The sequence below is a fragment of the Stegostoma tigrinum genome, chromosome 27 (assembly GCF_030684315.1).
Source record: "Stegostoma tigrinum isolate sSteTig4 chromosome 27, sSteTig4.hap1, whole genome shotgun sequence".
Taxonomy (NCBI): Eukaryota; Metazoa; Chordata; class Chondrichthyes; order Orectolobiformes; family Stegostomatidae; genus Stegostoma; species Stegostoma tigrinum.
Genome location: NC_081380.1, coordinates 18,456,461 through 19,033,176, shown reverse-complemented (window position 1 = coordinate 19,033,176; position 576,716 = coordinate 18,456,461). Strand labels below are relative to the sequence as shown.

The 576,716-nt window shown below is 41.5% G+C and overlaps 2 protein-coding genes across 13 annotated transcripts in view; both read left to right on the top strand.

Moving 5' to 3' along the window:
• The window catches only part of auts2a (activator of transcription and developmental regulator AUTS2 a), a 1,178,234-nt gene extending 1,091,931 nt beyond the window's left edge, over positions 1-86,303 (top strand). For 3 of the 11 annotated variants that reach the window (XM_048556878.2, XM_048556877.2, XM_048556886.2), the window contains 13 exons: positions 21,613-22,300; positions 23,190-23,443; positions 30,861-31,096; positions 36,374-36,418; positions 44,253-44,348; positions 48,691-48,762; positions 53,937-53,966; positions 56,694-56,765; positions 58,781-58,922; positions 60,600-60,677; positions 70,315-70,398; positions 74,748-74,970; positions 83,867-86,303. In XM_048556878.2, coding sequence (XP_048412835.2) covers positions 21,613-22,300; positions 23,190-23,443; positions 30,861-31,096; positions 36,374-36,418; positions 44,253-44,348; positions 48,691-48,762; positions 53,937-53,966; positions 56,694-56,765; positions 58,781-58,922; positions 60,600-60,677; positions 70,315-70,398; positions 74,748-74,970; positions 83,867-85,097 — 3,251 coding nt within the window. In that variant the 3' untranslated portion in view covers positions 85,098-86,303. The remainder of the gene's footprint in view (positions 1-21,612; positions 22,301-23,189; positions 23,444-30,860; positions 31,097-36,373; positions 36,419-44,252; positions 44,349-48,690; positions 48,763-53,936; positions 53,967-56,693; positions 56,766-58,780; positions 58,923-60,599; positions 60,678-70,314; positions 70,399-74,747; positions 74,971-83,866) is intronic. The other 8 variants (XM_059655523.1, XM_048556879.2, XM_048556880.2 and 5 more) reach the window with 8 other exon arrangements.
• Positions 86,304-213,198: 126,895 nt separating this feature from the next.
• Positions 213,199-552,553, top strand: galnt17 (polypeptide N-acetylgalactosaminyltransferase 17). 2 transcript variants are annotated; one of them, XM_048557604.2, is made up of 12 exons: positions 213,199-214,377; positions 255,437-255,620; positions 305,669-305,835; positions 308,868-309,042; positions 362,060-362,257; positions 433,977-434,094; positions 510,244-510,429; positions 514,417-514,554; positions 520,932-521,027; positions 528,903-528,938; positions 549,607-549,774; positions 551,335-552,553. In XM_048557604.2, exons 1-12 carry the CDS (start codon positions 214,143-214,145, stop codon positions 551,476-551,478), a joined length of 1,845 nt encoding a protein of 614 aa, XP_048413561.2. In that variant the 5' UTR covers positions 213,199-214,142; the 3' UTR covers positions 551,479-552,553. The 2 variants fall into 2 exon arrangements, with proteins under 2 accessions (XP_048413561.2, XP_048413564.2); XM_048557607.2 differs by lacking the exon at positions 528,903-528,938 and having other exon boundaries at positions 213,200-214,377.
• Positions 552,554-576,716: the final 24,163 nt, after the last annotated feature.

Below are 576,716 nucleotides of genomic sequence, written 5' to 3'. Positions count from 1 at the left end.
CCTTGCTGAATTGACTTTCCTGGTTCAACATCTCATCCAAAAGATGGTACTTTTGACCCAGGCAACATTCAGTCATTGACGTAACAGTCTAAATTTTAAATTAAGTGTCTGGAGGCAGCTTGAACCCAAAACATTTTGATTCAGGCGAGATTACCACTACTCCAAGTCAGTCAGATACGCACTGAAACTATTTGAATAAGTTGCTATTTTAGCGGAAGGATCACCTAGATGAGATTGCAGAGGGCTGACATTTAAAGTACGGTAACCTAGTCTTTGCACATTTGTGAAGATGGAAGAGACAAACTGGATGTACAATGGAGATTTCTCTGGCAGTAAGATGAAGTTGTTCATGTTTATAACGATGGTGAGCTTTGTAAATTTCACAAGTTTACTTATATTTTTGAAGCAATATTGTGGCTCCAGCATTGACTTAGTTCTTTATCGAGCACTTGTAAAGTTCTAGTTCTGCTAATTTATTAAACTTAATAAATATACTTCACATCTGACCCTTTGACGGACAATATTCTCCACTCCATGAGGCAGAACTGAAATCTGATGGATTTGGGGTGGGATAAATGTCTGTGCAGGAGTATGAATGTGGTATACCGTGCTGATGCTTTAATCATACTGTGACTTCAAATTTTGTCAAACCAGCTGTTACTTTCGATGGCAAAGGAAAAGAAGCAGCATAATCTGTCTGTTGACTGTTCAGAGTGGGGATTAGAATTGTGCAAGTGTGGTGAAATTTCCATTGATTCTTGACTGATTCATAAGAAAAGTCAATGTTTTGGGAGTTAGTCTCACGTCTGTCGTCTGCAAGGTGTTAGAAATGATTCTGAGGGATAGGATTTATGACCATCTGGAAGAGCATGGCTTGATCAAATACAGTCAACACGGCTTTGTGAGAGGTAGGTCATGCCTCACGAACCTTAGTGAGTTTTTTGAGGATGTGACTAGAAAAGTTGATGAGGGTCGAGTTGTGGATGTGGTGTATATGGACTTCAGTAAGGCATTTGATAAGGTTCCCCATGGAAGGCTCATTCAGAAGGTCAGGAGGAATGGGATACAGGGGAACTTAGCTGCTTGGATACAGAATTGGCTGGCCAACAAAAGACAGCGAGTGGTAGTAGAAGGAAAATATTCTGCCTGGAAGTCAGTGGTGAGTGGTGTTCCACAGGGCTCTGTCCTTGGGCCTCTACTGTTTGTAATTTTTATTAATGACTTGGATGAGGGGATTGAAGGATGGGTCAGCAAGTTTGCAGACGACACAAAGGTCGGAGGTGTCGTTGACAGTGTAGAGGGCTATTGTAGGCTGCAGCGGGACATTGACAGGATGCAGAGATGGGCTGAGAGGTGGCAGATGGTGTTCAACCTGGATAAATGCGAGGTGATGCATTTTGGAAGGTCAAATTTGAAAGCTGAGTACAGGATTAAGGATAGGATTCTTGGCAGTGTGGAGGAACAGAGGGATCTTGGTGTGCAGATACATAGATCCCTTAAAATGGCCACCCAAGTGGACAGGGTTGTTAAGAAAACATATGGTGTTTTGGCTTTCATTAACAGGGGGATTGAGTTTAAGAGTCGTGAGATCTTGTTGCAGCTCTATAAAACTTTGGTTAGATCGCACTTGGAATACTGCGTCCAGTTCTGGTCGCCGTATTATAGGACAGATGTGGATGCTTTGGAGAGGGTTCAGAGGAGGTTTACCAGGATACTGCCTGGACTGGAGGGCATATCTTATGAAGAGAGGTTGACTGAGCTCGGTCTCTTTTCATTGGAGAAAAGGAGGAGGAGAGGGGACCTAATTGAGGTATACAAGATAATGAGAGACATAGATAGAGTTGATAGCCAGAGACTATTTCCCAGGGCAGAAATGGCTAGCACGAGGGGTCATGGTTTTAAGCTGGTTGGTGTAAAGTATAGAGGGGATGTCAGAGGCGGGTTCTTTACGCAGAGAGTTGTGAGAGCATGGAATGCGTTGCCAGCAGCAGTTGTGGAAGCAAGGTCATTGGGGTCATTTAAGAGACTGCTGGACGGACATATGGTCACAGAAATTTGAGGGTGCATACATGGATCAATGGTCGGCACAACATTGTGGGCTGAAGGGCCTGTTCTGTGCTGTACTTGTTCTATGTTCTATGTTCTAGTCACTGAAAAAGAGGGGCAAGGTTAAACTAAGACTCAGGCCAGTCTTACTGTGTGGTCTTTTGCATTGTGAGGGAGTTTTTGAAGGTTGAAAGCAGACAGCAGAGTAGATGTTCATGAAGTGGATTGAAAAAGAAATGTGAAAACTCTACAGTGGAAGAAGAGGGTAGGCTACTGGTGGTTCCAGGGAAATAAGAAAATGAAGGACAGAAATCCATCATATTTCACATGAACAAAATAACAGACTTGGAAAAGCCAGATCCAGATGTTTTCCATTGCAGGGTTTTTCAAGGAAGTCGCAAAGAATATTGCAGAAAACCTGACCTATAAATTCACCAAGTTCTGTTGATTCAGGAACTATCCCATTAGGTTGGAGAAGTGCATAAGTCACTCAGCTATTTATTTGTTTCATTCATGGCCTGTTGATGTCACTAGCCAGGCCAGCATTTATTGCCATCCTAATGGGCATTTAAGAGTCAATCACATTTGCTGTGGGTCTAGAGTTATGTATGAGCCAGATTAGGGAGGAACAACAGCTACTTTCCCTAAAGGACAATAGTGAATCAGATTTTCCTGATGATTGATAGTGGGAAAGATGAGAGAGGGAAACCAAGGAGGTTTCTGTACACCTAACATCCCTTTATTAGGAGATTTCTTGAGTCTGTGAATAAAGACTGAATTATTTCAGCTGATGAGAGAGATCAGGTCACATGACTTTGCGAAGGATTGGTCATGTTTGACAAAATGATTGAACGTTTTGAAGAGGTGGCAGAGTAATCGGAATACAGTAATAAGAACATTTACCTGCTTTTGGCCCGTATCTCTCTCAACCTTTCACATCTCTATACCTATCCAAATGTCTTTTAAATGCTGCAACTATATCTCCTTCTAACACTTTGTCTGGCACCTCATTTTATAAACTCTCCACCCTCTGTGTAAAAGTTGCCCCTTGGGTCCCTTTTAAATCTTTCCACTCTCGCCTTAAGCCAATGCCATCTAGTATTGGACTCCCGTACCCTAGGGAAAAGACCTCGGTTATTCACTTTACGTATGTCCCTCGTAACTTTATAAACTTCTATAATAGCGTCGATGAATGTCACTTATGTGGACTTTACAGTGGTGTTTCACATAAAAGACTGTTAGCTAAAGTTGAAGTTTATCCAATTAAAGGAAAATGGTTTACCAGTTTGGAAATTGGTCAAATGGCAGGAGGGAAAGAAAAAAGCAATTATGTGTTAATTAGCTGGGTGTCATTAATGTGTCTGACAGGGATCGAAGTTGTGATCCTCAATTTCTCACTGAATTCAATGGAGTAGAGAGCTATCTATCCAAGTTTGCTAATGGCACAAAGATCAATGATAGCGTAGTGTAGATGGAGATGTGGCATCTCACAGAGGTTTTGCTGGATTAACTGAATGGGAAGAACTGTTGTAAATGGACTTCGTTGTAAGATCATGCACTATAAAGCAATTTTACATGTTTATGAAAATTTAAACTAAGTCTTAACTAAAATCAGAGTCTAATGGATTTGTGTATATAGATTGTTAAAATATCATGGAGTAAATCCTCAAAAGGACTAATGGAATTTTGGGCTCTATGTCCAGGGCATTAAAGGACAAGAGAGTGGAAGTCGTGCGACAGTGGTGTAAAGCCCTAGATAAACCACATGCATGAACAGTATGTTCATTTCTTGGCGGTGCACCTTAGGAAGGGTGTATTGGTATTGAAGGATATAATACCTGGATTCAGAGTTAAATCACAAAGGGATTTTACACAAACTGAGATTTTATTCTTGGAAATTTAAAAGGTTAGGAAATGATTTGTCCCTTTTTTTATTTCTAAATTAAAGGGATCTGATAGGAAGGATAGAATCATCTCCATTGTTTCTAAGACTCTGAGTGCTCAAAACTTAGAACTCTTCCATACGTGGCAGTTAATTCTAAGTCAGTTGTTGATTATTAGATCTGAGATTGTTGATTTTAAAATCTCTCAAAGTTGAGGCAGTTTGGAGCAAAGGTGAGTGTATGGGGCTAGGTCATATTGAATGACAAAACAAGTGAATTGAGGCAAATAGTCTACTACTTTCACAGAATCCCTACAGTATAAAAACAGGCCCATCGACCCCACAAGTCCACACCCACCCTCAGCATCCCACTTCGACCCATCCCCCATAATCTGCACATCCCTGAACACTACAGGCAATTTAGCATGGCCCATCCACCTAGACTGTACATCTTCGGACTGTGGGATGAAATTAGAGCACCCGGAGGAAACCCACGCAGACACTGGGAGAATGTGTAAACTCCACACAGACAGTTGCCCGAGTGCAGAACGGAACCTGAATCCCTGGCGCTGTGAGGCTGCAGTGCTAACCACTGAGCCACCATCCCTTACTAGTATGGAGCAAGTCAACAATGGAGAAGCAGGTTTGGGATTAGTCATAGCTGCTTTGTTTGCTTAGGTTCTTGGGTCCAGTCGACCACTGCTAACCATTTGACATTTACTACATCCCTCCCACAACACATTAAAAAGACATTGTTTGAAGAGATTGATTTCTATTTGTTGAAATAAGCAGCAAAAGGATCTCAGTGGTTTGGAAGGACTTTATTGCAAATTTATAGTTCAACACCAACACCGGTTTCCACCTTTCGCTTCTGGCCCCTTTCCTTTGGAAGGACCTTGGAAACCAAAGGAAACCTTTCTGAATGAAATTTAACATTTAGTTCCCTTCCCACAATGACCAACTGTCAGCTGTAAGCATAAAAAGCAAGAAAATGAACAATGACCAAATTATTCTGGAAGTGCTCGTTTGTAAAAGAGATTAGTTTTACATGATCAGCTATTGGAACTGAAACCAGATAATAAGCAATCCTGGAAAAGATGGGAAGTGAAAGAGTCATAGAGCCCCACAATGTGGAAACAGGCCATTCAGCCCAACAAGTCAACACCAACTGACCAAAGGACATCCCACCCAGACCCATCTCCTTAAATCTGCATTTCCCATTGCTACATACCCTGAACACTACAGGCAATTTAGCATGGCCAATCCACCTAACATGCACATCTTTGGACTATGGGAGGAAACTCGAGCACCTGGAGGAAACCTGCGCAGACACAGGGAGAATGTGCAAACTCCACACAGACAGTCGCCCGATAGTGGAGTTGAACCTGGGTCACTGATGCTGTGAGGCAGCAGTGCCAACCACTGAGCCACCGTGGTTGAATGATCTGCAAATTGTTTAGTAACAAAGTTGGACTGTGGTGGGAAATAGCCAAAAGTTCATGGGTGTAAAAAGGCATTAAGAGAATGAAAAAGAAAAGGAAGGGGTGAAAGGAGACAGCAGGTGGTTCCCATCTAAAATGATGTGGCTAGTTCCAAGCAGGAACCATCTCTGTTTCTAACACATCGCTTATCTCTTGCCACCGCCACCACCAACCTCCCTCCCGACAACTGCACTGCTCAAGACCCTGAACTACCTAAACTTTCAACATCCCCCTCCCGACCACAGCCAACACAGCCACTCATCCAGCAAGTTATAGACGACGGGGCCGACTCTGCAGTGAAAGCACATGGAAAGAGAATGGGTGATATAACTCCGATCTAAAGCACTTGAAACCAATATTAAGGAAAGCCAAAGATGGTCAGGTACAAATTGGGTTGGGAGATGGAGGGTGTGTGGAGTGTGGAATGAAAAAAAATGTGCCACAGGTAAAAGAAAAAGTGTTCAGCAACCTGGGTTTAGTCCCTTCATGAGCAGCAGGAGCTGTATTTTTTAAAAAATCACTTATTGCATTGTATAAGATCAGCAATGGTGAAGAGGTGTTTGGAGATGAAATCATTACAGCCCTGGCTGTTTCTACGCAAGGCAAATTGCCTTGTGGAATACTTTGCCTTCATGACCCTGCTGCATTAACTGGGACTGCTTTGAAGCTCAGGTTCGCTGTGAATATTCAAGAATCCAATTTATCCACCCATTTCGAGGCTGATTTATTCGGTACTTGCCTCTCAAATGACACATTGGCTGTGATGCAATGTTTTTCCTGGAGCCTTGACTGAAGTACTTTTCATCAAACACCAGAGGTGGAGTCAAAATTAATCAATGTTGGAGAAATTGTCACTCATTGATTTATTACAGTTTAGTTGTAACTTAAAATCCCACACTGTTTCTAACATTTATCACATCTCTATTTCATTCTGATTGTAGCTGGCAGCACCCTAAGCATCAGTAGCCAGAGAAAATAAAATCCTAGCAGCAAATGCAGTTTCAGCACTCCAGGGATTATCTTAATGAATGTTCTTATGTATGAGGTTAGTTGTAGAGTGCATTGATTTACTACTCTCCTCCCAGCAGCTCAAGTCTTTGTACCTTGAAAGCAAACACTTGGGCTACCTTTTTATTAAAAAAAAGTTTTACTACACTTCTTTCTTTATGTCGTCTGACGTGAGTCATTCAGCACCACTGTGCTTCATTCACTTGGGAGAGTGGTTAATGTGGGTGCAAATAGTGCCCTATCTGTGCCAATGCCACCGCAGGACAAGCTAACAAGGGATAAGTCAGGGTTATCCTCTGCCTCCCACACCAACAGACGATCTGCTGAAGGAAAGGAAAAGAAACCTCTGTGGAAGTTGTGGCCCAAACTGGCAATTTTTCTTTAATCTAGCTGCCAAGGAGCACTGAAGGAAAAAAGATTACATTTTGCAAACCACTGTCAATGCACTCTACTATCTTTACCAAGCACTTGCTTTCAGCCCTCTTTTTTTTAAGGACTTTCATTTCCATTTGGGAAAGTATTCCACATGTTGTGATGAATATCTCTCATTTCTGCTGGAACCGTTGCTAATAGAGATTGATTTCTCAACAAAGTTTCTCTTTCCCTCTTTTCGTAACTCCCCTATCCTCATTTGAGAGTGAAAAATAAGGCTTAGGGAGCCCAACAAAGTGGACACACGTGGCTTGTGGAATTCATTGTCGAGTAGTGACCGGTTGTTAATGTTGCCATAGTCATGGCAGACCATAATGCTGTTCTCTAATTTAACAGAGACATCTGAGGTGGTTTAATCTGAGGGTCACCACACCTCAAGTGAAGGGAGAGGTTGGGAAGTAGGCATTCATGGTAACCTCAACCAGGGCAGGAATTGAACTCATGCTGTTGGCATTCCCTGTGGTACAAACCAACTGTCCGGCCAACTGAGCTAACCAAACAGCAAAGAAGAATAAACTGTGTACTGACATTATAAATTGGACTAGGACTGGAGTCAAGGCAATAGTAAGTTCCTTAGCAGAAATCTTTGTTTTCAGTATAAGAGCAATTCCAGTTCAAATATGCTTCAAGTTATGAAGTGCTCTGGGACATCCCAGGATTGTAAAAATCACTTTTAATGCTAGTTCTTTCTTTCAACTCCTGGTAAAAAGAAACAGAACCGAGACAAAGCTTTCAATCATGCCTATTCTTTTCCTGTTGACTTGGCTTGCTTTTACCTGGAATTTTCTGGTACTTGGTCTTTCAGCTCACACATGAAAGACTGTGCTGTGTTGGAGGAAAGAAATAGTTTATGTTTTGCCGAACAGAAGCATAGAAGAGTAGAGCACAGAAGGAGACCATTTGGCCCAGAAAATATTCACCAGTTCTTTCACGGCACAGTCCATGCACTTCTACTCCTTGCTCTTTCTCCATATTCCTGGGGTTTTTTTGGATTTCAAATTTTGGTCCAGTTTCTGTTTTAAGATTACAGTTGAATCTATGATTTTCAGAGCTTTCCAAACCTTAAGTTATATTGCTTCAAATTTTCCTATGATAATTTTCTTTTGCCTTGTGCCCAGTTTCTTGAAGTCTATCACTGTCACCCACTCTATTTACTTGAGTTTCAAACTTCATGTTACCATTGCATGTTTAAAAACTGTATTAAAGATAATTAATAGGTTTGCACATTTATTGAACATTTTGCATGTCCTCAGGACATTCCATCCTTCACGAGTTATGTTTGAACGCTTTTCACTGTTCAGCATGTGTTGCAGTGATTGGCACATGACAAAGAAAAGACAAATGATCCACATTTCTTTGCATGTTTGTGGCTGGGATCAGAACACTGGTAGGGACTTCAGGATAAGCATTTTTTAAATAAAAATGTGCCATCAGATTTTTTTTAACGTTCATAGATGGCCTCAGTTGAGCATCTCATCTGGAAATGATGGCACTTCAGTATTGGACAGCAGCAGTTTTAAGTGCTCAGCTATTTTTAGGGGATCTAATAGAATGAGATGATGGGCTGCAAGTACCTACACATCATTTTCTTCACACAAGATTTACATTGGAAATTCTCTAGTCATGTACCAACCTGACCCAGTAGATCTCTACCTTAAGCCTATGTTTTCAGTCACTTCAGCTGCCTTCGGGAGTTTCTGATTATCAACTGGCAGGATAAAATACCACGTGGGTATGCAGCACGGTACTAAAACCATCACACTTTTCAAATATACAGTCATAATATTTCAATATATATCTGTACATATTTTAAAGCAAATATTTAGTTTTCAGTATTTCTTGTACAGTCCTTCCTTCGTTAAGGAAGACTGCTACGACTTGTAAATCCTTTAACAGTTGGAAAGCAATAGTGAGGCAATTCTGCTATAAAACTACTAGTGTAAACTTCCTGAATGCAGATACTGGTATGAATACTTTGCTTTGAGCTGCTGTTTGGAGCAGTGTCCTGTAGTTCCAAACACCGGGTTCGTATACAGTAATTTGAAAGCATCAGCTTTCTGAGTTTCTTTTGAGTTTTAAAATGGGCAACATGTGTCTGTAGCCAATTGGCACCAGTTATTTAGTAATTAGGTTCAGTAATCCATCACAGAAATTGTAATTTGGGCCATTTAGATGTGACCTAATCAGTGGATAGATCCAACATGCAGGGCAGTTCAGAATAAACGTGGGCAATCTGGTTATATGATCCCATCTCCTGATTAGGGAGATAGTGATATCACAACTACCGGGCAAAACAAGCAGCGCTTTATAGTCACTAGAATAAGCCGCCCTTCTCGTTTACCTATTAATAAAATGCCTGCAGTGGAAATGGTGGAGAACAAACCTTAGCTTATATGTTGGCATTCTAAAACAGCAGTACAGGTGACTGTCGTAAAGTTGAGTGTTGGCACTAAATGAGAGGCTGCAGAAGTCTGCCTGCTGTAGATGAGCACAGTGCTAATATTTGCAGAAATCAAAATTGAGATATTGCCAGCAATCCACTGAAGTACTTACTTGATACGGAGTCTGGTTCTCAGCTGCATCCTGCAGGGCAGTATTTAAACACCGGAGGTATTTCACACCACAACGGAACAGACGTTTCATTCCCTACATTCTTGTTATGATATGGACCATCCCATTGGTGTGGTCAATTGAAGATTCAATGTCAGGGCCTTGTAGTTAACCTAAAATGGGCCAGGAATCCAAACATTATCTGCCATTGTTGATCCACTATTGGAAAAGTAGCAGTCTGATGAGTTTATTTTTCTTTCTGCAGTTAAACTCCCTAAAACGTTTCATTCCATCCCAATGAATTGTGCAGATCAAGCTGCTTCCAAATGGAAAAACAAAAGGAGCATTAATGTGCTGTTAATCATCTGCTGATTCAAGAATCACTTTGTGTGCCTTGCAACATTGAGAAATTTTCGCTGGCAAGTTCCATGCCTGTTCTGACCTGAACTGCACAATGCTTTCACTCCTCTTCTGCTGCCTACATAACAGGGACTGAAGTGCTAAGAAGAGCGGAGATTGTTTGTTGCAAAAATAAACATATGAATTCTGGAGGAAGAAACAATCCTAAATTAATAAATGTCAGACTAATAAAAATTACTGTTAGAAGAAACGGAGCGGAAAATACTGGGACCCAAATCCTGATTACCAGGGAGTGAGGTGGGAGCAGGGACTAAGTGAAAGAGCTAGGTTTAACAAGCACAAGCACTATTTGCCTCTGACCTCAGCTGAATTCAAGTGAAAGCAGGGGTAAGAAGTGTGTTACCTTTCAGTATTTCTCCTCGTCTACTTTGCAGACAGGATTTTTGTTTTGAGAGAGGATGGGTGCGTGGCTGGCTTAGTCTTACCTGCCCACCAATTCCCTGCAGTTGTTTATTTACTCAGCTTCCCCACTCCTCAATCACACATCACACACCCAGCCTAATCCCTGCTGACTGCCCACCTAACGTTTATCTTGACCTTCACCATCTCAACGGCCCACCCAGTGCTCACACGCCTTGCTCACATGCCTTGCTGACAAACTACTGATTCACTTCTTCCCTCCCAAACGGCACCCCCACCCGCAAACTTTAAAGAGGCCAGCCAGCACACACTATCTGTCTCCCACCCAGGTAGCCTGACTGTCACTCCAGTATCCCTGCCACATCCTGCCTGGTGCCCATCTCTACTCTCTCTCTACTCACCTACGCAGTAACCCTTCAACCTTGTTGATAGCTAGTTACATATTCAGCTACCACCCTACTTAACCTGTTGACAACCTGCTTGAATGTTTGTACTCCTGACAGTTGACCTGACACCCCCCCGCCGTCTGTGGTGGCCTGACTGTCATGTCATAGAACCCCTACAGTGTGGAAACAGGCTCTTCGGCTCAAAAAGTCCACACTGACCAGTAGGGCACCCACCCAGACCCATCCCCCTATTACCCACCTAATCTACACATCCCTAGACAGTACAGGAAATTTAGCATGGCCGATCCATCTAGCCTGCACATCTTTGGACTGTGGGAGGAAACCGAAGCACCCGGAGGAAACCCATGCAGACACATGGACAATGTGCAAACTCCTCACAGACAGTTGCCCGAGGGTGGAATCAGACCCGAGTCTCTGGCACTGTGAGGCGACACTGACCACTGAGCCACTGTGCCGTGTCATTCCTCTTTGTCTCATGCCAGTACCTCCCTGTGATCCTTTCAATCCCAGGCTTGCCACCACAATTCTAGGCCTCGAGCTAAGTTAAATTGTTTCCATTGCACTGTTCCTCCTGTTTCTGTCCAGCATTTGCTTCTGATAGGCTTAATTGCCAGTCAAAAGCAGTGAACTGGCCACTGATTGCAGGAATAGCTCCATCGACAATCTTCTAGTTGCACATACCTGTATTTTGAACTAATGCCTGCATTGTAACTTGCCTAGACTTCAATGATGGCTGCAGACATTGGACTGATCCAGAAGCAGCAGTAAGCTTCTTGAACTTGGACAAGCCACTCTTCACCAGGTTAAAAAGCCATCTCCCACATCAGTTAGTGAGCTTTCAGTTTTCGTAGCAGTGGCAAAGAAGTGGGTGGGATAAAGTTGTGTAAATTCCAAATGAATGAAGGCAGCTATACAGCTGATATCAACCAGAAGTGATCTAGAAATGGTCAGGGCTCACGTGGATATTGTGATGGGTGTGCAGTATTTATTTTCCAACTTCATCAATAAGATACATTAATCTTGAGACAAAAACCTCAAAAATATCAGCAGGCATTCTTGTTAGAGGGAGTATAGTACTGAGGGAATAACACTAATGATAAGGCAAAAAAGAACTTACAAAATAGTTAGATAATAAAATGTGAGGCTGGATGAACACAGCAGGCCAAGCAGCATCTCAGGAGCACAAAAGCTGACGTTTCGGGCCTAGACCCTTCTTCTTCTTGATGAAGGGTCTAGGCCCGAAACGTCAGCTTTTGTGCTCCTGAGATGCTGCTTGGCCTGCTGTGTTCATCCAGCCTCACATTTTATTATCTTGGAATTCTCCAGCATCTGCAGTTCCCATTATCTCTGATTACAAAATAGTTATTTTTTTTGGAGCACATGACTTTGATTTGGGTTTTGGCTGATGGTGTTAAACGTTTCCTCGTAGCTTTGTCGCACGTCTGAAAAGCAATAGCCCTCAGCTGATTCCAACTGAGTGCAGATGTAAGGCGAGAGAAGTTTTTCACACAGCAAGTGGCCTGGTTTTACAATGCACTGCCTGGAAGTGTGATGGAGGCAAGTTCGACTGAGCCATTCAAGAGGCCATTGGATGCATATTCAAAAAGAAACAAAGTGCAGTGTTGCTTGGAAATGGCAGAGACTTCGAGCTCAGTCAGAATGCCCAGAGAGCCAATGCAGAGATGATGTATCAAGAGGTTTCATTCTGCGCTGCAATAAGGCTGTGTTCCCAACCCCAATCCAGTTTGGTATCCTCAATCATGGCAACTAATGCAAAGCTTTCCATTTCTAGCACACGTCATACTTATGGTGACCATGTGAGTTTCAATTTGCAGTTGCTTGTGGGTAATCTGCGATTTTTGGATCAAGAGCATGAGGAAACTAGGTTGATGTGATGTGAACCAACATTTTACTGGCCTTGTTTGCGGTCATTAATATGAGGGGATCTTCAGCCCAACTATACGAGCTGGATATGAGTATTGTACACCACTCTCTGAATTAATTCTGTTAATTTGACTCGCAAGTGATTCCTCCAAAATAACAATGATGAAAATCTAATAGTGCTGTGCTCCAGCTAGGCATTCTGGAATCATGAAGTTTGGCCCCACAATGAATTCTGCACACTTTTTGGTCATCGAGAATGAGATGTGTGATCTAGTCTCCTCTTATTGTAGATCAGTTTAATTTTGAGTTGACTATCCTAGATTACTGGGTCATAGATGACAGTTTAGTAGAATAAAATCTTTTCCTCACAACCTCCCTTCCCTGCCTTGAAATTGTGCAAATTTATTTTGCCTGACTGAGGAGTTTTGTATGTGGAAAATCTTGCGTACGTACATCTGGCCAAGTTTGTTTCTGCTGTGACCGTGGTGACATTAATTGGCTGACGTGAGACATTCAACCTGTTTAGATGAACTGAGAAAGAGGGGACAACAGGCATGAGAATTTGGAACTAGAAACAAAATTCTACTCTGGCTCATTTTAACATAGTAATTGTTAACAGTGAATTACTAACTCAGTCATCAATGTGGGGCATTCATTAGTTCACAGGAAGGGACAGATTTGCTAGTTTTTGTTGGCCAGAGCTGAGATTGACTTTTGTGGACTGAGGTATATGGGATATTTGTACTTTGATTACTGAAGAGCCTGTGAGGAAAAGTATGTTTATCATTTTTTTATGTTAACAGACTGACTCTGAAATATTTGTGGTTTGTTCATTTAAAAAAAAAACACATTGATTGAGCTAAAACGCTGAATGTGTTAGCATTTTAGTTTGGCTGAGTCTTGAGCTGAGGAGCCCTGTGTAGGACATTTTGTTTTTTTTCTCATTAAAGCTCTCTGCCAGTTTTCTTTCTTCTCCTACTTGCCCAAGGGTATTAACTTCTGGCTGAAGTGTAATTCGCTGGATGCCATCATCCTCTGGCTTTTCAACCAAAGCACTATTGTTTGCATTCAAGTCTGAAAGACTTTTTAAAATTGATCTTCATTGTCAAACCCCTGGCCAGAAGAAATAGACTTTCCCTAGTATCCTGTCAAAACATTTCATAATTTCCAAGCATCTGTTAAATCATGTAATCCTCTCTACACCAGTGCAAGTAGTTTCAGTATTCCAAATATGTCTTCACAACTCCTCTTGCCTATCTCCAGTAACTTCCTGGTGAATATACCCTGTGCGATCTCTGCAGCTTTAAAATCATTTTGTGTTAACATCAAACCATATAGAAAAAAGGGGTAGGAGTAAGCTAATAACCCTTTCAAGCCAGCTTGACCCTTCTATATGATCATTGCTTTAGAATTGAGTCCCCCAAAACAATGCAATACCATAACTTCCGCTAATTCAAAGTTTTCTAGAAATCTATCACTATGCCTTTACTCTCTGTGCCTCTTTAAAAACGCTTTTAGTTTTATTTTAATCAGTTTTGATAACTGAAATCACGTCATTAAAACATTATGTAACTGATTCCCTGCTATCTGTCTACATCTTTTCATTGACTATGTGCTTGTATTCTTGATTTTACTTCCACAATATATTACAGTACATTACATGAATTGACAGTGAGTTACATCTGACATTTATCTGTCCATTCCACCAAACTGTTACGCATTCCTCAAATCTTTGATATTTACATTTGGTGTGTGCTTCCTTTGCAGAAGTGCATATCAATAAAATATTCCAAGATCAAAAACGGCCAATCCAGCTTTTCTCTGACAATTTGAATCATCAGTCGACACATGTTAAGCTAATTGAAATGTAAAATAACACAGGGGAGATTAGTATCAGTGCCAACATTGACAGGACAGGTGACAGAACCAGCTCCTGAAACGGTTACCTTATTTGGGTTAACAAGTCAAATATATTTTAAAATAAAAGTTCTCAAAACTGGCTTCCGCCTTTTTCTAAAATAAAAATGCAGTGATGCCTTTCAAAATCTATTGTTGAGGAGTTAAAATACAATGTCACTGAATCACTAGCGGCTTGAACTTGATGCGGTTTTATATCCTCTCCTCCACTCCCTGCTAAATGATGTGTTAGTAGGAGAGACTACTCCCTTTGATAGAGGTGAGCTGGGAGGAAGGAAGTACTCTTGCTGTTAGACATTGCGTTGTGTTGAAGTGATTACTGCTGGTGTAGAAGCAGCAAATCGCTTACAAAATAAAAATGCTTAAAAACCATGCTGCTGCTGATCTGTTAGATTATCTGTTCCATATTGTTGCTTTTCCTGTAACCCAAACTGTTTAGGCAGCTGCAGATTGTGATTTGCACTGCTGTGTAATGTGCCATTAACCAACCAAAGGGATACTTTATTGAGAGTGAAAGGAAATGCCTTCTTAACATAAGGGTAATTTGCATATTTTGCCTTCAGAGTCAGAAAGCTGACAAATTGATTCTTTGGGGATATTAAATGTACATTATATATATTCAAATGAACTCTTTTGGGATACTAAATACGCATTATGTGTCATTTTGAAACCCTTGAGGCCTAATTAGGGGAGCGTGTAGTGCATTGCTTCCGTTTTAGAACAATCAATTTTTGAAAAAAATTTGTCACTCTTGCTTCGGGGTGACAAAAATGGCAAAAAAGATGGGTTTAATATTATATTTAACAGGTCTGTCACTATCAATTGCCTCCGAACCTGTCCCTCACTCGTCAAGCAAAATTTATTTGAGATAAGCACTCAACAAGTGTAATCAAATTATTCTTAAGACTGTCCCAAGCGCAAGAGTGGCACAATATAATATTGGCACTTCTTATGTATGGAACAGGCCCAGGGAAATCAGCTGTCAACTATTTCATTTATATTGATGTTGAAGGTCTATAATATATTGTTTGAAAACATAGATTCTAAAATCAAAGTAAATGGGTTTTTTGTTCTGCGAAGATGAACTTCTTTGAAGGGTCAGAAGCTTTTCTTTAATATTGGGTCATACAACCTTTCCAAGAAACCATGTGATTTTAAGTCAAATGTCCAAGCAATTCATCTGATGAGACAATTGCTGAAGTGTTTACTGAGTCCAACGTTTGCACCTTATGAAAAGAAAGACTGCCAGTTGAAAGCAAGTTGAATTCCAGAGAAAAGGCCCATGCCGTTAGATTGGTATTTTATTTTGTCCATCTCCAAGGCATCAGTGGTGGAGGTAAGTCTTGAATTCTTTCGGTGCCCCACATAGACAGTGGTGGAGATAAGTCTTAAGCAAGGTTAAAATGATTCACTTCTGATGAATGTGCAGAAAATCACCAAAAAATAAATAGTGGCGACATGGTCAATTGAATAAGATATTAAAGAGTGAAGATAGGAGCGATACTGCACTGGGATTGAGTCCCTGTAAAGGATATTGCTGGGAAAATGGTTAAATGCTTCTTTTTGCTGTCTGTGTTAAGATCTTTTCAGTCCCCTCATACATGGCTTTGTTTTGTTTTAATACTTTTGTAGAATAAACTCATAGTCTTTTGTTAAAAGTAAATTGGCAACCTTGTTCAGTGACAGATCACCAGAGTAACCAAGTTACAACAATAATGTGATGGTGTATCAAGGCAGGTTTCACTCATGGATCTAAGATTTTCCAGGCAAATGTGGTCTACAGTCCTGGAATATTTAAGGACCTCACTGATGTTGCCCAACTTTGTCTTGAAGGCCGATGGGTAGAATATTGTGAAGGCAAAAAGGGTTTTGGCTGTTTGATGAAGAGACAGACTAGGCTCCCTGCATTGCATCTTTTTGAGAAGACCCAACACATCTTTGGCCAATCAGGTACTTGCCACCCTGATTGAGAAGGGACCAAAGCACAGCCGGGTGATGGCAGAAAGTTTGAGTGTGGAAAATGGGGCTCAGTTGCAAGGCAGTGGGTTGGGTCTTAATGGCCAATCCCCTTGTGTTTTGCTGCATCCTTCAACTGTGAAAATGGTACTCTCTGTAGTCCTTAAGTTACCAAACATTTACTTGCTGTGTAACTGCTGGTGAGTTCCAAACCCAATGCTGAATGAATGACAGCAACAGTGGAATGAACGTATCAGGTGCCCATTAGTTGCCCACATTAAAGTTTCAATTAGCAATGGGTCCACAATGAAATCTGTCACAAGGGACGGCACAGAATTCTGCACTACATTTTTGAACAAAGAATCCCTGCTTAAATTTTGAAGGCTAATTTAAAAACAAATCGTGGAAACAAGACCATATTTCTCATTCTGGAGATGAAAGAATGATGAAGATTGTTTAAAATTGGCAGACACAATATTTTAAATTTATGCTATTATTGTTCAGTTGCTCAACTGTGAGGTTTTGCTCCACTCAGCTGCGAAAGAGTTCGAACTGATAAGAAATGGATCATTAACTTTTGAGAAAGGACTCCACAAGATAAATAGATGACTGTCATCTATCGATGAGTTCCTTCAATAGAATACAGAGCTAAGACTCTTGTGATGCAACGATAATGTCCCTGCCTCAAAGCCAGAAGGCCTGGGTTCAAAATAACAAAGTGTGGGGCTGGATGAACACAGCAGGCCATGCAGCATCTTAGGAGCATAAAAGCTGACGTTTCGGGCCTAGACCCTTCTTCAGAAAAGCTTGAAACATCGGCTTTTATGCTCCTAAGATGCTGCATGGCCTGCTGTGTTCATCCAGCCCCACACTTTGTTGTCTTGGATTCTCCAGCATCTGCAGTTCCCATTATCTCAGGCCTGGGTTCAAATTCCAGTCACCCCAGACATGTGTTATAGCATATCTGAACATGTTGACTAAAAGCCTAGAATGCATAGCTCGTTACCGGATCGTGAAATAGGAGGATGGGTTATTGGCAGTAACTGTCATTCACCGGGAGTTTGTACAAGACCATGGTGAACATCATTAAAATGGCATTTGAGGCTTGAGAGGACAGTTGGAGGCAAAGTTCAATGTGATAGGTCTCCATATAGATAGATAGGTGGTTGGAAGTGAGCTTTCAGTGTCGTGTGTGGTGGAAGGGTACAGGCATGTTTTGGGGGAAATACCTGGCAAGCTGATGGAGCCTAGCGTGTGGAAATACTTGCCGTTCTCTAGTTGCGGACTGTAATTAGAAAATGGCTGGAGAGTGCCGGGATGGACAGAGTCTGCTAGTTTGATGGGTGAAAGTACAGTACTCTTGTCTGCTGGATGCAAGGATATTGAAGGGTGCAAATGCATGAAACAGGCATTTCCTGCTCCTCTGCTGCTTGGCCTACTGTGTTCACCTAGCTCTACACCTTGTCATATCAGATTCTCCAGCACCAGCAGCTCCCACTTTCTCTTTACAAACACCAGCTGCATTTCATTTGCAATCATTTCATTGTCATCTTTGTCACTTGCAAATTGAACATTGGTGTCTCAGTAATGCAGAAGTTAGTGGCAGTGACTTGAAAAGAGAGGCTAAAAGCGACCCATCACTTGTGCAACTTCCAACAGTGCGTTGGGAGGTTGACGCCATTACATTATTGTCTGCCATGCAGATTTAATGTCAGATTCAACTGAATGCAGCGAGAAATTGAATATTGATGTGGGTTTGGGATGTGACGGGGTCACAGTTAAAATCTCGTTAAACACATGCTGAGGCTGAAGCTGAGCTCTTAATGAAACCTTGACTTTGTTATTGGGGTGAAACAGGTCTTGCTGTATGGAGACGTTTGTCCAGCCCTCATTTATAAGGTGCGTCACCACTGACTCTTCTGAGACCTGAGAATTACTTTTGCTCCTTCTGTTCCCAAAACGGGCCTTTTCTGCTGAGAGTGCAGCACCGTGTTGGTCATTGTAGCTGCCTTCCTAAGAAGCTGAAGGCAGATGCAGGAAGACCAGGCCTGATGCCGAGCCCAGGAGCAGCAGTTGCTGCTACATTCGACGAGGAGCACCCAGCTCAGGCAGAGGTTGCAAGTGCAGTGTCCCTTCAGTTTCCTGGGTCCAGGAGGAGGACCAGAGTTTTTCACTCCCGAGCGCACTTCCTGGGCATGATCAAGGCACCAAGTCAACACTCGGTCTTTTTGCCTGTTAGGATTTGGTGGCGGATCTGTGCCAGGTGCTGGAGTGGAATGTGAGAACGACAGGAGTAATAGGCCATCCTGTCCCACTGGCTGTGAAGATGACAGCCACTTTCTCTCTCTCTCTCTCTCTCTCTCTCTCTGCTGCTGGCTTCTTCCTGAGAGTGATTGGTGATGTTTTTGGGGTCTTCCAGTTATGCACCTATAAATATATCAGAAGAGTGATGATGCCTTTGAACTGGTCACACCAGTTCATTTCATTTCATTTCCCCAAGCATGAGGTCAGAGCTGCAGCCCGGGCAGTAGGATTTAGAAATATAGCTGGCTTCTCCCAGGTGCAGGGTGCTATCCACTGCACACACGTGGCACTGAGTGGGCAGTATCACAACACTGGAAATCATCAACAGGAAGGGCTTCCATTCCATTAATGTGCAGCTGATCAGTTACCACTTTCTGAGAGATGTGTGTGCCCATTACCCTGGCAGCTGCCACTCTCATGTATCTGGTGTGTTTGAGGTGCCAGAAGCCAGTAAGACTGGTTAGTGGGGAGAAGGGCTACGCACTGCGACCATGGCTCATGACAGCATTGTGCAACCTCCTAGCTGATACATAGTGTAGATACAATGCCATCCATTCTTCACCCAGGGCTATGATGGAGCAGATGGTAGGGCTGCTGAATGGTGCCATTCTACTGCTTGCTCTGGTTTGGGAGCAGCAAGCACCTTGATATTCTGTGGGCACAGTGTGCAGCATCATTCTGGCCTGTTGTGCTCTGCACAATTACAGCCAGGAACAAAGCAATGTGATAGATACTGAGGAGCTAAGAGACCATGATAATTCTTTCGAGGATGAGGACTCTGGGGAGTGAGAAGCTCCCCTTGTGTGTGGTAGAGCTCCACTGCACTGGACGTTACATTGTTAGGCAGGACATCATTGATACCGAGTTTCAATACATGAGAGTTCAGGTGGCTGACCGTCATGGAAAGTAAAATAATTGTTGCTTATGATGCCAGTTGCATTTTGGGAGTCAGCAACAGCGTTATTTGGTTCATAGAATTATAAAATCCCTTCAGTGTTGAGCAGGCCCTTCGGCCCAACAAGTCCACACTGACCCTCAGAACATCCCACCCAGACCCATCCCCCTAACCTAAACATCCCCGACCACTATGGGCAATTTAGCATGGCCAATCCACCTCGCCTGCACACCTTTGGACTGTGGGAGGAAACCGGAGCGCCTGGAGGAAACCCATGCAGACATGGAGAGAGTGTGCAAACTCCACACACACAGTCGCCCAAGGATTGAATCGAAGCCAGGTCTCTGGTGCTGTGAGGCTGCAGTGCTAACCACTGAGCCAGTGCCGTGTTCAGTTTCACTGACTGTAAATAAAAGCTCATCTTTGGAATAGTCCAAATGTTTGCCTACATGTGATGGTCCAGAGCTGGGCACTGGCTGGGAAATGGTGTTTACAGAGTCACAACATTAACAGAACATGGGTGTCAGTCTTTTGACGGATATCCACTGAGTCGGGAATTCTTCCGAGAACAGTACATTCTGAAATGGGAGTAAAATGGAAAGAATGGTGTCCCAAGGGGCATAGGTAGTTGATGGGGTGAGTTCGGTAAGATGTGGTGAGAAATCTCTTTGGGTCTTGTGGCAAAAAGCCTTCAAAAAAAATCTATGCCACTGGCACCTAGCCAATAAAATATAAGGTTCAGCCCAAGAGTATTGATTTGCAAAATGATAATAGAGAAATTAATGGCAGAAATTTCCATGACATTAATACTATTCATTAAATTAGCATTCTTAATTAATTCCTGTGAAATCAGGACTTTTCTGATCAAGGTTACTTGTATTAATATTTAAGTCCTTTTTAAAATGTGTTACATGTATCGTATTTAGTTTTGCAACAAACATTTCTGACTCTCGCAACATTGAGATCTGTGAATCAACAAATGTCGATTAGGAGTATATCTCATTACCTATAAAGGGGGGAAAAAGAAACTTTCCTTGTAAAGCTGCAAGCACTTTTGATGGTTCAAAATTTCATTTACTGAGGGCAGGCACACACATACGCAAGCACTTAGCTGTTTATTAACTGTGGTGATTAACAGCAGGTAGAACATTAAAAAATACAATACAATGAAATTACTTGGATTAAATATTTTGTGTAACATCTGAAAACATTGAGAAGTGAACAATTTTGGTTAAGCTTGGTTCAAACATTAGGAGAGGGGAAAGAGGGGATTGAGAGAGGAGGGAAGTGTAGAAGTCATGTATAAATGTAAAATGAATAGCATTCGCTATTCTTTGCTCTAGTCGTGTTTCTTGGTATTAATTTCAGAAAATTTATTTCTGTTTGTAGCGGTGGCCACTGGAGGCAGACTCTGTGTCCCTTTTATGTCTGTTTGTGGCATTTGTCGATACAATATTAAAGGAAATGCAGTGAAATAAACACTGAAAATATTGGAGAAACAGAACACGCGTTGCAGCTTCTCTGGAGAGAGAAACAGTTGTTTTGTGCCAATGTGACTCCTCTTCAGAAACAAAATGTGGCGAGTTGGTCGAGTTGATTAAAGCATCCTTGTCACTTGCAACAAGTGATGAGAATATGTCCTTGTGAAATCCTCTGGATCCTATGCCCCTACCTCTGCACCAGGAGGCCTGGGTTCAAATCCCACCTGCTCCAGAGGTGCATAATAATATCCTAGAACAAGTTGATTATCGTCTGGAATCTGTATCTACTGTCACTGCTAGAAATAATCTTCAGTAACTCAGTGGCTATACTTCAGTGAGAGAGAATTAAACAAAAATTAATTTTGTTTCTCCAAGTTGCCCTGACAGCACAGGAGCAGTTTTACAGATTCACCTATTTCATCTGAAGTTAGTCTTTTAAATTTGTTATTTTAGTGAATTTTAAGTTTCGATGAATACAAGCTGCTGGGTAATGCAGAGCATGATTCTTTATCAATAACGTTGCACTAAAATCACTTGAATTGCAATTACGAGCTTGCATTTTAATCTATTATTTCTGTTCTCTTGGCAGTTACTGACTTCAGTGTCAGCGCACTAACAACAAATGACAACCGAGAAGCAAGAGGACCAAATGTCCGCAAAATATCAGGGCTAGAACGAAGTCAAGAGAAAAGTCAAGAGGGCTCTAAAGACCAGCTGCTTCTGCTTGCTGTGACTAAAGAGTCTGGTGCCAAGGCTCAGACCCCACTCCAGACCCAGACCCAGACCCAGCCCCTGCCCCTTCCCCTACCCCTACCCCAGTCCCAACCACAAACCCAGTCCCCACCCCAGCCCCAGCCCCAACCCCAACTCCATTCACAATCCCAGTCAAAACTTTCCTCTCCAGTTCCTGTGCAGCCTCAGCTGCCACAGTTTCTGCCCCAGCAACAGTCAAAAGCTCTGTCACAATCCCAGGGGCAAGGTCAACCACAATCCCAGCCCTTAGTTCCATCTCAGCCCCAACCTGTGCCTCTACCCCAATCTGTACCTCTACCCCAGCCTCAAGCTCAGCCCATACCTCAGGCTCAGGCTCAGGCTCAAGCTCAAGCTCAAGCCCAGGCCCAGACTCCTCTGCACCAGCCCCAGCCCCAGCCCCAGCCCCAGCCCCCTTCTCCTGCTCAGCCAGTTGTTCAAAGCCAGCTTCCATCTCGGCCTACGTCTCGGAGCCTCCCACAATCCCTCTCCGTATACAGCAGCAGCCTCAGCCTAAACAGTGTAAGGTGAGGATTTGGGATTATTTATGATCTCCCTGATACATGGGTCAATTGGAATTTAATGCATGAACTTCAGTTGTAGGTGTGGTTTGAATATACAGGAGGAAGTTTCTAACAGCCACTGTCAGTCTCACATTGTGGTGATGAAATGGAACTTGAGCGTGAGAAAAAGTGAATATGAATTCAAACTTTGTGTGATAGTTTGATGAATACCGATTTGTGTATTACATTGTAGCAAAAGTGCTAGTTTGTTAGGTGGCGCGTCAAGCTCGATGTTACTTCCCTTAGTTTTGCCTGCTCTTCTCCTGACTCATGGGCCATAGTTTCAAGAGATCAGTGTGCATTTGTTGCTTATCAGCTGACTGATGGAAGCATCAGTGTAAGACATTATAATCAAACTTGACTGGACATTCGCATGTCTTCCAACAGGTATGAATGGTGAGAAATCGGGAGGAGGAGATGTGGCTGAGATGACTAAATTGGCAGGGCCTGTTGATTTGAACTTGGCTCCCCCTAAATCTCCAATTGGCTGTAGTGTTTTTCAATCTACAAGAACATGGACACCTGCTTCATAAGTCATTTCAATTGTGGCAACTGCTCTCTTTGAAAAGTAACTTGTGATTTCACTCCCAATTCAAGAATTTTACTCAATTATTTTAATGTAATTGATTCACAGGAGATAGGAATGAGAGAGAATTAACCTTCCTCTGTATGTCTAAAAGCCATGGATGTTCATAAAAGTACAGTACCGATAAAGTGTGAATGAGTTTACGCGATTGTTCATGTTCAGTATAAATAGTTTATGAAGCCACGTCATGAATCTCATTGTGTGTTTGTTTTGTTTCTCCCTCTCTCTCTGTCTCTCTCTCTCTCTCTCTCTCTCTCTCTCTCTCAGCAGCAGCAGAAGCAGCACTCCAGTCAAACCTCAACCTCCTGCAGTGCACATTTCTCATCATCCTTCCACTCCAAGTTTTTCTTTGGCACTAGCAGCCCACAACACTTCACATACTTTTACACCTAGTTTGCAGCCTGCAAATCATTCACATCATCCCACTATGTTCGCCCCCCATTCAGCTCTACCACCACCTCCCCCACTGACGTCAAGTGCACTTCAGGTTCCAGGGCACCCTGCTGGGGCTGGATATTCAGGTGAGTGTCGCACTTTCCAATAAATCCATTTCCAGTCGGCTGATATACTAGTAACGGGAATGCTAGTCCATCCAGGAACTTCAAAACAAAGGAACAGAGAAGCAGAAATCATTTGATCATGAGTGCTTTACGCGCTGGACTTAACATGAGATTTACATACTGTGCAGCAATATCTTTACTGTACAAATTTACCATAACTATGAAAGTGTAACAGTCTCTCCCCAATTCATTGATTATATGAAGCTCATTGTTTTTCCATGTCTACTTGAACTAGTTTCTTCTGCATTAACTCCAGGTAAGTTAGATGTTAGGCTGCATTGATCAGTTAGAAAGTGTGAGCTTGAAAAGTTTCAGTAATAGGATGTTTGTGACAGAATTGGCAGATACCAGTGCCCATAACCCTTTTGAATGATCTTAAATAGTTATCTAGAGGAAATCTTCGACTCATTTGGTACATAATCCTACATTTTAAAAACCAAAGGAACTACGGATGCTTTGTTTTATGAAAGCTGATGATATCTGTACATCAACGTTGCTTACAGTTGTGCCAGTTACTATGACACATGTCTGAACAAAAAGTGGTAGAAAAGGCAGCAGGCATTCTGTTACTGCCAAGCTTAAACAGCCTGGAGTCGCTTCATCAATGCTTCCTTGAGTCTTTGTTCCATTTGGCAGAAGGACATTGTAGTGAATTCAACACAACAAAATCTAGGGTGTTCTGTAAACTGCTTTGAATTTCAGTTCTGAAAGGGAGTTGTCAAAAGTAAGTGGCCTCGCTTTTAAGATGGAATTCGGCAGAAATATTTTCTTTGAGAGTATGGTTGAGATGGGGAATTCTCAGCAGTAAAGGAGTGGAGGTTGGATTATTGAATTTATTTGAGGCTAAGTTAGCCAGATTTTTTGATAGATCAAGGACTGAAGGGTCATGAGGGGCAGACAGGGATGTAGAGTTGAAGTATCTGTCAGATTAACCATGATTTCATTGTCTGACAGAGCAGGTTCGAAGGCTGAATCTTCTTCACAGGTCCTCTGCAGACAGGGTGATTAAGAAGGTGTTTGGCAAATTTGTCTTCATTGAGCATAGGAGTTGGGACATCATGTTAGGTTGCACAGAACATTGGTGAGGCCACGTTTGGAGTACTGTGTTCAATTCTGATTGCCTGGCTATAGGAAGGATATTATTAAATTGGAGAGGGTGCAGAAAACATTAATGAGAATGTTATGGGGACTGTAGGGTTTGAGTTATAAGGAGAGGCTGGACACACCGGGTATGTTTTTTCATTGGAGCATTGAGGGGTAACTTCTAGATGTTTGTAAAATTATGAGGGATGTAGATAAGGTGAATCGCAAAGATCGTTTCCCTAGGGTGAGGGGGTTCAAAACTAGGGGGCATATAACTCTCTATATATTCCCAATGCCAAGGAGACAGGCCGACAGCAAATCAGCTGCCCACAAAAGGTGGCTGACTTGCAGCCTGCATATCTAAGACTCACTTGGAGTGCTGGATGGTGTTTTGCCATTAGCAGAGCAGCCTCCCTCTCCTTGTGGCAATCCAGTGACCATTGGAGCTAGTGGCTTCAACACTGTCAGGTGGCCGTCAGTGACAAAGGCTGTAACTGTCGCTCAGACGATTGGATTGGAGAGATCCTTCTCTGTTTCAAGTGTTTAACCTGCTTGGTCCATCAAAAGTATGCAATTGTTATTGTGTCTCCAAGAATGCTTCCATTTTGATGCCTGGATCTTGTTACTTATATATCAGAGGAATAACATCCACAACACCTGTGGTTTATATATTATCTTCAATGTAGAAAAATGTCTTGAGACTCTTCGCAGAGGTGTAATCCGAATTAATGGATGCTGAGCAAACAGATCAGATAATAAGGAAAGTGTTCAAACACTCGGTCAAAGAGGTAATTATTGAAGAGGACTGTAAATGCCAGTGGAGTTTCTGAAAGGGAACCCTTGATCTTTCAGTCTGACACTGAGAAGAATTGTGTTCAATTCAAGACAGGTCATTGGACAAGCAGACTAACAACGCAGACATTGGAAAGGTCAACAAATTCAGTGGGGAGTTTGAGCTCAATGTCCACAGGTTTACAAGTGGAAGCTGACTTCATACCTATGATTGAAAATGCCAAGAACTAGCATATATATACTGAAGAGATGGGGCCTTGGGTAAATCCCTAGGGGACTGGACAGTTACAGATGCAGGAGCAGAAGATCTGGAAATGAATTGGGTAAGTCAGAGTGAAATTGAGTTGAGTCAGTCCTGCTGAATTGAACGATGGCAGAGTAGCATTGGAGGATGATTGTGTGTTGAAGTTTGAAGAAAGTATGAGCTTTGGCTGCATTCACAGAGGATGTCTTCTGCAACTTTCATAGGGCTCCTTCAGTGCTGCGATGGTGTAGGAGAGATTCAGACTCGGAGTTGCATGAATTGTGGACAATAATTTGGGGGATAGTAAGTGATTCAAGAATGGTGGAGAAGAAAGAGAATATGCGATGGAGCAGTGAGACAGAGGTCAAGGTATTTTTTAAAGCTTTGAAAGGGAACAGGTGGTAATTGTAGGGAGACTAGAATATGAAGCATTTGGATGCTGGATGATTGTGTTAAAGGAAAGGAAGGAGAGGTGTTATAAACAAGATGAGTTCAGACGTGGCAGAAAAGACAATGGGTGATCAAGTAAACAAAGATGTGAAATCAGAGCTAATGAATGGGCAACCTAGATGAGAGATTAGGGTTCGTGGTTAAGAGGAAGAGGGTTGCCAATTATGAAGATGGCACTAAAGTTGCTGGTGTGCAAGGGAGTGTGAGTGCTGCACATATGCATGTTCCTGGGGGTGAAGGTGAAAGTCACAGAGGCTAGTGTTTCAGGGAGACAGCGGTGAGAAGAGAAACCCTGAAGCATTTTTCCTTCGCGCATTGATCCTGGAGTGGTAAATGGTGTTGGTAAAGGACAATGTATATTAATACTTGATCTGATCCAGCCAAACCTGGTGATGGTAGAACCTACAAAAGTCGTAAATACCTCTGCTCAACTCTGCATCCAAGTTAATAATTATCAGTCATAGAATGTTTCAGCTGAAACCAGAAAAAGGTTTAGGTTGTGTCTTGGAAAGGTCGGGAGACAAAAGCTGCAGATCTTTTGATGCCTTGAATTGTTAAACTGCAATTGTATAAGTGGATTCTGTCAATATCTCGTCAAGGAATCAGTCACGATATCATGCCTGCTGAAGCTGGGGTGTAAGTTGACCTTGTCTATTACGTCATAGCGTTGCATGTGTAAAATGATTCCTTTTTGTCAAGCAATAGTTCGTGATATCCAGGACTAGCTTTGAAGAAACATATGATCTGCTTACTTCACAATTACATCCACAATATCATTGGTGTTGAATAGCATTTAATAGCACTTTGTATTTTTCGATCAATGTTACATTTTGGGATATTTTACTTTGATAATTACCATAAATATAATCTGAGGTGCAGTATGCACATCTGCATTTTCAATTATTTCATCATCCTACAATCTGTTTAGCTTTATTTTCTTTCATGGATGAAATAGTATCTTGTGCTGACACCAAGCAGTTTGAACTGCATGTCTTTCAACGCATCTAAGCTGACAGACACCAGAGAGAATTCACTGTAAGTGGCAGGCTATGTTGTTCAGACATTGCTGTTGCATACTTTTAAAGATGGACAGATAAAGTTGTATTACACTAATGAAGATAGCTAGACTGTTATTTCTTAGCTCTTTTATTTTTCATTCATAGGATGTAGGATAGGCCAGCATTTTTGCCCAATCTTTATTGCTCATGAACTAAGTGGATTGGCAAGTCATTTCAGAGGGCACTTCACCATCAGTAATATTGCTACCATTGTAGCATTGTAGGCAAGACCATGCATGGTTGGTAGATTTCCTTTCCAAAATAGCATTAGTGAACCAGGTTGATATTTTATGACAATTGAAAATGTCGCCATTAGATTAGCTTCTAATACAAAACAAAGTACAAACCCATGTCCCCAGAACATTATTCTGGGCATCTGGATTACAAACCCACTGTACCACCACCTCCGCAAATACAATATGTCATGAGCTGAGACTGTTTACTTGCTGGATTCATTTGAGTGAGAAACTTGCCAAACTGTAGAAAATGTGTCTTTCTACAAAGTAGAAATAACTGGATTTTATTTTACTCATTTGTAATATGAGTGTGGTGCTGGCAAGGCCAGTATTTATTGCACATCCATGATTTCACTAAGGAAGGTAACTGGTGTCGATGCTGTTGGGGACAGAATTCAAAGTTTTGACTCCGTGATGGTGATGGAGCAGCAAATCAGTTCCAAGTCAAGATGCAGAGTGAGGAGAATTTGCAGGTTATTTTGTTCTTCTGTGCCTGTTTCAGTTGTTTCTCTTGGTAGTAGACACCACAGGTTTAAAAGGTGCAGTTGAAAGAGCCATGAAGTTGCTATGGTACGCCTGGTGGATGGTACATACTGATGTCACTATTTGCTGGTGTTGGAGAGAGTAATTGTTTAAGGCAGTAGATGACAGATTAATTTGACCTGGATGATGTTGAGCTTCTTGACCTATTGCTGATAAAGAAGCATTTTCATGGAAGCTTTTTGTCTTGCATGGAAAGGGACAATTCATAAGAAGGTCAAAGTGCAAGAAAGCTGCATTCCTACTCAGTGAAAGCAGAATACTGATTGGTTAGCCAGCACACCCTGATTGGTCGAATGTTTGCCGCAGAGAATGCACTAGTTAATGGTGAATGACAGTTAATCACCAAGCTTTGTTTAAATTTTAGATCAGGCAGGTTGACTCTGAATGATCAATGAACCAGAGAATGGCAGTTGTCTATATTGTGGAGTTGAAATTGGCACAGGGCATGTACATGTAAATAAGCAAGTTTTTGACCATGCCCAACAAGCCCATACTTGGAAAAACTCAACAGTGTTTCCAGCTTATTTGTGATTCTGCAATTGGACGACATTTGCTAAATTCTTTGCGTGTGTGTGTGTGTGTGTGTGTGTGTGAACAATTACACTGACAAACAATTTAGATTTGTCACTTGGGTTTGAAGTTTAATGCATGGGAAGCCATGTATATTAAGACACAAGTCCCTGATCTTTGCAGACAAATGGAATGTAATGTAGGAAAATATGACATTTCCTATTTTGACAGGCAGAGCAAAAAAGAAACATCTAAATGGTGAGAGAATGCAGGGTTCTGAATTGTAGAGGGATCACAAGGCTATACCAGTGTAACAATTAATAAGCAGTGCAAATAGAGTATTATCATTTATTGTGAGGGAAAGTGAATTCAAAAGTGAGAAGGTTATGCTTCAGTTGAAGAAGGTATTGGTGAAACTATATCTCTGCCTGTTGTGTATAGTTTTGGTCTCCTTATTTAAGAAAAGGTACAAATCTGTTGGATGCTTTTCAGAGAAAGATTACTGGATGAATACATGGAATGAATATGCTGACTAATAAGAATGGGTTGGAAAGATTATGATTGTATCCTGAGGGTCTTGACAGTGTGGCAAGGATGTTTATTCTTGAAAGGTCATCGAGAACTGTTTAAAAATAGGCCCAGTTAACATAGCGATAGAGAAACAACTTCTCCTTATAGAGGGCCATGAGTCTTTGGAACTCTCTGCAAAAAATAATGGAATTAGAGTTCTTGAATGATTTTGAGGCAGATTTTTTGGGAAGCAAGGATGTGAAAGTTTATCAGAAATCGACAAGAAGGTGGAGTAATTAGATCAACCGTAAATTTTTGGAATGGTGCAGCAGCTCGAGAGACTGAGTGGCGTTCTCTTGCTCCAAATTTGCAACTTTTGCTGCTCACTGACGTGTGTGAAAAAAGCATTGACGTTTAACACTCTTGCTTTTTGAATTCATTAAATGTTGCAGATTTCTCTGTAGAATAATGATAAGTAAGGTATTTTTCCGTCATATTAGAGTCTGAATCGTTTCCAGGCAGTATGTCGTAATATCATGCAAAGCTTTTTCATGTTCTATGGATAATAGAGCAGGACTCTAGTTTTGCTAAAGAGGGGAAGTCTAAAATTTGGCAGACCTGCTGGCGCAACGTAGGATTTAGTAGATTCCTGGAATCTGTCCAATGCTCCTTGAGAAGGAGGAGATGAGCCTGACAAAACTCTGGAGCACAGGTTTTGGGAATGGGGCTGTTACCCATAACCATCATCAGTCTTTAATTTTGGCTGGTATTTAAATCTTTGGCTTTTTGTGATTTGATTCTTGGAACTATATGTTTTAATCTATTCTGATTTAATTTAATATGGATAGCGGGAATGGGAGATATATACTGTACAACCAGTCACTTACAGCCCACAATGTTTTACATTTTGACTGTGATGACAAATGTTTACGTAGGATTTTTCCATTCTAAAATGTTGACGTACAACATCCTGGAGTAACTGTCTGCATTGGAGGTTTTTCTTGGATACTTTGTCACCAAAAGTGTTGCAGAAAGAAGTACATGTCGTCTGAATGATCTGTAAATGTATGCTTTAAATATGGCTGGACATTTTCATTTCCTTACATCTGAGATAACAAGGTGTGGAGCTGGATGAACACAGCAGGCCAAGCAGCATCAAAGGAGCAGGAAAGCTGATGCTCTGGGGCTAGACCCTTGTTCAGAAATGGGGGAGGTGGAGGGGATTCTGAAATAAATAGGGAGAAAGGGGGAGAGAAGATAGGTGAAGAGGAGACAGACAGGTCAAAGAGGCGGGGATGGAGCCAGTCAGGGTGAGTGTAGGTGGGGAGTTAGAGGCTAGTCAGTCTAGATAGGGTGAACAGGTCACGGGGGGTGAGACGAGGTGAGTAGGTATGAGATGGGGGTGGGGCTTGAGGTGGGAGGAAGAACAATTTAGGGAGGCAGGGACAAGCTGGGCTGGTCTTGGGATGCAGCCGGAGGAGGGGAGATTTTGAAGCTTATGAAGTCCACATTGATACCTGTCTTCTCCTCTATCCATCTTCTATCCGCCTCCCCTTTTCTATCTATTTATTTCAGAACCCCCTTCCCCTCCCCAATTTCTGAAGAACAATCTGTTCTGAAATGCCAGCTTTCCTGCTCCTCTGATGCTGCTCGGCCTGCTGCGTTCATCCAGCTCTACGCCTTGTTATCTCAGATTCTCCAGCATCTGCAGTTCCTACTATCTCTTTATATCTGATGTTGTACATAACCTGTATTCACAGTTTTGAGTTGCATTTCTGCCTCCTTTGTGACAGTTCTAAGATTTTCTTTACAAATGGATTGCTGAGTCTCATCACTTCAGAATCTTATTGAATTGCAATGACAGGACTGAACTGTGAAACTTCCATTTGTTCTGTGTATGGTGGCAGTGGAGAAGTACTTGGCTCTTCACAATGTTTATCTGTCTCCTGTAGAGCAAGAACTTCTGCGGCAAGAGCTGAACACTCGGTTTTTGGCCTCTCAAAGTGCTGACCGAGGGGCGTCGTTGGGGCCACCCCCCTACATGCGAGCGGAGTTCCACCAGCATCAACACCAGCATACTCATCAGCACACTCATCAGCACACGTTCGCCCCGTTTCCGCACACCATTCCACCAACGGCCATCATGCCAACTCCTGCACCACCCATGGTGCGTACCCAAGGCAGAAATGTGAGGATAAGTAGAGCACAAGTAACCTTTTACCACTTATATCACCAGCAGTAGTTTGATATCTATGACCAGCGTAGTGGCAATATATTGTCGGCTGATTTAAAACTGTTCGTGCCAACTATCTTGTATGCCATTATTGCTCATGTGGACAATCGAACCTGAAATACTTAGTTTCCTTCATTCTAATTAGAGTAATTTATAATGAAAGTTTAATTCTCAGCTTACCTCAGATATGTTGGCCTTTGTGAACTGAAGAGTGTGGAGTAATTTTTTGACTGTGCATCTGGCAGGAAGCCTGAGGTATTCCAAGTGCATATTGGAAATGTGGACATTGCTAACCCTTTTTTTGAGTCTTGGTTTAAAATTGTAGAAGAAATTAAGCACCCAGTTTTCCGTGTGTGTTTAGAGGGGTATGGGACTGTCATCTCACATTTTGAACTGTAAACAAGAAGCCAACTACACAGACAAAGAAAACCTCTGAATGGTTGGTTAGCAGTCCAGATATATCTTGTATAGCTTCAATAACGCATCCTCAGTCTTGTAAAAAATATTTCATGCATTGCAGTAGCATCTTTGCCATAGTAGCAGTTATTTGCTGTGGTGAACTGTTACCACTGTTTGTACCTTAAGTTTCTCTGCAAGATAGCACTGGGGTTTTGCATAAAATCTTAGAAAATCGTAGGAGCTGGACAAAGCCATTGAACCTGCTTTGCTCTTGCCCCATGCCCCTAGATACCCTTTAGCCTCTAGAAATCTATCTATTTCTTTCATAAATATACTAAGTGATTTGGCCTCTACAGCTTCTGTGATTGGTAATTCTACAGGTTCACCAGTCTGTGTATGAAGATGTTTCTCCTCATGTCAATGCAACATGACTTACTATGTATCCTGGAAGCATGACCCCTTGTTTAATTCATTTCAATGAGATCCCTTCTCAATCTTTGAATCTCCAGTCGATTCCCTCTCAGTTGACAAACCTGCTGTTGGAGGAATCAGTCGGATTAATTTTCACACACTCCTTCTACGGCAAGTATATCTTTTCTTAGGTCATGAAACCTGAACTACAGACACTGCTGCAGATGTCATCAAGGCACTATACTGCCGAGGCAACACTTCCTTACTCCCACATTCAAATTCTTTTGCCATGCAGGCCAGCATATCATTTATCTTCCTAACTTCTTTCTCCTGCGGTCTGTAAAATGCCGTCATTTATCTGCAGTGGGGTAGCGCATAGTACAGTATCTTGGGGTCTTGCATCAAAGGGCTGCAATGCCCAAGGGCTAGGAAGGCTGTTACTTGGTTCAGAACGAACCAGTTAAGGGTTTGATTTCATATGGCATTCACATTAGGCTTCTCTAGTGAGTGAGTTCTGTCACTTCACACCTGTCTTGGGTAATAGATAGAGAGGGAATGATACAAAGATGGCATTTTAGCAGTGATCATGAAGAGCTCTGTAATGTTACTGTGCTTACCCATCGAACTGAAATGGTCTACAGAAGGCACCTATGGAAGAGTTTGGTGTAATTGTAAAATGAAGTACCCTGATTGTGCCTGTCTTTTTTACTTGGATTATATTTCACCTGTGCATTGAATGTGTATTTGTTGGTGGAGCACTGTCATTCACAGAAGCTGTGATTTGGAACAATGCTTCAAAGTCAATGTTATATTCTGCCTTTTCTTTGACTGAATAAGGCCAGTTTTCAGCCTGGCGAGACATGAAATGACTTAGCTCACCTTGGACCAGCTGGAGGAATATGTGGCTAGAAATCATAGGCTTCCAGATCTGAAGAAATCATATCAGACTCGAAACATTATCTCTCTTTCTGCCTCCACCAACATTGCCAGAACTGCTGAGTTTCTCCAGCATTCTGTGTTTGTTTCAGATTTTCATCATCTGCACCCTTCTGCATTTATTTTAGGTTTCCAGAATATGTTTTAAGTGGAAAGCCCGAAGAGGGAGATGAAATGGAGCGGAGATAACATATTTCTAAGACCATAAGACATAGGAGTGGAAAGAAGGCCATTCGGCCCATTGAGTCCACTCTGCCATTTAATCATGGCTGATGGGCATTTCAACTCTAGTTACCCGCACTCTCCCCGTAGCCCTTAATTCCTTGCGAGATCAAGAATTTATCAATCTCTGCCTTGAAGACATTTAACATCCCGGCCTCCACTGCGCTCCGTGGCAATGAATTCCACAGACCCACCACTCTCTAGCTGAAGAAATGTCTCCTCATTTCCATTTTAAATTTACCCCCTCTAATTCTAAGGCTGTGCCCACGGGTCCTAGTCTCCCCGCCTAACGGAAACAACTTGCCAGCGTCCACCCTTTCTAAGCCATACGTTATCTTGTAAGTTTCTATTAGATCTCCCCTCAACCTTCTAAGCTCTAATGAATACAATCCCAGCATCCTCAGCCATTCATGGTACGTTAAACCTACCATTTCAGGGATCATCTGCGTGAATCTCCGCTGGACACGCTCCAGGGCTAGTATGTCCTTCCTGAGGTGAGGGTCCCAAAATTGGACACGGTATTCTAAATGGGGCTTAACTAGACCTTTATAAAGTCTCAGAAGTACATTGCTGCTTATATATTCCAACTCTGTTGAGATAAGTGACAACATTACATTTGCTTTCTTAATCACGGACTCAACCTGCAAGTTAACATTTAGAGAATCCTGGACTAGCACTCCCAGATCCCTTTGTACTTCAGCTTTGTGGATTTTCTCACCGTTTAGAAAATAGTCCGTGCCTATATCCTTTTTCTCCAAAGTGCAAAACTTCGCATTTGCTCATGTTGAATTTCATCAGCCATTTCCTGGACCACTCTCCTAAACTGTCTAAATCTTTCTACAGTCTTCCCACCTCTTCAATACTACCCGCCTGTCCACCTATCTTTGTATCATGAGCAAACTTCGCCAGAATGCCCCCAGTCCCTTCATCCAGGCCCCAACACTAAACGCTGCAGGACACCAGTCACCGGTTGCCATGCCGAAAAAGAGCCTTTTATCCCAACTCTCTGCCTTCTGTCAGACAGCCAATCCTCAATCCATGCTTCTGTTTATTATTTGATGCTGTGCACCCTGAATGTAGCTGTACAGGGGATTGAAGTTCAGTCAATAACAACCTCAGCTTGGTTGCTTCCCTGAATGACAGTGCTCTACCAATAAATACACAATAATTTCAGAGTTGAAATATAATCCAAGTATAAGACTTCCAAAATAAAAATCCTTTATTTTAACATGACGCTAATTCTTCCATTCTTCTGTAGGTGCCTTGAACTTTTCAGTTAGACGGGTAAGATGATTAGCACTTGAAAGCATAATTTTCTAACTTGAATTTACAAGACAAAATGCAGGATTGAATGTTGAATCTAGGCTGCTGGACAGAGAGAATATTGCATTTCTGGGATATGCCATCTTTCTAATGGTGAGTTAACTTGAAGCTTTATCTACTTATTCAAGGATGAAGGCGATTTTTCCCACTGCCCTAGTCAGCATTCTCCTGTTAGCCAAAACCATCAAAAGCAGATTAACTGGTCACTTAACTCAATGCCAGACCTTACTTTCTGCAAACTTATTGCCATGATGGCATACAAAACAACATTGAGTGCACTTCAGTGATAGTTAATTGGACACAGAGCACTTGAGAAATTCTGAAGATAAGATGTCATATAAATGCAAATTTGTGCATTTCTGAAACAAAAGTGAGGTCTATGTAACATTTCAGTAATGCATTTGGCTCGGAGTCTTCATAGTAAATAGAGTCACGTCCAGTTGTCTTTAACCTTTTATTTGGCCTGTTCTTAATAATTTCTAACACTTAAGGATGCTCGTTCTTGGTGGATTTCCAAGTAGAAGAAGAGCAAGAAGGGTGCCTCTTGCAGAGACTTGGTCCAAATAGTTTAATTGCTGTTTTACACTGTATACCATGAAGGGAAAGACAAATGGATCATTTGTATTCATTTACTGTTTTGAAGACCATCTGTCCCTTTCCATTAGCCTAAAAGGGTGAATTGTTATAAAGGCAAAAACTGAGAGCCTGAAATTTGACCTGTTTATTGTGAGGCTGCAGAAATCTAAACAGAATGAATCCACTGAAATGTAAAGGTTATATTGGTCACTGGTTATTTGGAGGTCTGTAATTTTTCTTTAAACAACTCACACAGAGCTCATTGAGAAGGTCAGTAACATGTGGCCTGTTAATCTGGGACAGACGGAGAAAGAGGAATGCAGCTTCTTTAAGAAAACAGTTTCAGTTTTGAACTCGAAATCCTATACGTTTATGTGGAAGTTGAATTTTTGTTTGATTTGACATCTGTACAGCATTACCATTGTTAACCCTTTGGATTCCAGGGTATTCCCCTTCCACTTCCTAGCCACGGAAGGAGTCAGCCTGTCTTTCTCATGACATTTTGAAGCTGGTCTTAGTGTTTAACTGAGTTTTTATATTGCCTTATAATCTGCAAATTCCTGAAGTTTTGTTTCCTGAGCTACATCCAGTGCCAATTCTATCACACAAAGAAGCGACATTCTGTTATAAGTAAACTGTGCATAGATTGGAGGAGGATCATACTGCCTGTAAGTGGTGGGACCTGGGTTTGCACTCTATAATATCTTTCACAGTGAACTATTTCTGTAGCTCTGGCCTACTATTGCAGAGGAGAGAGGGAGTTACAGAGCATTGCCCTGAAGTGTGCAAAAATGACAATAGTGTGTAATCTTCAAGCAAAGTCTTTGAGAAGCCAAACCAGGATTGGTGGTGCTGGTGAATGACTTTGGTGAAAGTCTTGCTTGCTTAGTGAGATTTAGATGAGAAGTGGAGAAAAACAAACTCCCATTACCACCAAAAATAAATGCCGTGACCTTAGTTTGTAACTGTTGCAGGCAACAGCCAGTGATTTTATGCTCCTTATGGTGAATAGATAAATAAATAATTAAACATTGGCATGCACAGAACCAAGAAATCCCTGATCTGGATATCAATGATACCCTCCAATGTATTTTTTTGGTATTATTAACAAGATGTCGACCTCAAATTTTGTGAAATAGGAAATTTGTGTAGTATGCACTTCCAATCCGGGTCAAAGTAATTATGTCGATGGCATGTTGAACAGAAGCTTGGTTTATTTTATCACATGCAGATTATAATATTTGACAGTAGCTGCAGTTCAATATGACAGATCAATTTAAACAACACAACGTGAGTAGCCATGGCAACGAGAATGAATGTGTTAATAGACCATAACTTGTTTTACGTGCTTTGATTCCTTTGCAGTTTGACAAATACCCAACAAAAGTTGATCCCTTCTACCGACACAGTGTGAGTGAACTCACCATTACACCAAGCTTACTCCAGTCATAAACAACCCTTGAAGCACTGTTATAATTGAAGCATTAAGTGTGATGATTTGAACTACATAATTAATTCATGAACACCCCAAATGTTAAAGAAAACCAGGCTGTTAGCGGGCTTGTATTAATACCCTTGTGCATGTACTTGTTTTTAATACTTCAGTATAGTGTAAATGTGCCAAAGGTAGATTGAAAGCTGGCATAAATGGACTGTTTTCATCTGAGCTGCAGCATGAATTCATGCCAGGTACAAGCAAAGCCAGGTTAGCAAAACATTACTTCTGCTGGCAAAATATTGTTATACTACTCAACCCCTCATGTATTTTTGACCTTTTAGCATTTCTTGGAATTGGGTTGCTTGAGAAGATGTTAACGGTAAACCTTATGACGGAACGTTCAGTTTCAGTGTGCTTGGTGATTCCTGTGTGGAGATTACGGCATAACCCTATGTTGAGTAGATTATTCTGTATTTTCTCCCCTTTTTAGGCCTAATATCACATGACATAGCCTATATGAGACTTCCGAACCTAGACTTGCTGCTAGGTATCTTAGAGTTCCTCTATACCATAGCTTTAAGGGGGAGTGAGAGACTGCTGTTGTTGTGGCAGGGGCCCAGAGGTGGGATGGTATGATTGGAGGGAGATGGGGAATGTTGTCTGATCGCATTTTGCTTTCTTTTCTCCTCTCTTACAGAAAAGCATCTTACAGAAGCATGACAGAACTGAGTCCCAGAACCCATTTTGTTTGCAGTATGCAGCGTGCCACAGCATCCCCTTCAGTCATATTATGAAACCATTACTATTTAGCATTACTTTCCTAGTTTATTTCATTAATAAAACCATTCAATAGTTGTTAATCAAGGTTTTTAGGGGTGGAACTACCTGCAGAAACCAGTGATTATTTTGCCCTCTGATTCAAGCGTTGGCATTAAATGATGAGCTAGTGCATTGTATAAAGCCAACTCTGCTGTCTGTCTTTTATTTCCTCTGTCATTAAAGCTTACTCAACTGTCTTTCTTGAATTTTGAATGAGTCAGACAAATAAAGCTTGTCAGTGGGCCAATAAGTGTTAGAGGAAGACTCCAGACTAAGATCAGTCTTTTCTTTCTATTCTGTTTAACCCTTTGCTTACCAGCAAAGTCAGGGAATTCTGTTCTCAGATCAACTAGTTGAAGATTTCAGTATTTTCACAGGGAAGTAAATGTTAACTTTGCTGTTCAATTTCACAGACACTCCTCTTCTTTTACCAATATAAGAACCAAGAAGTTTGCAATAAAGTCCTCAGAAATCTGTTTTTATGTGAACTCTCAGTTGTATGGATTAGGAATATCCCAGGTTTGATTCCCACAATCGGTACTGAGTGAGTTAATCTCAGCAGAGTGACTGCACAGAAGTTGACTTCAGTCTTGGTGTATGAGGGGGACCTCCTGTTCTGGAACATTCTGCCAGAAACTGAGTTCTTGATTTACATAATCACAGCAGCAGGCATGGCAGCAGCGTCGAAGGGTAGAGCTGCCTCAGAAAGGGCCATTGTATTTTGAAGCACCTTCTGCATAGCTATAATGCTACAACCTCAATGAGTGCAGTCTGTTGCCTTGTTTTTGCTTTCCCCGTTTGGGTATCCTGTTTCTTTCAGCCAGCCAAAGATGTGCACACTTGCGTTTTGTACTATGCAAAGGAGTTGACCTCCTTTAGATCTTCAGGTGCTTACAAACATCCAAATGGCTATGCTTCAACACTCTTTAAACAACAAGAGCATGTCATCAGCCAGAGACTGTAACTGACCTTAATTAATAATGACAAGAAATAGATTCAAGATGGAACAATTTTGGGTCAAAACGAACACAAAATACCTTTTTAATAAAACACTAGATACAGACTAGAATGGAAAAGATATACCATTTGCCATTATATCAGATTGCTTTCAAATTATTTTAGTTTGAAGGTCAGCAATTGACCAAAATTTGATTGGATGAGAAAACCAAAATTAAATAAAAAAAAAACTATTGGCAGTCACCTGACAGCTGAATAGAAAGTTGTCGTATTTGAATTCTGTACTTTTTCAGGATTTTCACGATTAGCCGGAACACTGGCCACCGTTATCTATGCACATTAATCTCAGTTAATGTACGCTTAATTTGGAGTACAACCAACTTTTATTTGTATTTTTACATTTTAAATGCTCATGTTCCTTTGTGGGTGAAAATACCTGCTGAACAAGTAGATCCCAGATTCCGTCCCCAGTCTCTGTATCTCAGTGATCAGGCAATTGTGTAGAGAACATGAAAGTAGAGTAAGGTTCTTGCTGCTGATTTGTTACTCTTCAGTGATTCTGTTGGAAATGTACGTATGGCTGTTGGATGAGAAAAGATTCGATTGTATCGATGGTTGAATGATCTGAAGGCGCTTACCGTTGTTTCTTTGTGAACAATAGCCCACGAATGAAGAGCTTGAGGATCACTGACACTTGTAGAACTGTGCTTAGGCATGTGACAACAGATTCAGGAGAGGCAGAGAATTCACTGCAGAATGCTAGTTACAGAACGTGTGATCCAACACATAAGGGAATAGTACCATCAAGTTGATTAGCTAAGTCATGTTTATGTGGCTGGCCTGTCATCTTTGAGACTTCAGAGGATGCTAGCGCTCATTTCTGGAAGTCAACAAATTGTGAACTTGGTAAAAAGGATGAGATGGCTTGGAGGTGTAATCCAAAATAAAGATCCGGTACATCCTGTGTGTGCTCAAAAGTCACATGGTGCATTGAAAATTTATTTCCTCCCAAACTCTGCACATCTGCAAAATCCCACTGTGTTTTGTTTAATTTAAATCATTGCAAATATAAGTTCTAAAATAATTTCTCAAGTAAGTTGGTTCGATGCGTCAACCCCCCCCTTTGCTTTACTATAAATCAGTAAGTAGTATAATGAATAGTATAGTGAATATAAATATTTTATTAATAAACCTGTTCAGACATTGCACACCTCTGCAGGAGATGGGATTGGAACCCAGACTTTCTTGTCAGACACAAGGACACTACCACTATCTCATAAGTCCCAGCTTGTGATTATATGTGGACAGAATGATTTCGCTCACGAAAAAATGTTACTTGAGGAAAATCATGACTGCACATCAGGATAATTAATCTATCAAGATACTTACTCTCCTGCCAAGAAGACACAGTGAATTCATATCACAGCTAAACAGTGGAACAATGGTGTAATCAAACCAGATTGATTTTGGATGGTCCATTTGCACCAGAGCCAATTCAAATTGAGAGCAGGCCTCTGGAGGAGATGATTTCCAACACAACTTCAGTGAACCACCTGTTGTTCATCACTAAGTGCATTGTGCGTTTTAATTCACAGCAGAGCCTTTCCCTAAGAAACCACATCCTTTCCAACAATTTCAACAGTCTGGATATCAAAGGCACATGAAAATGCCTTTGAACTAATCACAACAGTAAGAAATGTGAAGGCCACAACCTATTAAGTATGGTTTCGGGGACTGAATCCAATCAAACTTATATTTTTATTCTTAGCCCTCCGCAACCTTTGGCACCCAGTAACTTCTTTTGTCAGAGGAGCAAAATTAACATCTGATCACTGAAGTATTCTAAGTGATTTTTTGAGTAAAACTAATGTTTCATAACTTTGAACAGAGGCCTAAGGATCCCCTGAAAAGCAGCAGGTATCCTATATTAGCAGAATTGGATTTGATGCTTTATTGAGCTTGGGTGCTGATGTGTAGGATTTTGGAAACCCAGCAATAAAGTTTAACAGAGGTAGTGCCCTTCATATCAATTTTCCTGTTGTAGCAAGATTAGGTGTTTTTTTTTGGGTTGAATGTGACATGCATTGATGATATGTGACATACAGGGATGATTATGGTCATAATTTGCTGATGAATGGAAGCAAGTAGCAGAGTCCAGACTATTACTGATGTATAGAAAAGAAAATGGCTTATTGATTTGGCATCTACTGCAGATATGCAGTGGTCTCTTTCATGCAGCATAGACCTGATTAAATCCCCATGTGTGTAAATTGGGTTGTTGCATGCCTGAGATCACATTTAACAGACAGTGCTTCAAGGGTTTTAGATCATCGTTGTGAGCTGCTCTTTAACTGTGCTGCGATCTTTGGTATTCACACAGCAGAGCTGCTTACCCACTTCATTTTCAAATCCCTTGCATCTAAAGCTTTTCTTGGTCGTTGGTGTGCTTCCATGCTATGCACACACTTTGTGTTGCTTTTTCAGCCGTAAATCTTAAAAGTAGTAACAAAATTAAGTACATTATCAGGAGTTGAGGATAAATACCATATGCAGGAAATATACGAGCCAGAGCTTTCAGACGGAGACTCATTCAGGATAAAATGGAAGGGAACATTTTAGAAGTCCCAGAACCCTTTGAACTTTGTGCAGATTCAACCACTTTACCACAATGCAAATGATTCCCCTTGCCTTATGTATCATAATTCCAAAGAAGCATTTGATAATTAAATTCATAGAATGGAGCTTATGAGAGGTGAAATGTCCTTCTCCCAAGAGAAGTGCACAGTTCCCAGTCTCTAGATGACCAGAGATCACCTAACTGGTATTTTCTGTACAGGTCTACTTTCCATTGGAAAGTCACCAGAAATATGATTTGATTTTTCTTTCTGATATAGCAGTTGTCTTCCACAATGTCTCATATTTTTTCAAGCATGAGAAATGAACATCTGCTGGGAGAGTCAAAATATCAAATCAAGCCATTGGAGAAGTTCAGTAATTGACTATAAATAGATTAATCCTTGATTATTTGAAGCATGTTTTATTAAAATGGAAAGATTCATATAAGTGTCGAATGTGACACTGAAATGCAAATACTGGTCTGTACTTCGCGACAAGAGATTAAAATGAATTGAGGCATTTTTTAAAAAAATGTTAAGTAACCTTAACTTATCTTTAATTTTCTGAATGTTACTTTGCCAAAATTAGTTAATCATTGAAAGAAATAAAAACAAACTGTAGCATTCACAAAATGCCATAGATGATATGCGAGATCATAGTATGGTGTTTTAATCAAGTGGAAGCCTGCATCTGCATTCAGAAATAAGATCAAAAGGGAATACTGTATATAGTCAGAACAAAGCTGTTCACAGGGACAGCAGTATTGAGTTGGGATTTGCTGAATTCCATCATCTTGAGATGACATCTGCTAAAAGTTAAGGGAATATCTAGTTTCAATGTTACTGATGGAGAATTATTTTCAGTAAGGCAAATTCAAAAGCATCTTATGCAATGTATATCGTTCAAGTAGTTTTGTGGTGCATAAATTTAGATGCAATTCAAAATAGGCTATATATTCCACACTTGTGGCTATATCTTTCACCAAACTCCATGTAAGGGTGTGCTATAAGTTATCACTGTCTGTAGTTAAAACCTTGTTTAACTGACTATAGTGAAAAATTTGACTTAATTCAGTTACTACTTCTAAGCTTAATCCTCCATGCCAATAATCAGTAACAGCTACACGTCTACTTTGCTGCTATTGCTGCTTTCCATTGCACTGGATCTAACTGCAGAATTAATACCCTCCAGAAACCAGACCTGTTCTTGAAGGTGCTTGGGTTTTGGATTAATGATTTAAAACTACTGGAAATCTTTGAATCATATGTGACATAGCTAGGGATCAGAATTCTTTGTAGTCTTGTGCTACAGTACTATTTGTTGGGCCTCAAGTTTAATAATATTGAGTGCATGGATTATCTGAGGACAAATATTTGCCTGTGGCTTCCAGATAGTCAAAGTGCACCGAACATCATTAATCTGCCATGTCAAACTCACCACTGGACAAAGATCGATCGCTGAATAGGTGGCTAAACTTGTTCTATTTAACTGGCCAAGATTCATTGAACAACTTTCAGACCTGATTGGTAGGTAGCTGCATTGATTGTGAAAGAAAGAAAATAGAATAGCTGTCTTAAAACTCCAGAAGGTTAAGGACATTTTTGAACAGTGCATCTGTGAGTAAGTGATCCCTTGTAATTAGCAAGTGGCATGTTGGTTCTGAATAAATACCTTTTATCTTAGCTGCAGCTGTATTCGTTGTGCACAAAAAATGTTTCACAGTGCTGATCTTTGTCGTCCTCTGTCAAAAAACTTTGTGTGGAGATTCATGCTTTCTCTAAGAGTAAGAAAGTAAATCCATGAAAAAAGCTGTCATTCATCTTGAAAACCAATTTTATCCAAAAGAAAAGTCATGTTAACAGAGGCCTTGGCGTTGGTCCTCCTCTTGTCCCCTCATTATGCAATCCAAGCATAGTTTTTAGACTGAGGTCAATTACCATTATGTGGGACCAACTCTCAATGTCCATGTCATTAAATATTGTGTGTAAATGCTTTGATAGACATGATGCATACTGTAAAATTAAGGCATCAAAAATCACAGGTTCTCATAATCCTCATTTTCAAACATTGGCTATTGATAATGCTTGCATATTGCATCTTTGCTTCTAACAGGAAGTGATTGCACCAGTATTCTGTAAATGATACACAACAGACTACAGATCCCTGAAGGTTATTTTACTGTAACATATCGTGGGAACCCAAAACAAATGCTCATGAGAGATCTTGTTTGGAAGGCTTGACAATCTTTGGGTGTCATTATCTGCCAAGAGCAGGGGAAGGTGTGATAAGGGCAGTGTTATTTAATCCGTCTTTCATTTGGACAAGCAACCTTCCTTTCTCTTGTCACTTTGTACAAAGGACAATCTTCAATGAGGCTTTTCTTTTTATGGCTTATAATTAATAATTAGTAAAGTACTGCTGTATGTTAAGTGGACAGTTTCTCTTCCTGGGAAATGAGTTTAAAAGTCCAAAGATAACCAAGAAATTAATACACGTTAAATTTTGCAGTGCAGCTTCCTTTAAAAGAATTAGAATGCCCTTATACTGGTGTGACTGTACATGATGGCTGCTGAATACTGTATAGACTTAGCACATTAACCTGTGTAGACCCAGGCTTGAGAAAGGTAGTTGGCGTTGTCAACTTTGAACGTGGAGACATTTTTGGCCAATGTGATCATGCTGTTTTACCTGGAAGGTTATACAGAACTGTGAATACAGATGAACTCCATTGCAAAATTAAAGCTTATTTGAACTACAGCAAGGATCTAGTTGGACAGAACTTGTTGAGATTTTGCTATTTGGTTTGGATTTATTGAGTTGCATTTGTATGTTTGGATTACCATTCGGATTGAACTGTACTCCCTAAAAATATATTAAATCCCTTGAAGAACACATGCCAAGGTTTCCATGTGAATAGCTTCATTGGCAGGAGGGAATGTGAGAGTTTGGACAAACATACAGCCTTTTTTTTCGGATTGGAATATTTTCTTGTGTTGGCTTAGGTTAGGGCACACTGCCATTTTATCTGCCATTAGCAACAGGAGGGAAATGTGGTGACAGACCATTAAGTTTTTGCCCATGTTGCAGTAGCAGGAAAATAAATAAACCAGTTTAGAACGGGCTTGCTTGTCATCATGATTTTTAGAGGTACTGAATTAAAGTTTGAGCCCTCAGGGTAAACACAGTCTGTGCCCATTTCTTCTTTCAGTATCCCTCTGAGCTAAGAAATAAATCTGTTACATTGATTGAACTTAAAATGCTGGTGAAACCAAATCCTGTTCCAAAGCTACCTTTCTAACCAAATTTTAAATTGCGCAGTATTTAACAGGGGAGGTGCTAAACGCTTTGCTTGTCTTTCTTCACTTTATCATTACAGTCAGCAAACCTGAAACATTCCTCCTTTTCTTCCTGCAGTTGTTTCATTCATATCCTCCGTCCATGTCTGGAATTCCTCCCATGATTCCACCTACAGGTCCTTTTGGCTCTCTGCAAGGAGCATTTCAGCCTAAGGTAACCCAGCAGTCCCTCTTCCCAATTTTCCGCCTGTGTTTTTGAAATGTCACTCATGGTCAATGGTCTGTGTTGGGAGTTTTTATCCATTAGGATCTGAATTAAGGTCATCTTGACCCCCTGAAGAATATCTAAAGGAGGTGGATTTCCATCAACTGGTTGCCATGACCGCAGATCAAATCCATGAATGAAAATTGTTGTTCAAATCATCAAACAGAAAAAGATTTCTGTGATTAAAATAAATGGAAGGACCGTGGACACTGGAGATCTGAAACAATCAAAAACCAAAATTGCTGGCAAAATTCAACGGGCCTGGCAGTATTTGTGGAGAGAAGACAGTTAAAAGTTTTGTGTCCAGTGACTCTTCCTCAGAACTTCCCAAAGGGCTCGTTGTGTCAGTGAGCAAAGAGAGCTGTGGGTTCAGTCGAGTACTCACTTCAGAGTTGACAAAGAGTCACTCAACTTAAAATTTTAACTCTGTTTTCTCTCCCCAGATACTGCCAGACCTGTTGAGTTTCTGCAGCAATTTCTGTTTTTGTTTGCGAAAAGATTTTTGGTGAATCCCTTTCTTGGTTTGGGAAAGAGGAACACGGTACTATTCCTGTTAAGTTGATGCCGCTCTGATGGACATCGAGCTCTTTATGCCTCAAAAATGGAGTGCGTCATTTTTAATGCCAGCTTTCGTGAAATAAAGCAAGTTTAAAATTAATTCCAATTTCTTGCTCTTGAGACAGAATCCTCGAGTTGGCCCTGGGAGGGAAAGCCAACATGCAGACCTGTTTGGAGATACAGATAATCTTCAGGGGGCAGGCCCTCTGAATGGAATTACTGCTCTTATTCCCATATTAGTTGCATCAAAATTTATTTCGTGTCTTTGAAATAATTATGTGTGTTTGCCTCAAAGACATGAAAATGAAAGCAATTGCTGTCTTATAATTAATGCTTATAGCATTTGTAATTGTAGGATGCTCACGAGGAATCTGTTTGATAATCAGAAGGAATCTGGCTTTGAAATCCTAAAGGAAAAGAAATTAAATTGGATGGACTATTCCCTAATCCTTCATTGAATCACAACACAACACAGGAGGAGTCCATTTGGCCCATCAAGTCTGCATCAACTATTTCATTGTTTTCTCTCCCTGTTTCCACAGTGAAACAGGGAGTGAATGTTACACATATTCCATTGTAGACTAAATTCAGAAGTTTTTTTCAATGGATTTCTAAATTTGATGATTAGAAACAGTTTAAGTAATGAATCAGGTATTGAATTACTGGTTCTTGCTCTGTGTATATGTTATGTTATCAAACTGCTTGTAAATATATATGATTATTGGTTTCATTCAGACTCCAGTAATATCCATTTGTTGAAACAGAAGGAATGTAGTAGATTGCTCTCATTATTTCCACTGCATCATGTCATGGTAAAAGAGTAATTGTTCGCCCTGTGTCATATTCCATTCGCGTCAGGAAACAAATTACAGATCTCAATTCCTAGGACATACAAGTCTGCTTATGAAAATGACCTTTTTACTGAGTAGAGTGCATTGTGGAAAGGCCCAAATTGTAACAGTCACATCCAGTTAAGATGATGATTTGTTTCAATGTGACCTATCTATAGAGAAACAGAATGCATTTTTTGTTTTGGCAGTTCATCTTGTGAGCTTATTTACAAAACGAATGTGTGATGAAACTGATTTATGTTATCACAGAAAGATGCTCCTACCTGCATCTGGCAATTCCACTGGTTTTGCTAAGGCACTTGGGGGTTGCACATACAAGTATGTTTTGATGATAAAGTGCCTTGACTCTGAAGGGAAAAGAATAAGCCCAGCATTGCCCACAGTCAGCTAGGCTAAGCATGGAATAATGCTGCTGGTAATAATGGAGAAGTGGGCACTCTGTCTGGCTAATTGAGGAGTTACTGAATTAATCCTCTCTGTCACTGGCCAATGCTAGGAAAATGTTACCACTCTTAGTAAGTTAGTAAAACATATGGCTAGCAATTTACTTTCGAACTATCCAGTCAAAACAGTGCATGGGATTTTCCTTCATAGTTGATTTTCTTTCCAAAGTTGCTTATGTAAATTTTAAATGGATTTTTAAAATGTGTGCAGGTTAATGTAACGAGTGCAAACCAGCAAGCTAAGCAGGATCTTATCACCTTCTTTCAAGTAAATTCTGGTGAACAGTAATTGAATTCCAGCAATTTATGATACCCAGTCACATTCTACCATCAAACCCAGTCAGATCAGATATATTTTATGAATAATATTGAATACAAAGAAGGATTCCCTTGTCTTCCTTTCTAAAGCTGCAGTATTGAACTTTCCACGGGCAGTGAGACTTGGAATCTCTTTTGACTTCGTTATAAAGGCTATGGGAAGTGACATCTGCAGAACTGAATGGAGGCTGGAATGGACTAAGGTTTGTCAGTATGATATCAAGGAGACTTTCTGATGATGGTGCCTGGGTTTAAATAGCGCAGACTGTTAAAGTCCAATGTGAAATACATCTGGCAAGTTCTAAGCAAGTTCCTATTGACAGTGATCCCTCAGAGCAGTAGTGTGATGAAGCAAAAGGACTTGAAGGGAGAAAAAGTTGAACTGCATGTTGCTAAAGTGTGAATGGCAAAATCAGTATCTCATTTTAGAGAGCTGCTCGGAATTGTCGATTGTCTAATTAATTTAGTATTGTGCAGATAGAATCCCAGCCGGGGAAACTGCAGAGTAGCTTGTGTATTAAATATTTTAGGGATGCAAGCAGTTAGAGGAGATTGGAACTGAGATAATTTGCAAGTCTGCATTATATACAGAGCTTTTTGTTGAGCACGAGATAATCTGACTGCTTGGTCCCTGAATTAGGATATGACACTTTGCCCTGTTAAAATCGCTTGGCTTCATTTGTTATCTGCCAAACCTCATTGAGGCAATAGTTTGCTTGCTAATATAGAAATGGCTTGAGCTACAATAATGTATTTTTATCCAAGAGCTTTAACAAATAAAAATAGCTGAAGATACTCCATTGGAAATGTTATTGAATGTAAGTTGACAGAGTTCCTATAATATCATTGGGTGGATGACCAAAAGCTTGGTCAAAGAGGTGCATTGTGAGGTGTGTCTTGCAGCAGGAAAGCTAATGAGGAGATAGAGAAGTAATTCCTGAACATGAGACGTTGGCAGCTGAAGACACAGTCAGTATTAGTTGAGCAGTTAAAATCTAAGTGGCCAATTTTCGAAACAATGGAGAGTTTGGAAAAGAATGATGAGAATTTAACTGGGAGCCAGTATAGATCAGCAAGCACATTAAATGTGTAGGAAGGGAATTTTGTCACGAATGGAAACATAAGTTGCTGCAGAAACTCTGCAGCTCACACTGTCTGTAGACAGAGAAACAGAGTTAATGTTTTGAGTCCCATATGACATTTCTTCATGGTCACTGGCCTCAAAATGTTAACTCTGTTTTCTCTCTGCAAATGCTGTCAGATCTGCTGCATTTCTCCAGCTATTTCTGGTTTTGTTCATTTCAGGTCTCTAGCTTCTACATGTCTTTGTTTTATTTTAGGGAATTTTGTGAATCATCCATTTATTGTGAATGGGTTTGAGGGTATAGAATGGAGTCCCAGGAACAGAATGGAAAGAGAACGAATGGAGCAAGATAAGATGGAAACTAAAGAAAGATACAACTTCAGGACATGTACAGTGGCAGAGAGGAAGTTTGGAAAGGGAGAGAAGTGGGAGAGGAACCTGATGGAATGCTTAATCTTAACTGGTACAGGAATCCATGAGTAGCTCACAGTTGTTGGAATGGAAGGTGTAGGATGCAGAAGGGGAGTGGTCAGCATCAGGGACAGTTTTTTTTTAATGAGACCTGTGCTTCAAAGGTGTTAGAAAGGGTTTGGTTAATCAAATCAGTAGCTGTAGATATATAGTAATGATTGCAGGGCCAGAAGAAGGGTGGGATTTTGAAAGCTCTATATTAAATGAATTGAAAGAGATTTGTTCTCCCCAGTGGCAAACCCAGGAATAAGCAAAGCTTTTGGAAGCGGATTTGAGTGGAGAGCAATACAAGGAATTGTCCAGAGATTGACATAGAGGTTTGATTGATGTAATATAGTTCATATTGACAAATAAGAGCAGAATGATAGTTTCTCATAGCTACTTACGGCTCTGCACTTGTTTACAAACGGGCAAAAATGTGTAAGGTGAGTCACCAGCTGCTCAGAAAATGGCCCCTATGTTCTGTTACAATTGCTGGCTTAAATTAAAACATTTTACCTACTCAACAGACTGTCAGAAATGGTTTAACTTTCCACATTAACAGGATTTTCTATCTTCCTCTGCAGACCTCCAATCCTATTGATGTAGCAGGACGGCCTGGAGCAGTCCCCCATACCTTGCTGCAGAAAGACCCCAGGGTAAATGTGATCAGATTTCTATAAAAGCTGTCTCTTTGTAATTCATTTTAAACTGGTGCATTGTCCTTAGATAATCTGTAACTACTTCATGTCTGCCATATTTGCATGCTAAGTGTTCAAATTGGTTATAAACGCACAATTAGATCAGGAAACTATCAGCGCCTGGGATGAAAATATTTATGCTGTGTTAATTGTAGCGATTTGTTTTCTCATGCGTGAAAAGACAAATGAGTAGTTACCACGCTTTTGTCACATAAAGATAGGGGGTAAATATTAGGCAATTGGGGATGGCACAGTGGCTCAGTGGTTAGCACTGCTGCCTGATAGCAACAGGGACCCCGGTTCAATTCCAGCCTCGGATAATTGTGCAAACTCCACACAGACATTCTCCCCGTGTCTGCGCAGGTTTCCTCCCACAGTCCAAAGATGTCAAGGTTAGGAGAATTGGCCATGCTAAATTGCCCATAGTGCTCAGGGATGTGCAGGTGAGATTGATTAGCCATTGCGAAATGCAGGGTTACAGGGAATGGGCTGAAGGTTGGGGGTTGTGGATGGGATGCTGTTCAGAGGATTGGTGTTTACTCAATGGGCTAAATTACCTGCTTCCACACTGTAGAAATTCTGTGATTCTGAGATCCCTAGTGAAGTAGTCAACATTTTTCTCAAGCAAACAGGATAATTAAATGACCATGTACTATGAAGTAAAATGCAATTTTCAGAAGAAAATTGGATAAATGCTTGGTAAATGAGAGAATAGCAGATCTACAGGGTAAGGGAGGTTAAACTAATTGGAGAGTTTGTTCAAAAAGTCAGTGGAGGAACAATGTGCTGATTGGGCTCCTTATGAGCTGTAAAATCTTGTATTCTGTAAGTATTTGAACAAGAATGTTTCAAGAATGTAAGTGGTCTGCAGAAAACTAGCTTTCTGTGTCACCCTAATAGTGCTGATCAAGCATGACCGTGCGTACGTCATAACATTGAAATGGTCAGTAGAAAATAACCCACATTACGATCTTGCGCATTGACTTTGCTATTATTCTGCATGCCGATAACTTTTGTAAAAAATTAATTTTTGGAACATGAGAGTCAGTGGCAAGTGCCGTATTCATTGGCCTTGAGAAGAATGTGGTGAGCTGCTGCCTTGAACCACTACAATCCCTGGGGTGTAGGGATACTGACAGTGCTATTAGGAAGATAGCTGTAAGATTTGGCCTCCCAACAGTGAAGGAACAGTGACGTAGTTGCAAGTCAGGTTACTGTGCAGCTTGGAGAGGAACTTGCAATGCTGGTTTTTCCCATGTATTTTCTGCACCGTCCGTCCAGATGGTAGAGATCACGGGTTTGCAAAGTGTTGGAAAGAATCTTCGTGTATCACTGTGTTTCAGTGACGAGGGAGTGAACTTGAAGGTGGTGAATGGAGCGCTTATCATTAGCTGCTTTGTCCTGGAGGGCCTCTTGCTCCCCAGAGGAGCTCGAACAGTTCATCCACTTCACCAACACCTTCCACCCCAACCTTCAGTTCACCTGGGCCATTTCCAGCACATCCCTCACCTTCCTGGATCTCTCAGTCTCCATCTCAGGCAACCAGCTTGTAACTGATGTCCATTTCAAGCCCACCGACTCCCACAGCTACCTAGAATACACCACCTCCCACCCACCCTCCTGCAAAAATTCCATCCCCATTCCCAATTCCTCCGCCTCCGCCGCATCTGCTCCCATGATGAGGCATTCCACTCCCGCACATTCCAGATGTCCAAGTTCTTCAAGGTCCGCAACTTTCCCCGCACAGTGGTCGAGAACGCCCTTGACCGCGTCTCCTGCATTTCCCGCAACACATCCCTCACACCCCACCCCCTCCACAGCCGCCCAAAGAGGATCCCCCTCGTTCTCACACACCACCCCACCAACCTCCGGATACAACGCATCATCCTCCAACACTTCCGCCATCTACAATCCGACCCCATCACCCAAGACATTTGCCCATCCCCACCCTTGTCTGCTTTCCGGAGAGACCACTCTCTCCGTGACTCTCTTGTTCGCTCCACACTGCCCTCCAACCCCACCACACCCGGCACCTTCCCCTGCAACCGCAGGAAATGCTACACTTGCCCCCACACCTCCTCCCTCACCCCTATCCCAGGCCGCAAGATGACTTTCCACATTAAGCAGAGGTTCACCTGCACATCTGCCAATGTGGTATACTGCATCCACTGTACCGGGTGTGGCTACCTCTACATTGGGGAAACCAAGCGGAGGCTTGGGGACCGCTTTGCAGAACACCTCCGCTCGGTTCGCAATAAACAACTGCACCTCCCAGTTGCAAACCATTTCCACTCCCCCTCCCATTCTTTAGATGACATGTCCATCATGGGCCTCCTGCAGTGCCACAATGAAGCCACCCGAAGGTTGCAGGAACAGCAACTCATATTCCGCTTGGGAACCCTGCAGCCCAATGGTATCAGTGTGGACTTCACCAGCTTCAAGATCTCCCCTTCCCCCACCGCATCCCAAAACCAGCCCAACCTGTCTCTGCCTCCCTAACCTGTTCTTCCTTTCACCCATCCCTTCCTCCCACCCCAAGCTGCACCTCCATCTCCTATCTACTAACCTCATCCCACCTCCTTGACCTGTCCGTCTTCCCTGGACTGACCTATCCCCTCCCCACCTCCCCACCTATACTGTCCTCTCCACCTATCTTCTTTTCTCTCCATCTTCGGTCCGCCTCCCCCTCTCTCCCTATTTATTCCAGAACCCTCACCCCATCCCCCTCTCTGATGAAGGGTCTAGGCCCAAAACGTCAGCTTTTGTGCTCCTGAGATGCTGCTGGGCCTGCTGTGTTCATCCAGCCTCACATTTCATTATCTTGTCCTGGAGGGCGTCAGGTTTCTTGAATGTTGTTAAAGCTCCACCCGTGCAAGGCAGTGGAGAGTATTCCATCACACTTCAGACTTGTGCCTCATAATCAATAGCAGGTATTGGAGAGATAGCAACTTGAGTAACTTGCTGCAGAATCCTGAGCCTCTGGCCAGCTCTTGTACCCACTTCTGGCTCACCCAGTTTGATTTGTGGTCAATGGTAACCATCAGGATATTGCTGATAGAAGATGCAGTAATGACAAAACATTGATGGTTGAATGTCAAGAGAGATGCTGAGGTTGTGTCTTGTTGGTGATAACTGTAGCATGAATGTTACCTGCCATTTAACAGCCCAAGTCCAAGCATTGTTGCATAAGGACACTGGCTGCTGCAATATCTAAGGAGTGACAAATGGTGTTGAACATTGAGAAATCATTGGGGATTACTTCCCACTTCTGACTTTATGATGGAGGGAAAGTTATTGATGAAGTAGCGGAAGATGGTTGGACCAAGGACATTACCCTGAGGAATTCCTGCAGAGATGCCCTGGAGTTGCAATGACTGACCTCCAACATCATCCTTTGTGCTAGGTAGGACTCCAACTAGTGGATTTTTTTATCGCCTATTCCCATTGAGTCTAGTTTTGCTGGGGTTTCTTGACGCCACACTTGATCAAATGTGGCCTTCATGTCAAGTGCAGTCATTTTCACCTCCCCTCTGAAATTCAGCTCTTGCATCTGTATTTGGACCAAGTCTGTAATGAGATCAGGAGTGGAGGTGCCCTGATGGACCCTAAACTGGGTGTCTCTGAGCAGGTTATTGCTAAGCAATGCCCGTTGATACACTGTTGATGACCCTTTCCATCACTTTATTGATGCTCAAGAATCGATTTGTTAGGACAGATATTGGCCATTTTGGATATGTCGTGCTTTTTGTGGACAGAATATTCGTGGGCAGTTTTCCACATTATTAGGTAGATGCAGTGTTCTCTCTGTGCTAGAGGCGTGACAAGTTCTTCATTTCTTGTCAGGCCCATATACTTGGTCCCTTCTTGAGATCACTTGGAGCGAACTGAATTGGCTGAAGGTTGGAATTTGTGATGCTGGGGCTGAGATGGATCATCCACTCAATACTCTGGTTGATGATGGATGCAACTTCTTCAGCCTTATTTTCTACACTGATGTTTTGGACTCCCCACTCTTGATGATAGGGATATTTATGGAGGCAGTGGTTTTAACATCCAGCATTGTATATATAAATAGACGTGGCAGGGCTGCAGAGTTCGAGTGTCGAAGAATATGCAAACATCAGTTTTTAATTTGACTTTTGTTTGAATCTTTGCATCCTGATTCTGATAATCACTGCCAAGCAGCACTGCTATGAATTTTTCTATTCATTTTGTTCATTGCTTTAAACATTTCTGTGAGGCCTCATTGGATCAATGAATCATCGTAGAATCCCTACAATGTGGAAGTTGGTCCATCAAGTCCATACCGCTCCTCCAAAGAGCATCCCACTCAGACCCACCATATCAGCACGGTTCTGCATTTCCCATGGTTAAACCACCTAGCTTGCATATCCCTGGACGCTGTGAGCGATTCAGCATGGCCAATTCTCACAATCTGCACATATTTCGACTGTGGGAGGAAACCCATGCAGACTCGGGGAGAATGTGCAAACTCCTTAGAGCAGTGCTAACTACTGAGCCACCATGCAGCCTGCTGTAATGAAGAGTAGACTCGGCTTCTCTGTCATTTTCTCATAATTCTGTCCTTTACAGGAGTCCATCTTGTAGTCAAGAGCTAAATATCACACATGAATAGAAACCTATTGAGATGGAATTTTTAAATATATGTTGATCAACTTGAAAGAAGATAAATCCAGGCTTTTTGCCTGTGTAGCTATCACTTTAAACATTGTGTTTATTTGGTGGTCAATGTGTGTTTTGCAACAAGTTAGAATTTCTAATTGCGCCAAAGCAACGAGAGGTTAGACGAGTAAAGGTTAGAAGAATTCAATGATCCTGTTTAATCAAATCGTAATGCACCGAAGAATTGCAAAGAAAGGGGGTCACACTTTCAAAGAAACCTTAATCTATGATCATGTGCCTGTATCATTCCCTATTCCTAAAATTATTGACAAAGAACAGAAGGTCAGACAAATGTATAAAATTTTGCTGATTATTTTTTCTACTAATATTTCATCTGAAAGTAAAATGTTAACATTTCAAATTACTGACTAATGAGGCAATAAAAATTGCAATTATTCTCATGGTTTGAGTGACAGGTGTGTAACTGAGCTGTCACTCTTTATTTGCAGTTGACAGATCCATTCAGGCCGATGTTAAGGGTAAGAATTATTCCTTTTGAATTATAATCTGTCTGTGTACTCCCTCTGGGATGGAAAGATAAGTGAATGATTAAGAAATTATACCTTATTAAAGTGTCAGTCCTCTCGAGCAAGATCATTTTCAAACATTTAGACGGGCATATCATACAATACCGGCTAGCCAATGAATGCAGAATTCTAATCGGTTGTGATACTTCCCTAAATACGCGAGCTAGAAACCCAACTGAATCTGCAAATAGCCTGTGGCGCTCCCTGTCAGGGCTCACACGTGCACAATGGTTTCTTTGCTGAAAAGTCCACAAGCTATTGGCATGTAACCAGTCTCTGAAGAAAGGGGTGGAAATTGGAGAGAATAGAAGTATTAATTCTGACAATTATAATTGATCAGGGCTCAATATTTTAAGATCATGTAAAATCTCGTGAATATGGTATCTCTTTTAAAAGTTGAACTGTTAACTAACAGAGTAAACAAACGTAACAAATTTGAATGAGTTTGGTCGTATTTTGTATCTTAATACATTTAGTAAATGGTGGTCAAGTCCAAAAGTGTTTAATTAATGGAAGACCACCCTGGTGAAAAGAATGATTGGCATGCTTTGGGAAGGTTATGTCCACACTCAGGACATCAGAACACTGTAATAATATTTTACTGTAACTTGTAATCATTTGCTTTGAGGTTTTAAATTAATGTGAAACAAGATTTGTAAATGGGACACTTTCAGCAGTCATGGCACAGGTTATAAGAGCAGGGAGGTAATGTTGGAGTTGCACAGAGCATTGGTTAGGCCACAGCTGGAGTACTGTGTGCAGTCTAGTCACCTCACTACAGGAAAATCGTGTTTGCACTAGAGTGGGGGTACAGAGGGAGGTTCACCAGGATGTTGCCTCAAATGGAGAAATTGAGCTACAAGGAGAGACTAGATAGGCTTGGATTGCCTTATTCAGAGAGGCGAAAACTGTTGGGGAGGCATGATTGATGTGTATATGATTATGAGGAGTATGGACAGCGTGAATAGAAATTAGCCATTCCCCTTGGTTGAGGCGTCAAACATGAGAGGGATAACAAAGTGTGGAGCTGGATGAACACAGCAGGCTAAGCAGCATCTTAGGAGCATAAGTTGCAGCTTGGCCTGCTGTGTTCATCCAGCTCCACACTTGGTTATCTCAGATTCTCCAGCATCTACAGTTCCCAATATCTCTGAAACATGAGAGGGCATAGTTTTATGGCAAGGGGCAGGAGATTTAGAGGGGATTTGGAAAAACTTTTTAACTCAATTGCTGGTTGGAATCTGGAATGCGCTACCTGGGATGGTCGGGGAGTTTGGAAACCATACAATCTTTAAAAGATACTTGGATGAACAATTTATATGTCATAACACTCAATGATATGGGACAAGTGCAGGAAACTGGGATTGGTGCACTTATAGTAGTTGTTGTGTTGATGCAAACTCGATGGGCCAAAGGACCTTTTTTGTGCTGTGTGCATCTATAACATTTGTCAAATATGTTCAGAAGAGAAAGTGCAGCTTCAAATGCTGTAGGGAAAATACTTCAAAACTGGTGCATTGTAAACCACAAGAAGGAAAAATTTAGAGAGAGCCAGGCTCGGGACCATCAGCAATTTACAAATGGGCTGCTCAGGTTAGAATGTGTGCTGTTTTATTCTCTTTGAAGTCTAGACTTTTTAAATTACATTATTTGATGTTGGAGATGAGAATTATAGTTCAAGGAAGAGCAACAGAAAAAAAGGGATCTGCTTTTCAAATAGGACAGTGAAAATAGACTGGTTTGGAAAAGAGTGCTGCAAATCTCCACTTTTCAACAATGCTAACGTTTACATGATTCCTTACTGGAATAACATGTCACAAATGCTTCACAGGAGATCAATAAAGCAAAATCGACACTAAGCCACTTAAAGGTGATATTAGCACAAATGACAAAAAGCTTGGTCAAAGAGGTAGGTTAAAGGAGTAGCTAAAAGTAAGGGAGAGGTGGGAACATGAGGGAGGGGTTTCCAGAGTTTAGAATCTGCACAGCTGAATGCATGACCACCAATGATAGAACAGTGGGAATAGCTGGAAAAGCTCAGGCCTGGCAGCATCCATGGAAAGAAAGCAGGGTTAATGGTTCGGGTCCAGTGACCCTCCTTCAGAAGAGCAAAGATTTGGATGATCTCAAGTTGGTGGACGGTGGAACGGGAGAGGCTTTTCAGGACTAGTCTAGAAAAGCCGAGAGTTGAAGTAACAAAGGCATGAATCAGTAGATCAGCTAAAACAGGGGCTAACTTGGACAATTTGACAGTGATGGATATCATTGGTTATAACGATGGTGCATATATGTGGCTGGAAGCCTGTCTTTGAGTCAAATGTGATACCCCCAAGTTCGCAAACAATCTGTTTTAGCCTCAGACAGTTGCTAAGGAGAAAGATGGTGGTTAGTTAGTAAACAGAGTCTGATTTGATGGACTGAAGATAATAGCTTCAGTGAGGAGTGATGACTCCAGGTTTAAAAGGGAGAGAGAGGGGCAGCACCTAATAAGGAAAAAAAAGTACACAATATTGACCAACAGAGGGGGGTCAGGAAGTGAAGTTGGGGTAATTTCGAAAAGAAGCTTGGTACAATGCCTCAGTTTGGAGGTCTGAGCTAAAGTTTACATTGGCTCTGAAAAGCATGTGGCTTCCTGTAATGGACACTGAGTATATAATCTTTAACTGTTGTGTTCTGCAGAAGCCTGGCAAGTGGTGTGCCATGCATGTCCACATAGCATGGCAGATATACCATCACCAGCAGAAGGTCAAGGTCAGTTTCTGCTCAACACTCCATTCATGTTCTATTCGTGCTGTCTCACCTTAAATGGTTATATGTTTGCAGTTGTTATTAGGGACAAAGCTACAATGGTGACCTGAGCAAGAAGTAATGGCACAAACCATTCAAGTGATGCACTATAAGTACCCACCTAATCAAAAGGTTTCCATGATATATGCAATCAAGTCAAGCAACATAGGAAAACAGCTGAAGTCTCTTTTTTTATTCACTTATGGGACACGGGTTTTGCTGGCTGGCCAGCATTTATTGCCTACCCCTAGTTTCTTAGGAGCTGAGTGCCTACCTAGATTATTTTTTGAATGGAACCTCACTCATTTAAATTCCTTGTTATAGTGTTCACCAGTTCTTTGCAGGATTTATTGACACTTAGCCTGAGTCTTACGGCGCCTCACTGGGTGATGAATGCCATTCATTGGGAGCAGTATTCCGGGGTATTAGTCATTCTAGGAAGGTCCTAAGCACATTGTATGATACTTGTCAGCAGTTTTGCCCCCACACAGGTCCCTAACCTTTTCTCAATTATCATCAAATTCTTTCTTCTTCATTTTACTCCATGTTCTGCAACACCTCCAGGATCCAATCTAAATAATTTTTCAGACAGAATAAATCCAGATCAAGTAGTATTGGAGTACCCTGTTGCAGTCCACGATGGCCATGAGCTTAGAGCAGGAATTCCCATTTCTTTGCGTTAAACTTGTGTCTCACACTTGGAGGTTCTCAGATTAATCACTTGGAAAAAGCCATACTTCCAGGTCAAGGTGACCTCTTCCAAGGTTCTGACATATCACAGGATTGAGTTAGATGGAGATTTATATTGCATTGTATTCATTCTTTGGGTAGCTTTATTCATGTCTATAATAGGAAAAGCTCCATACACCACAGCAGACACTAATACACAATAAGATCAAAGTGACTCATTAAATACAGACCCAAGCATTTCCATCATTGTAGTCAAAGTAATACAATATTGATGGAATTGTTGACTAAACACAACAATCAATTATATTATGACAGGTCCAGATCTGAGACGAGCAGAAAGTTCAGTGGTGTAAGGCAATGGCTTCCAAAGCTTTACATGAGCCATATCCCAATCACTTGCACTGACCCACACCTATTCACTTTGAGTAGTTTATATCCCTAATATTTCTGTTAGTCCACTTCCCATTCACTTGTTAGTGCAGATCCGGATCACTCCTGTTATTCTGCATCTCAGTCATTCCTGATAGTTGCCTTCTTAATTAGTTTTATTGGTTTGCATTCCGATCTTCCCCGCTCGACCAAAATCCTGGCACCTGAGTCCCATCTTCACATGAAATTTTTAATTTCTATCTTTGCTAATGTGAATTGTCTGAGATCGATGTTTAACTTGGCTGGATAAATAGTGAAAATTCTGAATAAGCGGTGGGACTGTAGTTTACAATGTTTTTCTCGTGTTCCGGAATCACCACAGCAGGTTTTATGGTGGAGAGTAGGGAGAATCTCCCTCCTCCACCTTACTGCCAATATGTGAGACCGCCCTGCCCCCAGTAAGAAACTGCATCTTCCCACTCTGCACAGCAATAGACCCTGCCACCAAATGTAGAGACTAGCTCTCAGGACCGAGCCCCTTTGTTCTGACTCTCCCTGCAGGAATAGACCACACTCTCTCCCATTAACTCCAGAAACCCGCATAACAGTTCTGGAATTCAAAATGTATTATTTCAAAGAGGAAATTTGAAAAGTTTGGATTGAATTGTTTGAATTAAGGTTGAATGCAGAGTCACTGCTGATTGGAACATACATTAGTTTGTCAAATAAGTTGGTGTGATTTTGTAAATAAAACGGGAAAGCATTAGAAATTCTCAACAGGTTTGGCAGTATCTGTAGGGAGAGAAACAGATCACAATTCTGGCTGTTGCCCATTTTCTCGGACTTTTACAAAAGGAGCACTGAATGTGAGGTGGTGAGACATAAATTGACCAGGCTGTTTTTAATTTTGCGCCTTACAGCAGCAGATGCAGTCTGATCCACACAAACTTGACTTTGGCCTGAAACCGGAGTTCCTAAGCCGGCCGCCAGGCCCAAGCATGTTTGGAGCTATACATCATCCCCATGACCTGGCTCGCCCAGCAACTCTCTTCTCTGCAGCTGGTAAGGAATTTCACTTAATAATACGGTCATCCGCTCATCAGTGACTGAATGGCAGCAATCTTCTCCTGGCCTTATTGCAAGGAGGTCAAATTCATGAATAGTTTGCCATGTTGCCAGTTTTCCATATTTTGCCTGTACAAATACCTATATCCACTAGATGGCACTATTCACATTCAGTACACCCACCTCAGATCCCCACGCCAGACCTACCCCTAAACCAACAAAGTTAACCTGGTGCACAATCTGTTTTTTTGCAGTGGAAATGAAAAGCAGTAAATTCCAACAACTACGTTTTCACAAAGTTCCATGTGTTTTCTTAAATAAAGGATGTTTAAAAGCATTTATTTTCAGCAAAGTCTATGTTGGTAGATTCGAACAGTCACACTGTCGATTTGTTATAAATTGGGTTGAGAGTTCAGAATATCAGTAAGTTCCTGAGGGGAAATTTCTGTATTATTTTGTAACAAGGACTGCTTCTAATGCACCTCATGGGCTGGTAAAGTGCTTTAAGACATGCTGAGGTCGTGAAGGATACTAGAGCAATGCAAGTTGATAAAGAGGAAATAGAGCCCAGACGGCATATATAATTGGCTTGCTTCTCCCCTGGGGTTCTCTCATACTATCATAGCCTTTCTGTGCATATTGTCACATTTCTCTCAGTAGGTCTCAGTCCACACTGGAACCTACCTGACTAACCTTGTCACACTATAATTACATTCTCCCTCATTAGCAGCTCGAAGTTACTGGAGGGATTTTTGTACTTCTCCTTTGCCTATTTCTTTGCCTGTTTCCTTCCTCTTTCCTTGCTTCTCACTCATTCTTGCTCAGTCATCTCTCCATATATCTTTATTTATTTCTTATTACATGTCTTCTCTTTTCTATTTATTCATACATGGGATGAGGGCATTGCTGGCTCGTCAGCATTTATTGCCCATCCCTAATTGACCAGAGGCCGGTTAAGAATCAACACATTGCTGTGGGTCTGGAGTCACATGTTGGCCAGACCAGGTACGGACAGCAGTTTCCTTCACCTGAAGGACATCAGAGAGTCAGGTGGGTTTTTCCGACAATTGACAACGGATTCACAGTCATCATTAGAGTCATAATTCTACACTTCTTCTAATTGAATTCAAATTCCATCATTGGCAATGGCAGGTTTGAAACCAGGTCTGCAGAACATGACCTGGGTCTCTAGGTTAACAGTCCAGCAATAATATGACAAGGATGTCACCGCGCCACATCTCTAACCTTTCGAGTTTATCTCTGTTTCTCTACGTTTCTATTTCTGCTTCAGTTGCCCCCACCCCATTCCAATTTATTTGTGCTTCACTTACTCAGTCCAAATCTCAGATTAAATTTGTTACTGAATGTACTTAGAAAAACTTTTAAACATTGTCTTATTTTTAACAGATCACACACATATTTCATTTTTGAAGGTGGCATTCTCCACTAACCTGCACCAGTCATTGGGATTAGAAATCTTCAAAATGAAAGCATAACCAATCCAGACTTCATTAATATTATGATGAATCCCGTTGATACCTTTAAGAAGCAGAAACAAGTGTATTACCTCGTGAAGGAGCATGGCAAACCAAATACTGGATGGACTCGGGTCACGGTGAACGGTTTTTTATGAGTGCTTCTTTGAAGAAAACTGTCTTCTCTGTCTCTTTGCAGGTACCACACATCCCAGTGGAAACCCTTTCGGACCTCCGCCTCATCACAACAGCTTCTTGAGTCCAGCTTCTCACTTAGGTAATCATGGGCTGGCTGGTGTTTGGGGAAGAATTGGGAAAACAGTTTGCAGACTGAAACAACTGTCGACAAGTTAGCACGTACAGTACAGTCTACTCCACTTAAGCGTACACCCATGGAAACAGCTCCAAATTTGGCCCAGTTGGTTACAGCTGCATGATGATAATTCAGCATTTTAATGCACAATTCAGTGGAAAGTATGCTTCCTTTCAGAGCACGATTTTCCTCCTTTTGAAACGTGCGTGGGCGTGCCTGTAAGGTGATGACCAACATGCTGCCCCACCTACCCTACCACCCACCCATCAGCCATCAGGGGTCACAGGCTGCCCACCGGTAAATAGCTGGCAGCCTGTGAGCTGCAATGTCTGCTGATTGAGGACAACTCCTCAGGGGATCCCAAACCAAGGTCTATCTATCTCCTCCTCTTCCTGGAAGTCATTTACAGGATGTGCAGTCGGATTTACGAGACTTCACCCTCCCACCCGCAGCCCCTCACCCATGCACCCCACCCACACTCCCTGTCATTGGAGTATTTTGGGAATTGGCATCCTGTTCCCTAACTGGGCAAACGGGTTGCCACGGTTTCCTAGTCAAAGGAGCCACCTTCCTCTCACATGGTCAAGGAGGTAGCAGGCTAAAGACCCTTAGTTGACCATTAATTGAACTTAATCACTGGCAAATTAAGAAAGTCGCCCAGCAGATAATTGTGGTGAGAATGAGGTGAGTTTCTCTAAAGGGCAAACCCCACCCATTATTTCCGTTTCTCATCAGCTCCAGAGATGGTAAAACCACACCCAGCATCCTTGTCATGCCTATCAATGGACATGTAGCCCTTGAGCTATTAAAGTTGCCTTATACTGTAATGCCATTGCAAATAGAATATGGCATTTCAGAAAACGTCTCTTTTTGCAGTAGTGTACTTTGGACCTGTCGTATTCATGATAGTCATATAGATAGTTGTTTACAACTGGTCACCTAGGTGTAAAATGTGAGCGATTCCAGCAATTTGTGTTTGCGCGTTTCGATGCGGTGTGTCAGAAAAATGGTAGCATTGAAGATTATTGAAATGTTGTTATGAATTGTGTGTTTGTGATCATGGGCCGCAGTGCCACCAAGTGCCAGATGGTGGTGGTGTTGGGAACATTTGATTCCACAAACTCAGCAACATCAACAGCTGTTATGTCACAAAACAGAAAATTGAGAGGGGGAATGGAAAATCTAACAGGATAGTGAACTTTTCTTTTGATTCAAAGCATTCCTCCTTTTTTTAAACCTGAAGACAATAGCTGGCACCGTTAGGAAACAAAATTGTTGTTGGAATGGAAACACTGCTGAGGTTTTGTTTAAAGTCTGTGGTGGGCTGCTCCTCTTACATTAATTATAAGGAGCATTGCCTTGCATCTCAGTGGGAGAGCCATTACAATTGGCATTGGGTGCTATTTCAAGCTAATCTGAGCTCTGTTCTGAAACCGAGGTCAGAAAGTACTTCAGAATACGGTTCCCACCTCAGGTTGGCTGCAATCCTGGAGTTTCAATGCATGGCTCATTCCCTGTTATCAAAGCCCAGCACCTTACTGTGCCAGTTGAAATGCCAACAACTTGCATCACCAGGTTGAATGATCCCTGATGTCAGATGAACACCTATTTCTTTTCCAGCTCCAAAAGGTTGCAGCGACTAAACAAGGAATCTTCATTCTATTTTTGATTCCCTCCTGATTTGCACCCAGCAGTAAGGAGGAGACACTAATTAATTAAACAAATCTGCCGTGACAAGAAAATTGAGGTTTTCAAATGTTTCAGAGAGAATATGCTCTTGACAAACAGTGGGTAATGTCACTGAAATGCCCACTGGGTGGCAGTGCTGAGCTTGGAGAAGTTACTTCTCAGCTGTTTTAGTGGCTAACCTGGTTGTGACTCTGTCTAATGCACCCCACCCAGGTGCAGGATGAGAATATTGCTTTTAAGCTGGCACCCATCCCCAGTGTGCTGTAAGTGAAAGCTAGTGAGGCCGCCAGAGCCAAAGCAATACACTGGGGAGGAGTGCTTGAGAATAGCTTTGCAAGTGCTGACTGTGTTTTGGAATTTTGCATGCATCTGTTTTTGACCTTCCCTTTCAGTCATACTTCAGTACTTGTTTGTAATTTGCCCAAATCTGATCTCCTTTCAAGGGTTGTCCTTCATATAGCCAATACCAACGTTTTCTTTTTAATTCTGTGGGATTTAAAAAAAATTGTGCTGAAAATAAGCTGACCATACTTGACAGTGAAGTGTTAAAACTAAAGCCCATCAGCTTTTCAGAGATAATGTCCTTAAGATAAAGTGTAGTTTCCAGCTGTTCAAAAGTGCATCGATATCGGCACAGCCTTTGCAGTATGGGCTACGTTTCACTAATGGCATAATGTCACTGGTATTACTGCACAGATAGATCATAGTGGCTATTCTTAATAGCAGTCCCCTCCTCCATGGGGATCAAACATGCTGTGATTTCTGAGCAGCAACACTGCCACTTGCTTTGTAGTTCTGCAATTTCTTTTTAGGTTTTCTTTCCAAATCTTGGAGTTTCATTGGCACGGATATAACCAGCTATAATCAAACAAGGGCCTGGTTAATCTGATTTATTGGTCTAGAAATTTGAGATATAACACGAGCACCAACGCATCCAAATGCTGGGCGACTCGTGCACTTTTAGCCTTAAGTCCCTCATCCACAATATCCATGCAAGCATCAGACAAGACATCTAGGATATACACCATGATGTTAGCTCCTTTAATGTGCAAAGAAGTGAGCATAGCCCCTGTTTCCAGCCTGTTCCACAAGCTGGTTGGCAGCTTTAAGCTTTAAGAGCAGCCAGGTCCACATGTGCCCTAGCTAGCAGTTGTATTTTGAAATTAATTTTCAATGTCCTCCTGTTTGATGCAATGCCTCAGGAATAAGCCTTGTCTCAAGTCATTGTGTACTCACTCCAATTGTTTCCTACTGTTGAATCAGAAGCAGGGTGCTGGACAAATTTATACCTGGAGACTTCTGTTTTCAAATGTAAGCAATTAATGTGTCTCAAATAGAATTTGGATAAAGAAGAGTCCAGGAACTTTTGGTGAGGTGGCTCTACTAACCAAATCTCATCTGTAAATCTATTTGGAAATAAATTGAACTATGTTGAAAAGGGCATATCAACACGATGGACAAATGACGATGGACCATGTAACTTTTCTGATCAGTGATTATCTTGTATCCTTGGAGAGGATTGTTGGTTGGAAGTCACAGGTGGAGGCACAGCTCATCTACTTTATACCCACTAGGTGGTGTATTTACATCATAGCTGTGTTAGTAGAAGGAGACGGAAGGAATTGTGTCGCGCTATCAGTAATAATTGAATAAGATTGCTCGAATACCCGGTCTGGTGGAAGTAAACGATTACAAAAAATAGGAAATTCACAAAGGGTGATTGAGTGCAACCCAATACTCAACACTTCCCACACAGGGGAAAGATGACAAGGGAAAGTAACTCCCAGCAGCTTGATTGGGCATCCACAGGAGTGGAATTCTCAGGCCTGAGGCAAATATTGGCTACATCTTATTAGTTTGCTGGGAATGATGTACAATGAATTCTAAACCGAGAGAGAGAGAGAGCGCAAACAAAGAGTTTTTAGTGAGGAGGGGAGGAACGTGAAGAAAGGAATTGAAGCAGCTGAAAAGGAAAATGGAAAGCTTAAAAAAAACTGAGTGAAACACAACAGCACTGTGGGGTCTAATAAATTGACAAAGCATCACTTTCAACATACATGATAAGTTAGCGGCATCTGACTGGGAAATATGCCTTCCACTTTTGTGTGCAATCTGAACTTACCGTTTTCAAGAAGGCATTTCCTGTGTGTTTGAGGTGGAATGGTTTAATTTCCCACTTACAGACTTATCTGATTATTGCAGTAGGAAGGCATTGAGTGTTGTCGGCATATCTGAAAGACTAGTCTGAGTCCCCTCCCTGAGATTTTTAATTGCTTGTTCATAGTTTGTCAAGTGAGGTGCTGAAACTCAGCCCTAAAATCTAATGTAAAATTCAACTCTATTCAGCTGTTATCTTTGGGGTTACATGTTTAATATTAAAATAAAGTCAGTCTGAAATCACAACTGAGCCAGATTTTTTCAAATAGAGCCAAATTTAGAACCTTGGCTATAGAATGCAGTCCAGACCCAGTCAAGGTCATGGGTCACAAATAACTACCAAATTAGGCACTTTTCGTGGATGTGAGATTGGATACATCCAACTGTTCACCAGTGGGAAAGAGGTGAAATGTTCAATATTTTACAGTTTCAGAGCAGTATGTCTGTTTTTAAAATTTTTTTTAAACAGTTGTACATTGTTCTAAGATGTTTTCACATTTTTAGATGACATTTCTTCCCAGTACGCTATATATGTTTAGCCCCTGACCAAAAAATGTTCTTGGAATTACTCTGGAGCTTCTCTGAGAACAATTGATACAACTGTTTGAAGCAAGAAGCTAATTTTTCCTTGTCTTCAACAACGGCTTACCTTCATATAGCACATTTAACAGAGCAAAATGCCTCAAAATGTTCCACAACAGCAATATCACCAAAAAAAATGTAGGCAGAAAAGACATTGTCAAGTCTGATGACCAAACGTTTTATTGAAGAACCAGGTTTTAAGGACTGCATGAAAGGAGGAGAGAGAAGTAAAGAGCTGGAGCTATTTCAATGGTTAATGAGAAAGCAGACAGATTTCAAGGATTGGAGAAACCTCAAAGTCTTGTTGAACCAAAGAATGTTACAAAAATAGGAAAGGATTTCAACAAGGGTATGGATTTTATAATTGACATATTGCTGAACAGGGAGCCTTTGTAGGTCAGCTAGCAGAGGGTTGAGTGTCGAGTGAATGACGGTTGGCGTGAGTTGAGATTTGGGCAGTTGTGTTCAATGAGCACAGGTTTATGCATGGTGTCAGTTTGGACGTCCGGTGGGAGAGCATCGGCACAGTCAAGTTCAGAATTTACAGATGGGGATGAGGATTTCAGCTGCAAAAGAGCTGAGGCCGGGGCAGAACAGATTGATACAGACATAGGAACAGGCACCCCTGGTGATTAAGTAAGCAGTTTATCATGGGGCCAAGCATTTTCGGATATATTTCTTATCGACCTGTTATAAGGGAGCAGGTGGAACTTGAACTTGTGTCAAAAAAAACAAAGAAATGCAGATGCAGGAAATCAGAAACAAAACAGAAATTCTTGGGAAAACTCAGCAGCTCTGGTGGCCTCTGTGGAGAGAAAGCAGAGTTAATGTTTCCAGTCCAGTCACCCTTCTTCAGAAACATATATGGGTTATGAATTGTCCAGCTCAACTTCAACATCCAGCTGCCCAGGATGGAAATAGTGGCTGGGCAATGGAATTTGGGAAAGGGACCAATGACAAATTCAGTGGTACCTGAGAAGAGTTGCAGAGATCACCATAATTAGTTACCCCCACACCTCAGGATGTACTGTTTATGCCTGCTCATTCCAATGTGTTTAGTACCCAGGAAAGATTAAAGGACCCCCTGACTGACTGGACATCAATAAGAGGCCAGCAGGAAGAACACCACTTAGCCTGCTCAAGCTATCCAGCATCTCTTAGATAGGGACAGCAGCATTGAAGTATAAATCTACTGACCCCTTTTATAAAGTCAGCAGTCCTCCTCCCAAAACTGCCACCTGTCACTACTGTTCCTGTCTCTGATCAGCCATGCAGAGCACTGTTAACATGGTCAAACCAAGCATCAGGCCCTTTCCTGAGGATTTATTTTCCAAAACCACCAGCAGTCTCTTTCATTGGAAGTCAGCAGCTAGTTAGGTTGTGTTGGGCAGGAGCACTTCGCTAGGGAAAGGCACAGGGAAGGCAGACCCAATAATGGGAATGCGTTAAGGCAGATGTCTCACATATTGTTCTGCACTGACTTTCAAGTTGCTGTTGGAAAAACCATGATCAGATAAGGCCTCTGGATGAGAAGCCCATGTCTCTCCATGTCTTCCTCCTCCCTCTTTCAATAGCATGGCCCACTCTGCATGTAGATTTTTCACTCTCCAAGTTACGTTGCTTACTACTGAACCCATGGGAGCAGCCGGTTTGCAAAAGCCTTGCAAATCAGTAAAAGCCCATTCTGCAGCTTCGCTCCCTGGAGATATTGGCAACCACACAAAGCACCAAACACCTGTGGTATTGAGTCACAACCCAGAAAGGGATCTACCAGCAACTAAGCCATAAGAATCAGATAGCATTAAGTAACATTGCTGTAGTGAAAGGGTGTCTTTCCTGCTGCTGATCCCAAGTGCAACCGTATTAAACTAAGAAAGATCATTAATTGGAGTGTTGACTTAGGGTTCATGTGGCATGGTGGGAGCATCCTTATCTCTGAATTAGGAGACCTAGGTTCAATTCCCATCTGCTCCAGAGGTGTGCAAGAACATCTGTGGATGTTTTAATTTGAAAATATCCATCTGGGGTTTTGATTTCCAAGGTGCAACATTGTGTATACAGCAGCATTAGCTTGCTCAGCATAATTCAAGCAGCTGTTCTCTGTATGCACTAATGCCCTCATCATCATGACCAGGGTGATTCACCCCATAAATTCCATATTAAAGCTCTAAGGATGCTCATAGCAACCAGCCAACCCTATTTTCTCACTCAGTGGCTTTAATCTTCCCACATTTGATTGGCGGAAATGTCTGCTATTCTAATTTTGGATGTCGGTGATGGTGGAAGGATTTGGAGAGGTGGTACCTCAAAAATTAACCTTCAATATTCTTTCTGTTTCTGTGGGGTGATAATGAGTCTCAGCTCATTACTACCCACTTCCCTGATTCACTAACAATTTGTCTGGCGTTGGATTTCCGTGGCCTAAGTCAATGAACACAAGCTGACACCATTTCTCCTCTTTGATAATTAAATGGATTGATTTTCTGATGATTGGTGCAAGTGCCGAAGATGTTGGAACAGAAATTGTACTTGGTCAGAACACACCCTATAGTAATTTCCAGACGAGTGGTACTTTGGGTGCAAAAGATCCCACATGAATGGCTGGGAACGTCATTGGAACAGAGTTGAATTTAAATTTCCCGTATTTACCAGGATTTTTCAGTAGAATTATGCCTCTGGAGAGTGCGTTTCACAAGAGAAGCAGTGATGATGCCATTCCAGGTGGTGCCAATTGATGGTTGGTCAAACTGCACCATAAGCATGGCACTGCCAACATCTGTTGGGTACATATAACAACTGTTAGTTTTTACATCTTGGATATTTTACAGGCTGCAACTTGGAGTCATCATAAAATTCAGCAAATGATGCACCAGGCAGCATATGAGTCACTTGCAAGAATAAACTACTTCAACTTGTTCTCCATGGTAACCGAACACAACACAATGAGTGAATGAGCGGAAACTCAGTTCTTTGGTAATGAGACTGAGAGGTGACCTGATAGTAATCTGTAAAATTATGAAAGAATTCTGTAGGGTAGATATTGCAAAGCCCCTTCCGCTTGTGGTATAATTGCAAACCAAGGGCCATAAATATAAGTGACATAGTAGGTCCAATAAGATAAGCAGGGAAGTATTTCCTTCGAGATAGGAGTGTGTGCAATTTTGCTCCCACATGGAGCAGTTGAAGCACATAGAATTTGTGCATTTAAATGAAAGTTAGATTGTGCATGTGAGAGAGTGGAATGGAACAGCATGATGAAGTAGGGTGGGAAAAGATTCCTGTGAAACATGTTTCCATTCTGGAAACAGTTATACAATTTTGTGGATGCAATGGCTGTCCTACAGCTATTCCAGATGACAGGATAGTCCAGAGCTCAACAGGATCTTGTCAACAATTTCACTATCTTGTTGAACACACATGGGCAATGAATATGCAGCTTTGTTTGTGACTATCAGATACAGCATAATGCAGCCTTCTGTGTTTCAGTCGGGAAGACGAGTGTAAGATTGACGCTATGCTTTGACCCCATTGTTCACAGCTGCTGTCGGGCAACCAGGAGCATGTGATGGCTAGAAATATGAAGATTCAAGCGTAATTTACTCGATGTCCTGATAAAGGTCTGACTTGTTCCTCAGATCCTATAAAGCAAAGGCCTTCCATTTCATCATTGCTACATACTTTGCCACAGTGTGAAGCAATAAAGAACAAGAACAACCAGCCAGTGGCTGACCGCTATGTACAGGACTGGCTAAACAATAACTGTATAAGCACCTTTTGTGGACTGTTAGCAGAAATACACAAGGACCTGTTGCAGATCAAGTCTTTGTATATCCCAGTCACCCAGTGCATCCCTACGCTGTGTTCACACTAGAGAGTATACCCTCTCCTCCATTGCCAGTTGCAGCAAAGAGACTCTCATGGGTTTTATTGCTTTCTGCTGTTGACCCATTCATCAACGTCATGCTAAGAACATTCCCGTTCCAGCAGTGACCAAAATGTTTAAAAAAATGTTTTCAACGGTCCCTGGATATCTTGGGTACAGCAGTGTCATGTGACTTACTTCTGTGTTGTGGGAAATGAAGTTAAACTATAGCATTATTTTGATCAGTTTATAATGAGGAATGGGGAGTGTGGATATGTAAGTGAATGGCAGAGGAATTCAGCAGATATCTGTTGGAATTGGCAAGTGATAGAGGAAATTTGCATGTAGTGATGCTTCATTGTAAATTTAGCACAAATCAGTTTTATTTCCTCAGAAGAAGTGCATTCATCGAGCAAAAACATACCACAAAATTCAAGATCACACTATCTTCCACCGTCCTATTCAGCAGTCTTGTTCCCATGGCAGTGTCTCGATGCCTACAACGGCTACTAAGTTACCTCTGCCCAGTGGCAACCCAAATCACACTTGTGTCCCGTTCCTTTCAGAGTGGTCCAGTATACCATTTGCTTTTCATTATAAATGCAGATGATTATTGTGTCATATCAAGCTAGCTGGTTAGGGCAGCTTCTGAAGGTCAAAGACCTAACAGAATTTGTCTGCTTCATAAATCAGTTCAATCTCCCTTAGCATCACCATTTATTCCAAATTGATTTCCTCGGACTTAGTGAATCCATTGCGTGTCACTGCAAACAGTGACATCAGTGGGAGGTGCCCTTGAATGTGTCTGGAGGGTGTGGGATGGGAGGGGCTCCTGTTGGATCTGTGGAAATTAGAATCAGGTTGGTGCTTTATACACAGTAGGAGCTCTTTCTAAAGAGGGAATCCCTATACTTTTGGGCTGGTGAATTTCGTCATGTGTCAATCTCCTCTCCAGTGAACATCCTGTGTTGTGGATGTATCCACTATTTAACTTGTTATTTCTAAATATGGAGGAGACAGAAAATAGAGATGCTAATCCAAATTCTGTGAAGTGATTCATGCTTTTGGGATGCGTAAATGGTGAAATTTACCCTTTAAGTTGCAGCTTGAACAAAGTCTCATCTCTATTTCAACTTGACATGACTATTACTGATATACTCCTGACTCTGGGTGGCCATTCCAGCTTCCTGTTAGATAAGTTTAGTTAAGTTGAAGGATTAATTTTAATTGCAGTTAGAAACATTTTTTAAAAATTAAATGATTTTGATCGAAGGAGTAACTGGTGGACACGTATTGGTTTGTATTTTTTAGAGCCCTTTAATAGACCAAGTGGTTTGAGTGGTCTGAGATCCTTAAGTAACAGCGCCTTTGGTGGACTGGGGAACCCTTCAATCAGTGAGTATTTCTGTCCTTTCAGTTCTTTGTATGACTTTCTCATGTTTTACGTTGAGAAGTGATACTTTGGCTGAGACTTGAGCAATATTAAGTCAGTACTGAGAGTTAGAGCCAGGATTGTTTAGCCGTAAAGCAAAGCCAACACCGTGCTGGTATACTAAAAGTGAGCGAGATGAGTGTATGCTCTTGAGCTTGTCGTTAGACTAGATTGCATCTGTGTGGATCACGCCTGTTACAAGCTAGGTGTGCCACATCTATATGTTGTACCATTCTATATATCTGTGTTTCACACCTGCATTCACTATGCAGTCTGTGCATGTGCCACATCTGTGTATATTATCCCATCTATTCCTAACCTGGGTAGATCGTTCCTAGGATCATACCTGTATATAATGCACCGATCTGTGCATATTACAGCTGTATGTTGTTGCTGTGTAGTATATCTTTGTCACACACAATCTGTGAATGTTTGTATTATGCTTATGCATTCGACGTCAATGCTATACTTGTATGCTACTTCTATAGAAAGTATTTGTGTATATTGGTTTCAATACTGTGTATGTCATGTCTGAATGCATTGCAGCTACCTTTAGATGAAGACAGCTGACCTCTCTGAACACAGTATCCCTTTTGCTGTTCTTTTGTATCATCCCTGAATGAGAAATGTTTTAGAAAATCTGCGTTAGAGTATTACACCAAATATTGGATTGTGTCTGTCTCCATGAATGCAGGCTACGTTGCCAGGCCTTGTCCACAGCAGATGTTTGGACCCATTAGACTGTGGGTCACTTCCATAAGAGGGTATGCATTTTCAAAATCAAAAGAGGAGCTCAAATATTTCAAGTTAAAGCAGACTAAGTTTCTGGTAACTCTGAGTTCACTATAGAAACTCTGACATACATGAAGGCCCCTGAGCTCCTAAACTGTCTGAGTTTCCAGTCTCCTTCCACTCTTTATCCTTCTCCTTGTACTTAGCAGTATATTCACAATCACCTTCCCCAAAGCAACACCTCATTCTATTGGTGATAGTGTACGTTGGCAGTTCTTTTACTGGATTCTTGTTCCATTTTTTAAATTCTGATAAATTCAACTTTATTTTGTGTTCCGGATGTGCACGATTGTGGATTTCTTCAGTTATCAACCCTTGTTTTCCTTTACCTTCACTTGTTTCAATCAGTTGCCATTCCATGTTGTAATTTTGGAAATGTCTGGAAGATCCAATGTTGAGTGGACTCCATTCATGTATCCATGAGTTTATAGAGGATTCGAGTTGAGCATTTATGGTTCACAATTATAATAGAGACACTCTGAAAGGATTGTGCTGAGTCACATTGTGTGTTTCTTGGATTGGTGGAGTTTGAGCTCATATTTATATCACTGACTCCACACACACTGTCCTGATATGAATTATCCCATGTTACAACCCCTCCTACACTTGAGTTGTGTAATTTACAAACGTTTCTTGTACTTCTTGAGAGAAATATCAATGTATAGTTAGATATGCTGATTGAATATTCAATGTTAAAAGAAATTCAAAACACATAGCGGTATGAATGAATTGTTCTGTTGATAATGCTGCGTTGTCTTTTATGATAAGAAAGGAAATCACTGTATCAGTGACTTGTCTTGGCAATTGGAATTAGAGCTGCAGTACTGGGAACATGCCCTGATCTCCAGCTTGTCCTCTGCACCAATGATTTCAGGAAGAAAATGATGCATTAAAGAGGAAGAAAAGAAAATTAAACGGGAACTGTGGTTAAAGTCCATAACAAACAACCTGTTTGCTAGTGGCAGAGGTTTGATTCAGTACAGTTGTAACATTAATGTAATGACAGTAGAAACAGTTCAGTGACTCGGAAAGTAATTTAGAAACATTAGGAAAACAGCAAGACGGGTAAATAGGAATGGTCACATGGAGGAAAATGTGCAGAAGCAATAATAAAAAAAAGTCCTGGAAGCAGGGATGGCAGATACTTAAAAAAAACCCCAAAGAGTTGAAGTGGATAAGGAAAAGGAGCCAAATGTTAAATCAAAAGATTCTGAAAGAACAGGATAAAGAGAGAAAGTGAATTAAAATGATAAAGGAAATGCAATGAAGGAAAATGTAAATATTTTAAATGGCAAGAAAATGTTCATGTTAATAGGAGTGAATGGGATTAGAGTCGGGGTCAGTATGACTAGCTCATAATTCAGTTTGTTTAGGCAGAATGTACTTTGATATGGTTGCTGTTCTCCACTGACATTCATTGCTATTACAGAAGTATTGAGGCAGTATTGTGTTGCACAGGATGGTGCTGTCGGTCTGCGGCTCATCTCTTATACCTAAAGGATTAGCCAAAATTTCATATCTTATTCTCCAGTAAATTAGATCTGATCCTTTCAAAAGAGAAGTTGTTGTCAACTCATTGAATAATTGTGTAACCTTTGTCCTGGAGCAACATTCTCCTGGAAGGGTGACCACACAATGTCCCATGGTCATTCATCAGCATTCCTCCTCTGCTGTTTCTCTGCGTCTTGCAATTTTGGCTGCATGGCAGTCGTGTTTATTTCCCCATGTTATTTTTAATTCTCGGATGTTATACAACAGGAACAGGTCGTCTGGTCTATTAAGTGAGCACAAGCTTCTTTAGTTCTGAGTTCCGTGATGTACCATCTTGCTTTGTGTCCTGAGCTTTCCCTTACATTGAGCTTTCAGCAAACTTGAGTGATCCTTCAAAAAAGCATTTTGACAGGCCTCTTGCTGCACTTTGATAACTCATTCTGTATCACAAGCATATCTTGTACATTTAAGAGGAGTAGATTGAAAACATAAGTGAAGCCCATGCAAAACTTGGTCTAATTGTTGAGGTGAAACCATAAAACAGACATCACTCAGTTGATTCAGGTTTCCTTACTGTGAAGAATTTATATGTGTACACGAAAAGCCTCTACTGTCCTGGACTGTGTTATACATTGTGTCTCAACAACTTCACGAGTTTTGCTTGGAGTTTAATGAATTGGCATATTGTTCCTTTGTTTGCTTTGCTGTTTGTTTAAGAGGTAAAACCCAAATATAATGCATTCTTCAGCTTTATGTGACATTTTCTAATGTAAACATTTGTCTTGGCTTATGCAGATGCTTTAGATGCCCATTGCACTATTGAAATGATACAGAGTAGAAGATTTCAGGAGCTCAGTGTCAAATGTTGGAAAATTTGGGGCTTGCTACAACTGAATTCTGTCATGTGCTTTGGGACATTAGGATGACATTTGGGCCCTGAGCAACTTCCTTCGGAAAGGTACTATAGGCAATGCCCTACTAGGCCAATTGCAAGCCTGTAGTTCAGTTAAGAAAGATGACTGGGCTGCTGGCCTAATCAGAGGGCCAGAATCTCTCAGGCCTCAGCAGCTCCATTACAAGAGGTGGCTGTAGCTAAAGCTACACTGACGGAACCTCAAAATGGAGATACCATCATAGAGGTAAGTGTTCATAGTAAAATTGTGGATGGTCAAGGTCAAGGCCAAAGCCACGCTGATCACTGGTTTAAAGCCCTCCAGTGGGTGTGATGGCCCACAGTAACTTCCTTTCCTTCTGCTAACCCTTTCTAGAGTGGGTACAGATCCTGTGATCCGTAGGACAGCCATCTCCATGAATCTCATCGCCTCTCTTAGTCTTAGCTGTTGACAAAGTGCAGTCATCCCATTGAAGTTTTCCTTATCGGAGGATCCTGTAATTATGCAAATTGGCTACATGCCCTGTTGGAGTGGGCGCCTGATCCAGTTCCTGCCTTCTACCACGGCAGGATTGCCATGAGGCACAATTCCAATGCAGCACTTTGCTATTTTGCCAGTATCAGGCCTTCCCACCTCCAACCTCCCCCATTTCTCCCACCGAGTCCTCCATCTCGTATAATTGGAGGCCGGCAAAATTCTGCTGTAACCTCAAGGGTCCAAATGACCTAGGAAAGAGAAAAGCTGCCTGTGTTCATCCTGTCGATCAGCTTCTAGTGATGGAAGCTGAAAAGACCCTGCAAGTGGAATGTTGTGTGAAACTAATATCCATCATGACTCCCTGCATGTAGAGAGTAGATAAGGGTAGAAGGGCAAACTTTACCAAATTAGATATGATCTTTCCAAATGAGTTTAGCTTTCTTGTAATTTGTTGTATTGCTGATGATTTGAGGGCTTGAATGGCAATGTTTGCTGCCTGCCTGTATATTGCTGTAATTTTTCCCTTCTTGTTTCCAGCTGCCAATAGTATGTATACATTTTAAACTCAGAGTGCATTGCTTGGTAAGTACTGACAAGCCAACTGCCAGACTTTTTAAACATTGTTTTTTTTTGTATTTTTGTTTTCTCAACCATTTCAGCATCCAACACAATGTTCAGCCACAAAGATGGCCCCAGTATGCAGAGCTTTAGCAACCCTCACGAACCTTGGAATCGACTCCACAGAACGCCTCCTTCGTTTCCAACCCCACCCCCTTGGCTGAAGCCAGGGGAGCCAGAGCGCAGTTCCTCTGTAGCAGCTCATGACAGAGATAGAGATGTAGAAAAACGAGACTCTTCTGTTAGTAAAGATGAAAAAGAAAGGTACGAGGGGTTAAGCAAAAAATTCATCCAGTCCTATTCTATATTTAAAAAGAAACAATGAACTCGAAGGTGTGGGTCATTCATTGTCATATAATGTCACGGCAAACTTCCTTCAAATCCAGTTGGCTGATTCACGTGCTGTAGTGGGCACCTGTACTTCAGTTAAGGATTCACACATTTAATATTTGCAAATTTAACATTCTTCTGATAGCTACATCAATCTGTAAACTCTGAAAAATGTGAAATTCACAGGCTACAATTCACTCAGTTTACTCCTGTTCCCATTTTTAATATTGATCTGGTCTCCTTTCACATTTCTTCCATATGTCCAGTCTCCATTAGAAAGTGAGGACAGGATAGTCTGTTCCAAGAAGCACAACTCAGTGAAGAGCCTCCAGGACACACACAAAAATAGTCTGGGTTGACTATCCCTGAAACATCTTTCTCCTTCTCCCTTCTTGAATCAGTGGTCCCTTTATAAATAGCACCACTGTGATCTGAGTCTCACTAGAGGAGGAGGGAGGAGAAGATATGCTGCACCCAGACACGGAATGGCACAAGCCATTGAAGTCATGTGTTCTCAAACGTTGCCCATTGACTTGACACCACTGAATTAAAAGATGCTTGATTTCCCTGTGAAAAGCCGTCATAAATAAGTAACCAGAAACAAAAATTAATTGAGGGAATTAAATCTGGGGTGTGTGGTTGGGTTTCTTGCCAGGATACCTTGCATGGTCAGCATAAATGGAGTGATGTAGTACTACCTCATTTTTTCTTGAGGAAGATCTGATAATGTTAACACAAGACAGACAATACTATTCCATTCCATACTGAACATCAATAGTCTTTGCTCTGAAACAATAAGTTGCTGTTTCAGTGAAAACAGTATTAGATTTAAGTAGGAATTCATCCATGCTAATTTTAAAAACATGACAATTTTTCAACGTCCTTTTTGAAGATCTTATTAAAGTGTTTCTTTACAAATAATTATAATTTCTTCAGTAATTTTCTGATTCAAAACTTCTGCTAATTAGAATGTTTCTTTTCATTTTTAATGGTGGAGCCTCTTCTGAAACCCAAGACTTCTAAAACCATTTTAATATTAAATTTATCAATAATCAACTATCCAAACCAGGCAACTAAATACAGCATCAATATTCACATTAAAGTTAGAAACTGATATTCCTTGAACCTGTTTGTAGGAAATTAAGCAAGTCTACAAGCTAAAAATATCATATCATTCCATTTTTATTTTATTTTGTGCAGACCTAACCACAAATATAGCTATAACTGTAACATTACAAATAAGCCATTTTCTGTATAGAGTGATACATTATTGCTCATTCACTAATGGGTTCTTCAAAGAGATGATTAGCAGCTGCCAGTGAAAAGGGAATTAACATGGTATTTTACCTTCCTATTAACTAGAGAAATTTTAGTTTGCCAAGAGTACTCCAAACTCCAGCAATGTGAATCAGAAACAATATGCCTGCCTGGTGTTTAAAATGTTGCTGTTTTAAACTGGTGCTAATTCATTATATCCTTTTGAAACAAATATTGACAAAACTAAATAGAACCCATTATTGATCTTAGGTGTTCATGATCACTGACAGACTATCATTGCAATGCCCATAAGGTTGTGCTGATGCTGTACTGTTGCACACCGGAATTCATTTTTACATGACGTGAATCCTGAAAGGCACACCTTCAAGTTCAATATGCAATTAGAGTACACCTCTGACAACACTGCTCATGGTCTTGGCAAATAAAAAAAGTTTGAGTTTATTTTTTGGAATGGTTTGGAAAAATGTCTCAATATTACTGTGTTAACGATTGACGAATATGAATTCCAATATTTGTATTCCTTAATGTTCTATGTCAATTTCTTAACTTACAATTGTTAGCAAGCCAATTATGTAATGCTGATGCAATGGGAGGAACATTTTATAGGTAAAGATTTTATCCAGAAGTATTTTAAGTCTTGTGTAAGAATCCCTGTTGGAGAGGTACAATTTATCAAGATAAGTGTCCTCCCATTTGTTGGTCTTTGTAGAAATGACATTGGGAATGGTTCACTTTAATTAATTCGCTGTGGAGTGAGTACAGTTGTATAAATCTGGACTGGCCAATGTCATTAACTTTGAATTCTTTAAAGCACTTTGGAATTTTCTCCCATTCCAGCCTCAACCATTTCTCCAGTTAAATATCTCAATATTATCAGGGCAGCTGTAATGCGATCCGTCAATATTTTACTGTTGTGGCGAGAAGATTCATTCAGATCAGTGAGATCAATTTTCAGAGTGCACTCATGCAAAACTGATGAAGCTCAGGGAGGTAGAACTCTGATCAACAGCTTTGTTAAATAAAATGATCTATGTACTTGGTGTTAATCTATAGAGTGCCTTTATAATCATATAGGTAAAATGTTATCACCATAGGTTAATCTCTGCTTAATCAGACATAGATTGCATCCAAATAATCATTACCTGTACTTAGTGCTGCTTGGTCCTCAGAGGGTCACAGTCATTGAAAGCAGCAGCATTCTGTTGTTGACTACAGCTACAACTAAGAAGAAAAAATTACTATTTTCTTGTTCTCTTCTTACTCATGGTAGATGTGAGTATTTTTTTTTCCATCGTCATGCCATATGTTCATCATTTGAGCCCTGGACAGGATTCAACTTCACTTGCCAGCAGGGGACTTTGGTAAATACATCCTAACTGTCATCCACTGTAATTATACCAGTGGCAGGGTGGCACTGAGGAGCCCATCTGCCCATCACTGCCACTTAACTGACAACCAATAGCCATGCAAAGTAGCCAACTGGGCAGATGACAGACCAGGGTTCGCCTCTTGCACCGGGACTCGAGGGAGGATTTCTCAAAGTGTGCCCCAGGACCTCTCTCACCTTGGCCCCCAAACGCTTACTGAAGTCGGATGCATTGCAGCACCCCCTCCAAACACCTCCCAATCACCTGATTTCTGTACTAGGAGTAGCTACTGCTACTGCTGGCACCACTGGTACTTTCAATATTGCCAGGCTCTGATTGGCTGTACCAGAGAGGTGTCTCCAGTTAGTTATTAAGGGTAACTGTCCTTCCCTTGAGAAGAGCCTCCACACCCCTCTGACCTTCTAGCCCAGGGTGGTAAGAGACACAGGAACCATGGATCCCCATCTCTTTAGCTCTGTATTGCATGCAATCAGTCTCCTTAAGAAAAGCATTTTAGCCATTTGATCTCATCCTTCTGGGATCTAAAATTTGATTGGCTTTCCATTCCATAGAAGTTTAAGGTGAAGAGTGGAACCAAAAATTCTCCAGTACATTAGATATTGAGGAACGATTTGGATTTTAAGAAGGCAAGCCTATGATAGATACCTGCGCCTCAGAATACCAGAAGACTTAGAGGCTTAATTACAAAAGAAAATGTTAAGGGGCTGGATAAACACTGATGGGAAAAATAAAATCCAGAATGCATTTTAGAATCATAATAGGACCCAGAAGATACCTCAGGAAAGGATAGGTCCCATGAGGGAACAAAGGGCAAACTGGTGAAGATAGAAGACGTAGGTGAGGTTTTAAATGAGAATTTTACGTCTGTGTTCACAACAGCGAAGACCCATGTAGGTGTAGAAATCTGAAAAGAGAACTGTGATATACCATAGCAAATTACAGTTGAGGGGAAGGAGTTATAGTGGCTTTAACAGCTTGAAATTGAATGAATTCCCAGATCCAGATGAAATGTATGCTGGACCTCTGTGGGAGGCAAGGTAAGAGATTGGAATTTTCCATATGTTAATTTTCAAATCCTCTCTGGACGGAGCAGAGGTGCTAGATGACTGCAGGACAGCTAATATGGCATCATCAATAAAGAAGGTTACAGAGACTTCCAGAAGGTGCTCAACAAGGTACCTCAAAAAAGGTTAAATCATAAGAGAGGAGCCCAAAGAGTTGTAGTTAGTGTATTGGCATGGATAGAGAATTGGCTCACGGTCAGGCAACTGGAAGTGGGGATAAAGAGTTCATTTTCAGGTTGGCAATCCATAACCAATGGGTTTCGACAGGGATCAGTGCTGGGACTGCAATTATTTACACTGTGTATTAATGACGTGGAAGAGGCAAATGAATGTACTATAGCCAGATATGCAGACATTACAAAAGTAGGCAGAAAGGCAGGTCGTGAGAGGGATACAAGCAGCTTAAAGAGATATTGGTAAGTAAGTCTGCTGAGTGTGGAATATAATGTGGGAAGATACAAAGTTGTTCTTTTGGAAGGAGTGGCAAAAGAATAGACTATTATTTAAGGGATAAATATATTATTTATTGATAGGGAGAAAAACTGCAGGAAGCTGCAACACAAAGGACTAGGGGGCTTGTGCATGAAACACAGAAAGCTAGCAGACAGTCAGGTGGGCTAATGGCCTTTATTTCAAGGAGTTTGGTGTATAAGAGTAAGTAAGTCATACTTTAACTGTACAAAGTGCTGGTGGGACCATATCTGGAGTACCATGAGCGGTTTTGGTCTGCTTATTTAAGAAAAAAATGATATCATTACAGGCAGTTCAGAGAAGGTTCACTTGGATGTTTGACTTATAAGAAAAGGCTAAACGGTTTGTGACTCTATTCATTGGAGTAGAGAAGAGTTTAGAAGAATGCGAGGTGATCTCATTGAGATATATAAGAATGTTACAGAGCTTGACAGGGTGAATGCCGAGACAATATTTCCCCACATGGAGAGCCGAGGACCAGATGCCATAGTCTCAGAATAAAGTGGTACTAGTTTAAATTTCCCAAAAACAGAAATTTCTCCTCTCTGAGGGTGGTAGGTCTTTGGAACCCTTTGGCAGGTAGAGTACTTGTGTAGATTCAAGGCTGGCATAGATTATTGATCAGTGGGGGATTCAAGCATTATGGGGAGGGGGCAGGAAAGTGGATGTGAGGAATATTGGATCATCCATGATCCTATTAAATGGCGGAGAGGCTCAAGGGGCCAAATAATTTTATGGTCTTGTGGATAAACCAGGGCCATCAGGTCTAACATCATTGACACGGAAACTATTGGAAAGAATTCTGAGGGTTAGAACTAAGTTTCACTTTGAGATGTAAGGATTAATCCAGGTTACTCAGCATGGCTTTGTCAAGGGACATCATGTTTGACAAGTTGTCTTCCAGAGGTGACGAGTAATGTGGATGAAGGTAGTACAATGGATGTGATCCACATGGACTTCAGTAAGGTATCTGATAAGATCTCTAGAAGTTAAGGGTAGCATCAAACATTTAAGGAGGTGTTTAAATGATCACTAGAAACACCATAGCATAGCACTGAACCTGACTTTGGACCAAGTACTCAAAAATGGGACTAGAGCAGAAAGGTGCTTGACACCAGTGTGGATGTGATGAGCTGCAATGCATCTTTCTATGCTGTGAAATTCTATTACACTAACATTTAAACATCTCTTATTTATGTCCGGTATGATCATGTGTAGCCTAGTATCTGTAAAATATTGGATTGCAGTTCTTGCTCTGTGTTTCAGTAGGCAACTACATAATTAAACAGGACCTATCTCTAACGCACAAACATTATGAGATGATTTTAGTAACCACAAAGATGATCTTAAGTCACTTAATGTTCTAAATGTCCCATGCTTTGTACTGTGAATAACTTAGTCTACTCCATTTGGGCCTATTTCCTTGGTGGTTTTCATTATTAGGTAAAGTGAATGAAGTGAAATAGCTAGATATAAGTGTTTGAAGGCCAAGGCAAGGATGAGCAGAGAGAAGATCATATTTCCTTAAAGGCAGGATGCAGAGAAGCGGAGCAGCTGGTAGGACATTGGACTTTGAACTCACCAGAGTAAGGAAGGTAATTTTAACCCAACCCACTACTACAATTAAAACAATCACCTGTTCTACACACTGTTTGATTTTAGTTTTCATTGACTCCAATAAAAGTTTGAAAGGTTTGAGGAAACCAATCACATCAGCTCCCTGATTGGTGGGTTAGGTTACAATGACTCTGATAGAGAAAATACCAAATGATAGCAGTAAAATAAAGGAACATGAGAAAGAGGGATGGGATTTTTTTAGGAGGAATGGTTTATCTTTTGGCTGGAAAGGGTTAACTAACTTAACTAAAGAAAATTCCAAGTTTGATCAAAGTCAACAACTTGGGGATATTAAAGCTGTGACTTTCTCATCATTTTCAATATGGTCACTGATTAAAACAATATGCAGTTGGTGAGGTGTAATCTATGAGCTGCCTTTCATAGTATTGTGAACCGGCGAACTATAGCATGCTTCAGCAAATTCCTGCTTGTCATGGTCTCTCATTTGCCTGTTGCACCTTGTGGTACTTAAATATGTTGAGTATTTTGTCATGTATGCTTGTTACTCTTACTTTAAATGAATACTGTATTATTTTACCACTATTTCAAAATGGTGGCAGATGTAGCTTTGATTAATTCAAGGCTGTTTTTCCTAACTTAGTGAGCAAGATATTTTAACTTTCTTCCTTTTTATTGTCTCGAGTCTCCTTCCCTGCACCAAATATTATCACTGGCTTGCAGGATAGGCTGCTTGCAGTGCTGTAGTTCTCATCACACTGCTACTTGAGTTGTATAAGAGCCTCAGAATAGCTCTGCATTTCAGCTTTCCTTTTCTCTCTATTTCCTGCTGAGCCTCCTCACTTAATGGGCAAGTGGGTACATGTCCAACAACATTTTAGAGCTATGAATCGGAGGACCAAACTACCCAACAGCAGTGGCATTATTTTAAAACATTAGGGAATTGTTTTATGAAAACGTAACATCAGGGAGATACCTTGGATGGAATGAGCTCTCAGCAAGTGATTTTTAAAAGTTTTGATAGGCTAACTCTCATGCAAGGTTCATCTAAAGCTTATAAAATTCCCATGAAACTTCTGGCCTTTTTAAGCAAAGTATACTTGAAAAATACAATCTTAATGTGTTAGGAAAGAACAAAATTGTCTAAAACACTCACTGGGATTTTGTGGCTACTTGATTTTTTTGTGATGATTTTTACCATGATCGGACATCAACAGCAGGAGATCAAAATTTACCTATAGTGTTTGTGCTCTGTTTTAACCAAATCAAGTACTCAGTGTATTATTGGTTTGTTGGGCTGGAGTGCTTTCAATAATTGTCAAAAATTGCTGGCTATAAAATACTGTGCAGTTTCTAGGGAACATTACTTAAAAAACATGCTTGTTTTTACTTTCACTTGAACTATGCCAGAGTCTCAGATCACATGAATGTATTCACTTCATTCTATGACATTACACACTTAAATTTTTATGGGATACTCCATTGCACTATATTGAGAGGTGCCCTGTATTAGGCTGAAATTAATTGAGTCATTGCAAGGAAAAGTGGGAAACCTTTTTGATTCCAATCAGCTGTTTGGTTAAATCTATCAGGTTCAAAGATTGGAAGCCAATAAAAAAAATACTTTTTTTTAAAAAACAGAAGGTGAGAATTATTGCATACTGCTACCTTTTCAGGAAACTTTCAAACGATCTTTAATTAATTGGGAACACGCAAATTCAAACCTCCTTGTAAAAAGGATTTCTTGACACAATTAGGATTAATGACGTATTCAGCCGAACAAAAAAAGATCATGATAAGCATATCAAGTTGATCCCAGATAACAAAGTGTGGAGCTGGATGAACACAGCAGGCCCAGCAGCATCTTAAGAGCACAAAAGCTGACGTTTCGGCCCTAGACCCTTCATCAGAAAAGGGGGATGGGGAGATGATTCTGAAATAAATAGGGAGAAACCAGCACAACTCGTCCCCACCTCCCTAACCTGTTCTTCCTCTCACCTGTCACCACCTCCCACCTAAAGTCGCGCCTCCATTTCCCACCTACTAACCTCGTCCTGCCCCCTTGACCTGTCCGTCTAACCGGACTGACCTATCTCCTCCCTACCTCCCCACCCATACTCTCCTCTCCACCATCCATCTTCGGTCCACCTCCCCCTCTCTCCCTATTTATTTCAGAATCCTCTCCCCCTCCCCCTTTTCTGATGAAGGGTCTAGGCCCGAAAAGTCAGTTTTTGTGCTCCTAAGATGCTGCTTGGCCTGCTGTGTTTATCCAGCTCCACACTTTGTTACCAAGTTGATCCCGAATAGGTTTTGTATCATAACGAGCACCATTTACCAACTAAGATCACTGACGGGCAATATGTGGGATTGGTAGATTCAAATCTTAGACATTACACAAATATTCCCTATTTAACTAGATTTTAAGATTCTAGACTCCCTTTTCCCTTTGGGTGTCTAAGATAGTGAGATACAGGAAAGAATGTCCTTCCCCATTCACAAATAATTTACAACGTTAAAATACAATGAAAGATAAAGAATATTGTTGTTGTGAAACAAATATTGTTGAAAAGCATCTTCTGTCTTTTCAATTTTATGTGCCTCAAAATCTACTTCCATGGAATGTGCAAGTTCTATGAATTTTAACGTGCATACAAAATACATTATTAAACAAACCTGGTTCTTAACTTTTCATAAATGGATTGCCCTCACTATTGGATACTGTTTCAAAGTAGCTATTTTATAATAGAGCTCCATTTCCTATGAAACCAAATGCAGGAGAGACTTCACTGGTTCTCACATGATCCAGATAGCCCTGTGCAGTCCTCCACAAGGACCACAACTTGCACTCCCCCACCTTTGTAGTTGACATGATTGCTGAGGTGGGATATTAAAATAATTAATTGTATTTTGGATTAGTTAGGGCTTAAGTTTTAAAAAATGGTCTTACATCTTCTGTAGGCTATTGAAAATGAGATTTTAAGGCAAGGACTTAACTTGGAAAAAATAAGATTTTGAAACTAAATCTTGTTTCTATATTTTTGTATGTATCCACAGGGATAGTATTGAGAAGCGACACTCCACTCACGCATCATCACCTTCTGTAAATCAAGTAAATTCTTTGGGACACAATCGCAGTTCTAACGAGCACAACAGAAATCATGTAAATAGTGAACTGCGAGATAAAGAAAAGCCACGGGAACGGGATCTCCCAGATATTTGGAAGGACTCATCTGTTGATGAGCACAAAGTTAAGGAAAATCACGCTCTTGAGAAAGAAAGTCTGGGATTAGAAAGCAGGATTGTGGAAGATTCCAGCAAGCATATGAATCGAGTTAATTCACCCTACATCAGGCTACCGAGCACAGACAACACGAGATCCAGCAGCATTGCCAACCGAGAGGTAGATAGGAAAAGTGAGTCTTCATATGACCACCAGAAAAAGGCCAACGAGGTTAAAGTGAAGGAGGAACGGAAGGAAGACAATGATATTATTTCTGATGTGATTCAGACACAAAGGTCTTCTGAGCATTCTCAACCCACCTCGTTGCCCAATGTCCATCCTAGCCCCTCGATGACCTCCATGCCTATGGCTATGGCCATGAGTGGGGTGCACCCCATGAATAGCATTAATACATTGGACAGGACACGGATGGTAGCTCCTTTTATGGGGATCAGTCCAATACCAGGAAGTGAGCGCTTTCCCTATCCCCCTTTCCACTGGGATCCAATGAGGGATCCTTTGAGAGATCCCTATAGGGGGTTGGACATTCATCGGAGAGATCCACTAGCCAGAGATTTCTTGTTAAGAAGTGATCCCTTGCAACGACTGTCAGCACCGAGGTTTTATGAGACAGAACGTTCGTACAGGGACAGGGAGCCCCATGACTACAGTCGTGATCATCCATTAGCAATGGACCCTAGGCGTGAACACGAGAGAATGAGCCATTTGGAAGAACGCGAAAGATTGAACATGCTTAGAGATGACTATGAGCATGCCCGCCTGCATCCCATTCACGCAGCAACCCTGGATGGTCACATGCCTCATCCAAGCCTCTTGACACCAGGTCTTCCCAGCATGCACTATCCCAGAGTGAGCCCCTCAGCAGCACATCAAAATGGCATCCTGAATAAGACTCCTCCCACAGCAGCGCTGAGTGCCCCTCCCCCCCTCATACCGACAGGCGGGGCACGTGCTGGTTCTCCAAGAAGGACTACTCCCTTGACTAGCACAGAGACACGGGACAGGCCACCTTCTCACACACACAAAGACATTGAAGCACGATAATGCAAACGTGAAAATATCACCCAACCTAACTTATTAAAGACACCCTGTCAGTAAAGGCAACTTTTGTAGCGTGAGAACCCACCAAATGAAGCATTGGACTTCAGTGGACCGTATTCAGTGGGTGTGGCCTTCGTCACCATAAAAATGTAAAAAATACTTTGCAGGAAATACAGTTTTTGTACATTTTAAGTTTAAATTTTGCAAAATGTTTAATGTCAATTTGTTCCTTCTTTCCTGTTAATTTTATTTGTAGTATATATATTAAAAAATGTGTTGTGAAGAAAGAGCGAGCTAAAAAGAGTAATTGCTATATTTATCAAGAATTTGGGTATGTGGTAAATGAGGCAACCTGAGGAGAGCTGAATTGTCTTTGAAGTATTATGGTTAAGTCTTGGAGTGAAGGTATCAGGCTGTATAGACGATTGTGTATAAAAGGTAGTTCCTTGGTTGGATGGGACTTGATACATATATGCAAAAAGGAAGAGACAAGAAAAGCTTTACCATGTACAAATGTAAATAAATTTAAGGGCAGCTGTATAACAGCTGATTTAGAAGTGTTGGACAAAGCGTGCTATTGGGAGATTAATTATCTGTTAACACAGTCTGCTTGTGCTGTGTTAGATAACTTTTTTTTTGTGGCTGTACAGATATTCCCAACTATGCAAGCAGGTGAATGCCCTGGCTTTTCATCCAAAAGTCTGCATTCCTCAACGGAGCCTTTTCAACACACAATTCACTTAACTGCAAGTCTAGCACATTACATTGTGTCTGAGGATTGTAAACTATGTTGATGAAGTAAAATTAGTTCTGTTGGTCTAATAGTGTATTAAAGTGCTATCTGAAGTTGTTTATTCTGTTTTGAAAAAATTCTATCTATGACAGTTGTTTCTTATGAGCAGAGATCTATTTTAGTAGTCACCTGAAGGTTTAGTTGTGCGCTTCAAATTTGTGAACTCCTGATGTTGTGCAGTGTTTTTGAGGAACAAAAAATAATGTACACTGGATCAGTAGTGCTAGAACTCAATATTGCCTATAGATTTTCATTTGCAGATATGCTGTTTACCATGTACGTAATGAAGTCCTTTACAGATCCTATTGTAAAGTGAAGCGACTCTGAATCTTTGGCATGTGCTTCATAAACAAAACTTGTGTTATGTAAATTGTGCCATGTTATTAAAAAATCAAACTGAAGTGTTCTCAGTCTAACTGTGCCGTAAGCTTGTGTTAATATTCTTTGCTCTCTTTATTGGCATTTCACAGACAGTGACTTAAAAAGAACATGAAATGGAAGGTGCTTATTTTATCATCAATTTTAATACATGGACTGAGAACAAGCTATCTGTGCTAACACCAGGACATTTGACCAATTAAAGCTGTTTGGCGAAACTTCTTTTTAATTCTTTTCCCCCCCCTCATAATTTCTACCCGCTCTACCAATTCTCTGATAATAGTATTTTGCAATCTACAAAAGACAACTGAGACACCCAAAGGTGATAATTTTTATTAGTTGGGTGCCAGTGATGAATAGGTTCTTGTGCCATGGAAGACTACACAGTCAAGCCCAGTAATGTTCTCACTCAGCGTCTAAAAGGTGTATGTGTGTGTATATATATCATAGCAAAAGCCATTGGATAGTGACCAGGAGCAGAAACTCTGCTGCCTGTCCAGCCCCACATATCAAATGGAACAGCCTAATTGTTGCTCTAATAAAACATTTGCATGACGCTTTAACCCTCTGTCAAACACCATAACTGTATCTGCATCTATCACTAGGAAGATAGAGAAATCTATATAGATAGTATGGATGGGGTTTAATTCGGAATAGTAGCGGGAGAGGCTTTGAGGGGTTTAAGCAAGATAAATCAGTCTGTGGCAAGGAGTTAAACTCTATACTGAGAAATGCCGAGAGAACAGAAACTCATAAGAGCAGAAGGAAACTATGCAGTCCCATTGTGTGTTGATATTTTTTTAATCTAGCCTGTCTGGATATATTATGACACGATTCTGGAGAAGGTGGAACTTGAACCCAGACCTTCTTGTATAGAGAGATAGGGACATTAACACTATGCCACAAGAGTCCACCCCTGTGTGTGTGTGTGCTGACTTTTTGCTGATGCAATTGGAAACTAATGCCACTGCCCTGCTTCCTCCCCATCAACTCAGAATCCTCATTTCCTACAAACATCTAGCTTCTATTTCCTTAAATAAAGTCTCTGCCTGAACTACTCCTGTGACAAAGTTTTAAGATATATATTCAAATCTGCCTCCTCATACTGTCAAAAACTATTTCAACTTGATAACGCTTTCATCAGTAATTATTCATTCTCCTATAAATTAGCCGTCATTATTCACTTTATCAGATGAAAGGGTGTTCAAAAAAATGAATTGAGCAACCGTATGCATAAATCCAGCTGCATGGTATGACCTGATACAGTTACAAAGATCTCCCTGCAGCCTGGCTAGACTCAGAGCTAAAATAGACCAGGATGTTTGGATAGAGTCATGAACGAAATAACCATTGTGGCTGTAAAGGGAGGGGTTCATCAGCAGGGGGATTAGTTGAAGAATGTGTATGATGTGTTACTGGGAATATTTTAAACCATTTTTTTATGATTTAACCATTGTCTTAGTGAAGTCCTTCTCAGATTTTGGTTGCAGAAAAGCGAATAGCAAACCAAGGAATGAAATAATATTTGATGACTAGGAAAGAATCTATTTAGCAGTTCAATACACCAAAACAAATTCTATTTAACAAGGTAGTCAGGAGTTTGCAGAGCAAGTTTATTCTGGAAAATCTGTGATTCTATATTTGTGACAAACATTTCAGACAACGTTTAGTGTAACTAACAATGTTCTCTGTAAATAGGTCAGGAAAGTGAGTGATTGAGGAGGAGGTGCTTGCTGTAACGGATGGCAATACGAGAAGGTAGCCATAAGCCCAAACTACTCAATAAATATTTTTTGAGAAAACTGCTACATTTTCAAAGAAAACAACATGCTGGGGAGAAAATTTAAGGCTTTTTTCTCCCCCCTCCCTGGAGATGGCAAGGAAGATGGCGGGAAGGGAAATTTAAGCCCCTTTATGATGTATAGCGTGGAATCAGACCTTCACTCCAACTTGTCATGCCAAACAGATATCCTTAATTAATCTGGTTCCAGTTGCCAGCATTTGGCTCTTATCCCTCTAAACCCTCCCTATTCATATAGCCATCCAGAAGCCTTTTAAATGTTGTAATTGTACCAGCCTCCACCACTCGCTTGGACACATCCAGCATTTCTTATATCTACTGTCAAATGCCTTCTGAAAATCCAAGTACATCACATCCACAGACTTATTTTTGTCCGCAATGCTTATTACTCATTCAAAGAATTGTAAGAAAATGGCCAGGCGTAAGTTTCCCTTTCACAAAGTTATTGATGCTGTCTGATTGCGTTGAGGTTTTGCGAATGCCTTGACATAACCCCATTTTATAAACACCCTTCTTTAATAGAAGCTATTGCCAAGCAATGCAATAACTGAATATATTTAATACTTGAAAGAGTTGACCCTAGAGAGGAACGTTGGTCCCCATTCTTCCACCTCAGCTATTAACCTCTGAATAAGATGATCTAGCAATGGCCTTCTCATCTGTTACCAAGTAATACCCTTAGTGGTCAATTAACAGAGACCTAAAGGCCTCAGACTATTACCAGACAAAGTACCAGCCAGGTTGGAAGCAGAAAATCTGCTGAATGTCATCGCCCTCTCCTTGCATCTGAGCATCCTTGTTCCATTGGTCATCTCTCCCAGAAAGAATTAACTGCTTGCTGGTTCCAGTATTCAAGGTTCAAATGAGATCTTCAGCAATGCTATCCAGCTGCCTGAGGATACTGGCCCTTGATTTGATGGCAGATTCAATGGAGGAGGGAGCAGAACTTCAGTGACAAAGACCCTGAATAGACAAAAAGCTCATGAAACAGTACTGAAATACTTCGGTGGTGTTGATCCAGTGAGTTTTCTCACTGTTGGGGGCAGATCTTAACTCATCTCCAAAGCATTGTGTACAGTACAATAAGTTACTAAATTAAGAAGAAAGCAATTATTTTGAGCTTGTGCTGAAGCAGGGATATAAGGTGGAATATGGTGGAAGATCCTCTTCAAGACACTCACCATCCTGACATGGAAATATATCACTGTTCCTTCGGTGTCATTAGGGCAAAATCCTGAAACTCCCTCCCCTGACAACATTGTGGGTGCCAATATAGTTTGGAGGAACACAGCAGATCAGGTAGCACCAGAGTCCTGATGACCAGAGCTGATGAAGGGAGTGAACCCGAAACGTCGATCTATCTGTTCCTTTGATGCTACCTGACCAGCTGTGTTCCCTCTGACTCCAGCATCTGCAGTTCCTGCCTTCTCCAAACATTGTGGGTGCAACTGAAAATGAGTGGACAGCTTCAATTTAAGTAGGTAGCCCATCACCACCTTATCAAAGGCAACCAGCAATCAGATGAAAAGGGGATAGCCTGTAAGTGCACCAGCTATGCAGCGCTGGTGCTCCAGGTTTCTCAACCCCCCCAACCTATTTACTCTGACTTTCGACTTTAGGCGCCATGAGAATTTTTTAGTTGTTTTTAAACTTAAAACATTGCTGCAGGAAAGATCACAAAATCCTCAACAGGGATTAGTTTATGTGCTCATTAGGATGGAAAGATATCATGTTCCCCAACACAGTTTTGAAAATACCATGGGAGACATAAATATTTTAGTTGACCTCTCTGGAAAACATAGTGATCCGTACTTGGAAACAAGAAGTGGTCACTTGTCTTCAGTCATTCCCTGTTTGACTTTGTATGTCTGTTGATTGTTCTCTATGCTGTTGGTCCACCTTGGGTGTGTAATAGAGGAAGGAAAACTGGAAACAAGAATCTGGGAACAATTTAAAACCCTGTAAATAAAGCTGCGTAGGCATAGAACTTTGTCATCTCTACCTACCTCTGAGGCACAAAATGCAACATTTACCAACAAGTTGGAGAATTAACTGTTTGCAGCATCTGTTCTTTCTTCACCAGGAGATCAACCCATGTTGTGGGATCATTTTATTTCAGGATTTGACACTTGGAGTCTCCTCCCAAAAGCGAGAAATGACAATTGTAAAGGACCAGGTTACTAAGGAATGCTCAATGAAGAATACAGGCATCTCAGCTATTCATCAATGTTGGCACACAAGTATCTATTTTGTAAGAAATTTGATAAATTTTTGATACTCCTGTGATTTACAGCCTTCAAGCCTACAGCAAATTAATTATTCCACTTTTAGAAATGATTACTGTTAAATTGTGCAACAAAAATATCACCACACTCAAGTTGTAACCAAAGACAAAAGCCTTGTGAAGTAAAGTTTATCACTAAGCTTGGATTCAAACTTGAAGACCCCACTGGAATGCACATTAACATGATCAATGATGCACAGATAATGCACAATCTTCCTTATTTATAGGACTTGGGTGATTAAAAAGTGACTGTCATGCTTCTCATGTTGACATGTCACTTCTGCCAGTTTCACAAAATTTAAGACATGCCATTTACAATCTCTGCTGAAATGTCACAGGAATTGAAACAGTTTGAAGCAGACTGTATAATTATGCAAATTAAGACAGTCAAATCCATTTTTCCAGCCAAGTATCCACTTCCTACATGATTTTGGTTTGTTTGAGCCTTGTGAGATGGACTAATTTAACGTGTTCCCGTTTACAGTTGTGATTGCTATGCTATGTACAGAAGAGATGTGAGTTTTCTTATCTCAGCATATGTGTGTGTATTCTACTTATTTTTTACAGTAGTAAGTCTGTGTTTGTGGGCTTTAAGATAAAGGAGCCTTTGCAGAATAAAGGCACTTTGTTGAGGCTTTTCATCTTGCACACGTCAGAATAATTTGTAAGAATAGCAGAAAATCTACTGTATGACAAAAGGCTTCAACAAAATGGGTATTCTTTTCAGGAATTCTCAAGTTCTACACTTCCAACAGGCTGTAAAGAAAGTTATTTATTCGTATGCACTGATTCTGAATTCTAAGCACAGCGCCTCATACATTGGTTCCCACATGCACATACACACACTGCTTACCTGGAAAGGTAGTATGCTGTTAAAAATAATGGTTAACTTGGTTTCTCACTTACAATTTCCATCTTCCATGTAGCAGGCCTGATTCCTTGAATGGAGTGGAATGCTTTAATTGTGAAGCAATATCCTTTTAAAGAAAATGGTTCTCATCACAATGTGATGTTTCTTGTTAAATTTGTAGGAAGTTGGGCAACTTGAATTTGGAACAGATTTGGGGAGTCTTCTGTTGGGATCTCCTGCTTTCAAGATATTTCTGTTCATTTCTTGGCTGCTTGATAACTTGTAATTAGTTTGATAGAACTCTGCAAATTAAAAGAGATCAGAAACATGGTTGTCTCATCATATGATCTTCACAGCTTCAAAGTCTGTTTTTGCCAAACAATATAGGTGGTCCTGTTGCTTACGCATTGTGTGGTATAATACCTTCAACATTTGAAACAAGCATAACATCCTTCCAGATTCAAGTAAGGGAATATAGGTACAGCAATCGACCATTCAGCTCTTTGAACCTGTTCCACAATTCAGTAAGATCATGGCTGGTCTGTGGCCGAACTCCATATGCCTGTCTCTGCCCCCATCCCCTAATAGCTTAGCCTAATAAAAAATTATCTATGTCAGTATTTCTGCCATTTGTGGAAGAGAGTTCCAAACCTCTACCACCCTTTGTGTGTAGAAGTACTTCCTAACATCTTTCCTGTAAGGTCTGGCTCCAATTCTCAAACAATAATCGCTCATTTCTAGAATCCCCAACCAGTGGAGATAGTCTATAAATATCTTTTCCTATTAATATCTTGAAGACTTCAACCAGATCACTCCATAACCTTTAAATCCTTGACAAAAAAACAGGTCTAATTTGTATAATCTCTCTTTATAACTCGACCACTGAAGTCCTGGTATCATTCTGGTAATCCATGTTGTACTCCCTCCGAACCCAGTGTATCCTCCCAAAAGTGTGGTGCCCTGATCTGTTCATAGCACTCCAAGTGGGATCTAGCCAGGGTTTTGAACAACTGCAGCACGCCTTCTACATCCTTATAATCCAATCTTCTTGATGTGGAGGTTAGCATTCCCCTTAGCTTTGTCAATTGTTTTTTGTACCTGTTTGTGTCATTTTAAAGATCTATGGCATTGCCCTCTTGAGATAGGCGAGTCGTTTCAATCCACACCAGTCAAGTGACCCCTAAGCAGCCATATTTTACAGCTTTGTGTATCTAGTTTTAAAATACAAAATTAGTTTGAAGTTCAGAATGGGACATTGCAGCATTGGATATGATATTTGACGTGTGAATTTACCCCTAGATACCGTTCACAGAGTAAAGCCAATATCTTGTACCATTTGTTACTTACAAGGGCGGCAGGGTGGCTCAGTGGTTAGCACTGCAGCCTCACAGCACCAGGGACCCAGGTACGATTCTAGCCTCGGGCAACTGTCTGTGTGGAGTTTGTACATTCTCCCCGTGTCTGCATGGGTTTCCTCCAGGTGCTCCGGTTTCCTCCCACCGTCCAAAGATGTGCAGGTTAAGTGGATTGGCCATGCTAAATTGCCCGTAGTATTCAGGGGTGTGTGGGTTATCGGGGAACGGGTCTGAGTGGGATACTTCACAGGGCGGTGTGGACTTGTTGGGCCGAAGGGCCTGTTTCCACACTAGGGAAGCTAATCTAATCTAATCAAAAGGTGTGTTTGAGTGCCTATTCACAGAACTCTATTGACAAAGATCAGGACTTTGAAATAGAGGAAGGGCAGGACCCATACTACGGGGTGTACAATTAATTTGTACTGTTTGATGACAAATGTATGGCATGCAAAAATTGAGTGGCAATCCAAAAGTGCTCCATCAATATGGATTGTGTCTTGCAAAAAGACCATCTGGGTATCAAATTGAAATAATGAATCACATGAGGCAGTCAGATAGCCCAGAAATAGACAGCTAACTGTTAAACAGTGTGTTGCACATTGACAGTAGACACCATGGTCAAGAAAATAACAGCAACAGCTCTAAATGGATATTTTTTGCAAAGGGCAAATTGTTCCTAGCTATAAATATGTTTTGCTATTTATAATTTAAATAGCTAATGGCCTGAAATCATTACAACAAATTCCGTAACTGTACAGCAAAGGGAATTATAACACTAAGTACAGGCAAAAAGAGCTGGTCACTGTGAAATCAGATCACGTGGACTGGAGCTTGTGGGTGTCGGATTCTAGATGAGGTGGCCTCTCTAATTAAACATTACAATTTACAAAGATTGATACAGTCTATTGCAATTCATTTACAACAGTGTACAATTCATTGTTTCAATAACCACTATCTTAATCATTGACATTTTAAATACATTGCTAACAAAATGGGATTTGTAAGAGATTAATGTTGCAGACAATAGATCACAACTTGCTTTTTCACAGTGCAGAGAGTACCTAGCAGCCACAGAATTCACCACTGTCTGACATAATGATATCATCATTCAATTGTGGGTTGTATCAAACAATTCAGCAGAATAGCCAGTGGAAGTCTGAAAGTAGGTATGTTGGATGGAAAATATTTCAGTCATATCATACTTAGTACAAATGAATCCATCTCACAACCTATAACTGAAAAGGCAATCAAATATAGGATAACCTTCACAGGCTACTAACCATTCTTAAGCCATCACTGCTCTCCAATGAGAACGTCCGAGCTGAAGCAGAATAAATTGCAAAGCAACAAGGTGAAGCAAAAGCTTACTTCAAAAAGTGTACATAGATGCAACTTGAGGTTAAAGACCGGGTTCAAGCCAAAGAATCAAATCATGCCCATGTGTTCATATCACCTCTGTCGGTATTCAAGCAGATTAAGCATTGTTTGCCACCAATGCCAAAGAATTGGAAGAGAACACAAAGTGGAATGTGAGATAATTTAGACTAAATAGGATATTTCAAGGACAGCAATTTAGAGGACCTACTTCCTTTTCTAATAACTGCTAAAAATGTTGGTCATCCACCTTACTGAGCTGTTCACACACAACCACACCTTCAAGTTTCTTAAATCTCCGAGCTGTCATTAGCAACTTTTCTGTACTTAGAGGAAACAGACTCTACTCCAGAAATAATGACTCATTAGACATACATTTATTGGTTAACATTGTTTAATTTAAAATATAATGGTTGCTATTACAAGGAGGGAGATATCTAATCTTCAATGTATGATTGTGTGTTGTCTGTTCTCTGAGTGAAAGGTCAAGCTTGGGTGTGGTTACAGAGGTAAACAGGAAACAAACTGATGCAAGGAACTGGAAGTATGCAAGTGCAACTATTTTAAAGAATCATGTAGAAAACCCTTCTGATTGGATATTGTAACAACTGTTTTTTTCAGTATTTTTATTGTGGACTGTAATGACAAAAGGACTGTTTTAAAACCAAGGATTGGTGTATGCTTGCTGCATAATTTGAAAACAAGTAACTCATTGCAAGTATTGTTTACACAGCTGCTTGTATGAGCAGATTAAACTGTGGTTGCAGATAAACTGGAGCTGAGGGATTCTATGTAGCTCAAGCTTGGTTGGCAATAAACAGCTAATTTGTTTGCAAACAAGTTTACAGTTTGCCTTCTGTATGCTCGCAACTATGATTGATTGGTTCTCAGTAGCTGAATGGTTTGGGGCTATGAACAAGATATTGAAAGCTCATCAGATTACCTCTAGATCAGGAGCTCTGCAGTAAAAGCCACTTTAAGCAATGGAGAAAAACCAATTTATCTTTCCATCAGCAGTTGCTGTTAAGCTGTGATTTTAGATTGATTTAAAAAAAAACACAGCTAGAACCAGCCACCCCAGCCCTTTGCAAACCAGTGAAAGTCTCCAGAGAAGGAAAGCTGAGAAGCAGCATTCTGACCTGTACAGGAATCTCAGCAGCGCTACACACAGGAACCATTGAAAGGCCTTCCCAGTATTTCCTTTCGTCCATCTAGCCCATGTTTTTATCTGTGTGAGGGGGAGTTTAAAAGAGGATTGAAGTTTTAACTAGTAGAATTAGGTGCTGACAGTTCATAACTGTTTACCTGTAGCTAAGATCTAATTACTTGAAGCAAATAACATTTTTTCCTTAAGTGCAGAAACCTGGTCCAAGTTTTCCATCAACCTAGATGTAAAAGGCAGATAAATCAGGGAATTCCTAGTACTTTCTAAAATCTCCAACTTTTGTGGTAACTCTGGGAATAGTGGGAGGCCTTATTTCCAGTGTGCTGCCCCAATGAGGCATAACAACATAGAAATCAAGTATGTCATTCTTACCTATTCCTGAGACACCAAAAGTGCAATTTGAAATATTAAGAGAAAAGTAGGTATTCAAAGAAGTCAATCTGAAACAGGTTGTTGCTGGGGAAAATCTTTACAATTGCTTTGGCAGGGTGAACAAAACATGGTTCAGGTTAGGGCCAGAGAGCAGTAAAATATTTTGGAGCAAAGTAATATTCTAATTATAAGAGGATAAGAAGTGTGGATGGGTTTTATTTTTATTAATATTTTGAGATATGGGCTTCGCTGCCTGGCCAATATTTCTTGCCCATCCCTAGGTGCTGTTGAGAGGGTGGTGGTGAGCTGCCTTCTTGAATTGATACGGTCCACTTGCTGTGAGTTGACCCACAATGCCATTAGGGAGGCAATTCTGGGATTTGGACCCAGCGACAGTGAAGGAACAGTAAGATATTTCCAAGTCAGAATGGTGAGCTGCTTGGAGGGGAACTTGAAAGTGATGGTGTTCCCATATATCTGCTACCCTTGCCATTCTAGATGGAAGTGGTCATGGGTTTGGAAGGTGCTATTGAGGATCTTTGGTGAATTTCTAGAGTGCATCTTGTAGATAGAACACACTGCTGCCACTGAGCCTTGGTGGTGGAGGGAGTGGATGCAGTGCCAATCAAGTGGGCTGCTTTGTCCTGGATGGTGTCGAGCTTGAGCGTTGTTGGTGCTACACTCATCCAGACAGTTGGAGATTTTTCCATCACACCCCTGACTTGTGCCTTGTAGATATGGTGTTACCACAACTGAATGTCAAGGGGTGGTGGTTAGATTTTCTCTTATTGGTGATGGTCATAGCCTAGCATTTGTGAGACGCAAATGTTACTTGTCACTTGTCAGCCCAAGCCTGGACATTGTCCACATCATGTTGCATTTGGTCGTGGACTGCTTCAGTGTCTGGGTGGGTGGTGGTGGCGGCGGCGGCGGGTGGGATGGGGGTCGCAAACGTTGCTGAACATTGTTCGACAATGTTCGCACATCTCCACTTCTGACCTTATAATGGAGGGAATGTCAGCTGAAGACAGATGGGTCTAGGACACTACTGTGATGAACTCCTGCTGAGATGTCCTGGAGCTGAAATGACTGACCTCAGATAACCACAACCATCTTCCTTGTGTGAGTATGACTCTAACCACCAGAGAGTTTGGCCCCTGATACCTATTGAATAGAGTTTTGCTAGGGCTCCTCAGTTGAATGCAGCCTTGATGTCATTCTCACCTCACCTCTAAAATTCAGGACTTTTGTCCATGTTTCAACCAAGGCTGTAATGAGATCGGGAGCTGAGTAGGTGCTGCTTGATAGCACTGTTGATGACACTTCCCATCACTTTACTGATAATTGAGAGGAGGCTGATGAGGCGCTAATTGGCCAAGTTGAATTAGTCCCACATTTTTGTGTGCAGGACATACTTGGGCAATTTTCCACATTGTCGGTTAGATACCAGTGTTATAACTGTACTGGGACAGTTTGGCTAGGGGAGTGGCAAGTTCTGGAGCACAAGTTTTCGGTGCTATTGCCGGAATGTTTTCGAGGCCTGAAGCCTTTGCAGTATTAATGCCTCCAACTGTTTCTCGACATCACGTGGAGTGAATTGAATTTGCTGAGGGCTGGTATCTGTAATGATGGGGACCCACTGGAGGAGTCATCCTATCTCCTGTAAACATGAGCTTGGTTCTCTGCAGTAACATCCATATCTGTAGCAAACCCAGGGAAGAGTGCAGTAAGAAATCCACTTAGCTCAGGCGGTAAAGGAAGACGTAGAAGCCCACCAGAGTCTTACTGAGCCAACAGATGGAGAATTAAAACAACAGTTGGGCGGCAGTTAAAGACTGTGGAAACAATTTGAACCTTCCTTTCTGAATCTGCTGACAAATCTAAGAACCCTGAATTCCTTCATTCCAATAAAATACAGATTTCTTTTCAAACTTCCTTGATCTGAGAGCTGAATGAAGCAAACACTTGTGCTGGTCAAGTGGCCTCCCTGAACTCATGTTGGGACAGAAAACCAAAACTTGTTTTTGAACTCCAGTCTGATGTTGTCTGACCCCAACGGTCAAACTAATATAATAGATTAATGTATTCATACTGCCTGTCATCAATTCAAATGTCTAAATATTTTCCAGTGAACACCGCAGGGCACCGCATTCACTTGCTTTTGTGAGAAATCCAGATGTGGATCATTCTTCCAGAAATTATTTGCTTACCTTTGCAGAAAAAAATCTTCACAGTAGTAACCATAATCCACTGACCTCTCTTTTTAAAATGATCCAAATTGCAAAATTAGTAATAATACCTTTCATCGCAATTTGATTTATTTGATTACATCTTTCAGTATTGTGCTTTGAAGTCTTTGCTCACAGTCATAAGAGTTACTGTGGGTATAACTGTGCAGTTCTCATGCAAACAGACCTACCTTTTATCCATTAGCCCTGATGGGCAGAGTCATTATTCCTGCATATCGGGAGTTACACATGGATTGCCAATGGAAAACCCAACAGAGCACATCCCAAAAGAATTACCCAGGAAATTGAAGATTCCATTCACTCTAATCCCTCTGAAGGTCTAAACTTTGAAAATTTGGAGAGTTCTGATGAGGATAAGTCAGTAGTTATTCGGGAAATCTTCGACTATTAAACATACTGCTCCTTTCCAAATCCCCCAACATTCCCCTTATTCAACTGGATCTCATCCCACCAGTGAACACAAACCTCCTTCCTCCACCACTGCACAAATCCCCATCTTACACCTGACACCTCTCTCACCACCATTGGACTGGATCTGACCCCTCTCTCCAATGCCATTGATCATCTGCCCCCCCACCACCGCCACCAACTGCACTGCCTGACACATTTAACTGCTCCATGCTCGACCACCATCTCACTGTTGAACACCACTTGACCACTCCCAATCCCACTACTGTGGACCTGAAACGGCCCACCGTTCCCACACTTCTGCCAGACTTTATTTCTTCCATCCATTCCAACTTATGACAAACACTGATGTCTGCAGAATTACCCCCCCAAAAAAATCCATCAATTGGCAAACATCTGGATTCCTGCTCATTGCTGGGTGCTCAGGATAAAATGAGGAAATATGCTGAAGGCATTAGTTTCACCAAGTAACAAGTCTCACAGAAGATGTAAGTATTGTAAGGTATCATTCTGTATAGCTCTGAGGAAGGGTCACTGGACCTGAAACGTTAACTCTGTTTTCTCCTTCACAGATGCTGCCAAACCTGCTGAGCTTTTCCAGCAACTTTGTTTTTGTTGTTGTGTACGTAAGTATAGTATCCACTCTGCCAAAGCTTCTATGGAATGTCATGTACTACCTTACTAAATGGCTGAAAGTTTGATTTTGTATCTAAAAAGAAAAGTCTAAACATAATTCATTTATGTATGATTGGTGTCTTTGCATACGTTTTGCAGGATGTTGTTTCAGACAGCCTAAAGGAGCAGATTCCATTGGGAGGAATCGTTCAAAAGGACTTCTTTATTTTTCACAGATCAAAAGTGTATGTTCCACACTTACAGGCCCAGTTCTGTCAGACCAAAAGGCTAGCTTGTAATGCAGTCAACTAAAAGATAGTATTAAGATGTCATTATTCCCCGAAAAAGAAGAAAATTTTTAGTTTTAAAGTGTAGATTTAAAGACAAGTTGTTGGTCACAATAAATGTTGTTGCTTTAGTGTAACTCCCTGTGTGCATTTATAACTGTCTCTGGGTTTTTCATTCAGCGCATGTGTCTGCTGATGCTGTCTGTCTTTTATTGAACAACATTCTTGTAGATTACTGCTCCTCCCAACATCATTGCTCTGAGATTACCTTAACAAATCATAGATAAATACTATTATGTCATCACATTGACGTCCATCATGTGCGAGGATTGCAGTATATTTATAAACATGTTGATACAACGTGTTCAGTAAGTGGAGGGATACATGCTTGATCCTAGATCTCAATGAGTTTCCCACATGCAGCACACTATTGCTGAACGGAAGCCCAATACTCTTCTTTCTAGATAAGGCGTATGTGAATAAAAGAAGGAGAATAATAGATGGAGGCTGTTATTAGACTGCTGTCTTGGTACCTTGAACAGTGAAAATAATGGTAGTGGTAAAAGAAAGAATGTAATGTTATAACCTAAATAGAGTAGATGGCTGATCTCTCATCAGAATGAGACAATGGGTATGGTTTAACTCGAGGGCCACCACACTTCAGGCATGGGGACAGTTTGAGGAGGAGGGTTCTTTATTTGCAACCCAGTGTGGGAATTGAACTGACATCAATGGTGTCACTCTGCATTACAAATCAGCCAACCGTCCCTTAATTTAAATTTGCGGAGCAACTTTCTACATTTCAAAGCCAGTTAAGCACTTGACCGCGGAATTTCTGGGCTACACGCGGCTGTCACATTGGCTGAAAGATATAATGGCCTTGTGACATTCAGGATTCCAGGGAAGAATGAAATTTTTGTCTTCATGTCCGGGCATCTGCTTCCTTATGGAATGAATTCAAAGGGTTTGAGGCTACAACTGTCAATACTTTTAAGGTGAAGTCTTTTTTAATGTTTTGTTATCTTGAATAAAAATAATGCATGCAATGGGAAAAGCATTCAATCTGAACAGAGAGATACATTTTGGAGGAAGCTTGAATTTGCCGAATTTCACTAGTGCGAATCTTTGCTCCCAGGATAACACATCCCTGCACTGACCATTCACATTGCCATTGTTTCTCAAACAGGCATTGTGCAAGGATGCATGATATTTAACATATGCTAATTATATGCTCTAATTAGCAACATTTAGAAAACAAATCAAACTCCCAGCACTGTTTTTAAACTCAATTTCACGCTGTGGTGAAAAAACCCTTCGGTTTTAATTAATAGAAATTCTTAAAAAAATGTTTCAGTGAAATAGAAATAAATTGATCAATTTTAAAATGTGCGGCTGCTCGGGCTTGGACAGAAGTCAGTGCTAGTCCGTTTGAACCCCAGAGCATGCGCTGCTAGGGGATTTTAACTCCTTTGGGTCCTTTTGCATGTCCAAACGTGATTCCTAGTCAAATCTGGTCCAGCTAACTTCATAGTTGAAAGGTGGGGCATTGTCAGCTGGGGATGGGTTGGTGGGGTGGGTGTGATGTGGAGGGTCATCAGTGGGTAGGTCCTTCCTGAGAACCATGGAAAATTTCTTGACCATAATCAAATAAGGATTAAGTAGTCGTGACTGGCCAAGAGGAGCTCCCCTGACTTACCAAGTGCACTAAGAACTTTTAAAAACAATGAAGGGATTTACATTCACTTGGATATTGCTTTGCCATGTTTTTCTGCTGACCTGGAGACTTGTACATGGGTCTCAAAGGATCTGGAAGAGGTAATCCTTGACTGCGTGATACAAGCTCTATCCATTGTGATGATGTTTTCAGGATTTGGTGGGGAAGACTTAAGTATAATTGAAGACAGACTGAAAGTTGGATCCTACAGCCTGGGAAGTAATGTGAGGACTCACTCTTATAACCAATAAATGGTTGCAGAGGTGCAATAAACTGGAACTTATTTGCTGTATGAGACTGTCCTTATTGGACTTACCTCAAACACATTGGACCATGTAAGCCCCTAAAAGGGCCTGCACACTTAAAAGATACAGATGGCAACAGTTGCAAAGCAACCACATGAGCCTCAGACTGCTGCAGTTAAAATTGTGTCTCTCCACTGATGGCATCACCAGAATGTGACACTGCCATTGAGATTTTAATCTGTCTCCCTGGGTTTTCCTACACCAGGAATTAAGTAGTAATCAATGGTGGTGGTGGGGTGTGGGGAACATTTCTTTCAGATAAACAGGGTTTGTGCTATCATGTAGTGAATCAGGCTAGGCCTTGATGTTTGTGTTTTAAATATTAATTTCAATATAACAACTATCACTTGCTGGAAGGAAAATGTGTCCAGACATTTGTGTTAGATCAGATTGTTGCAGCAATCAAAAACATAATTTCTAAAAATAAAATCTATACTTTATCAACATGCACATGTTTGGCATGAGCTCCTTTCTGACAACATAGGTCAACAGCTTGCTTATCTCCCTTTTCTTCTTCCTCATTTATCCTTTATTCACCAGTAAAATCTTTCCCAAGCTCCAAGCCTGCCTGTTCCAATACAATTCCCATCTTTGCCCCTTGGAAGGTTTAAGGAGCACCTCTGATTTAGTTATTTTTTCCAGTCCTGTTTGGACTAGTTTATATTTCAGTCTAGGCAATGAAGAAAGTTGGGAAAATGTTCTGCTTCTGACGTGAAGCAGCAGGGTTGGATCAGTTAGTGTCGTGTTTACTACGATTCAGCCATTTGTTTTCATGCCATTTCCCCAAGGTTGACCTTATTAGCTATGCATTGCATATTCTTGGCCCAAGTAGATCTGTGGGAGTAAATGTAGAAAATAAAATATACTCTCTATTGTGTGCAAAATAAAAGGAAATGAATGGATCTCCCCATATTCTGAAGAAAACATAATAAGTATAGCTACTGTATTCTTTAAAAGGAAATAACAAGGATGTTTGTGAAGAATGGCGACCAGTGGTCCAAGACATCTGGGAGACTGGGACCAGACGAGAATAAAGTTGAGCAGCCTCACATATTGGGCCAAGGTAAGGTTACCAACACTACATTATTACCAAATAGACACACAACTTACACAGGTTAATAATAGTTTACTTGCACCCTGCTACATGCTGAATGGGACAGCATGCAAAGCCCTCTATGCTTTCTTACCACGAATAATAACAGGTGAGGGTTGCACGTCACCCCACAAAACATGTTTACCAAACAACAAACCTGCACAATGATTGTTCATTTACTCACACACCAGATGTCTGAGGTTCACAAATACCAACAACTCAACTTTAATTTCATTTGTTGTAGGACAATGTGGCATTTGAGATAAGGAAGCAGAATGAAGAGGGGTAATCTGCTTCAGTCAATACACATGGGTCAAGGTAGATATGAATAGGATGTGAGCTGGGATGAATGAACCATGGCAGCGCTGGAAACACCGTGAAGATTGAAGTTAATAGCTTCTTCATTTGGTGTTGTTTTTCAGAATTGCTGGGTAACATCCCTTTTCTATTCACATCATGTTGTTATGAAACAAAAATCTTGTTTGCTGCAACTTTGCAAGAGAAGAATAGTAAAGCTTATTTTTGTGACTTCCTTCTAAACTTACAATTTTCACCAGTTAGTGTTCACCACAGGAGATCGGCTAACGATTTCCCTTTGTATTTTCTGTACTGATGAAGAAACAAATGAGGAGATGCAACAGAAGGAGGTCAAAAATCCATTTGTAGCCATCTATACCACTTTATTTATAGATCAATTGACTTGTATGCTAAAGCTCAGCAATGAGGGGTGCATGAGAAAGTCTGCATACTTTTTGTGTTGTTGTGGTGCAATACTGCTAGTGTCCAGTCCTGGGCCAGTGCCACTTCTGAGAGAGGCACTGTTTTAACACTAACAGTAAACTTGAAAGTAGCTCGACTTTGTGATTGTCAGTGAAGTGTGTCTCACAACATTGATCTTGGGGAAATAAAACTTGACCAAAAAGATCAAACTAGTGTTACTATATGGATTTAATCTTTCCCTATATTAATTTCGCTCTAGCGTCAGGTTTGGAATCATAGAATTATTCTGTACAGAAGAGGGCCTTTAGGCCACTGAGCCTACAACAACAAAATACACAAAGTTCACATTCATGCCTCTTTCCAGCACCAGGCCCAAAGCCCTGAATGTTAAGGTACTCAAAGTACTCATCCAAATACTTTGTAAAAGGTTCTGAGATTACTCACCTCAACTACCCTTCTGAGGCAATGTGATCCAGACGCCTACCACCCTCTGGGTGAAAAATTGTTTCCTTAAGTCCACTCTAAATCTCCTCCCTTTGATTTTAAAAGTGTGCCACCTTATTATCGACCCTTCAACCTGCAGCCTAATGGTATCAATGTGGACTTCACCAGTTTCAAAATCTCCCCTTCCCCTACCGCATCCCTAAACCAGCCCAGTTCGTCCCCTCCCCCCACTGCACCACACAACCAGCCCAGCTCTTCCCCCCCACCCACTGCATCCCAAAACCAGTCCAACCTGTCTCTGCCTCCCTAACCGGTTCTTCCTCTCACCCATCCCTTCCTCCCACCCCAAGCCACACCCCCATCTACCAACTAACCTCATCCCACCTCCTTGACCTGTCCGTCTTCCCTGGACTGACCTATCCCCTCCCTACCTCCCCACCTATACTCTCTCCACCTATCTTCTTTACTCTCCGTCTTCGGTCCGCCTCCCCCTCTCTCCCTATTTATTCCAGTTCCCTCTCCCCATCCCCCTCTCTGATGAAGGGTCTAGGCCTGAAACGTCAGCTTTTGTGCTCCTGAGATGCTGCTTGGCCTGCTGTGTTCATCCAGCCTCACATTTTATTATCTTGGAATTCTCCAGCATCTGCAGTTCCCATTATCTCTGATACAACTAACTAGAGCAGCTGCTTTCTATCCACCCTGCCCATGCCGCTGAATCTTAAACACCTCTATCAGGCCTCATCCCCAACCTTCTCTACTGTAAAGAAAAACCCTGCACTTAACCAGCCTTTCTTCATAGCTAAGATGCTCCAATCCAGGGAACATCTGGTGAATCTCCTCTGCAACCCTCCAGTACAATCATATTCTTCTCAGAGTGCAGTGATCAGAACTGCACACAGTATTTCAGCTGTGGCCTAACCAAATCCTTTTCTGCTCTAACATAACCTCCCTGCTCTTATAATCTATTCCTAGACTAATAAAGGCAAGCATCCTGAATGCCTTCTTAACTACTCTATTAACCTGCCTTGCCACCTTCAGAGATCTGTAGACAAGCACCTCAAGATCACTCTGTTCCTTTTAGCTTCCTAGTATCTTGCCATTCATTGGAAGAGGTAACAGGTAAGGGAGTACTCAAAGTGTGTCTCCTCACACTTATCAGGGTTAAATTCCATCTGCCATTGATCTTCCCAATCCATTTATATCTTCCTCTAACCTAACACCTTCTTCCTCACTCTCAACTTAGCCAATCTTTGTGTCATCTGCAAACTTATCACCACTCCCTCCAGATGCTTATCTACATTATTTATGAATATCACAAACAATAAGGGACATAGTACTGCTTATTGTAATACACCACTGGACACCAGCTACCAGTCAAACAAACAGCATCTTACCAGCACAACCTGTATCCTATCACTAAGCCAATTTTGGATCCAACTTTCCAAGTTACCCTGGATCCCATGTGCTTTTACCTTCTTTATTTATCTCCTATGTTGGACCTTGTCAAAGGTCCTGAAATCCATATAAATTACATCAACTACCCTCAACTACACATCCAGAAAAGTTTGTGTCATCACATAGTTTGAAACATTTTCAGACAGGAGACCAGAAGGGAACAAATAGATTTCTTCCTATCACTGTTTAGAATTTTCCAGAAAGCAAAACAATAATTGAGACGAGTACCTCAGATTAAGATGCTAGCTAAGATAGTCAACTTTTGAAATTTGAATTAATGTTAGTATTTTAAGAGTCAATGGAGAATATTGACATTTCACAAATAAAGAATGAGCTTTTCAGGCCTTACAGCTCCAATAACTATGAATTTATATGCCTTTAAAATCCACCTTACACCATATTAAAAGTGTACATTTTCGAATGTTCTTAGAATAAGAATGTCATTGTTTAAAGTGGAAGTTCATGTGATTCAGTGATTTCTAAATGATTTTTATCTGTGAGGACTTCAATAGCACCTATTTTAGAGTAAGGAACCAGTGACCTCAAGGTCTTGATTTCTGTACTTAACTGCACATAGGCAGATTCCAGAAGATTCTGGTAATTTAACAGAGTAAGATGGATTACACTGACCATTTCAATGCCATTACAACTATCTGGACCACCAGATCCAAACTCCTGGTCGAGCAGTTCCTTTCAGGCTGAATTGGGGATAACGGTTGTCAAGTGATTAACAGGTACATTCTTTGCATGGGCAGTCCAGTTTCTGACTATCAGCATGAGAGGGCAGTTAACGTTTATTAACTCTTACTAAGAATCACGCCAAATACTGCTAAGCATTACAATATTAGCCTTTCACAGTACCTGTTTTGATAAGCTTCCCTAACTGAAGTTATACGACTTAATAGAACAGTAAACAATGAAATAATTTGAGCTCATAACAAAATGAATGTAATAATTGCAGAAAATTTCACTTTTGCAGAGAATGATTTCAATCAAATTAACAAAAATGGTTTAAAAGATGATTTTATACATAGCCTTTGAGAGTTTCCTGAAGCAATACGGTGTGAAATAAACAGGGAGTAAGGATATTTTAGATCTAGTTTTGTGCAATTAGGCACAGTTAATTAATAATCTCGCTGCAAAAGATTTACATAGAAATAGTGATCATAATACAATTAAAATCAAAATTAAGACTGAAAATAAACTCTTAAACTTGACTGAAGATAATATGACAGATGATTGATTAATCAGACTAAAAAGGTATGACAGTAAATAAACAGTGAGAATTATTTTTAAACAAGGCTCAGCATGTTCAACAAAAATATATTCAATACATTTCAATAAAACTCAGACCATGAGACCACAGGAAATAGGAAGTAGGTTGACCAATGAGCCGACTCCACCATTCAATAGGATCCTGGCTGATCCAACTTCCTTCATGTCTACTTCCCTACAATCCTGATTCCACTACTGATCAAGAATCTATCTCATCCTTAATATATGCAAGGACTCTGTCCCAAAACCTCTCTGTCAAGGAATTCCAAAGACTTATAACCCTCAGGCAGGAAATTCCTCCTCATTCTCAGCCTTAAACTGGTGCGTCTTTATTCTGAGACTGATGCCCTGTACTTTCCCATGACAGGAAACATTCTCTCAATATTTACCCTGTCAAGCCCCTTAAGAATCCTATATCCTTCAATGAGATCACCACTCATTCTTCTCAACTCAAGTCAATACAATCTCAACCGGTTTAGTCTTTCGTCATATGACAATCCTTCCATATTGAGGATCTTCCTAGTGAACCTTCCTCCAATGAAATATCTTCCACTGCATAAGGATAAAACTGCTGACAGTACTCCAGCTGTGGTCTCACCAGCACCTTGTACAGTTGCAGTAAGGCTTCCCTATTCTTGTACTCTAAACGCCTAGAAATGAGGCCCAACATTCTATTAGCCTTCCTGATTACCTGCTGCTGGTTTTGTGTTTCATACACAAATAGCCCCAAGTCCCTTTGTGTTGCAGTTTTCCTTTATTTAAATAAATCCCTGTTCCTTTGTTCTACCTTCCAAAATGAGCAACTCACATTTTCCCACATTATGTCACATATGGCAACTTTTTGCACATTTATTTGACTTATCAACATCTTTCTGTAAACTGTTTGTATCCCTATCTTATTTCTTTTGCAAACTTGGTTATAGTACTTTTGCTTTCTTCTAGCAAAACTAACATATATTGTAAACAGTTGTATTCTTTGTTGTAGTGCCTGTAGAATCCCACTTGTTACTGGCTGCCAACCTGAAAAAGTACCTTCTATCTAGCTTTTGTGCTCCTGAGATGCTGCTTGGCCTGCTGTGTTCATCCAGCCTCACATTTTATTATTTTTATCCCATATGCTGTTTTCTGCCCATTAGCCAAATCTGTATCCTTGCTAATACCTCTAACACTGTTGACTCTTAACATAAGATTTAACCTTGCTTGGGGTATCTTGTGAATATCTTCTAAAGTACAAATACAGCCAAAAAGATACATCGATTCAACCATAAGGCTAGAAGTAGGCCATTCAATCCAGTGAATCTGCTCTGCCATTCAATGAGATCATGGCTGATTTGATAACTCTCACCTCCACTTTCCTCCCTTTACCCCATATCCCTCGATTCCATTCCTGCTTAAAAATCTGTCTATTTTATTGTAGAGAATACTTAATGACCCAGCCTCAGCAGCCCACTGTGGTAAAAAGCCCACAGATTCACAACATTGAGCCAAGAAATTCCTTCCAATCTCTGTTTTACATGCGTGACCTGCTATTCCAAGATTGTGCCCTCTGGACCTAAGCTCTCTCACAAGGAGAAACAAACCTATTCTGTCAACTCCCTTAAGAATCCTTCATGTTTCAATCAGGTCACATGCTATTCTTCTATTCCAGCAAGTACAGGCCCAATCTATCCAATGTCTCCTCATAAGACTCTGTATCTGGTATTAATGCCTGTATAACTTTTCTTTTTATATATTTAAAAAAGCACTTGCTCTCCATCTTAATTGGCAGACAGAAGTTGGTAGTTGCAAGGAATCACTGCATTGTCTCAAGTAGAAGCGGTCTCTCCTCCACCATGTGGGTGTCTGCTGGCATTACACTGTTTCAAGGAGAAGGGGCATTTGGGGTGAGGTAGAGCTGTAGAACCCCTCCTCCTTTTATCCTGCCATTAACATTGAGTGCTCAAGGCTTCTGTGATAGAATGCAAATCCAAACATGTGTACAGCAGTCATTGATACTTTAGTTGGACCTGGGTCATAAAAATGACCAATTTTCCCTGGAAGCAGCTGAGTGCTCATATTCTAGAGTGCCATCTTCTATTCCAGCCTACCAAGGACTTGTATTTCTTGCAAGTTGAGTTCTTCAGTCAGAGCTGAGTACAGACACATCCACTGTAAGACTCTGAGTAGGTGCCACTTTCCAGCAGTCCTGACCATCAGAAACCTCAGATGTTTCTTATTCCACTAGCCGTAGACATGGGTCTGTGATTTGCTCACTGGATTGCATCCTGAGTCTAATGCAGCTAGTGTACCCTCCAAGGTGTCAGTCTTTGCGCTGGTGAACAATGCTGGCAAAGTGAATCTCAATCACATTGGCTCCAACTGATTACGTAGATAATGGGACATATCAACCGTGCTGTCAAGTGATCAAAACTGGCCAGGGGAGAGTCAACACATTGTTACCCAGTAAGAGAAGTCAGCAACATAGTCTGCAAATATTCAGAACTGTGGAATTATCTCCTTTCCAACAATATGAAAGCAGTGCTGCCTCAACAAATAAATCAGCACAGGCACTGAGCACGTTGACTTGCTGATTTGGTGACAACTTCATATAGAAACCTAGAAACTAGCACTTCCAGTTATCATCCAAGAACCGTGTCTTGTCAAGGATACACTCCTTGGCAGAAATAACAACCACTAATTTAGAAAGTAGACTAACAAGGTTTACCAGACAACACAGATTGATACTTAACATCTCAACCAGCCAAGGCATCACATGATACACAAGTTCAATTTCTTGATCTGCCTTTTCCATGGTTTTTCAGGACTTTTCGGGTCTTCTCTAGGTTTTATGGGCCTGATTTTCTCATTTTATGGCATCGTTCATGAGTTTAGCTTAACAAACTCAACTCTAACATATAGAAAAATCCTTTGTAAGCATTAAGATTTCAACTTGAGTGGATCCTTTCTCAACCCCATTTGCTGCTGAAGGTACACATTTCACAGTTGCCTGTGTTCTCTGTCTCACTTTATCTCTCTGGCTTTCTCCTTCTCAATGGAAACAATCTCCTAACACAAACTGCAGCTTTCCCAAAATAAATTGGATGATACTTTGCTAATATTCTCCCAAGCTAAAGTTTCACTGACAGATACACTAAATTTCTCTTAACAGATTTGTCCAGCAAGCATTTGGCTCTGAGACAATTGCTTTAGTCATGAATTTAACCTAATACTGGATTTTTATGGCTGCCCCTCAACATAAGAACATAAAGAACATAAGAACTAGGAGCAGGAGTAGGCCATCCGGCCCCTCGAGACTGCCCCGCTATTTAATCAGATCATGGGTGATCTTTTTGAGACTCAGCTCCACTTACCTGCCCACTCACCATAAACTTTAATTCCTTTACTCTTCAAAAATTTATCTAGCCTTGCCTTAAAAACATTCAGTGAGGTAGCTTCAACCACTTCACTGGGCAGGGAATTCCACAGATTCACAACCCTTTGGGTGAAGTTCCTCCTGACCTCAGTCCAACATCTGCTTCCCTTTATTTTGAGCCAATGCCCTCTAGTCCCAGTATCACCTGCTAGCGGAAACAACCTCCCTCCCTCCAGCTTATCTATTCCCTTCATAATCTGATATGTTTCTATAAGATCTCCCTTCTTGTGATGCCAGCTATCTGTTACATAAATGTATTGAGTGATAATGGTCTACATAAGTACTAATATCTCAGCATGTGCCCACTCTTACTTCTTCCTTCTGACCATTGCCTCCAACAGGTATCTGTGACACAATATTCCTTGACAAGTACAATGACCTCAGTGATGCACTCTACTTCTATATCCAGTTTGCAGGTATCTTTACACCATTTAGCTCAAGCATGTGCACATCTATCAACACAACTAGTGACTTCTAGTCTAATATTTGCAAAGGCAAGAGAACTCCTATCCTTCCAAATCAATCTGGCCAATCAGCTTTGAAACTTGGCATTCTGTTTAACTGCTAACAAAACATATCTTCACACAGGTGGCCTTGGAACAGGATATCTTAAATCACTTCCTTCATCACAATTTCAAACTATTTTCAGAAAACTACCTTTACAATATTTATCACTGAAATAGACATCAACTTTAAGACCACTTTGTAGCATAACTGAAAATTTAAAAATTATCTCAATAAAACATACAAAATAAGACATCACTAGCTACTACACAGTATAATTTGATAATTTAAACCATAATAACAATACAAATGTGTCAATGAAGCTGGAAATTTTTCAAGGGCGCCACGGTGGCTCAGTGGTTGGCACATTCCTGCCTCGGACGACTGCCTGTGGAGTTTGCACATTCTCCCCGTGTCTGTATGGGTTTTCTCCGGGTGCTCCAGTTTCCTCCCACTGTCCAAAGATGTGCAGGTTAGGTGGATCGGCCATGCTAAATTGCCCATAGTATTCAGGGATGTGTAGGTTAGATGGGTTATAGAGATGGGTCTGGGTGGGATGTCTGAGGTCTGGTGTGGACTTTTTGGGCCAAAGGGCCTGTTTCCACACTGTAGAGATTCTATTATTTTCATCATCAAGTTAGGTTAAGGATGCATGATTGCTTTCGTTTCTCTGTTAATAATCTCAGTAATATCTAGAACTATTCTTACATGTAAGTGTTGGTGTATTTGAGGGAGCAATTGTTTCCTTTAATTCACATTTTGGGTGTCATGTAAATAAACACAGCCTTTCCATTGACTTAAATTTTCGAGAAAGCTTACTTGTGTCTATCCTTTGAAGACTCAACACTCAAAAAGTTTAAAACATTTCTTCTTAAAGGAATGTTGTTGCAGGCAATTGAAACGTGGGGAGGAAGGGGAAATATATCCTACAACCTCAGTTGTTTGTAACAACAGAGAAGGAACAACAATATAATTTCAAATCAGTATAAAATACCTATTGCCAATTTAAAAACTTTGGTGATTAGGAAATATTCTTTTTGGTGTGTTGTGGCTTTAAGTTTCATAAATCAATGATGATTATTAGGGATATTGGTGAATTGTTCTGCCTCTGAGGGAGTCCAAATCCTCCAATCAACAACACAAACACAGAAGGTATGATTACAGAGTGACTGTATAATCTAATGAAGGAGTTAATAAGGGTGCATAAGGAGACCCCAAAAGCCAAAGAGCAGCCCCCAATTAAAAGTAACCCTTCAAAAATCCCATGATGATCCTTAAAAGAAAGTGATGCCAGTTACAGTTTACATCCACTTCAGGCTAATCTCTGTATGGAATATGGTATTCCAGATAGGGCACTGCACCTCGAACGAAACATTAACCTTGAACTGGATGTTGCACAGATCCACCAGAATAAAACTGGTGCTAAAAGAAATAAGCTTTCAGATCATGCTACATTGTCTTGGCTTATATCCCCTCGAACATAGCAGATTAAATACTGATCTAATTAAGATATTTCAAATAATTAAAATAATTGATAGGGTAGATAGTTTTTTTCTATTTCTTCTGGTAGGCAATCCAAAACAAGGTCAGGCTGGGGGAAAGTTACCCGTAGATCACAGAATCCCTACACAGTGTGGAAGCAGGCCATTAGGCCCATTAAGTCCACACTGACCCTCTGAAGATTATCCTACCCAGGCCCACACCCTTACCCTATCCCTGTAACCATGCATTTCCCACGGCTAACCCACCTAGCCTACAAATCTTTGGACTGTGGGAGGAAACCGGAGCACCCGGAGTAAACCCACACAGACACAGGGAGAATGTGCACACTCCACACAGACAGATAGTCACTCAAGTGTTTAAATGAACCCGGGTCCCCGTCGCTGTGAGGCAGCAGTGCTAACTACTGAGCCACCGTGCCACCTGTGCCAATGTTGAGAAGCATTCTTTCACAAAGAGGGTGATGGAAATTTGGAACTGTATTCTCCAAAAAGCTGTTGCGGGGAAATCAATTGATAATGTCTGAATTTAGATTGTTAGATCTTTATCAGTGTAGCAGAGTGAGAGATGATGATATGTGATCATATGTTTTCTAGTGATCTCTATGTGTGATAAATATATAACTTACATGAATATATCCAAAACGACAGAGTGACCAAGCCAGAGTGACATAGCGTATAGATATTCTTGATATTAGTTGTATTTAAATCTGCAAGACTTCCAGTTTACAAGGATAATGGCAGGGAAATAATACAGTGGAAGTGCAAAGTTTGAAAGGCAAAGAACTGAGAGTGAAATCTGAAAACTCGTCCCTGCTGTGGCCTGTGTTTAAACTGGGCGACTCAATGTCACTTGCTTAAAGATCTATTGTGATGTCTAATTGATCCCCATCTTCTGAGATTACTTCAGTATGCTACCTGAAGCAAGGATATTACAGATATGGAATTGAGCTGCATCATTGGTAGTTAAGATACAGATCTAATTGAATGGTGAAATAGGCTCAAAGAGTGGATATCCTACATCTGTTCCTATGTTCCAATATTGGTTATATTCATAAAGATCCGCTCCACATTAAAATAAATAGATCAATAGCTTTTGTGCTCCTAAGATGCTGCTTGGCCTGCTGTGTTCATCCAGTTCCACACTTTGTTATCTTGGATTCTCCAGCATCTGCAGTTCCCATTACCTCAGATTAATATCGTCATTGCTCTAGAAAGGGATTTCATACAAATACATAAAGGCACCAACATGATAATTTCTAGCCTGAAAACATCAGGGATCTGTGAATTTCCATTTGTAAAATGCCAAAGAAAACGAACATTGTCAATCAGAACTTGTAGCCTTTTCCCGACTAATTGTTCAATATTTATGTCCTGCCACGGTAAGAGAATCACTGGTCTTTCATGACTGATAAGTTATTTGCTACCAATATATCTTTGGCTCTGAGCCATCTTCATCGTAAAAGATCAAGAAAAGGAATAATTTAGAAAAGTTAAATTTTCCTACAAGATGCCAGAATCCATATAACATTTTCAGTAACTACATTTAAAAAATAATTTACACTTTATGAAAGAACCACAGTTCAGCTTTAATACACCTAACAAAATCACAAAAGTAACATTGGAGGCAATTCATGCGGTACTGAGATTATGGTTTGTGCTGCCTGAGGCTTGCGGCTCAGGGCTGTATTCTGTACGTAAGAGAGATCCGTATCCTTATCTCTTCTTGGCAGCATGCCTCCTATGATGGTTTTTCCCTTATGAATGGCTGCTGTCTGACTCAATAGGTTTCTGCATATCATACATTTTTTTTACATTATTTTGCAGAATACTGCTCTCTGTATACACATCTCTCACTAGTACAGACTGTGTTAACTTTTTTTTCAATTTCATTCCAATGACTGTTGCAGTCCCTGGTACATAATTTATATATTACCGTATCTGTTCTCATACCGAAATGTAAGGGCTTTAGGAACTTCGGGTAACCCTGCGATGAATGATAAAGGAATGTTCCCAACTGGACATCAGTAGTACAGTGTGGAAGGAGTTAGTTAAGGATTTTTTTTGAGCTGGATAGATGATGGAAGAGTTCAATGAATCGTCTCTTAACAATATAGCAGTGAAATTATGGCTTGGTCTATCTCAGATTACAATGTTGAGGATTATTTAATACTAATTTGTAATAAACCGAGTTCCAACTAAGTCTTAGCTTGGTCAGTTTTCTTGACCTTGCCTTGTTTTTGATGACATAACACTGTGTGGAGCTGGAGGAACACAGCAGGCCAGGCAGTATCACGGGAGCAGGAAAGCTGATGTTTCGGTTCGGGGCCCTTTTTCAGAAATGAAGACCCTGACCCAAAATGTCAGCTTTCCTGCTCGTCTGATGCTGCCTGGCCTGCTGTGTTCTTCCAACTCCACACTGAGTTATCTCTGACACTAGCATTGGCAGCTCTTACTGTCTCTTCTCTTTGATGGGTTTGTTTTGAACCTAAACTCATCATTGTGGGTGTAAAAGTGTAGAACAAAAATGGTGGAAATGTTAGAAGGCGCTGCTTAGAAATGTGTGGCAGTAATGAAACTCAAGAAACAGGCCTGAAATTATTTGAAGAAGAAAAGAGTTACAAGCAGTGAGGGACAGTAAAGGACCACTGGCAGCTAAGGGGAATCAATGCAGGTTGAGCACTGGTTGAAAGAGGCTGATTACCAAAACTTATTTGATCCCTCAGGAAGGAAGAACTACAAAACTAGCTGGGAGGCAAAGTTAAGTTAGCTGACAGTCACACTGCATCTTCAGCCAAGATTTACTCAACAGAAAATTTAGCAACAAGCAAGCTAAGAAAGGTTAAAACAACTCAAGTTCCATCAAATCCTAAATCTGAAGGCAGATCTTGATTTTGATATCTTCTCGATCAGTCTGTCTTCAAACCAGTTTCATGACTGTGGACATAAAACCCCATGTCTAAAGATACTACCCTTTAAATTTCACCAACAAACTTTCACTAAACTACCTTCCAAACCTGTGGGCCCTGTCACCCAGCCAACAACAGCAGATGCAGAGGAACACCAGGAAGTGCTAATTCCCCTCTACTTGAGGTACTGCTCTGACTTGGAACAATATGACCATTCCTTCACCACCACTGGGTCAAAGTCATGGAGCCACCTTCATAATAGTCTTCTGCTATTTTTTAATAATTCCATGTAAAAACACTTTTCACCATTAATTGCTAAGCTTTTTTATGTGGAATATCATTAACAGTGGTTTATACCCAGTACTATTTGCAGCATAAAAACCGAAAGAACTGCAGATGCTGTCAGTCATGAACAAAAGCAGAAGCTGCCGGAAAAGCTCAGCAGATTCGGCAGTATCTGTGAAAAAAAATCAGTGTTAACGTTTGGGTCTGGCGATCCTTCCTCAGAACAGGAGTGGTCACCTGAAACACTAACTAATTTCAGGCCCCAGGGCCTGATGGGATATACCTCAGAATATTGAGAAAGGCAAGGGAGGAAATTGCTGGGGCCTAGAGGAAATATTTGTAAATTCACTGGCTATGGGGGGAGGTCCCAGAGGATTGGAGAATAGCTATTGTTGTTCCTTTGTTTAAGAAAGGTGGCACAGATAATCCAGCTAATCACAGGCCGTTGAGCCTTACATCAATGATAGGGAAATTATTGGAGATGATGCTTCGAGGCAGCATTTACCCCCACCTAGAAATCAGTGGGCGTTTTAGTGAGAGACAACATGGTTTTATGAAGAGGAGGTCGTGTCTTACTAACTTGGTTGAGTTTTTTGAGCAAGTGACGAAGATCACTGATGAGGGTAGCGCAGTGGATGTTGTCTACATGGACTTCAGTGAGGCCTTTAGCCAGGTGTCTCATGGCAGCTGATACAAAAGGTAAAGTCGCACAGGGTCAGAGGTGAGCTTGCAAGATGGATAAAAAAAACTGGTTCAGTCATAGAAGACAGAGGGTAGCAGTGGAAGCGTGTATTACTGAATGAAGGGCTATGGCTAGTAACGTTTCTCAGGGATCAGTGTTGGGACCTTTGCTATTTGTAATATACATAAATGATTTGGAGGAGAATGTAACTGCTCTGATTACTAAGTTTGCTGATGACATAAAGGCCAGTGGAATTGCAGATAGCTATGAGGACTGAAAAAGAATACAGCAGGATATAGATCGTTTGGTGACTTGGGCAGAGAGATGGCAGATGGAGTTTAATCCAGAAAAATGTGAGATAATGCATTTTGGAAGGTCTAATCCAAATGGAAAATATACAGTGAATGGCAGAACCCTTAAGAGTACTGATAGGCAGAGGGCTCTGGGTATACAGGTACACAGGTCACTGAAAGTGGCATCGCAGGTGGAAAAGGTAGTCAAATGGCATATGGCATGCTTGACTTCATCGGCCAGTTTAAAAATTGGCAGGTAATGTTGCAGCTGTATAGAACCTTAGTTTGGCTGCATTCGGAATATTGTGCTCACTTCTGGTCACCACACTGCCAGGAGGAAGTGGTGGCTTTAGAGAGATTACAGAAAAGATTTACCAGCATGTTGCCTGGTATGGAGGGCATTAGCTATGAGGAGAGGTTGGAGAAACTTAGGTTGTTCTCACAGGAACGACGCAGGTTGAGGGGGTATCTAAGAAGATTATGAAGGGCATGGACAGGTTGAACAGCCAGAAGCTTTTTCCCCAGAGGGCAAGAATCAATTACTGGGACCATGAATTTAAGGTGCAAGGCGCAAGGTTTAAATGCGATGTACAAGGTAAGTTTTTTCACTCAGAGGGTGGTGGGTGCCTGGAACTCGCTGCCGGGGGAGGTGGTGGAAGCAGATTCGATAGTGACTTTCAAAGGGCGTCTTGGCAAATATATGAAGAGGATGTGAATAGAGGCATACGGTCCCCAAAAGGACAGGGGGTTTTAGTTGTGACTGGCAATGTGTTGGCGCAGGCTTGGAGGGCTGAAAGGCCTGATCCTGTACTGTAATTTCCTTTCTTCTTTGACCTTTGTTCTTTCTCTTCACAGATGCTACCAGACCTGCCAAGCATTTCTAGCAATTTCTGTTTTTGTATCTGTGGGCATACCCAGTGTAGAAGGTGACTGAGTGACATGCTTCTGAGAGATTGAAATTTTACTCCCAAAGCACGTTGCGATTATTTGTGTTCCACCTGAGGGTACAGAACTCAGGAAGGCCAGGACTTCCAGGTCAGAACCATCAAAAATATGGGTGCAGCTCCTTAAATCTGCACTTGCACTTCTTGTTCTATGTAAAAAGGTTAAACTTGTCTGAAATTGCTCAGAACCTGGGAGTATGCAAATTGCATGAGAAAAGGAAATACAGTTTCCTTTTTAGAAAATGTCCTGAAGTTTATTTTCAGCCAGGCAATTACAAGGTAGCATTTTGTAAAAAGTGCCTGGTGCTAAGAAAATGGCAGCTGATTCAACAAATTCTGCAATCGAGACATTCATTCTTTCTGATGAGGAAAGGTAATTTAAATGTGAAGAAGTTTACAAGCAGTTTTCTTTACACAGAGAGTTGAGAGAGCATGGAATGCGTTGCCAGCAGCAGTTGTGGAAGCAAGGTCATTGGGGACATTTAAGAGACTGCTGGACATGCATATGGCCACAGAAATTTGAGGGTGCATACATGAGGACCAATGGTTGGCACAACATCGTGGGCTGAAGGGCCTGTTCTGTGCTGTACTGTTCTATGTTCTATGTTCTATGTTCTATGTTCTATGTTCTATGTTCTATGTTCAAAGCACATTTCCGTACCACACGTTGATTTTACACTTACCCAATAGAGTATCGACATGGAATGTTTCCCAATCATTTAACTGCCCTTCGCAATAATAGGACCAAACCAAACAAATTCAGGCATATCACACTTTTCAACTTCTGAAAGAAAATGACGAAATGTAATATATTTGTCCATTATCAACTTACAAACTGAAAGTCCTAACACATTTTCTTGGAACGTCTTTGCACACACCTTCAAGACCAGGAGGCAGTCCCAAAAGTCAAGGCAGGGGCTTCCTAACAGGAAATGTCTACAATGTTCATTTCACCTCCATGACAATGTCGTCCATCAAATGTTGGAAAGAACTTTTTGAACAGCCTCCTCAATTGTGAATGCACAGTAACAGCTGATGGTCATACAGAACCCTAGTGGTTCACTCACAGATTCCATTGCAATGATTGGAGATGTACAACAAGCAATCAGACAGCTAAGAAACCTCAAAGCCTTCAGTACTTAGCAAGTAGGCTTTAACTCACAAAGACACATCCCATTGATTTGGAAGGAAAGAGAGATTCCTCCCTGCCCTTGGCTCCCAAACATGCCATTAAGAATGTGATAATTGCATCTTTAAGAAGACAGTTAAATCATTATCAAGATTTTTTTTTTCTTGTTGAAAGCAGGGAAAGCCCTGACAGACATTGTCCTGAATCATCTATTTCACCATGGCTGAGGAAATTCTCACACAGGCGCAATATGGGTTTAGACTTCTCAGAAGAACCTGTGACATTGTTGCCAGGCAAACCAAAGACAACCATCAAGAACTCCAGGAATTTTTCATTACATTCAACAATCTGATTGAAGCACTTGTTCAGTAAATCACAAGACTGAGTGGATTGTCTTCCAAAGATCTCGATGACAAAAAAATGTCATCACAATCCAGCAATTTCTTCATGACTGATATGACTATTGTGGCACAGTAGGTAATGTTTCTGACACTGAATCAAAAGTCCTTGGTTCAGGACCCCCTCTCCCCCAGGACCTATCTGCCAAGGAAGGTGTGTTTATAACACAATTAAATAGTTTGTATTACATTTTCTTATGAAGTCTTCATACATATGTCAAGTGTATGTAGTAAAAGCAGGAAAGATTCCTGGTTGGCCATGAATGGAAAGAAATTGTGACCTTGACCCTCACTACCCATAGCCCCTAGCTCCAATATGTATGTTGCCACAGCATTTCCAACTCCTCATAGGGGCAGGGTGTTTTAATGGCTGGATTTTGGAATATATTTTGTTGTTTCCCCAACAATTTGATTTGTTGTGTGTACAGCGTTGAAGGGAAACTCACCAAAAGTTCAAACAGAGTGCTTTACAATAACCCTTTCTCAACTTGCAGCTATCTTGCTCTTCTGAGGACAAAATTTCTGTGTTTGAAAATCTTCCTCAGACAACTGACACAGTACTGGATTATGCCATTAAATGTTTCTTCATTTAATCCCTTTGCATTGTTTAGAGCTCTATGCCATGGCAGGAAGCCTCAGGTCTGGTATTGGCCTAATTTTCTTCAGATAACCTTCTTATGTTGCAACATACTTTGTGTGACCCTTAAGCCAATTTTTCGTCAATGTTGACAGTATACGGAACATGCAGATTTTATGGATGGGGTTCTCTGTGTGCAACATTTAATGAATCAGGTTTTCAGTGTTCAATATGTGAATTATGTGAACCTGATAACCGATCTATGCTTGTTGTCCTTGATTGGTTAAAACTACATACAGAAGCAAAGCAAAGTAAGCAGATGTTGCAGAAGCTCCTAGAGGCTGAGCGGCATGCTTGAGTGCAGGTTTTTTTGTGATTGCAGATGTAGTTTAAAAATAGTAGTGAATAAAACTGCTATACATTTGGAAATCTGCGTCATTTTAGCATTGTGAGATATGTAAAATATATGCACACAAGAAACACACAAACTTCTTAGAGGACTCAACAGGGTAGATGTGAAAAGGTCAACTTCCCCCTTGTGGCTGTCTAAGACGAGAGGATATAATCTCAGAACAAGAGATTATACATTTAAAATAGAACTCAGGAAGATTTTCTTCTCTCAGAGGGTAGTGAATCTGTGGAACTCTATATTACTGATAGCTGGTGAGATTGGGTTGTTAAGTACATTCCAGGCTGAGACAGACAGATTTGTAAACAGTAAGAAAACCGAGGGTTAAAGGGAAAAGGCAGGAATGTGGGGTTGAGGATTATTAGATCAAAGATCTCACAGAGCACTACAAGATGGGCTGAATGGCCTACTTTTGCTCCTGTGTCTAATAGAACTTGAATAAAAGCAAAATACTGAACTTGCTGGAAATTTGAAATGAACTGAGAATGGTGGAGAAACTCAGCAGGTCTGGCAGCCTCTGTAAAGTAAAACGATGTTAAATGTTTTGAGATCAGAAAGATTTCTTCTTTGTTTTCTAAAGGGGGATCTAGGTCAAAACATCAGCTTTCCTGCTCCTCTGATGCTGCTTGGCCTGCTCTGTTCATCCAGCTCTACACCTTGTTATCTCGGATTCTTTCAGAACATACTTTTCACAGACAACTACCTCCAAGGATGTGGCTTTAAGTGAGATAGAAGCTAGGTACTAGGATAATTACACTGAATAAATTACCAAACCCACACAAAATCAACCTTGGTGCCTTCGTCAATGAAGTTGAAGTTGTTCTCAAGGTTGATCTGTTACTCACTTGTGGCTCTGAATAAAGTGCAACTGCTGAAGATGAGCAACTAAAAAATGTTGCAAAAAATCAATATCTTGTGATGGCCTGACAGATTGATGAAGTACCTGAGAATATTTGTTAACTTTGACCATCCAAGTCATTTTCAAAGCCCAATACCAAGAACATTACTCCAAGATACCATGTCCATGATCCATCAGGGACACACAGCTATTCAATACACAAGATTGCTAGCAAGTGAGCCTGTATACTGCTAAGGATGATTCAGGATATTCTATGATATTTGAGGTGTACCAAACCTATTAGCTCCAGGACATTTAAATACATGATGTTCCATCCTTTATTTGGATGAAAGTAGCAACAGAGCCATTCACAGTGCATAGGGAAGATTACATCCTTGGGATGGATTGTTTCTCTAAATTTCCCATTGTTCAATCATTTAACAATACAACTTGTTGATACCATGAACGCTACGTCAAGTTTAGTTGGTGTCCCAGATTGGATAGTGTCTGACAATGGACCACAAAGTACCAAACAATTACAGGATGCGTGTACTGAGTAGATAGTGAACCACATCGCACTAGCACCCCACTATTCACGCACAATTGTTTGAGCAGAGCTTTTGGGTATGCATTGTTAAATCAATAACCATCAAAATGTGAGCAAAGATTTTTATATTGAGATAACACATTGTGGAGCTGGAGGAACACAGCAGGCCAGGCAGCATCAGAGGAGCAAGAAAGTTGACATTTCTGGTCGGGACCCTTCTTCAGAAATGAGGGAAGGTGGAAGGGAGCTTGGAAATAAATAGAGAGGAGAGGGGTGGGGGCTAGGGAAGGTAGGTGGGGTGGTGAGAGGTCAGTGCAAGTAGGCAGTGGTGGGGATTGGTCAGTGAGGTGGAAGTGGCAGACAGGTGGGACAGAAGGTGGACAGGTTGTGTCAGGTCAAGGAGGAGGGGATGAGAGGGAGGCTTGGTCATGGGATGAGGCTGGGGCGGGCGGCGGTGGGAGATTTTGAAACTGGTAAAATCCACATTTAGGCCATTGGGCTGTAGGTTCCTGAGGCAGAATGAGAAGTGTTGCTCCTCCAGTTTGTGGGTGGCATCTTTGTGACACTGGAGGAGGCCCAGGATGGACATGTCACCCAGGGAGTGGGAGGGGAAGTTGAAATGGTTTGTGACCAGAATTTGGATTTCTGTATTTTCATGCAACGCCAATGGAGAAGGGACTATCATCCTGAGCACAACTTATGCTCAGAAGGCAAATGCATAATCTTGCTGAGCAACCAAATGTCAAGTTATTCTGAGACATTGGACAACAGTGAAAAATGCAAGTATATGATAAGCAAGCAGTTGGAGAGCTACTCAAACTGTGAGCTGGGCAATGAATGCAAGTCAGAAATATAAATACAAATGCAAATAAATTAGTTACCAAAGGTTTCTAAAAGATGCAGCCAATCCAGATTATATAAACTTATTACTGATCATGGTGTTGCTTTATGTAGGATCAGAAACTAGGTCAGATCAACGTATGACACACCAACCAAATACAAAGATATTGGGGGAGAACATTCCGAAGGTTATGATTGTGAGGCAAATGTTGAATGACACCAACCAGTAGCAAAACAACCGAGTTGCCAAATAAGTGCAAAACAGAATAATGTGTATTGCGACAGACAGATGGGTAAACACCAGAGCAGGGACAGCTGTCAAATTTAAAAAGTAGCACACTGAAGTTTGAAATGTTCATCTTGTAAACCCTCTTTAATCTGTTAGTTTAATTATCAAATTGATGATGTGCGTTTGTACAACCTTGTTCGCTTTTGGAGGGATGTGTTCTGTCTCATGGATAGAATGAGAATAAACCTTCAGGAGAGACACTAGTGATATCATCATTGCTTCTTAGTCTATGATCAAAGGGTATAAACATCTCCTACTCCATCTTACATTGATCACTTGAATCATGACACACTACTGGAAGCATGCATTTCTGTTGCAATGTTATGGTTTAATGTGAGCCTTACATGCCTTACAAATATAATGTTTATATGTAACAGTTAGCCATTATAAATGTCTGTTGAATTCTTCAATACCACAATATCTACACCCAATTTCTTACGTTGCAGGAGTTAACATAAGTATTGCCACCTCTGTTCAAGGAACAAACACATCAATAACATGTTGTATTCTCCCAGGATGTGACACAAATCTCCGAGTCATTGGTGCAGTCTAATCAGGACCTTTTCCTCAAATTAAATTTCTAAATCCAACAGTAATTCCTTCCCTCCCACCTCCCCTCTGTGACATTGTTGTCTGGAGGGTGGGGGGGTGGTGTGGGTGGTGGTGGGAAGGAGTTGGTTGGTGGGGGGTGGGTAGGTGCAATGGAAAAGACAGGAGGAGAATGAGGAGTCCACACAGTGAGATTAAGGATTGGCAGATAGCATTGGATCATGAGAGAAGGAAAATCTGCCATTAAGAAGAAACTGGGAATGGGGTCGATAAAAAAGAAGGAAAACTGAAATATCAGAAGTAGTGCCTTGGAGTCTGCTTTGTGGAGTTAGGGAACACAGGACAGTGAAGGGTGTCGGGCCAAGGAAATAGGGCAGTTAATAATAGTGAGTTTGTGGTAGGAGAAGGAGACGAGAATATGGAAATCAGGGGCGGGGATAGAAGGGAAGCTAATGTCTCGTGTATCAGAGGATTGAGGTTCCAACCGGCAGGAGCTGAAAAAGGAAACTAGCAAAAGAGATAGATGTTGAGCCCAGCATTTTATGTAAAACCAGGTGCCACCACAAGTAGTCCTGCTCACAGATGCAGAGGAAGGTGCCCTCGAGATAAGTGGCGCATCTATGTCCTCTCAGTTGGGGCTAAGGAAGCAGTGAATTCACAGATAGCTGGGTAATACATTTATAGGGCTGAATTTTATTGGTCCTTATAGAGGGGGGTAATAATCTAACGGACCCACCTTGTATCCGCTTCCTAACCATGTCATACCAATGAGGAAGTTAACTGATGGCAGGAGCGGAATCAGATAGTTTTCCTTGCTGAAGTAGGCAGGCAGTCAAGTTATTGTATTTTAAGGCACAATTAGTTCATTACGTTTTCACTGAAGCGGAACGTGTGCACGCTAAAAGAGAAATAAAATTATTTGTTGTAACCAACTAAGAGAGGATATTCCCTTCTTCACCCAGTTGTGACACTTTGCACGCTCTAGAATATGGTAGTGCTTCCTGTAACCATAGCCCCTCTACCTGGTGACCTCCCTCCAATATGTTGATTGCACCACAGCACCTCATTAGTGGTTATCTTCCTCTTTTGGTGCATGTGTCCCATGCTGATTGGGTCAGCTTGAGATCCTCAAAGTCTAACAAAATTAAAACTAAATCCACAAAAGCACATGCTGCCAATCATTTAGCGAAGGGAACGGAGACTGAAGCTGCAAGAAGTGAGGTTCTCTTAAGAGGGAAGGAGGATAAGTTCAATTACCCCTCCAAACTGCTGCTCAGTTCACTCATATTTCCCTGCTTCATTTCCTGACTCCTGTGAGATCATGTGCTCTTAAAGTAAAATTTGGAACCGAGTCAGAAACAATTTAAAAATGTCTTCACCATTGGTACCAAAAAAGGTATCCAGTTACATCCAACTGGGAAATCCTGACTTTGGATGTTCCTCGCTGCCATTGAAACATCAAACCCAGAAGTGACACAGTGAGCTATGTTTGTGTTTCACTCCATACAGTCACCTGTCATACCCCCAGCTACTCAACTCAGTCTCAGTGCAACAAATCTCCAGGTTAAAATTCCCCTGGGGTGTAATTCTGGGGTAGGCTGGATTTAATTCTTGCAGCATAGATGATGCAAGTAAAGCCAGAAAAGCACACCGGCTCTGAATGGTGTCTGACTACAAATGGAAGCAACCAATTAACACCATGGAAACAAAGGGCCCATCTGATCATGTCCCAGGGCAGACAGCAAGGGTCCAATTGCAGCATCAGCTGACAGAGGTTAGGTGCTGGTGCCACTTTAAAAGGTCTGTAATCCCACCACCCAATTCTGTATTGCCTTGAACATCAGTCTTGCTGGAGCTACAGCAGCGAATATGCCTTTGGCTGAACTGCAAGACACCTCACCCCCTCTAACCGCGCTGGAAAACTGTGAAAACCTCTGGCACAACTGAGAACACAAAGGAGTGGGCTGATGTTATTGAGCAACACGTTCCCAGGATTTGTGTTAGAACACATTCCCTCACCTGTGCACAGGGTATTGTGTGAGATAGAACATAGAACATAGAACATAACAGCATAGTACAGGCCCTTCGGCCCTTGATGTTGTGCCAACCTGTCATACCGATCTCAAGCCCATCTAACCTACACTATTTCATGTACGTCCATATGCTTGTCCAATGACGACTTAAATGTTCCTAAAGTTGGCGAATCGACTACCGTTTCAGGCAAAGCGTTCCATTCCCTTACTACTCTCTGAGTAAAGAAACTACCTCTGACATCTGTCCTATATCTTTCACCCCTCAATTTAAAGCTATGCCCCCTCGTGCTCGCCGTCACCATCCTAGGAAAAAGGCTCTCCCTATCCACCCTATCTAACCCTCTGATTATTTTAAATATTTCAATTAAGTCACCTCTCAACCTTCTTCTCTCTAATGAAAACAGCCTCAAGTCCCTCAGCCTTTCCTCGTAAGACCTTCCCTCCAGACCAGGCAACATCCTAGTAAATCTCCTCTGCACCCATTCCAAAGCTTCCACATCCTTCTTATAATGCGGTGACCAGAACTGTACACAATACTCCAAGTGCGGACGCACCAGAGTTTTGTACAGCTTCACTATAACCTCTTGGTTCCGGAACTCGATCCCTCTATTAATCAAAGCTAAAACACTGTATGCCTTCTTAACAGCCCTGTCAACCTGGGTGGCAACTTTCAAGGATCTGTGTACATGGACACCGAGATCTATCTGCTCATCTACACTGCTAAGAATCTTACCATTAGCCCAGTACTTTGCCTTCTGGTTACTTCTACCAAAGTGCATCACCTCACACTTGTCTGCATTAAACTCCATTTGCCACCTCTCAGCCCAGCTCTACAGCTTATCTATGTCTCTCTGCAACCTACAGCATCCTTTGTCACTATCCACAACTCCACCGACCTTAGTGTCATCTGCAAATTTACTAACCCATCCTTCTACGCCCTCATCCAGGTCATTTATAAAAATGACAAACAGCAGTGGACCCAACACCGACCCTTGCGGTACACCACTAGTAACTGGTCTCCAGGATGAACATTTCCCATCAACTACCACCCTCTGTCTTCTTTCAGCCTACCAATTTCTGATCCAAACTGCTATATCTTTCACAATTCCATTCCTCCGCATTTTGTACAATAGCCTATTGTGGGGAACCTTATCGAACGCCTTGCTGAAATCCATATACACCACATCAACCGGTTTACTCTCACCTACCTGTTTGGTCAACTTCTCAAAGAACTCAATAAGGTTTGTGAGGCACGACCTTCCCTTCACAAAACCGTGCTATCCCTAATCAATTTATTCTTTTCTAGATAATTATAAATCCTATCCCTTATAACCTTTTCCAACACTTTACCAACAACTGAATTAAGGCTCACTGGTCTATAATTACCAGGGTTGTCTCTACTCCCCTTCTTGAACAGGGGAACCACATTTGCTATCCACCAGTCATCTGGCACTATTCCTATAGACAATGACAAGTTAAAGATCAATGCCAAAGGCTGGGTAATCTCATCCCTGGCTTCCCAGAGGATCCTAGGATAAATCCCATCTGGCCCAGGGGACTTATCTATCTTCACCTTCTGAAGGATTTCTAATAACTCTTCCTTGTGAACCTCAATCCCACCTAGTCTAGTAGCCTGTATCTCAGTATTCTCCTCGACAACATTGTCGTTTTCTAGAGTGAATATTGTTGAAAAATATTCATTTAGCGCTTCCCCTATCTCATCTGACTCCACACACAACTTCCCACTACTATCCTTGATTGGGCCGAATCTTACTTTCGTCATTCTTTTATTTCTTTAAGACCTATAGAAAGCCTTAGGGTTTAACCTGATCCTATCCGCCAACAACTTCTCATGTCTCCTGCTGGCTCTTCTGAGCTCTCTCTTTAGGTCTTTCCTGGCTACCTCGTAGCCCTCAAGTGCCCTAACTGAGCCTTCACATCTCATCCTAACATAAGCCGCCTTCTTCCTCTTGACCAGAGATTCCACCTCTTTCGTAAACCACGGCTCCCGCACTCTACAGCTTCCTCCCTGCCTGACAGGTACACACTTATCTAGGACACACAGGAGCTTTTCCTTGAATAAGCTCCACATTTCTACTGTGCCCATCCCCTGGAGTTTCCTTCCCCATCCTATGCTCCCTAAATCTTGTCGTAATTGCCTTTCCCCCAGCGATAACTCTTGCCCAGTGGTATACAGCTACCCCTTTCCATCACTAAAGTAAACATAACAGAATTGTGATCGCTATCACCAAAGTGCTCACCTACTTCCAAATCTAACACCTGGCTGGGCTCATTACCCAGTACCAAATCTAATGTGGTTTCGCCCCCTTGTTGGCCTATCTACATACTGTGTCAGGAAGCCCTCCTGCACACACTGGACAAAAACTGACCCATCTATAGTACTCAAACTATAGAGTTCCCAGTCACTATTTGGAAAGTTGAAGTCCCCAATGACAACTCCCCTGTCTCTCTCACTCCTATTGAGAATCATCTTTGCTATCCTTTCCTCTACATCTCTGGAACTACTCGGAGGCCTATAAACAACTGCCAACAGGGTGACCTGTCCTTTCCTGTTTCCAACCTCAGCCCATACTACCTCAGTTGACGAGTCCCCAAACATCCTTTCTGCAACTGTAATACTATCCTTGACCAACAATGCCACACCTCCGCCCCTTTCACCATCTTCTCTGTTCTTACTGAAACATCTAAATCCTGGAACCTGCAACAACCAACAACCATTCCTGTCCCTGCCCTATCCATGTCTCCGAAATGGCCACAACATTGAAGTCCCAGGTACTGACCCATGCTGCAAGCTCACCCACCTTATTCCGGACACTCCTGGCATTGAAGTAGACACACATCAAACCAACTTCTTGCTTGCCGGTGCCATCTTGCTTCCCTAAAACTTTACTTCAGACCACCCTACAACCTTTTCTATAGTCGAACTACAATTTTGGTGCCCATCCCCCTGCTGAATTAGTTTAAACCCACCCGAATAGCCTTAGCAAATTTCCGCCGCAGGATATCGGTACCCCTCTGGTTCAGGTGAAGACCATCTTGCTTGTAGAGGTCCCACCTACCCCAGAAAGAGCCCCAATTATCCAAGAAACCAAAACCCTCCCTCCTGCACCATCCCTGTAGCCACGTGTTCAACTCCTCTCTCTCCCTATTCCTCGCCTCACTAGCACGTGGCACGGGCAACAAACCAGAGACAACAACTCTGTTCGTCCTAGCTCTCAGCCTCCATCCTACCTCCCTGAATTTCCGCCTTAAATCCCCATCTCTCTTCCTACCTATGTTGTTGGTGCCAATGTGGACCACGACTCGGGGCTGCTCCCTCTCCCCCTTAAGGATCCCAAAAACACGATCAGAGACATCACGCACCCTGGCACCTGGGAGGCAACACACCAACCGTGAGTCTCTCTCGTCCCCACAGAACCTCCTATCTGTCCCCCTAATATGGAGTCCCCAATGACTGATGCTCTGCTCCTCTTCCCCCTTCCCTTCTGAGCAGCAGGGACAGACTCTGTGCCAGAGACCTGTGCCCCACTGCTTTCCCCTGGTAAGTCGTCCCCCCCAACAGTATCCAAAACGGTATACTTATTGTTGAGAGGAATGGCAACAGGGGACCCCTGCCCTGCCTGCCGGTTCCCTTTCCATCCCCTGACCGTAACCCATCTGCCTTTTTCCTGTACTTGAGGAGTGACTACCTCCCTGTAACTCCTCTCAATAACCCCCTCTGCCTCCCGAATGATCCGAAGTTCATCCAGCTCCAGCTCCAGTTCCCTAACGCGGTTTTCGAGGAGCTGGAGTTGGGTGCACTTCCCGCAGATGTAGTCAGCAGGGACACTAGTGGTGACCCTTACCTCCCACATTCTGCAGGAGGAACATTCAATTGGCCTGACCTCCGTTCCCATTATTCTAAATTCCCAAGTCTTAAAAAAAAGAATAAAAAATAAACTTGCTACCTTACCATTCAGGCACACAGAACCTTTTTCTTTAGTTAGAGGAGGAGGATGGGTGGGTGATACTACCCGGGTAGTGTTTCGGGTAACGCAACCACACAAATATATTACCTCACTCACTCACCAGTCCCGTGTCGGCTCCTGCTCAGCGTCCCTCCGCCTATTCACGAAGTAAGCTTTTTAAAGATTCAAAAACCGTGACTCACCGGCTGCCCGACAGGCTCCTGCTCCAAGCTCCCGCTCACACTGCTGCTGCAACCAGAAATGGAAGGCACCGGCACTCGAGGTAAGCTTTTTAAAGATACCTTAATATGCCAGTTCTTTCACCACTTTCCTCTGTGACACTGAAGACTGATACTTCAGCCAGCAGCAAACTTTGTAAAAACCATAGTTCCATCGACACATCCACATCAACTCAAATCTATACCTTGAAAGAGGTGTGTTACAGGAGGTTAACTCAGTTGCTCACTACAAGTCCATGGGGAAGAAATACAATTGAATTTGGTTCCACTTAAACAGGATCCAGTTCCCCACACATAAATCATTCAACACAATATTTTACTGACTCCGGAACTGCCAGCTCAATGCCCACTAATTTATAAATGCGATAAAATGTAACACCAAGTGGAAGATTAATGCTGTACCTGTCTGCAGGTCATCTCAGGAACAAAGTGCCAGTTTTCTGGCATCTAACAGAAGTTAGAAACAGAACTAAATCCCACAGTTTATCACTAAACAGTGCCATCATCGGCCTGAATTTGCACCGATATGAATTGCAATCAGAATGTGACTTCTGTCAAAATGTAGTTTCCCAAATCAATATTTCACCTTTTTCTTCTCCCAAGTCCATTAGTGAAAACATGCTGGAGGGGAGCCAGAGTGACCCACAAAACTGCCCTATTGGTTCCTACAGAATCTCGTAGATATCGGAGACATTAAGGAATCAAGTGTGTGCTAAACATAAGCACACAAGAAACAGGATCCCAAATAGGGCCTCTGGCCCCTTGAACCTGCTCCACCACCATTTAATAAGATCATGGCTGATCTTTTCATGGACTCAGCTCCATTAACATGCCCACTCATCATCACCCTTAATTTCTTCTTGTTCAAAAATCTATCTTTGCCTTAATAAATTCAACAAGGTGGCCTCAACTGCATTACTGGGCAGGGAATTCCACAGATTCACAACACTTTTGGTGAAGAGGTTCCCCTCAACTCAGTCCTAAATCTGATTCTTCTTATTGAGGGTCTATGCCCCTAATTCTAGTTTCACCCGCCAGTGGAAACAGCCTCCCTGCTTCTATCTTATCTATTTCCTTCATAATTTTGTATGTTTCAAAAAATCCTCCCCAATTTTTCTAAATTCCAATGAATATAGCCTCAGTCTACCTCAACCTTTTCTCATAAGCCAACACACTCAAAGCTGGAATCAACCTAGTGAACTTCCTCTACACCCCCTCTAGTTCCAGTACATTTTTTCTCAAGTAAGGAGACCAAAACTGCACACAGTACTCCAGTGTGGCCTCACTAGTACCCTATACAACTGCAGCATAACCTCGCTGTTTACAAAATCCATCCCTCTACCAATGAAGGACAATATTCCATTTGCCTTCCTAATTCCATGCTGCACTTTCAAACCAACTTCTTGTGATTCATGTACAGGGATACCCAGGTACTTCTGTACCGCAGCGTGCTGCAAATTTTACCATTTAAATAATAACCCATTTTTCTGTTACTCCTATCAAAATGGAGGACCTCACATTTAGCACAATTGTATACCATCTGACAGACCCTTGCCCACTCACTTAACCTAACTATATCTGTCTGCAGACTTTCAGTGTCCTCTGCACACTTCGGTCTACTACCTATCTTGGTGTCATCTACAAATTTTGACACACTACATTTGTTTTCCAACTCTAATTTATTTATGGAAGTTGTAAACAATTGTGGTCCCAACATTGATCCTTGAGGCATACTACTTGCCATTGATCACCAACCAGAAAAACATCCATATACCCCCACGCTTTCTGTTGGTTAACCAATTTTCTATCCATGCTAATACATGATCTGTAACACTGTGCACCTTTATCTTATGCAGAAGCCTTTTGTTTGGCACCTTATTGAAAACTTTTGAGCTGACATGGGCCCTAGATGTGGACAATTTTGAACACTTAGGAAAATATGGTGAGTTCAGAAAAAAAAGACTTGCGTTGTGAAGGAAAGCAAATCTGTTTTCAAAACATTATTTTAACAATGAGAAGATCACGAGTGAGTAATACTCTAGCATCTCAGTATTACCCAATTCTGCCTAATTTATACACATTTTGCTATTTTGCCTGGCAGGGGAAAGGAATTAGATTGGAACAGAAGTCTGCCTCGAAGTCTGAGTGGGTAACTTTTGGCTCTAGCTCATGGATATCGTCTCCTGACCTCTAACTTGACTATAATTCCCCATCATTTGAGGGCATGTAGCAACCACCTGCACCCTCTGCCCAAAAAGGCTGGCATTGGCAAAGCCCTGGCCTCACTATATTAGAGATAGTAGGAATTGCCGATGCTGGAGTCTAAGATAACAAGGTGTCGACTGGATGAATACGACAGGCCAGGCAGAATCAGAGGAGCAGGAAAGCTGACGTCTCAGGTCTTGACCCTGAAGAAGGACCTGAAGAAGGGTCCAGACCCGAAAAGTCAGCTTTCCTGCTTCTCTGATGCCGCCCGGTCAGCTGTGTTCATCCAGCTCTACATCTTTGCCTCACCATATCCTCATGGCACAGTACGGACTCAGTTATAATATGGTGCAACAATTCAATACTGTACTTTGGAGCTCACCACCTTGCATTGCAATACAGCTGTCAGGCCACTTTACACACAGGGGTAGATACCCATCTCATAGCTCTTAGCTTGCTTTCTTAGTCCTCACTCACTTTGTGCCTACTTGTATGCTCACAACATCTCTGCTTTGTCTTGCCTTTTAGCACAGACACATAGCCAGGCAGCTTGTCATGTCTGGCAATGATGAACAATCCAGGGGCACTAAGGCAATTCAGGGGGCTGGTCCATCAATCAGGAAAAAGGTGCCCCAAGTGAGTGAGTAGGAAGTGCAGAGGACATGGAAATGTTAGTGTTTTGGGGTATGGGTGGATGATGAGAGCCATTGAAGAAAGGTGCTGTATGCAATATTTAAGGGTGGTAGACAATTACCTTTGATTGGAAGAGAGTGCAACAGCAGAGGTGGCATGAACGCAGGGCATAAAGTGGAAGATGGTGGCGCTTACTCTTGGGGCATCTTCAGACTGTGGACACTGCCCTAATTTGGGCAGTCACTTCAGACCAGGTTGACAGTGTTTGACATGGTGGCAGATTGGGATTCAACATGGTGCTGATGGCACGAACACCATAACTTGCAGGACCAGCTAGTCTTTCTGTGCCATTGAGTGCGAGATAGCACAAGAGCAGTGCTTGGAACCAAACTTAAATGAAGTGAACATAGTTAATCTCCATGAGAGAAATTACTAGGTCTGTGAAACTCATGAAAATTCATTCTGTAGTCTTAGGAAATTCATTGTTGGTCACGTATAGCAATGTAGCATCATTTTTAAAATTGTGGAAAATTGTCACATTTGGCAGCTGATTATTGTCTCAGCACGTAGAAATGTCATTTGAATCATTGGTTACGAATAGAATTGATAGACTATTCCTGAATCCATCTATCAACTTGTTTCAAGATTTGCAAAGTTGTTGTCCAATGCTCTCCTAGCAATACCTTTCACTCAATTGTTTTCAGCTTTGGTAAGATTGCCATTAAATACTAAAAGTCTGTGTATAATCATTGATTCAACATTGTCCAGGCCTGAGAGAGCAATTCCCATATGTACATATGCTTTTACTTTGTGAATCTTTTACTGGGGCCAAATTCTGAATAAAAATATTGAACTCATCTAAAATGGATAATCAAACCTTTTGGCATGTGCAAAGTTAAGACTTAGCAAGTATTGTACTTGCTAAAATGCAGAAACTGTTTTTTGGATACAATTCTTCATATTCCTTCTTTTGATCACATGTAGAAAAACATAACTATTTCAACTTTTAACAAAATTGTAGGAATATGTGACTTTTAAACAAATGATTTAAAAGAGCGTGACTTCAACCATGGTGATGAAAACAAAAACAATCTTTTCCTTGCAAGCAGTACCGTAAGAAAAAAAATGAAACTTCTTTAAAATGTCTGCGATACTTACAATGGATTTTTAAGAATGTTTGAAAAGGATTTTAAGAGTTTGCATCAATTGTGCTTTTCTTGGATGACTCAAAATATGATTCTACACGACCTTTCAACTATTGACCTGCAAGCAGTACCAACAGGAAGGAAGTTAAGATCAGAAATTATGAGGCAGGCAGGTACATAGCAGAGCTGCAGGCACAGAGGATAGCTACAATCAAAGGAATTGAAGGGCAAAGGCTCAAATGTAGACAAAGAGAGAAGCAGACGGAGGAAGAAGGACAAACACACCGAATTCTTTGAGGAGAGGCAAATCACCCTTCAGATCAGTTTTATTGTTTGGCAGTAGAAGAAAGTATATAAACATGTTAATAAGTGGTCTAAAACCATAGAAAGGAATATGAAAATAAATGTTAATGAGTTTCAAAAGAAGTAACCGTATCATCGAACTAGTTGGTTGTAAAGGAATTCTGGAAAGTAACACCTTTTGGGTGGCAAATACCCAAATGGGTAGGACAGGTGGCAGAGTGTGCTTTGCCAGTGACATCTGTAAAACCTGGAGGTGAAAGCTGCTGTCAGACAGGACACCTGAGCTGCCTTGAGTAAATCATAGAAACCCCACAGTGCAGAAGCAGGCCACTTGGCCCATTAAATCCACACCGACCCTCCAAAAAGCAGGATCCACCCCTCCTATCTTATAACCCTGCATTCTCCATGGTTAATCCAGCTAGCCTGCACAACCCTGGACATTGCTGGGAAAATTAGCATGGCCAATCCACCTAAATTGTACGTCTTTGGACTGTGGGAGGAAACTGGAGCATATGAACGAAACCCACACAAATACAGGAAGAACGTGCAAACGCCACGCAGACAATGGCATGAGGCTGGAATCGAACCCCGGTCCACTGTTGAGAGGCAGCAGTGCCAACCATTGAGCGGCCATGCCTCTCCTTGCTCAAGTGTCAGATTCAAATCCACACCTCCCCAGAGACCAAAACTTTAATCCAGCATCTTAGACCGCTCTACCCAGAGCAGAATATCGCAGAACTCTCTACCTATATAATGTCACATTGTTGGGGGGAGTAGCGTGAATGGCTGTGGGTAAGTAAGATGCATCTATGCTGTATTGACAATTTAAAGAGAAATTTTTTTTAAAATGCTGCTTTTGTTGTCACTACAAATGTACTTAAAGAGCATGCAGTCACAGTGTACATAACATCATGGCCAGTGATGTCACGCTACTGACATAATGGCTTCATGCTTCAAATGTTACAGCCTAGTGCCCCTGAAATGAATTCCCAAACTGATGGCCCAAGGAAGATCGAAGAAAGAGCCCTCACTGCCTCGTCCACCACGTCCCTTCCTCTCCATCCCTTGAAGGAAGTGGCGAGGTAGACAGTGAGTGGCATGGTAAGGGGGAGGCAGTGACAAGGGGCTCACAACAGGATGTCAGAGGCACCAACTTCCAGTTGCAGCCCTGCACAAGACCCAGTATTGACGTTGGCAGCACTGAGTTTCCTGCTGCAACGCGTTGGCAGTAGGTGGTGTTTGTTTTCCTGGATGGCCTGCTACTTCAGGCTTTATTTACATTGGTTCAGATTCAGGGTAAAAAGAAGAGAGTGGCACAAAGTACAATCTTGCTGGTAACTTCTTCATTTGGTGGTAATTCAGTAAATTTGGTTAGTTGGCTTTATATTTCCCTTCATTGAAACCATTATAAGACAAAGAACAGCCCATCATAATGCAGTAAAAACTGCTATGCTGTTATATACAAAAATTGAGGGAGATTATCAATTTATTAGCCAGCATAAAACTCCTGTGGTGCAGTGGTAGCGTACCTATCCCTGGACTGGGAGGCCCGAGAGGTCTGGGTTAAAGTCCCACCAGCTCCAGAGGTGTATACTAACATCCCTGAGCAGACCTGATTGGAGAATTTTTTTTTCTACTGATCTTGTTGATTGACTGTCTTTCAGGGAAAATGCCTAATTTTCATTTCCATCGATTTTGATGGAAATCTAATTCTGATTCTAATGAGCTGCTGGTAATACGAAATTTATGACTGCACAGTATTCTAAAAATTTACCCCTGATCTTTGTCACGCTAATGTTTTCAATTTTGTATAAAGCTGGGATAACTCCCTCACTGCCTCATTTCATCAACCTGCAGCCAATGCAAATTCCGTCCTGTCTCTCACCCAGGATGATATTCCTTGTTGTTCTTTCCTCCTTTACTCCCTTCCCTCTGCCTCAGTCCTCTTTCCATTTCTTATTTCTTCCAATTCTGAAGGGTCAAATATAACTCAAATTTGGCAAGTTATGGAACAAGTTTTGAAGTAGTAGCTGATCAGACAGATAAAGAGAAGGCAATGAAGCTTGTTCGCATGGAACTTTAGAAAGTTTCTCATCAGTTTTCCACAAGGAACTATAAATAGGGGCGCATCTTATGAAAAGAAATGCAGCTTCTCGGGAGGGAGCTGTTATATAGAAAGGAAAGAAAGATTTAGAACTAATAATGGCAGTTTTTCATACTAGAATGATCAGATTTAGTAACTGCCAGGAGCCACATTTTAAAACAGCAGACACCGAGGTAGGATCAGAGGTGGACAGGGATGCAATTTCCTGTCACCAGCCTATGTACCTGCATGTTCACATGTTCTGGCCACAGGTCTAGTTTTAAGAATACTAATCTCAATGCTTCATTATGGCTATTCACCTCCAAGCAGTTGGTCATGCCAAATTTTCCAGACTTTCTTCATATCCAAAGTCTCTCATTCATGGACCATTTTTGTAAACCGCTTACACACTCTCTCCAATTTATTCAATTTTCATGTGGTGTAGTGCCTTGGACAGCACACAACATTCCAGGTGAAGACTAACCGGTGTTTGTAATAAGATCATTATATCCTGTTGCTCATAAACTTTAAACCCCCAAATTAATGAAGCCTCGAAGACAGTACACTTTATGAGCAACTCTCTCTCTTTCTCTAACCGACCTGCACTTTTAATTACTTTTGTATGTGAGCACTAAAATCTCTCTGCCTCTTCACATTTGTTGGAATGGTTCTTCTCATCTTATACCATTGCTCCATGTTGTTGCATCAAAATGTACCACCTTATATTTATCTCCTGAGAACTTCTATTGTCAGTTGCTGGCCTACTCCACCAATTTGTCAATATCTAACTTGTTGCCAATGTGGCATTGCTGCAGGGTTTCCTATTGACCTTCCAGTCTTGGTAACTGACCTACAATCCTTAAATGGATACAAGAAAGTACCTTGGTCACTAATTGACTTGATCATCAAAAATTATTTTGGGATTCGGGTGCTGTCCTGGTGTGGGGCAAGAGCTGGAAACACAACTGGACTGGAGAAAAAAAAATTTGTCCTCAGAAATCTGCTCCCACTACTGCCTCCTACATTATATTTGAACTGAATGGATCGGGAAGTGCCAGTGTGGATGAAAAACCAAGAAGTATAACAACAGAATGAGGAGGATGGTAACAGTCTGGTTGCAGCAGCTTGGAGCAGGAGCCTGTCAGGAAGCCGGTGAGTCACTGTTTTTGAATCTTTAAAAAGCTTACCTCATGAATAGGCGGAGGGATGCTGAGCAGGAGCTGACATGGCTTATCATCCTCCGACACTTCCGCCATCTACAATCCGACCCCACCACCCAAGACATTTTTCCATCCCCACCCCTGTCTGCTTTCCGGAGAGACCACTCTCTCCGTGACTCCCTTGTTCACTCCACACTGCCCTCCAACCCCACCACACCTGGCACCTTCCCCTGCAACCGCAGGAAATGCTACACTTGTCCCCACACCTCCTCCCTCACCCCTATCCCAGGCCCCAAGATGACATTCCACATTAAGCAGAGGTTCACCTGCACATCTGCCAATGTGGTATACTGCATCCACTGTACCCGGTGCGGCTTCCTCTACATTGGGGAAACCAAGCGGAGGCTTGGAGACCGCTTTGCAGAACACCTCCGCTCAGTTCGCAACAAACAACTGCACCTCCCAGTCGCAAACCATTTCCACTCCCCCTCCCATTCTTTAGACGACATGTCCATCATGGGCCTCCGGCAGTGCCACAATGATGCCACCCGAAGGTTGCAGGAACAGCAACTCATATTCCGCCTGGGAACCCTGCAGCCTAATGGTATCAATGTGGACTTCACCAGTTTCAAAATCTCCCCTTCCCCAACTGCATCCCTAAACCAGCCCAGTTCGTCCCCTCCCCCCACTGCACCACACAAGCAGCCCAGCTCTTCCCCTCCACCCACTGCATCCCAAAACCAGTCCAACCTGTCTCTGCCTCCCTAACCTGTTCTTCCTCTCACCCATCCCTTCCTCCCACCCCAAGCCGCACCCCCATCTACCTACTAACCTCATCCCACCTCCTTGAACTGTCCGTCTTCCCTGGACTGACCTATCCCCTCCCCACCTCCACAGCCATACTCTCTCCACCTATCATCTTTTCTCTCCATCTTCGGTCCGCCTGCCCCTCTCTCCCTATTTATTCCAGAACCCTCACCCCATCCCCCTCTCTGATGAAGGGTCTAGGCCCGAAACGTCAGCTTTTGTGCTCCTGAGATGCTGCTTGGCCTGCTGTGTTCATCCAGCCTCACATTTCGTTGTCTTGGATTCTCCAGCATCTGCAGTTCCCATTATCTCAGGAGCCGACACGGGACTGGTGAGTGAGTAAGTGAGGTAATTTATTTGTGTGGTTGCGTTACCCGAAACACTACTCGGGTGATGTCTCCCACCCGTTCCTCTTCTAACCAAAAAAAAAGGTTCTGTGTGCCTGAATGGTAAGGTAGCAAGTTTATTTTTTATTCTTTATTTTTTAAGACTTGGGAATTTAGAATAATGGGAACGGAGGTCAGGGCAGTTGAATGTTCTTCCTGCAGAATGTGGGAGGTAAGGGTCACCACTAGTGTCCCTGCTGACTACATCTGCGGGAAGTGCACCCAACTCCAGCTCCTCGAAAACCGCGTTAGGGAACTGGAACTGGAGCTGGATGGACTTGGGATCATTTGGGAGGCAGAGGGGGTTATTGAGAGGAGTTACAGGGAGGTAGTCACTCCTCAGGTACAGGAAAAAGGCAGATGGGTTACGGTCAGGGGATGGAAAGGGAACCGGCAGGCAGGGCAGGGGTCCCCTGTGGCCATTCCCCTCAACAATAAGTATACCGTTTTGGATACTGTTGGGGGGGGACGACTTACCAGGGGAAAGCAGTGGGGCACAGGTCTCTGGCACAGAGTCTGTCCCTGCTGCTCAGAAGGGAAGGGGGAAGAGGAGCAGAGCATCAGTCATTGGGGACTCCATAGTTAGGGGGACAGATAGGAGGTTCTGTGGGGACGAGAGAGACTCACGGTTGGTGTGTTGCCTCCCAGGTGCCAGGGTGCGTGATGTCTCTGATTGTGTTTTTGGGATCCTTAACGGGGAGAGGGAGCAGCCCCAAGTCGTGGTCCACATTGGCACCAGCGACATAGGTAGGAAGAGAAATGAGGATTTAAGGCGGAAATTCAGGGAGGTAGGATGGAAGCTTAGAGCTAGGATGAACAGAGTTGTTGTCTCTGGTTTGTTGCCCGTGCCACGTGCTAGTGAGGCGAGGAATAGGGAGAGAGAGGAGTTGAACACGTGGCTACAGGGATGGTGCAGGAGGGAGGGTTTTGGATTCTTGGATAATTGGGGCTCTTTCTGGGGTAGGTGGGACCTCTACAAGCTGGATGGTCTTCACCTGAACCAGAGGGTACCGATATCCTGCGGCGGAAATTTGCTAAGGCTATTCAGGTGGGTTTAAACTAATTCAGCAGGGGGATTGTCACCAAAATTGTAGTTCGACTATAGAAAAGGTTGTAGGGTGGTCTGAAATAAAGTTTCAGGGAAGCAAGATGGCACCGGCAAGCAAGAAGTTGGTTTGAAGTGTGTCTACTTCAATGCCAGGAATGTCCGGAATAAGGTGGGTGAACTTGCAGCATGGGTTGGTACCTGGGGCTTCGAAGTTGTGGCATTTCGGAGACATGGATAGAGCAGGGACAGGAATGGTTGTTGCAGGTTCCGGGATTTAGATGTTTCAGTAAGAATAGAGAAGATGATGAAAGGGGCAGAGGTGTGGCATTGTTGGTCAAGGATAGTATTACAGTTGCAGAAAGGATGTTTGGGGACTCGTCAACTGAGGTAGTATGGGCTGAGGTTGGAAACAGGAAATGACAGGACACCCTGTTGGCAGTTGTCTATAGGCCTCCGAATAGTTCCAGAGATGTAGAGGAAAGGATAGCAAAGATGATTCTCAATAGGAGTGAGAGAGACAGGGGAGTTGTCATTGGGGACTTCAACTTTCCAAATAGTGACTGGGAACTCTATAGTTTGAGTACTATAGATGGGTCAGTTTTTGTCCAGTGTGTGCAGGAGGGCTTCCTGACACAGTATGTAGATAGGCCAACAAGGGGGCGAAACCACATTAGATTTGGTACTGGGTAATGAGCCCAGCCAGGTGTTAGATTTGGAAGTAGGTGAGCACTTTGGTGATAGCGATCACAATTCTGTTATGTTTACTTTAGTGATGGAAAGGGGTAGCTGTATACCACTGGGCAAGAGTTATCACTGGGGGAAAGGCAATTACAACGAGCTTAGGCAAGATTTAGGGAGCATAGGATGGGGAAGGAAACTGCAGGGAATGGGCACAGTAGAAATGTGGAGCTTATTCAAGGAAAAGCTCCTGTGTGTCCTAGATAAGTGTGTACCTGTCAGGCAGGGAGAAAGCTGTAGAGTGCGGGAGCCGTGGTTTATGAAGGAGGTGGAATCTCTGGTCAAGAGGAAGAAGAAGGCTTAAGTTAGGATGAGATGTGAAGGCTCAATTAGGGCACTTGAGGGCTACGAGCTAGCCAGGAAAGACCTAAAGAGAGAGCTCAGAAGAGCCAGCAGGAGACATGAGAAGTTGTTGGCGGATAGGATCAGGGTAATCCCGAAGGCTTTCTAGAGGTATTTAAGGATTAAAAGAATGACGAAAGTAAGATTAGGCCCAATCAAAGATAGTAGTGGGAAGTTGTGTGTGGAGTCAGATGAGATAGGGGAAGCGCTAAATGAATATTTTTCAACAATATTCACTCTAGAAAACGACAATGTTGTCGAGGAGAATACTGAGATACAGGCTACTAGATTAGGTGGAATTGAGGTTCACAAGGAAGAGGTATTAGAAATCCTACAGAGGGTGAAGATAGATAAGTCCCCTGGGCCGGACGGGATTTATCCTAGGATCCTCTGGGAAGCCAGGGAGGAGATTGCCGAGCCTTTGGCATTGATCTTTAAATCGTCATTGTCTACAGGAATAGTGCCAGATGACTGGAGGATAGCAAATGTGGTTCCCCTGTTCAAGAAGGGGAGTAGAGACAACCCTGGTAATTATAGACCAGTGAGCCTTAATTCAGTTGTTGGTAAAGTGTTGGAAAAGGTTATAAAGGATAGGATTTATAATCATCTAGAAAAGAATAAATTGATTAGGGATAGCACGGTTTTGTGAAGGGAAGGTCGTGCCTCACAAACCTTATTGAGTTCTTTGAGAAGTTGACCAAACAGGTAGATGAGAGTAAACCGGTTGATGTGGTGTATATGGATTTCAGCAAGGCATTCGATAAGGTTCCCTTACAATAGGCTACTTTACAAAATGCGGAAGAATGGGATTGTTACAGATATAGCAGTTTGGATCGGAAATTGGCTTGCTGAAAGAAGACAGAGGGTGGTAGTTGATGGGAAATGTTCATCCTGGAGACCAGTTGCTAGTGGTGTACCGCAAGGGTTGGTTTTGGGTCCACTGCTGTTTGTCATTTTTATAAATGACCTGGATGAGGGCGTAGAAGGATGGGTTAGTAAATTTGCAGACGACACTAAGATCGGTGGAGTTGTGGATAGTGACGAAGGATGCTGTAGGTTGCAGAGAGACATAGATAAGCTGCAGAGCTGGGCTGAGAGGTGGCAAATGGAGTTTAATGCAGACAAGTGTGAGGTGATTCACTTTGGTAGGAGTAACCAGAAGGCAAAGTACAGGGCTAATGGTATGATTGTTAGTACTGTATATGAGCAGAGAGATCTCGGTGTCCATGTACACAGATCCTTGAAAGTTGCCACCCAGGTTGACAGGGCTGTTAAGAAGGCATACAATGTTTTAGCTTTGATTAATAGAGGGATCGAGTTCCGGAACCAAGAGGTTATGGTGAAGCTGTACAAAACTCTGGTGTGGCTGCACTTGGAGTATTGTGTACAGTTCTGATCACCGCATTATAAGAAGGATGTGGAAGCTTTGGAAAGGGTGCAGAGGAGATTTACTAGGATGTTGCCTGGTATGGAGGGAAGGTCTTACGATGAGAGGCTGAGGGACTTGAGGCTGTTTTCATTAGAGAGAAGAAGGTCGAGAGGTGACTTAATTGAAACACATAAAATAATCAGAGGGTTAGATAGGGTGGATAGGGAGAGCCTTTTTCCTAGGATGGTGACAGCGAGCACGAGGGGGCATAGCTTTAAATTGAGGGGTGAAAGATATAGGACAGATGTCAGAGGTAGTTTCTTTACTCAGAGTAGTAAGGGAATGGAACACTTTGCCTGCAACAGTAGTAGATTCGCCAACTTTAGGTACATTTATGTCGTCATTGGATAAGCATATGGACTTAAATGGAATAGTGTAGGTTAGATGGGCTTGAGATCGGTATGACAGGTCAGCACAACATCGAGGGCCGTAGGGCCTGTACTGTGCTGTAATGTTCTATGTTCTATGTTCTAGTCTGCTTAAGGCATCAATATGTTCGATAAATGATGTACATATTTCAATGGATCGATACTAAAGAATACAGATAAACAAAGCACCTGGGCCTGGAGCTTCACCTTGATTGCCATGAGACATGCTCTGTTGTGGTGAAAATGGCAGCTACGCCGTGAAATTGCAAGCCCCATACTCAAACATGGCATCTCAAATTTCTGAGAGTTTGGTGTCTGACCTGAAAGCACACGTACAGAGTTTATGGAAGGCAGTTCACCATTAAAACCTGTCAGTTACCTCCCCCATTCTGCATTTTTGCTAGCCCGGAAGCATGAAAGCTGAAGTGTGTGGTGTGCACCTGGTAAGAAGAGGTCTTAGCCGCGCGCATTTTTTCCCAGAGCTAGAGTATTGCTTTGGAGTGGTATGGTATCCCTTTGGATGTGGTCCTGGTTCACCCTTTGTGGGAGAACATCTAACCTTTGGGGGGAGATGTCTGACGTGTCCTTTTTTCAGAGATATGCTGTTCTTTTGGGGTAAATAAAGCACCCTTTAGAAAGGTTAATCGTAGACATGGATTTACATAAAAATGCATAAACTGGAACTGTCGACAGCTCTGTCAAAATCAACTGTTAAATGTGGCATAAACAACTGTCATGAAGAAATGGCAAATTAATCTAAAGAACACATTAAAGAGTGCAGACAGACTCGCAAAGCATTTAAAAGTCCCGCCTTTAAATCTTTGAAAAAAGTCCTAAAAATTAGTTTATATTTTACTGCATCTGTTGACATAAACCTAGCAACTCAATTGCTGGATTACTGCTACATGGCTGATTGTACAACCTCACATCACCATAGGGTGCCTGCTATTTCAATTTGAATGATAAAGAGCCTAAAACCACTTGGAATTGAAATAGGGCTATATTCCAATGCTTGTTCATATAAGCTATTGTGCACTTAAATGGTGCCTCTTTATTTGACATTATGGTATGAATGAGATCTGGGGAGTATGAGAGAGACTGTATGTCTTTTCGGTTCCTGAAACCTGTATATAGTATCATTGCACTGAGGCAGGTCTTCTGTCTAGCCCACTTCAATATCTATCAACCTTAGACCTCCATCCAGGGTAACCCAACCTGAGTTCTAGTGTAGCCTGCCAATTCTCAACACTCCCAAAGTACTGCACAGCCACATGACAGGCAAAAATCCAGGCCCTGGGATTCAAATATTTATTTCCTTGAAAAAGTGGAATCCATTAAAAAAAATTTGAAGATAATTGTACCATGTGGAGGACAGGAATAAAGAAATTGATACATTAATGTGAAACAGTAAGACAATGGTGTGTTGTTTTGGACATCTTATTTCAGAAAGAACCTTAAAACTATTGAGAATAGGTAGTACAGTTCCACCAGGATGATACAGGGCTGGTAATATGGGTGATGAACAGAAACATGTACTACTGAGATTACTTGCCGTATCAGCACAAAGAAGGTGAAACATAGACTTCAGAGAGATTTTTTTTTAAATTCAGGAACCCGGGAAAGGCATCAATTTAAAATTGCTAACAGGAAAACAGAGAAATATTAGGAGAATCTTCCGCATGTAGAAAATCAGTCAAGCACAAAGAGTTTGCCATGAGGAACAGCTGAGAAGATGAAACTCATTTTATTTTTAAGTGATAAATAGATCTACGTTTGAAGCAAAGGATGATATGAATTGTTTGGAAGAAAGCAGAACAAATATGGATTACAGTAGTAAACAACCTGCGCAGACATGATGGATTGACTGGCCTCTATAAAACTAATGCTATCCCAAATGTGACAAGATATGCTGTTAATTACCAATCAGCAGTAAGATCCCATTCATATTCACGTACTCAGTTATAAATAAAAATGTCTTTTCTCAGCCATTTGTCAGGCAATGTATAATGCTAAAGTGTTGAGGACTATTAATTCTCCTAAGGAATCTTTCATTATAATATTAACTCTTTTCTTGGCACATTTTGTGTGCTGTGCATGATATATCATCTTAACTCAATATTTTGGCTCTCTTGGAACAATTTCTGTCCAGATGCTCAGCAACAGTAAGGTACCAGAGCTTTGCTGCACCTGTACAACGACAGGCCAACTGAAGGCTTTTGATATTACAAACTGCAAATTTGGCTGAGTATCTTCTGGCTGATGGAGAATAGATACCTAGAACAGAGCGCCAAACAACTCAGGACACCTGCCTATGTCTAAAGTTGTGCAGGTTAGGGGGATTGGCCATGCTAAAGTGCCCACAGTGTCCAGAGGTGTGTAGGTTAGGGTGATTAGCCATGGGAAATGCAGGGTTACAGGAATAGGGTAGGGAATTGGATCTGAGTGGGAAGTTCTTTGGAAGGATTGATGTGGACTTGATGGGCTGAATGCCTGCTTCCGCATTCTAGGGATTTTAAGATTCAGTGTTATCTTGAAATCTTCAAGCTGCATCAGTGATCCTTTGGCCCCTCTAGTTAGGAGAAATTAGGGGATACACAAACATACAAAGTGTGAGCAGGAGGCGGCCATTTTTTCCCTTGAGTCACATTTGTCATTCAATAAGACCCTGACTGAAGTGTTGCTTCAAGTTGGCTTTTCTGCCTACCCTCCTACCTTTTTACTTCCTCATTTGTAAAAGTCTCTCTCCATTTCTGCCTTAAGATTATTGAATAACCCTGCCTCCCACAACCGTCTGAGGAAGAGAATTCCATAGATTACATTCTGAGAGAAACAACCTTTCCTCATTTCTTTCTGAATCTGGAGACCACTCCTTTTTTTAAACTGTATTCACCTGTTCTACTCTCTCCTAAACTGTGAAGCATACATCCGGCCTATATTTACCAAGCCCTCCTCAGCACCTGATATATTTCAATAGGAACACTCATGGATACAAAGCCATGTTACCATCTATTCATAGCGCTTTGTTGCTATGGGGAAAACAAAAAGAGAAGCAGGAAGCACTCCATTTTGCTTTTTAAAGGTTCAAGTCAGGTTCTGTGAATTTGGCTGTTTTCCCAGCTCTTGAAAATCCTGAGCTAAGCATCAAAAAGGGCTAAGATCTGGTGATCTTGGACTCTACCTTTTTGGCAAGTGTTTGGACCTAGCAAATATTTTGTTTCCTTACCACAGTGAAATGAAAGTAGTCTTCAATACCTCTTCTTCAATCTTACTTTTTCTTTTCAGTAGCCCATAACAAACTCCCAGTGGATTTACAGCTTCCCTGATTCCTTAACTCTAATGTAAATTCAGCTTTTTCATCATCCCTTTCATCATCGATATATAAGAACAGAATATAATAAAGAAGTGCTTTCTCGTCTTTACATGTCAAAAGATATCAACGGAAATGATTCTTGGCTACATGGGAGCTTCAGTAACAGCAATCTCAAATCCCTGCACTGTTTTGTATAAGAACAACTTGTACAATCAATGACACAGAAATAAGATTGTGCAATGTTTCATCCATTGGTGTGCAGTGGCGACAGAGTAGATAGGCAGGAATCGTCCCAGCCACAGATCTGTTTTCTCCTGAGCTGTCTTACTATCTGGAAATAGTTGCCACAAACATAACATAATGTGTAGAACTTAAAGGACAAATATCAAATGCAAGGGATTGTGGTGATCAAAGTTGAAAATTTTAATTAGGTTTGGTGCATGGTAACATGCTACCTCCAAATACTCATTAGAGACTCTAAACGGATAGCACAAAAACCCATGAATTGAATGTATTCTTTCTGCTCTACAGAATCTGGTTATATGCTTCAGCCTCACAGTATGCAGAGAAAAATGGTATCTGTGTGACAGTAATTTGTGAATGAGGGACCAAAATTGCAGCCCATGCGAAGGTTTTTCTTGCTTACTTACCAGTAATATTGACTATTGAAATAATTACACAATTTCAAAGGACATCCAAGAGAGATTTATTTCGAATGGCATCTATGGAAATACTGTTCTTTCAATGAACAGCCAGAAGAAATAATTCAGGAATGCAGTAAAGCAGATTCAATTATGGATAGCATTGCGAGTGATCTCAAAAGATCTGAGTAGCATTTTGGAAGGAGGGTTTCTATTTAAACTAACGGAAGACTTTTTGAGGAGTACAAATAGTGATCCGTGCATATATTATTTAGCACAAATGAGTGATCTGAGTATTGGACACATCGGATTTTCAAGGCGTTTGCTTTTCTTATCTTTCCTTATGTTTTGGTTCTGGTTAGTACGCACTGGCTAATAGAATTGTTTTACATTTCTGTAACTGAGTTGAATTAAAAATATTCTTCAGTTTGCAGAACGGTAACTGAGATGATTGTTAAATCCAGGTTTCTACACTGTCTTGGCAAAAGCAGGTTCATTTTAAGCAAATAGCTTCAATGTTTGTGGAGACAAGCCTGGTCACAAGGAACACTGTCAGCAACAGGAGAGGGATATAGTTCATTAAGAGAATCATCTGAAGATATTAAACTGGCTGTCAATATATTGGATTTGCCAAGAGTTCTGAGAGTGTTGATTCATTTCAGACATCATAATGAAGTCAATTACTCTGTAGTATGTTCCACCCACCAGGGGAAGCAAACAAGTTTCTGACGGATGTCAGACTTAAATGGTTCACACTTTAGAAATCATGACACAAGTAAATTTGATTTTCTCAGTAACACATTTTACAGAAACCCAAACCTCCCATAGCTAACGATCTGTTAAGTTTGTTTCCACTGCGTCAAAGTGATGACAATTTTCTTCGAAATAATCTTTCATTATATAATGTCAATCTGGATTTCTGTACGTTATTCAAGATGATATCAATAATATATAAATATTATCCAAGAAGATTAAGTGGATATTTTTGCACACTGTCTCATGGTCAGTTTGTCAGTATACCTCGAAGACAAATGTGAATGATATCATAATTGTATCATAGCTTGTGGCCTGAGGATATAAATGTTTCAGACTCAAGCATAACTTGATCTACTTGAAGAATAGTATGATGAAGAAAGCATGCTACTCTTTGTAAATTAGTAATTTAATGTGAGATCAGGCACTGAAGCATCTGTCAATGTAATAGAGTCAGAGTTATGCATCACAAAACAGACCCTTCGGTCCAACCTTTACATGCTGACCTGGTTTTCTAAACTGAATTAGTCCCTTTTACCTTCAATGGTCCAAATCCCTCTAAACCTTTCCTATCCATCTAGCTGTCCAAATGTTTTTTTAAAATACTGTAATTGTATTCACATCTATTGCTTCCTCTGGCAGTTCATTCCACATATGCACCATCCTCTGTTGAAAAAGTTTGCCCCTCAGGTCCCTTTTAAATCTTTCCCTTCTCACTTTAAATGTCTGCCGTCTAGTTTTGGACTCCCCCTGCCTTTGGGAAAAGGCCTTGGCTATTCACCATACTTATGCCCCTCATGATTTTATAAACCTCTATAATATCACCCCCAATTTCCTATGCTCTGGTCAACAAAGTCCGAGCCCATGAAACCTCTCCTTTTAAATTGAACATTCCAGGCCTGTTAACATCATTGTAAAGCTTTTCTGCACTCCTTGCAGTTTAAAATATTCTTTCTTATAGCAGGGTGACCAGAATTGTACACAGTACTTCAAATGTGGGCTCATCAATTTCTTCTACAGCTGCAATCGGACTACTGCCGCCAAATGGTCTGACCAAAAGAAGGCAAACATACCGTACGCCTCTCGCCACCCTGTGACCCAATTTCCATGAACTATGTACATGTACCCCTAGGTCTCTTTGTTCAACAGCACTCCCCAGGGCCCTACCATTAAATGTATAAGCCCTGCCCTGGTTTGTCTGACCAAAGTGCAACACCTCGCATTTATCTAAATATGCCACTCCTCAGCTCATTGGCCCAACTGATCAAAATCTCATTGTACTCTAAGAAAATCTTCTTCACTGTCCACTATTCCATGAATTTTGGTGTCATCTGCAAACTTACTAACCATGCTGACATCCTCATACAAACTGTTTGTATAAATATAGGATAATAAAGTGTGAAGCTGGATGAACACAGCAGGCCAAGCAGCATCTCAGGAGCACAAAAGCTGAAGTTTCGGGCCTAGACCCTTCATCAGAGAGGGGGATGGGGAGAGGGAGCTGGAATAAATAGGGAGAGAGGGGGAGGCGGACCGAAGATGGAGAGAAAAGAAGATAGGTGAAGAGGAGAGTATAGGTGGGGAGGTAGGGAGGGGATAGGTCAGTCCAGGGAAGACGGACAGGTCAAGGAGGTGGGATGAGGTTAGTAGGTAGGAAATGGAGGTGCAGCTTGAGGTGGGATGAAGGGATGGGTGAGAGGAAGAACAGGTTGGGGAGTCAGAGACAGGCTGGGCTGGTTTTGGGATGCAGTGGTGGGAGGGGATGAGCTGGGCTGTTGTGTGATGCAGTGGGGGGAGGGGACGAACTGGGCTGGTTATGGGATGCGGTGGGGGAAGGGGAGATTTTGAAGCTGGTGAAGTCCACATTGATACCATTGGGCTGGAGGATTCCCAAGCGGAATATGAGCTGCTGTTCCTGCAATCTTCGGGTGGCATCATTGTGGCACTGCAGGAGGCCCATGATGGACATGTCGTCTAAAGAATGGGAGGGGGAGTTAAAATGGTTCGCGACTGGGAGGTGCAGTTGTTTATTGCGAACCAAGTGGAGGTGTTCTGCAAAGCCGTCCCCAAGCCTCCGCTTGGTTTCCCCAATGTAGAAGAAGCCACACCGGGTACAATGGATACAGTATACCATATTGGCAGATGTGCAGGTGAACCTCTGCTTAATATGGAAAGTCATCTTGGGGCCTGGAATGAGGGTGAGGAAGGAGGTGTGGGGGCAAGTGTAGCACTTCCTGTGGTTGTAGGGGAAGGTGCTGGCTATGGTGGGGTTGGAGGGCAGTGTGGAGTGAACAAGGGAGTCACAGAGAGAGTGGTCTCTCCGGACGTCAGACAAGGGTCAGATGGAAAAACGTCTTGGGTGGTGGGGTCGGACTGTAGATGGCAGAAGTGTTGGAGGATGATGCGTTGTATCTGGAGGTTGGTGGGGTGGTGTGTGAGACAAGGGGGATCCTCTTGGGGCGGTTGTGGCAGGGGTGGAGTGTGAGGGATGTGTTGTGGGAAATGTGGGAGATGTGGTCAAGGGCGTTCTCGACCACTGTGGGGGGAAAGTTGCAGTCCTTGAAGAACTTGGACATCTGGGATGTGCAGGAGTGGAATGCCTCATCCTGGGAACAGATGCGGCAGAGGCGGAGGAATTGGGAATAGGTGATGGAATTTTTGCAGGAGGGTGTGTGGGAGGAGGTGTATTTCTATTTATTTATTTATATTTATTTATCTAAGTTGTGACAAACATCTGCTGGATCTTTCAATATCATGTTTTCTGTCATCCTAACTTTACTCAGAGAGTAGTAGGGACATGGAATGCATTGCCGGAGAGGGTAGTGGAGTCAGCCACATTAGGAGCATTTAAGCGGCTATTAGATAGGCATATGGATGATAGTGTAAGGTAGGGCTGGAGGTGAGATAGGCCTTAGAATTTGTGTAAAAGTTTGGCACAACATCGTGGGCCAAAGGGCCTGTACTGTGCTGCACTGTTCTTTGTTCTAACTTCTAATGTTAGGAGGGTTAATGTAAGCATTACCAAATCAGGTAATTATGCCTTGATGGTGGCAAAATCCACATCATCTGCAGTGGCTGTCTCTGAAAAAAACAAATTCAAGATCTTGGTGGTAGATATTTGAAAACCTTATTGAAGATCAACTGGACACCAAATCTGTTCAGCAAATAAATTCAGATAGACAAAAGCATCTGTTATTGTGAGCAGAGATCTGTAACTAGGGCATTGACTGGCCAAAAGACTGCACTCTTTTCTTTCTGAATAAAATCTAAGCTTTTCTTAATCAGAGGACTACACTCTCTCATTAAAGAGTGCATACAGTTCTGAATTTTTAAAAAAGTCATTTAAACGATGTTTACAAAGTCACAAAAATTGCCGAAAAGAAAACAGTTTTTAAAACACCAAAAAGCATTTTTCTACATTGAAAAAGCCTTACCTGTGTGCAGATCTCAATTGGTTCTGCAAATTTTTCTTTCAAATTAACATAAAAGTGGGGGGAAGCCAAAGTGATGTCATAATTCTTTACTTTGTTCAAACATCAGATAGAGGCTCAAGCCTCAATGCACAGTTTTACATTTTGACAAATAGTAATCATAAAAAGGACCAAGCTAATAAGAGGGGAAAAAATGAGAAATAAACAAAATGGAAACAAAATCAGGAAGGAAAAATAATAAACGAAATGAGAGAAACAAAACCGTAAATGAGGTAAACAATACTACAGTGCATTCCACTTCTAAAAGTGGAATAGGCAAGGATCTCTAAAAAGAAATGGAAGGTTAGACTTTTCTGGAGTGAAACTATCAGGGAGACTTTTACACCAATTGAAGTCTTTAGGAAGGATCTTTTCAGCAATTAAAAAGGCTGTACCATTGATGTATTACTGAAGGATAGACGGCTATATGAAGCCACAATAACAGGCCAAAAACAAATACATATAGCCAACACTAATGCTACAATTGGCAAAGCACACTAAGCCAACAAAACTTGTAACGTATGTAATTTTTAAATACTTTTACATGGTACTTACAAAGGATGAGAGACCAGGGAACATGGAGTATGCATGGGCAAGTAAATAAGCACAAAAAATATCTACAAGGTTGCATCAAGCAAGTGGAAGTCAAATTTCAGGAGATGACCAATTTTTCCATGTTGTCTATCTCAGACCATATCAATTGTATGAGGCAATAAAACCAATTTACCACCATGATGTCTTGAAAAGACAGGGTGATACACCAAAAAACTCAAATCTACACTGGAGCTAGCCAATGTTCCCCTTAAGCTGCACAACTGCACATACACACTGCTCCATCAATATTTTACACAGGGCAGTCAGCATAAGCAAACGTATTGTGGCTTTGACTTTCAGCTCAGGAAATTGCTGCCACACATGAACATACAAGGCTTGCACAGCCAGGAAAGAATTCAGAGGGAATGCTGGAGCTAGTGCCAACATTTTAACACTACACATCCTAAAAGACATATACTTTAGGAAGTGGTGTTCCTGGCACACCCTTCCAGTAACCAACTCAAAATATATAATGAATTACCAATTCAGTGCATTGTGGGGAAAAAAAGTCACACTGTACTATCAATAAACAAGCTCACTAAAAATCTTTTAACTGGTAGACACTCAATGGTCCAGCAAAGATTCCCAATCATAATAACAGCTGATGTTACTACTCAACAAGTCAGCTCCCAGAATGAAATCTGGCTTAATGGATCATACTTTGTTCTTTTGTTTTTACTTAATGTAGTGATCTTTCACTTAAAATAAAATAAGCAAAGCTGAATTTGTTGGTTTTAGCAATAATATTGAATTTTATTACTCAAAAGAAGAATAATGTAAAGTATAACATACCAAGCTATCTACATATAACTTAAAAATTTCCAGACACCCTGAGAATCACAATCCCATCTCTTGCCCAATGCCAATCACACAACAGTTAAGATCAAAATCTAGGTGAAACTTTCCTGTAAAAAATGTGAACATTGACTTAATTGCTTCTTCTCAGTTCTGGTCCTGCCCTTTCTTTGACTGACACAACTAAGAGTTTAGATTTTCTCAGTTTTGAATAACTATTTGTAGATATCTAGCGAAGCACTTGTGGTCTGGAAATTTTTGCAAGCTGAAACTGAGGTGAAATTTCCTTAAACTATCCTGAGCAAGTTCCTTTTCTAGGAGAAACGATTCTTGCCCCAAATGAGGTCTGCTTTGATCGGAACTGAAAAGTTTTTAAGTAAATATTAAAAAGTCTTGGTTACGGGAACATAGAACAGGAATAGGTCATTCAGCCCATTGAGTCGTTTCTATCAAATCAGCGAGATCATGGCTCATCTATGGTGTAATTCCATATACATGCCTTTCACCCATATTCCTTAAAACCTTTGCTAAACAAAAATTTATCTATCTTAGATTTAAAATTAACACCCGATCCTAATGCCGGTAGCACAATGTGGAAGAGTGTTACAAACATCTACCACCCTTTGTGTGCAGAAATGCTTCCTAATATTGGTCCTGCATAGTCTGGTCCCAATTCTCCCTCGTTCAAGCATTCCCAACTAGTGCAAATAGTTTATCTACCCCATCTTTTCTTGTTAATGAGTTGAAGGCTTCAGTGAGATCACCCTTAACCTTCTGAATTCTAGAGAAAACAGGCCAAATTTGCATAATCTCTCCCCACAGCTTAACCCTGAAATCCCGGTATCATTCTAGTAAACTCCTCCTGACATCTCCTCCAAGTGGCCTTCAGACTTCTGTTCTGAAACATACTGGCTTAAAATTGCGATTCCAAAAAGGCTTATTAACTATTAATATTCTTCACAGAAGACCAATGCCAATATGTTACTAATTTAAATTCCAAACCACAGAAAATGAAAAACATGCACCTTTCATCACATTCTATGCACAGAGTGCAGTGCAGTCACAACTCATCCAATACAAACTGCATCCACTGTGGTATTAGACTACGCATGGTGCAACTGAATCTCAAACACGAGTCCCAGACTGCATCTCAAGGATGATACAACTCCATTTATTGATTCTCAACGCAAGTGCAGAGTGCACACTAAGGAGAGGATTCAAGTTGAACTAGAAAGATGGAGCAAAATATGTATTTGGAAGATGGACCACCATTCATTTTGGTGAATTTCCATCTTCTTTGTCTTAAAAGAAATATAGCACCATAGATCCAAGTTACCTCTACTTTTCATGTAAAAAGGGTGTGCACATAAAATATTGAAGTTGGAAGGATTCAATGCTAAATTTTCTGGAGAAAACTGCTTTTCCAAGCTGATTACAAAACATGGCTATTCTTTGTTTATTTAGCAGGAGCTTATGGCGCGTCAGATTCCATTTAGACATTACTGTTTCTGATGGTTACTATTTGGTCTATCAAGACATATTCCAGAAACACATTAACAGGATTTTTGAGAATGTACCTGGTTGTGTTTGCATAACTGGTAGTATCATGGCTATTTGTAAGACCAAGGCAACACATGACCACAACCCTTTTACCTACTGGTGGCAGCAGAGTAACAAGATGGAATGATGTGTAATAGTGTAAAGTGCCAGGTCAACATCAACCTGATAACCCCAGAGGTACATTTACTCCACCCAGGAGTCCATCTTGATCTAAGCAAATTTGATGGTGCTAAACAAATACCAATCCCACAGGAAAAAGAAATGTTGTAATATACTCAGAGATAATGGGAACTGCAGATGCTGGAGATTCCAAGATAATAAAATGTGAGGCTGGATGAACACAGCAGGCCAAGCAGCATCTCAGGAGCACAAAAGCTGACGTTTCGGGCCTAGACCCTTCATCAGAGAGGGGGATGGGGGGAGGGAACTGGAATAAATAGGGAGAGAGGGGGAGGCGGACCGAAGATGGAGAGTAAAGAAGATAGGTGGAGAGGGTGTAGGTGGGGAGGTAGGGAGGGGATAGGTCAGTCCAGGGAAGACGGACAGGTCGAGGAGGTGGGATGAGGTTAGTAGGTAGCTGGGGGTGCGGCTTGGGGTGGGAGGAAGGGATGGGTGAGAGGAAGAACCGGTTAGGGAGGCAGAGACAGGTTGGACTGGTTTTGGGATGCAGTGGGTAGAGGGGAGACCACTCTCTCCGTGACTCCCTTGTTCGCTCCACACTGCCCTCCAACCCCACCACACCCGGCACCTTCCCCTGCAACCGCAGGAAATGCTACACTTGTCCCCACACCTCCTCCCTCACCCCCATCCCAGGCCCCAAGATGACATTCCACATTAAGCAGAGGTTCACCTGCACATCTGCCAATGTGGTATACTGCATCCACTGTACCCGGTGCGGCTTTCTCTACATTGGGGAAACCAAGCGGAGGCTTGGGGACCGCTTTGCAGAACACCTCCGCTCAGTTCGCAACAAACAACTGCACCTCCCAGTCGCAAACCATTTCCACTCCCCCTCCCATTCTCTTGATGACATGTCCATCATGGGCCTCCTGCACTGCCACAATGATGCCACCCGAAGGTTGCAGGAACAGCAACTCATATTCCGCCTGGGAACCCTGCAGCCATATGGTATCAATGTGGACTTCACCAGTTTCAAAATCTCCCCTTCCCCCACTGCATCCCTCAACCAGCCCAGTTCATCCCCTCCCCCCACTGCACCACACAACCAGCCCAGCTCTTCCCCTCTACCCACTGCATCCCAAAACCAGTCCAACCTGTCTCTGCCTCCCTAACCGGTTCTTCCTCTCACCCATCCCTTCCTCCCACCCCAAGCCGCACCCCCAGCTACCTACTAACCTCATCCCACCTCCTTGACCTGTCCGTCTTCCCTGGACTGACCTATCCCCTCCCTACCTCCCCACCTACACCCTCTCCACCTATCTTCTTTACTCTCCATCTTCGGTCCGCCTCCCCCTCTCTCCCTATTTATTCCAGTTCCCTCCCCCCATCCCCCTCTCTGATGAAGGGTCTAGGCCCGAAACGTCAGCTTTTGTGCTCCTGAGATGCTGCTTGGCCTGCTGTGTTCATCCAGCCTCACATTTTATTATGTTGTAATATACTCCCAAGTTTGTTCACAATGCAATTGAACTGAGAGCAATTATTTATTTTGGCCATATTGATACTAAGTGAGGAGTGACCCATAAGACACCATCTTCTCACTATCTTTTTCAAACAGCCTAACAGAGGTATGCTGTTTACTATCAAATCAATGGCTAAATGTTGAATAACGAAACAAGATTTTTGCATTCCATTGCTACATTTCATGATATGGAAGAGAAGGGGTTGCAATTTCCTGAACAACTTATGCATGTAAGGCAATTGTCTAAACATTCTGAGAGAAAGAACACTGCACAGCAGAGAAGGGAACATACATGATGCATGAGCAACTATAGAACTATCAAAACTGAGCACTGGACTGACAGTAGAAGCTAGAAACACAAATGCAAACCCTCAGTTACCATCAAAACGTTTCTAAAATATGCAACTAGTTCAAATCACACAAAGACTTCACTTGTTATGGTACCGAATAGGAAAAGAGCAGCAAACAGCTCAGTCCAATGAATGACACACCAACCATGCGCAAAAATAGAGGAAGAGCACTCTGCTGCTTATGATGGTATACTGATGTTGAGTGGCAGCAAGCAGCAGTAAAATAGCCAAACAATTTGTTGTCAAATAGAGCAACTGAGAACAACATGTACCTCTCCAGATGGGTATACACTCACCAGATCAGGAAGAGTTCACAATCATCCAAACCATGACTTTGAAGTTTGAAATATTTGACCTGTGGACTCAGTTTTACTTTCTTTTGTATAATAATTAATTGACAACACATGCTTATGTATAGCATGTGAACCGAGCATACAAATGGTCTCAGCCACCAGGGTAGCTTGGGCCAATTGAAACATGACATGGCAATGGAAGCATTCTGCCCTTCGTGAACAAGTAGCTTAATATTAGTCCTTGAATATAATATGTGTTTATATTAGCGAGCTATATCAAATATCTCCTGGGTTCTTCAATGCCACATTACCAATATACTATTTTCTTATATTACAGGCGATAATGTAAGCATTGACGCACGAGATAAAGATAATCAGCAGGATGCTGGTTACAGGGGAAGGCAAATGGCCTAGTAGTATTATTGCTGGACTGTTAATCGAGAGACCCAGATGATGTTCTAAGGACCCAAGTTCAAATCCTGCCCCGACAGATGGAGAATAAAAAAAATCAATGGGTGGCATGTATACATCCAATTGCTCACTGAGCTAGTGTGTTCTTTCTAGACAAGGATCAACTAGGACTCTCCAAACTTGTAAACAATACATAACTCAGCATGATCTACACTAAGACATGCTTGACCACAAATAGATATATATGTGGGCACAGAAAATGTCACAGATATCAGCATGTGAGCCCATCTATTGCACACTATTAATAAGGACTTTGATCAACTTTAGTTAGGCCATATTTCGAATGTTGTGGATAGTTCTGATTGCCACACCACCAGAAGGATGTGAACAGGGTACAGAAAACATTTTCCAGGACGTTGCCTGGTTTGGAGCATATTAGCTATATGAGGATAGATTGGACAAGCTTGGTTTGTTTTCACTTGAATGTCAGAGGCAGAGGGGCTATCTGATAGAAGTTTACAAAATTATGAGAGGAAAGGATAGAATGGATAGTTGGAATCTTTTTCCCAGGGCAGAAATGTCATCTACTGGACGAAATACGTTTAAGGTTTAAAATAAAGGGGGAAAGTGTAAAGGAGATGTGAGAGTTAAGTTTTCTTACACAGACGGTAGTAAGTGCCTGGAATATGCTGCCACAAGAGGTGGAAGAATCAGATGCAACAACAACATTTAAGAGGCATTTTGACAGATACACGAATAGAGAAGGAATAGAAAGGCACTGTGTTTCAGTGCTGACTTGGTGGGCTGAAGTACCTATGCTGCTCTTTAACAAATTAAAGTATGTATTCCATATTATTTCCATGAGCCTTAACAATTGAGAAGAGCTCTCCTTCTATACAAAATTCCTGTCAAGCCATGGTGCATTGATTGCTAATAGTTTCCATGCGCATTGACACACTCACATTCTGGTGAATGACTATTTCAACAAACTTGCTTTTGTATAGCAAATTGAAGAGGTCACTAATGCAATGGTTATTGACTAGCATATTCAGTATGCTTGGCGTACCTCAACAAATTGGCATACATTAATCTGTTGCACACTAGGGCATCCTTCCAAGACATGTGCAGCAGGTAGGGTGTCCAACACATTGCCTCTACTCCTCAGAAATGTCCATTCACCAGTCTTGTAGCAGACGCTGTTAGTATGCTAAAATCCGTGGTCATTAAATGCAATGTGACTTGCAAAGATTTACAGATATCTTTGTTTCATACTAAAACAAACCTATTTGATACTTCTCAACTTACCCTTTGCCAGCCTCTCTAATGTTTGGAAAACAGACCCACATTGTTCTTCCTTCCCACATTCTCATACATGTTTATGTTCATTGTTGAAAAGTAGTAAGCAAATGATATAATGAGCATGCAAACAGTTATCTTATCTTGAATTAGGACAAATCTGAGATTTTCACATGAATACATGGGTTCATGGAAAGATACTGTGTCCAGTCTGAGTCATATGATATTGCAGTGCAATGGTCAAATCCTGCCGAGAAATGGACAACATATCTGAACTGCATATCATCAGCCACACATCATACAGAATGCTAACTTTGATATTTGGGATTTTGTGCCAACCAACACATCCGTGAAAAACATTGCTCATCTATTTGCAATGACAGATTGACAGATCGCACAACACAGACTGAAGCATACCATAAGTCATAATAACTGTATTTGGTTAAGTTGTACGTCCACCAAAGTACAATTTGTATCTTTATATGCATCCCTGTCCATACTTGGAAACAGGTTCCCACCTTTGAAAAGGAAAAGGTGGGGCATGTGGTATAATGGCACAGTTTCTAGACCAGACAGGCCTGTATCTTTCAGATAAAAAAAATGAATAGAACTGCTGATGCTGTAAGTGACTTCTGAGGAAGGGTCACTGGACCTGAAATGTCAACTCTAATTTCTCTTCACAACTGTTCCCAGACCTGCTGGTCTTTTCCAGCAACTCTGTTTTTGTTTCTGTACCTTTAAGATACATGGCATCACAATGTGTTCCCATCTGGTATAAAGGTATCTGCTTTGATGTTTGTCACTCGCTCTATTTTGATGGTTTCAGTGTAGTTGGTCAATTATATGAGCATAATGAACAGTAACGTCAATGAGCACAAAACCCAGACGCTGCCTATGACTGTGGAATTATAGCTATTTCATTAAACTTCAAGATATGTGACTCAACAAAATTCAACTATGTGTGGTATATGTTACCTGGGCTAATGATTATTAAAAAAGCACAAATATATTATCACTTTCAGTCTCTCTGCCTCTTTGTGCCTTGAACTTGTGGAAATGAGACTGTAATGCTGCTTGTAATCTCCAATACACACAGCTGCAAGCCACCCTTGGGTCTGATTCCAAGCTTTTCCGAAAGGGTTCATCACTAGGTCACAAGACAACCAAAAATGTTTGTTTCTACTGATTACATGAGAAAACAAGAACCTTTCAGGAAAGTTCTTTACTAACCAAAGGCAGGAAAGGAAAACATTAACGCCTCCAGTTTCAGCTGAGAACACCAGAGTGTTTACTTGTCCCTAAGGATGCTGAAATGGCAAGTTGGAAACTTTGGGTTATTTATTCACATCATAATATTGACAAAATAGCCAAGTCCAAGTTTTGGGAGGCAGGCATCCAAAATCAAAGTATGAGGCAAAGCACCAAGTTATCAGGGACTGGGCCAAAAGTCTGGTATTTTAACATTGCAAATGCTGAAATGGAGAGAAAATTATTGGTGTAACAAAATGGCTGGGGGGAAATAAACTGGCAAAAGCATCAATAATCTAGTTTGTGGAAAACAACAGATCAATTAATGCTTTTATTAAAATGGTAATTTATTGCTTGTGATAATTGATAATGTATTCTGGCTATCCATTTCTGCATTAAAGTACTATTACTAGCTTCTATCATTTAAATAAAAACATTGATAGCATCCATCGGTCAAAATAAACTATTAATAACAGTCACCTCTCAAAAGAGGCTGTGGCTCTTCTTGTCCAGAAATGGTTAGCAGATTGTTCATTGTTGCCTGCCTAGTGTTTGAGATTAATTTTGCCTTGGTTCACTGGCTAAGTAGTAAATAAAAGCAATATTTTTTCTGCCCTGTTCATTACAGTACTTGTAGTTGCCACAAGTAGAAAGCTTGGCATCAACTGAAATCAAACAAAGCATGTATTAAGCAGCATTATTACTGCATTATCTCATTTAGAGTTATCTAATGAATGCAAAATGTGCTAATCCATCTTTACAGAGCACAATCTGGAGTTTTACAGAAAGCAGTGAGGTGTAAAGTGGCCACCGCACTGATACAAGTTCTGGTTCTTCAGAATTGTGAGGAAATGAAAGAATTACTCTCTATGGATTTGAAATGGCAATGAACCACTAAATGGACAATTCATCCACAATGAGAAGCAATCAAAAGAGTAATCTTCACTACCCGTCCTGCCTAGAGGATACAATCTCTGATTCAAAGAGGAATAAGGCGGTTAGAAATGAGGATTACTGTTACACTTCAGTGAATGGATAAGATTGTTAATGTTATTATGCTGCATGTGGATACGAATACTAATTTTTTTTTGTTTGTTCATGGGATTTAGGTATGGCTTGCTGCACCAGCATTTAGGAAAATGGGGTGGACAGAGGGCAGCTGAGTCAACTATATTGCTGTGGGACTGGAATCATGTATCATCATCAGTCAGGGCAATGGTTCGGGTTTTGAATGTCAGTGTAGGCAGTATAGTGTCAGAAACCACGGTAGGCTACAGGAAACATGAGCGGATTTTATTGGCAGTCTCCACAGTGGAGCATAGAGGGCCAAGGTGGACATCATTTAAAGGGGCAATGTTGGTGATTGGGGAAGGTTTGGAAGTTGGAGGCAAAGTTCAACATGCTAACTTTCCATAGCACTGGAATATCTGGAATGGGCTGTCTGGATAATGCAAAGTAAAGGTGGGGGGTGGTGGTGACCCAGAATTGAGGGTGAGGACCATGAGCTTCTTTCCTTGCCATCTATAGATGTTCACTCAATGCTAACAGCATTTGGAAAATGGCTGGGACAATGCTTAGGGTGGGCAGACAACCGTCAACTTAATGAGCAAAAAAGTGTAGGATCCACATCTCTGGAATCTTGGACAACATTAGGATAAATACACCAAGAAGGCACTCGTAAAATGCAGCTACATTTTATTTGTAATCATTTCATTGTCCAAGTGTAATGCATGAATGAACGACAAATCAATGTGGCTAGGGTTCAAATACTGCTCAAAGGCAGCTTGCACCATGTCATTGGTCATTGCAGGTTGAACATTGACATCTAAATGATGCTGAAATTAGCCACAATGAAATAAACTGAAGTGAATGCCAGCCAAAAGTGAGAAATAACTTGTAAAACTTGCAAGGGTGCTATTGGATATGCACCCAACAGATCCAGCATCTGCCATGATAGAATGATGCTGCACGCTACTGAATACATTGATCAGCTTCATGGTTGATGTGGGTCTGAGATGGGAAGCTGTCTGAGTGCAGCAGGCATACTCAGTTTGATGTTACGTGTGGGACACCCAGCCACTTCACCTTGTCAATGCACACAGCTGAAGCTGAATGAATGACATGGCTGTACTTATAGGGAAGTGCATGCCTTACCACATTGAAGAATATCTGCAACCCTCATCTGCACAGCATACTATCACTAGCTATTCAGAAATCCAAGAACCTGTTTTATTCCTTATGTTCTGATAATAGGTTATTGCCAGCAACAGCGGTTTATCTAGGTGCTGGTATTGTGCTGTTTGCTGCAATTGCCTTGGTAAATGTAGATGTGGAACAACCAGCCAACCCGAAGCAGAAACAAGCAGCATTGGAGATAGAGGAGCATCCAGTCAGACAAGAGGTCACAGATGCAAAACCACTCAGGATGTGTCAGGGCCATAGAAGAACCAAAGGTTTAGGCCCCAACTTCATTATCAAACAGTCAAGAGCTGGGATTCAAGTCCCCACCTGCTCCAGAGGTGTGTAATAACATCTCTCAAGAGGTTGATTAGAAAAATAGATTAAAAAAAAACTAGTAAGATATGGCAAGAAAACTCTTAGGGTTTTGTAGAGAGAAACTATCTAGGAAACCTGATGAAACTAACACTTAGCTAAAAAAAAGTAAGATTCAGTTCATTTATTCTGTTTCTCCCCACCTAGATAGAAACCTGCTGAATGTTTCCAGCATTTTTAGTTCCAAAACAAGTAAAAGCCTTCTGTGGAGCCAAAGCAGCTTGTATCATCTCTAAACTTTTCCCATCACAGCCAAGCTGGTTTCAGATGACTATGGGTTCAGGTTGTATTCCAATACCTGTATATGTCGTACAGGTTTACTATTCAGTAAAGCACAAAGGACCTTGTTCGTGGTGTCATCATTTAAGTTGGACTTTAATCCAAAGCCCTCCTGGCCCACTGAGGTTAACAATGGAGAATCCTCAATGAAAGGAAACATAGCATCATACCACATGAGGCCATTTGGTCCATTATTCATGCGCTGGCTCTTTTAAAACAGTTATCCAGTTATGCATGCGAGTTTGCTCGCTGAGCTGGAAGGTTAGTTTTCAGACATTTCGTCACTTTTTTTTAATTTGAAAAAATATACTTTATTCATAAGATGTACAAAAAATAAAACATATTTATACACCTACCCAGTCATGCAAGCTGCTCCGGGTTACCCAGGGGGTACATACACCAACTAAAGGAAAAAAACAAAGAAGAAAAAAAACAAAGCAAAGAAAATACCCCGGCAGCCGTCACCCCGCACAGTCCCAGTTGGCCCCATGACCAGTTGGGGAAGGCTTTCTTTTTAAAGCTGGGCCCAGTTACCAGATAGGGCCCTTTTATCTATTCTGGATGAGGGGTTTCATACCGTGGTCTTTCCCCAATGCGCCTTGGTGGCGGCTGCCCCAAGCTTTAGCACGTGCCTCCTGGACCTTGGGGTGCGCCAGTCTGCAACATTCAGTCGGGATCAGTTCTTTCAGCTGGCAGACCAGCAAGTTGCGGGCAGACCAAAGAGCGTCTTTCACCGCATTGATGGTCCTCCAGGCGCAGTTGATGTTGGTCTCGGTGTGCGTCCCGGGAAACAGCCCGTAGAGCACGGAGTCCCGCGTCACGAAGCTGCTCGGGACGAACCTCGACAAATACCACTGCATCCCCCTCCAGACCTCCTGCGCATAGGCACACTCCAGAAGGAGGTGATCGACAGTCTCGTCCCCCCCGCAGCCGCCTTGAGAGCAGCGTGCAGTGGCGCAGAGATTCCGCGCATGCATAAAGGATCTCACTGGCAGAGCCCCTCTCACCGCCAGCCAAGCAATGTCCTTGTGCTTGTTTGAAAGTTCAGGCGATGAGGCATTCTGCCAAACGACTTTGGCAGTCTGCTTGGGGAACCACACGACGGGGTCCACCCTCTCCTTTTCCCGAAGGGTCTCAAGGATACTACGTGCTGACCACTGCCTGATGGCCTTTTGGTCAAAGGTGGTTCCTTCCAAAAATTTCTCCACGAAGGACAGGTGGTACGGAATGGTCCAACTACTCTGAGCGTTCCGTGGCAACGAGGCCAGGCCCATCCTTCGCAACACCGGGGACAGGTAGAACCTCAGTAAGTAGTGACACTTGGTGTTTGCGTACTGAGGATCTACGCACAGCTTGATACAGCCGCACACAAAGGTAGCCGTCAGGGCGAGGGTGGTGTTCGATACGCCCTTTCCCCCATTTTCCAGGTCTTTGTACATTGTGTCCCTGCGGACCCGGTCCATCCTCGACCCCCAAATGAAGTGGAAGATGGCCCGGGTGACCGCAGCGGCGCAGGTCCAGGGAATAGGCCAGGCCTGCGCCACATACAACAGTACCGAAAGCCACTCGCACCTGACAACCAGGTTCTTACCCACGATGGAGAGGGACCGGAGCGTTCACCTGCCCAGTTTCTGCTTCAATTTGGTGATATGCTCCTCCCAAGTCTTAGTGCACGCCCCAGCTCCACCGAACCAAACACCCAGCACCTTCAGGTAGTCTGTCCTGACAGTGAAGGGGATGAAGGAGCGGTCGTCCCAGTTCCCGAAGAACATGACCTCGCTCTTACCCCTATTGACTTTTTCACCCGAGGCCAGTTCACACTGGCCGCAGATGTCCAACAGTCTACTCACCGACTGACAATCGGTGCAGAAGACGGCGACATCATCCATGTACAGGGAGGTCTTCACCTGAAGGCCTCCGCTGCCTGGGATAGTCACGCCCTTCAGGCTCACGTCCTTCCTGATGGATGCGGCGAAGGGCTCCACACAGCACACGAACAAGGCAGGAGAGTGCGGGCAGCCCTGCCTGACTCCAGATCTAACAGGAAACTGTCCGATTCCCACCCGTTGATCGAGACTGCACTAACGATATTGGCGTAGAGCAGCCGGATCCAATTGCGGATGCCCTCCCCGAACCCCAATTTGGAGAGGACGTCCCTCATGGAAGCATGAGAGACCCTGTCGAACGCCTTCTCCTGGTCCAGCCTGACGAGGCAGGTGTCCACCCGCCTGTCCTGTACATAGGCGATCGTATCCCTGATGAGCGCGAGGCTCTCAGCGATCTTCCTGCCCGGCACAGCACAGGTTTGGTCAGGGTGAATCACCGACTCCAGGACAGACCTGACCCAGTTGGCTATGACCTTGGCCAGGATTTTGTAGTCCTCGTTCAATAGTGAAATGGGACACCAATTCTTAATTTCTTCCCTCTCCCCCTTCCTCCTGTAAATGAGGGTGATGATGCCCTTCCTCATGGGCTTGCACATTTCCCCTGCCCGAAGCGCACTATCGTACACTTCCAGCAGGTCCTGGCCGACCAGGTCCCACAGAGCGGAATACAGCTTGACTGGTAATCCGTCGCTCCCAGGAGTCCTATTCCTCTCCAAGGACTTGAGGGCTCTGGTCAGCTCGTCCAGGGATATCGGGCCGTCCAGCCCCTCCCTCGTGCCGTCGTCTAAGACCTCCGTGATAGACGACAGGAACGACTCGGAGGCCGTGCTGTCCGTGGGCTTCGTGTCATACAGTCCGGCATAGAAGGATCTGCTGATCCTCAAAATGTCGGGCCAAGACGACGTCACCGAGCCGTCGCCCTCCTTCAGCCGGCTAAGCACAGAGCTCTCTTTGTGCACCTTCTGAAAGAAGAAACACGAGCACGTCTCGTCCTGCTCCACGGAGCAGACCCTGGACCGGAAGATTATCCTGGAGGCCTCTGCGGTGAAGAGCGAGGCTTGCTGGCCCCTCACCTCGCGGAAGTCCTCCGTGACATCGACCCCCATCAACTGCAGAAGGAGCAGGTTCTGCACCCTTTTTTGGAGTCGCGACAGCTTTCCCCGCCTCTCTCTTGCCTTCCGAACACCCTTGAGGACAAAGAACTTCTTGATGTTCTCCTTCACCGTCTCCCACCAGTCGCCCGGAGACTCAAAGAGGGGTTTCATGGTTCTCCAACCGGCGTACTCCCTCTTAAGCTCCTCGACGTTCTCTTGGGGTCAACAGAGTCGTATTGAGCTTCCACGTCCCCTAGCCGGCCGGCTGGTCGTCCTGTAAGTGACAGTCAGCCAGCAGGAGGCAGTGGTCAGAGAAGAACACCGGCTCGACCTGACCGAGAACGCCCGTGACACAAACAGGAAGTCTATCCTTGAGCGGATAGACTGTCTGGCCATGACCAGGTGTACCTCCGCTGCACTCCATCTGCAGGGGTGCTGAAGACGTCGAGCAGCTTGGCGTCCTTCACCGTGCCCATCAGGAATCTGGACGTGACGTCCAGTTGACTCCCCCACCCGCTGTCCCCACGCCGGATCTTCCATCTGCATCGATGATGCAGTTGAAGTCTCCGCCCAGGATGACCGGCCTGGACGTAGCCAGCAAGGGTGGAAGCCGCTGCAGGACGGCCAACCGCTCACTCTGTACCGCTGGGGCGTACACATTGATCAGCCTCAGGGGAGCGTTCCTGTAGGTGACGTCAGCCACTAGGAGGTGCCCCCCCACCACCTCCTGAACTTGAGAGATGGTGAAGTCGCGCCCCCGCAGCAGAATAGCCAGGCCCGAGGATCGACAGTCGTTACCCCCCGACCAGATCGAAGGCCCACAGGTCCAGGCACCGGACCGTTTCCCGTACCTGCTGAGGTGCGGTATCCCGCACTCCTGCAGAAACAGGAGGTCTGTCTCGATGGTGGTCAGGTAGGCCAACGTGGATACACATCTTGCGGTGGACCTGACACTGCGCACATTAAGACTCGCAAATCGTATCCCCATTGTGGGCAGTGACCGCAGTACCCTCCCCAAGTCCAAGGTCCAGCCTCTCTATCTGTCCCTTCATGCCCATTGCCCGGGCTAACTGCTGGACGCTCTCCGGGCTCAGGAAACCATCCGTGCTGCCTTCCGGGTGGCATACCCCCGTCAGGGGTGCGGAGGCAGGAGAGTCCGGCTCCGGGTCAGGCTGGGGATGCGCTGTTTCCTCCTTCCCGCCTGGAAGTTCCGGGGGGCCCTCCAGTGCCCCAGCGGCACTTGACTGGGTGTCGGAGGGAGCCTCAGGACGCCTCCCGTCACCTGGAAGCGGGGTGCTGCTTTCCATCTCCATTGAGATCTTTAACATCTGCTTTGGGTGGGCCCTCTCCGAATCGCCCGCGTCAGAGGAGCTCTTATCGCCCCCCCTGTAGCTGCCTCTTCCCGCCTGATGGTTGCGGTTCCTGGGCCCGCCGACGCACCTTCCTCCTCGCTTTCCGGACTGTTGTCTACTCCCCTGGGTCGCCTGTCGCCGCCTCCATCGACTCCGGGTTGTCGGGGTGGGAGCAGAGCCTGCAGGGGCGCTTTGCTGGCCTCGGGCCCATCCTGCGGGCCTGGGCCCTCCTGCATGACCTGGCCCTCCTGCACATTAGTGGGTTCCTTGCTGGGTCCTGATGCTTTCCTCTCCTCCGGGGGGGCTGGCCCCGCATTGCCCCTCCCGGCGACCTGGGCGTAGGAGGTCCCCCGCTGCGGGCATGACCTATAGAAGTAGCCCGCTTCCCCGCAAAGGTTGCAGCTTTTCTCTTGTGGGCAATCCTTTGCAAGGTGTCCCTCCTCCCTGCAGTTCCTGCAGATGGTGGCTTTGCAGTCGGCCGCCACGTGACCTGACCTACCACAGGCATGGCAGACTTTGGGTTGCTCTGCATAGGTCAGGTAGCCCTTGCTCCCGCCGATCGCGAAGCTGGACGGTGGGTGCACGACATTCCCGTCCGCGCCCATCCTCAGTGTCACCTTGACCTGCCTCTTACTGGTCCAGATGCCAAAGGGGTCCATGATGTCAGTTAGGTCCCCTTCCACCTTCACGTACCTTCCGAGGAAGGTCAGGACATCAACTGCTGGCACATGCGGGTTGTACATGTGTACAGTCACCATACAGCTCCTCTGTGCTGGCATCACAAACAGCAGGACAGCGGTCAATACAGAGAGGGGGCCCTCACCTCCTTTCTCCTTGAAAACCTCTAGGAAGCGCTCGCAAAGCTTGGCACTCCGGAAGGTCACATCATAAAAACCTCCTCCGGGGAAATCCTGCAGGCAGGAAATGTCCGCAGCAGCGAACCCGCAACAATCCACTCTTCACGAAGAAGGTGCGGTCCACAGGTGCACCTTCATCCACCTTCTTTTCAGAAACACGGATGGTGTTCCGGACCCCCTGACCTGGGGCACGAGCACTTGCCGCAGCCATCGTTGCAGGTTGGCTGCTCCCCTGAACGAGCGTTAGGCCTAAGCCAGCATTAAGATCCACTGATTGCAAGGGTGCACAGCCAACCCGACGTCTTCCTTTCACCTCCAACACAGCGCTCTCCTCCTCTCGGTCCACAAGAGAGTGGGTCTTTATTTTGTTCCAGATGTAAGCTGGTTCACTGAGCTTGAAGGTTTGTTCCCAGATGTTTTGTCACCATTCCAGGCAACATCAACAGTGAGCCTCCGGTGAAGCACTGGTGTTATGTCCCGCTTTCTATTTATCTGTTTAGGTTTCCTTGGGTTGGTGATGCCATTTCCTGTGTTGGTGATGCCATTTCCTGTTCTTTTTCTCAGGGGATGGTAGATTGATTTGGAGCCAATGTGTTTGTTGATGCAGTTCCGGTTGGAATGCCATGCTTCTAGGAATTCTCGTGCGTGTCTCTGTTTGGCTTGTCCGAGGATGGATACGTTGTCCCAATCAAAGTGGTGTCCTTCCTCATCTGTATGTAAGGATACGCGTGATAGTGGGTCATGTCGTTTTGTGGCTAGTTGATGTTCATGTATCCTGGTGGCTAGCTTTCTGCCAGTTTGTCCAATGTAGTGTTTGTCACAGTTCTTGCAAGGTATTTTGTAGATGACGTTCGTTTTATTTGTTGTCTGTATAGGGTCTTTTAAGTTCATTAGCTGCTGTTTTAGTGTGTTGGTGGGTTTGTGGGCTACCCTGATGCCAAGAGGTCCGAGTAGTCTGGCAGTCATTTCGGAAATGTCTTTGATGTAGGGGAGAGTGGTTATGGTTTCTGAGCCCGTTTTGTCTGTTTGTTTGGGTTTATTGCTGAGGAATCGGCGGACTGTGTTCATAGGGTACCCGTTCTTTTTGAATACGCTGTATAGGTGATTTTCCTCTGCTCTGCGTAGTTCCTCTGTGCTGCAGTGTGTGGTGGCTCGTTGGAACAATGTTCTAATGCAGCTTCGTTTGTGGGTGTTGGGATGGTTGCTCCTGTAGTTCAGTATTTGGTCCGTGTGTGTTGTTTTCCTGTAGACGCTGGTTTGAAGTTCCCCATTGACTGTTCGCTCTACTGTGACATCTAGGAATGGCAGTTTGTTGTTATTTTCCTCCTCTTTTGTGAATGTTATGCCAGTAAAGGGTATTATTGATGGTCTTGAAGGTTTCCTCTAATTTGTTTTGTTTAGTGATGACAAAGATGTCATCCATGTAGCGGACCCAAAGTTTGGGTTGGATGATTGGCAGAGCTGTTTGTTCGAGTCTCTGCATTACTGCCTCTGCTAAGAACCCTGATATTGGAGATCCCATGGGTGTACCGTTGGTTTGTCTGTAGGTTTTGTTATTGAAAGTGAAGTGGGTGATGAGGCATAGGTCCACTAGCTTGATGATGTTGTCCTTGCTGATGAGGTTGGTGGTGTCTGGTGTATGTGTCTTCTGTTCTTCTAACAGTGTAGGGCTCAGAAACCATAACCACGCTCCCCTACATCAAAGACATTTCCGAAATGACTGCCAGACTACTCGGACCTCTTGGCATCAGGGTAGCCCACAAACCCACCAACACACTAAAACAGCAGCTAATGAACTTAAAAGACCCTATACAGACAACAAATAAAACGAACGTCATCTACAAAATACCTTGCAAGAACTGTGACAAACACTACATTGGACAAACTGGCAGAAAGCTAGCCACCAGGATACATGAACATCAACTAGCCACAAAACGACATGACCCACTATCACGCGTATCCTTACATACAGATGAGGAAGGACACCACTTTGATTGGGACAACGTATCCATCCTCGGACAAGCCAAACAGAGACACGCACGAGAATTCCTAGAAGCATGGCATTCCAACCGGAACTGCATCAACAAACACATTGGCTCCAAATCAATCTACCATCCCCAGAGAAAAAGAACAGGAAATGGCATCACCAACCCAAGGAAACCTAAACAGATAAATAGAAAGCAGGACATAACACCAGCACTTCGTCGGAGGCTCACTGATGATGTTACCTAGAATGGTGACAAAACATCTGGGAACACACCCTCAAGCTCAGTGAACCAGCTTACATCTGGAACAAAATAAAGACCCACTGTCTTGTGGACCGAGAGGAGGAGAGCGCTGTGTTGGAGGTGAAAGGGAAGACGTCGGGTTGGCTGTGCACCCTTGCAATCAGTGGATCTTAATGCTGGCTTCGGCCTAACGCTGGTTCAGGGGAGCAGCCAACCTGCAACGATGGCTGCGGCAAGTGCTCGTGCCCCAGGTCAGGGGGTCCGGAACACCATCCGTGTTTCTGAAAAGAAGGTGGATGAAGGTGCACCTGTGGACCGCACCTTCTTCGTGAAGAGTGGATTGTTGCGGGTTCGCTGCTGCGGACATTTACTGCCTGCAGGATTTCCCCGGAGGAGGTTTTTATGATGTGACCTTCAGGAGTGCCAAGCTACGCGAGTGCTTCCTGGAGGTTTTCAAGGAGAAAGGAGGTGAGGGCCCCCTCTCTGTATTGACCGCTGTCCTGCTGTTTGTGATGCCAGCGCAGAGGAGCTGTATGGTGACTGTACACATGTACAACCCGCATGTGCCAGCAGTTGATGTCCTGACCTTCCTCGGAAGGTACGTGAAGGTGGAAGGGGACCTAACTGACATCATGGACCCCTTTGGCATCTGGACGAGTAAGAGGCAGATCAAGGTGACGCTGAGGATGGGCACGGACGGGAATGTCGTACATCCACCGTCCAGCTTCGCGATCGGCGGGAGCAAGGGCTACCTGACCTATGCAGAGCAACCTAAAGTCTGCCATGCCTGTGGTAGGTCAGGCCACGTGGCGGCCGACTGCAAAGCCACCATCTGCAGGAACTGCAGGGAGGAGGGACACCTTGCAAAGGATTGCCCACAAGAGAAAAGCTGCAACCTTTGCGGGGAAGCGGGCCACCTCTATAGGGCAAGCCTGCAGCGGGGGAGCACCTACACCCAGGTTGCCAGCAGGGGCAATGCGGGGCCAGCACCCCCGGAGGAGAGGAAGGCACCAGGGCCCTGCAAGGACCCCACTAATGTGCAGGAGGGCCCAGCCCCGCAGGATGGGCCCGAGGCCAGCAAAGCGCCCCTGCAGGCTCCGCTCCCCGCCCCGACAACCCGGAGTCGATGGAGGCGGCGACAGGCGACCCAGGGGACAGTCCAGAAAGCGAGGAGGAAGGTGCGTCGGCGGGCCCAGGAACTGCAACCGCGGGAAGAGGCAGCTACAGGGGGACTATAAGAGCTCCTCTGACGAGGGGGATTCGGAGAAGACCCACCCGAAGCAGAAGTTAAAGATCTCAAGGGAGAAGGAAAGCAGCACCACGCTTCCAGGTGATGGGAGGCATCCTGAGGCTCCCTCTGACACCCAGTCACGTGCCGCTGGGGCACTGGAGGGCCCCCCGGAACTTCCAGGCGGGAAGGAGGAAACAGCATGTCCCCCAGCCTAACCCAGAGCCGGACTCTCCTGCCTCCGTACCCCTGACAGGGGGGATGCCACCCGGAAGGCAGCACGGATGGTTTCCTGAGCCCGGAGAGCGTCCAGCAGTTAGCCCGAGCAATGGGCATGAAGGGACAGATAGAGGGGCTGGACCTTGGACTTGGGGATGGTACTGCGGTCACTGCCCACAATGGGGGTACGAGTTGCGAGCATTAATGTGCGCAGCGTCATGTCCACCGCAAGATGTGTGTCCACGTGGCCTACCTGACCACCGTCAGGGCGGATCTCCTGTTTCTGCAGGAGCGCCGGATACCGCACCTCAGCAGGTACGGGAAATGGTCCGGCGCCTGGACCTGTGGGCCTTCGATCTGGTCGGGGGGTAACGACTGTCGCTCCTCGGGCCTGGCTATTCTGCTGCGGGGGCGCGACTTCACCATCTCTCAAGTTCAGGAGGTGGTGGGGGGCGCCTCCTAGTGGCTGACGTCACCTACAGGAACGCTCCCCTGAGGCTGTTCAACGTGTACGCCCCAGCGGTACGGAATGAGCGGTTGGCCGTCCTGCAGCGGCTTCCAACCCTGCTGGCTACGTCCAGGCCGGTCATCCCAGGCAGAGACTTCAACTGCATCATCGATGCAGATGGAAGATCCGGCGTGGGGACAGCGGGTGGGGGGAGTCAACTGGACGTCACGTCCAGATTCCTGATGGGCACGGTGAAGGACGCCAAGCTGCTCGATGTCTTCAGTACCCCGGAGGACGGAGTGCAGCGGAGGTACACCTGGTCACGGCCAGACGGGTGTATTCGCTCAAGGATAGACTACCTGTTTGTGTCACGGGCGTTCTCGGTCAGGTCCACCGGCGTCGAGCTGGTGTTCTTCTCTGACCACTGCCTCCTGCTGGCCGACTGTCACTTACAGGACGACCAGCCGGCTGGCAAGGGGACGTGGAAGCTCAACACGACTCTGTTGACCCCAAGAGAACGTCGAGGAGCTTAAGAGGGAGTACGCCGGTTGGAGAGCCGTGAAACCCCTCTTCGAGTCTCCGGGCGACTGGTGGGAGACGGTGAAGGAGAACATCAAGAAGTTCTTTGTCCTCAAGGGTGTTCGGATGGTGAGAGAGAGGCGGAGAAAGCTGTCGCGACTCCAGAAAAGGGTGCAGAACCTGCTCCTTCTGCAGTTGATGGGGGTCGATGTCACGGAGGACCTCCGTGAGGTGAGGGGCCAGCAAGCCTCGGTCTTCGCCGCGGAGGCCTCCAGGATAATCTTCCGGTCCAGGGTCCGCTCCGTGGAGCAGGACGAGACGTGCTCGCGTTTCTTCTTTCAGAAGGTGCACAAAGAGAACTCTGTGCTTAGCCGGCTGAAGGAGGGCGACGGCTCGGTGATGTCGTCTCGACTCGACATTTTGAGGATCAGCAGATCCTTCTATGCCGGACTGTACGACACGAAGCCCACGGACAGCACAGCCTCCGAGTCGTTCCTGTTGTCTATCACGGAGGTCTTAGATGACGGCACGAGGGAGTGGCTGGACTGGCCGATATCCCTGGACGAGCTGACCAGAGCCCTCAAGTCCTTGGAGAGGAATAGGACTCCCGGGAGCGACAGCTTACCGGTCGAGTTGTATTCCGCTCTGTGGGACCTGGTCGGCCAGGACCTGCTGGAAGTGTATGATCGTGCGCTTCGGGCAGGAGAAATGTGCAAGTCCATGAGGAAGGGCATCATCACCCTCATTTACAACAGGAAGGGGGAAAGGGAAGAAATTAAGAATTGGCGCCCCATTTCACTATTGAACGTGGACGACAAAATCCTGGCCAAGGTCATAGCCAACTGGTTCAGGTCTGTCCTGGAGTCGGTGATTCACCCTGACCAAACCTGTGCTGTGCCGGGCAGGAAGATCGCTGAGAGCCTCGCGCTCATCAGGGATACGATCGCCTATGTACAGGACAGGCGGGTGGACACCTGCCTCGTCAGGCTGGACCAGGAGAAGGCCTTCGACAGGGTCTGTCATGCTTACATGAGGGACCTGGTCTCCAACTTGGGGTTCGGGGAGGGCATCCGCAATTGTATCCGGCTGCTCTACACCAACATCGTTAGTGCAGTCTCAATCAACAGGTGGGAGTCGGACAGTTTTCCTGTCAGATCTAGAGTCAGGCAGGGCTGCCCGCTCTCTCCTGCCTTGTTTGTGTGCTGTGTGGAGCCCTTCGCCGCCTCCATCAGGAAGGACGTGAGCCTGAAGGGCGTGACTATCCCAGGCAGCGGAGGCCTTCAGGTGAAGACCTCCCTGTACATGGATGATGTCGCCGTCTTCTGCACCGATCGTCAGTCGGTGAGTAGACTGTTGGACATCTGCGGCCAGTTTGAACTGGCCTCGGGTGCCAAAGTCAATAGGGGTAAGAGCGAGGCCATGTTCTTCGGGAACTGGGACGACCGCTCCTTCATCCCCTTCACCGTCAGGACAGACTACCTGAAGGTGCTGGGTGTTTGGTTTGGTGGACCTGGGGCGTGCACTAAGACTTGGAAGGAGCATATCACCAAATTGAAGCAGAAGCTGGGCAGGTGGATGCTTCGGCCCCTCTCTATCGCAGGTAAGAACCTGGTTGTCAGGTGCGAGTGGCTTTCGGTACTGTTGTATGTGGCGCAGGCCTGGCCTATTCCCTGGACCTGCACCGCTGCGGTCACCCAGGCCATCTTCCACTTCATCTGGGGGTCGAGGATGGACCGGGTCCGCAGGGACACCATGTACAAAGACCTGAAAAATGGGGGGAAAGGGCGTATCGAACGCCACCCTCGCCCTGACGGCTACCTTTGTGTGCGGCTGCATCAAGCTGTGCGTAGATCCTCAGTACGCAAACACCAAGTGTCATTGCTTACCGAGGTTCTACCTGTGTAGGTTCTACCGGTGTTGCGAAGGATGGGCCTGGCCTCATTGCCGCGGAACGCTCCGAGTAGTTGGACCGTCCCGTACCACCTGTCCTTCGTGGAGAAATTTTTGAAAGGAAACACCTTTGACCACAAGCCCGTCAGGCAGTGGTCAGCACATAGTATCCTCAGGACCCTTCGGGAAAAGGAGAGGGTGGATCCCGTCGTGTGGTTCCCCACGCAGACTGCCAAAGTCGTTTGGCAGAATGCCTCATCGCCAGAACTTTCAAACAAGCACAAGGACATTGCTTGGCTGGCGGTGAGAGGGGCCTTGCCATTGAGATCCTTTATGCATGCCCGGAATCTCTGCGCCACCGCACGCTGCCCTCGAGGTGGCTGCGGGGGGGACGAGACTGTCGATCACCTCCTTCTGGAGTATGCCCATGTGCAGGAGGTCTGGAGGGGGATGCAGTGGTATTTGTCGAGGTTCGTCCCAAGCAGCTCCATGACGCAGGACTCCGTGCTCTACAGGCTGTTTCCCGGGGCGCACACCGAGACCAACATCAACTGCGCCTGGAGGACCATCAATGTGGTGAAAGACGCTCTTTGGTCTGCCCGCAACTTGCTGGTCTGCCAGCTGAAAGAGCTGACCCCGACTGAATGTTGCAGACTGGCGCACTCCAAGGTCCAGGACTACGTGCTGAGGGACGCGCTAAAGCTTGGGGCAGCCGCTGCCAAGGCGCAGTGGGGAAAGACCACGGTGTGAAACCCCTCGTCCAGAATAGAAAAAAGGGCCCTATCTGGTAACTGAGCCCAGCTGGCGCCTTCCCCAACTGGTCAGGGGGCCAACTGGGACTGTGCGGGGTGACGACTGCTGGAGTATCTTCTTTGCTTTGTTTTTTATTCTTCTTTGTTTTTTTTCCTTTAGTTGGTGTACGTACCCCCTGGGTAACCCGGAGTGGCTTGCATGACTAGATAGGTGTATAAATGTTTTATTTTTTGTACATCTTATGAATAAAGTATATTTTTTCAAATAAAAAAAAGGTGACGAAACGTCTGAAAACTAATCTTCCAGCTCAGCGAGCAAACTCACTTCCAGAACCTCAACCTGAGCTACAAATCTTCTCAAAACTCGCTAGTTATTCAGTTAGCCTAGACCCCTTTTCTTGCTGGTGAGTCAAAAAACCTTTCCCATGTAAAGCACTTAAACATTTTTCTTTTTAAAGTCACTATAAATCTGCCTCAATGGTCCATTCAGTGAATTTCAGATCATTGGGAATCACTGTGTCAAATGAATTATTTTGCCAATTATCTTATTGTTGCATCATCTGGTTACTGAAACTGCTGCTGGTGAAATTACTTCTTTGACATTTACCCCTGGTCAATACTGGTTAATTAAATTCTCCGCTCTTAGTAATCTTCTCCACTCCAAAGAGAACTACCTCAGTTCCTTTTGTCCTTTCTCACCCCGACATGCTTCATCCTTAGTTAGTGGGACTCATCCTAATGTATCACATGGCAAGGATCACACCAGAAAGTGTTTTATCACGAGAAAGTGTTTTATGACCAGAAAGTGTTTTATGCAAAGCCTATTCTGAGCTCCAAAAGCGATATGTAAGCATGCAGAAAATTTTGAAAAAAAAAATTACATCTTGTCGCTGATTTCTCAGCTTTAAAAATGTCAGTTTGTAAGATGAGAATTCATGTTTATGAATTATTCGATATGAATTGCAATTGTTTCAGTTGGCTTATTTTGCCTACATGAATGCAACTGAATATTAAGTGTATCAACATTGGTGTTCAAGAGCACTTGCAAGGTCTTGCTATTTCCTGACAACTAATATTACTGAATTGTGAATGATGGTAACAATGGTGACCCATGAAGAAGCCATTCAAAATTGCATACAAAAGAAGTTGTAACTGTAGCATAAACATATATCTCTGTTTCTGGCTTTTAATTATGGAAACATATTATTGGCATTTTTGATTTTTGTGGCAGGAACTTATTTTGACTTTAATGAAATTGATAAAAAAAACAACAGATTTTAATTGAGGAAGCTCCATACAAGTCAGACAGAGAGAAATAAAATCATAATCGGAAGAAAGAAGTGATCTGATTTTGTGGCCAATCCTTTCTTTCCAAGATGCATCGGAAATAATTGAATAGGAATTCAAGGCAATGAAACAAGGAAAGACTGTGATGAAAGTAATGTTACTACATTAATAAATCTACACACCCTATAGTTTCCAATGCCATCGTGACAGCTGGTAGAATTTACATCCAATTTACTAAAGAGAGTCTGGGCTTGAAAACTAGTCTCAGTAATGGTGACCATGACAACTGCCAACAGTTTTCAAGAAAATCCATTCGGTTTATTAATGCCCATTAGGGAAGGGAATCTGCTGTTTTTAACTGCCCAACATACATGTGACTCCAGACCTGCAGAAATGTAGTTGACTCTTAGCCTAATAAGCAACTCAGTTTATGTGTAATTAGGGATGGAGGAACAAATGCTGGCCTTGCCGACAATGCCCAAATCCCATGAAAGAATAAATGAATGCACCAGATGGTGGGGAAAGCAGAATTAACAGTTTCCAATCCAAATCCAGAATCACATCAAATAGCATTGAAAAAAAAAACACAAAACATTTTAAGAAGTAGATGTGAACAGTGCAAAGCATTATTTTAATTTAGATACATTCTGATATCAATAGTCAAAATTTATTCTGAACTGTTGCCATTTTAAAAAAAACTTACACATCTCAATCTTGAGATAGCTGTAAGAGAATTGATAACTGTGAATTAGAATTGCTCTGTCATTTTCCTGCACCAAAAGTGATTGCATCTTCAAAACACAGTTGATGAGATCTTTCCAAGGGAACTAAGAACAAATTAAAATCTAAAGCAAGGTAAAAATGGGTAGAATCATCCCAGTCCCTGAATGATAAAATTGACAACATGAGAAAGGTGGGGAAAGTCACATGTGATGGTTAACATGGAGCTTCCTGATATTGAGAGCCAAATGTCCCATTTCCAACTGAATGTTGAATATAGAGATGAGATTCTTGCTAGGTGAGTGGCAAAAGGTATATTTGCATGCATTTGTATGCATTAACATATTATTACTTTTTCCTCGCCTCATTTATATGCAACTTCCCATTCTATCAGACCCTGCTTAGAAACTGGATGCTGACAATTCCCAGATGAAAGTCATAACAGTTATCTAGTAACTCCAGCTCATTGTTTACTCCTCTCCACCTTGGGTACCAGGCACTAACATCTCAGAGCACACTCCAGGTCAGCAACCTTCCAACAACTTCAGCATCTGACGTACCAGACTCACTGTAGCTTCTTGGCATATGTCCAACTCACATACAATGCAGTTTTGCACATCACTGTTGTACTTTGGAACACATCGTTGGAATGCTGCTGCTGGGACAATTTGTGCACAGGATGGATTTGACCAGGCTACATTTCAGAGTTCCTCACTAGCTCCCTTAGCACTCATTCACTCACTTGGTGCCTATTTGGATGCTCATAGCATTCCTTCCTTACTTTGCTTTTTTGCACTTTAACTCCTCAACCAGATTTTATAGGTTCACAGTCCTTCTGCCTTTCCTAGTTATTTAGCCCAGACATAAAAGCTAGGCACTTGTCACTGTTGCCAGAAGTGGCCTAGCTTCCAGCTGTACAGCACAATGCTATGTTAATCTCCCCATGTGCCAGCCACATATGTGCCAAACACATTGCATTCGCTTTGGATAAATGGCCATGTTTCAAGTCTAAAGTGAGAAAATCCTCCAACAAGTCAAAGGAGACATGTTTCAGCCAGAGGGCAGCAGCACAGTAAATCTAGAGGCTTGGGCTTGGTTAGTTGGCAACATTGGATGGTCAGCAAGGCTGTAGCTTTACACTTTAGGGAGTGGGCCACATTCAGACATTTGGTTCCAAGCGCAAACAGTTCAAGGAGTCGTAGTGGGCCAGTCAGGGAGCTGTACAGACATCAATCAGGGTTCAGTCTCTTTCATGGACTGTCTGCTCAACTCAGTCAAGGGGGTGCATTACCATCAATCTTGGGTGTCCATCCAATAAAAGTCAATGGCAAAGTTGGCTGGGGCCACTCCTGCTGGAGGGAAACTGGGGAACTCAATTATGGTGATTGGAGGCAGCATGGGAGATGCTGAGGGGATAACAATTGAGGGGAGGGGACATTTCAACATACAAGGTGATGATAAAGAATGGAGTAATGAAGGAGTGGAGGTCATCAAGAGTCAGTAATATCCTGTCTTTGATTGGGAGGAGATGTTAAGCACTGGACTAATATGTCAGGCTTAGTGAGTCACTGTGACCAGGAAGTGATATAATAGGGATTTGAAGAGTTTGGCTAGGTGGAGACATTGGGAAGCTCAGAGCTGATGAGGTTGGGGGCTGTGGGGGAAGGCAAACAGCTGTGCACATTTGGGTGCTCACCAAGGCAAAAACCTGAGCTTGAGAATCGCTGAGGAGTAACTGCTAATTCCTTCCAACTTGCTGGAAATAAGTATACAGTGAAGTTGAAAATGACTGTTATCACACTAGAGTAGGAAAAACAAGTGTTTTATTCTGTGAGGAAGGGGGTTTCATTGTCAACTTATTGAGGTCCTTTAAAGGGTGGCAGCATTACAGAGATACCTATACTGTACAGCTGAAAGACACCTGTGAGCATTACATGCAGTATGTGGACTTCAGAATCACTTCCTGTTTGTTTTACAAATCCAAGCCCCAAGCGCACTCAGCCCCATCATGTAGCATTAGTAATCAATCCCTCTAATGGTGGTCATTCACGCGTGATATATTACAGCTCAGAAGAATTGCCAAGGTAGCAATCAACTACCATGTTCCCCAGCCCGCACTCAGTGCAGGAGCTGCACACTTCACTATAAATTGAGATTATAAACCATTGTGCTTCACCGAGAATGGTTTGGCTCTACATCTTCAATCTTATAAATTCTGTTGGACAGCTGATGTATATATATTTACAAATGTGAGATGATGCACACAATGAAGAGTCACCCATGGCAACTATGAGCCCTCAGAAAGTCCTTGTTTTCTCTTTCCCTCCCATTATATTTTGGTGCAGTTCTGTGCTCTGAAGCCGAAGTGGAGCCTTTGGCCTTGGAGATTTGGTCAGGCAACACCCAGGGCATTTGGCTCCACAGGGTCCAGGCATACTGAGCGCCTCCTGCACCCCTTGACTTAAACTTCCATTTGGAGGAGGATGGCAGGCAGAGTGGAGGTTGAAGCACCAACCTATTCTGGAGTGTTTTGTGGGAGACGTCTGGGAGAGCTGTCTGCATTTTATCCTCCATTTGGGTACATCCTCCCTGTGTCCTTTGGAGGAAAAGGCTCATGGAGCCATCAAAGTATCCATAGAGAGAGCCAGATGTTTGCATGCCAGGGGCAGCGTGGTGCACACGACAAAGGTGCAGCCCTGCAATCTTTGTGCCACGTAGAACATAAGACAAGACATTTGGCCCACAATGTTGTGCCAACCTATTATCCTACTAAGAGCAACCTACTGTGCATACCCTACATTTTACTATCCTCCATGTACCTATCCAAGAGCCGCTTAAAAGTCTCTTAAGTATCTGACTCTTCTACTGCTGTCTGCAGCGCGTTCCACACGCCTATCACTCTGTGTGAAGAACCTAGCTCTGATATCTCCCCTTACTTTCCTCCAATCTCCTTAACATTATGTCCCCTCGTAATAGTCATTTCTGCCCTGGGAAAAAAGTCTCTGACTATCCACTCTATCTGTGCCTCTCATCATCTTGTCACGTGCCTCTGACAAATCTGCCTACTGCTCCAGACTTTGCCTGTGTATTTCAATGGTCTACACCCATCTTGGCCCTCTCTGCACTATCATGGATCATTTTCTCTTGGAATGAGACAATGGGAGGGTTTGGGAGAGATGAAAGCAGCTGGCACAATGGAGTGCTGGTGCAGGGTGGTGGGGGGGGTGGGGAGTGCGGGGGGGCGGGAAATGTGGTGAGCTGTCCTGAATGAGTGAATGAGCTGGCAGTGCAGAATGCATGCAGGGTTGATAATGTGGTGGGGTTTGATGGGTGAGAAAACATGAGGAAGATGCTGGAGGCAATACTGAGAATCGAGACCTGGTAGGAACTGAGTACAAGAGCAGAGATAGAGTGAGTGTAAAGTAGCAAAGATAAGATGATGGCACTTTCTCTGGTGGAGTGGAGACCCTCTTGTGGCATTTCTCCAGATTATGGAAATTACACTGACCTAGGGTGACAATCTTGGACCAGGTTGGCAGGGCCTGGTGTGCAGGACTCCTCCGCTGGTCTGGGAAAAGGGGACAGCCGATCTCTGCACCAACCCATCCAGTAGGACATTCAGGTCTCTGTCTGCAAAGTGAGGGCACCAATTTTCCCTCAATTGGTGTGACCATGGCAAATAAACTAAAGCATGCAGGGCAGGTCTGGACTGACAGCCCTTGACCAGGTTCCTAATTCCCTTTTAAATATGTCTCTGAAGCCAAGCACTCTGGGATATCCCAGTTTTGGCAGGTACTTCTGCCTACAGTGACTGGGAGACTAGGATGCACAGGTCATCATAGCAGTGTGGTGCCTAGATAATGAAACATGTTCGGAAAACTAGTGTGAAAAAAATCCACTCGGCCTTGCAGAGAAAATTCCTCTGTGAAACTCATGAAAAATAGCTGATTACTTGTAAAATTCATCCCATTGTTTGATTTCAAATTTATTTCATTGTTTCATGAGATATGGGCATCACTGCAAGGCCAATATCCTATACCCAAACCTCACTGCCAATGTGAAGGTGGTGGTCAGCTGCCTTCTCGAACTACAGTAGCCCATGAGGGAGAGGTCTATCCAAAGTGTTACTGTTGAGGGAATTGCCAGCTTTTGGCTTTAAAGGAATGACAATATATTTAAGATCAGAAAAGATGTGAAGTTTGAAAAGTGATAGTCTAATGCATTTGCTACTTTGTTCTTATAGGCAATAGAGTTCATTGGTTTGGAAGGTGTTGCCAAAAGAGCTAAGGTGAATTGCCATATAATAAGAGAGAAAAAAATTACAAGTGAGTTATTTGGGATGATCTCACGGCTGTTATGGAGAAATTGATACAAGGTGAACAAAACTGGGAATTAAGTATTCAGGGGTAGGTGAATTTTTAAAGGGCATACAGGAAGGAAAGGGTAGTGGGGTAGAATTGCTCTTACAGAATGCAATAAGTGTGATTGCAAGGAATAATTTCAGATTGGAAGATTTTGAGTTCATATAATTGGAGGCAAGAAATAACAGGCAGAAGACACTGATCGGAGTAGTCTATGGGCCTGCTGACAGTAACTGTACTGTGTGACAACAAATCAGGAGAGAATGAGAACGAGAACATGTTAAAAAAGAAAGGCAGTACATTAATCATACGTAACTTTTGTCTTAATTGAGATTGGGCATGTTAGATTGGCTGAGGTAGCCAAGGGAAGAATTCATAGAAACACTCCCGAATGTGATCTAAGAACTATTGTGTTATAGATCCAACAGGTATCAGGCTATCCAGATCTGGTAATGTGTCATGGGGCAGGTTTTATAAATGACCTCAGGATAAAAGATCCCCTAGAAAATCAGTGACCATAGCACAGTAAAATTTACCATTCCAATTGAGAGTGAAAAACTTTTGATCAGAAACAATTGTGGTAAAACAAGGATAATTGCAAGACATTGGGGCAGAATTGGTCGGACTGAATGAGGAAAGGAGTGTAACAGAAAAAAGATGGTTGAGGAATAGTGGCAGACATTTAAGAAAATAGTTGATGCTTCACAACGCAGATATTTTTCATAAAGAAAGAAGGATTCTACAAATGTAATAAGCCAACCATGGTTAACCAGGGAAGTGATGGAAAGCATATAATTGAAAGTACAAAAACAAACAAATGGCAAAAATTAGTAGTACACCAGAAGATTGGGAGAGTTTTACAAACCAACAAAATAAAAACTAAAACAATTGAGAAAATAAACTTGGAGGGTAAACTTGTGAACAATATCAAGGTACAAAATTAAGAGATTCTTTAAATATGTATGAAAGAGAGAGGGGGGCCAAAGTAAAATAGGTCTTTAAGAATGTCGCAAGGGACATAATAACAGACAACCAGGAAATGGCAGATGCGTTGAATAAATATTGAGCATCAGTCTTCACAGCAGAGCATGCATATAGTATTCCAAAATGCTAACTAATCAAAGGGCTAAAAAAGAGAAAAGAAAATGAGTACAATAATTACTGTTACAGGGCCAAACTGGACCCCTTCAAAATATATTAAGAAGGTAGCCTAACACACCCTTGGAAAAAAGGCAAATTCAGAAAAACAGATGGTCTCATGTGCAATCCTATCAGCAAGAAACAGATACATGCTACAGCTCCCCAGAGAGAAACAGTGTAGCAGCTGGGAGAGATTCACTGTTTTCCAACCTTGTTAGAGCCCCGGCAACAACTGCTGAAAGCTAACTAAGAATCCCAGATCTGAGAGAACTCGACCACACCCACTCAAGCTGCTTCTATTGTTGCATTTTTTAAAAAAAAAACATGGTCTCACAAGTTGATCTTCTCAGACTGTTCTGCACCTGTTCATCCAATCTCTCTCTAAAAGAAACCAGGACAAAATACACACCTCAAAGCCACAGCATTGTCATACTATCAATACAGAAAAAAATACTAGGGAAACTATTGAGGCCAAAACCATATTAATCCCTGAGCTGGATAGCATGCATCCAAGTGTATTTAGGAGGAAGTTAGGGATATTCATGAATGCACCGGTAGTAACCTTCCAAGAATTCTTGGTTCTGAAAAACTCACAAATGATTGGAAAATTGCTAATGTAACACTTTTATTTAAAAAAAAGGTAACAAGACAAAATGTAAGTAACTAATAGGACATTTAGTTTAACATCTGTCATTGGGAAAATATAAGAGAAATTCAGTAGGTTGGACCTGAATCCATTGGAGTTTAGAAGAATGAGAGATGACCTTATTGGAACATGCAAGATCCTAGAGGAGCTTGACGGTAGATAATACTGACAGGTTGTTTCCTTTGTGGAAGTGTCCGGGACCAGACTACATAGTCTGAGAGTAAGGGCTCACCCAGTTGGGACAAAGATGAGAAATTTCTCTCAGCAGGTAGGGAATTGGTCGAATTCTTTTACAACAGGAGGCTTTTGAGGCTGGGTCATTACGTATATTCAAGGCTAAGATAGACTGATTTTTAATCAGTCAGGGAGTCATGCATTGTCGGGGAAAGTCAGGAAAGCATGGATGAAGTTTATCAGATCAGACATGATCTCATTGAATGGCAGAACAGAATCAAACAGCTGAATGACCTACCATTGCTTCTTCATTTTAATGTTACTTTGTAAAACTACATACTGTTGCCGCCATTCTGGTGGTCACTGGGTTATCCGTTAAGTGGGTTGCCATCCCCTGGGTGATGTTAACTTAGAATGTTGTTAGAATTACAATCATTTGGGCACATGGAAAATATCCCATTAAACTCCTGACTTGTGCCCTGTCAACCATGGAAAGGCTTTTTAGAAGGCAAGTTGCTCACACATAATAGCTACCCTGTGATCTGCTGTTACAGCCACAGTATTCATAAGGTCAGAAATAACTCGACACCAGGTCGTAGTCGAACAGGTTTATTTGAAAACACACATTTTCAGAGCTTTACTCCTACTTCAGGTGTTAGTGAGAGAGGTTGTATCAGACACAGAATTTATTAGTAAAAGATCAAAGGATCACACCACTGATGAGGATGCACTAAACAAACCTAAGTTACTGTTAAATGTTTAATCAGTTAGAAAGTTTAAATTGATTAATGTGTATATGTAAATCTCTGAATTCCTTTGATGTCACTGACACACACACACACACACACACACACACTTGTATTTGCAGATACAGTCTATTTTGTTCAAAAAGCACACAATTTAAAGACAGTCAATGTAGCGATTTATAAGTTCCTACTTTAGAAATAAAACCAGTCTGACCAAAAGACAAACAGATTCTAAACAAGGCCTCACACCTAACATGCAGTGTCTGACCTAACATGTCATGTCTTATTTCCACTGATAAAACCTTTAGCTCTCGCAGGACAGTCACTTCAAAGGATTCGTGTATACACATTAATCAATTAAAAATTTTTAATCAGTTTGAAGTTTAACAATATCTTGGGTTTGTTTAGAACATTCTCATCAGTAGTGCGACTCTTTGGTCTTTTACTTATAAATTCTGTGTCTGATATTACCTCTCTCACTAACACCTGAAGAAGTAAGACTCTGAAAGCTTGTGTTTTCAAAAAAACCTGTTGGACTATGACCTGGTGTTGTGTGATTTCTGACCTCGTCCACCCCATCCAACACCAGCACCTCCCCATCGTAGTATTTATACGCTGTTCCCATTGCATTTACGACCCCATTATTGACAGTTGGGAATTGGATGATGGCAATTCATTTAAATGGCAATAGAAATAAGTTATATTCCCCAACGTTCAATATGGCCACTGCATGGAACTAATGTATCACTTGACACTTATTAGCCGAAACCTGAATGTTTCCTGTGTCTTTCTGTTTGTGGAGCTTGGGCTGTTTCATTATCGGAGAAGTTGTAAGTGGAACAAAACACTATGCTATCAAAGACTATTCTCACTTCTGACCTTATGAGATAGGGAACCCCATTGATGTTATATCTGACAGGTTGGCTAAAAATCTCTAGGCTGACATTTAAAATATTTGTGGCTATGTTTTAATAGAAAGGCACAATGATATTTGCATTCAACCTAAACTATATTTGGAATAAAATACTTTTGTGTTGTGTGCATGTTAAATAGTCATTAGTCTTAAAAGGCAAAAGAATGACTTACATTTATATCACAGCCACTGGACATGACAAAGTGTTTCACAGCCAATGAAGTACTTTTGAAATGTAAATAAAATCCAAACAAATATTTAAGTGTTTAAAGATTTAGTGTTGAATAATGGTTGTAATTACTTCTGTAATCCTATACACATCCTGAAAATCACATGAAGTATATTGATACTAAAGAGGAAAAAGAGCAGCAGAACTTGCAAATTCTACATACTGGTCTGACTCATATTGTATACTTCAAAACGGAGCTTCATTACAGTTAGTACATCTACTTACAAGCATTTCTGGGTTTTTTTTGCTGGCCTTTTCTGCTTATATCAAAGATACTTATGTAAATATTGTTGGGGAGATGCAAAGAGAAAGAAAGTGAAGCAAACACTAATGGATGACAACATCTATTTTTCCATTAAAATGTATCAGAAGAAGTGACAAAATAAATTTAATGAATCCCTGTGAAACAAGAAATCAAAAATGATTTGAAATGCATTTAATACATCAGCAAATGATAAAATAAGATTTGCTTTGCAAAAGTGATTTGAAATTTTATAAAAACATATTCTGTTGTATTTATAAAAATCAACCACAGAATAAGAACGGATGAATTAAAGAAGACAATACTGCTAATGTGCAAAGATTTCACAAATCTGTTGACCGTGCAGTCTTCTGACAGGCAAATGTGAACAGAGGGGAGGAAGAAAAAAAATCATGTTGCCAATTCAGAGAAACCTCTACAAATGTTATGTCTGCCTGTTTGAAGCACCAAGTTGAAGTTTCATGAGATAGAGGAGTTCATTTATCTATTCACAGTCATTGCTAATTGTTACTTCGTTAATTGGCATGAGAGAACATCCTAATCACACAGCAACCTTTAAAACTACAACAAAATCCATACATACCCAATAACTCTAGAACAAACTTTCATGCCCAGTTGCAAGGTGCAATTGGACTAAAGAAAGAATGCAAAGCTATGATGCTTTACACCTTCCAGATATTTCATTTAATGTTCCAACTGCTTTTTGCCTGACTCAGATGGGTGTTGAAAAGAATTTGCCCATCCTCATTAAAAAAAGGATAAATAGCAACTTTCCTTCAAGTGGGCTTCTGACTTTCAAACTCTCTAAAGGAACATCACGTGCTTAAACAAACTATTACCGTCCTCACATACCACCCCACCAACCTCTGGATCCGACGCATCATCCTCCGACACTTCCACCATCTACAATCTGACCCCACTACCAAAGACAGTTTTCCATTCCCACCCTTGTCTGCTTTCCAGAGGGACCACTCTCTCTATGACTTCCTTGTCTGGTCCACACTCCCCTCTAACCCACCACACCCGGCACTTTCCCCTGCAACCGCAGGAAGTGCTACACTTGCTCCCACACCTCCTCCTTTACCCACATCCCAGGCCCCACGAAGACTTTCCACATAATGCAGATGTTTGCCTGCACATCTGCCAATGTGGTATACTGCATCCTCTGTACCCGTTGTGACCTTTTCTGCATTGGGGAAACCAAGCGGAGGCTTGGGGACCGCTTTGCGGAACACCTACACTCAGTTTGCAATAAACAACTGCACCTCCCAGTCGCTAACAATTTCAACCCCCCCTCGCATTCCTTGGACGACATGTCCATCCTGGGCCTCCTGCAGTGCCACAACAATGCCACCCGAAGGTTGCAGGAAAAGCAACTCATATTCTGCTTGGGAAAGCTGCAGCCCAAATGTATCCATGTGGATTTCACAAGCTTTAAAATCTCCCCTCACCCCCACTGCATCCCAAAACCAGCCCAGCTTGTCCCCGCATCCCTAACCTGTTCTTCCTCTCACCTATCCCCTCGTCCCACCTCAAGTCACACCTCCATTTCCTACCTCCTAACCTCATCCCGCCCCCTTGACCTGTCTCCCCGAACTGACCTATCTCCTCCTACCTCCCCACCTACACTCACCTCTACAGGCTCCATTCCCACCCCTTTAACTTGTCTGTCCCCTCTCCACCTATCTTCTCCTCTATCCATCTTCGATCCACCTCCCCCTCTCTCCCTATTTATTTCAGAACCCTCTCCCCCTCCCCCTTTTCTGATGAAGGGTCTAGGCCCGAAACATCAGCTTTTGTGCTCCTGAGATGCTGCTTGGCCTGCTGTGTTCATCCAGCTCCACACTTTGTTGTCTCGGATTCTCCAGCATCTGCAGTTCCCGTTATCTCTATTACTGATAATGGTCTGTGTTGCTTTAAAGGCTAGAGAATAATATAGAACTCTGCCCTTGGCACCAGAGCAACATAATATTTAGCATTCCATTATATTCAGCCTATTAAGAGAAAACATGAAAAATCGCCAGGGTCTGAAACAGTACACGTGCAGAATACATGGGTAATGATAATGGTTACAAATACAAAGACAGTCACATGCATCATGATGTGACAGTAACATCAGTGGTAAGGTGCAAGAGTGAAAAGAGATGGAATAGTTTGTAGATGAGAGGGTTGGTTACCTAGAAGTGTAGAATGTGGTATAAACCATAACGTAAATAAAGAGGTTTTTAAGAAACCTACCAGAACTCTACTTAGTCACTTATAGGTGGACGGAAATCTTCCAAACACAGGACAAGCCAAAAGTTGCCTGAAGTGAGGTGCAAATAATATTCAAAGTGGAACCAAACCACTAATCAACAAGACCTAGAAAAGTCGTTCTTTTATGTCCCACCTTTCATGATCCCAGGACAGCCCAATATACTTTAGAGCCAGTGGCGTTTCCTGAACTGTAGTCACATTGTAAATTAGAAAGGAAGAATCAGGGTATAATATTCTTCAAGACCTTCTAGATGTAATGACAAGCTCCTCAGGTCTCAAAAATCAAAGGACCCCCACCACCATTGCCACCGTAAATAGATTTCTGTGTGTTTTTTTTTAATTCACCTAACTCTAACAAATGAAAACTTGCCCTGAACTACAAATTTCAAATATTCCATTGTAGAGATTTGAAAATAACAAAAAAAATCCAGTTTTGTAGTGAATAGGTTATTCTTTCTTGTTACAGAATAAAAAAAATTTGAAATTGTTATGCAGAACATGAGATGAGATTGTAGGTTGGAAGAAAAGCTTTTACACAGAGACAATTATTGAAACACAGGATCCTTTGCCTACAGTTGAAGGTAACATGGAAGCCATTAAACCTTTAGGGGAAGATTCTGTAAGCTTTTGAACCGGAGTAAATTACAGAAGTGAACACTAGGACATTGGGATTAGTTTGAATTGCTCTGAATGAGAACTGACACAAAAATTAATAGGTAACGCACCTTAGACAACAAAGTGTGTAGCTGGATGAACACAGCAGGCCAAGCAGCATCTCAGGAGCACAAAAGCTGACGTTTCGGGCCTAGGCCCTTCATCAGAAAAGGCTCCTAAGATGCTGCTTGGCCTGCTGTGTTCATCCAGCTCCACACTTTGTTGTCTCAGATTCTCCAGCATCTGCAGTTCCCACTATCTCAGGTAAAGCACCTTATGTGCTGCCAATGTACACAATTTCAAAGCTACTTACTGAAATATTTTCTAATGCAATCATTTTATCTCAACATCAAGCTTTTATCACCAAATCCATTGAGTCTCCCTCAGATGTGAAAACTTATTCAGGTATCCATTTATCTTATCGACTATACCTTTATCCTTATCTGTAATGAGCATAGATAAATCCCAAACCTGTTGTTATCTATTGACCTCTATCACAATTTGAAAAAATCTTTAATGCAGTACCAGAATACAGTGTTCAAAATCTGAAATAAAAATAGAAAATGTGGGCAATACTGAACAGACTTGGCAGTGTCTACAGAGAAAGAAAGAGAGTAAGCATCTCAAGTCATTAGCAGGGATAACAATGTGTGGAGCTGGATGAACACAACAAGTCAAACAGCATCTTAGGCGTGAGTGTAGGAGCGGGCACAATTCATTCCGCTTGGGAACCCTGCAGCCCAATGGTATCAATGTGGATTTCACGAGTGTCAAAATCTCCCCTCCCCCCACTGCATCCCAAAACCAGCCCAGCTCATCCCAGCCTCCCTAACCTGTTCTTCCTCTCATCTATCCCCTTCTCCCACCTCAAGCCGCACCCCCATTTCCTACCTACTAACCTCATCCTTCCCCCTGGACCTGTCCGTCCTCCCCGGACTGACCTATCCCCTCCCAACCTCCCCACCTACACTCACCTCTACAGGCTCCATCCCTGCTTCTTTAACTTGTCTGTCTTCTCTCCACCTATCTTCTCCTCTATCCACCTTTGATCCACCTCCCCCTCTCTCCCTATTTATTTCAGAACCTTCTTCCCCTGCCCCTTTTCTGAAGAAGGGCCTAGGCCCGAAACGGCAGCTTTTGTGCTCCTAAGACTTGCTGTGTTCATCCGGCTCCACACTTAGTTATCTCGGATTCTCCAGCATCTGCAGTTCTCATTGTCTCAAGTCATTAGCATTTCATTAGTCTCTAATGTGCCTTGAGCCTTAAGATTTCTAATGATTTTATTGCCTCACCCGATATGATTACTCTCCTGGAAACTTACTTTTCTCCCAAAACATGTTTGTTCATTAAATTAGAAAAGTAATTTACATAAGGTAAAAACTAAAATCTGATTATTCCAATATGTATGGTCACCAGTACATTTACAACTCATTGGATGTCAAAACGCACAGCATGATAGGCTTTTTGTCGTTTCTGATTGCTGGATGAAATATAGTTTCTGGTATTAGACAATAATCTATCCCACCGCATCCTGCCCCAAGGTTTAATGAGTCCCTCAGCACAGAGTTCTGAAACGTGGAATGTTTGACAATGCCTGCTGCAGAATCCTAAGGATTAGTCTAATTTCTGGAGACTTCAAGAAAATCCAGGGTGGTAGCCAGATACTTCTTGGCCCTTGAGATCTTGCTGTACACCCAAGAAATTAACTGCTCTAGATTATAACCTGCGACTAGGAAACCTGTCTTGTACTAGCAACATGAAAATATAGACCAAACATGAAAATAACTAATCATAACTGACAAGGCCACTAGACAGACTACTGCCCAGTTTATTAATGTCAGATACAATCACAATTCAATACCGTGATAATCAGGGTGATGATTGTTATACATTTCTTCTACAATTTACAGTATCCAGGCCATACTTTATTACAAGATAATAAAATGTGAGGCTGGATGAACACAGCAGGCCAAGCAGCATCTCAGGAGCACAAAAGCTGACGTTTCGGGCCTAGACCCTTCATCAGAGAGGGGGATGGGGAGAGGGAACTGGAATAAATAGGGAGAGAGGGGGAGGCGGACCAAAGATGGAGTGCACCTCCATCTCCTACCTACTAACCTCATCCCACCTCCTTGACCTGTCCGTCTTCCCTGGACTGACCTATCCCCTCCCTACCTCCCCACCTACACTCTCTCCACCTATCTTCTTTACTCTCCATCTTCGGTCCGCCTCCCCCTCTCTCCCTATTTATTCCAGTTCCCTCTCCCCATCCCCCTCTCTGATGAAGGGTCTAAGCCCGAAACGTCAGCTTTTGTGCTCCTGAGATGCTGCTTGGCCTGCTGTGTTCGTCCAGCCTCACATTTTATTATCTTGGATTCTCCAGCATCTGCAGTTCCCATTATCTCTCATACTTTATTACAATTTATTTTGGTGTTTACTATATGTGCACATTTTAAAACATTTTAAAACTATTTTAGTTTTACTCAATCTTGTAATGTGATGGAAATTAAGGAGAGTTTGCAATTTACGTTATGAAATTATACAGCCTAATTTCCCCAAAACAAGTAATTCAAAGTGATCCTTTCAGTATCAAGCCACAATACACATTTCATTTCTGGAGCTGTTAATCTGGCATCACTACAATCTGGAATTATTTAATTCATTTCTATCCTTTCAAAATGTTCTCAAAAAAATTAATTAAACAAGCAAACAAACAGTCAAATGATGTGAGCAGGATGCTCTTTAATTACTGAGAAATTGACTGGAAGTATGGAAATGGTATCCAGTTGACATTCTCATAACTAACACAACCCGAGAGGTGGTGTTGAAGGACTTTGAGATCAAGTTTAAATGCAATTTGAGCATTTGCCTTTCTATGCAATTTGCACTTGCAATTTTAAAGACTTGAATTCAATTTTGAATCTAACAATTTCATATCTATATAGTTTAGAATGTCTACTGCCGAATGGGTTATGGAGACAACAAGTGAACGATTCATCACCACAGCCTCTGCAGCAAGTTTCTCATTCTCTCCATGATGTAACTTTTTTGTGTCCCCACATGGTTTTGCTAGTACACACAACAGCTGAAGAAAATCAAGTTCGTGCATGTGTGTGTTGTATTGTTTCTCTACAGTACTGCAATAGGGTCTAGAATTCACAATGTTGTGATCACAAAGGAGGGAGTTATCAATTGAGACACACACACACACACACTGAAATGGTTGAGGTATTTCAATGATAATAAGGGCACAGAAATATATTTGCATCAACAGAATGACACTAATGAAGTTTCTGGGCCTATATCAGTTTGGAAATGTGTTTATCTTGAACCTGTTTGGCTCAGTATTCATTATCTGTCTGAAGGAACTTTCTGTTTGAAGGATCATGGTGTTCAAGTCTTTTGTTACGGATGCTTGGAGAATGTACAATTTATCATTTACTACTGTGTGCCTACTATAATTTTGAAAAACATCTGCATCTTCTTTTCATTTTCACTTCTCTTCTGACTCAGCTCTTACTAGTTAAGCACTCAAAGAGTCTCTACTGAGATAAATTATGTCGCAGCTTTGCCACTGAATATTTTTCTTTGCCTCAGATCATTCTTTAAAGTATTGCGTGTTCTTATATTCATCCGAGTATTTCTGTATTTTGTTTCACTTGAGCTGTTTGATAATCCATTTAGTGTCATTTTAATTATGTCTGAACTTGCCGATTCAAGATGTATACAGTCAGTCATCAGACTTAACAGGATAGTGAAATTTCACTTATTTTCTCCTAAAGAACTATTGAACAACTCCCCTCAAGTAAATCACTTCATTTGCTCCCTTGTTCTTTTAAAACGGCCTTTGATGTTCCCATATTTTAGATTACAAACTTGATCATTCATGCTTACTACAATTCAAGGTTGGTAAAGATTTCAAAATGCCTGTCTGGGCCATTTATGAAACTTAGATCAAGAGTTGGTTGATTGAAAGAATTCATTAACTACACACTCCTTACAGGCCCCTCCTGTTGTCTCTAAAGCAGTTTGCTTACTTCTCATATTGACCATTCCTCTAGATGCTTTAGATTAATACTGCTATCGGCATAGTTTGATTGCTTCCCATAGTATCCTCAGGCTGTGGGTATTCACACATATATTCCTCAAGCCTGCTGGCTTCCTATCCTAACTGAAGTCTTTTTCCACTTCTTTAGTAATATAAACACTCTTTATTTACAATCAATACATTACAGGCTACTGGATACAGCTCTGTAAGTGTAAAGAGCAAGCTATCTCTCTCTTTACATACTTCTTTCTAGTCTGATCTCTACCTCTCCATTCTGCTGTCAAACTAACATCATCAGTTACTTCATTTGCAAATTCTCATTTACTATATTTCCCATCCAATAGTTCATTCTTACTTGTTTGACAAAAAGCAATTTACTGGAATTTATATTGTCACTGTCATCATTGTCAACATCTCTCCTGCGTCACCACATTCCCAAAACTAGCATCTGACATGCTGAGATTATCTGGAATTCAGTCTGGTTAATCAGTCCGGTTAATCAGTCTGGTTCCCTGATTTCCAAATGTGAAAGATAATTCTCCACCACTCTGTATAGTATCCACTGTAGCACAAGTATCTCTATCCCATATATTGTGTTGATTATACTCTGTCTCACTAGTTGGCTTGACCTTCCTGTTTCTTCTGAATGTTCCTTGAAGTGTTCAGTCCAGACATGATCTTGGTCAATCTGTTCCTCCAAAGACTGTTGCTTCTGGTGTTCTATCTCTCAACCATACTTTTTGACCTGGTTTGAATGTGTACTATAATTTTGCCCTATGTTGAAAAATTATGGCATATCTGCTGCAGTATTCCTCTTTATCTTTAACCTCTCACAATGATGTGTAGGGATTGTTTGGCTTGGGATTCCATTTTAAATACTGGCCTAACTAAATCTATTTTCAATTTCCATACTATTAGTAAATTGCTGGTAAATACCCATTATTTGATGGTGTTGCTCAGTAGCTGAGTACTGCTAACTCCTAATGGGCATTATTTTGCAACAGTGAATTTACAGTTTCTCCCTTTTTTTGAGAATAAAATGGAGAATCTTGTCGGCTGGTTGATACCTGCCTTTCAAGTAAACTTTCTGAATTCCTTATTCACAAGGTAAAGGTGTTTTTTTGTACCTATTTGTTCTGGGTGTTTTATGTTGCAAAGATTCATTTTAGTCTATAGTTTATGAGAACTAAATACACCTTACTTTCATAAGTTGAATAAATTCACTGCTAGACTTCCCCAAGTTCTCATCAGAAATTAATAAATATGTTAACATGTAACTGTCAATGGCAGATAAAATGTTCTATTTCTTTTGAATTGCCTGGCCAACACACTTATGATTGGGCTCTGTGGATAAAGACTCCATGGGAGACTGTCCGCCATCAATCTCTTGACTCATTCACTTCAGTGTTTCCAGTCTATGGTTATACACCAAAGGTTGTCCGCAGCCTTTAAATGGTGCTTGTTCACAGTCCCTTTTCAATATTTGGTCTGCTGGATGGTATTTCAACTATCCCCGTTTTTCGTACAATGTTGTCTAACTTTTGTGCACATTCCATCTGATTTTTGCATAAATTTCTAATTCTTTTGTCAATTGTTGGTAGTACTCTGATAATTGCAGTAGAGCAAGATATTATTTCTTCAATGATTCTTTTGTAGGACAAAATTTGGCTGAAAGTACAAGAACATCACTTGCAATAAAACCTACTGAATTGCTGAAGTGACATCTTTGCATACAAGTTTGGATATGTTTTGTACCACTGAAACAGTACTTCCATTTTTCATCTTGTTGTAAGCATTAGAAGTTTTTGAATGGCTCTGGCAATGGCAACATTTCTATCTGTTATCCCAACTGATTCATTTGATCCACTTGAGTTCTGAGGAAGGGTCACCAGACTGGAAACGTTAACTGTTTTCCCCTTCACGGATGCTGCCAGGCCTGCTGAGCTTTTCCAAAAACTTTGTTTTTTGTCACTTGATCCACCACTGCCCTTGACAGTACACCAGCTGTCATTTGTGCCTTACTTGAAACATAGACTATTACACAGTTGTACCTCAATCTAACCTGTAATTAGCACTGTCTTTGCAATGACATTTTTTGTGTAATCTCCTTTGATCCTAACAATGCTACTACTGACTTATGACCCATCTTGACCTGAAATCTCAGGCCAATGAGATAGTCAGAAATCTTTCACATCTTCATGTGATTACCATTTCTATTGTTGCCTACCTGTGCTTATTTTCCGCTGGGGCACTCAATATAAAATATACACTTTTTGTTACATTAATTTGTACCTGAAATTTGTTACCTAATCCTGTAAATGATGCATCTGCAAACATTTATGATTTTAGTAAGCTAGAACATCTGGTGACAGTAACTTTGTTAAAATTTCTAAAAAGAAAAACTGCAACCTGTTTGGCTCCAGCCTAGCCAGCCGATGAAAGTAATTTGTAATGTAATGAATGTGAACAAAACAAAACTTTCCCAATGGTTCATTATGCTTAATATGCGCAGTATCATTTACACGCATTAGTGAGGGGAATTTACTTAATGTTCCTTATCTTTCTTGGATCCACAATGATATATCAGGGTCTTGCATTGTCAGTCTCGTAAATGGAATTAATTGTTGAGAATTGCATTTCATGTTGAGTACAAGACCGGAGTAGTGCCGTGAACAATTCCTGACCTGGTAGTTCAGTTTCATTGTTTGACCATGCAGTAGAGTATCATCCATGTGACAAATGGTTCCTTGCTTTCTTTCCAGAATTATTTATAGTTCTCAAAGGTTTCTGATCTGGTAGATTCCATGTGGATCGTCAAAGCAATACCACCCGAATGATGAAAATGAGTGCAGTCGGCAATTTTGGTTCATAGCTTGGGGGTATCAATCAAACATGTTCTTTTCTGACACTGGAAGTCACATGTCTTTTGGTAATTTAGACACAGACTGTCATTGATTTATAAAATTGAATGGGCTTCTTTTCAAATTCAGTGAGGTCCTCACACGACCTTAGTTCTGCATCTGTCTTGGGATTGGTAATTATTCCTGAGCACTACTTTTCCTGGTTTCTGTTACTGCTGATATGACCTCACATTCTGTCACGCTGTCTGAGCTTTCCCTTTTTCCCCCCAACAGATGATGAGGATCTTTCCTTGGAGTGTACAGATAAGTGTACTTTTCATATTTATTTTTGCTGACTAGAGTGATAATCCAATTTTAGCTTGCTTACATTGCTGAATAAATTTAGAAATTCTCATCAAAAATTCTCCTTCATTCTCCCCCTGAAGCACTATATCTACTTTATCTAAGAGACCTCACCAAATACAAGCATTTCTCCTTTAATAGTAAAGTGTTCTGATTCTTCAGTATGTCATCTCAAACTTTGATTGTTTTATGGTAAACTGACCATGTTCCTGAAGATTGGGGCCCTCTCCACCAGAAGAATTATGGCTGCAGAACAAAGATTCACAGATTTAAACCATGGCAGCCATGGTTTCAACCAGTCACCCATGTTGAGTTGAAGTAGAATTAAAGTTTTGTACCTCTAAAGTTGATCAGACTAAAATATCTTTTGGCTGTATTTGACTTCACCTCGGAATGCTATCTTAGCTGTTTTTTGTTCTTTATCCATAAATTTTTTGGGCTTTTTCCTTCACTTGTAATTTCCATTTTTCGGGAAAATTTACCTCAGGACTTATCCTCAGTTTTTGATGTGAGGAAGATGCCGTTGCTGCTGCTTTGTAGTATTTATTGAAGTGTCCCAATCACCACATTGATAGCACTGAGCTCCCCATGATGGGTATATGCTGCACTTCTGGTCATTTATTGATCCATATCTTGAGCAACCTACCATGGCCAAAGACATTGATTCTGATCTTCTGGCATTTTCCATGCTTTCAGGATAGTAATTATTCCATCCTGAAGCCTATCTATCTGATAGGGTCAGAAGGATCCCCACTGTTTCAGAGCATAGGCTTTGGGGCCTTGATCTCTGCCCAAGCAACATATTGAATTGATCGTTCCAACATTAGATCCTCCTGAAAGTTAGTGGACTGACTTTTATTTAAAATCCCTTACAACAATGACAATGCAATCTCTAATTAACTTATCCTTAAACTGTTACAAGCATCATCCTGCCAATCAGTAAAAATCTATTCAAATTTTCGATTGATTTTCTCCATTGCTGAGATTATTAATTGAATCTCACCTCTTTTACTCAACATATTTTGGGGCTATGGCACATATCAAATTTTTTAATGAATGCCTTATTGTATTGCACTTACATCTTTGCTTTGTCCTACAAGAGTCATTATGTTCCTGTTGGGGTGAAAGGCAAGTCTGGTAGGATTAGGGAACAAAGGTTGAGAAAAAGATGATGGAGGCTCTGGTCATGAATAAAAAACCCTTACAACTGGGAATTTGTTGAACAAAGTAAAAGGTTTGTAGGGGCATTTGAAGAGGGAGATTGGGAAGACAAAGAGGGTATGTGAAATAACCATATTCAGCAAGGCTAAGGATAACCCAAAGAGACTCTACAAAGTACAGTAAGAGCGAGAGTGAGCAAGGCCCCTCAAAAGATCAAAGAGACCATCTTTGTGTTGAACCTCAGAGATGGGAGAGATATTAAAAATATTTTGCATCAGTTTTCACTGTGGAGAAAGAAAGGCTAGGGAACTCAGAGAAAAAGTACTGATATTTTGAAAACAGTTTACATTTCAGAAAAGGACATATTAGAGGTCTTAGAAAATCTAAAGGCAAGTAAATCTCTGATCTAGCATATCCCAGGACATTGTGGGAGAAAATTGCAAGTCCCCTTGTAGAAATATTTGCATGAAAAATAACATAGGGTGAGGTACAGATGTCAGGAGAATGGCTAATGTAAGGAGATGCCTGGGAAATCCAGACCCATGAATCTGACCTTGGTGGCTGAGTTGTTGGAGGGGATTCTAAAAGTTAAGACTTATGGATCTGGGGAGGCGAAGAACAATTAGGGATAGGCAGCATGGTTTTGTGTGAGGGAAATTATGTCTCACAAAGCTATACAAAACCCTTGTTAGGCCGCATTTGGAGTATTGCGTGCAGTTTTGGTCGGCACATTACCAGAAGGACATGAAAGCTTCAGAGAGAGAGAGAGAGAGAGTGTGGAGAAGGTTCACCAAGATGTTGCCTGGTCTCGGGGGACTGACCATGAGGAAAGGTTAAAAAGACTAGGACTGTTATCACTGGAAAGACAGCAGCTGAGAGGACACCTGGTCGAGGTCTACAAAATTATGAGAGGCGTGGATAATGTGGATAGTCAGACGCTTTTGCCACGGCTGAAGTTTCACTTACAAGGGGTACAGGTTCAAGGTGAGAGGGCAAAAGTTTAGAGGGAGATGTGTGAGTTAAGGTTTTCATGCAGAGAGTCGTGGGAGCCTGAAATGCACTGCCAGAGGTGATGGTGAAAGCAGGCATGTTGGCAGCATTTGAGAGATGTCTGGATGGGTACATGAATAGGGAGGGATTAGAGCGACATAGACCAAATAAAGGGAGAAGGTTTGCTTTTCAGTTTTGTCAGTGCAGGATGATCAGCACAGGCTTAGAGGGCCAAAGGGCCTGTTCCTGTGTTGTACTTTTCTTTTGTTCTTTTAAACATGGAGTTCTTTTGAGGAAGTAAGCACAAAGATTGAGGAGGGCAGAGTGGTAAATGTTGTTTACTTGGATTTTAGTGAAGCCTTTGACAAGGTTCTGCATGGTAGACTGATCAGTAAAGTTAGATGACGTGGGATTCAGGGTTGGCTTATCAATAGGATGCAAAATTAGCTTAATGGCAGGAGACAAGTGATGGTGGAGGATCCCCCCCCCTCCCCCGACTGGAGGCCTGTTATCAGTGGTGTTCCACAGGGATCACTTATTTGTCATTATAAAAGTGATTTAGCTGAGAATATAGAAGGTATGGTTAGTAAGTTTGCAGATAACACCAAAATTGGTGGTGGAATGAAGTGGAGAAGGTTATCTAAGATTACAGAGAGATCTTGATCAGTTGGGTCAATAGGCCGAGGAGTGGCAGATGGAGTTTAATTTTGATAAATGTGAGAGTTATTGCATTTTGGTTAAATAAACAAGGGCAGGACTTTTAAAATTAAAAGTGGGACCTTGGGGAGCATTGTAGAACAGACAAACCTAGCGGTTCGAGTACATAATTCTTTAAGTGGTTAAGAAGGCATTTATCATGCTTACCTTAATTGCTCATATGTTTGAAGGCAAAAATTGAGGTGTCATTTTGGAGGTTTTACAGGATGTTGATGAAGCCTCTTCTGGACTACCGCATCCAGTTCTTGTCACCCAGTTAGAGAAAGGATATCAGTAACCTGGAGAGGGTTCAGAAGAGATTTACCAGAATGTTGCTAGGAATAGAGAGAGAGAGAGAGAGAGAGAGAGGGAGAGGGAGGTCTTTGCTCTCGGGTGGGGATCCCCAAGACTGAGGACATATTTTTAAGGTGAGGGGGGGAAAAAAATTAAGTAAAAAGGATGAAGGATAACTTTATTTAAAAAGATAGTTGTTTGTGTGTAGAATTTCCAAAGTGGTAGATGGGGTACAGTTATAAACATTTAAAGACATTTGGAGAAGCACATGAATAGGAAAAGTTTGGAGGGATATGGGCCAAAAGGGAGGCATGTGGAATTAGGTTGGATCAAAATAAAAGGCTTGTTTCCATGCTGTATGACTCCTTGAACATCATTTGCTGTTGGACCTAGACTTGCTGCTCCTGCATCTTTGCATGCAAGCTGGAATACCATTGTGTAACACTAAGCTATAACTTACCAGAGGTTCTATTTTTGATCTCTTATTAAGCACCAGGTTAATGCATGGCTCTGGTAATAGCAAGGTCTCTATCTGCTATTCCAATTGACTACTGTACTGCACTGATCCAGGTGAGTTCTTTAGAACTTTTGGCTTTCTTTACTTGAAGTCTTCATTTGTGCTTTTGCTTTCCAGAGTCTTCCCAATGTGCAGCTTTAGTTTCAAAGTCTTCTGTGATTTATTCCCACTCTTTGGAGCCTTTCTACATTTTGTGCCTTGTACTCAACATCATCAAGGCTCTGTCCTGACATTGGGGTCTTTCAGCTTTTCTGTTGTATCTCATGGAACGTGCCAAGTACTGATCCCGTTGCTGGAGATTTTCCTGCTGCTTGCAGCAGTTTCACCCTAAAGCATAGTTAGATCATTTTCTTCAATATCTTTGGACAATGGGTGTTTACAAACTAGAATGAGAGCCAGCAGCCTCTTAAGAGTAAAGTAAAGCTTTTCACTCCTCCAGTTGTCGAACAGTCCTTATCTACATTGCATGTTATGGAATACAGCTTCCTGGTGAAGAATCTTTAGACCTCACTTGTCACGTGACTTGTTCTCATCTTCTCTGCAGTTTTACTACTTTTGGAGCAACAGCAGTTACATCATTGTATGTTTCAATACACTGTACTCAGTGCTGCATTAAGTATTTTCACACTAGGACATGGCTTTTAGAGGGTAGTGAGGGAAGGTGTTGGGCTTTAAGCTTTATGCTGGCTCCTCAGCTCCAAAATGCCCCAGAACACACTTCCAGAGACAGTAGGCCGGTGGCAGTAGATAGATAATCGCTAATGGAGACCTATTATCAGAAGGTGACCAAGCTTTTGGGGGGGGGGGGGGGGCAGTGGCTAGGCTGCTAAGTTCTTTAATTAGGATTTAAACAAGCTGAAAAAAAGAGAGGATGACTTCATCTTGATCTCTATCTCACCTCACCTGCCACTCACATTCTGTTGGTGATTACAAGCCAAAAGGTGTCCTATTGGCTCTTCAGCTCCAAGGACCCACCTGTTGACCTTAATAAGGCAGCAGGCCCACATACCTATTAATTGTCCCATTTGGAGGAATTGAGCAGTCACTCACTCATTTGAACCAACAGCAAATCTACCTGAGATATCTATCCTAAACATGTGGGGTACAAAAATGCTAACTTCGTTTGAAAGCAACTTCTTTTGCACCCAATATGGCCTTGCTATGTTGGACAAGGTTACCATAACTTTTTTCCCCCTCAGAACACCTGATACTAAAGCATGTTATATTTATTAACATCTTGTTTCCAAAGCAGTATTCTTGCTATGTTAAATTTTGAATTTAGCTCATTAGGGTCCAAACTGATTTTTTAAAAGCCAAACTATGCCCTTAGAAGTCAAATAAATAATTTCCAAATCTTTGAACATAGTAACTTATATGTGTAAAAATTTAGGTCAATTATTGCACATTTAGCACCATAATAACCTTAATATACTTGTGTACTGGATGCTTCAAAAAGGAGAAAAAAAAAATCCCTCAAATTGAAACAGTAGTAAAAAAAAAGACTCAGTTCCATGACAATGCAATTGCAATAGTCTACAAAAAAAAATGACAGGCAAAGAAAACATTGCATTTATATTGCACCTATTGCTTTCACGAGGCTCACAATTTAAAATGCATTTCCTTTGAAATGCTCTCTTTATTATTAAGCAAAAGCCACTTATTTTTTGTATGAATCCCCTGCCAACACAGTCTACACAAGAAATTACAATATCTGCTTAAATATACATAACTCAAATGAAGCTCTTAAATACCATTTCTATTTGTGCAGGGCTGGCTAAAAGTCATGCCTGGAAAACATTCATTTCAGCAAAAACCATTTATTTCAATGACATTTCAGAGTTAATCACCAACCACTAATTACCAGAACTGGGAATAAATTGATTGCTCAAGACATAAATTTGAGTATCATCATGAAACAAAAAAAAACTTAGTAGAAAATAAAGTATTGGGATTCCATACACATTTCAGGATAACCAAATTCTTAACTGAACTATATAATCTTAAGGCATAAACCCACTGATCAGGCAATATGCATTATTAGTAATTCTTAAGAGATTGACACCAACAGTTGCCTTATGCTCTAAGATGGAAGAACGTTTGATTACTAAGCTTTAACACCTTGAAACATCCAACATGTCAGTGTAGAGGATGTTGTTCCTTGTTTGTTACAACTGTAGGCAGCCAAATTACTGACAGTACAAATGATGTCTCCATAAGGCTGGAGATGACCTTGTTCCATGCAAATCCTGACACTCCCAGACCTTGCCATTGAAGGTGTTGATTCAGTCACATGATAGCTGTGTGCTTTGCTCTGCCACTTAAGGAGCTGCTCTTAGCAGTGTGGTGAAACACAGCTCAGGTGTTTTCCATGCTTTCAGTAAAGAGCCACATTAAAAAGCAGTTCAGATCAAAGAAGTGGAGTTACATTGTTACGGGGCTGTCTCCAATTTGAACCTCTTGTAAGGGCAGGTCCCTTCTGAAAGGTCAAGATTATGAATTGCTCCTGTAATACAACTGACAAAAGTAATGCCAGCATTAGGGATAGGGCAAATAGCTTCCAGAAAACAGCAAGTCCCTTTTCAATTTACACATTTTCTTACCTTGTTTCTCACCAACTTCTTATCCAATTTTCTATTTGTTACCAAGCCATCTTATAACATTCCTGCAATACATCTGCCTGTGCTTCTATTTGACCTAACTGTTAATCACCTGCTGGATGTGATATGATGCGTATTAATGTGGATCACTGTTTGAATGTTGAAGGGGAGGTAGTCTGTGATGTGAACTCCCATGACACAAGAAACACGATGTGGATATTGCGGTACTGAAGAATCAAACAGATGTGTATTGCAGCTAATGATTATACACAGACATTATATTCCTCAGATACAGAGTGTCTGGGCATATATTGAACTAATAAGATATGTAGGGCTTTAAGTGATCTGTGAGGTAAAATGGAGTCTGAGTTCTCTATAATCTAAGGTTATCTGCTTTGGTACCAGGAGGATGTCTATTAAAGTTGCACTAACATACATATTGTGAGCCATAGCAAAACAGTGTCGGTTAGTTGATGTTGGCAACAGTTATGTTTAGAGTTCATTGAAGTAAAAGAAGAGATATGCTTCCAGCTCTACTCATGCTGGTTATTGGCAGTTCTTCAATTTGGAGATATCAAATCTAGTGGGGCTCAGACACATAATGTGATGCCATCAATATCTTCACAGCAAGGTCTAGGAACATCAGCATTTAACAGTCAAGGCTACCTCCAGCATCTTCATTATCTATATGTGCAGCTAACTGCCTGTCCACGAATGAGTGATATCCTAGAGGGTTTATATGCTGGGCATTTCGATAAGTTAATAATCAAACCTCCTTGCAACTTAGACCAAATGGTAGCTGAGACAGAAGTAGGATGCCATAAAGAAAATAAACCTACTCTCTCCGTTTTAATGCATGAATATAATCTTTGAAAAATGATTCAGTAAGGCAATAAGTGATGTAAGCCATGCCTAACTACTAACTTTAGTGGTCAGGATAATAAGCATGGGTACAAAATTAACTGTAGTATAGAAATTACTGTAAATAAAACCACTTCTCAAAAGGATTTAAGAAGAAGTAAATAGGGAAATCTTCCTTGTCTGAAGTATCATTGAAGTAAACTACTGCAACTGTTTTTGTAAACAGACAATTTTCAAAAGATTCACGAATTATGGGGTCTTATCTATGATGTACACTCGACACTGGCAAATTAAAGGAATAAAGAAACATGTGTTTTAGCAGCAATTGAGAACTTGAAAGGAAAGAAAAAAATGGAAAAGCTTATCTCCACAAACAGTTGGACTAATCACCTATGCTGAATACGAATAAAGTCCATTTTATATACTCCATCGTCACAGGCCTTCAGCTTACTCCAAGCATGTCATTGTGAACTATAGAAGCAAGGAGACAGTTATTGATCCACAGTATTGCTAAGCAGGGCCAGTACATTCATTTCTGTACCTATTGAATACTGACAGGAGTATGACACAGCATTTCCCAAATTAGGGAGGGAAGGTTCCTCTTCTGTCACTACTCTCGATTCTCCTCACCAGTGTGCTGTGCCTCATCACATGCCACCTCCTCAAACTCATCAATCATCCTGCAGGATGTGTTGTAGCTGCATTTCTGATTGAAACATTGATGATAGGGTTGAATAGCACTGTGAAATGCTTTCTTTATTTCAATCCCAAACCAGCGAGCAGCTCCATGAAGCCTATGACAACAGGAGATGGGTCTGTGTTAGAATATTGGTTTCAAGATACAGCCTCTAGGCTCACAAGATAAAGTATTATACTATATGCCATTATGGCAATATTATGGACTAGTAATCTCATAACCCTAGTTTATGCTCAGGGGATATGAGTTCAAATCTCACCATAACAGCTAATGGAATTGAAATTCAATTCACAAAACTCTGGGATATAAAGCTAGTCTTTGTAGTAGTAAACATGGTAACCATTGTCAACTGTTGTAAAGCCCATCTGATTAACTAATGACCTATAGGGAAGATAATATGCCATCCTACATGTGACTTCAAACTCACAGCAATCTGTTTGACTCTTAATTGCTCTCAGGGCAGCCTGGGATGGGTAACAAATGCCAGCCCAACCAGTGACATCCTGTCCCATGAAAGATTCAAACAAAAAATCTAGAAGCTAAACCTAGTAGCTAGAAAGCAGAAATGGAAACAGTAGAGGGGTGCAATTCACAGGAGACGTTACACAAAAAGCAATGTCTTGAGGCAAAAGGATTTATTTCCATTCTCTCTCCTGTTGTGACTGAAATACCTAGCACCTTGTCTACTGCTGCTGAGAGATTCAATGGTGACTCTGTGGAACAGCATCTGTTTCCAAGTGAGTGGAGTTTGGAGACAGCTTTGAGTTGGTGCATACCCTGCATGAGTCCTGCAAGGGTGAAACATCAGGAGGAGTCAGCTCCTCCTAGGACACATAGCTAAAGATGTCAACTGATTACTGCTGTAAGCTTGATAGACCTATAACAGATATAAATTTCTTGTTGCAAGTTACCATGATAAAGATGTTTTTATTCACTTATAGCTGAGATCAATCTAACATGACTGAATGTTGTACAATGTGTGTCATTGATATTTAATTGTGTAACCAGATAGTTGGGAATCTCCTGTCTACCCACATCTAATAGCCAAGCATGTAGAAATGTCAATGACTTGTGAGTAGTGAAATGTATGGAGAACCACCTCAGGACAAGCCAAGAAGAAGAAATTACCTGGCTTAAAAACAAAGGATACTGAATAAAGTGACAGTACCTGTTCCAATCAGAAGGATTTTGCCAAGCCTAGAAATCTAACATCTCAAGGAAGAAAATAGTCATTTGAATGGAACAGCTCTCTTCCATGATGGACATTCATGGGGTTAAAGGTCTCTCGGATGATATTATAGCATAATTACTTCAATTAGGAGAAACTATTTCCTCTGTAAAGAAAAATTCAGGAGTAATATAAACAAAGCAGGAAGGAACCCAAACAGGGAATTAGGAGAGCAAGAAGGGGCCATGAAATGACAAAGAATGTAGAACACAGAAGTGTACAGTACAGGTCCAATGGCCTATGATGTTGTGCCAACCTATTATCCGACTCTAAGATCAAACTACCCTGCATACCTTACATTTTACTATCGTCCATGTGACAATCCAAGAGTCGCTTAAAAATCCCTAATGTATCTTACTCCACTACCACCGCTGGCAGTGCATTCCACGCACCCACCACTCTTTGTGTAAAGAACCTACCTCTGACATCTCCCCTACATCTTCCTCCAATCACTTTAAAATTATGTCCCCTTGTAATGGTCATTCCTGCCCTGGGAAAAAAGTATCTGGCTATCCACTCTATGCCTCTCATCATTTTGTACACCTTGATAAAGTCACCTCTCATCCTTCTTCTCTCCAATTAGAAAAGCCCTAATTCCCTCACCTTTCCTCATAAGACCTGCGTTCCAGTCCAGGCAGTATCCTTTTCTGCACCCTCTCTAAAGATTCCACAGTCTTCGTTTAATGAGGTGACCAGAACTGAACACAATATTCCAAGTGTGGTCTAACCAGGGTTTATAAAGCTGCAGCAAAACTCACGGTTCTTAAACTCAATTTCCCTGCTGATGAAAGCCAACACACCACACACCTTCTTAAAAATCCTATCAACTTGGGCGGTAACTTTGAGGGATCTATGGACATGGACTCCAAGGTCACTCTATTCCTTCACATTGCCGAGAATTCTGCCATTAACCCGATATTCTGCATTCAAATTAGACCTTCCAAAATGAATCACTTCACACTTTTCCAGGTTGAATTCCATCCGTCACTTCTTTGCCCAGCTCTGCATCCTGTCAATGTCCCGTTGGAACCTGTAACAGCCCTCCACACTATCTACAACTCCATCAACCTTCGTGCCATCGGCAAACTTACTAATCCACCCTTCCACTTCCTCATCCTAGTCATTTATGAAGATCACAAAGAACAGAGGCTCCAGAACAGATCCCTGCGGCACACCACTGGTCACCGAGCTCCGGGCTAAATACTTTCCATCTACTATCACCCTGTGTCTTCTATTGGAAAGCCAATTCTGTATCCAGACATCCAAATTTCCCTGAATCCCATGCTTCCTTAATTTCAGAACGAGTCTAACATGGGGAACTTTATCAAATGTCTTGTTAAAACCCATATACACCACATCCACGGCTCTACCTTCATCAATGTGTTCTGTCATATCCTCAAAGAATTCAATAAGGTTTGTGAGGCATGACCTGTCCCTCACAAAGCCATGCTGACTATTTCTAATCAAACTGTGCTTTTCCAAGTAATCATAAATTCCAAGTAATCATAGAATCCTCTCCAATAATTTGCCCACCACAGAAGAAAAACTGACTGGTCTGTAATTCCCAGGATTATCCCTATTCCCTTTCTTGAACAAGGGAATGACATTTGCCACCCTCCAATCTTCTGGCACTACTCCAGTGGGCAGTGAGGAAGCAAAGATCATCACCAAAGGGGCAGCAACCTCTCCTTAGCTTCCCATAGTAACCTAGGGTAGACCCCATCTGGCCCAGGGGACCGACGCAACCCCGCCCACTGCTGACACCGATGGAACTCCCCCCATAGCCAATGCTGGCACAACTCTGCCCACCACTGCCGACACCAACGTCACTCCACCCACAGCCTCCACAGCCAGCAGCTGCAGAGGAGACAACAACACTGAGCTCTGCTGAGTCTTCACCATCATCCCCAAACCTCCCCCTGACTTAAGATGAACGGTCAGTCCTCAGTAAAGGGCACACCTTTGTCCCCCTCCACCCACACATCAACAAATACCAGTCACGTTTGGACAATGAGCAGTGTTTCCACTGCCTCTGCCTCCACGCTTAGTTCTTTAACCATGAGCCTAACCCTCCCTCTACTGGCCCCTGCTCCTGCCTCCAACACAAGCCTTCCTCCTGGACATAACCCCCAGGCCTACTGCCCTCCCTCAACCTCTTCATCTCCAACTGCCATCGAGACATCAATCGCCTCAACCTCTCCACCCCCTCACCCAATCCAACCTTTTCCCTGCAGAACGGGCAGCCCTCCGCTCCCTCTGCTGCAATCCCAACCTCACCATCAAACCCGCGGACAAGGGAGGCGCAGTTGTAGTATGGCGCACTGACCTCTACATCACTGAGGCCAGACGCCAACTCTCCGACACCACCTCCTACTGTCTCCAAGATCATGACCCCACCCCCGAACACCAAACTATCATCTCACAAACTGTCCACAACCTCATCTCTTCCTCCAACCTCATCGTTCCTCAGCCCCACACCGCCCACTTCTATCTCCTTCCCAAAATCCACAAACCTGCCTGCCATTGTCTCCACCTGCTCCTGCTCCACTGAACTCATCTCCACCTATCTGGACTCCATTTTCTCCCCCTTGGTCCAGAAACTTCCTACCTATGTCCATGACACCACCCACACCCTCCACCTCCTCCAGAACTTCCAATTCCCCAGTCCCCAGCACATCATTTTTACTATGGACGTCCAGTCCCTATACACCTGTGTTCCCCATGCAGATAGCCTAAAGGCCCTTCACTTCTTCCTGTCCTGCAGGCCCGAGCAGTACCCCTCCACCGACACCCTCATCTGCCTAAGCGAACTCATCCTTACCCTCAACAAATTCTCTTGCAATTCCTCCGACTTCCTACAGTCAAAGGGGGTGGCCATGGGCACCCGCATGGGCCCAAGCTATGCTTGCCTCTTTGCAGGGTATGTGGAACAGTCCCTCTTCCACACCGACACTGGCCTTAAACCCCGCCTCTTCCTCCGTTACATTGATGACTATATCGGCGCCACCTTATGCTCCCACGAGGTGCTCGAACAGTTCATCCACTTCACCAACACCTTCCATCCAAATGTCAAGTTCACCTGGACCATCTCTAACACCTCTCTCACCTTCTTGGACCTCTCTGTCTCTAACTCGGGCAACCACCTAGAAACCAATATCCATTTCAAGCCCACCGACTCCCACAGCTACCTAGAATACCCCTCCTCCCACCCACCCTCCTGTAAAAAGGCCAACCCCTATTCCCAGTTCCTTTGCCTCCGCTGCATCTGCTGCCAGGATGAGGCATTCCACTCCTGTACATCTCAGATGTCCTTGTTTTTCAAGGACCGCAACCTCCTCCTTGCAGTGGTCGAGAATGCCCTCGACTGTGACTCCTGCATTTCCCGCAACTCATCCCTCACACCCCATCCCTGCAATAACAACCAAAAGAGAATCCTCCTCGTCCTCACATACCACCCCACTGACTTTCGGATCCAACGCATCATCCTCCAACCCTTCTGCCATCTGCATACCGACCCCACAGCCAAAGAACATTTTCCCTTCCGACCCTTTCTGGAAGGTCCACTCTCTCCGTGACTCCCTTGTCTGCTCCACACTCCCCTCCAGCCCCATCACACTGGGCACTTTTCCCTGAAGCCGCAGGAAGTGCTCCACCAACCCCCACACCTCCTCCCTCACCCCCATACCAGTCCCCAAGAAGACTTTCCACATCAAGCAGAGGTTCATTTGCACATCTGTTCACTTGCACATCTGCTAATGTGGTATACTGCATCCGCTGTACCCATTGTGGCCTCCTCTACATCAGGGAAACCAAGCAGAGGCTTGCCGACTGCTTTGCACAACATCTATACTCAGTTCACAATAAACAGCTGCATCTCCGTGTCATGAACCATTTCCACTCCCCCTCCCATTCCTCAGATGACATGTCCATCCTGGACCTCCTGCAGTGCCACAACAATGCTGCCCGAAGGTTGCATGCACAGCAAGTCATATTCTCTGCAGCCCAATGGTATCAACATGGATTTCGCAAGCTTCAAAATCTCCCCTCCCCCTACTGCATCCCAAAACCAGCCCAGCTCATCCCTACTTCCCTAACCTGTTCTTCCTCTAACCTATCCCTTCCTCCCACCGCAAGCCCCACTCCCATTTCCTACCTACTAACCTCATCCCGCCCCCTTGACCTGTCCATCCTCCCCGGACTGACCTATCTCCTCCCTAGCTCCCCACCTATATTCACCTTTACTGGCTCCATTACTGCCTCTTTAGCTTGTCTGTCTCCTCTCTTATGACCAGTTGCAGATATGGGTGGAGAATGGCAGTTGGAGTTTGATCTGGGTAAGTGTGATTTGCTGCACTTTGGAAGGTCAAATGTTAAGGAAAAGTATACAGTTATTGGCAAGACCCTGAACAATATTGATGTACAGAAGGATCTTGAGGTTCAAGTCAATAACTCCCTGAAAGTCGATAGGGTGGTTAAGAAGGTGTATGGCATGCTTGCCTTTATTGGTCAGAAAATCAAGTACAAGAGTCAGGAAGTCACAATGCAGCTTTATATGCCTTTGGTTAGGCCATACATAGAGTATACATTCAGTTCTGGTCATCACATTACAGGTAGGATGTGAAGGCTTCAGAGAGGGTGCAGAAGAAGTTTACCAGGATGCTGCCTGGATTAAAGGGTACGAGCCAAAGGAGAGGCTAGAAAATCTCAGGTTATTTTCACTGGAGTGGAGGAGGCTTAGAGGAGACTTTAAAGAAGTCTATAAAATTATGGGATGCATAGATAGGCTTGACAGTCAAGATCATTTCCCCCGAGTTTAAATGTCTAATACTTAAGGGTATGCATTTAAGGTGAGAGAAGGAAAGTTCAAAGGAGATGTGAGGGGCAAGTTTTTATTTTACACAAAGTATGGTTGGAGTCTGGAATGTGCTGCTGGGTGGTGTGAAGGCAGATATGACAAGATAGGGGTATTTAAAGGACCTTTAGATAAGCACATAAATGTACAAGGAATGGAGGGATATGAACCAAGGGCTGGAAGAGGGGATTAGGTTAATTTGGCATCATATTCTATACAACATCATAGGCTGAAGGGCCCATTCCTGTGCTGCAATGTTTTATAATCTAAGGATATATATATTTGACAAGGGAATGGACCAAAGACAGGGTCTACCAAGAAACAAAATGTTCTACGAACGATATCCAAGAGATGAAAGATCTTACAATGGAGAAATGATGCATGGGTCACAACCAAGGTCAACTGTCCTCAAGCAAAAAACCTGTCATCCTTCCAAGTCTGAATAAAGTGTGATGTGATAAAATTGAGAGATTTTCAGGTCATCTGTGTTTGTGAAGACAGAGACTTAGTGGGGAGATAGGGCATTGGTAACTGTAATATATATAAGAATATATAATTGAGTAACTATGGAAAAAATGCTTGGGAGAGTTATGTTGTATAAGGTAGTAGCTTTGAAAGAATTGGTGCTCATATTACATTGAGCATCACCTATTCTGTTAATGTCACACAGTCTGCTGTGGATAGTGACTGTTATAGCAGTCCTAATAGGGAACAGCTGTTTTCTGTGTGACTCCTGAGAATCCCAGCAATTGTGCTTGACTAGCAATGCAATTGTATTTATTTGTAATTTTGAAATAAACAATCTTGTTAACAAAGAAGAATGTATCTTCTGTAAATACGCAATAGTGGTGTCTCATCTGCAACTGATCATTAGGTAGTTCTTGGACAAGGGAAAGGAAAAAGGAGGAATGGTGTCTGCAAACCATCTCAAACAAGTCTTGTTCTCAACCACATACTGGCAGAGGTGGCAGATAGCGTGAAATACCAGAAATGGCGTCAGGATAACACTATTGTAATGTGCAACTATTTTCTCCTTTTATAAATGTGCCTAAAGCACTTCCAATACTGAATCAGAATGGAGTCATACTCCTGTTGCTGTAATTCTGTGCTAATGTACCTTAGCATCTGCCCTCAGCAGATTTTGTTCTCCTGTTGCTAGGGAATAGGTCCCCTCTCTGACCACCCTCAACAGAGCCTGTAAGATGACAGGAAGCTTTAACATTTTGAACATCAAATCTACTGTTGAAGCTACTTCTCTCGTGTACCCAGTTCTGATTTATATACATTCCACCTTTGAAGTAAGCTTTTAAATACTAGAGTTGAGATCACATCACATGGTTCCACATCTTGAAAGCAGATTGAAAAGCAGATACCAAGAAGGAACAGGATAATGTGATGGTTGCACTTTAATGTGCTGAACCAACTTCTGGGTTTCGCTTCAATACTCTCCCAATCACTAAGACTCAAGATCACTGTATTTGAAAGAGATGAGCATGTGAAGGAAGCTACTCGGACTTCACCATTCAAATTGCCCTTTATGTTATTTCAGAAATTGAAATGGAGTGTGGGCTCCTCAAAGTTTCTTAAGAGCTTCACCATCATTCCCTCCATGCCTGTGCATGCTCTCATCTTAAATGCAGACTTCCAACTACTGAAGGGTCAAGCTGCCAGTAAAGTGATTCACCCATGAACAATGAACATCTCTGTACAAGATGCCCACAGTTTTCCAACAGTGACATGTTCTGTATGTTAAGACAGCTCAATTTTTATATGAGTAGTAAAATATTAGTTTGGTTAACTGGAGTTATTAGTAAATCTCTTCCTGACATGATAGTAGTGTTATGTTATATATTGCCATGCAAAACCATTTTCTCTCGCTTTATCTTTTGCTTCTACTTCCTCCTATTAGTAAGGATTAGTAAGGTCCCAGGGTAACTACGAACAGGCAGATGTGAGCTTGAGGTTTCTGAACTCACTTGGTTTGGTTGGGTTTCCTTTTATCATGTGCTATGAGATGCGTAAATATATAGGCAGCACATAGACTGACTGATAGGTCAGTAAATGTGCTAATATTACAGATTGGTGACAAGAGGGGAGAAATTGCAGAATGCCAGAAGTTCCCCATGTGGATCCTTTTAAAAGATTTGGATGAATCAATGGTTTTAGATTTAAACTGGAACCTACAGTTATGTGTTATTGCGTGGCTGTCAATATAAAATATTGTAAGAGCAATAATGATGCCAGCATATTTTGTAGGGTGAACAGAACAAGAGTCAAATTTTGCTCAGGAGATATCATATGACATACATGGGACAGCTACTGATGGCTAGTATTATGTCAGCATTATTTTCTCGTCTCTTCAGTTCTCCACCATGTTCACAACCAACTTCCCTTGTTGTTGCACCATATGAATCACACTCCCAGTCATGTCTTTGCAGATGGTACCATACATGTCAACCAGGATATTCGTCCTTGTCTCATGAAGAGCCAAAATCCACAGCTGTGCCCATGAAATTTCATGAGCCCTTCTCTGGTGAGAAATCATTTGAAATTACAACCACTTTTCTTCAGCATGTTTATTGTCTTGAATTTCAACATGCTTCATTCTATAATAAAAAAACACAGAAACTAGCAGAGCAGGCTGCCATCTGGAAACTACATCCAGAGCTTATGAGCTGTACAATTCTTGATTCTAAGATAATAGGAGAGACTTTTAAGTATCTATGATTGAATGTTTAAATTCCATGTAATATGTGTTCCAAATCCACCAACTTACTGACTGAACAGGGGTTTGCTGTCGCTTCTTTTGATGTGGTTGCAAGGTGGCACCTGGGGGTAAAAGTGATGAGGTGATTGCGACAAAAGGTAACCTTTTCCTCCCGCCGACAGACAGCCTTTGTAATGGTTGGCCACAATGTTCTCTTAGAGTGTGGATTTTGTTGTGCAGTGGTAATATCCCTACCTTTAACCCAGGAGTACTGGGGTCAAGACACACTTGTGCCAGAGATATATAATAACATCCTTGAACAAGTTAATTAGAGATAGGTTTTTTTTTCTAGAATGCTTTCCCACTATTGTCCAAGTGGATGGGACTACTATGCTTTGTCCCATTCTTATCTATTCAATCATTTCTTGGGCTCTAATGGCGCCTCTCAGCTATGAAAGGCCTTGGTTCAGGCCCCACAATAGAGGTGTACCACAATATACCTGAACAAGCTGGCTGAAAATATCTGTCCAATCAAATCACTTGCAGTGGCTTCTCCTCCTGCTACCGCACCATTACCTTTAGTGTCCCCAAGATTTGGCCTTTTGCCCTCTACTTCTCATCTACATGCTGTACTTCAGCGTACTTAGTTAGGGTACAACATTCCCAGCTCCACTTTCATCAAATATCTCTTTACTACTTTTGTTAAATTATCTGGCTGTCTGAATGCCATTGGAGGATGCAGAGAAACATCCTCGAATTCAACATTGTGAAAACTGAGGCCATTATTTTCGGTCAGTTCCAAACTGCATTCTTTAGCCATTGACTCAGACACCCTTCCGAGCAACAATAGTAGATTAAGTCAGTTTGTTTGCAATCATGGGTTGCGAGTGAGTTCCCTACTTCATATTTCTACCATCACTAACATCACTTACATTCACTTCTCCAATATCATTCAACTCAGTCCTACTTAAGCTCATCTGCTGTTGAAGCCCCCATCTATGGTCTTCTTTTTGTTGGACTCAAATATTCCAGCCATTTCTTGGCTGGTGTCCCATATTCCACTGTAAGCTTAAATCATCCGAAGTCCTGTTGCCTGTGTCTGAACACACAGCAAGGCTCCTCCCGCTTAGCACCCCTATGCTTGCTGTGTTGCAATTGGTCCTGATCAGACAATAACTTGATGTCAAATTCTCATTCTGGTTTTATGTTCCTTTCATCACTATGCCCCTCCCTATCGTTTATAATTCATCAAGTGTAACAACTCCACACCCCACACCCACCAAGAAATCCAAACTCCTCTAAATTATAGTTCCAGGTTGAATTGCTCCACTGTTAGTGGCTGTGCTTTCAGTTGCCCAGGCACCAGTTCATAGAATTCACTCCACACACATTTCTGCCTCTTTACCTCACCTTCCTATGTAAAAACATATTTTTCACAGAATCACAGCATTGTTCCAGTGCAGAAAGAAGCCATTACGTCCATCATATTTGCAATGGCCCTGCAATGAGCATCAGTATGCATGTCAATCTCCTGCCCACACCCTTGTACATTATTGCTGTCCAAATAATCATCCAATCCCCTCTTGAATGACCCATTTGAACTTGCCTCCATCACATCTCTATGCAATTCAAGCTATACTATCACTACTCAGTGGGTGTTCCGACCACCCCACAACACCATTGCTTCTCTTTACATCATTTTAAATCCGTATCCTTAAAACATACCTGTTTGATTAATCTATTGATCCACAGACCTCACATTTCATTATATTTGTGTGTGAAGCTCTTGTGAAAAGGCTTTGTGTATCTAATTACACTGAAAGGTACTGCACTAAAATAGGTGGTGTTGTTGGAAAGATTCTTCTCTATAAATTGCCAGGTCACTCACTTGCTCACTATCTCTGTACCTCCCTCTTTCTAATGCACAAAAGTCTTTTTGCTTGCTGTACCTTCCTGCCAGATCCTACTGTCGCCCATTGACAACTTGGATTTTCTTACTGAGCTGGAGGAGAATGTGGGTCATCAATAAATCAATTACTGCAATGCGGTTAGGTTTAAACAGATATGAGGAGTGTGTGTGTGTGTGTGTGTGTGTGTGTGTATGTATAATTTAAGGAAAACACAATGTAGTTAAACCAAAGCACAAAAACCTAAGTTGCTGGAAAAGCACATCAGTTCTGGCAGCATCCGTGAAGAGAAAGTAGAATTAATGTTTCAGGTCTGCTGACCCTTCCTCAGAACTGATGGTAGCTAGGAAAATGTTGGTTTATATGCATAAGATAGTGGGGTGGAGGGGGTCAGAAGCAAACTAAGTGTAATAGAGTTTTAAGCAAAAGAAGCACATATGATCGCACTGCTGCCTCACAGGGCCAGGGACCCAGGTTCAATTCCAAATTCCAATTTGGGCGACTGTGCGGAGTGTGCACATTCTCCCTGTGTCTGCGTGGGTTTCCTCCCACTATTAAAAGATGTGCTGGTTGGGCGGATTGGCCATGCTAAATTGTCCCATAGTATCCAGGGATGTGTAAAATTAGGTGGATTGGCCATGGAAAATCCAGGATTATAGGGTTGGAGGGTGAGTCTGGGTGGGATGTTCTTTAGACAGTCAGTGTGGGCATGTTGGGCTGAATGGCCTATTTCTAACAGTTGGACAAATGAAGGAGTTGCTAATGATCTGGCTAGAAGGGTGATTAGCTTTCAATGGGGACTATTAGTGACTAACAATAGGTAGAATGTAATGGCAGGCTACATTTGGGGTACTTCCAGGTGAAGCAGCACTTTACCTGCACTTCCTACAATCTAATCAGCTGTGTTTGCTATTCTCAAAATGGCCTTCTCTATAATGAGGAAATGAAGCATAGACTGGAGGTCTGTTTTCCTGAACATCTACATTCTGCCCGCAAAAAAGTCCCTAAGCTTCCAATTGCCTGCCACTTCAACACACCACCCTGTTCCCTGGTCAAAATCTCTGTCTCAGATTTTTTGCAGTGTTCCTGCTTAGCGCAAGCTGGAAGAACAACACCTCATTTTCCAGTAGGGGACCCTGCGGCCCTCCAGACTCAATATTGAGTTCAATAATTTTAGGGCTTGAACTCTCCCATGCCCTAGCCTCCCTACCTCATACACCAGGCCCTGTTATCACAAAGCCTGCCTTAATACATTACCTAATAAAAACCAAAAGAAAAGGTAAATGGCTGCACACAGATGCCAGTCTTTCCACATCCATTCCTGATTTTATTCCGCAGCCCGTTCGTAATCCGCTCCGGTTATTACTCCAGACCTTTCCATCTCGTAACAGACTCCGCTCCGGCTGAGCACGGAGATCCAAGCCAGCAGCCATCCTTCCGTGTAGAGAAGGGTCCTTCACATTGTAGGTGTGTGTGCGTGAGAGAGAGAGAGAGAGATGGCTCAGCGACAAGAGGAGAGGGACCACGACACGCTCCTTCTGCTTTCCTCCTCTCACTCTGAGGTCTGAGGGCGCCGGCAGAGATAGAGGGTGGGTGAGAGGGAGGGGGGTTAAAAAAAACGCATTGACACGCATCTTGGATGCCAACCCTGGGCCAGCCGAGCCCGATGTAGCCCGGGGGACAGGCGTGCAGCGGGCTGTGTGCGGGCGGACTGAATGGCAGGTTATGTGAAAGTCGAGAGTACCCAGTAAGCGGGCGCCCGCTCTACGACCGCCGGCTGCTCGTCAGTTTCGCCCGCCGTACGCAGGTCAGTTTCACTCCCTCGGACTTGTCACTTTCCACCTGGAGGGTTAAACTTGAGGAATGTCTAAGAGAGATTCCAGCTCCGGATTCCTGGACCGTTAACTCAAAACAGCAAAACCTGCAAACCTTCCTGGATTCACCCCCCTACCCCCTCCCCAGTTTGCTGCCCCTGGACTCCAGGCTTTGTTATTTTGCTGCTTCTGGACGGAAACAATCTCAGCTTTTGCCGGTGGGAGAAAATCGTGCTGGACACAAATCTTTTCGCTCTGATATTTGTTTTTATCACCTGTGACCAGCAGAGACAGGTCCGCCGGTTAAAGATTGTTTGCCCGGACACCCAGACACCAATATCAGGAAGATGGGAAGGGTCCCGATTTGAAAACGGGGCGCTGTGCCACACAGACCCTGAGACTGCACGGTTTGTTTCCGCTGATCGCTTGCCAGCGGGCTCGGACAGGTTTATCATCAGCTGTCTCCCCGCACCTCCACACTCTCCAGCCCCCCTGATGGCTTCTCTCCGCAGAGTGAAAGGGCTACTGATCCTCAACCTGGTGGTTGTGGTCGGTTTCCTACTGTTCCTGGCCCGCTGCAGGGTCCCTCTCAAGGGCCGGGAGTTGGTACACGCGGCGCAGGGCAGAACCGAGCCTTACAACCTGACATCCCGGGGCTCGCCTCTCGTCCAACAGGCAGTGCTGAAAAGGCTCTCTCTCCTGGAGGACATCGTCTACCGCCAGCTCAATGGTAAGCCAGAGCTTACAGCCACACACACACACAACACACACATAATAAAAGGTCAAGTTCAGAGCAAGTTGCCAACCCCATCTTTTAACAGCGGTATAGGCAGTCCGATGTTCACCGGGGAAGGAGTGCTCCCGTCTCCTTTTGAGAAAGTAGTGAGTACAATTCCTACATTACAGAGAGAGAGAGCGCAGAATTTAGGCTGGCAGTTCAGTACGGTCCCCTGTTAGAGAAGATAACAGACTCTAACACTGATCCTTCACCCCACACCCTCAGAGGATCGGCTGATTAACCAATCGCTGCTTGTGGGATCTTGCTGTGCAGGAATTGAGGCGAGCAGAAGTAGGCCATTCAACCCATCGAAGGTGCTGCGCGTCGTGGCGCATTCCCCCATCCCTGACATAGCCCACCATTTAAGAGCTCTTTAAAAGGCTGTAAAGTGCTTTCGGATGTGCCGGAAAGGCGTTAAATAAATATCCGATCCTAATGTCCCTGCAGCACGTGCACGTGCTACTTTTAAAAAGGTCTGCACTGAATTTCTAAGAGCCCCAACTTCCCTCCACTGGAAGAGATTGTAACACTCAGGAACAGAGCGACCTGAAATTCAGGATATCTCTCTCTCCCTCCAAAAAATTCTTGTTCTTCTTCTCTTTCCATTTGCACCTTGAATCTTGACTCCGATTATCTCCCCGTTTGGTCCTCTCCTAACAGCGGATTCTTTGGGTCACACGACACAGCAGCTTCTTTGCAGTGAAAGCAGGAGCCCTCAATAATTTATATTCTGAAGTCAAGTTTTAACATGAATTTCTTTTCCGGGAGATATTAAATCTGCGGTACGTTAATGAGCTAAGGAGAAATGAGGAGCGGAACAAAGGGAATGCTGAAGGCTGACTTAGTGTCACTATCGATGTGACAGAACAAAATGAATTTGTTACAACTAAAAACGTCGCAGTTTTAAGTAAATTAATGAAAATAGCCAAAGATTAAAAAATGCATTGAGCTTGTCTGAATTGAGTGATTTTGAATGCAGCGACGTAACTGTATCAGTTAAACCAGTACAAATGAATCATTTAGAACAGAACTTTTACACTTACCAATTGGAAAAGAAACTGCAAAATGGACAGGAGAGATTTGGTATTGTTTTAAGCAGCAAACATGTTGATAATTGATCAAAGCATAAAGCATTGCAGCTGGGTCTTACTGCAATTGGAGAGAGACAGTCTGGAGGGGGTTTGTAATTCTCTGCTTCAGACTGCACACATTCTTTCACATGCTGTCACTTTTGCATCACCGTTCGCAAGTGGCGGCTTTGGGCTGAATGGTGTGATTTTCATTTCTGAGTCAGAAGGGTTTGGGTTCCATTTCACTCAAGAAACTCAAGCACATGGCCTAGACTAGCATAGACTCATTACTGAGGGAGTGCTGTCCTTCAGGAGTGACCCTGAACCAAGGGGCCCATCTTCATCCTGGGTGGATGCAAGGGATACCACAGTATTATTCAAACTGCAAGCTGGAATCCCTGCAGGATATCCCCATGGCCTTTTTATACATCATTCAATCAGAACTAAAAAACAGATTTACTTCTTAGCTATCTCGTTACCATTTGTGGTATTTTGCAGTATGGAAACTGAACCCCCATTCCTGTCAGAAAAAGCTTCCACTATAAAAGAAATGTTTAATTAGCTCCAAAATTCTTGGCAGGTCATGGCATTTGAAAGACACTGTATAAATGCATTGTATTTTGGTGTCCCCAAAATCACTTGTCATTGATTAAGAAACAAATTAAAAAGAAGATACATGCTGCATCAAAATAGGTTGCCACCGTTGTCTGATTTTCATGTACAGCTGGGCAGAAATTAGTTGTCCGAGTGAGGAACCACAATCTGTAGTAAAACTGAAATCACTTGAAGTGATGGAGAACTTTGTCACTGGCTGGAGTTATGCCTCCCATAAAGTAGGAATGTTGGAGCCCAATTATCGCAAACCCAGGACATCACTGCCATACAATTAGGACTAACCCTGGCCCTAACCCTATTGCTGCAGGACTTCCTCAAATTGGTGTCCCAAGTCCAATTATTTTTTATTTTCCTAATTAATAAACTTGGCTTCAAGTTAAAGGTCAGAAGTCAGACAATTTGCTGCTAATTCGAAAGTTCAGCTCCACTTGCAATCTCTCAGATACTGAGGCAGTCAATGTCCACCTATAACAAGATCAAGCTAACATTTGAGTTTAGACTGATGTGCGCATGAATGTTTCTTGTCACCTAAATGCCAAGCAACGATGAAAAGATATTCAAACTATCTCCCAGAAACAATCAATAGCATTATGAGTGCTGAGTCACCCTTTATCAAGTTGCTAGGAATAACCATTAAATTGGCAGTTCAGCTTTGTAAGTCATTCATTCACAGGATGTGAATGTGGGTGTGACTGACTCGGCCAACATTTATTATCCTTCTCTAATTGCCAGAGAGCAGTTAAGAATTTTTTAAAAATCACATTGGTGTGGGTCTAGAGTCACATGTAGACCAGACCAGGTAACAAACTTCACTAAAAGTACATTAGTAAACCCAGATTTTGTTTTATTGTCAACTAGAAAAGATGACTCCACGGCCATCATTAGACTCCTAATTCCAGATCTGAATTGAATTCAAACTCTCTTGCGATTGGATTTGAACCTGAAGCCTCTGAAAATTAGCTGAGTTATTGGATTATTAATCTATTGATAATTTCACTAGGCCATCTGCTTTCATGGATACTCTGCAGCCCGGACTCACTTGTTGACTCCCTAAAGTATCTCCGTTACCTAAAAAGGTACAATTGAGGGAACATATATCGTTTGCCTCAACAAGTGCAACAATGTGCAAGAAGCCTGACATTAACCAGACCAAATCAATCTGTTTAATCCGACAACCTGTATCAAAAAAAAACCAACTCCTCCACTACAGTATCACTACAGTAAACAGGATGCACTGCAACAATATGCTGAAGTGCCTTCAGCAGTATCTCCTAAACTCATGACTTCCACCTTCAGGAGCAGCAAAGGCATCAGCCACAAAGAAACACCATCACCTTCAAGCCACATTGTAAAACCTGAACATGTTTTGTAAGCTAAACTGTAATGTGTAACTAGGGAAATTCTACTACAACAGTACAACTGAGATCACATCTGAAGTACGGCATGCTGTTTTGGTTTTCTTATTTGAAAAAAAGTTACAAACGCACTACATTCAGTTCAGAGAATGTTATTTTGACACAATGTAAGGATGAAGGCATATCTTATGGAGAAAGATTGAACAGTTTGAGCATATAGCCATTGAACTTTAAAATAATGAAAGGTGATCTTAATGAACATACAAACTCCTGAGGGAAACTTGGCATGTTGGATGGCAGGAGGATATTTCTTGTCTTTCAGGAGACATGAACTAGGGGGGCAGAGTTTAAGGTTAAGAGGTTCCTGTTCACAACAATGATTACTCCCCCCCCACCCCCAAATGTCATTACCCTTTGGAATTTTGTTCTGTACAGATAGATATGGAGTCTAGGTCATTGATTATATTCAAGGCTGTTTTGGATAGGGTTTTGATGGACAACTGACCCCAAGCTTATGAAACATGGATAGAAAAGGTGGAACTGATGCCATGAGCAAATCAACCATGATGTATGAATGGTACAGCCAGCCAAAAGAGCTGCAAGGTCTAATCCTGTTCCGAGCTTGATGTTGCTATATTTCTTCTTCATTATGGAGCCAAAGTCTTCCATAGATAATAAAGCACTTTTACGAAATGGGTTGGTTCAAAAAGCCCACTTCCACCTTGTGATGAACAAATGGTTGGTGAATTAATGCTGCCTTTGCTAGCTATATTTTGAGATTGAGTAAATTAAATGGTTGAGCTGGAGTAATTTTCAGGTGTTATAACATTATGTGGATGTCTGTTAGAGATTCACAAAAACAGGTTCTCTTTGGGAGGTGGTCAGAGATAATGGGAACTGCAGATGCTGGAGAATCCAAGATACTAAAATGTGGGGCTGGATGAACACAGCAGGCCAAGCAGCATCTCAGGAGCTCAAAAGCTGACATTTCGGGCCTAGGCCCTTCATCATCATCTTTGGGAGGTTCCCGTTTACACTATGTAGTTAATATAATTTAATTATTATTGTATTTAAATCCAAAACCCAGATAGAAATAAAATGTTCTATGCTTATACAAATGGATTCATTCATTTTGTTTAGATTAGCTTTAGATATATGGAGCATTGGGATGTCTTCTGGGGAAGATGGGACCTGTACAGGGAGGACGGGTTGCACCTGGACTGGAGAAGTGTTAATATCCTGGTTGGGAGGTTTGCTAGAGCTCATCAGGAGGGTTTAAACTAATGTGGCAGGGGGATGGGAACCAGAATATGGGGCCAGTCAGTTCAGGGACCGGGAACAAAATTGTGACAGGGATATGCATAGCACAGAGTAAGAATAGGCACAGGGAAGTCGGGCTCAGAGGTACTGGAGGACTGGAATGCATTTACTTCAATGCAAGAAGTATAGCAGGTAAGTCAGATGAACTAAGAGCATGGATAACTGCATGGAATTATTATGTTATTGCCATTACAGAGACAGGGTTAAAGGAGGGACAGGACTGGCAGCTTAACATACCTGGACATTGCTGTTTTAGACAGGACAGAGAGGGAAACAAAAGGGTGGGGGAGTTGCACTGCTGATTAGGGATTGCATCACAGCTGTTGAGGGAGGACACATTGGAGGGATCTTGCATTGAGGCATTATGGGTGGATCTCAGGTATAAGAAGGGTGAAATCACAATGTTGGGTGTTTTCTATAGACCTCCCAACAGCCCACGGGAGATAGAGGAGCAGTTATGTTGTCAGATACTGGAAAAGTGTAAGAAGAGCAGGGTAGTTGTGGTGGGTGACTTCAACTTTCCTCTTGTTGACTGGGAATCCCTTAGAGCCAGGGGCTTGGATGGAGAGCAATTTGTTAGTTGTGTCCGAGAGGGCTTTTTGAGGCAGTATGTTGACAATCCAACCAGAGAGGAGACCATATTAGACTTGGTCCTAAGGAATGAGCCAGGACAGTGATTGATGTTTCAATCGAAGAGCATTTTAGGCTTAGTGACCATAACTCCATAATGATTTTGAGTAGTCATGGAAAAGGACACAAGTGGCCCTTGGGTGAGCGTACTTAATTGGGCAAGAGCCAATTGTACCCAAATTAGACAGGAACTGGAGAATGTGGATTGGAAGCAGTTATTTGAGGGCAAATCTACCTCTGGCATGAGGCTTTTAAAGACCAACTGATTGAAATACTGGTCAAGTAGGTCCCTGCAAAACTAAAGGATAGGAATGTCAGGATTTAGGAACCGTGGATAACAATCAAAATTGTAAGGTTATTCAAAAGAATAAGGGAATCATGCGACGAGTCTAGGCAGCTACAAACTGATGAAGGTCTGGAGGAGTAGAGAGAAATTAAGAAGCAACTTAAATGCACAATTAGGAAAACTAAAAGGGGCCATAAAGTTTCTTTAGCAAACAGGGTCAAGGAGAATCCTGAGGCTTTTTATACATATGTTAGGAGAAAGAGGGTAACAAGGGAAAGAGTAGGCCCACTCAAGGACAAAGGAAGGAAGTTATACATAGAGCCACAGGAAGTGGGGGAGATCCTGAATGTATACTTTGTATCGGTTTTCACCAAAGGAGAAGGACATGACTATTGTTGAGGTCGGGATGAGTATCTGAACACTCTAGAGAATGTCAACATTTTGAAAGAGGAAGTTTTGGGAATCCTAACTTGCGTTAAGATAGACAAATTCCCAGGACTTGGTGGGATCCACCCCGGGTTACTCAGACAGGCAAGGGAGGAAATAGCTAGGGCATTGGCAGATATCTTCATATCCTCGTTGAGGTGAAGTTCCAGTGGACTGGAGATTAACGAATGTTGTTCCCTTGTTTAAGAAAGGATTCAGGGATAATCCAGGAAACTAGAGGCTGGTGACCTTGATGTCTGTTAGGGGGAAGCTCTTGGAGAAGATACCAAAGGACAAGATATATGCGATTTGGCGGAAAATGGACCAGTTAGTGACAGGCAGCATAGTTTTTTTTCCCAGGGAAGGTCCTGTCTGACCAAGCTAAGTGAATTTTTTGAAGAGGTAATGAGGAAAATTGATGAGGGAAGGGCTGTGGATGTAGTTTATGTGGACTTTAATTAGGCATTTGATAAAGCCCCACATGGCAAGTTAGTATGAAAACTAAAATCACAAGGGATTCAGGGTGGCCTGGCTAAATGGATAGAAAACTGGCTTGGTCATAGAAGACAGAGGGTAGTGGTGGAAGGATGTTTTTCAGAATGGAGATCGGTAACTAGTAGTGTTCCATGGGGTCAGTCTTAGGTTCTTTGTTGTTTGTAGTATATGTAGATGATCTGGAGGAAAATGTGGGTGGTCTGATAAGAAAATTTACAGATGACACAAAGATTGGTGGAGTTGCTGATGGTGCCAATGACTGTGAAAGTATACAACTGGATATAGATGGATTGGCGATTTGGGCACAGAAATGACAGATGGAGTTTAAATGTGAGGTGATACATTTTGGAGGATCAAATTTAGGTGTGAATTATATTGTAAATGGCAGAACCCTTAGGAGCACTAACATTCAGATGGTTCTGGGTGTGCAGGTTCCCAGTTCCCTGAAAGTGGCAACACAGGCAGCCAAGGTGATTAAGAAGGCACACATCATGCTCACACGTCATGCTCATCTTCACCAACCAGGGCATGGAGTCCAAGAGTTGGCAAATTGTGTTGCAGCTGTATAAAACCCTTGTTAGGCTGTATTTGGAGTATTGTGTGCAGTTTTGGTCACTACACTAACAGAAGGATGTGGAAGCTTTGGAGAGAATACAGACAAGGTTCACCAGGATGTTTCCTGGTCTCCAGGGCATTGACTATGAGGAAAGGTTAAAAAGACTAGGATTGTTCTCACTGGGAAGACAGATGAGAGGAGACCTGATAGAGGTCTACAAAATTATGAGAGGCATAGATAGGGTGGATAGTTAGAGGCTTTTTCCCAGGGTTGAAGTTTCAATTACAAGGGGGCACAGGTTCAAGGTCAAAGTGGGAGAGTTTAATGGAGATATGTGAGGGAAGTTTTTTTTCTCGCAGAGAGTGGTAGCAGCCTGGAATGCACTGCCAGAAGAGGTGAAGGAAGCGGGCACATTAAAACATATGAGAGACACCTAGATGGGTACATGAATAGGGAAGGAATAGAGGGATATGGATTGAAAATGGCAGGTTTGTTTTTAGTTTAATTAGGGCATGACGGTTGGCACAGGCTCGGAGGGCTGAAGGGCCGGTTCCTGTGCTGCACTTTCATTTGTTCATTTCTTCATTTTGGATTCAATTAGCACATGAACCAGAAAATAGACAGTGACACACAAATTTGCAAAATTATTATTCTTATGTTAAGATTCTATACAGAATATATCAGATTAGAGCAAAATGATTGCTAGCAAGATGCTCTCTCCAAATATAAAGGTGTAACTACATGATATTGAAATGGCAAATTTTTACTCCTGTAATACATGGTGCTCAAGTCTTCAGACATGGGCTAGAATTTGGTGGAAAAATATCTCACATGTTCCAATCAGGATCAGAAGCCTATTTCCAAACCCGATTAAATTAAAAATGACCCACTTACCTCTCAATGTCTTCTGTGCGGCGGCTCTGGGACAAGGACCTGCTGTTACCAATCTGCCCAGAAACAAACAAATCCAGCCACGAAGATAATCTTCACAGAAACCACATACTCCTTTGCAGTAAACAGTGAGCCATGTTATGAGATTTGAACATGCAGAAGCACAAACAGGCATTTTCACAGCTGCTCCAACAAGGGGTAGTATATAAATGAGAGTATGGATTTAGGATGGAGGTACATTGAAGTTTAATGTTCTGGGTAAGTGAATGAGAACTTATTATAGGTTAGGGGTTGGGAAAAGGGTTGGTGTCGGATTGGTTTGGGCTGGGCTGTAGTCAATGGCGAGGGTTGTTGAATCTGGTAGAATGCGTGAGGTGGGAGATTTGGGTTGTGATGGGCACAGTTAGTTGAAGGGGTGTGGTTTGTGGGATTATTGAGTCTGGTTGGGTGGAGTTTGGCAGTGTTGGGTCAGATCAGGAAGATCACGGCAGGCGTGAGGAGTAATGGGCCTGGTGGGGAGGTTTGGTCGACATGCAGTTTTGGGATGCTGTCAGTTCAGTTGGATTGGGTCAGCTCTGGTGCATGAGTGGCAACCAAGGAAGGAGCGTGTCAGTTCAGAACTCAGTGAGGCATATTGGTGGGTAGGGGAAACAAATCATGCCAAGGGAGGATGTCAGACCTGGCAGGTTGATGGGTAGTGTTGAATCTGGGCTGGGGGCTGTTCCAGGCTGAGGCAAATGATGGTGGTGGGCAGGGTAGAGGCGTGGTGTCATGCTGAGGGTGGATGGCAGGTCCAGCAAGGTAAGGTTGTGGTGGAAGGTGAAGTCTGGTCCTAGGTAAAATGTATTATGGGAGTTCCTTGATGAGTCGGGGGCTCAGCTTAATAGTTACCCCGGAGTTAATTATGGTAGCCTATTAAACCTCTTAACCTTTTCTAAGTAACTATTAAGCCCGTGCCAGAATACCCCCATTTGCAGCTTGAGAAAGCTTTCTTAAACCGTTTCAGACACAGAGGAGTTGCTTGTTGTAAGTTTCAATTTCCACAGAGTTTGCTGAATCATTGATTCTGCACGGCTTCTGTGTAAAACTCCAGTACTCGCTGCTCCAGCAAACTCTAATCATTGGCATTTCTGGACAAATTGATGATAAGACTAACTGCATTGAACATTATTCAGCAGCTTTATCAAGAGCATGAGAGAGCTCAGAGACAGTGTGAACATACCTTCATGAACAAAGGCAAAGACATGCAGAGCCTCCAGAACCTGATTAAGCTGCAGAATAACATTCCAAATGTGTCATCATAAAATCATGCATTGGTTGGTATTTGAGCAGTTGATGTTAGGCACTCGGAGATAGCAAGAACTGCAGATGCTGGAGTCAGAGACAATGCAGTGTGGAGCAGTAGGCCAGGCAGCATCAGAGGAGCAGGAAAGTTGATGTTTCAGGTTGGGACACTTCTTCAGGTACTGTTGCCTCTCCAGAAATAATGGAAATTAGTACAGGGGAAGTGAGAATTAGTAGGCACAGTAGACCGAGGGAAAACATCTCATCTTCAGACTAGCACTTTACAACTTTCTGGGCTTAATATTGAGTTCAACACCTTCAAATTGTGAACCAACTCCCATTTCTTTTCTTTCTTTGAACTTTACATATTAAGTTATCTGGTACCATGTCTTCTCTTCCCTCCCCCACCAGAGGGGAGCTGTCTGTTCTTTCAAGTCTGGCAGTGAGATATACTATTGTTCTGCCATTCTCACATTCTGATCACTTCATTTGAACTATCAATACTTTTTCTCTGATATTTTTCTCTCCCAGCTTTCTACACCCCACCTCCCCCACCACCACCCCAGCAACTATAGCATAAATTCTGCCCTCTCCACACTCCACTTCAGTTCTGATGAAGAGTCATCCATAACTCGAAATGTTAAATTGCTGTCTGTCCATGGACGCTGACTGACCTGCTGTGATCTCGAACATTTGTTGTTTTCAGTACAGATTGCAGCATCTGCAGTAACTTGCTCCTCAGCTGAATTGAGACTATGTAAGGTCAAAGAATTTGTACTTTTCTCTAACCTGGAGTTTTTATTAATAGTGTAAGAGTATGATTTTAGGGATGGGAGATTAATGCTGGGCCAGCCTGTGATAGAAACATCCCTTAAGTGAATTAAAATTCAGGTAACAGTAACTAAAGCTAAAGTAAATGAAGTATCAGCTTAAAGTATGGCAGGTCAATTTGTCATGCAGAATATCCATATTGTGGCATACGGGGAGTCATGGACACTTTTCATGATCTACAAGAAGTCAAACACAGGAAACGTTACCAGCTACACAATCTTTAGATCCTAGTTTCAAACCTCGAATGGTAGTGATATCTATGAGACAGAGAACCAAATGGATAACACACTGAGAGGTATTCACACCACAAGGTAGGGGCCAGCAGGCAGATAGGGATAAATATTGCCAGACAATGAAACAAACTAATGGCTGATATAGCTCTAAGTCTGGATGGACTTCATCGTAGGTATCTTAAGATGAGTAATGAGCTAACAGATGCGTTGGTGTTAATTTTCCAAATTTCACAAGATTCAGAAAAGTTAGTGTTGGACTGGAAAGCAACATATATAATCTCTCTTTTCAAAAAGGCATGAAACAGGAAACCAGAGGCCAGCAAGTCTGATGTCGGTCATGAGGCAGGTCTTAGAATTGATTATAAAGAAAACATTGTAGTTGAATGCACAGAAAATATCCTTGAGCTTTTCTAATGGCAGAGACCTGATAAAATCCCACAGCATCATTAATGCCACTCTAGTTGATCTCAAGTAGATAAGCAAAACCAATTCAATGAAATCTCTTCCTTTCACTTTTTTTTGCAGACAGACACTTAGCTTTGATCAGTGTCTCCCTATAACTGGAACCAGGAATTCAGCATCATACCATAGTTTGGCTGAATGTGGGTCTGTCTGCTTTTTACAGTTGTATTGCTGGGGCTTAACATTCTCCTGTTAACAAACAATATCAAGTTTTGCAATACAATTGAGTTTGCAACCATTAATCATGCAAGAGATATTAACTGCAACAAATGGAATAATTTAATTAGGTGATAAAATAAACAAATGTAGAAGGAGATAAAATAAACAAATGTAGAAAGACCTGAAAGGGTCATCCAGTATTTTGAAAAATGAGGTTTAATTGAGGGATCCAATTCCCCTAATTTTTGAGCATCATTTTTGGAAAGGGCTTTTGGAGCCATTTAAAACTGCCGCATCTTTTTCACAGATTGAATGCAAGGCTGTTGAAATTATGCAGCAATCGTATCTGATAGAATTTTTTGAATAACGCATGCATTTGTTTTCTGTAATGAATTGTATTGCAGTAATAAGACAATGGAAATGCAGGAAACACACAAACTGTCTGAGACAAATCCCAAGACTGATTAATCCTGTTTGGCTTAGAGTGTTGGATAAATGGGAGTACATTGAATGGAATAGACTGTGTGGCAGTAGTACCCAGCAGTTGATTATGAGTAGTTTCCTTTTTTTAAAAACGATACTGGTTCTAATGAAAACTCTTTGCCCTTTTTCAATAAATCATTTGTTAATGTACTTTGATTAAATATTTAAAGATTAATGTTATGCTGTTAAGAGCTGAATTCCAGAGGTGAGGTGAGAGTGACAGCCCTTGACATCAAGGCTGCATTCGACCGAGTGTGGCATCAAGGAACCCTAGCAAAACTGGAATGAATATCGGGGGCAAACTCTCCGGTAGTTAGTGTCGTACCTGACACATAGGCAGGTAGTTGTGAATGTTGGAGATCAATCATCTCAACTCCAGGACATCTCTGCTGGAGTTCTTCAAGATAATGTCCACAGCCCTACCATCTTCAGCTACTTCATCAATGACTTCCCTCCCTCATAAGGTCAGAAGTGGAGATGTTCACCGCTGATTGCACAATGTTCAGCACCATTTGCAAATCCCCAGATACTGAAGCAATCCATGTTCAAATGCCACATGATGTGGACAATATCCAGGCTTGGGCTGACAAATGGCAAGTAACATTAGCACCACACAAATGCCAGGTTATGACCATTACCAACAAGAGACAATTTAACTAACGCCCCCCACCACCCCAACTTGACATTCAATGGTGTGACCATCACTGAATCCCCTACTATCCCTATCCTGGGGGTTATCATTGACCATTAATGCAACTGGGCTTCCCACATAAACACAGTGGCTACAACTGCAGTTCAGAAGCTAGGAATACAATGGCACGTAACTCACCTTCTGACTCCTCAAAGCCTCTGCGCCATCTACAAGGCATAAGTCAGGAATGTGATGGAATACTCCCCACTTATCTGGATGAGTGCAGCCCCAACAATACTCAAGAAGCTTGACACCATCCAGGACAAAGCAGCCTGCTTGATTGGCACTGCATCCACAAGCATCCACTCCCTCCATCACCGACGCTCAGTAGCAATAGTGTCTACAAGATGCACTGCAGAAATTCACCAAAGATTCTCAGACAGCACCTTCCAAACCCACGACCACTTCCATTTAGAGGGCAAGGGCAGCAGACATATGGGAACACCACCACCTCCAAGTTCCCCTCCAAGCCACTGACCATCCTGACTTGGAAATATATTGCTATTCCTTCTCTGTTGCTGGGTCCAAAACCTAGAATTCCCTCCCTAATGGCATTGTGGCCCAACCCACAGTAGGTGGACTGCAGCAGTTCAAGAAGCCAGCTCACTACCACCTCCTCAGGGGCAACTAGGGATGGGCAAGAAATGCTGGACAGCCAGCGACACCCACATCCCATAAATAGAAAAGAAACCTTGCACTGTGCAGTGTAAACCGAGTCATAACGTTATGTGGTTAATATTGAATGGCAAAGTTGTTCAAGTTATGCAGTTTAATTCAATTGACATGGAAAGTTACAATTGTTTTAACTTGTCCATTAACCCCCTGACCTCCACAGGGTCTTAATCTAACAGTCTAATGTTATCTTTGCCGAAATGTTTCTTCCTTATTCAACAACATAGTGTGTTGATAAGTTGATTATCTTTAATATTTGGTAGATTATGGGCTTTTACTTCTGGTTCACACACCATAAGGTTTGACTCTCAACAATGGATGATCAAGGGAATACATCGGTTTTATTCCCATAGTGGGGCAGGGGGCCAAGTTAAACCAAAGATATTACTGTTTCACCACGCGTGGCTCAGGAGCAGGATTAAATCTGAGAGGAGGATGCCTGCTTATCCTCTTGCTGCACCTGATGTGCCTCCGAAATGAAGCAATAAATAGATTTGACAGATTTTGAAAAGAAATCAAATATTCAATCACATCGTAGTTATTTATACATTTATAATAAGGAAGTATGAAATTCCAAGTTAACTAGCCCCGGAAAATGGTTTAGATCATGTTTTAAATCCAATGATCAATGTGTTAATGAGCAGCCAAATTGTAAAATTCTGGACAGGTCATATATTTTTAGTATCGTGTTTGAATTTTTGTATGGTTAGGTACTTCGTAGAAATAATTAGAAACTGTTTGAAATGTTAATTGGAATTTTTCATGATACTTAGACGGATTTATTTCTTAATACTCAACATAACAAGATTTTACTTAGTGTTTCATAATTGCTAAAGGGCTAAAAAGACAAGCCAAAACACACACAAAGTGGTGTCATTGAATTGAGCTGCCCCCTTTCACGATAAAACACTGCATGAAACTGAAAACTGGGATTAGATGCTCAATAGAAGAGGCTTTGAACACAAAACCAACTGATTCAAATAAAAAGAACTGAAAGAACTTTATGAAATAACTGAAAATGTATTGGACATTTTTTGTTAGAAAAAGGAGCATATTGAGCATACAGGCTGTAGAGCTGGATGAACGCAGCAGGCCAAGCAGCATCAAAAGTCTTCTGAAGAAGGGTCTAGGACCGAAACATCAGCTTTCCTGCTCCTCTGATGCTGCTGGGCTGCTGCGTTCAACCAGCTCCTCCACACCTTGTTATCTCAGATTCTCCAGCATCTGCAGTTCCTACTATCTCTGAAACATATTGAATATGATGATTTCAGTGTTGGGACAAATGGTGTGAAAATTGTCTAACATCTATTTAAGATAGACAATTCACTGTGCCAGAAGGATGAAAATCTATTAAACAGAACATTTAAAAATCTTTGTTAAGAGAAGCATTAATGGAGAGATTGAGATGGAAGTGCAATGTACATTGACATTTTAAAAATTACATTATCACCCACTCCCGTAAAACAATTCAATTTATGAAGCTTTAAGCGAAAGTAGCATTTCAGAAGTAACTTAAAAGACTTCCATAATTAACTAATTTTCATCACAGGAAATCAACACCCATTCCTTTTGTAATATCATAACAAATGGTGAAGGGAATGTATCTTTTCAGGAAATGGGCTGTAAAGTTCAGAGCTGTGAATCACTGTGAGTGACATTGCCTGTTTCTAAGGTCAATCAGACATCATCCAGCACAGTACCAAAAGGAAACAAAAATGAAAATAAACCTTCCATACTTGTCTTAACCTTTCTTTGGTGAATGAAACATCCAAGATATTTGGAGACTTAAGGAATAAGCCATTGTTTTTTAATTTGAGTTACTGGAAGCAATTAAACTTTAATAACTTTGAATGGCTTTATTCAATATATTAGCTGAAAGTTCAATTTCTTTTAAAATCCATTAAATGTTCTAAAGTGCAGTGTAATTTTTCTGCACTTCTTCAACTTATAACACTATGATTAAAGATAAATCTGTATCTAGGTACAGACATACAAGCATGTTTCTTGAAAATACCAGATGCTTTTGCAATCAAAGATTTTGGCTGGGTGCTTAATGCCTTGGGGGCAATGTGACAGCTGAAGATGCTGAGACACTGAAGCAATTCTTGTTGATGTGAAGTTCAATATTGGAAATGTCAAACACCACTCAGGGTACTGTTCAAGGAAAGCATACTATATGCTTTATTTTGTATTGAAAGAGGACTGTATTTGTATTCCATAATCCATTGATTCAAAATATCTAATCAAATTTAGATAACCCACTCCTATTAGGCAATAGTTACATATTTTGGACTTAGATGGCCTCAGCCCATTTCACTCTATAATTTAAATTAAACCGTCATAGCATTTCATGTGGATTGGTCAATAATGACTGAAAATGATACAAAGCTGTCTGGTACCGAATAAGAGTGAAATTTGCTAATTATAAGAAAAATACGAATGATGGAAGTTGCATAGAAATGTGATGACACATTGAGTATCAAAGACAACATTTCTCCAGAATATATCCCCTCACAGCTCTTTCTGGCATTTTAAAATCTGTTCACAGGACTATAACTGTCACTTGTGAAACAAATGAGCTAATCTGAGCTCCTGATCTTCACCAATATTCCTCATACATGCAAATATACTTTCTTAAATTGACTTTGCCTGTTAGTGAAAGTTCACACGTGAAATATTAACCTCTCTTCTTGTTTAGAAGTTAATTGGATTTGCTCATGATGTTGGTGGCACCCTCAAAGGAGCCCTTGCTGTGCTGTCTCCTGCCAGGTGTAATTGAGACAACAATGATACCACTACATTGTGTATTAAAATAGGCCCTGGATACTTTTCCAACTACCTTCACTTGGTGGGAAAGCTAGTACATGTTCTCTCCTCAGATCACTGTTTAAAATATGCATTTGAGACCCGTTGATGTATTCTGGCCCCAGTTTTAAGGAAGCGTCTTGCCCATCCTTAAGCTTGTCATCTGCCCTGAAATACAAAATAGTGGAAATAGCTTGAGACTTGCTGGAGAGATAACCCCGAGTTCTCCTCACCTTGTTTCTGTCTGAGTGGGCTTCAAATTGTCCAAGTACAAAATTAAAGTACCAATGATGCTGGGCATTTGAAATAGAAATGGAAAATTTAGGAACAACTCAACAGACCAGGCAGCAACAGTAATGGGAGAAACAGAGTTAATGCTTCAAGTTGATGACAGTTTCTCAGTACACCATAACAAAATGGACCATTGAGCACTTCCTGGCATCTTCCATTTCAATATTTGAAATGATCCCTTGTAATACACACCTACTACTATTACAGTAGTTTTAGAAACAAGCAAAATGGAAGACTTTCATAAAAAGTATACTGTCACATACATCTTGTGATGGTTCGACTATTCCAGCTATAGTTGGTTGCAGAGAACATTGCTCAGTCAAAGAACAGCACCATTTTCTCAGTGAATCTCTTAATGTTGGGGATATACATACATTACATTACATTTTATGAGTTTTATTTCAAGAATTAAATACATAGATTTGACTTTTTTAAACGCAAAATAACCATTTTATAAGTAACTCCTACTAAATCCATAATGAAGAACGTGCAGTATAGAGCCTTTTAAATCTAATTTAGAGCAACCAATTATTTACTCAAGGATTAACACTTAAATGAAGCATCACAAGAATGCAGCAAAATGTTTAGTCCCTCAGATTAGGGGTTGTGAAGAAAGCAAATTAATCAGATTTCAGAGTGAAACTCCTTTATTTTATGCTTCGATATATTGAGCTTATTTGAAGTGCAAAAATGGGTTTTTGGAATTATTATGCATTGTTTGAGTATTCATGGTTACACACAGCAAATTAAGTTCCATCCATTTATAAATTTGCAGATTGAAGGGAGTGCCAACTGGTTGAATGTCTTCACTTTCAGTTTATTGTAAAGATCAAATGAGAAATTGCTCTGGATTATCTCAACCCTACCTCTGAATTGGTAAAATTAGTACAAAGCTACTGTAAAATAACCCTAATTTGTCAATAGTTTCACTGGATGGCTAAGGAATAGAATGTTTTATGCCATTGGTGCAGCAGAGAGTTTCTTCTCTGAGATTACAGTATTGTTGGGACAGGATGAAGGTATGTTTAATCCAGTGTGTTTGCTGCTGAAAGAGCCATAGAGCTTTAACAGCATGGAGAAAGGTCCTTCAGTTTATCATATCTGTGCTGGTCTATAATTTCTCATCCCATCTTCTTGAGCTTGGCACATAGCCTTATATGCCATGGTATTTCAAGTGCTCATCTAAATATTTCTTAAATCTCGATGGTTCCTGTCTCTACCATCCTTTCAGACAGCGAGTTCCAGGTATGCACCCCCTTCTGGTTGAGAAGGACTTTCTCAAATCTTCTCCAAACCTCTTGTTCCTTCCCTGAAAACTGTGCTCCCTGGTTATTGATCCCTCTACTTGGGGGGATGTTTCTTCCTATCTACCCTGTCTATGCCCTTTAGAATTTGTACACCTCAATCACGTACTCCTTAAGCCTCCTGTGGCTCCTTAGGTGGAAGATGACTCCAGCCTATCTTCATAGCTGAATTATTCTAGCCCAGGCAAAGACCTGTACCGATACCGCTCGTGATTAAAATGCCACAGGTTTACCCTAAAATTCTCCCAGATAGGACAAACATTAAAGCAGGCTGTTAGAGAAGCCATTTTTAAACAACTTCTTTGGACGTGTCATGATAGACCTGCAAGACAGGTGGGACTTAGGGTTGACTCTCTAGCCCAGAGGTAGTGCACCACTGGATCCATTATGCTGTTAGAAAATAATGGGACTATGCAGAAAGAGAGACAATTCATTAGGATTAATTATAGAGCTCATTGAAATATAAATTAGATTCAGTGGTACCACTGCTGCAGAACTGATAGTGAAGGCAGGTATAACCCTGTTCAGTGAAGCCATAGTTATTGGTGAACTGCATTGTATTAACTGAGGAGAGTATCTGGATTTGGAATCTTTGGGCTCCACCTTGGCAGTCATCAGTTAGTGGAATAATGGAACTTTTAAATTTAAGTTCAGATACCCCGAATGGCACATTTATATCGGCATCACTTGATTATGATATCCTGGTTTGCTGTGTTTCCACTATCTCTCATTATTCTGATTACAATTGGCTGTTATCTCTGCCTTATAATTTGGTACCATTTATCTGCAACTGCCTCCTTCAGCCACATGGAGTCTGACTTTAATCGCTCCGAAACCTACCCACTTGCATAGAATTGAAATTTGGCCCTGCTTCCGTACCTGAAACAGCCTAAGTGATACAGCAAGATCAGTGTTTGTACTTGGAGTATCACTTTTGATGCATTGCAGCCGATTTGATTATTCCAATCTATGAATATTTTGTTACAGCCTTGATTTGTCTGTGATATGCTGACAGAATTAAGAAGCTATTTAAGCCTTTGACCTTGACCAAAGAAGCTGAAATGGTCCCAAAATACTAATATATCAAATAGTAATTAACTGTTCAATGTCATCTCCAATTTTAGTCCTAGACAAATGTAGCTGCTTAGCATTGATTGAGTACATTAATGAATTCTGTTTTGCTGTTTGGGTTCTGGTGCTTCAGTATCCTAATTTATAGTCATTCTCTGTCTTCTGTGAATATTAAAGCCAAAAAACCTTGCTTTTTTAAAATTCTTTAATGGGATCAGAGAGTCACTGGCTAGGCAGCATTTATTGCCCATCCCTAATTAGCCAGAGGGCAGTTCAAAGTCAGCCACGTTGCTGTGGGTCTGGAGTCACATGCAGACCAGACCAGATAAGAATGGCAGTTTCATTCCCTAAAGGGCATTAGTGAACCAGATAAGATTTTACGACAATTGGCAATGGATTCTTGGTTACCATTAGATTCTTGATGTCAGTTATTTTTATTTAATTTAAATTCCACCATCTGCCATGGTGGGATTTCAACCCAAGTTCCCAGAACATTATCTGGGTCTCTAATACCACGAGGCCATCACCTCCCCAGTGATAATACCACTAGGCCATCACCTCCCTGTAGTGAGATGGCACAATACTTAGTTATGCTGTGATCGTGGTAATTTTTTCAGTACACCTTACAGAGATATGCAAATGACATCATCACCTATATATGACTTAGACTCCATTTTACCTTGGGACACTTGAAGCGTTGCATGTCATTGGCACGTACTCCTCAATTACAATTTAATGTTTGAGTATGATAGTTAGTTGTAACAAACATCTTATGGATTGTTGCATACCATAATATCTACATCTGGTTTCTTATGTTACATGGGATAACATAAGCATTGCTGCATCAGGGAAAATACACTGCTAGAGACAAACTCACATCATAGTTAATAATGGTGTTCCACTGTTAAGAAAACTCTATTACCTTCACGGAAGGTATCAAAAAATATAATTGAAAACCAACTGGACAACATAGTGAGTTTTGAGAAGATTTGTAGCTCAGGTTGAGGTTCTGGATGTAAGTTTGCTCGCTGAGCTGGAAGGTTCGTTTTCAGATGTTTCGTCACCATTCTAAGTAACATCATCAGTGAGCCTCCGGTGAAGTGCTGGTCGCTATGTCCCGCTTTCTATTTATGTGTTTAGGTTTCCTTGGGTTAGTGATGTCATTTCCTGTGTTGATGTCATTTCCCACATTGGTGATGTCATTTCCGGTTCTTTTTCTCAGAGGGTGGTAGATGGGCTCCAAATCAATGTGTTTGTTGATGGAGTTCCGGTTGGAATGCCATGCTTCTAGGATTTCTTGTGCGTGTCTCTGTTTGGCTTGTCCTAGGATGGATGTGTTGCCCCAATCAAAGTTGAGACACACACAAGAATTCCTAGAAGCATGGCATTCCAACCAGAACTCCATCAACAAACACATTGATTTGGAGCCCATCTACCACCCTCTGAGAAAAAGAACCAGAAATGACATCACCGACGTGGGAAATGACATCAACACAGGAAATGATATCACCAACCCAAGGAAACCTAAACACATAAATAGAAAGCGGGACATAACGACCAGCGCTTCACTGGAGGCTCACTGATGATGTTCCCTCAAATGGTGACGAAACCTCTGAAAATGAACCTTCCAGCTCAGCGAGCAAACTTGCATCCAGAACTGGGCAATATATTTTAACATCAGAGGAATTTACCAATCAGTAGCTTCGATTTCTGTGACTGTAGACAGCCATACATATCTGTAAAATGGACCACAAAGATAGAGCAAATCTCTTTTTGTAAAAGGTCTGAAATTACAAAAGCAAGCAAAATGAAAGACCACTGATCTGTACTGAAGTACAGGGAACATTCACTTTAAAAACAAAAGATATGTACTAATTCATTTTTAAAGAAAAATTGCAGCTCCTAAAAAACACATTTCCAAAGGACTCCTAGAAGGCGGTTTAAGAATACAAAAGAAGCATTTTGTACATTAAAAAGGCTGACCCGTGTCTAGACGTCAGTTAGTTGGTGCCATTTTATTTCTCCAGAGCAGTTGGCACAAAAATAAAAGCCTATATGACATCATCACTCCTTATTTGAAGTAAAACACCTGCGGGCCTAAAGGTTTCCACATGCCAGTAAAAGCCTGCAATTCTTAAACTATGGATTTGCAATATTTAAAGGTATTACAACAGGAAATAATAAAATGAAACAGAAGGAAATAAGGAAAAATAAAAGGAGAGAAAATCAGTACCAAAATAGAAAGGGTTTGGGTGGAATGCTGCAAGGGGCAGTGTGGACTTGTTGGGCCAAAGGGCCTGTTTCCACACTGTAGTGAATCGAATCTAAAAAATAAAAGCAGCATTATGCTCAAATACATTGATAAGTAAATGTAGCAAAATGAAATGTAAGGCAAGCACTTATATTATGAATTGGCTATCCATTGATGACTTCACTGAATTGCAACAATTGAAACAGTAAATGGAGGATCATTCCAAAAGAAAATTATGAAAATCTTGCTTGGCAAGGAGGGACTTTGAAAAATTTTCACATCCAAAAAAATCTCAAAACTTGTTGGAGACCGACTCAAGATAAGAATCAACTTCAGGGTTCATGTAATATGGACAACAGCCAAAAAGCCTACCCACCAGTTTGCAGCAAAACATGAGTGTGGCATTTTCAAAGAAGAACCGGGAGCTTCATTAAGTTAGCCATTGCTTTCCCACCAATTAAAGACTCAAAGAAGAATACGTTTGGCAAGAGAAAGAGCCAAAATATTGATGCATTACTTAAGGAAGATCCAAAATATGAAGCTGAGGTGGTGGGCTAACAGCAGTTGCATGATTTGCACACTTCCAATGCTATTGTTACAGTCAGAAAAGTGCACCAACCCCATAAAATCTGTAACGGATGTGGTTCTTCATACCTACTCAAAAGCTGTCCACCTGACAGTATTAAAAATGTACCCGAGTAGATTCATTCATTTTGGCCATACACAGATAAATTTAGAACATCATGACAAGTTATTTTTAAACGCAAATACACCCTAATATCAGAAGTATTGTACTAAGATATCATGTCCGTGTTACACCATTGAACATGCAAGATGGCTGGCATGTGAATCTGTGCATTGGCCAGGAATGAATCCAGATAATCAATCACATTTGAATGCAAGTGAGGCATGTCAACTGAAGGAGTGGATAGCATATGTCCAAATGATACTCCATCCATTCCTTAGATGAAGGCTTATTCGCATTGCATGGAGAAGATTGCATTCCCATGATAGAACACGTCTCTAAATTTCCCATAGCTTGATGACTTAGCTCTACGACAAATATGATCCTTACTGACAGGAGGGAAAACATTTTTTCAGATTATTCAGTATCCCAGAACAGCTTGCCAGTATATGGTAGTCTAAGCTGTGTACTAAGCGGGGAATGAACCTCGTCACATCTTCATCCCACTTCCAGACAGGCTCATGGATGTATGACGCACACTGTCATGAAGTGTTGAGCCACAAAGAAGGATTTTTGTGTTGCACCATTGCATTTTTGTGCAACACCACTGGAGAAAGGATTATCATCCTGAGCATAATTTATGCTGGGAAGACAATTGTGAGTAATTTTGCCAGCAACCTATTATCTAACTATTCCAAGACAAAGGATTTTCTTATAAGTCAACAGATTCTTTGGCCCAGCACATCCACACTGACCAGACATCCCAATCTGACCTAGTCCAATTTGCCAGCATTTGGCCCATATCTCTCTAAACATTTCCTAATCATGTAACCATCCATGGTGACTCAGTGGTTAGCCATGCTGCCTCACAGGATCTGGGCTTGATTCCACCATCAGGAGACTGTGCAAACTCTACACTGACAGTCTCCCTGTCTCTATGTGGGTTTCCTCCCACAGTCCAAAGATGTGCACATTGGATGAATTGGCCATGCTGAATTGCCCATGGTGTTCAGGAATTTGTATGTTAGATGAATTAACCATGGGAAATGTGGGGTTAGGGTAGGATGTGGTTCTGGGTGGGATGCTTTTTGGAGAGTTGGTATGGGCTGAATGGCCTGTTTCCACACTTTGGGAATCATTCTATGTAAATGTTGTGAGTGTACTTGCATCTACCACTTCCTCTGGCAGCTCATTCCAGACACGCACCAGCCTCTGTGTGAAAAAATTACCCCTCAGGTCTTTTTTAAATCTTTCCCCTCTCATCTTAAACCTATGTCCTGTAATTTTGGACTCCCCCATCCTAGGGAAAAGACCTTGGCTATTCACCTTATCCATATCTCTCATGATGTTATAAACCTCCATAAGGTCACCCCTCAGCTTCTGACAGTCCAGGGATTAGTGGAAAATGAAAGAGATGTACAATTAATGAGCAAGTGGAGAACTATCAAGACTGTGTACTGGCCAGAGGATGCAAGCTTGAACTACAAATTCTTGGATACTAAAAAATATATCTAACATATACAACCAGATCAGATCGTACAAATTCATTACTGATCATGGTGGTACGTTATGAAGGAACAGAACCCAGATCAAAACAATGTGCTACACACCAATTACATACAAGTAGACTGAGGAAGAACACTCTGTCAGTGATAGTTCTTTGATCATGTTGAATGACAGCAACCAGTTCAAAACAACCAAGTTATAACAGAAAACAGTGCATACTTTTTCAGATGGGTGCATGATTTCCAGATCAGAGAAAGTTGTCAAACTTACAATGCAGTATATTGAAATTTGTAATATTTGTCTTGTTTTACTTGTTTGTATGATTTCCTTGACATCACATGCCAAAGCACAACCACATATATCAGCCTGGGATAAGATTTTATCTCTCTCAAAAGGGAGATGTTGTTTTATATCTCTTGCTCAACATGTGTTGACATCATTACTGTATCATAGCCTGTGACCCGATGGTGTATAGATCTTAGACCCCAGTTATCTTGGATCACTTGTTACATGAGATGCTCTTGGAAGAATGCTCAATTGTATTGAAATATTTCTAGGTGATAGTTAACGGTAATAAATGGCTCTTGGATTCTTCAATACTACAATTTGCATTTCCAAATTTTTATGACATGATGGATAATCTAAGCAATGCCACATCTGGTAAAATACTCTGCTACAGGAAAGGTAAAATCAGTGAGTGGAGAACGTCAAGCATTTGTTAATTTAGTAACGTCAATATATCCATCGTTGTTCCTTATTTAAAAATCAGGATGAGGGACTTGTTGAGGTCACTTTCCAAACCTTATACCTTGGCAAACAAGCTTTTGAAACATGCAATAGGTAAGACAGATCACGAAACCCTTTAGGTCTGCTGTTGAATGCCAGACAAAGGTAGCTCAGTAACTGCAGCGACATTTGTACAGGTGATGGGATTTCCTAGCCAAACTTAGTGCCTGTGTGAAGCTCCACATGTGCATGCCAGAGGTTGTCAAACAATCTGGGATGATTTGAAGCAACAATCCTTCAAATGAAAGAAATACTGACGGACAAGGCCTGTTGTCAATAGCATTTTAAAAGTACTTGCTGCCAATGTGAATCACCAATGGTTGATATTTAAAAAGGCAAGAAAAATAACAAGCTGATTGTTCTGTTAGTTTCTAAAGTTAAGCACACACAAAAACAGTTTTCAAAGGTAGTTATCTCCCTCTGTGTTTATGCTTCTGGAATACCTATTCACAATCTATCCAGGAGTAGCAGGTTGCTAGGTGGATTGTGTGAATCTGAGGTGTGATCTTGAGGTTAAACTTCAGCACTTTTGATTTGCTTGTTGTTATGCCTGGTTTTCCAAACAAATTCAATAACTTGGAACCTCAGGAGAGTGACTAAAGGCCGGATTTTGCCTTTGATTCAGATGTCAACATAAGGGTCAGTGAGAGATGACAATGGGAAGCTGTCACCTGTCAGTAATTTTTACTGCGTTGACCAATGAGTGATCAGAGGGAGGTTCACCATCCAATTAAAGAGAGGAACCAAGCTTTTAGAGTTGAATGGCCAATAACAGGTCATCCAGCTTAGAAGGAGGTACAGTCTGCAATCAAGATATGAGAAAGGAAGGGTTCCTTCATTTTGAAGCATCGTCTCTCCAACTTTTTAAACTTAGGAATTTAAAAAATACCATCGGCAGGGCTTCCATTGTGGCGTGTGAAACCCTTTTGGAGTCTCAATCCCTCCTGTCAGCTACTGGAATCACCTCCAGGCAACTGGCCTGAACCTAACGTCTTCGGGATCCAGAGACTGGCTGGAACAATACAATGCATCTTTCACAGTATGCTTTAAAAAGCCTTGAAGATTGTCAAAGGGGCATCGGTCAAATCTCATGCCAGCTGTGGGCAAATGACCTTGGGATGTTATGGTGCCAGCAGTCATGCCAGGTGTTAGATGAATTTCCATGCACAGCTGCCTCCAAGATTACTGCCTTATGGCACTAAAAATACAAATCTTCATGCCAACTAATACTTACAGTCAATACTATATTGCTGTCTGCAGTGAGAAAGTGCTTTATAGTTACCAATCTGTGGATATATTGCTCTCATGTTTGTTTTTGAGTTCATTTTTTCTTGTTAATTCTTAATTTAAAAAATACAAGGTGTTGAATCATTGAGATGCTAGCCAAGCCTAAGTGAGGTGCAGGCATTGTTAACACTAATGTTTTTGCTTCTTTTTGTCCAATAAGTAGAAATAGATCTTGTCTGGGAGCAGCGTAAGAAAAGCAAACTGACAGGGGTAATGGATTCAATTTTGGCCAGACATATTATACAAGGTCTATTGCAATACATAAATAAATGTAAACATCTTCATCTAAATGTAATCAACAATCTAACCAAGAACAATGTTTTCAAGTTTTCTGGAAGCTGGATAAGAATATAAGTTGCGTGGAAGATGCAAAGATGTTAAATGAGAAGGCAGCAAGGTGACAGATGAAGTACTTTTAAGGGAAATATAAGGGTATTCTTCTTTTGTAACTAAGAGTAGAAAAGTACAAGACATGATAAAAGGGTACAACTTTTAATTGATGCCATTCAGAAGGACGTTTTCAAGGAAATGGGAAGCCAAATGGCATGTTGACCTTTTATTGCCAAGGCACTGGAGTACAAGGACAAATAAGTATCACCACAATTGTAGAGAACTTTGGCGAGATCATTTCTGGAATACTGTGTACAGTTACGGTCTTCATATCTAAGGAAGTGTAGATATTTTAATTAACCTGTTCAATGTGTTATGATACACCTCTAGAACAGATGAGGCTTGAAGCCTAGTCTTCTTGCCATGAGACAGGGACACTACTACTGTGCCCCTTTGAGGAAGTATATATTTGCCTTGAGGGTGATATAGTGAACTTTCACTAAATTAGTATTTGGGATGAGAGGGTTGTTGCATGATGACATACTGAATAAATTGAGCATATCATTCTCCGGACTTCTGAGAAGTAATCTCTTTGAAGCATACAAATTCTGAGGAAGGGTCACCGGACCCGTGACATTAGCTCTGATTTCTCTCCACAGATGCTGCCAGGCCCGCTGATTTTTTCCAGCAATTTTTGTTTTTGTTCTTGTTTCTGAACTCCAGCATCAGCGTTTCTTTCATTTTCTTTTCAATAGCAGGATAGATATTTAGAAGTTGTTCCTTTTGGCTGCAGACTTTAGATCAAGGGGTTGTACACTGAAGAGGGGGAATCACCTGTTTAGGATTAAGATAAGGAGAACTTCCTACATTTCAGAGTTTGTGATTCATTCAAATTGTCTACCCTGAGTGAATAGGGCTTTCTGAACATCAACAAAGAAAAATTTTTCCTTTCAAAACATGTTCTACTTCTCTATTCTTGGCTAAAAAGCAAGAATACTCTTGTTAAGATTACTTAAGGGTGCAAAAAGAAAGATTTTCCATCTTTCAGGAAATTAACGAATAAAGGAACAGTAGGAAAGTGGAATTACAAGTGAACGATCAGCCATGATTATATTCCATCATGGAACTTCACAGTTCCATGAAAGTGGAGTTGCAGATAGACACGACAGTGAAGAAGGCATTTGGTGTGCTTGCCCTTATTGGTCAGTGCATTGAGTATAGAAGTTGTGAGGTCATAATGCAGCTGTACAGTACATTGGTTAGGCCACTTTTGGAATACTGCATGCAGTTCTGGTCTCCCTGCTGTAAGAAGGATGTTGTGAAACTTGAAAGGGTGCAGAAAAGATTTATAAGGATTTCGCCAAGGTTGCAGGGTTTGAACTATAGGGAAAGGCTGACTAGGCTGGGGCTATTTTCCTTGGAGCATCGGAGGCTGAAGGGTGACCTGACAATATAAAATTATGAGGGGTATGGATAGGGTAATAGACAAGGTCTCTACCCTAGGGTGGGGGAGTCTAAAACTAGAGGGGATAGGTTTAAGGTGAGATGAGTAGGATTTAAAAGGGCCCTAATGGGCAACTTTTTCATGCAGAGGTTTGTGCAGGTATGGAAAGAGCTATGGGTTTATTTAGAATATCTGGTTGGCATGGACAAGCTGGACTGAAGGGTCTGTTTCCATTGCTCTACAACTCTAACTGGGGGGCCATATGGTCTACTGCTGCTTTTATTTCTCAGGTTCCTTTACTATTATGTTTAATTATCTGCAAACAGTAGAAGAAACTGTTGTATCTAGTTCAAGGAATGTTTAGTTACTTATCGTTATGTGATTATTTAATGTCTTTCCAGGAGTAATCATCTTGACTGGGACTCTGCATTTATGGCACAGTGGCTCAGTAGTTAGCACTGCTGCCTCACAATGTCAGGAATCAAGGTTCAATTCCACCCTTAGATGGCTGTCTGGGTGGAGTTTGCACATTCTCTGTGTATGTTTCCTCCATATACTCCCATTTACTCCCACAATTCAAAGTTGTGCAGGTTAGGCGGATTGGCCATGCTAAATTGCCTGTAGTGCCCAGGGACATGAAAGCTATGTGGGTTAGCCATGAGACAGGGATAGGGCAGGGAGTGGGTCGGGGTGGGTCTGAGTGGGATGTTCTTTGGAGGAGCAGTGTGGACCTGGTGGGCTGAATGGCCTACTTCTAGACTGTAGGGATTCTATAATTCTACATGAATTCAATCATATTTGTGGTATTCACGTTTTGTGTTATATGAAAAACATATTCACCATTCATAATAACTAAGAAGTATTATTATTAGGAAGCATAATTTTCATCTTTAAGATACAGTTTACTTGATTTCTAAGTCTTTACTTCGATATTTAAAAATTTCTTCCAGTTAATGAACATTGAGAGGAGAAATTTCAGTGTGAATTGGAAATTGGCAGTGCCCACTTGAGGCTCAAAGACAATTTTATCTTCAGGCCTCAGATTTTACCATCAAACTAGTTTGGTATTGCAGAAGGTGAGCGGCTCCTGCTCTGAGGTGACCAGTGGGTGGCCAAGGTAAAGTATGAGAGAAGTGGAGACAAAGAATTGCTCTACTGCAGGCTGGCAATATCTACTTTGAAATCCAACGGATTGTGTCATTATTATTCATTTGATTTATTGCATTTCCTACATGTATTTAATCCTAATACTATCTGAATTTTAGTTAATCCTGTCATAGATTTCCTGAGTAGGATGAAATGAATGCATTTTACAGTTTCCATCTAAGACTCCCACTCAAGCTCTTACTTTAAAAAATCTCCTCTCCTTTGTAGAATACACAGTTGTGACAGTTCCAATGAGTTATTTATTATTCCAAATTCTTTTAATATATCACATTTCATAAGTTTATGTTGCTCTCCAGTTTAGGTCTAAATTAACATAATCTATTCCAACTTAATGCATGTTGAACTTGACGACAAATTTGAAGGTTATATTCTGTCTGTGGGTTTAAAATTGAAATCCTCTGAATGCATTCTTCAGTAATTAAGTTGGTATAAAGGATAAATAATCATTCATTCCGTAAAATATATGCAAGTAGTTTAGAGCAGGGACATCCTTTTGCCTTTCCTCAACCAGTAGGAATGAGAGTTAATTTCCATCCAGTCCCCCCAATAGACCTACAACTGTAGGCAATAAAACAGCATACCACATGAAAAGCATAAACAGCCCTGGCCATTTGGTTAATCAATTCTATGCTGGTATCCACGGTCCACAAAACCTTCTTCCCACTCTGTTTCATCTATTGCTATCAGGTCTTCCTAATGTCAGATTTTTTTCTTTTGCCACTGTTCTTCTGGTCTCCCCAAGACCAGACCCTCATCACCACTATTACATTTGATATTTGTTAGAGACTTGGCCAAAATTGGAGGAGGTGGTAAAGATCTCAAGTGTTATAGGCCAACTGAGTCCAGCTGTGAACATTACATTGACTGGATTAAATTGTTGAATTCTTTGTTACTATTAGCAGCATTTAGAGGTAAAATAACTTTGGAAGAACAAAAGTATGCTGTTGCGAATCGGCTGAGGAGCACAATGGTATTGCATGTTCTATTTATCACTTACAGAAGGATACATACGATGCAATTTTACACTTCGTGCAAATGAAGATATCTTACCAATTATGCCCACCTCCAGTGAATAAATAATTTAAAAATGAGCTTCTTTCATTCCAGTACTGAGCTGAAATTGCATCTAAACATGATTAACTGAAGCTTCATACGACTAAATCCACAGGAATTTTTTGTTAACTATGACTAGAATCACAATCGTTATTAAGAAGAAACAACTTGTCAACAGAAATTACAACTAATTAAAATGAGGAATTGAATTTGAACTGAAACTGCACCTTTGTGAGGAATAGTTTTTAATTAATACCCTGATGTTTGCAGTAGAGTAGTCACACCTGAGCCATAGTAAGAGGCTGAAACTCTACTGCTGGGAGCTGGTAAGTCAGATATGCTGGCTATAAAAGGAGCAGGAATGCAGCATTGTTGTCATCTTGCTTTAATTTCACTTTTCTAAGGTTTTTCAATAGCACCAATGTGAGAATGGAGGAGGCTCAAGCCACTACCCAGTGCTAATATTCTTTGAAATACTTTAGGGGCATGTCCTTATTTCTGCAGAACCTGCTTCCATTGTTTTACCATGCTTTCAATTTAAGTCCGATAGAAGCACAGAAAATATGAACAGGAGCAGGCCACTTGGCCCTTTGAGCCTGCGCAGCCATTCAATATGATCGTAGCTGAACATTCAACTCAGTACCATGTCCCCACTTTCTCTCCATACCCATTAACTCTTTCACCTTAAGAACTATATCTAACTCCTTGGAAACATCAGTGTTTTAGCCTCAACTGTTTTCTGTAGAAGGGAATTTCACAGGCCACCATTGTCTGGGTGAAGAAGCTTTTCTCCATCTTAGTACTAAAATGCCTACCCCATATCCTTACACTGTGATCCCTGATTCCAGACTCCCAACTCATTAAAAATATTCTGCTTGTGTTATCCTGGTAAGTTTCACTGAGATTTTCCCTCTCATCATTCTAAACTCTAGTGAATATAGCCCTAACCAAGCCCATAACTCTTCACACATCAGTCTTGCCATCCCAGAAATTAGTTTGGTAAACCCAAGTTGCATTCCGTCAATCGCCAGAACATTGTTGCTCAGATAAGGAGACTAAAACTACACATAATAGTTCAGGTGTGGTCTCATCAAGGCCCTGTGCAATTGCATCAAAACATCCCTGCTCATTTACTGAAATCTTCTCGCAATGAACAACAACATACCTTCTTCACTGCCCACTGCTCCTGCATGCTTACTGAAGACTGATGTACAAGACTACCCAGGTCTCACTGCACCTCTCCCTTTCCCAGTCCATCACTATCCAGATAATAATTTACCTTGCTGTTTTTGCCACCAAAGTGGATTCCCCCATCCAAATCATCAATATAGGACGTGACTACCTGGGGTCCTTGCACTGATCCCTGGTACCCTACTGGTCACTGGCTACCACTCAGAAAATGACCCGCTTATTCCTTACTCTTTGTTTCCTGTCTGCCAGCCAGTTCTCTATCCATGTCAGTACACTACCTCTAATTACATGTGCTTTAATTTTACATGTTAATCTCATACATGAGATCTTTTCAAACACTTTCTACAAGCCCAAGTAACCACATCCACTCTCTCCCCATTATCGACCCCGCCAATTATATTCTTCAAAATGCTAATTGATTAATCCAGCATGATTTGAAAAGCATCCTTCCCACAACTGATTAGAATTCCTAGGGAAATAAAATGGTGTTAGGTGACAAAGATAACTGTTTAATGGTACCTAATGCATTTAATTCTCCAATGTAGTAAAATTATAAATTGTTGGAGGGCTGTCCACAGATTTATGTTAAGCAAAGCATCAGGAGGCCTGTGGAGGGTCCCATGAAACCTAATTTTGTATAGAAAACATACTCTATGTTTAAAAAAAACTGAATATACAATGCTGCGGTAAATATGTGATCAGTGTATTTATTTTTCAATTTGTTTCCACCTTACATTGGCCTGACATTTTACAGCAAAAGGCTTTGAACTATGTAGTAGGTTAGCTCTGGAAAAACTCAGTAATCCTTAAAACCTTGGTGTGCTGTCTTCAGATGAGTGTGATGCAGTCTGCTATGACATCAACACAATCAAACACTTTTTCCTTGTTTTCATGGTGCAAAAACAAGTCTCAGAGAATCTCTTTAGCCTTTATGGCTTGAACCATGGGAACAGGCAATGAACAGGCGAGCATTTATCGGACTGTTCAGGGTCATCTGCCTTCTCGGTTGATGAACTTATTGCATCCACAATTGCCTCAGCTGTCAGCTCCATTGTCTGACATACAGTGTCATTTCTATAGTTAACTTTGCTGGAATTTCCATGCTGGCCACCTCCAGGTGATTGGAAAGTGTTTCCTCACCAGGCAGTTTGACTTTAGCCTGCATCTCCTCATGTTCAGCGTCGTATATCTTCATAGCCTGTTTAAACTCAGTAAAGCAGAAGATATTGGTGACTTGATTTCTGTCATCTTCCAGTCTTTTTTCATCATGAGTTTTGTGTCTAGAACGTTGCGTTCTCCTCCTTTTTGATTGCCTTGATAATGTGAGAGAACAGCTGCGATCGGTGATGGTCTTCTAGGCTCCATATCACCTCTGATCCATTGACTGGAGCTTGGCCATGTTATTGGGAGGCAGGAGTGTCAACTTGATTCTCTTGAGGTCAAAAATGTTCAGCTGGGAGGGGCTATTGTCTGTAATTATGATAATCTTTCTCTTCTTACACTGATATTTTGTCTACTAACCTGAACAACACTTCAGAAATGCTAGAGAAATCATCTAGACAGTCTTTTAGCTTCATTATGTGAAGGTAATTTCTTATCAGTTGACAAACCACACGGCATGGACTTCCCTATCATAAGAAACAACAGCTTTCAGTACCATCCATATTGGCGGTGGCATATTTCTTTCTTTGCCTTCCGTTATTTCATCTTTAAACATAAAGACCGATCTGATGAAAGATGGTGAAGCAGTTTACTTTCATCTGCATCAAAAATGTCCCCTGGCCATTTATGTGTTCAGGATGTGATAGTGACCGTTTTAGACCCAGTTATCTGTCATTACTGATTTAACTGGTGCACCTTCACTGCTTACTGTGTGCACACAATACTATCATTTATCTTGAATCAGTCTGGCCATCCATCACTGCATGTGAACTCCTTGTGGCCCAGCCTCTTTTTGGTGGGGTGTTAGGTGACTACCATTTGCCTACAGATTTGGACCCAGGTTGGGATTGTTCTCTGCTCCAGCTACCTTGAGCAGAGCTTATTTGACATTGAGGGGCAGCTGTTCTCATCCTCTTCCTTGATGGAGAAAATATTCACGTGTCAAACTATTCCAAGATGTCCACTTATGCTCCAGAATGGTTGACAAACATGAGGATAGAATCATCTTCTGTTTAGCAATGTCCATGTTTCATGTTGTGTCAGGGTTTTTCATTAACTGGATCAACTTCACTTTGTCTCCAATCAACACTTCTGACCTCTGCATAAGATTAGCAATACTTTGTAAGGTTTCCCAGTGAGAGATCTTGATGTTGAGTGATGGCCTGTTTGTGATTTTGCACTTTAACTCCACTCCAACTGATTAGTTTGGCCTGATGACAAGATGATGAAAGTTCAGATAATTTGGAGCTACTGGTCCAGAGTGTAGTCATGTCAATGGCATTCTTCCATTCAATTTCCTATTCTGACAACTTTGATACAACAAGAATTTCAGGTTTTCTGATTTTTATTTCCCCCAAGTTAAAAATGGTGAATGTCCAGCGCTATAGTATGTCTTTCCTTTGGGTCAGTGGTAGCAGAATTGCCTGAGTCAGAAGTTGTAAGTTAAAGTCTCATTTCAAAAACACACTTACTTTGACATTCCAGTGCAATACTGGGGTCTGAACCTTGCTATCTGCAGTCCACAATTCATAAAGATACTGAAAGATCTCAGAGGTTCCAAAGGAGCACTGATTTGAACCCCTCTCACCTTGAACTGTAAATATTATGCAACATGCTTTTATGTAAATTGGTGCCTTTCTTGGGTGATATTTGGTTGGAAGCACAAGTCCTCATTGCCCATACATCACTTACAGTCTCCTACTGTCCCTTTTTGACATGACTGGTATAGCATTTGTTAGGATATGGTCTAATGTCATAGTTCAATGTAGAGGGATGACCTCCCTTGCCTTCATGTCACACTAAATGGAGGAATATGCTAACCCATCAGTTGAGAGTCATGCAAATGCTGACTGTTCATATTACTAAGGATCTGTTATGCATCTCATGTTCCCCACACAGATTCATTGGGCGTATCACAGATGGATCTAGCTAAAGCAGAGGTAAAATTTGCTGCTGTGATGCAAGGAGGGCACAGAGAAATGGAGGAGAAGCAGATGCACCAGCAATCTCATGAGCATCAGCAACCTCCAGTGGACAGCAAACAGTCTCCACATGAAGAGGTCACAGCTGACATCCCCTCAGGCTGTGAAAGAGCTACACAAGGACCAGAATCTTTTGCCCTTGAGTCCATTGCATCCACATGAATGAGGCACAGTGTTACTGTAGATTAAAAATGGAGCAAAACACTGGCACGGAACTATGCCAGGTGTTGGAGGAGGGCCTCCTCAGATAGCACGTGGAGGTTAGATAGACCTTAGGTTTAGGGCAAAAGTTCGGCACAACATCATGGGCTGAAGGGCCTGTACTGTGCTGTACTGTTCTATGTTCTATGTTCTATAACAAGGTGTAAACCTGGATGAACACAGCAGGCCAAGAAGTTTTGGGTCTGGATCCTTTTTCGTCAGATTTCCTGCCCCTCTGATGTTGCATGGCCTGCTGTGTTCGTCCATCTCTACACCATGTTCCCACTATCTCTGACTCCTCAGAACAGTCAGAAAGGATGCTGGAACCCATCTGTTCTCCCTCCTCCTTTTAGCGTCAAAGAAGCCTTGGAGTCTGAGATGGACATTGCAGATGTCACAGACTCAATGCCTTTAGACCACCTGAAAAGGGCAAATTTCTTCTAAAATGCTCCAGCGCAACAGGCAGGCTATGGTCCAGTACGCACTGCCCATATCTGAGGCTGAGTTGAAAGAATCAGATCCAGGGCGAGAATTCCCAGGACAGGCTGCAAGAAACAGAACAGGCCCTGATCCCTGGACTGAGAGGGGGATGGATGTAGTGAATGTAGTGAGGTCAGCAGATTGATCTCATAGAATAAGAGTTCCCTAATTGGGCCTGCTAACCTAATCCAGTCAGAGAGCTCTGGCCGTCAGAAATAAACAGGTGTGTGAGGGGTTCTGTTCACTCTAAGAGCTGGCTCTGAGGGAGCCGGACCAGTGTCAAGCACTGTGCACCAGTAAATAGTGGGTGACTTGGCAATGAGATACCAGCCTCTGGGGAGTTAGCTCATCAACCTGTACCCATTTAGTCATTGAAGTAGTACCTCTGCCAAGTTAGTGCCAGTGTGTCCTTCCAACTAACACCATTTTCCCATATATCTAGCATGCCACCTCACACCCAGTATTCACCATCGGTAGACCTCAAGACCCATACTGAGAATCAGTCAAATTCTCAAGTATTGATTAATGAATTCACTGTTTCGGTAAATAATATGTTCTTTGACAAAACCCTATCCATTACATTTAACTTCCTTTAATCTGTAATACAATATGCTTTGCAATTCATAGACCATCTTCAAAGAGATTTTAATGTTTTACATACAGCGCTTGGAGTTGTCAAACACACTGTGAAATGACTGGCACCTCACTGTGATAATGGAAAGTTGTGAGATCAGTCATGTAGCACTAATCTTATCGTAACCGTCAAGATTATATCATAAGCCAGAAAGAAAACCTATCACCTTTTAGAAGATTTTTTTTTCCAAATATGTAAAGGGGAGGAAGGATTTTTAAATATTTTGACAGCTTCACAGATTGATTAGCACCTCCTTCTGACTGCTCTTTTGAAGGCTCCCCTGAATTTAACAGCTCTGTTCAGTATATGGATTGTTTATGCACATTCCGGTCTGATTTAACTCTACCTCTCTCTTTCCAAAGGTTCAGACCTTTGCATTTTTAGCAGTCCTAAACATTTTTTCCAGAATAATGAAAATGACGTCTGAAGGTGGAGTTGTTTTGTTTGCTCCTGATCAAATTGAGGTGAATATAAAATCAGCTCTTGTTTAATTAGTTTGTAAAACTACTTATGAAAGATTCTTATTCTTCTTCAGTTCCCTAAAGTTAGTATGATAATATTGTGCCTTTAAGAGATGTGTTTGTGTCCTATTTCTCTTGCAGAGGGGTGTTGTCACCATGGTGACGAAATGTCTGTTTCGGACAGGCAGTTGATAAACAGCTTTTGAGTTCTCCCAGGGTGTACATTTTTATATAAATATGAGACAAAAATCATTAGCGGGCAAGGTGAGAGCTCACACACACCCAGGAAGATGTTTAGTTTCATTTTCAGTTAGTTGTTGAGAAGTTTTCTGCTGGCTGTTGGAACTAAAAGTTTGTGTTCTCTGCTGCCAGAGTGAAGTCTTAGAGACCAAGGCTTCCTCTTAAAAATCAAAAGGAGCAGATTGCTTTTTTCTTCTGGATGGAGAGAGACCACAGATAAGAATCATAACTGTTTTGCTGAATTACATTTTTTGGCACAGGATGCATTTATGGAATGCTGCTCATATTGGAACAGTTGGTGATTGGTGGTTAATTAGTACATTGTCTTGTTAAGTATTTCCATCGAGTAGAGTTATGTCAGTTCTTCCATTTGTTGTATTTTAACAGTGTTAGAAGAATAAAGTGTGTTTTGATTGAAGCTTAGTTGTAGACCAATTGGATTACATCTGGAACACAGCACTTTACACTTTAAAAAAAATAAGAGTTAGGGTTCAAGGTTATCTCTATAATATAGTTTGGAGGGTCTGATCTGGTCCATTACAGTGGATCGTTGGTAATTAGTTGCAAAACCACAGTTATGTGTTATGTATTGTTTAACAGAGCTGCAGTGTGGAGAAAGGGCTCGAGCTTTCTCGGCCAGACAGTGAGATATTCATCTTATTCACCTCTATGTTAAACTCATAGCCAATTAGCTAACTGCCTGCTCCACTCACAAATGATTACCCCAGTGAAACAAATTATAAATCCACCTTTGCCCTTTTGGGAAAGATTTGTTCCCATGAGACTCTAACTACTAAGTAAAATGATAAATATGCATTCCTTACATGTGAAACAAGTATGGGGGACCTGTACCTGAAACAAAGAGAAAGTAATCATTTAAAACCTTCCCATGAGTTCGTATGTGCTGTTCTTTGAAATAACACTCAACATAAGTGTGTTTTGATTTAGTTTAGAAATGAAGGAATGCATTTTTAAAGTTTGCCAAGTAATCCTATTCCCAACTTGTATATCAATTGTAGACAGACTCAGTACCATTTTCCGCTCTGGCAAAGTCACTTATTTAGCTGTTCCTTGCATACTGTTAAGACAATCTCTTCATTCACTTTTCAGGAGGTAGGAGGTATGAGAATAGGCACAATCAAGTCTTCCTCCATTGTGATTTATCTTCTTCACAGGCAATCTCAGGCATCTCTTGGGAACAGAGTAGAGGAGTTTAACAGAATTAAATATCCAAGAGCATATGGAAGAATACTCAATCATCCGCCTGCTGCTCATAATATGACTACACGAATAGCAGGTACAGTAGGTATTGGTAGGAAAGGCAACTGAGTTGGAATTGATGTAAATATGTGTTACAAAATCTTTAAACCACTTAGATTACCACCCAATAGCCAATGGCAGGATGTGATCCTGCTGCAATACGGCCTTGAAAGTGCTCAGTTTGGTGATCCTAATGGTTATGCCAGCAATACTCAGTGAGATCTTGTGCCAGCTTCAGCTGGGGTTCCCTGAGGAATGCAAGCAAAAAAGAGAAGTTAAAAGGGTTATCAGAGCTGACCAATGGTCAGTGCGCTTCCACAATAAGCAGTTTATTTTAGCGTTGATCATGTATTCTGATTAGGGATTACTTTTGAGCAGCAGTAACTTAAGTTGTACAAAATGAGTTTGCTGACAATTTCCCCCTTAGTACCCATTTCTCAGTGCTATGCGCTGATCTTAAATGGAGAGGAAGTGGTTCTCTCCCCATAGGCACTGAAACTGGTTTATCCTTTTAAAAGGAAAGGAGAGAGTGTGAAGAGGCTTTGTTTCCCAACCAACAGAAGGCTCCTGCGGATATGAATAAGCAGAACAGATGCAGGAAATTAGCAAAGACATTAGTGAAGTTTCCACATCTTTGTTACTTCAGGCTGCTAGTGAAAGAGCATATCAGGAGCAAAGTGGATGTGAAGAGCTACAGGTCTCCCTATGAACATTTCAGTGAATTAGTTAATGATCTGAAACATAGGGCTGCACAATAGGGATGAATGTGGAAAATGTGCAAGCCTCTTTACTGAGGCTAACCTGAGGAGGCCATCAACATCTATTGGTATAGAATGACTAATTGATTAATAGCATCAGAGGGCATCCATTACTGTGGCCAACTCCCTCCATAGAATTGCATTATCCTTCACAGAAACATTATGTTTCCTTTTCCTTATTGCTAACAATAACAAATCAAATGAGGAATCCAAACATTTTGGGCCACTGTCTTCCAAAGAACCAGACAATGTAGCAGTCTTCTAAATGCTGCTGAAATGCTACAAGCTGCAGTAACTGCCTACATGCCTTTAACACATCAGATTCCTTTCCTTTGCATTGTGGTTAATAAGAAGAAAATCTTACTGGTGTGTGACTGCCTCTGCAGATTCTCCTCCTTGCACCTCTCCCAAATGATCATAATACTGAGGTGGGAGTCAAGAATTGTTCTGTTGTTTTGTGGATTTATTTCGGCATCTCCACTGCATGATGAGGAAATTGTGGCTGCCATAAGCTGCTGAACAGTCAGAGACCTTGGGAGTACCAAAGTAAGCTACTAATAAAGATCAACTCTCACCCCCACCGCCACACTCTCAAAATGCAGGATCAGACTCCAGGACCAGCATGTTCCTGCGACGATGAGAGATCAGGATGGCAAGAGATATTGAAAGTTGAGTCAAGAGGTAAAAGAAAGCATATGTAAGCTAAGGAAACTGAAATCAAATATAAATGAATATAATGGAAGCCGAAAAGAACTTGAACAAGAAATTAAGACAGCTAGAAGGTGCCATGAAATTAGGAAAGTAGGATTAAGGAGACTCCCAAGGCATTTTATATGTATATTAGAAATAAGAGAGTAACTAGGGAAAGCGGAGGCCCACTCAAGGATAAAGGATGGAATTTATTCGTGGAACCAGAGAAATAGGAGGAATCTGTTGCCTGGGAGGGCAGCTTGCATCCTCTCTTGAATGATGACCTTAGGGATCTGGTGTTCACCGGCTAAAAGTCTGCTGATTACATAAACATTTAAAGCGTACTGCAATCAAACCTGACTAAACCTCTTCACATGGCACTGTTGAACAACAGAATCACATCCATGACCTGGAAGTAATGGAACGACAGAGGAACAACATTTAAAAAAAAATTATGATTTTGCTAGCAGAAATAAATTTTTTTTCAGGATTTGAATTTCCATTTATTCCAGAATTTGTTAGAAATTAACTTTTTAGTTAAGTATTCCGACATTTAATCACAAAGAAGATTTTTGAAGATTGAGCCTGGCTGGATGAACTAAGTTTCAGTCAGAGAACATTTTGGGCACAGTGGTTATAGGTCATAAGTTTTCAGATAGTAGTGGATAAGGATAAGAATATAGGAAGGGTGTGGAAGTTTTGGAGAGGGTGCAATAGAGATTCACCAGGATGTTGCCTGGATTGGTATGTATTAGCTATATGGAGAGTTGGGACAAGCTCGGATTGTTTTTGCAAGAGTGCCGGAGGCTGAGGAACAGCCTGACAGAAGTACATAAAAAGGTGAGAGGCATGAATTGGTTGTACAGTTAGAGCCTTCTTCCCAGGGTGGAACCATCAAATACATGGGGGCATGGGTTTAAGGTGAGAGGGGAAAGATTTAAAGGAGATATATGAAGAATGATTTTTACACAGAGGGTGGTAGGTGCCTGGAATGCATAGCCAGGGGAGGTGATCGAAGCAGAAACGATGGCAATGTTTAAGAGGCATTTAGACAGACTCATGAACATGCAGAGAGTATGCTCTATGTTTCTATGCTTCACATTGAGAAGATGTAATCTAATGCCTTTCTACTAAATGCAAAGCCTATGCCCACATTATAAATTGGCTTTGATATCTTCGGCTTACACTCCATAAATTCAGCATCTGTTACACTGATGCTAAATTTGGAGCGAGAATATGTAATTGAGCCATTTACACATTAATTGAATAGATTCACATCTATTCCAGAACACAATAACAGTTCCTTTGTGGTTTGAAAGCTTGACACATGCACAAAATCTTTCACATATTAAAATTATAAGTTCAAACTTCTCCAGAAATGGCAATATGTCTATGTTGCTTCATGTGTTGGGCTTCTAGTTAACCACCCTTGCATCAATTTGCAGTCTGCAAACACATTGCTTCACAGGTTTCTCGTGTGACACTGGTGTCCCTACCTCTGGTCCAGGAGGCCTTGGTTCCAATTCAAGTTCAAGTCCCACCTACTCCAAAGATGGGTAGTAATATCAAACAACAGATCGATTACAGATGATCTAGAAATGTTCAGAGTATCAGGATGTGCAGGCGATAGAAAACTGTCAAATGGAGACCTTGCCAATCAGTGTTGGGCAATCAAACAAGAGAAGATGTAAACCATTTATGTTGGCTGAAGACTTTTTGTATCTTGCACATACATTGGTACAAAACTGATTGAAGAGGTGTCAAAGGTAAAAGAAGGGACAAAATTTAAAAGAGAGCCTCAAGAATAATTGCAAATGTGTGGCAGATCTCATTTTGAGCAATATCAATTATTATAGATATCCATCAATAGGAAACAATCCCACTCGAAATAAATTTCTGACTTTAAGAATCATCCTGTATACTGAAGTTGTGATTACAGAACAAAATATGGTTGAAACACCTAACCAAAGGAAAATTCTGGGTCCAGTAACAATTAAGGTGATCAAACACAGGATATTTTCAGCTTTTATACATAGACTAATGACGAATTTTGTAGAAATTTAGGTCATGTTGAGTAACTGGTGATGAGAGTCTCCAGGTTGGATTAAATCACTGTGGGAACTGAGTTCCTGTTTCAGAGAAATTTTCAGTCATAATAGAAGTGGAAGAGTGAATAAATTTTTACATGGAATAGGTGTGCTCTTGTCAGATTAGCTGTTGTGTGAATGAAAGGTTTAATCACTGGGTAATGATTTATATGTCAAATGACTAACCAGAGTTTTCTTCTAAGAAATTGCTTAGATATATTAAAACTAAAATCCTGAGCTAGAAATTTGTTTCAGCCTGTTTTGTTTTCTCAGAGTGAGGGAGGAGGAATGAGATAGTCAATTTAAAAGACAAAGGCTTGCAACTTGGCTAAACTTACCCTCAAACTTCAGACCTCAAGAGCATATAGGGGGAGGTGATGGCCTCGTGATATTATGACTGGACTGTTAATCCAGAGACACAGGTAATGTTCGAGGGACCCAGGTTTGAATCCAACCACAATGGATGGTGGAATTTGAATTCTATATATTTAAAAAATCTGCAATTAGGAATCTAGTGATACCATGAACCCATTGTTAACTGTCAAGAAAAACTCATCTGGTTCACTAATATCCTTTTGGGAAGAAAATTGTCACCTTACCTAGTCTGGCCTACATGTGACTCCAGACCCACAGCAATGTGGTCGACTCTCAACCGCCCTCTGGGCACTTAGGGATGGGCAATAAATGCTGGCCGAGCCAGAGATGCCCTCATTGTGAATGAATAAAAAATAAATTCCATTGAGCTGCAGATGCTGATCAGCTGATGTCCAGAATAATTCGATAGTTTGAAGATGTCCAGTTAGGCCCAGCTGTCTCACTGGCATAGGGCCTCGAGTAAACAGCTCTTGGGGGAGAGACTGGTGCAGGCCATTTGTAACTCATTGGAGTGATGTCGAGCCTGAGCAGAGACCTGGCTCCACATGATGTTAAAAAATAAATTACTTATGTTTTTGATGGAAAACTTCAAGGAACTAATATATCTCTGGAAAAATCTTGAAACAGATGGTAGGACCCTTGTATTGACAGAAAAGGGCTTAGCAAAACTTTAGGTGACTGCAAGGAATGCCTGAATAATCTCTGGCCCAACATGGGTGGCAGAAGATTCGGGTTATTTTACATTTGGCCCTATTCTGCTCCTGGAAAATGAGCACTGCAAGTACTAATTCCTCTCCCATGAAGCCTGTAATACATTTAGCATGTCTTTTTCATTCCTGTCAAACTAGCTTGATGGTTGAGGCACTGAAAATTTGGAAGGTTTTTTTTCCTTTTTGTCTTCGATCTGTATTAAATTCTTGAAAAAAACAAATAGGTACTATTATGTTTGACTTTCTTTTCTAACAAAAAGCCAGACATTGTGAAAAAAATGTAAAATTTGTAAGATGATGTACTTACTGTGGCCTATTTTCATGATGTTGACTCTCACTTAGGCTTATCAAAATCTCTTGGGCTCATTGAAGGCTTTGGAGGCCGGGGACAGGGAGGATTGCCTGCTACACTCACTAACGAAGAAGAAAGAGAAGCTGCAGGAGCCTATGAAAAGTATGGATACAATACCTATCTGAGTAACAAGATTTCACTGGATCGAACCATCCCAGACTATCGACCAAGTAGGTGAGTGACAACATGTGCAGCATGCTTCTTTTGTTTAGGTTAGTAGATACGATTACTTTAATTCGTTAACTACTGACATTTCAAGTTGAATTTAAACAATGTCAGTCAAAAATGAAGACTGGATTGCTCAGAAACACTCAGTGAAGGCATTGTGTATTCTATGACTCTGATGCTTTGACAGGCTTCTAGTTCCCTTTTCCGACCTGAAGCTGATTGCAGGCCTAGGAAGGTATTCTATTCTACTTGGATTCTGATATTTTCTTGATGCCTTTGTAAATGATTGTCAAACTAAATTCCATTAAATTAGTTATGGGAGACAGCAGCATAGTGGCAATAAAACTGGACCAATAATCTCAAAGTCCATGATAATCCTATAGAGATATTGCAGCTAGTGAAATCTATATTCAATTAAATAAAGTCTAGAACTGAATGCTCATCACAGCAACGGTCCTGTGGGGCATCTCCTGTCCTGGCCTAACGTCCAAATCAAGAGCAACATGGTTGACTTAACTACCACTGAAATGATCTTGCAGGACTCTCTGGGAGCAATTAGGGATGGGAAACACGTGCTAAATTTATCTGACAATGCTTAGAAAGTATTCCAATGGAAATAAATTTCACATTGTCAACTCTTAGTCAGTTCGAAATGGATTTCAATGATTTGAACCCATCTATGATTGTTAAACTACAGGGTTAACTGAACATTTTCTCTTCCCATAAGCTTTAAGAAAGCTAATTAAAAATTTAATGCATAACATTTTTTATTTTTCTTTATAAATGCGCTTTGACAGGAATTGCATTCCAAGTGTCACTGGTCATGTAATAAAGAGCTCTTCTGGAATAGGACAAAGTTAATGGGGGTTGGTTGGGCAGTTATTTTGTAATTTACCTGAAACTATTGCTCTGCCTAGGGGTACTGAACACTGATGGCACTATTTAATGGTGGCAGACAAGGTCTCAATTGCCAGCAGCAGAGCTGGTGAGAGTTCTGTATCAGCTTTTTTTGCATAGTACCACATACTAAATGCTAATACGGAAGAAAATGGGGTGGTAGCTGGCCATTTTTGGGTTTAGTGACTCCAATGGTAGAAGCCAAATCATTGGTTGCCAATGGGACTGTAGTCCTCAGAAGGAGGGCTGCTCATTTGGGTAAAATAAAATAGCAAAATTGATTTTAAAACATGAAGGTTGGCAACAAAAGTTTGCTTTTGCTTCCTCTCAGTTGTGCCTTGTTATAAGTCTGCGGATAAAGGCAAAGTTGATCTCAGCTATGATGCCCCAGTTAAATATCATGCTATCACTCACTGTCAACACTCACACCACTAAACAGCTGGGTCCAGTGGTGCAGCGGGCTATTGAGTGTTGAATCATTATTCCAGTGGTAGCCCTTACTTGGTGACTTCTAGTTAAGGAACACTGTTTACCTTTCAAGATAATTAAATGTGAGGCTGGATGAACACAGCAGGCCCAGCAGCATCTCAGGAGCACAAAAGCTGACGTTTCGGGCCTAGGCCCTTCATCAGAGAGGGGGATGGGGTGAGGGTTCTGGAATAAATAGGGAGAGAGGGGGAGGCAGACCGAAGATGGAGAGAAAAGAAGATAGGTGGAGAGGAGAGTATAGGTGGGGAGGTAAGGGGGGGATAGGTCAGTCCAGGGAAGACGGACAGATCAAGGAGGTGGGTTGAGGTTAGTAGGTAGGAGATGGAGGTGCAGCTTGGCGTGGGTCCACCCACTGCATCCCAAAACCAGTCCAACCTGTCTCTGCCTCCCTAACCTGTTCTTCCTCTCACCCATCCCTTCCTCCCACCCCAAGCCGCACCTCCATCTCCTACCTACTAACCTCATCCCATCTCCTTGACCTGTCCGTCTTCCCTCGACTGACCTATCCCCTCCCTACCTCCCCACCTATACTCTCCTCTCCACCTATCTTCTTTTCTCTCCATCTTCGGTCCGCCTCCCCCTCTCTCTATTTATTCCAGAACCCTCACCCCATCCCCCTCTCTGATGAAGGGTCTAGGCCCGAAACGTCAGCTTTTGTGCTCTTGAGATGCTGCTGGGCCTGCTGTGTTCATCCAGCCTCACATTTTATTACCTTGGATTCTCTAGCATCTGCAGTTCCCATTATCACTGTTTACTTTTCACCTTGCTAACAACAGCTCACAAAAGGTTGCGTTTAATGTTTGAACAGAAACCTGCCGTAATTCAAGTGGGACACCGTCTGGTGGGTATTTGTGGTATTCTAAGTGGGGAAAAAATGGAAGATGTTCTATCAAAGCCTCAGACTAAAGAATCCTCATTGTGACATGCAGCCTAGGATTTCACAATGGAGCAACATCCCAACTTTGGGACCATACACAGACCATGAGACTGCATGGGTAAGCAATGGGATTGGATTGGAAAGCTTGATAGAGACAGCATCTTAATTGGCCTTTGGTGGACACATCTCAGCGGCCAAATCAGAGGACTGGCAGTTCTGATGCTTCAACAGAGACACTGGGGAAGGGCAGTATCATCTCCTATAGCAGGACTGCCCCAGACAACCATCCCAATGTAACTGGAAATTAGAGCTTTACTGTCATATCACTGGCCTACCCACCTACTAGCCTTTCATCCCGGTGTTGTTAAAATCCTACTGCTGAATCTCAGCCAGGAATTATAGACCAAGAAATATAATTATGGATTAGATTTAAACAATATAGTGGCAACAAAATATGACAAGACAAACAGGACTAAATGAGACTGGCAAGAGATATACAGTTAAAGTAAAATTAACTTTTAATTTTTCTTGGCTTTGGAGGAATGAGACAGTATTTGCAAAATTAAATTTTCACGGCAGAGAGGTTGTTTGATAGTAATAGCCACCACCATGCTGTTATAGATCAATTAACAACCGGATTGCATCTTCCAGAACTTTCTCAGTTGTGTTTAGTGGGGGCCTAATGAGCAAGAAAATAGAACATAGAACATAGAAAAGTACAGAACAGCACAGGCCCTTTGGCCCACGATGTTGTGCCATGGAATAATAAGCATCCGGAATCTCAGTGTTGCATTGGTTTCTTGCTATTTTATCAATCAATGAGAATTGTTGCAGTTTATCCTCCATAGGAAATCAATATTTCTGATGGCACTTCGAGATTTTAATGTTTAGTGACAAGTGAGGATGTAAGAAGATGTCTTTTTTGACTCTGTATGACCCTCACTTTATTTTTCATCTAAAATATGAGCTAATACCTGCAGAATTAAAATGAAGGGCAAGGAATTGATAGAAGAAGGATTATATGCAAGCGAATAAGCTACTTTATAATTCATTGTGCCTTCATTTATATACATATATATCACAGCCTGAAGCAATATTTTCTTAATATTTTTCATTTTATACCCATTTTAAATGTGCTTCATATGCTATTGCTGTTCTTTAAAACAATATGGGTAAGATAAATATTCCCAAAGGGTCCAGAATTTTCCAGATTTCTTTCCTCTAAATAGCCTGGGCTTTTACCTAGATTTTCAGCTTCCCCAAGAGGTTCTATGGCATTTGATTGAATGCAAAATGTACATTTTGTAATGCACAAGGAACATTGGGCCAGCAGGTCTTTTTGTACCCTTTATTTGTTTATATTCCAGTGTGAACATGTCCAAATGCAAAGATGACCATCAAAATGGCCACCTGCTTAGGAACAAATGGATCTGGTATCTCTTACTGGGAACTGATGTCCCTCAGCTGAAATGCATTTGCGCATCATCATCAATGTCACTACATTTCATGTGTGACAGTGTCACCATTCATGGAAGCACAGTATGGGAGACATAGACCCTTGTCTGCAGTTGCATGTGTACAGGCAGCATGACAGGCAATCATGGAGCTGAAGCCAGGGACTGCAATCTGCTGGTTGTATGGTGTGATCCTTCGCTCGTGCTTTTGTACAGATTAGGAGCAGCATTTCTCTTCTAAATTAGACCATAGACTCACAGCCAATAACATAAAAAAGCATGTAAATCCTATGGTTTTTATCATGATGTGAATTTATGACATTTACCAGTGTGCTTTCTGTCACTCACATCCAATTAGACCAAGATATATATAAATTTACTTGGAATAGAAATACCCTCAAATTCAATCAGGAATATTGGACATCAAATTCTTCAATGAGCATACAGACGCTACAGCCTGCCTGGTGTGATGTATGTTTTCAATGCTCCTTTAATTTTTCATTTTCTTACAGCTGGTGCATTTCCAATGCAGTTGGATAGTACTCATTTAATACCTCAAATCATGTCCTGTCCTCTAAAGAATATTTTTTTTCTTGCAAATCAGCTCCAGCGTTCCTTTGCACACTGTTTTGTTATTTGCATTTATAAGTTAGCTAATACACTGTGGAGCTGGAGGAACACAGCAGGCCAGGCAGCATCAGAGGAGCAGGAGAATTGACAAGTCAACAGTCCCGATGAAGGGTGTAAACCCGAAACATCGATTCTCCTGCTCCTTTGATGCAGCCTGACCTGCTGTGTTCCTCCAACTCCACACTGTATTGACGCTGACTCCAGCATCTGCAGTCCTTGCTATCTATGAATGCATTTATAAATTATCTGTATGGTTCTTTTAATGATAGCTGCTAATCTATTGTCATGTCCTCTCTTTATCTCATTTACTTCACTTTTTAGATCTCTGCTCTTTCTATGTTTAAGCCTGATTCTCTGCTGTATTATGACACAAGCAATTGTCAGAAACCTTATTTTTCTGTCTTATTTCAATCTATATTTCTATAGTTATCCAGTAAGCTGTAGACATGGATGACCTACTTTTCACCTTCATGGGAATGTGGCTATTTTTCACCTAGAATTTTTTTTTACTTTGATTGCATCCCATTGTTCAATTATGTTTTCCAGATCAATTCTGTACCACCTGGGACAAATTTCTTTTCAACTTACTGTCATTGGTTTTCCTTTATTAAAGCATTTTCATGCTTCATTGTTCCTTATCTTTACCATAACAACACCAAACCAGATGGTTTTATGAACAATCTTCTCTAAGTGCTTCCTCAGTGTAGCATGATCTACTGACATAGCTTCCTTCCTTGATGGATTCCAGTGCAAAGTTCAAACCACATTTCTTGCACATATTTCTTCCATCTCTTTGTTCTTCAGAAATTTACAATTCCAGTCTTTAATTAGGATAATCTAAATTCACCTTCCCACTAATTGGTGGCCTTTAGTATGTACCTTTAAATTATAACACCCTTAAAATTTCAAAATAACCTAGGCACTTCACAGGAACATCATCAAACAAAACTTAATACCTAACCACATAAGAAGATATGAGGATTGATGAGTAAAACCCTGGTCAAACAGACACATTTTAAAAAGTACCTGATGGGAAGAGAGGCAAGCTGGCAAGGTGGACGGATGGGAAGAGAATTGCAGAGTCCTAGACTCATTGTCACTAGTTGAGAAAATTGGACAAGCACAAAAGTCTAGAATTGGAGAAGAGACAAAGTCATGAAGGGTTGTATGGCTAGATAAGGGTAGGCATAAAATGTATTCTGAAATGACAAAAAAAATGGAGATATGAAGAAGTTCTGGGCAGACTCTAATTTTTAAAAAATTTCATTGTGTTCAAATTGGGTAATACTTTGAATGGGAAAAAATGATATATTTAAAAAGTAGCCCATCCCAATAATTACCCTTTTGAAATGATTGATCAAATTTGAGTGATGCCAACTTTTCAAAGTCAGATTGCAATTTGTTGGAGGCCAGCCATATTTGGTTTCCAAACATCTAAAAGTGTGCTTGATATATTTTCATTTGTGTTTGGAGTATGGGCCACACTGGCAATTGCACAACTGTAGTCAATTAAAATTGATTGCTGTGGTCAGCCAACAACTTTGTTATTTTTATATCAAGGTGGCAGAAAGTGAATGACATTAACTATGGTCATTTTTCATCCAGCAAGTCCTGTGCTACTGCATTGTTTGGAATCATTTAAAGTTCTGATCAAGTTGGGATGGAGGTTTCCCTCCCCTGATGGGCGTTGACGACAGCTGGCAGTTTTTATGGGCTATTCCCATAGGATGTAAATTCACAGTCCTTGGTGCCATAACCATTGAATTTATGAATATTGCCGCTCACAAACAGCGTACTTCTGGATCCTGAATCCTGATCATTGTATCATTTAACTAAGGAATTCAGTACTGTCTCGGGCTTGAGTTGAGCATATCAGCATTTGCATCAATGGAAGTTTTAAATTATTTTGCTCGCTTTGCTCCCCTTTGTAGAATCACAGAAATTACAGCATGGGGATAAGGTCATGCATTCAATTCTGCCTGTGTCAGTAGCAACTCCCCAACTGCAGGAACCTAATTATCTTTTCTTATTCATCATTTCCAATCACCTCTCTGATTCCCTATTCAATGATATTGTAACTTTTGTTTCTAAAGTTCCTTGTATAGAATTTAGTGAATTCATTCACTCCCTATGTAGGAAAGAAGTGTCCTATCTGCTCTTTTTATTTCTCTTGTGATAATTCTCATTGTATGGTTCTTTTATCCTGAATTATGAACCAGTGAAATGATCTTTTACTGCTTACCTTAAAATCTTTAATACCTTGAACTGCATAACTTACCGTGCAATTTTTCACATTCGAATGCCCTGGTAAATTTCGACAAGTGAAGTGTATACCTTGAATCTTTTCTGACTTGCAGCAATAATAGCAAGGTTGGTTTGACTGCAGTCGCTTTTTGCTGCAGTTTGCGGAAAATTTCCATTCTGTCTTCAGTCTATCAGATGCAGTAAAATGTCACAAACTTGTCCGAACTCCCACAATCTAAAACATCTGTACTAACACTTCAATGATTTACAGTAGCAATAATATGAAGCATATACAATCTAATCCAAACTGCAGTATGCATCACATGCATAGAAGTCAATATAGTATTACAAGGCTTTAAGAAATTACTAATTCATGGGAACTGAGTATTGCTGATAAAGGCTGCATTTATTACCCACTCCTAATTGCTAGAATGGAGAAGGTGCTGCTGAGTTTCTTTCTTGAAATCCTGCAGTCCATGCAGCATTAGAACACCCATGGTCCTGTGAGGGAGTAACAGGACTTTGACCAAGATACTGTGAAGGATTAATGATATAGTGAAATCAGGTTTAGGAAGAATCTTGCAAATAGTGGTGTAATCTTGCTTCCATTTGTTCTTCAAGATGACAGGGGTTATGTGTTTAGAAGATCCTATCAAAGGAATCATGATGAGCTACAACAGTGCATCTTGTAAATATTACACTGTGCTGCCATTCCGCCTCGGTTGTGGAAGGAGGAGATGTTTAAAGTAGTGAATGGCTGCTAATCAAGTGGGGTTGTGTAAAGCATCTTGAGCCTCATTGGAGCAGCATTCATTCAGACAAGTGGAGAATATTCCGTTCCAGTCTTTACTTGTGCCTTGCAGATCATAGACAGGCTTTGAGGAGTTTGTTGCTTGCTGCAAAATTTCCAGCTTCTGACCTGCTTCTTATAGCCGCAGTATTTGTATTGGCTGAGTGGCTGGCTTGTGATGCCAATAGGGTGGGTTCAATTCCTGCATCTGCTGAGGTTATCATGAAGGACTCTCCGTCTCAGCCGCTCCCTTTGCCTGACCCCTCAAGTTTAACCATCACCAGTCATCACTCTCTAATGATAGCCCAATGGTGTGATAAGACTTTGGTGACTTTCTCTTTTATTTCTATGGTTAGTCCAGTTCAGCTTCTGGTCAGTGGTAACCCCTAGGACGTTGATAGGATGTTCAAATAAAAAGAAATGAACTGGATGTGAAGTTTTTGGGACATTCAAGGCTATTTCCATCTTGGTAGGTATTTTGGTGGAAAGAGGAAGTTAATTCCTGTGAGCTGTGCGATTAAACAGCTTCAAATACAGGCAGAGAGGGTATTCAACAGTGAGAAAGTCATTTTGGCATTTATGGAGGGAGGACTTAATTGTAAATGTTTAAAATTAATAAATTGCATTTATAAAATAGAGTTCATTATTTCATAGAGCTATCATTCGTTTAAACTCTGCCTTTTTAAATGATGCAGCATCTTGTACTCCTAGTACGTAGGATATTTAAAGTAAGCTGAAAGCTTGTTGATTTCTTTGTTGATTCTTACCTTTCAGACATACAATAAAAGTTAAAGAACACAGGAAGATGCATTTGCTCTAAACATTTAATTCTTGTTAGCAGTGCTATTCAATCAATCATGATCAATAAAACATTTTGACATTTGATGAGAGCACAAATTATCTTTATATTTTGTTAAGGTCAAAGCACAATATCATGAATACTGTATAGAATACTAATGGGAAGGTAAACTCACATTGTCTGGTATCCTGGCTCTGTCTGAGCTATGGTGTTTGCAGGCATGGGAACTGAACACCTGCCAATATTTCCAGCTATCTCATTCACATGCGAAAGTGCAGAATCCAATTCCTACCTAGATCAAAATGATTACATGCCAGAAGAACAGAGACAGAAATGCCCATATTTGTACAAACATATAAGCATTTCCAACTCTAATAAGATAGAATCCCTGGATTTATACATCAAAATTATTGCACAGAAATAGGCCATTCATCCTGACCAGTCTAAATCGATGTTTGCCCCCAATGTAAGCATACCATTCTAATCACATTAACTAACCCAGTGTCCATATCTCGTCAACCTCCTTTTCTTTGTCCTACAAACCAATCTAATTCCACTGGAGTATCAGAGGCTAAGGGATGACCTTAGAAGTTTGTAAAATCCTGAGGGGCATGGGTAAAATGATTAGTCAAGATCTTTTTTCCAGGGTAGAGCAGTCCAAAACTAGAGAGCATAGGCTGAAAGTGAGAGGGGATAGATTTAAAAGGGACCCAAGGGACAATTTTTTTATGCAGAGGTTGGTGTGTGTATGGAATGAGCTGCCAGAGAGGTGAGTGCAAACGCGACATTTAAAAGGCACCTGGACGGGTGTATGAATAGGAAGAGTTTCAAGGGACATGGGCCAAATGCTGGTAAATGGGACTAGATTAATTTAGGATAGCTGGCTGGCATGGATGAATTGGACCGAAAAGTTTGTCGGTTTGTTGTATGACCCTATGTTGATATAGCCTGCCTAAACCACTAGTTTAGGGAGTGGGCATCCCACAATCATAATGTGCAGTGAAGATATTTTTCTCATCTCTGTTCTCAGTCGCATACATTTAATCTAATTTTGTGTCTCATTCTTTGCTCCTTGTACTTAACATCTGAAATAAATGAAACAGCCAATTTCTATCTGCCCTGATGGCACCCTTTCAAAATGCAAGCATTATCGTATTGCACTGTAAACTGTAATAAAAACAGAAAATGCTGAAAATTCTCAGCTGGTGAGATCTATGAAGAGAACAAAAAACAGAATTAATGGGTTGAATCTGAGGCTATTTTTTTGACAAGTACCAGCTGAGTCTAGTTTGTTGGAGTACTTTTCATCAGAAAGCCTAATGTGTATTTTTTAGATGTGTCTTACAATATTTGCCTCACTAAGTCCCTACCCCAGACCACGGGCCCCTCTTGTCTGATTCAATCCCCATTTACATGTGTCATTCACAGAACAACTTGCCATTTAGCAGAAAGCAATCAAAAGACCAGTATCTCTCGTACTTGCTCCATTTTCAAAAGGTTGTCGTGCTGTGGAGCAAGAGTTGCTAATCCAGCATCTCCCCTCAACTACAACGTAATTGGACAGTATCCACAAAGCCACTTTCATCATAGCACGTAGCTGATATTCCCTCATACGTACAACTCCAATCTCTCACAGTAGTTGGTTTCTTAACCACCAGGCTGTGCAGTTTACATGTCCTTACCTTGTTCCCATTTAAATACCCTCTCCAAGTCACTGCTACTGTTGGCAGTGCTCACTGGAGACCTGCGTTTTGTCATTGTCCAGTTGAGGATGATCTCCTAAAAGGAAACAAATGGATTTATTTATGATTTATTTACAGCCAATAAGAGCGAAGCCAAACAAAATCAGTGGACGCTGCAGTTTGAGTCCACAATTCAAATGCTGACCACATGGCAGATGACATTTTTAATATCATTAGACAGTGTGCCACTCCCAATTGTTAACTCTTGGAGCCAGGTGTCAGTCAGGTCCTGACTGCCTTGTCATGTCCAATACAGTCATATTCAAGGAGATCTTTGTCTCCTGTTCACCCATCTATCACATCACTTTGTTGTCTGTGCCAGTTCTGTAGCACACAGCAGACTGAATCTGGGCGATAATAGAGGCCCCTTCTCCTGAGACTAGTCCAAGCAGCAGAACTGCATCTTCAGCAGCCCTACCATGTGCTCCACCAAAGCCCTGGGCGAAGAATGGATGGCATTGTATCTACACTATGTATCAGCTAGGAGGTTGCACAATGGTGTCATGAGCCATGGTCGCAGTACGTAGCCCTTCTCCCCACTAACCAGTCTTACTGGCTTCTGGCACCTCAAACACACCAGATACATGAGAGTGCTCCAGGATGCAGGAGTCAGGGCAGTTGCCAGGGTAATGGGCACACACATTTCTAAGGAAGTAGTAACTGATCACAGAATAGCTGCACATTAATGGAATGGAAGCCCTTCCTGTTGATGATTTCCACAGTGTTATGATACCTCCCGCTCAGTGCCACGTGTATGCAATTGTTGGAACCCTGCTGTTGGGGTCAGCCAGCTGTTTCTGAATCCTACTGCCAGGGCTGCAGCTCTAATATAATCAGGAAACAAAATGAGGTGGTATGATCTCACACTGAGACAGCGAGCACTGTTTAGATTCGTTTCTGGGTTTACAACTGAGAGATCCCACACAGATCATCGATTGCTCCCAGCAGCAGAGCGGCTGTCACCATCACAGCGACTGAGGGCAGAGGATGAATTCCCACTCCTACAGCCCTCAGGTCCTGCTCCACCATCCAGCACAGTTCCAACATGATGTCGCAGGGATAAAGAGACTCCGCGTGGACACCTCCTTGCTCATTCCCAGGGGTGACAATCCCTGGCCCACCTGCAAACCCCATATCTTTTGTTGGGCTCTGTGACGGTAACCTCTCCCTGAGCTGGGTGGGCCAGATTCTCTGCGAGTTCTGCTGCTACTTCTGGGCTTGGCATCAGCCTTGTACTCCTGTACCTGCCTTCAACAGTGACCAACATCCCACCAGTGGCAAGGCGCAAGACTCTTTCTGGAAATGGTCTTCCTTTTGAGGACTCATTTAGTAGCAGAGTACCCTGTGGGCCACACACAGTGAGACATGCAACATCTCAATAATGAGGACCGTATTTCCATCGTTCATTCAGCCTCAGCATGTGCACCAACTTGGTGGAAGGTCATGCTGGCTGTGTGACCGACACGTTACATTAAAGGGAAATGCTCATAGCTCTCAGCGCCACCCCCGCGCCCCCCCCCCCCCCACCATCCCAAACTCATATCCCCATTTTCACCTCGCCAATATATCGAGAATGGGAATGCTGCAGATCCTGGTTCCCAGGTGGTAGCTCAGTGCACAGGGTTGGGTCACAGCTTTTGTCTCCTAGGTGCCACTTTCATGCTGAGGGGAAGCAGGCAGCTTATGGCAGAGGATCATACTGTAGGACAGAAAGCAAGGCAGGAGCACATAGCCATAGCAAACAGTGAAATGTCAAGGTAAAGGGGTAGCCAGTGGGTGACACCTAGCACAGTGCTGCCGCAGCATTTGAATTGGTACCTGTCCCTGAAAAGCACAAAGCACGTGTTTGAAAATCATGGTGACCTAGACATAAGAGTTATCTGTCACTATCAGCCCAGGGGCTGGGTCATTTCTATGTTAGGGTGTTGGCTATGGTCAGTCAGGTAATTTCTCCAAATCATATCTGGGATCAGTATTCTTTTGAGCTGGGTATTGGGCCACTGTTTATGTTGAAAGTAAAGCAGAATCAATTTGGGGGTATGAATGATTTGTCTGCGGATTTGTATGGAGGGGTTGGGCCATGCCAGCCAGTGGTTGGGGGTAACGGGAAGGGACGTGTGCATAACTCAAAGGGTTTCTAGGGTATATCTGTCGTTGAGGCAACTCAATTCTATGGATTGGTCTGGTTGATGGAATGGTTTACAGTCATAAGGGCAATCGAATAGAGAGGGTGGGATACCATAGGATAGGAGAAGGGGTATGATTGGTCTTAAAGAATGGGGAGTCAAGGCATGCCTTGTCACTCTGACCTTAATATAGTGAGGTGACAGCGTCTGGAAGGATGTCAGGAACTGAATATTTTTAACCATAGCACAGAGGGGCTCAACTGAAACAAGGGCAGAGTGAAGTCCCATTGAGGTATTACATCCAAGGTTGGTGGGGTACGCAGTCTCCTTTTATAGCTCCACTCCGTTATTGGTAACAACAAATGTTAGATTTAACTAGATTAGTGGTATGGTCAGTTATATAGGTCTTAAAAGTTGAGGTAATGTTGGTGTCCTTAACCTGGATCAGAAGATCAAGGTTCAAGTCCCATCTGCTCAGGAGTTGTCTCAAATCATGCCTGAATAGTTTGATTGGAAATATTGGTATATTTATAGGTCGCAGACCATATCAGATACTGTACTAAGAACAAGTCAGTCAGATTTCTATAGTCAACAATAAATAAGTTGATTATTATCAAAAATGAACTTACTCAAACAAAGATCCAAGGATTAACAAAGAGTTTAGACTATGAAAATGTATATAATTGCCCTTCCTACTTCACACATGTACCTGGCTTACTTCATTTTAACCTTTTGAACTGTTTGCGTGACCCATCTTCTTGAAGTATGACTGCACTTACCCCCAGGTCACAATTCTCAATATTTCCTGTTGGAACTTGATGCCACAATCATCTGATTGACCGCCATCCACTCTTCATAGGCACGTTTGTGTTGGACGTCTTCCCTCTTCATCAGAACCTTGTTTTTAACATGGCAGCATGAGCGCAATCCCGCTGGTTCAGGGTGCAATTAATAGCTCACCACATAGTGCCCGATCACAAAACCCCATCTTCTTGAACAGAAAAACATTCCACTCCCTTAATGTTCAAATCATTTGTAACCACAATTGTCGGATAATACAGAACTGCGCTAGATATTCAATGAGCTATTGTGTCTCATGAGACCTGGACCACTCAGATTTGCTAAGCTCTTTCAAAGATCCTCAGTCTCTGGGCAAGAAGAGAAGTCCCCTCCTTGCCTGGTTGATGACACCTTCTAAGAAGTCTGCAGACTCTTGCCCAGGAGGAATTTAATGCTGTCTAATGCTTCTACTAGGACTGTTGTAGAATGGACTATGGGCTTCCTGATAATAGGTTCCAATACCTGGAGTGGTACCATGCAGTATACTCCAGATAGAGTGTCTTGCATCATTGCTCTATGCTATGCTCTACAATCTCAGTTTCCAAAGTAGTTGAGGAGATGCAGGACTGAGAGGAAACCTCTGAGGGGAAGATGAAAGTGAAGTTCCTGAGCTAGGCTGGGAGGACCATCAAAGAGAGTGCAACAGTCCATTGAGACAGAAAGCTGAGAGAGAACCTTATAGCATACTGCTCCCACGATGATTGATCTGGGTTGAGACTTATTCTGTGCAGGCTGCTCTGAAGAGTTATGAGTAGAAGCTGCTAGGGTATGATTGTGTTGTTCCTTCTCCTTGAGAAGAAGGGGCACCAGGATGGGTTTTAGTTCTCTTCTCCACCTCAGCCCTTGCTGGAGGGATGGAGTACAGTTCCGAGTGCATAAACTACAGGCAATGACCAATCTGCTGTATTAGTGTGTGAAAGGCAGCCATAGCTATTTTCATGGAAGGGGAAAGCACACATATGTCAGAGCCATCACTGCAGTGAGAGCGTGGACATTCACCTCCATCTTAAGTTCCCATCTGATCTGTGCCTCTGGCATGCCTGCCTAATATTCTCCTGCGTTTCTCTGCAGGTTGACCATTTCTGTTCTAATTGGGTTTAAAGGCACAACATCTGCATGGATCTCAGCATGATCCCTGACCTCCAGCAGTCCTCTGAGTGTCAGTGACCTCCGGCGCCTCCTGTGCTGGCTGTGGTCACTTGTCAGTGGTGTGCTGACCCTATTGTGTCCTCAAGTCTGCTGTAGCTGAATCCGCCCTCAGGTAACTGTATCTGTGCTAGTGGAGGCTACAGATGAGCACATTGTTGGTGGATCCTCTGAGGACTCAAAGACCTACTCCTCAGAGATGTTGCTGGCACAGAGGGGCCCAAGCTGCAGCCTCTTTCATTGTGTCTGGTGATGGATGTGACTAGTGCTTGCAGAGAGAAGATAAAAGGTTGGTGAGTGAAGATGCAAAATAGCTTAAGCAAAGTAATGTGTTTGCCTGCTTGCACATCCAAGAACAGAGGTGTATGTTGTTTACCAGGTTCCTGAACCAATCTTGCCTTTCCATCACCACAAGAATCATCCCAGTCTTCCCCAGTTAGCTCGATTTCCCTCTCCTCAGTGGGGGGTGAGGATTTTAATGTACAGAACCTCTCCCTCGATCTTAGCCCTCTCCCCAATCTTTCTACTGGCTTGCTCCAGCTTGTCCTGCAACAAGATAAAAGAGGAGGGTTAACTGTGGGTGATGTGAATGAGTGTAAGAGCGCTTTATGAGCATGCTGAACCACATAGGGCAGTGAGCTGTCCTCAGTAAGTAGGTAGGAACCACAGTGGTCAAGAACAATTACCACTCAGAGCATGAGGTGGATGCAAGCCCTTGAGTACGCAATATATATTTGAAGTCGAGGTTTGTATTCTGAGGCTTTGTGAGCTACCTGTGCAGTGCTAGAATTAGAGTGTTGGATGCCCCTGTGACTGAAAGAAGACGATGTCACTTATCATCATGGAGCACAGCAGAATATCAATTTTCACAGAATCTCTACAGTGTGGAAACAGGCCATTTGTCCCAACAATTTCACACTGCCCCTTTGAAGAACATCCCACCCAGACCCAGTCACTTACATTTCCCATGTCTAACCCAAACACCCCTGGGCACTATGGGCTACTTAGCATGGCCAATCCACCTACCATGCACATCTTTGGACTGTGAGAGCAAACCAGAGCACCCGGAGGAAACCCACAAAGACTCGAGGAGAATGTGCAAACTCCACGCAGACAGTCGCTCTGAAGCTGGAATCGAACCTGGGTCCCTGACACTGTGAGGCAGAATTGCTAACCACTGGGCTACTGTGCCACCCTTTTGTTCTGGCATTGCTTGTGATCCATTTTATGGGGTCCATTGGCACTGACCTGCACTCCTTTCTCATTCCAGGTTAAAGAGATTTGCTGAAACGGCCTCCTGGTGCCATTCTCAGGGAGACAATGTCCCTTTCCTCAGTGAGTCCTTCCAGGAGCAAAGCAGCTTCACTAAAACTGGTTGCCAGTTTCTGCTCATTTGCGTCACTTCTTGCCTGTTGGAAGTGACCATCATAGGCTCCTGACTGCTCCAAAGAAGTTCCTGAAGTTCCAGGCTTTCAGTGAATCAAGTGGTGTCCAGCTGCCCGTTAAATATTATGCTAAACCTTCAACCTTGGAAGTTCCCATCAGATGCTGAAACTTCCTTTATGCTTTGCCACGTGATTCACCGAGCCGTTTGTGCAGCATCTCCTTTGCATTGATAATGATTTGAAAAACGTTACTAGCATGAGACATGCAAACCCCAGAAACTGACAGATCTCATACCATCTACAACACTCACTGCCATACTTTCACTCCAAATTGAAAATCTTGGATATTAACATGTTTTGTCTCTCTACAGTTGCTGAGTATTTCCAACATTTTCTGTTTTTTTTTGTATTTCTAATTTCCATGCTGTTTGGCTTTAGTGCCTTATTACTTGTTTTTACAGAAGAAGTCTTAACATTGGAAATTTGTTTTCCATTTCTCCATTTTCTTAGCAGTCACCATTCTCGTAAATCTCTGCTGTAATATCCTTTCTGTAAAATGGAGGCCAACACCCCACACAGCATTTGGGGTTAGAAAGGATTGAAGTTTTAAATAGCTCGTAGTTGCCTCTAGGCTTTATTACTGTTATCTTCTTGTGACTAAACAAAGAATCTTGTGAAGTTTTTGTGCATCTTAGCCAACTTGAGGTGACATCCTTTGTGTTAAGCGAGCCTGTACATTTCAAACATTGTGTTGCTCCTGCTCCAAACCTTTTTCCATTCAGAATATATTTACTTTTGTTTATTTTGCTGCCAAATTGCATCAACTCAGATTCAATGACATTAAATCCATCTGCAGTGTTTTAGCCCATTCTCATTCTTACAGGTAACTATTTGTAGATTGCTGTTATCTTCTAAGAAATTAACCACATCTCCTATTTGGCAATCATCCTCACATTTTGGTGCCAACCCTTCCAGCCCTATATGCAAATAATCAAACAGAAGTGGAGTCAGACCAGAGCCCTGTGGGACATCAACATTGAACCAATGAAAAGCTGCCCTTAAATTCTACTTTGTTTCTTCTCTCCTAAACAATTTATAGTATAATTTGCAGTACTATTTTTAATTTCTTACCAATTAATCATTCCTTGTAATCTTCTATTCCATTATCAAGATTATTTCAAACCTGTGCGTATTGCATCCATTACATTTGTGTTCCACGTGAACCATCTCCTCAAAGAATGCTAATTATGACAATTAACACAATTGTCCATTTTGAAATTTATGCTGGTTACATCTAACAAATTTTGCTTATCTGGGTATGTAATAAGGAGAGATTCTTACATTCTTCTTCTATTCTTACAATATTCTAATATTGCTGCCTGGTATTGCAATATTAACAAAAATGTCTAATATATAAAACTCCAGAAACAGGTTTGTTACCTGCTACATGATACAATTTAAGTCTGCTGTGAAAATGAATGATATTTACTGGAATGGGCTTGGAGGCATTTTTAACCTAATGCAATTCCAGGGTTAACACTGCCTAATTTTTCTCTTTCTTGCGATAAATTGTGAATATCTTTGGCAGGATATAAAAGTGTGATTCCCATGCTCACCAGATGAGTTAGCTTAAAATTACCCATGAAACTGTTGAGCATTGTTTTGTAGCATGCACTGCAGGTTACGTGCTTTACTACCGTCAAGACATACATCATTCTTGTCGGTTTCCAAAGTCTGAATTCTATAGCAGCAGCTTTTGCTAGAAGATGCATCTTCCAGGACCTTCACTGGTAAAGAGTTGAGAAAGCCAATTTTCCATCATATCTTGTTGAGTCTGGTAGTTTTGACAAAATGCATGAGACATGTGCATCAGAGATGGAAAGCTTGGTGATGCAGTGCAATGAAAAAAATCTGTCACTCAACGTTGGCAAAACTAAAGAACTGATCATCGACTTCACAAAAAAAGGAAGAGAACATACCTCCACTTATATCAATGGAACTGAGATTGAGAGAGTGAAGAACATCAAGTTCCTCAGAGTGACAATATTTGCAACCTGTCCTGGACATTGCCCGTGAATGCAACAGTCAAAAAGCACGACAATCCCTCTTCTTCCTTAGGTGGCTCAGGAAATTTGATATGTCCATTAGGTCCCTCACCAACTTCTACAGATGCATGATTGAAAACCTACTGTCCGCTTGCGTAACGGCTTGGTATGGCAACTGGTCTGCCCAGAACTGCAAAAGACTACAGAAGGTGGTGTGCGCAGGCCAGAACAACACGCAAGCCAACCTTCCCTCTATGGATTGCATTTACATGGCTCTTTACCACAGAAAGGCAGTAAATATCATCGAAGACCCATCACACGCTGGTAATGACCTCCTACAACCTCTCCATCAGGCAGAAGATACAGAAGCCTGAACACACGCACAAGCAGGTTCAGGAACAGCTACTTTCTGGCCCTTATCAGACTGTTGAATGGAATCTAGCCTCAAATAATGTAACCTGCAATGTAACCTGTACGCCTCTAATCTTTTCGATCTGTACATCCTTTGCTTACTGCGATCTATTTGTATCGCTTGTAAACAAAGCTTTTCACTGTATATCGGTACACATGTCAATAAAATCAACCAATTGATCAATCAAGGAGAACTTTCACCTCACACTTGTGAAGTATAAAAGCAATTTGGACATAACACCAAATGAAAGAACTTCCTATTAGATAATCATGGAACTTAATGGTTAAAATTGACATTAAATAAATAACCCAGCACAGCTTTACTAATATCTGGCTATCATAGGAGCACAAGAACGGATGTTAGACCATTCAGCCCTTCAAGTCATTTCTGCCACACAATTGATCAATGACTGACCTGAGTCTTGACTCCTCTGCAGTGTCTGTTAAATCCATTAAGAGGGGCTTTTTAACTCCATTCCTGAATGAGCTGCCTGACTCCTAAAGGACAAAGCTTTGAGTCTGCTGCAGTTGGCGAAGGGCCTAACAAAATGGAAAGACCTGGACTTCCATCTTCACATTGAGGATACTCTCTATTGTGTGTGAGACACAAGCAACATGATAGATAAGAAAGAGTTTGAACAAATCTAGCAGCTCAAAGCTTGTGCATCTATTAGCCGCTGTGAACCATCAGCATTCAACCACAATCTGCAAACTTATGGCTCGGCCCTTCCCCTTTCTACCATTTCTGTCAAGCCAGGGATCAACCCTGGTTCAATGAAAAGTGGAGGAGGGCACATCTGGAACAGTACCAGTCGCACCTAACAATGAGATGTCAACCAGATGAAGCTAGCATGCAGAAGGCTACTTGTGTGCCAAATTGCAGAACTGCATAAACAGATTTAAGCAATTGCACAACCAATGGATTAGGGATCTAAGTCCTGCAACCCTGTCACATACATTTGTGAATGGTGAGGGGGCAAGAATTAGCAGGAGGAAGAAGCTTCACTATAGCTCCATTTCTAATGATGAGGAAACCCAGCACTATCAGTGCAATAGACAAGACTGAAGCATTTGCAACCATCTTCAGTGGATGGTTCACCTCGGCATTCTTGAAAAACCCCTGGCATCGTGATTCTCTGTGTGTGAGGTAAGACCTGTACAACATCCAGGGTTGGGTTGATAAATGGTATGTTGCATCTGTGTTGCATAAGTGTCAGGCCATGACCGTCTCCAACATTCAAGGCAGCCATTTTATAGCATGAACACCATAATATCGTTAACAAGCACATTTGATGACAATTATTTATTTAAAAAGGTTGGTGAGCTGACATCAGCACCCATCCCTCATGTTATGCGGGAGAGCTCAGGCATGGCTAAGGAGCAGATGGGATTGGCACCTGTCCTATTTTACGTGCTTTTCCCCTGCTATAAACATTCCCAGCAGGAGGCGATAAAGTCCATCATAATGTTGTTGGTGCGTGAAATAGTACATCTGGAAAGATGATGGCTGCTAATTTTAAAACAGAATTGTACAAGTATTTGAGGATAGGGAACTTATAAGGTTATGGACATAAAGTGGGGGTGGGGGTGAGCTTAAACACAATTTACTTTCAAATGAAAATAATACAAAGCAGTGCCGATGCTGGAAATCAGAAACAGAACCAGAAGTTGCCAGAAAAACTCAGCAGGCCTGACAGCATCTTTGGACAGAAAGTACGGTTAATGTTTCCATTCCAGTGACTCTTCTTCAGAACTGATTGTAGCTTGGAACAGGTTGGTATACAGCCTGGTGATAGGCTGAGGGGCGTTGGAGTAGACAGTTGGTGGCGATAGAGCCCAGAGAGCACGAAGAAAGGTTGAACAAACAAAGGAATGAGTAAAGGTCAGCCCGGGAGAATCAATAGCTGTTAAAGGGGACAATTAATGGTTAACACTGGGTTGTTTGTGATTGTAGCTCACGTGATGACAAAGCCTGGTGTGTAAGGGTTGGGGTAAAGACACGGCAGAAAGTGCTCAGTTCCTAAAATGATTGAAGTCGATATTGAGTCCTGAAGGCTGCAGGGTACTGAGCAGAAACTGAGATGCTTTTTCTTCAGCTTGTACTGAGCTTTGCTGGAGCACTACAATGAGCCTGAGGCAGAGATGTTGGCTTGGGATCTCAATAGTGTGTTGAAATAGCAGGCAACAGGAGGCTCGGGGTCATTTTAGCAAACAAAATGTAGGTGTTCTGCGAAGTGGTCACCCTGTCTACAATTTGACTCCCCAGCATAGAGGAGCCCACATTGTGAGCAGTGAATACAGTAACCTAGATTGGGAGAAGTGGAGGTAAATCACTGTTTCACCTGGGAGGTGTGACTGGAGCCTTGGTTACTGAGGAGGGAGGAAGTAAACTGGCTGATACTACACCTTCTGCAATTGCAAGGGAACTGGGGGTGCAGGGATTTGTTGTGGGAATGGAGGAGGTGTAGACAAAAGTGTCCCGGAGAGAGCAGTCTCTGTGGAGGACTGACAAGGGAGGAGAGGGGAGTATGTGTCTGCTGGTGGTGGTGGAAGTAGTGAGTTATCATCTTTTGGATGAGGTTGCTGGTGGGATGGTGAGGACCGTGGGACCCGGTCGCTGTTTTGGGAGAGAAGAGAAGGCGTGAGGGTCAAACTGTGTCAGATGTGTCTAACCGAGGGCTCTGTCAACCGCCTTGACACCATGTAGAGTGAGTGTTAAGGGGGGAAATTTCCTATTGAGAGAAATGATGGAAATGAAACTCAGGAGAATATGTAATAATGAACTACTGTCTAACTATTGCCCATTTTACGTTATTGCCCAAAATCAAGATCCAATCCAATCTATGGTGGTTGTAGTACTTAGCTTTCTATGTTTACTGCTGCTGTCATGCTTTACTTCTATGATGCTTCAAACAGTTTATTTTTAACGTGATGTAATTATTCTGGAAAATTTTCATTTACTGGAGACATTATGGCAGCAAGCTCCCAAACTCAAGAAGTTCAATGGTTAAAGTAAACAATTTGATGCAAATTTATACTCAATGTCTTTGACAGTGTCAAAAGGCCAGCAAACCAGTCGATTCCCAAGAACAATAGATATCGAAAGATGCAAAGCAGAAGGTTTTTAGGTGAAAACCTATGAAAAGGTTGCATTCATCATAAGGAGTTAGAAAGTACACTCCCACTGGATTGAAAACCAACAAATTGAACATCTGCCTTTTTGAAAATATAAAATAAATCTAATTATCTACACAACTATTATGCTAAATAGAATAGATTTCAAACTGGTGTAGCAAGTTGTGGCTTGTCATCTGTGAAGTGCTGTGAACCATCAGCAGCAGCCAACCTGTACTTGAACACCATCTACAACCTCATGGTTCAGCATATCCCACACTCCACCATTATCATCGAAACAAGGAATCAACTCTGGCTCAATGAAGAGTGCAGGTAGATGTGCCAGGATCAATACCAGGTGTACCTAAAAAAAAATGGAAAGTGCTGGAGAATCTGAGCAGGTCTGGCAGCATCTGTAGAGAGGGAGAAAAGGTTAACATTTTGAGTCTGATGTGACTTTTCAAAACCCTAAAGGATTTGCTACATCACATGACTTTTTGCATGCCAAACAGCGTAAGCAGAATGTGATAGATAGGGCTATCATTTCCACAACCAGTGGATCAGATCTAGCTCTGCAGCCCTGCAACATCTAATCAGAAAGTTGGTGAACAATTAAACAACTCAGTGCAGGACAAGGCTGTATAAATATCTCGATCCTCAGTGATGGGAACGTCAGCACGCTGTGCAAGAGAAAAGGCTGAAGTGTTTGCAACAAACTTCAGCCAAAAGTATTGAGTGTGTCATCCATCTTGGCCTCCTCCAGCCGTCCTTAGCATTACAGATGCGAGTCTTCAGCCAATTTGAATCACTCCATGATATTGAGAAATGGCTGAAGGTACTGGAGAATGCAAAGACTCTGACGAGATTCCGGTAGAAGTAATGAAGATGTGCTGCAGAACTTGCTGCACTCCTGGCCATGATTTTCCAATACAACTACATTGAAGCCTACCTGACAATGTGGAAAATTGCCCAGGTATGCCCTGTACACAAGAGCAGGACAAATCCAATCTGACCAGTTATCATCCCCTCAGTCTATGGGACTAGTTAAGTTTGGGGTACCTGGATGGATTGGACCAAAGGGTCTGTTTCCATGCTGTATGAGTCTAAGACACTTTGACTATGATGGAAGCGCTCATCAACAATTTGGGTTCCATGAGGGCCAGTCAACTCCTAATTCATTGCAGCCTTGTTTCAGAGACGGCAAGAAAAGCTAAACTTTAGAGGGGAGATGAGAGTTCCTCCCTTGACATCAAGGCTGCATTTGACCAACTGTGAGTCTCAGCAAAATTCTAGTCATTGGAATGAGGAAGAATTCATCTCCAAAAAAAGGGAATCTAACACTTGCCCTTTGACATTCAACACATTACCATTTTCCAATGATATCAAAATCCTAGAGGTCACCATTGACTAGAAACTGAACTGGACAAGTCATATCAATATTATGGCTGCAAGAATAGGTTAGAGGCTGGGAACTCTGTGCTAAGTAATTCACCTTCCGACTTTTCAACACTTGTTGACCATCTACAAGGCACAAATCAGAATGACAAGTCAGTATGTGATGGATTACTCTCCTTATACCTGCATGAATGTAGCTCTAACAACACTTAGGGTACCCAACACTATCTAGGACAAAGTATTCTTTCTGATAGGCTCCGTTTTCAATGTTCACCCATTCACCACACTCACATTTATTTCTCGTGCTTGCTAAATTGATCAATCTTACAAGATCAATTTGTGCCTGCATTATTTCCTAAACCTGCATGCATTCCATTTCCAGTGCAGTATTGATTGCTGTATCATTGTCAGCGATGGGGAGAGATGAGGCTAACTGTCCCTTACCAAGAGATTTTGATGCACATCACAATTTTCTTAACACACTCTTGGATTTCCTAGTCAGGCTCTTTCTAGTTTATCTATAATCTTCAGGTTTGTTTAATCCAAGATTTTGATAAGCAATCAGTATTTTTTCCATCATTGATGCTGGCTGTAACCTGTGACTTGCAGTGTTATTTCCTTCCAGCCCTGTTCCTTTTGTAATTTTAAACCATGCCATCAGTTGCCTTCTTTGCAGCTGGCTGCCCTTTAATGATTTTAATGCTTGGCCCCCAAGAGTCTGCTGGCTTGTTTGCTTTGAAATTGGCCTTGGATCTGGATGAGCCCTTGATTCCTCTTAAGCTACCTCCATTCACCTCTGAGCAATTGAGGAGCTGAGGCTCAGGCATTTAGTATTCCAGTGTGATTGGTATTATTAAAAGGGGGTTTTGATTCAATACAGTCGTGTACTTTACAATTTACATTTGGCAATAAAGAATTCATCTTGGTCAATCATTCACTTCTAGTGGATGGATTTTATGATATTAATTGTGTCATTTTCCTCACATTAATATGATTAGCTGGGAACAGCTGCTAGTAATTAGCAAGCTATTTAACACAAACGTTAAGTTTATTTGATAATTTTTGTAATTGAAAGGCAAAATTGTGTATGTTTCTTGGAATGATCTTCTCTTGTCTGGTTTTCATTTATATAGTTCCCTCTATGATCTCATACATCTGAAGTATAGCAGTTATTTAAATGTAGCGAAACAGTTATTCACTCCCCAAAACAGCTAGTTCCCACTAACAGCAATCTGTTTAAGTCATGTTAATAGATATTTCTCTTTCCATTAATTTTCTTTTTTTTTGTGTGGTTATTCACTTGTAAAAAACTGTTGCCTACATCAGAAAACAAAACTTTTAAGCTTTTCATGTGGAATGTAAACTTTGAAATGAAAGAAGTTAAAAGACAATTCCAGCTGAATTGAAACTGAACAGGCTGAGAAATTACCACTGCCACACATGTTTTTCCTTGTGTCTTAATTAGAATTGGTATTACCAGAGAATGATGGTAATTGACTGCAGAAAATAAAGTGGGAAAATCGCTGTTAGAGTGTACTCTCTATTAAGATAGAAAATTGTTATTTCACCTCAATGAAAACGCAACGTACAGACCAGTTAGCATGTGCATAAAAGACAAACAAGATTTTTTTCTGTAAAAATAAAGCAGTTGAACCTTAAGAAATTACTGAAAAATGCATTTTTAAAAATTGATTTCCATTTATATTTGACATCATGACCTGAAGCTAATATACTGAAGAAGTGATTGCTTCTAATTTTAAGCAAATTTTCACAAGTTCAGCCAGTGTGTTTTTTAACTACTACCTGGCATGTTATTTACAGGGTTCTGATGAAGCAAACATTATCTGTGCTTCTTTACAGACTTTATGCTGCGAGGTGAGATATATTGACATCTCTGCCTCCTCACCATCCTCCTGCATTAATTATTTTGCAAGGCACGCTGAGTGAAATATGCAAAGATGTCTTGCAGGTTTTTAACTTTATTTTTCTTACATGCTCCATTGTAGTTTTTGCTGTCAAAACACCATAATACAGAGATGATGTTTCATTTACAGCAAGTTAACATCGTTCGGCAAACTCTACATCAAAATTGACACTTTTGTCGTTCTTCATGATGAAACGGTTTAGTTCAGAATCAACAGATTAAACTTATTACCACCTTCAGTTTGGAAGAAATCATAGTGGAGTCAAAAGGAACTTCGCGGATGTTACCAGACTTACTGAGTTTCTCCAGCACTTTTAATTTTTATTTCAGATTAAACTTATTGATTTAATTAAAATGCTGATTTGCGTGCAAAATGCAATGTCAGTCATGATTAAATATACAACTAATGTACATGGCCTTTTCACATAAATATATCAACATTTAATATTGTTATACACATTTGAGAAAATTCATTTAATTTTCCCACAAATCAGCATGTCAAGGTTACAACAATCCCAATGTCAATGTTTAATTCTTCTCTATTACCTTTTGATATCATAACAAAAAAATACAAAAGGTAGAAATAGTAAGAACTGCAGATGCTGGAGTCAGAGACAACGCAGTGTGAAGCTGGAGGAACACAGCAGGCCGGGCAGCATCAGAGGAGGAGGAAAGTTGACATTTTGGGTCAGTACTCTTCTTCAGAAATGGGGAGGGGGAAGGGAGCTGGAAAATAAGTAGAGAGAGGAGGGGTGGGGATGGGAAAGGTAGGTGGGATGGTGGTAGGTGAGTACAGGTGGGCAGTGGTGGGGATGGGGCATTGGGATGGGTGGAGTGGATAGGTGGGAGAGAAGATGGACAGGTTCTGTCAGGTCAAGGAGGCAGGGATGAGAGGGAGGGTTGGACATGGGATGAGGCTGGGGTGGGGAGATTTTAAAATTGGTGAATTCTATGTTTTGGCCATCGGGCTGTGGGCTCCTAAGACAGAATATGAGGTGCTGCTCCTCCAGTTTGTTTGTGGTTTCGTTGTGGCACTGGAGGAGGCCCAGGATGGACATATCATCCAGGGACTGGGAGGGGCTGTTAAAATGGTTGGCAACCGAAAGGTGTTCTCATTTGTCACAAATAGAGCACAGTTGCTGTACGAAACAGTCTCTGAGTCTACGCTTGGTCTCACTGATGTAGAGAACACCATATTGGGAGAAACAGATACAGTAGGCCAAATTGACAGATGTACAGGTGAACCCCTCTCTGATATAAAAGCTTTGTTTTGAGCCTTGAAGGGAGGTGAGGGGGTAGGTGGAGGAGCAAGTGTAGCATTTTCTGCTGTTGCAGGGAAAGGTGGTGGGGCTAGTGGGGAGTGTGGAGCAGACAAGGGAGTTGCGGGGAGAACAGTCCCTGCAGAAGGCAGATAGGGGTGTGGAGCAGAATATCTCTTTGGTTGTGGAGTTGGATTGTAGGTGGTGGAAGCGGCGGGGAATGGTACGGTGGATGCAGAAGTCGGTGGAGTGATATGTGTGGACAAGGGGAGTCTGTCTTTATTTTTATTGTGGGAACAGGTGTGAGGGCAGAAGTGTGGGAAATGCAAGAGATGCAGTTGAAGGTATTTTCAATCACTGGAGGGGGCAAAGTCACAGTTCTTGAAATAGGAGGACATCTGGGGTGTGCAGGAATGAAATGCCCCATCTTGGGAAAAAATGTAGCGGAAGCAGGGGAGTTGGGAGCAAGGGATTGCATTTTTGCAGGAGAGTGGGTGAGTGGAGGTGTAGTCTAGGTAGCTGCGGGAGTCGGTGCGTTTGAAACAGATACCAGTTTTGGGGTGGTCTCCGGAGATAGAGATGGAGAGGTCTAGGAAGGAGAGAGAGGTATCAGAGACGGTCCAGGTGAACTTGAGGTTGGGTGCAAGGTTTTAGTAAAGTTGATGAACAGTTCAAGCTCCTCGTGGGGACACAAGGCAGCACCAATACTGTCATCGATGTAACAGAGGAAGGGTTGGAGGATAGTCCCATCGTAACAGCAGAAAAGGGACTGTTCCACGTATTCTTAAAAAGAGGCAGGCATAGCTTGGGCCCATGCGGGAGCCTATGGCCACCCTTTAGTTAGTAGGAAGTGGGAGGAGTTAAAGGAGAAGTTGTTCAGGTTAAGGACGAGTTCTGTTAAGCAGACGAGGGTGTTGGTTGGGGGGTGCTGGTTGGGCCTGCTGGACAGGACGAAACAGAGGGCTTTTAGGCCAGCTGAGTGGGGAATACAACTGTACAGGGACAGGATGTCCATAGTGAAAGTGAGGTGGTGGGGACCAGGGAATTGAAAGCCTTAGAGGAGATGGAGGGTGTCCTTGATGTACCTGGGGAGCTCCTGGACCACAGGGGAGAAAAATATCATCAAGGTAAGCAGAGTTGAGCCCAGTGGTGCAGGAGCGTGCAGAAACAATGGATCGGCCGGCACAGTCTGGTTTGTGGATTTTAGAAAGGAGATAGATACGAGTGGTGTAGGGCTGGGGAACGATGAGGTTGGAGCCTGTGGGTAGGAGGTCACTGAGGTGATGGTGTTATGAATACTTTGAGAGATGGTGGTTTGGAGGTCAGAGGTGGGGTCAAAATTGAGGGGGTGGTAGAAGGAGGTGTCAGAGAGTTGGCGCCGAGCTTCAGCAATGTAACGGGCAGTGCATCATACCACTACTGCGTCACCTTTATCCGTGGGTTTGATAGTGAGGTTAGGACCTGAGCGGAGGAAGCAGAGGGCTACATGTTCTGTGATAGAGCAGGAATGGATCATATGGCCAGTCAGTTTATCTCCAGAGCAGCTGTTCACTGCATGAGGTGATAACACTTTGCCAGAAATAGAAGCAATCCCCTTGCTGAAATATTCTAACCTCCAATTCTTAAAAAGCTAGAAATCAAGTAGTTTCCGCAAGTAATAATTTCTTATTGAGTTTGATTTTAACTACGTGAAACTCCAGTAATTTTGGGTAGCCATCCATTACTCATCACCCACTACGTTTGTTATCAAAGATTTTGTGCAATTGTCCAAAGTCAAAATCACCACTAACAGTAATGCAACATTTCCCGATTTGTCTGAAAATTGACTTAATATCATGTGACTCCAAAGCCGCAGCAACATGAATGACTCCCAACTGCACTCTGGGCAGTTAAGGATGCATAATGAATGCTGGCCTAGCCAGCGATGTCCATAATCCCATGAATTAATAACATGGTGGCTCTGGAATTGATTACATTGCTCTCAGAATCTCTCCAAAGCTATCACAAAAACATGATTCAATAAAGTGAAGAAATACAACAAACCAAAATATCCCAGCAGAGGTGGTAGACGCAGACACGTTAGCGTCTTTTAAGATATATTTGGACAGGTACATGGATGGGCAGGGAGCAAATGGACACAGACTGTTAGAAAATAGATGACAGGTTAGACTGAAGATCTTGATCGGCGCAGGCTTGGAGGGCCAAAGGGCCTGTTTCTGCGCTGTAATTTTCTTTGTTCTTTGTTCTTTATCCCAGAGATCTTTTTAGGGGAATGGCTACCAAGAAGCAGGAGAAAGAGATGGTGAAATATGATTGGACATTTTTAAATCAGGAATAGAGGCTGGGTAATGGGAATGGATGAATTTAACAAAAGAACATGTCAGTGGTAGGATGGAAGGCAGGTGGGGTTTGAGATGACAGTGCATGGCAATAGGGCACACTAATGTAGCAAACAAAGAAACAAATGACATTTTTGGAGTTGGAAGTCATGTTAAATGGACCTTTGGAGGTCAATGAGGAATAAAAATCCAATGGAGAAGCTAACACTGGAGCTGGGCAGGCTTTGTGAGCACAGAACAATTTATTGCAGTTAGGAAGGGAGTACCAGATTTGAGAAGGGTGGGGAGGTGGTGTGAAGGAGGGGAATTGAGCAAATGGCTGCATTTTCGGCACGTTTTATTTATTCCTGAATTGGCCTACCTGAGCCCTTGAGCCGTTAACTAAACTGTGATGAACTCTGTCTTAATTAATACTTTTTTAAAAAAATTGTTATATTGATGCAGGTGCCATGGTAGGACGACTTATGAAACTTTTCACTCTATTTTCCATATAAAAGTACACATGACAATAAATTTCTATTCTATTCTGTTTCTATTCTAAATGTGAGGGGAGTGTGATTTCTTGTTAACTACATCTGTTATTGCTGAGCATATCCAAAACCTTCAGAACAGGGCCATTTGTAAAATTAGAAATATGTTCTTATAAAATTACAGATGCAACCAGACTGGCTGCTTAATTCAGAGGGAAAAGCAAACTTTGCAGAAGAATATCATGAGTTCCGGGAAGAAGAGGGAAATGTAGCACATGTCTTTTTGTTAATTTCAGCAATTCAAGAGATGACAAAGTAGAGATCTATTTCCTAGTTTTAAAATTCCTCTCGTATAGCCCTAGTAGCACTGGACAACATAGGGAGAAATCATTGTGTTGTCACCAAGGTGGATTTGGAGGTAGAAGCAGGGGCATTGGCCATCTACCTGATACGTTCTACCTCTACCTGATGATGTTGCTGGAAGTCGGGTTGTACCAGCAATGATTGTTAGCTAATTAGTGACCATTAATTTGCCACTTGTGGTCAATTTGGATATGGTGTCCAAATCTGGCCGGTGGTGATAAACCCACACAAGCAGTTCCTCATTCCCAGAATATAGCTAATGACACCAGTGATCCAACATGACCTCACCCCAATCCCAGAACTGCTTGTCACACGAAATCAGCTGCACTTGGCAGGATGTGTCATTCTCACATCTGGCACGAGACTCTTGAAGCAACTGCTCTATTCAGAATTTAGTGGTTGCTGGAGATTCCCAGAAAGACAGTAGACAGAAAGACAGTGTCCTCTAAACTTCACTGAAGAGATTAGATATCACCTTCGCTCATAGCAGTCTTTGACTAGTGATCAACCATAATTAGGAAGGTAATGGAGCACTCCAACAAACTTCAATGGGAGCATGCAGGTGTGAAAGCAAGGGACTAGAGATAGCACAGAAAACCTCCAAATAATTTATCCCAGCAATTTCAAAGCACCACCTGTCCCTTATGTGGTAAGCCTGATGATCATGCAATGGACCCACCAGAACACATTAAACTCAAGGGGAAACAAGTCATCCTTGGTTGTGAAGAGCTGCCCAGGGGATGAAAAGATTTCTGAACAACAGCTTGATCATTTTTTTCTCTCTATGGGATGGGAACCAGCAGCTGAACAGGTTTTCAAAGGTCAACAAATTTCTCTGAGAGCAGCTTGTCATCCTTATGACTTGAAAAGCACCATGCTTTACACCCATTCAATGTTCAAGTGGTACCTTATCACAGAACTCTTACTGACAATTATCAAGGAAGTAACCAAGAACGTCACTAAGTAGTATTCCACACAGACTATATTTTGAATGGCAGTAATGAAGTAAAACATCTTACTAAAAACCTGTATAAAGAACATTTCTTTGCATCTCAGCTTGCATTTAAATTCAGATCATTATCTCCTTTTGTCAAAAATTAAACTGCAACTGAAAATACCTAAGGATAGAAAAAGGATGCACAACCGTTTAGTTCTTGACATGTCGAAGGAGGAAAACAGAGTGACATTCAGAATTAAGGTTAAAAAAAAAATGTGCATGCATGTATCATAGCTGTGGAATCAGAATACAGTTCTCAAAACAAGAAATAGAAGGCAGATAGAAAAAAAAGTGAAAAAATAGGAAAGAATGTATCAATGCCACAGAAGAAATATTAACAAAACAGAAAAGAATACAAGTGGAAGGTAGATGAGATGCCATCAATACTGGTAGGAAGAGGAAACAAAAGAAACCAGCTTGAATATGGCATAATTGAAAAGAACATAAAGAACGGATGTGGGTGATTGAAAGAAAAATAGTTAAATGAGATGTGAGATGAAATACTGGAGCTCGAAGAAAAAAATCACAAAATGAGAGTTCTGCACCAAAAGATAAAATCTTTGACAGAAGGAGAGAAAGGAGTAATGGATAATTGGAGCATAAAAGGCAAAAAAGCAAAGATATTGTTTGAAAGCAACACAGTAGTAAAAAGAATGAACAAAATTTATGAGGGAATTGTATGATGGTCCAAATTAATGGACTCCTCAAGATACAGAGGCAGATTAAGGACCAAACAATATGAAGACAACATAAAAGCTCCTCTAGCATACAAATCTGTTTCTCTTTCTAAATTCTGAGGGCTTAGTCTGCAGTGTCACTCATAGTTTAACCACATGAGAGACCTTTTTGTGTTGTGTAGTGGTATGAGTCGTCTTCCTCCAGAGTGTTTTGTTTGATACGGCAGCGCTTACATTATTTCCCATGACAAGAAGCTTTCAGGGAGTGTTGTGGTATTCAAGCAGCCAACAGACATTTATTACAGCTAATAATTACTTATGAATATCACATACCTAAGGTATGTAAATGCTAACATTTGAGAACAGAGAAGCATGCTTCCAGTAGACTGCCATGCTTCAAGTGATCTGATATTTACGATCTTTATGCCCTCAGGTTACATGCTGTGATACAGTGGTGATGTCGTGACCATGCCTTTTAAAGGGATACTGATATAATGACCATGAGACAGAATACATCACAACATATTCTGTGCCCACCTACCTGGTATAGTGGAACAGTTGGGAGACTTACTAATGACATGAGCAATTTTGCTAATCGATGCTCAAATCTCTGATTATTTGTCAAACTAACTTCAGCCATCCATTATCAATACCAGTCAAACAGAATGCCTAATTGTCCAGTGGACAAGTCACCTTGCAAATCTTGCTTAAACTTTCAAAAGTAGGATTTGTAAATTGATGTCCCTGCATTATTAAACAATCATTTCCCGTCCTTCACCTAGCCGCAAGCATGCTGTCCTTTTCAAAAGCAACTCCGCATCTTAGAGTTAGATTTGTGTGATATTTCGCACTGCTTCTTGACATTAACTTCCAGCAACTGCATTGGACACTTTTGGAGAAATCAGTTCTTCAGATACAGAACAGCTTCCAAGTTAGATTACAATTTAGAAGCTGAATAGGTAGTACACTTCTATATGCAGTTGGGCTTATAGCATGTCGAAGAAGCACCAGATACTTTTAGAAGTTTTGACTCAAGCAGGAGGAGTGCAAGCCTCGGCACTATGAGCCTTAACAATGAGCATAAATGTCTTATTCAATCACCAAGAATAGTTACTTTGTTTCTCTCCATTACTGTTAACCAGAATAAAAGAGACTTTCACCTGGCTTTTCAATAAACTCAAAATAATACATTTATTGTAAGCAAGCTTATTCTTCCATCAAGTGGATGACTGATTATCAATTAAGCCACTTTGTAAATTATTACAACACACATGCACACACAAACATACACACACACACGCATGCGCACACGCACACAATCATGTGTAAACAAAACAAAGTCATACACATGACAGTCCTGCAGAACAAATACTTGCAGAAAAATGGGACATCTTGTGGATCAAGAGTCCAAGCTAAAAGGGTGAAATTACGTAACTTTTCCACGGTTCCTTCAGTTTCTTGTTGATGAGCTCACATTTGATTGCAGAATGTTGAGAAATCTTCAGACTAGAATTCAGGTTTAGATAAGAAACAATTAGGTGTTCTGATATTTCAAACTTTATCAGTCTTTTTTCTCCAAACTACTTCACTAAGACAGATGTTGAGAGATCTGCTTTCAGTTTGAATCTCTGTCTATAAGACAGTCAGAGATAGAAATACAATCCTGCAAACCTTTCCAGCCATTGCAAACAGCTCCTAGGAACGGACTGGAAATAAACACCCATTTCCTTAGTACAGAGGCTATTGGTGGATAAGGCAGCATAGATCCATTAGAGATTTTCAGGTATGTTTGCTCAACAATTAAAACATTAAACTCCACCCTTCTCTCTCTCTAGCACTTTGCTAGACACTGCTTATCAAAGTAATTTGTACCTTTATAAACAAAAAATAAACATAGTGCCTTCTAAGCTTTTGACTTTGCAGTTCCAGGCAATCACTTGATAAGTCTTTTTTAACTCAGTAACGGTTAATTATCCATTTTCCAGTTGTCATATCGATAAATATCTCAACAATATTAGAAAGAAATCTTGATGTTGTGGAAGGGTGTAAGCATCTTAAAGAGTTAATGTTGTGGCATGCCTTGAGAACCACTCACTATGACATTATATGGACTTGGAGAGAGAAAAAATTAGGATTTCAAAAGAGCTTTGTAATCTCAGGAACAGTGTTAATCATATTAATGTAACTTGTACATATTGCTATCATGCATGAAATACATTTGGTTAAGACAGGAGCCTATTTTCATTAGACTACCAAGTTGTATTGTTTGCCACATTAAACTAAATAGATCCTGTAGATCTTGATCAGGAATGAAAATGGTAGCAGAAATCTACCAAATACTTCATTCAGCATGAAGAAGTAAAGAGGTTTGATGAGGGCACAGCGGTGGACATGAACTATACAGACTTCAGTATAGCATTCAACATGGTTCGTCATGGTAGATTAGTTAGGCAGGTTAGATCACATGGAATACAAGAAGGACTAGCCACTTAGATATAGAACTGGCTCAAAGATAGAAGACAGAGGGTAGTTGTGGAGGGTTGCTTTTCAAACTGGAGACCTGTGACAGCAATGTGCCATAAAAATGGGTGCTGGGCCCACTGCTTTTCATAATTTATCTAAATGATTTGGATGTGAACATTGGAGGTATGGTTAGCAAGTTAGTAGATGACACCAAAATTGGACAGCAAAGAAGGTTACCTCAGATTACAACAGAGTTTTGATCAGATGGACCAATGGGCCAAAGAATGGCAGATGGAGTTTACTTAAGTAAATGAGTGGTGCTGCATTTTGGAAAGACAAATCAGGGCAGGACTTATAACAAGTCCTTAATAGTGAGGTCCTGGGATGTGTTGCCGAACAAAGAGACCTTGGAGTGCAAGTTCACAGTTCCTTGAAAGTGGAGTTGTAGGTAGCTAGGATAGTGAAGAAGGTATTTGGTAGGCTTTCCCTTATTGGTCAGTGCACAGTGTTATCAGAGTTGGGAGGCTATGTTGAGGTGCATGGAGAGGGTGAACAGAGAAGGTCTATTCCCGGTAGTGGGGGGCAGTCCAAAACTAGAGGGCATAGGTTTAAGGTGAGAGGAAAAAGGTTTAAACGGGACTTAAGGGCAATTTTTTCATGCAGAGGTTATTGCATATTTGGAATGAGTTTCCAGAGGAAGTGGTGGAGGCTGGCACAATTGCAACATTTAATAGGCATCTTGATGAATATACAAATAGAAAGGGTTTAGAGGTATATGGGCCAAATATTGGCAAGTGGGACTTGATTAATTTAGGACATCTGCTTGGCATGAATGAGTTAGACTGAAGGGCCTGTTTCTATGCTGTACGACTCTATGATTTTATGACCCTATAACATGATGACAGTGGCTGAAGATTCATTTTACAACACAGAAAATTAGTTCTTTCATTTATGCATAGGCAAAATAGATAATATTTACAAACTACTTGAATACTTACAAACTACTTACAAACATTGAAGGCATTAATTTGAAAAAAAACGATTTGGGCTTTCAAGATACATGGATTACATTTCCCTATTTAAATATACACATGAATATAAATGTTTATATAATTATTGATGATCTGTTTAAGTACTCTAAATAAATAACTCCTTATTTAACCTACGCCCATAAATTAAACTTCAGTGTTGCTAAGTACAAAGATCGTGCCTTCTTTACTACAACTAGATAAATTGCATACAAAATCAATTCAGTTCCTTCAATTGTTCTCGAGGTTAAAGAACAGATTTATCTAAAACAAAGCATCCTAGAATTCAGGATGCTGTAGCATCCAGCATGATGTTTTTTTTCTGTATCCTTGTGCTTCTTTCAGAAATCTACTTGATAAGTGAATGAATCCAACTCTGCAACTACACGGTCAGGTTGAACAGTTGAATCCACTGAGCTGCTACAGATTACTTAGAAGATAAATTCTGTCTTGAGAGCACAGTGTTGCTGCCTGAATAGTGCCAGTATTAGCCACAGTTTTGAGCTGGGTGGAAATGCTCCTTTATTAGATTTCACAAGTGTATAAACCATTCAACCTGCAGAAATGCACAGGCTGATAGCGGTAATTCAAATTATCTGACATTAGTCCACTGTCTGAGAAAATCCACTGATTAGGAAATCTGCACACACTAGTATCATAGCCTCATATTTCTGGAAATTGAAAAAAATAGCTATTTTTCTATTTTTCCAAGAAAAATTAAACAAATACAATGTAAATGGTTTAGACCTACAATATGCTGTGATCTCTATGCAATAATTGGGAAATTAGTTTTTGTTTGGACCAGGCTTATGCATTTAAACTGCGCAGCAAAGGGTGGGAATTGATTCTTAAAGCTTGTAGCAAATTCAAAATTTACATTTAGATCTAACATTCATTTTTCTGCATTTCACTGTTCCTTCAAAAACTTTATTATAGGAGAATTGTTAGTACAATATGAGACATTATAGATTTAGGTAAATGGATTGTAAAATGTTATTAGAGAGCTATTTTGGAAACCAGGTTTGAAATGAGATGCACACAGAATATTTATGGTTTTACATAGATGAGGTGATCTGTTATTATTGAAAGGTAGTAATTTTCTCTCTCAGATTCTGCAGTAAGCTTGCAGTAATAAGAAATAAATGGGAGTAAGGAGAAAATTTCAAATCACAAAAGAATTAAACAGACCAGTTAGGAAGAAAGAAAATGCAAAAAAGGAACATGTATAAAGTTGAATTAATTTAGCACAAGACTTTTTAGTTGCAGGAAAAGACGTGGGTGTAGAGTCTCATTCTTTTATGAGGATAAGCCTAGCCTCATCTTATTATCGTATACCTCAATCCTCAGCATGCCCAAGCCTTTTACTATTTAAATATGTGCCATGGAGCCTTGCGGATCACTTATAACATTTACATTTATTCATCTGTCAGTACCTTAAGTTGCTGCTATTAATAGATTTGGTATATATTCACAAATGAGGTGAAGTGCCCTTTATAAGTTGTAAGAAAACAATTTAAAAGTTAGAAGCACAAATGTAGCTAACTTTCCTTCGCTTTTAGGTTACATTGCCAAAGTAATATCTTCTGCTAATGAGCTGACAGGAGGCCTTCAGTGCAGTGGTACCATCCTTGCACCTGTGTCAGAACCTCAGGTTCATGTCCCTCCCCAGGATGACTGTGGAACGTCCATTCAAAATGTAGCCATTCATGTAGAGTGTCAAATTGCAAATTCTTCAACATGTGCCAAGGTATGGAATGTGGGACACCTGGCCAACTATGTGCTAGAAGGAAATCAGAGGCTCTACCTCCAAAAACCGTGACTCCAGGCAACAATACTTGTCTAAAAGGGACTCGTTGTGTGGGTGTTTGGGGGGTTGAGCTGGGGTATTTTGGTTGGAGCTGGATGGACAGAGTAGGTCAGATTGATGGCAACAGGATGAGATTCAATTCCTTTCTAACTGGGATGTATTCAGGAGCTGCCTTCTTGGCCTACCTGTGGTGGAATTTGAGGACAATGGAGACTTTCTTTGGGTAGAGTTATGAAGAAGAAGAATGATCTCAACAAATAGCCTCCTGTTGTTGACGCTGCTTTCATTCCTTAAAAATGTACCTAATTTTCTCTTTGAAACATTTCTGCTTCAATAATATCTCCTATTAATTTTACCCAAAACATCCAGAACACAGTGGATAGAAAAAGCTTTTCAACATACCTCCTTATTCACCTATTAATTGAACTTGTGTTTACTGATGTGTGAACTGTTCCCCAGAGTTAGTGGTTTGCTTAGTTATATGTTGACATTTCTTTTTCATAATCTTTACATCAATGCAATTATGTCAAAATCTTTTGTTTGCTGTGATCTAAACCCTTAATTTACTGCAGAAATTGTTCTGGGATGTATTTGCTGTAAACACCAGAAGGCTGTAGACATTTTTAGCTATGTGTTAAGCTGTCTATATTGCTTTGCTGTTCTATCCCGAATGTGAACTGGGACATGGTAAACACAGCAGGCAAATTCAAAATAACAACCTGAGCTCACTGGTCCAGTGTAATGCCATTTGCTTCTTGCAAATAGTCTGGACTGAGAGCTAACTGGTCAACTGACCAACTGTCTCTCTGTTATTAAGTATGAGATACATTGTTTTTTTTTGGCCGACAGTGTTAAAATTCAAACAATCCTTTTTTGCTGCTCCTGGTAAGAATACTCTGCTGGCTTCAAATCTCGTCTACTTCCCAAGGTATGTTCCCAAGCAGACTGAAATGAGTAGATCAGCATTTAGATCGACGCTAAACTGAGTTTTGAAACTCTGAAGCATTACGCCCTTACTCTACGTGCAGAGCGAATTGATTTAAAAATCTCATCACTCTCTTAAAATCTATTCATGGCTTCCATCCGTCATAATGAACCTTTCCAGCCAATTTTTGGCTGCATGCATCCTCCTTTTCTTTGATATTGGATTATTACTTGTTCCATGGTCACATTTTCAGTTATCACCCGTTACCCTCAAAATGACACCTGAAAGCTGTCTGCCTTGCTTTCTCTGCAAATGCCTTCTAAATTTCTCTTCAGTTTTCCTTCTCTTTTCTTCTGTTTTGAGTCTTACCATCTTGCTAGGTAGGTGGAAATAATAGGGTGGCAATCTTGGATAGCAACCTGGAGTTTGTCACAGATTGATGTGATTGTGTGTGATAGTGTACGGTGGAGGTATAGCTATTTTCCCAACACTATTTGCTGATGTTAAGAGTGGGAAATCTCAAGCACTGACTTCATACCAGAAACTAATTGAGACCCCTAAGGAACTTGCTAGTGGAAAAGCAAGGGAACCACATTAAGAGCCCATTCACACACCCTCACCCCCCACCTTTTAACTCATTACCCTTTGCCAGAGAGGCTGTCTGGCTTCAGTGAACCCACCTTAATATCCTGTTTCCTGGAGTTCAATTATCAATCCCTGGTGTAGGCTGAACTGCAACATCAAGGGCAGCCTCTGCTCCCTGTGTGGCACTGCTGAGAACTGGAAAACTGCTGTTCTCCGGCTGGGAGCTCTCAGAGGCAGAGCTTCTGCCCCACATCAACATTTCTTGGTGGAAATTCCCCTTATAGGAGCCAGGAAGTCTGATGATAGTCAGATGGGTGCATCATTGGGATTTAAATCCATCTAATGACCTGACAATAACTGCAGGGGAATTGCTACTAAGATTCCAGCTGGCTTCATGATCAAATTCCACCCATTATGATCTCAGTGAGAAACCTCTAAATATAGCTATTGATGCATGACCACAAACTCTGCTGCCTGCCCTTCCATTCAAAATGGTATTGGCAATGTTTACTGAAGACGCTTTACATTTCAACAGCTAGTTAGGTGTTTATTTTGAACTGTCCGGTTGAATGAAATTCAGTTGCTAAATGAGGCTCCAGGGATAGAGTGATAGAAAGGCAGAAGCTGAAAGAATTGTGAGGATCACTCATGTATTGAAGCAATCCCCCGTTTTGGTCAATCATATGTCAGACTCAATTAGAACAACAGAGGAATAATTCTCCCCAGCAGAACTGTATCGTCTAGTAGCTGGGAGGCATTGGCTGACAATATAGCGAGCTCAAAATACTGATTAGATTTAAACTCACAATATCAAAGAGCTTGAATACTTAACAATAATAAAGGAGTTGTATCTTACTCAATGATATTAGCATATTTTTCAAAAACGTGAGGTTGCCCCTAAAATCGCTGAGAATCAGCATTGACAGCATCCATGAAAGACCAAACTGCTTTGTTTTAATGATGGAGGAGTTAATGAAAAACAAAATTCAATGCTTACTGAAATTTAAAAGTACATTCTGTGAAACATTATGATGTACAGTAAAATTTGCCCATTAACTTCAAATAATCAATGTCAATTTACTGTGACTTTCAGGGTGGGCTAACACTAGCTGTGATCTGGTGCAATTAAAGTGCGCACATGTATTGGAAAAAAGACCCAGAAATATCCAAGCAGTATCTTCCCTGAAAATGTATCAAGCATTTTGTAAGAATTAGCAGGAAAGGAAGTGTTTAAATCAAGGTCATTTTGACTTTGAGCCAGCAATTATCGCCTGTGTTTGGGAATGTTCTATGCTTTCAGCAGTTTATAGTTGAAGACTGCTGCTGCTGCCAGTTTCCTTTGAAGGTGACTTCAAGAGCATGAAATGTAGTGCATTATTTTCTTGTGCGCACTAATGGAGAGCTAAGTTGCACATGCTGAGTACACTGAACTATTCAAAGCCCTTTGAATAACTATTTGTAATTCCTGTGTATTTTAGTTAATTAGCAAAAGTTGTATCCTTCATATAATCTTCATTTATTTAAAGCGTAAGAAGGGATAAGCTCCCCCATTTAATATCCCTTTATTAAAAATGCTCTTCCTTAGCAATTAATAGAATCATATTTTAAACACTGCTAATTGGAGCCAAACTGTCAAAGCTTTTCATGCACAGGATAAGGATGTAGAATTTGGTGACCTGCTTTTCAAGCCTGTTTCTTGCATCTTTACCCTGATGAGTGTAAGACAAAAAGCTTTGCCTTCTTGTCACCTTTTAGCAAAGTTTAAGTTTGTTACTACTAAGCAGGTGCTGTTTTAACATTACAGTGGTGAGTACTGAAGGTTGTGACTCCTATCTGTTTTGATTTACATTTGAAGAATTACTGCAAATATCTAAAGAGCATGATTGTGGCTGCTATGCCTGATATGTTCTTAGCGCTGATTCCATGAGATTTTGCGAGGTAATCAGGATGTCATCTTATTTACATGGGGCCAGTGGGTTTCTAAACCCTGATGTCTGCATTACCATTTGCCACCTTCACATGCAGCTGTAAGGAAAGGTTGTGGGAGGTAGGGGGCAGAGCACAGGGTAGATGGGGTTGGAAACAGATCAGGTTGAAATCTGGGGTGTGGATCTCTCATTAGAATGCCACTGATTTTCTCCATGTTATCCTCTTTTACTTTTGACTATTTGGACACTGGAACCTATGCCTTCCTTGATTTTTTTTGTGCTTCCACCTTGACCTGGCTTAGCCTTTACTCCCATTAGTAGACTCATAGACTATATGAGTGCATGCTTTTTTGTAACTCTCTCCCTGTTCCTCAGTTTCTTGTTCAGCTTTCCTTTTTGTAAGCTCACTTTAAAGTGTACAACTAAACATTTCATGACACTTGGCTAACATCTGAAAGATAAATGTTGAAAAATAATTACTGTTACAGCCTAAGCAAAGTCCAGTTTTGAGTTAACAAGGTATAGAGCTGGATGAACACAGCAAGCCAAGCAGCATCAGAGGAGCAGGAAGGGCCTAGACCCTCCATCAGAAGTGGTGGAGGGCAAGGGGGTTCTGAAATAAATGGGGAGTGAGGGGGAGGTGAATAGAAGATGGATAGAGGAGAAGATAGGTGGAGAGGACACAGACAGGTCAAAGAGGCGGAGATGGAGCCGGTAAAGGTGAGTGTAGGTGGGGAGTTAGGGAGGTGATAGGTCGGTCCAGGGAGGACAGACAGGTCAAGGGAGCAGGATGAGTCTAGTAGATATAAGAAGGGAGTGTGGCTTGAGGTGGGAGGAAGGGATAGGTGGGAGGAAGGACAGGTTAGGGAGGCGGAAGCAAGCTGGGCTGGTTTTGGGATGCAGTAGGGAGAGGGGAGATTTTGATGCTTGTGAAGTCCACATTTATACCATTGGGCTGCAGGGTTCCCAAGCATGAGTTGCTGTTCCTGCAACCTTCAGGTGGCATCATTGTGGCACTGCAGGAGGCCCAGGATGGACATGTCGTCTGAGGAATGGGAGGGGGAGTTGAAATGGTTCGCGACTGGGAGGTGCAGCTGTTTAGTGCAAACCAAGTGTGGGTGTTCTGCAAAGCGGCCAAGCCCCTGCTTGTTTTCCCCAAACAACTAAACAACTGCACCTCTACCCTCATTTCTACCCTCACTTCAGTTTGTCTTAGCATCGTGAATGATTATAAATGAGCTCATGCATGTAAAAATGGCAACACAAAGCCAAATACTCAGTGACAGATTTTTAACCAAGCAACATGCATATGAGATGTCCATATCTCTTCTCAATATTTTGCTTTGTCTTTCCACATATATTGTGTAATGATGCACATAAACAGAACTATTGTAACTTTCTTTGTAGTTTCCTGTTCAGTCACCAGAAATATCTGAGAACCATTGCAGGGTGGGAGGGACAATAAGTCCGAGAACTGAAAAAATATTGATGGCTCTTGTCTGGATCTCCCTTCACATTAAACATTGAATAGTATGAAATACACTGAATCATCGTCAAACAGAAAAAGATTGGAGCTACAACAAAGAACAAAATTACTTGTCATAATTGCTACAAAAAATTGAAACATTATTTGGCTGAACATTTGGAAGCTGCACTACTGTCAGGTCCATTTCTGCAGCATGTACCATCAGGTTCAAGCAGTAATTGGTCAATTTTGTACAGATCTACACTGAGTGGTTGGATATTTATATTCCAGGATGCCCCAGTAGCTCATTTTTGGTTATGAAATAAGCAATTCTATTTTAACTGAAGCAGTTCAAGAATGGGGTGAGACCAAATTGAAACATTTTGATATTCCTGAGGGAGACAAAAATGGCTTTGACATTTGCAAGGAATCATTGATACTAATTTGGTAAGAAGTTCAAGAAAAGCATTTCAGAGCTTTGTCTTTGACAAATGGTTAGCTAAAAATGCTATTCATTTGTTACTACAGGAGTTTGGCAGCAGAATTACTGATGTGAATGCCTAAACCTACTTTCTTTTTCATGTCGTTCTTTTGATTCATATATTCAATGGCTTACACTTAATAAGTAGGCTGAAGTGCTACTCGAAAGCTGAGATGGACAGTAATTAAGTTGTAGGAAAGTGAGATCCGAATAATCTGGAGGAAAAATGGATAGAAAATAACAAAGAAGTGTCTATGCCTGAAACATCAGCCTTCCTGCACCTCTAATGCTGCTTGGCCAGCTGTGTTCATCCAGCTCTACACCTTGTTATCTCAAAAACCGTTGTCAGTTGTCAGAAAAACCCAAACCAGAAAATTCCTTCGAGAGAGGAAATCTCCCACCCTCACTCAATCTGCCCTACATGAGACTCCAGACCTTCAGCATTGTAGTTGCTTTGCAACTGCCCTCTGAAATGGCCTAGCAAGTCACTCAGTTGTATCATTAAATGGTTGTAGAAGGAGCTCTCCAACACTTTCCCAAGGTCAAGTGGAATGGGCAATAATGCTGGTTAGCCTATGACACTCGTGTCTCATAAGTAAATAAAACTACGTTAAATGCTCATTACATATGATTTCCTGCTAGCCTAAACTAGCTCCCAACAACAAATGCAAAACAAACTGATGTGATGAAAACAGACTAGATCAGCACAGTAACTGGATATAAATGACTAATATCCCATATAAGAGGCTTGATTTTAAAGTTTAGCATATAATTTAGAAGTAATAGGCTACATTTTATCGGAGATTGGCTTTGTGTCAATTTCAGGAATTTCATGAAGGTCTTTTAACTGTGAGCCATAGTGACTTTCCAGTGATTCTCCACAGCTTGCTACACTTTCGTGGTAACATTCGAAAGATCTCTGGATGCTGGAGATCAGAAACAAAAGTGGAAGTTGCTAGAAAAGCTCAGCGGGTCTGGCAGCAACTGTGAAGAGAAATCACAATTAAAGTTTCAGGGCCAGTGACCCTTTCTCTGAGGACGTATTCGCCATGGCTGGGACATCCCAGAATTCCCAGCATCAGCGCCAATTCTAAAGCCCAGTCATGAGTTGCCCTTCATAGTGCATGTAAAGGGAGGGGATAATAACAAACAGCCCTGCGGCCATATCATCTATAATTCATTGCAACTTCATCTCTGAGTCAAAATCATGGAACGCCCTCCCTAATGGCCTGTGGATCAACCTACAGCACATGGACTGCAGCAGCACAAGAAGGTAGCTCTCCACCACTTCTCAAGGGCAACTAAGAATGGGCAATACGTGCCAGCTCAGCCATTAACACCCCCATCTTCTGAATGAATTTAAAAGAAATACAAATGCACACCTGTAAATGTACTATTATTTTACATCGCCTGTCTGATTAACAGTCACTGTAACTGTAGCAATAAGAGCTAAGCTACATGGGTTACTTGTCCTTAACATCATCCCAAATTAGAACCCTGTCTTAGGGAATGCTAATTGTTCCCCATAGCCCACTGTAGCTTAACATCTTCTCACATCAGCATCATATACTGCCAAGCCTTCAAACAGTTCTGTGGGATGGGCCAAAGGATGAAAGTTAATCATGATATTCGACAGCTGCATGAGAAGGTTGATTGTAAAGGATGGACTTAAGGGCCAAAATTGTTGATAATGCTCAACAGGCTGCATGACCTTGGAATGAGTCCTGTGAACAGCATAATTAAAAACTTGTTTTCTGAACGAGACAGCAGTTTCAGCTATTGTATCTGTGGTTTTCTGTACCGGTTGTTTGTGATACTGTGTCAGAGAAAAAGAGTTTTGTTCCAAGCTTCTGCTTCTGCTGCTGCTGTTGCTGGACTACACCTCAGCTCAGAATTGTGAATAAAGCCAGGGACAAAGCTAAGCCTCCAGATCAGCCATCGATTGAGGGATCCCCAACAGGCGGAAGAACTTGAGACTTGTTGCGTTTTCTAGAAAGACATGAGACATGTTGCTTTTTTTCCCTCTTTTCTTTACCATTTATTATTATCATTATAATCATTTATTATTACTTAATAAACATTCATTTTAAGAAAATTGCTGTCGTTGAGCCTTCTCTTAATTATATTTACCCGAATCTGAAAAGAACTGTTTGGATACATGCTGTGATCTCCGACAATGTTTGAAAATGTTATTCAGCAACAGCAAAAACGAAGAAACAAAAATGAAGAAAAAGGTATGTTTGCTGCTGGCAGCAGAAAGGGCTGCTTGCCTTTCAATCAGCAATACATTTACTGTCACTGAGTGACCACTGCACTGAGCTCACACCTTTTAGAAACACGTATTACTGATTTCCTTCCTGGCTTCTTTTACACAATGTTATTGACTGATCCAAAAGCAACGGAACCACATCTTGATGAGGACTATCATCCACTCTATGTTGATGATCATTGAAAAATAGAAGGTATTGAATTTACATTCTGTCTCTTCAGGGGATTGCTTAACAGAGTCATCAGGCATATCTGCCGAAGGTGGTACTCATCTCTCAGTAACCATTCTTGTACTTCAAACAAAACAGGTCTATAGGATTTCTTGAGAATATTGTCATCATCTCAGCTCAACCTGGCACAAACTTCTAAGATGAGATACTGATGATCACAAACAAGTTGCCCATTGATAAAATGAAAACTTTTTCTGTTGATGCAGTCAGCAACGTTATGATATGGTACTCTCAACATGACATATACACATTTACCTGACACCTGGAGGGATGTTTGCAAAACTTACTACCCAGGCTGCATCACTACCCTCACCAGTGGGAGAAGAGACTATGTGGTGTGATCAAACACTCATTTTGTCTGTAACAGCCTTGATACATGAATGGGTGAAGGATTGAGAGATTGCTCATAGGTCCCTGGTGGACCCTTGAAAGGAGCCAGTTGCATATAAGTTTAGTGCAGTACACTTGATGGCCACCAGGATAGGATTTCCAACTTCAGGCCTGGTGCCCTGCTCCAGTGGTGGGTATATCTGTGATGTGTCAGAGGACATCCTCACACTGTAGGCTCACTGTGCCTCACTTGGCCGAAGGAAATGGCATCAAGAATAATAGATTATGGACTCCCTGTAACTCCTGTACATTCTAAGGGGACCTTCTCTGCATCTTCTTCAGTGGAAGACTGGTTGCCAAATGTGAGCAGTCAACATTCATATTGCACACAAACAATGGCTTAGTATTTTTCTCCATACAGGGGTTACAGAGGACTCGACAATTTGAGTCAAGAATGCCTTTAAAGGTCCCTTTGAAATAGGGACCTGTTTTCCAAAGAATGCAGTGCAAGACATGTCACATAAATAGAATAGCAGATTTTAAGTGCAGTACAATTATTCACAGTTTGTCATGCCAACCCTATCATCCCTGAAAGCTCAAGAAAGGCAGCGTTGCAGATGTTAGAAAATATTTACAGCTCAAGGTGTGAGGAGATCAGCTTTTTGAGATTTTGGATTGTCTTTTTGACTTGCGGCCTGCAGGTCCCACTTTGAAGGTTTCCTGTGATTATTTCTGCTTCACAGAGATGACTGTGATCTATTTGTAATGACCAATGACATGGTCAAGATTGTTTGTCATCAGGATTTTGTATCCTACGCCGTTGGATGCTACATGTATTTCACACGCCAGGGTATTTTCCTTGCAGATGTCTTCAGCCTGCACTGTCGAAGTGCCTGGTTAATGCAATCACCCCTTGTACGACCTTGTGTCTCTCACAAGTGCAGCCCACACCCTCAGACAGAAAAAAAAGCTCTACTCACTCCAGATGCAGCCATAGCCATTTTCCTTTCTCATTGCGCATGAGTCTGGAAGGCAACACAGGTCATGCTTGGCACAGTGATTGGCAGGTTCAACCTAATAATAAAGGCCACCCCAACTCCTCCATGCTCATTTCTTCTTTCCTTGAATTCCCTGTCAAGCCTACCAATGCTGTGCTTCTACACATTCCCACATAACACTTTCACTTACATCTTCATTTCCCAATTAAAACTACTGAACCCCAGCTCTCCAGCTCAGACATGCCAATCACCATGTTGCATTGTTGCCTTCATCAAGGTCAAAGTGGTTGTGACCATGACAACCACACAATCCTTGAATGTACTGTTATCACCTCCACTAAAATGTTGAGTTGCCGCTCTTCACAATTATTGTCCCCTCTGCACCCCAGTGTTCTGTCTGCAATCCTCAGAGCTGGTGCCCGCATTTCCCTGCCGCAGTAATGATCCCTGACAACCTCTCATGACTTTCATTGAGCTGACCCCCTAGGCCTGAACACAGTCTAAATCCTTGCCCGAGTCATAGCGTGATTGTGCCCTTGACTGATGTCTATGCAGCTCCTGCTTGACTCACTGCAAATCCATGGACTAGTTGGACCTGCAGGACTGACCTTGGCCCACTTCCTAGACTGCAGTGATACAGACTTCCCGACCACAATCACCACAAGCAGCTGCCTCACTGTGTCCAAGCTGCTGAATGGATTGTGGATGCTACCCTTGGCCTATTGTACTGGAAACCCTCGACTGAAGCCTCTCTCCCTTGACAGCGAAGGGCTACATTCCTCAGTCTTTGAATCATGGCTGTTTTGTTGAAGCATGTGCAGTATTTTTGCTGCATAAGCTGTTGACACAGCTGCATGTGTAACACTGACAAAGCATGATACCACATGACAAAGTGTCCACTCTCTTGATGGATCATTGCTGACAACCATGATAAGCTTTCTGATTTTGTGCCTGTGCTAAACATCAAAACAAGAGAGAAGTGTTGTGAGTTTTTAAGTTCTGAATCTGAGAGCAAATTGCAAAGAGGCAAGGCAAGGCAAAGGGTCTATGAGTGTCCAACTAGGAACACAGTGAGTAAACGCTATGAGTGCAAGTGAAGAGCCTTGAGATGCATCCTGATTCAGTCATGAATGCATGGGTCATGTGCTAGAACTTGCATGGAAAGTGCCCTAGCAGCAGTGTTACAATAAGAGATGCTGGTGTGCTCCAAAGTGCGGTACTAAAGTGGAGAACTATACTCTATATGAGTAGGACACATGGCATGAGGACATGATGAGGCTGGTAAATATCTGATGCCAGTGTGTGTGGAACAGGACTGTAAGAGATCACTGTCCGTGGAGACAATGGGGACTGCTTTAATGTCTGAGGACCAGAGGACCAAGCGGTGAGCAGGATTTTCTAAAAATGTTTGATTAGGTACCCTGCAGGGTGATGAAATGTTTGCAACCCAATGCCTAGTTAGCACGTCTACAACCTCAGGTATCAGATATTAGGTGGCATAGTAAGTTAAGACCGGATGGTGATGGATGCAGTATGTTTGAATGGATAATGGATAATGGCTTGGCTAACTAATAGAAGACAGAGAGTTGGGATAAGGAGGGCATAAAATTGACATAGCTAATCTACATTATGCTGAACTGGGTGTAATTACAGCTCAGCTTCAAAACTACTAAATAATCAAGGGTAAAAGTGAATGACAAAACAAATATAATAGTTATCACTGGAGAAAATATACTCAGGAACCTAATGGGGAGAAAGGCCAAAACATCTCTTCCATCTGATAGAATGCATTCTAAGATACTAAAGGAAGCAGCTATAGAGTTAATGGACACATTGGTAGTAACCTTCCAAGATCCTTCAATGCTGGAAAACTCTCAGAGAATTGGAAAGCTGTCAATACAACACCTTTATTCAAAAAGAGAGGGAGATGATAGACAGGTAATTATAACACTATTAGTTTAACATCTATAATGAGGAAAAAGAGAGTCAATTACAAAGGTTGTATCAGTGATAACGCATTTACAAGCACATTATATTAACAAGCAGAATCAATATTACTTCATGAAGGAGAAATCATTCCTGACAAATTTATAACAGTTCTATGAGGAGGTAATAGGAAGGAAAAATAAAAGAGAAACCAATAATATAATAAATCAAGATTTTCAAAAGGCATTTGATAAGGTACCACACATTAGATGGCTTAAGAAGATAATAGCCCACTGTATAGGGATAGTATACTAACATAGATGGAGAATTGGCTGAGTAATAGAAGATAGAGAATTGGAACAAGGAGGGTATTTCAAGATGGCAACCTAAAACTAATGGAATGCCACAGGAGTTGGTGCTGGCATCACTATTATTTCCAAGATATTAATGACTAAGAAGAAGAAAGTGAATGTACCATTGTCAAGGTTACACGTAACATAAAAATAGGTGGAGGTCAAATAGTGAGAATGACGCAAAGAGTTTATCGAGGAAAGAGACAGGTCAAAAGAATGGGAAAAGTCTTGCCAGATGAATGTAATGTGGGGAAATGTGAGGTTATGCACTTTGGCAGGAAGAATAGAGGGGCTGAACATCATTTAAGTACAGTAAGACAGCAGAAAGGGGATTTGGGGTCAGAAGAAAAGTCATATCAGACTCAAAAAGTTAACTTAGTACCTTTCACCAAAGATGCCACCAGACCTGCTGAGTTTCTCCAGTGCATTCTTTTTATTTCAGATTTCCAGTATCTGAAGTATTGTGCTTTTCTAGGATCTGGGAGTCCTCATCATAGAATCCCGAAAATTCAGGATACATGTTGACCAAGTAATATGAAAGACAAACAGAATGTTGGCCTTCTTTCAAAAGGAATGGAGTGTAAACACAGGAAAATCTAGCAAGGTTCACTGGATTGATTCTGGGTGATGAGAAGACTTCTTATGAACAATAGTTGAGAAGGTTGAGCCTGTACTCAGTGGAGTTTAAAAGAATGAGAGGAAACCTTATTGAAACATATAAAACTCTTAGGCGGCTTGACTGAGTAAATGCTAAGAGACTGAGAATGTGGGACTAGATGACATAACCTCAGAGTAAATGGTTACTCATTTAAATTAGAGATGAGGATGAATTTCTCCTGTCAGTGGATGGTCAATTTATAAATTTCCTTACTGCAGAGGTTTGTGGAGGCTGGGTCATTAAATATATTCAAGACTAAGGCGGATAGATTTTTAATCAGTAAGAAGATCAATGGTTTTGGAGAAAAAGTAAGAAATTGGAGTTATGAATTATTGGATCATGTTTTTCCATGGCAGCAGGTTTCATGTTTTTTTTCTCAATGAAATCTGTGTTCAATAGATGGAATAAACTTATGAAAAACGTGAAGTTATTGCAACTGTTGGCATATTATTATGTGAATTTAACTTTAATGTTTATGTCTTTTCTTTCATGTAATTTGAAGGTGCAAAATTAAACTGTATTAGAGAATGCATTGTCAATGAAAGGTATACAAATATGTTTTTGTGCTTTTGAGATGGAATGGAGAGCGCAGAGCATCAGGGGATCAAACACATGATGCAGAGTTTTTTCCGGATGGTCACAATCCCAAAATTGACCATGATTCTGAGTTGTGGAACCTGGAAGTGGCCTAGAGGGCTATCAGTCATGATCTGACTAGAGACGGCAAATTGAGCAGCTAGCTCCAGCATTTCCATCCAGTTAAGGAGATTGCATTGAAAGGGAAGCAAGAGTCTGAATTGGAGGAGTTGTACTGATGCTTGGTGGCAGGTCCAAGGAAAGATTAATACTAGCGGTGAGGACGGACACTGGGAGGTCGTCTTCTTCAGATGAATTCAAATTTTGTGTATTACTGTGAGAGGTCTCAGGGTGGACATAACCCCTCCCCACTGAAAGGATCTCTGGGTGCTTGATAATACTTGTGGTCCCTGATGTAGGCATCTAATGCGGCCTTAGATGGCACGTAAATCTCAGAGCAAAAGGTTGCCTCCAAGAGACTAATTCCATGAAGTGGACTTTATTCCCATCCCAAACCTCCTGGGATGAGAAAGCTTTGGGAAATCACCCTGACAGACTTGCCCTTTTCTTCTTGCCCCGTCACTGCCTCCAAACCCTTTTTCATGGAGCTGTGATCTGATTTAATGCAGGGTAGCTACAATCACCTTTGATGTACTGTAATATAGATATTGAATATTATTTAGAATTAAAAATAATGACACATCACAAATAGCTCATCCACTCTGGTCGACTGCAGATTTAAATTACAGCCTACCTTTGATGAATATTTTATCAGTGTATGTCTCATGTGGCCTTTTCTCAGCAAAAGGCTCTTTTCATTGAGTTCCTTGCTTCCTGTGACTTTAGTTCAGTGGAAAATACAATTTGATGTTGCACTATTTTCAGAAAATATTGATGTTATTATTGAAATATGCAATGCCTATATTTATGTCTGCAGCACTTGATTCATTCACCCATGAACCCAGCATTTCTGATACTCAGGTAGTAATAGTTCTTCATCAGTGACAAAACCTGTGAAACTGGTAATGGAGCTGTCAGTCACTTGGATTCATGATCAGAATTAAATTCAATGCCTGGCCTTATTAAAAACTTAAAATTCTCATGGAATATTTAGCCACACAGTACCATGAAAGATCTCAAACCTTTGGGACAGGTCATGAGCTGACATTTTGCTTAGCCTGAAAAGTCTCCTTTTTTATTCCCTCGGTTTGTCCTCCACTGCTAATGCTATAAAACTTTGGGAATCATGTAAGTGGGCAAATTGCTGTCTTTAGTCAGTGTTATTTCACATCAATAATCTATTGTATGTAACTGGTCCACGAGAGAATAATTTTCCAAAATCTTTTAATGTGACATTTCTGCTTACCTGCAGTACAACACAACTGCTTTCTGCACAGAAACATAAATGTCAGAGTTACAGTACTCTTCATAGCTTAAAAAATTGAAATATTATTGTGTGAGCAATGCTGCAAATTAAAAATAATGAAGATGGTTGTAGCACATGAAATACAAGTTTCTTTGCTTGTTGTAGAACATCGTATTTATAGACAACTCTATGTGACTGTGCAGCTGACGCAAATGAAGGGTCAAACATTCTAATTTCCACATTCTCTTCCTTAGATGCAAAGAATTGAGCTACCCCAAGAACCTGCCACAGATTTCCCTCATTTTTATCTTTGTGAATGAAGCTTTATCTGTTATCCTTCGCTCTGTGCACAGTGCAGTGAATCACACACCAGCCCATCTACTCAAAGAGATTATCCTTGTGGATGACAACAGTGATGATGGTACAGTAAGCTTCAAAATGTGTGGTACTAAAACTGCGTTCACTATAGTCCTGCCTGATTTTATACCTGAAACTATGTTTTGAGGGTGTGTTTGCGCATTTGTACAATTTACCATATGTTGCAAAGTACTGTCTTCCTAAGGGATTGAGGCATCACTGTCGTGGAATGCTCTCTACGATCATCTGTCTCTGCCATATGTTGTGATCAATTTAGGTTGCACATTCACAAAATGTCACTTCCTCCACCAGCAATGCTCAGTAGCAGCAGTGTGTGCCATCTACAAGATGCACTGCATAAATTCACCAAGACTCCTTAGAGAATATCTTCCAAAACCATGACCACAACCATCTTCAAGAACAAGGGCTACATGCAAAACCAACATCTACAAGTTCCCCTCCAAGACAGTCACCATCCTGACTTTGGAATATATTGCTGTTCTTTCAGTGTTGCTGGTCAAGATCTTTGGACTCCCTTCCTAAAGGCATTCACAAAATCACATCACATTCTCAAGGGAAATTAGGGAGGTCAATAAATTCTGGTCCAATCTATGAAGCTTTCATGTGTTGAATGAACTAATAAGTCCTAAACCCAGCCAGTAGCAATCCCCACCCAGTCTTGGCTGGTGCCAACCCCCAGTCTCAATCAGTGTAATCTCTAGACCTGGCTTGTGGCAATCCCCAATGCCAAATTGTGCCAACCCTCAGTCCTGGTTTGCACCAATCCGCAGTCTCAACTGGTATCAATCTCCGAACCTGGCTAGTACCAATCCCTAGTCTCGTTTGGTACTAATCCACAGTCTCAACCAGTGCCAATCCCCAGTCTCGCTTGGTGCCAATCCCCAGTCCTGGCCATTGCCAATTCCCATTCTTAGTTGGTGCCAATCCTCAGTCTCAGCCAGGGCAAATCCCCAGTTTTGTTTGATGCTAATCCTCAGGCCTGGCCAGTACCAATCCCCAGTCTTGGTTTGTGCCAATTCCCAGCCCTGGCTGGTGCCAATTTCCAGTCTCAGCCAGTGCCAAACTCCAGTCTTGTTTGGTGCCAATCCCCAGTCTCATTATTTGCCAATTCCCAGTCTCAGTTGGTGCCAATCCCCAGTCCTGGCTGGTGCTAATCCCGAGCCTCTGTTGATGCCAATCCCCAGTCTTGTCTGGTGTTAATCCTCAATCTTGTCCAGTGGCAATACCGGCAATATACTCACTGCAGTCACTTAATTCCCCAGTTTCTCCTCCAATCATAGCCCGGAGGTTGGTTTTCTCCCAGGTTTGTGAATTGTGAGCCGAGCAGCAGCAAACACAAATGAGGAACAGGCTGTGATTGGAGGACCATGGGAGAAACAAGATTGCTGATTGGATGAATCATTCTTCACATAATCTATCTCTAACGCTTACAGGGGTGATCTCGCTCTCATTGATCAACCCCTTGGTTGATTATTCTCGGGCATTTTTGAGGCTTTCAGTGTGATTCTGGATTTTGAACACTGGCAAGGCAGAGCTGAAATGAGAGCTGTGGGATTGTAAAGATGGGTTTGGAAGGTTTGAGTTCTAAAGAAGGGCTGGATAAGCTAGGACTTCTTCCACAGGAGCATAGCAGGTTGACAGGGATCCTTACAGAAGTTTCTAAAATAATGACGAGATAGAGAGAATTAATGGGAGTTGTCACTTTCCTAGGATGGGAGATTTCAAGACTAGGGAGCACATTTTTAAGATGAGAGGAGTGAGATTTAAATAAGACATGAGAGGCAATTTTTTTACACAGGGGATGGCTTATGTGTAGAATGAACTTCCTGAGGAAGTGATGGTTGTGGGTTCAATTACAGTGTTTAAAAGACATTTGGACAAGGACATGAATAGCAAAGGTTTGGAGGGATAGGGATCAGCAGCAGGCAGGTGGGACGAGTTTAGTTTGGGATTATGTTCAGATAGACTGGTTGAACTGAAGGGTCTGTTTCCCTGCCACATGACTCTTTGACTATGTGGACGAGGAGTAGTTTGATGATAGCATTTTGCAAAGCAATTTCTGAGAGTTAAAGATAGGTGTAGAGAATAGATTCCCTGAACCATACTGCAGGGTGAGTAGAGTGTGCATATTTCCCTATTCAAGTGAAATCTATAGTAGCGAAAAAGAAGAAAGAAAAACCATCATGAGTGCATGATGTCAGTAGATCCTTGTTTATTGATTCTTTCCTGTGGTGTTCTGCTTCTCTGAGATTGAGAAATTTAGGGGGAGAATGGCAGTACCAACTTTCTGCAAGGGGCATGACTCACTGACTGCTTTGCTGTTCTTGGTGGATGACTGTCCTATGAGACTGTGCCTCCCCTCTCTGGCTTTGTCTAAAGGGACAGTGAGAGGTTAACTCTTCTCATCATCCCATTCCATCTGGCTGCTTGCTTACAAAGTATACGTTTTGTTTCTTAACATAGAACTGGTGAGGTGGTTAGCATCATGGTTATGTCACTGGACTAGACATTCAGAGGCCTAAGTTAATACTTTGAGGATGTGAGTTCAAATTCTTCCATATTGGCTGGTGGAATTGTCACTAGGGAAGTCCCGTTAATTGTCCTAAAAACCACCTGATCCACAAATGCCATCTTTGCCTGTTTTGGTCCACCTGTTACTCCAAACCAACAGCAATGTGTTTGAATCTTAACTGCCCACAGAAATGGCTGAGTGCAAACCACTCAATTCAAGGGAAGCTAGGAATGGACAACAAGTATTGACCTTGCCAGTGATTTCCATATCCCATGAAAGATTTTAAAAAATTGTGGGTTATGCTGTGCGGAGGTTTGGGAGAGAAACTTCCATATTTCCCAAAATCATGACTCTACAGAAAGCTTCCACACACTTAAAAGTCAGGATTCTTGGAGGTTCAGCTGCTGATATGGATTTATGAATTGTGAAGCCTGTGGACAAATAATGTAACATTCTGGTGGAACTCTTATGTAACTGATATTGAGAAAACCCAGGCATTTAAAACAATCTTGTTATGAGTTGCTTTTCAATGATGTGGACTGTGTTTCCTGTGTTCACTACAGAAGAACTAAAGGCCCCATTGGAAGAATATGTCCACAAGCGTTACCCTGGCCTGGTGAAGGTGGTGAGAAATGAAAAACGCGAAGGCCTAATCCGAGCCCGAGTGCAGGGATGGAAAGCTGCAACAGCATTGATCACTGGATTCTTTGATGCCCATGTGGAGTTTAGTGCAGGATGGTAAGTAGCTATTTGAATAATCATGAGCATAGAACATAGAATTTTACAGCGCAGGAATATTGGACAGACCTATGATGTTGTGCCAAACATGACACCAAATTAAAATAACTCCTTCTACTTGCCCTTCATCCATGTCTCTCCATTCCTTGCATATTCATGAGCTTATCTAAAAGTCTGTCTATAGTATCTGCCTCCACCATCACCCTTAGCAGCATGTTCCAGACTTGTACCACTCTCTGTGTAAAAAAACTCCCCCCTCATGTCTCCTTTAAACTTTCCCTCACTTACCTTAAATGCATGCCCCCTGGTATTAGATATTTCAAATCTGGGAAAAAAATTCTGACCGTCAACCCAATCTACGCATTTCAAATTTTATAAACTTTGATCAAATTGCCCCTCAGCCTCTGCTGCTCTAGAGAAAATAAACTGAGTTTTTGTAGCCTCTCCTTATAGCTCATACCCTGTATCCAGGTAGCATCCTGGTCAACCTCTTCTGCATCTTCTCCAAAATCTCCACTTCCTTCCTGTAATGTGGTGACCAGAACTCAACAAAATACTCTAAATGTGGCCTTACCAAAGTCTTATAAAGCTGCAACATGACATCCTGACTCCTGTACTCAATTCCCTGACCAATAAAGACAAGCATGCCATACGACTTCTTTATCACCCTATCTACTTGCATGGCCACTTTCAGGGAGTTACGGACTTGAACCCCGTGATCACTATGTGCATCAATGCTATTCAGGGTGCTGCTATTTACTGTATACTTAATATTTGTTGTCCCAAAGTGCAGCACATCTCACTTACCTGGATTGCATTCCATTTGCCATTTCTCTGCCCATATCTGCAACTGGTCTATATCCCACTGTACCCTTGGACAACCTTCTACACTTTCCACAACTCCACCAATCTTTGTATCGTTTGCGAACTTACTAGCCCATCCATCTACATTTTCTTCTAAGTCATTTAAATATAGATCACAGACAACAGAGGTCCCAGTACAGTTCCCTGGAGAACACCATTAGTCATGGACCTCCAGCCAGAAAAACTACCACTTCCACCATTACCCTCTGCCTTCTACAGGCAGCCAATTCTGAATCCATGCGGCCAAGCCGCTGTGGATCTCACGCATCTTAATCTTCTGAGTGAGCCTACCATGAGGGACTTTGTCAAAAGCCTTACTAAAATTCATGTAGACAACATCCACAGCTCTACCCTCATCAATCACCTTTATTACCTCCTCAGAAAATTCAAGCAAGTTAGTAAGCTATGACCTAGCCTGCACAAAGCCAGGTTGACTGCCCCTAATTAGGCCATGCTGTTCCAAATGTCCGTAAATTCTATCCCTGAGAATTCTCTCCAATAGCTTCCCAACCACCAATGTGAGACTTCACCAGTCTATCTGGATTATCTGTATGTCCCTTCTTGAACAGAGAAACAATATTCTCTACTCGCCAGTCTTCTGGGACTTCTCCAGTGACTAATGAGGATAAAAGATCTTGATCAAGGCCCCAGCAATCTCCTCTCTTGCCTCTTTCAATAATCTGAGGTAGATACCATCAGATCCTAGGGACTAATCCACTGTGAAAGTCTTCAGGAAACGCAACACCATTTCTTTCTTGATCTCCACACAGATCTGACTATCCTCCATGTCCTTTTCCTGGTTGAATACCGACACAAAACACTCATTTAGGATCTCAACCACATCCTCTGTCTCCAAGCACATGTTCTCTCCTTTATCCTTGAGTGGTCTTACCTTCTCCCCAGTTATCCTTCTGTTTTTGATGTATGAATAGAATGCCTTATGATTCCCTTTAACCCTACTTACCAAGGTCATTTCATGACCCCTTGTGGCACTCCTAATTCCCTGCTTGCGCAGTACACATGTTTAATGAAACGGCATCACTCTCTAGTTACATGTAATGGATTTATTTACTTCTATTAAAATCAATACCTTCCCTCTTCATAAAAGTGAAAACTCAGTTTGGGATGTTGGAATAAGGTACAAGGGTTTCCCATCTTTACCTGTTCGTGCAAATACTAGGGAGCTGTTTGTTGACAGCAAAGGAGACTGTGACATATTAGCAAGTTGCATTATAGATGGTCAGAAATCACATTTGCTGGTGTAAAGGGATAAAGACGATTGATTTTGATCAGCTTGGAATGAGTTGAGGGAAATTAAAGTTATTCCAAATAGATCAGTTAGAAATGTTTGCCTCTAAGATTGAAACACAATCTCTGACAGTAATAGATGCCTTCTGCAAACCATTGTCGTCCCACCTTGAGTGTTATGTCCATTTCTGTGTATTGAATCACAAAGTAGAATGCCTTGTCATTGAAGAGAGTCGGAAGAAGGACCCTAAACTGAGATTATTGGACAATTAGTCCTGGAAAATTCTCATGCTACAAAGAATGTTTGGAACATAAATGACAGCTTATAGGCACTATTACTGAATTACTTAAGATTGTTGAGAGGAATCTGTAAACTGGATCCTAGAACACTGTTCATGACTAGCACCAGCTCTATAAAAGGGATATGAATCTAATTACAAGTGAGAAAAGGTGAATGTATAATTGAAATCAAACGTTATGCCAGATTGCTGGATATATTTTAAGCAAGTATTGATAGGTATCAGAGTGGGTGAAATGAACACTGATCATAGGATCAGTTTAATGGATGGAAATAGTTGTCTATGATGTCTATTCTTTGAAGGAATTTGGGGCCAGTTGATAATTCATGTATGTGTGCCATAGGCTGAGATGATGCAGGACCATGGTAAGTAAAAGTGCTTAAGACTGTTTGTGTATAGACTGTAAATGCAAACACAGAATGACTGGCCAAATAGCCTGTTTCTTTGTTCTGATTGGTTATAAATCATGAAGAGCTGAAAAAGATTGCCTTAGAAAATCAGAGAGAAAGTCCAAGATTTTCTGAAGTTGGCAAAAGTGTATTTTTCCATTCTATTTACCACTCCAGGAACTTTAGTAATTTAGTTGCTGCACCATTCTCAGCTGGGAGAAGAAGCGGTAAGACGTATAAAAATTACTTTCCACTTCACCTTGGTTGTTTTGACCCAGTGATTCAGGGTGAATAAAAACAGGCTCAATAATTATATTCATGCCTTTGCATCTTACTGCCACTTTCTTACATTGTGAGGTAAAGTTAGGAAAATGTAACATCGTCATGCATACATTTCATAAAACCCTACCAGTATAGCATGGTGTAAGTAAAACAAAGAGCTGTAGATACTAAAAATCTGAAACAAAGGTGGAAATTCCTGGCAAAACTCAGCAGGTTCACTGTGCCCATGCAGAAAAAGCAGAGTCAACATTTTAAGGGATAACCTTAACCAAGGGTCATTGGATCCAAAATTTGGACTCAGATAACACATTGGAGATAGTCAGAGAGGAGCTTTTTATAGTTCTCTGTGAGGTGAAGTGCCCCCCCAGCTGAGGAGTTTCACAAGGGGTTTCATAGTGGGCCTGACTCCGATGAATGATATGGGTGCTATTTGGAAATTGGAATTCGCCAAGTAGCAGTCAATATTGATCATAGTGCATTGACTTGGAAAACCAAGCGTTAATATACAAAATCAAATAAACAAATCTCCAAGGTTTAAGCAGAACATTGATGAAGGAAGAAACTACTCTAGAACTTATGCCCTCTAAAATATTTTGTAGGGTGTGTGCAACAGATATAAAATTAGTAAGAGAAGCTATTTGAGAAGCTTCAATATGCAACCTGTTCTTATGCAAAGCAATAATAAAGATTTTCTGGGAGTAAAGTTGTACAAAACATTCAGCAATTAGTGCAATGTACTTTCTTCAGAAAAGGCAAGTTGTTGTGGCATGACCTCTTCCTGTGATTTTTCACTTTGTTTCATATTGGGTTAACTCAAGTCATTGTGAATTAGAAGACAAAGACTTGCATTGATAGATATTTTCTAATCAGCATGTTCAAAGTTTTATTTTTACACACCTCGGAAGCATGTGGGATTGAACACATGCTCTTCTGGTTCAGAGGCAAGGCCACTGCACCACAAGAACCCCAACAACTTGCATTGATTTGGTGTTGTCTTGATTGAGAAATGTCTCAAAAAACTTAACAAACAATCAGGAATTTTGGAAGTGCAATCTTTATTGTAATATAATAAGTGTACACACACTAATCTCACACAAACAACACTGTGATAATGACCAGAAAGTCTGTTATTACGATGTTGGTTGAGGGTGTGGCCAACAAACCAAGGATCAGTTTTTCAGTCCTCCCACAGAAGAGCACTGGAAGTCAGTTTTGATTTTTGGTCCCATGCCTTTGGAGAGGGTTTTAAACAGGAAACTTTGTGATACAGAAGCAAGAAGGCCACCAACCAATTCTCGACTGATGTCCCAGATAAAAAAACTTTCAATATTTGATTGCCTACTCGTACAAGGTTAATTTCTGCAGATACTTAAAATTGTTATTTTACACTTTTAAAACAACATAAGCAGTACTAATTTGTTTACAATTTAGTAATTCCTTATGATGAATTCCACCACTTCGTAGATTTTCAGCTAAACCTCATTTTAGGTCCTTCAATATCTGCTGTTCTTTGGAATCGATTGGTTTGATAGCCTTTTGGGACTATTGAGGACATCATGAGTGAATTTGTATTAAATTATTAAGTCTCCTTCCCTGCTGTTATTAGAGTGCTGAATGGACCTCTTTAACTTCAAATAATGTTGATCTTGCTAATGTTGATCTTGCATCGTCCACCTCCTTTGCAGTTGTAACCTTGTATGCCTTGCTCTATCTAAGCACAGTATGATCTACATGTTCTTGTTTGCTGTGATCTGCCTGCACAGCTCACAAAACAAAGCTTTTCACTGCACTTTGGTACATGTGGCAACAATAAATCAAATCAAAAATTTAGTCATTGATCTTCTTGTGTTTGGGAGTTTCTGCTCTGGTGTCTCCACTAAGTGAAGATTTTGCAGAATAAATATTTCACATTAAAAATAATAATTTTGATGCATCATAATAAAGTGAAGCATGACAGCAGAAGAAAACCTGTAAAGCCGAGTACTACACCCTCACAGACTGGATTGGATCTTGATTTTGTGTGATATTGTAAAGGGGGTAATAGTTAGATAGTAGTTCATTCTTAGTTCACTTCCCGAATTTCATTTCCATCAATTTCTTCAAATTTCCCCTTAAAACTCACTTAACACGCGAGAGTTGCAGTATACCAAAGGTAATTCTGTCTGGAAGAGTGTTAATTATTAGGAACAATCTGCCAGGGAGGGCAGCAGAAGCAATTAAACTACATTGGCATCAATCAGAATGCACTTAGATCAAGTGTCTGTTGTATTTGTACTGAACATTTGAAAGATTATACATATCTAATCTCACCATCACCAAACCTCTCCCTACCGTGCCCACCCCCCACACCCCACACACAAACCACTTCAACCATCCCTTCTCTGTGTGTCCATTGCTTCATTAATTCTCTATCCTCAAAGAACTTCTCCAAAATGTTGATGCTCAGTGCTTTCTTAAATCACCAGTATTAACTTTTCCTGAGTTGAGTACTTTCCTATATTTTCTGGTCTCTACCCATAATTGCTGGAAGCTAAATTATATTTTGGTCACTTTTCAGTGATCATCTACTGCATCACATTTCACTTGCTCTACTTTTGATCCCTTCCTTCCTTGTTGGATTGGAGATATATTGATCAAGAAAGTTTTCAGAAGGTCTTTACGGAGGGTCTGTAATCCTCTATTCTGTCTCTTCATGTGTCGAATAAGAACTGTTTAATGCCATGTTTTAACTTTGTTTCTGTTATTAGAACCTCATCATAATCCCTTCTGGCTATTCGGCTGGCAGCTGATCAATCTGATTAATTACACTCCCAATATTAACGTAGATATAGTTTGATATTTACTTTACCCACTTTTGTTGTTTTCCTCAAATTGCTGCCTGCAACCTTTGGGATTTGTCTCATTTTATATCACTCCTTCCTCTGCTCACATTGCTCTCCTATTCATTCTTTTCTTGTTCCCTTCTTCTGCAAAATTAATTCTAAACTTCCCTCATGGTACTAACCAATTGACTTATGGCTTCTAGGTTTGCGCCTCCTGTACAAGTGGAAACATCATTTATAACTACCACTCTTCCATTAATTTAAAATGCTTCTTTCAGGCGAACAATACCTTCACTTTTATAAAGTGAAGGATCACAAGCTGCTTAGTCTTTTATAAAAGGATTTTCTCAAGTCTGTTTAATGTTTGTGATATATTTTTGCATCTTCTCCGATGAATTCATATCTTCTTCATAACATAGAGACCAGAAATGTGTACATTACTCTGAATGTGTCCAAACAAGGCATAGTATAAGTCTCAGATTGGGATTGGTTAGTTCAGTTGGCTGGATGTCTGGCTGCGATGCAGAGTCACACCATCAGCAGGGGTTCAATTGCCACACTGGCTGAGGTCATCATGAAAGAGAGATAACAAGGTGTAGAGCTGGATGAACACCCCAGGCCAAGTAGCATCAGAGGAGCTGGAAAGCTGATGTTTCAGATCTGGACCCTTCTTCACCCTTCAGACCCGTCTCCTTCAACCTCAAGCCTCACCGGAGGCATGGGAATCTTCAGGTTAAATTCACCACCAGTTGTCTCTCTCTGACAGACAGAAACTGAAACAAATTCCAGCAGGAATGAATTGTTTAGCTAGACTTCTGAAAAAAAGATGGCGAATTGGACTCATTTCCGAGTAGTTTTGAGAAATCAGGAGCAATTGGATATCTCTTTGCTGTTAGAACTCAGGAGCAAGTTCTAGCAGTTAGTACTCAGCTATGTATTGGAGATAGGGCTCCAGAGATATGCTGGGAACTGTGGAAGTTCAGAAGAAGCTGTGTGCCACTGATGGTTCAGTTCAATGGGGTTTGCAGGTTGAAAGTCCACCAATTCTAATTGCTTGGTGCAACTAAAATGGATTAGAGGTCAAGAAAAAAAAAAATGAAGGGACAGTTTTCTGTGAGTGAAGTTAGCCTTTTGTGGAAAAACTAGAGTTGTTCCAGTGATTAAATGCTGTTATATAAGTTTGCACAAACCCAGAGGAGCATGATGCCATGAACTGAAGGTCAACAAGACAAACAGCCATAAAGGTAGTCCATGATAGAGTGGCTAATGAGGGAATTTCAAAGCTTCAAAAGAGAAGCAATTAGAAGTTCTAGTAAGTTTAATGAGGTTTAACAGTTTCACGACTGCCTGTTGCTGAAAAAAACTTGATCACATTTGCTATTTGATGAGCTCCATGTGGTGTTTGAACAATGTATGTCGATGACCATATTTACCCTAAGCTAATTCTTGATGCTAAATTTCCATCATTCCTACCTTTGCACAGTTTAAACCATTTTTTTCAAAAATGTCTGCAATGTTGGTTTGAGCAAGAATTATTTGTAATAAACTTGTTATTATTAGTTGATGAAAGAAATCTGGCTGAGTTGATTCTGATACTAAACCAGGTACAATGTAAGCTTATATATTTGACCATGCCAATAATCTGGTGAAACTTAAAATTTATTCAGATAAATGGAAAGTCATGCTGGAAAGAAATTGATGTACTGCTCCAAAATTAATTATTACGACTATAACAAACGCCAGTCTTCAGCTAATTTGATTCATTCAATGTGCGATCAAAATAATGGCTGAAGGTACTGAATATAGCAAAGGCAATTTGCCCTGACAACATGTTATGGTGCTGGAAAGATTAGTGATACAGAACTGATGGTAATGCTAGTCCAGATGTTCCATAAGACTATAAGACCATAAGGCATATTAGAAATTAGGCTGTTCGGCCCATCGAGTCTGCTTTACCATTCAATCATGGCTGATAAGTTCCTCAACCTCATTCTCCTGCTTTCTCCCCATAATCCTTGATCCCCTTGATAATCAAGAACCTCTCTATCTCTGTCTTCAATATACTCAATGACCTGGCCTTCACAGTCTTCTGTGGCAGTGAATTCCACAGATTCACCACTCTATGGCTGAAGACGTTTCCCCTTATCTCTGTTCTAAAAGGCCTTCCCTTCATTCTAAGGCTGTGCCCTCGGGCCGTAGTCACTCCTACCAATGGAAACATCTTCCCAACATCTATTTTGTCCAGGCCATTCAGTATTCTGAAAGTTTCAATTAGATCCCCCCTCATCCTTCTAAACTCCAATGAGTAGACCCCCAGAGTCCTCAAACATTCCTCATATGTTAAGCTCCTCACATGTTCCTCATATGTTTAGCAAAGTACTGCTACACATTGGCTTCTGTCCATCAACGTGGAAATTACTCATGTATGCCATGTTTATTACAAACATGCAAAGTCCAGTCTGGCTAAGAGTTGCCCATCAGTCCAGTCTCAGTCAGTTAGCACTATCATGGAGACATCATTGACATTGTTATCAAATTGACTTACTCAATAATGATGTCCTTATTTTGGATTCCACCAGGATCAATTGACTGTAGAGTTCGTTGTATCCTGAACAAAAACATGGATCCAAATTCAGAAATTCCAGACACCAAGATAGATTTGGCTTAGCATAACATTAAAAAATCCAGGAAAATTGAAGTTAAAGAAAGTAAGTGAGAAGACTCACCATTTGTCCACATCATATCTACATTAAAGGAAGATAGTTGTAATTGGTGGAGGTTGACTATCTCACTCAGGTCAAACAGCAGGAATCCCCAGTGTGTGTCTTAACTTCAGCCATCGTCAACTGCTTCACCAGTGTCCTTCCCTCCATCATAAGAACAGAAATGCTCATAACCGTGCACTGCCCAGTTTCATTTGCAGCTGCTTGGGTAATGAAATAGTCTGCGCCAGTGTACACCAATGTTTAACATTCAGGCTTGGCTGAGAAAAGATAAATAACATTCAAGTTACACAAATGTGTACAGCATTCAAGAAGATCGACAAAATCCAAGGCAAAGCAGCCCTCTTGATTGGCATCCCATCCATCAACTTAAACTTTTACTTAGTCATTAGTGGATTAATATAGCTGCAGTGCTATTAACAAGATGCACTGCAGCAACTTTCAAATGCTTGACCCCTACTGGAATGACAAGGTGTATGGGAATGTCAGTGCCTGCATGATCCCCTCCAAGTCGCACAAATCCTGAATTGGAAATGTAACTCAGTTCTTCCACCATTGCTTGATTATAACCAGAAACTCTCACTAGGAGTTTGCGCATTCTCCCTGTATCTGCGTGGTTTTCCTCCAGATGCAATGGTTTCCTCCCACAACCCAAAGATATGCAGGTTGGGTGGATTGGCCATGGAAAATGCAGGGTTACATGTAGGGTAGGGAGTGGCTTTGGGTAGGATGCTCTTTGGAAAGGCACTGTGGAATCATAAGACTGTAAGACCATAAGACGTAGGAGTGGAAGTAAGGCCATTCGGCTCATCGAGTCCACTCCGCCATTTAAATCATGGCTGATGGGCATTTCAACTCCACTTACCTGCACTCTCCCCTAGCCCTTGATTCCTTGTGAGATCAAGAATTTATCAATCTCTGCCTTGAAGGCGTCTAATGTCCCGGCCTCCACTGCACTCAGTGGCAATGAATTCCACAGGCCCACCACTCTCTGGCTGAAGAAATGTCTCGTCATTTCTGTTTTAAATTTACCCCCTCTAATTTTAAGGCTGTGCCCACGGGTCCTAGTCTCCCCGCCTAATGGAAACAACTTCCCAGCATCCACCCTTTCTAAGCCAGACATTATCTTTTAACTTTCTAGTAGATCTCCCCTCAACCTTCTAAACTCTAATGAATACAATCCCAGGATCCTCAGCCGTTCATGGTATGTTAAACCTACCATTCCAGGGATCATCCGTGTGAATCTCTGCTGGACAAATCGATGGGCCAAATGACCTGCTTCCAAACTGTAGGGATTATATGATTGCAAAACAACACTGTGTACCTTTATCACATGGACACAGCAGTTCAAACTATCATTTTTGCAATAGCACTTACAAATGACAAAAAATACTAGCCAGACCAATGACATCTATATCCATTAAATGAATCAATAATTTTAACAAAACTGAAGCTTTTTTCTGTTGCAATGCAGGCAGCAGAAAGCATGATAATATCTTGACTGCACGTCACCAATAATGCCCATGGAAAATTACTTTCTGGAATCTAAAACACTTTTGTTTTTGAAGCCATCTCTAGCATTGCTGTGTTTTAAATTCAAAATGTGCATGAAATTCAAATAGTTTACGCTACTAAGCAGAAAGATGGAAAAAAATAATAATGCTGATAGTTCCATCAAAAAAGGTCAGGAAAACATTTAAATTTGGGCAGGTTTTAAACTTCTATTCAATTAGTCAGTGGTTTTAATGACGGCAAGATTAATAAATACTGAAGACAAAATAAAAATTCCAAGAGCACAAGAGTATTGTGCCTTTTTGAGATACCACTTGTGTATATGTTCATAGATTCCCCTACAATGTGAAAGCAGGCCATTTGGTCCATACTGACCATCCCCCTACCCCATCCTTGCATATACCACCCTAGATACTATGGGCAATTTAGCAGAGAAAATGTACCTCACCACATATCTTTGGACTGTGAGAGGAAACCAGAGCACCCGGAGGAAATCCACAGATAATGTGCCAACTCCACGTAGACAGTTGCCCAAGGCTGGAATCAAACTCAGGTTCCTGGTGCTGTGAGGCAGCAGTGCTAACCACTGAGACACTGTCTTTACTATCACAGATCATACTGTTGCACTTTCGAGCTGGTAGTGAGACTAAAGTTGTCCTTTGGTATTTTTGCAGGGATTTGAGATTGCCAACTGCATCCTTCTCCAATTGGTGTTTACAGGACAATAATGGATCTGCTTACTTCCCTGCATACATGCACTCATTGGAGAATGGGCGGGTCAGATTACTAACGCCCAACCTGGGTTCCACCAAGTCCATTCAGCACCTGACCTCATTATAACCTTGATTCAAACATGGACAAAAGAGTTGAATTCCAGAGGGGAGGTGAGGTTGACAGTCCTTGATATCAAGGCTGCATTTAACTGAGTGTGGCATCAAGGAGCCCTAGCAAAACTGGAATCAATGGGTATTGATGGCAAACTTTCCACCGGTTTCAGCCATACCTGGAGGGTTGTGGTTGTTGGAGGTGAGTCATTTCAGCTCCAGGACATCTCTGCAGGGGTTCCTCAGGGCAGTGCCCCCACCCCCACCATCTTCAGCAGTTTCAACAATGACCTTTCCTCCATCAAAAGCTGAAAAGTGGTGATGTTCACCAATGACTGCACAATGTTCAGCAGTATTCAGAACTCCACAGATAGTGAAAGACCCCATGTTCAAATGCACCAAGATTGGATCAATTGGCCTAATAAGTGGCAAGTAACATCCATCCCACACAAATGCGAGGCAATGACCATCTCCAATAACGGTCAATCTGACCAATGTTCCTTGACATTCAGTGGTGTTACCATCCCTGATTCCCCGTTATCAAAATCCTGGGTTTTACCATTGACCAGAAACTCAATTGGAATTGCCACATAAACAGACTGCCTGGCAAAGCAAGTCAGATGCTACAAACACTGTGGTGAGTGACTCACCTCCTAATGAGCCAAAGATGAGGAATTCCGATGGAGTGAGGAGGTAACATGGCAGACATACAGGATTAGTGGTGTTGGAGTAAGGGGGTTAACAAGAGAAAATAAAGAAAGTGTTTTGTCAACAGATGGGGTGTCAGCGCATGAATCTACGGTTAGAGGTGAGGTGGCAAAGATAGATAAGAGTGTGAGATTGCAGAGAACAAAGTATGGCACTTGGTCCAGCAGAGCAAAAGTCTTTGAACTTCTTTCTGTATTGTAGGCTACTTCTCCGTAGCCTCAAGCTGGCAATCACCTGAATAGTGACCTCGAAGCAGGCTGGCATCGTTTGATGGTGCTGCTTCCTCAGTCATTCTTCCAAAAAGACAGCCCTTCTTCTTTGCATCACCTTTTGACCAGGACCTCGAGACGGGAGAATCTGCTGCCAACTTCCTTTCTCAGTCAGGTCACTTCAGATTTTCCTTCACTGTGCAGTGCAGTTTCTGAATGCCAGTGTTCGTTCAGCATCCTTTTGAAAATGGCATGCACACCGGGGTTACTGGTCTTTGGGCAGATATTACTGAACGTTGGTTTGTTGTGGGAACGGCGCATGGTATAATAGGGTGGAAATCGGATGTAATGACACCAAAGGGAGGGGTTGCAAAGTACCACAGTGAGTTTGGTGAGATACGGTGAGAAAACTCACCGAGCCGCAGCGATCCTCCTGGAAATTTGACCCAACTCAGACTTAGCCAATAATTAAAAGTTCAGCCCCATGTGTCTTGGTGACAATACATTGAATGCAACAGTAAACTGAATGACTGACTTGCGTCTGTTCTGATGAAGGACTGAAGAAATTAAAAGTTTGAGGAAATAATTGAAAAGTTGCATATCATGGGCTGAGGCCAAGCTTCCTGTGTACTCATCGATTCATCACTGGCTGTTCCATTTTTAGTGCATTTCCCCGAGGAGAGTGATACAATAGAGATAGTGTAGCCCTCTTCCTGTGAGGCTTTTTATCTTTTGCCCTCTACCTTTTTAATTTCTGTACAGTAGAAATGACTAGAAGGATAATAAAGGATGTCCATGCAGCAGCAATTAGCCCTTTGTCAGTATGTTTAAATGACCAGCCAGTTCAGTAAATATGAGGATCTCTCAAAGAAAAAACTGAGGGTGAGAGAAGACGTCAAGTTTACAATGTTTGAAAATGGAACACTGGACAGGAGAGTATTGGGATTGTCTAATAATAACAAAAGCACAAATGTGGTTCCAGCAATAGATGAACTGAGGTCACAATTGAGATGGACACTGTTATCAAGGTGGAAGTAGATGGACTAAGTGGCAGAGAGAGTAAAAGATTAAAAGCTAAGCTTCCTGACCCCATAGGATGCTGAAATTACAAACAGTTCAGTCTCAGACAATGGCCAGGTACAAAATTCTGTGTTAGGGAATGGATTTCATGACAGGCTCCAAAGATAACATCTTTTAAATTCCTAATATTTAAGTGTTGGAAATTTTTGCTCATGCGAAAGTAGATGTCAGACAAACAGTGTGATGAAATAAAGAGAGTGAAGGGTGCAAGGGAGGAGATGCTGTGGTGAGCCTGGATGTTGTCAGCAACGTGTTTTCCAGATAAGACATTAAAGGGGTCCCAGTTGCTTTCTAAAATAGATGTTAAAGTTCTCATAGCATTATTTTGAAGAAGAACTGGCAAGTTATGTATCTGGGCTGAAAATATGAAGCATAGGAACCTGGAGGAGGCTATTTATTCCCTTGAGCCTTTTCTACCATTGGCCAAGGGCATGGATGATCTATGACCTAACTCAATGTACCCGTTTCTGCTACATATCCCTTAATAACTCTTGTTTAGAAACTTCCATTAATTTCAGATTTAAAGTTTATAATTGATCCAGAATCAGTTGTCTTATGCATAAGCAATTTCCAACCTTCTTTCAAATTTTGTGTGTAAAAGTATTTCTTAATTACACTCACAAAGGTCTAGTTGTAATGTTTAGACTCTCTCCCCGGGTCTAGACGCATTAAACTGTGGAAGTAGTTTCTCACTATCTACCCTTTCCGTTCCTTTTCATATCATGGAGGCTCAATCAAAATTGAGCCTTTACCTCCTAAATTCCAGGAATACAATGCTCGCTTATGTAACCTCGTTCTGCAATTTAACTCTTAGAGTTCAGTTATAATCTGGGTAAATCTACACTGTTCTCCCTCCAAGGCCAATACATTTATCGTGATCCTTATATCGGTTTGCAATAGAGAGTAACTCCTGGAGAACCTGAAGTGCAAGTCCTTTCACTGAGTGGAATCTGATTTAATGTTTTTGAACTATATTGCTCATGATAACATCAAATAAGAAGTAGAAGTGGGTTCAAAGATAATTTTTGAGTGAATCCAAAGGTAACCAAACTCAAAAGTTAGGCCCAGGCAGCTAGTGTGAAATGTATTCCACATCATAACATCCTTTACATTGATAAACACTGAAATTAGAAAATAATAAAACAATCCTAATTGTAAAAGATGTTGATAGAAACATTGGAGCACATTGGTGGAATTTAGTGTAGGGCATTTTGGTTCATCCCATTTGTGGGAGAACCATTGAGAAAGATATTTCCTAATCAACCTGTTCAATGATGATTTTACATACCTCTGGAGCAGGTGAGACTCTGGCTCAGATGTTGGGTGATGATCATTGCACTACAAGAGCCCTCAAACTAGTGGGAAACCAGTGTCAAATCTACAATGCAGCACCCAATGGCATTTAAATGTAATCAGACACTTAAATGGGAAATATTGAGCCTTCCACAGAATTAAGTTCCCAGTAGGGTGGAAATCCCATCCTTCAAAAGCCAGCAGCTGAAACCTGGGGCTTTGGCCAGTATTACATAAGGCCTTGATGAGGGAATACTGTGTTGTAGACAATAGAGTGTGGGTGCTTAGGGAGTTGCTGGAGGACTTTACCACTGAGGAGGGAGAGGAAATCAGATGTGTGGCAGAGAGGCTGCTTTCAGTGGGGACATCCCCTTTCTAATGCCAGGTGCCTTGATCGAAGTGACTGTGAAAGAGCCACTTTCTTATGGGCCCTACTGGCAAATCCAAGAGGTTTATTGGAAGACCATCAGGACGCATAGGAATCATGCAACAGTTTGTAAGAATTTCAGAGTCAGCACTAAATCCCAGTGAGTTCAGAAGCACCGACCTTTAGGTAGCTTATTGATGATCGTAATTCGCCTGTGGGTAGGTTCACTGCACTGACCTCTTCCCACTGCTATCTAATGGGGATCAGTTTTCTCATCAGCTGGAATGGGCCACCAGGTTGTAGGTGCCCTGCTTCATTTGGCCTTCCCCATGCTTTTGCATGCCTGTTTTCTACTTAGCCTGCACCGAGGGGCTCCATTAAATCCTGCTGCTTATGATTGCATGCAGAGGGATATTTCATTCCTCTATAAACTTTCATTAAAGAGATAATGGTGTTGAATTAACTAAATTCTGATATTTGCAGTTTGGTTTGAAATAGTCAGATTTCCGTATTTTCGTAAATTTAATTTCCTAGCCATACCTAGTGAAATATTACAAGCCTTCATTTAAATTTTCTGTCATGTGGAAGGTAATTGAAGTGTGAGGAGAACAAACATGTCTTAGAATTCTTGAATATCAACGCAAAAGGAAACTAAGTTATTTCTTTATCTTAGCAAAGATTACTTGCCAATCATATCTTCAGCACAATAAGCCCCTGGTACACATACTTCAGCAAATAATATGATTTATGCGGAAGCACTTGTACCTTGATTTAAAAGAAAACATTTTCATAAATTGATACATCCTTGCAGGTTAATGGCCTCTGCTAAGAGCAATCAGGGAAAATGGTTTCCCTGAACTCAACTAAATTGATCAATTTTGCTTTCCAGTTGACAACGTAATGTGCTAAACATGGTGTGATAATTCATGCCTGTCAAGGTACACATTGGTGAATGTATTAGAAGTTTTTCCTTCCCCTAGCATCTTAATTTCTTCCAACCTGATAGAGATAAATTCTATATGATTCCTCAAGGAGACTTAGCAGGCATAGGTGTTGATGCAGTGCATTTGAACCTTTCAATAACATCAGTTATCTATTGTTCTTGCGAGCATTATTTTATTCCTGTACCTGACCATAAAACTAGTTATATGAATTAACCCTTACTAATAGCCTCCTTAAATCACTCCAGTCTGAAAAGTTACAATGGGCGTTTTTCTCCTTCCAACAAACAACATCTGTTAGTTGTCTCACTGGAACATCTGAAAGTTGTTTGGAAAAATTTTAGATTATTCTTGTCTTACAAAATCAGTTGTTTAGACAGAAGAAACAGCAAGATTCATATGATAGTTATCCTAAAAGCATAGTCAATCTAAATATATTTTTTGAAATAAGAAACAGCTCCAAAGGTCCTTGGGACTTAATTTGAGCGTTTCTCTAAGAAACACAACTAGCAATTCCTTCTGGCATCCCTCCTATCCACTCCCCACCTCTGCCACTTGCCTAGCTTAGGTCTCATTAGCACAACTCATAATAATTAAGAGGCTGCTATGTCCAAATTCACTTGACATTCTGGCCTCCAAACCTTTGCCTGGTCTTGACTGAGCCCAGGTTAGTGACAGCTCCTAGCATAGGGATTTCCTGGCTCTGACTCCCCATAACCTGGGTTGTGGGTAATGGCCCTGTTCTTTTATGGTATATTAAAAACTGCCAGAATTGTGTCAAATTGACAAAACTACCTCCACCATGCCCTGCAAGGCTCGCTGGTCTTCTGCTGGTCTTCTGCTGGATCCATGGCTCAGAAAAAATCTTATGTGGATTTTTATGTCTGATTTGCCCAATGAGATAGCACTTTTTAGACTCTCTCTTCCCAACTTATAATAAATTGCTACGGTAAACAAATCTACAATGTTCCATAAAAACAAAAAATGCATATATGTTATATGGCCCCTGAAATACTTCATTAATAAGGTGTAAAAGCTTTCACTCCACAGAAGGACAAAAAATGCGACTTATTGACTTTGTCATTCAGAGACACCAAACAAGCTGCTGTAATATCATCATATTATTTTGTTTGGTGTATCACCTTAAAGCTCTCACCATAATGTTAGTTTTCTTTGACCTTTAGCAAAGCATTTGGTACAGGCTGGTGAAATGTTGTCTTTAGAAAAGTACTTAGGTACAATTCAAGTTTCAAAGTCAGGAGTCCAATGTTTTCACAACTATTGATTATTAACTAGGTCTGACGTTTTTGTAAGTAGAAACAGAGGGAAGCTTTTGCTTAATGGTCAACCAGGTGAATGGCTATAAGCTTCTTTAGACTATGGAAGATAACAATTACATATAAAAGAATATGTTTAACAGCCGTTCCTGTTCTCAATATGAAAACTATATCTTGACTATGAACAGGAAAATAGTGAACCTAGTTATTAAAAATGTGAAAGGTTTACTGAGGCTGGTATGAATGTGGAGTAATCAGATCATCCATGATCTTATTGAATGGGAAATGGACTTAAGGAGCCAGATAGGCTCTCTTTGCTTTAAATTTGCATGCTTTTGTTATTCTGTGAAATCTCCAATTGTAATGTGTTCTGTTCACTGTCAAAATGATCATAGGAGAAATCCTGATATTAAATTGAAATCTTTAAGAACATGGGGATGGAGGCTACAGCGTGATGTAGAGCGACATCAATAACACATATTGAGCCCATACACCAGCTGTAGTTTTTCATGCAGGCATTCCTCTTCTTCCATATTCCATGTTCGTAGAGAGCTGCCCTCCAAGTTACACATAATCAAAGGCCAGTCTTGAATGGAAGGAAATATCTCTGGTCCTTTGTGGATTATGGCTTATTACATAGCACTGAAGATGAGGCTCTATAATAGCAGGAACGAAAGACAAAGGATGAAATAATTGGAAAATATTGGCGAAAGATAACCAGAAACATTTAAAGGTAAATAAAGGGAAATACAAAAATTCACAATACCAAAGTTCTGCAAAGAATTAGTGTAACAATCCATGTGATGAATCTCGACCTCAACAAAATGAGGATTGAAGGAGGCGGAGTTATATGATTAATGCTGTATTTATTGCCTTGGGGAAACAAGAGAGAAAAATTCTGAGGAATACTGACGTTAAAATATGGTTAAAATACAAAGAAAATAAATATTCCAGTATAATAAGCAATTCAAATTCAAAGGTGGGATGAACATAACATATCAAATTAATAATTTTTCCTTGAATTCTGATCAGAACTGAGAGGAAGTTGGCAAGGGAACCTTTGAGATTATGGAAGCACTAACCAGATCCTGGATGGTTACAAGTTTTACTGAGAGTTACTGAAATTGGATGAAATATGTGGCACTGAAAAGGAGATGACGCTTGTTGAAACACCATTAGACATGCTGGAGATGTGAATTGCATTTGAGGCCAGGATACATAGTGAAACTAGAAATTGCAACAGATGGAGCATCAATGGTTTAGTTCAGCCAATGTAGAAATTAAAAATTACTTGCAATTCTGCAGGTAACATTGTATCAAGTAAATGCACATTATGTGCTGAAATTTGTCGATGTGGTGATGATCATCACTAAGTGACACTTTCACCATAGAAGTGCCAGGCCATGCCCATCTCTAACAAGAGAGAATCTAATCATTGCATCTTGACATTCAATGGCATTACCATTGTTGAATCCCACGTGATCAACAATCTAGGGTTACCATTGTTCAGAAACCGGACTGGACCAGGTCAGGTCAGAGCAGGTCAGAAACTAGGAAATCTTCAGCAGGTAACTCATCTCCTGACTTTCTGAAGCTTGTCCACCTTCCACAAGGCACAAATCAAGAGCATGATAGCAGAATTCCCATTTACGTAAGTAAATGAGTCTACTCAAGAATTTTGACGCCTTCCAGGATAAAGCAGCCCACTTGATTGGCACCACATCAACAAACATTTACTCCCTCCACCATGAGCGCCTTGTAGCAGCAGTATGTATTCTCTACATGATGCACTAAAAGAATTCACACAGGTAGCAGTAAAGGATGGCTATCTACCCCTGAGAGCTGTTGGCCAATTGTAAGACCAACAGGTCCTTAGGAGTAGTAGCCACTGCTGGGAGTGAAGTTGGAATATGAGAATGCCATGGAAGCCAGTTGTATGTGGGGGCATCAGAGCGTCAGTCAGGCCATGGTAAGTTTGGGGTGCTATTTCAATTTGAAGGAAGAAGCTGGGGGTGGGGGGTGCTGTGTTGGTAGCTACAGGTCACCATTCCCACCAGCTGTCCCCTCTATGGACCACAGTGTAGCTATGTTTCCAAACCCAAAAGAGCACCATGGCACCCATGGTAAAATGAAAATGGAAGTGGAAAGACACATTCAATTGGCCAATCAGGTGGCTCATTTGGCCTCTGGGCAGGAGGCTAGTTAAGTAGCATAATGTGTTGGGAAGTCAATAGGCAGTCAACTATACTGCCTAGCCCATTACCACCACCTACATCACTGCTTTCCGTGATCATTTTACTAGCTGCCCAACCTCCAAACGCCATGTATTTATGATGCTAGTTGTTCCATTTATTTCACATTATTTTATCAAAGACTCACAAATCAAATATGTCAGTTTGTAGAATCTTATATGTAACTGACATCTGCTAAGTGCCTTTCTGTTTACTTATATATGTAGCTTTACTGTAATACGACAATTTAATATGTTGAGCTAGATGAAGTGAAGTAGTTTGCAGTGTGATTATCTTATTGATGCATGTACTCCATAATTCTATAATTTTCAGTGTTCATGTTATTACAGTACTGAAAGATCTAACTGCAAGTCTTACAGTATGTTGTAGGTGTTCTAATGTCAGCAATGGTAAGAGAGGTGTATTATTCCCAACATTAACCTAGCTATATTAGTCATGTGACCCTGGAAACGGTAAGTGTTAGGGTTTGGCTTTCCACAGATCAGTGTTTCAGTGTCTCAGTAATCAGCACCAGTATATGCGATGAAATGTATCCCAAGAATGCTGTAAAAGGAGATTCTGGAAGATGAAGGCAAGACCTGCATCTGCATGCGTAGAAAATGTGCTGTATAGAAAAGTGAGTATTCCAAATAGATCCTTGTTATATATATGAAGTGGGAGGATCATTTAGGTTCCAGCAGAATTGAGGATGAAATTTCTCACATTTAGGAGTGAGCGAGATAGATTTTTGGGGTTTCTGGAATCTGGCAGGACTGGAAATTTGGTAGACTCTGGAACCTGGCAGCATTAGAATGTTTTCCCAATGACTTTCTACTGCCAGGGAATTACTTAAAAATTGACAGTCTGTTCCATTGACATGGACAGCCGAGGAGAACAACTGAGACCCCACTTAGGAATTATGTTCCAAAGATGAAGTCAGTTTCCCAGTGCTGCAGTGGCCTTATTCCCCCACAGTGTAGAACTCCTAGGACACAGCTTCTTCTCAGGAGATCAACAGAAATTAGGAGATTGCATCAGAAGGAAGGCACATGAGTAGCTTAGGGCAGTCTCACAGAGGAATTATCCTCCCATTCTTTACACACCTCTCAGTGCTGTGCTTTTCTTTCATTTAAGCTGAAAAAGGAGGCCTTCATGAGTGTTATTATTTTGAGGCAGTCCTAATCTTACTCTCCCCGCTATCTCCTAGTGACGCTGCCATCTGGACATCGCTACATGGCTTCCTAAAGGGCTTCCCACCTGTCTGCTTCACCCAGCATCTTTTGGGGCTTCTGATGCAACTTCCTAATGAATCTGTCAATATCCCATGACCTCTTCCAAGTTCCTAGCCTGGAATTGGAGCTGATAGCAAGATCACTTGGCAAAATTCATCTCACCATTGCCAGCTGTGAATTGTGGGGGTTGCAGATTTTATGGATTTCACAAATGCAAAAAACACGGCATGTGGCAGGAGTTGAGTGAGATGGGAAATTTTAACTTTCTAGTGGCGGATTCAGAAGAAGAAGTAAAGCCAATGGCATTTGAGCACTTTGGTGAGCATTAAATTGGCCTGTTTGTCCATATAATGGTATTCGCATATTCTGAATTCTCAATGAAAAAGCATTTCCACAATATACCTTCAAAATAAACTCAGTGGCAATGAGAATCTTGTAGCACTCTGTTCACGATTGTTTAGAGGGGGCACGTTTCAGTCAACCGTGTGTTGTGTGTGTGTGTGTGTGTGTGTGTGTGTGTGTGTGTGTGAGAGAGAGAGAGAGAGAGAAATTGAGGTCAATACTGTCCAAATTGTGGCCATTTTAGTGTTGGCTGGAAGGGTCCTTACAGCGATTTGAATCCCTTTGCAACATCTCACTTCACCCCACTGTGATTGTTATTGTCCAGCTGAGGAGGACCAGTTGAGTCTGTAAGGTCAGAATGATGAACACAACATTGGATATGAACATGAACATTCAAGAAAAAGTGAACCCAAAAACACCATACACATTCCTGTGATAAAGGAGGTATCTCTAACTCTCCTGTAAACATCAATGCATGCCAACCACGAGGCATGCCAGTATCTAGCTCTCCGATAAAGAAAGTTTCAACAACTAACAAAGACACACACACAAGAATAAGTGAAACTAATGTATTGCTGAATCAGACATGTTTTGCATGCGCGCCACCAATATTTAGAATTTTGATTGTAATCATGTGGGAAATGGCAAAAAGAGAGAAAATTGAAGTGACACAGTTTCATTTACACTGTTGAAAATGACATGCTGTTGACAAATCCTGGTCACACCGTTTGCCAAGAATACAATGCAGAAAATGCACCTTTGCATGTACTGTTTGTGTTTACTAACTTAAATAGTTGGTAATTAAGTGCAAACGTTCATAAAGAAAATCACCTGTCAAAATTCTCAACTGTATTATTTATGCAATTTCCAAGCTGCCATATGAGAAAAAAAGACTCCAACAGCCAAAAAAGGTTTGGAAAGCAGCTTTTTAACAGAATATGAACCAAATCAAAGGGGATGAATGAAAAGGAAACCAATTCTTACTAAGCGGTTACTTTGTTTTCTGTCAATATCATAGAATGGTTACAGTATGGAGGGAAGCCATTTGGTTTATTGTCTCTGTGCTGAACCTCTGAATGAACAAGCCATCTAGTACCTCTCCCTTGCCTTCTCCCTGTAGATCTGTACATTATTGTTTTTTTGGTTATGATCCAATTCCCTTTCAAAAGCTTCAATTGACCCAAGCTCCAACACACCCTCAGGCATTGGATTCTGGATCTGAACCACACACTGAATGAAAAGTTTTCCACATGTTGTAGATGCTTTTTTGCCAAATAACTTAAGTTTGTTCCTTCTGATTCTCAAGCCTTTCATCAACATGAACAGATTTCCCTATATAGACTGTTTAAATCCTTCATGAATCTGAGTACCTTTAACAAATATCCTCTTAATCATCTTCTTTCTCATGAGAACAAGGGTAACATCTCTAATCTTTCTATATAACTGTTTCTGGAAACATTCTTGTAAATCATTTCTTTCTCATGCCTTTAAAGCACCACCCCGCGCCCGCCCCCCCCCCAACCACCACCACCAAATGTACCACCTTGGACTGGACAAATTGTTCTAACAGAAGGCACACCAATGTTTTATACATATTTAACATATTTTCCTTGCTTTTGTCCCTTTTAATAAAGCCCACGATCCTGTATGCTTTACTAAATACACTTTGAATGATTTATGCACACATGCGTCCAAATATATCTGCTGCTGCAAACCTTCAAAATTTTAGCCTTAATTTATGTTTTTGTTGTTCCAAGTAAGATGAATCACTTTTCAATTCTCACATTACATAGAATCTGATACATTCTCATTCATTCCACCATATGTCCTTTTGAAGTTTACACAATCTTCCTTGTGATTCATACGATTCAAAATATTTCCAAGCTTTGCATCATGTGCAAAATGAGAAATTGTACCAGTACAATCCATGCTATAAATACATACATATATTGTATATATATGTGTGTGCGTGTGTGTGTGTTTCTGTGTAATTATACGTATTAAAAGTCCAATTTTCTGGCACCATTGTGAACCTAATGAAGACCTGAAAATTATGGCAGTGTCTTTGTAATACTTCCCTTACCATGTTCAGTACCCTTACATGTATTTCATCTGGTTCCTGATGTTTTATTAGTTTTTAAGTACAAACAACCTTTTGGACACTTCCAGCTTACCAATTTTATACCCTTTAAGCGTCAGAATTATTTTGTGTCTCACCATGACCCAGGCAGGAGCTTGTTCTTTGATGAGGACAGATACAAAATTTAAATTTCATACATCAGCCAAGCCCCCTGCATCCATATGTATCTTTTTGCTGCTAATCAGCCCCATTAGCTTCTTATCATCCTGTTACTATTTGCATGCATAATAAAAACATGTGGAATTTCTTTTATGTTAGTTGCCAGTCTCTTTTCATAACCTCCCTTTGTTTCTCTTATTTACTTCTGCCATCCACTCTGAAACTTCAACATTCAGCCTAATTCTCAATTGTATTATCCACCTGACTCCTGCCAGAAGGAGATTTCTTCCGCTTCGTGTTGGCCTCTATCTCTTTCATCATCTCGGGAGCTCTGGAATTGTTTGCTAAATGTTTGCCTTTCATTGGCAGGGTGTCACTTAGCTCAGCTGGCTGAACAGCTAGGTTGTGATGCAGAGTAATGCCAACAGCATGAGTTCCATTCCCACAACAGCTGAGGTTACCATGAGGGACTTTCCTTCTTGATTCCTCCCGATGCATGATGACCCTCAGGTTAAACCATCACCAGTGATCTCTCTGTATGGTCTAGTAAGGCCATGTGACTTTACCTTTACCCCCTTCATTACATCTGACGAGATTTGAACTACCTCTGCTTTAAGGAGATACAATTTTGCCTGCTGATCTTTCGCACATGATTTATCTGGGCCAGATCCGTTATTACCCCATGGAATTTTCTTTCCTCCAGTTATTATTTATTCTTAATCTGGACTGCTACCCTGTCCTTTTGTACAAGTAACCTAAATCTCATGACATTTGATCACTGATCAATGACCACTATCCCTTAAATGTGTTCATGAACTGACACTTGTTCTGTTTTGTTTGGTTCATTCACAAGAACCAGGACTAGCAGTGCTTCTTTTCTCATTGAACTGAAAGTATACCACTGTAGACAATTCTACTGAGAATGTTTTTGGATGTATTACCCAGCTCCATTCTTTACATTACTACAATACCAGCCTCAGGTCATTAAAATCCCCAATAATTCTTGCTCTTCTCTGTAGTTTCCTTGCAAATTTGTTCCTTTGTCTACAGGCAACAATGGGAAAGAAGCAATGTAATTGCATCTTTTTTGTTCCTTAGGTCTAGCCAAATAGTCACTATCCTTGACCCCCTGGGGTATCTTTTTACTCCAGCACTGGTGTGTTCTCCTTAATCAGTACTGCTATTCCTCTACTTTACCTGCCCTTTTTTTGTGCCAGTTCTGCATTATTGCCACGACATCATATTTCAACTTAGTTTTCAGAGTCTGCAGCTCATCAGTCTTATTTACCACATTTTAGGCGTTCACACACATATCGTGTAATCCTAATAAAGACCTATTACTTTCTTTCTTAACCTGAATCCATCAAATCCCTTGTTATTTTCTACTCTAGTTCTGTCTGTCTCTCCCAATATTCTTTGCATCTTGGTATCTGTCTCTAATATTACCACGTAGTTCCCAGATCGCTGACAAGTTGATTTAAACCTTTCCCAGTTGCACTTACAAACCACCCAGCAAGGAAACTGGTCCCAGTGTAACCAAGTGTAATTCAAGTGTAATTCAAGTGTAACCCAACTGGCCTGTAGAGGTCTTCTCTCCCAGAGCATCAATAAAGGAAGATCAACCAGTAACAATTCTGATGTCGGTTATTATCTGTCTGAGTGATTCGTAATAATAATATGTGTTTATTAAAAGTTGTCTTCACTTCCTTGAAATGAAACCTTGGGAAATTAATCTCTTGTATCTTCCAGGGTGTTTTGTAATAATAGACATCTTGAATCATCACAAGATGAAGGGCCACTTACATCATATACTGAGAAATGCAGAAAACTGCATATGCTCAAAATGCAGTTATGATGCAAAATTGTCTTTAATTATTGTGCAATTATTAAGAATGTCAATTGATTCCCATTAACTTCTGTTGTTAAAACAATCATTTTTTGGAGATTAATATTTTCAATGTCTTCATCATGGATGTTACAGAAATAACAAAGAAGGGAGTGCTGATTTTCAATGTTCTGTTTTTAAATTTTTTCTTGTGTGATTCAAATGAAATAAAGTTAAATGAGTTCAGTGGACAGACAATGAATCGTCTGGTGTTGGCTGGTGTTAGTGTTGAGAATGTTTTCCCTGTTTTGGAAGTCTAGAGCCAGGGGACACTGTCTCAGGAAGTGGTGTACGTTATTTAGGACTGAGAGGAGGAACATTTTCTTCACTCAAAGGCAGTGAATCTGTGGAATTTTCTAACATAGGAAGCCAAGTTACTTGAATATATTGCAAAAATAGAAGGGTATATTTCTAGATTTCAAAGCCATCAAAGTGTGCGGGGAGAAAACAGGAATATGGTTTTGAGATGGAAGATCAGCCATGATCATGTTGAGTAGCAGAGTAGGCTCAAAGGGCCGAATGGCCTACACCTATCCTGCTTCCTGTGTTTTGTTGTTGCCAAATACCAGTCATCATGTTCCTGTTACTAAGAAATGTAAAAATAGCCAATATGTATGATACATAAAACAGTAATGATCATTATATGCTGTACTGCAGCTTTGTTCAGAAACATTCCTATTAATTTTATAACTCTCTGAATCTGAATTTAGGTGAAGGAAGGAAAGAGAAGGAAGAGAACCCCACAGCAGGGGTTCTTCATAATGTAAAGCAGGGGCATAGCTTTAAATTGAGGGGTGTAAGATATAGGACAGACGTCAGAGGTAGTTTCTTTACTCAGAGAGTAGTAAGGGAATGGAACGGTAGTAGATTCGCCAACTTGAAGTACATTTAAGTCATCATTGGACAAGCACATGGACGTACATGGAATAGTGTAGGTTAGATGGGCTTCAGATTGGTATGACAGGTCGGCACAACATCGAGGGCCGAAGGGCCTGTACTGTGCTGAAATGTTCTATGTTCTATGTAATCGTAACTTTCTCTTCTAGCAAAAGTGGTCAGCCAGTAACCAACAGTATTAAAAACAGAAATTGCTGGAAAAAAGCTCATCTCGTGTGACAACATCTATGAATAGAAAACAAAGTTAATGTTTCAGGTCCACTGAACTTTCTGTTCTGAAGAAGGGTCACTGGATCTAAAATATTCATTGTTTTCTCTCCACAGATGCTGCCAGGACTGTTGCATTTTTTCAGCATTTTTTGTTTTTGTTTCCGTTTCTGATTTCCTGTACTTTACTTTTGTTAAGCAACCAATAGAAATTGTTACTTGTTGCTACATACTTGCAGGTGTCATTTTGGGATATATCCTCAAACGCATAAGATGGCAAGTTGAGTTGAGTGGCAAAATAAGGTTTAACAATGCAGCAGTGGAAGAGACATCCTTGGAGACATAGAATTAAATCAAAAAAAGTCATGACAATAATCAACAGGAAGCAATCATAGAAAAAGGGTTTAAAATATTATGAAGTGAAGCACCTGATGTAAAGAGCTTATAAGTCCAAATTTTCCTTTTAAGCTGTTTAATAGTTCATTGGTTAGAATAATAGTTAATTGTATCTACTCTCAAACTGAGTTCCAACATCACAGGAACATAGTAATAGGAAAAAGTCATTTAGCCCCTTGAGCAATTCAGTGAAAACATGGGTGTTTTTTGACCTAATTGTACACCAGCTTTTGTCCCATGCCCCTTAATATCCTAAAAAAGGCTTTGCAATATTCTAATCAGGTTATGTTTTCCGTGTAATACTGCATCATAATTTAAGTGCTGACTCAAACTTGAATGAGGTAGATACAATAATTAGACTAATAAAATAAGTAATTAAAACCAAGATTAACGTAAGATAAATTTCTCAATTCAGAGACTAATCTCAACTAATTTTTATGTTATTTGGCAGATACAGAAATATAATCATGCAGTTGCAAATTTGATAAAGCCTTTTCTAATCAGAAAAAATCAGTTATTGTGTAATAAAAGGTACATTCTTTCAACCACACTTCAACGAATACCAGTCACGATTGGACATAGAACAGTTTTTCCGCCGCCTTCGCCTCCACGCCTACTTCTTCAACCGGGAACCTAACCCTCCCTCCACTGACCCCTTCACCCGCTTCCAACACAAGTCTTCCTCTTGGATACCACCCCCAGGCCTCCTACCCTCCCTCGACCTCTTCATCTCTAACTGCCGTCGAGACATTAACCGCCTCAACCTCTCCACCCCTCTCACCCACTCCAACCTCTCCCCTGCAAAACGGGCAGCCCTCCGCTCCCTCCGCTCCAACCCCAACCTCACCATCAAACCCGCAGACAAGGGTGGCGCAGTGGTAGTATGGCGCACTGACCTCTACATCGCCGAGGCCAGACGCCAACTATCCGACACCACCTCCTACCGCCCCCTCGATCATGGCCCCACCCCCGAGCACCAAACCATCATCTCCAACACCATTCATGACCTCATCACCTCAGGGGACCTCCCACCCACAGCCTCCAACCTCATTGTTCCCCAACCCCGCACGGCCCGTTTCTATCTCCTTCCCAAAATCCACAAACCTGCCTGCCCTAGTCGACCCATTGTCTCAGCCTGCTCCTGCCCCTCCGAACTCATCTCCACCTATCTGGACTCCATTTTCTGCCCTTTGGTCCATGAACTCCCCACCTACGTCCGTGACACCACCGATGCCCTCCACCTCCTCCAGGACTTCCAATTCCCTGGCCCTCAACACCTCATTTTCACCATGGACGTCCAGTCCCTATACACCTGCATTCCGCATGCAGATGGCCTCAAGGCCCTTCGCTTCTTCCTGTCCCGCAGGCCCGATCAGTCCCCCTCCACCGACACCCTCATCTGCCTAACCGAACTCGTCCTCACTCTCAACGACTTCTCTTTCGATTCCTCCCACTTCCTACAGACTAAGGGGGTGGCCATGGGCACCCGCATGGGCCCCAGCTGTGCCTGCCACTTTGTAGGTTACGTGGAACAGTCCCTCTTCCGCACCTACACAAATCCCACCTCTTCCTCCGTTACATTGATGACTGTATCGGCGCCGCCTCTTGCTCCCCAGAGGAGCTCGAACAGTTCATCCACTTCACCAACACCTTCCAACCCAACCTTCAGTTCACCTGGGCCATCTCCAGTGCATCCCTCACCTTCCTGGACCTCTCAGTCTCCATCTCAGGCAACCAGCTTGTAACTGATGTCCATTTCAAGCCCACCGACTCCCACAGCTACCTAGAATACACCTCCTCCCACCCACCCTCCTGCAAAAATTCCATCCCCTATTCCCAATTCCTCCGCCTCCGCCACATCTGCTCCCACGATGAGGCATTCCACTCCCGCACATCCCAGGTGTCCAAGTTCTTCAAGGACCGCAACTTTCCCCCCACAGTGGTCGAGAACGCCCTTGACCGCATCTCCCGCATTTCCCGCAACACATCCCTCACAACCCGCCCCCGCCACAACCGCCCGAAGAGGATCCCCCTCGTCCTCACACACCACCCCACCAACCTCCGGATACAACCCGGATCATCCTCCGACACTTCCGCCATCTACAATCCGACCCCACCACCCAAGACATTTTTCCATCCTCACCCCTGTCTGCTTTCCGGAGAGACCACTCTCTCCGTGACTCCCTTGTTTGCTCCACACTGCCCTCCAACCCCACCACACCCGGCACCTTCCCCTGCAAACGCAGGAAATGCTACACTTGCCCCCACACCTCCTCCCTCACCCCTATCCCAGGCCCCAAGATGACTTTCCATATTAAGCAGAGGTTCACCTGCACATCTGCCAATGTGGTATACTGCATCCACTGTACCCGGTGTGGCTTCCTCTACATTGGGGAAACCAAGCGGAGGCTTGGGGACCGCTTTGCAGAACACCTCTGCTCGGTTCGCAATAAACAACTGCACCTCCCACTCGCAAACCATTTCCACTCCCCCTCCCATTCTTTAGATGACATGTCCATCATGGGCCTCCTGCAGTGCCACAATGATGCCACCCGAAGGTTGCAGGAACAGCAACTCATATTCCGCTTGGGAACCCTGCAGCCCAATGGTATCAATGTGGACTTCACCAGCTTCAAAATCTCCCCTTCCCCCACCGCATCCCAAAACCAGCCCAGTTCGTCCCCTCCCCCCACTGCACCACACAAGCAGCCCAGCTCTTCCCCTCCACCCACTGCATCCCAAAACCAGTCCAACCTGTCTCTGCCTCCCTAACCTGTTCTTCCTCTCACCCATCATTTCCTCCCACCCCAAGCCGCACCTCCATCTCCTACCTACTAACCTCATCCCACCTCCTTGACCTGTCCGTCTTCCCTGGACTGGCCTATCCCCTCCCTACCTCCCCACCTATACTCTCCTCTCCACCAATCTTCTTTTCTCTCCATCTTCGGTCCGCCTCCCCCTCTCTCCCTATTTATTCCAGAACCCTCACCCCATCCCCCTCTCTGATGAAGGGTCTAGGCCCGAAACGTCAGCTTTTGTGCTCCTGAGATGCTGCTGGGCCTGCTGTGTTCATCCAGCCTCACATTTTATTAATTTGAAAGATTTGGTTTAATTAGTGGATGATCTTCAGTTCACTGCCCAAAGTGGCACAGTGTTGTGACTTTTCATGAAGGATGCAGAAGCAGGATTTGAATCTATCTCTGTCAGAACAGGAATCAAACCCTGTGCTAATGGCACTAATTTAGTCCACTCACAATATCTCAGTATTGAGAATCTGATAGAACTTTTCTTATTTTCAATGCTAGCATATTCTAAAAGGCCTTTTCTATTATAAATATTTACAAAAACACTTGTGACATTAAAAGCTGACATAGAAAGTGTGCTTACAGATTTGAGTGCATGGAGTGTGTTTAATGCAGAGGAAATTCATGCTAACAGTTATGATTATTATATGCTGACCTGGAACTTTGTTCAGAAGCATTCCTATTAATTTTATTACTCTCTGCATCTGAATTTAGGAGAAAGAAGGAAAGAGGTGTCGCAGCAGGGGTTCTTCAAAACTTAAAGCCAACAGCTCTGTGCAGTCAATGATCTTACACTGTCATTATTAGAGTCATACAGCACCGAAACAGAGCCTTTGTGTCCAACCAGCCCATGCCAACCATAACCCCAAACTAAACAATTGACGCCTGCCTGCTATTATTGTTATTAATATCACTATTATTCATGCTATAAGTTCCCAAATATCAGCGCTCATATCTTTGGTAAAGTAACACCATACTGACTATTTCTTGAACAGCAGAGATTAAAATTTTATTTAAAATTCCTAATCCTGATGTTGGGAGGGGTGGGTTCGAGTGACAATGTACTGAGATCTGAGTACTCAGCTCCGTTCTATTGTTTGGAAGCTACAACAAATCCCCACAAGGAAAATGAACACAAGGAAATGTATTCTCAGGCAGTTGATACATTTTGCTGAAGGATGGTTCACCATTGCAGTAAGAGAAAATTGCCTGTATGATGTCGGAATACTACAAAGTAAGCACACTTTAGGGAGATCCTCTCGGAGCCTGATGTTTGTGTTAGAGCTCCCTGGGTGTTATTTTGAATCCAAGCAGAATCTTCCTGAGTGCTTTGAGAAAATGGATGTTTTTGCCAGCACGCTCAAAATATTTGGGTCTCAGCATTCCCTGCAGCAAATTTCAACAATGAATTAGGATTAGTTGTTGTCATTTCTAAATAGCATTAAACCTGCCATAACTCGTGAGGCCAACTCATTTGAATAGTCACTGGCAGTTCTCTTGTGCAAACCAGGCCAATTGTGTTTCAAGTGCTTAGAAATTAGAATGCACCCTTAAACGGTTCACGTTTGCCGCAACATACTGAGAGGTGGAGGCAGCAAGATCTGCTTGACCATATATTCTTGGTTGTTAGTGAGCCATCTTCTTGAACCGTAGCTGTACGTTTAGTTAGGGAAACTTGCAGTGCTGCTAGATAGGGAGTTCCACTAATTTGACCTACAGACAGTGAGGGAACGGTAAATAATTCAAAGTCAGGATTGTGGTTCCAGCCAAAATAAGTTCCACAAGACTCTTATTTATGTGTATTTCAATGAATGCCAAGGATGCCAGTGATCTGAAATTCCAGGACAAAATCAGAATGAATTGGCATTAACTGTCAAAGTCAGAAATGTAACAAACATTTCTTGCCAACATTGGCTGATATTGTTAGATAAAGGAGCTATGAGCTTGAAAGAACTTGCAGAACTAATTAAATGCGGCTGGGAATTAGTTTGTTTTGACAATTGAGTCTGAGCCCAAACAACAATGTTCTTAGCTTTGAGGGCTGTTATGGCACAGAGGTAGTGTCCTTATCTCTGAGCCAGGAGGCCTGGGTTCAAGTCCCACCTTCTTCAGAGGTGTGTAATGATATTGCTGAACAGGTTGATTAGAAAATATCTTCTGTTCTTAGTTTGGAGTGCTTAGAAAGCTGCAAGGACACTAAGATCATGTACCCATTCCCTCCCCTGGTAGAGCTTCTCAGGAGCATGTATGATATTTCGAGTTGGCATAGAGCGTGAAGGAGAATCAGGAGAGGGTGCTGTGAAGAAGTAGAAGATAACACTTGAGGATGACATACTTTCAGGATATTAGAACCGCTTCAGGTTGGGGAGGAACGTAAAATTGGGGTGGGGGGAGGAACACAAAATTGGGTGGGGGGAGGTGACAGGGAATTCACTAGTTATGGTCCATTTGGTACCAGTAGCATAAGCAAGGACAGGATCTAGGCACCAAATTAAGAAGCAGAGCCTCAAAGGTTTTTATCTCTGGATTATTACTTGAACTGCGTACAAATGTATGTATGGAAAATATGATCAGAGAAGTGAAAGTGTGGCTTGAATAGAAGTCAGTTCCATTTCATGAGACACTGGCACTCATGACAGCGGGCACTGGCATATAAGGGCAGGCTATACCTGAACCATGTTGGAGTTGGTGTTCCAGCTAACCAGGGTATTAGAGAGGATTCTGTACTAAATAATGAGGGCAAGGGATTATATTTGAGAAGATACGTTAAGTCAAAAAGTCATTATGAGGAACGATGACCAATGTCAGGAAGGCATAGACAGTACAAATCCAAGAATATGTAAGCAAACAAGCCTAGCGGTTACAAAAATAATAAAAGGACAAAACTAATAGATATTTTACAGATGTTCAATATCTGAATGCATATAGCATTAGGAGCAAAGCTAATGAATGATAGTAATAGTAGAAATAAATAAATACAATTTAATAGCCACCACAGAGGCATGGCTGCAGAATGGTCTAAATTGGGACCTGAATACTGAAGGGTACATGACATTTAAGAACAACAGGAAGTTATTAGTAGATGAAAAGTGAAATCTTTTTGAATTGGTATTAACAGAACAGAGAGAGATTATTTAATTTAAGGAAATCAGGTTGTTCAAATGGCTTGGGTAGAGATGAACAATGATAAAAACAAGAAATTACTCATGGGTGTGGTGCACAAGCTACCTAACAGTACCTTACGGGGTAGAATGGAGTATAAAGAAAGAAATAATGGGAGCCTGTCAGAATGGTATGATGATAATTGTGGTGCATTTTAATCTACATAAAGGTTGGCAAAGGTACCTGGATGAGGAGTTCACAGAATGTTTTCAAAATAGTTTCTAAGAAGAGCATGTCTGGAGCCAACCACAAAGGAGGCTAAACTAGACCTTGTATTGTGTAAGAAGATAGGATTAATCAATATAACGAAGGCATGACTAATTAGAAACAATCACAACATAATTGAATTTTACAATCTGTTTGAAGAAGAGAAGAATGCGTCTAGGACAAGTATTTTAAGCTTAAATAAGGGTCATTATGACGTCATGAAAGCAAAGCTAGTTAAGAGCCAAATCAATAGAGATTCAGTTCAGAAAATTAGATAGAATATATCTACAGACAATCAAGGCATGACGAAAATACAAACAAAAGGGGAAAATTAGAATTCAAGAGAAAGCTAGCTAGGAATATAAAAATAGAGTAAGGGTTTCTATAGACATTTTAAAAAGAAAATAGTTAACAAAGTAAGTGTGAGTGCTATAGAAAGTACACCTGGAGAATGAATAAAGAAAATAAGGAGCTGGCAGGTGAAAGGAACAGGTATTTAGCATTAGTCTTCACCGCATATGATACAAGTATCATCCCAGAAATAGCTGTAAATCAGGAAACAGAAGGAACTCAGAAAAATTACTATCAGAGGGAAATGGCACTGAGTAAATTGCTGATCCTACAGGTTGACATGCCTTGAACTTCTGAAATGCACAGGACGAGTGTAAATAGACCATAACTATGGCATGAGGCCTGGCACATGTCAGATGCCAATGCCATGGATGTGATCTGTGTGGTCAATGCATTTGAGGTGAGCCCTGAGATGTTCCTGCATGGTGGTCCCTTGAAGCATGCAGTGAGCTGCAGTCTTCTGGTACCTGCTCTGACTTCCATGTTTAGCATTTCCAGTGTCAAGTTTACTTGGTGGCAGTTGGTAGGATAAGAAGCTTGCATTTTAATGAAGTGAGATGTGCAGTTAACAAGCAATTACCCCCCTTAAGAGACAACTTGCTGCTACCCAACATGAGTCTCATGTTAACACCTGAAATTTTGTTAAAAGATACAATGAGTCACTCCCAATGTCTAGATAGGCCTTTCCAGACTTTCCACAAAATTCTGCCATGTTTCCTGCTGTAGCTTAGGTCATTCAGGCACCTATAAGATTCTGACAAAGATTTTAAAATATCTTAACGATTAACATTTAGCAAAATGCATTTGTTCTAACTATGGGTAGTGCTGTGGTTGCAGTTTTCACTATTAAGTGAAATGTGATGTTATATTGGAGTAGATTTTCAATTGTCGAGTCGAATTTGCAAATTGGCTGTCTACCATAGAAACAGCTGGTTTTTATTTTCCTCTAAATTAATAGAAACAAAAGCTGTGCAGTTTCTATAATGGAGAGCCAATGTGCAACAGCCTTATGCCTTGATGGCAAGCTGCAGGCCTACCTGATTGAAAAATGAAAAAAAGACTAATCTTTATGTAGTGGCAGGATGCGACCATTAAGTATTGCTCTAGAGCAACTTAATTATGTCTTGGTCAACAGGTACAGAAAATAAATTGCAAAATTTAGAAACAAAAAGCTAACTATATGTATTGTTTGTGTGCCTTCCCCTGACTATGCATGGTTCATTTGTTCAACCAGTCAATGCTTTGTCCCACCATACTCCAGCCCCCACCACATGACTGTTGTCTATGCCTCAATATCACTGACGTATAAATTGACTCTCTATTTCCATCCTCCATATCAAGCAAAATAATCATTTCAAGCATATTCTCCCAATTTCACCAAGTATTAAATGGTATGCCAGAAAATTAAATAATCATTACTGATTATCCAAGTATGGGCAGCATGATGATTGGCACTGCTGCCTGACAATGCCAGGGACCCGGTATTGATTTCAGCTTTGGGTGACTGTCTGTGAGGAGTTTGCATGTTCTCCCTGTGTCAGCGTGGGTTTCCTCTGAGTGCTCTTGTTTCCTCCCACAGTTCAAAGATGAGCAGGTTAGGTGGATTAGCCATGCTAAACTGTCCCATAGCACTCAAAGATGTGTAAGGTAGGTGGGTCAGCTATGGTAAATAATATATGTGCATGGCTACAGGGATAGTGGAGGGGTGGTCCTGGGTAGGATGCCCTTCAATTGCTTTTTCTGCACTGTAGGTGTTCTATGATCTCACCATTTCTCCTTGCCCACCATGTCCTTCAGTATATTTCCCTTCTTCCCCTTTCTCAGTTCTCTTCTGCTTTCTATCCCCCTGACCACTATCTCTCCCTCTCCCTCATTCTCCCAAACTTTACCTTCTTTCCAACCTTCTTTCCCCAATCTCATCTATTATTCTCCCACTTCCTCCTCCCAATGTCGTTTTCAATCCCCAGGCTTCTGTGCATTCTATCTTGCCCTAATATTACCTTTCCTCTCTCCATTTTCCTACCATCTCCCTCTTTTTTCTCCTTACCTAACTTCCTCTGCTCTCACCCTGCCCCTCTGCTCTTTGCCTCCTCCTGACTCCATTTTCCCTTCTGTAGCTGGATCCAGTTATTTTCAGAGCCCACCAAAGCTGCATGGCTGAATACTGTCTTGACCTCCTGTGTTTTAAGCTGTAGAGGATTAACCAGTTCATTGAATGCACCTCCAGCAGCTTGATAGACATTAATTATAGAGAGCATGCAGCAAACAAAACTACAGTGGGGTCGTTTATAATCAATTATTTTTGCATTTTCATGTGGCTATAATGTCATAGATTTTCTTTCTTTTTATACTCCAATCATTTTCATTTATGCTGTCTCTACATTGCATGCAGTCATGCATTGATGATCGATAGATAATTTCAAGCCGTTTTAAAACAAAATTATTTATCATACTTCCTGGATCAGAAGTACCATTAACTGATCTGTTTTAACCATTTTCAGCTTGTCTGTCACACCGTATGAGCTAGTAATACAGTAAGTGATTTGTTGTTACACTTAGAGACCAATGATTTTAAAGCACAACAGATGAGACTGCATATAATTTAAATGATTCTGACCAAATCTGTAAAAGGATTGTTTTGATGATTTTTAAAAAAATGTGAAATAGTTTGTTAAGGTCCAGAGAAGTGAGAAGTTTGGTTACTGACTGAAAAATACCTATATGTCTTTGGACAGATCTGGACTGATTTCACAAAAAGATTGGATGATGGGATGGATGCGATGTTAGTTTTACTCAATACATATTTTAATGAAATAAGAGGTAATTAAATAGCTAGGTTCACTTCACTTTCCAGAATTTGACTGTTTTGGGGACTTGGATAATTTAATCTTGAGACCCATCTGTTCAAGCGAGGGGGTGGAGGATATCAGCTGCGTCCCCATTTTAATCGATAGCCACTGACATAAAATGAAGGCAGCTGCAGGCATAAGTATAGTGCCTCAGGAGCTCAACGGCACCTGTGGAACAGTACTTCACGCGGAGTCAATGCCTTAAAAAAATGAAGAAGAGAAAAAAACCTACCTACCTCTCTGCATAAGTGTATTTTTGTGAAGTGAAATCAGACTCATGCAAGGGTTTGTTCTGTTGCTGTGGTAACAGAGGTAACAGGCATTATATAGGTGTTACTTTACACATGTAACATTTCCAGAATCATAAACATGGATGTGAAAACGGTGTGTGCCTAGGCTTGTTCTGACCCCTAGCTTTATTAATTCTAAGTTAAATATTACACCTTCCTGAACACTCACATGCTCACTAGAGCTGAAGAATTAGATACTTTTGCATTAATGCCTAAGGCTTCATTTAAATGTGTTTTCTCTATTTTTTCTATCTTCATGCCTTGTTAGGTTGCTGGAGCACTCCAAAAGTGCTACATTGACTGAAAAATGTGGCTAGTACTATATAATTTACGCATTTCTTCTTTCACTTGAAATGATCATTTGCACAATTTGGTGATTCAGATGCTGCCGGTGTCAAAAATAAGGCCAATGAAGAACAGAAGATATGACATCACCACAGTCTACTTCAAAATGGAGCATGATTCTGACATTTTATTGCACAGTGGAGAAATGCTTATGCTTGATTTGGAGCATGATTACATTTTTCCAGTTCCCTCACTAACATTCATCATGGTGCAGCTAATGGATTTTGCCTTTTAAATAGCTCTAACCGTTACCACCTGTTTGGGATGATATCAAAATTGTCTTTATTTGTTAACTTGCTCTGATTGGGCCGTTTTGCTTTGGTTTCAAGGTAAAGGCTACAGCCAGTAGAATAGAACCTTCCCTGTTGTCATGTTTGCACATCCCCACAGCCAGACAAAACCAGTAACTCATTACCCATGACTCATATACCAGCATTGAGCTGAATACTTGATTGCTAAATTTCAGTATCTCCCAAAGTTCAGTAACCACTCAAATAGCTGAGAAAAACAACAGCTTGTTCGCAGCCTGGAATGGTTTTCCTCAGCAACAGGCTGCAGTTCCTGGGGCAGTGTTTTTTTCCCTACTGTGAATCTTGGACACCCGGTGACAGAGCATGTACTGCGTGTGGAGCACAGTAGGAATCATTTGTAGCTTCACGAGCAAAACAGTTGTAACTTGATTTTCAGTCATTTTTGATCCAGTCTAAGATAATGTCAGAAGAGGAAAATCATTTGTAGCTCACATCTAAATGTGTATAGAGAACTATAAAGGAATGTCCCAGTGAAACAGAACTTTAGAAATTACCTGAAAAGACTTGAGAGGTATTAACAACTGTTGTAAGTGTTGAAAAGGGTGTAGAAATTAGGAAACAATAGATCAGGATGAAAAGAAAGAGTTCTCTGTTTGTGAGTGAGTCTGTAAGTAGGTAACAATGCAGCTCAGCATTTGCTTGGTCTTTGTTGGCTGCAGTTGTGTTGGTGCTGTGTGAGCCACTCGTGAGGAAGATTTTCCTCTGCAACACCATCCCATAGGGCAGCCCTGCAGCATGTTCACTTGCGTGTGCCATGAGATTTCAAATCCTAGTTCACCATTGCTAACCCTGCCCACAGTTTACACTTCCCTGGGGAAAATCCATCAATACAACAGTGGGAAGTAACTAATTACCTGTGTGAATGGTAGCAACAAGCAATTCAGAGTACCTCCTCCTGGGCCTGGCCAAAGTGACCGTCAACAGTGCTGGAAGCAAGCTGTGGAAAGGCTGGTGGTAGCCCACTGTCTGCCCCCCTCTTTGGGGTTACATCTGCACTTGGATATCTAATGAGATGGAGCTTGCAATGTCCACTGTCACAACAGATGCCTTTGGAGACCAGTGGGCACTGCTGCGGCTGGGGCACCTCATCATCCCGGATAATGATGTTTTGATTTAATTTTCATACGATTTTGTTCCAGTTTTGTAAGTTTCTAGTGACAATTTTTGTTGCAGTGCCCCACCAGGGGATGTCTTTTTTAAAGGTTCGCCGCACCCGAAACACTAACTCAGTTTTCTCCTTCACAGATGCTGCCAGACCTGCTAAGCTTTTCCAGCAGCTTTGTTTTTGTTCCTGTCTTTTTTAGTTTATCTTAAAAGCGTTGAAAATAACTACCACAGATGAATGTCATTCATACACTTGCTGATTTGTTTTATAATATATTTTAAATTTAATTTTGCTTTTGAATGAGTAACCTCCATTAGTACTTTGATAGATCAATAAAATACCAGGAAACTGATGAAAACCCTTTCCATATTTCTATCTCATACCTCCGAAGAGGCATTGTTTTCAGATGTGGCAGAATTGCATTACTTTAGATTTTCAAGCTTCAACTGCGGATATTTTTTGAAACACTAAGGAAGAATGACTTGTATATATAGAACACTTTCTCGTGAGACTTTAGAATGTCACTGATGAAGTTCTTTGGAAGTGTAGTAATTATTATAATATAGGAAGTGCTGCAATTGATTTCTGCATAGCAAGCTCCCAGAATCAGCAATTTGAAAATGACCTGACCATTTGCTTTTAAAATGTTGATTAAGGGATATATATTTTCCAAAGCATCAGAAATGACTTGTGTGCTTTTTTAAATACTCCCATGCGATTGCTGTCAATCATCTCATCTCATCCAAAACACACTACTACCTGCAAAGTTGCGCTTTTTCAACACTGCACTGAGTGTCATCAGAAACATAAACCGACAACCTTTCAACTCAGAGATGAAACTCATACTAGCTGGGCTACAGCTGACACTACATTGATAGAATGGGTGAACAATAACATTGCTGTAGCATGGACATTTTCAGTGCATAATGTTGTGAACAGTAAAATATTTTCACAACCCTTGATCTAGAATACAATGGATCTTCTTGTACAGAAATTATCTTACACCTTCTGTCATCACTATTACAATGGCTCTCTTAACTGTCCTTCTGAAAAAGTTCCAGTCAGATTCTTATTTTCAGATAGGTCTATTGGCTTGAAAATGCTGCATGATAAGTACCTCTGAGATGGTTACTGGATGTTCATTAACTTTAAATTATTGTCTTTTAAGTTCAAAAGAATTAACAATAAAAGATATATTTTTAGGTAATTACAGCAAATGTCATTACGTATATTTGCATTCTCAAAGAATAACAAGATTATTTAGAATTGCTTTTTAGCTGGCATGGCTGAATTCTTTCTATTCCTTTATTTAAGAACTAAAGATTCAAAGGACTCAATAGAAAGGCAGATCTTGGAAAAGGTGATCCATTCGTTGGTCTATTTGTAACTGTAATTGTATGTTCAATTGTGCAATTATAGTTAGAATTGGCTCACATTTGGATTAATGTTGTCATAGTTGAGTTTACATTTCATAGAAATGCTCTTTGCAATAGTCAGGCTACAGAAATGCAACACTTGATTTTCCAAAGCAATTTTCTTGGAGCCTTCATTTTTTTTTCACATCGTTGGCGTGGTTGTGTTTGGTGGCATTAGTCAGAAGGACTTCCATTGTATTCCGATACCAGCATTAGTGTCCATGTATTGATTTATTTTCAGATTGCCCATAGGAACACATTTTATTTTTGTCTTGCTATTTTGCAGCAATGGAGGGGTAAACTGAACATTTATATGTGAACATTTCAGGAGCAAACAAAGCAACTCATTGGGACACATCTGGAGGGAAGTAATTACCACATTTACATTTATATCCATGACGACCCTCCTTTCAAACCATTATCTTATGGTTATTTTTATTTCAGTGGCTTAAATAAACATCAGTGCTGAAAGTAAAGGTCAGGATGTTAGGCCATTATGAACAATAGCCCACAAGTGTTTTGAAAATCTATTTAAGCGACATCAAATGCTCAGACAGGGTGATTGTTGTCTTGAACATGTAATTACTGAAAACTTACTTTGAGAGAAAACAATATTACTTCCCACATTGGATCCTGTTGCCAAAAGCAAGCCCCTTGTACGTCTGAGCTAATCTGCAGTATTATTGGGTTTTGGTTTAAACTTTTGATGATCCTTCACACCCTCATTAATCTCCTGTATTGACTTTGACAGTTTAAATTGAGATTGTTGAACTACCATGGTGCCATTTGAACTCATGTACGCTGGATTTTCTTTTGAGCTATGCATGCACAGCGATGCACTGCATTTCTTTATTTCTTCCCCCTTGCAAAGGGCCATAAAAAATCAGGTCAAAAAGCTAACAGAGAGAAAGGATGAGGCGAATACCATCTCAACAATTGTGTATCAACCCCACCCTTATGTTTTTCTGCAGAGGAGTTTAATTGGTAAAACTAGAACACATACTATTCAAGAAAATGTGGCAGCATAGATTCAAAGTTGCTTAATGGACAGAAACTAGAGAAAAGTGTACTATGGCTATCGTGCAGAATAAGATAAGCAGTGGTTCCACGAGGGGTCTGTCAATACCATTACTTATACATATATGATTTGTACTTGTGTATGGAGAAGAATAGGAGAAGTTTCACACAAGGTAAAAACTTGGAGCATGGTGAATTGTGAAGAACCACCCATAGACTTGAATGGGTAATCTATGATTGGATCTTGGGCCTCATTTAAATGAAACAGATGCACTGTGTCTCTTTTTGAAGTAGTCTCAAGTATTTGCTTCCTAAAAGACTGCATCACTGATAACACTTTAGATAAAGAAGAGATGTGATTGGCCGGTATATAGTGGAGTGTGTCCAGGAGAACGTCATTGGGTTAAAAAGTCTTTAGTTCAAGCAGCCATCCATGTTATGTCAACATCTGTTTCAGGCATGGGTCAGCATTTTGCCTGAGCTAATATCGCAGGCTATATGCTTCCACATTTTAAGAAGTGCTCTCTTCCTGACTGCCATATCTGTTTAGCACCTGAAAATCTGGAACGGTGTGATTGAACTTCCACTGAGTGATTTGAAAAACAATACGTTGATGAGAGCTTTTCAATGCTCAGTGGGTACCTTGTGCAAAACAGAATTGAGACCCATTTGGTTGCTCTGACTCTGAGAAAAGATTCTTTAACTGTAAGATGCAATTGAAGGGAACAACCTTCTCTGGAAGCACCAACTTCTGTAGGCATAAAGTCAATGGAGAGCAATACGATTCATCTACTTGGGTACATACCCTGATTTGGATAACTGTTAGAGATAGGTAGCCAGAAGCCCTTTTGGGTTGCCTTACTAAGAGCAATGTGCATCAACGTCCCTGCAGGCTGTAACAACTTTCGTATGTTGGCTGTTTCATAAGATTCCTAATAAAGCCACATCCTGAGAGAAACAGCATTGAGCTGCAACAAATCCATTCATTTGCTGGTGATTTTTTCCTTCATTGCTTTGAAATGAATTTGTCAGAACTGTTTCACTAATTTGCCCGATTAAAACAAGCCAGGAATAACTCTGGCCAATGTTATTATTGGGAGCACCCTCAGTTAGAAGGAACCTTCCTTTCTAAAACAAAAAGAAAAATCCAAATTCTCAATAGTGCAATGAAAACATTCTTTTCCCAACATCCAGTTCTCATGGTTACCCTCAATGAGGTTTCTCCTGCATTGAGAATCCTAGCCAGATCATAGACTGCTCCACAATTGCCCCAAATGTCATGATGTGACAGTCAAACTCAAGTGCAGAGCTTAGATAAGCAAAACATACAGAGTCAATGATAACAAGGTATAGAACTGGATGAACACAGCAGGCCAAGCAGCATCAGCCTCCCCCTCTCTCCCTATTTATTTCAGAATCCCCTTCCCCTCCCCCATTTCTATAGAAGGGTCTAGGCCCAAAACATCAGCTTTCCTGCTCCTCTGATGCTGCTTGGCCTGCTGCGTTCATCCAGCTCTACACCTTGTTATCTAAGATTCTCCAGCATCTGCAGTTCCTACTATTTCTGTGCAGAGTCAATATTGCTTCTTTTAAAGGACAGAACTTATAAAAGGGGTAAACCTGATGAAAACTGATGAAATTCATTCCCAACTTCTTGTCAGATTGTCAGGAAACATTATAACATGCTGCAAGGTGTGAATTATTGTGTTCTACATTTTCATTGGAAGACGATTAAGGTAGATAACATAAACAACTCGGAATAAAAACAGAAGTTGCCGGAAAAGCACAGCATGTCTGGCAGCATCTGTGAAGAAAAGATCAGAGTTAATGTTTCAGATCCTGTGACCCTTCCTCAAAACTGTTCCTGATTTACAGCATTCACAGTTCTTTTGGTTGTTTTTAAACAACTTGGAAAATTATTTCTAATCAACGTCCTCATGCTAAAGCTGTCAGTTCCAGCACTTGTAGGTTGATTCAAATCATGTCGTCACTTAGCACCAAAATTGAAAAAAAAATTTCAATCAACTTGTTAAGACTTTTATGTCACAACACTGGGGCAAGTGGGATTTGGACCCAAATCTTTTGTTGCTGAACCAGGAACACTACTAACAGCATAATAAGACCCGAAGCTCAAAAAGTGTAGCTTAAATCAGACCCTGAAACAGCAATGTGTGGAGCTGGATGAACACAGCAGGCATCTTAGAAGCACAAAAGGGTCTAGGCACAAAACGTCAGCTTTTGTGCTCCTAAGGTGCTGCTTGGCCTGCTGTGTTCATCCAGCTCCACACTTTGTTATCTTGGATTCTCCAGCATCTGCAGTTCCCATTATCCCTGAAATAGCAATCTCTTGTTAGTCCACCATCCATTCCATATCCTTTAGTAAAATAGTCCCCATTTATGCTCCTCAAATGAAGCAACCAGTGCTGTAATCCTCAATTCATAGATTGCAGTATTTGAAGACCATTAATCCAGGGGAAATAAAATATGAACCAATGACTAATCACAGATTTAGGTAACATTATGATGCTCTTTCCAGTGCCATCAACTCACTTGAATTACATTACCTTTTGGGGCACCCAATCTTTCTTCTCCTGATTGGAGGAGGTTTTGGCATTTAAATTGCAACTTTTCTTTAACGCATACACCGTACGTGGGTGTCGCTGGCTGAGCCAACATTTATTGCCCATCCCTGGTTAGCCTTGAGAAGGTAGTGATGAGGAGTCTTGTTGCTGTAGGTGAACCTACAATGTCAATGGGGAGATATTTCCAGGATTTTGAGCCAACAATACTGAAAAAGGAGCATAAATTTCTCAGTTAGCTCAGTGAGTGTTTTGGAGGGGATCTTGCAGGGGTGGTGTTCCCATGTATCTGCAGCCCTTGTCTTTTGAGGTGGTCATGCTTCTAAGTTTGGAAGGTGCTGTCCAAGGAACCTTGATGAATTTCTGCTTTGGATCTTGTACATAGTGCACACTGCTGCTACTGAGCATTGGTGGTGGAGGGAGTGGATGTTTGTGGTTGTTTTGCCAATCAAGCAGGCTGCTTTATCCTGGATAGTGTCAAGATTCTTGAATGATGTTGGAGCTGCACATGTTCAAGTAAGTGGGGAGTATTCCGTCATACTGTTTGCGTCTTATTGATGGTAGACAGGCTTTGGGGAGTCAGGAGGTGAGTTACATGCTGCACAATTCCTAGCCTCTGACCTGCACTTGTAGCCATTGTGTTTAAGAGGCGAGTTCAGTCCCATTTTTGGTCAAACATAACCCCTCAGGATGTTAATAGCATGGCAATTAATGATGGTTATGCCATTGAATATCATGAGACAATGATTAGATACTGGAGAAACTCAGTAATTCTGGCAGCATCTATGAAAAGGGAAACTGAATTAACACTTTGTGTCTAGTATGACTTTTATTCAGAACTGAAGAAACTCCATTTCTCGCTCCACAGATACTGCTGGACCTGTTGAATTTTTCCAACATTTTCTGTGTTGGTTTCAGATTTCCAGCATTTGCAGTATTTTGCTTTTATTTCAGTGGTTTGATTCTCTCTTGTTGGAGATGGTCATCACCTGGTATCAGTGCAAATGTTACTTGCTTCTTTTCAGCCCAAGCCTGGATATTGACCAAGTCTTGCTCCAAAAGGATATGGACTACTTTTGTATCTGAGGAGTCGCAAATGGCCCTGAACATTGTGCAATCATTAGCGAACATCCTCACATCTGACCTAATGAAGTAAAGATGGTCATTGAAGAAGCAGCTGAAGACATTTGGGCTGAGGACACTACCCTGAGAGACTCCTGCAAAGATGTCTTGGAGCTGAGATGACTCACCTCCAGTCACCACACCCATCTTGCTATGTGCCTGGTATGACTCCAACCAGCCGAGAGTTTTTTTTCTGATTTGCATTGACTCCACTTTTACTAGGGCTCCTTAATGCCACACTTGGTCAAATGCAATCTTGCTGTCAAGCTTTGTCACTCGCACCTCAGCTCTTGAATTAACTCTTTTGTCCATGTTTGAACAAAGGCTGTAATGAGGTAAAGAGCTGAGTGGCCCTGGTGGAACCCAAACTAGGCGTCACTGAGCAGGTTATTGCAGAGCAAGTGCTGCTTGATAGCACTATTGATGACACCTTCAATCACTTTTACTGACTATCAAGAGCAGACTGATGGGTCAGAAATTGGCCATGACAGATTTGTCCTGCTTTTTGCATACAGGACACACCTGCACAATCTTACATATTGCGGAATGTTGTCAGCACTCATAGCTTTTGCAATATCCAGTGCCTCTACCTGTTTCTTGATGTCATGTGGAGTGAGTTGAATTGGCTGAAGAATGGTGTCTGCGATGTTGGGGACCTCCAGAGAAGGCTGAGATGGATCATCCACTTTGGCTTTATCTTTTGATATGCTGGGCTCCCGATTTTTGAGGATATTTGTGGAGCCTGTTCCTGCTGTGAGTTGTTTAATTGTCCGCCACCACTTATGTCTGAATGTGGAAGGACTGCAGAAGTCAAATCTGATCCATTGATTGTAGAATCACTTAGTCCACTGATCACTTGCTGTTTAACACACAAGTAGTTCTGCTTTGTAGCTTCACCAGGTTGAGACCACATTTTCATCGATGTTTGGACTTTCCTTCCTCATTTAGTTGTTCTTTCAGAGTCAACCAGGAGTGCTGCTACCCACACCAATCCATGTGATGGACACTGAATTCCTCACCCTGAGTACATTCTGTGCCTTTGCCACTGATTACCACTGTGCTGCTACTTCTGCTGGAGCTGCCCTGCCTATGGAAGGAAGTGTTTGGGACATTCTCTGAACGGTGTGTTCTGTCAGTATGAATAATCTGCAAGACAGTTCTCCGAATTTTGACACTAGCCCTCCAATGCTAGTATGGAGGACTTTGCAGATTTGACAGAGGACTGAGATGCAGCCGTTGTCGTACCCCATGCCTTAATCAATGCTCAGTGGTCCATTCCCTTTTTAGATACAACTAGCTAGTTTGGACATTTCAAAAGGAGGTAAAAGTCAACATATTGCTGTGAATCTGGCGTCACATATAGGCAGCTAGCGCAACATCCTCCAAAGGTCATTAGAGAACTCGATAGATTTTTTTGACAATTGTTCATCATTAAAATTTTAATTCCAGATTTTTATTGAATTCAATTTCTATCAAATGTGGTGGTGAGATTTCAACCTTGGTCTGTAGAATATTACTTGCAATGTCTCTGGATTACTGGTATAATCATAATCCCACTATACCATCACCTCCCCAGCATTTGTAATTAGAAATCACATCTGGATTGCCTTTAACACTGGTAAAAAGCTTCACATATCTTCCTCCCTGCAAGTTTGGACTCTGAATTTGATTTTACATAGGAATTGCAGTTATGTAAAATAATCCTGCTGCTTGCAGGATGTTTGTGTTGAATGCCATTGGGCCTGAAAATCCAAATCAAATTGACCTCATGATTGACTAGAATCTTACTGCAGTGTTGGAAGGAATTAACTGGGAGGTAGCTGGGTAATAGGAACCAGAAAATGACTAGCAAAGTCTGGCCAATAAGCTAAAAATAGCTAAAAGCAAACATGAACTAAGCTTAAAAAAAGAACTGCGGATGCTGGAAATTAAAACTCAGCATGTGTGGCAGCATCTGTGGAGAGAAAACAGAGTTAACATTTGGGATCTCATGACCCTTCCTCAGAACAGAGCCATGTAAAAGTTGTTTCGATAATATTTTTCTCGGCTAGCTGCTCAGCTTTTGGAATACAAAATTGATCTCTGAGCCAACTGTATTAGTACACTAGATCATTTTGATTTGGATGGTGTGGTAAAACAGGTTTTGTTGGATCAACCATCTATTGTAAATCTGGCTTCATCAGATCTCCAAGATTCCTGGTTATGCTACTCCACCCATGTTTTTGTGTGCATTAATAGAAGGGCTGCAAATTCGTTGACTCTGCATTCACAATTTCCAAATGTGAAGATGCATACTGGGTAATGAAAATCAGGAACAGGGTATAATGTTGTAAAGATGTCTATGATCATTCAAAAATTTAATTTAGCGAACCCTAATCATATTGCATCATGACACCGAACATAAAATGGTATCATCCATTTTGCACTATCACAGATAAAGATATTCTATCAACTCATGAAATTGGCTATTAGTTATTTCATTACTGTTCAGCCACTATTTTATGATGGCTGAATTCCTTTTCTAGTGCTGAGGGTGACCAGAATTTTGCTGCCTGTTTTCCTTCTGTGTTTCTCTTGTTTATTAAGTGCCGCAGGAAGCTGTTGGGGCCAGTTCATTAGATATATTCAAGCGGGAGCTGATCATGGCCCTTGCAGCCAAAGGGATCAAGGGGTATGGAGAGAAAGCAGGGGAGGGATACTGAAATGATGTGATCAACCATGATCATATTGAATGAAGGTGCAGGCTTGAAAGGCTGAATAGCCTACTCCTGCATCTGTTTTCTATGTTTCTCTCATTTTATCTTTTCTAATAGTATGGCACAAAGTGCAAAATATATCTTGGAATAGCTGGAAAATGATATTTGCTGATTTTGACCATTTCACATTTGATTTCCAAAGGTGACTCAGTGTGAAGTGAGCACCACCACTTTCAGGCATTTAAAAATTGTTCAGGAAAATGGGAATGGGTTTTTCTGCCTGAGCGATATTCATGCATTTTGCTGTCGAGTTAAATGTTTTACCCATACTGGCAGTTTTTAACATTGTAGCTGGTGCTTACTTCAAAACACTTTTGGATTGTTTGCTCCAGTAAAGGGAGGGAGGGAGAGACTGAGTGAGCTGGAAGTGGATGACACAGCTTTTAGTGCTGGTGCAGGTGGTCAAATGTGGCGCGCTGCATGAGTGAATTGAAATGGACAGTTGGTAGTGCAATGAGTTTGGGGGGTGGTGGCTGGATGAAGTGTGTGAGAGGGGATGTTAAATGAAATATTGAGAATGATAGAGCATGTATCTTGGTGGGTGTGGTAGCAGAGATAGAGTGAATGTAAGGTAGCAGAGGGAATGGTGTGCCACTTACCCTTTCAGAGTGGAGGAGCTCATTGATTTTCTTGCAGGGCTGCTGGTTATCCCTCCACACTGCAGATGCAACATTGACCTTGGTGTGGCTGGGGCCTGCGAACTGAGACCAGGCTGCTAAAGTCTGGTGGTGTGAACTCCTCTGCCTTTCCTGGGGGAAAGAGGGCAGCTCTCCTTTGGACCACCCCATCCACCAGGACCTCCACATCCTCTTTGAAGAATCTTAGCACCACTTTCCCCTTCCCAGACATCTTCTGAAAAACTGTACTGCAGTGCAGCCACTGTTGGAATGCCAGCGCTTGTCTGGCTGCACAGCAGCTTTTTAATGCTGTGGATGATAATATTGTGGACAAATAATATTTGTGGATGCTTAGAGAGCGGCAAATTCTTCCAGGATGGATGGTAAGATGGGGCTAGAATTAGGAGCTAGGGAAGGGGTAGCCTGCTAATAAGCTTTATTTGGTAAGATATGGAGAATGGTCTTGCTAGACCTTGTGGAGAGAAGCCGTGTGTGAAACTTGACAAAACAAAAAGCCAATAAAGCTAAGATTCAGACCACTGTAGCTGGTGTATCCTTTTGAGATTTGAGTAGAACTGCATATCCAAAGTAATCCTCATTGACTGGATCATGAAGCCGAAGATTATAAGGGACTTATAGCTCCTGTCTGTGGAGTAATCACAAAATCTTTCACCTCTGATTTCGGGCCTACAAAATGCGTGAATTTAATGTTGGTAGTGGGATGTAAAAGTAGACCAGCTCATTCCCAACAATTCCAACATTCACAAAAGGTGGACTTTCCAACATCAGTGGAGATTAAATGGCAGCAGTTTACTTATCGCAGCAGAGATATTAGATGGGGACGTCACTGATCAGACAGTAAGCAGTCTCTGCGAAAGGCATACTATGTTGGAGCCTGGATGAATTGTGAGTCTGGGGTCTTGCCAAGACAGGCAGGCCTTGGTCATGAGGGTGGGGAGGGGCACAGAGGATGACAGATCAAAGGTGCAGAGATACAGGTGGTAGGATTTCAGACTCTGGAGAGGCCTCTAATGGGCACAGAGATCTTAAAAAATAAATTCCCCTACTACCCAGCCACTAGTCCACTAGCTTTCATCTGACAAGCTGGAAATTTGATGACAGTTGTGACCCCCAGCCAGGATAGGACAGGAATCAGAATCAGTTTCATTACACCTTGTGACATACTCTTATTTTGGGAAAGCAATTTGAAACTCAGAATGGTTAGCTCATCTGTGTCATGAGATAAGATGTTATTTCTCATTGAAGAATGTTTCACCGTCAGCTTCTTTTTACACACCTTCCTGTGTAAAATTATTTTGCTTTGAGGAACCGCTGTTTATTAAAATGTTCTCAGCTCAGTTCCCGATCTGATGGTGTCCTGGGGAACAAGCCTGACATCCAAGTTGAAAGCTCCTCAGAGGCAGTCTTTTCAATTCCAGTGTTGTTAATGGTGAAGCAGTGTTTAAGTCTTAGTTGCAATTTCAAAGTAAGCAAGTTAAATCTGACCCCTGTGAACACAAATGTTTCAGCGGATCTGGTTATCTATGAAGAGAATTTCAATATAAATTGGAAGCAGCATCACTGAGGGAAATGCATTGCATTCTGACCAGCTACTCATGTATTTTTGTAAGCACGGTCATCCCTACATTGCACAGGGAATCTTGTTTGCTGGTATGTAAGACCATAAGACCACAAGAAATAGGATCAGGAGGAGGCCATTCAGCCCCTTGAGCCTAATCCACCATTTAGTCGGATCGTGACTGATCCAACATTCCTCACATTCACTTTCTTGCCCTTTCCCTGTAACCCTTGATTATTAATTAAGGATCTATCTATCTCAGACTTAAATATAGATAAGGACTATATTCCTACAGCTCTGTCTGGCAAGAAGGTCTCAAGACTCACAAACCTCAGAGGAGAAATTCTCCCTCATCTCAGTATTAAATTAGTGCCTCTTTATTCTGATTCTACGCCCTATGATCCTAGACTGTCCCATGAGGGGAAACATCAACTCAGCACCTACCCTATCAAGCCCCTAAGATTCCTATATGTTTCAATAAGATCATTGCTCATTTTTCTAAACTCCAGTTCCAATCTGTTTAGCCTTTGTCCATAAGACAATCCCACCATATTGTGGATCATCCTAGTGAACCTTCTCTGACTGGCCTTCATTAAAATTATACCTTTCCTTAAATAAGGAGACCAAAACTACTCACAGTATCCAGATGTGGTCTCACCAGTACTATGTTGCAGTAAGGCTTCCCTACTTTTATACTTTAACTCCCTTAAAATAAGACCAACATTCTTTTAGCTTTCCTTACTACCCGCTGCACCTGCATGTTAGCTTCCTCTGTTTCATGCATCCTTAAGTGCTTTTGTGTTACAGTTTTCTGCAGTTTTTCTCCATTTAAATAATATTCTGTTCTTTTGTTCTCCCTTTCAGTATGGACGACTCTTATTTTCCAACAATATACTCCATTTGCCAACTTTTTGATCACTTATGTAACTAACCTATCAATATCTCTCTATAAACTGTTTGTATCTCTCTCACAACCTGCCTTTCCTCCTGCACTGATTCCTGTGGAACACCTTTGGTCGTGGTCACCAACTTGAAAAAGCACTCCCTATCCTTACTTGTTATTTCCTGCCCATTAGCTAATTCTTTATCCTTGCCAATACACCACCTCCAACACCATGGGCTCTTATCTTAAGACTTAATCTTTTGGGAGCAACCTTATAGAATGCCTTCTGGAAGTCCAAATATAACACATCTACTAGTTCCCTTCTGTCCAATTTGGTTGAGACAACCTAAAAAAATCTCAAATAAATTAGTCAGGTGCATTTTTCCTTTCATGACACCTGCTGACTCTGCTTGATTAGATTTTGATTTTTTGATTGTTCTGTTATTACTTCCTTAATAATTGATTCCAGTACTTTTCCAACAATGGATGGTAGACTAATCAGCCCATAGTTACCTGCTTCCTGCTTCCTTTCCTTTTTGAATTGGCCTGCCATATTAGCAGTTTTCTAATCCTCTGGCACTTGTCTAGAATCCAAGGATTTTTGGAAAATTATAACCAATTATCTCCATAGCTACTTCACCAAGGATCCTAGGATGTAAGAAATCAGAGCCAGAGGACTTATCTTTTTTTAGCTCCTGCGTTTATCTCATAGTACATCTTCACTGATCGTGATGGTACTTAATTTCTCCCCCGTGTTCTTTAGTATTAATGTTATATTCAAAGAATCCTCCACTGTAAAAGATTAATGCAAACTATCTGTTTAACTGCTCTGCCATTTCCTTGTGCCCCATAACCATCTCCCCAGCTTAATTTTCTCAGGAGCCAATTCTCACTTTGATCTCTCTTTTCCTTTAAATATTTAAAGAAGCACTTACTGCCAGTTCTTATATTCCTTGCTTGTTTGCCCAGATAGTTTACTTTCTCTGTCCTTGTTATCTCTTTAGTCTTCCTTTGATACGGTCTGTACTTATCCTTGTCTTTGAGGCTATTGTTGACTTTGACCTCCTTATATGTTTTTTCTTTCAACATAATACTCTCCTTAACTTCCTTGGTTGGCCATGGTTGAATCTCAGAATCTTTCTTCCTTGCTGGGATGTATTTTTGCTGAGAGTCATGAATTACCTTCTTAAATGCCTACCACTGCTTACTTCCTGTCATTCTCGCTAAGCTATCTGCCCAGTTCATTTTAGTTAACTCTATTCTCATTTTGTTGTAATTCCCTTTATTTAAGTTCATTACAGTTGTTTCCCACCCAAGTTTCTCTCTTTCAAACTAAATCTTAAATTCGATCATGTTATAATCATTACTTCCTTGAGGATCTTTTACTGTATAGTCATTTATTAAGCCTGCCTCATTAACCATTACCGGATACAAGATAACCTGCTCTCTGGTTGGCTCTATGACATCTTACTCCAGGAAACTATTCAAATGCACTCTATGAATTTGTTGTTGTAGCTACCCTTTCCAGTGGATTGCCCCAATTAATATGGAGATTATACTCACTTATAAATATTGCTTTTTATTTTACATGCACCTATTATTTGTTGATTTATAGCCTTTCCCACAGAGTGGCTATTGTTTGTCAGTCTGTACACTACTCATACCAGTGTCATCTTTCCCTTGCTGTTTTTCATTTCCATCCAAATTAACTGTATGTCATGCAAGCCTAGATTGTCTCTTATTCATAGCGTTATCCCACTTCCTTTTGCATTCCTCCTAAAAAGTCAAATATCTTCCTTGAATGTTAAGTTTCCAGTTTTGAGCTCATTATAACCATTTTACATAACAGCTATGAAATCACATTCATTTTCCACAATTTGCACCGTCAGTTTGTCTATCTTATTCTGAATGCCTCATGAATGAAGATACAAAGCTATTAAATTTGGTCTATTTTGAAATCTGCCTACACCTTTATTGTTCCTTGGTACAATACGACATTCACACATTCTGTCTCTCTCTCTTATTTTCTGGTAACATTAAGACTTATCACTAAGATGCAATCCTACCTTCTTCTTTACCATTTTCTATGCAAAGAAATCCACCCCTACCACACGATTTGGCCTAAAGCCCTAACTGTAGCCCCAATTCTGTGCTTAGTGTTAAGTATGATGCCAACACAGGATCATCTGGATGTTATATGTTCACAGGAAGCTGCAGCTATTCTGAACACTTGAATTGGAAGCCTTCTCATTATCCACTTCTAAAATAAATGTCCATTTTTCTGTCTGACTTCAAGACAAAAGTTGTACTGAATCAGATCAATGCACGCAGAGAAGAGTGCAAACATCTAACATGTAAGAATTAACTGGACCCAAGGAAAACCAGCACAAGATTTTAAGCCTGAAACAAACAGAGGCAGAAGGGAAGAGTGAGAGAGGGGGCCTTCCCAAACTCATGCTTAGCATCATGTACTTTTTCTGTCTGTTTAATTAGCTGCTCATTCATTTTCTCAAACACAGACATCTAGCACCACTTTGTTGCATTGTAGAATACCATACCTTTACTTTAAGACTGTTTCTAATTCTATTCCCATAGATTGTGCTTTGTATTCTTAATGATTCAATATAAAGGATTGAGCTAGCAGACGTACAGTGATATCCCAGATTTCGCTGTTCCTCAGTGCAAGCAGGGAAGACAGTTTGCTCAGTTTGCTGGATGGCTGATTTGTATGCAGAGTATGCCAACATCACCACTTCAATTCCCATGCTGGCTGAGGTCACCATAAATGCCCTACCTTCTTATCCTCTCCCCTCGCCTGAAGTGTGGTGACCCTCAGGTTAAATTCAACAGCAGTTGCTTTTCTCTAATGAGTAGCAGCCCTCTGATCCTCTGGGACTTTGGTGACTACTACAGTACAAGCAGAAGACAAGCATCAGTGACATGAAACATATTTTAAACAAATCCCTTTTAATGTACAGTTCATTTGCACAATATGCTTAATAGCTCATATGAGCAGGTTTGGAAATTATTTTGTATTGCTGGCTGACAGTTAATGCTATAAAAGTATCGTGGTTGAGACAAAGCACGAACAATGGCCTTTCCTCCCCCTTCTCCCACAATGATACTCAAACAATTCAAATATTTACAATTCAATTTGTATTTCCTTATGTAAGAAATAGCCTTTCAAATATTGAAGGATAATTTAACAATTGAAATAATTGCATTATCACTAGGACAACTCAACTAACAATCTTTGGATAAATTTTGATACCGTATTGGCCTTGGCTGCATTTCTGGAGTATTGTAATTTTATACAATGCGAGCAGTATTTTAATTTATTTTCATTTTCTCTTTTCAGGGTTGAACCAGTCCTGGCCAGAATTAAAGATGACAGGAAGCGAATTATCCTTCCCTCTATTGACAACATCAAGCACAAAACATTTGAGGTTCAGCGTTATGAGAACTGTGCCCATGGTTACACCTGGGAGCTCTGGTGTATGTATATTAGCCCTCCCAAAGAATGGTGGGATACAGCAGACCCTACTTTGCCAATCAGGTCAGTTGGCCATTGTGGTTGCATTTGGAACACTGTTCTTTCAGACCTGTGTTAAGCAAATTAAAAATGGCTGACACCTGGCGCTAAAATAAATGAGTGGTACACTTTGTCTTCACTGGCTAAGGTGATCTAGTGACTCAATTCTTTCAGCATTGACGCAATCCATCCAACTGATGATCTGTGACTCAATGATTCTATTAGAAGTGGGGGTGCAGGGCAATCTGACACATGACTCCACAGATAGTGAAGTTCAAAAACTAGCCAGTTAGGTTCAAGTTCAGCGCCTTCACCCATTCTTTAAAATAAACTGTACATAGGGAAGTAGTACTGAAAAAATGTTTAAGAATTCAACATTAGAAAAAAAATAACAGAACCTATTTATGTAAATTCTAGAATGCTGGGGAATTCAGAGATGCATTGGTGGACATAGTAAGTATGTTGGAGGACTGAGAGCTACAAAGTAACACTTCTCTTCAAAAAGGAAAAGTCAAACCAAGAAGCAAAGATTAGTCAGTCACAGTGACAGTAATAAATCAGCATCTGGGAGCTGTCCTATGGCACAAAACTAATAACCTGTTAGAAAGACATGTGTTGATTCAGGGCAAGCAACACCAATTTGTAAAAGGGAGATCAATATGATAATTTAAAGTAATTCTTTGAGGAAATGGACAGATGGAGCAAGCTGAAGGAACTGATTAGCCTTAATCCTGCTTCTAAGTCCTACCTTCCAGTGTACTGTGTGCATTAATAAAGTAAATGCAGTGCAAATTTTGTATATCTGTTTTCAAAAAAAGTTGGAACATTAAGTACATGTAGATGCAATGCAAAACAATGTAGATTCAGTGTAATGCCATATTAAAGAGAATGAAGTTGCATGAATAGAAGATTGGTTAAAGAACAGTAATCAATGAAGTATGTTTAACATAAGCTTTTTGGCTATGAGAATACATTGTGACTCATTTATCAAAATTATCACTGCTTCAGGCATCCATTCTATACACCACGACTTTTTCTCTTCACTTCTTTTCCAAAGCTCAGTAGGTTAACTGTCAACTGAAGGCGAAAGACAAGTTAAACTTTTGAATGAAATGCTTGAGTCAGAATACTTCTGAGTTCTTAAAAGAACTTCAAATTTATACATGCTTCATTCAAGTTCAAGTTGGATGAATTTGGTATCAAATGCCAAGAAATACTTGTATTTTTTATGATAATGTAAATGTGCCTGGGTAGCTAGGTATTTGCAGTATTTAAATGAACTTCTGAGATTTCATGTCTGTCAACATATCTTATGAACCTTTTCATGGTTTTGAAAAGTGACTGTTTATTTGTTTTTGGACTCATTTTCCAACCTGCTGATGAAGGTTGCAAAACTGAGGCAAGTGTCTTCTTGTGTGTGTGTAAATTAATAAAAAGAAATAGTTCATCAACTTGACAGCATGTCTGTCTAGAAACCAATTACAGATTTTGAAGGAGTATTTTGACTGAATGTCACTGTTACAAAATTTCATCTGTGCACTTGAGAAACTTCCATTATTGCTTTGGACAGGTTACACGAAGTGAAGGGATTTGTGCATGAATCTTGACTCAATTGTCTTTGTTCAATTTTTACTCAGTATTTGATATTTTTCTATTGTACCAGATTATTAACTAGATATTGAAAGTAAAAATCCACCACACAGCATCCTTTTGTATCCTTAGGGATTTCATAGCCTATGAACAATCCTGAAACATCATCGCTTTTGCAATTTCGAAAAACCTAGCAATTGTATTATACAGGGACATCACAATGTAGACAGTGTTTTATCTGGCTGACAAATCTAGAACAACGTTCATCATTTCAGAATAAGGAATTAGAAAGCCAGAACCCAGAATAAGGAACAGAATAAGAAACCCAGAACAATCACTTAGGCCCAAGATCAAGAGAAATGTTTTCACTAAGACAGTTGGAAATCTTGGAATTTTTCACCACAGAGGATGTGGTTGCAGCGTCATTGACTATAGAAGGCTGAGATAGATAGATTGTTGGCCTTTCAGGGAATTAAGTGATATAGTGAGTGGGTCAGAGAGTGGAATTGAAACCCATGATCAGGTATGATCAAGTTGATGGTTGAGACTTCTCTTGGTCCTTCTTCTGTGATTTTATTTGTTTGTTAGATTCTATGCGGGAAGGCACTACTTACATTGTAACTTTTTTTCTCTCCCTGTTGCTATTGAGTTCTGTCTTCCACCTCCACTTCCTTGTCAACCTGTTTTCCATCATGCTGCTGCTTCTCAGCTTCTCATCCGATAAAGTAATAGAAACATAAGCCTTCATGGTGTCATGTGCAGCATATCAGTATAAATCATAATACACACTCAATTGAGTGCTACATCTCTTCTAGACAGCTTCACACAGTCGAGGTGTTGGTTTAGGATACTGAAGGGTGTTCTCTATTATTCCAGTAGCAGAAAGGTTATTATGGGAAGCCGCGATGGTACAGTGTTACTTTTCGCTGTGCTAATAATCTAGGCCAATGATCTTGGAACATTGATTGGAATCTCACTGTAGCAATGGTAACATTTGAACTCAATAAAATATACAGATCAAAAGCCATTTAAAAATTCATCTGGTTCACCAAAGTCCTTACGAATAGGAAATCTGCCAAATTTACCCAATCTGATCTGCATGTGATTCCAGATCTATAGCAATGTAGTTAATTCTTAACTGGCCTCTGGACAGTTAAAGATGGCTATTAAATGCTAGCCTAGTCAGTGATGCCCATGGACCATGAATGAATTAAAAAATATTTGTATATATATTCATGAGTTTCAGACTTCAATTATAAACCCTGTCCTGGATGAATAATACCCATAGCCCAATAACAAGCCTTTGACTACCGTGCTGGGTAAAATATCACTCAGCAGTTCCCAATCTGACCCACCCATTCTCCAATTCCCCGCCCGACTCTCCCATTCTCTAGTTCCCTGTCCAAATCTCCCATTCACTATTTCCCACCCACGTCTCCCATTCTCCAGAACCACCACCACCAACTCTCCCATTCCCCAGGTCCCTGCCTGATTCCCCCATTTTCCGGTTTCCAGCATGAATCTCTCATTCCCCAGTTCCCTGCTCGCTTCTCCCAGTCACACATCCCTGCCTGACTCTCCCAGCCATTAGTTTCCTGCCTGACTCTCCCATTCTCCAGTTCCCAACCTGATTCTCCCATTCTCCAGAACCCTCACTCCGACTCTCGTGGTCACCAGTTCCCTGCCTGACTCGTTCTCCAGAACCCCTACCCTGACTTTCCCATTCTCCACTTCCCCACCCAACTCTCCCATTCACCGTTTCCCTGCATGACTGTCCCATTCTCTGGTTCTCTGTCTGAATCCAGTTTCATAAATCATCGAATTCCTACAGTGCTGAAACAGGCCCTTCGGCCCAATAAGTCCACACCAACCTTTGGAGCATCCCACCCAGACCCATCCCCCTATAACCCACCTAAGCTACATATCCCTGAACACTATGGGCAATCTAGCATGGCCAATCCACATAGCTTTCACATCTTTGGACTGTGGGAGGAAACCAGAGTGCCAGAGGAAACCATGCAGACATGAGGAGAATGTAGAACATGGAACATTACAGCACAGTACAGGCCCTCCAGCCCTTGATGTTGTGCCAACCTGTCATACCGATCCAAAGCCCATCTAACCTACACTATTCCATGTACATCCATATGCTTGTCCAATGACGACTTAAATGTACCTAAAGTTGGCGAGTCTACTACCGTTGCAGGCAAAGCGTTCCATTCACTTACTACTCTCTGAGTAAAGAAACCACCTCTGACATCTGTCCTATATCTTTCACCCCTCAATTTAAAGCTATGCCCCCTCGTGCTCACCGTCACCATCCTAGGAAAAAGGCTCTCCTTATCCACCCTATCTAACCCTCTGATTATTTTATATGTTTCAATTAAGTTACCTCTCAACCTTCTTCTCTCTAATGAAAACAGCCTCAAGTCCCTCAGCCTTTCCTTGTAAGACCTTCCCTCCATACCAGGCAAGATGAAGGGTCTAGGCCCGAACCGTCAGCTTTTGTGCTCCTGAGATGCTGCTTGGCCAGTTGTGTTCATCCAGCTTCACACTTTATTATCCAACATCCTAGTAAATCTCCTCTGCACCCTTTCCAAAGCTTCCACATCCTTCTTATAATGCAGTGACCAGAACTGTACACAATACTCCAAGTGCGGCCGCACCAGAGTTTTGTACAGCTGTAGCATAACCTCATGGTTCCGGAACTGGATCTCTCAATTAATAAAAGCTAAAACACTGTATGCCTTCTTAACAGCCCTGTCAACCTGGGTGGCAACTTTCAAGGATCTGTGTACATGGACACTGAGATCTCTCTGCTCATCTACACTACCAAGAATCTTATCATTAGCCCTGTACTTTGCATTCCAGTTACTCCTACCAAAGTGCATCACCTCACACTTGTCTGCATTAAACTCCATCTGCCACCTCTCAGCCCAGCTCTGCAGCTTATCTATGTCTCTGTGCAACCTACAGCATCCTTCGTCACTATCCACAACTCCACCGACCTTAGTGTCGTCTGCAAATTTACTAACCCATCCTTCTACGCCCTCATCCAGGTCATTTATAAAAATGACAAACAGCAGTGGACCCAACACCGACCCTTGCGGTACACCACTAGTAACTGGTCTCCAAGATGAACATTTCCCATCAACTACCACCCTCTGTCTTCTTTCAGCAAGCTAATTTCTGATCCAATCTGCTATATCTCCCACAATTCCATTACTCCACATTTTGTACAATAGCCTATTGTGGGGAACCTTATCGAACGCCTTGCTGAAATCCATATACACCACATCAACCGGTTTACTCTCATCTACCTGTTTGGTCACCTTCTCAAAGAACTCAATAAGGTTTGTGAGGCACGACCTTCCCTTCACAAAACCATGCTGACTATCCCTAATCAATTTATTTTTTTCCAGATGATTATAAATCCTATCCATTGTAACCTTTTCCAACACTTTACCAACAACTGAGGTAAGGCTCACTGGTCTATAATTACCAGAGTTGTCTCTATTCCCATTCTTGAACAGGAGAACCACATTTGCTATCCTCCAGTCATCTGGCACTATTCCTGTAAACTCTTCACAGACAGACGCCTGAGGCTGGAATCGAACGCGGTCCCTGGCATTCTGAGGCAGCAGTGCTAATCGCTGAGCCACCGTGCTGCCCTAAATTTCCTGTGTCAAATACGTGAACTGTGCAAATAAACAGTGAAGAGTAAATTTGGGAAGGCAAGTCGTAAATGTGAGAGTTGGGCAGGGAATCGATGAGAGAGAGACAGTTGGAAAGACAATCTGCTTATGGGAGAGGCAGCTAGCCAATGGTATGTTGAAAAAGTTATGGTATTTTTAGCCAATCTTTGTGCGTCAACTTACACACAAGATTGGCCATTATTCAAGCATATACAGAGTACTTTCAGCCTAAAAGAAGACAGGCACCTATGAAGTAAAAGTCACAGTCACTGGCTGTTTTGCTTTCATTGATGTTGCGGTTGTGGCAGATTTCAATTGCAATCTATTTAGTGAAACCAAGATGTCTCATGGATTGAATTATTCAAATCTCATAGATTACATTCTCCTCTACCTTAGTGTGAGTTACACTTGCAGAATGTTTCTAAGTACACATGCGAACGTTTTAGTGAATAACAACTGTTTAGGTTACAAAGCACTCTAATTGGAGAAGGCATGTTCGAGGGATCACATTGCTTCATTTGGAAGTGTATCAAGAGAAGTGTGTATAATGAGCTTTGTACACCTTTTATCAAGCTTGTACATGTGATGTCATATATTTATACCAATGATCACGAGGAGGTTGAATAATTGTAGCCACTAAAACTTTCCATGGCACACAAGTTTATGTTCTCCCCCTGTGGAAAGTGTGGAGGTAGGAAAAACACTTAATTGGCAAAATGGTGGCAGATGAAGAAATCACGACCTCCCTTTTTCCACCCCAGTTCTGTTTTTCAGAGAATGTTGGTTCTCTTCCTGCCCTGCCACAAATTGGAGCCCTGAAGTGGAAAATGACTGTCCACTGAAGGTCTTCATCCCACCGCCATGAGAATTTAAACAAGTCTGCACTGGACTGGTGCTGTGTTGACAGCACAACGTACAAATGCATACAGATTGCCTGTGGTCTTCCAGGCCATTCAGTCATTCGAATCACATGGTACCCAATCGAAGGAGCCGGAAATGGAAAGAGAGAGGCACAAGATCCTTTCTTCAAAATTCTTTCAGGTGAAAGATGTCATGGGACAGGAATTTCGTTCTCTGGAAAGGAAAACAGAAGCTTAAAAGTGATTTCATCAGGGTGTTTTAAGATTTAGACCACACTGTTTAAAGTTTTGGCAAAGATCTATAGCTCAGGTTGTGGATGAAACTGTTGACTTGTTTGTCGAACTGGCTTGTTTTCGTTCAGACGTTTCATCATCATGCTAGGTGACATCATCAGTGGGCCCTCTAATGAAGTGATGTTATTCTACTCCACTTGGAATGTCCAGTCCATTAGGGTGAGTACTGTCATTTCCAGTTTTGATCTGTATGGGTTTGTATATGGGATCCAATTCTATCTGTTTGTTGATTGAAGTATGGGTAGAGACCGATGACTCTAGGAATTCCCATGTGAATCTATGTTTGGTGTGGGCTACTACGGTTGCCTTGTTCCAGTTAAATTGATGGCCTTCATTGTCTGAATGTACCATTATTAAGGAGACATGCACAAGAATTCCTCATCATAATGGACCGGACAGTATAAATTCCAAGCAGAGTAGAATAACATGAACTGAACCAGGTCAAAACCAAATAAAAGCAGAATGTTATTTATGTTATTATTGAGAGTAGTAGTCAATATGGATAGCGTAACTCAGGAATAAGGTGAATTGATGTTGCTCAGAGTAAATAAGGGCTGTTGAACAGAGAACAATCATGGGGTCTAGTGTTATTCCTGAAATATATATATATAAATTAGCCCCTCAGCCCCTCAAATATGTTCCACTATTCAATAATATCACGGCTGATAAGATACCCCCACATTTCCAATAACTCAATAACAATTCATCCCCTAATAATTTGAATTTGGGCACACAGAACACAATTCTGAAATAAAACAGAAAGTTATCGAAACGCACAGCAGGTCTGACAGCATGTATGAAAAGAGAAACAAAGTTTGAGATCAATGGCCTTTCATTCAAACTGCCAAGAGGTATAATGTAATAGATTTCAATTAAGCCATATTGAGAAACATTGGGAGAGGTCAGAAGAGAAGGTCTGTAATTGAGTAGTAGGATTGACTGTAAAAAAGAGAATTGCAGAGACAAAGGGAGTGGAAATGGGTCAAGTGAAACAAAAGCTGTGTCTCGAGGAGGTGTGAATGGCAGAATATTGAACAGCTGTCATCTCAAAGCAAAATAAAAGGACAATCCTGAAACTTGCTGACAACACGAATGTAGAAGGCACAAACAGTTCTAACTCCCTTTTGATGGGGCTACCTTATTCTGCTGAAGCAGTCCTGCTGTATCTCTCTTTTAGAATAGAGGTTGTATCTGGTTTTGCACTGGCCTGAAGAAATCAGAATTCCCAACCATAGACTTTGAGCTGATGAAAACATCCAGTTAGTGGAATCCTAATATGTCTCAAGCTTTGCCTGTTTTTTATAACATTTCACTGACCTCTGTCATAGTTATAATAGCAGACTGACAGAAACAGTGAGGAAATTTGGGGTCATTGTTAATACTATGTAATGGTCTACTTCTCCCAATCGATAACAACATGTACTAGCTCAGTGAGCATAACAAAACATCTTTAGGCACTTCACGGAAGCATAATAAAACACAACATGCCAACAACATCTATGTCCCACAAGGCTAATGACCTAAAGCTCAGTCATGAGATAGGTTTTAAGGACTATCTTAAAAGACAAAAGAGGTAGAGAGGCTCAAGAAGCCACACTTAGAGGGTGCTGGGTATCTTGTAATGTTGTGGAACTGGAGAAGAAAATGAGAATGAGGGTTTAACTGGAAGCCAGTGTTAACATTTGAATCTGGACACAGGCAGCAGAATTTTGGATGACTTTAAATTTGTGAAAGTAAAACATGGAAAATCAGCCAGAGATCTGTTAGAATAATCAAATGTAGAGATGGAAATGGCATGGTCGAGCATTTCATCAGCAGATGAGATAAGGCGAGATAAGAACGGATTCAGGTAGCAAACATGTTTCAGAGTCAGTGTTACTAACAACACTGTTCAACCTCAAAAATTTGCCAGGCAGAGGGAGGGAGTGGCTGGAGGGAATACTAAGAAACAGAGAATCAGATCTTCTCATGGGTGTGGAGATCACAAACAATGGCTTTGCTCTTTGATTTGAAGGAAATTTATCCTCATCTAGAACTTTGATATTGGACCATGCTACCTGCCAATTTCCAATCAGTGGAGTGGGGGTGATAGGAGGAGTAGTGATGAGATGGGTCTGGATTGTCAGTGTGTATGGGAAATAGGCTGTGCAATTTCACTTGATATTCTGCAGGTGCAGCAGATGAATGAGAAATTAAATTACAGAAGGTGACAAAAAATGTCTTCAGCAGAAAGGATATGTATGGATCTGGAGGTTGTTAACAATTTAGGTGCTACAAGCCTTCTCTGATTCAGCAAGGTCATGGCTGATCTGTTTTGTTTCAAATTTCACATTCTCATCTCTCCCTGATAATTGTTGATTTTCTTGCCTAACAAAAATCTTCCTATTTCCTGTTGTCTTAAAAATATTCACTGACCATGCTTTCTCCACTTCTGTGGTCGAGAGTTCCAATGCCACACAAGCTTCTGAGAGACAAAAAAAATCATTTATCTCTGTCCTAAAAAGATGATCATTTATTTTAAAATAGTGTCCCTGGTTCTGGATAACCCACAAGAGTAAACATCCTTTCCAAACCCAAACTTAAAACCAAAAGAAATGTGGATGCTGTAAACCAGGAACAAAAACAAAGTTGCTGGAAAAGTTCAGCTGGTCTGGCACCATCTGTGAAGGAGAAAACAGAGTTAATGTTTCGGGTCCGATGACCCTTTCTCTGAAGGGTTCTGAGGAAGGGTCACGGACCCAAAATGTTAACTCTGTTTTTTCCTTCACAGATGCTGCCAGACCTGCTGAGCTTTTCCAGCAAATTTGTTTTTCTTTCTTTCCAAATCCTCATTGTCAAGACCATTGAGAATGTTATGAACCCAAATCAATCACCCCTCATTCTTCTGAATGCCAGCGAAAACAAGCCTAACTTGCACAATCTTTCCTCCCAGGACAACCTGCTGATTCCAGGTATCAATCTAGTAAACCTCCTCTGAACTACATCTCATCCACTTACATCCTTCCTCAAATAAGGCGACCGAAACCACACACAGTATTTGAAATGTGGTCTCACCAATGCCCCATACAATTGAAATATAACATGTTTACCTTTAAGTTCAATTTCTCTCAAAATAAAGGCTAGCATCCCATTAGACTTCCTGATCATGTGCTGTGCCTGGTTGGAAGCGTTGAGATCAGACAGGGATTTGAAAACACAGTTGAAAATTCTAAAAATAAGATATTGCTTGCATGCTACAGATATGACTGTGAACTAAAGTAGAATGATGAATGATGGTAGTGAATGGAACTTGGTACAAATAGTGATACAAATGGCAGAGTTTTGGATTTTCTTATATTTGTGAAGAATGGAAAATCATCCAGGAATGCATTGGAGTTGTCAGATCTAAGATAATAAAAGTATTTGAGCTGAGACAGGGACATAGTGGAACAATATTACAGAGATAAAGAACATATGAACTAGCAGCCAGAGTAGGCCATCCGGCCCATCAAACCTGCCCTGCCATTTAATAAGATCATGACTGATCTTTTTGAGACTCAGCTCCACTTACCCATCCACTCACCATAACCGTTAATTCCTTTACTGTTCAAAAATTTATCCAGCCTTTCCTTAAAAACAATCAGTGAGGTAACTTCAACCGCTCTACTGGGCAGGGAATTCCACAGATTCACAACCCTTTGGGTGAAGAAGTTCCTCCTGACCTCAGTCCTACATCTGCTTCCCTTCATTTTGTGGCTATGCCCTCCTGTCCTACTTTTACCTGCTCGCGGAAACAACTCCCTGCCTCCACCTTATCTATTCCCTTCATAATCTTATATGTTTCTATAAAGATCTCCCCTCATCCTTCTGAATTCCAATGAGTATAATTCCAGTCTACTCTGTCTCTTCTCATAATCCAACCTTCTCAACTCTGGAATCAACTAAGTGAATCTCCTCTGCACCCCCTCCAGTGCTAGTATGTCCCTTCTCAAGTAAGGAGACCAAAACTGCACACAGTACTCCAGGTGTGGCCTCAGCAGAACACTATGCAGCTGCAGCATAGCCTCCCTGTTTTTAAACTCCATCCCTCTAGCAATGGCAGACAAAATTCCATTTGCCTTTTCAATTACCTGCTGCACCTGCAATCCTACTTTTAGCAATTCATGCACAAGGTCACCCAAGTCCCTCTGCACAGCAGCGTGCTGCAATTTTTAACCATTTAAAACATAGTCCATTTTGCTGTTATTCCCACCAAAATGAATGACCTCACACTTATCAACATTGTACTCCATCTGCCAGACCTTTGCCCACTCACTTAGAATATCTTTTTCCTCTGTAGACTTTCAATGTCTTCTGCACACTTTGCACTACCACTCATTTTAGTGTCATCTGCAAATTTTGACACACCACACTTAGTCACCAACTCAAAATCATATATGTAAATTGTAAACAAATTGTAAACAGATAGATTTAAGTGATCTTGGAGCTGGTGCAGAAATGTGGTCAGAAGCTCAGATTTGGGTCAAAGATTGAATTAATAAATGTACTTGTAGAATAAACTTGAGGTAGGAGTTGTTTACACCTCAAGAATTTATTGTGAATAGATGTTGCTGGTGGCTTTGTCTTGTGTTAAAATGTCTTTACCGAACATAGATTTATTAACTTCTCTGTACGAGAAATGCAGTGACACTTTCTCTACAAGTAAAACCTTTCTTCATTTAGAGGCTCTTTGGTTTTAACATTGCCACTGAATTTTTTTCTCTCACATGTAACTTCTTTATAGTGTAAAATTGCTTGAGTATCATTCTGCTGATAACCTTGCTATAGTGCAAATGATGTATAATTTGTGGTTTGGAGAGGCAATGGTTAAAAGTACACCAGCAATTTTGTTTGGAGACAATTACCATTTGCCCACTCAAGGAGATGCTGCTTTGTGGCAGTCAGCTGTGACCTGAAATCGGCACAACATTTTGCTTTGAGCACACAGTTGATTGTATATAGACAGAAAAACAACTTGTCACCCTCACTGATTTCAGTCCTTGAATGCAATACTGCCAGGTTATTTGAAAATCAGTGGCTCAAGTAGAGAAAGAAAATGAACATCAGGTATACAAACAAAGACGGAAGTTGATGGAAAAGCTCAGCAGGCCTGGCAGCATCAGTGAAGAGAAATCAGAACTAACGGGTGGCACGGTGGCTCAGTGGTTAGCACTGCAGCCTCACAGCATCAGGGACCCAGGTTCGATTCCCGCCTCGGGCGACTGTCTGTGTGGAGTTTGCACATTCTCCCCGTGTCTGTGTGGGTTTCCTCCGGGTACTCCGGTTTCCTCCCACAGTCCAAAGATGTGCCGGTTAGGTGGATCGGCCATGCTAAATTGCCCGTAGTGTTCAGGGGTGTGTGGGTTATAGGGGGATGGGTCTGGGTGGGATGCTTCAAAGGGCGGTGTGGACTTGTTGGGCCGAAGGGCCTGTTTCCACACTGTAGGGAATCTAATCTAATCTAATCTAAGAGTCCATTTTAGAACTGAGGTGAATAGCAAATTAAGTGATCAACTAATGATCACTTCCCACTCCTATCAATACATCTTACCAGCTTCAAAAGGGTTTGTTGCTGTGTTGGGAGATTTTCAGGAAAACCCGGTTACCCTCTTCACATTTTCCAACGGTCAGCTCTCCTTTATGTTGCCTCTGTGGTTCACGGGCAAACCCACTGGCAGCAATGGCTGCTCTTCATGGCTCACTGTCACTTGGAGTGTGCACTGTCCCCACAATTGCTGAAGTCTACCTGCCTGGCTCCCACACAGTAAATGAATCAAAAACTTAGCCTTTGAAAGTGCCTGAGCATGGAAGTTGTGTTTTCTTCCTTCTGCAGCCTCAACATTGGCTCCTTCTATTAAAGGTGTTGTCAGACCCCAGCAGTTTAATGGAGCATCACCTCAGGGAGGCAGCTGGATGGCTATCACAGTGATGGATTTTTAATTGGCCACTGAATGTAAAACTCTGTCCAGGGTCCTGAAACATGCCTACACACGCTCAGGTCTCTGTTTCAGTCCCAGTGATGGGGCTGCCTTATTTCTGATGAAAGCCGGCCCCATTTAGGTTAATTTTTGTTTTACCCAGAAGTGATCTTACACATGACTGATTTTTTTTTATGCCCCACCACCAAATCACCCGTGTATATTTCATCTTCTATCCACCACTACTAAATCACCCATGCTGCTATTTAATCAATGACATGCAAATCTCAGCAAGGGCAGTGTGTAAACACCAAAGGTAAAAGAAAAGTAGGCAGAGAAGATGGGGCTTAAACCAAAATGGAGTTGGGGAGTGGAAAGAAAAGGATCTTTACCCTCTGCAGGGCCCCCTCCTCTCTGAAGCCTTGAGAATACTGATGGACACCACATGTTCTGTCTCCAACACAACCAGTCATGAGAGTAGCCATGGGAGAGGGTAGACAGTCAACAACTATGTCTCCCTCCACTGCCTGGGCCTGTTAATTGCTGCTTTGGCCTGGTCCAAGAGCAAACACATGAGGAGGTCCTGTGACTTTCCCACACCGCTCTGCATCTCAAAGATCAGGAGCACAGGGCTGAAGTTAACCAAAAACATAAAAAAGGTTTTGAAATAACGAAAAAGGGGATGCATCTGCCCACAACCAGGATATGCATGAACCCAGGGACTCCATACTACCCTGTCTGAATTAAAATTTTCTAATTAGCCTGCTCAGGAGCAGATGGAGCCTGAATGTAGGGATATTCTCACATCACTACACAAGTCCCTATTTGGATTGTTTTTCCATTTTGTGCAGGGTTTATGCCACTGTGGTGCCCACCTGTGTGGAAGGCAAGTTTTTTCTCATATGCCCTCAAGATATATTCAAATCAACATATTCAGAGATGTTATTATACATGACTGGAGCCGGTGGCACTTAAGTCAGGCCTCCAGGCTCAGAGATGGGGATGCTACTACTTCACCACAAGACCCTCTGTCTGGATTATATTCCCCTCTGTTTTGAACCTATTTTTCTAATCAACCTGTTTTTGTTTGAATTACTTGTTCTGTTTTTATTTAACTTATCTTTCTAATCAACCTGATCAGAGTTGTTATTACATACCTGTGGAGCAAGTGGGGCTTGAACCCACGTCTCTCCGTTTACAGATAGGGATTCTACCTCCGCATCATAGTAACCCCTGTCTGGATTTCCTTTTCTGTTTTTAAACTTATTTTTCTAATCAATCAGTTATCCAGTGCAACCTTTCATATTACCTATTCCTCCATTTGTTACCCTTTCTCATGTGGCAAAATTGCCAGCTACATTTTTCTTTTAATGTATTACCAGTCGTGCAGATAGTACATTAGCTCAGGTGTGCACCCAAAGTGGTTCTGAAGACCAATTCCAACAGAGGACAAAGACATTCATGTCAACTTTAGTGTATTTTTTATGTACAGTGTTAATCTGGAGATATTTAGTTATAATTTGGATGACCAGTCCTCTTATTTTGCTGGAAACACCAACTGATTTATTTTCATTGATGAATACCTTTATTTATAGAAAAGGCATTAAGTAATGTTTGGTGAATATTTTAACAATGCCCTGAAATCATATGTAAAACCATTTAAGCTTGTGCTACTTTAGTTCCCAATTACCATGAAGTAAGGAGAAACTCAAAAAAATCTCTTGTTATGGAGTGTAAGCATTTTTATATTGATCATCTGTTCATCCTGGCGCAAATGGGCCTCAAGCACTCTTTATTAATGGACAGTTACACAAACCAACTTCTTATGCATGTAAATGTTTCTCATAATCGTCCTATAATGGGTGACAGGCTGTTAGTTGTTCAAGTGTAGGTGGACATAGTAGTCTGATATATTTCCTAGCAATGAAAAATAGATGACAGGAAGGAAAATATCTGAAGTTAGGAGTTTGAGATGAGGAATGTTACTGATATGATGCATCAGTAGGGCAGTGAGAAAGAAGGTAATATTTCCAGAAGGTTAATACGCAAATATGTTGATTTGATGAATTGCAGAGACTTATGTTCTCATATTTTTATTTCTACTTTGCCAAAGGATTGGTGAGATTTTGGGGTATTAGTGCCTTTGATGATTGCCTTTTTGAAGCTTGTATTTGCTCCCATGAATCCATTTTGCATAGACTGATAGTCTTACGTGCAATTTCCTTTATCTATTATCAATTTTTAACGTAGATTTAAATTTACTTTGCTTTCAGTTAACCGTAGAAGTAGTTGAGCCTCCAAATTTTTGTTGTGGGTGTGGAGTGATGGTTTGAGCTGTGCAAGTAAATTTTAGCCTTCTGCATTCACATAAAATGTTGATAACACATTGGCCATTGTAATCCAATCATTTTTTTCTACTGAATTGACTGTTTTCTCCTTGAGCAGAAATCATTACGCGAGATACTTTGCTTGAAGCAACGTATTTTCAATCACATTATTCTTAGAACATACTTAATAACAATGTTAAAAATAAGTGAAATTCACTGCATAACTGCTGCATTCACTGTTAAAAGAGTTAGCATGACATGGATTTTTCTTTCAATATTATTATCTCATAATTAAAAAAGACATTGGACATTGTGCTGTCCATGTAATAATTTCATGTCAAATGACCCATGACCGTCAAGGATGTATGTGTATCATAAAGACGATTCGGTCATTATACAATATTTTCCATGTTTCACAGAATGACATCCCACGTCATGCAAAGAAATAATGTAATATAAGTCTTCCATCTGTCTATCTTTATGATTGCCTTAGTTGGCTTTTTCTCAGTTACTCACTTCCAATGAGCAGATTATCTCAGTGTGCTGATGAATGTAGTCAGGCAATCAGCATTTCTGTATCAGGCGTTGCTGGACTCCTGTCTCACTGGCTGTCAAGGAGATAGGGCCTCCAAATGATGCCATTGAACATGCTTTACAACTGTTATGTTAAAAAATATCAGCTGAGCAAGTTTGATCAGAATGAAGATGCATCATGACAGAAAATGGAGCACAAATCGTACCTGAAGTGAAGCATGTTGTTGACATTTAGCACCCAAACTATTTTCTGAGGATTTAGTCAAAGAGATCTACAGCACAGAAGGCAGCCCTTCAGCCCATTATGTCTGCGCTGGTTGAAATCAGCCACCTAACTATTCTAGAGATAGTAGGAACTGCTGATGCTGGAGAATCTGAAATAACAAGACGTAGAGCTGGATGAACACAGCAGGCCAAGCTGAAGTTTCAGGTTGAGACCCTTTTTCAGAAATAGGGGAGGGTAAGGGGATTCTGAAATAAATAGGGAGAGAGGGGGAGGTGGATAGAAGATGGATAAAGGAGAAGATAGGTGGAGAGGAGACAGACAAGTCAAAGAGGCGGGCTTGGTGCCAGTAAAGGGGAACGTAGGTGGGGAGTTAGGGAGGGATACGTCGGTCCAGGGAGGACGGACTAGTCAAGCAGGCGGGATGAGGTTCTTTAGTAGAAGATGGGGGTGGGGCTTGAGGTGGGAGGAATGGTTAGGGAGGCGGGGACGAGCCGGGCAGATTTTGGGATGCGGTCGGGGGAGGGGAGAATTTGAAGCTTGTGAAATCCACATTGATACCCTTGGGCTGCAGGGTTCCCAGGCAAAATATGAGATGCTGTTCCTGCAGCTTTCGGATGGCATCATTGTGACAATGCAGGCGGCCCAGGATGGACATGTCATCCAAGGAGTGGGAGGGAAACTTGAAATGGTTCGCGACTGGGAGTTGCAGTTATTTGTTGCAAACCGAGCGTAGGTGTTCCACAAAGTGGTCCCCAAGCCTCCGCTTGGTTTCCCCGATGTAGTGGAGGCCACAATGGAAACAGTGGATACAGTGTACCACATTAACAGATGTGCAGGTGAATATCTGCTTGATGTGGAAGATGTTCTTGGAGCCTGGGATGGGGGTGAGGGGGGAGATGTGGGGCAGGGTGTAGCATTTCCTGCGGTTGCAGGGGAAAGTGCCATGTGTGGTGGGGCTGGAGGGGTGTGTGAAGCAGACAAGGGAGTCACGGACAGAGTGGTCCCTCCAGAAAGCACATAAGGGTGGGGAGGGAAGAATGTCTTTGTGGTGGGGTCAGATTGCAGATGGCAGAATTGTTGGAGGATGATGTGAGAGACACCCTCGACCATGTCTCTCACATTTCCCGCAACTCATCCCTCACAGCACCCCCCCACCACGATAACATCCAAAACGGAATCCCCCTCGTCCTTGCAAATCATCCCACCAACTTCCAAGTCCAACGCATCATCCTCCGACACTAACCCTAACCCAACCCTAACCTCCCCCCTCACCTCCAACCCAGGCCCTAAGAAAATCTTCCACATCAAACAAATGTCCACCTGCACAACTGCTAATATGGTATACTGCATCCACTGTTCCCGTTGTGGCCTCCACTACATTGGGGAAACCAATGCTTGGGAACCGCTTTGCAGAACACCTACGCTCGGTTTGCAACAAATAACTACGCCTCCCAGTCGCGAACTGTTCAAGCTTCCCCTCCCACTCCTTGGACGACATGTCCATCCTGGGCCTCCTGCATTGCCACAATGATGCCACCCGAAAGCTGCAGCAACAGCATCTCATATTCCATTTGGGAACCCTGCAGCCCAATGGTATCAATGTGGACTTCACAAGCTTCAGAATCTCCCCTCCCCCAACCACATCCTAAAACCAGCCCAGCTCATCCCCGCCTCCCTAACCTGTTCTCCCTCTCAACTATCCCCTCCTCCCACCTCAAGCCCCACCCCCATCTCCTACTCACTAACCTCATCCCGCCCCCCCCCACCCCCCCCCCCCCATCGACCTCTCCTTCCTCCCTGGACTGACCTGTCCCCCCCAAATCCCCATCTACATTCACCTTCACTGGCTCTAACCCCGCGCCTTTAACCTGTCTGTCTCCTCCTCACCTATCTTCTCCTTTATCTATCTTCTATCCACCTCCCCCTCTCTCCCCATTTATTTCAGAATCCTCTTCTCCTCCCCTATTCCCGAAGAAGGGTCTTGACCCGAAATGTCAGCTTTCCTGCTCCTCTGATGCTGCTTGGCCTGCTGCGTTCATACAGCTCTACACCTTGTTGCCTAACTATTCTAATCCCATTTCCAGCACTTGACCCATAGCCTTATATGCCTCAGCATTACAAGCGTACATCTAAATTTTTCTTCAATGTTATGAGGGTTTCTGCCTGTATCACTCTTACCGACGGTGAGTTCCTATCACCCTCTGTGAGAAAAAGCTTTTCCTCACATCTCCTGCCCCTTGCCTTAAATCTGCAGATCTCTTCGAGAGAGAGAGACAACTGATGGCAGTTTTAACCTGAGGTTCACCACAATATAAGGGAAGAGGTTGAGAAGGAAAGTCTATCATTGCAGAAATTGAACCCACACTATAGGCATCGCTCTACATCGCAAACCAGCCATCCAGTCAACTGAACTAACTGACTCCCCATTTCTCTTCAGGAGTTTGTGCCGTATCCTCTGCTTGTTATAGAAGTCCACATTAATCACCGCTCTAAATATATACACTAGTGTGCTCCGGCTCCCAAACAGTGGAAGCTGGTCAATGATTTACCTGATGCTCCTGTCATTGTAGCCTGTGGCAATATTTTCTTTGGCCTTGAACCGAGAGGGTGGTGCAGTCCCCCCAGCCAAGCATTTAAACTAGCTGTGAAGGTCCTGAGAAACTGGGTGCACATGATTCCACGACTGCCTGCTAGCTGATGGAATAGCTAAACAGATTCCACAAGGTGAGGTCCTTCATGTTTGAGTGAATGAGAAGAATGGTTGTTCTGTTCCAGGGTTCAGAAAGTCAACTGTGCCTGGAGAAGTACTGGTTCACTCCCCTTTTCTATCAGTCAGGGTTCCTTGTTCTCAGTCTATGACTGTAACCTGTGCTGTTTATGTGTAGAGGGATGATGCCAACAATATCTTTCCTTTAGGTCTAAGGCCTATTTGGTATACGGTGGATCAGCTACTACTGAGCCTTAACAAGATGCAGCTCCTATCTTAACACGACATTGTTTATTACATGGTAACAATCAGGTCAGTTACACTAGCTGGTTAAGGGGGCTTTGTAGCCTGGTGGTAATGTGAATAACTCTGGACCAGAAGGTCTAAGTTTTAAGCCCCACCTGCCTTAACACAACCAATAGGCTGTTTAAAACAATTACACTAGCTGGTTAGTGTTGCAAAATTTGGTAGAATGTTAGAATTTGTGTTTGTAAAATATTGATGCTTGTAAAATGCTAGAGGGAAGAGCATGGTATGGTCCCTTTAAAAGATTGTACTTTTTTATGTTTGGAGATGCCTGAGAGCAGCTTCAAAGTTTGCAAGTACAGACAGCATCTGAACTGAAACATTTGTATCAAAAGGCCATATCATTAGCAGACCAAGCAGCATTTTTACCAATACAACAATTTTGAATTTAGCCAATCTATTTGAATCAGGCACTTACACACCAAAACCCTTTCAAATTTGAATCTGATGGTTTCGACAACCTAGGCCCAACCCAGTTGTAAGAAATCATATGTCATTTGTGGTATAAAAGAAGAGGGCAGTTGGAAAATTGGCAGAGCTAACTGCCATCTGCTAGAGATAACAACTGCCAGCTCTTTGAGAAAGTATCACCTATTCACAATGGTGCCATGGCAGTCCGAGCTAAGATTCCTGACAGAAGAATTGACAGAGAGCGCATTCCTGACAGACGAATTGATGGAGAACAGACAGAACATTCCAAAAGACGTAACCTGGCTGTAATTTCAAGACAATAAGTGGGACTTTTATTTATTGGAACAGCATACAGTTAGATTCTTACATTATTCAGGAGTAGTTGGTAGTTAGAAGGGTTTTGTTTGGTTTGTCAATAGTTTAGTTAATTTGTTCACTGTTATAGTTAAATAAATAAATTGTTACTTGCTGATTGTAAAGTGAGTGTCAAGGATTTATTCGACTTAACCATTAGAAGTTGCTAAAAGACAGGTTACAGCCCATTTCACACTCCTTTTAACAGATTATAGGGTGAGGTGCTCCTTTTTGGGTGTGTCTGTTTTTTTTTCTCAGAGGAGGATCAACCTCCACTTTATAACAGTTACACATAGTTACTAAGACTATGAGGATACCTGTGGATATAGATCTGCACTCCAATAGCTCCTAAGCTCATCTCCCTTATCTTTGCTCAAAGACTAACATCATTGTATTGGATAAAGCTCAGTGCAGTCTTCATTAAGTGTTTCAGAACTGTTACTTAATACAGCATTTACCCCCAAGTTTTCTCTCCCACATTCAACATTTGTACATTTATGTATATAATCACTTTTACCACTACTCCATATCTCCCTGACTTCATACATTTAGATTTTCTTGAAGTTTCACAATTCTTCCAGTTCTGTCTTGACTTGGAAGATGTATATGTCCTTGGCTGGAGGATTGCAGGTCTTGATTTTATGCTTGACTATGATTCTGATTTTAACCTTCCAGCATTTGCAAACCACCATCACGATATTCCTCATCGGGTTTATCTCAATCAGTCATTGTCACAATGAGGCATGTTTCCTCCATACCATGCCCTCACGTCTGCAGATAAAGTACAATTGCTGCTGGCCCACTGCCTCTTGAGTAACTGAGATAGAGTCATACAGCACAGAAACAGACTGTTTTCTCCAACTAGTCCACACCAACCAAACATTCCAATCTGATCTCGTCCCATTTGCCAATATTTGACAGTGTTTCTCATTTACACCAGGATGATCCCAGAATTGCAGAGTTTGTTCAGTTTAATTGTGAAGCAGTTGCTACTACCATGCATTGGATCAAGGGCAAAAAACATTCGTATTTGCATGAACAGTGTAACTCACTAACTGGCGCTGGAGCCCAGATTCTGGAAGACCTGCCTTAAGTTCAACACCCATCATTTTTACGAAGGGAAAGCGGAAGGAAGAGGTGGCTAGAACAGGGCAGGTTGTAATCTGTGATTCAGACAGGCAACTGCACATGTTAAAGTGCTGCTGCCTTCAGATCCAATGTGACGTTAGACAGAAATAAGATCTGTGTGTTTTACACTTTTCAGGAGAAGTCTAAACTCAACCTAAGTTCTTTGAAAAGTGGGGTACCCTTTTGAAGAGGCAAAGGAAGTTTTGATTAGGTCCAGAGGTCCCTTTGGAAGAAGGATTTTTTTTGGGCAGGTCAGTTGGTGTTTGGAATTGTTAAAAGCATATATGAATATGCATAAAAACTGGAAAAACACAATTGAACCATCAAGCTCAAGGTATTTAAATCTCCAGGGCTTTAAAAAAAACAAGTCTGCAATTTAAAATGAATATCAGTGCTTGCTATTTTACTCTTTCTATTTACATAAACCGGATGGTTATTATTATAGGATTTGAGCTGCATAAATTAATTTATAACCTAAGAATATCACAGTGGGGTGCCTGTCTGCTTACAGTTTGATTGATATGCCCAAATGCTGATCAAATCCTATAAATACAAATGCTTATTTTTATAAATGATTAACTACTTGAAATATATGATTATTTTTATTAAAAACTAAGCCATTGAAGAAATTTTACAAGTAATATATATTTCCATTTTTATCAATTTGAGATTTTTAAAATAGTTTTTAAGTACTTTTATCAATAAATACATTATTTTATTTCATCTGAGTATGGCTCCTGAGGTCTGCCCTTGATGGTTACTGGATGATTTGGCACAGAGGATTTCAGGGCAAATAATTGGAGATGGGGTGTACGAGTGGTGTAAAGCCCATTAAGGACAATGGGTGCAGAGAAGTGTAAGCTGTCATGGAGTGTGGTATGGGGAGAACATGTGTATGTGTGTATATGTGTGTGTGTGTGTGTGTGTGTGTGTGTGTGTGTGTGTGTGTGTGTGTGTGTGTGTGTGTGTGTGTGCGTACATGAGGTCTAGAGGCTGTTTGCTATATGTATCAGAGCAGTCCTCTCTCATAGCCCACCTATGCTTCTGGGGAGTATTCTTATTCCTATTAACACCTGAATGAATCATAGAATCCCTACAGTGCAGATACAGGTTATTTGGCCTATTATGTCTACACTGATTCTCTGAAGAACATCCCACCTTATCCCTGTAACCTCGCATTTACCATGGCTAACCCACACTTGCCTACATTTAGCAGAGCAGTTCCACCTAACCTGCACAAATTTGGACTGTGGGAGGAAACTGGAAGACCCAGAGGAAACCCCAAGGCAGCAGTGTTAACCACTGTGCCACTATTCTGTCCTTAAATTCTGTCTATCCAGGGCAATTCCTACTAGATCGGGGATTTATGATCAGGAGCTTCCCCTGCTGTGTTCCTGAACTGTGAGCGAATAGCCTGGCCAAACCTAGCCAGATGATGGCTCTCTCTGATGAAGGGTCTAGGCCCGAGGCGTCGGCTTTTGTGCTCCTGGGATGCTGCTGGGCCTGCTGTGTTCATCCAGCCTCACATTTTGTTGTCTTAGCCAGATGATGGAGTGGGAGTCAGATATCAGCCATGTACGAATTCCTAATTACAACAGGAGAGGGCAGCAGGGAGGTCCCACTGATGAACAAGTAGTTTCCACCGAGATGATAACTGTTTATTTGAGCTCCTCACATGAAAAGCATTTGACTTTTTTTTCTGCTTTGAAATAGTGCCCAATTTCTGCAAAGCTTCTACAAGTAATCAATAGTTTTACAGATAGAACATTCTTTTGGCAGAGATAGGCACTGCTTGTGCTTGTGATTTTCTTTGCTCTGTAGTTTTGACTCTGATCCTTAAAAGCTGCTGTTTGCCCTATTCACTTTTGTTGGGCTTCTTATGTATCCATATGGGAGCATGTACATTATAAAGCAGATTAGTTCTGTTGGTCTCCCTTGATAAAGTTGTCCTTCTTCTCTCAGGATTTATCAGTGATTCTACCTGGTTCCAGAACAATTTGAATAAATTTCTCTAAAGTCCAAATTTCTTTAAACTGTAATATTCTAAAACCATTCCAGTTTCAAAGTTCATATTCACCATTTTCCACCATTCAATAGAAGTCATTAATTAAAATATGTAAATGTTCCCCTTGACACTGAACTCTTCTTTAGGATCTTGCTCTTTCAGGAGTTTTATTTAAGTTTTGAAGTAGTTCTATATCTTAAGAACTGTTTTCTCTAAGATATCCAATCCTACATTCTGCATGGCCCATCTTTGGTATTAGATTTTCAGGTAGCATTATTTTTCTTTGCCATTTCATCCTAATGTGAGTATGTATTCTTGTGTTAATGCTTTAAATTATTCAGCGTTTCAATGCTGCTTTATTCTCTTTTCCTTGAATCTGTTTGCTTCTATAAATAGCAATGTTATTTTATCTTCTTTATTTTAAAGTTTTTTAAACTTTGCAGTATAGCTGTATCCTTTTCTTTATTTTAAAATTTGTAATTCTGCTAAATAACAATGCTGTGTAGCTATGCTGTTTCCTGAGGATTTTCCCGCATGTCTGCACTCAAAATAGAGGTTTCCCTCATTTCTTGGGGAATATTAGATGATTTATGGCTATTCATGGTCTAAGAAATAACATCTGTTCCTTTCCTTGACTTTCGAAATAAAGTTCTGTGTCTGCAGTCCTAATAAATTATTCCTTCTCGTTCTACAGTTTAAATAATATCTCTTTACCCTTTATAGCAGCCTCAAAAGAATTTCAACTACCTTCTGTTAAATTTTGTGTGCTTTAGATTTGAAGTTTTTATTTTGTCACCTTAATTCTTCTTCATCATCTTCCTGGTGTTGCGAGCTTAGTGTAAACTATTTCTGTGACCCATGATTCTTCCAATGTAGCCATGACTTCGCTAAGGCAGTAATTCCCACTGTAGATTAAAAGAACTGTATGTGATTTAGTTCTCATTTTCTCAGCATTGTTTATTGCACTAAGATACTCAGACGATGACAAAACCTACAGTCTGTGCTCCATGAGATCCTAACATTTTATGCCTTATTCCCACCCAAGTCATTATGAGACTGGGTGGTGTTTAATATAGTCTCTAACCTTAATCCTTTCAGAACCATTAACTTAAACAACAGCACCCACAGCCCAGTGAAATAGTCTAACTGATCTAAACATCCTGTAGAGATTACCTGTAGGCATGCTGACTAGCCTGTTCTTGTTTGGGGGTGAAGGAGGAATCCAGCTCGTAATATTATATTACAGTAAAATAATTCAGAATTTCTGTAAAATAGCAAAGAAACACAGCATATCTGCTCCATAGTTTACTTAAAAAAAAGTGACCTACTCTCTGCCTCGCTTGTTCGACAAACTTGTGATCCAACAAGTGGAGAATACTCTTGGATACAAGTTAGCCTTTTGATATATATTTATGCTGTTACATGTTTTCTCAAAGTTATTCCTACTAAAACAAAGTCCCAAGCTACTGCTTTAAAATATGGAAAAGTCTGCCTGAACTGAAGGGAATTATCATCAGATGTAATTTGTTGCCAAGAAATTGAATGCTGTGCCAATGAAGATGAAAAAAGACTGAAAAATGTTCACAGCATTGCCAGATGTCAAGCAGATGACAGGCCAAATTAAGTCTCATTTACCAGTGCTGTTTATATTGATTTTGATCCAAGCTTCAGAGAGTAGAATATATTAACACTCTGAGAACTGAACAGCATTTCAAAATGTACGCAATAGACACAAAATTTCCTCTGTCCAGAACCTTTTTTGTAGCCTTCAACTATAACATTTGACTTCCATTCCTTTTGAAAGACATATCCTTTTAAGTTTCTAACATTCAAAAATGTCTGTGATACTTGGGGAGGTGAGTGGCTTTTATCAAGTTAATGATAATTGTCCAATGATAATTGGTCATCAGGGATTTATTAACTCTGTGGGTCAGTTCATTGGAAACAGTAAAACAGCTTATAATTTATGAACCAAACATGACAGCAAGCCAACTACCTCCCAACCCAAAGCAGACTAAATGCCAGGCGAAGTCTCCACATTATACACAAACAACTTTAGGGCAAAGTACATACAACACCGCTTCCTTTCCAAAAGAATGTTTAACAATTTACAAAAACAAGTGAACCTCCGAGTCTCCATGACATTATAAATATTTCGCGGATATTTCCAATGGTGACTTTGTCTGCAGATGCCGTCAATTGCCCCAGTGATCAGTAGTATTGTTAGCTCTTCCTAACAATGTTATCAATTTTGTCTTTTATAGATTGCAGCTGCTAACCTAGTTTGCTTCCAGAATAACCACAGACTGATCTCATTCCTCGAGCGTCTTTTTTGTTTCTTAAGAGTTCCCAACTTATTTTTAACTTCTGGTTGTACACCATGATTCTTATAATTCTGTCAAAGTTTTAACTTTCTACTGGTCCAGTACACTTTTTTTCCTGCATCACCTGCATTAATAACTGCCTAACCATACCAACTTTCTTTTTTCTTTTTGTTTTCCTTGAAATATGGACCTCTCCTGTTGCTTCAGCGGTTGTTTGGTTTTCTGTATGACATGCTTGTGTTCTTTCATTAGAGCATTATTGGTCATATGACACAGAGAAATAGGAACAGAAGGGTTGACATGGTGGTTCAGTGGTTAGCACTGCTGCATCATAACACCAGGGATCCGGGTTTGGTTTCACACCCGAATGTTTGTCAGTGTGAAGTTTGCCCATTCTCCCCACGACTGCGTAGGTTTCTGCTGGGTGCTCTAGTTTCCTCCCACAGTCCAATGATGTGTAAGTTATGTGGATTGGCCATGCTTAATTACCTATAGTGTTCAGGATATTAGCTATGGGAATTGCAGGGTTGCAGGGATAGGGTAGGGAGAAGCTATTCAGAGTGTAAGCGTGGACTTGTTGGGCTGAATGGCCTGCTTCTACATTGTAAAAATTCTATGATTCATATTAGATTCTATGAGAGGCCATTCGACCCCTTGAGCCTGCACTACCATTCAGCAGGATCATGGGTGATAATTTATTTCCAAAAGGATGTCTCATTAATGATCGGTGGACAGTTTTTGCAGATCCAACAATTTCTGCAACATTGTTTCTGTTGCCACCCCTGCTGAGCCTGACTTGTTTTACATGCACGTCCTCGTGATCTTGCTGTTAACTGAAATTGGGTTCATGGTACAGAGCTTGTAGATTATCCAAATTCTACTCTTTCTTCTCTAGTACTTCCTTAATCTTTGTGAACTGCGCAGAGGTATCTCAGGAATAATTTATCATCTCAGAGATGATATGGTCATGTTTGGATTTGTCTTGAACTGTCGTTCAGCCTTTTTCTTTATTTTTCTCTCTATTGTAGACAGCTGAAATTTTAGCGCCACTAGCTCAATAGAAGTGGCGTCCTGTTATTCTTTCATATTCAATCTTAAGAATGTACCTTGGATAAACCATTTCATTTTTGTGTGTCTCCGATGTTAGACTGATATCATGCATTGTCTCTAGTGTGAGACCTTCACATGCTATTATGTCTGTAATTGATGGTCCAGCAGGGTCTACTGTGTAGAACATATGTGACGTCCTGGAGGGATGTTTTGACTTACACACTCTAAAAATAATGATCCTGTAGAACTAATTGGCAAACTTCTGAGTGATAAAGTTTTACATTCATAAGTTTCATCATGTCTACCCATGTCTGTGAGCATATGTCATTGGCCCATGCCAATCTTAGTCAATAATGGAGAGTCACCAACTTTTTGAGGACAGTTATTTGATTTTTTTTTTGCAAAAACTTCATTGTGATGGCATTGATGTTTTTCATAAGTTTGAAAGTGTGAACCATGTGTTCACCACCTTTATTTTAAATGTTTGCATGACTATATTCTGGGTTGTCAATGCCTCCAAAAGAATGCTGCATTGTATTAGTTGTGGCTAGTAATGCTCCTTATGCATGTTCTATTAGTTCAATGCATAGCTCTTTATAGTGCACTTACCTTTGCTCAGCAACTGCCAATGGCCTCTTCTGCAAATGGATTGAAAACATTTCTCTTCTGCATGTAAAGGGACACATCTTCGGCATATCCTGCTATGTTCAGACATTCAAGTGATTTTGTCATTTGTTGACTTTGTACTTGGGACGTATAAAGTTCCTCTAATGAAGAAAGTGTTTTGTGTTTACATCCATCTTCAACACTATATGTCATTGATTTGCAGTAAGAACTCTTTCTCGCAATCATCCATGTGGTTGTTTGTGATCACCAACTTGTCAATTCAGTTTGCTGGCTCCTCATCTGAAAACTCACATAATATACCTTTTTTTCCTGTATCTGCTCCCAAAGGAGGCCTGGATTCAAATGCATTTGTCTAAATGATGTGAATTCTAGTCAATGAATAAAGAAGGTTAATCTGACTATGAATTGCTGTAGTAATGTGATCCATTCCTTCTGGGGATCTTTTAGATTTTTGGCTGTTACTCAACGTGTTAAATCTGTGTAGCTCTTCAATCCTAATTGTTTGGCTTTCCACATTGTGTTTACACTAAATCTAGAAACCATTGCTCTGAACTCAGTTTAAACATTTTAATTACTATTAAAAGGGCTCCTGTGTTCAAATTTAAGCGAGGGAACTTTGTGGATATTCAGACAATACGCCTTTGACCTTCTCTTGACTGTTATTGATCAACTATATGAGTTAAATTGGCCTCGACATAGGGGTTTGTCTGCTTACCATCAAGCTGTGTTTACAGCACTGTCTGATTTTATAACGAACAAAGACATTGAGGGTTGTCTCAAGTACTTTAGCATGATTTCAGACTGTGGACTGTATTCTACCTGTGGATTAATTTGCTGACTGTTCAAGTACAACAGATTTCATTAGCATGGTATTTTGTTTGGAGTACCACTGCTTTTCACCATGTCATATTAATGATAATGGTCTAATGATCGCTTGCTTGTCAGGGATTGATTAACTCCATGCATTGGTTTATTTAAAACAGTAAAATAGACATTATGGTAACCAGTTAATTTATGTGCACGCAACTTGTAGGCAGTCACAAAATTGCACCCAGACAGCACACAGAGCCCTTAAAGATGAGCTCTCTGAAAGGTGAGCTACACATATAGTGGTTTTAGCCCTTAGCGTACTCAGTGGAAAACTGATGGGATTGGGTTGAATATCAGTTTTATACCCTGTCTAAATTTGCTTTTCATTTGCCCCATCTGATGGCTTCAAGCGTCATCCTTTTATTATTTAGCTGTCTGACATCTGGGAGGGTTGATGTTTCCTTCGACTTATTGTCAATTAAACTGAATCTATCATTTTCTTAGTTCCACCCAAACCGACATGACTTTGTATTTGACTCCATTTACTTCTCTGTCTGTGCTCTGATCATGAATTGAGCAGTGGACTGCTCAGTTGTTCATTTCCCCCGCCCAATCCACCATCCAGACTGCATTGTTACAAATTTTTCCTCATTGACCCCACTTCCCATTCTTTTTTCTGTATTCATCATCACCTAATTTTGTCCTCCATCTTGAGGATTCCTTTCTGTCCTCCACTAATATTCACAATGTTCACCTCTCCCACTGGGGTTGCTGGCTGGTCAGAACCTTGGACACTCCTATTGGTCCCCCAGATCTGGAAGTCCACTCTCTTTCACCAATTGGACCATGTTCCTGGAGGCAGTCTCTTAAGTCGCCCTCCTACAAAATCCATAGCTGTGTTTCCAGGTCCTTAATGTGCAGATTATGTCAATGGCAGGATTAGGGCCACAAGGCAAAAAATCCGGCAACGTTTCAAACTGGCTTTGTCAGTATTTTCTACCCTGGTCAAGTTGCCTTAAGAATAATAAAGATAAGTTTATGGATAGTCAGACAGTGATCTAGTAGAAAGTGCATTGACACCTTGTGATAATCCACCTGTTCATTTGTACTCCATGAATGAAAATATCTCATGAGGTGCTAAAGAGCACAGATAAACACAGACAAATGCAATATTCCATTAAGAGCAAAAAGTTGAATGGAAATCCTAGTTGTTCTCAAAAAATGCCATGGAAACCAGTTACAATTCCAACCTCAATATCAGTGTCAATTTATTTTAAGCCCAGGCTTTCTCTGTTGATATTAAACACTTATAGATTGTGATAATGATTGGTGAGATTAATATACTGGTTTTTGGATATCATTGTGAGTGAGAATAATTACCTTTTCATTTAGAGTCTGGATTGAAGTATACCTCTGTGCCAGATTCCCTTTCCCTCTGACAGCTAGTGCTGGATGATTACAGAGTTTGGATTACTTTGCCAAAAAGGCCATTACGACCCCAGTATACAGATGCTGCCCCATTTCTGAAAGATGCCATATTTGTTGGTAGAGGAAAGGGGCAATGGCATAAGTCATGCAGGATGGAAATGCAAACACCTCACGGCCTTTTGAACCCAGTGCTAAATTCAAATAGTCTCAAATGTGGCTGCTGTAAGGCCCTTAACCAAGACTGTGGGAGACACAAACTGATGCAATAAATCTGGGATTTTAGGATATCCTGCCAGTGCTGAATATGTTGGCTTATGGTGAGTGGGTGAATCGGGCCGGCATTGGACAAAAAGAGCACCATAGGGGTATGGTACAATGTTTATGACAGTCAATGAGGTGAGTTTGCAATAAGAGTACAAGAAAACCTGCTCAAACTCTTGAAGAGAAACCCTCAAAGCAATTGATGAGCCAATTTTTTGTTATATTCAGCCCATGGCATCTGAGATTAGCAACTGAAAATGTGTGGATTTTCAAAGCAGATTTTCTTTTCTTTAAAAACAACAGTTCACACCTTTCAATTACAAGATGAAATAAATGGCTGTGCAAGTTCTATTCCCTCCTGCTCTGAAAATGAAGGGAAATATGATCTTGAATTGGGATTATTCCTACAATTGGTAACAGGATTAGTTTTACAAAACCTGTGCGTATAAACATTACAACATTGCTACCCCAATGCTAGGGAAAGAGTACTACAAAATCTATTGCAGCCTCACTAAAGAGTAGAAAATCCAGAGAGCAGAGGTTTTACAGTTGTAAAGATGCACTTTGAATCTCAGAATTTAGCTGATTCCTGTGTATTTTAGTCATTGAAAGATGAACTCTTTAGAGATAGGATTGGCTCTTTTGAAAAGCCAACACCAAGTGGGCCAAAGGCCTCTTATTGTGCCATATGGTTCTGTTCTGATTCTGTGCTATGATTTCATAATGCCTGTTTTATTATTATTGATATATATATCAGCCATTCTCAACTGTCTTACTGCTTTATTTAGTGTACTATATAGGAGAGTGTCACATAATGGAACTCATTTACAGATGTTGAATTTCAAAAATTTCAAAGGAGATGGCTGTAAATTGTAGTTTAGTAAATTAGAATACTAGCAACTGTCAACAAGTCTGATCAAGTTGTAAAAATTATAACATAGGAGGAATTGTAGCTGGTTTAATCAAATTAAGATTATCACATATCTATTATAAAAGACCAGAGTGGAGTCTTTGTTGAAGCAATGAGTAAAATTATCGCCAAGGGTAGTCCAAACAGGAGTCCACACCAGTATTTTGTTGGATCTCAATCCTACAATAAAGTAATATTTTATTTTTTAAGCACTTTTGATATCATTAACAGCTGTAACAAAATTGATATTTGTTTTTGCTGTTTTCTGAGATGTTGGATTCTGTATAAGAGAAGATGTGGCTGAATCTTATTTTTATTTGGTTTAATCTGAGTTGCATTGAGTTTTACGAAGGGATTTTTACAGTGAAATGTAACAGGTTTTCTTTCTATATCTTACCTTGTTAATTTACATCACCCTAGCGGTTTCTCACCTATCTGATTTTCATACCATCATACCATGTGCTGTTCCCATTCAACACACCACACAGTGGATATCTGCCAGAAGACAGACAGACCCAGGTGAGAGAAGAGACAATCACCAGCTTGCAGTCCTCAGCCATATGCTCATGGAAAAAAAATTGGCATTTAATGGTTGACACCTCCATTCATATTCTCAAGTACATAGAGGATGGTTTTCTGGACTAATATGTTGAGGAACCAACTACAGAAAAGGTCAATTTAGACCTGGCATTATGCAATGAGAAAGGTAAAATTGATAAGGTAGTTGTGAGAGTGTCCTTGGTATGAGTGACCTTAATATAATTGAATCTTTCATCAAGATGGAGAGTGAGGTTGTTGATTGCGACTAGGGACCTGAATCGTAAAGAAATTACAATGCTATGAGGTCTGCGTCAGCGATGATGGATTGGGAAATGTAACTGAAAGGAACAGCAGTGGGTTGCGTCTATGCCGTCACATCATCTTTAACATGCTGTAGTAAAGTGGGACAAATGTTGATATTCTGAAGCTGCTTTACTCAATTCACATGTGTACAAGATGTTGGAAAGGGGAAGATCTCACCACGTCTTTCCAACCTGGGGATCCTGGTGGATAGGAAGATGCAAAGGAGAGAAATCCTATTTCTGAAAGATTGCCAGAGAAAGCTGTGCCACCAGACCCTGCCATCTTGGTCTGATTTCACCACCTGGGTCAATGCCCCCTCCAGGATGCAGAGGAATAACCAGCAGTGTAGAAAGAAGGTCAGTGACCTCATCTGCTCTACCGGTTTACGTGCCACATCATTCTCTCTGCTGACCTGCACTCAATCTATCAATGTCACTGCACACACCTCCCGCCAAGGCTCATGCTCCACCATTCTCACTGCATGAAAAACCTTCCCTCACTCACTCTTCCCCCTCGGCCTCCCACACCATTAACCCTGCATGGCCTCTCTGCTGCCTCCTCAGTCCTTTGTTGCACCTCACCACCTGTCCTCCACATGCACCATTTTGAACAGTTGAATCTCTGAGGACTGTAATAGGGTCACTGAAGCGTTATTGGCAAGGCTGCCTCCTACAAGCCCACTTTTCCAGATCAGGCAGCTCACTGGGAACTGCAAATGCTGAAGAGTATGGGCACACAGTCTGGTGAGCTCCCCACTGCACAGCTGGCTCAGGAAGAAACATTCAAGGTAGTTGACACTAGGAGAACTGTCAGAGACCAACAACCTGCTCAGCCTCTAGTTGAAGAGGTCTCTGCAGTGTGGGCAATCAGGGGCTTTGTCCAAATGGACAAGATGGAGCAGCACTGGGTACAGTTATGTGGGCCATAATGATCCTATTACCCAAAAGCTGCAGCAATGCAGTGACCCCTGAGATTATCTGGCTGCCTCCATGGTTGGTGACTCCAATGGTTAGCCAGAGCCAGACCATCAGGGCTAATGGAGAGCTGCACATATATACACTCCATCTCGTCAGCCATTGGTCATTAGAGCCAAAAAGCACAACAAGTGGGTAGTCAGGTCTCAACACATGCCTTCAAATGGAGACACGGCAGTGCCAGGAGGCTCCAGCCTGAGATGAAACCACACACAATGGCTTCTACTCAGTACACTGCAGTCCTGTGACTTCAACCCCCACCTGCCCACCTCCAACCCTCGGAAATCCAAGCCAAAGGGGTTTGACTTGTTTCAACAAAAAGAACCTCAGCATCACAGACCCATCCAGACACGTGCTCAGGGGTCTGAATGTTCCATTTTCTTACAACCTTTCCATTGGGCTGTGCTTCTGGCATAGATGTGAAGGCTTTCAGATTGCCATTATTGTAGAGGCATTCTCTAAGCTGTGTAAATAGTGAAGTAATATATTTTGATAGGAAAACAGGGAAAGGCAATATAAGATTTAGGGCAGAATAAAGGGCACCTGCTGTCCCAGAAGACCTCCAGGACCAATGAGCTTTCCACAGTTAAATAGGCTCCCTCCACCTAAGCTGCAGGACCAGGGATTACACTGAGATGCAGTGGTTGGGAGGGAAAAAAGAAAGCTTATGGAGGGTACTTTTGGTAGTAAGGGTGAAGAAGGCTGAATATATATCATTTTGTTTGGGGAATAAAACATTGTTGTGTATCCTTTCAGCTGTGCCTAGAAAGCTTGCTTTTAATGATGCAAAAACAAAGAAAGTGGTAATCAATTTGAGCCAAAGGGTAAATGTTTGCAAAATTAATTTTAATCATTGGAATGTAGTATTTGGAGAAAATATATGAACACATTAGGTGAATCAGAGCCAGAAAGCTCCAGGTTCAAGACCCTCTCCAGGATTTAATGACCACAGAAGTAGCATTCATGCAGTGGCCTATCATGTTGGTCGTCAGCCTGTGAATTTGCTTTCAATGCTCCACATGATTCTCCAAGAAAGAGAGTCCAGAACAGCCAGTGAAATGACTTGTCTACAAGGGTCTGGCAAAAATGACTCTGGCTGCAGGCCAAGTGGTTTCAGTAATGATAATTTCTCTCCAATCATTAGAGCAGCCAGGCAAGTGGGGTTAAGGCCGGAACCACATTTACCATGATCCTATCGAATGGTGAAGCAGGTCCGAAGAACGGTCCCGACCCGAAACGTCAACTTTCCTGCTCCTCTGATGCTGCCTGGCCTGCTGTGTACTTTCAGCTCCACACTGTGTCATCTCAGACTCCAGCATCTGCAGTTTTTACTATCTCTCAAGGAGCTATATTTTCCTTTTTCTTATGATGTTTACATTTGGCTGTGCTTCAAGTATGGATGTGAAGGGGTTTACAGATTGTCATTATTGTAGAGGCATTCTCTAAGCTACATAAATAGTGAAGTAATACATTTTGATAGGAAAACAAGAAAAGGCAATATAAAATAGAACCTATGACGAGATGTGTGGCAGAATTGGTTTGACGAGTGCAGTGAGGCCCATCCCAAAGTCACTTTCACAAACAGTGTGGTGAGATTCACACCAGGCAAAGGCAACTTGCCAATTGTCAGTAATTATTAGTTGTTAAACTCTTAGTTAGCAGGCCAACTCGCCTCGTTAATATTCAGCCTGCTATTTTACCTGATTTGCCAAAAACGCTGGACATAGGAAACTCCAACCAGGACATCAGTAAGAGCACTTGGCAGATTTAAGTTCACTGCTTGCTCAAAATGACTGATATGTTGTTATCTGGGCATTAACATTTCGGGCCAAGGTCTATGGGTGCCAACCATGTGCACCACCTCTCCATCCAAGAACTTTGATGTCTGACATGTACCTGCATCTATGAACCCTCATGGCAAATCTCTGCTTCACTTATAGGATAGTTCTGCACTTCACGGTTGCACTCTGGGCTATACCAGCAACTATCACTGTAGTGGTGCACAAGGACCCTGCGCGCTCAGGAATACACACCCAACTCAGACACTTGACCAGGCTGAACTTCCAGGCTTTCTCCCTTAGCTCACAATCACGATCAGGTACTTGGATGCTCACAACATCCCTGCCTTGCATTGCTTTTCCCTGCCTTTTTGTGCTTTTCCTCCCTCTGCCCAGAATGTGGGCCCCTATTATTGTAGTCCTGAATCAAGTCAAGGGGATATTCTTCACTCAGGAGTACCCCCCAGTGCAGTAGATCAAGGGCAGCTTCTGATACCAGCCGATGCTGTGCTCAGGATATTCAGAGTCACATAGTTATTACAAATAGCTGACAGGAGCATGATGAATCGAGTTGCCTTTTGTACTGTAATCATACAATGATTCTACCATGTTGCATGAAGCCCATTTTCTAAAATTGTGCTGTTTTTGTTTCTAATAATGATTCAAATCACATTCTCATTCATGTTTCCTGCACCATGACACCATTTTCATCTGTTCCTTTGCAATTACAAATTCCCTCTTGATGTATGTCCTATTCTCTTTTATATTGCAATTTTTCAGCCTTTCCTTTGCATTTCACTTTAATTGGGAACGTTCTTTTGTTTTTCTTGCCATTCCTCTGACTGGAGAGCACAGGCTCGTTGTTATTGGTGAAATATTGCTTATGCAGTTGTTATGTTATGCAGTCGTCCTCTCATTGTGAAAAAGTGCTCATATCGCTTACCAACTATGCTCATTTAAGCATTTGTAAAGCATCCTTGCCAAAATTAACTGTTCAACTTCCATTGTTTTCATGATTTGAAAGTTATAGTGATCAAGTAGTTCAATAACTGCTTCAGAAATGTGAGAGGATCTGAGGTTCATTGTGAACAGCTGCTGATTACAATGATTGACTAATCTATTGAAATTTAGAAATGCGAAATTGCTTAAGTGGCTTTTACATAATTATTTACAACTCAAGTAGTATCTAATCTTCAGTGCAAATTATAATTTTACAAACTGTGTTCTCATCCCTTTTATGCGCAGGAACAGCGAGCCAAACAAATCAACCTTTATTATCAGTGGATTCAGAACACAGTGAAATTAAAATATTTAATGAACCTGAAAATTGGCCCAGTTGTTCTTATTCAAACTCTATGAATAATAATTGTAATTTTCCAGTTTGATTAAACAATTTGAAATGATAGATGTAATCCTTGGATAATTACTTGCCCACTTTATATCTAAGTTCAAAGTCACCTGTGAATGTGATCAATTCCAGTAGACTTCCAGAAGTATTTACTTATTTCTTACAGACTGACATTCCTTTCTCAGAACAATGAATCATTATTTGATTGGACAGAGAACTAGTGAGAGGAAAAAAAAACAGCAGCCAGTTGTGAAATTTTCAAAAGTTACTCTGCACCTGCTAAAAACCAGTCAGAACAGTTTTACTCCCTCATTTTCTACTTTTAAATCAATATTGTCAATGTTTGGCTGGTAAATCCTTTGCGTTCTCCCTCTCCTTCAAGCATTAATGCTTCAGGTGCTAGTGGTGAGCTCCCATGTGTTACGTGCTACCCATAATAAATACAGATTTGGAGGAACCTGACCCAGTGCTAAACACACCAGGAGGAGCTACAAGAAAAAGAACGGGCTTATGTCCTCGAACTCAGAGGGATAGGGAAGTAGTGATTGTAACGAGGTGGATCTCATAGAATGTGAGTTCCCTGATTGAGGCTGCTAATTTGGTCCAATTAGGGAGTCATGGACTGACAGATAAAAAGAGGAGCGTCAGACATTCTGACACTCTGAGAGCTGGCTGTGAGGGAGCTGGGCCAGTATTAAGGACTTCCCACATGTAAATAAAGATAACCTGGTGGCAGGATATTGTCCTCTCTGGATTCATTTCAGATATCTGAAGAGAAAGGGTGCTGGGGAGTAATTTTAACATCAACTTCCCAGTGGGAAGCATTGGCTGTATGTGTTGTGCCCTGGGTGATTTTTCTTCCCATTGAAATATTTGGATGATTTCTCTGATCAGTTATACTTTTTATTTGGAATTGGATATAGGAAATTGAATTTTCTGATTACCTAAAGAAATGGCGAGGGGACTGGGAAATATTTACAGATGATGTAGATGTAGTGGAATGAACAGATAGGTGCTGATACAATTTTATGTTGATACGTGTGGGGAAGTCTGTTTGAGAGTAAAAAGCAAGCAGTGGAGTTTTGTATGAAATGGCAGAAGGATGCACATGAATGTCCAGCCTCTATGTAAATTACTGTAAGTATACATATAGATAGATAAAGTCATTAAAAAGGGCAGTAAAAGCTTTAAGTAGCATTGAGCGCAAGGCTAAAGAGGTAAGAGTGAATTCATACTAAATATTGGTGAAGCCACATTATGTTCCTGACATTTAGTTCTGGGTACCTCATGAGACAGAACTTGCTGGGTAGGTTCACGAGAGCTCACTGTTTTGGAAATCTATGATTCATATCAGTTAATAAGGCATTTCCACAGAAGCAAAATAGTCTAAATGTACATTAAATTGAGCTATTAAAAGGTATGATGAATTTTACTGGAAGGGACAGGGAAAGATTATTTCCTCTGGTTAGGAAATTAGTGAATTACGAGGATCATGAATTTAAAAGTGTAATTAAGACAAGGAGAAAGTTTAGGAGAAACCTCTTTCCAACAAGAGTTGCTATGTCACAGGATATGGCTGAAATGGGGACAATGGTACCTTTGAAAGGAAAATTGGACATTTGAAGATGACGAGTAGTAGTGAGATCAGGATAGATGTCAACGGCCAAATTGACTCTAGACATCCTTCATGTATCATTGTGTGCTATGAGAGGTTACCTTAGAAATGCAACATGAAAGATGAAGGCCACAATAGATGAGAAAGCCAGAACATGACTTCTTTGAAAGCTATGCGGAATGCTAATTTAAGATAGGCTGTGAGAAGAAGACTCCTTGTTCTTGGTCAGATCTATTCAGTGAAAAGGTGCTTTACAGCAGATGGGAATGGAACTATTGATTCACCCAGGTGACGGCATATACATAATCCTTATCGAGTGCCCCACATGGCAATCCACATGTCTGTGTGGTATATTTTATAAAATCTGCACTGCTGTTCAGCTGTTTTTGAAAGTTAAAGCCTACTCTGCAAGGGGTTTATAAGCATTTTGAACAATACACTTTTACTGTTTGCAAATCAATTAATTCTAATTGTCATACAAATGAATTGAGCTAGTGTCCATGTGGTGCACATCCTGCAAAATTATATTCTACATTCACTGTGTAGCAAGATACATCTCAAACTCTATAAAAAGGCATTGTAAATCTTGTCCACATCTATTTTATTTTGACATGTATTGCTTATCCTTTTTGATTCTATTGAACAATTTGTTACATTAGTAACTACTCTAACCTTTTACAAAAATATCTGATATGGCTTAGATTGTCCTTCTTTGAAATGATTTAAGAAAAAGTGGCCCGTTGGCTCAGTGGTTAGCACTGCTGCCTCACAGCACTAGGGACCTGGGTTTGATTCCAGCCCCAGGTGACTGTCTGTGTGGAACTTGCACATTCTCCCTATGTCTGTGTGGGTTTCCACCGCGTGCTCTGGTTTCCTCCCACATTCCAAAGATTTGGTGGTTTGGCCATGGTAAATTGCCCATAGGGATGTGTAGATCAGGGGGATGGTTCTGGATGGGATGCTCCAAGGTTCAGTGTGGACATGTTGGGCTGGAGGGCCTGTTTCCACACTGTAAAGATTCTATGAAATAGCAGCATCCTACATTAAATCTGGTAATGAGGTACTGATATTAACTTTACATTATTTCTCTTATGATTCTAACTTAAGCAGTCAATACAAGGAGCAGGGCTTCATAATGAAGTTTCACTTTTGAAGTGGCAATTAAAGAAAAAGTACGGGGCTCAAACCTAGGTATTAGCACTAGTTTAGTAAAGGTCGGGAAATAGCACTGCAGCATAGAAAATAAAACAGCCTTCTTTAACCCCTGTTTATCCTCAACAGCTACCTCTGGAATTATCTGGTTGTAATTATGTTTCTGTTGTGGTAGCCTGCTGTGTTTCTGTTATTCTGACATGACTGCATAGCAGAAGTACCTCGTTGGTGACACGGTGGCTCAGTGGTTGGCACTGCTACCTCACAGTGGTAGGGACCTGGGTTCAGTTCCACCCTTGAATGACTGTATGTGTGGAGTTTGCGCATTCTCCCCGTGTTTGTGGGAGCGTCCTCCCACAGTCCAAAGATATGCATGTTAGGTGAACTGGCCATGCTAAATTGCCCATAGTGTTCAGGGATGTGCAAGTTAGGTAGATAAGCCATGGAAAGTGTAGGGTTACAGTGATTGGGTGGAATGCTCTTCAGAGGGTCAGTGTGGACTCAATGGGCTGAGAAACCTACTTCCCTGCTGTAGGGAATCTATGGACTTCGGACATTTTGGACATTCTGAGGTTGTGACTGATGTTATATAAATGCAACTATTTTTCTTCATTTAGAGAATGCATCTTCTTTTTTTACACCTAGTACAATCAAAATAGATCAGACTTCTTGATTTATAAAAAATGTTGGGTTGAAGATGTGCTAAACAAGAAATATATAAATAAATCAAATGCATGACTGATATTGACAGATAGAAAATGGCATAAAAGGTGCTTTTGGCATAAGCAAATGTTATTTGATTGAACAAAGTTTGGAGGGAGATGCTCAGTTTGGCCCGAGGCCCTGTTCTATTTATTCTTCCATGAAGGTGAAAACACTTAACAAATATTCAGAAGCAGAATCCCACAGGAAAACCATGACTTATGTGGTTCATCTAGGCTGCTGCCTGAAACTAAATAGTAGATGAAGAATTCATCTAACAAGTCAGACATCTCAGACCCAGTTAAAGCTGTGACTAAGTTACATTGCTTAGAGGTGCACTATAACAGATTGACTTATTGTCCATTCAACTGCATGTATTTGTTCTGAAGATTGAAGTGTGAGATCACAGAGGAATGCATTGTCATTAATCAGGGTTTTTGGTGTTCCTGGAGCTCTCATTTTTGCTTTCACAATCGAAATTACCACTGAATTGCTACATTAAATGACAAGGACATCTGTGATCCATAGAGTGAGACTGGTGATTGTAAATCAGTCCATCTAATACCCAAGACACAGTACGGTTCGTATATGCAAATCAGTCCCCAAGGTCCTGTCCTACACAAAGATTTATTTTCCCTGCATCTTCATGTTTATGTATATGAGCCTTTTATGACATTGTACACAGGTCCTGTGACTCTCGCATTCTCTGTATTCCCATTTCTCTACTTCATTATAGGTAATGGAGCAGTCAGTTGTAATCCCCAGTCTCTGGAACTCCATGGCCAATAATCTTATATGTTGTTTAGCCTATCATCAGAAAAATGCTGAGCTGTTAGTATGTTCAAATAATAATTAGTCTGTTACTTATTAAGGAACTATACAAAGTCTTAAATATGTATAGTTTGCAGTAGTTATGTTCAAACATTCTTCAGTTCTTACTTGCATGTTTTCGCTCAGATCATGTTTCTTTCACAACCTTTGATAAACATTCTAAAAATCCATCTTCATAATAGTTTCCCTCTTAACTTTACCAAAAAGTTTATGATCTGCTCCCGTTTTCCTTGTTAGGAGTGTTTCTCTGCAACACTGATACAGTGCAGAGCTGGAGAAGCACAGCAGTTCAGGCAGCTTCAGAGGAGCAGATCATTCAGCTATCTCCAATGTTTCTCTACAAGAAGGTTTCCACATAAATTTAAATCATCTTTCCATATCCACAAACAATGCATTAGTTAGAACTTCATAATCTATAAAATCAAAAATAGGTGTCAGAAAGCCCTTGTGTGGAGCTTACCAGTAGTGGTATGCAAAATTCTAATGCACATATTCCTGAGGTGAGTTCACAAACTCAGATTACTATATGTGCAAGATATATGGTCAGAGCCAATGTTGCCAGTGAAAAGCCAATAAAAAACTATGAATAAACTAATTTCAAGATGTTAATTTCTTTTTATTTAGCTGATTCACAAACAGTGGTGCTGATCTGCCAGGCATATCAGATAGATTATTTCAGAATATCCTACTCCCCTGTCTGCAACCTGCACATTGAAATTACCAAAAATTCAGTTTTGAAATTTGATAGAATATTTCATGACAAGGCGGTCTAATGATTTCTAAAATTGGACACCGTTGTTTAAAAGCAGAAGCTGATTTTTGTTTACTCCTTACTTTAGCCACTGCAATGTAACAATGCTAGTAATTAAAATTTTCATTGAATTTTTATTTAAGCAAGCAAAAATCTGAATTCCACTGCAATTTTGAATGTGGCAAAAATGCTGTAATGCTATTTGGCAGTACAAGGAACATATGATCACGGTTGCAGTAGAAACCTCAGTAATCCATAATATCACTCGAGGTGTCTTTATGCACATTTCTTTCAAAGAATCCTGAGCTTCCTTCACTTCCATTTTACAACAGTTAGCAACACTGGGGTCAACATTGTGACGTAAAGATACGTGCAAATTCTCTACCCATTGTGCATTTTTGCATTCACATTGTTGCTATTCACAATAATTTGGAGGTCTGCCAAAGTAAAATCCAACAATTTTTTGAAGCCAGAATTGCCTACTGTGGACAATTGTTAATAAATGAAAAATTGTTAACATTGCTCAACTTTACGTTATAAAATCCAGGTTGGGATACTGGACAGATTTTATAAATGGATTGAAATCATTCACTAAAATAACCTGAATGCTTTGTGATAAAAATGACATGAGAAGATATTTTTGCACGGGCAAGATATTTCATAATTTCAGTGTTACTTCTATTATCTCCTTTATAAAATCACTTTTGTACAAAAAGCTAACTGCACCCCATTACATTAAACATTACTGCAAATACAAATGATGTAACTAAATTTATTTCACGCCAATGAAATAGAATTATTGGACTTGTACATAAAACCCAATATCAAAGTAACTTTATCATGTATCAGTGATAGTAGGAACTACAGATGCTGGAGAATCCAAGATAACAAAAGTGTGGAGCTGGATGAACGCAGCAGGCCAAGCAGCATCTCAGGAGCACAAAAGCTGATGTTTCGGACCTAGACCCTTCATCAGAGAGTTTATCTTGTATCCCTGTTTGCCAGTGAAGGATTTTCCACTCCACCAAACCACTGAAGCTGCCACTTAAATCTAAAATCAGATTCAGCATTGACTGATGAGGGAGTATGAGAAGCTTGATACGATAACTGATCCTGGCCTACAATCCTTGTAAAGATTTAGAAACTGCTCAGAGACATGTTCTAAGCTTTCTTGGGTATGTATAAATATTTCAGCAGTGTGGACTTTTTTTTCACAATGCTGCCTGAAAGGTTGAATTATAACCACCGGGCAGATGGACATGGACAGAATTCGCTCCTCGATGGAAAAATCGAAAATGCCGTCCCTGTCCATCAGGACTATACTCAGATTCTACTGTGACTCAACAAGCTATCTTTTTCTGTTTGGCAAACTTTGCATTCTTAATTAACTCATGCTGCTGAAGGCTGCAGAATTGTGATGCTGTCACCGGTTGGATATTTAAACTAATGAGTGGTCAGAACTGCTGTTGATCATTTTGTTTGAGTATTTAGTTGTTGCTGGTGAAGCACTGGAAAGGTTCTACTTGAGAAACCAAGCTTGATGGCACTCATTATTTGGGCACTACTCGTGCACTACAGACCTCAATGCAGTCTGTGCTACATACAGATATCTTATAGGTTGCACCATGTTGAGTTCATGAGTGCATTAGCGCATATGCAGTGAACACCCATTGGAAGTATACAGACCAAGAGGATTATTATATGCAATTCTGATATAAGACCAGCGATTTCCTTTTGGAGACTCACACAACTGAACATATATTTAGCAACACGAAGAATTCCCCTCTACAATTCCGGACCAGCACTGTTTTTAGGTATCATCAACTGCTTACAGGTTAGTTGTAACACTGTGTGGAGCTGGAGGAACACAGCAGGCCAGGCAGCATCAGAGGAGCAGGAAAGCTGACGTTTCAGGTCGGGACCCTTCTTCATTTCCGAAGAAGGGTCCCAACCCAAAACATCACCTTTCCTGTTCCTCTGATGCTGCCTAGCCTGCTGTGTTCCTCCAGCTCCACACTGTATTAGCTCTGACTCCAGCATCGGCAGTTTTTACTATCTCTTATTGGTTAATTACATTTTTTTCATATTTCTGACTGTTCCTTTGAGTTTCACACCATGAAATGTTGGCACTTGGCATAGTTGCTTCAAGTTGTAAATGTCTACAGTGAGTTGTGTGATAAGAAATGCAGATCTTCTTGTCTGACTGCAAATATTCTGCGTTTGCCAATAACTCCCAGACATGGGTGCATTATTAAGCTTTCCTTTTTGAAATAAGGAGAATGACAGTGACATTACGGGTCAGGAGAAGCTGCTTAAAGAGGGACAAGTCTGTGGAGGAAGAGCATTCTCAGATTTCATACAGCGAGCAGTTCTGCTTCCTGAGCCTCAGTGAACAACGATGTGAGATGTGCCTCAGCAAAGCTGCCCTCAGTGAAAATCTACCACCTGATCCAATCACAATTGCTGTCTCACAGCAGGACAAGGACCACAGGGCGAATGGGAGTACAGGTGACCATGCTAATGAACTTGGGGGATCTTTTTGTAAGCTAAAGCAAGAGATAATTGGAACATTTCACAGGCTGCTTTTTGTTGTTGCATAAGGGAATTCACTTTCTATTTAATGAAAAGTAACTGCATTTCAATCTGTCTTACTAAGGAGAAGCAGTTGGAACGTGCATGTGTCTGTGGAGTAGGATAACAGGTTTCTGTATGGTGCAGAATGCCAATGATTCCAGTCAAATCACTTTGAAGGTGCCATATATCAAATCTTGTCCTATACCAGAACTGATTCCACTCATTCAAACCTGCATTTATTCAGCAATGATTAATTTCTCAGAAGGAAAGCAAAAGTATACTGACAAATGATATATACGAGTCTGACTTGTCTTGCAAATTTGAAAATGAAGGTCAGTATGAACAGTACAGACAAGTCCCTGGGTTGCAAACAGGTTCCATTCTAGTATCCTATGTACACTAGTTGATAACATATGCAAATCAGAACACAATGCAGGATATTATAAAATCTTTGTTGTAAGTACAGGAAATGTTTGCACATCAGGGCCTTAAAATTGAATTGCATTTGTACATTCGAGCATTCCGAAGTCAGATGTTTGTAAATCGGAGATCCCCTGTACTTTCTTTTTTAAGTATTGCTGGCTTTTTTTGGATTTTGCTGGGAAGACAATGAGAGGCAACATAAATGTTACACTTTTAAAGGGGGATCAGGATTTATGGATATATATTTGCCCAGGAAAAGTTAGATCTAACTCCTGAGTAACTGTAAAACTGATCCCCCCACTTCACCCTCTTCTCTAACCCAAAGCATCCGATCAGCAACTGTCTTGATTCAGACCTACCCAACCTGACACTTCACTGACTGATCCCAACCCCCTGCATGACTTCCCGAAATAATTCCCACCAACTTAACAACCTTACCCACTCATACACCCGCCCTCTCCACCTTCACTCACCAACCTACCACCTGACCCACTATCTATCTGCCATCATGCTACCTCACCCACCTACCTGGTACCCAGTTCCCTTACCAACTCATTTGACCAAGTGTGGGATCACAGAGCCCTAACAAAACTGGAATCAATGGATATCAGGTGGAAAACTCTCTGGTTGTTGGAATCATGTCTGACACATAGGAAAATGGTTGTGGTTGTTGGAGGTCAGTCATCTCAGCTCCAGGACTTCACTGCAGGGATTTGTCAGAGCAGTGTTCTAGGCCCAACCATCTTCAGCTGCTTCATCAATGACCTTCCCTCCATCATAAGGTCAGAATATCGGATGTTCACTGATGATTGTACAATGTTCAGCACAATTCGTGACTCATCGGATACTGAAGTAGTCCATATCCAAATGCAACAAGGAAAATATCCAGGCTTGGGCTGACAAGTGGCAAGTAACATTCGCACCACACAAATACTAGGCTATGACGATCTCCAAGAAGAGACAACTTAACCACCGCTCCTTGACATTCAATAGCGATACCATCACTCAATCCCCCACTTTCAATATCTGGGAGTTATCATCAATCAGAAACTCAACTGGACTCACCGCATAAATGTAATGGCCTCAAGAGCAGGTCAGAGACTAGAAATACCACAGCGAGTAACTCAACTCCTGACTCCCCAAAGGCTGTCCACCAACTACAAGACATAAGTCAGGTGTGTGATGGAATACTCCCCAATTGTCTCGATGGGTGCAGCCTCAACAACACTCGAGAAGCTTTACACCATATTGGACAAAGTAGCCCACTTGATTGGCACTGCATTCACAAGCATCTATCCCCTCCACCATCATCGCTCAGTAGCAGCTGTGTGTACTATCTACAAGAAGCACTGCAGGAATTCACCAAAGATCCTCAGGCAGCACCTTCCAAACCCAAAACCACTTCCATCGAGAAGGACAAGGACAGCAGATATGTGGGAACACCACCCCTGCAAGTTCCCCTCCAAGCCACGCACCATCCTGACTTGGAAATATATTGACATTCCTTCACTGTTGCTGAGTCCGAATCCCAGAATTCCCTCCCTAATGGCATTGTGGGTCAACCCATTGCAGGTAGACTGCAGCAGTTCAAGAAGGGAGCTCACTACCACCTTTTCAAGGGCAAATAGGGATAGGGCAATAAATGCTGGCCAGCCAGCAGCACCCACATCCTGCAACATAAATAAATAAATAAAACCACTTCCCTTCCACACTTACTTTCTCTCTATAGATTGTTAAAGTGTGTTTGGGACATTTAAACCCTGAGTATGGTCATCACTGCTGTGGAAAAGGGGCATGGTTCCACCTCCAGAACTGATGTTGACTCTCAGCCAGGTACTCTTCATGTCTCTTAAGTGGTCCCATTTGGAGGTTCAGACCAAAAACATGGAATTCAGGGACAGGGTAAGCAAGATTGTGTGGAGAAGAAATCTGACTGTGATAGCATCTCCTGTGAACATTCACCTGTATCTTGCTTCAGTGTTTGGTCTTCACCAGAGATTAAATCAGGTTTGTGAATGCATTTGCCTTTTATGACTTGACACGCAATCACTTTCACTTCAAATGGTGAAGTTTAAAGTGAAGGTGTAAGCAATTGATTTTAGCTTATTCGTCTTAACTTGTTTTGGGAGGATGGTAGACTGTAATGTATAAGATACATACAATGTGAAGTTGCTCTGTCATTTATCGTTTTGCTTCTATGGGCACAGAGACTGGCCAAATTAGCCATAATTCAAAGCTAGTTTCATTATTAAGAATCTAATAGCAGCGAAAAACGAACACAGGACATGTGCATGTAGAATATGCATGATCTACATTTTAAATTGTTACTTGGGATAAGGATCTTGGTTGCTGTATTTTGGTGGTGTCAGTTCTCACTCAAGTCCATCATCTATGCATTTATTTTCATTCACTCAGTGATCAGATCAATAGTAAAAAGGTAATAGTGTCAACATAGTCCCATAGGGCTGCTGTCTCATCAGAGGGAGATGATTGGTGGTGGTTTAACCTAAGGGTCACCACATCCCAGGCAAGCGGTCGGGTGTGGAACTGAGTCCAAGCTGTTAGTGTCACTCTGCATTGCAAACTACCTATCCAGCCAACTGGAAAAAAATACAATAATCTATGGAGCCTTGAAGAGCCAGAAACTTGAAACAAGATTGCTGCTCTATATGGGCACACCATTCAGCACTGAGACCAAGAGGAAAATCTTCACTCAGAGGCTGGTGATTCTTTAGAATTATCTATCCAGGAGGTTTGTGGAAGCTCAGCCATAAATTATGTTCAAGACAGAGGTCAGTAAATTTCTGGGTATAATTGCATCAGGGAATATGGGGATAACGTATGAAAATGCATTCCAGGTAAACGATCAGCCAAGATCTAGCATGGCAGAGCAGACTTTAAGGGTCAAAAACCCTTCTCCTGCTCAGATGATTCTAGGCATTCAGCTCACTCTTATAATTCGGATTACCTAGCTGCACTGTGATTGGAGTCTTGCTTGCTGTGTTGTTAGCAATGAACAAGGGAAATGCTCTCACTTGAAGACTCATTTTACAAGTTGGATCTAGTCTGTCTTTTTTTTCGAAGTGTTTTAGTTGCACAGATGCGATCATTATCATGCAGTGATGCTGAGTGCTTCAGGATGTTTTGCACTAACAGATACAACAAAGAGCTGACACTGAATGCACCTTTAACATTGAACCTTTCTGCCAAGTCGCAATTTGTTCCTAATGTGCTCAGCTTTGTATCTTCCATCTTGTTAACTTCATTTCTAGATATAAACAACTTCCTGTTTTCCTTGGTGTCATTCCTAACTTAAGGATTCATGGAGTATATTTGAATACATTTGGTGTAAAAACCTGAGGGGCTTTCACTGGCACAGTTCCTCGGCGCATCCAAACATCTGTTCTGTCAAATTGTACCTCCTTCAACTGCACTTCAAAATGGATCCAATGAAGAGTAAATGTAGCAGTCAAATCATTGCTTATTTTAAAAATTTCATGGATTACTTCCCTGAGAACAGGCAATTTTCTTGTTTTACAGCCTGACAGATTTAGGTAAATTAGCTGGCTTTTCTAATGTGCAATCTGCCAATAATAGATTCTAATTTTTGATGTTATTTTATATAGACCCTGTAATTGTGTAGAAGACAGTGATCAGGAATTGATGAACGAGGCTGTTCCCATGCCTTCTCCCGTCCTTCCCCACATGTACCCCACTCCACCAACTTCCTTACCTCTGAACACCAAAGCCTATTTTGCCATTGTTACTGCTACTTTGGTTGAGTGCACAGATCAGAATGGCATGTGGCTAACTAGCAAGCAGGTAAAGCATTCTCCTCCCTCAGTCCATGGGTTAGATTCAAATCCATTTCATACTTAAAGGAGACCTCACAAGGAATTGTGTACTTTAGGAAGGTGGAGAAGTTTCTTAGGTTGCAGTTATCGGAAAAGGTAATGGCTCTGAAAGACTTAATATTGATGCTGCAATTAGCTCCACCCAATCTGATGTCACAAAGTCATCGATGGAGTGAAAGCATTCGAACAGAAGGTGCTAATAAAAATCGACGTATTGCCTTTTGCTTCTGGTAGTCTTTATAATTATGCCTAACTAGTCAAAGCAACTTGTACCAATTGCTATCATGCAGTACACTACATCCTGTTGTGTGAAACAAGTGCCTCTTCCTGCTAAGACTTAATGATGGTTTATTGTGTACCATTGCTAATTAGATAACCCCTATTCACAGCATAGAAAGGAGAATTAGGGCTCTTTTGTGGTACAGTGGTAACGTCTCTACCTCAGAGCAGAAGGCCTGGATTAAAGTCCCACCTACTTCAGAGGAGTGTGATAACATGCCGGAATGGGTTGGGGAAGGAGAATTGTTGGTAGCACTGACAAACTATCAGTGGTTTGGACCACAGCAAATAATATGGTGATCAACAGTGGGATCTTCACACAAAACCTTGAGGCAGTAACGGTGGAAAAAGTCACTTTGACCTGGGAGAAAAAGTTTTCAGAAGAAAAGTGAGCTTACTGCTCGAAGAACAGTGCAACTGTAGGAAGGTACAGACAATGAGTAAATAGCTGTAAGTGTGTGAACAGAGGAGCAACTAGCAGTAGTTATTGAAACAGCTGCAGGGGTAAAGTAGCAATCCAGAAGAAGTCTTTCACCTTGGAGCTGATAATTAGCACAGGAAAGACAGTGCAGCTGAGGAAGAGGCTATGAAACGACTACATCCTCCCATAAGCAGGATTTGTAACAGCTGTTTGGATCATGATGCATAAAGTTAAAAATTCCAATGTGCAATGGTGAAAAAAATTGCAATGAAACTTTCGACAAGGCAGATTTGACTTTGATGCCAGACAATGAGCTGACACAACTTCAAGAGTAACATTTTGATCCTTTTTTGTCTTTCCAAAGAGAATTATCAGCGCCAGTGACAAAAAAAATGTGACATAAACAGCAATGCTGCAGTAACACAATGAGTCATCTGAACAATCTCACCAGGAGTGTATTGCCCAGTACAAAAGAAGCTAAAATAAATATGGTTTTGACTTCGAGATAACAAAGTGTGGAGCTGGATGAACACAGCAGGCCAAGAGGCATCTTAGGAGCACAAAAGCTGACGTTTTGGGCCTAGACCCTTCCGTCAGCTTTTGTGCTCCTAAGATGCTGCTTGGCCTGCTGTGTTCATCCAGCTCCACACTTTGTTATCTTGGATTCTCCAGCATCTGCGGTTCCCATTATCTATGGTTTTGAGTTCCTTTCTTGACATTGGGCAATAAGATTTTAACATGGAGCTGAAGTTGTTTAGCTGGTTTCTTGGATATTCATATTGGATGTTGCAGTTTTTGAAAATTCTTGGTTCCTTGATGACCTTTCCATGTAGCCATTTTTGTGACAATTGAGTACCAACATCTTCAGAAAGGAAAAGGAGACAGACAGTGCTCCCAGAACCTGCCTTGTCCCTCTGTATTTTTTTAAATGATCCACACCCATGAGTCAATTTTCAGTACTTTGCATTTGCTCATGTCTTCCTGAGATTATGATAGGGTTTTCAAGAACGAAGACCTGATTTGGCTCACAAAGAATTTTGGTTGTCTGTTGTCAAAGTTCGTCTGTTATCCTTTAATATAGATGTGGCGGTTTGGGGTGTAGTTGAGATTGAGGCTGATAAGAGTGTTGGTGGTATGTCTTAGGGCTTGAAAGAGGTTGACAGATCTTGGGAGAGCAGAAGGTTTAAAATTGGTTGGAATTCAATAAGAAACCCAGATTACAGTGAGATTGAAGAGAAATTGGCGATCGAAGGAACATCATGGAGATGGGGGTACGCTTGTAATAAGCTTCTGGAAAATACTTCCAATTCTTCTGGACCACACACAGTACTATAAATGCACACATTGTGAAAACAGCCTTTTTCACATCCTTTTAGCTTTTAAGATTCCTAAGGATGAGGAAACATAGCCGACAGCAATAACAAATACAAATATTGATAAAACGGAAAGACTCAGCCACCTTTAATCATTTCAATGAGAGTCGATTGGTCACAACCTCTCAACCAGTCTCCATTAAATATAAACGAAAGCAGGCTTGATGTGATTGGCTTTCCATGTGAAATATGTTTATATGACATCTGCCCAACTCATTCACATTTGAGGACTGAAGCTATTCCTTATTATGCCAGGGTAAGTAAGCAGGAAAATTCATTCAAGGCTTAAGACTTCCAAAGACTACAACAAATTTGAAACAAAAGCACCAAATATGTTTCAACTTCAATAGTTGGGTTCATGCAGAGAATATGTATATATATTGGACTTGCCGTGTTGTCCTTTCTTTCTTTTTTCATCAAGATTAATTGACTGGAAATTATGCAATCATATGTTGATGTGAAGCTGCACCAGGAGTTCAGAGTCAAAATTGTATTTTGCAAAATATACATAATGTGGAATTAGGCAAATGCTGCTTGGTATCCAGAAAGAGTACATGTTCATAAATTATCTTCAGGCTGTGCTACTCAAAGAAGCAATGCTGAATTCATAAGCTATATAGTTCTCAACCCCGACAGACAATGTCATGGGATCACGGGGCAAGAGATTCTCCATGGGGAAAAGAATGATATAGCCCATGAGTTCAGACATTTTTAATCATTCAGCATAGCTGCGGCTGTGAGCTCAGAGTATTACTAAGTCTGGATTTTTTTGAGGAGGTAATGGCCAACATAGACAATGGTAATGCAGTGGATGAAATTGCTCTTGATTTCCAAAAGTTCTTTGAAAATGTGCACCATAATCACTAAATGAATAGGGCCAGATGTGATATAAGCTGTGAGATTTATATAAATATTTTAATCTTATTTATTGTAAATTTGGATTTCCGGTTTATGAGTTTGTAACCATTGGTTTTTGGTGTGCCTGAAATTAATAATTAACTTGCAAGTACTTCTGTAATTGCAGTGATATCTTTTAAAACAGATTTTAAGACTTAGCTTTAGAATTAATAAGGCTTTGTGTACATTGGTAGAGTATTACAACTAAACAAGATAAACAAGCTTCAGTTTAGAAGGTCAGGACAGGTTATTTTTAAGCATAAAGCAAATAACCAAAGCTTAGAGAAAGAGTTTTTTTTATATTTTGGTTTTTATGTTGAGTTTGGGACAATCCTATGAAGTCCTTGGAACAGGATCTCTGTGTAGACCAGTGCTCCTGAGAAGGGAGGTGTGTAAGGTGAACAAGATAATTTTAGTGTGAAGAGTTATTGTTAGATTTAGACCAGAAATGTTGAGATCAAACCTTAAGACGTTGTTTCATGCTATGCCTATTCAACAGGGTGTATAACCACTCCATGAGACAGCTGACTGCAGTTGCAATCAAAGGTTGAAGTCACAACTGACTTAAACCATCCAATATGTTAGATACGGGGACTTTGGTGTGATTCTTGTACAGGTGATGTTTTGGGTAAGGTACCATGGATGTGTTTTGGGCACTGTAAACAACTGTTTGCAACCTTTTCTAATTTATAGAGGTGTGTTTTGAGATTAATGGAGTCATGCTTTTATTATGTAGGTACAAATCATTGAATTTATATTACAAGTGGATGATTTTATTTAGATTAGATTAGATTAGATTACCTCGAGTGTAGAAGCAGGCCCTTCGGCCCAACAAGTCCACACTGCCCCTTGAAGAATCCCACCCAGACCCATCCCCCTATAACCCATACACCCCTGAACACTATGGGCAAGTTAACATGGCCAATCCACCTAACCTGCACATCTTTGGACTGTGGGAGGAAACCGGAACACCCGGAGGAAACCCGGGAAGACACGCAGACACGGGAAGAATGTGCAACCTCAACACAGACAGTCACCTGAGGCTGGAATTGAACCTGGGTCCCTGGTGCTGTGAGGCTGCAGTGCTAACCACTGAGCCACTGTGCCGCCCCCTTTATTTTATTTTATTTTATTTTATCTTCATTTCTTTTGCTAATAAATTTTGAGTTTATTGGTACCACATGCTTTCATTTTAAAATAAATGTACCAATTTGGACAGCGTTAGACTGGAACTTCCAAAAGGCGATCGGGGGTATGTAGGGGCATGACTGGCAAGTGGGATGCTTTCAAAAGTGAGATAACAAAGGTTCAGAGACAGTATGAGGTTATGACTCGAAATGTTGACTTCCCTGCTCCTCTGATGCTGCCTGGCCTGCTGTGTTCCTCCAGCTTCATACTGTGTTATTTCAGAGACAGTACATACCTGAGAGCAGGGCAGGGCTGAGAGGAGGAAGGTACACTGGATGGCTAGCGATATTGAGGGTCTGGTCAAGAAAAGAAAGGAAGCATATGTCAGATATAGACAGCTGGGATTGTGTGAATCCCTTACGGAGTATGGAGGAGTTTCGGGCATACTTATGAGGGAAAGGGGGAGGGCTAAAAGGGGAGATGAGATAGCTTTGGCAGATAAGCTTAAGTGAATCCAAAGAGAATGTACAAGTAAATTAAGGTCAAAAGAGAAACTAGCAAGAGAATAGGAACTAAAACAGAAGTTGCTGGAAAAGCTCAGCAGGCTTGGCAGTATGTGTGAAGGAAAATGACAGTTAATGTTTTGGGTCCAGTGGCCTTTCCTCAGACTGGTTCTGCGAAACCAGTGGTGAAATTGGTGAAACCTGAAATGTTAACTGTGACTTTTCTTCACAGATGCTGCCAGACCCGCCGATCTTTTCCCGCTTCTGTTTCTGCTCCTGATCTACAGCATCTGCAGTTCTTTCCATTATTTTGCTTTAGGGACAGAATATGGCCCCTTAAAGATCAGCGAGACCTTCTATGTGTGAAACTACAGGAGATACTGAGATACTAAATAAATATTTGTTTAGTATCTCAGTATCTCCTGTAGTTCCACACATAGAGCTTAGAATATTTAGTATTTAGAAAGATATGGAAGCTAGAGAACTTCGATAAATAAATTATGATCTCTTGAAAACAGTCCACATTACAGAGGAGGAGGTGCTGGAGGTCTTAAGACGCATAAAGGTAGATAAATCCCCAGAACCTGATCAAATTTATCCCAGGACATTGTGGGAATCGAGGGAAGAAATTGCAGAGCTCCTAGCAGAGATATTTGTTCCATTTACAGCCTCAGGTAAGGTGCCAGAGAATTGGCGGGTGGCTAATGTTGTGCCATTATTTAAGAAAATCTGTAAGGAGAAGCCAGGGGACCACAGACTGGTGAGTTCAATATCAGGAGTGGCTAAGTTGTTGGAGGGGTTTCTGAGGGACAGGATTTACATGCATTCAGAAAGGCCAGGACTGGTCAGGGATAGTTGTCATGGCTTTGTGTGCAGGATATTGTGGCTCACAAACTGGATTTAGTTTCTTGAGGACATAAGCAAGATGAGAGCAGAGCGGAAGACCTTGTCTACATGGACTTCAGCAAAGCTGGTTAGTGAGGTTAGATCACTTGGGATCCGGGGAAAGCTAGCCAATTAGGTACAAAATTGGCTTGACGCTAGGAGACAAAAGGTGATGGTAGGGGGTTGTTTTTCTGACTGGAGGCTTGTGACCACTGGTGTGCCACAGGGATCAATGCTGCGTCCACTATTTGTCATTTATGTAAATGATTTGGATGAGAACATAGGAAGCATGGTTAGTAAGTTTGTGGATGACACCAAAATTGGTGGTATGTTGGACAGCAAAGAATGTTATTTAAGAGTACAACGGGATCATGATCAACTGGACCAATGGGTTGAGAAGTAACAGATAGAGTTTAGTTTAGATAAACCAGGGCAGGACTTACACAGTTAAGATAGGGCCCTGGGGAGGGTTGTCGAACGGAGAGACCCTTGGAGTGCACGTACATAGCTCCTTTAAAATGGCATCACAGGTAGACAGGGTGGTGAAGAAGGCATTTGGCCTGCGTGCCTTCATTGGTCAGAGCATTGAGTACATGCTGTTGTGGCCGTACAGGACATTGGTGAGGTCGCTTTTGGAGTACTGGACACAATACTGTTGGACCTTCTCTCAGGAGGATGTTATTAAATTGGAAAGGGCGCATACGCTGGAACTCTCCTTTCCTCGACTTTAGGATGTTGAAGTATGACCTTACAGAGGTTTATAAAATCATGAGGGGCGTAGATAAGGTGAATAGCAAAGGTATTTTCCTTAGGGCAAGTGGGTTCAAAACTAGAGAGTATGGGTTTAAGGTGAAAGGGGAAAATTTTAAAATGGACCTGAGGGGCAACTTTTTACGTAGTGGTGCATGAGTGGAATGAACTGCCAGAGGAAGTGGGAGAGGCAGGTACTGTTGCAACTTTTTAAAGACATTTGGACAGGTACATGAATAGGAAAGGTTTAGAGGGAAATGGGCCAAATGCAGGCAAATGAGACTAGTTTAGTTTGGGGAACATGGACGGCATGGACGAGTCAGAATGAAGGGTTTGTTTCACTGTTATATGACTCTAAATCAAAATGTTTTCAATTAAATGAGGTACCTATCTGGGACCGAACCTGACCAAGAATAACAGCAGCTGGGCTCATAAACAGAAAATGTGCATCTAAGGGTTAGTACATGAAATGAATTGCCAACTGGTTTCAACTCAGGAATGAGAGTGTGAGAGTAATGGGCACTCAGAAAAGAAAAGAGTGGCAGAGGTGGGAAGTGTTTTTTTTTCCACAAGGGTCAATTTTGGGACCATCCTGTAGACAAATTACTTGGACTTCAAAATCAACAACATTCTGTCATTCTATGAGACTTGCAATGTATAAAGATCAAACATGGCCACAGCTGACATGCTATCATTGTAGGTGTGGGAGCCCTCCACAGTGTGCTCTGTGATGCTATGGCAATCAGAGCTCCAGGAGGGAGGGAGTAATTGAATGAGACATCCCATGGTTGCCCTGGCACACTGGGAGATCCGTGCAGCCACCAGCTGTGCTTTGGCTTCATGGAAGGTCCACCAGTCAGCTAGATTGTTCCAGAGAAGGCCAGATGTGCGCTAACTATGACAATTTAATTGATCTAATTGTCTACCCAGGGCTTGTGGGTCATCATCTACCTCACATCTGGCCTGAAGTAGCCTCAAACAAACTAGCTGGAGATAATAACGTGTTGGTAAACCAGCACTCCCTAGCCAGTAGTCCAAAATTGCCAGCATGCTGCCCTCTTGACAGCCCCCGCACCAATTTTCAATAAAAACGTAGCCCCTGGTTAACCCCAGAGTTAGAAGTGAGAACAATGTACAAAGGTTTGGCGTGCTTAGGAAAAGAGATGGATACGTCAAGGGAGCTAAGCTACAGAATGTGTGTTGTAATATCGAGAATTATTTTAACCTTGAGAGAGGATAAATTACTCTCCAGGATTGCTATAAACTATCAGGTCAAAATAATCAGATTATTCCATGAAGATATCAGAAAACAGAAGTGTCATACTAACCACAAGGGAGCTGTAACAAACCTTACATAAATTGAAAATATTCAAGTGGTTCAGAATCTGAGCAAGTGAGTGTAATGCTTTGTGACAGTGCAATATAGATGCCATGAAACGTAACTTGCACATCAACCTGGTAACGGCAAGAGACCCAGATAACAGACTAGGAATGGCATTCCTAGGTATCTTTAATCACAATTAAATGTGACGTGCTATAGAGTAAATCTATACTACAAACCAGTCCCTGTAATCAGGTATACAGCTTGGAAAGTACCAAGTTCAATGCAGTGAGACAACATCTTGACAGATTTAATTGTCCTTAAGAACACAATAATAAGTATTGAGCAAAAAAAAATGAGTAAAGCGTTCTGAAAAACTGTGCACCAAATTGAATAATGGCAAGAAAATAAAATTTGAAGAACCAATTGTAGTGTGTCGTGTGCCAAATTGCCCAGTCCAAACAATAACGGTGCAGTACAATTAATTGAAACGCTATTATTCAACACATACACAGGCTTTTGGTGTGAGATACTTGTAACACAAATGATAATGCTTGAGCTGCACTGATTTACATGTTAGCCTGTATGACCAGGAGTTACGATTACCTTCTAAAATGCAGAGTTGTTCTGCAATAACATTTCATTTTATTACAAAGCCAGCAAACTGGCAATTTCAGTTGCAAGTCATACTACCTATAAATAGGATCTTAATCCCAATGCTGTTAGTGCTGGTAATATTTAGGTGCTGCTGTAGTCTTGCCCTTTGCTGGTCTCTGAACATAAGTACGCATAAATTAGATTTATAGGAAGAAAGGTCAGCACAGAGCCATTGACAGGATGTGAGCTGTTAGAATTTGTTCCACTGACAGCTAACATCCTGTCAGCTGTTCAGATTTGTTAATTATTTGCCTCATGTGCAGCAGCTACTTCAAAAGTCATTAACCACCCCAGAAATCTTGCTGATGTGCAATGACTTTGTTCCTGTCTTTTTTTTGTCAGTCCTTTCTGTTTGGCTAATGATCTATATTGGGCTAACGCCGTCATCGGACCGAGATTGATTTTTCACCAAAGCAATATATTTTGCGTGTGAGACCTGAGGGAGCCTTAACATTTTTTTTAATGCATTGGGTTTGGGTGTCACTAAGAATTGAACTAACATAGACTTTGTCTTAATTTTTGAAAATATATAAATCCATACTTTGTTATAAAAATGGCGCTGAAGTGTGGCAGCTTGAACACTTTTCACTGTATCTTCTGTAAAAAAGTAGAAGTGAAAGTAAATTACTATTTGATTCTGTTGCCTGTAAAATAAATTTCAATACATAGCATCCACAGTTCACATTCTAAGAGCTTTTAGAAATGCACAGGTTAATCGACAATTTGTTAGATGCAAATTGTGTTGGTAAATTTAGTGAAGATCTTGAATTTCTACAATACAGCTTTCACTTTAAAACAATTGTTCAACATTCAATATTATCTCACGGATGCAAGCAGAATGTTTATGATTATCCTCACTAGCATACTTATTGGTGAATGCATTGATGTAAGACTGGTGCAAACAGCTAAACCAGCAGGGAATGAATCCAGCTTTTCAAGTCTACTGTGCTGTCAGCACTCTTTACTACATGCTGGTGGACAAGTGGGTAACACAGGAACAGTTCCTTTCATCTCTCTCACAAATTATGCAACGGGACTTCTGAGCAAAATTGGTACTTAAGTTGAGTTGTAGATTTGCTTGGTGAGCCGATGTGTTTGGTTGTAAACGTTGTGTCATCCTGCTAGATAACATCGTCAGTACACCTCCAGTGAAGCATCGGTGTTTGGTCCCGCTTGTTATTTATTTGCTCGGTTTGCTGGGGTGGTTGGCATTACTTCTGGTTCTGTTTTTCAGTGGTTTGTATATCAGGTTCAGCTGAATGTGTTGGTTGATGGAGTTCCAGTTGGAATGTCAGGCCTCCAGGAATTCCCTGGCGTGTCTCTGTTTGCCTTGTGCTATTATGAATGTGTTGTCCCAGTCGAATCTGTGTCTTTCTTTGTCCATGTGTAGTGAGAATTGGTCGTGTCTCTTGGTGGCCCGTTGGTGTTCGTATATCCTTATTGTCAGTTTTCTTCCAGTTTGGCCTGTGTAATGTTTCTCACAGTCCTTACATGGTACTTTGTATATTACATTAGTTTTACTGGTTGTGGGTATAGGATCCCTTACATTTGTCAGTAGCTGTTGCAGAGTGGTTGTTGTTTTTTGGGCTACCTTGACACTTAGGGGTCTGAGCTGTCTTGTGGTCATTTCTGATATGTCTCTGATGTACAGTAGGGTGACTAGTGTGTCTGGTCGTGTTGTGTCTTTTGTTGTGGTCTGTCACAGAGGTAATGGTGGATTGTGCTTTTTGGGTATTCATTCCTATAAAAACTCGGCATAAGTACTCCTATTCTGCTTTGCACAATTCCAGATTACTGCAGCGTTTTGTAGCCTATTTGAATAATGTCCTGATGCAGCTCCATTTATGGGTGCTGGGGTGGTTACTGATGTAATTAAGTATCTGGTCTGTATGTGTGCTTTTTCTATATATGCTAGTGTAGAGTTCCCCATTGTTCTTCCATTCTACCATTATGTCTAGGAAGGGTAGTTAGTTGTTGCACTCTTCTTCTTTTGCAAATTTTATTCTTGTGAAGATGGTGTTTATATGTCAGTGGGTTTCTTCTTGTCTTGTACTTTTGATAATCATGAAGGTGTCACCTAAATAGCGGACCCAGAGTTTGGGTTGCAAAGAGGGGAACATTGTTCATTCTAACCTTTGCATTACCGCTTCTGCAATCAGGCCTGATAAAGGGGGATCCCATTGGTGTTCCGTTGATTTGTTTGAATGTACGGTCATTGAAGATGAAGTACTTGAGACTCAGTTCAAACTAAGTAAAGTTTTTGAGTAGATTTGTAGCTCCCTGCCAGGCATGACAACATATTGACTAGCCAAAGAATTACATCAGAAACTGAAATACTAAGTTGACAACACTATCCACTCCACCCACTCTTCCCAAGAATTCCTAAACATCATCAAGGACATCAAGGATTGTGAGACATAGATCCAACAGTTTCAGGGTCATTTTCTTGTTCATGTTGTTGGTGTCATGGGGTGCCTGCCTTCCTGATTCGCCCAGCAGTGTGGCAATTGTCTCTTTGGCTAGGTTGATGTTTGTGGATGTAAAGTGTACTGTTGTGTTGAAAGGTATTATCTCGTCCTCTTCTGTTCTGGTGTCCTTGACAATGTTGAGGAATTCTTAGGAAGAGTGGATAGTGTGGGTAATATTGTCAACTAAGTAGTTCAGTTTCCATTGTAATTCTTCGGCTAGTCAATATTGTTGGCACACCTGGTAGTGAGCCAATGGGTCCAAGCTATAAATCTTCTCAAAAAATTTACTTAACTTGAACTAAGTCTCAAGTTCTATCTGTTCCCAGAAAATACATGGGCATCACATTCAACTAGAAGAAAACAGCGCACAAATATTTGAAACTTCCAAGCAGTCCAAAAGGCTTTAAGAGAAAGATGGTCAACTTTCAGGTATTGAACTAAGTCATGTCACGCTGCCTAAGTGGATATAGCAATGACACTTGGTGCCATGTCTCTCACCGCTGGGATTGCAGAACTGTGCATCAAGAAGTTATGATATGGTAAGGATGTAAACACACTGATCATCTCACTCCTTCCAAACCCACAATAGGCATCATATAACTCTTCATTCTTTTAAAGCAACATTTTTTGCAATCAATTCTTCACAATGCTATTTTTGTTTAAGGGAAGCTCCAAGTTACTGCAATGTCATTATGGCTACCAAACTCCCAATCACAGGAATTATTTACATGCACAATCCTAACCTGAATCCTTCGCTTTATACATCTTTAGACTGCCATATATTTTCTTAGCAAATGTTCAACTTCTTGCCGCATGCTTGGTTGCAGGGATCTTGCTGTGCATTTACCACAGACAGGCCAGAGGGATATTCTGCAGGATGAAAAGCCTCCCCCACTTCATGGAGAGGGCTGCACAGCTCCAAAAATTCAACTCGACAGTTGGGGATGGCAAGATGGACGGCAAATTACTGACACGAGGCTGCAAGCTGAGAATCTGCGCTTGTCACCATGTTGCTCTTGAGAATGAATTCTGACATAAATTTGATTGCTGCTTCTGCTACTTTCATGGGAATGAAATAGTCAGATACCTTTTCGTCTCTTTCAACTTTCAGAATCTTCTTGCGAGACGCTACCAAAAATTTAAGTATCCAGGAAAACTATGAGCAAGAATTGGGAAAGGTGGTGAGAAGTTGAAGCAAAGGCTATTTACAGCTGTTGACCATCCATTGATGTGTGATGAGGTTTAGTGAGAAACAGATAGGGCGAATTGTTCAAAACCAAGTTGTGTAGTTCAATCAGTGTGTAAAACACAACAGTAGCCATGAGAAATGCAGCAAAACTTTAGCTCCTAAATTAAAGCTTTCAAGGTCATTTAAAACAGGGATTTTATGATTTAATTGGACATTTCATGAGATCAGAATTCAAAGCTTTGTAAGCTTGGAGTTCTGCATTGATCTTTTGTACTGCACCTATTTTTCCTTACAGGGTCAAGTAGATGACAAATGGGGTTAATGGTGCTATAATTTCTCATATGACAGAGGGGGTGCAGAATGGGCAAGACACCGAAAGTCGCATTACTTCTACGTACATAGACATTTTACTTTCATTTTGATACAAATGTCAACCAGCTGGCTTAGAGATTCCCATCTGCTCAAAACAAAGCAAACACTGTTAGGATCTTTTACATAAGGCCCAGTATGTTTAATAATGTATTTCATCTCGAAAATTTCACTGAAAAATGTCATTATTAGCTGGCTTGCAAAAGGGCTGTGAATCACAATCTATATTCAGTGCAGCATTCCAGTTTTTTTTTAAGAAAAAGAAAAGACAAGAATATATCCTTATTATTCCTTGCCAGATCTGGCTGTCCTACTGCTATTAAAGGTCATCCAATTTCAATTTTTGTTTCAAGTACTACCGTCAGCATCTGACACTTAAAAGCTCCTGTGTGGTGAATTAGATCAGCTTGCTCAGAAGAGGAAGGTTGTTAAGTGCCGTTCTGAGGGCGTTGGATGATTTTCCTGGCCTTTGTAAAACTGGCTATAATCCAGAACCTCATTCAGGAATTTATATTGGAGCCCTAAGATGTCAAGAGGAAACCAATAACATTTTTAGGGCTCAACTTGGCAGATTGTGGGCTGTGTGTGCAATTTACCACCCAATATTTTTTAAAAAAGCAGTTTAACTGGCCTGGTTGAAAGAGCTGCTAACTGTGATTTGGGAAGAGTGTTGAGAAGTTGACCTTGGTTCCCCAGTGAAAAATTTTGGCACTGTTTGCGGTTGTTTGGTGAGTACTGGTTTGAATCATTTGATTCCAGTTATCAGATTGTTGAGCTTTTCCAGTTGAAATCAGCTGACACTGGTTTTGGTTGGTCAGCTATTGCAATTTGGAAACATTATTACTACTCAACTTCTTCAGGGCGATGAAAATGTTGTCACCGATTGTGTTTTGCTTAACTCGATTGAACCTAACTTATACAGAAAGAAATTAATGACCTCATCTCAAATGAATGAAGACCTTGTACATTTGCATAATGAAGCATTTGGTCATGAAAATCAATGAAGTAATTGAACAAGACATTGGCTGTCACTGTACGTTTCAAGCCTTTATTTGGAAAACAAAGCCACATTATATGTTACATAAACCATACAGCCTAATTCATCTCCAGGCACGGCACGTTTCTATCTCCTTCCCAAAATCCACAAACCTGCATGCCCTGGTCGACCCATTGTCTCAGCCTGCTCCTGCCCCACCGAACTCATCTCCACCTATCTGGACTCCATTTTCTCCCCTTTGGTCCAGGAACTCCCTACCTACGTCCGTGACACCACCCACGCCCTCCACCTCCTCCAGAACTTCCAATTCCCTGGCCCCCAACACCTCATTTTCACCGTGGACGTCCAGTCCCTAGACACCTGTATTCCGCATGCAGATGGCCTCAAGGCCCTCTGCTTCTTCCTGTCCCACAAGCCCGACCAGTCCCCCTCCACCGACACCCTCATCTGCCGAGCCGAACTCGTCCTCACCCTCAACAACTTCTCTTTCGATTGCTCCCTCTTCCTACAGACAAAGGGGGTGGCCATGGGCACCCGCATGGACCCCAGCTATGCCTGCCTCTTTGTAGGTTACGTGGAACAGTCCCTCTTCTGCACCTACACAGGCCCCAAACCCCACCTCTTCCTCCGTTACATTGATGACTGTATCAGCGCCGCCTCTTGCTCCCCAGAGGAGCTGGAACAGTTCATCCACTTCACCAACACCTTCCACCCCAACCTTCAATTCACCTGGGCCATCTCCAGCGCATCCCTCACCTTCCTGGACCTCTCAGTCTCCATCTCAGGCAACCAGCTTGTAACTGATGTCCATTTCAAGCCCACCGAATCCCACAGCTACCTAGAATATACCTCCTCCGACCCACCCTCCTGCAAAAATTCCATCCCCTATTCCCAATTCCTCCGCCTCCGCCGCATCTGCTCCTATGATGAGGCATTCCACTCCCGCACATCCCGGATGTCCAAGTTCTTCAAGGACCGCAACTTTCCCCCCACAGTGGTCGAGAACGCCCTTGACCGCGTCTCCCGCATTTCCTGCAACACATCCCTCACACCCCGCTCCCGCCACAACCGCCCAAAGAGGATCCCCCTCGTTCTCACACACCACCCCACCAATCTCCGGATACAACGCATCATCCTCCGACACTTCCGCCATCTACAATCCGACCCCACCACCAAAGACATTTTTCCATCCCCACCCCTGCCTGCTTTCCGGAGAGACCACTCTCTCCGTGACTCCCTTGTTTGCTCCACACTGCCCTCCAACCCCACCACACCCGGCACCTTCCCCTGCAACCGCAGGAAGTGCTACACTTGCCCCCACACCTCCTCCCTCGCCCCCATCCCAGGCCCCAAGATGACTTTCCATATTAAGCAGAGGTTCACCTGTACATCTGCCAATGTGGTATACTGTATCAATTGTACCCGGTGTGGCTTCCTCTACATTGGGGAAACCAAGCGGAGGCTTGGGGACCGCTTTGCAGAACACCTCCGCTCGGTTCACAATAAACAACTGCACCTCCCAGTCGCGAACTGTTTCAACTCCCCCTCCCATTCTTTAGATGACATGTCCATCATGGGCCTCCTGCAGTGCCACAATGATGCCACCCAAAGGTTGCAGGAACAGCAACTCACATTCCGCTTGGGAACCCTGCAGCCCAATGGTATCAATGTGGACTTCACCAGCTTCAAAATCTCCCCTTCCTCCACTGCCTCTCAAAACCAGCCCAGTTCATCCCCTCCCTCCACTGCACCACACAACCAGCCCAGCTCTTCGCCTCCCCCCACTGCATCCCAAAACCAGCCCAGTCTGTCTCTGCCTCCCTAACCTGTTCTTCCTCTCACCCATCCCTTCCTCCCACCCCAAGCCGCACCTCCATTTCCTACCTACCAACCTCATCCCACCTCCTTGACCTGTCCGTCTTCCCCGGACTGACCTATCCCCTCCCTACCTCCCCACCTATACTTTCCTCTCCACCTATCTTCTTTTCGCTCCATCTTCGGTCCGCCTCCCCCTCTCTCCCTATTTATTCCAGAACCCTCACCCCATCCCCCTCTCTGATGAAGGGTCTAGGCCCGAAACGTCAGCTTTTGTGCTCCTGAGATGCTGCTTGGCCTGCTGTGTTCATTCAGCTTCACATTTTATTATCTCATCTCCAGGAAACATTGTTTCTTATTGAAGCCATGGAGATATAGGGCAAGATCTTACAAAGGCCTGAATGAAATGGGCAATGGAGAGAAATTTAGCAGAATTGTACTGAAATTCCAATGAGGCCTATCTCGACATTAGGAGCAACTTGCTGCATCTTCTAATTAATTTCCGGCCTTCAAGGCAAGATTATCATTCAGAAGTACTGAGTTGCTTATGAAGGAATGTGGGTTAGAAAGTGATGAAAAAGGGGTGGGGGAGCTGCATTTCTGATAAAGAAATATCCTACAGCTGTACAGAGGGGGGATACATCAGAGAATTCATGTAGCAAGGGAATTTGGGTCGAACTGAGGAATAGGAAAGGTGAAATCACAATGCTGGGGGTATACTACATGTGTCCCAACATGCAGCAGGAGGTAGAGGAGAGAATATGTAGGCAGATTTTGGAAAGATGTAAAAACAGCAAGGTTGTTGTGGTGGGTGATTTTAACATCCCCTATAATGATTGGGACTCATTTCATGCTAGGGACTTAAATGGGGCAGAATTTGTAAAGACCATTCTGGGGGGATTCTTGACACAATATGTAAACAGTCCAACCAGGGAAAGAGTTATACTGGACCTGGTTTTGGGAAATGAGCGCGGCAAGTGAGTGAAGTTTCAATGGGGGAGCATTTTGGGGCTAGTGACCATAATACTGTGAGTTTTAACATTCTCACGGATAGGAATAGCAACAATCCTCAGGTGAAGGCATTAAACTGGGGGAAGGTGAACTAAAAAATATGAGGCAAAAACTGGAGAATGTTGATTAGGGGTAGCTGTTTGAGGGTAAATCCACATCGGACATGTGGGAATGTTCCTAATGGCAGTTGATGAGAGTTCAGGAGTGGCACATTCCTGCAAGAATGAAGGATATGTATGACAAGTTATATGAACCTTGGATGACGAGGGATGTTATGACCGTGGTCAGATAGAGAAAGAAAGCATATGTAAGGTCTAGGAAGATGGGAACTGGCAAAGCCCTTGAAGTATATGAAAAAAATAGAAAATAACTTAAACAAGGAATTAGAAGGGGCAAAAGGGGTCATGAAAGTCATTAGCAAACAGGGTTAAGGAGAATCCCAAGGTTTTTTATGCATAAATAAAAAGCAAGAGGGTAGCCAGGGAAAGGGTTGGCTCACTCAAGGACAAAAGAGGGAATATATATGTGTTGCCATAAGAGGTAAGTGAGGTCCTAAATGAATACATTGTGTTCGGAGTTTGAGTGAAGATTTGTAGCTCAGGTGGTGGTTATAAATGTTGGTGTGCTCACCAAGCTGGGAGGCTTGATAGCTGACATTTTGACCCCATACTAGGTGACATCCTCAGTGCTACTTTGCGCCCATATTCTCCAAAAAGAAGGAATTGGTGGAGGATGTTCTCAGGGAAAGGAGTGTCAACTTTCTAAACCAAGTTGTTATTAAAAGGAAGAGGTAATATGCATCTTAAAAACGTATTAAGATAGATAAGCCCCCAGGTCCTGATGGGATCTGTCCCGGAATATTGAGGGACACAAGAGAACCTATTGTTGGAGCATTGACAGACATCTTTGTATCTTCTTTGGACACAGGTGAAGTCCCAGAGGACTGGAGAATAGCCAATGTTGACATTGTTTAAGAAGAGTAGCAAGGATAATCCTGGAAATTATAGACCTGTGAACCTTACATCAGTCATAGGTAAATTATGGGAACAAATTCTCAGGGATAAGATCTACATTCATTTAGAAACAAATAGATTTACTAGTGACAGTTTGGTTTTGTGCAGTGGACGCTGTGCCTGACCAATCTAACACCTACATGATGATGTTCTGACCTTATACAATGTAGAGTCTGAACGAAAATCTATTTTGGCACAAATGTGGAGCAGCTTCTTTGCCCATTGTTGATAGATTACAAATGAATTGGCCACATAAAATGAAACAATAGTAGCATTTAAAATTTAGATTATGGAATGGTTGCAGTTTTATTAAATCAGGAATAGAAGTAGGTTATTGTGTGGTAAATTATTCATGACGGTGTGTAAAAAAAGCACAGTGTGTTGTTGTAAAGGATGATTATTGACTGAGGCTTTTATTACAGGGTAGCCCCTGAGAAAAGAAGTCGTACTTAAAATGTTAACTCTGTTTGTCTCTTCACTGATGCTGCCAGACCGGCTGAGCTTCTCCAATATTTTCTGTGTTCTGTCCAGTTAGGTTATTTCAGGTCATGTGTGTGTTGACAGATCGACTGACCTCAAGGTGTATGATAACAGTACAGCAATGCTTTTAGATAATTTTTTTCATAAATTCTGTCAAAAAGAATTAAAGATCAATTATATTCTGCATATTCTACTCCTGGCTTAAAATGATTCATCTTTAATCTTCTTTAGATACATATCTGTTTCATCTTGTTTGCTGATTTTGTCATTGTGTATCGGACTCAGACCATTAACTTAAAATGATTCCCTCCTTCAAAAGCATGTGGATTTGACTAACTTAAATTCAGTTTGCATAAACAGCCAACCCACAAGCAGCTTGCTCACCCCAGGGATTACCATCTTGTTGCAAGTATTTATATCTCATCACTATGAGTCAGTATTCAATCAACATAGCAAATACAGGACAACCAATATTTTCAAAGTCAAATGCACTGGTCTCTGAATTGTATTGGGATATTGTTACATTTTGGTAGCTGCAGTTTAGAAATACCATCGGTATGGATTAGAATCTGAATTGCTCAAGTAATAATATAGCACGTAGATAATTTCTAAAATGTTCAGAGATGTTGTTATACACCTCTGAGTAGGTAGGATATGAAGCTAGGCTTCTGGCCCGGAGATAGGGACTCTATCGCTGCATCACAAGAAACTAACTAGGGTGTCTCAGATATTGCAACAATTTCTACTCAAAAGTTGGTTGATGGATAGGATCAACCTTTAATTTGCCTCTACCTCGGTGACTGCTCTTTGCAACTATTTGCAGATGACCTGGAACTGCTGAATTGTAGAATCTGTCGACCACAGACGCCTATAGGTTATAACAGCTGCTCATAACCAAAGAGTTAACATGTTTAAACAATGTTTGAAGTTCAGCATTAGCTAACGTGAAGACGTCACAGTTAAATCTGTGATGTGTGTTAGTAGGTTCAGCTAAGTTGATCTTCTAATGTTTAAGCTTGTCTTCAACCTCACGGTTTGAGTGAGCATATCTGTTGCTAACTTCTGCAGGTATGGTCCATCCTGGATATCAGGAACAGCAGTGTGGTGTGCTTTGGGGATATCTTTTGCAAGTTGTACCACTCAACTTCAGTAGGAATTTCTTACAGTGCTATTCTATTGGCTGAATCTGGTGGGAGTAAGGGGAATCCTCAGCGAGGTCTTTGATATGTTCCTTCTTGCTTCTGTATTGTCACCATTGAAGAGTCACCATTCCCATTGCAACATGCTCCTACCTTCTTATAAGTTGTGTGTTGCTTTCAGAAAACTAAAGAAGACCATATCTCATCGAGATTTTGAGTTGATCTGATTGAAATATCTCCAATGAGGCAGGCTTCCTTTGACCAAGTCACCCTTTATTTACCTATGAAGAGTCATTGACACTGATCCAGCTCCCTCAGAGTCAGCTCACAGAGTGAACCAGATGTCTGACGCTCCTGTACTTATCAGTCAACCAGGGTTCCCTGATTGAATCAGATTAACAGCCCCAATTGGAGAACTCATATTCTATGAGGTCTACCTGGCTGACCTCGTTACAATCACTAACTACACTGATAGATCTCCCATAACTTGCATCTTCATTGTGAATCCGTGAGTATAGAGACTAGTTATCTGTGGAAATACTCCAAGCACAGCTCCACCTACAATCCAGGTTTTAGTGTTTTGGAGGATCGCTTTGATAAAGATTTCTTATTTGTTCCTCTTCAACTCTCAGGGTTACTAAACATTCGTACTAAACTTTTGCGCATTGCGCTTTGTTATTTTTCATTACTTGGAAGACATGATCCATAATTCCTCTACTTGCTGTCAGGTTTGACAAGTCTTCTTTTCCTGGATCAGCATTTAAATTCTTGGGTATGGAAAGTCAAACAGAAAAAGTACCAAAGTATTTATTTAAATTCAGAACATAAAAACTGGAGCAAATCTTTATAATCCTTTTAAGCCTGTTCCACTATTCAATTACTTCTTTGTTTTTAATTCATTCACAGGATGTGGGTGTTACTGGCTAGGCCAGCATTTATTGCCCAGGAGGAATTCAGAGTCAGCCACATTGCTATGGATCTAGAATAGCATTTAGGCCAGGAACTTCATTTCCTAAAGGTCATTGGTTAACCAAATAGGCTTTTCCTGACAATCAGCAATGGCCTCATGGTCATCATTAGACTCTTAACTTATGAATGATTTTTTTATTAACTTCAAATTCCACTGCCTACCATAGCAGGATTTGAACCTAGGTGAACAGAATATTATCTGGGTCTCTGGATTAACAGTCCAGAATTAATACCACTCGGCCATCACCCCCTTCCTCGTCCTGCTTCCTGTTCAAGATCCATGAACTGGAACAGCTTAGATGAAATGGTGGATTGTTAGGTAATAAAATAGCAAACTTTTGAACAATGCTTTTATAAAAGTCTCTATTTCTATGATGATTTATAAGTTGATTTGTAACACACAAACTTTAATAATTATACGAGACAACAAGGTGTAGAGCTGGATGAACACAGCAGGCCAAGCAGCATCAGAGGAGCAGGAAAGCTGATGTTTCGGGCCTGAAACGTGAGCTTTCCTGCTCCTCTGATGCTGCTTGGCCTGCTGTGTTCATACAGCTCTACACCTTGTTGTCTCAGATTCTCCAGTATCTGCAGTTCCTACTATCTCTCTTAATAATTATATATTGAGCATTACTATGTTGATTTGTTTTTTATTTGGGATCTGAGTCACGTTAATTTTTAAGCACTGGAAAATCATCTGGGAAGTGGTGTGGTTGAGGCTTTTGTAATGGGTCCAGGAAAATAAGGGGTCATTCACATAATCATTGGAAACAGGTAGAGTAGGTAGAAATAACTTATTCATTGAGGAGTTTTTTTTATATTCATTCACGGGATGAGGATGTCACTGACTAGACTAGGATTTATTGCCCATCCCAGAGGGCAGTTAAGAGTAAACTGCATTGCTGTGGGTCTGGAGTCACATGTAATCCAGAACAAGTAAGGATGGCATTTTCCTTCTCTAAAACGTATTAGTGAGGCAGATGGATTTATCCGACAATTGTGTAGGACCCATAGTGTGGGACCCTGTGTCTTCAGCTCTCTAGGGACACGAGATCTCAAAGTAGATTGGGCTTTAAAGCATTAAATATGATAACCGTCTGTTGTACCTCAAGTTAATCTCCCCATCATTTGTTTTAAAAAAGTCAATGTTGTTACTTGAGAAAGACAGCATTAAATTTTAAAACATAGGAAGAGAATGGAATTTGGTTAGGTACTGTTTTGTGATGAAAAACACTGGGTTGGATGTATTAGAATAAGTGAACAGATAGTCTACTGTGACATTCTCAAGTCTAGACTTAGCAATTGTTTTTCCAACCCCTTGGTTAAGTCAATCAGTCAGGAGGCAGAAACTATCCCATTATCCATAACACAACTGAAAGGCTCACTTGACAAATTCTAGATATCGTGATATTGGAATCTTGAGGTTACTACTCCAGTTCTAGAGTTGTAGCTTGTGGCATCTATCATTCCACAGTGCAGCATATTGGATCATTACTGAAGAAAATCCTTGAAGTGGTCTTTGTCAAAAATGGAACAATACTGACAAACTGATATTTTCACGTATCTTGACGTAACTGCTAAGCAGTAAAACAAGAAATGTCAGAAAGTTCTAAGATGTGCTAGACAATATAATAATAGCATTATGCCCATAAGCAAAATGGCAGCAAAATGGCACATGTTCATGTTTCATCTTTGCCAGTATATTTAGCAATTCCACAGTGCTTACTGAGTTCAGCTGGAGACAATCCAATGTTGGTGGTACATTAGTGATAACATTAGAGGCATGTACACACAGTAGGCAAAGAATAACCAGTCTCTACCATTCATATAACATCCAGAGGAAAAGTAATTTCCAGCAATTAAGTAGTTTCTGTAATTTACTTCAAGATATCAAGTTATGCTCTTTAAAAATTGACCTTTGGGAATTCAGCAAGCGATTTTTTTTCACTTGGAGCAGCTAAATTTTCCCCTTTTTGCTCAGAGATTTTTTTTGTGAAATGCCACATTTTGCTTAAGTGCTGAAGAATACGATTTCAGACAGGCAGGGAGAGACTTTGTCAAAAATCTTATCTAATTTCATGACTTTTTTGCCCCATATCACATGTTCCATGTCCTGTACTATTTTGAAAATTGTACTAAGACCACCTGGATCTGTTGATTCCTCAGTGACATTTATGGAATTTTTACAGCACAAAAGTAAGGCATTTGGCCCATCATGTTTACATTGGCTCCTCAAATGAACAATTCACCCAGCATCATTCCCCTTCATCCTCCCCCAACCGTGCAGGTTTTTCCTTTTCAGATAAGATCACAGAATCCCTACAGTGTGGAAACATGCCCTTCGGCCCAACAAGTCCGCACCGACCCTCAAAGCATCCCACCCAGACACATCCCTTATTTCCCACCTAAGCTACATATCCCTGAACACTACGGGCAATTCAGCATGGCCAATCCACTTAGCCTGCACATCTTTGGACTGTGGGACGAAACCAGAACACCTGGAGGAAACCCACACAGACACAGCGAGAACGTGCAAACTCGCCATACAGACAGTTGCCCAAGGGTGAAATTGAACCTGGGTCCCTAGTGCTGTGAGGCAGCAGTGCTAACCACTGAGCCAAGATGCTGCCCTAAACTGTCAAACTTTCTGTTGAAAGCCTCAACTGAAGCTGCCTCTATCATATTTTCAGGTACTCCAAATCCTAACCACTTGATACATTAATAAGAATTTCCTGAAGTCGCTTTTGCTTCTTTTACGAATTACATTAATTCTATCCATTTTCATTCTCAATGCTTTCATGAACGGGTTGCACCCTATTCTCTCCGTCCAGATCCCTCACAATTTGAAAACCACTGTCAAGTCTCCTGTAGGCCTTCTTTTTCTAAGGAAAACAGTAATCTATCTTCATTACTAAGTTTCTCATCTCATGAACCATTCTCATGTATCTTTTCTGCACAATCTCTAATGCTTGAAAGAAAGTTCAGAGCAAGAATATAAAAAAGACTTTTACTAGTGTTGTTAGGGCATTAAACGTAAAAATCATAGAAGCATTAAGTTGATAGGATGTGAAATGGATGTCCAAGCCAAACTTTATTCAGTTAACATTGGAGCTTAAGTTTCTCAACAGCACTTAATAGTTGGCCATTCATGTAATTTGTGTATTGAATGGAATGGAATGAATCCTTCCTCAGAAATCCATTGATTTGTTGCAAATTCTTTTGAAAGATGAACCTCCATCCAATGACAATTATAATAAATAAGTAATCTGTATCAATGTTTTCACCAGACAATCCATAATTTATACTCTTGACATCTTGCATGAAAACCTAGTAGTAATTATCTTTAGCTTGTGGTAGATTGGGATCAGCATGAAAGATTCTGGCAAATAATCTACCATTGACAAAACTGCAATGTTTTTGTCGCAGAGAGCTGTAGAAGGATGCTGGAAATGGGGAAATGCTGAGGAAATGAGAAGCTTCTGTGTCCCTTGCTCTTGTTGCACTTCCTCCTTACTTTCAGACCGACTTCTCTCCATCATAATGTAATTCGTATTACTTGAATGAAAATGTCAAGGCTGCTCAGTAGGACACCATTGCCAATCTCACCGCTCAGTTTGAACAAAATCTCCGGATTAAACTTGTCAAAAACCTTAAAGATCCTGAATATTGCCATTGAAACCCTTTATAAGTCTCTTCTTCTCACATGATAATATGCAACTCCTGTAGTTGTTTTTTCACTGGATAACAGGAGTTAAGTGGGAGCTGTTTGATGCGCTCTTGAAGTTCCATAACTTTCTTGCATAATATGGCAACAAATGTTACACACACTATTCCAAGTAAGGATGATTAAATACCTTATTCATCGCATCCTGTGATTTGAGTTCTGTTCAACTCACTGTGCAACTCAATATCCTATTAGCCTTACTTATCATGTGGTGCAGATGTTTCAGTTATTGTTTCCGAAACACCCACAATCTTCACTTGACCTGTAGCCTACAGACATTAGTTTAGAGTTCCAATATTTAATTTTCTTCGCAGGTCATTTTCCTTTACACTGCTTACAGCAAATGAAATTTTCCACATTTGAGTCCAAAACCCAATCTGTTTAGATCATGTTGCATCTGATCAAAATGTTCCTCATTGATAGTTTATGCAGTATTTCCACTTTATATTAATTGATTACAACTTGAAAACAAGGTCTCAGCACTGATGCTTATGCTTTTCATAGCCAATTTCCGTCACTTCAACAGAGCTCCATTGTAATTACTCCGTATACTTAATTTCAACCAGCTGCTAATCCACTTCATCAGAACATAGGACCATTTGATGCTGAAGCAGCAGTAAACCAGTCAGCCCAATGAATTTACTCTGCTATTTAATGAGATCATGGTTAATCTGGTAACCCTTAACTCCACTTTCCTGCCTTTTTCCCATCCCCTTGATCCCCTTACTGATTAAAAACTGTTTATCTCAGCCTTGGAAATGTTTAATGACCCAGCCTTGACAGTTCTCTGCAGTAAAGAATTCCACAGATTCCCTAAACTCTAAGGAAAATAAATCTTCCTCATTTCTGCCTTAAATGAGTGATGTCTAAGGTGAAAAAATTTTCAGCAACTAACTTGTCGGGTCACCGGTCATTCTTTTAAACTCTAAAGAGTACAAGCTTAACCTATTCAATCTCTCCTGCTATGAAAATCCATTCATCCCTGGGATCAAACAAGTGTACCTTCTCTGGGCCATTTTCATTGTCAGCATATCTTCCCTTAGGTAAGTGAACAAAAACTGTTCACAATTTTTTAGATGTGGTCTAGTTAGTTTTTCTTGCACAGTTTTAGCAAAATTTCCTTACTTTTATACTCTATTCCCTGTGAAATAAAGCCCAATATTCCATTTGTCTCCCCTACTACCTGTTGACCTTGTATGCTTTTTATGATTTATTCATGGGGAATATCCTTCTTGCCACAGCTTTCTGCAGCCTTTCTCCTTTTACATGCTATTCCTCCCGCTAAAGGTCATAACCTCACATTTTCTCATACTGTAGTCATTGTGCAAGGTTGATGCCCACACATTTAATTTGTCTATTTCCATTTGCAGACTCTTTGTGTCATCCTCATGACTTGACTTCTCAAATATTTTTGTGTTGTCTGTGAACTTCACCAACAACGCACCCCCCCGTTTTTCTAACCTTCTCTACAGTAATATACTAAAGCCCCTACTGAATTTAAGCCATGAAATTCTCTTCATTCCTGATATTTTCTCAAAAAGGTTAGTCAGCATTAACTTTCACCCAGATTGTCTTACTGACTTGCTCTGGTGATTCCATGTTCCTCTGTTTCACTCGACCCTTCTATTGGAAATCCTCCATCCTCTTAAGGGAATTGTTAGGCTGTACTTTCTTTACAAGCATTTCTGCCCTTTTCAAATAATATTATACCTCTTTTTCTTTTTCAGGACACCCGCCATGATCGGATGTTCATTTGTGGTGAATAGATTGTTCTTTGGTGAGATTGGCCTGCTGGACCCTGGAATGGATGTTTATGGAGGAGAAAACATAGAACTAGGGATTAAGGTTTGTTGATAACCTCTTCAGAAATTGTTGTTTCAGAATATTGTATGTTTGGACCTCACCAAAGTTCATCATAGTGAAAAATACATCATGTAGAATTGCTGCTAATATCCTCTTTCTTGGTAGGAAATCTGCAGATCCTGGTTGCTCAAATATGTGTAAAGAAAAGTCATTTGGTGGTCTTATCAGAAGAGACACTTACCTTAAATACAATATTGTTTATTGCAAGTAGCAGACAAGAACTAGTTACATTGGCACAACAGACATTGTCACTTAATATGAAGGACACCTCTTGTTAGGTCTTATTACTTTGAAATACAAAGCTATTCTCCTGCCTGTATTAACATTACATCATCACAATGGATGGTGCTTCATGCAATCCTCAGCATTAACCATTTCAGACCTTTACACCCTTATTCCAACAATGGACTGTGAAGAAAGTTAACTTTTTTCAATGTAGCCTGTAATCTGACTTGGGCTTACCCAACTGAAAAGCTCAATGTCTATTGACAAGGATAACTTAGCTCTGTATCTTGCAAGCTTCGTAAAATTTCATCTTGCTGTTGAAATTCATGAGTTACCAATGGCTGTTGGTCACAAGCATAAAAATTCAGAATATTCAACCACAGAAATGTGTCATATTGCTTATGCAGTTAGTGCTGGTCATTTATACACTAAGAGTCACCCAGTACAATGAAACTTTCTTGCTCACTTCCCAAATCTTTTAGAATATTTCTTTTACCTCGTTCTAATTTCCCTTTAGAATAATGTATCAATTCTTTCCACAATGGTTTAAGACAGATTTCCACCATTTAACCCATCCTGTGTTTAAAGCTGTATTACTGTCTTACCAGACAATGAAACAACCTAACAGTACTTAGTTCTTCATAATTCTTGACAAATTTGAAGTATCTTTCAAGTCACTCTTTGCCTCTTCTGATCCAGTGAACAGAAACCTTGGTTTTCAGATCTTCAAAATTGAACTCCTTATCTCTATGAATCTCAATTATCACTTCCATTATTGTTACAACCTGTCATAATGGAGTGCCAAAAACTGTATGCAAAATTTCAGCTGTGGCCTAACTGTTATGTACCAGCTTACAGACATCTCCACGTTTTTATCTGTGTATTGACAGCCTCCAAATACAGAAGCTAAGGGTAAGTATTTCACTTTTATAGCATTACTTACACACACTACCGCAGGGAAAGCTGGGCAACATTTTTGAATGAGGAAAGCTGTGCAGGTCATGTAGGTAATGAGCCAGAAGAAATGGACATGAGTCTGCACATGCACTACATGAACAAATTTCTCCCCAAAGACTCCATTTGCATTGGGACAGACTTATATTAATACATCTACTGTCATCTTTACTGACCTATGTAGTTGGACACCAAAACCCTTCAACTCTAGTTTAAATTTGACTATTTAATATAGCTGACTCCTCCCGAATCATGCACACAAAATATATTCTTTTAATATCATGTATATAAACAAAAAGATGATAGATCACAAAATATTTATGACCTGGTGACCCTGAAAGTTTTATTTGATTTATTTCCCTATTCACAGTGTAACTTTATAAAATGTAAAGCTGTTGTGCCTTCATCTGTTTAAAGATCGTATGCAAAATAAATACTTCTGAGCCTTCTATCCTAGTTTTGTAAAGCAGATCCTTAAATTACTAATTACATTGATTTCCACAATATCAGAATGATAAACCCCTCGTCTTCAGATACAGTACATCATTGCTGTGAGGTCAAACCCAATCAATCTCATTGTCAAGCATATTAGTCAAATAATCTAGGATTTTCTTATATCTATGAGGCAACAGCCTTTTATACATTACAGATGATAACACAGAATTTTGCCTTGGGGACGTCAGTTGATGAATATTTAATGCTTTCTAATGGACAACCTCTGCTAATTCTGCTGATGACCTAAAATTCTGAATTAATAGATTAATATCTTCCTAAAATATTGGATAACTTTCATTATCAAAAAGTGTTAAATATTTATCTATTATTTTTACCAATGTTCTCTTCTGGTTTATTTTGAGTAGTCTGGAGTATGAATGAAATAGCTTTAGCAATTGTCTATTTTACATCCTTCTAATGCATCCCATGCAGATATGATGTAACACAGTTTGTGAGTCTGACCAAGTCAGTTGTGGATGGAATGTGTTATCTTTTAACTTAATTCGAAAGATAATCAATATGTGTAATTTATCGTGCTTTATTAACAAATGAATCACTTCTGAGGTTGGGTACTTTATGGAATATTGCTAATTGTCATTCAGTTGATGAGGAAGTAGTGCTTATGTTTTCCTGCTTATGTTTCCAATCGTAAGTGCTTAAAGATTTGTGAGTTCAATGGTGCTGCGAAGGTGAGATAGTGTGCACGTTTTAAGTGTGAGTGGATTTCAAACTTTCTCTCCCTGGATGATTTCCAGATTGTCCCGCTCAGCTGCAGTCTGTCTTACAGAAGATTACCTTAGACAACAAGTGACTTGAGATTCCAAAGTCACACGGAAGACCGAAGACTTTGACCCCTTTATGATAACTGACTGTCAGTGTCTGAGTGAAAATCAAGTGGCTACAAAATGCTCTCACTGTTCAGATGTTGGAATAGAATAAATCAGCACAAAGCATCTCAGATTAGGGGTCATTTTGTGAAATCAGCCTTTATTAATCTGAACCTGAAGTACTCCTTGAAAGAGCAGAGTATATTATCTGCACTGCTATTTGCTGCTTAGTACGTAAAAACACATTGATGATGGGTGGAAAGCAGTATCTGCATATATTGTGGGCTCTTTCATGATGTTTGTCCAAAACATCAGTCTTATAATTGATCTTCTTCTGTCAAAGAGAAACAAGAGCTCAGTAAATGTGACTGATGTGAACAATCACGAGGCCGGACTGTGGAGATTCAATATCCAGAATGTTCAGGATATTGAAGCTCAGAACTGAAATCTTGGCTACAAAGGATATTGGGGAATTTTACATTTTGCCAGAATTGTATTGGTAAAAAGTACCCAAAATACACACAACATTTACAGTGAGAGGATTGCAGGATGGATTTGAACCTGTCAATCCCAAAAGCAGAGGTTTTCAGTTGCAGCAGGTCAAACTGTGCAGCAGCAGGCTGTTTAAAATGGCCACCACAGCTCACTAGAAATGCCCAGTTCATCCCCTCCCCCCACTGCACCACACAACCAGCCCAGCTCTTCCCCCCCACCCACTGCATCCCAAAACCAGTCCAGCCTCCCTAACCGGTTCTTCCTCTCACCCATCCCTTCCTCCCACCCCAAGCCGCACCCCCAGCTACCTACTAACCTCATCCCACCTCCTTGACCTGTCCGTCTTCCCTGGACTGACCTATCCCCTCCCTACCTCCCCACCTACACCCTCTCCACCTATCTTCTTTACTCTCCATCTTCGGTCCGCCTCCCCCTCTCTCCCTATTTATTCCAGTTCCCTCCCCCCATCCCCCTCTCTGATGAAGGGTCTAGGCCCGAAACGTCAGCTTTTGTGCTCCTGAGATGCTGCTTGGCCTGCTGTGTTCATCCAGCCTCACATTTTATTATCACTAGAAATGTGTACCTTCTCTTGTAGTTTTAATATGTCTAGCCCTTACTCCTTTACAGCCCATTACCCTGTCCAAGGCTCATTATACTTTTGTACCAACTCATGCCCTCCAAGCATGCCATACTTCTTTATATTCTCTCTGCCAGTTCAACACCACCCATGTCATCCCCATGCCCCACTTATACTCGCTGTGCTAACTCAAACACCTCCTTTTCATTCACACATTATGTGCATAGCTAAAGAGCAAAGTCAACAATTCATTTTCGAGCAAATAATTATATTGATTTGGACATAGTTGAACAGGCACAATCCTAGAGCTGGGCCTGGAGCACACTTTTTAAATATCTCTAGAATCAATCCAATTCCATGAAAATCTAGGGCTGGGTACTGCTGGCTGATGTCAATGGGTTATATATCAACAGATTTTCAATTTAAAGCTGCCTTCTGAGAAATCAGCTTTGCTCAACGGTTGCACTAGCACATCTGAGTTGGAATATTGTGTTCAACCTCATGCCAAGGCTAGACTGACAGCATATTCAGTATTGTGGGAGTGTTTAGGTTTTTGGTTAGATGTTAGGCCTGGAGCATGCCTGCCGAGAGATGGGGATATAAAAAATCCCATGGCTCAGATATAATAAACAGAACAGATAAAAGGGAAAAAAAGACAATTTTTGTTTGAATTTCCAAAACAAATTAATAGAGTGGCCCACAAAAGTTTACTACACAAGAGCTCATAATTTTAAGGATAATAATATTAGCATTGATCTTCTTCTGTCAAAGAGAAACAAGAGCTCAGTAAATGTGACTGATGTGAACAATCATGAGGCTGGACTGGGAAGATTCAATATCCAGAATGTTCAGGATATTGAAGCTCAGAACTGAAATCTTGGCTACAAAGGATATTGGGAAATTTTACATTTTGCCAGAATTGTATTGGTAAAAAGTACCCAAAATACACACAACATTTACAGTGAGAGGATTTACTAGCAACAAACAGATATTTGGGTCATTTTTAAATTTGGAGACTGTAACTAATGGGATACCACAGGGCCTAGTACTGGGGCTTCAATTCTTTACAATTTATAATAATTCTAGAGCAAAACCAGTGTATTGTAGCGAAATTTGCAAATGGCATAAAGCAAGAGAGAAAGTAGTGAGGCAGATGTAGTGGTCTGCAAAGGGATATGTAAAGGTTGGCCTGAATTTTTATGAGATAACTAAGACTCTGCTCCTTATGCGAAATGGCACTGAGGCCCTGATACTGGAATTCCAGCTCCAATTTATGACAGATCCCACTTTAGTGGATAATGGAAAAGTAATGAAAATACAATATGTCGGAAATGGGAACAGGACGTGGGAGAGACCAAACATAGGAGAGCCATTTCATTCAGTGTTGAGTTCAAAATAGCTCTATTTTTAATAAAGTAAGGTATTTATCCAGCAATGTATGACTTACTTTGTTTTTAGAGTGGACATAAATGCTCATAAATGGCGCATAAGAGCTGTGGAATTGTCAAGCTGTCATATTATTTAAACCCTCTGTGCTTAAGATACAAACCTGCTGATCTTTGAGTTAAAGGAGAAATAGTTGCAGTCTCACTAGTTGTTTGTTGAACATAATGGGCTATCATTATAGCATTATTACTGTTTGACCATTACCACAGTCCGTCATTATCACAATGGAGTGCTATAAATTCAGTCTAATTAATAGCTTAGAAAAATTATCAAGGAATTAGTTGTTAATGTGAATCAATGAATGCAAATGTTTAATTTCATAAGAAACTAAGTACTGAAATGGCTTTAAATACATTGAACAGAAGTTCTGTCAATGAGAGCTGATAAAATCTGTAATAGTTACTTAGTCAAACTTCAATACATAAAGTCCTATGGTGGATACTGGATGATATAGCATGGAGGGTGCAGTGGCATAGGTTAGTGGGTTGGGGGACAAAATGAGACCAAATAAAGTGATGGGTGATAATGGGAACTGCAGATGCTGGAGAATCCAAGACAATAAATTTGAGGCTGGATGAACACAGCAGGCCCAGCAGCATCTCAGGAGCACAAAAGCTGACGTTTCGGGCCTAGACCCTTCATCAGAGAGGGGGATGGGGTGAGGGTTCTGGAATAAATAGGGAGAGAGGGGGAGGCGGACCGAAGATGGAGAGAAAAGAAGCTAGGTGGAGAGGAGAGTATAGGTGGGGAGGTAGGGAGGGGATAGGTCAGTCCAGGGAAGACGGACAGGTCAAGGAGGTGGGATGAGGTTAGTGGGTAGGAGATGGAGGTGTGGCTTGGGGTGGGAGGAAGGGATGGGTGAGAGGAAGAACAGGTTAGGGAGGCAGAGACAGGTTGGACTGGTTTTGGGATGCAGTGGGTGGAGGGGAAGAGCTGGGCTGGTCGTGTGGTGCAGTGGAGGGAGGGGACGAACTGGGCTGGTTTTGGGATGCGGTGGGGGAAGGGGAGATTTTGAAGCTGGTGAAGTCCACATTGATACCATTGGGCTGCAGGGTTCCCAAGCGGGATATGAGTTGCTGTTCCTGCAACCTGTAGGCCCATGATGGACATGTCATCTAAAGAATGGGAGGGGGAGTGGAAATGGTTTGCGACTGGGAGGTGCAGTTGTTTATTGTGAACCGAGTGGAGGTGTTCTGCAAAGCGGTCCCCAAGCCTCCGCTTGGTTTCCCCAATGTGGAGGAAGCCACACCAGGTACAGTGGATGTAGTATACCACATTGGCAGATGTGCAGGTGAACCTCTGCATAATGTGGAAAGTCATCTTGGGGCCTGGGATGGGGGTGAGGGAGGACGTGTGGGGGCAAGTGTAGCATTTCCTGCGTTTGCAGGGGAAGGTGCCGGGTGTGTTGGGATTGGAAGTCAGTGTGGAGCGAACAAGGGAGTCACAGAGAGAGTGGTCTCTCCGGAAAGCAGGCAGGGGTGGGGATGGAAAAATGTCTTGGGTGGTGGGGTCGGATTGTAGATGGCGGAAGTGTCGGAGGATGACGCGTTGTATCCGGAGGTTGGTGGGATGGTGTGTGAGAACGAGAGGGCTCCTCTTTGGGCGGTTGTGGCGGGGGCGGGGTGTGAGGGATGTGTTGCGGGAAATGCGGGAGAAGCGGTCAAGGGCGTTCTCGACCACTGTGGGGGAAAGTTGCGGTCCTTGAAGAATTTGGACATCTGGGATGTGCGGGAGTGGAATGCCTCATCGTGGGAGCAGATGCGGCGGAGGCGGAGGAATTGGGAATAGGGGATGGAATTTTTGCAGGAGGGTGGGTGGGAGGAGGTGTATTCTAGGTAGCCTAGCCGAACTCGTCCTCACCCTCAACAACTTCTCTTTCGATTTCTCCCACTTCCTACAGACAAAGGGGGTGGCCATGGGCACCCGCAAGGGCCCCAGCTATGCCTGCCTCTTTGTAGGTTACGTGGAACAGTCCCTCTTCCACACCTACACAGGCCCAAACCCCACCTCTTCCTCCGTTACATTGATGACTGTATCGGCGCCGCCTCTTGCTCCCCAGAGGAGCTGGAACAGTTCATCCACTTCACCAACACCTTCCACCCCAACCTTCAGTTCACCTGGGCCATCTCCAGCACATGCCTCACCTTCCTGGATCTCTCAGTCTCCATCTCAGGCAACCAGCTTGTAACTGATGTCCATTTCAAGCCCACCGACTCCCACAGCTACCTAAAGAGGATCCCCCTCGTTCTCACACACCACCCCACCAACCTCCGGAAACAACGCATCATCCTCCGACACTTCCGCCATCTACAATCCGACCCCACCACCCAAGACATTTTTCCATCCGCACCCCTGCCTGCTTTCCGGAGAGACCACTCTCTCCGTGACTCCCTTGTTCGCTCCACACTGCCCTCCAACCCCACCACACCCAGCACCTTCCCCTGCAACCGCAGGAAATGCTACACTTGCCCCCACACCTCCTCCCTCACCCCATCCCAGGCCCCAAGATGACTTTCCACATTATGCAGAGGTTCACCTGCACATCTGCCAATGTGGTATACTGCATCCACTGTACCTGGTGTGGCTTCCTCTACATTGGGGAAACCAAGCGGAGGCTTGGGGACCGCTTTGCAGAACACCTCTGCTCGGTTCACAATAAACAACTGCACCTCCCAGTCACAAATCATTTCCACTCCCCCTCCCATTCTTTAGATGACATGTCCATCATGGGCCTCCTGCAGTGCCACAATGATGCCACCCAAAGGTTGCAGGAACAGCAACTCATATTCCGCTGCAAAACATAACTCATAGGGTGTGAAGTATCTTGAGACATCTTGAATACTTGAAAACCATAAAAGGAAGCTTGTTTTGTCTGCAGGCAGACACTGTAATGGTAAGCCATTTCCCCATTTCAGAGATGAGAAAGATATTCAACTTTTATTTAGCCTCCATCACCTGTACTCTGTGCACAAGGGATGCTTGGAAGAACTCACTGAGACTAAATTTCTATGAGGATTGTGTTGATCGATTGTAATGATGATAGGAGCTTGGCAGAATCTGTGAGCTACAGTGTAAATGCTGCAAATGGCTATTTAAGTATCTTTCTCTTGTATTTCATTTAACTCCTGCTAAAGTAGTAACTGGGCATATGGGCTGCTGCTATCTAATATTTAGAACTAGTCAGTAATATCACAATGACATCCATGTAACATGAACAATTAAACTTGGCAATGCATCATGCCTCAATATTCATAAGAAAAACTCACCATCGATTGTTATGATAGTTTTATGACTCCTTTAGGTCTCTGATCAGACAGATACTGGAGTGAGTCTTCTGTATTCCCAATATATTTTAGAAATGGAGATCTCTAGGGTGTTGGTTGCAGGACACTCACACAATCTGCAATTTATACTCATATCGTTGTGCTTCACAATCTACATCAGTACAAAGAGTTCAAAGATTGTGCCTGAATCTAGAATATCAGGAGGCTATGTGCCATCTCTTTGAAAGAGCTGACCAACTAATTCTACTTCCCTGCTGTGCCCTCACACTCCTGCAAATGCTTACACTTCAAACATTTATTCAATTGACTTTTAAAAATTAGTGTTGAATCTTCTTCCACTGAACTTTCAGGCAGTGCATTCCACATTATAACTAGTCACTGGACAATTTTTCTACCCTCATGTTGACTCTTGCTGTTTAACCAATTGCATCAAATCGGCATCCTCTGATTTTTCATTTTTCTACCACTGAAAACAGTTTCTCTTTATTTACTTTATCAAAACATGGCGTTGAATGCTTCCATCAACCCACAACATAAGTTTCACTTATGTAGGAGAAACAACTTTAGCTTGCAGGCTACGAGGAAAGAGTTGAAGAAGTGCGCTAATTGAAAAGCTGTTTGGAAGAACTGACAAATAGCCTCCAACTGCACTGCATTTTTATTATTCTATGAAACTGTTTTAAAAAATATTAAAGGGGAAGAAGAAATAACAGGCCTTGTTTTGTGAAGTTAAAATAACACTGAAATATTGCATCCCTGGTCCTATTGAAAATTTTTAACTATATCTTCTTTATGTCCTTGACAAATTTCCTAAAGAGTGTTGTCAGAATTAACCGTAAAAGTATGTCGTCTGTGGCCTAATCGGTGATTTTTAAATGTTTAGCATCATTTCAAACCTTTGCATATTGTAGAGAAAATCTTCCTCTTGGCTTAGGAATAGTCAAGCTGTGCACTTTCATGGCTCACAAATGCACACAAATGTGTGCTTTTGTGAAGGATTTTTGCCTTTTCACAAGGGTACAATTTACAATATGTTTGTGAGCTGCAGCAGAGTATGTGAAGAGTCTGAGTGTGAAGATGGAATGGGTGGAAAGTCTCCTCTGCTCTCCAACACAGCAAGTCAGCTTCCAGCATTATGTAAAGGCTCCCTAAACCTCATCCACATCCCTCTCACCCACCCTCAACACATCTCACATACACAGATGCCACCCCATGCCAGCTTTATGCCTCCTAATGTAGTCTCCATTGCAACTCTTCTAATAAGCACTATGCACCTATATGAGCCATGTAAAAGCAAGAGGAATTCATTTTAAATCATCCAAAAGCTGCTAAATCTCTAATAATATAAGTAAGCCCTAAATGTAAATGTTCTATCTTTGATGTTGAAAAATCCCTGAGACAGAAAAATTGTTCCTAATCCTTTAAGTACCATTAGGTTTCTAAAAAAACAAGAAATCACATCAGTGCCATTTTCTGTGATTATAGAACTTTCATTGATTCTTAGATCAAGTGAGAGCACATACTGAGCTAAAGCTTTTGAAACCCAGCCAAACATTCATCATGGACCCGTTATCATAACAAAAACTTCCAGATAGCTATCTCCATGTCAAAGCAGAATGTCTGTTAATCAATGGTTGGGGAGTAAGCAGAGAACATGATGTATTTTTTCAGAAGCAGAGGGGTATTTTATGCTAAATGGCTAGACCTGCTGGTCCAAGTACAACAGAGCACAAAAATATTGACAGCAAATGACTTTACTCAGTGGAAATCCTGATTAATGTAAAGGTCAACCTATATCTGAAGAGTATATCTCTGTGGTGATCACTGCATTGAAAATACATTGACACTACATTTTAGCACCTTATGGATAGATTTGGTGAAGTGAAAAAAATTACAATTAACTTTCTGACTTCAGAGCATGTTTCATATTTACTTTCCTCAGGACTACAAAGGATAAGCCCTCTGATCATTATTGACCAAACTCTAATCTAGCTATTGACCAAGCTCTAGGGTGGCACGGTGGCTCAGTGGTTAGCACTGCAGCCTCACAGCGCCAGGGACCCGGGTTCGATTCCAGCCTCGGGTAACTGTCTGTGTGGAGTTTGCACATTCTCCCCGTCTCTGTGTGGGTTTCCTCCGGGTGCTCCGGTTTCCTCCCACAGTCCAAAGATGTGCGGGCTAGGTGGATCAGGCATGCTAAATTGCCCGTAGTGTTCAGGGGTGTGTGGGTTATAGGGGGATGGGTCTGGGTGCGATGCTTCAAGGGGCAGTGTGGACTTGTTGGGCCGGAGGGCCTGTTTCCACTCTGTAGGGTTTCTAATCTAATCTAATGAGTGACTATGACCCAGCACATGACTGACTTAGCAGGACAGTCTGAACCGAATACAGCCTCCTCTTGAACTGTTGTCAAAATAATGACTGAATATTGTCCCCCTTCACCACACTGAATGACTGTTCCCCTTTGATTTCCACACTAACTTGAAGTAAATGCAGTGTTTTTGCTGCATAGGTTGCTGATACCTGCTGCAGCTGTGATGCTGATGTCGCATGGTGCCATATTGTGGCATGTTCAGTCTCTCTGACTGAAAGATTGACATTGCAATGCTGTCCTCCTTCACAAACTGCCTCCTCTCCCTCTGCATAGAGAAGCAAATGAAACCACAGAGGCTAAGAGCCTATGACTGAGCACAAAGGACTTGTGCACTAAGAAAACAATGTGTCACTGGCAGTCTGTAAATCAGTGCTAAAGTCACTGAGCACTGGGAAAGCAACATGAGCAGGCAGAGGCTGGCAGCCTTCAGCTAAGTGCTAAAGTCAGCTACCTCCTGCATGCAAAGCATCCTTGGAGAAGCATGCAAGTCATAAGTGTTCCAGAGTGGAGTGTTATAGGTTGGAAGTCGAGTCTGACCGTGTCTGAGAGCAGGCATGATGGTGAGGCTGGTAGCTTACTGATACCAAGTTGCACGGATGAAAGATTGAGGGGGATATGGCCTCAGAGCATTCAGGGACGTTGCGCAGAATAATGATTCTAGGGGGATGGCCGTCAGTGGCCTTGCCACTGCCTGATTGGCTTATCATTTGGTGGGCATTTCTGAAAGAAGAAGTGCAGGTCTCTCACCAGTTCTCAAGTCAGTAGGCAAGAAGACCTCCTGACACCTCAGAAAGATTCTGCCCCATGTTTGTCATAAAAACCCATTTGGCTCATGAATATCCTTTAGGGAACAAAATCTGATGTTTTTAGTTGGTCTGGTCTATATATGACTCCAGACTCTCTAATCAGGTACTGAATGTAAATACAAAACTCTTGCCATCAGGATTCAGCAGTCTGTGTTCTATGATCTCACGACAGTAACATACACTGACCGTCTCCCTGCATCTGAGTTTTCCCAGTCGACAAATTGGTGCTTGTACTGAAACCCTTTGTTAATTGGAGTTAGCAAAAGCGATGGGGAACACAAATAACCCAATTGCCCACCTTTGCAAACCACACCTAAGTTGGAATTCTTTGGTTTTGAAATACTAACAGAGATTTGAAAGTATAACCAAAAAGACTTGGGAGCCCAGCTTCCATGGGGATAGTAAGAACTGCTGATGTTGGAGTCAGAGATAACACAGTGTGGAGCTGAAGGAACACAGCAGGCCAGGCAGCATTCTAGGAGCAGGTTAGTTGAAATTTCTGAAGAAGGGTCCCGACCCAAAACATCAACTTTCCTGGTCCTCTGAAGCTGCCTGGCCTGCTGTGTTCCTCCAGCTCCACACTGTTAGCCCAGCTTCCATGTCCATTTTGGATTGCTATGCAGTGGAGACACCTAGACCTATTACCTTCACACAATTAGGGATTTAACAACTTATTTATTTACTTCAACTAAGTAAACAGAGGCATCTTGCTCTAACAATTGAAAGGCAGTTTGAAATTATTTTGCCAATTCTGAGGAAGGGTCACTGGATCTGAAAGGTTAATTCTGAATTCTCTTCATAGATGCTGCCAGACTTGCTGAGCTTTTCCAGCAATTTCTGGTTTTATTTTGACTGTGTTGTTTTAGTAAGTTGCAGCTTGATGCTATTTTATGATCATTATCAATGGAACTCCAGAACTCCAGTTATGATTGGAACTGAGTGGACCCAATATACCTGTGGAGTTTTTGTTCCCCTCCTTCACAAGGAAGTAACAACAGCGAACTTTATTTTCAATCCATTCGTGGGATTTGGGGGTCACTGGCAAGATCAGTATTACTTGCTCCACCATAATTATCATCGAACTGAATGGCTCAAGAAACCATTTCAGGGGACAATTAAGAGTCAGTTAAATCGTGTTGGAGTCATATATAGGTTTAAACAAGTAAATAAACCAGATTTCTTTCCCAAAGGAGGTTTGGAAAAACAGAAATGAATTTACAATTAATTCCATTTCAATAAAAAAAGTCACCTACCACTTTCATAACGTTGCCAGAAACAGTATGATTATAAAATTAGGCCAAGCAGCATCAGAGGAGCAGGAAAGCTTGACGTTTTGGGTCAGGACCCTTCTTCAGAAATGGTGGGGGGGGGGAAGGAGATTCTGAAATAAATTTATTTCAGAATCCTCTTCCCCTCCCCCATTTCTGAAAAAGGGTCCCAACCCGAAACGTCAAGCTTTCCTGCTCCTTTGCTGCTGCATGGCCTGCTGTGTTCATCCAGCTTCACACCGTGTTATCTCAGATTCTCCAGCATCGGCAGTTCCTACTATCTCTGCGATTATAAAATTACCTTTATTTTTACTTTTCTCGCAACAGATTAAAAGTAGAACTGGGTTTTGAATAGCAGCTGTACCATTATCATTATAATTTACTTACTAACAATCCATACAAGTTGCTTTTGGAAGACCAATTGTTTTATATCTACAAATAACACAAAAGGTCTTTGTATTAATAGAAAGGTTGAATAAATCAGAGAGCAATCTCACTGCATGGCACAAAGGAGAAGTGCTGGTGTGGTGATAATATGGCTTTCAATTTCTTCATTCATTTAATATGTAATGGCTGCTGTGTTAAATAGTGACCTGGGACATGTCCTTCATCTCAGTACCACACCATGTCTGCTCTCCTCCTCCAGCTCACTTGATGTGTGCCAAGTGACAATTAAGAGCAAAGAACATGCATATATTCGGTAATTATTTATGTTAATTTTTAACAATACATTTTATAGAATAAATAATTCATTCAGATTTGTTGGACTTTTCAAAGCAAGATCACAACCTTGCATCATTTATCTAAATTGAATTCTGGTTGGACAACTTTATTCAGCGATAGAGTTTTAAATTGATTTGACCCTTGGAATCAGTTTCTGATTAACATGCATTCTGCCTAGTAAAAGATGTACAATTAGCTTCATTACAATTCCCAAAACTGTTAACCCATGCTCACAACAGCAACATGTGCCTGGAGGGAAATGAAACAGGGTAAAAAATGAAACAAAATGATCACGATTCCTGACAAGAGAGCCAAGAGAATTGAATGATACTTTTGGTTTTATAGTTGGATTCTCTGTGAGTTTTGAAGTTGTAGAGTCATATCTGGTCAAGAAATACAGGAAGTAAATAGGGCTGAGGAGTGTCATACGAATAGTAAAACTGAATGCGGGGGGAGGGGGTTTGCCACAGGGCCAATAAAGAAAATGGAAGAATCATATTGTTTCTTTATAAGATGCGAACATACCTGGTAAACCCAGCATTTCGTGCTCATCTCTAATTGCACATGGGTGGGCGTCGGTAAGCTGCAGCCTTGAATTGCTCAACTTCACATGGTGTAGAGGCACCACATGGAGTAGGATCCTGGATTATGACCGATGACTTTTTACGGGTAGAGTGCAGGGAAGTGGAGTTGAAATGCCCATCAGCCATGATTTAAATGGTGGAGTGGACTTGATGGGCTGAATGGCCTTACATCCACTCCTATGTCTTATGGTCTTATGGGCAGTAAAATGTTACAACTTATTAGAGGAGCCTCCTGGAAATCATGTCCCACCATTTCTTGCCTGCAGGGAAGACAGGAGATGAGGCTGCTGGCAGGCTCAGAAACTTCAGAAATAACAAAGTGTAGAGCTGGATGAACACCACAGGCCAAGCAGCATCAGAAGAGCAGGCAGGTTGACGTTTTGGACCTAGACCCTTCTTCAGAAATGGGGGAGGGGAAGGGGATTCTGAAATAAATAGGGAGAAAAGGGGAGGCAGTAGAAAATCTATAGAGGAGAAGTTAGGTGGAGAGGAGACAGACAGGTCAAAGAGGCGGGGGTGGAGCCACTAGAGGTGAGTGTAGGTGGGGGGGTGGGAGGGGATAGGTCAGTCCAGGGAGGACGGACAGGTCAAGGGGGTGGGATGAGGTTAGTAGGTAGGAGATGGGGGTGGGGCTTGGGTTGGGAGGAGGGGATAGGTGGGAGGAAGGACAGGTTAGGGAGGCCGGGACGAGCTGGGCTGGTTTTGGGATGCGGTGGAGGGGTGGTGGTGTGGCGCAGATTTTGAAGCTTGTGAAGTCCACTTTGATACCATTGGGCTGCAGTGGTTCCCAAGTGGAATATGAGTTGCTGTTCCTGCAACCTTCGGGTAGCATCGTTGTGGCACTGCACGAGGCCCAGGAGGGATATGTCGTCTGAGGAATGGGAGGGATAGTTGAAATGGTTTGCAAGTGCAGTTGTTTATTGCAAACTGAACGTAGGTGTTCTGCAATAGCGGTCCCCAAGCCTCCGCTTGGTTTCCCCGATGTAGAGGAGGCCACAACGAGAACAGCAGATGCAGTACACCACATTAGCAGATGTGCAGGCGAACATCTTTTTGATGTTGCCGGTCGTCTTAGGGTGTGGGATGGGACTGAGAGGGGAGGTGGGGGGGCAGGTGTACCACTTCTTGCAGTTGCAGGGAAATGTGTTGGGTGTGGTGGGGCTGGAGGGGAGTGTGGAGCGGACAAGAGAGTCTCGGAGAGAGTAGTCCCTCCAGAAAGCAGATAAGGGTGTGGAGGGAAAAATGTCTTTGGTGGTGGGATCAGATTGCAGATGGTGGAAATGTCGGAGAATGATGCGTTGGATCCGGAGGTTGGTGGGATGATATGTGAGGATGAGGGGCCCCAACCATGACAATGTCTTCATTTAGAACACAGAGGCTTGGGGACCACTTTGCAGAACATCTGTGCTCGGTTCGCACTTCCCAGTCGTGAACCATTTCAACTCCCCCTCCTACTCCTTAGACAACATGTCCATCCTGGGCCCCCATCACTGCCACAATGATGCCACCCAAAGGCTGCAGGAACAGCAACTCATATTCCGCTTGGGAACCCTGCAGCCCAATGATATCAATGTGGACTTCACAAACTTCAAAGTCTCCCCTCCTCCTACCGCATCCCAAAACCAGCCCAGCTCGTTCTCGCCTCTCTAACCTGTCCTTCCTTCCACCTATCCCCTCCTCCTACCACAAGCCCCAACCCACCTCCTACCTACCAACCTCATCCTGCCCCCTTGACCTGTCTATCCTCTCTGGACTGTTCAATCTCCTCCTTACCTCCCCACCAGCACTCACCTCTACTGGCTCTATCCCCACCTCTTTGACCTGTCTATCTCCTCTCCACCTACCTTCTCCTCTATACACTTTCTACTGCCTCCCCTTCTCTCCCTATTTATTCTAGAACTCCCTTCCCCTCCCCCATTTCTGAAGAAGCGTCTAGGACCGAAACGTCAGCTTTCCTGCTCCTCTGATGCTGCTTGGCCTGTGGTGTTCATCCAGCTCAGCACCTTGGCATCTCAGATTCTGCAGTATCTGCAGTTACTGCTATCTCAGAAACTTCAGTGGTCAGTTTTGGTGACAGCTCAGAAAGTTGTCCATTGACCTTCTTGACCAGAACTTAATGGTTGACAAAGAAGAGGGTGAGTATTTCTTGTGACTGACTCAGTGTTGATCGATTGTTCTTTTACTTCCTACTCCTTCCCTCTTTCAATCACTGTCACTCCATACTTTGTACCTAAACAGCATGACAACAGTAGGGTTAATTGTCTGGCCCGTTATGAATAATGAACTGGTGCAAAGTGAACACAATTAGTCAACCAAAAACAATGCCAATCTGTAACACCAGATCTCTGCTTGTTTTTCTATGACTATCCCATTAAGTTGCTGCACGATGTAAATTCTAAAATGGCACCAGTTCTCCACCCCACCGTAGATATCTCTTTTTCTTCTCTCACCTCATCCCTAACACATCCTAGGATAAAGAACCGTTGATAATCTAACTGTCCTTGTTGGTCCAATGATTGACAAGTAGGCTGCTTCTGAGATTGGACACTCGCTGGAAAATAGTACTCACATTTCAAATTGCTGTGCAGATCTATAGCAATGTTGAGCATAGAGAGGCTTGTACCATCCTGAGAATATATTGACCAGTGAAAGCATCAAAAACATGTCAGTCCCATTATCTCAGTCACAGCTGGACACTTTTCAGATGGAGTGGGATGGATATGCTTTTACCACTTCATTCCCTGTACATCAGATAATTTAGAGAGAATTCAATTATGGAGATAATAGCCTTTAGGAAAACAGGCATTAGTTACACATGCAGAAATATAAAGGTAAACCAGTATGTTCAACACTGATGAACTACTTTTCGTTAGATTAACTTTTTAATTTTCTCCACTCTTCAAAACTTAAAGAATAATGTTGAGTGTTGCCACTTAGACAATGAGCGTCAGTCAGTGTGGAAATTATTTAAGCACACTAAGGGCTAGAAATTTGTGTCTTTAGAGCAGTGGTTCCAACAGTGCAAGTGAGAAATTGTCTCTACTGTGGGCTCACCTCTGGTGTGGCTTTTACCAAACACCATTTTTGTAAAAATGGCAAGAACTGCAGATGCTATTATTTAGGAACTCAGACAGAATGCTGGGAAAACTCAGCAGGTCTGGCAGCATTTGCGAAGAAAAAGTCAGAGTTAACATTTCAGGTCCGATGATCCTTCATCAGAACATTCCTCAGAGTTCTGAAGGAGGGTCACCAGACCTGAAACGTTAACTCTGATATTTTCTTCACAGATGCTACCAGACCTGTTGAGCTTTTCCAGCAACTCCTGTTTTTGTACTACTGTTGTAAAATTCAAACAAGAAATGCATCCTTTCTTCATGTCAGAAGAAAGCTTTATGCCATTAGCAAAATACTTCAGCAAGGCATTTGACAAGGTTCCCCACGGCAGGCTCATTCAGAAAGTCAGGAGGTATGGGATACAGGGTGATTTGGCTGTCTGGATTCAGAATTGGTTGGCTAACAGGAGGCAGAGAGTGATTGTAGATGGTAAGTATTCTGCCTGGAGGTCAGTGCTGAGTGGTGTCCCGCAGGGCTCTGTTCTTGGGCCTCTGCTCTTTGTAGTTTTTACAAATGACTTGGATGAGGAGGTTGAGGGGTGGGTTAGCATGTTTGTTGATGACACAAAGGTTGGAGGTGCCGTTGATAGTATCGAGGGCTATTGCAGGCTTCAGCGAGACATTGACAGAATGCAGAGCTGGGCTGAGAAATGGCAGATGGAGTTCAACCTGGATAAATGCGAAGTGATGCATCTTGGAAGGTCAAACTTAAATGCTGAATATAGGATTAAAGGCAGGATTCTCGGCAGTGTGGAGGAACAGCGGGATCTTGGTGTTCAAGTGCATAGCTCCCTCAAAGTTGCCACCCAGGTGGACAAGGTTGTTAAGAAAGCATATGGTGTTTTGGCTTTCATTAACAGGGGGATCAAGTTTAAGAGCTGCGAGGTTTTGGTGCAGCTCTACAAAACCCTGGTGAGACCACACTTGGAATATTGTGTCCAGTTCTGGTCGCCCTATTATAGGAAAGATATGGAGGCTTTGGAGAGGGTGCAAAGGAGGTTTACCAGGATGCTGAACTGGAGGGCTTGTCTTATGAGGAGAGGTTGACTTAGCTCGGACTTTTCTCTCTGGAGAGAAGGAGGAAGAGAGGTGACCTGATCAAGGTATACAAGGTAATGAGAGGCATGGATAGAGTCGATAGCCAGAGACTTTTCTCCGGGGCAGGATTGACTGCCACGAGGGGTCATAGTTTTAAGGTGTTAGGAGGAAGGTATAGAGGAGACGTCAGAGGGAGGTTCTTCACCCAGAGAGTTGTGAGCACGTGGAATAGTTTGCCAGTGGTAGTCGTGGAAGCGGAGTTATTAGTGACATTTAAGCGACTGCTGGACATGCACATGGATAGCAGTGAATTGAGGGGAATGTAGGTTAGGTTATTTTATTTTTGGATTAGGATTATTGCACGGCACAACATCGTGGGTCGAAGGGCCTGTACTGTGCTGCACGTTTCTATGTTCTATGTTCTAAAATAAAAGTCAAATGCCTGTTTCTGGTCTTTCTTACAACATTGACTTGCATCTGGGGAATACCAAAGCTAAACAGTTAGCAACTGAAAACAATTGATATTGTCCTGAATCACCACTGCTTCTGGCCCCAGTATCTCTGCCATTACTCCCAATTCCAATCTCCAGGTTCTCTCCCCTGTAATCTCCTTTATCCTTAGCTCTGCCTCTGACCTCCTATCTCCCTCCAACACCGTAGTAGCAAAACTGCAGACCCCTGTGATGTCAAATGGTCAGCTGTTCCTCTTCTGAACCCCTGTCATCTTAACCGATCACCAATTGGGGTACAGGTGCACACACCTCTGTAATCACTCAACCATTTTTGTAATGACAAGATCCAAAGTCTAAATTCCAGACTTCTACAGACATTCCCAATTGAAGTTGGGCTTTAGCATTCTGCAGGTAAGATCCCCAAGAATAGATGTTGGCAAATTTCTAATTAGCCATGTTTTGTTTCAATCTGGTAATATTACAACTTAATGTTTCATTGGATGAAGTTAGAGTAACCGTTGTCTGATTTTAAGGTATCATTCCAATGTTTGAGGAGGGAGGCCAGTCCTGGTGTAGAGCTGAAAGGCGATGGATTTTCTTTGTGGCTTTGCTAAAAATCATTAAAGGTACTAATCTGTGTAGCAAATGGGTGCCTATGCCACCAGCTGAAGAGCCAGAGCAATCCCCTCTTTTTGGGGAGGCCCACTGCTCTAAGTGCTAAATGAGCACTTAGCAGGCCTTCACTTGGGATTAAAGATCTCATGGGAAGAAATTCCTCTCATCAAGAGCTGCTAGTCCAGTCAATTTCAGGCCCTGCAATAGGGAGGCATTGGCTTAGTGGTTTTATCACTAGATGATTAATCCAGTGAACCAAGTAATGTTCAGGAGACCTGGGTTTGAATCCTGCCATGGCAGATCTTGGAATTTGGATTCAATAAAAATCTGGAATTAAGAGTCTAATGATGACCATGATGCAATTGTCAATTGTCAGGAAAAACCCATCTGGTTCACTAATATCCTTACCTACTCTGGCCTATATGCGATCCCTGATCCCCAGCAATGTGGTTAATCCTTAACTGCTTCTGGGCAATTAGGAATGGGCAATAAATGTAGGCCCAGCGGTGATGCCATCATCCTGTGAATTAGTGAAAAAAGGTCTTCTGTATATGAGCGCCACTGAGGTGGAGGTAGTAGCTGTTGATGCCACACAATCCTGAGGTTTTGGACTGAGGTGAAATATAGCTGAATGAGGGCAGAAGGGATCTGAGAGGAGGAGCTAGTCGGAGGGCCAGCCAAAGAGGACATGAGGTAGCTATCAGTCTCCTCCACCACACCCCCAACAACCAACTGATGTCAAGTCCAACCAATCAACACTGAGTACTTGCATTCAGATACAAAGTATCTTTGTGTACACAATAAATCTTTAGCCTTTCTGTTAATTTGTCTGACACTTGTACCCTCTATCTCTTCCTGTCATAGTCTCTGTATCATTTCCCATATTAGTACCTTTCTCCCTAGCCATGTCTCTATTCTTTGATCTACCACGCTTTCTCAAATTAGATATCCATCCCTACTTTATAGTTAAAAACCCTCTTTACTTCCCCAGTCATGTAGCTGATTCAAACTTTGGCTCCAACATAGTTTAGATGAAAACTGACCAAATGGAACAGTTGCATTTGCTGGTGCCAGCGGCCACTGAAACCCTCTTCTAATTCACCAATTTTAGATTTATTTCTCTAATTTTAATGGCCATGTGCCAATTTACAGATTCTTCAGGTAATTTTTTTAATCACTTGTGGGACATGAGCGTCTCTGGCTGACCAGTTTTTATTGCCTGTCCCTAGTTGCCCTTGAGAAGGTGGTCGTGAACTGTTGCCTTGAGCCAATGCAGTCCATGAGCTGTAGATTTAAGACTCCCTTCTGTAGAGAGGGAATTCCAGGGTTTTAATCCAGTGACAGTGAAGGAACGGTGCTATATTCCCAAGTCAGAATGGTGAGTGGCTTGGGGGCTATTTTGCAGATGGTAGTGTTCTCATGTATCTGCTGTTCTTATCCTTCTAAATGGAAGTGGTCATTGGTTTGGAAGGTGCATTCTTGGAGCTTTTGATGAATTTGATTATTCTCTAAAGATAATTACTTGTGAGATTCAGTTTCTTAATTTGGTGTCAAGCTCCTCATGATGATTACACAGAACCTCCTGCTTGGTCATACCTATGGTGCTAGTATCTACATGGACCACGATGACAAGATGCTTCTTTCCCTTTGTAAGTTCCTGTCTAGACCTGAGCAGATATCTCAAACCTTGGCAGTTAGCAGGGAATACAACCTTCTGGACTCTCATGCTTTGTTGTGGAGAACAGTGTCAATCCTCCTCGATATTCTGTCCCCTATTCCCATTACATTCCTTTTTGCTTGCCTTACTTGAATGTCTTCCTTTATCATGGTGCCATAGTCAATTCACCAATCTATCCTTTCAGCCCTCTCTTTCCTTTGGCCATGCTGAAGAAAAAACTCAGATCTGATGAACAGTTGAACAAACTGAGGCTCCTGCACTCCTGCCCTCTGGGCCCCTTACCTGTCTGAGCTAGAGCTACACACTCTTGTCCTGGCCACTTCTCAGATCAGATGAAGAATGTATCCTAAGGGGTGCAACTGCATTTTGGCAAAAAAAACCCACTTAACATACCCCCACCTGATGTGTCGCATGATCTGCTACTTGGCCTCCCGCTCATTACTCTGAGTCGAAGTTCCATGAGCTTCAGTCATTTTGTGCATACAATCAACAGTAGACATGGCAACAGCGGAAATGGAAATGAGGCATTTGTCCTTCTCCCTTTAGCTCTTTTGGGTGGCATCATGGCTCAGTGGTTAGCATGGCTGCCTCATAGCACCAGGGACCCAGGTTCAATTCCACCCTTGGGCAACTGTCTGTGTGGAGTTTGCATGTTCTCCCTGTGTCTGTGTGGGTTCCCTCTGTGTACTCCAGTCTCCTCCCACAGTCCAAAGATGTGCAGTTAGGTGAATTTGGCCATGCTAACTTGCCCATAGTATTCAAGGATGTGTAGATTAGGGGACGGGGTCCGGGTGGGATGCTCTGAGGTTCAGCGTGCACTTGCTAGGCTGAAGGCCCTGTTTCCACACTGCAGGGATTCTATGAAAATTAAGCTAACTCTGTTTCCCTACACATGCAGCCTGAGCTGTTAAGTTTCTCTGGCTTTGTTATAATTTTTATATGGTTCTCTGATATTGCCAATGTGTTAAGAGTTCATTTTGTTCAGTTCAAATGTTTTGCTTTTCTTATGTTTGCAAATAAACTAATTTTACCTAAATGTGAATTGAGCATATTTAAATTAGAACAATTATTTCATGAATTTTATTGCCTACATATTCTTATTTTTTTCTCATGTAAATATAACAACATTTCAAGTACCTCCGCAGTAACTTAATGGGAAATAAATTGCTATAGTAACTTAGTGGCAAATTACCACCATTGATACAAATTATTAGCTTCTGCAATTCATTCGTTGACTTCACAGAATGTGAGCATCACAATTTAATGCCATTCTTAAATGCCCTTGAGAAGATAATGGTGAGCCACCTTTAACTGTTGCAGGTTATATGGTGTAAGTACACACCCACAGAGCTGGCTGAAGCAATCTTGAAGATATTGAAGCAGTCAGGGAACAAACATAAAATTCCAAATTAGATAATCTTGTATTATAATACATGGAGGTTGCAGAATTGGAAAGTGCCACTCAAGGATCTTAGGCGAGTTTCAGCAGTCCATCTTGTAGATAGTAACCTTGCCTTTGTAGCAGCAGATAGGCAAGAAAATAAATGTTATGTTGGTTTTCACAATGAGATATTTTGAATGTAGGAGTAGGGATGTCTTGCTGCAATTATGTACACCTGGAATATTGTGTACAGTTTTGAGCGCAGAAGGATGTTCTTGCTGCAGAGGAAGTGCACTGAAGGTTTACCAAACTGATTCCTGGGATGGCAAGACTGATGAATCAGTCGAATCAGTTAGGATTATATTTGCTAGAGTTCAGAAGAATGGAGGGGTGGGATCTCACAGAAACCTTTAAATTTTGAACATGACTCGACATGGCAGATGCAGGAAGGATGTTCCCAGTAATAATATGTCCAATACCACGGGTCTCAGTCTGAGGATATGGGATAAACCAATTAGGACTGAGATGAGGAGAAATTTCTTCACCCAGAGATTGGTGAGCATCTGCAATCTACTACCACAGAAAGCAGTCAAGGCCAAATCATTGTATGATTTCAAGAGAGAGTTGGATATAGCATTTGGTGCTAAAGGATCAAAGGATATGGGGGAAAAGTGGGAACAGGCTGCTGAGTTGGATGATCAGCCATGGTCATAATGAATGATGGAGCAGACTCAAAGGACTGAATGGCCCACTATGTTTTCCATGCTTCTGTGTAGTCTGTTAATGGAGGGAGTGAATTTTTAATGAATAATGCCAAGCTTCTTCAGTGCTTTTGGAGCTGCATTTACCCAGGTAAATGAAGAGCATTCTACAATACCCCATACCTTTCCCTTAAAAACAGAAGAACAGGAGGTGTTACATGCTGCAGAATTCCCAGTCTCTCAGCTGCCCTTGTATCCACAGTATTCACATAGAGCTGATGTTTTAGCAAAAAAAAAGCATTTTAGGAAAAATTGATTTTGTATACGTTTGATTCTTTCCCTCCTCCTGAATCAAAAGGGGCATTTTAGTGGCAGGAAGTCCCAGAGAAGGAGCATTCACTTCCTCACAATGTTTCTGCCAGTGGCTCTGAGTTTTTGGCGTCATTATGTGAAACTCCAGATTTGCATTTATTTGCATTGTGATTATTTGCCTTGAAGATTTAGTGCATATTATGTTGATAAAGATGAAGGTAGTTTTAGGAGGAGTAGGCAGGGTTCATATACAATGTTCAATCTGATATGAATTGGACAAATTCAGCTGATTACAAAATGTCTGTTTTGATCCAGTTATCCATACTTTGTAATTCTGAACACTTTTAGATCTCATTCCTAATGCTGGGGAGCACACACACAATGATTGAATGCATTGGCACCTCTTAACCTTTGTGAACACAGGACATGGGTGAGAGAACAGAATCCTGATAACAAAATGAATTTGAGAATTTATGTGTAATGATTTGGAAAAGCACTTTGCATCAGTACTGATTACATTTACCAGGTAACTGCCTAGAAATAGTAAGTCTGCTGATCTTTTCCATTATTGCATGTTCTTTTACTTTGCTGCAGTTCAAAGGTGCTGATATTTCAAGGTACTAATGATGGAGGTTACACTGCTCAAAGAGGTTTTAATATGCTGTGATGGCATTGGAAGAAATGCTGTCAGAAAGTAATTTAGGTAGATTAACAGTGCTGTATTGTAAATTATTAGATTATTGTAAGTCAGTAAAAGTATGCATTTCATTTTAAAATCCTTCCATCATCTGATGATTATATTTTTTTTGATCACAGCAGTTGAAAGCCCAATGTTCCACTGCATGACCCAATAAGTTTTCTATAAATGAGTATGACCATTTTCATTTAGTACACAAAGAAGATAAACTGTGGACAAATCTATCTGCTATGTTCAGCCCATACTTACTGCGTGAGACCTCTGCCATTTTCCAGATCAGAATCTCATTGATTGGAAGGGCAGGAAACCCTGTGAATTTGCAGAGGCAGAACTACAGGTAGACAGGAGAACTAAGGATGGGGTGGAGGTAAATGTTTAATGTGGTGGATAGGCTCTTGTTCAAGTGAGCTGCATTGTCCTGAATGGTATTGAGCTTCTAGAGAATTGTTGAAACTGTTCCCTTCCAGGCAAGTGGAGAGTAAATCACCTTCAGACAGGTGGTGCTGCATCCGGTCACACAAATCTTATTGGCAACACTAGGGGAGGCAATGGCCTAGTGGTATTATCGCTGGACTGTTAATCCAGAGACCCAGATGATGTTCTGGGCACCTGGGTTCGAATGCTGCCACTGCAGATGGTGGAATTTGAATTCAATAAATATCAGGGTTTAAGAGTCTAATGACGGTCATGAATCCATTATTGATCATTGTGGAAAAACCCATCTGGTTCACTAATGTCCTTTAGAGAAGGTAACTGTCATCCTTACCTGGTGAGGCCTACATTGACTCCAGATCAACAGCAATGTGGTTGACTCTGAATTGCCCTCTGGGCAATTAAAGATGGGCAATAAATGCTGCCTAGCCAGTAATGCCCTCATCTCGTGAATGAATAAAAGGACTCCTGAGCTGTAGCACTGTTTCAGTTGCTCGGCGTTCAGTTCCATTTGTATACAGAATGTATGCTCCGTTCAGAAGACCAAACTTGCGTGAGGGCATTAATGGTATGAAAACAGTCTGATCTGCAGATTAGAACTGGGTTTGAGCAGGACTGCTGCTTGTCTAGCCTCCTCCAGGGTCATAGTGGACTGATGTTGTTGGTGGTAAATGGACAGTATATTCTGAGCCAGAATTCTCAATCTTGACTCAGCACAAAAGCAGGGATGAAAGTCAATTGGTGTCATTTAGTTGCGGTGAAATGTTTAAAACTGTCCAGAAGTTCAGCTTCACAGAGTTTGAAGAACTGAGCTCATGGATTTGATTCCTGTCTGTGGCTACTACTCCTTCTGCATTGTCATACACTTTCATCAGGCAGAAATGTAATATTGGTAAGTCCAGGTGAATCAACTGCTTGCCTTCTCAGTTGGGTAATGGTGGCTGACAACAAGAACTTAAAAGATGAGAAAATGGTGTTAAAATTTCCTTTAAGTTTAGAAATGAGTTAATTTCAATTTGCCTTCAATACATTTTGCATATACTATTGTGTCTAAGGACGTATGTTCGCACAACTGATAGACCTTGAGACACAGAACATCAATGCAAAGTTCTTTAATGTAGAAGCTGTTTCATTTTCAGAAGATTCAATTTTTATTGCCTCAAACAAACTTTTGCATGATTTCTTTCATGAAAACGTCTAGGTAGAATCACTTTTTAATGATTCAAACATTTTTTAAGTTCAAACATTTTAAGTTATTTCTGTACTGCAAGCAGCAAAAAAACATTTTACATTTTACTCCAGCAATAGTAATATATTAAGCATCTGCACTTAAAGATGATGTTCCTTACTTTCCATATAATGGTCAACTCAGATAGTCAGGAATTTTCCAGAGGTTGTGCACATGCCTTCTAGCACATTCAATCACTTATTAATATATATTGTCATTTTAATGCAGTTAAAAATAATGTTTACAATAACAGCAGTTGGGCTCTTATCAGGCTTCTGGCTTAAACCAATATGATTAACACACAGAGCTAAGAGTGACTCCACAAACCACTCAATGCACTGACGCTTCTTTTCCCGCAAGGTATGTGTACAATGTCAGTCCAAATTTTTGCTCACATTTCAACTAGACAGCAATTTTCTTCACAGGGCATGCCAGTGGAATGGGGCCATTAGAGACAATGCCGCTGCATCGCAAATGCTAATCTTCCATTTCTAAGGCTGAGATAAACAGAACCTTATTCCTTTGAAGAATCAAGGGATATAGAAAATAGACAGGAAAATGATTTTCGGGCGGAAAGTGAACCATGCTGTTATTGAATGGCAATGCAATCTTGAGAGATTGTACATGCTATTCCTGCTGTTGCTATTTATTCTTGAGGGTTCTTTCCAAGGTGTATCTGACACCACATGGCAAATATAAATGGAACTTTTTGATGCCATTAGATTACTGTCGAAAGTTTCTTATTTTTATATTCACAAATGGAAAGGCTAGATTTATAATTCCAAAGAATGGGCATTCTACCCCTTGCACTGCTCCAGTGTAACAGATAAACATTTGACTTTGGCTGTCCGTTTCATGTCCAGCCCCACTATAGCCAGAGTGTGGATCTGTAAGAATGTCTGACCCCCGAGATCTACTGACAAATCAGATGGCTGGTAGCTGTCCAATTGCAATAGTGCTGGGAGCCATTGCCAGTGACCACGAATAGGAGGAGCATGGAAGCCAGACTGACTTCACCTGACTTCAGACAGATGTACTGGGACCAGTCAGGGAATGTTGACTAGGGGCATAGAAGGAACACAACTGTGCAACTAGAACGTGTTGAATGAGTGAGAGCAGCTATCATTGTTGGGGGAGCTTTTGTAGGGTACAGTGTTCCTGACCAGGACAGACCCTGTGCCTGCTCTTCAGACACCAAGGAATACACTGATAAGGCAAAAAAGTGGAATTCAGAAAAAAAGTTCAGCCAAGCTCATGAGATTGTGAGGCTTTCTTCAGCTTTAGTTTCTCATGCTTCTAATTTCCTGTGTGGTATATTGTGACAACACTCCCAGTGCAAGCCCACTCCCTGGTAGAGCCTAATCAGGATAAAAGGGGCAGGAAAATGAAGAGTGGCATCTCCAGTCTGAGAATTTAGTCCGGTTTCCCTCTGATGATCCTGAAGAAATGGTGGGCTGATGATATGAAAAATAGATTTTCTTAAAAGCACCTGATTCTTTGTAGATTCCCTGCGGTGTGGAAGTATGCCCTTGGGCCGATCAAGTCCACACCAAACCTCCAAAGTGCATCTCACCGAGACCCACCCCCTTCCTGTAACCCTGCATTTCCCATGTCTAATCCATTTAGCCTGCACATCCCTGGACACTACAGGCAATTTAGCATGGCCAATCCACCTAACCTGCACGTCTTTGGACTGTGTGAGGAAACCAGAGCACCTGGAGGAAACCCACACAGACATAGGGAGAATGTGCAAATTTCACACAGACAGTTACCTGTGGCGAGAATCAAACCTGAGTCTCTGTTGTTGTGAGGCAATAGTGCTAACCACTGAGCCACCATGCCACCCTTGCTAATGTGTCTCTCAGAGCAGGTCATAGTTCAACATGCACAAGCTTTGGAGGAACTGTCAAGAGGAGCAATTTGGAAATAATTTTGAAAGCTGGAAACTTTACATTTCCCATCAATCAAAGTGAACTCTGCCCATTGAAGTACAGAGTAAATATTACATATAGCTACCCAAGGTCTGGAATTCTCAGGATAGCTAAAAGGACAGTACTCAGTCTGATCAAAAACTCTAATGACCAGCACTTGAGCATCAGATGAGTTGGATGTTAAACTCTTAGCTTCCTGTGAACACAAGGCTACATAAGAAGAGGAATCATAGTTGCATGGTCAGTTGTGAGGAATAATGTCCACATAGACCAGAACTTCAGATGTAACCAAACAAATTTCACTTTGCACTGTTTGGTGAGATAAAGAATGATGATTTTTGCCAAATAATATGTGCAGAATCCTACGGCAAGTGTTTTATGAAAAATTAAAGTCTGAAATTGCTACATCATTTAAGCCTCATATGAATCAAGAAGCTGATTTATTTACAGCCATATAATAGCCATTTCTCAAACATTTCCATCATGTGAACTTTTGAGAATTACATGTGAAGACTCAGTTTCAGGATTAAGATGGTTCATTCACACAGCAAAGCACTCTCAATTTTACTTTCTGCGATCATATTATTATGGGTCTTGGTATTGTATTGTGAATATACGTTCTGAATTTTGCAGCTGTAATTCTGCTAATGGGAGAGACCAATGACGACAACTCAAGAGAATAATTAGTTTCTAAAACTTGAACCATCTAACCTCATTTCCCTGAGCTAGCATCCCACTTTTTAACATATTAAATTGAAAACACTTATCATTGATCATACACACAGAGACATTGTCCCACAATGACTCCAAACTCTATAATGACTCCAATCCCCATATTTCCTCTGAATGTTTGATTTCAGTGAGCTCAGCCTTCATGCATCCCCTATATATGTATCCACCAGTCATCGGAGCTTTCAGTCACCTCTAGCCACTCCGGGAAATTTCCTCAAAAAATCTCTCCACGTCTCTCCCAATGTAAAAAGAAACACCTTAAATTCTAATTCTTCAAGTTTTCAGGCACTCTTTCTAATTCAGTAGCCACTTTGCTTACTCCTGTTTATTGAAGGCATTTGAGAATCTGTTTTTTTTAGAAAGGTCACATCAAAACAAGTTGCTGCTGGTGGGAGATCAACAAATACTAGTCAGGATAATATGGCAAAAATGACCACATTTATGGGAATATCACCAAACCTGGGAAAATACAACATGGTCTTAGTCTTTTCCTTTGAATCAGTAAACAGGTCTGTTACATAATGGTTATATAATAGAAGATAAAAAGGAGTATAGGCTGAAGGCCATGTATTGCCGTCAACATTATCAGCACACAAAGATTCACATTGTCAAATTGCAACTCTAGATATAAACAGTTATGCTTGTTAATGAAATAACCCTAGTAACAATATTATAAATGATAAGAAAAATTGAAAATTATATTTTTTTTCTTGTCATGACAACTTTAGGATTCCTTGACAATTTTGCTCAGATCAAATAATTTGTTTCTCAGCTCATTTGGAAATGAAGAAGTAATTAACTGATTTCATTCATGCAAATGAGAATTTGTCATTTGTGAAAGTGGCCGATTTTAAGGGCTGTCACATTTCAGAAATTAAAAAAAAACTTTTACATGCTCTAAAGATTTGGAATGACTTTGATTTGAATGTTTGGAAGCAAAATGAATTCGCGCAGATTCAAAAGCGCTGATAGATTTGAGGCTCACTATATGGAGACAGAGACCAGTTAATTGGGCAGAGTTTTTCTCTTTGAAGTTAAAGCTAGAAGTGAATACACTGGATGCTGCAATATTTACCATGACCCAGGGCAAGTTACGTCACCCCTATCTTGTACTTCTTATTTCATTACCTATTGAGCAAGCTTTTACCTGAGTTATTCAATGTATTAATGCTTCTGGTGAGACCTTCTCGATTTAAAATAACTTGCACCATATTTAAATGCCAGCTGAATGTCATTTCAGACACTGTAAGCCAGGAACTGTCCCTCAGGCTGTGCGTGTTGTTCCTATCACAGAAGAAGTGCTGAACATACCCCACAGAAGTTGCTATTCATGGGTGAAGTCCCGGAAAGATGGTACATCCTCTTCCCACTGAATGGAATCAATGCACTGTCACCCTACACTTAACCAGACTGGGTGCTGAGTGCAGCTAAGTGTCACAGAAGGACAGCAAAAACTGCCAGCAAAGAAAAAGTCAATGATTTTCTGTGGTCTGTAATGATAATTAGCATCATCTTTTCTCTGCTACCTCACATTGTCAGCGTCATTGCTCATTCTAATTCTGTCTCAGCACACATATCTCACCAAGGGTAATGCAATTCAAGCTTCAGCATCACATCCATGATTGATACCCACTCATAGGCACACACCCACATCAAACTACTAAGCCACCTGCCTCCTGCACTTTCTACTCACTTGCCGGGAGTGGCATATCACCTCACATGCTTCAACATACTCCCAGACTGAAGCTGCATCCATTACAATCACATTTAATTCTTTCCCTTTATCTATTTGTCCTATAGCTGGGCCAAGATCAGCCAGAGGTGGGATTTCGGGGTAGTGCATACCAAACTCTGCATCCTCTTTTTAGAAGAGGGCCATTAAACTGGCGAGACAAGACTAGGATTATTTCTGTCATGACAGGGAGAAACCAATGGGCCAGCAAATTAGGAAATTGTGCTCTATTCTTCTTAGATGAACTCTAATGCCTATGCATAACCTTCATCTTCAGTGGCTAAGTCTTTCTATTCTATTCAAAAGGCACTAGCGGTACTCAGGAGTTTTCAGCTAGGAAGAGGACGCAGCCTGTGCACCAGCAGGGAGGAAATCTATGAAACCTCAGAGGATGTATTCTTCGCTTTTACATTCACTCTACCACCACCAAGACAATTGTCTCAGTCTACGTTAGACTTAGAGACACGATCTGGTGAGCACATCATGATGTGTGACTGCAGCCAGTGAGGGAAAAAGTGCCCAAGTGCCAGATGGCTGCCAGAGATCAGGCACCTGGTCACACCAAGCACAAGACCTGCCCTTGTACTCAGCCATAAGTGACATGGTCAGTCTGCAGAGAGAGCACATGAATATCAGGCAGGTGTGCTAGATGTACATCCACAGTCTCATTGCTGCATTGACTCTAACTTGTGAGTATTTGATTGCCTCAATGGAAAGGATGGTGGTCACCTTGGAGACCGGCATAATCTCATCATCTGCAGGATGGGTGCGCAGACTTGTAGTTCATTGATTTAGCCGAAGGTGCTCTACATCAGTGGAAGGTGAATGGAAGATGAGGAAATGCAACCTCACTTGAGTTGCCACTTCTTCTCAAGGAGATGGAGTGCTGCCAACAGACATTCACAGGGAGAAGGACAGGGATGCCACCAGTTTCTTCCAGGATGCCTCCCTACTTCCTGTGACCCTAATGCTTCCAGTGGTTCACCCTCCATGTGACTCCAAACCCACTGAAAAGTGGTTGACTATTAACTGTCCTCTGAAATGGCCTAGAGAGTCAATCAATCCAAAGAGCAACAAAAGGCCTTGCCAAATGCCCATGTCCCATGCAAGAAAAACAAAATAAAAACTTAAATGGCGCATGTGTAATATCTGCCCTTCTGCAAATATTTTTGCTTCCACTATTCTAATGTTTGCTGTAGTTTCACTCTCTCAGAAGGCCTGGCATAGGTGTACTAATGTTAAAGATGTCAAGCACCTTCGACCAGAGAAGGACGGGTGTTGAGTTCCAATCAGTCTCAGTATCGATAAAGTAGGTGGCTGCAGATTGCCTCGTCTGTCAGAGAAGCCCGCATCTACAAATTGAGGATGGCAGCCAAAGTATTACAGATGAATGGCACCAATAGTTTGATGCATGGGAGAAGACAGAGCCTGATTGTCCAAATTGTTCACCCTTCACATGCAATTCACGGCAGAGATGGCAGAACCCATGATGCTTCCTGCACATTTCTGGAGGGAAATATTTTGTCCTGGGTCTGGGCTTCTCAAAGGAATGCTGTCATATTTAAGCCTGTGAGATGGCCAATGTGAAACCCTCATGACCTATTTCCCTCATTGTGCATCCAATTTCTCCAGAGCGATGTTCTCCAATGTTGCACAATCACAGGCTATTGAACTTGGAGAAACAAAAAACAGAAGTTGCTGGAAAAGCTCAGCAGGTCTGGCAGCATCTGTGAAGGAAAAAACAGAGTTAACATTTCAGGTGGGTGACCCTTCCTCAGAACCCTCCTGAAAATTCAGGACTGTAATCTTCAACCTTTATGTTCTCTCAATCTGAATGATATCTTGAACCCATTGAACTTGACGCATTGTCATACAGTAAGCTTCATGCATAGCAAGAATACAGTGAATACTTAGAACACTCTCAATTTTTGAGTTTTTGTGAAAGATGCAACATGCACAATGGGTCATTTTCATTGCACATCAGTTTTACACTATTGTATGATTAAATACTGGATAATGAGACATATTTGTGAGTGCAAATTATTTACATGAATGGCCAGCACCACTGAAACCAAAGGAATACCTGAGATTGACTCAAAATTTACTAGATGTGATTGGGTGTTATAATCATAAACTATATAGTATCCTTGAGGAATAATAGTTAATAGTTAGCTTGGTGTAAATTCACAAAATTACTTATCGACTTAATATGCTGTTCATGTTCGTCTTATCAAAATGTGGGATCACAATTATTGTAGTTTTTATTCAGTACCCATCATAACTGGCTGTGTGTTTGTATGGCTCCCATTAATTAACATTTCCCAAATGGGTGAAGTCACTTCAGTTCAAAGAATAAATCTGTATAAAATGGGTGGCCTTATGGAACAGTTTCTGAGCTGTGGAGATTAGCCTTTATAATTGGTTGAATGTGGAAACTACTAATTATCAAATTTCCATAAATTTAATATCATAAGTGTTGCTGGCCCAAGGAACAGTATCCGAAAATTTCATCAGCATGTGAACAGGATATATTGTTCTCTGGCTCTCAGCTTATCTTCTAGTGGCAATTCTGTGAAAAGCGTGCTCTCTGAAAATAGGCTAAAAGAGCTGAATTTCTTGTTTTGTACAGTATTAGCTGATCTTCTGCAGGGCAATGTGGACCCTGACCCTTTCCACATCCACATACCCCTTTCACCACATCATTACCTCCCCTCCTTTCCAAAAAAAAATTCACTTTAAGAATATTGGGACAATAATTTTCTGCCCAATATTTTCTGATCCACCTGCTGTTGGGATCGGTCTGACAATTCAAGACTGAAGTCTCCAACCTTTATGTTTTCTTAATCTGAATGATATTTTGAAAAACAGAGATGGGGTGCCATCTTATTTACCGTGCAGGCACTCAGCACAGTCATACAACACCTCAAAATCAACGTTCTTACCTGAGAAAATATTGATGCATGGAAGCTGATTCCTATCACTTTCTCAAAGTTTGTTTCTGCAAAAAGAGAAACAAAATAAATATGAAACAAAAACGGGAATAGCTGGAAAAACATCAGCAGGTCTGGCAGCATCTGTGGAGAGAAATCAGAGTTAACATTTTGAGTGGAGTGACCCTTCCTCAAAACTCAGAAAGCAGATCTGATCAGACAAATGCTTTGCTATGCTTTTGACATCTTATATCTTTTCTTATAATTGTTACTTTTGATTTCCAAGCTTCAGACCAGCCTGGTAGAAGATCCCTAGTCTTTTTCTTTCGAAGGTGTACATGATCTGTCCTGCTAACTAAATGAAGTTGGCACCATACCTAGGCAATGAACAAAAAACCTTTATCACAGGCATGTTTTATCATGGTAGGATGCCGAACATATCAAGTAAAATTGAGTTTCAAATTTATTTCTTTCAGTGAAGCTGTTTTCAATTGGCCTGAATCTTCCAAGCAGTGGCAGTCAGTGTTGGATTGCCACTCTGATGCTGCTCTGTTAGGCCAGAACACTGCCTTTCTCTCCAGGCTTACTTATCAGGCTTCTTGAGAAATGCACAGCATAGCTTGATCTGAGTTGGAAGACAACTTATGTTCCCATTTGTAAGAATGACAGGTGTGTTCTTAAATGTCTTAAAGGCAACTGACAACCCACAAAGAAAAGATAATTAGGGGTTTATGCGAGTTTGGATCAGTTGGAGGATCAGGTCAGGAGCCAGGGAGTCACTGATGAGTCATGGGCATTGATGTGATGAGTGATCAGTATTGTAACTACCAGGAGATGGAGCAGGTTATAATCGAAGGTTTCCTAGTGACTATTCAGCTAAGTGAGTCTGAATGCTCCAAAGTCTTGGAATCTAATGTGTTGGGGATTTTATCGCTGGTTCCATTGGAAGCTTATCATTACTGGGCAAGAGCTGAGTAGCTGGCGCATCTGAACTTCTGAGGGTCCTGTAGTGGATGTTTCAGGAGATGTTGCAGCAATGACATCTTCATTTGGACCATTGTATGCAGGGACAGAATTAGTGGAGTCTTTTGTCCACAGCTTAAACTGAAATGATAACCAGTCATTTAAATTGTTTACTGCCTTTGTTGCATTCCAGGTCAAGGGTTGCCTTGGGAATAATTCATGTTCCGAACTCAAGAGTTTTCGATCACTCAATCACTCATGTGACTAGTCAACTGCACACTAAAATGAAGGGAAAACATAATCTGGTATGTGAGCCAGGAACCCTGACAATCAGAGATTGTAATCTGGCACTCTCAAAAGGCATGCTAAATAGTCATGTCACACAGAGGCAACATCAGAAGAGTCCCGGGTGAATGAAGGAAGTGGAATCTGGCCAGAAAAGGTCTTCTGTTCTTCTTGGTCAGAGTTTTTAAAAAAGCAGATCACCTTTTTCTGATGAAGGGTCTAAACCCAAAATGTCAGCTTTTGTGCTCCTAAGATGCTCCTTGGGCTGCTGTGCTCATCCAGCTCCACACTTTTTTATCCCAGATATTCGAATTCTCTTGGAGCCACTCTTCTCTCTGTAGACCCAGTTTAACACAAAACCACAGCATCCTTAGTTGCAAAGACATTTAATTCCAACGTTGAGAATGTGAATAACACCTAAAAAGTATTTTGTAAATTTCCCACGGTGGTTTGGTTGGTTACCAGGTCAACCTCTTTGTGAAACAATGCCATGTGGAGCATTAACATGGATAAGAGATAATGGGAACTGCAGATGCTGGAGAATCCAAGATAATAAAAATGTGAGGCTGGATGAACACAGCAGGCCAAGCAGCATCTCAGGAGCACAAAATCTGACGTTTCGGGCCTAGACCCTTCATCAGAGAGGGGTATGGGGTGAGGGTTCTGGAAAAAATAGGGAGAGAGGGGGAGGCGGATGAGGTTAGTAGGTAGGAGATGGGGGTGCGGCTTGGGGTGGGAGGAAGGGATGGGTGAGAGGAAGAACAGGTTAGGGAGGCAGAGACAGCTTGGACTGGTTTTGGGATGCAGTGGGTGGAGGGGAAGAGCTGGGCTGGTCGTGTGGTGCAGTGGGGGGAGGGGACGAACTGGGCTGGTTTTGGGATGCGGTGGAGGAAGGGGAGATTTTGAAGCTGGTGAAGTCCACATTGATACCATTGGGCTGCAGGGTTCCCAAGCGGAATATGAGTTGCTGTTTCTGCAACCTTCAGGTAGCATCATTGTGGCACTGCAGGAGGCCCATGATGTCATCTTGGGGCCTGGGATAGGGGTGAGGGAGGAGGTTTGGGGGCAAGTGTAGCATTTCCTGCATTTCCTGTAGTTGCAGGGGAAGGTGCCGGGTGTGGTGGGGTTGGAGGGCAGTGTGGAGCGAACCCTGTCTGCTTTCCGGAGAGACCACTCTCTCCGTGACTCCCTTGTTCGCTCCACACTGCCCTCCAACCCCACCACACCCGGCACCTTCCCCTGCAACCGCAGGAAATGCTACACTTGCCCCCACACCTCCTCCCTCACCCCTATCCCAGGCCCCAAGATGACATTCCACATTAAGCAGAGGTTCACCTGCACATCTGCCAATGTGGTATACTGCATCCACTGTACCCGGTGTGGCTTCCTCTACATTGGGGAAACCAAGCGGAGGCTTGGGGACCGCTTTGCAGAACACCTCCGCTCGGTTCACAATAAACAACTGCACCTCCCAGTCGCAAACCATTTCCACTCCCCCTCCCATTCTTTAGATGACATGTCCATCATCCGTCTTCCCTGGACTGACCTATCTCCTCCCTACCTCCCCACCTATACTCTCTCCACCTTCGGTCCGCCTCCCCCTCTCTCCCTATTTATTTCAGAACCCCCACCCCATCCCCCTCTCCAATGAAGGGTCTAGGCCCAAAACGTCACCTTTTGTGCTCCTGAGATGCTACTTGGCCTGCTGTGTTCATCCAGCCTCACATTTTTATTATCTTGAGCATTAACATCATGCGTTTGTCCTCTGCTTATGCTAAATTGGTTGATTGACCTCAGCACCCTCCCACACAGTCCTTCAGTAAGGTACGCAACTGGAGTTCTTTTCGTATATTGGGACCTTGAATTACATAAATACATCATGCTCTCACCTGGTTTAAATACATCCCTGACCTGGTTTATTTGGTTTAAGTGGAAAGCAACATGAAAGCGTTGAGAAACAAGCTAGGCCTAGAGTTTTCACGAAACACAGCCCATCTGGGATGCACAAAAAGCAGAGATCAAGGACTATGAAGCATACACTGTATTGTTTATAAAATCAAGTCGTTATGACCTTAAATGCCAGTTTAAAAAGCAACGTACAAAGCAAAACAGATCGTAACCCAGTTGTGTCCATTGGTAAATATTTGAGGAGCTCTTTAAAATAATGTATTTTTTGAAGTACAAAGACTTTATCTTTTTAAAATTCTAAATATTAAAATTATTTGATTTACTAAAAAACTATGTACATGAATGAAAGTTGTAAATGGTTTGGTATAGATTCCAAGTATTTATAATTAGACTACTCTAATGATTAAATTTCATTTTCAGCTTTGTTATTGGACTTCATTAGGCTCTTGGTCATAAATATATCAATGATTTTCTTTTAATTGCAAGTGAAAAGAACAATTACTTTCTAATTTGCTTCTCATTGACAACAGTTCATTCACAATGTTATGATTATTCAAATATGTTTCACCGGAACTTGAATCATAACTTCATTTCACATCTAAAGACCAGTGCAATTTCAGGTGTTGTTGACGTCAAGATTGCTGATTGCATCCAAAGTGAAAACTCTACTCTCTTGTTTCTAAATACTTGTTCCACAGAAGAGAACTTGGGTATTGCTCATCTTGTACTCATCGAAATGTTTTGCAAGAAAACTAATTCAAAGGGAAAAACATTTTATACTGTATGAGAGGAGATGCCGAATGGTTGGCTAGTAGAATCTGATTGGTAGAAACATTGCCAGGGAGACTGCACCCACTAATGCTGATTGACAGTTAATTGCTGTGTTTTGTTTAAAGGCAGATTTACTCGAATCGGTCAGGGCTTTGCAATGAGATGTGAATAATCATTTTGAACTGAGATAGTAGGAACAGCAGATGCTGGAGAATCTGAGATAACAAGATGCAGAGCTAGATGAACACAGCAGGCTAAGCAGCATTATAGGAGCAGGAAAGCTGACATTTCAGGCCTAGACTCTTCTTCAGAAATGGGGGAGGGGGAGGAGGTTCTGAAATAAATCAGGAGAGGGGGGGGAGGATCAAAGATGGATAGCAGAGAGGATAGGTGGAGAGGAGACAGACCGGTCAAAGAGGCAGGGATGGAGCCAGTAAAGGTGAGTGTAGGTGGGGAGGTAGGGAGGAGATAGGTCAGTCCAGGGAGGATGGACAAGTCAAGGGGGGGCGGGATGAGGTTAGTAGGTAGGAGATGGGGTTGGGGCTTGAGGTGGGAGGAGGGGATAGGTGGAAGGACAGGTTAGGGAGGTGGGAAGAAGCTGGGCTGGTTTTGGGATGCAGGAGGGGGAGGGGAGATTTTGAAGCTTGTGAAATCCACATTGATACCATTGGGCTGCTGGGTTCCCAAACCGAATATGAGTTACTGTTCCTGCAATGTTCGGGTAGCATCATTGTGGCAACTGCAGGAGGCCCAGGATGGACATGTCGTCTGAGGAATGAGAGGGGCAGTTGAAATGGTGCGCGACCTGGAGGTGCAGTTGTTTAGTGTGAACCGAGCGGAGGTGTTCCACAAATCGGTCCCCAAGGCTCCGCTTGATTTCCCCGATGTAGAGGAGGCCACAACGGGAACCGCAGATGCAGTATACCACATTAGCAATTGTGCAGGTGAATATCTGCATGATGTGGAAATTCTTCTTGGGGCCTGGGATGGGAGTGCGGTGGGCTGGTGGGGGCAGGTGCAGCACTTCCTGCGGTTGCAGGGGAAAGTGCCGGGTGTGGTAGGGTTAGAGGGGAGTGTGGAGCGGACAAGGGAGTCACAGAGAGACTGATCCCTCTGGATGGCAGATAAGGATAGGGAGGGAAAAATATCTTTGGTGGTGGGGTCGGATTGCAGATGGCGGAAGTGTCGGAGGATGATTCATTGGGTCCGGAGGTTGGTAGGTAGTACATGAGGATGAGGGGGAATTCTGTTTTTATTTTTTTATTGCGGGGAGCGGGTGTGAGGGATGAGTTGCCGGAAATGCGCGAGACACGGTCGAGGGCGTTCTTGACTACTGCAGGGGAAAGTTGCAGTCCTTCAGAAACGAGGACATCTGAGATGTACAGGCGTGGAATGCCTCATCCTGGGAGCAGGTGCAGCGGAGGCGAAGGAATTGGGAATAGGGGATGGCTTTTTGCAGGAAGGTGGGTCGGAGGAGGTGTGTTCTAGGTAGCTGTAGGAGTCGGTAGGCTTGAAATGGATATCGGTTTCCAGGTGGTTTCCTGAGATGGAGACAGAGAGGTCCAGGAAGGAGAGAGAGGTATTAGAGATGGTCCAGGTGATCTTGAGGTTGGGGTGGAAGGTGTTGATGAAGTGGATGAACTGTTTGAGCTCCTCACGGGGACACGAGGCGGCATTGATACAGTCATCAATGTAAAGGAGGAAGAGGTGGGGTTTAGGGCCAGTGTAGGTACGGAAGAGGGATGCTCCACATAACCTACAAAGAAGTACATAGCTTAGGTCCATGCGGGCACCCATGGCCACCCCCTTTGTCTGTAGGAAGTGGGAGGAATTGAAATGGAAGTTGTTGAAGTTGAGGATGAGTTTGACTAAGTGGATGAGGGTGTCATTGGAGGGGGACTGGTGGGGCCTGCAGGTCAGGAAGAAGCGGAGGGTCTATAGGTCATCTGCATGGGGAATGCAGGTGTTCAGGGGCTGGACGCCCATGGTAAAGATAAGGTGTTGAGGACCTGGGAATTGGAAGTTCTGGAGGAGGTGGAGTACACAGGTTGTGTCACGGACCTAGGTAGGGAGTTCCTGGGCTAAGGGGCAGTCCAGATAAGTTCGGTGGGGCAGGAGCAGGCGGAGACCAGGGCAGTCAGGTTTGTGGATTTTGGGAATGAGGTAGAAGCGGGCAGTGCGGGGTTGGGGAACGATGAGGTTGGAGGTTTTCCGTGGGAGGTCACCTGAGGTGATGGTTTGGGAGATGATGGTTTGGTGTTCGGGGGTGGGGTCATGATAAAGGGGGCGGTAGGAGGAGGTGTTGGAGACCTGGAGCCTGGCCTCCTTGATGTAGAGGTCAGTGCCAATCATTTTGAACTGTTCACTTGCCTGGTTTATGTGTAGGCTTGTATTCGTCCTGCATTCTCTCAAGAGGTTCATGCTGCAGAAAATTATTAAGACATTTAGTCCCAAAGAAATTAAGAATGTGAATAGTACCTGAAAACTATATTGCAAATTTATCACAATAGTTTTGTTGATTACCAAGTGAATCTGTTTGTGAAACAGTGCTAAGTACAGTATTTTAACATCTTCGCCTTGAACTCAGTTTACGCTGAATTAGTTGTTTGACCTCAGTGGGCGAGGGATTAAGCAATATAAATCAGCCTTCATTACTTGAGAAGAGACTTTCATCCAAGGTGTGCTAAACAAACACTCAAGTCATAGGGAGGCAGTTTCAAAAAGAGTCTTGGCTAAATATGCGAAATGGAAAATGGATGGGGAAGGTCTTGACTTATGTTCTTCCTGGTCAGAGTCATAAAAAGTAGATATTCCAGTTAACCTGGTGCTGCACCTCACTCTGTGAGCCCACTTTAACATAAAAGCACAGCACTCTTAGTTGTAAAGATATTTAATTCCAAAGAAGTTGAGAATGTGAATAATACGTAAAAAATATTTTGTAAATTTCCCACAGTAGTTTGATTGGTTACCAGGTCAATCTGTTTGTGAAACAATGCCACATGGAGCATTAAAATCCTCTGTTTGTCCTCTGCTTATGCTGAATTGGTTGATTGACCTGAGCACCCTCCCCACGCAGGTCTTCAGAAAATGGAATTTTTTTAACATATTGGGAGCTTGCACGAGTAGGGAGTTGCCTGAAGGTAAGTGCCTTTCCCTACCTTCCAACTGTAGAAGACTCCCTTCCCTGAGTTTTCAAACCTTTCCTCATACAAATGCGCTAGACTTAGCTCAGTCCAGGATCCATGTTGCCTTGTTATTGGGCCTGCCTGGTGTACCAGCAGTCCCCACTATTGAGCTTGTGCCCCTGTGTGTACTGTAGGCTCTGCCAGCCAATCAGATCAGCTTCCTACCCAGTGATGGATGGGGATGGTCTCACAGTTATGTGTTGTAGCTCACCCACAGTATTTTATAGCTATGGGAAGGGCTTCCTTCTGGTCCATCAGCTTGCTACTGACATTCCTTCCGAGGGCATGGGGAGCAGACTTGTATTCTGTTGCCCCCACTCTCTTGGCATCGTGTGGAACTGTTCAAATGGGCATTGAAAGATTATCTGCTGTTTGCATAATGTACAAACATCTGCCCCTGGTGTTTGGGCTGAAAATTCAAAGTGAACAATTGGAAATATTACAGTTTCTTTTGAATTCCATTTCTTGCAATGATCTGTTCTTCCAGCTGGTCTTTTATTTTGACTTATAACTGAAATGGGACAGGATGTGTATAGACACCCCAGATGCTATTTCTTAAATATGTTGAGGAGAGCTATCATTAGTCAAATCATCAAACAAAGGGTGAAGCAATTTTGTTCAAAAGTACTTCAATGGCTGCAAAATAATTTCGGAATATCTGTGTCATGGTAGGTGCTATATGAATGTATTTTTACAGATTTTTATCAGTGTATAAATTACACCACAGGGACAGCCCATGCCAGGGCTTTAACAGGTCACATGCTGAATCTCACAAGCACATCATTCGCAATTAAGTGTTGGCAAATACTTGAATTTTTGTGAAGACTGCAACAATATTTGTTTCTCACTCCAGATGGTATCCAGGTTCTCTGACAGCTCTATTAGGCTGAAAATTACCCTTATCCCCAAACTGATCTGACAAAACACTCTAGCCCATCTTCAGCTGCAGTCCAGTGAATTATTTTTGATCTGGCCACCTGCAATTCTCTGTGTGTGCTTTGCAGAGGGCACAATATCATGGCCAGTTTCTCATTTTTCTTTGGGTTTCAGCTACAAAAATTCACACAATGTGGCATTTCTAAACATAACCTATTCCAGGCTCATCTGGTTCTGATTTCCATGTAAGAGTTGAGCTGGGACAATGTGGAAAATTGGTGAGATCAGCAGTAGCAGATCTTTAGGCAGCAATGCACTGGTTACATTAATGACCTTCTCATGATCTGCTAGCATTTCCTTTATGGGATAATCAGTTGGCTGCTTTGAGAGGGTGTGGAGGCAAGAGGGAGTAGAGGCACTCATTTTGGAAATGGTGGATAATAGATTATTCCTTCCATGGAGGAAAGATTTCGCTGCACAATTGATCTGCAGGCCATTAAAAAACAATTTGGACGTGTTGCAGTGTGTGCTGTTAGCTTATCCTTGCTGAATCCTGGGCCTTTATTTTGAAAATAAAACTGGGTCAGTATTTTTGAACTGTTTGTGTATTTTATGGTTTGTTAATCTTTTCCTCAGGAAAGCCCCAGGGTGTTCTTTTAAAGTTTTCATGCTTGTGTGCTTCAGATTCAAATGTTGTTCCATCTGATTTTCACCTCCAGAAACAAACTGAAGATGTTTCTGGCATGTAAGCGTGGGGCTACAGCCAATGACGTCAGTACAATAGATTTTATATGGTGTATGAATCACTTTAAGTGTCAGTGGACTGCAGGTGCCTCGTATCCATGTACAAAGTCGTCTACAGGACATATGAAGGTATATTTTCAGCTGACATAGCAATGATGCATGAAATAGGAGAGGAGCGGATTAACTCATAGATTCCTTGAGGTAGGGGATTGTAGGGAGGTCAGTTGAAGCAGGACAAGGTCACTCGCTAAACTGCTTATCAACGTACATATACTAGGGACAGAACCAAATGGATAAAACCCCAAACAGGCCTGAAAAATATGCTGCATGTCAGTTGTGGAAATATGCCCATCCTGCTGATTATAAATAATATAGTCAGTGTTTCAATTATTAAAATGTCAGCATCAACTGCTGAACATGTTCTAAATACATATAAATAAATTATGAATGGTATGTTGTTAATGTCAAATAATACATTTTGTTAGTTTGTATTATTCATGCTCCAATTATCTAAGCTAATTTGAAATCATCAGGCAAATTTTAATATTTGCTTAACTGTTGTTATCTTGTGATAGATACAGTCTGTTCCTGCTGAGTTATGTCACTCGTCAGTCATTTGTAGTGATATTGAAATAACAGAACCTGTAAAACAGGAGGGAGTCTCTTAAAAAGTAAATAAATTGAACAGTTAAGAGACCAGGTACTACAGCCACATTGCCTTTCTTAGTACCTGCCTATGGAACCGAATCATCCCCAATGGACTATAGTCTACATTCAGGCCTTCCCTATTTTACCCCAACCGCGACAACCGCTACATACAGAACATTCAGATCCTTCAAAAACATTTCTCCCTGCAAAACTCTTCAAACACACACATGCAGCAATGCGCCAGCATCTCCTGGCACTACAATCAAACCTGCCCTAGCTCAGAGCGTCTCTCTCCCAGGCCTGCAAAGGACCTCTCCTGTTTTTCATTCTTCGCAGGATCCACAACCTCAACTCACAATTCTACTCAGCTCTATTAGACACTAAAAACTGTCCCTCCTCCCTCAGTTAAGAGACCTGTTTTGGTTCCCAATTCAGCGAAATGCTGGTATTCACATAGGCTAGAATTTAAATCAATGGGGAAAGCTGCAAGTTGTGCATCTATACACTCTTGTCATATCCTCCTTGAACATTGCAATTCACTCAATGCAGAACTGGCTTTTCTATTCTATGCAGCATAACAAGTGTGCACCAGGCTATAAACGTGGTGGTTATTCTCCCAAAAATATGGTCATTTTACTCATGTGATTATATTTTCGAAAAAGGAAAGAAACATTTGTATTTACATCACACCTTTCACAACCTCCGCACATCCAAAGCATTTCACAGCCAACAAAGTCCATTTTCACAAACAAAAAACAGAAATTGCCAGAAAAGCTCAGTAGGTCTGGCTACTTCTGTGGTGAGAAAACGGAGTTAACATTTCAGATCCAGTGATTCCTCGTTAGGAGTAGATTTTTTCAAATGTAGTCACATGAAATGCAGCAACCAATCTGCACAGGACAGGGCACCTCAAATTGCAATGTGAATTATAGCCAAATAATGCACTTTTACTGATGTTGGCTGAGATGTTAATATTGGCCAGGACATTGAGGACAGCTCCTCTTCCTCTTTGCTTCATTCACTCACTGGGTCATTCATTCTAAAGCCAGTACCACAAACAATGTAACATCCCCTCAGTAATACATTGGAAAGTCAGCTTACAGCTTGTATTGAAGTAAAACAAGAATGCACAGGAAATTAAGTTTATTTGGGGGGGGGGGGCTAAAAAAATCCCAGGGCATTATTTGATGGAGACTAATGCATTCTCTGAATGTCATGTAAATATTGTTCCCTCAACTAGCATCATCAAACACAGGTTAACTTCTCATTCATTCATTTGCTGTTTATGAAATATTTCTGATGAGAGAATTAGCTTTCCATCCAGTGGTGCTAAAATATACTTAAAAAAGTGACTGTTCAGTGACAAAACCTTCTGGAATATCCTGCAGATTTGATGTGCCGCTTTGTAAATGAAAGTTATTACTGTTTCATAATGGGTTTCCTGCCAGAACTCATTATGATGGAAGCAGTGGCTGTTGAATGCAGCTAGAAGTGAAACATTGATCACAGCAACAAGAAAATCCTTCAAGACAGTAGCTTCAGAAAAAGGATTGATACAGTTAAGACCCAAGAGTTGATGGGGGAGGGGGGTGCGGGGGCAATTCAGATCTTTGCCTTTCATGCTGGAAGTAGGCCAGGATTTTGTATATGGACATATTCAGAGAACTCATGGTAAATTTATTTTTTAATTTAATGTCTGTCAGAATCCATGAATTGAGGACATTCTTCATGTGAACTGAAAAGTGCCAATCCTTGTGTATGATTTGCTGCTGCTAGGCCTGGCTTGGAGGTGTGTGGGATGGTTTCAGTAGCAGTCTGTGCAACAATAGTAGGCTGACGTGTTTGGATGGTGCTGATACAGAGGGCATCACAACGTTACCAGCCAACTGACGAAGGGACTGGGTCAAGAAAGGTAGACAGGATGCATCCTGGTAATGGAGCAAGAGATTGGCATCGATTTGACAGCATTACCTCTCTTCTAATTCAAAAGTGGCACGCATCAGCTACATGATCAAGGATCAGCTTGAGGTAAATATCTATTCTTTGATATGGAAACAGTTATGGCTTAAGGCAGTCTCACATGAATAAGTGCAGCAGCAAACTTGTCAACATAAACTAAATTCAAAAATAGGAGGAGAGGGATTATGGGGGACATAGAACTATCCCAAACTTTCAAGCACCAGCAGAATTCTGCTGAACAACAGTTCTTTTTTTGCTCGAAAAGTGAAGAAGAACGATCCATCTTGAAAATGCCAGCTTGGAATTTGTGTTAATGGAAGGAGTGAGATCTCAGTTGTGTTGACGAGGGTAATCATCTGTAAGTGGGGAGAACAGTTCTGTCTAGATCTGAGGTAACAAGGTGTAGGGGTAGATGAACACGGCAGGCCAAGCAGCATCAGAGGAGCAGGAAGGCTGACGTTTTGGGTCTGAACTCTTCTTCAGAAAGGTCCACATCTGAAACAGCAGCTTTCCTGCTCCTCTGATGCTGCTTGGCCTGCTGTGTTCATCCAGCTCTACACCTTGTTATCTCAGATTCTCCAGCGTTGGCAGTTCCTATTATCTCTTCCTAGATCTGCCCATTTGACTTTGCATTCAAACTGTTTCAAGTGCTAATTAGGTGCAGGGCCAGAAGAAAGTCAGCACTTGGGGTAAAAATTTAGACAAATTGTGAGACTAAACCACAGAGAGCTTGATATATTTTTTAAAAGGCCTATACATTTTACAGGCTAGACTGATGGACACATAAATACGCAAGAGTTTTGCATCATGGAAAGGAATGAGGTATCATTTGATATGATTCAATGAGATTGTAAACTGTAATTTTCTGATTTCCCGCTCTCAGGGAAGGAGATTCCTCAATGGGGAGCACCTCTCAGAATCCCATGTATATGTTGTTTGTGATCTTTAAAGCAAACCATTCATTCCTGGGCAGAAATAATGTCTATTGAGAATAGAGTAAGCAGGCCATTGATAATACTAGATTTAGCCAATGATGACTGCCTACAGCGTTCTGTGTGATAGGGGGATGTTGTGTTTCACCATCAAGCACCTGAAGAAAGAACAAGGCTCAGAAAGCTTGTGTCTTCAAATAATTCTGTTGGACTATAACCTGGTGCTATGTCATTTTTGACCGTGGCTGAAAAAAAGAGAGCAATTTGAAAAGAGACACAGACAGGCCACTCCAGAAAAGTTGGAAACAATGAAATGAAAGTAGCCAACACAAATAGAGTGGTCACAGTCTCTCAGTACCATGCAAGGAAAAGAGACAGTGACTAATATAATTTAAAACAAATGCTGAGGAGACAAAGAAAGATGGATTGCTAATTTTCAATGTATTACAGTAAAAAATGAATATTATTCAAGTAAATAACATAAATCACAAGCCCCTGCAATTCCATTATTAATTCAGTACGAGTATTATTTATTGTAGATTTCACATTGCCTGTTGGTCAAATTAATCATTGGAAACAGATGCACTAGCATCAGAAACCAGGTGAACTAGTGGAAAAACAAAACTATATATTGAATCATCAAACTGATTTATTCACTTATTTAAAGTCTCCATGTGACAGTGGGTGATAAACCAGCTGTGTCAAGGTGAAATGAACACAAACTTTAACTTACAAGGCAATGATTTAAGATTTTCCAAATTTGACATCAGCTCTAACACAATTGAACAAATATTAGTTCACCTTGCACCTGTTTCTGAGTCAAAAGAGGCAATGGAAACAATGACAACATTTACCAATCTGTCACCCCTACAAGGGACCACTAACTAACATCTGCATTCTTCTCAGGAGAGCTGTCCCACAGAGTTCCAGATCCCACCATCACTGTTCCTGGGTATGTTCTGTCCCACTGATGGGACAGATTCACCAGAGGTGGCAGCGCGGTGGGAAGGTGTTATCCTGGGACTCCTCAGCATTGACTCCAGACTCTGTGATTTCTCATAGCATTAAGTCACACATGGGCAAGGAAAGCTGCTGCTGGTTAACCCCTGCCCTCAGCTGGTGAGTTGGTCCTCCTCCATGTTGAACCCCACTTGAAGGAGACTCTAAAGATGGCATAGAAAGTACTCAGTAGCAGTACTACTGACCAGGCTGACTATGTCCTAAATGACATAACTCGCCTGCAGCAGGTGGTAAGGGGGCCAACAAGAAGGACCAATTAAATGTACTTGACATTGTTCTCATCACCTACCTGGTAGCAGATGCAGCAGGCTAAGACAGTCTCAGTAAGAGCTAACATTCCCTGTAATCCGCTGAGAAACGTCATGTTGATCCATTGGTAGCTGATGTATGACTTACACTTCTGGACCACTGCCATGCATGGACTTTGGTGGCCCACGTAGCAGCAAGAAAAGTTACAGAGGACGTTGGTAGGAATCTCCACCATTCTTTCTTGTGGAGATAAAGTCATTTAAGGACATCCTCCATTGTTCTTGTGTGACTATAAAATCGTGATGAATAGGATAAACTTTGAATAGACCGAGCAATTCAAGACTGGACATGCATGAGGCGCTCTGGGTCATCAGCAGCAGAACCGTATTGAATCACGATCTGTAAACTCGTGGCCTGGCATTTCTCCACTCTACCATGGCCATCAAACCAAGAAATTAAACCTGCTTTACTAAAGAGTACTAGGAAGCATGCCAGTAGGAAGAGTCCAGACAGCCCTTTCCTGGGGTTGTCCATTGAAGTTGGTCATTGGAGCAGTCAGTCCTAGAGCTCCATACATTGTGCAGTAGAGTGAGGGAAAAGGGCATTGAGGGAAAAGGGTAGTCTGTGGTGATTGGATGGGGCATTCAAGGCTGTTGGGGGGAAGGAGCAGAAGCTTGAGGTGGGGACAAGGATAGCGATGAGGGGGAAGTCAAGGTATGGGGCAGGGTAAGTGGTACAGAATAGGACAGCAAGGGAGGCTGTGCAGGGAAGGTATAGGCAATGGCTATCTCTCTGACCTCCTGGAGGTAGGGGTAAAGAGTGTACAGGGCCTCAGTGGGTATCATTAAAGTGTTATGCCAGTGCAAAGAGGAAAGTTTGATGAGGAGTTCCAGGACAGTGGCTAATGTCATGTGTACAAGGTCAATATACTCTGGACAGAGTGTGCCACATAAATCTGGTGTTCTGTGCTCTGCACAAGTAGAGCAGGCACAAGGCGATGTGAGAGAAACTGAGGAACTGGAACAGTTGTCGGAGAAGGTAGAGGATGGTGAGACGGGCATGGGTGCTGAAGATCTCCTTGTGTGTAACAGAGATCAACTGTGTCGGGTGCAGCAAGGTGGACAGGACGTAATTGACATCGGTTTGTAGTTGATGAGAGCTGGATCATTCTGCAACCTAAAATAGTCATTAGTCATCATACCAGCTTTTCATTTGTTTTTGATGATTAAGTAAAAGCTCATCTTTGGAGATGTTTGAACGCTTGCTGGTCTGTGACAGTCCTTCACTGGATAATGACAAGGTGCTAGTCTGCAATGAGCACTGGGGCCAAAGTGACAGTGACTTTGAGTGGGCAAAACAATGAGATGTGACTTAGAATATGCAAGCTGTCTGAGCTGGTGGCTCAACAGTGACTGGAGACAGAAAGTGGAGCTGCCTGTGCCAGCAAGTGTGAGCCATGTCAGCTATGTGCCATGAGCAGTGTATGTTTGGGGCTGCCATAATCATGCTGGAACACTAATGCTTGTCCAGGTATTTTGCCACAGTTTAAAGATGGCACCAGAGAGCATGGCCTATTCCAGGATACCTGCTGAGTGCTAAGTTCTTCCAACGATGGCAAGATGGTAAAATTGGGTTAGCACTGGACGAGAGGTATGCCATAGGGATGTGGTAAGTAGTTAATGTGGCATGTTTAAGATGATACATTAAACTTTCAACAGGCCACAAGGGAGAGAAACCCTCTGGAAAAATTGACAAAATCTACACTTTGCAAAGATTTTGTAAGACTTGGCCCTTTGTTTCTCATTCCAGGCAGTATATTGGGTAAAACAAACTATGCAGCTCCATAATGTTGCACCACATTTAATAGCCTTATTAAGCTAATATGCAGCTTTTAGTGAACCTGAAACCCGTGATGAACTCTCTTCCTTGAAGGTATGAGCATTCAGAGTGAGCATGCATTTGAATAAAAATAAACATCAATGTCATGTCATTTCTCACATTTACTGTCGCTGAATTCTATCCTTCACTTTTCTGCCCACCTCACTCCTCTGCCTTCTCAACTTCCTTTTATGTGACACTTAAAAAAAATGTTACAACTTTTACTTTGACAGCAAATAAAATTTCAAATTTTTGTGCAAACAAAGAAAATGACATCAAGCCAGCCATTTATTCAGAGAGGTAAAGGTAACGGAGGTATTCAAGAGGAAGGAGAGGGGTTTGGGAGGGAATTCAAGTGTGTGAAGCTTTGTGAGTGAAAGTATGACCACGAATGCTACTTAAAAGGATGAGAATGTACAACAGGAAGAATTTCAGGAATGAACAATTGATGGGGGGAATTGTGCATGTAGCTTCTGTTACAGAGGTACAGATGCTCAATGTGACAAAGAAATTTGAACGCAAGAATGTGAATATTAAACAGAAGGGAAATATGGAGGAAAAAGGTTCATAATTCAATGCGGGATATTGAAAATAGATGAAACAAGTTAGTTGTGTGGAATTGGATATGTTCTGGAGGTTTGTATATATTTCTGGAAAATGCAAGATGGGGGATTAACCAGGAGAGCATTTGAATATTTGTGTCTGAAGATTATAAAGATGTAGATGAGAGATGCAGGATAAATGGATCAAAATATATGCAGATTCCTCCCTCCATTCTGATGAATGAATCACAACAAATGATTAGTCTCGCAGCATCTGTTGGTGATTCAAAGATCACTTTGAAACAGCTGAAATATGGGCCTCAACAAGATTCAAAATCAGAAGACATTTTTCCCTAAAATCTATAAGATATACAAAAGTACAAAACATTTCAAAATGAACATTACAGAAAATACAGTAAAATATCATTTTTCTCCATTGTTCACATCACACTTTCTACAGCAAGCGTCCGCAAGCTTTAATCTTTGAAGGCAACTCAACCAAAAACAGCTGAATCTCAAAGTTACATAGTACATTTAACTCAGCATTCCCACTACTTACATACATCTGAAGCTGCTGATACTAATACATTAGGTTTGGATTTCTCTACCAGGGAAATAACAGTGACAAAAACAATTTTCTTCAAATCTCACAAAACTTTAAATCCATGCAATACCAAACAGAGAAATAAGACATGACTGCAACTAGTCCTGAGTTACTTGGGCTCTGAGAGACAGATTTTCCAAATCTTGAGGCTGTGACTAATGAGAAAGAGGCAAAAATGAATAATTTGCAAACTAGGAAAGGTCTTTGTTTAAGTTGTAAATTAAAATGTAAACTGTCAGAGCATTAGCAGGCTGCTCAGAATCTAGTCAAAACATAAGTGCTTGCTTATTAATGTTCAATACCACTGTCTGTCCATGATGTACTGTTGATCATGAATTATTGACAAGTTTCAGGTTTTAAGTCGCACACTAGGAGTTGAACTTGAAAAATTAAGGTTGATACTCCAGTCCAACACTGAGAGAATTGAGCACTTTCACTGCCTTTCATTTAAGTGTTTAAAACAAGACCCTGCTGTCCTCTCAGGTAGCCATAAATGATCCCATAGCAATACTTTGAAGATGAGGAAGAGAGTTTTCATAATGGCCTCGCCAATATTTTATCCCTTAATCAATATCTCAAAAACAAACAAACATCTTATTATCACACTGTGGGAGCTTGACATGCAGAAATTGACTGTAATATTTCCTATGTTACAACTGTGAATATATTACCAAGGTACTTCAGTGACTGTAAAGACTGTAAAACCTGCAGTGGTCATGAAAATTGCTGCGTGAATGCAAATATTTCATAGAATCCCTACAGTGTGGAAACAGGCCCTTCGGCCCAACAAGTTCACACCGATCATCAGAGCACCCCACTCAGATCCATCCCCAATAACGCACCTAATCTACACTCTGGGAAATTTAGCATAGCCAATCCACCTAGCCAGCATCTTTGGACTATGGAATGAAACTGGAGCACCCAGCAGAAACCCACATAAACACGGGGAGAATGTGCAAAATCTACAGAGACAGGTGTTTGAGTTGTGAGGCAGCAGTGCTAACCACTGTGCCACCATGCCATTCCAATTTCTTTCATTGAAGCTCATATTTCAGAAGATAAGTCCTTTGAGACTCTCCTGTAGTCTTATTCTGGCAACGTATCTAAACTTCATGAAGAAACAAAAGCTCACTTCTTTACATGTTATTTCAAAAGCATCTTGTTGCAAGACATAGCACCTGTATTACACTGCATGAGAAGGACCTGATTGGTCGGACCATCATTGGCATGGAGATGCAGCAAGAACACTTAAGTGTCAATCTTAATTCTCAGACCAGACAGCTAGATTCTGATGAGTCAAACTGTTGCCCTGGAGATCCAGCAGCGTTTGTGTGCCTCAGTGTCCTTTTATTTGAAAAAGGTACAATGTTCAAATCCTTTATAGCCACATAAATCAGGGTTTGAACGTGGAATCATTGAATTTTACAGTCCGGGAAGGAGGCCATTTGACCCATCGAGTCTGTACTGGTTTCCAAAAAAACAAAGCAGATCTATTGACAACGCGAATGTGAGCCGACTGACAATATTAAACTGCATTCTGAAGTAACTCTTAGCATAGTCAAGATCAGCAGAATCACATAAACAACCAATATCCATACCTGAGGCTTGAAGCACTGATTGGTTGAGCATAAGCAGCATGCAGCCAGCTGCCAATGGTTGGCAGCACATGCTGTTGGATACAGTCAGACAATTGTTGGGACGTATGGCCTACATGTGAGGCATCACAACAGCACTGAAACTCATTTATCACGGTACCCACTTGTGCGATAGACAATGCATCTTTTTGACTTGACAGCAGCGTCCTGTTAGTGGAAAACATACATTTTTGGATTCACTACGTAATATTAGTTTCAGACAACTGGCTTCAGCTTCCCCTTCCAGGACAATCTCAGACACTGAAGACAGGGTGGCAGGAATGAGGTAGTGGCTGGGTCTGCGTGGAATGCTCTTCACAGGGATGGTGTGAACTCAATGAGCTGAATAACCTGCTTCCGCAGCTGGAAAGCTGATGTTTTGGGCCTAGAACCTTTTTCTGAAGAAGGGTCTAGGCCCGAAACATCAGCTCACTTCTTTACATGTTATATCAAAAGCATCTTGTTGCAAGACATAGCACCTGTATTACACTGCTAAGAGTTACTTCAGAATGCAGTTTAATATTGTCAGTCGGCTCACATTCGCATTGTCAATAGATCTGCTTTGTTTTTTTGGAAACCAGTACAGACTTGATGGGTCAAATGGCCTCCTTCCTGGACTGTAAAATTCAATGATTCCACGTTCAAACCCTGATTTATGTGGCTATGTGAGAGATGCTATGATTCTAATACCAGGCATCACTCACAGCCAGAATTGAAGGATGAAGGATGGAGGCCTTCATGAGTATTTTTTACGAAGTACAATTATGTTGATTTGATCAGGGTATCCATTCTAACAAAGGATAATTTTAAAATGCCAAATCTCAACACTAAAAGATTCTGCAGTGAGCAGATGGCCACACCCTGATACACGAGATTTCCAGTAAGACTGATCTTGGAGTGCATGGGTCTACAGAGATCACAATGCAGTGAACACAAGATTTCAGACAATAATGGTTAAGAGCTTATTTTTCCCACTTCTCGAATAGTACATCAAGGAAGAAAAGTTCATTTTATTGCTCCATTACAATGGTAAATTTGAGTGCAGGATGGAATTTATTAACAGAAATTGATGGAGAAACTCAACAGTTTTGGAAGCATCTATGGAGGGAAAGCAGAGTTAATGTTTTGAGTCAGTTCGGACGAAGGGTCACTGGAAACGAAATGTTAACCCCGCTTTCTCTCCACAGAAGCTGCCAGACCTGTTGAGTTTCTCCAGCAATTTCTGTTTTGTCTCTGGATCTCACATTTTGTCTAAAATTTCAAGTCCAGTGATCATTCTTCGGAACTGACAGGATCTAGGGAAAGATGGTATTTATGCTGATGATGGGTTATAGGATAGAAAAGGAGTGAGCAGATAGGTAGAGATGGAGCCCAGAGAGAGAGAGAAAGAAAGGTAGGCAGATGAAAGGTTAGTTGATAGTAAGCCATGGAAGAAAAGCTGATAATGAGGCCAATAAGTCTGTGCAAATGGGTTGGTTGTGCTGAAGGCAGCCTATTTCATGACAGGGGTTTGGGGATGGTTAAAGGACTTGAAAGAACAAAGAACAAAGAAAATTACAGCACAGTCACAGGCCCTTCGGCCCTCCAAGCCTGCGCCGATCAAGATACTCTGTCTAAACCTGTCATCTGTTTTCGAAGGGTCTGTATCCCTTTGTTCCCTGCCCATCCATGCAGTTGTCCAGATACATCTTAAAAGACACTACTGTGTCTGCGTCTACCAGCTCCGCTGGCGACGCATTCCAGGCACCCACCACCCTTTGCGTAAAGAACTTTCCACGCATATCTCCCATAAAATTTCTTCCTCTCACTTTGAACTCATGACCCCTAGTAATTGAATCCCCCACTCTGGGAAAAAGCTTCTTACTATCCACCTTGTGTACACCCCTCATGATTTTGTAGATCTCAATCAGGTCCCCCCTCAATCTCCATCTGTCTAATGTAAATAATCCTAATCTACTCAACCTTTCTTCATAGCTAGCACCCTCCATACCAGGCAACATCCTGATGAACCTCCTCTGCACCCTGTCCAAAGCATCCACATCCTTTTGGTAATGTGGTGACCAGAACTGTACGCAGTACTCTAAATGTGGCCGAACCAAAGTCTTGTACAACTATAACATGACCTGCCAACTCTTGAACTCAATACCCCGTCTGACAAAGGAAAGTATGCCGTATGCTTTTGACCACACTATTGACCTGTGTTGCCACCTTCAGGGAACCAATGAATCTGAACACCCGAAGATCTCTGTGAACATCAATTTTCCCCAGGACTTTTCAATGTACTGAAAGGAGATGTTCAGGCTCCAAAATTATCAAAATTATATTGAGCCCTGAAGGCTGCAGGGTCCCCAAGTGGAAAAGGATATGCTGTTGTTCCAACTTGCACTAAGCCTTGTTGGAGCACTGCAGCAGGCCCAAGACAGAGATCTTGGCCAGGGATCATGGTACGTGTTGAAGGCAGGCAACAGGAAGCTTGAGATCATTTTTGTGGACAGAATGTACATATTCTGTAAAGCAGTCACCCAGATTGTATTTCGTCTCCCCGGTGTACACGAGATATAGTGTACGGTGAGGGGGGAGCACTGTCTACTAGATTGAGTGAAGTACAGGTAAATCTCTACTTCGCCTGGAAGGCGTGTCTGGAGCTTGGATAGTGACAAGGAAGTAAATGGGGCAAACATTACATTTTCTATGATTGCATGAGAAGGTAAAGTTTATTAAGCTATGGAAAGAAAATATTTATGGCTGCGGACTGAAATATTGCAAACGTGTCATCTACATTTTGGAAATACACAAAATGTAAGAAGCTCATGGTTAAATTATTAAAAGACTGTTCCATGATTGGCTTAGTGTTAGTAGGTCTCTTCCACGTGTTTTTTTTTTAAACATTCACATAGCTAGAGTTCAGGCGTCTGACTAGCTTTCAAAGTATCCCTCTCTTAACTCTACATGCACTGTGCTATTTTTACAAAATGATTTATAGCTTTGTGAGAGATAGTAGGAACTGCAGATGCTGGAGAATCTGAGATAACGAGGTGTGGAGCTGGATGAACACAGCAGGCCGAGCAGCATCACAAGAGCCGGAAAGCTGATGTTTCGGGCCTGGACCCTTCTTCAGAAAAAGGTTCTAGGCCCAAAACATCAGCTTTGCAGCTCCTATGATGCTGCTTGGCCTGCTGTGTTCATCAAGCTCTGCACCTTGTTGTCTCTTATAGTTTCATGACATTTTTGTAAGGATCTCCAAGTTCCCGAAGCCCTTACAAAACAGTAATGTCTTTATACAAAGTGAGACTGGATGAGGAATACTGTACAGAAAATAAGTTTCTGTGAAATCATTCTCTTATTTACTCAAAGTGGTTTCAATTTGATTTGACTTGTTTTAATTTATTATTATCACAAGTACCAAGATACATTAAAAAGTAGTTTTGTGTGCTAACTAGTCAAATCATTATTTACATAAAGTACTTCAGGGTAAGCGAATAGAATGCGAAATATAATGTTACAGCTACAGAGAACTTGCAGAGACGGATCAAGTTGAGGAGGTAGGGAGGGGATAGGTCAGTCTGGGGAGGATGGACAGGTCAAGGGGACGGGATGAGGTTAGTAGGTGGGAAATGGAGGTGCGGCTTGAGGTGGGAGGAGGGGATAGGTGAGAGGAAGAACAGGTTAGGGAGGCGGGGCAAGCTGGGCTGGTTTTGGGATGCAGTGGGGGGAGGGGACGAACTGGGCCGGTTTTGGGATGCAGTGGGGGAGGGAGAGATTTTGAAGCCTGTGAAGTCCACATTGATACCATTGGACTGCAGGGTTCCCAAGCAGAATATGAGCTGCCGTTCCTGCAACCCTCGGGTAGCATCATTGTGGCACTGCAGGAGGCCCATGATGGACATGTCATCTAAGGAATGGGAGGGGGTGTTAAAATGGTTCGCGACTGGGAGGTGCGGTTGTTCCGCACCTCCATTTCCCACCTACCAACCTCATCCCGCCTCCTTGACCTGTCCGTCCTCCCCACCTATACTCTCCTCTCCACCTATCTTCTCCTCTTCAGTCCGCCTCCTCCTCCCTCCCTATTTATTTCAGAACCCTCTCCCCAACCCCCTCTCTGATGAAGGGTCTAGGCCCGAAACGTCAGCTTTTGTGCTCCTAAGATGCTGCTTGGCCTGCTGTGTTCATCCAGCTTCACACTTTGTTATCTTAGATTCTCCAGCATCTGCAGTTCCCATTTTCTCTAGACCAGTCACTTTTCATGGGTTCACCCTCAAGAAGGCCGATCTGATGGCTACAGCTGTGACTGGGTATAGGTGCATCCGAGATTGTCAAGGCAGGTGATGTCATTTCACTGACCTTCCATCCAAAAGGAGTATAGAATGCATTAAGCTCATCAGGGAGGGATGCATTGTTGTCAGTGATTCTACCTGACTTCACTATGAAGCCTGTTATATCATGTAAGCCTTGCCACAGTCAATGTGTGTTTGTGTGGTTAGCCTGGGATTCTAGTTTAGACTGGTATTGCCTATCAGTGTCCCTGATGGCTTTGCAAAGATCGTACTTAGAATTCTTGTGTAGGTCAGGATTGCCCAATTTGAACACCTCCGGCCTGTCCTTCAGTAGGGAGTGGATCTTCTGGTTCATCCATGGCTTCTGGTTGGAGAACACTCAGATTCACTTCTTTGGCACACAGTCCTCTACACACTTAGTGATGAAGTCTGTGACAGTAGTGGCATATTCATTTAGATTGGCTACTGAGTTCTTCAATATGGTCCATACGGACCAGTCTATCAACTTCAAGCAGTTACATAGGAGTTTGTCCGTTACCTCAGGCCAGCACTCTACAACTTTCTGTGCCTGATCCTCACACTTCAGCTTCTTATCGTAAGCTGGGAGAAGGAGCACGGCCTTATGGTCTGATTTACGAAAATGCGGGTGGGGAATGGAGCAGTCGACGTCTTTGATGGTTGTGTAGCAATGGTCCAGGGTGTTTGGGTCTGTTGTGGTACATGGGACATGTTGATGGCACACTCTTAAGGTTGGCCTGGTTCAAGTCATCGGCTACGCTGAACAAAGCCTCGGGATATTCCGTGTTTATTTCATCAAATACTCTCTTCACTTCTGCATCAGGTGGGATTTAAACTGCTGTCAGGTTATCAGAGGTGAACTCATGTGGAAGGTAGTTGGGACAGTACTTCACCATTAGATATTATAGGTCCGGGGGAGCAGTAATTCACCAGAGCCATCACAACTGAGCACTAAGAAGTGTTGACCAGGAGGCAGACCCCAGTGCATCACCCAAATCTTCATTGTCCATTTGTGCCTCAGACCAGGTTGATCTCTGTAGCATATTAATGCAGTTGTCAGTATTTTAATAATCTTACAGCACACAGGAACGCCCCTCTAATCAACCCAACCGATTACTTCAACAAAGTTGCATTTGTATTTCAGCTGGATTTCTACTGTTCACAGTCAGTAAACTGATACAGGGCTCCCTCTACTGTTCTATGCTGTTCAATCCATAGAGCAGATTAGGCAGCTGCAACGATCCTGTTTGACACATCAATCCCAAACTCCGTGACAGCATCCTTCAATCTGTGAGATTATTCCCCCATCCACTTGGCGTCATTACTTCCCAGCTAATGATTTCAGATTTCTACTTAATGATTTCTTCCTCAAAACATCTCCCACATACAGAGTCAACACACGTGTAACTGAAGAGAGAAGGAACATACAGATGTAGGCATGGGAGACTGAGTTTGTGGCACTGGCAGGTTGGGGGGTGGGGGTGCAGGGATGGTGAGGGGAACAGGTAGTACTGGTTGTGAGGAGAATTAGTTTGGAACTGGGGTGTGGTTAAGGCAGGGAGAATAAGGAGTCAGAGATTTGCTTGGTAGAATAAACAACCCTAGGGGTTATGGTCTCAAGGGAACAAGACAAACTATGCAATAGGGATCTAGAGATTGATCGATTTGGAAGGTAAATTACAGAATCAGATTAATATGTTGCAGGAGGGAGACAGTCCAGGGGTTGTGAGGAGATTGGAGCTTGAGTGGTTTGGGAGCAAGCATCTTCCAGATTGCAACAACAGAAATACAGAAGAGTTTACAGGACTGAAGGAACCCTTTCAGCCCATCGTATCCAGGCTGGGTGCAAACATACAAATATACAAAATAGGAGAAGAGTTGACCATTCAATCCCCGGAGCCTGCCGCACCATTCAAGACAACCCTGGCTGATCTGTTTGTTTTTAACTCCCATCTCCCCTCCCATAACCTTTGGTTCCCTGCCTAACAAAAATCTATCTGCCCTGTCTTAAAAATATTCAATAACCCCACCTTCACTGCCTCCATGGTAGAGTTCCAAAGTCTCAAAGCCCTCAAAGACAAAACAAAAACTCATATGTGCCTCATAGGTGACTACGAGTTTAAAGCATTATCCCCTGACCAGTGTTGGTCTGACTGACCAACAAGAGGAAACTTCCTTTCCATATCGACCTTGACAAGACCATTCAGGATTATATACATTCCAACCAAATCATTCCTCACTCTTCTAAACACCATTGGAAACGAGTCCAGTCTGCCTGGCCTGACTTCATAGGACAACCCACTCATTCTGAGTATGAATCTAAACTACCTCCAATGCATTTACCTGCTTCCCTAAGTAAGAGACCAAATCAATGTACGATCTTTGAGATGTGGTTTCACCAAGGCACAGAATAACTGTAGTATAACATTTTGTATGAAATTAACTTCCAGGGGAAGTGGTGGATGTGGGTACAGTTGTAATGTTTAAAAGACGTAAGTGCATGAATAAGAAATGCTTGGAGGGATATGAGCTAAATACGGGCAGTTGGGATTAGTTTAGTTTGGGACTATGGTCGGTGTGGTCTGGCTGGAACAAAGGGTCTGTTTAAGTGCTGTATGGCTATGATTCTATGATGCTATGATTAGGAATATCTACGGGACTGATGGAAGCCTTTCAGCCCATTATATCGAGGTGTAATTTTTATGTTCAATTCCTCTCATAACTAAGGGTAGTTTTCCATTAAACCTCTTGAATATATCCTGTACCTGCATACCATTTTGTATTTCAGGTACCAGAATACTTAATTTCCTCTGTCCCTCATTCTTGATTGAAGTAATACTCTGATCTTCATTCATCCTGCCAAACAGAATAACTTCACATTTCACCATATGATTCTCTGTCTGGCAGATTTTTGCTCACTCTCTCAACCTATCTTTATCCATCTGCAACTTCATTATGTTTTCTTCACAATGTACTTTCCCACCTAGGTTGATGCTGTCTGTAAATATTGGCCTTAGATTTGTCATCCTGCATTCTGGAGGAACTAAAGTTCAACAGGGTTCGGTGTTGGAGCCTCAACCTTTCATAAATTACATCTAATTAGCTAAATTTTTTATATACATTCAGTTGATTCCAGAGTTGAGAGGTTTGATTTATGAGGAAAGATTAAGTAGACTGGGATCATATTAATTGGAATTTAAAGAATGAAGGGGGATCTTAAAGAAATCTATAAAACTATAAAGGGAATGGATAAGATAGAAGCAGGGAGAATGTTTCCACTGGAGGGCAAAACTAGAACAAGAAGGCATAGCCTGAAGGTTAGGGGAGAGCAGATTTAGGACTGAATTGAGGTGGAACTTCATCACCCAAAGGGTTGTGAATCTGTGGAATCCCCTGCCCAGTGAAGTAGCTGAGGCTTCCTCATTGAATGTTTATAGAGCTGAGATAAACCATTTTTTGAACAGTAAAGGAATTAAGGATTATGGTGAGAGGGTGGGTAATTAGGGGCTGAGGCCACAAAAAAAATCAGCCCTGATCTTATTCAATAGTGGAGGGGGCTCGAAGGGTCAGATGGCCTACTCCCACTCCTGGTTCTTATGTTCTTATGAGATGTGGACATCAATGCCTGGTGATCATTTATTGTCCGTCTCTAGTTGTCCATTAGAAGGTGGCGAGATGCTTTCTTGAACTGCTGTAGTTCATCTGCTGTAGTGGTGCCAAGTGGAGAGGAGCATTCCTGCTCCTCCATGCATTCCAGAAAGGACGTTACATCACCTTTCTATTTGAAAAACATTTCATAAAGTGCTCTGAGCAGTTTGATTACTTCATTTGCTTCAACTTTCTAATAAATTTATGTGATTTGTAATTGAAATTAGTAAATTAGAATTGCAGTTAGTCAATTTATGTATGAAGTAGTCCCATAGCTGAAGTTTGAACTAAATTTTACCCATAATTAATGCAGCTATGTGTGTGTGCTAAAAATTTAAATGAGGATAGGATGAATTGCAGTGTCCAACTTGTTCCACATGAAGAGCTAGTACTGTAATGATGGACTGAATGGTAATGCTGTACAGATACAATGTCATTAGTATTTGAAGATCAATGACTAGTTGGATGAGTGGATGAATAGATGTGTGTAAGTGGAAAACTGGCAAACATGACAACATTGTATCAAGTGAATTATTACTTTGAAATGTTACAAACAAAAGCCTATAATTGCTGTCATTGAAGATAACATCTTAAGAATCATACAGTAAAAGAGAGGCCATTTGGCCCATCAAGTCTGGACCAGCAAAACCACTGTAGCTCCCCATTCCAGCACTAAGTCATAATCTTGAAGGTTATAATATTTTAAGTACTTATCCAAGTACTTTTCAAAGGATGTAAGTTTATTTGCCTCATCTACCATACCAGGCGCTGCATTCCAGACCCTATCCAGACTGTGGATGAGAACGTTCTCATCAATTCTCCTCTAAATGTCCAGCCTACCCATTTTAAAATTATGCCCCCATGTTACTGACCCTTCAGCCAAGGGGAAGAGCTGATTTTTATCCAACCTGTCTGTGCCCCTAATAATCTTATACACCTCTGCCAGGTCCCCCCCTCAAACCAACCTTATGCAGCCTCTCTTCATGGCTAAAGTGCAACATCCATGTGGATCTCCTCTGCACTCACTCCAAAGCAATCATATCCTTCCATTACTGGGTGACCAGGACTATACACAATATTCCAGTTGTGGCCAAACCGAAGTTTTGTACAGCTCCCCATAAACTCCCAGTTTTTATAATCTACGCCAAGACTGCAAAAGACAAATGTCCCATAAGCTTTTATTAAACTACTGCATAAGCTTGACTGCCACCTTTAGTAATCTCTGGCCAAGCACCCCAACATCCCTCGCTTCCTCTGAGTTTTCTAGTGTCCTTCCATTCACAGAGCACTCCCTTGTCTTTTCACCGCTTCCAAAGTGCATCTCCTCACACTTATCAGGGTTAGATTTCATTTGCCATAGATCAGCCCATCTGACCAATCCATTTATATTCTCCTGTAGCCTAACACCTTCTTCCTCAATGTCAACTACCTGGCCAATCTTCATGTCATACTCAAAGTTACTTTTCACGCCCCCACCAAACAATCACACTTAAATCGTTTACATTGATGTTAAGGATGATTGCTTAAAATATGTTCATATGAGTTTTGATGAACGATCATCAGACTCAAAACATAAACTCTGATTTTGTCTCTCTGCAGATTCTTCCAGACTTGCTGAGTTTCTCCAACACTTTTTGTTTTGTGTCAGATTTGAAGCTCCCGCAGTTCTTTATTTTTATTCATGTGATATTTGTTTATTTTTTGTTCGCCATGGATTTGCATTATAATGAGGTAGTGGCAATAATACACTTCCACATATGCTAAGCCTTCATTGCAAATGTCATCAAAGTAATTTCTAGTCCTCTCATATACTTGAGAAAATGTCAATAAAATTAAGTTGTTGAATTGTTCGGCTGAATATCTATATCTCATTAGGTTGAGGAAGTTTTATTATCCGACTTCATGTGATTTTCATAGCACAGAAGAATCCCTACAGTGTGGAAACCCATTGCCCGTCTCCTTTGCATATGTTCACATTAGGCCAACTTCGACAAGAGATCCTCTGATATTTCTACCTTTTTCCCCCAGCACTATTGTCTACAGAGCCCTCAACCGTGTCCAACCCATCTTCCACACTTCTGCCACCATCCCCTCTCTTCCCTCTCACAACAGTGATAGAGAGTTCCTTTGGTTCTTACCTACCATCCCAACAGCATCCACATCCCGAAGATCAGCAGAGACCATTTCTGCCACCTCTAGTGAGATCCCCTCCCCTCCCTTGTCTGCCTTCCATGGGGATATTCCTTCCAGCAGTGATCCACTCTTCCTTTCCTTCCCCAGTAACCGGCAAAGATGAAATGCTTGAACATTTACCTCCATCCTCTCCAGCATCCAAGATCCCAAACATACCTTCCAAGTGAAGCAACACTTCACCTGCACTTCACATAATCTAGTCTACTGCACTTGCTGCTCACAGTGTCGTCTCCTCTATATTGGGGAAACGAAGCATGAACTGGGTTACCATTTTGCAGAACATCAACGTTCTACTCACAAAAAAGACCCTGAGCTTCCAGTTGCCTGCCACTTTAATACACCACCCAGTTCCCTGGCTAACATCTCTGTCTCAGGCTTGCTGCAGTGTTCTAGTAAAGCTCAGTACAATGTGGAAGAACAACATCTCATTGTCCACTTGGGGACCCTGCAGCCCTCTGGACTCGATATTGAGTTCATTAAATTTAGGGCCTAAACTCTCCCATTTCCCAGCCCCCTACACCACACACCAGGCCCTGTTATTAACATAGAACAATACAGCGCAGAAGAGGCCCTTCAGCCCTTGATGTTGCGCCGGCCTGTGAACTAATCTAAGCCCATCCCCTACACCATCCCATCATCATCCATATACTTATCCAAGGATTGTTTAAATGCCCCTAATGTGGCTAGTTCCCTACATTGGCAGGCAGGGTGTTCCATGCCCTTACCACTCTCTAAGCCTGCCATTACACATTACCTATTGTTAGACACCAGCAGTCCCCATTAGCAGCTATTCACTGTCCTAGCCAGATAGCTATCAACTCCTTTGTCTATCCGACCACTCTTCTCACTCTTTGGACTCTGTCTCCACCTCTTGTTTACTCCCTATCCCTGTCCCTTCCTATCTTCTGCATATAAACCAATGTTTTCATGGCTAACATCAATTCTGAGGAAGGATTACCAGACATGAAACGTTAAATCTATTTTTTTCCTTCACAGATGCTGCCAGACCTGCTGAGGTTTTCTAGCAACTTCTGTTTTATTCAGTCCATTGAGTCCACACTAACCCTTCAGCCTTACATATCCCTGTAATCTCACATTTCCCATGGCCAATCCACCTAACCTGCACATCTTTGGATAGCGGAAGGAAATCGGAGCACTTGGAGGAAACTCATGCAGACATGGGGAGAATATGCAAACTCCACACAGACAGTGGCCCATGGATGGAATCAAACCTGGGTCTCTGATTCTGTGAGGCAGTAGTGCTAACCACTGAACCACCATGCTGCTGAATAGCAAAAATACTTTCTGTGCCTCCAAAGATACCTATCAAAATGCCATTGGTTTTACAAGTGGCTCTCCAATTTTCTTGTGCAACAGCTCTAATAGCTGTTGATTCCTTCGGTATATAGGTCTAACTGTGTTCACCCACCACTGCAATCTCAGTGTTGACTCCCAATCATTCGTCTACAATCAAATAATAATTAAATGTTCTCAGGAATCATTGTAGAGATACTACGCCCTAATTTAATGTTACGTAACTATTCACGATAAGTGATTACCTATGTAAAGTTCAGTAGTGGGCGTAGAATGAAATTATTTGATTTCATGTCCTCGCTATAGAGCTTTCAGCAACAAGATTCAAAATACAACTAAGTACCTGAACATTAATGCTCTGGTTGTTGTAGCTGATGGAACTGATTTTCTTGTTTTGAGGAGGAGAGTTTTCAATCACAGAAATCATAGAATCCCTCCAGTGTGGGAACAGGCCCTTTGGCCCAACAAGTCCACACTGACCTTCAGAGCATACCACCAAGACCCATCCCCTATGACCCACCTAATCTACACATCCCTGGACACTGCAGGCAATTTAGCATGGCCAATCTACCTAGCCTGCACATCTTTGGACTGAGAGAGGAAACCGGAGCACCCGGAGGAAGCCCATGCAGACGTGGAATGTGCAAACTCCGCACAGACAGTCGCCAGAGGGAAGCTTTTCAGTGAAGATTTTCTTCCTTACAGATTGTTATGTCCTTTTTGCCTTTCTTCCTTTTTATCCCCTTTGTGTTTCCTCCTAACCCAACCATCACAGGCTAATAGAGCACAGGCTGGGATGACTCTTTTTTCCGCTATCTAGAGCCTTCTTGTTTTGCATTGTTTTCAAATTGTCCTCTTCTGACATCTCTGGACACTTAAATTGTCAGTACACTATATTTTAAATTGCTCCAGCCATTTGAGAAAGGTGCAGAGAAATGGTTATGTTCTTGGAATGAATATCTTTCCATGGATTATGTTTTGTTCATTTGGTGTTTGATTAACTGTTGACTGTTTACAGTGCTCTGAGCTGTTAGTTAAAGAGAAACCATCTAAAACTGATAAAATGACAGAGCTTCTGAGTGAAGACATTTTAAAAATAGTCATAAACCGGTTTGTACACAGAACCTGATGAGAGTGTCATGTCTGCCTATCTCTTAGCTAAAAACATAGAGACTAAAAGAACAGATTCTAATTGCTGCCTGCCCCCAAGAACTTTATAATAGTCCTCCGCAATGGCTTCCCAATCCTATGTATTTCTAGAAAATCTTGGAGCATTTTTTAGAGCAACCCATCGGGCATTTTATGCAATGTCTTGCATATTCTTACCAACCATGAAATTGGGCATAAAGCGAATGTATTTGCGTAATGAAAACAAAAAGCGGTGAAAGTGGAATAGAACTTAAGGAAAAAGTTGCTAAGCATTCACTGATGGGGAACAAGTAAAGCAGAAAGAAACAGAGACAACAGAAATGAGAAAGAGAGAAAACAGTGATGTGTAGCAGGATGGTTGAAAAGAAGGCAGATGCTGCCAGAAAAATAACGGGAGATCATTGTGATTGTGCCCAAATGGCAAGGCATGAGAGTTGTAACCAGAAATTCATTCCTTCATTGTCTATTTTACATCTAAAATACTGTTGAATGATGCTGAATTATTATTGTGTAAAGAAAGCTTGCTAAAGGAGAAAATGAGTGATAAAACATTCCTGACTCCTTGAAAGATTTTTTTTCCCCCACATGGATGAAAGCAAACATATCACAGAAAATGTTAAATAGAAAACTATCCAGGAAAATAATCAATTATTCTCAGCAAATCTGGTCAAGTTGAAGGAAGTGCTAAGGAGCTTTGGAAAGCATAGAACCATAATTCCAAATATTTCACATGGAATGTTAGATACCCTACTCTTCCAGTGTGGAATTAATTGCATTGAAGTGCATGTCTTGGGAGCTATTGCATTGTATAGCTATTGCTGGATGATATAATTGTGCACAGATGCAATCAGATATAATTTCATTGTCTTCTTCATTTTCAGTCATTGTGCAGACAGAAACCACAATGTTTCAATTATTTTATGATTCGTTCCCTGCAACATTTTGTGAAATAAAGCAGTTATTTTAACTTTGGTGATGGATCATTTAAAGAAAAAAGTAAACCAACTTCTACTTAACCAGAAATATTCAGGTCTTGTGTAGAATAGACAATGTAGATGTAGTAAACAGCCTTTCCATCCTCTAAGACTCCACCGATGACAGACGCACAATAATAGGAATGTTAAATGCATAGTTTGTATTTATCTTTTGCAATGGAAGACAGGGCAAAAACATCACTGAGTAAATAGTTCTGCTTAAAGCAGACAAATCTCCATGAGGTAACAAAGTGTGGAGCTGGATGAACACAGCAGGCCAAGCAACATCTGAGGAGCTCAAAAGCTGACGTTTCGGGCCTAGACCCTTCATTAGAAAAGCTTTTCTGATGAAGGGACTAGGCCCAAAACGTCAGCTTATGTGCTTCTAAGATGCTGCTTGGCCTGCTGTGTTCATCCAGCTCCACACTTTGTTATCTCGGATTCTCCAGCATCTGCAGTTCCCATTATTTCTAATCTCCATGAGGTGATAGTTCCCATCCCTGAGGAATGAAATAAGGCAAGGAAATTTAGATCCATTAGTCATATTTCTCAAAACACCAAAGATTTAAGAATTATGCCTTTTGGATTGAAAAATTGTAAACACCACTCCAATATTTGAAAAGGAATGGAAGGAGACAAGATTATTCACACCAGTTAGTTACTGGAAATCTATTATCAGTGATAGAGGAATGAATTTTAGCCCCTGAAAATGGACAACTTGGTTTCCAATTAAAGGTTAAAACTTAAAATGATTCAAACCTGACTGCAAAGCACCAACAACATTTGGACTCACCGAGGCAAAGCTAAGGATGGAACCCGGTTCCCCTTCCAAGGAGCGACCTGGTAACTTTAATATTTTCATAAGGCTGGTACCTGGATTTCTATAATTCCCATATGACATGTTTGGGAATGGACAATAAATGTTGGCCTAACCACCAACACCCATTTCCAATGAAAGATTTTTAAATAACCTATTCAATCCCTTGCACATATTCAGGTCAAAGTGACTAAGCAATTTGACAAGTAAAAAGTGATCAGAGAGTTGATATGAGTTTGTGAAGGCTAGGCTATGATTAATCACACTGAATATTTTGAACAGGTCACATGATGGACACAGAGTATCTCTGGATGCTGTCTATATGAACTACCAGAAGGAATTTGCTGAAGTTTGGTGCAATAAGTGGTGTGGGATTCCAAATGAAATCAATCTCCTACTATTTTTATACAGGACCAGTGTTGACCATTTAGTGATTTGCTTGAAGAATATGTTAATTTGGCCTCTGTTAATTTTCTGCTTTCCATTAAGTTCAGACCAATCAAGTCTTTAGACTCAGAGTGTCGGAGCTTAATTGAGAGCATTGCTCTTCGTATGACTGGTGCACATTGTTATTAAACACTTGACTGCCAGGTAATGTAACAGCCTGGATGTACATTCTCCCAATAATTAGTCCCTAGCTATTTACAGAAAATGTAGCAATAGAACGTACCTGAACACAATTGTAGACTAGATATTTGTAAGCTATCCTCAGGTGCCCCATTGATGCCAAGAATCAGAGCTGCAGCAAATCAAAAATCTTGCCATAGATCTCCTCCTACCCTGTTTTGAAAACAAAAAGACCACCAGTGCATGCGTGCTTTCCCTCTTCTCTCAGGGGATTGAGAATCTATGGAACTCCTTGCCACAAAGACTTGTGAAGGCAGAGTCCTTAAGGCTGAAATAGATGGTTTCTTGATCAAGGGTTAACAGGGAAATTGCAGGAAAACTAGATAAGGGTAGAATTTTGCCATGCTCCATTAATGTGTCTTGTCAAGTAAAATTCACAGTGTTCAGTCCATCAAGGATAAGACAGAGTTTACTTATGAAATCTTCCACTCTTCATTTGATTAAATATATTGCCAGGCTCTCGGACACCTTTCTCACCAATTTTTGTGGCTGGAGACACATAAATCCTTGACACTGCTTTTGCTCTCAATAGACATATTGAAGGCCTTGACATTCAATAGCATAGCCCAGAGAAAAGAAAGCTCACACCCCGCTTCATGGATGGAGACCCAGAGGTGTTGATGGACAGAGTGATGGGTCCTTTCTCCAGTTGACTGTCTCTTCAGCAGACCCAGCCAGTCTGGACACAATATACTATCCAAGGAACAAAATGGTCCAATTTCATACTTTCTCACATTATACTCCAAATTGCATTGACAAGACACATTAATGGAGCATGGAAAAATTCTACCCTTATCTAGTTTTACTGCATTTTCCCTGTTAAACCTTGATCAAGAATCCATCTATTTCAGCCACTCAGCCATTCAAGCCTACAGTGCCATTCAATAAGTTCATGGCTGATCTGATTTTAACCAAAACACTACATTCCCGCATATCCCCAATTATCTTTCATCTCCTTGGTAATCGAGAACATGTCTACTGCCGACTTAAAAATACTAAAAAATTCTACATTCACTGCTTTTTGAACAAGGGAATTCCTAAATCTCTCAACCCTCTGAGAGAATTTTCTTCTCATTTCTAGCTAAAATGAGCACCCCCCCCCCACCATTTTTAAGCTATGACCCCTAGTTCTAGATTCTCTCACAAGATAGAGCATTCTTTGAGCATCCATTTGGTCAAGTCTCCTTCCTGATCTTATATGGTTCAATGTAGTCACCTCTGACTCTTCTAAACTCCAGAGGATATAGGCCTAGCCTGTCTAGCCCTTCCTCATAAGGCAATCTGCCCCTTCCAAGTATTGGTTTAGCAAACCTTCTCTGAAACACTTCCAATACATTAATATCCTTTCTTAAGCACAGTGACCAGTACTGTACATAGTATTCCAGGTGCAGTCTCCAATGCTCTGTTTCACTGAAGCTTTGACTCCCTGATCTTACGTTCAATTCCCCTAGCATTGAGACATAACATTCCATCAGTTTTTCTGATTACTTGCTGTACCTGCTCACTAATTTTCTGCAATTCATACACTAGGACATCGAGATCTCTGTACCTCAAAGCTCTGCAATCTCTCACAATAAGAGAAGATGCTTATTTTTTATTCTTATTGCCAAGGTGGACAATTTCACACTTTCTCACATTATACTCCAAATTGCAGCCTGCATCTGTACTATTTTCCAAGTGAACTGGGATGCTCAGCAGGAAGGTGGTCAATGCCCTTCTCTACTCTCAATGGCTTTCACCCACCTCATTTTCCTAAACTGCTCTCTGTACTTCATACCCAATCAATTGGGACATCTACAGGACAGCCCACCATCAAATTTCTCCAGTGCAAGGACACACATCTCTGGACTATGTTAAGCCTAAGTACACGCCTAACCATAGCCATCTCCTGTGGACTTTATTAGGACAAGCTCCCTTTTGACTTTCACATTTGGCTGTTTGCTTGATGCATGTGTAGAATTGTTACTGCGTAAACTGTTGGCGGATGTCACGGCTGTGAATTTGAAATAGCTGGATGTAATGTCTACGCCAGTCTGACTGATGGTTTGACTATTCAGTGCTCCCATCATCTTAAGCTGCCTATATCTCTCTGTGCTGAAAAGCAGTGCAAGCACAGGGACTGGCAGCCTTTATCTGAGCACTAAAGATCATGTGCACTATGAAAGCAATAGGACCCACACAGAGCCCGGCAGCTCATAAATCCATGCTGAAGCTGGTGAGTGTGCACTAAGAAAGCAATATGTAGAATGGTATCCAAGTAAGTGATAAAGTGAGAGTGTGGTTTAAAGAAAAGGGTAGAAAGATACGTCTTGTGCAAAGTATAAGGTGTGTGTGTGTGTGTGTGCACGTACATATGTGCACTTGTGTATCGATGTGTGAAATGTTACTGGTATAATGAGGTACAACTACATGGGAATAAGGTACTTGCTGCTCCATGGTGAAATTTCGAAGTCATCAGTTAAGCTTTAAGGGAAAAAACAGGGAAACAAATGGTGACATCAAGAATCAGATTTATTTATGCTAGTCTTTTCTTACCATATTCCTCACAATAGACCAGAGAGGAAAAAATTCTGCCCTGTGTCTTTTATGGACATTGCAGAGAGCTCTCTGGTGTGATTGTAATGAGGTCAGAGGTGGACCTCACAGAATATGAATTCCCTCATTATGGCTGTTAATCTGGCTGAATCAGGGAGCCCTAGCTGACAGATATAAACAGGAGTGTCAGGAGTTCAATTCATACTGAGAGCTGGCTCTGTCAAAGCTGGATCAGTGTCAAGAACGCTCCACGTTTAAACAAAGGTGGCTTGGTGATAGGATACTGGCCTCTGTAGAATTATTTCACTCTCCTTTCAGTGTTATTTTTGGGCATACCACTTTAAGCCATTTTGCTGGTTCCTAATGAAAATTCTTGCTGCTGAAGTGACTACTGAGAGAGAGATTGATGATTAAGTTCTCCACAAAGTTCATTATCTGATTGAAATGATTCTAGTAGAAAGCATTTCAATATTTATTTTCCTTAAGTGCAATTCAGGCTGACCCGAGTACATCAAATTAGGAACAGTTACAGAAGGCAAGAAAAGGGATCAATAGTGGCAGGTTTGCTTGCCTCCAGCTGTTTTGTGTGATAGGGAAAATTTAGATTTCATTAACAAAGCAACAGCCTTCATTTTCAAAGCAATACAAGAATCTGACTTGTCATGCTTTAACCACTGAGTCTCGTTGAATTATTTAACATGAAATGTTAGTTACTTGTTGCTGAGTTGAGTGCCTTCTTTGCCAATTATTGATTGAAGTGACAATAGTGCTGTGGTCAGCCCCGCTGATAACTAAAACCAAAACGCCCAGAAAAGTTCACCTCATCTCACAATCTATTAAAGGAAATGGGAAAAATGGTATAACATGCCTTTCACCTCTCAACCTGTTATAAAAAAGAGACGTTAAATGAAATTAAATTCTTTCCCTCAATCTATAAATCAACAAGTAACAATTTATTTATCTAACCCTAACAATGAACAAATTAACAGAACTACTAACAAACAGAACAATTCCCCCTTAACTGCTAAATATTCCCAAACAAAACAAAATTCTCATGATATGCTGTTCCAATAAATACAATTCCCACTTATATAAAGCCAAGGAATAAGAAAACTAAATTACCACTTAAGCTCTCAAAGTCCATACAGCCAGGTTATGTCTTCCAGAATGTTCTTTGACTTCCCCACTGACCCTTCTGTCAGGAATCTGAGCTGGAAGTATCATGGTACCTTTATGAATAGATGGTGATTTCTGAGATGTTTACTCTTCAGATGGCAGTTCACTCTCACACCCAATTTCAAAAACCCTTTTCTTATATATCCCCAATGACCTATCAATTTTCTTATAATAGGATTAGTCCAAGGTTGTCAAAACCATCAGATTTAAATTCAATTGGTTTCAAATCTCTAAGTCCTTGGTTTAAGTAATTGGCTAATCTTCAAGCTAATTGCTAAAATGTCAAAACAAGTCTCAGGTTTCCAGTCACACAGCCAACTGATATGTGTTTCAATTTCATAACTGTCTATACCTCTTCAGCTATACTGGCAAATTTTCATTCAAATCTCTAAGCTTAGAAAAGTACATCACTTCTTAAAGGGACCATGCAATATTCCCTCCATTATTATTTTTCCAAACAAATTCCAACTTCCAGCCTTCCATTTCCCATGTATTCTACACAACTTCGCAACAGACCACAGAGCATTCCAAGTGAGATGTTGTCCTGCTGTTACTGTGCAAGGTAGAAGCTTTGAAGCATGGGTCAAGAAAGGGAGGAGTAGCCCATTTTCCTCCTCCTGGACAATCATGAATATTATCTGTAAGACAAACCCTGAATCAAGAAATTATGATTTTACATCAAGGACATCAGAAGGCTGTGGTCTTAACATTTCCTGTGCTCTGCCTTTATTAAGCATTTTCAGTTTGTACTACTGTGATGAGTGAATCTACAACCCAATACAATAATTTACACCAACCTATAATTAACTCCTGTTTACGACAGACTATGTATAAGTGGTCCAGTTATTTTGAAGATCAGATTCTACGCATGGCTCATATAGGAGCCTGAGTGATGATGGCAGTGATAAGACTTGTAGCACTATTACACAAGAAGTCTGGTGAGACCTATCTCAACACCAGGAGCAAAACTTGTAAGCATTTGCTGATCGGTGAGGCTAGTTTCTCACTTCCTCTCAATTGGGAATTAAAGCTTCTTAAACACCTTAATAACGTCAAAATTCGCCTCATTATTATTCAGCTTCCTACCTGTGCACTCAGAGACACACATCCAACTCATGGGCAGAATAAGGCTGCATCTGGCATTGAACCCAATTGCTCTATCTGGATGCTCACAGTATCCCTGATTTGCATTGCTCCCAGTGATGTGTGGCTCACATTATCTCAGTCTTGCCTTGCCATTTAGCACAGGCACAAAGCTAGGAATCTTATTGTGCTTGCCACAGGCCTCTGCAAAGTCTGGTGAGACACATTATAGTCTGGAGGTCCTGGCACAGTCAGAGAAGGGTGCTCTCCGATACCAGTCCAGGCTTGAACAGGATCAGTCAGTAACTCAGAATAGCCTGGATGCTATCTGCATGAGATGAGGAGCCAAATATCTTGACTCTTTCTGCCCTATTGTGGGTTATTTTCCGCCTGGCATCAGAGAGATGAATATTGGGTGGGGCAGGAGAGAGGCACAGCAATTGACATTGGTGCAGGTGGGGAGATGTCCCCAGTGAATGAGCAGGCAGCTCAGTGAAGGTGTAGGGTTAATGCTGTAGGGGTTACAGTCAGTAAAAGCAAGTGCGGGAGATGTGACAACACTGAGGATTGCCGAGGCTGAGTCTTGATGGGAGATGGGTAAAGGAGCGGACATAAGGTGAGTGTGAGGAATTGGACAGAAAATGGTGGCACTTAATGCTGGCAGAGTGGTGAAGGTCATAGCTACATTGTGGAGCATTTCTTGAGATGGCTGAAGCTAAACCGATTAGGTTGGCCAACCTGGAGCATTAAGTATATTTAAGGCTGAGATGAACAGATTTTTCATCAAGTAAGGGAATCAAGAGGTAATAGGGAATTATGGGGGGAAAGGCAGGAAAGCAGAGTTGAAGATGATCAGATTAGCCAAGATCTCACTGAATTATGGAATATCCTTGATGAGCTGAATGGCCTATCTCTACTCCTAAACTTATCCCTCCTATACCTAAATGTGAAATGAATTTGAGCTGACTCTGGAAACTACTACAGTCCAAGATGATTACTCAAGTTTATTTCTTGCCTAGGCATCAAAATGTTATGAATTATAATTTCATTGCGTATTTAAGCAAATATTGTGGAATGATATTTGTGTCTAAAGAATGTATCTTTGTATTTTTCCAGTTTTGATTGTGTACTGGAATGGGAAAAGGATTGTTGCAATTATTTTTGAAAGCAAGTTTTCAAAACTCATTGTAAGTGCACTTACCCTGCAGCTTTTCTTGTGCAGGAGAGGATATTAGTTGCAGATGCAAAAACAGAAGTTGCTGGAAAAGCTCAGCAGGTCTTACAGCATCTGTGAAGAAAAAATCAGAACTAACATTTTGGGTCCAATGACCCTTCCTCAGAACTTAGTTGCTGATGGTCTGGCACCAGGGGCTGTAGGCAATGTGAGATTTTGCTGGCAGTAAGCAGCTGATTGGTTTGTGAGGTTGTAGACAACAAAGGCTGTTGCCTGCCAATGACTATATGGTTGGCTCTTGGGTAGCTGAACAGCTTGTGGCTATGAATGAAATGTTCAGAAGATTTCGGACCTCTGGAAGGAGAGGTGATGTTTTTCAGTTGTAGTACATGCCTGAAGTGTGAAGAAAGCTAGTGATCTTCACTGACCAGCTGCTATAAGGTGTCTCTTGCAGCTAATAAACCAGGGACTTTATAATTTGTGAAATAGTCATTCTCTGCCTCTTGCAAGAAACTGAAAAATACCTGATGGAGAAGGATTGAAGAATAGCAAGTCCTGTCAAGTATATGGTTCATCTCAGTGAACCCTGTGGACAGGAGCCATTGAACTGCATTCCCAGTTTTCTCTTCACCCATAACATTAATGTTTCTGTCTGTCCGTAGGGGAAGTTCGATAAGGTAGTTAGCATTTAAACCAGTAGAGTTATGTCATACTTGTTTTCCTCTTGCTGGAATCTATTTACTTGTAATGAATAGTAATTTGTGTCAAATACAGAAATCTGGTTCTATCTGCTTGGGTCTAACCAGACAGGTAAATTGAAGAACTTTGCATATCTTGAGAAAACCTTTAACTTCCTTTCCAGGAATAATAGGGCTTGATTTCCAGAGCATTACCTCAGTGAACCGTTACAAGTGGGATGCTGCATTGTTGAAGACAGAATCTTATCCATTGCAACATTATATTAAAACATTGTCTTAAAATTCAGGTGATCATAAGTTATCTCTTGGAACTTTATTGAAGAGGGAGGTTTTCCAGTGTTCTCACCAATAATTATCCCTCAATTATTAACAAATTAGCTCAAATTCATTTCATTCCTGTTTGAGAAACCTTGCCGTGCACAGGTTGGTTTCTGTTTTTGCCTGGAAGGTCCTGATGATATTGGAAATAAGGAAGTTGCAAATGGATAGATAGGTTAAGCCACGAGCAATAATCTGGCAGATAAAGTATAATGTGAAAAATGTAAAATTAGTCACTGTTGCAGGAAAAAAATAAAAATGCAGAGTAGTACTCCAACAGAACACGACCACAGAAATATAAGGTGTGGAGGGATTTTATCAAGGTTTGATGTTTTATCTTTCTCTGGTAATTCTGAAAAGTGGAACACGAATCTTCTCTTCAAACTGTTATAGTCATTTCAATGATGTTACTGTTACATAGGGAATTTCATAATGTTTACCCAACAGTAATAAAGCATCAGCTATATTACAGCAGAGTTAATTTCCAATTGCAAAGTACAATGGCAAAGTAAGGTATTAACCCAATACTTGTTATGATATTGTTACTGTAAAGATCAAAAATGATACAAATTGTGAATGAAGTGTATGATAATGAAAATTTTATTGGGAGATAGCAACATTCTCTATTAGGAACTATCATTTTCATTTAATGACCAAAGTTAGAAGTGACCCACTCAATTATACTGGCGAGCACATTAAATATATAGATGTCCCAATTAGAGTTTGTTGCAAAGTTTACAATGGGGAACTCAAGACATAATGAATACAAATTATCCTCCTCCAAAAAATGTGATGTTCACTCTTAAGATGTCACAAGCAGCTATAGTTTCTCTTTGCTTCTCACACAACTGATATCATAAAAATGTTTTCACATCTTGGTGGTGATTTTATCCCAGAGTGGTTTTTGATTTAGGAGGAATGATGAATTCTTGATCCTCACTCACACTTGTCGCAGGAGCATAAAAATAAGAAGATAGGCAATTTATCCCTTCCAGCCTATTCCACCAATCAACAATATCATGGCTGATCTGTAGCCTAATTCCATATATCTGTCTTTGCCCTTAATATCTTTGGTTCACAGAAATCAATCAATTTCATTCTTAATTTTAAGAATTGGCCTAGCATCAATGCCGTTTTGAAGGACAGTCCAAGTTTTAAGCACCTTTTGAAATTTTCTGCAGAAAAGAGAGATTCCTAACTTAATTCCTGGAAGACCTGGCTCTGATTTTTTGGATGATGTTCCCATATTGATTCACCAGCCAACTGCAATCTTTTCTCTCTCTCCACCGTTATTACCCTGAAAAAATTGTTCAAATCTGACCTTTAACCTTTCAAGCCAAGAAAATGTACCCCTGAGCTGTGTACGCTCCTTTGCAATTTAACTCTTGTCAACCTATTCACAGGTATATTCACAGTGCACTCCATCCTGTGCCAAAATATCCTTCCCAAAGCAATGTTTAAACTGACTATGACACTCCATGTGAGATCTAACTTTGGCTTTCTGTGGCTGCGACATAACTTCTACACCTTTGTATTCTAGTGCTCTGGAAAATAAATCAGTCTCTTGGCTTTTGTTTATTTTCTGTACCTACCCATGGCTGTCTAATGATCTATTCTGTCAATCCCCAAGTCTCAAGGAACCTCAACAGGTTCTTGCATTTCCCCATTTAACAATGTACTCTGATCTCTCCCTTATAGCTTTAAAGAGAATGGTCTCACACTTGTCAATATTAACATTCATTGGCTTCAGTTTTCATTCAGTCTTTTGTGTCGCTTTGTAATTGCTTGATCCTATCCGCACAGTGCCAACTATGAGTGCTTTCAGTAAATTTGCATATTGATTGGCATTTGATGCTGAGTCACAGCGACTCGATCATCTGAGTCACTAATGAATGCGGTGAAGAGTTGGGGGTGCAAACACAGATCCTACAGGACACCATTAATCATTTAGTATATTGCCTTTTTTATCCCTAGTCCAAGTCACCCGCCTGTAGTGTTTGGTATCTGTTCTCCATTCACTGTGTGCACTTAGTTAAATCTGGGCATGGTGACTGGGAAAGAGAAACAAAACTGAGACAAGAGGAGATCATGAAGTGGGTACTTTAGAACAGGGCAAATAAAACTCTTATCATGTGTAGAATCTGGTACGCCATCTCTGCACATCTCCCAGGTCTAAAACACAACATTACCTCTCAACAACTTTAAACCAGGTCAATCATTGTAACTCTTATCCCCAATTTAATTGTCATGGAATACTCTTCCCTTTCCAGGCTTGAGGAGTGTGCAGACTGGATGGAAGCAGGCAAAGATCAGATGATCATTGCCTCTTATGGGTTAGGGCAGGGAGAGATCACAACTGGTGAGTGCACTCATTTCCACACAGGATCTAAAGGGAGCTGTTGCTTCTCCTCCTCTGTTAAAGATTATTTTTTAACTTCACAGCTTACATTCTTCATGCCCTCCATGGACAGTGATCTGTTTGAGTTTGAGAGGAAAGTTGAATTGACTTTCCAATTCATGCTAATGTCAAATATCTATGGGCAAAAACTCCATTGAATGCCGATTTGCATTAATACAGGAAACTCCCACTAGAGTCCAGCAAATGCCTCAGCCCCTCTGTCAAAACCAGTCATACAATCAGATGGCAACAAAAAGCAAGTGGAGCCACCCCATTTTAACAGCTTGACTGCTCTGTTTCCAACTCAGAGGGCAAGGGGTGAGATTTCACATTCTCCTCACTGACTAGGCATCACCCTCAGAATGGTAATTTTGATGACATGAGCTTCCCTATAGCATTTGAAATGATCCAGTATATGTTCAACAATTTCCAGATAATTCCTTGCAATATTTGCAATAAATGGCTGAGTGTATTTCAGACTCACCTCCTTTCCCTTATTTAATGTTTCAGGTCTGGCTATGTGGTGGAAGTATGGAAGTGCTACCTTGTTCTCGGGTGGCTCACATAGAACGCATGAAGAAACCATACAACAATGATATTGGGTTCTACACAAAAAGAAATTCACTCCGGGTGGCTGAAGTATGGATGGATGATTACAAATCCCATGTTTATATTGCATGGAATATCCCCATGGATGTAAGTAGATGCTATAAAATAGAATGCAGGAATGGTTACGACATTAAGAAGAGTTAACTTAAGGTCCGGTTTTTGGGCTATGGTTGACTTTGACTACATTTTGAAAAGCTGCAATGTTTTAAAGGATTATGACCACAAATCAGAAAAGGAAAGTCGTTGCAAATGTTTAAAATTGACTTTGATGCTAAATTGTTCTTTTCTTTGAAGTTCAGTGCAAGGGTTTATTTTCATTGCACAGTTCATCTGTATTCGTGATTTTTCATAGATGTGCACATTGTGTAGTTGCAAGCAGTTTTTAATTAGATTTTGACATGCAGCCATGAATTATTCCCTGCAAATGTATTAATTAACCAAAAAATTGAGCACGGATTTTGTGTTGTACATTAAACTGAATCTCATGTGGGCATAAATGATCCCATGGCACTATTTGAAGAAGAGTAGGGGATGTGACAAGTGATAATCTCCAGGAATATGTGCTGGAGCTTCAGCTTTTTGCCATCAATACCAATGACCTGGGTAAAGAATTAGAAAGTTGTGTGTAAGTTAAGAGCAGTGTAACTGAGAGCAGGAAATTGCAATGGAATGTGTGGCAGATACAGTTCAATGTAAGAATTAGTAAAGTCATCCACTTTTACTATGAGAAAAACAAATCAGAATATGTTTAATCATGATAGACCAGGTGCTGTGAGGCAACAAAGGGCTTTAGGTGTCTCTGTATGCATATCACCTACAACTACTGCATAGGTGCAAAATATAATCAAAAAGATTAATGGAATATTGACCTTGACCTTAAAGAGATCGGAATAGGAAGAGTTGGAAGTGATGTTTTAGTTGTATGGAACTGTGATCGGATCGTATCTAGATGAACGTTTTCACATTTTAGGACTGAACTCACAAAGGAGATGCTAGAAATGTGCAGCAATTTGGCAGGACTTGTGGAGAGAGACTACCTCTGTGTTTGAAGCTACCAGAACCAGTATTCCCTCAACCCACTTCCATCCTAATATCATATTGTCAACACTGGCTCTCCTAGATTGCAATCTGTAAACGAAAATGCAAAAAAAAAATGCCACAAAAACTGCCCACGTAAAATATCACTTTAATCTACTTAAATTGGATACAGAGTGGAAAGGATTCATTTTCTTAAAACCATGTTTACCTAGTTAAACCAATTTAACTTTGGATGTCACCTGGATGTGGCAGAGCTGCACATTGAGCACTAATGCAATGGCGTAGCAATGTAAGTGGGACCTCATAACTGTGGAAAACAATTGGCAGTCATGCCTGGCCTTGTTGTGTCTAGAGCAGGAAGGAAAATAGAGGGCCAGCAATACCCATACATTCAGTAACTGAAACTACTCTGCTCAGACAATGTCAACTTGCTACCAGTGCATGAGCACCTCAATCAGTCTATTTGGATGTCTTATGACATATCCCCATTGCAAACACATCCTGAGGTGAGACTTAAACCTGGGCCTTCTGACCTAGAGGTAAGGACACTACCACTTCACCACAAGACTCTCTTCTTAATACTATTTTTTAAGACAAGCTTCAATCAATGAATATTGGCTGTTAGCTGCATTCCCCTCAGCCCATGCCAAAAATCATTCATTCTTCCTATTATTAGCACTGCAAATCTGATTCTGCCATTCTCCGGTCTGTTAACAAGCTCTTCAATGATCTTTGAAACCAGGTAATTGGAAGCATGTCACTTGCTAGCTCCACTCTAGCCATCCCTTCAAAAAATGTCAACATTTCCTGGAAAGCCCAGAGACTTGCCACATTATCTGAGCACATGACTTTTATTGTGAGCTCTCACCTGAGTTTGAACCCAATGATGATTGTGTATATCCAGGCAGGTTTCAGCAACATGAGTATCCAATATAAAAAGCTCTCTGATGTTTTGTATCAAGCATACATGTGAAGTGATACAAATATTGTGCCGAAATCTTCAGGTGCAGCTATTGAAAACATGATGGTTTCATTTGTACCATCTTTACTGATACTCGACAATGATAGTGATTGGACAGTGAATGCATGTGTCTCCTACCAGTCTAAGCATCTGGAGTTGACGGTACTGCACACAAATCAATCCATGTCATCTCAGCATAAGTCCTGAGTCTGTAGAAATTCATTACTTTGTAGAAGTCATATCAAAACCTGTGTCAAGAAATATAACATGCAAGTCACACCTGCTGGCACAGCCCTTGGCACTTCAGCTCTGATTGGTGTTGTCTAGCAAGGATCTAACATTCATCAGCTCATCTTCTTGTCAACTCAAATCAATTGAACACCAGCCTTGATGAATAGACACTCTCAAAGCATTGTGGCTGAACCTCACCCCGAATATGGATGCATTGAGCAAGCTACAGCCTCCAGAGGCATCTCAATAATTTCCAAGATCTTGATGGCACCATCCAGGAGTTGGGTCCCAAGCAGGAAGGGTTAAGTTAGTGGCATAGATTAAAAGTAGCAAACTTCTAGGGAGAACCAAGGAGAAGGAAGGTACTAATGGGCTAGAGTAACAAGTTGCAGTTCAATTCATAAAAATGTAGGCTCACACATCTGCAATAATACATCAGTTACTGTCCTATGAAAGGTTACACTGATCTGGCATTAGAATTTGTACAGAAAACAATTATTAATTTATTGCATACAATATGCACTATAACTGTCAACAACAAAAACAAAGTTGCTGGAAAAACTCAGTGGGTCTGGCAGCATCTGTGGAGGAGAAAACAGAGTTAACGTTTCGGGTCTGGTGACCCTTTCTCAGAAGCCCTTTTGCCTTTTATTGTGCATTATAACTGTATCTGCTGTGTACAACTGTTCAACGAAAGCAACACTTTTATCTATGTAGGCTTCAGAAATCTGAAGACAAAGCACTTAGGAATCCTAGTTCAAGATTCTTTTAAGGTTAACATGCGGGTTCAGTTGGCAGTTTGGAAGGCAAATACATTGTTAGCATTCATTTCAAGACGCTAGAACACAAGAGCAATGTACTGCTGAGACTGTATAAGGCTTTAGTTAGATCATATTTGAAGCACTGTGAGTAGTTTTTGGTCCCCGTTTCTCAGGAAACATGTGCTGACCGGAGTAGGTTTACAGGAATGATCCCGGGGCTTGTCATATGAGGAACAGTTGAGGACTCTGGGTCTCTACTAAATGTGGTTTAGAAGGAAGAGGGAAGATCTTATTCAGACTTACAAAACACAGAGGCCTGGATAAAATGGAGGCAGATAAGAATTTTCCACTCGTAAGAGAGACCAGAAACTGAGGGCACAACCTCAGAGTGTACTGAGATAAGGAGGAATTTTTTCAGACAAATTGTGGTTAATCTGTGGAACGCATTGTGTCGGACAGCTGTGGAGGCATGGTGATTAAATGTATTTCGATAGATAGGTTCTTGATTAGAAAGGCAATCAAAGGACATGGAGAGAAGACAGAAGAATGGAGTTGAGAAACACATCAACTGTGGTCAAACAGTGGAGGTGACTCGATGGGCCAAATGGCCTAATTCTGCTCCGATACCTCAGTGTTATGGGCTTTTGAGTCGTGCTTAATATCACATATTCTATTATACTCAACATACAAATTATACCACTTTTTAGCAGTGAAGTTGCCATCTCATTTTCGTGAAAGTAGAATAGCAATTGAAAATAATCTTTACAAACTTACAATGACATTCATTTAGGAGATTACACTTCACAATCAAGTTCTCCCAAGCCAATGTGAGAAAGTACCCTTTATCTGAATGTTAATTCGAAAACTTGTGTAAAACAGTGAGATACTTTTAAAATTGAATGTCTAATTAAAATATAACCAAGTTTTCTATAAGCAGCATTCACTGTAGATAAGCTAATTGGGATGCTGCAGGTTTATGAACAGAGAACATTACTCATCTGGGATATTTTTTTTTCTTTGATGTAGAAGTTTGATATTTCAGAGTGAGCAAATGCAATTTCTAAAGCTATTTTTTTCTTCCAGAATCCAGGGATCGATATTGGTGACATTTCTGAGAGAGTAGCATTGAGAAAGCACCTTAAGTGTAAGAATTTCCAGTGGTATCTGGACAATGTATATCCAGAAATGCGAAGATATAACAATACAGTGGCTTATGGTGAGGTAATAGCTTTATAAAATGGATTTATTTTTGCATGCAGTCAAAGACTTTGTTTCAGACATAGGTGCCTCCTCCAGTCCTCATCCTTTCATTATTCGTCAGGCTTGCCCCACCCACCCAAAACAGTATCGTGAAGAACATAACAAACAAAAGGAACATTGCCACCAATCTTTCAAAACCCATGTGAAACAGAAGGCAAAATACCCATCACAGGGCTCACCTGAATTTCCTGTCTGTTACTCAATAGAGTTTTCTGCAATATGCTCCATTCCAAACTCCCGTGGATTCCATGCTTGATTTCAAATAAATGGAATACTTATTTTATTGTCAGACGGAACGTAGGCAAATGGGACTAATTTAATTGTGATAACTGGGCAGCATGGGCAAGTTGAGCTAAGGGGTTGTTTCCATGCTGTAGACCTCTAAGACTGTATGACTATTGCCTTCTCATTTAAATAAATGCAAATATTGTTGTAAGTAGATGAAGCTTCCAACATATTTTATTTATGGCTTTCAGTCTAGTCTTCTCGTAGCTGGCCTCTTATTAGCAAATAAGTGACAGTTTGTACATCACGTGATAGAAAAAGAGAATTGTTACAACCAGTAATAACAAGCCACACCAAATCAGCCTTACTATCACTTAACTCATGACAGAACAAAATTAAATATTCAGTGACCTCAACATTTGTCCAGTTGTTCCTTGCTAGATTCTACAAAATAACAGATCTTAGGCACTAAATTCATAGCTTTATAAAACAAAAGTAACAAGTTGTTACTAATGCTGTAACTTTAGCAGGACAAGGTCAAACAACAAATAAATCATGGTAGTATCTATGATTTAAACCTAATATTCTTTGATCATAACCACACTAACACGCAGATCGACTGACAGACACAGTTAAGGGATAAACTGAAAAGAGAAATAAAAGATTTGTAATTCGTCAGTTCAGTTAAACAGTTTTAAACAATGGATGTCAAGCCCTTATGCCATCCTTAGATTATGATTTGTTCACAAGCATGAATGGATATTGAATTTTGAAGTCACCTGTGAATATATATAATAGCAGTAGATTTCCAAAATTATTTACTGATTTCTTATAGACTGGGGATCCCATGCACAGACATTCAACAATTCTTTAACTGGAAACAGAACTAGAGAGAATGAAAACATCAGCCAGCCCTGAAGCTTTCAAAACCACTCTGCAGTTGCCAATAGCCAGTCAGAACAGATTTTCTCTTTTATTCATTTTTAATCAATATTCTTGGTTGCCTGGTTATCATCAGTCCTCCCTTGATTGACCAACTCAACATCCAACCAGCTGCCATTTCTGTGGAGGACTGTAAGCAACTACAGAAAGTTGTTTGCATAGCTCAGACCATCACAGAACCCAACTTCCTATCCACGGAGATAATGGGAACTGCAGATGCTGGAGAATCCAAGATAACAAAGTGTGAAGCTGGATGAACACAGCAGGCCAAGCAGCATCTCAGGAGCATAAAAGCTGACGTTTCGATCTGATGAAGGGTCTAGGCCCGAAACGTCAGCTTTTGTGCTCCTGAGATGCTGCTTGGCCTGCTGTGTTCATCCAGCTTCACACTTTATTATCTTCCTATCCATGGACTCCATTTACACTTCTCATTGTCGTGGAAAGGCTGCCAACATCACCTCTCACCCTGGTAATGTTCTCTTCCAACCTGTTCCATTAGACAGAAAATACAAAAGCTTGAACACATGCACCAACAGGTTGAAGAACAACTTCTTCCCTGTCATTTTTTAGACTGCAGAATGAATCTCTTCAATCTCAAATAATGTTGATCTCATTAATAGTGATCTTGCTTTATGCATCTCTTGTGCAATGGTAACCTTATATTCCCTGCTCTGTCTAAGCATCCCTACGATCTGAATATCCTTGTTTGTTATGATCTGCTCACAAAAGAAAGCTGTTCACAGTACTTAGGTGCGTGTGACTACAATAAATCAAATCAAATCATCATCCAGTGTCCGTTACATCAATAATTATGTTTTCTATCAGGTCAAATATTTATATTTGTTACAATGCCTTTTTTAAAGCACACAGCTGTTCAAGGGTGAACTAACCCTCAACTAAACTCTCAATTTCACCAAAAAAGTAGAAACATTAAAGAAAAGTATAGAGGTTCTCAGTAGTAATAATACGTGAGACAAATATGATTATTTCACATTTTTGAACAATTAAGTTAAGGTTTAACAGTCTGAAGTCCAACCTTGTCTTGGGTAAGTTTTGTACATTCCTTATTACAGTGACAGCTACTTCAACTCACTGGGATCAATTTGCACCCAGTCAGAGATTAACAAAGTGCTAATGGCTTCAAAACGGACTTGCCATTCCCATTATTATCAATGATTCAGCTGCCGCCATATTTGAAATAAGGTATTTGGAGTGTCAAATGGTCAGACACTAACAGCCTACACTATCTAAATAAGGTTCGTACAATATAATCAGCTTCTGATTGCAATCTTCAGGAAATCGAGGGTATAATTTATTCGATTATTATGTTTCTTGGCAATCAATGACTTAACACTTTAAGGTATTTAATTGTTTCTCTTAATCTGTTGGTCATAATGTACTCTTATTTTGGAACAGCATTTTACTGAAAAAAGCAAAGAACTGTAAATGCTGGAAATCTAAAACAAAAACAGGTCTGGCTTGAGAAACTCAGCAGATCTGGCAGTATCTGTGGAGAGAAAGCGGAGCTAACATTGCAGGCCCAGTGACCCTTCATCAGAACTGATTATAACTAGGAAAAGGTGGTATACATGCTGAAGACGGGGGAGGGGTGGGGTTAGGAGGATTTGCGGCATAAATGAGTCAGTGACAAAGGGAGATGGAGCCTAGAGAGAGAGAACAACAGGTTAGCAGACAGAGGGAGCGATAATGGTGAGTTGGGCAGAAAGAAAAGCTGATATTGGAGACCATTAGTGGGTGAAAATGGGATGGATGAAAACAGCCCAAGTGATGATAGGACCAGGGATGTTGGGAGAGTAAAGGATATAGGAGATATTCAGCCCAAAACAAAGAAACAAAGAAACCTACAGCACAGGAACAGGCCCTTCGGCCCTCCAAGCCTGCGCCGATCAAGATCCTCTGTCTAACCTGTCATCTATTTTCTGACGGTCTGTGTCCATTTGCTCCCTATCCATCCATGTACCTGTCCAAATATATCTTAAAAGACGCTAACGTGTCTGCGTCTACCACCTCCGCTGGCAACATGTTCCAGGCGCCCACCACCCTCTGTGTAAAGAACTTTCCACGCATATCTCCCTTAAACTTTCCTCCACTCACTTTAAAAATTATTGAACTCAGCATTGAGTCCTGAAAGTGACAAGTTTGCAAACAGAAAGTGAGATGCCATTCTTCCAGCTTGTGATAAGCTTCACTGGAACACTGCAGCAAGCTCAAAACAGAAATGTTGGCCAGGGAGCATGGAGGCATGTTATAGTGGCAGGCAACTGGAAGTTTGGGTTATTTTTGCAGACAGAATGTGGATATTCCACAAAGTCTACATTTCATCTCCCCAGTGTAGAGGCGACCGCATTCTCAACAGTGAATGCAATAGATGAAATTGAGTGAAATGTAGGTAAATCTGCTTCACCTGAAAGGTGTGCCAGGACACTTGGATAATGAGGGGGGAGGAAGCAAACAGGCAGGCATTATACCTTTGTCGATTTCAGGACAAGGTGCCCTGGGCCTGTGTTAGGAGTGAAGGAGGAGTGGACCGAGGTGCCCCAGAGGTTTTGGTCCCTGAGCAATGCTAACAAGCGAGGGGAATAGAAATGTGTCTCGTGGTGGCATCTCATTGGAGGCAGTGGAAATTTCAGTTTACGATCCTTTGGATGTGGATGCTGGTGGGACGGAAAATGACGTCCAGGGAGACAGAACTGAGGTTGAGAGAGTGAAGAGCATTAAGTTCCCCGTGGTGATGATAACCAACAACCAACATCCCATGTAGATGCAACAGTCGGAAGGCACAACAACACCTCTCCTTCTTCAGGCAGCTCAGGAAATTTGGCAAGTCCATAAGGTCCCCCACCAACTTCTACACATACACCATTGAAAGTATTCTGTCCAGGTGCATAACACCCTGGTATGGCAACTGCTCTGCCCAGGACTGTAAGAAACTACGGAAGGTGGTCTGCTCAGTCCAGACCATCACGGAAGCCAACTTTCCATCCATGGACTCCATTTACACGGCCTGCTGCTGTAGAAAGGCGGCCAACATCATCAAAGACCGTGGTAGTGACATTCTACAACCTCTTCCATCAGGCAGGAGATATAGAATGGACTCTCTCACCTCTAATAACACTGATCTTGCTAACATTCATCATGCCTTGTGCACGCCCTGGGCAATGTAACCTGTATACCTCTGTCTAAGTCTTTTTGATCTGTACATCCTTTGCTTCATTACGATCTGCCTGTACCATTTATAAGCAAAGTTTTTCATTGTATCTAAATCAATCAATTGGTATTGTGGGAGGAAGAGAAGGGATGAGGGCAGAGGTGCAGGGCATGGGTCACACACAGCTGAGGGCCCTGTCAACCACGGTGTTTGGGAATGACATTGACATGGAAAAAAAGTAACCATTTTGGTGGCCCCTTTGTCAAAGTTGTCATCATTGGAACATATGCAATGGAGATGAGGAAACTGGAAGAATGAAATAGATTCTTTACAGAAGGCAGGGTGTGAGGATGTATGAGCCCAGGTAATTAGGAGTCAGTGGGTTTATAGTGGATATCAGGGGCCAGCCTATCCCCAGAAATGGAAACAGAGATGCTAAGGAAGGGAAAGGATTAGTCAGAGATGGACCAGGTATATGTGAGAGTCGGGTGGAAATTGGAATTGAAATTGATCAATTTTTCCAATTTTGGATTGGAGAGGGAAGCAGCAGCCATGATGTCATCAACGTTCTGGAAAAAGTGTTTTGGATCTGGATCCATGCATAACTGGAACAAAGAATGTTCAACTTACCCACAAGGAGACAGGGATAACTGGGACCCATGGGTAACCATGACCACACGTTTGACTTGAAGAAACTGAGAAGAGTTAAAGAAGAAGTTGTTCAACTTGAGGATGAGCTCAGCCATGTGGAGGAGGGCAGTATTACATAGGAACGTCTGTCTCAGGCTTGCTGCCATGTTCCAGCAAAGCTCAGCATAAGCTGGAAGAACAACATCTTGTTTTCTGCTTGGGAACGCTGAAGCTTTCAGAGCTCAGTACTTGGTTCAATAATTTTGAAGCCTGAACAATAATTTTACTATCCACCAACCACAGGTTAAAACACTTTTGCACAGTTTTGCACTTTTGTGCCTGAATATTGAGCTTCATTTCACTTCAGTTTTGCTCTTTTATCATTTCCTTTCCTTACCCTTGACTCCTCTTCCCAACATCAACCCAAATATTTAAAACACAATTTGACTTTTTATAATAAAGATCTTACAAAAGAACAAAGAACAGTTTAGCTCAGGAAATGGTTCTTCAGCCTGCCTACACTGACACATGATGCCTTTCTAAACTAAAATCCTTTTGTCTCTGAGAGGTCCATATCCTTCTATTCCCTGCCTGTTCATGGCAACATTTCCCTTAAACATTACTATTATATCTACCTCCACCAACTCCACTCACAGCACAATCCAGGCACTTACTACTCACTTTTTTTAAAAAATTGCCTCACATCTTCTTCAAATTTACCTCCTTTTACCTTACAACTATGTTCCCTGGTAATTGACATTTCTATCCTGGGAAAAAGATTCCGACTATCCATCCTATCCACATCTCTCATAATTTTGTTAACGTCTATCAGGTCATCCCTCAGTCTCCAATGTTCAAGTGAAACCAAACTGAGTCTGTTCTAGTTCTCATAGCCAATCCCCTCCAAATCAGGCAACATCCTGGTAAACCTTTTCTGTACCCTCTCCAAAGCCTCTGCGTCCTTCCAGTAGTGTGACACCAGAGCTGCATGCAATATTCCAAATGTGGTATTACTGATGGTCTATACAGCTGCAACATGACTTGCCAATTTTTATGCTGTGTGCCCCACCCAATGAAGGCAAGCATGCCATTCAGTTTCCCGTCTACCTTATCCACTTGCATTGCTACTTCCAGGGAACTGTGAACTTGTACGCATATATTCTGAGGCAATGCTAATGACATACTCTGGCTCTATAGCTATTTAATGTGATCACCTTAACATTGACAAGACAATGCACATTTTTATAAAACCTGAACTAGGAAATGCCTGACCTTTAAATTTCTAGTGTCTGCTTCTGGCAAAGTCTTGTTGATTATGCTGCATTTAAAATATTCATTCCAAAAGTTTTCAATTTCTGTGTTCCTTACATAGGTGCATAACAACAAGGCAAAAGATTTTTGCCTAGATCAGGGTCCACCAGAAAACCACACAGCCATTCTATATCCATGTCATGGGATGTCCCCTCAGGTAGGCAGATTCATTATATTGATCCCACGTTAATGATACCAATGAATTGCTGCACTCAGTCTATCTTTTACAGTGCTACGAATGAATCGTAAACACCATTTTTTTCCCTATTCTGTACTTTGAATTGTGGACCGAACCAAGAACTGTGGTAAGTGTTGCTGCTAAAAAATAAGTCACTGAAACTCATTGTGAGCTGTGTTTGTACTGTTGCCTTATTCAAGCAACGAGAGGAAAACATCTAAGATGCCATGGCATCATGAGTGTGTGCAGAATAAGCTTCCTCCAGAGACAGATTTCTGATCAGATTGTGCAATCAGGACCACTTGTAGAGACCATGAGTCATCGGCACAACTACACCTCTGGCTCCTGGTCATTTGAACAGACAGTATGTGAACAATATAGCAGTAGAAACCATTAGACCATACTGGAGAAGTGGTCCTCTCTCTCTCTTCTCTCTCTCTCTGTCTCTCTTCTCTCTCTCTGTGCAGTAAAGCTATCAAGATCTGGAGGATATTTAGTTATTATTGCCCACCATTTGATTTAAGCTACCAACCCAGTGACTGAAAGACTGAATAATGAATGTGCCTATTTCCTTGTGTCTGCATTAAAAACTTTGAAGGAATAAGAAGGTCAAAACTGTATTCAAAACTCCAACTGATGTTTAACAAGTGTGTTCTAGAACTTCAACATAACCTCCTAGTTCTCTGTGCGCTTACTAATGTAGCTCAAGATACTGTATGCTTTATTTACTTCTCTCTCTATTTGTCCTGCCACCTTCAATGATCTATAGATGGATACACCCAGGTCCCTTCTACTGCTGCATCGTGTTAAGTATTGTACCCCTTAGCTTCACTGTCCATGTTCTCCCTACCAAAATGTTTCACCTCGCACTTCTACATTGACTTTCAACTGCCATTTACATGCTCAATCCACTAACTTGTTTATATCCTTATGGCATTCTACAGTGCCTTACTTAAGTTTCCTTACAGTTTACAATGCTTTGAAGTTTTATGTCATTCACAAACTTTGAAATTGGTGTCAGGAAGTGGAATCATATTGAGAAATTTCCCAGCTCCTGACTTAAGTTTCTAAAGTGAAAATCCAGCCCTTGTTCTTTTAAATGCCTGGCTCATTAAGATTTAGATGCGAGGTCTAGATCTGAGGTCAAATGTCCCTTGTCCCTCCTGCCAACAAAGATTATTTCCTCATTTTCTTCGCAATATCAACTTTGTGTGGCACCATCTCTTCTGTGTTACCGAACAATTGATTTCTGGTTAAGTGCTTCTCAGTTATGTGTAAGTTAGACATATAGGTATGGAGTTGATAGACTGGTATTCGTACGTTCTTGGATTGGGGCAGGGTTATTCATGCTGTATTCATGCTGCAGGCTGTTACAGCAAATCTAAATATTTTCAGAACATCATGACTTTAAGACTTAGTGATCTATTGCACAAGTAGATTACAACAGAGCACCTAGAATTGAATATCATTATACAAGATTTTTTCTGATCCATTAACAGCAAGTATCCCATTTAGGAATTTCCAATTCTCATTCACTTTCCATTGTGCTCAGCCGAGAATTCACAGATATAGCCTCAAAAGGAATACAAGACTAGTCCCAAAGAATTCATCAAACTATGATGGCTTTGCTTTTGTCATAGCTTGAGCACTCTGTTCCCTGTTATGAAAAGACAGGGCCTGAAACACTCTTACATGTGACTTTCTTTAATGGGAGGATCAACAGGTCTTCCATTTTTATCATTGATATTGTGCAATGCTGAAGAGAGCTTGTATTGTGGAACGTCATGCATTTTTCATGGAGTTGTTACATAACAAACAACACATGGGGAGCAAGGAAGCTGGTAATGTGACAAATATTTCCAATAGTGCATTTGTTTAAATTGTGATTGCCTCCTTGTAACTTGGTTGACCTTGAGAAATCACTAAAACTTATGCAACATTGAGGTCACCACTTTCTTTAGTGCTTGAGTCAGTTCTTTGTACTTCTTACCCAGTTTTAAACAACTACTCCAGCCTTTCTTTTGTTTGGGCCTATAAAATTACTACTGAGAAGACATTAAACCTTTGATGCTATGGAAACCTCATATGTTTTGCATGGTCTTGGTTTATGCTATTCTTGTTGTAAAATGGTTTTCATACCTTCTTAAATTACCTGAGCAAATAGTGGAACCCTGCAGCAGTGCTGGTCTTTCTCATTTTTCTAGTGGTAAGTTCCCTTATGGGGCAGATATACTAAAAGACCATAGGAAAAATACGGATTAAATCAAATTTGAATTAATGGTCAGAAGTCTAGAGCAAACATACAAGTAATTTGTAACCTAGTGTTACTTCTATAGCATGAATAAAAATCCTCAAAATTTATCAGAGTGAAAAGCAATATCTGCACTGGTATTATTCTGCGTTTGGATGTGTTTAGAAAGCAATTTTGAGTTCACAGCTACCTACATTAATACCTTCAGGCTATTCTTTTGAGATTAGCAGCCAAGAATAATCTGAAATTCCATTATTAGAATGGCATTAAAATGGTTCTAAAATCAATTAAACTGCTAAAGAAATGTGTTATGGGTTAATTTGAACTGAAATGGAGATAAAGTAACATTCAGGATAATTAGTACATCAGAAATGTTCACAATTGTAATTCATTATGTGGCTCTCTAATTATTTCCTCTTCTGTGTGAAATGAGTTCTTATACCAACTTTTAATTATAAAGTTTAAAACAAGAGGATATTCAACTATCACCTATGCTGAAGGTAGGCTCCACTTCGGAGGTTGATTTAGCAGCAATAGCAGAGGAAGGTTCCATTGAAGCATTCAGGTGCGTTATGGATGATTATGATTGAACAGTGGCAGTAGTTTGCTTGTGATGCTCGTTTGAAAAGTTGCTGCAGCCATAACAGGTGGAATGGCCTCCAACTTCACAGCAACACCTCTGTGATTTCGCATAGGGTGAGATTAAATGCAGACTGATGCATCATTAAGTTCGTACGAATGATTCCAAAATACATTTCCTTGTCATTTTAGTTTACAACATTGTTCCCATGCTAACCTTTCTGTCCATGGCCTGCTAAAATGTTCCAATGAAGCTCATTGCAAGCTTGAGGAACAACACCTCTTTTGACACAGCACTCTACAGCTTTGTGGACCCAACACTGAGTTCAACAAGTTTAAATTATAATCTCTGACCCCATTTTACATCATGAGCTTTTCTTTGTTTTGCTTTTGTGGATTGACTTCATTTTGTTACTTTCTTTATCCTTGCATGTTGCATTAAGATTGTTTTTGTATAACCGTTCATGCCTTCATTTGGACACAATGTCTCTTCCTTTACTATATTCTTAACTACTGTTTTTGCTGTTGCATGAAATGCTTTATTTTCAACTTCACCTGACATCAATTTTCTCACAAACCATCTTCAATTTACTTGCAACCTCCCACCTACCCAGCCTACAACCTCATAGATTTCCATCTTTCTTCACTTCTGATGTTATTTGTCATGACCAGTGTAGTCCATAATAACTTTTAGAGACAAGCTTATGATATCATCACTTTCTCATAACGTCACCTGAAGGTATCAAAGTGTTTTATATCATTTAGTCTGAGAGCACTTGAAAAATGGCATGTTACTAGAAGCATGCTGCTTTCTCTATAAAATAACAACCTAATGTTAGCTCAAACATTGATGTGCCTTTGAATTTAATGTTTGTAGCTAACATCCAGCTGTAATAAGTATCTGTTGGATTCTTCAATACTTCAATATCCACACCCAGGTTCTGATGTTATGAGAGACAACAAGTGTTGTTGCATCCAGGTGGAGGTAAACTCACATTACGGTTAGCCGTGGTAACCAGATATAAAACTGCAAAATCTTGATGATAGAGACTTAGAAAATTAATTGAAGACCAATCAACAGAGAATTCACAATGAGCTGTGTCATTTTCTGTGAGTACAGGCAGCTGCACACATCTGTACATAGGACATTGACAATAAAACCAACAGCACTTTATTTTGGGTTCTTTCATGATACCAGAAATTTCCAACGTTGCTTTAGTTAAAAATAAAAGAGGTTGAAGTTAAATTGCTATCATCACTGAAGGCCACAGATCTATAGTCAAGGACAATGAGTAATCTATTCATTTCTCCTTTTTGAAAGGAAACAAATATAACTAGATGCGGAAAGAACATTTTCTTGTTAAAATTGAAGGTCAACAGTCCTGAAAGCATTACTGCAATGTATCCCTAAAGAAAATAGGCTTTAAAACACAAAAAAAATGCAGTTTACTATGCTAAGATGGCTTAACAAAGTCCAAACATCACTTTGGTCATTGGTTTTCATTCTTCAAATCAGATTTGACACAATGAGAAATTTTAAGATTGACATAGTGTTGCATCTGGAGAATGGTGCAGCCCTATTCAATGATCGTCCAGAGAAATGCAGCATGCACTTTCAAGAAAAGCTTTGAACAGAAATTCACAAGATGGAGTGAAATGGAATAATTTGGTAGGTCACTCACCACACAGATTCGTTTAGCTCCATCGCATACTGTTTGAAAGAATGGTGGCACCATAAGTATATGCCTAGACCCAAGGCCTCAGCCTCACAGCATCAGGGATCCGCATTTGATTCCAGCCTTGGGTGATTGTCTGTGTGAAGTTTGCACATTCTCCTGGTGTCTGCTTGGATTTCGTCCCACTTCCAAAGATTGGCAGGTTAGATGGATTGGCCATGTTAAATTGCTTTGTGGTGTCCAAGGTTGTGTAGGCTAGGTTGGATTAGCCATGGGAAATATAGGGTTGTGGGAGTAGGGTGGGGGGGATGAGGTGCTCTTCAGAGGGTCAGTACAGACTCAATGGGCTGAATGGCCTGTATCTGCACTGTAGGGATTCTTTGATTCTAAAAGTTGTTCACCGAAATATATCAACACTGGAAGAAGTAAATCCAAAATTGTCTGGAGTAAGATTCTTTTTAAAGTTACATGTGAAGCATTGGTACTGATCTGTCCATTTCACAGAAAATTCCCAATAGCACAGAACATTTAGGACGATATTTAGATGGTCTGTTTACGATAGTTACTATTGGGGTCTCAGTTAGCAATTGCTCAAGAAGGCAGCTCACTACCACTTTCTCCAGAGTGATTAGGAACAGACAATAACTGATGGTCCAGTCAGCAAAGCCTACATTCCGTGCTCAAAGACAAAAACATTGTTTCACTGGGAAGAAGGTACAATGGAAACATTCCTTTGATCTTAAACAATTAAACCAGTCAGTCTTGTTACCAAACAGATTTCCAAACAGGTCACATATCCTGCTTAAGAGATAATGGGAACTGCAGATGCTGGAGAATCCAAGATAACAAAGTGTGGAGCTGGATGAACGCAGCAGGCCAAGCAGCATCTCAGGAGCACAAAAGCTTTTGTGCTCCTGAGATGCTGCTTGGCCTGCTGTGTCCATCCAGCTCCACACTTTGTTATCACATATCCTGCTTAATTTCACTTTAAATCTAAAGACACAATATAAAAGCATGGCAATCTTATAAACCTCATAATTATGACAGTTCCTTAATGTTTTACACCAGTTAGCCACATCCTAGAAGTGTTGCTCCTATGCAATTATACTCTTTTATTTCTCCACTGCAATGAGGAATTTACTATTTAAGGTACACTTCTAGATTCAATATCCTATTCACAAAATATAATTACTATTCTACAAGAAATAGCATCTGTCACAAAATGACCAAGTTTCCATTAATGCCTTGCTACTGTCTCCTGAATTTTATTTTCTAACATTACGTTATTTCTTCTAAATTGGTCATGATCAATTTACAGTAGAGAGAAAGGCCCTTCAATTCATATTATTAATTTTGGTTTAGTGTTTAATGATTTGGGGACGCCCTGACTATTTAAGTTTAGGTCTTTTACTTTTGTGCATCATATTGGAGCCGTTACTTAAATACTTCCAGGCTTTGGCCTGGTCAGCTTAAACATGCTATAATAGAAATAGGGTACTTGCTATTTTATTTCCTTAGTTGTGTTAACATGTCCACATCCAACCATTCTCACATTCTGGGGAGGAAGTGGGAATCTGGGGTAGAGGGAGGGTCAATTATATTCCTCCTGATCTCACAAAGGAAAACAAAACATCTAGCCTCTACAGCCTCTCTGGGGTTGCTAAATGTCTAACTTAGATCCATCTGGCAGAAAAGCTTCCTGCCTCAGGCCTAAGTCAAAATTGCAGTTGGGATCCTAAAAACATGATTAATACTTGGCTTAGGTGTCCAAGGAAGTTTGCCACTTCCTTGGATATCTCTGCTACTTGCTAGGAGAAGCAGGTCAAAATGATTTCAGAGGGGTCCTAATAACAGATAAATAAACTGAGCATTTGTTGTTCGCTGTTTTCACTGGGGAGGTAGGATTAAAATCATTACCCTAGTACACTGATCTCAAGGCATCCTATCAGTCTTTGCCTCGCTGTCTGGGGAACATCTGTTACTGGTATTGTTGCAACCATTTTGCTGCTATACATGAGTTCTAATCTTTCACAGTTTTTTTAAGCAAATGCTTCTGAAAATCAATGTATGTAGTGTCTACTACATTCCTCAGGTATACTCCACATGAACGTACAGAAGCCAGCTGAAGAGCACACATCACATATATTGCACAATGTAATCAAACAAGAAATATATTTTTAACTCCATATCAGATAATCATTATTGAAAGGCTGTGGCTAGAAGGGCAACATCATATGTATATTCTGGTAACACCCCCACATTCAAATCATTCTGAATTATAGTCTAGTAGATCAAATGACCAGTCCTAATCTCCAATGAGAAAGTTTACTACAAGCAAGATATTACTGACTCTCCATGGTGAAGGGGAAGTGCTTTCCATCAAAGACATGTTATATTTGAAGCATATGCCACTTAAGGAAGAAGTAAGTTATGTACTGTCTTATCAGAACTCTCGAGGGCATATTCAGAACAGTTGACTGAGTAGGTTATGTGTGGTCATTAACCTGAAACATTAACTTTGTTCTTCTCACCATAGATTTCCCCTGACCTGCTGAATATTATTAGCAGTTTCTGCCCTAATACAGAACTTCCCTTTTGTTCTTCTTTTCATCCTCCCCCTTTCATTTGCTTATAACCTATTATATTTCTAAATAAAAACTGAAAGAACTGTGGATGCTGTAAATCAGGACAAAAACAAAAACTGCTGATAATGCTCAGCAGGTCTGGCAGCATCTGTGAAGGAAGAAACAGAGTTAACGTTTCAGGTCCGGTCACCCTTCCTCAGAACTAGAGGAACCAGATATGTATAATCCTGAGGACCCTAGACAGAAGGGAAAAACTGTTCCCTTTGGTGGAAGTATCAAGGCCAAAGTAAGTAATTTAAGACAATTGGCAAATGCAGCAATAGGAAAACTTATCCATACCTTGAGATTTTAGGATCTGGAATGCACTGTCTGTTATTATTGTAAAGGCATGCTCCATTGAAGATCATAAAAACAAATTGGATCATCATCTGAAAGGCAAGAAAATTGCAGGCCTATGGAAAACATTAGGCACATAGATTTCTCCATCAGAGCACAAATACAAGGAATGGAATGGCCTTCTTCCTCGTTGTAATGTTTCTATGATGCTACATTTCAATATTTTTGACTGACCTGAGAGAACTAAATAGAAAGTAAGTTAACAATTATTTGATTAAATTTGAGGAAAATATATTACTTTGAGTAGTGTTGTTGTTGAAATTTAATATTCTCTGCTTCAAATACAGTCACCTTAGGGACTGTTGGAATTAGCTGGCAATGCGATAGAGCAGTCATAGTATTTAGTAATCCTGTTCCTGTTTCCCAGGAGGAACATCAAACTTTAATCAGATCCAGGAACAAGGTAAGAAATTTACCATTTTGCAAAAAGCATTATGAAACCAACATAAAATAATAAATTGATGTAAAAATGTTCTAGACAAGATAATTAGATTTTATAGAGTTGAGCTTTCTGCTGCTACCTCTTGTATTTTCTGACTCTTTGTTGCTGTTCTTCATATTGACAGATTGATAGAATTGTCACAGTATTATTGTAGAAGAGAGTGTTTAATTTTTCTTTGTCTCATCCCTCTCTACTTCAGGCCCTTTGGACGAAACAAGGGAGGGAGGGGAAAAAGTAATTAATTCAACCTGGATGATGGGCTAAATGTTCTGAAGGCACAATTACACGACACAGAGACAAGTGTTCTATCCTTTATATTGGGGAGACTAGGTGACCACTTTGTGGAAATCATACATCTGTCTGCAAAAATGACCCTAGCTTCCAGTTGTCTGCCACTTCAATATACCACCATGCTGATCGGCCAACACCTCTGTCTCAGGCTTGCTCCAGTGCTCCACCAAGGTTCATTGTAAGCTGGAAGAACAAGAACATCTCATCTTCTGCTTGGGGACCCTGCATCCTTCAGGACTCAACACTGAGTTCAATAATTTTAGGACCTGAATGCTTCTTCCATGCATTATACTCACTCCCATGTCCCAGGTGCTGTCATTACATAGGCAGCATTCGGCACAGACAAACCATTTTTACCTACTTATAGTCCCTATTAGCGGCTCATCTTTCTCCCTGGCCTGCTGTTACCCATTGCTTCGGTCTGCCTAACTGTTTTTTACTTGTCTGGATTGCATCTCCATCAACTGCTTACTTCCTTACTTACTCTTCCCCACCCCATCCCCTGTCTTCAGCATATGTACCAGCTTTTCTTAGCTACCAGCAGTTTGAAGAAGAGTCACTGGACCCTCGATATGTACTCTGCTTTCTCTCCATGGATGCTGCCAGGTCTGCTGAATTTCTGCAGCAATTTCAGTTATTTTTGTTCTACTCTGAGTTCAGGCTTCTCCATGGAGAAGACAAGAGAATGTGGCATTGTGGTTAGTTTTTGCATGTTCTGGTGAAGATCAGACACAGACATCCTGAGCCAAATGCCTCCCCCTGTCAAATCAGCTTTTGTAGTTGCTGTTTTCCCCAGGTTTCCTGGACCTACACCAACGCAAGCACCCAGATGAAGCTGACTAAGGAATTGAAGTTGACTGCAGAGTGTGCAAGACCAACATTGTAAGGACTCCAGCAAAATGTTCCTGGCAATCATCCAGGCAATTTTTTTGTTTTTAAAACAAACAAAATGGATAACAAGTCAAGAGGATGAGCCATTTTAGATCAAAGCCTCTATAATGGTGCAGGCAACACCACTCTCTCACAGCAGCTACGTTTCACTATAATGTCTGAATATAACAGAGCCAATTGGCTGCTGTGTCTGAAGTAGCCACTAAGCATGAATAATGCTGTCCAGTTTGAATTGTTACAGACATGCACATGAGATTTAAAGTAACTGGACCTGAAAAATGTCCAGGTGAATATTTATGAAAAGACTCTGGTCCCTTGCCTTGTATGTGTCCCCTTTTCCCATCCCTTGTTCCCCCTTCCACATCCTCTGCACTTACTCCACCAGCAGCAGCTTGTTACAATGATCTCCGTTCCCATTTATGTTTACAAAAAAGTCATAATCTTCAAAACTTCAAAGATCTTCTACTCATTTTCCCTGTCCCAGTAGAAACATCCCATTCTGCATCTTTTCTGTGTAACTGCAATTCCTCACCACTGTTATTATGTTAGTGACTATTCATTGTACAGTACTAAGGCCTTAATATCCTTCTTTTAATGGCAAACATCTAACTGTGGTTTCCCTATTGCCTTCTCTAAATCACACATCAGTTTCTTGCTTATATATTCATTGCTAATGTGTAAAGCCTGATAACAATTTACCTTTTTAAAGAATAATGCATTTGTTTTAGTTCAGTGGTTACTTTGAATATTAGCAATTAGTTTTATGTAGTTTATGTATTGTAAGTATCTGTGAAACTTAATTAGGGGATTTTTGTTTTGAAGAAATGTTTCAGAATTTGAGCTTTTCAACAGTCATTCACATTCTTGCCTCTGATTGACAGTCAATCACATAACATTTCGGTTGTGTGGGGTTCTTGTGAATTTGATTCCTGTAGAAATGGAAGTTATCAAAACTATCACAATGTGAACTAATGAACGACATCCTGAACTATATTCGTATTCTAAGAACACATGAGCTGACTGACTTTGTTCTTGGATGATGTTTTCTGGAAGTAATTTCCAGATAGCTGCCTAGAATGAAACAAGTGTATTTAATTCTGATGCTTCTTTCTTCAAGTTCCAGCTTTCTCTGTCCAAATCGAAAGATTTGGTTTATTCATAAAGTTAGCCTTTGAACTATGTCATAAGTATTCATCAATGATGTTGATGCGGTAGAGTCATAGAGTCATACAGCCGAGAATCCAACCCTTTAGTCCAACCAGTCCACACCATCCGTGTTCCCAAACTAAACTAGTCCCACCTGCTTGGATTTGGCCCATATCCCTCAAAGCCTTTCCTATTCATGAACTTATCCAAACATCTTTTAAATGTCGTAACTGGACATGCATTACCACTTACTGTGGCAGTTCATTCCACACATAAACCACACTCAGATTTAAAAAGGACATTTTTCACACATTCTCCTTGCATCTTAAAAATATGTCTGCAGGTTTTGAGCTCCCTCACTCTAGGGAAAAGGCCCTTCTTATTCACCTTACCTGAGCATCTCATGATTTTATAAACCTCAATAAGAACAAAGAACAAGGAAAATTACAGCACAGGAACAGGCCCTTTGGCCCTCCAAGCCTGTGCCGATCAAGATCCTCTGTCCAACCTGTCATCTATTTTCTAATGGTCTGTGTCCATTTGCTCCCTACCCATCCATGTACCTGTCCAAATATATCTTAAAAGACGCTAATGTGTCTGCATCTACTACCTCCGCTGGCAACGCGTTCCAGGCACCCACCACCTTCTGTGTAAAGAACTTTCCATGCATATCTCCCTTAAACTTTCCTACTCTCACTTTGAACTCATGACCCATAGTAATTGAATCCCCCACTCTGGGAAAAAGCTTTTTGCTGTCCACCCTGTCTATACTCCTCATGATTTTATAGACGTCAACCAGGTCCCCCCTCAATCTCTGTCTTCCTAATGAAAATAATCCTAATCTACTCCACCTCGCTTCATAGCTAGCACCCTCCATTCCAGGCAACATCCTGGTGAACCTCCTCTGCACCCTCTCCAAAGCATCCACATCCTTTTGGCAATGTGGCGACCAGAACTGTACACAGTACTCCAAATGTGGCCGAACCAAAGTCCTATACAACTGCAACATGACCTGCCTACTCTTATACTCAATATCCCGTCCAATGAAGGAAAGCATGCCATATGCCTTCTTGACCACCCTATTGACCTGCGTTGTTACCTTCAGGGAACAATGGACCTGAACACCCAGATCTCTCTGTTCATCAATTTTCCCTAGGACTTTTCCATTTCTTTATAGTTTGCCCTTGAATTTGATCTTCCAAAATGCATCACCTCGCATATGCCCGGATTGAACTCCACCTGCCATTTATCTGCCCAACTCTCCAGTCTATCTATATTCTGCTGTAATCTCTGATAGTCCCCTTCACTATCTGTTACTCCACCAATCTTAGAGTCATCTGCAAACCTGCTGATCAGACCACCTACACCTTCCTCCAAATCATTTACATATATCACAAACAACAGTGGTCCCAGCACAGATCCCTGTGGAACACCACTGGTTACAGGTCTCCAATTTGAGAAAATCCCTTCTACTACTACCGTCTGTCTCCTGCTGCCCAGCCAGTTTTTTTTATCCATCTAGCTAGCACACACTGGACCCCATGTGACTTCACTTTCTCCATCAGCCTGCCATGGGGAACTTTATCAAACACCTTACTGAAGTCCATGCATATGACATCTACAGCCTTTCCCTCATCAATCAACTTTGTCACGTCCTCAAAGAATTCTATTAAGTTGGTAAGACATGACTTTCCCTGCACAAAACCATGTTGCCTATCACCGATAAGCCCATTTTCTTCCAAATGAGAATAGATCCTATCCCTCAGTATATTCTCCAGTAGCTCCCCTACCACTGACGTCAGGCTCACTGGTCGATAATTACCTGGATGATCCTTGCTGCCCTTCATAAACAAGGGGACAACATTAGTAAGTCTCCAGTCCTCTGGGACCTCACCTGTGTCTAAGGATGCTGCAAAGATATCTGATAAGGCCCCGGCTATTTCCTCTCTCACTTCCCTCAGTAACCTGGCATAGATCTCATCCGGACCTGGGGACTTGTCCACCTTAATGTCTTTTAGGATACCCAAAATGTCCTCCTTCCTTATGTCAACTTGACCTAGAGGAAGCAAACATCTATCCCTAACCTCAGCATTCATCATGTCCCTCTCCTTGGTGAATATCGATGCAAAGTACTTGTTAAGAATGTCACCCATTTTCTCTGACTCAGCGCATAACTTTCCTTCTTTGTCCTTAAGTGGGCCAATCCTTTCTGTAGTTACCCTCTTGCTCTTTATATATGAATAAAAGGCTTTGGGATTTTCCTTAACCATGTTTGCCAGCAATATCTCATGTCCTCTCTTAGCCCTCTTAATCCCTCGTTTCAGATTGGCTCTACATTCCCGATATTCTTGCAAAGTCTTGTCTGTCTTCAGTCGCTTAGACCTCATGTATGCTTCGTTTTTCCTCTTGGCTAGTCTCACAATTTCACCTGTCATCCATGGTTCCTTAATCTTGCCATTTCTAGTCCGCAGTTTCACAGTAACATGTCTCTCCTGCACGTTAATCAACCTCTCCTTAAAAGCCTCCCACATATCAAATGTGGATTTACCTTCAAACAGTTTCTCCCAATCTACATTCCTCAGATCCTGCCGAATCTTGGTATAGTCGGCCTTCCCCCAGTTTCGTACTCTTCCTTTAGGAACACTCCCATCTTTGTCCATGAGTATTGTAAAACTTACGGAATTGTGGTCACTATTTCCAAAGTAGTCCCCTGCTGTAATATCAACCACCTGGCCAGGCTCATTCCCCTGCACCAGGTCCAGTATGGCCCCTTCCCAAGTTGGACTACATACATACTGCTCTAGAAAACCCTCCTAGACACCCCTTACACAGTTCAGGTCACCCCTCAACCTCCTACATTACAGTGAAAAAAGTCCCAGCCTTTCTAATCTATTTTTATATCCCAAACTGTCCATTCCCGCAACATCCTGGTAAATCCTTTTTGAATCCTCTCCGGTTTAATAATATACTTCCCGTAACAGGGTGACCTGAATTGCACATAGTACTCCAGAAGAAGCCTCACCAACGTCTTCCACAACCTGAACATGATGTCTCGGTAGTCTATTCAAAGGTCTGAGCAATGAGGGCAAGCATGCTAAATGCATTAACCACCCTATCTACATGTGATGTGAATCCCACCGTTGGCTCCTTGACATTAATCCAATTTCAGCTTATGTTTGGAGATGATACAAACCTTTTGATTTGCACTTTGGCAGCTGCTCCAGGACATTTCTGAAATTTCTTTCACGGGTGATGAAACACTTAATTAACTTGTTGTATCTCAATTACAGTTAAAGCAGCCGGGCGGAAATTGCAATCAGAATCACCTCATCATTAATGTCAGGCTCTGACAAATGGGATAGCAAGATGATTACAACTTAGCTAACACTGCCATGAGCATTTTAACAGCTTGAATAGCAATGCAGGGCCACCTCCATTTGAGTGAGATTACACATTGTACGTAACCTGAGCGCATTCAAAATATTCTATTTCCAAAGACAAACTATTGCTGTTTTATGATTCCAGGGTATTTCACTTGCGCATGTTAACTTAAGAGATGCTATTTGTGGCTTAGTAGGTAACACTTTTGCCTCCAAGTCATAATTTTGCCTCTAAGTCAGACAAAGGGGCAGTACTCCAAAAGCTTGTGATTTCAAATAAACTTGTTGGACTATAACCTGGTGTCAGTGACTTCTGATCTTGTCCACCCCAGTCCAACACCAGCACCTCCACATCAAATTATTAGATCATTGCTTTGTGCGGGGCCTGCCTTTGACGAATTGGCTACTATGGTGCCTACCTTTCAACAATTGCTGCATTTCAAAAGTACTGTGTTGACTGCAAACCATTCAGAGGTCATGAAATACATTATCATAACACAGCATGGACAGCAAAACAGTTACATTACTTTGTTTGCATCTCCAATTGTTTGGTTATGCGCAATGGATGTTAAGGACTGAATCTGGATGTCTTCTAGTCTTGCATCACAACTGGAATAAACCTACCACTGGGAAATCAACCACATTTACACATTCTCTTTTCTCATTCCCAATTCATTGAGTCTGGGAGTGGGCACAGAAAGCTACCCCACTGAAGTTCATCATACAAAAGTGTGATGGGTTCTCCCATTGCAGCATTGAATTATATAGACCGCCTGGACCATCGGCAGGCTGCTCCGCAGTCACCGTCTGCCCCATTATACCTTAACAGAGGTTCTAAGCATTGCATGTGTACCTTGCATTTAAGGGAGTTCATCTTTAAAAGCTTCATGTCCTGTATTTTTACAATGTTGCAATGCTGCCTAGCAGTTAGCTCGCTGTAGGTTCGCTAGCTACGTACATAACATAGATCACCTTTTTTGTAATGTCTGCTTCATAATTTAAAATTTGTTTTACTACTTTAAATAAACTAACAGATGGGGCCGATTAATCACAGACGAGTGATTGATCATTAAACCAATGGGTTTGATGGTCAGAATCGTCTTCCCAGAGTTGAAATGCCTAACACTAGGGGGCATGCATTTCAGGTGAGGCAGGAAGTTCAAAGGAGATGTGAGGGGCAAGTTTTTTTAAAGAAGCGGAGTTGTAGGAGTCTGGAACGCGCTGCTAGGTGTGGTGGTGGAGGAGGCAAACACAATAGGGACGTTTAAGGGCTTTTACATGAGCATATGAATGTACAAGGAACGGAGCGATATGGATCAGGGGCAGGTAAAAGGGATTAGTTTAATGTGGCATCATGTTCAGCACAACATCAAGGACAAAAAAAGCCCATTGGTGTACTGTTCAGTTCTATGTTCTATTACCGTTAAAATGTGCATGATGGGGCTGTTGTAGCATAATGATACTGTGCCTGTCTTTGGACCAGGAGGCCTGGATTCAAGTCCCACCTGCTACAAACCTGTGTAATGATATCTCTGAACTGGTTGATTAAAGACAACAAAAATGATGTGATGAATAGCAGTGGTAAACATTGTGACTAGAATTGTGTCATTCAAATAAGTATCGACAGAATTCATAGACCACCTTCTGAGCAAGTGTAGAGAAAATTGCTCGTGATGTGATTTTTCACGTGGAGCAAGCAAAAAGAAAAGTTCATGATTACATTCAGCCCTATGGAATCTTTCCTGGCAGGTTCCAAATACAAACTTGCTGGTCAACACAAGAACTAGAGCACTCAAACATTGCAAGATCTATGGAAGGCATGGCCTTCTGTGTGCACCAAGGAAATGCCCAGCTTTCAATCAATTTTTCATAGATTCATAGAATCTCTACAGTGTGCAAACAACCCCTTTGGCCAATGAGTCCACACCAACTCAAAGCATCCCTCCCAGACCCATCCCCTATAGCCCACCTAAGCTACATATCCATGAACACTATGGGGCAATTTAGCATGACCAATCCACCTACCCTGCACATCTTTGGACTGTGGGAGGAAACTGGAGCACCCAGAGGAAACCCACACAGACACGGGGAGAATGTGCAAACTCCACACTGACAGTCACCCAAGGGTGGAATCGAACCTGGGTTCTGGCACTGAGAGGCAGTAGTGCTCACCACTGAGTCACTGTGCCACCCCCAATTATGCAATGCACATGTCAGAAGAAGCCAGCGGCAGAGGTAGTGCCTTAGAACAAAGACAAATGCACCTACAAAGCATTGTCACCAAGTCAAACAGACCATAGACAAAGAATATCTTCAAATTGTAATAAACACCATCTGGAGCCTTGCCAGAGGTGGCTATATGAAGTGATCCACAAATCAGAATCTGGTAATGTGGTCAATAGACTGAGAGTGGTGAACATATGAAACAAAAAAAGTTGCTGGAGAAACTCAGCAGGTCTGGTAGTATGTGTAGAGAGAAAGCAGCATTAATGTTGAGTCCAGTGACCCTTCTTCAGAAATGTGAATCATGATAAACTTGAGCTAATAAATGGTTACAATTAGGGCACTCCAGGATATATAACCAAAATTTCAAAAATCACTGGAAGGTCTTAAGGAATGAAACAGTTAAATGCCAAGGTGATTTCACCAACTCAAAATAGCGTAAGGAATGAGATCAGTCAGTGGTTAATCAGAACAAGATTTGGCTATAGTGTATTGGGATAAACAAATCATGGAACAGCATCTGCAGACCATGAAAGAAAGACTTGACAATACAGAAGGGAATAACAGACAATATCACTAATAACTGCAAAAATCAATGACATCTCAAGACAAAGACACCTTATTATATCTGGATGCATCAGAATATTACCTGTACTTTACAGAGCCTCATAAGCTCACTTGTTATTGGAAGTAGGTAATTTTGTTTTGAGAAAATGATGTGTATTTTGCTTTTAATGGAATTCACCTCTAAGGACTCCATTTCCCTGCATGTATAATGTTCTACTCTGCCTGGCATTCTGCTGTGTATTTGTAGCTGATTTGCTGTAATGTCTGCTTCATAACATGTGAAATGTTTAACTGTTTTAAATAAACTAACCCATGGAGTTAATCAATCCCTGATGAGGGATTAATCATTAGACCATTATCATTAATATGAGCCTAAGCAGAGCTGTCAGCTCTCTCAAAATATCAAACTAAGTGCAGTGCAGACTCATTGGAAAACCAATGGAAGAGCAAATTCAAAAATAAGCACTGGCCCTTGGTTTTCTGCATTTGACAAACTGGGCATTATCTCATTCTAGGAACTTTACATTTGGCACTTACAGAAGTCTTAACTCTCTTCATTATATTTCAGCTTTTACTTATTTGCACATGTTTGATGAAGGTAATTCACTAAAAAATGACCTTACAAAAAGTTGAGTTACTTGGCCTGAGATAGTTGTATCATATATCAGTTTTTACTAAATGTCTGACTGCAGGAGATTTTAGTAGTACTGGAGTTTATGCTGTTTAAACAACTGATGATTCCCCGATATAGACATGAAAAAAAACGAGTAGCCAAAACACTCTAAGTTTTCAGCAACTGTACTGCAAATCAATGATATTGTTAGTTTAATGAACTAGTTAACACTAAATGGATGTGTTAGAAAGTCAAATGGATTTAACAGCTCGCATAGTTTATCTTCAAAATGATAATCTCAATTCCTAATACTTGACAATTGCAAAAAGGAAGTGTTCAGTACCAGCACTTCATTTACACCACTAATTTCATGGACAGATGGAGCTTTTTATTTACACTTACAAATGGGCTGGAAGTATTGGAAGATTTGTACTGCTGTCAAAGGGATTGGGGACCCCAACTGCCACTGTCACTTTTTCATTCAGCAATGAAAACACTTAAGAACATTATCTGCATGCAATTTAGGACATAATAGCTTACCCATTTAAAAATAAATGCTTTTGTTCCAATCTGCAATACTTTAGTTCAGTAATAGAGACTAAATAGTCATATTGGTGCAATGTTTGAGATTATTTTGGCTTTGTTGTTTTAGTAATTCACAGCTTGAGACTATTCCATAATCATTGGCAATGTCATTCAAGATTTGCATGTAATGAGATGCAATTGGAGCTGATTGCATCCAGCTTGCTTCTCATCCTTTTCTTGAACAAAAAACATCAACTTGTGTATTTTTTGTATTCTTTCATGGATGTGGATGTTACTGGCAAGACTGGTATTTATTGCCTAATTTTAAGTGGCTTGCTTGGTCATTTTGGAGGACAGTTCAGAGTTAACCACATTGCTGTGGTTTTGGAGTCACATGTAGGCCAGACCAAGTAAGGACAGCAGATGTCCTTCCTTAAAGGGTATCAGTGGAAACAGTTGGGTTTTACCAAAATTGGTGACAGTTTCATGATTACCATTACAGGGATTAGCATTATAGGAAACCAGATTTATTAATTACATTTAAATTCCACCAGCTATTGTCATGGAATTTCCACCCTTGTTCCCACGATCTGGATCTCTCAAATACTATTCTATTGACATTGCCACTCCACCAGTATCTTCCTGAAAATTGGAAGGCATGAGGGTAGGACTATGGAGAGAGGAGAGTAGTGGAAATAAGAAGGACATACATGAGATGATGGGGGAAATGAGATGCCAGAAAGAAGTTTCTTTATGAGTATACCTGATGGCTTCTCCCTCTCACTGTTTTCACTCTCCATGTTTGGTGCAGTTTTAGAGAGAGCCATCTCTCATCACCAAGGGAAGGATGTGCCTGGTCCCTGCTGATTAGCTGTTGCCAGCCTCCAGGTAGATGTCTTTGAGTGTTACATGAGAGAAAGTATGTGCCAGTAGTCTCCTTGTGTGTCCAAACTGTGAGATCTTTTCATTGTTAAAAAAAGGAGTTTGCACATTCTCCCCATGTCTGCATGGGATTCCTCTGGGTGTTCCAGTTTCCTCCCATAGACCAAAGATGTGCAGGTTAGATGGGTTAGCCATGTTAAATTGCCCATAGTGTTCAGGGATGTATAGATTAGGTGAGTTATAGGAGGAGAGGTCTGGGTCGGGATACTTGTTGGGCCGAAGGGCCTGTTTCCACATTGCCATGAATGCAAATATAAGTTGTGATTGCTGGAAGTTGTTGATGGCTGAGCGAAGGGAGCTCATGGTGAATTGAGAACTGTGCAAGGTTGCTATCTCAATTGTGAAGATACGGCATTTAAAGATGAATTCACTGAACTTGGACACTCATGTAAGAGCATTCAACTTTCTCTGGTATTCTATCCAGGGTCTTGAGACTGCATTGTTTATATTGATAAAACGTCTATCTGCCCCAACCACTTTTTGGAAGTACGTTCTGTCTCCATGTGGATAGAGAGCATTTTCTTTCTGTCCACCTCCTGCACCAACCTCCTTAATGCTGGATCTGAAAACCTTGGAGCATACTGACTGACTATGCTGCATTTCTCATTGTGTTTGTTTTAAATGGCTTCCCAACCACTTCTAGTACCTTCTACAATCAGTACAGGCTGCCTTTATGTGGTGCAGGCTGCCTCTTAAGCAGTGTCAAGGACATCCACTGAGCCATCCATCCACTCAACAATGCTTTTCGTCTGCAAGGAACACCAAGTTTTTGTGCTGCTTGCATTATATGGAACAGGCAGAAGTTAATTGTACACAGCAATCCCTGCACCAGATTTTGAGAGATGTCAGATTCCTCCCTGTTATGATGCCATATATGAGAAGATAAATATGTACTATCAGCCAGCATAGCAATCATTGTTAATTAGTCAATGACATGTTCTTAACTTCACCAATAGCAAATTGGACAAACGTGCTTTCCTGGGCTATGCTGGAAAGGGCAGCCATTAATCTCAGATGATGTAACTTACCGTAACCATTTGTGACTTCTTAACTGACTTTGATGCCCTAGAGATAGAGAAGAAAGACTTACCTAATCTGTTACTATGCTAAATCAGTAAGCAATCAATAGAAAGAGTTGACGTTTGTTGAAAACTTTGAGAATACAATTTTGTAAAAACCAGTACACAATGTGCAAGACATTACGTTCATGGTACATGAGAATTGTGCTACACGATCATCACAGGATATTAAAATGCTAAACAACATTCCTTTTACTTTTCTTACCAACCTCATGGGCCAAGAAGGTGTGTTATTGTCAGTGACTTTTGAAACTGTTGTCAGTACCTTGGCCGGCATTGCAGATACTGATCACTGTGTGCAGGACATTGGAGCAGCTACATGCCCACGGCTTAGAGGGAACATTGATGTTGACACCACAAGTGACTCATTTCGTTATAGAGTTACACAGCATTTACAGCACAGAAACAGGTCCTTCAGCCCAATAAATCTCCAGAGGTGTTTATGTACAACATGAACTCCTCTTACTCTGTCTTACCCTGAGTGGTGACAAAGGCCCTTTCCCTTAAGTGTCTCTCTTTGCTCTGCTTAGCTCCTGTCTTGACGCTATTGATTTTGACGAGCTCCCAGCTTGGAGCTCTTCAATTTCAATGGGTTCTTGGGCATCATTTTGGTGTCCGTCTGCTCTGGAGTTTTTTTCTTAAATTCATTCATAAGATGTGGGTGTCACTGGCTAGACCAGCATTTATTGTTCATCCCTAATTGCCGAAAGGGCAGTTACAAGTCAATCGCACTGCAGTGTCTGGAGTCACATGTAGGCCAGACCACGTAAGGATGGCAGTTGCCTTCCCTGAAGGACATTAGTGAACCAGATGGGTTTTCAAGGTCATCATTAGCTCCTTAATTCCAAGTTTTTTTTATGGAATTCAAATTCTACCAGCTGCCATGGTAGGATTCAAACTCAGGTCCCCATACATTCTCTGGGTGTCAGATAGTAAGAGTCTGGTGATAATACCCCTAGGCCACTGGCTCGCCCTAATACTTTGATTGATTGCTGGCTGCATCGTTCCCGAGTAGGAAATCTATTCCTGTTACAGATAGTTTAGGTCAAATTCCTACTTATGAGGACCCGAGACTAAGCCACTCTGTTGGAGAACCTGATGGAGGGGAAGTGGTGTGTACTTTTCACCCTTTCCCATGAGCAAGTTTAAAACTTTCCATAACCTGAGGGATTGGGTAGTCCCAGTGTCTCTGAATAACACAAGAAACATGTTGGCTTTCAGAGTGGGGTACTTTCCAAAAGAACAATATTCTCACAGCTTTCAGGGAATTTGTCTGAGTGGGATTTTCACAGGGCCAGTTATCCCAGATGGCTAGATTCTGCAGCAAGGTTCCCTGAGAGTTCAGGCACCTCCTGCTGGGCTATCACTGTCAGCACTGACCTGATGGATGTACGTTTCCCACTGACTTCCGTTTCAGGCTGTAGTGTTCAGGCCTGAGATAACATCGTGTGGAGCTGGATGAACACTCTCAGCCAGGCAGCATCAGAGGACCCTCAGAAATGGGGGAGGGGAAGGTGACTGAAATTAGTAGAGAGAGGGGGAGGCAATGATGGAAGATGGTGGAGAGAAGATGGACAGGTCAAGGAGGCAGGGGATGAAGCCAATAAGGTGAGTGTAGGCAGGGAATTGAGATGGGGGTTGGTCAGTGATGAGGGAGGGGGTAGGTGGTAGGGAAGGCAGACAGACTGGGATGAGGCTAGTAGGTAGGAAGTGGGGGTGGAGGTTGGTCCGTGAGGTGGGAAGAGCAGATAGGTGGGAGAAAAGACAGACTGGTCAAGGAGGTGGGGACGAGAGGGACTGGTCTTGGGATGAGGTCAGAAGTAGGGAGACTTTCAAGCTAGTAAAGTTGAAATTGAGGCCGTTGGGCTGCAGGGCTCCCAGGTGGAACATGAGTTTCTGTTCTCCAGCCTTCAGGTGGCATTGTTGTGGCACTGGAGGAGGCACAGGATGGACATGTTGTCCAAGGATTGGGAGGGGGAGTTGAAGTGGTTCGCGACTGGGACATGGTGTCATTCAGCCCTGGACTGGCATATCCTATTACAAAGGAACACACTGGTATCCTGGTGTTCTCCTTACGGGCTTGGGGAAGGACAGTGTTTACTGTTGTTTCTCATCCCTTATAATTGAGCACTTCCTTCTTATCAGCTGAGTGGTTAGGTTAATGGGTTCGGTCCCAACTACCAGTACCAACTGTGGTTTCAGTAGCTGCAAGGACTCCTGTAAATACATTCTCAGGTTGACAGGTCGGCACATTTAAATATCTTCCAGCAATTTTAACTTGCAGAATTCATCTTAGTGCACTCCATTTTTGCTGAGCAGGCCCAATGGTCATAAGCAATTTGCACTCACCTTTCAAACTCTGAATAGCTCTGCTCTTTGCCATACTCCTAAATTGCTGGCAATATATGCCTAAGGAACCAACATGGATTAAGGATAGCAGCTTTGTTCTGCTCACAACTAGCGGAGATCTCTCGGGCCAGCATGGAATCGAGTTCTTGGATTCTTCCCAACACCTGCTCTTGTTTTCTAAGGGCCATCATAACTGTCCTGCTACCTTTTCCAAAGTAGTGAAGAAGGACATCTCATCATCATCTTCAATTTCAGGAGAGAACTTAGTGTTTTTAAGGACTTCAAAGTTTGGTTGTGTGGTAGGTAGATTTGGACTGTCATTGTGTGCAGTAGAGATTTTCCTAGCAGTTGAAGCTCTCTCAGAACCTGTAGCTCCATTTACAATTTTTGGAGTGCAAAGTCCTACACTTCTCTCTTTACTCTCTCTCCACCTTTCTTTTGCACTCCTTAAACTCCAGTTGCATCCTGAGTTTTGCCAGTTCCACATTGGTCATGGACAATACCTCAATCTCAGGAGTTAACTCCTCATTTACCAGCTTCAGACTGGGTCTGTGACTTCAGGAGTTAACTCCTCATTTACCAGCTTCAGACTGGGTCTGTGACTTCAGTGTTCAGCAGCACTTTAATAATTCCCTTCATTTTGCTGAGCTGTTTTACTTGTAACATACCCTCACTGGAGCTTTTAACTGGGATGTGCACAAGTGGTTAACGTTTCAGAGGTTGCAGCATCTTTTCCTTTCAACGCCTTTGAAACAGATCTTCCATTTTCAAAAGTTAAATTAAATTAATTTGCTGTAGGTTTTAAAATTTATTGTAAAGGCAATTGCAGCCACTGAGATTCATCCTCTTGGTTTCCAATTGATTACTTTTATTAACCAAATCAGGATTGCTACTTAAGTTCAGACTTTCACACATTTTGTCTGCAGTTTGGTTAAATTTGACCATTTTCCAATGTTCAATCTCAAACGAGCCCACACTTTCTTCACAGGCAAGAGAGGGAGGTGAATTGAATCCTTTTTACTGTCCTCCTGTCTTGTCAGTAACAGGAAACAAATTATTTTACATTGTCTTCCATTGCCTTCTAAAAAATAGGGAGTGGTGTGTTTTCCCCAAAGCCAGTTTGTGAGGTCCAATTTAAATTCTTTAGGATGAAAACAAAATAAGGTTTATTACTGCATTCAAACCTGGGTGAAAGTTTTGTGACACCCATTCAGAAACATATGCATCCAGACAGAAAGAAACAGGATAAGAAAGTAAATTAGGAATTATTTAAAAGCAAAGACATCAGAATTATTTCTCACAAATTCTAGAGTCCAATATATCAGTAAGTATCCAGTTGAGGTTCATTCAATTGGTTTTACGCAAAAGTCACTGTCATAGTAATTCAGATGCAGTCAAATTGCTGATGAAAGTGTAATCATTTTAAACGTGGATAATGGGAACTACAGATGCTGGAGAATCCAAGATAATAAAGTGTGAAGCTGGATGAACACAGCAGGCCAAGTAGCATCTCAGGAGCACATGTGCTCCTGAGATGCTGCTTGGCCTGCTGTGTTCACACAGCTTCACACTTTATCATTTTAAACATGGGATTGGTTTACTTTTGAATGGAACACTGGGTTCTTGTCAGCAATAATTTGCAGGAGTTATTGGTGCAAAGTCAAACAACAATGGATTTCAAGCCAGGCATCTTTAGAAGAGGTGTCTCCTTGTTTCAGAACTGAGTGCCTACTAGTCCTTGTGTGGGCTTGACAGGCAGGTTCATAAAATGTAAGGAATGTTCCTTCTAGAAGGTGATAGGCTTGTTTTTGACCTGGTAATTGTGAAGATATTTTTGGAAGCAGACAACTTGTTTGATAGCAGCCAGATTAAAATCTGACAAATGTCCATTTCAAAAACAATAGCAAGATAATATTGTTTCTTAAAAAAAAGGACAATTTAGAATCTCACTGTGTGTTAGTTTACTCTGTATTTTCATACACCTTTAGTTCTGCCTTTGAGGAACAGTGAGCAAGTGTTGGAAGTATTGTTGACTTGCATCATCAACACTTCTCCCGTGGCCAGTGAGTGTTAAGAGTTGTACATGAACCCAGAGCTTCTAGCACAGAGGTAGAGGCACCACCCACTGAGACACCTTGTGCATTGGCAATATCACAATCCTTTCTTGATGTTTTAACTCAGCCAATTGTTTTGAATTGTCTGAGCATCCAGACAATACCACTGAAGCAGATGTGATCAATAGCAATTGTTCATTTTGTTTCTTGACTCTAAACCAGTCACTGAAAAACTTTACAAAGTCACTGAATTGGTACCAGTTTATTTCTTAGTAATTTCCTCTTATCACAATTATTCCAAAGGCCACATATGGACCCAGAAGTGCAGAAAAGAGAGTAGGCCCAGCTATTCAATATGGCAGCACCAACACATTAAGCCCATCCACTCCAGATTGGCTATTTTTTTTCTTCTCTCTTCTTTTGTCTGTTTTCTGTTTATTCTTCTTTCCTTCATCTTCCTGACATGTTGGGGTGGCTAGCGGAGTGTCAGCAGTGCCCAGAGTGGGGACTGCTGGCTTTGTAGGCCAGATATGTGGACTCCTGGAATTGGCGCTGAAGCATTGGCTGTAGTGATGGTGGAGCAGGGACTCCTGGGTGCAGACCTAGAGCAGGGACCTTGCAGAGACCTTACATAAGTCCTGGTGCCACCTTTAGCACCCCAGCCAATGAAGACGAACTCAATTTAAGTCCTTTCTTTTATTCTTTTGTACCTCAAAATGACACCAGAATGTGGCAACAGAACATTTTTCACTGTTTTTCCCTGGATGTACGTGACAATTAATCATTCATTCATGAAATCAGTCATTCATTCATTCATAATGATAAAACATCATGCGACATTCCTCAACACTAATTTAACTTGTCAGTGATTATATCATTATCGTAAAAGGTACGTGTAAATTAATTCTTTTCAAATTATTGCAAGCTCAATTAAGTTTGATTTATTTGTCCTTAATTCTATTAAGGACTTAAAGAAATAACTTCTATTTATATTGTATCTTTCAGAATGAGATTGCCCAAAACACCACATAGCCAATGTACAGCACAAATGAAATCTTGAAAGAAAGGAGATCATTGTATGCAAATCCAATGGTCAGATCAGACCTGGAGTATGTCATCTAGTTTTGGTTCCCCTACCTGGTACAACAAAATTGGAAAAGAACCAAGAGAAAAGCATTAAAACTGAATCCTAGCTATAGCTTCAGTTACTCAGATAGGTTCAAGAACCTAGGTCTGATCACATTAGAGAAGCATAGACTTCGAAGTGACCTGATTGAGTTGCCTAAAATAGTTAAAGGCCGGGATAACTTGATGGATTGTTCCAGTTGTAGAATAGCTTTTAACACAGGAGAAAACATTGGCATATAGGACTGAAAAGGATGCAGGGTAGAAAGTTCAGCTCTGGGCAATGGCTGCTTTTCTGTAGCTCAGTTAAAGGTGTGTTTTCCAGTGACAATGAAGATGATTTACATTTAGGTAACTGCTACTTCATGCTGCAGCTGGTGCTTAAACAGACAGTCCATTCAGTAGCTAGACTGCACCTTAATTATTTGAGAATAACTACTTAAAAATGTATATGCCAAAGGGAACATGAGGAAAACTGAATTGTAATTCTGTAGCACAATTAAACCTGTGAAGAGAAATCAAAGTTAACGTTTCGGGTCCAGTGACCCCACATTTCTCTTAACAGATGCCGCCAGACCTGCTGAGCTTTTCCTGCAACTTCTGGTTTTGTTTCTGATTTACAGCTTCTGCAATTCTTTCAGTTTTTATTACATGTGAATTTGGTTCGGTCTTGCACATGAAAAATGCAATGGAGATGCAAGTTGTTGGTATGAAGACCCCCATGGTGGAAAATGCTTAAAGTTAAATTGATTGGTAGTGGATGTATAGTCTGTCGTCCTTTGGTAACACTGGAGGTCAGTCAACAATGCACCCTCCTGCTACAAAGTTGAATTTTACCTCCCTAGTATTCATCTGAATGCTTCAGGTACCTTTAACATTATAACACCAGATCAATATATGCTTCTTCAGTCGTGCTGCCTGGTACATGCAATGAAGATGTTGGTTTATTAATTTCATCTCTGTCATTCGCAAATTTTAGCAATTGTGTTTAGTTCTTTATTTAGTTCTGAAAACAAAGTAGAGCAAACTTGTGTAGTGCCTGATTTGGACATCTTAAAAATATCAACAAGGTTCGAAAAGTGAAAGATATGAATACTTACTTGTCTCAACATGTTGTACATTTGTGGCCTCAAATGTTCCTTATTTACTGGTGTTTCTCAAATTATTTCACCACCGTTAATCAACTTTGAGGCTTGAAGATTGTCATGACCCACTTGGTGAAACTTGGGAGAGCAGGTCTGGTGATGATGGGGGAGTGTTGAGGAGGAGACCTGAGAGAGTAAGCAGAGGTGAGGTCCTGTCTGTCTGTAAGGATTCATTCAGAAGCAGAGCAGCCAATACCACCAGGGAGCTTGTTTCCCTAAAATTTCAGCTCACGACCCCACCTAGAATCTTGCGCAGACCCCATCCTTCCTATTTTGTGAGGTTGGTAACAGGTTCTTGAACACGAGTGTATCAGCATGAAGCTTTGGAGAAAGCAGTTTTATTAGCAGTGTTAAATGCTCCATTGCTGCCCTCTAATGCCCAATTCTGCACACTGCCGAGATCGACTGATAAATTCAAGAAATCATTGCATGTGTATGTAGCCATAAAATGTCAGCTGGATGCAGCTTATGCTGTTTAATGGTGAAATTGATTTTTTTTTGTGTCTGTGTAGCCTGGCTTAATAGTGTATAAAATTAAAATTAAAATGTGATGGATGAGGATTGAACAAAATACCTTTGTCAGCAACAGCTAAAGAAAGAGAGGAGTAAGCCTTTTGAGATGCTTCAGCGGTAAATGTTCCAGGAAGGGGTTTGCAATTTACAATCCTAAATATTATACCAGTGACAACTCACCCTGGTTTTGCATAGCCATACATTCTGCTGTTTAAGTCTCTATTTCTGCTCAATTCATTTGGCATAGCATATGAACAGCTCTGGGAGCTCCCGGAGTGAAGGGTACCTGAGGGTAGACTTTAATTCTCAGTCATTCTGGCATATTTGGAAATAAAAAGCACAGGGTCCTCTGCAATTGATAGCTCAAGGGTTAGCGACTTTCATCCTCCAGGTTAAATTCAGAGTTCCCAGAAGAACAAAGCAGTGGTCGGAGTTTGTTTGAATTTTGCAGCTGGAAGGCAATAGGTTCATCTGCGTTTTTAAAAGTCCAGAGCACCTCAGCCAGATAAACCAAGTAAGAAGTTGTCAGGTTCAGAGGCATTGTTTAGAAAGGAAGTGAGATATTTATATGCACCACTGGAAAAAAACTCAGTCCACTGTTTTAGCTGTTCTTTTATTTCATAAGTAATTTGTTTTTACTTTATATTGTAAGAGTATTTATCAGTTCTGCAGCTTGCAAACTGAACTATGCCAATCTGAGTTACATTTGGCTTTAAGTCTCAATTGAAAGGTAGCAGTAGCCTGCAGGAACCAAATAAGCATCTAATCAAACTGGATGACTGCATGTTGGCAACTTCAGAATACTGAATGGTGAACAAAGCCAAGAGACAAGAGCCCAGGCTAACGGCAACATTCAGCAATGAAAAGCCTTTTGTTTTTTGAACCATTTCCGATGTTTCCTTTAAAGATGGCTGATATTTTAATTCAGGACCTGGTGCAACTAGATGGAGCTTGTGGGGAGCAAGTTCCATCCACTTATCAGAACGGATATCAGAATCTTATTTTGAGGATCCTACAATTGAATTAGGATCCCTGTATCTGCTGTAAAGGGCCTCATTTCAGACAAACAAGAATATGGCAATGTGTGGGCCTGGGGAATATAGGCATCTATTGGCACAAATTCGGTGTTTGATTCCTGTCCAGCTGCTTTTCATGTGGAAATGGATGGTTGTGATTAATCCCATGGGTGAATTTCAGCTTGAATCAGCTAAGTTGGGTCAAGATGTTTATCATCTTGTGGTGCTGTTATCTTACAACCAGAGGCAGACAGTAGATATGAAGAAAGAATTTTATTGATCTCCATCCTTTTTCCTCCCTCCTGTACAATTGACTAGTTGCTTGGACATTACTGAACAGGCAGTGGGTTATCTCCAATAACTTAGCTGTGGCTGTTATTTGCATGCAAATCTAGACAGTGAACAGCAGAAAACTATTCAATACTGGGTTTGCACAGCTGTCCCTGAGTCATATGTTAACCAACATGTGCATTCGAACAGGGGTCACTGAAAAGCAATAAATAGCTGGAACTTGACTCTCCCTATACCAGCAGTACAAATTGAAGTCATTCACAGTGGTGCTGTGTGCTGTCCCTATTGTGTTCAGCTTACCTGACAAACCTTCCTATTATTTAGTTCACCAAACAATAAAGTTATCTCACTAAGCACTAGAGGATTTTGGGTATCAGATATCTATTCAAAATGAAATGTAAATTGCTCATAAGCAACAGCAACATTGCAGCCTGTTAACCTTACTGAAATTAATTGTTGTTATATGCTTCCTTGTTTAGTTGGTGAGGTATACGACAGATAGATATCTGTACCTTGGGTCCCTGGGCTCTACTGTCCTACTGCCAGACACCCGCTGCCTCGTGGACAACAAAAAAAGCCGATTTCCTCAGCTTCTAGATTGCGAAAAAGTGAAAAGTGTTTACCAGAAGTCCTGGCGCTTTGTACAGGTTAGTGGTCCCTGGTAGTAGGACTTTCTTCCTCAAATGCTGAAATATTGCAAAAATATAAATCTCATAACGAGTTTCTTTCAAAAATGCAGTTAATGCCACAAAGGCTAATGTTTGCATCTGAATCTAGAGTTGCATCTGAGATTGTGCTCCATCAGTAGTAACCTTTTAATTGCACAACCATCAGTCCACAAGTGGGCAGTACACCAGTAATTTGCTGAAGATATGTGCTCTCAGAAAGCCAGGCAGTGTGGTATGGGTTCTTGGGTGTTGACAAAGAATGTGTGGGGGAGGGACATTTTGCCAAAGATGCTTAGTGAGAGATTTTGCCGAGAAGCCTTACCATACAAAGCTTTTAAAGCATGAGTGAGTTAAAAATAATTCAGTTCAGGGACACCCTTTTGTTCAATAATCTGTCTTGAATTTTTCATCTTATAAAGCAAGGAAAGAAAGCGTAATTAGAATGAAGGAAAATCTTAACAGTTCCTCATAAACCAATGAATAAAGACTCTATTCACTCAATATCTCCTCATTAGAAAATCCTCTCATCCCAAGATTTAACCTATTGTTGCTCTGATTTTTAAGGATGATATCAGGGCACTAGTGAGAGATGATATAGGTTCTACTGAACAAAACGTTGAATGCATTTGGAGTTGAATTCTTTAAGGACATTACTTGCATGGTGGACAATGGGGAACCTGTGGATGTGGTGTATCTGGATTTCCAGAAGGCATTTGACAAGGTGTCACACCAAAGGTTGCTACATAAGATAAAGTTGCACGGTATTACAGGTAATGCATTGGCATGGATAGAGGATTGATTTACCAGTAGAAAGCAAAAAGTTGGGGTAAATGGGTGTTTTTCTGTTGGCAGTCAGTGGATAGCGGTGTGCCTCAGGGATCAGTGTTGGGACCACAATTGTTTACAATTTACATAGATGATTTGGAGTTGGGGACTAAGTGTGGTGTGTCAAAATTTGCGCAAGATGTCTAATAAATTTGACAAATATAATTTCCCTTTTATAAAATGATTTTGACTCTATCTGATCATACGTCGATTTTCTAAGTGCATTGTTAATCGGGTGTGTGCTGGAGAATTAAAACTACAGGTGATTAGAAGCTTGGCCTTATGTTTGTGAACCAAATTGAGATGCTATGCAAAAGGGTAGTGCAGTCTGCATTTAATTTCACTGATGTAGAGAAGTCATTGTCACTGCTTGACACTGCTAGATATCTCATTGTTGCAACAGCAGAATTTGACCTTTGACAGGGTTGTACCTGGGACAAAGACCCATTCTGTCTGATCGCTGCAGAGATCTTCAGCACCATGAATTTCACTGCCTAAAATCTATGATGTAAGGGAGGCAATCTCAGAATACAAACTTATTCAGATTCCCAAACGACCAAAAGGACAGACTTGGGGACAAACTAATTATTTCAAACCTTTTCAGTGAGGATGACGTCCGCTTCTGAGATTGGGATCAGTTGATTAAAAGTCATGAATAAAAAGCAGTTTGTTTCAATTTTCAACATTCAGTAAGCTTGTCTTGTGTCTCTACAGAATGGATCGATCCTTAATCTGGAAACTGGCCGTTGTTTAGAGGTGGAGAATAGCAGAAAAACCGATTTTGGAATGGAGCTGGTTTTACAGCAATGCTCAGGTCAAAAATGGACAATTAAAAATGTCTTAAAGCAAGCAATCTAGTCAAGGACAGGAAGCTCAAATTCTTTGTACTGCAATAGACTAGAAACTTCAAAATACTGTTGTTATGGATTTTGACAAGTCTCAAGTCTCCAGCACCATTCAGGTGATTGACGCAAATCCAAATTGGACTATGTCTTCAGGCCAGGATTTAATTTTAATTTTAATTTTATTTTTATTTTGAGATTTAGGAAGATGAATATCATTTTATGAATATTCTAATGTTACCGAATGAAAAGAAGTCTGTTGGAAAATATCTGTACAATAAATTAAAATATTATCTGTGTTTAAAATTTGTATAGTGTACACTGTAAAGTACCTTGGTCAAAGCTAAGCATTGATATATGAGGCTAAATGAAATAAGCGCAGTTATTATTTTTCAACGATTATGTGTCAATATGTTTCATTTTAGATTTCATGTTGATACTTAGCCTTTGAAGATTGTGTGATCTTAGTTTGGGCAATTATCCCAGTGTGCATGAATCCACAAGTACTAAACTGCCTTCACATTTGAAACGAGCTTGTTGTCAAGTGTTGGTATAATATACATCAACTAGAAATGCGGCGAAGAGTATTAGAATGGAATGGAACTATTGCAGTGATGTATTGCAGAATGATCTGCAGTTGGGGTTCCAGCACTTTGCTGCAAAAGTGCTGAGCTAGAGAGTTCTGCACTGTTCCTCACTGTGGTAAACATACTCTCACAGTTCTCACTGTTTTACAGTACCTCAGTTTTGCACCTTGATAAAACACATACAGATTTAAAGCAAAAAGAAGCAAATATTGAAAACTTGCCAAATATCGTCAATGGATAAGATGGATCTTCTTATTCATGGAATAATTTTGCAAAAGGGTAAAAGGCTAAGAATGGAACAATACAACAGTATTCAATCAAACAGGATCCTGTGTGGCACAGATCAAAGGGGGCAGAAATATAACATACAATAAAATTGATTTTGTCAGCAACAAACTAGAACTTGGTACAACTTCTGAAATACACTGTCAGGAATTTCCTTGCATCAATATTGCATTTGCTGTCTGTGTGTGTTGTTGTAAAAGTGAAATAAAGATGTGGCAGTGCCACCAAAAGATATTAAACTGTTGGAAAAGATTAACTCAAAAGTCGAACAAGGGTTTGCAAGATACTACTCCAAATGTGTGGACATAGACTGCACACAGCATCGCTGACACCAAGGTATTGTGTGGGAAAATGTAAACTGGGATGGTTTTCCTCCACACCACTCTCCTTATCTATTCGTTTCCAGAGCATGGTGAAGTGTTCTAAAAGGTTCTTGCTTATGTTTTCAAGCTTATTTATATCACATACGCTCACTTCCAGTCATTCAAGGTTGGAATCAATGTCTGATACTACCATTTTAATTTAAGTTAAATTTTGAATATGCAGAAGTGTAAAAAAATTACAAGTTACATATGTGTTATAATTCGTACAAATGTGCAGTGTTATATCAAGTGCCACAACAAAATCTACAAAAAGCAACAGACAATAATCAAACATTATCTTCCAAGTCTTATAAAACAAATAATGTTTTACTAGATTTTGTCTTCAATTTTGTTATCACTGAGCTTTAGAGATCACTTAGCAATTCTTCTGAGAATAATTACTGATAACCCGTACCGCTGCAAATATAGGAGCGTATGTAGGCCAGCATAGCTAAAGATGACAGATTTCCTTCCCTAAATGAACCATTGGATATGTTTTATGACAATTCAATTGCTGCATGTCATTTTTACCAATATGAGCTTCTTAGATTTTCTTCTAAACTGCATTCAAAGTCCCAAGGTGGAACTTGGAATCAAATTATTGAATCCTTCGGATTCTGTGGCATCATTAAAGGGAGGGGCTGCTTAGATCTTTACAAAGTATTGACTTGAGTGACAACCACATTTCACCATTTGTGTATCAGCCACTACAGGAGACCTGCTGGCCAATTGGCAAGTTCCTGTCAGTGCTGAAAGGGACCTTTATAGATAGCTTCATAGAAGCTGGTCGCTACTTGTAGGCAGGTAGTCATTTCACACCTGACCTGATCTCCCTAAGAACAGCTAGGTGTCGAGGGTATGACTGGTGAACCAGAATGTTGGCAAGTGTCAGGAAATTTTGAATCCTCAGACATCTGTTGCTTAATCAAAATCCTGCCCCATGTGTCGCAGATTTCTGCAACAATTAATGTTACGATGACTCCCAACAATTTTTCATACTAGAAATTCAACATTCTGCAAATAGAAAGAGCATGACAATGACACCATGGCATGAAATACTGACAATTTGCCACTTTCTGGCTGTGATACTTATGTTAACTCCCAAAAATTTAGCTGTAGTACTCAAGAATTCAGTGAACTTTTATTATAGTTCTTGGTGCACTCATATGTATGTTGCAATCACAGAGGCTTGCATGGTTTTGCTTAAGTTAAGCAATTTGGGTGTACTTTGTCAAGCTTTCCTCAGCATGTCATGTTGTAAGAGACCAAAGGTTAGTAAGATGGAGACTGAGAATTTTTTATCATTAGGTCACGTCATGATGTGTTGACTATACCATGAGAACATCCCTTGAAATGTTTTTTACGTATTTGCTGTCAGACAAAATGCAACTCAAATGCAAATCTGCCATCTTTAGCTATGCTGGCCTATATACTATCCTACCCTTGCAGCAGTATGGGTTATCAGTAATTATTCTCAGAAGAATTGCTATGTCATCTTTAAAGCCGAGTGATGACAAAATTGAAGACAAAATCTAGTAAAACATTATTTGCTTTATAAGACTTGGAAGATAATGTTTAATGCAGCCTCACCTTCCAGCCAAATGCTTCCTAATTCTCCTGGATTATCTTCAATTGATCCTGCATATTTGGACACTGTGGGTAATGCAGTGTTCTGACCTCAACCTGACTGTTAAGAGCTCAAGGGATGGTTGGATCTGTGTCGATATTGGATGTATCAGGTTGAGTGGCTGGATGCTCATTAAGACGTTTTAGTTGAGAATGAGACTTTTTTTCTCAAATTCCCTTATGAGATTTGGGCTGAACCTGCTATGTCAGTATTTATTGCTAATCCCTAATTTCACAGAGGTCAATTAAAAATCAACCACAGTGTTGTTGGTTTAGAGTCATATCTAGGTCAGACCAAGTTAGGATGGCAGATTTCCTTCCCTTAAGGCTATTAGTGAAGCAGACAGGTTTCCACAACAGTCAATATGGTTACAAGGTCACCATAAGGCTGGCTGTCTGTTCTATATTTTCGTTGAATTTAAATTTCACCATCTGCTACAGTAGGATTCAAACCTTAACCCCACAAAACATTGGCCTGGGATTTTGAATTGCTCGTCTAGTGACGTTAATGCAACAATCTCCCCAAACTACTTAGCTTCCTCTACCATACCTGCAGGCATAGACAGAGGAAAAGAATTAGATGATTATAAACAGCTTTCTTCAAATCACTAGCATTGAACTTTTGGTGCCTACCAGGTTATGTGTCAGAGGTTATATAATTGGGTATGTGGGAATATAAAGGAAGGATGCATTAAAAAAAAACATGAGCCTTGTCCTTTTGACTTTCTAAATTTGGAAGGTCTATTCATTGAATGGAGTCAGATGTTGCTGCCCTTCCTCATTTTGTGGATATCAGTCTCTTTTTATGAGATATCCTCTCTTTCACAAACAGATGTTAAGTATCTTTTGTGTGACATTGAAGCCATGAATCTCCCTATCCCCATATAGGAAGGTGCTCAATGTAAATACTGTGAAAACACAAACATATAGCTTTTAGGTGTTACTCATAGAAGGTTAACTATGTAACAGAAGAACCAGAACATGAAAGGTAAATTGCCATGGACACCCACAGATAGGTGAAAGGACCATAAAACATAGAAACATAAAAGATAGGAGCAGGAGTAGGCCATTCGCCCCCTCAAGCATGCTCCACCATTCAATAGGATCGTGGCTGATACCTAATCCTGCCCTCACCCCATGTACCTTTAGCCACAAGAGTTATATCTACCTTCTTCTTGAATAAACATAACATTTGGCCTCAACAACTTTCTGTGGTAATGGATTCCGCAGGTTCACCATTCTCTTGATGAAGAAATTTCTCCTCATCTCAGCCTGCAAAACATTTCCACTTTAATCTTAATCTATGACCCTTGGTTTTGGACTCCCCTACCATTGGGAACATCCTTCCTACAACAAATCTGTCTAGTCCTGTTAGAATTTTACAGGATTCTATGAGATCACCCCTCATTCTTCTAAACTCCAGTCAATACAATCCTAGCCAACCTAATCTTTCTTCATACATCAGTTGCATCAACCCAGGAATCAGTCTGATAAACCTTCACTGAACTCTCTCTACAGCAAGAATATCCTTCCTCCAATAAAGAGTCCGAAAGTGCAAAGTATTCCAGGTGTGGTTTCATCAATGCTCTATATAATTACAGCAAGACATTCTTATTCCTGTAATCAAATCCCATCACTATAAAGGCCAACATATATTTTACCTTCTTTACTGCCTGCCACACCTAAGCACTTACTTTCAGCGACCGGTGCACGATGACACCACTGTCTTGTTGAACATTCCCGTCTCTCATTTATGGACATTTAAAAAATAATCTACCTTCCTACAAGATAATGAGAGGCATAGATAGAGTTGATAGCCAGAGACTATTTTCCAGGGCAGAAATGGCTAGCACGAGGGGTCATAGTTTTAAGCTGGTTGGTGGAAAGTATAAAGGGGATGTCAGAGGCGGGTTCTTTACACAGAGAGATGTGAGAGCATGGAATGCATTGCCAGCAGCAGTTGTGGAAGCAAGGTCATTGGGGTCATTTAAGAGACTGCTGGACATGTATATGGTCACAGAAATTTGAGGGTGCATACATGAGGATTAATGGTCGGCACAACATTGTGGGCTGAAGGGCCTGTTCTGTGCTGTACTGTTCTATGTTCTATGTTCTATGTTCCTATTTTTACTAACCAGAAAGAATGCGTGCGTAGATCATCAACAGCTGAAACAGTATATGAGCTCAGAACCTCTTTGAACCCATTGTAGAACTGCAGTCACACCTCCTGGATTGTACTGTCTATCACTTCCTGCCATGCTCTTCAACTACCAAGCATAAGCACCTTGGCTAACAAAACTTTGGAAACAAATAATGTTTAAGCCACAACAAAGTTCTACTTCTTGGATATACACCCAGTTCCGCACTCAGCACATAGACTCTGAGGACAAACAACCCAGTTCTGAAAATAGAGAACCCTTAGAGACCAATTGGAATTAGTTATTTTCTCAGTACACCACCTACAAGTGTGAGAAGCGCAGAAAAAATGGGACTAATATGTCCTGAAGATTTTCTGAAGAAGTGCCTAGGCCGAAACATCAGCCTTCCTGCTCCTCTGATGCTGCTTGGCCTACTGTGTTCATCCAGCTCTACACCTTGTTAATAAAATGTGAGGCTGGATGAACACAGCAGGCCCAGCAGCATCTCAGGAGCACAAAAGCTGACGTTTCGGGCCTAGACCCTTCATCAGAGAGGGGGATGGGGAGAGGGAACTGGAATAAATAGGGAGAGAGGGGGAGGCGGACCGAAGATGGAGAGTAAAGAAGATAGGTGGAGAGAGTATAGGTGGGGAGGTAGGGAGGGGATAGGTCAGTCCAGGGAAGAGGGGCAGGTCAAGGAGGTGGGATGAGGTTAGTAGGTAGCTGGGGGTGCGGCTTGGGGTGGGAGGAAGGGATGGGTGAGAGGAAGAACCGGTTAGGGAGGCAGAGACAGGCTGGACTGGTTTTGGGATGCAGTGGGTGGGGGGGAAGAACCAGCCCAGTTTGTCCCCTCCCCCCACTGCACCACACAACCAGCCCAGCTCTTCCCCCCCACCCACTGCATCCCAAAACCAGTCCAACCTGTCTCTGCCTCCCTAACCGGTTCTTCCTCTCACCCATCCCTTCCTCCCACCCCAAGCCGCACCCCCAGCTACCTACTAACCTCATCCCACCTCCTTGACCTGTCCGTCTTCCCTGGACTGACCTATCCCCTCCCTACCTCCCCACCTATACTCTCTCCACCTATCTTCTTTTCTCTCCATCTTCGGTCCGCCTCCCCCTCTCTCCCAATTTTATTCCAGAACCCTCATCCCATCCCTCTCTCTGATGAAGGGTCTAGGCCCGAAACGTCAGCTTTTGTGCTCCTGAGATGCTGCTTGGCCTGCTGTGTTCATCCAGCCTCACATTTTATTATCTTGGAATTCTCCAGCATCTGCAGTTCCCATTATCTCTACACCTTGTTATCTCAGATTCTCCAGCATCTGCAGTTCCTACTAGCTCTGAGATTATTATGTCTGTTCATTTTACTTGCTGGGGTGATCTAATCAAACATAAAATCTAAAATAATAAATTGTCCTTAATAAGGCAAAAGAGAGAGAAGCAATTAGTCACACAAAATGAAATGCTGAAATCCTAAAATTAAACTGCAATTTTAAAAATACTTCAGCAGATCTAATCCCATTTGTGGAGAGAGAAATAATTAATGCTTCCTCAGAAATTAGTTGAAACTGTTTTGGATTTTAGGTAAAGGAAAGTTTTAGGGCTTACACAGCAAGGCAGCAAAGGGTAACAATGCAAACATGAGCTGTCAAGAGCTGGCACACACTGAACTTATAAAAGAAAGTAAGATAAGCTTAACTACTGGAGTTAATATGCATTTTCTCCACTTCTCTTTGGACATGATTAGCTGCCAACAATCATAGAACAAGTGCAGGAGCTCTCAGGGCAGTGTTGGAGGCCAACTATGTACGCTTTCTTCATTAATGACCTTCCCTCCAACATAACACCAGCGGTGGAACTATTTGTTAATGACTGTGCAATGTTCAGCTTCATATAAAATTCCTCAGATAATGAAATGGCCTGTAGCTCTATGCAACATGACTGGCCAACATCTAGACTTAGTTAAAACGTAGCATTTCCATCAAATGCCAGGCAATGACCCATTATTATGGTAGAGAAATCACTTCCTCTTGACACTCAACAGCATTGTCATCACTGAAGTACTCACCAACAGCATCCTGGGGCTGTCAGGAGCTTAATTAAATTTTGCCCACAAGCGTGGCTCACGCTGAGACTCCTCAGGATCGTTCCAAATTCGACAAGGCACAGGTCAGGAATATGGTGGAATACTCTGCGCTTGTCTGAATGGGTACAGCTGCAAGAAGCTTGGCACCATCCAAGGCAAATCTTGATCGGATGTAGTGCAGTAAATTGTCAAGGCTTTTTAGACAGCACTTGTAATTCATTCCTGTGGCTAAACACAGACTGGAAGGTAAAGTAAAATGTTACACTAGTACAGACAGCTGAATGGACGTGATGTATAAATTGGATATGAGTTGCTCAGATGGCATGGTTCACATTCAGCTCATAGCAATGCTACAGGGAAAATATCTACCCTAATTAATCCCAGACTTTTGCAAAAGATTGAAGCCTTGAAATAAAATCCTTTTTGATACATTAGGTGTCACAAAAGTCATACTGTTGATTGATATTTTTTCTTAGTTTTGCCTCATTTTGAATATTGGTGCCAAAATTGCCAGAAAAATACCAAGGACCCAGACACTTGATCCTAACTGAGTGAATGATTTCTGACAGATTTTTCCAGGGTACACCTAATGGCTACCACTCAGAATAGAGGGGGTGAAGTGAATGCTGGGCTTTTAATCACTTCCCGCTTTCTCTGCCTTACTAGGATTTAACGCAAGTATGTCCAATGATATAAAGTAAAACAAACCTGCTGAGAGTGTAAGTCTTCTCTTGCTGGGATGGTGAAAGGTAGGGGAGTGAGGATGAGTTTGTGGGTGAGGCTAGGAGTGTTGACGGTGGTGGTCCAGCCCAAGGTTAAGCCTGCTAATAATGATTCATTCTGATAAAGCCATTGATTTTCAGATTAATATTACAGGATCTGCAATATTGTATACTGAACCATTCAGAACCAGAAAGGAAATTTGCAACGGAATTGGTTTTCTCTCCTTATGAAGAATAATGGATAACCTTGACACAGAAAGTTACTTTACACCAATTATGCTAACAAGATTTACAACAAGCAGTTTATAGACGAGCTATGCCTTTACGAGGCAGCAGTAACTCACCGATCAAGACGCCAGCAGATGGAGCTCTAGAGCCACATTAAATCTTGGGATCTGAAGGAAGAGAGAGGCAGCTGCCTGCACTCGATCTGAAATGTCAGACTGCATCCCTCACTTCAGTGGGAGTACATTACACTCCAACTAGCACCGCCAGTATCTGAGACGTCCTGCTACAAAAACAGACCCTCCAGCTCAAAATTGGCATGATATTGTTAGCTCCAAAATTTACAGGATGAGAGAGAGAGGGAGGTGATGGGTGGGCAAATCACAGCAACAGGAAAGCTCTGAAATGCTGCCCTACTTTGGCAGGACCTCATTATAAACATGGTTCTCCATTTCCTGGCAAACAGCTGATCAATTTGAGCAATTGGCTGGCTTCAATGTCAGATGGCCTGCATTATTGGTAGTCAGGGTTTGGAGATGTTGGAGAGATTATGGAGGGTGACCAAAAAGCCTGATGGAGATTGTGTATATAGTTTCACGAGTGGTTTAACGTATGTAGGCTCAGGAATGAGATTGCGGATGCAAGGTCATTGAGGAGGCCAAGGTATTAACTTGGGCTCTGATCAAAGAGGGAAAGGGGCAACTTGAAGGAGAGAATTGTAGTCAATCTCCATTAAAACAGGAAACAGGTGGAATTAAGACATAAATCTGATTATTTGAAATATTGCAAAAAAAACATCACTCTGCTCTCAGTCAGTTAATTAAACAGTTGGTCACTTAGTCAACCAGCCAGCCATGCATATAATGTAACAGTAACATAAACAACCATAAAACCTCGACCGTACATAAATCTGAGATATCATATCAGTGTGTAGAACCAATGTTGTTAATAAGCTTAAACACATCTGTGTCATCAAAAACCCAGTTGTCATGGCATATGTTACATAGGCTAACATGTAGGGAAACATGCAGACTGTATCATACTGTCGGTGGTGCTTCACCTTAAACAAAGAATGTCATTGTGGCCATAAATGGCTACTAAGGCCTGGTTAAATGGTAATAATAACAATGGCAGCTGTGAAAAGTTCATCATTTATCTGTTTTGCAAAAAACCCAAAATACTTCAGACATTTGTAATTTGTAATTCCAAAATGTGTTATTTTAAAGAGAGCTGATATAGTCAAAAATGGCTCAGGATTTAAATTAGCTGACTATCCAGAAAGAGAGCGAGGCCCATTGTATGGCACACTTATTGATGTAAAGGGTACTTCAACCAACAGCCCACCAAAGTGGGGAAGATACGAGTCAAAATAGTCCAGGCACTGATGTATTGTCAAAGCAATGATAACAAGTGACTGATGACCCCCTTCGCAGCAGTTAGCCACCTTCTGTAGATTATGATTATGTCCCAACCTTTGTATTTTCTCCTTGAAGAATACCAAAAGGCAGGGACTCAAAAAACAAGTCTCAACTCTACTGGAGAGTGCTAGTGGGATTGATCATTCTAATGTGTAAGAGCACAGTGTGCTATGAAGATTACAGTTAAAGAACTAATTACACCTGTGATAAAAACTAAGACAATCTCCTATTCTAAGTGCTAGAAATCAGCAAGCTAGCAGTCAGACAAAAGAGAAACAGGATAACAAAAGGAATCTTTGTTATCTAAATGCAGGAGTTCAATCACAGTTGAATGCAATCAGAACTATAAAATCTCAATCAACTTTCAAAACCAAGAAGCACAAAACCAACTCTTCAAGCTGACTAAAATAGGTGATGTAGAGGGCAGTGGGGAAGGTACAACGGGACCTTGATCAGATGGGCAAATGGGCCAAGGAGTGGTAGATGGAGTTGAATTTAGATAAATGTGAGGTATTGCATTTTGGTAAGTCAAATCAGGACAGGACTTATATACTTAATGGTACAGTTCTGACGAGCATTACTGAGAAAGAATCCTTGGGGTGCGGGTTCATAGCTCCTTGAAAATGGAGTTTCAGTTAGAAAGGGCAGTGAAGAAGATGTTTGGTATGCTTGCCTTTATTGGTCAGGAGTTGCGATGTCATGTTGCATTTGTACAGGACACTGGTTAGGCTACTTTTGGGACACTGCCTTCAATTCTGGTCCATGCTATAGGAAGGGTGTTGTTAAACTTGAAAGGGTACAGAAAAGATTTAAATGGTTGTTGCTGTGGTTGGATGGTCTTAGCTGTAGGGAGAGGCTGAATAGGCTAGGGCTATTTTCCCTGAAGCATCAGAGGCTGAGGGGTGACTTATGAACATTTATAAAATCATGAGGGGCATAGATAGGTGAATAGCGCATGTATGGAATGAGCTGCCAGGGGAAGTGGCCAAGGCTGGTACAATTACAACATTTAAAAGACATCTTGATGGTTACATAAACAGGAAGGGTTTTAGAGTGATATGGGCCAAATGCTGGTAGATTAATTTAGGATATTTGGTCAGTATGGACATGTGAGACCGAAGGGTCTGTTTCTGTGCTGTACAACTCTATGACTCTCACTGTGAGAGTCAACATTACCGATGCAACCCAATAATGGCTACAACATTCTTTCATCAGCTCTTCACAAATAATTCAGAGACTGATCTGTACAACCCTTTTCCTTACTTTCATGTTTTTAGCCACATAAATTATTTCTATTCTGTGTGGGTGTGTGTGGCATTGCATTTCCTCTCATGTGTAGCAAATAATAAACCCACCCTTATTTTGTTAGTTCAAGAAAGCCCGGCTATGTTGATTCATTTTAAAGCATAAAGTGATTAGAGCCTGGGAAACAGGTATCCACCAAGGGAAGGGACCCTTTTAAATTAAACTTGTTGTAGCCAGCCAAGATGGTGGGTGAATAAAGAGCATCCCTCCTCTCCCAGGAGCATAACAGTTCTGGGGCCAGGGGAAAATGGCTGCAGTTGGGTCGAAAGAGTGAAGATGGGTGTTGGAATAGCTCTTCACCCCCAACAAGGAGAGAATCCTGACTGTAACTGCTTCAAGTGGCTGACAGACCAGGCCCAAGCCACTGGACTGATCATGTACAATGCCTTTACTGGAATGGGAGCCCTGTCCGCAGGGTGTCTCCCTTGACTTGATTGAAGACTATTTCCCTTAGACTTTGAGATATGGCTATTCAGATGAACCACATGCACTGTTTTACAGTTCTGCATTAATGATCTGGATGACGATACAAATGTATCATCTGCATCAAATGTTCACTGATGTTTGCACAATGTTCAGCACCATTCATGACTCTTCAGATACGGAAGCATTCCATATTTACATGCAACAAGATCTGGACAATATCCAGGCTTGGGCTCACAAGTTGCAAGTGACATTCATACGACACAAATGCCAGACTATGACCATCACCAATGTGAGACAATCTAACCACCGTCCCCTGACATTCAATAATGTCACCATCACTGAATCCCCCACTATCAACATCCTGGGGATTACCATTGATCAGAAATGCAACTAGACTTACCACATAAACACAGTGGCTACAAGAGCAGGTCAGAAGTTAGGAATACTGTGGTAAGTAATTCACCTCCTGACTCCTTGAAGCCTGTCCACCATCTACAAGGCACAAGTCAGGTGCGTGATGGGATACTCCCCACTTGCCTGGATGAGTGCAGCCCCAACAACACTCAAGAAGCTTGACACCATCCAGGACAAAGCAGCCTGCTTGACTGGCACTACATCTATAAGCATCCACCATCAACGTTCAGTTGCAGCAGTGTGTACTATCTACAAAATGCACTGCAGAAATTCAACAAAGATCGTCAGACAGCACCTTCCAAACCTAGGACCACTTCCATCTAGAAGGACAAGGGCATCAGATATATGGGAACGCCACCATCTCCAAGTTCACCACCAAGTCACTCATCACCCTGACTTGGAAATATATCACCATTCTTTCACTGTCACTGAGTCAAAATCCTGGAATTCTCTCCCTAATAGCATTGTGGGTCAGCCCACAGCAGGAAGATTACAGCGGTTAAAGCAGGCAGCTTACCACCCCCTTCTAAAGGGCAACTAGGAACGGGCAAGAAATGCTGGCCAGCCAGGGACACTCACATCCCACAGAAATAAATAGAAAAGAAAAATATAGGTGGATGGACAGATAGTGTTCAGGAAGTACGAAAGCTGTGGAAGGACTTGTGCAGGCTAGAAAGTGGGCACAGAAGAAGCAGATGGAGCACAATGTGGGAAAGGGTGCGCTTTGAAAGGAAGAATAATGATGTAGACTATTTTATAAATGGTGAAAGGCATCAGAAGTCTGAAGCAGAAATGGACTTAGGAGTGCTATTTCAGGATTATCTTAAGGCTAACACGCAGGTTCAATTGGTGGTTATGAATGTAAATGTAATGCTAGTTTTCCTTTCAGGAGTGTGAGAATACGAGAGTAGTGATGTACAGCTAAGACCATATCAGGCTCTGGTGAGACTGCATTTGGAATATTGCGAGCTGTTTTGAGCTCCATACCTAAGGAAGGATGTGCTGGCATTGGAGGGGGTCCAGATGAAGTTTACCAGAATGATTCTGGGATAAAGGGCTTGTCACATGAGGAGTGGTTGAGGACCCTGGATCTGTACTCACTGGAGTTTGAAAGAGTGAGGGGGGATCTCATTGAAATGTACACTATACTGAGAGACCTGGGCAGAGTGGATGTGGAGAAAACATTTCCAATGATAGGAGCAACTAGGACCCAAAGACACAGACTCAGAGTGAAGGTATGACACTTTAGAACAGAAGTGAGGAGGAATTTCTTCAACCAGAGGGTGGTAAATGTGTGGAATTCATTACAACAGAAGGCTGTGCAGTCCAATTCATTGAGTGTATTCAAGAAAAGGATAGGTTCTTGATTTGTAAGGCTACATTAAGAAGGCCAGAGAATGGGTTTTAGAAACATAGCAGCCAAGATTGAATGGTGAGCAGACTTGATGGGTTGAATGGCCTAATTCTGCTCTTATATATTATGGTGTGGTGGTTATTGCATATGTGACACCTAGTGCAAGGTGAGAGTGGTATTATATGTAGCAGTACAGCAACATGTCTACCCCCTGGATTGATCAACTGTTGAAAACCATAAGAAACTGGATCACAAATGACCTCACCTTTCATGGGAAAACAAAACATGAACATGGCACAAACATCCAACGGCTCTTGAAGCAACAAGGAAGTATGGTCTTGTTTCCAACAGCAAAGAATGACAAATCAACATGAGCCAAACAAACTCTTTTACATCAATTGACACTTAAAATAGTATTAGATGTGATCCTACCAAAAATGCAAGATGTACAAAGGATATGTATACCTCCAGACAGATGTGACTTAAAAAGGAGTCTCAGTTTCTTCAACTTTTATCCTCAGAAATTCTAAATTCTCTAACAGGAGTCTCATCTCTTCAAGACCTTATCCATAATGATGTCTCATATGGTATGAAGATCAACAGTATTATTTTCAATCTCTCAAGAATGCTTTATAATCCAGTAAGTGTTTATTTCAATATTGTGATCCTCCAAGATTACCACATTGGAAGTCGGTACATCCCAGAAAGATCTCAGATCATGTCTATGATAGGAAGACAAGCCTATTTCATTTGGTTCTAGAGTCTATATGACAGCTCAAACAAACTACTCCAACATAGGGAAAACTTCATGTTAGCTTTCAGAATATAATTGTTCAGTATGTGCCTATTCTGTAAGTATTTCATTGTTCATACCAATTGTAACCTGTTGGAATCAATCTGGCGAAAATTTCTCATAACAGTTCCTCTGCGACTATAATGTTTACTTGTGAAGATCCAATTTCAAAGTACAATACAAGGCTCATAAATGATCAAACCAATGCTCTGAGCCAACTTGCTGTGGACAAAGACATTCCTCTAGACCTCTAAAAGGATATAATCAAATCTGAGTTAGAGGATAGTCTCCACATTGATTACATTCATTTTGGTCATACCCAAGCAGAGCAGGCTCAGCAAGCTATATCTGACTTTGTCCAGCTACTGTAGCTCAAGAAGATCACTATTGGCATGTGGCCTGAATATATCCCTAAACAAGCATATTCTTAAGCAGGCATGACGGACTGAATAAAGTGTGAAGCTGGATGAACACAGCAGGCCAAGCAGCATCTCAGGAGCACAAAAGCTGATGTTTCGGGCCTCGACCCTTCATCAGAGAGGATCTGATGAGAGCTCTGATGAAGGGTCTAGGCCCGAAACGTCAGCTTTTGTGGTCCTGAGATGCTGCTTGGCCTGCTGTGCTCATCCAGCTTCACACTTTGTTATCTTGGATTCTCCAGCGTCTGCAGTTCCCATTATCAATGATGGACTGAATAACCTCTTTTTACTTCACAACACTTCTGATTTCTGTGAATTCTCAAGGATGTAAGTTTCAAAGACAAACTAGTGATTATTCCATAAGCTCTACCATATAAATCACATGGGTTCAGAATGAAACAAGACACTGGCATATGAAGCTATCCATTGGCCTGGTGTCAATGTCGACCAATTGATTAAGCCATGCAAAATATATCAACTTCATCAACATCAACTATCAAGAGAACCTGTACTTTCACTCAAAATTCCTTCTGAACCATGGTGGAAGATCACAACTGACATGTTTCATGTCTAAGTTACTACATTCTGGTAACTGACTATTCACTGTAGATCTTGTGTTCCCCAATGAAGCAGGGTCAATTGGAAATGTTAGAGTAAAAGATTCATTGGAGACTAGCGATCATAACATGACTGAATTCCACATTAAAGTTTGAAAACAGCAAACTCCAAATACAAAAGAAAGTTAAATTTAAACAACATTCATTTCATAGGTGTGAAGGGAATATGATAAAGGTTGTTTTAATAAATGGACTAAAAAGTATGGTGGTCACTAAACAGTGAGAAGCATATCAAGAGATATTACAGAATATTCAATAAAAACATATTCCATTGAAAAACTAACTTCAGCCAAAAAAATCTACCCATGGCTTACTAGGGAATCTACGGATTGTATTAAAACGTGTTTATCATATTACAAAGAATAACAGTTCATCTGAAAATTGAGAGTATTTTATGAAACAACAAAAGGCCACTAAAATTTGAGGCGAAGGTGTTAGAAATAGCATAAGAGTAAATGGGCCGGGGATATAAAAGCAGACTGTTTGGGCTTTTACAAATGTGTAAAATGAAGAGAGAACTTAAAGACAAACGTTAGAAACTTCAAAGTAGAAACAGGAGAAGTTATCTTATGGAATGACAAAATGGCAGAAACACGAATAAATACTTTATGTCTGACTTTGCTAAAAATAAACAAGAAATAAAAGGTAACTTTTAAGAAAGAGGGATTTAAAGTAATTAATTTCAGTCAAGAAAATGGGACTAAATGTGATTAAAATCCAACATACTCCCAAGATTTATGGCCAACAGCCTTTGTCTCTAACAAGTGAGTTAGATTGACAAGAATCATCAGGTAAATGCTAAGTAAGCCTTAGCAATGCATTTAGAAAAGTGAAGTATGATTAGAACAATTCAATGTGGTTTTACTAAAGGGAAATCCTATCTGACAAACTTATTAAAGTTCTAAGGACACAATCAGTTTAAGTGGATAAGGTGGAGCCAATTGGAATAATATGGTTTAGTTTCCAAAAGTAATTAATAAGATGCCACACACAAAATAAGACATGGAGTAGGGGGTGATAAATGAACATGGACAGAGGATAGGTTAAAAGACAGGAAGCAGAGAACAGGGATAAATATAAAGCTTTAAAGTCTGCTTTCATTATACGGTAAGCAAGAGGTTATCTTGACTATTTAGATCCTGATAAACAACAAGGCAGCCAACTCTGATTTAAGCAATAGTTGCATCAGTGACAGCAATTAAATGCAATAATGTTTACAAGGATATAAAGCGAAGGGCTACAGCATCCTAGACAAGAGATGGGAATGAAAACAGTGAAACCTTTTTTTTAAATTGAAATTGGCCAATTTAGTACTAAGTAAGAAAGGACAATTTGCAGAAGAATATCAATGATTAATCAGAGCAGGAACAGTTGGTTTTTCGGATCCAGAGAAAAAGAAATCTGACAAATATGCAGGCATTTTTTTTTGTTACAGCTTGTGTTCTGGGAATATGATGACAAAAGTCCTTGGCTAAACAGAGGCCCGGTCATTTATGTTAAGGAACTCCACTGACAGCACAAGAATAACACATCTAAAATTCAGTTCAGCACCAAGAAGTAAAACATTTAAATGATGCAAACTGATAGATCTCATATCATGTGTCTTCTTCTTCATACATCTATACTCCGAGGATAAATTACTTGACAGTTACAAAGGTTTTAGGGCTGGAAATAAGCAGCAACTCTGTTAACCTCTCAAAAGACAAGACAAGTTAATGTTTCAGATTGTCACTGAAAGAAAATTCCAGGACTGACTGAAATAAAGAGGGAAAGGTGGATAATGGATAAGAATATAGAAATTCTAATTATTGTTCTAAAATGCCAGTTAAAAAATACAGTGGCTTAAAAATAACCTACATCTTTTATTCAAAACAATCACAACAACAAGAGCATTCATAATTTATATTTACATAGCACTTTGAATGTTGTAAAATATCCCTAGGCACTTCAAAAACATGTAATCCAACTTTTAAAGAAAGGGAGAGAGGCAGAAAGATTTATGGAGAAAATTCCACAGCTTAGGGCCTTGGAAGGGAATTATGTGTTCAGGATTGGTAACAAATGGTTAAAGCTCAATTCTAGTCATTTTGTTTCATGTGGCAAATAGGTCCTAACATTTGCATTTTGCATTTATTATAATTTCAGCTACAACCTGCACTTTCTTCGATATTTTAAGACTACACCTGTGTTAAATGTTGCATAAACTAGGACCTGCTTACACTGATTAGACAGATAGAAGAAGAATCAATGGTGTAGGAATTAATGTTAATCTTGCTGAAAATAGAAAGATGAAATTTAGCAGTAAATGTGCCCAAATTGTCTGAAACGAACCCTGATTGCAGCGTAAGGTCTATACTTGGACAATTCCACATGTGGCACTATACACCAACAATAACCTCCATTTAGATAGTGCCTTAAACATTGTTAAACTATCACAAAGTATTTCAGAAGAGTTACATAAAGAGATATCGAGTCAGGTGACACAACATTTATTTGAAGAATGGATTAAAAGAGATGACCAAGAGAAGATGTTCAGGAAGAGAAACCTAGAACATACAGCCTGGTCAGGTCTAGTCAACACATTCAGGAGCACTAGGTTGGGGAAGATTAAAAGGGGAGGAAACATAATTAATTACAGAAATTGAGATTGTGCCCAGAAATAAATGAATGAAAGTATAAAAACATGGTTCACAAATCAAAGACAATATTGAAGAGGACTATTAGGAACATAAGAGTAGACTATCAGCCCCTCGAGCCCATGCTGCCATTTAAATAAGATCATGGCCTAACTCCACATACCTGCCTTTGGCCCATATCCCTGAGTTCCAAACATTTACCATCCATTGTGCGTTCTGACATCTCTCCTGAATGGTCTGGCCCTAATTCTTAGCTATGCCCCTTAATTCTAAAATCCCCCAACAGTGGGAATAGCTTATCTTTATCTACCCTGTCTTTTCCTAATCTTGAAGACTTTGATCAGATTACCCCTTAACCTTCTAAATTCAAGAGAAGACTGGCCTAATTAGGAGATAGCAAGAACTGCAGATGGAGGAGTCAGAGTCAATACAATGTGGAGCTGGAGGAACACAGCAGGTCAGGCAGCATCAGAGGAACAGCAAAGTTGATGTTTTGTGACTAGACTCTCCTGATGAAGGGTCTAGGCTCGAAACATCAAAAGACCTAATTAGTACAATTTGTCCTGATAACGTAACTCCTGAAGTCCCGGTATCATTCTTGTAAATCTATACTGTATTCACCCCACTGCCAATATATCCTTCCTAAGGTGTAGTGTCCAGATCTGCTCACAGCACTCTAAGTGGGGTCTTACCAGGGTTTTGTAAACTGCAGCATAACTTCTGCATCCTTGTATTCCAATCCTACAGATATAAAGATCTTGTTGAATATTTTCTGCACATGCTCATGGCATTTAAGAGACTTATGCACCTGAACCTCCCAACCTTCTTTGCACATCAACTGTATTTAGAAAGTACCCAGATCTATCCTTTCTCAGTTCACATTATGATAATCTCACACTTGCCTACATTCAACACCATCTTCCACTGTTTTGACCATTCACCTAAACGATCAATATCTCTTTGTAATTTTAAGCTATCATGCACACTGTCTATGATGCTGCCTAACTGAATTTTGAAAGCAGAAATGCACTTTAGAAAGTTCATTCTCTTCATTATATTTCAAAAACCCTGTTTCTTGGATGTCGCCATCTGTTTCTGATGATAGAAAATGTCATCCCATCAAAAAGCAACAATTCTCTGAAAATGGGGTTTGGCTTTAACACTCCTAGAAACTTTGCATATGCCCAATACTCAATGTGGCACCAAGAAATTCGTTCAATCATTAACAAATATCATTCAATAATTGATGCTGCAAGAAATAAAGGCAAGTACCTGCATTTATATGGTGCCTTTTGCAATACAAAGCATTTTACTTCTTAACCAGTTAATGGAACACCTGATAGTATAGCTCTCCATCAGCACTGTAACGGAATATCAAAACTAAACTTCTGTGTACCCATCCAAGGACCTTACTCTACTTCACCTGGATAATTAAGGTATTGAATTGTATTTGGAAAAAGTCATTAATGCTGTTGATTAACTCAGAGTCAATTGATTCTGTGTAATGATGCGAATCAAGATTTTGGCTCATTGCCATTAACACAGTCTCAATTTACACTCTGGAATTCCACAAGCTTCACAATTTGTCCCAACGTTTCTGCTTCAGGAAATTTCAGAATTTTCTTTCATGGGTGATGGAGCACATAATTAACTTGTTGTATCTCAATTACAGTTAAAGCAGTCAAGCGGAAACTGCAATCAGGATCACCTCATCATTAATGTCAGGCTCTGACAAATAAAGCTAGTAAGATGATTATGACTTAACTGAGACTCCCATGAGTGCAGAGTAATTAGTAATGGAATCTCTACCCTTTTGCTTGACTTTAAGGCAACTTTAAGACAGAAAGTAATTCTAATGCTTATCAGATTCATGTATACAACAGCAGTGACTGTGGCTGTAGTTCTGCTGAGTTGAACAAGTTCTAATTCATGCACTAGAACACTTTTGGAAATAGCCAAGTCCTATCACAATGATGGTTTGAAATGTCAATTGTTCAGATTTGCTTCAGAACATTATCTACTTTAACAGCTGTCCATTGGTACGGTACATGAAAATTTCTCTAAAGTAAAAATTCACCAGTGAATATCTATCCACGTAAAAATGCAAAGTCAGATATACTTCTAAACTGAAATAATAGTGTACATTGTACTTCCTTGAAACCAGCCATTCTTGTAAACCTCCTCTGGATCCCCCTCCAACACCAGCAGATCCTTCCTCAAATAGACGGCAAAAAACTGTTTACAATTTTCCAAATATTTTCTGACCAGAACCTCTGTAGCCTCAGCAGTACATCCCTGATCTTATGTTCTCGTCTCTCAAAATGAATCCAAACTGATAGCTGAACCTTTATGTTATTGTTAAGAAAATTCAGAACTCGGACTCCTAAGTCCCTTTCTGCTTCAGATTTCCAAAGTCTTTCCCAATGTAGAAAATAGTGTACTCTTCTATTCTTCCAACCAAAGTGCATAACCTCATACTTTCCCACATTATATTCCATCTGCCACATCTATGCCTACTTTCCTAGCCTGCCAAAGCCCTTCTGTAGTCTCCCTGTTTCTTAACATTACTCCACCTATCCTTGTGTCATCTGCAAACTAAGCAACAATGCCCTTAGTACCTTCGTCCAGTTGATTAATGTATGACATGAATAGTTGTGGTTTGAAAACTTAAACTCCAAGGAACAACACTAGTCACCAGCTGAAATCCTGGAAAAGACACTTTCATCCCCACTCTCTGTCTTTTCTGCCAGTCAGCCAATCCACTATCTGTTCTAGTACCTTGCCCCTAACATAATGGGCTCTTATCTTATTTCGCAGCCTCCTGTGTGGCATTTCATCAAAGGTCTTCCAGAAATCCAAATAGATAACATTCTCTGGCTCTTTTTTGTCTAACTTGCTCATTACCTCTTCAAAGAATTCTAAATTTGTCAGACTTAACCTCCCATTGATGAAATCATGCTGACTCAGTCCTATTTTACCATGCCCTTCCAAACACTTCCAATAATGACCTCTGAATCTTACCAATGACGAATGTCAGGTTAACCTGCCTATGATTTCTCACCTTCTACCACCCTCTCTTCTTAAACAGGGGTGTTATATTAGCCATTTTTCTGTCCTCTGGGACTCTCCCCAAGTCCAGCGATTCCTAAAAGCTTACCACCAATGCATCCACAATATCCTCAGCTATCTCCTTCAGAACCCTGGGATATAGTCCAAATGGTCCACCTCCAGACACTTCAGTTTGCCCAGCACTGTCTCCATAGTGATAGCAACCACTCACCTCTGTCCCCGACTTTCTTCATGTTGCTGGTGTCTTCCATCATGAAGACTGATGCAAAGTATGCATTCAGTTCCTTGCCATTTCTTGCAAGGATAACATCATACAAGAATAATACATCACCTCAATCGACTGAAGCTGAATCTACTGCTATTTAATGCTTGTTTCTATTGTAGGTCCCAATCAGGCAATGATTTCTCTGTGACCTAACTTTTGCTTTTCTCCTGCTGCTTTACCATCACATTGAGCGCAAGGACATCCATCCCAGACTGCTTCACTGTGAAATTACTATAAGGACACTTTTCCCAAAATGCTTCACTGTGACACAGACTGCAAGGACCCTCTTCCCAGAATGCTCCACTGTGACACCAACCATGAAGACACTGTTCCCAGAATGCCTCACTGTGACAATTATTGCAAGGACACCCTTCCCATAATGCTTCACTGTCACAATTACTGCAAGGACAATCTTCCCAGCTTCTTGGTGCATGTTGAGCAGCTTGGCTTCAAATGCTACCCAGCAGAATTTGGAATGTGAATTTAATTCATAAAACTCTGTATTTAAGAGCAAGTCATAAAAGCATGAAACTAATTTTGTAAAATCGTAGAGTTTCACTGATATTCAATATCTGTCCTCCTTATCTGGTCTGGCCTAGATGTGAATCCATGTCCATTACAATGTGATTAAGTCTTAATTTCCATTTGCAATGAGCTAGCAAATCATTCAGTTTTATCCAACCATGGAAAAGATTAAGAAAAGAAAGGAAACCAGATGGACCACTTGGCATAGTCCTTGGCATTGAAAATGACAAACACAAACCCCCCGGTCTTGCTGACATTATAAGGTCTGCATCCTGGAGCTAGTGCCAAAGGAGAGCAGTCCCTTAGACAGGTCAAGTAACATCCTGATACAGCAGTATAATAAAATGTGAGGCCGGATGAACACAGCAGGCCAAGCAGCATCTCAGGAGCACAAAAGCTGACGTTTCGGGCCTAGACCCTTCATCAGAGAGGGGGATGGGGAGAGGGAACTGGAATAAATAGGGAGAGAGAGGGAGGCGGACCGAAGATGGAGACAAGAGAGTTGCAATGGGAGAGAGATTCCCTGAGGTTGGTCCGGGGGGAGGAGGGTAACTTCTTCAGGTTAGGCATCCCTGGAAGAGGCTTCGCAGTGAGGTTAAAATAGTATCAGAGATAATGGGAACTGCAGATGCTGGAGAATTCCAAGATAATAAAATGTGAGGCTGGATGAACACAGCTGGCCAAGCAGCATCTCAGGAGCACAAAAGCTGACGTTTCGGGCCTAGACCCTTCATCAGAGAGGGGGATGGGGAGAGGGAACTGGAATAAATAGGGAGAGAGGGGGAGGCGGACCGAAGATGTGTCTCCATCTTTAGTCCGCCTCCCCCTCTCTCCCTATTTATTCCAGTTCCCTCTCCCCATCCCCCTCTCTGATGAAGGGTCTAGGCCCGAAACGTCAGCTTTTGTGCTCCTGAGATGCTGCTTGGCCTGCTGTGTTCATCCAGCCTCACATTTTATTATCTTGGAATTCTCCAGCATCTGCAGTTCCCATTATCTCTGATACAGCAGTACTTGTGTAATCACATGTTACAGACAATGTCCCAGACACCACTTTCATTGCAAAAGACCTGTCCCAGAAGTTTAACAGATCCACTAAAGGGGGCAGCACTGTAGTATACCACCAGAAAGATAAGAAGACAAAAATGACCTGCCCAACCACTAGTAACCAGTGTCAGGTAGTAAGGCTAAGATAACAAAGAGTGGAGCTGGATGAACGCAGCAGGCCAAACAGCGTCTTAGGAGCACAAAAGCTGACATTTTAGACTCTTCACCAGAGAGATTTGGGTCTAAGCCCAAAAGTCAGCTTTTGTGCTTCTAAGATGCTGCTTGGCCTGCTGTGTTCATCCAGCTCCACACTTTGTTATCTTGGATTCTCCAGCATCTGCAGTTCCCATTATCTCAGCTAGTAAGGCTGCTCCTTTAATCAGTGTGAATGTGTGCATGATCAAGGACATAGACATGCAGTGGAGAAATGCCCAGTGATAGCAACACCCACCAATTGCCACTTTTCTCATGACCAACAAATCTGCTCAATACACCCGTATCCACAAAAAAAAATCACCTGTTCCTTGGATTGCTCCTCAATTTGGGCTAAAGGTGTTAAGTGATACCAAGTGGCAACTCAGCCTTCTTTGTCACTCTGCCAAATGTTTGAGCTCCTAGGCAAGTAGGAATTCCTCAACTGTAGTTCTAATCCCAACTGAATGCTTGCTGGAGATCAGTGCTTGAGAGATAAATGATCAGATGGACTTTTGGAGTCTAACTAGGCACAGGTATCAATCTCATTGCTAAGATCTCCATATTTCCAACTCTGTCCCAAAACTGGAAGATTCCAAAAGTGAACTCCGTCTCTCTCCATAGATGCTGCCAGATAATCTGACTATTTCTACTATTTTCTGTTTTTAACTTAATTTTGCTGGCAGTATTTGCATATTTTTGCTTTTGTATTACTGATTTGGGAATCTAAATAAACAGGCTAAGTTTGTTTTGAACTCAACCCAAATGATCTTTACACTCAACCTGAAGCATTAACTCTGATTTCTCTCCACAGATGCTGCCAGAATTGCTGAGCTTTTCCAGCAATTTGTTTTTGTTTCTGAACTTCAGCAATGATGTGCTCCATTGTTAAATGGCTTGACAGCTCTCCAGGTGGAGATTTACAGAGTAACAACTTCTACTGAGCAATGTTTTGGATCATTATTGTGTTTATTGTCCCTTACAATGATCAGTAAATTGAAACAAGAGCAGCAGTTTGCCAGCCTTGCTTATGTTACTCAGGATACAAATAACTGGGATTCTTCACATTTTAATTAAATGTTGGTAGTTCATGACACACATTGGAATTCATATCTAATACATTGCTGCTCACTACAATTAGACAATTCATTAACCTGAGGCATTTTCCTGAAACATAACTGAGATGCTCATAAAAATCTAATCAAATAAAATGGTTTTTAATTTACAAATACAACTTCATGCTTGCTACTCCAGCAACATCGATGGGATGGTAACATCAATATAATTTAGATAAGAGTGCCATTTTGTGTTGCAGTTCTCCATTGTCATTCTTCTGACTTCATGTAAACTGAAGTAACATCATGAAGGTGAAAACACTTCCCACTAATTTCATTGCCCAAATACTTATCATTTAGCATTAATAAAATGTAATACTATGTTTATCAGAAACCCTGGACTATTTACATGCATGTGGGTTATTTCCCAATAAAATCCTACCAGCTGCGTTCCTCTTTTCCCTCTCCACCTTTTATTACTGCTATCAATAAAGTACTGGTTGGGTTTTGCAAATATGGGCTGTTTGGGTGCATGCTGAAGAGAGGGAGAAACATGTTAAATAAGAGTTAAATACTGCAGATGCTGGAGATCTGAAATAAAAACAGAAAGTGCTGGCAGCTGGCTGCATCTGCAGAGAGGGAGAAAAACACAGTTAATGTTTCAACTCCACTACAACTCTTCTTCAGAACTGAAAAGGGGCAGAAAAGTGATAGTATTTGTGCTATTGAAAAAGTAGACAGGATGAGCAATCTGAAGAGATGGTGAAGATTCTCAGAGCAAAAGGCAAAGGGAATGCTAACGGTAGTAAAGGAGAGACACAGATGAACAAAAAGTGTTAATTATGAAAAGTAATATTGAAAAATAGGTCAATTCTGCTCATGGCAAACCTATATTATTGGATTTGTTCAGCCAAATGCTGGGAGAAACAGACTCCATTTTGCATGGCACACAAAGGAGCAACATTGTATCTGATGTTTGGTGCTGGAGTGACACTAGGTATAGAATCATGGGAGCATACAATATAGAAGAGATGCTCCAGCCCATCATTTCTGTACCACCAAATGCACTACAACCTACACAAGTCACACTTCCCTATAATTGGTCAACCTTGAATGTTACAACACTTCAAGCACTCAACAAAGAACTTCTTAAAGTTTGTGATATTTTTACCTCAACTACCCTCCCAGGCAGTGTACCGACTGGGTGAACGCATTTTTCCTCAAATCCCATATAAACCTCCCATGGGAGCAGTTGATTCTTCCCTTTCGCCCAAGCCGCTCACATTCTTCTACACTTCATTCAGGCTCTGCCTCAATCTTATCTGCTCCAAAGGAAACAACACAAGTTTATCTAGCCATTCTTCATATCTGAAATTCCAAGCAAATTCCTGGTGAATCATCTCTGTACTCCCTCCAGTGCAATCATGTCCTTCCCATTGTGGGATGGCCAGAGCTGGACACAGTACTCCAGCTGTGGCCTAACCAAAGTTCTGTACAGTTCCAACATAACTTCTATGCTCTATTAGTCTTTGCCTCAACTAGTAAAGCAAATTGTCCTATATGCCTTCTTAACTAGACTATTAACCATTCCCAGGAATCTGAGGACAAGAACCTCAAGATCCCTCTGTTTCCATCACCTTCCGTTGGACAGCACTGTGGCTCAGTGGTTGTCATTGATGCTTCTTCGCGCC

What these genes read in the sequence shown, in the direction of transcription:
- galnt17 (XM_048557604.2), top strand. Translation starts at nt 214,143, where the DNA reads ATGGCTTCTCTCCGCAGAGTGAAAGGGCTACTGATCCTCAACCTGGTG. An exon ending in ACATAGAACTAGGGATTAAG is followed by an intron (nt 434,095 to 510,243) that starts GTTTGTTGATAA and finishes TTAATGTTTCAG; the next exon opens with GTCTGGCTATGTGGTGGAAG. An exon ending in CATGGAATATCCCCATGGAT is followed by an intron (nt 510,430 to 514,416) that starts GTAAGTAGATGC and finishes TTTTTCTTCCAG; the next exon opens with AATCCAGGGATCGATATTGG.